At 40.0% G+C, this 466585-nt stretch overlaps 5 protein-coding genes, 1 long non-coding RNA gene and 1 pseudogene across 42 annotated transcripts; 2 read left to right on the forward strand and 5 right to left on the reverse strand.

The window, feature by feature from the left end:
* Window positions 1–18932: 18932 nt before the first annotated feature.
* Window positions 18933–93717, reverse strand: AGFG1 (ArfGAP with FG repeats 1). Of its 10 annotated transcripts, none has more exons than XM_059167825.1 (15): window positions 93290–93717; window positions 76316–76409; window positions 49327–49442; window positions 45737–45899; window positions 44406–44559; window positions 36513–36632; window positions 35778–35849; window positions 34175–34384; window positions 32929–33109; window positions 30409–30488; window positions 29861–29953; window positions 25043–25090; window positions 22822–22980; window positions 21309–21394; window positions 18933–20717 (listed from the first exon to the last, which is right to left on the reverse strand). In XM_059167825.1, exons 1-15 carry the CDS (start codon window positions 93454–93456, stop codon window positions 20658–20660), a joined length of 1803 nt encoding a protein of 600 aa, XP_059023808.1. In that variant the 5' UTR covers window positions 93457–93717; the 3' UTR covers window positions 18933–20657. The 10 variants fall into 10 exon arrangements, with proteins under 10 accessions (XP_059023808.1, XP_059023807.1, XP_059023811.1 ...); XM_059167824.1 differs by having other exon boundaries at window positions 21309–21400; XM_059167828.1 differs by lacking the exon at window positions 35778–35849 and having other exon boundaries at window positions 21309–21400.
* A 54926-nt stretch (window positions 93718–148643) lies between these two features.
* On the reverse strand, window positions 148644–152059 carry LOC131828175 (uncharacterized). Of its 2 annotated transcripts, XR_009352267.1 has the most exons (3): window positions 151799–152059; window positions 150675–150716; window positions 148644–149748 (listed from the first exon to the last, which is right to left on the reverse strand). It is a non-coding gene; the product is annotated as an uncharacterized LOC131828175 (long non-coding RNA). The 2 variants fall into 2 exon arrangements; XR_009352266.1 differs by lacking the exon at window positions 150675–150716.
* A 7282-nt stretch (window positions 152060–159341) lies between these two features.
* Window positions 159342–170510, forward strand: TM4SF20 (transmembrane 4 L six family member 20). The gene is made up of 4 exons (XM_059167866.1): window positions 159342–159564; window positions 164739–164804; window positions 168131–168282; window positions 170192–170510. Exons 1-4 carry the CDS (start codon window positions 159382–159384, stop codon window positions 170478–170480), a joined length of 690 nt encoding a protein of 229 aa, XP_059023849.1. The 5' UTR covers window positions 159342–159381; the 3' UTR covers window positions 170481–170510.
* A 6723-nt stretch (window positions 170511–177233) lies between these two features.
* Window positions 177234–208837, reverse strand: MFF (mitochondrial fission factor). 16 transcript variants are annotated; one of them, XM_059167850.1, is made up of 13 exons: window positions 208656–208837; window positions 205582–205625; window positions 204563–204740; window positions 203455–203675; window positions 202360–202529; window positions 196243–196331; window positions 193603–193677; window positions 192494–192571; window positions 189056–189214; window positions 185663–185695; window positions 184035–184094; window positions 181096–181180; window positions 177234–178085 (listed from the first exon to the last, which is right to left on the reverse strand). In XM_059167850.1, exons 3-13 carry the CDS (start codon window positions 204598–204600, stop codon window positions 177954–177956), a joined length of 1140 nt encoding a protein of 379 aa, XP_059023833.1. In that variant the 5' UTR covers window positions 204601–204740; window positions 205582–205625; window positions 208656–208837; the 3' UTR covers window positions 177234–177953. The 16 variants fall into 16 exon arrangements, with proteins under 16 accessions (XP_059023833.1, XP_059023832.1, XP_059023837.1 ...); XM_059167849.1 differs by having other exon boundaries at window positions 205514–205625; XM_059167854.1 differs by lacking the exon at window positions 204563–204740.
* A 4154-nt stretch (window positions 208838–212991) lies between these two features.
* On the reverse strand, window positions 212992–340251 carry COL4A3 (collagen type IV alpha 3 chain). Of its 2 annotated transcripts, none has more exons than XM_059167848.1 (52): window positions 340124–340251; window positions 278885–278941; window positions 276762–276851; window positions 273685–273729; window positions 272983–273027; window positions 272187–272249; window positions 271475–271528; window positions 270231–270257; window positions 269615–269689; window positions 267405–267467; window positions 267244–267279; window positions 265323–265364; window positions 265030–265107; window positions 262765–262827; window positions 262131–262190; window positions 260857–260901; window positions 259433–259486; window positions 259016–259057; window positions 256815–256899; window positions 255495–255530; window positions 253338–253502; window positions 250675–250767; window positions 249894–249989; window positions 246646–246716; window positions 245674–245856; window positions 243377–243545; window positions 241352–241444; window positions 240555–240656; window positions 238785–238882; window positions 237880–238030; window positions 237426–237539; window positions 236119–236286; window positions 234603–234692; window positions 234142–234276; window positions 232047–232145; window positions 231193–231282; window positions 230721–230860; window positions 230164–230290; window positions 228841–228921; window positions 228200–228298; window positions 227930–227977; window positions 226912–227097; window positions 226169–226299; window positions 223643–223715; window positions 223494–223565; window positions 223281–223406; window positions 222363–222461; window positions 219359–219571; window positions 218557–218734; window positions 218109–218223; window positions 216732–216904; window positions 212992–216132 (listed from the first exon to the last, which is right to left on the reverse strand). In XM_059167848.1, exons 1-52 carry the CDS (start codon window positions 340148–340150, stop codon window positions 216048–216050), a joined length of 4950 nt encoding a protein of 1649 aa, XP_059023831.1. In that variant the 5' UTR covers window positions 340151–340251; the 3' UTR covers window positions 212992–216047. The 2 variants fall into 2 exon arrangements, with proteins under 2 accessions (XP_059023831.1, XP_059023830.1); XM_059167847.1 differs by lacking the exon at window positions 340124–340251 and adding an exon at window positions 339791–340057.
* On the reverse strand, window positions 219578–222338 carry LOC131827377 (large ribosomal subunit protein eL33-like; annotated as a pseudogene).
* On the forward strand, window positions 340127–463697 carry COL4A4 (collagen type IV alpha 4 chain). Of its 11 annotated transcripts, none has more exons than XM_059167839.1 (48): window positions 340470–340590; window positions 357292–357444; window positions 358585–358627; window positions 363119–363196; window positions 380310–380444; window positions 381407–381451; window positions 382115–382231; window positions 385486–385554; window positions 387598–387633; window positions 388849–388911; window positions 389268–389303; window positions 389534–389575; window positions 394045–394125; window positions 394912–394965; window positions 395236–395295; window positions 396208–396252; window positions 396584–396637; window positions 397631–397700; window positions 398376–398480; window positions 402133–402297; window positions 405093–405182; window positions 406131–406294; window positions 410722–410794; window positions 411816–411922; window positions 413575–413758; window positions 415161–415229; window positions 416197–416304; window positions 416972–417190; window positions 419010–419171; window positions 420240–420410; window positions 421048–421191; window positions 423310–423417; window positions 424285–424466; window positions 425342–425405; window positions 429435–429509; window positions 434058–434165; window positions 434771–434878; window positions 440664–440735; window positions 442132–442260; window positions 442351–442464; window positions 443644–443799; window positions 445922–446044; window positions 449817–449936; window positions 455048–455164; window positions 456048–456202; window positions 456357–456463; window positions 458118–458404; window positions 458769–459040. In XM_059167839.1, exons 2-48 carry the CDS (start codon window positions 357383–357385, stop codon window positions 458903–458905), a joined length of 5013 nt encoding a protein of 1670 aa, XP_059023822.1. In that variant the 5' UTR covers window positions 340470–340590; window positions 357292–357382; the 3' UTR covers window positions 458906–459040. The 11 variants fall into 11 exon arrangements, with proteins under 11 accessions (XP_059023820.1, XP_059023822.1, XP_059023818.1 ...); XM_059167836.1 differs by lacking the exon at window positions 456048–456202 and adding an exon at window positions 352694–352759 and having other exon boundaries at window positions 340492–340590; window positions 456275–456463; window positions 458769–463697; XM_059167837.1 differs by lacking the exons at window positions 340470–340590; window positions 456048–456202 and adding an exon at window positions 340127–340206 and having other exon boundaries at window positions 456275–456463; window positions 458769–463697.
* Window positions 463698–466585: the final 2888 nt, after the last annotated feature.

Consider the following 466585-nt stretch of genomic DNA (forward strand, 5'->3'; position numbering starts at 1 on the left):
GCGGGGCTTGATCCCACAACACTGGGATCATGACCTGAGCCAAAGGTAGAGGCTTTAACCCACTGAGCCACCCAGGCACCCCAAGAGGAAGAGTTCTTAGACTGTGACACAAACCATAAAAGGAAAAGTTGATTAGTCAGACCTCATCAATATTACAATGTTTTCTCTGTGAAAGGCCTGCTTGATGGTGGAACAAGGAGACAAGCCAAGCCACAGGCTGAGACAAAACACATGCAAGCCACATATTTAGCAAAGGACTCATTTCAGAACATGTAAAGAGGAGCATCTGAGTCAGTTAAGCATCTGCTTTTGGCTCAGGTCATGATCTCAGGGTTCTGGGATTGAGCCCCATATTGTGCTCCTTGCTCAGCAGGGACCCTGCTTCTCCTTCTCCCTCTACCTCCCCAACTGCTTGTGCTCTTTTTTTTTTTTTTTTTTTAATATTTCATTTATTTATTTGACAGAGAGAGAGAGAGAGAGAGAGATCACAAGTAGGCAGAAAGGCAGGCAGAGAGTTGGGGGGGGGGGGAAGCAGGCTCTCCGCTGAGCAGAGAGCCCGATTTGGGGCTCAATCTCAGGACCCTGGGATCATGACCTGGGCTGAAGGCAGAGGCTTAATCCATGAAGACATGCAGGTGCCCCTTGTGCTCTCTTTGTGTCAAATAAATAAAATCTTACAAAAAAAAAATTCATAAAGAACTCTCAACACTTGATGGTAAAAGAAAACAACCAATTAGAAAACAAGCAAGAGACATGAGCTTACTTTTCCCTGAAGAGGATATACCGATAGCAAGTCAGCACATAGAAAGGTGTTCAACACCCTCAGCCATGGGGGAAATGAAAACTAAAACTGCAAGTAGCTACAGCTACACACCTACCAAAATGGCTAAAATACAAAATAGTGATAACACCCAAAGCCGTTTGAGGATGCAGAGAAACTGGATCACTCATTCTTTGTTAGTACCAGCGCAAAATAGTGTAGCCGTTCTGGAGATGTTCCAGCAGTTTCTTACAAAGCTAAGCTGTCAAAGAAGTCAGCACTTGTACCCTGGGACATTTATCCCAGAGAAATGAAAACTTGTGTTCAGGCAAAAACCTAGATACAAATGGTCGTAGCATCTTTATTCATAATAGCCCCCCACTGGAAAATTTCAGCCACCACTCTGAAAAGGAACCTGCAAAACGTGGAGGATCTCAACAGAATTATGCTGAGGGGAAAAGCCTATCGCAAAAAGGCATTTACCGGATAATTCCATTTACATAACATAAGAAGAAGAGTAGGGAAACAGAGAACAGATGACTGGTTACTAGAGGTTGAACTGAAGAAAGTGGCTGGGTGTGATGCCAGGGGTCCTTGTGACTGAACTGTTCTGCATCTTCCCTGTGGGGTCAGTCGCTCGCATCTACACACATGATAAAATCGCAGGAAAGCCAGACACAGCCTCCAGTACTGTTTTTCAGCTGCGATATCGTACTGCAGTTTGGCAAGATGTTACTCCTGGTTCTAAAAACCTGCAAGAAACATGTCAAGATTAATATGGCATCAGGGCACCAAGCCTTCGGTCCCTGTGTCTCTATGGCCACTCCCTCTGCTCACCTTCAGCCCTGAGGACAGTTGATATTGACTCTCCCAGACCCCCTCCTGTGTCTCCTGGGTCCTCCCTTCACCTAGGACGCTTGCATCCCTTTCCATCCACACATCTCCTGTTCCAGTACCATCAACCCCTGGTAGCCGCCGCCAGCCCTTTCCTGGAGTCTTCGTGCAAGCTCGCCACCGTTGCTTATGCTTCACTCTCGCCCCGACTAAATGCCATCTTCTGCCCAGCACAGGACATGCATGGGGACAATCCCCCAAATCGGGTTCCCTTTCCGCTCTGGGTTGGTCCGTCACCCCTTAGCTCCGCCCAGCCGGTGCCCTGTGGTCTGCCACTGTCCCCTTCCTCAGCCTCGCCGCCCCCCACCCCAGCCGCTCCTGCTTTCTCTCCATTTCTCAAACACAGAAAGCTTGTTTCTACTAGAGTACCTCTGCCTGAGCTGTCTCCTCTGCCTGGAATTTTTTCTTCAAATCTTTGCACAATGGACTCCTGCCTAACCTCCAGTTCTGAACTCAAATCCCATGCCCTCACAGTGATCTTCCTTGGTCACTGGATCTGAAGCAGCTCCTGGGTTATCTGTTGGTAAACACCCAATTTTTGCTTGTTTGTTGGCCCTTCATTATTTTTCTCTCTGCCTCCGCATGACAGTTGAACTCTGTCAGCTCATCTGCGCTCTCGCTGTGTTCCTGCTGCTCACGGCGGTGCCAGGCACGTAACTCAGTAATGCCCACTGAGTAAATAGAAGGGAGCTCTGACCGTCTCTCTCCTCCCCAGTTCAGAGTCAGTTACTGCCTCCCCTGTGTGGGCACCTATCTTTTCCACGATCTTACTGGTCCTGCAGTCACACACGTGCCTGTTTACAAGACCTTGGGGGCAGGAACTGTACGTTCGGTGCTGCCAAGGCCCCTGTTCCCAGGCCCCTTCACTGTAGAAGGCCTGGGTTAATATTTGATGAATGATGACTTCACCCTCTTTGCAGGGGTTGACACCAGGTGGTCCCATCACCAACAATCCATTTACAGCCATTCACAAGGCCAGTGGTGATGGATATTGAACATGTCTTATGTGGGGCATATGGGTCAGGCACAGGAGACCTGACACTTCCTTCTCGTTAAAGTACACAATTCGGCAGGGTCAGGAAGCTTCTGGCCAAAGACCTGTTTCACAAAAAACACACCAAAAAAAAAAAAAAAAAAAAGGAGCAAAGCTGCACACCCAAAGCACAGTTGTATCATCTAGAAATCGTTTGAATTGAAACGCTCTTCCAAAAGGCATTATCATCTAAAGCAGCAGAGAAAGGAAAAACCCCATAAAAACAATACAACAAATTTCACTCAAATTAAAATCAATGGTTTCCATAAGGGATGTTCCTGTGGACTCTGGGGTCTACCAAGTCTCTAGGAGGGAACCAAAGTGGATGAGGGAAACTCCCAGAATAAAGTCATCTTAAAAGCGGACGTGGCTTTTAAAAATCTGTGCTGTTATAGGATCATGTTAATACTCTTTTAAAGATGCTTTAAAACGATCCCCTAATTCCTCTCGTTTATTGTTATTGTGGCTTTTCTTGTGTTACAAAAATGTGTAATTAGATACAAGCAAAAATGAGCTACCAAAAAAAAAAAAAAAAAAAAAAAGATAAGCCAAATAGGCAATAAAAAGAAAACCTCTGGAATGAGGCACCTAAAATGTCTAATCTTTGTGGCTATTGCATAACATCCTCTAACCACGTGTCTTAACTAGTTTTCAATGGGCGGGAAACTTAACCTCCAGAAAGAAGACTCTCTCTTTGCTGCTTCCCACCCAGTCCGCACCTGCTGGCCACGCTGCACCCAGCCACACCAGCCCCAGGGGCCAGTGCCATTGTCCGATTCATTCACCAACCTCTTGATCCTGGGATACAAAGTTTTGCCAGCAGGACCACGACAAGAACAAAGTGATACACCTAATTCCCTGGGACCCAATGTCTTCAAAATGGCTTTTAACTATTTTTCAAGGAGGATGTTAGTGGATTTACTTTTCTCTTTGAGTTAATCTGACAAAGAATAGAATAAAGAATTAGAAACTAAAATCCATTGAAGGGAACATAAAACAGGTGTCTGGGCAACAACGCTAACCCACCGGGAGCCAGCAGGTAAGACCAAAATCCCATCAAACGCTTCTCCACGACAGCCATAGGATTCGGGGCTGAGGATTTTTACCCAGAAATAAGCAGCTCTGTAACTGTTCATAAGACTGTAGGAATACAGTGTGGGAGGCAATGCTTACCACTGGCAGCTCTCTGAAACCTTGTGAACTGGAGGTCAGGAGAGAGCCTGGGTGTTGCAAGGCTAATGAACTGGAATGGGTTGGGCAGGGGGCGTGAAAGATGGAAGATGTACACCAGGGATCTCAAACGGGGAACCGCAGAGACAACAGAAAGAGAAAACCCTAAGGCCAAGTGACCACGATCACTCCTTGTCTTTTCCTGAACATGGGGACTGGTGCCTGGAAACAAGCATTGAGTGGGAATCTGGTTTTGTTCGTATCACGATCAGCTGTCTGCCTATCAGTGAGTCACCAGTCCTCTCTCAACAGCCATTTCTTCCCCTTAGAAACACTGGCTCAGACTCTCCCGTTGATCCTGTAAGCTCTTAAATTCTTCAGTGAGCTGAGTTCAGATCATTCAGAATTGTCCGTTTTAACCAGATAATTTCCCACATACAGACTTGTTTAGTGAATTACTCATTTTTCTAGAGGATATAAAAGGAGTTATTTTTATTTGATCTGAATTGAAGATCTTGATCCTATTAATTTGATGTATACAATTAATGTGTGAATTTATTTCAATTATTCTTTTCCTGATGAGCGGTTAAGCAGGTGATGATAGAATTTTAATTGAAGTTAATAGAAGCATATAGACCCAAATTTTATTCTTAAAAATTAGGCCAGACCTAAAAAAATATAGACTCTGAACAAGAAAAAAACTTGAGCCATGATGCTGATAATGAAGATATAGTAATAGTTAAGACCTATAGAGCACACACATAATAAAATTTAATTCTGATGACAATCCTAAAAGATCAACACGATCATTTTTCAAATGAAGAAACTTTCAAGGAAATGAAATAAGCTACCAAAAGGGCAGGGCTACCAAAGGGGCAGGGCTTTCTGAGGAGTGGCGCTGGCAATACAATCCAGATTTGAGGGATTCTACGGCCCACACTTAGTGGGCTTGCTGCAAACACCAGCAGTCATGGGAACACTGGGTTGCTGGACAAACAAGGGTAAATGGCAGTTGAGATGAGCAGATGTCTTTGTATATTGTAGCAGTAACATTGTCCATTCTTTCTGGATAAGGAGAACCAATTTATCAAGATCTATCTGAAGGAGACCTAAACCTTTTCTGGACTTGAGCAATGTCCGTGCTCTACCCCTTTAAAAGTAGCAGAGAGAAGTAAATACCAGGCTCTTTCTAAACTGCGGACAGGACCATGTCTCATCTGCACCTGGGCTGGTTCCATCCCTTTTCTCACTTGTACCTTCTCTTCCTCCTCCCACAGCCTCTCAACCCACACGCAACACTGTGACGGTCGGATGCTTTCACTGAGGAAACCTCCCATCTCGTTTCTTCATTCATGCGATCTTGGTGTCCTGTATGAGATCTTGGAATGATCATCAACAGAGTGGTGGAATACAACCCCGCAGGACTAGGTTGCTCATACCACACCACTTGAGCGACTGGATAATATTTGGTGAGTGGCTGATGGCTAAAGCGGCTCTGGGAGGGAAGCAGCCACATCATCAACGGGAAATGAGTCATAGGGACACAATTTTATCACCCCTGGGAGATGAGTCAAAGGATTTCAGTTTAGGATAACGTATGTATTTAGTTCACTTGTTTAATTGCTCAAAGGAGCGGGGGAACAGTGCCTCTAGGCACTGATTTGCTGCTATGGATTCAGAGGAAGTCCTTATTTGCGCAACTTACCCACATATAGGGGTTCTGTTTTTTCAATTTTTTATTGGGTTATAAGTTACCTACCATAAAATATACCTTTTGAAAAGTCAATGGTTTTTAGCATATTCATAAAGTTCATTATTTTATGACAGAACATTTTTATCACACCAAAGAGAAACTCTACCCATTAGCAGTCATTTCCCATTCCCATTCCTCCCTTCTCCCAGCCCTGCTGAGCCTAGTCTACTCTCTGTCTCTATGGATTTGCCGGTTCCGAACACTTCATCTAAATGAATCATAGGGGCGCCTAGGTGGCTCGGTAGTTTAAAGCCTCTGCCTTCAGCTCAGGTCATGATCCCAGGGTCCTGGGATCAAGCCCCGCAACGGGCTCTCTGCTCAGCAGGGAGCTTGCCTCCCTTTCTCTCTGTCAGTCAAATAAATAAATAAAATATTTAAAAATAAGTAAATAATAAATGGGTGGCCTTTTGTGTCTGCCTTATTTCATGTAGCATGATGTTTCCAAAGATCCATCCATGTTACAGCACAGTACTTCATTCCTTCTTGTGGCTGAAAAATATTCCACTGTCTGGTTATTCCACGTTTTATTTATCTGTTTCTCAGTTGATGGATATTTGGGCAGGGCCTACTTTTTGGCTTCTATGAATAATGCTGCTACGAACATTCATGTACAAGTTTTTGTGTAGACATGTTTTCGGTTCTCTTGGGTATATACCGAGCACTGGAATTGCTGGGTCATACGGTAACCATGCCGAACTTTTCTGAGGAACTGTTAAACTCTTTTCCAAAGCTACCGCATCATTTTAAGCTCCCGCCAGCAGTGTGTGAGGGCTCTGCTTTCTCCACCTCCTCGGTAACACTTGCGGCTGGTTCATCTTCTATTATCAGAGCCAGCCCAGTAAATGTGAAGTGGCGTCTCACTGTGAGTTTGATTTGTATATCCCTGATGACTGATGATGTTGAACATTTTTTCCAAGAGCTTATTGGCTATTTGTATATATTCACTGGAGAAACGTCGGCTCAGATCTTTTGCCCATTTTTTAGCTGGGTTGTCTTTTTTTTTTTTTTTTTTTTAAGATTTATTTATTTGACAGAGAAAGAGATCACAAGTAGGCAGAGAGGCAGGCAGAGGAGGAGGGAGAAGCAGACTCCCCGCTGAGCAGAGAGCCCGATGTGGGGCTGGATCCCAGGACCCTGAGATTATGACCTGAGCCAAAGGCAGCGGCTTAACCCACTGAGCCACCCAGGTGCCCCTGGGTTGTCTTTCTTACTGTTGAGTTTTAAGAGTTGCTCCAAACAGTTTAAAGTACAAAAAGGAATGTGGCACACATTACGTTATACCAAGCTGGAAATACAAGTTTAGAATTCATATAAAGGTTATTTTTGTTCTTTCAAGCTCAATAATTTTTTTAAAATAAATTGATACTTAGGGAATTCATTTCTGGCCATAGTTATCATAAAAAGAAAGGCTCTACGAACTCTTCAATAGAAGTGCCAAATATACTTAAATTTTATTACAGGAAACTAAGTAATTTCTCAATGGAAATATCCAGTCACCTGTTCAGCTCTTCACATGTAAAATGGCCACATATCTTTTTCCAATGATAAGTAATTGAAAAACTTCAGTTATATCAGTCTGAACAAAGCAGGTTATATACATATATTGAACCACATCATTAAATATTGGGAAAACAAGATTTTAAAGACCTAAATTGTATTCCATGAGATATGCAATAATTTATTAAACATTCCAGTTTGCATTAGTAAAAATATTTTAATAAATATCCTTATACATAAATCTGTGTGTTCATAGAGTGTTACCTTTAGAAAAAGAGTTCCAGGAATAGGCTTCCTGGGATTTTCTATACACAAGTCTTGCTTCTTATTACCAAACGGCCTCCCAAGACATTTTACTAAGTTTACACTCTGACATCAGGTTGTGAATGTTCATTTTGCTTCATCTTTACTGATGGGGAATTTTTAAGTAGTCTTTAGTATTACTATAAGCAGAAGTTGGTATCTTATTGTCTAAATTGTATTTAAACTGCTAGAGAAGCTATTTTCTCAAGTCTCTTTGCTGGTTCTAGTTCCTTTTGTTGGGGGGGGGGGGAGATTTGCCTATTCGCATCCTTAGTATGTTTCTTAATTGTTTAGTAAAGGAGCATTTTTCCTATTTGGAATATATTCATCCTCCAATATCCATTCTAGAGATTAACTTATGGAACTGCAGTCAAGCAAAGATTCTGAAAGTTGGTTCCTAGAGAACACGAACAGCCTCCAGGTTCACTGGGGCAGTGGGCAATGTAGCCTGCTGGCCCTGCTTTGTAAGTCACGTGTCACTTGCACATAGTGCAGCTGGCCCATTTCCATAGAGCTGCTTTTGTTCCACTGAGGCAGTGCCCAGTGGTTGGGACAGAGACCACACAGTCTGCAAAGTCTAAATATGTATTATCTGGTCATTTTAAGGGTGCAGACCCCTAGCCTACAGAACTAGTAAAGAAACTTATGGCCTGACTAAAAATTATCTCTGTCATTAAAAATCACTTTATATTCTAATAATGGAAGAGTACATTTCAATTATTAAAATGTAAAAGTAGATAGAATATTTCCATAATTGTATGCCTGAAAACCCCCAATTATAATTGGGGAACTCAACATCAACATGTGGATACTGGTGATCTCGGGGTGATGAGGTTATTCTTTAGAGGTGGAGGGGCTCTTTTAAAGTTATCTTCAATGAACAGATTTTACTTTTGTAAAAATGCAAATAACAGATCTATGAAGTAACTGCTTTTACTTGTTTAAAGGTAAATGGTTGGGGTACAAGAAAATAAATGTGAAATCATTTCTTCGAAATCATCATGGGAACCACTGCCCCTCCTCAGCCAGTGTCCAGCGCCCGGGCAGCCCCTAGGCCAGCAGGGGAGGGCCCCTCCTCCTTTCCGTCACTGCTCTTCTGTGCCAACTGCTCCAGCGTGCACTGCTACAGTTCAGCGGTCACTACCAAGAAACACTTCCGGCATCCTTAGCTGCTTCTGTTCTGTCATCTGCAGAGCCTCCTTTGCTTGCCTTCAGTGAGCTGTGACCTTGAAGCCCATTTCCTTTGAACTCCCCTCTTCCTCATCACCCTCTGAAGAGAAAAGCTTACTTACCTCTTTCAGGCATACCCTCCTTTTACAGCCTCACCTATCGGCATATGTCTTTACTAATTATTTTCTCAACAAATAAAATACCCTCTGCACTCACTCCTGATTCCTAGAAACATTTAAAACTGAGTCAAAGGGAACTGAATCCAAATGTGCTTTTACATAATTTCTTTTGGTTTTTCTTATCTACCTTAAGATTCTCTAAGGCAATTTTAGCAAAAAAAAATTGTAAGATTTAAAAAGCTAGATGCAAAATTTATTTCTCTAACATAGGACCAAAAGCGGTGCATCTCGAGCTCTTCAATGTGTACAAATCACCCGAGATTTACTAAAATGCACTGACTTATTACCGGGGGATGAGATTCTCCATGGTTAACACATTCCCAGGCAACATCCAGGCTACAGAGCCGCAGACCGCACTCTCGAGTAGCAAATAACCTTGATCATCTTTAATGCAACAGCCTCAATACAGATGTAGAGAAATCCAAATTATTACTACTTTGCAAAGATAAGTATTTGCAACAAGTATTTCTACACACACACATATATATTATCCTTTCGCCTAATGCTTCAACACCCTGGGGAAAAATTGGCCCAAGTGTTTCTAACAGCTGCTTTTCTGTCATTATGCAGTACCCACAACACAAACTCTTCATCCTGCTTCCCTCCACTTCTGCTCATCCTTACCACTGTCTTAAATCCTACTCTTTCAAGGCTACCACTGCTTTGTCAAGGCTACATCAGGCAGGGTTGAGATTTCCCCACTCTCCAGAGCTCCCTTTCCCTGCCCTTGATTTGCACCAATGCATCCATCAGTCTTCCCTCACCCCCACCCCCCAGGTCCAGGGTGTCCATTCCTTCAGGTGACAGTAAAGTGGTTCTGAGCACCTGCTTCGAGTGAGAGCTGCATTCAGAAGTCAGTGCTAACACCCACTTTACCTGAGCAATTAAATCACCATCTCTAAGCCTGTCTTGCCTGGTAAAATACAAGTCATTCCTACATATAAGGTTGTGAGGATTATTGGAAATAATATTTAAAAATTATTTAGCAAAGTAGCACCAAAATGACACTAAATGGGAGCTAATGACAAGGACATAAAGCACTTAATTTCTTTTACATGGTTAGTTCTCAAACATCACTTAAGTCAAAATTGTTATGCATTTTAAAATGTTAGGCATTTTAAAGGTACTATTCTTAATACCATTAATTAATAACATTTTAATTAAATATTTTAATTAACACTTAAGATATTATTTCTAAATAGGAGAAACTCAAAATATTGAAGTTTCTGAATGGCCCGGGACTTGCAAGTTTCTCTATTCTGAACTTCCCAGTTTATTTAGGATGTTGGATATCTTTATCTGGAAGATATGGCAATTCCTCACTTCTCTCTCTGAGAGAACCACCCAAATATGTATAGTAACTGAAAATAAGGCTTGAGGGGAACTGCACTGTTCCAAAATCATAACTAATGTAGTCTATAAATATACACTATCCTTCTGTGATAATTTCATGGAAATGTTATTTATAACCATAAAAATTTTAATATTTAAAGTTCTTCTAGGATTACAGAGAATTTTTCTTTCAAAATCTTGAACATTACTGTAGAAGCGCATACGGCAGAGATGACACTTGAAGACAGAATGATGAAGAAACTTGTAGAACTGGTAAAAACTCAAGGACCATCAAATTCCATGCAAATAATAATAATAAAAAAATAAACATCTACAACCAAACCCCATAGTGAAACTGATATATCCTACAAGAGCCACTTTACTAGTTCTTTACTAGTTCTGTAGATCTGCACTCTTTTCTTAAAATGACCAGATAGTACATCCTGCAAAATAGCCATTTCTGCATGTTGCAAATTCAGGGAAGGGAGAAAAGATGAGTTCATGGGCCTGCATAATGGCCAGTTCAACTAGGGGATCTGAAAAAGCAATCTTTTTTTTTTTCTTTTTTAAGAGATTTTATTTATTTGAGAGAGAGCGCATGAGCAGGCAGGAGGGGGAGAGAGCAGGGAGCCGGATACAGGCTGGATCCCAGAGTCCTGGGATCCTGACCTGAGCCAAAGGCAGGCACTTAACCACATGAGCCATGCAGGCACTCTAGAAATAATCCATTTCAGATTAAAAAAGAAAAAAATTATGAAACTAGAAGGAATCTCAGCAGTTTTCTAGATTTGAAATCCCATTACAAATGAGGTTATTTATCCTAAATGACATCATTAGCATTAGAAACGTTCTCCTTTGTATATGTAATCCCCAAATACAGAATGTGAAAAAAGATATAAATTTAGGTGACCTAATTAATATTTTTACATTAACTTTAAAAACAATCCACAACTAGGAAATCGTGGGAAAAATCAGGTTCAGTAATCAAAGAAAGGAAAATAAGATGAGGCATTATTTCATATCCCTTAAATTAGCAATCATTAAAAAGAATTCCTTCTGGCAACTGGATATAAGGTAAAAATAGGCTACATGCCTTTTTAGGTATTTGTAAAAATTTAAATCAATCCCTTTAAATAGCAATTTAGTTGAGAGGATAAAATGTTAATCCTTATACACCATTGTGTGATTTTGTAAGAATTTATTCCAAGACCTAACACAAATGAAAGGTTATACACAGCAAAATACTCAATTAACATTAAATTATGAATAATAAGTAACAAAGAGATACACTGCTCACTCAACAATTCTAAGAAAAGGGGTAGGTAAAAATTCTGATGCTGAAAAATTAGAAGCAATCTCAATGTTCACCATAAGGAGGCAAACACCACATAACAAAACATCCTTGGCAGAGAATGTAGATCTACGTTTGACACTGAAAGAAACCCATGGTATATTGAGGAAAAGGTTACAAAATAGTGAGCACGGCATGATTCCACTCTGGAAGAGGTCTTTATATTTACTTATACATGGGACAGAATCCAGAAGTACTTACAATATATTTACACAAGAGTATAGTTTTTTTTAAAGAAACTAATTTTCTCAATTTTCAGAATCTTTACAATAACCATATTATTCTTACAAGCAGAAAAATCATAAATGCATTTCCAGTTTGGAAGAACATAGCCATGTGGGGAAAGTACCTTAAAAATTAACTGGTTATGATCACAATGCAAGACCTGCTATGGGAAAGGAGCAAATAGGAAGGGGAAAAACAGCCAGAACTAGATCACTTAGGATAAGAAAGCTGTTTTTTTACTTCCATAAATAGGTTGTTTAAAGAAAAAAAAAAAAAACCCACTCTTACTAGAACTACTGGAACTCGAAGTTTCAAAGTATGAATATAGAAGAGAATGAATTTTAAAGTCAGACAGAATTCTACTCCTGCCACTTACTAAATAACTATAATCTTGGCCAAATATAAATACCTAAATGTCAACTTTTCTGTCACAAATACTGCCTGGAAACAGTTGTTGTGACTATTAAATAATAGCAATTCCATGAGATACAGGTCACGGGTAATTAACAAATACTAAACTCTAAACTGCTAATCACTATATTTAAACACGTATTCTAATGGCTGAGGGAAATCCTACTTCACCATTTGGAAGAGGTGTCATTTTGAAGTTGAGGAACTGAAAGGATCTAAATTACAGGCCTGAAGGCCAGTTAATAGCAGAACTTAAGATTTGAACGCAGGTGGGCGCCTGGGTGGCTCAGTGGGTTAAGCCGCTGCCTTCGGCTCAGGTCATGATCTCAGGGTCCTGGGATCGAGTCCCGCATCGGGCTCTCTGCTCAGCGGGGAGCCTGCTTCCTCCTCTCTCTCTCTCTCTCTGCCTGCCTCTCTGCCTACTTGTGATCTCTGTCTGTCAAATAAAATAAATAAAATCTTAAAAAAAAAGAAGAGAATCTCATAGGTTGAGATCCAAAATTCTAAAAAAAAAAAAAAAAAAAAAAAAAAAAAAAAAAAAAAAGATTTGAACGCAGGTAATTTGACTCTGGTTTCTTTTTCCAGAGTCCCAATCAAGTTCAGTAAAAATTGTTAGCATACACTTTAACGTGGGGAAAGAAAAGGAAAAAAAGAATTTTAATCTTTTCTCATTAAATGAGACTAAAATAATTTTCCCACAAAATGAAACTAAAATAGCTTTCCCCCAGGAGAAGGGAGGTGATACTGGTGGGTCATGGTGGAAATAAGGATTCTAAAGAAAGCACGTTTTCTTCTGGGTTCTGGTGATGGTTATTAATGGAAATAAACAGAAATGTACAGAATAATCAGGATGGATACAAATAATAGTGACAGCTACCACAAAAACTGGGGAGTAAAGAACCAGGCAGGTAGTTCACGATTTACCTATTAAATTTTATAGGTAATAGTGTGTAAAACCCAATTACAATAAATCTATCTTAAAAACAAGCCAGATCAACATGTATCTCAAGGAAAAAAAGTCACCTTTTAGGGGCCAAAAAAAAAAAAAAATCAGTACTGGAAACAGTAAAAAATAGGTGCTTTTTAAAAAACGTTTTGTAATGTAAAAAGACAAAAAGTGAGAAACTTTACTAAGGTATAATTAATGGAATAGAAAAGATTAAGTTGGAAGTAGATGCTGCTTTACAAAAAATACTTATGTGACAATTAAAGAGGCTATTCTCAAATGGTATACAAATTGAAGAGTCTTTATTTTGAAAAAAAGTCTTCCAACAATATTTTACAATGAACAAAAACTCAACCAAATTTATCTACTATACTAAAAGGCTTTAAGAGATAAATACTGAAATAAGCCAGCAGGTTTTCGTCCCAATACCTAAAACCACCTCCTGCATTAAGACTGGTCTTCATAAATGTTGGCACGTTAAACATATCTTCCAATACCTGTCTTGCTAGCTAAAAAGCTCTCCTCCTTTCTTTCAGACTTCTCAGTAAGTACTCTCTCTCCCTACACTTAGCCTGAAGGTGCTACAGTACTTTCGCTATCAGCTAATAGGGCTGACATTAGTCCTCCTAAAGAAACTTCAGGAAGCACATCCTGTCTTGACTAACACAGGTAATAGTAAATGCACATTAAGAAATTCTCTAGTCTTTTGAGAAGTAAGAATCAGAACTTATTAAGTTATTATCCAAGTCTTTTCTAAGGCAAAGGGAACTAATTTTGAAGACTAAAGTACATGGTTGTGCCAGTATAGTTTACTGTAGTAAATCTATACCTTTTCCTTTGAAATATAAGGCATATTCTAAATGTTGATAAGGTGCAACACCAACAAGCAATAATAGAAAATCACCCCAGGGCGCCTGGGTGGCTCAGTGGGTTAAGCCGCTGCCTTCAGCTCAGGTCATGATCTCAGGATCCTGGGATCGAGTCCCGCATCGGGATCTCTGCTCAGCGGGGAGCCTGTTTCCCTCTCTCTCTCTCTGCCTGCCTCTCTGTCTACTGTGAACTCTCTCTGTCAAATAAATAAATAAAATCTTTAAAAAAAAAAAAAAAAAGAAAGAAAATCACCCCAAAGAGCACTTTTAGAAACTTCCAGAGTCATGGGTAGGGGCAATGGAAAAATTAAAGTGCAAAATTGGTATGAACTTGCACAACCTTTCAATGACTGACTGAAAACCTTCAAAGTTTAATTAAAAAGCATAGAGTTTTTCAAATATCTTCAGATAGTCAATTTGAAGGATTCCCCTGCCTCCTTAACTGGAAGAATTTCCTAAATGGAAGCATAAGAAAATGAACAGCTGGTGAGCCTCAAAATTGAATGAGGTCTGTCTTGACTGAGTTTCCAGTCAGGCAGGGTCAAGATTTATCTTCATATATGCGTAAGGATGTTCTCAATTTTAATAATGGTTTTAGTAGAAAAATCTATACAAATACTCTTCAAAAGGGACATCCATATAATGAAATCCTGTAGCCGTTAAAATAATGAGTTAGGGCTGGATGTGCTAATATGTAAAGATAACCAATTAAATAAAAAGAACCAAGTTACAAAACTGTACATTTAAAATAAGGGATGACAGGAAGAGGAGTATATATGTATACAGAGACATACGAAATAAACGATAACATTTCTGAAAGACTATAGAAGAATACAAGAAACTATATTCCCCTGGGGTGTGGGAATGAAGTCACAGGAAGGACACAAGATCTAATTTTTCACTTTATACCCTTTATGTATCACATAATTTTAAAAAATCGTAAGCATGTATTATTTTGTAACAAAAAAGTTAAGAGTCTTTAAAAAAAATCTTTAAAAAAAAAAAAAAAATACATTTAAATACATGTTGAATTCTTATGCAGGACCACAACTAAGCAGAATACATAGATGTCACAAGTTTGAAAAGAAACACACTCTTAGCAAAAGTCTTCACTGGAAAATAATATCATAAATTCAAATCCTTCAGGACTCCAAAATCAGAACAAGAAGGCTGCATAGGAACTCCCTTACCTAGACATGGGATTTGCCAACTTGAAGGTCTTAAAATACATTTCAATGTTTGAGGCTAAGAAAATTAGGAGTAGGAGGCCAGTGGCCGTCTTAAGCATGCTTGCTTTTAAAACTATGCAAAATTCAAGTTTGTGAAACACTGTGCTGGTCAAACAAAAAAACCGCAGACAGAATTCAGAGTACATGTCATGACTGTACAAGCCTTACCATAACTGGACTTTTTAACTGGACTTTTAACACCTGGGTTCACAATACTTGAATCTTTCCAGATTAAGTATCTCCATATTCCATCCACTTATAAAAGGGAATTAGTGTCCAAATGCTTGCTGAATTAACAATATAAAACAAAAGGCTCTTCAAATATCGGATACCATCACCAATAAATTTAATGAACGAGCCGTGGAACTGGGAATGTTGCACTGCAGTTGGCCTGCACAGGCTTGGGAGCCTGGTGCACATCTCTTTCTAATTCCAAGTTTAATGACATCAGATTGATAGGTGACATCAGCCATTGTGAGAGTATATACACCAAAAATATCAGTAAACAGTACAAAACAGGGTACTTTTTCATGAGAGAAAAAGTCTCATCAGCATAACACTAAGAACTACATCTTGGTCATTATACTCACTTGTTCAAATATACAATGCAAGCTTTTCATTAATGACATTACAATATTCTAAAATATACAAGGAAAAATTTAGCTAATGAGGATGAATTTCATATAACAGGATAACAACACAAATTTTAATAACAGCATCCTTTAGAAAGTAAAATTTAAAATCACCTAGAACACAAACATATCCATAAAAGTTGGAATGTTTCTCAAAAATAGGAATCCTTGTAATACTTCAGATATTTCTTTAGTAAAATAAGCTCTACTAATTACCCCATTAATTAACTTGAAAAGTTTAAATAAAAACCTAGTGAATAAACTGTACTGATTTCACCAATTATGAATGGAACTCAAATAACTGAGTTTTATTAGGTACAAAGGATACAGAAATTAGAATTTTCAAAGACTTCTTAAAGGGCTACTTACACATAAATGTGACAGCCCTTTAATCCAACAATGAAATACCTGCTCCCTAGAGCAAAAGCTCTGTCACTAGCTTAACCTCTCTGTGTCTTGCCTTCTCTCATCCTTAAAGTATGCATCCACTTTAAGGATTGTATAATACAAGAAAAGCACTTAGCAAGTTTCTCATACATTTAAAGGGCTTATTAATAAACCACACCCCATAATACCACCACATTACTTTGAAGTCATTACTTTTTAAAAAAAAACGTATTTTCACAATGGTCTCCTAGAGATTTTCTGAGGGAAGTCTGACACTGTCGGTGGAGACCAAAGATGAGGTGAGTCACTCTGAACACAAACTCAGTGAAGGAGAATAAACACATGGGCGAAGAAGGCCCAAGAAGCAAAGCACGAGGATGGCCTGGGGATGGAAATGGAGTATTAGCTGAGAAAAGCCTATTTTACAATATGCCAACAACGGCAGCAACAAAGCCAGAGTCTGTGGTGACTAATTATTGTGAACTATCTTTCAAACACTTCAAAAGAATTTTGAAACATTTTGTTTAAATGAGAAGCAACAGCAACTGCTCTCTTCATAGATGAACAAGGTATAAAAAGCCACTGGTAGAAAAACCACAGCAAACCTCTTTCTAAAAAAGCAGCAAACACATTCCTTTAATTGTAATAGCAGACTTCCTGGAGGATAATGATTTCTGTTACAGGAATCCACTTTTTATCTAAAAAATTCTTTAATTATAGCTAAAATTATTAGCTGTAAACATGAGAGATAAACTATTCATTCACTTTGAACTTTTCAAAAAATACAAAGCATTTTTTCATTTTTAAAATAGCTATTTGATAGCTATTAAACAATGACACAATTTCAAAGTGGTCAGAATAGTAATGATTCCAAAATAAACATCAATAATCATGAGTCAGAAACTGTAATATCCTTGAAGGACATATTCACCAATATCATCATCATTGAAACAATTTTAAATAAAAGTAGAAGAAAGTCTAGAAAACAATATTAAAAATATTTGCAGTTTCAACTCAACTTTCCACTTTTCCCACCAAGCAAAGAAAACCACTGGCAAGTTCAAGGAGCAGTATGTTTACCCTACAACCACACACTGTTATTCTGGAAAATTGAAATTTAAAGTGTAGCACAGTGGTTTTAAAAGTGTGGTCTGAGGAACCTCTGAAAGTCCTCAAAAGCCAAGTGTCACAACTATTTTCATACTACTACTAAGATGTTACAGATCTGTCTCTTGAGTTCACAAGTACACAGTGAAGTTTCCCAGGGCCCACATGCCACGTGACGGAAAAAATCATTGTGACACCAAGGGAGCATGAGAAACTCGCTGCTTCTCAAACCAGGTGCTACAAAGATGTGCAAAACATAAAATAATGTTCTTCTTATTAATTAACTGCTTTTGGAAGACAACTATAGTTTTTATTTAAAAATGGCATCTATGGGGCCACTTGGGTGGCTCAGTGGGTTAAAAGCCTCTGCCTTTAGCTCAGGTCATGGTCCCAGGGTCCTGGGATGGAGTCCTGCGTCAGGCTCTCTGGTTCCTCTCTCTCTGCCTGCCTCTCTGCCTACTTGTGATCTCTGTCCGTCAAGTAAATAAATAAAATTTTTAAAAAATGTTTAAAAATGGCATTTATGTTAACATGCAGTGGGTTTATTATTGTTATGTTTAAATGAATGAACACGGCTAAGTATCTCAGTTATTAATTTCTAATACAGTAATTTCTGATAGATACAAACTACATAAACAAAAGCTCTCTGGGCATCTTCAGTAATCTAAGAGACTGAGTGCTGCCACACAAAAGCAACCAGTTAGTCTTCTCTTCATTGTTCCAACTTTCAGGAACTGTTCCAAACACAGTGTGTGCTGGGGGCTAGGGCAATGCATAGGTAAAACACGGACAGGTGTCTTCAAATTTACAAAAGGAATTACTTTAAGGAAGAAAGTGATTGCCTAATCTCTATTGTCACAAAAAATATGCCTTTCAATATATCAACAATGTTTGCCACCCTAAAAGAAAATTTTCCTTCCAGAGCAAAGACAGGAGAGAAGATCTGATTCTACTATTAAGCCAGGAAAATGTGAAGGTTTTCAGCCTCGTCCTCCTCTTTCTTCAATACTCAACACAACTCTGATGGGTTTATGTAAAACCAAAACCAAATCTGAATATGAAAGTCTAAAAGAATTGATTTAAATCCACATTAAAGCTGGATCACTTTTTAAACTAAGGATTTCTATTTTATAAGCACTCATTTAAAGTCAGTAAAAGTTCTCATTTACTTAAAAACTTCAAGATGGTACCAGAAAAAATAGTCTTTAAAATCATTTTAATAACAACTGTTTAATTAACTTATTTCTTAGATGGAAAGCCTGGAAGGTTATTTAGGTAATGGCCTACAATCATATAGCATAACTTTGTACATATGAATTGACTGGGACCCAATACAATCTAAAACATAGAAATTCAAAGACATTTCTTAAGTAGTCCCTCCAAGAAAAAATGGCTGGAGAGAGACCCCCAAACTGTAGGTATTTCAAGTTATACCCACACACAGCTAAGACCTCTGCAGCATTTTCAATATTAAGAGAAGAGGCATAACATTCAAAAAGGGGCGGAGATTTCCATCTTCTTGCTCATCAAAATAGTTCAGACAAACTACACACTGAGCTAGAGATGCAATGGACAGCAATGCTTTACCAAGTCTGAAACACTACACAGACTTCAAGATTGTGTAACAACTCATGTAGTCACCACTGGAAAAGGTATTCAACACAAATAAAATGTTTGAAGAAACTGATGTTCATTTCTTTTAATACCAAAGCTTTAAAAAAAATGTTTAAACATGGTAAGATAAAACTTTCCAAACACGTATTACATATTTGTATACGTAACTTTACCTTTTCTTGATGACACAGAGTCAAAGTACCAGACTATTATCAGAATATGATGTCATACAGTGATGTCCTCGAGGCTGTCCTGGCTGTCCTTAAACTAAATGGTCGACAGATTTTCATGGTTTGTCTATCTCCTTCCAAGCTGTCATTCTGAACTGCTAATAATACTCTAGGACTGGGAAATGAAATAATCAAAATTTCACATAAAAACAAACATATAGACACTTTGTGACTAATGTGTGTTGCTCAAAAGCATTTAAAAAGAATTATTCCAAGTTTCTCAGCTGTGTTGTGTATTGATGAAGACTGCTAGAGTACATCTTAATGAATGAGGCATTACTGTACATAAATATTTAAACAAGTTCATCTATTAACAAAAAGATATAACTAAACATTAGTATTGTTGCCTTTTTAAACAAAGTATTCTATAACTTTAAGGTAACACTGGGTTCCAGTTTGTTTTCCTCCCAGAAATGGAACATAAATAAATGTCCTATTTTAATAATATCAGTTTGTCCAAACAAAGGAAAAAAAAAACTGAGGTGCAATCATGTCACAGTTAATGCATGTCTGCTTCCAATACATTCAAAGACAGTATTTTTGTTTAAAAATCAATAGTTAAAATAGGACTTCTGCAGTCTGAGAATTCAAGATACTTAAAAAAATTTGTAAATACACATACATGCAAATTCTTCATATATACAAATTTTCACAAAATTAAGAAGTTGCAAAGAAATTAGAAGGATTACGGTGAATCTGACAAGCTACATTTAAATGCTTTACCACTGACATATTCCTGAATATAGCAGTCATAGTAGTTTTATTAAATTTTCTACATGGCCTTTTTTTATAAAATTTTCTCTTTTAGACATAAAAGTTAATCACTAGAAGTCTTCTGAAATTCTAATTTAAGAATTCAAGATGTTCTCAATTCACTACTCATATTTTAAGGCCACTTTGGTAAAGGCATTGCAGCAAGAACACAAAAACAATAGCATATTTTCTAATATTTATTTTTTTCACCTGCAAACTGTAGCAAAACATGATCAGCTTTATTATGCAGACAGGTATCCCTCTACATTTTTAAAGAATTTAGGTATGTATAAATAGAAGAGCTCTTTAGAAAGGAAAAATTCAAGAATGAATAAAACCTTCCAATTTTGACTTTGTAACTTTCCAGTAGCAATGGTTAAAATGATTTTAGGTCATTCATTCCAAGATATATGACAGCACCTTAAAAAGTGGCTGATCTATTTCCCCAGTAACATTTCTCACATAACAATGTGTTAAAGTTACAAATACTGATATGCACAAATAGCTAATTTCTAAGAAAAATATGTACAGTACTGCAGCATAATGAATGTGGTATCTGCAATAACTTAATATTAGCCAATTTTTAATATACATGATACCGCTACCTTTTTCTGCCAATTCACAGGTTAAAAGTTGTTACTGGAGCCCTCTGTTTTGCACATATTACCTGGTGTTTAATACACAATGCAGGCTTTTTAAAGACTTTTCCTGTGTTTAAAGCTAAGATCAGTGAAACAAGACAACAGTGCAAGAGGCGGAGAGATGTAATGTGACCACGTAAAAGTTCGTTCCAGTAAAGTGTCTATATAAGGCTATAAGAAAGGATTGGTTGATGAGCTTCCTGTTGGAAATTGTCCTGTTGGTGCACCAGTCTAAAGGAAAACACAAGACAAAATAAAAACACAAGTAAGGGTGGTATACATGTGAAACTATGAAAAGATTTAACTTTGATTAATTAAATACAACAACATTTAGATTAGAAATTATTTTATAGTTATTGGCAATCATACTGATTCATTATTGTTATTAGCAACATGATATAATAAAACTATTAGGTGTCAGAAGCTCTGTTATGGGCTTTAATACCCATTATTCCACATAAATCTTATAACAGAATCTAAGAAAGGACTTGGCCCTTAAGAAAACACATTTATGATTCAAACCAAATCTGAGTCCAAGCCCTTTTCACACAGTTCACTAAATCTACAGCTTTTCATAAAGCATTACTTAGACAAGAAAACAGTTTCATGCTATAAAATAGCTTATTTACTGTCAGTGCTTTGATCTGCAACTGAGTAATGTGTGTGTGTGTCTTTTTTAAGTCAAAAAAAGGATCATGCATGATAGCTACCTCAATTTGCAAAATCTTTCACTGTCACATCAGTAGAATAGTCACATCTTGCTTCTCCTAATTTGAAGATAACACACAAATTATAAAGTGCTTAAAATTGCATCTCACTTACCATAAAAGGATTACTAGATACTCCAGCAGCTGCAACTTGACCAAAAGGGGTTACCACTGGCTTTGTTTGTCCAAATGCTGCAAAACCTGCACCTTGTTAAAACAGAATCACCAATTAAAACCTATACCTTTCAGAGACAATCTGATGCTTGCTTATAAAGACTCATAAGAAGTTTCAGAGAAATTCCTACTAGAGCAACAATAATAAAATATCAATGTTCAACTGTTGAGTCTCATGCTTTCAAATACCAGAGACAAACTTCCTGTGGCACATGTAACAGTTCATACAGCTTCTCAGAAATGGTTTCTTCTCATGTGTCTCAGCTATGTAAGCTGCTGACATCTGAAGAATGGAATTAATAGATGACCTACGACTATCTGAGACTAGATGTGAGCAAAACACAATGGATTCATGTGAACAGCACAATATTTGTTAGGAAATATTTTATCATTATGGCTCTGCCATGGACCTTATTTCCAAATTTTTATCTAACCAGAGACACTAAATATAGATACACAATTATAATTTAAGAATAATCTTCAAATTTATGGACTTTCAAACTTCAGCAAATAAGCTTAATAGATTAAAAAAAAATCCCTGGCTTCTAGAACAAGTAAACTCTAACCACAATACAGTTGCCTACTTGGAAAATTAAGTCTATGTCTCCCACATACATAGATTATACAAAAGAGCAGATCCACAAGTTTTCTGATGCAAAACAAAAACACTCAAGGTATACAAAGTTTTCTTTCTTTTTTTTTTTTAAAGATTTTATTTATTTCTTTGACAGACAAGAGATTACAAGCAGGCGGAGAGGCAGGCAGAGAGAGAGGAGGAAGCAGGCTCCCTGCTGAGCAGAGAGCCAAATGCTGGGCTTGATCCCAGGACTGTGGACCTGAGCCGAAGAAGGCAAAGGCTTTAACCCACAGAGCCACCTAGGTGCCCTACAAAGTTTTCTTTTAAAATCAACAGACATATTAGAACAAACAAGAGAAATTAATAAGAAAGAGACTGGGGCAGTGGGGAGGGAGCACCTCGGTTGCTCAGCCAGTTAAGTATCCGGCTCTTGGTTTCGGCTCTGGTTGTGATCTCACGGGTCTGAAATCAAGCACCTTCTTCAGCTCCACTCTTAGAGGAGAGTCCACTTGATGATTCTCTCCCTCTGTCCCTCCCCCAATTCACACACAGGCTCTGTCTCTCTCTCTCTCTTTTTCTCTAAAATAAATCTTTTTAAAAAAAGAAAAAAGATAAAAGACACTGGAGATTCTAAGAAGGGGTACTCTTTACAGAGTCTCTGATTTCTCCTAAATCTATAACCTGGTCACAAAAACTTACCAAATCATTCAGTTCTCTAAGGCCCAAAGCAACGAAGGCATCTATATTTGTGTAGTAAATGTTTAGCAGACAGTGCCACAGCATTCTTTGGACAAGTTTTTCTGTCCAAACATAAAAGATTATGATACATAAAGGATATCTAAAGTGGACTTACAGCTAGCCAAGTGATAGATCTTACCATTGGCCTGTTGAGAAAAAGCTGTCTGTTGAGGAAAAGCTGCTTGGGCTGGGAAGGCAGGCTGCTGGAAGCTGCCGCTGAAGCTGGTGGGAAGACTATAGGGAGCAGGAGTTCCGAAGCCCGCAGGCATGCTCATGGAGGCGGTGCCAAAGGTTGCAGCTGACAGGAGAAAGCAAGGGCTGATAACTAATTCACAAAAGAGCAGGTTTTGCTCCTCATACCACGCACTACAGAATGATTTCACTTGAAAAACATTAACTTGTACACTAAAGGCACCTTAAATTCCAAAACGCTGACAATATTAGTAATAAGTTTTAGTACTATACAGTTTAACACAATCTATAAATGTTGTTCTCCTGAAACCCATGACCAGAATGACACTAATAAAGCTATCATTTGAAATCGTAAGAAAATTTTTCAAAGTAACTAAAAGTCTAAACAGCAGTCAACTTTTTTAAAGCCCATCATGCATGTCACATGTGTACTAATATACATTTGTTTTTAATTTTATTTTGCTGCATACAGTAAAATCGCCAAAAATTGAATTTTATCCACTGAATTGTCTGCTATAACATAGTTAGGTATGTTCCTGATAAAAACAACTTTTAAACTTCTAAAAAATAGTTTATTGAAAATAACAAGACTTAGAGGAGAAACAGAGTTAGAAGCAGGCCTCTCAAAAACTATACAGCTTTGTAAACAGAGCCCAAAAGGGGCTGAAGAGGAATGGCTTTCCCTAATAAAACCACTAAGACAATTAAAAGAACATGTGAGGTTCTTAATACATCAATTCCAAAAGAAATATATAGACCACCATATCTTATTTGAAAGATAAGTAGACTGCTTTGGAATAAGGGGTTTAAAGTTAGGACTGCTAAGTTGTAGAGGTGCATAAAGACTGCATAAAATGCATAAAGATTGAAAAGGGAGTGAAATAGCATTCTTACTGATTCTATAAGATTGATATAGGGTGAATGAGCGTAGTAATCTAGACTGCACTGAAATCAGTGTATTAACAATCACTACACATGTGGTACACTGCCATCACTCACCCATTTATGAATTACTTATAACCTAATTTGTATTATAGAAATGCATGTAGTAGGGGCACATTGTTGGCTCAGTAGGTTAGGCGTCTGATTCCTGATTTTGGCTCAGGTCATGATCTCAGGGTTAAGAGACTGAGCTCTGTATCAGGCTTTCGGCTCTACGCAGGGCCTAAGATTGTCTCTCTACCACTCCCCTGCCTGCCTCTCTCTTTCTCTCTCTCAAAAAAAAATTTGAAAAGGAATGCATGTAGTAGCAAAACAGTATATTACTAACTGCTAGTGAAGATTAAAAACAGCACCTTCTGAATGTATGTTCCAGAAAAATTCTTGGTAAAGTAAGAGCCAATAGTGGTACTTTTAACACAGAATACTAGCAATTTAAAATAATGAAATATTGTTGGCATGATGCTATCAAAAACATGATAATTCACTGTATTTGATTTAAACATTTTTTTTAAATTTACCAACTTGATCTCTATTTAAGGTACAGGAATTAATACTGAACATGTTACACAGATTATATTTTATTTTTAAAAAACCTTGAAAGTCATGTTATAGATACTCCCCAAAGAAATCCTCCTATCCTATTGTTTATAACTATGCAATTTGTCTCAATGAACCTAATCATAATGTCAAATTTTTTTGAAATTACAATTGATGAGAAAACAGGAGAAACAAGCCACTAGAAAGCAAGTGAATTAAAGAATAATAAGCACACTGCAAAGGAAACAGAAGGGTTTCATAACAGACAACAATGCACTGACAAAACTTTGACAAATCACTTTTTAAGAAAGCACTAAAAAGCGAAACTTGTATAAGTTAAGCAAAACCAAACCCCATGGAATAATGTGGTAAAATGGTTTTTGGTGTATCAAAAATGTGTCAAAAGTGCTATGAATTCAAACTCAAGGAAAATAATCAAAAAAGCTATTAACATTCTAATGTGACCATGGAGGTAAGCGATAATGCTTTTCAGCATTAAAACACAAATCACAATTTTTATGCAACTTTAAATATAATGTAACCCCAATGCCACACATCCATGCCCACTCCATTGTAAAACATGGAAAAACCTTAATTCCACATGCAAGGATCCAAAACACTAGCAGAAGCTTCCACAAGCAGGTAGACAGATTGCCACACAAATCCAGGTATCAGTTGTGGCCACCTACCAAAATGAGCGTGAGGGAACACTTGAGAATGCATTGCTCCAGAAAGGCCTTATGGAAAGCCATAAAGAGACCAATGTCAATTAACTTAAGGATAACTATTGTCAAAAAAAAGTAAATTTGTTTCATTAGAAAGTACTAAAATTAGAATATACTGTTACAAAGTGGGTAGCATAAGAATATATAATAAAAACATATCCATAAAGTCCTTTAATTTCAACATTCATGACACTAATATTTAACCTGTTTGAAAAAAAGGGAAAATTAGCATAATAAATACCAGAGAAAGAAATACCAAATGAAAAAAACATTTATGAAACCCATTTTTAATTAAACACTAACATTTTTTTCATGTCAAGATAAACTACGGCCATAGAAAGACTTTGTAGGCCTCATGAGTTACACCCTATGCTATTCAAAGGATTATCTAAAATGACCTAGAATCTAACTTTCACATCTAAAAAGTCAAATCTTGTGGACAGCACCTGAAGGATGTTTGATTATTTTATTTACAGTTCTGTACACTACCTAGAAATTCATAAAGATAACTCAAGTCAACTAAGTATGATGAGTGGGAAATTATTTAGTGTAAATCATCAGAAACGTGAGCACAACTTTCAGCTTATAATGTAATGGCTGAAAAGAGAAGAGAAGAGAAAAATCCATCTTGTGTAAATCTTATCAGGCATAAATGAGGTCAGAGAGGTTACACATAAATACATGTAAAGAAACAGAAAGCAAATTAGGTTTTTAAGTACTAGAAATTTTCTGTTGGTTTTAACCATCTGGAGTGGAAATGTTTCTAAAATATACGTCCATGCATTTTAAATTAGTGTACTTAGCCAATTAAATGTGGGAAAACAGAACCAGTGAGAGATCAGAGTAGTTAGGGTCTTCATTCTGTCATTTTCTAACTACAGAATGTCATTTAACTTCCACAAGCTTCTGTTTCCTCATTTGCAAACAGGAGGCAGAGGGAAGGATAATAGTACCTACCTGAAAAAGCTGCCACGAAGATAAATTTAACAACAAATTTTTAAAAAGTACTGTAAATACTCAATGGATATATTTTCCTTCCTAATAACTTTAAAAGATGGATACTTAAGAGATACATCAGTACTGTGTTCTGAATTCAACAAGAGGGTAACTGAGGAAGAAGGATATCATAATAAATAAGTTAGGTCACTCTATGTTTATCTCCTTTCTTAAAATCCGTAGGTCTCTTGAGAAGTCCTGCACTAATAGTAGTAATGGATTAAACTGTTTGCACCAGTGTTTCCCATATATGTTTGGGCATAGAACCCTTTTCCACGGAGTATTTGATAACATCTCAAGAGACATGCTCTCCAAAATACACTTCGGTACAAGCTGACCTTTAGTCAACAGTGACTGTGACCCAATATTAACTGCCGTAACCTCAGTCTGCAACAATGATGCCTCATAAGTTTTAGTCCTGCTGCTATAAAACTTTCAGACTTAAGAGCTTTTTAAGATATAATCTACATTATCACACTATTTGTCCACTTAAAGTGTAGAATTCAATGCTTTTTAATATCTTCCCAGGGTTGTAAAACCACCCTCACAATGGAACTGTAGCACATTTTCATCACCCCTGCCCCAAGAAATTCTGTATCTACCAGCTGTCACCCTCCCTCTCCCCTCCCCTCCATTCCAGGTCTACAGATGTGTCCATTCTGGACATACCACTTACAAATGGAATCACAGGCTATACGTTACTCTATGACTAGCTTCCTTTAGGCCAATGTTTTCAAGGTTCATCCATGTTGTAGCATGTGTCAGGACTTCATTACTGCTTATTACCAACCAAATTTCCATTGTGATTTTAACATATTTGGTTTATCCATTCATCAGCTGATGCCATTCCGGGCTGTTTCCACTTTTTGGCTATTATGAATAATGCTGCTATGAACATCTATGTACCAGTTTCTACATAGATGTACATTTTCATTTCTCTTAGGTATTTTTCTTAATGAGTGGAATCAGTGGAACCAGCAGAAACAGTGCTGGTTTAAAAGGGTTCTAAACTATTACAACTATTAGATTAGTCATTAATCAATTCTGAAAGTTTAAGGCAAACCCATCAATCAATCTCCACCTAGGTAATAAAATAAGGATGCTGGCCTAGATGCTACTATGCTTCTTTCACCTCTACATTTCTGTTAAGTTTATCTCATTGGGGGGGGGAGAGGGTAAAAAAAATCCTTTAAATCATTCATTCATTCATTAAAATGAAGTTAGGAAAATAAAGACTATTCATTCCTCAGGAAAGGAGAAATTTAAGAATTATAAGAGAATTTCATAATAATTGAGAATTATATTAGCTGTTAGATTTAAGGTCTCAAAAGCTCTATAAAAAATGCTATTATAGAATCCTAAAATGAAAAAGGTCTTAGGCCATCTTGGTTAATATCCTAATGAAGGTTTCTATGTAATACAGTAAAAGAAAATTAAAGCCCCAAAGCTTTATAAATGCAGAAGAAAAATGATTATTAAAATATGTATTTCAAGAAAGAAACATTTAAAAAAAAGAAATATTTGTAAAATATTTAAAATTTTCAAAGAACTACTATGCAATACCCTCTTTCAAAGGCTACCTCATATTTAACAAAATATTTGAAAGCAACAAAAAATATGTCCTAAGAACTAATATTAATTTTGACATGGGAAATTTCTAAGCATAGTGTATTTTATCAAAATACTTTTTATATTACAACTTCAATAGAAAAATTAGTAGTTAACATTTAATTACTTTTAATAGTTTATAAAAGCTTAACAAAGGTGATCAATGTCATAAATCAAAGCGGTTTATAATGAAAAACATTTTTTACCTTGAAATAAAAATTTGGGGACATAATTTCCTTTCAATAACCTGTGCTTAGCCTAATACTAAAGATCACCTTAGAACATCTGAACATATATCATACCTACATAACTTCCTTTCAATAACCTGTGCTTAGCCTAATACTAAAGATCACCTTAGAACATCTGAACATACATCATACCTTTTATATTCATGTACATCCTACACAGATCCTTAACGTTAAAGGACTTTCATACTCTACATAAAACAGAAGTTAAAAGAAATTAAGAAAGCCCTTAACTCTAATGACAAACCAATTTGGAGGTACAATCATGAAAGCAAAATAATCGAAAGATTTACCAACTATATAGGATAATGCAAAGACCAAACACAGTGATTTGTAATTTTCACAAAAACTCTGCCAGTAGGAGAATATTGTTCACATTCTATAGAAAAGGGTAACATTAAGACTCAGAAAAGTTAGATCAATATAAGCTTAGTCAAGGTACAATCTGGGTTTCCAACCTTCAGTTGTCAAATGGTATTACAATAGCTATAAAAATAGTGACACTACCTTGCAAACAATTTTAAACACTCAACAAATGTTAGTACATCTTCCTAACATCTTTACTCTACTCATTATGAAATTAATATATAAAAAGATATCTTAAGATCATCAAACATGTAAATATGAAGTCAGGATTTGAACACAAGTCTGGCTGCACCCAAAACATATTCACTTAACTTTTCTAAGCCTCACTTTCCTCAGCTGTCAACATGTATTTGATGAGAGTTAAGAGGACTAAATAAGACAATGTACAGAACCCTTTGTGCCCAGAGACATCATACATATTCATTCCACCAAGTCAAAATAATATGCTAATAATTAGAAATGTTCCATATATTTTAACTGATGAATATTTGTCTGAAACAGAAATTAAATCACTAAGTATAACTGAATTAAAACAAAAACAATTTAAAGAATTATTTGAAATTAAAATACTTATTAAACATCTATTATGTGAGATACCAACAAATCATGACTGAAGAAACTCCTACTACCACAATTCCTGATCTTGCCAATGACCAAATTTGCTAATAATTACCAATTCTTAAGGCACAAATTATGTTACAAACACCTTATTCTTTCAAGATTTCACATCAATATATGCTATATGCTTAAAGATTTAGTTCTAAAATTATTGGGACATGTGCACAAGAACAAAGCTGGCCAACTTTAAACTAATGGGTTTCATGCTATACCATGTACACTTGGTGACACCCCAAGATACTGGCAAATAGTTCTGGTGTTCAGGGTGACAGGACAAAAATCAAAGAAATGCAATATAAAAGCTATGTGGCTGGTGTGCAACATGAACCAAAATGATAAAAGGGAAAAAATAAAGAAGATTAAAAAATTATCAAGAGAGAATATTCAAATATTACACCCCAAATCAAATCAGGTTTGCACAACTTAAAAAATGTGAAATGTTCTCAAAGAGAGAAGCACTAGAAGACCTAATTGCTAAGGCCTCATGTAATAAAGCTAATGTGTTCCTCACCAACTCATGAAGAGCAAAACACGAAACAAAAAAAAACTCTCACAAATTTTTCCTATTATGCATGAGTGAGTAATAACCAGTAATTCCAAAACCAGACCACCAAATGAGTCAGAATTGCTGTATTCAAAAGTCCCATCTCAGTCACAAAATGGCATGGCTGGAAGAAGTCACATCTCCATGCTTGGGGCTGCCTCACCTGAAGAATGAAAGCTGTGATTGATCCATGGGGGCTGCTAGAGAACTGCTAGGGTCCCTCTCAAATATTAAAGTCCAGGATTTTATAAATTTTTAGCTAGTGTACTCTTTATGGACAAACTCTTCCATCCACTTCAGGAAGAAAGAAGAACTTTATTTTCTGATGTTCTTCTCATGGCGTCTTTGCAATAAATAAACACCTTTTCCAAGTTTTCTGTTCTATAATCTATACTTATTTCTTACCTGTTGCTCCTCTGGCATTGGTCTGAAATGGATTTGTAGAAGATGCCACAGAAGGACCAGCAGCAGCAACAAATGGATTTGTAGAAGGCGTAGCTTTAAGAAATTATAAAAATACACTATAAAATCTAATATATTTGTATTCAATTATCAAAAATATTTGTTCATACATTAATGAGGACAGAAAACTAGAGCTTTTGGGGGCGCCTGGGTGGCTCAGTGGGTTAAAGCCTCTGCCTTCAACTCAGGTCATGATCCCAAGGTCCTGGGATCAAGCCCCGAGTCCTGCTCTCTGCTCCGCAGGGCGACTGCTTCCTCCTCTCTCTCTGCCTGCTTCTCTGCCTACTTGTGATCTTTGTCTGTCAAATAAATAAATAAAATCTTAAAAAGAAAGAAAACTAGAGCTTTTTGATAAATTGTTGCTTTCACAGTCTTCCAGTACACCTAAGAAAATGCAATACTCTGTATATATAAGCTTTATATGTTTTATAAAAATCTATCTATCTATCTATCTATCTATCTATCTATCTATATATCCCAGAAACACATACCTCCAAATGGAGCAGGCACACTTGAAGAAGCAGGCTGTGTCTGTGCAGAAGCACCCACTGGCACTGTTCCAAAAACATTGCTGAAAACAAACACAGAAGGAGTTCTTTTTATTTTCTTAAAGCAAAGGTAATCAGTCTAAAGAGTGGCCATAAAATGTGGAAACAGTTAATACTGAGAATACTATGTATCATAGCAGTTCTTAAACTTTATGTCTCAGGACTCATTTACATTCTGAAAAGTTACTGAGAATTCCAAAGAGTCTTTGTGTAAATGTGCTGTATATTAACAATATGTAAAGAAATTAAAACAGAAATTTTTTTAAATGTCATTGTTTTAAAATTAACCATAAAGCTATTACATGCTCACGTAACTAGCATTTTTATGATAGAGAATTATATTTTCTGAAACCGAAGGACCTTAGCAAAAATCAAAAATTTACATTAATATCACCACTCATTTTATTAGAAAAGTAATGTGAAGCTGTCAAGCTCATGGCGGATTGAAAAATTTTCTAAAATTCTAGTATTTGCTTGGACGTGTGAATTTTACCAATTATTTTCCTTAAAGTGACAGATTTAAATATTCATTTTTAAGAAACTTTCTGCCAAATATCCAAATCTGAATAACCATGGTATATCATTCTTACTTTTAAGGAAAACCAGTGTTCCATAAAACAATGGATGTAGTCATTATTATGTGTGGCTGGTTCATTCCACAACTTAAACAACCACACACGCTGACTTTCCTCAAGTTACCCACAATACTTCAACATGCAGTAGAAATTACTTGATAAATACCTTGCTTGAACACATAGAAAGTTAAGAGGACATTATTTAAAGGTCAGGATTTAATCAAATTAGATTTTCTTAGAAGATTTATGTTAGGCAGGGCACGAAAGAGGGGGAGAGAATCTCAAGCCAGCTCCCTGCCAAGGTTGGAGCCCAATGTGGGGCTTGATCCCACAACCCATGAGATCATGACCCAATCTGAAACCAGGAGTCAGACGTTTAACCAACTGAGCCACCCAGGCACCCTAGTAAAATTAACTGTTTTGTCAAGAATATTTGTAGGAATATATAAATAAGCCACAGGGTAGTAATGTACAGCACAGTGACCAGTCAATAATATTAAGGTGCATACTTTAAAGTTATAAAGAGAGTAAATCCTAAAAGTTAGCTATGTATGGGGACGGATAGTAACTACATTTACATGATCGTTTCACAATGCACACAAACATCAAATTATTATGCTGTACACCCGAAACCAATATTATATACCAATTACATCTCATGAAAATAATTAAAAAAAATATTCAGAAGAAAAACTAAATCAAGACTATCCACAAGTAAAACTGAGTATGTGCTGGTAAGAAATATAATGACAATTAGATGACTACTAGTACAGTTTGGTATCACGGTCTTAATTTGTGCTAAAGTGTTGGCAAGTTTTTACTTGTCACTGCTTCTGTACCATCATATCAATGTCAATACCGAAAACACAAATAACCTGTGAGAACTATTATGACTGTAGTTTTAATTTCAAAGACCCCTTTGAAAGGGTCTCATGTACCCTAAATGTTCCATGGACCACACAGTGGGAACCACTAATATACTGTAATATAGTATGAATAAACCATTTGTTATGTATACCTATGTTTCCAGAGGTATAATTACTTTATAATTAATTAATTAAATTAATTTATAATTACTTTGCTATAGGTCACTATTTCTTATGTCTAACACAGACATCCTAATGAAACAGGATATATACAAATACTCTAAACTTTACTTCTTGGATTCAGTTTTCCTGCTTGGCATATAGAAAATTAATTACTGGAGAATCCAAGTAGTTAGTGTTACAATCTTCCCATTTCTCTCTAGAAAAGATGCTGAAGGGAAACAAATAGATACTCAGGTAACAGTACTGTGGTGGTAAGTCACCTGTACTTCTGCATCTGTTTTCTTTCAGAAATGTAAAAGTTACAACTACAAGAGTTTTTAAAGCTTTATTGCTGTTAAAATGTGTTAAGACTTCCTGCTGCCAAAAATACCCTCACATCAGATATATTTAGACACCGATGAGATACAAAATTGGATCTTGGGTTCTCTTGCAAACATTTCTAAAAATATTTATTTACAACTTAAGCTACAACATGTTACTTTCAGTGTTTAGTCTTCATGACTAAAAACTGTACCTTAAAAGTATGTAATTTTCTAAATGGATTCTCTGCTCAGTATAATTAAATCTGTATATAACTCCTCACTCTGAGATGCATACATACCCTCAACTATAACTTTAGTGTTCAAGAAAGAAAGTTAACAAAACCTTTGATTAAATAAAAAGATAAAATGACAATTACTCAAGGATATTTGAATTAGCAAATTAAACTCAGTTTCTGCAAACTATAAAAATATTCAAGAATTTTAAAAATACATCACCAGTCATTATTTAACATTATTATTCAGAGTCGGAAAAAAAGATAACACCACGAAGCAGGAACACTGACTGAGACAAGGTACCTGCTAGCATTACTTGTGGAAGTATATGCGTTACTGGAAGTAGCTGCAGAGCTGAAAACGCTGTCTAGTTCTGCCAGGGCTGCGTATTTGTCTGAGGATGCACTTGACTGAGTGGGAACTGAAACCACAGAACCAACAGGAGCTTTACCTGTGGTCCCAAAGCCACTCCCCTGATCACCACCTATAAATGAACAAAAAAAAATTACACTGAAATTTTAAGTTATGCTTACAATTTATCAACCACATTTGCCATGAAACACGTGTAAATTTAAAGCTGATTTAAAGCTAAGCAAATAAATGGACAGAACTCCACAGTTTTATCTAATAAACTACCTAGAAACCACTGGATAAGATAATTGCTACACATACCACTGTGGTAGAAAACAAATACTGTTTCTGTAACAAAAATGAACACTGTAACAATAACATGTCTAGCTTATGTATAAAGAACAAATTCTCAAAGTGCTACATTAACATCTCCAGAACAGGTGATTCTCATTCAAGTGAACATTCAGATTTATAAAATGCTAGACTCAATGTGAACAACTCATTAATAATATCATTTTCCCAGGGTTGTCCATGAAAAAATTAGAGACAGTAATAAAAGGGAACATTCTCAATAGCACTTACGATGCGCCAGGCACTGTTCTAAGCGACTGAGATACAACAACACATAAAAAATTCAATGCTATTACTACCCTCATTCTGGAGATGAGAAAGCATGGTCAGAGATAGATCAGGATGCAGACTCCAGTCCAAAAGCAGACCTCTGCTGTGCTCTACCACACTATGCATTTTGAAAGGCAAAATACTGGCCATAAGATCAAAACCAGCTATAAATATATACTGTAAAAATAATGGGTTTAGTTTTTTTAAATACCAAAATATTAATAGCAAAAATAGTCCAAAATAAATATATTACAAAAACCACCACATAACCCTCCAGTCAGCATTACTAATAGGATTTATTGGTCCTCCACCACCTTCCAACAGTGAAGCATGCTTTCTAAGACAAAATTAAATTTTGTTGTTTAATTTCTTTTAAAATTAGAAGCATACAAATAGTTTCTAGGACTTCCAAAAGGCCTCTTACTGGATTATGGTAAATACTCATGAACTTCTAGTACAGATAAAATTTCTTCACCACTATGAAAAGCATAGTGACCTTAAATTGTAATAAATACAACCACATGTAGAGAACTGTTTAATATACAAATTTGTATTTATTTTGTTTAAAGCTTAATACCTTGCCCAGCACTGAAGATATTGTCTAAATTAGCAAGTGCTGCATATTTGTCTGTAGTCTGTAGACCAGCTTTGTTTGTTGAAACTTTACTAACAGCTGATGCTGTTTGATGACTCTGGGAAGTATTGAAGGTTCCAAAATCAGCACTGGAGGATTTGGGGAAGTTATCAAAATGAGCAAAATTAGCATTTACTGATCCAGCACTTCCACCTGTAACAGAATAAACAAAACACTTAAAATTTCTAGACTTCTCCCAAAATCCTTTGATAGATTATGTGTTTTCTTCCTTAATTAAGTGTTCTACAAACAATCTTATTGGCAAATGGCATTTAACTTTAATCATCTATGTATGACTTTTTATAATTTGGGAAACTACGTTTTCAAAGGCCATGGAAACATGTAGGGTAGCAAGTTACTGTGTATTATCTACACTGAAGTGAAGACTAATTCATAGAAGAGTAATTATTCCAAGCTACTCCATGGTAGCATGGAATAATAACCAGAAGAGTAACTCCATGCTAACTGGGTTTTAAACTCAGTTACTTTATAGACTATTCAGTTATCTATGTACTATCACTTTTTACTGGTTCTTCCTGAACAGTCTCCATAAGCAAGACACAAAGTATCTTATACTCTAAGTTCTTAAAGCTCCAATAGAGACACGGTTGAAACAAATCCCAGGGTACAGATTTAAAATGTTTAAGATGTACTATTTTGATCCATAATTTCTTAAAATGTGGTGTTTGAGCTTTAGGCTTATTTTACTTGAAGAGCTAATATTTAATTCCACATAATAATTTAATGTACATATAATATCATGGTTGTCCTCAGTAAAATCATGCCCTATTATATAGTTCAAAGAATAAAATTTATAGTATACAATGCATAATCTAAATATCATACCATTTTTAAAAAATTTATAGATCACAATTCACCTAATGGTCATTACTGTATATAGCCTGCTAAGAATTTAAAGACTATTCTGTCCTCTAGAGACTTCTCTAAAGTACTATCAAAAGATTAAAGCCAGACTATTTTCATTCTATGCTTTTGATGCTACACTGTTGGTATTAGTTCTTTACACCTACGTATTAGTTTCAGCAATCAAAATAGTATATACAATTAAATATTAAATGATAGCAAAGCACAATTACAGATATTCTAAAAAACAGAAAGATACAGTTCTATTGAAAAAAGAGAACACACTTTTCCAACAAGTAGTATTATAGACATTGTAAAATTTACACTGATAAAATATCTTTCAGGAATTAAACTCCAGTTGTTTTCAATCAAAACTAAGTAATGTGTGTTGATACCGAACACTGATCTGTTACAAGTAGCTGGTGAACAAAGTACATAATACTAAGCTTTTAAAATTTGATGAAATTTACTTCAAATTATTAAAAACTCAGTAAGTCAACTCTTTTTTTGTATACTGTTGTGTTCTCTAAGTCTGAGTTTAGTAATAGTGAAAAGAGAATAAAAGTGAGAATTTCAGAATGATTATCATTAAAAGATGAGTAACATTCTATAATTGGAAAAAATCCATGAAACATAAAACATACAAATTAGTAAAAGATGCCTACTTGACAACAGAACTTACTGTTGGAAGCCTGGAGAGGAAAAGCTGAAGTAAATTCACCAAAACTGCAGCTAGATGAAAGCATTCTAAATGCTGGACAGCCAGAAATTATGTAAATGATGGAATTTAAAGAAGGGGAAAAAAAAAGAAAAATGAAAGAAAAAGCTTTAAGACAATACACAGAGTTAAAAGTTGAAAGAAAAATAATCAGCCAAAAATCTAAAGGAGGGTTCAATGAGATTCTGAAAACAATACATTTTATGAGAGAGTACTCAATGTTTAAAGACCAATTCCTGCACAGAAAACTATTTCCAGTCTGATTAGAGTGATTGTTCAAAGGTCTCCTTTTGACTACTAGTATTTATCTTCTCAAGCTTGCTGCCCTGAAAATTGCTTATATTTTTCTATCTATGGAAGCAAACCATTAGCTTCCTTTATTCAGAGCCTAAATCAATGTGGCCTGAGATTCTAACAAATTTTTATCTCTGTACTGCTCCTGTTCATAAAGAAATTTAAGGGAGATTCATATGCAGGAAAAGGAAAAGAGTAGACACTGAATTAGATAACACACCAGATAATTTAAAACAAAACCAACCAAACAAACAAAATGAACATGGAAAAAAATAAATATTTCAGGTTTCCCCAGAGCTTTGTAAGGCTTATAGAATTTAAGTTCAGAATAATTCTTCAAACTATATCTAGAGAGTTTTGTGTTTTAAAAGTAAACATTGAAGCATAATGCCAGAGAAGCTCTACCTGTAGTTTGGGGCTGAAAAGGAGAGTGACTCGCTGTGGGGAAACCTCCAAAATTACTCGAACCACTAGACTGTCCAAATGCATCAAAGTTTGCAAAATCTGCATTTGCAGAATTCTGAGCTGTAAATGGTAAGGAACAATATATGTTAATGAATATGAAAATTATAAATGGAAAATATGACAAATGAAATTTGTGAAAAGTTTCTGTCTCACAACTCACTTTAAAGAGAATACATTTAGAAATCAAATCTTAAATCCTACCAGTGTTTACTGAACCCACTTTCCAGCAATTCATTAAAAAGTATCCCAAAATTTCCCCACTTTGTATTAATAATAAATGTGTACATACACAATACACTTTGAATAACCTCAAGAATAGTACAATAAAAGTGATTCTATTAAAGGAAACTCTAAGAGCATTAAATACATGAATTACAGTGATGTAAACACAGATGTAAGTTTATAGATTACACTCTGAAAAATTCAGATTTAAAATGGTAGTGACTCATCAGCTATGTGAATCTACAATAATGATACAAAGAAGTTTAAATTCCTTTAATATTCTTTGGGTTTTTCCCTAAGCTTACAACTATTTTACACCATGGCATATAAAAATTAAAAAACTGAATGTATAACAGGGACATGATTTCCAAACAAATCAAAGATATCCACATTCTGTTAAAAGCCTGCCATTCTTCATATATATTAAAATTTGAGAAATGATGAAAACAGTAAAATTTATAACATTAGTGTACCTCAGACTCAGTGAAAAAGACCCAACTGGTATCTTCCCACAGGTCATCAACAAAAAAAGAGCAAATTTTTAGGCTTCTCTAAACTTAAACCATGTAGCTAAGTAAAATAACACAAAAGTTTTTTTTTAAAGGCTAAAATGGATGTTGAATAAGATTTTTATAGAGAATATAATGAGAAGTGGCTGATGCGCGGGAAAGGGAATGTTAAGTGGGAAGAATGAAAAGCATGCTCAAAAGATAAAGGTTAAACGCCATCAACATAGTAAAAGTCAGCCACTTTAAATCCTTTGCAGGCAGTATCACTTCAAGGAAGTTCCTGTAGAAAAAATCTTGTAAATGAGTATGGCTATATCTAACAGTTAAACAACATGAGTTTTATAATAATGAAAAAAATTAATCACTTAAATATACTACAGAACACTGCAGAAATATAAGGCAGCCATTAAAAAAAAAAAACACACACACACATAGAATATGTAGTTCTATTAAAAAATGCTTATCACAAAGTAAGTAAGATAATTAGGTTAAATAAATTCCAAATACATTTCATTTGCCAATTTTGTTAGCATGGTATCACACGCACGGAAAATCTGTATTTTCATTACCCAAAGTAGTGAATTTCCAGATTTGGTTATCATTTTCTTCTTTGTTTGCTTGAGTTTACTAACCGTTTGCAATAAATATGTATTCTAACTTACACAAACCCAAAAAAAGTTACTAAATAAGAAATTTTCTACTAACAAAGTAAAACATTATCCTAGGAAGATAATCAGGAAAACTTACAGCATTTTATGTAATTATTCTTTTGTGTCTATCTGAAAGGGTATGACTGCAGCAGGGGGAAATGCACCTAAAGTAGACCTTTTTTTTACTAGACACCCGAGCCACTTCCCTTCCTATGTCCTCACATCTAGCACGTCTGACAGGTGGAAGTGCTATGCTATATATACATATCACTACTCACACTCTGTTCTTGAAAAACCTTTTTTAAACACATTTGTCCTAGCTCTCAAACATTATACAGTGGTATCTAAATTAAAAGGCTGCTTATTACATAACAAAATAAATTTTGCATTTTCTGGATACTCTGAAATCTTTTTGTTGTTATTTCTACTTCATATAATAAAATTCAATTTCTTTACAGGCTGATATTTTACTTTCCCAAAAATAAATACAATGAAAGATAAACTAATAAGTTATAAATAAAAGATAAAAGTATTGAAAAATATTTTGGAAGAAATATGTACACAAGTTTAAATCATAAATATAAATACAAGTTTAAACCTAGCTACCACTTATTAGTATAACCAAATAAGCTTGTGAAAAGGGAATCTAAACTAATCAGAGAATTCCATCTTAACATAAAAACTGTACAGCCTTGGGGCACCTAAGTGGCTCAGTGGGTTAAGCCTCCCCCTTCAGCTCAGGTTATGATCTCAGGGTCCTGGGATCAAGCCCCAAGTCGGGCTCTCTGCTCAGCAGGGAGCCTTGCTTGCTTCTCCCTCTCTCTCTTTGCCTGCTTCTCTAACTACTTGTGATCTCTGTCAAATAAATAAATAAAATGTTAAAAAAAATTGTACAGTCTTGGACAAGTCCCTCAACTGCTCAAGCTCTACCAGTTTATTCACTAGCAAAACAACAGGATTCAGTAAATGGCCTGTACTTGCAAATCCAGCAGTATGACTACAAATTCAGCAGTATGATTCTATAATTTATAGGACAACGGAAATTAATTTTTAATAACTTTGGAACACTAGGCCCAGAAGAGGAAATTCTACTAAAAGACAAAGGATGTCGAATATTTAACTTATAAATAATACAGCTATCAACCAAAAGAATGAAAGAATATGGTACAGGAAGTTCTCAAATTTAGAGTAGGTTGTATTTCAAAAAACAAGTTCTAAGTTTTTTGAACAACCTAGTTGTACATTTGAGAGTAAATGAAATGCATCTATACCTTGGAGAAAAAGGAATTAGGTCCCTATGCTGGTTCATCACTTATAACCGCCAATATATGTGAGTATGTAGTCTACAATAATATATATTCTACAGTTAACTTATATTTAGACCATTATAGGGAAAATATACATTTAACACTTTTGAAACATCATCAGGAAACAAATCAGTTCAACATAATCCAATTTGTTAGTCAAGTCTACTTTATCACATTTATAAACATTGGTGTTTTCCAACCAGAGCACCAAACACATTAATCAAATACCTATTCATGAGAGCAAAGCAGCACTTTAATGCTTCTTTCAGTTTTTATATGGAGACACTGAATCTACTCACTGTCTTCAACAACTGGTTATAGTAACTTTTAAAACTGTTAAGTACCATAGGATGAAATTTTAAAAACCACAATTTTGGAAAATAAACACTAATAAATTCAATAATACAAAAATTACTATCTGGAACCTCAAGCAATCTCTATACAAAGAAATAAAAACTGAACAGAATGTAACAAAACAGGAAATATGCTTTTTAAATATAATCTTATCTCAAAGACCACAAAGAAGTAATCTCAGTTTAAGAATTTAATGCACGAAAGTTAATGAGCCTAAACCTTGTTGAAAACTGTCTTTCATCTCCAGTGAAATAGGGGTAGTACTCAGGAGAAAGGAAGATAAACAGAGACCAAAGTAGAAATGGACTACCTTCATCAAATTCAGCTGAATTTGTTTCATCTACACATATTTAAATTTTTCAACCTCAACACTTAGAAAGAGAACATTTCACATTAAATAAATCTTTCCTGCTTCTCTTAAAAGAAAATCATTGTATCTAGTAATCCTGAGCCTGGGTATCCATGTGGCAACAGGGGATTAGAACATCCCCCTTTGCATGTGGTTCCTTCATAGTATTACTCACTAGTGTTAACTGGGTGGCAAGACAATGAAGTTTAACACCCCTAGTACAAGGTGTGACAAAAATCAATGACAGTTTATAGTTCATAAGTTTGTGGTATGTTTATTACCAAGCAAAATAACTCTTAAATTCTGTAAGTTAATAACGTTTCTAACTGCACCAGTACTTCTGTAGAAGTTGAGTTTTCCTGAACACAGCAATAACCACACCACTGATACACATCCTCACATACCATGTCAACCAGAATATTCTGATGAAGATGTTTGGCTTTTAAGCCATTAAACTATCTGCAAACATAACAGGTTTCCCTATAAAATAATGCTAACTAGACTGGCATATCTGAATAATTATCATTTGCTATTAAAAGTTCCATTTGTCATATCAATCTGTATGGGAAAAAAATTTTCACCTTAAAAAGTTTTTAAAGACGTGCCTGGGTAACAGTTGGTTGATGTCCAACTCAGCTTTTGGCTCAGGTCATGATCCCTTGGGAGAGTCTACTGAGGATGCTCACCTTCCTCTCCCTCCACCCACTGCACACCTGCTCACTTGCACATCTCTCTCTCAAATAAACAAATCTTAAAATTAAAAAAAAAAAAAAAAAAAAAACCACAAAAATTTCAGGGCACCTGGGTGGCTCAGTGGGTTAAAGCCTCTGCTTTCGGCTCAGGTCATGATCCCAGGGTCCTGGGATTGAGCCCTGCATCAGGCTCTCTGCTCAGAAGCGAGCCTGCTTCCTTCTCACTCTCTGCCTACTTGTGATAAAAAAAAAAAAAAAAAAAAAAAAAAAAAAAAATCAAAAAACAAAAAACGAAAATTCCAGGGTGACAATTCAGTTATCAATGATTTGACATTTGTGGACCATATATGGAAAAGTAAAGATTCAGGATTCTTGTAAAGGCTAGGGGAAAAGACAGAATGGAAAAAGAAGAAATAAATTATTAATTTTCTTAGCTTCCTCTTGTAGCATGTGTATATATTTTATTCTCCTGGGATCAAATGGAGTTTAAAAAAAAAAAGGGTGATTTGAGGGTATATTGTAAATAAGAACTCCAGGCTAAAAAACTACTCCTCTTAGGCAACCTGACCTAATTGACGTGGTTATTAAACTATATCCTCACAGACTCATCGTTCCTACCTTTTCTACCACATGTGGAAAAGAGACAAAATAGTTAAGATCTATCTTAAATCAGTCTGATAAAATTACACGTTTCATTTCTTTTTTTTTTTTAACATGTTCTACAATTAAATAATAGCTATTATTTTCAAAGAGCATTTTAAAGGAGTTATTGATGCTATGACTGCAATCATGGTACAAAGCAGCTTGTGGAGCTGCACTGACCTGCATAACTATTTCTGGCTACCTATTTTTGGCTAATAAGGCTACCTGGAAGAATACAGCATTAATTCCCTGAATAGTGAATATTCACAAATTGCATTTAAAGACAAAAACACAAGGGAAACATGAAATAAACTGAAAATTTACAAAAGAAATTGGTAGTTACTTATCAGTCACATCAAATTGTATTTCAGTAAGTGTAAAACTGAAATAAATGCAAATTATTCATGAATTACAGAAGGTTTCACTCTATATTCTTAGATTCTTTAACTCCTTTTGCCAGCATTCAAAAGCAACAGGTGGCAACAGAGAGCTGGGAGCTCACCTACCACAGCCCCAACATCTTAAGCTTCCTGATTTCTTACCCTTCTCAGTATAAACTTTGCTGAGAAAGATATCCTCTTCAACCTAGGATCCCTTTTTAAAGCAAACATACATAAATTACACCATAATTTCCTTCTGTAGCAGGCCCTTAGAAAATACTTTTATTAATACTTATTTTTTCTCAGTAATATTTAAAACAAAAACTCTTAATGCTGGCTAAAAAGAAATGTGGCTGAAGAGCAGCTTTTCCATAATTTTTTGAACTACCTTAAACAGTGCATTTTGTGTGTGTGTGTGTGTATATATATAAAACACACACACACACACACACACACACGTGTTATACTGCATGCCATTATTATCCAACTATATAAGCCAGGTCGTCAAATTAAAAAGAAGGGACGGCATCACAATCTCACAGGTGAGTAAAAGAAGGGAAAATAAGTTCTAAAATACAAGTAGGAAATCAATTCTGTTAAGTGCTAGTTTCAGCTATGCTCACAAAATAGTGAAAATCCAAGTTTTGGAAAGACAGTCTTGAATTTTTCTTGTTTAATTAAAATATGGAAATCAGTGACAAACAGTAAAAAACATGAGTTAATACACTAAACATATATGCAAAAATATAAAGCAAAGTTTCAAATAAAATGGCTACAAAATGACTAAATCAATTCTTAATTTTAGTGTTCCACATTCGCTTTGTTGCTTATTCAACCACTCACAAATGCAAACAGGTAAACTTTCTATGACACACACAAAGCTTACTGGCATTCAAAGATTATTTCACACATATCTCTGATATAAATACAATGTAGGCTTTCAGACCATTTACATCAGAACTTATTTTTTGAAAAAATGTAGAAGGAAGCATTAAGAAACAACTCTAAAGACTCATTCTGAATCCAAAGCCTATTTCTTTTCACTACAATATGCCATTCATTGTTCATTACAGTTATTTAATATTACAATTAGAAAGGCACAAATAACTACATCTATACTTTAATAATCAACTTTTAAATATTACCTAGATAACTGCAATGTTTATATATTCATTTACAAAACAAAACTCCATAATTTCTAATTTCCAGTGAAGTTCATTTAACTCTTTGTAACAAACATGTTAAGTCTGGGAATAAAAAAGAAGTTGTATCTTCTAGAGCCAACCTGAAGATACTGCTACTCTAAAAACAGGATAATATGAACATCAATAAAGACAATAATGACAACAGATTTGAGATGTAGCAAATGTTAAATTTATGAATCCATAATGATATGAAACAAAAAACAGATCATCATTAAAATATGGTGGGGCTTCAACCATTCTAATATATGACTGGTCAGAATTAGTTATATATTAACTTTCCTATACAAATTATACCACTGGGTAACCAAAGATTTTTAAAGAAATACTTCAGCTTATAAATGAAGTAATGATAAATTTAGAATATCAACATTTTGCATAATGGACCCAGGGACAGAGCATCAACAGCTCACCTTACAAGAACAGAAATAATCGATAATATGTGCCTCTTAAACCACAAATACCAAGTTTGCACCCCTCCAAAAATATAACCTGTAACGCATCATATATCTAGAACCAATTATCAATTTAGAGAGAATACAGAGAGAAGAACCTGTCAAGGGATCCCACAGTGGTGCAATCAACAAATTCAGAGTAAAATCAACTAAACAGTCTGCAGGACAAATAACCTGATTTCTTCAACAAATAACAGAGGAGAAAAATGAGATAGAGGAAGAAACCACAGGCTGTGTGATACATGTCACAACTAGTGTGTAAACCTTATCTGAATAACCTCTGTGTGTTCAAGTGTGTGTGTGTGTTTGTGTGTGTGTGTCAATGAACTGGAATGGAAAATATGAATAGTGACTAATGAATAATAGTAAGTATTATTATTACTAGTTAGGGAGTGGTAACACTACTGCAGTTATGTTTAACAAAGTTCTTCTGATTTACAGATATATATAAAATATTTAGGGATAAACCAATATGTCTAAAATTGCTTCAAAATAATGTTAAGAAAAGGAAATGAATAGAATGACAAATGAAACCAGATTAGGCATAAGCAATGAATACACAAAGGTTATAAATATCTGCTTTTGAATATTCGCAATTTTCCTTATTAAAAGGGTAAAAAAATACATTAAAAAGTCTTTTCCCATTTTTCTCTGGAAAGAGGTCATGTCACTATCTGTCTGACATTAGGTATAATCTCTTCTGTGATTAAAAAAGCACCACGGCTGGGCACCTGGGTGGCTTAGTTGGTTAAGCCACTGCCTTCAGCTCAGATCATGATTCCGGAGTCCTGGGATGAAGTCCCATGTCCAGCTTCCCCTGCTCTGCAGGGAGCCTACTTCTCCCTCTCCCTCTGCCTGTCACTCCCCCTGCTTGTGCATGCTTTCTGTCAAATAAATAAATAAAATCTTTGGCGGAGGGAGCACAATGGCTACATAATACACCTCAACAGCTATGAGGCCCATTCCCTCAATGTAACACATTTACTGATACTTAAGTTTTAAAAAGAATGGATGTTTCGAGGTGCTATATACATGTGTCTGGCAAAAAACTGTTGGAAAAAAAACACATACCTGCATGACTGTTGAAATGTGCAAAGTTAGCAAAATTGGCTGTAGCTGTTGACTGAGGTGCTGGAGCAGCAAAGATGTCCGAGCCAAGATCACTTAAAAGGTCAAACTGCTTCTTTTCCTGCTGCTGCACTTGAGAGCGACCTACAACTGGGGACTAAAACCACATATTAACTATAAAGAGCTTCTGGTCAGTTCAGGTACATTTTTGTAACACTATTTCCAATTCACCACGTTTAAAACACAGTTTTAAAGATTACATAATCTTTTACTTGTAGTCTTGAATACTTTTGATATTTTCAACATCTTCCCAAATTCTCTCTCAATTCTAAGTGCAAAGTCAAAGGCAAAGACATACTGTATTACAACAGTTGTTACACCTTCTAACACAAGACAGACTTACTGCTAAGAGCACAGTGATGAGACTTTCACAAAACACATCCTTTATATGATGGGAAGAGTGCAATTATTTTTTACTCCAACCTCTTGTGAAAACTGTTATTTTATCCAGATGCCCAAGGGGTGCATTATAAAAAAACAGTAGACTTTAATTGAAATAATACTACACCTCAGAACCACTCTTGCGTAGGACAGACATAAGCCAGAGAGGAACGAATCTGTCAGAGCTGAGTCAATTCTAATAAAGCGCAGAAACACAAACTTTACCAAATTATGAAAAAACTTCAGTCTGTTTAGTTTTTTAAAATAAAGTATATAGGGACACCTGGGTGGATCAGTGGGTTAAAGCCTCTGCCTTCGGCTCAGGTCATGATCCCAGGATCCTGGGATCGAGCCCTGCATCAGGCTCTCTGCTCCGCAGGAAGCCTGTCTCCCTTCCTCTCTCTCTGCCTGCTTCTCTGCCTACTTGTGATCTCTGTCAAATAAATAAATAAAATCTTAAATAAAATAAGGCATATAAAGCAAAGCCACCTGTGTTTCAATGATAAACATACTTCACCATCAGTCAGGGAGAAAATTCTACTGCTTAAGAAATTCCTTCTTGTGAAAGTCCACTGCAGAGACTATTCTGCTCTAACACTGATGGTCCCCATACACACATGTTTTACTAAATGTATATGACAGATAGCTATTAACAACATTCCTGTAAATCTTTACAAACCTGTGGAGCATTTAAAGAAACTCTAATTTGCAGCAGCAAAAGGGAACAAAAATATGCACTTTTCAACCACTTACCCAAGGTTCTTTTAACTTATTATAAACCTTTAGGACAGAATGCTATTGGCATATAAGTTTATGCCACTGTCTTAAAGAATTCTCAGATTCATGATACTCACTAACCTCCTTAAGTAGAAGCCTCTACAAAGACTACTCACCTGACTAGGTGTGCCCTTATTTAAGTGCAGTGCTGGTGCTGAATCTCCTAAAAGAGACTTCAGTGGTTTGACCTCAGGTGTGCTGCTTGTGCTACTGGCAGAGGACCCTGAAATAGATGCATGAACTGATGCCACCACTTTGGCTTGTTCTGGAGGGACATACCTAAAACATATGAAAAATTAAGCAGGTAGTTAACTTAAAAAATGTAGGGAATACTATGCTTTAAAATGATAGACTTAATTATCATTTTTTATGAGACTACTTCAACATTAATCTTATTTCAAAACCCTCTTAGAATTGATAGCTTCAGACTGTATTTAACTGAAATACTCAGAAAGGGTAAGAAAGACTAACTACAAATCTTGTTTCAATTATTTACTTATAATTTTTCTAAGAAAATAAATAAAATACTGTTTTTTTTTTAAAAGAGAACCTACAGTTAATCTTCATGATGAACAGTTAAAACTCTTAATTTTTAAAAACTAAACTATCAAAAGATCATAAATAACATTTGGGAAGAGAGCAGAAGAATGGGAAAATATTTATTATATTACAGTTAACAGTCTAAAATATAAAAGTCTATTACATATCTAGGAGAATAACAACGTAATTTTTAAATAAGCAGAAACAATTCACAAATGGAGACAAAGAAATGGAAAACACTTGTAAAACTCATAAAAATGCAAATTAAAATATCACTCACATTTGCTCCAAGCATAAATTTTATAAATTTTGTTATTTCCTATTAAAATATATAGACAAGTATGCTCTGTGTCCCAGAAATACAACTTCCAGAAACGTTTCCTTCGGGATTAATGGGATAAGTAACACAGATACATGTGCATGCATGTTATCAGCTCTTTTTATAATTTCAAAAAACTGGCCACATATCAAACATTCATCAGGAGAAAAATACTTAAAGGGGTTATGTTAACATCTGTATAATAAAATGCTACACAGCTACTCTTGTTCTAACATGGAAAGATATCCCTAAGACTTCACAGGTCTTTCAGGTTTGTTCTCAGTCATGTAATACAAGATTTACAGGAGGAAGAGCATAAAGACAGGAAAAAGAAGCAGTAAGAACATAATGCCTAAACATTGCCAATGCTAACCTCCAGGGCTGGGATCATGTGAGAACTTTAGTTCTACTTCTAGGTTCTGTCCCACCCTACCCTTCTCCCAACCCACACCCCCAATATTACTTGGGGGACACAGGAAAATACAGTGGTTAAGAGCATCTTTATGTTCTAGAGACAGAGTTCTAATCCCAGCTCTACCACTCAACAGCCATGAAACCTAGGGCAAACTACTTCACCCTTTGTGCCTCCAATTTTTCATCTATAAAATGGAGATAGTTGCTAAGAGGTTTAACTGAGTTAACATTAAATACTTAGAACAGTTCCTGGTCCAGGTTTATTAGCTATATAATTGTTAGCTCTTACCAAATCATATAATAATGACAAACAATACAACTGCTTTCCCAATAAATGAGACAGATGTGATATGAAAATGGAAACAGGAAGTTGTGCTTTTCCGTAATTTGGTGTATTCACTGATATCAATTTTTGAGTACAGTCAAATCTCATCAAAGGATACAACCAGATAATACCTATTTGGTTCAAAACACTCGCCTGACTAAAAGTAAAGCAACCAGGCTTATGCAGCATAGGAAGTGAGTTTGAAAACTGGTCAATTTCAAAACCTCTTCAGATGTAAGACAATAGCCTCATGGTGTTAAGTACAGTGAGGATATTTAGAGAGACTGCATTTGGCTAGTAGTTATGTCATGTTAAAAACCCACTGCACTGCTCTCTCATTACATTGTCCCAGGGATGCAGAAGTGTGAGTTTAAAATGCACAGGGCCTGGCCCATCTAGGGTCTAGGTGCCCATCTTTCAACTGTGTATTTGTTTTATTCTTGTCATTACCACCCTGTTTCTCAGGACAGAAAAAGTAACATGAATTATAATTATTTGAGGTTAACAGTTATTTGGGTTACAGTCTGAATTAATAATTTTATTATCATCATCATAAAACGCAAGAAGGGAATCAATGGTTTTAAATCTATTAACTCTTACTAATGCATACTTTACTTTTGCTGCTTAAAGATAAACCATCTGAAATCCCATCTAAGTTCTATTCAAACTAACTTTCTGAGTTGGTAAAACTATTGTGAAAAAATCAAAATCAGGCTATAGCTATGCAAGTAGAAAGGTCTAACTACAGGATACAAGGTCTTGGAAATTAAGAGCTAAAATGATGGATAAATATACACTTCATTTTAAGAATCATTCATGCCACCATGTTTTTACTATTACTCCACCCCACAAAGATTTTCTTCTTTCTTGATCTAAAATTTTACTAGTATGGGGGTGCCTGGGTGGCTCACTTGGTTAATTATCTGCCTTTGGCTCAGGTCATGATCCCGGAGTCCCAAGATCAAGTTCGAGATCGGATTCCCTGCTTAGTGTGCAATCTGCTTCTCTCTCTGCTCCTCGCCCCATCTCTCACTCCCTCTCTCAAGTAAATAAATAGAATCTTTAAAATTGTGCTGGTATGCTTTTATCTCCATTCATACTGAACATATCTAGTGCTACTGAATATAGCCCTGGCTATGGCTAATCTTGCCTTGCAAAAAGTAGTCTCCTCTAGAGAACAATAAGAATTCAAAGTTTACAGAGCACACAAATGAAAGCCACTTCTTTCTACTGTGCTCACTGAATAAAAGTAGAGATATGAACCACCCATGAATCATAGCACGTACCCTCTTAGGATCCCTGAGTTAAAATACAGCTCCTCAGGGAAACAAGAAACCATTTACTTCCTCCTTATCTACTCCCCCTAGTTGTGACTCTCGTTAATCCTCTTAACCCCCCAAGAAGGAAATATATACCAATGAATAGTCTTAGTAAACTGAATTGTGTTAATATAGCTAAAAATGATGATTCCAGAGTAGGTGAATACTAGTTTTATAGACATATTTCCTGCTCTGCTTTTTAAAGGGCTTTACCAGCCACACGTTCAACCTGTTCTAGTTTCTTTTTAAAAATTAACATCTGATGGATTTAGTCAGGGGAGCATAAAGGCTCCCTTTTTAACCAGGTAGTAAGATGATTTCTTGGGTGAGAAGTGAGGATATTTTGAGCAAAGACTTAACTGCAAAATGCAATTAAGTGGACGGATTACTACACAAGAGCTTTAGCATAGTGCTTAGTATATAAAAGATGCTGAATACTTGCTAAATGAATGACGAATGATGATTTTAAGAAAGAGGCTGTATAAAACTAGAATGTCTTGAGAAGCTAATAGGACTAAAGAATGATTAGAAGGAAGGATCCCTAACTTTCCAAAAAGTTAAGGAATGAGGAACAAGCTGCTGTTTGGCAGAGGTGACTTAAGTAGAAGTCAAGGCTTTTAGAAACCAAATCCAATAAAATGCCAAAATATAATAAGGATCAATCTACCTGCACACCTATTTCCTCATTTCCTATCTACCTGAATTTCCTTCCTTTGTTTTCAGATTAATCTTACCCATAATTAATGTGAATTTGGGAGCCTTTACTCTAAATACAAACTATTCACTCACCATCTTTTCTTTTCATACTTTTCTTGTAGGAACTCTTTCACTTTTTGTGGATCCCTGAAGTCTGGAATTGCTGAAGATCTATCATCAAATAATCCTAGCCAAATCTGTTTACAGACCTTTGGAAAGAATTAAAAAAAACAAAAGTGTTAAATTCAACATCTTAACTTAATGAAATTTTAAGGGAAAATTAGGATTCTTTCAAAAAGCTAACCTACTTAATACCACTGCTTTCAATGAAAATATTTATCACAAAGAAAAATGAAGCAATGAATGAAGTAAATTTATTTTAATATATTCCAATATGCAATAAAATCTTAGCAACGGTATAAAAAATTAACACCTCACAGGGAAACAACTAATGAAATGGGATTTGAGGGGATCTGGGACTTTTTGGTCTTGAAACGACCATAAACTGTAAGCCCTGAGCAAAGTCGTTACTTTTATAAACCTCTGTTCCTTCACCCCATAAAACAGAAGAATTAGATCAGCAGCAATTTCATGGATCTTTGACAGATTTAAAATATCAACCAAAAAAGGGGTGCTCAGCTGGTTTCAGTAAGTAGAGCATGTGACTCTTATTTTAAAAAAAGATTTATCTATTTATTTGAGAGAGAAAGAGAGCGCATGCATATGCTTGAACGCGGCAGGGAGTGGGGGCGCAGAGGGAGAGGAAGAGTCTTAAGCAGATTCAGCATTGAGCATGGAGCCCGACATGAGGCTCAATCCCACGACCTGAGATCACAACCACAGCCAAAACCAAGAGTCAGACACTTAACCAACTATGCCACCCAGATGCCTTTAGATCATGTGACTCATGATCTCAGGATCGTAAGTTCAAGCCCCATGTTGGATGCAGAGATTAATTTAAAAAAAAAAAAAAATTTAACCAAAAAAAAAAAAAAAAAAAAAGACTCAAATATAAAGTACTGGAATCATAAATAATTAAATTATAATAACAATAACAAAAATACAAGGCAGTTTCAACTCTAGCTTTATAATTACCTCCTATGCTTTCTTACCCCTAATGGCTAAAAAGTAAGAATCTTAAGATATTTAACTTTTTAGAAAAACTACAGAAATGAAATGATGCAGAACTCATATACAACACAAAAAGAGAAGTATAAAGAATAAACTGTTAAGGAGGACTTCAAAATTTACAACTATTGCTATTTCATAAAACTTAAAAAGAAAAAATGAAAAGCCACCAACTGATGAAGTGTTGGCAAAATGTGTTAAGAACCTAAAAGAACATGAATCCAAAATACATTTAAAAATTCTTAAAACTCAATTATAAAAAACTGGTAAGAGTAGGCAGAGAAGTTGAACAGACAACTTCATAGAAGACACACATATCACTAATAAGCAGCCCAAAATCACTAGTCATGCAGAAAATTAGAACACCAAGACTCCACAGACACCCATAGATACCACTAGATGGCTAAAAATAAAAAGATTAAGCGTATCATGTGTTGTGGGTAACAAAGTGCAACAACTGGAACTCTCAAAAATGTTAAAATGGTACAACCACTTTGGAAGACTGTTGACAGTTTCTTAAAAGTTAAATATATACCTACCTACCAGATGACCCAGCCATTCCACTTCTAAGTATTTACCCAACAAACATAAAAAACACATGTCCACACTCAGATATGCATACAATGTTCACAGCTGTTTTAGAGTTCTACTCCAAAGCGGAAACAACCCAAAATGTTCATCAACAAGTAAAATAGATCAATTTTGGAATACCCAAGTAGGATATTATTCAGTAATTAAAAGGAGTAAATTATTGATACAGGCCAACTACATTAATCAACATCAAGAAAATTATGCTGACTGAGAAGCCAGACCTCCCCCTCTAAGGTACAAACTGTATGATTCCATTCATTTCTATTTCAGAAAATATAAACTTATCAATAGAAACAGTAAGCAGATCAGCAGATACATTACAAATGGGCACCAAAAAACTCTTCAGGATAATGAAAATGTATGTTGTCTTCACTATACTGATAGTTTCACATATATCAAAATTCATCAAAACTGTATAGTTTAAACACGCAGAAATTATTGTAATTATTCTTCAGTAAAACTATAAGGAACTAGTCCACAAGTTCCCAAAATCACATTATTTTAAAAAATAACCAATTATGACACTGTGAAGGGAACACAGTATCTACCTTCAAAGAGCCCGACAAAGATTTGAGGAATCGGAATGAAAAGCAGTAGCACACCTCTCAATCTTACCCTGTTCACTGAAGTGAGTAAGGGAGAACGAAAAGAAAAAGGACATACCCTTTTCCTCTATCTGTACCCCAAGCATGTTTCAAGACAAACTTTCTTGTGGTTCCCTCCTACTCCAGGCTCAATACAGATACTATACATCATTAAGGCAGTCTAGCTGACACATGTTAAGTTCTAGGCTAACACACAGTATCATTATAAAAATTTTTCAGTGGCAAAGCCCAAGAAGTGCAGACTTCCAGAAATGGTGATGCAACTTACTGCCAGAAATAGTATCAACCCTGTAGAGGGTCAGTTTCTCCAAAAACTATTTAACAACTTAAAAGGAACCACATGGGACTCTCCTTAGTCAGAAACCTGACTAATGATTCTCCAAAAATGTAATTTTGAAAGATGCTGTGGCTTTAAAATTACATTTATAAAGGGGTACTGGAAGTTTCTAATTCTTCTACCTTAAAAATTCCCAGATGAGAAAACAAGAGATATGGTAATCATTTGCCCAAAGCCAAAGAATTATTAACTGTAACTGACACAATTAGTTCAGGACACTTTACAACATTTAGTCTTTACATTCCAAAAATCCCCATTAACTACTATATGCAATTTTTTAAACTACAAACAAATAGTGAATAAATAACAAATACACAAATGAATAAAAAGAAGATGGGCTGAAGAGAGATCATTAAGTTACTGTCTTGACACTCGTCATGGTAATATAAAGATGAAGTACTTGATGGTAAACTTTATAGATATCTGGCATCAGCAGCCTGATCAGCCCTGCCACTCACAATTCTGTACTAACTGCTATGGTCCTGCTCCTGCTCTCTGACTGGAAAAATCATTAAAACTAGCTGCTTTGGTTCACTACAAATTCACGATATCTCACTATCAAAGCCCCTTAACGTTAGTCAGTCCTTATTTCTGACTGTTAGCCCACAATAACTATTTTCTATATTGCTCAAAATCCTAACCGTAATTGCCACTCTTGTCAGTTAACATTGGACCTTCATACCTAAGTGAAGTTTCTCTCAAAATGCATTCCCTAGGGGAACCTGGGTGGCTCAGTAGGTTAAGCATCCCCATCTCTTGGTTTTGGGCTGTCTCCTCAAGGACCTGGGATTAGAGCTCCAAGTCCGGCTCTGCACTCAGCAGGGAGTCTGCTTCTGGGTTCTCTCTCTCCCTCTCTCACTGGCCCTCCCCCAGCTCATGCCCTCTGTCTCTAAAAAGAAATAGATGAATCTTTAAAAAAAAAGAAAAAAAAAAAAAAAACCTGTAACACAACACAACACTCTCGAACTCCCTGGACCAGCAGCATCAACATCACCTAAGAACTTGTGAATGCAAACTTCCAGGACCCAATCAAGAACTAAGAAATCAGGACCTCAAGAGGTGATGCCCAGCCATGTATCTCAGTAAGCCCTTTGAGTAACTAGGGAATACACCAAGGTTTGAAAACCAATGTTTTATTAAAATCTAGACCAGCAAATGGAAACTTCCTTTCCATATATATATATATATACACTACATATAGTTTTCAGTATTTCTTAAAATTATGTAGTCTCAGCCTATTATTGGGCAAGATTCATTTGAAAGCAAGTGTTCCAGGGACACATCTGGGAAACTGTCAGTCTCTAAATCTTTAAGACCCATTCACATTTTAGTTCCTGAAAAGCTGGCTTCTGTTACAACTATTCTACTAAAACTGCTCTTTCAGGTTTATAGATTTTCTTGATAGAAACATATAAAGTTCTCTTTTTTTGTTTGTTTTTTTAGTAAAATAATAAATACTATCAACTGAAAAGGGACAGTTTTTTAAAGTTAAAGGAGAATGGGAGAATGAATTACTAACACAGCAAGCAGTACTGAGGTATGTGGTCATGAGTACTAAAATGAAACCAGTCATCAAAGTTTTGTGTTTCCCTCCAGCCTCATCTGGCTATCTAGGTAGAAAGTAAGAAAGTAGTCAAGTGTTGGCTTTAACCAAGGTAAAATACAACAAAAATTAAAACAGAATAGTTATAACAGACTAAGGAATCTAAAGTGAGAAAAACAAAGATATGGTGAGGATGATGGACACCAAAGAAGTTTAGCCTCAGGTTGTACCAAAGTTACTGGGAGTTAGAAATTAGAGGGAATGAGCTGGGAAGAAAAAAGTGGAGGTGCTCACAGAACAGGATGTTTGAAACTGAACTCTGAGCAGTGATTCAATTACTGATAAATAAAAAATCTAAAATAAGATGCAGGATTATTAGAGGTTAAGAAGTCAAGGAATTAGGAGGCCAGATTATCCATGCAGATACTAAGACTGGCAGAAATGATTAACAGTAGTAGAAAAGACACTAAGTAAAAAGCTAAAATCTATAATGAATGAGGGGCCTCAAAGGTATAACTGCAACAAGAAGCCACAGCGGTTGATAAAACCTATTTGCATGAGAAACAAGCAGCTAGGGGACCAGAAATGCCACTGGAGAGCAAGAATGATCTGAAAAGTCACCATCATCAAAAGCTGCACTCATGACGTAATTAGTTTTGATAATCTCTTTGAGGGAGCTGGATAATCAGCTCTAATTATAGAATAATGGGATGGCTGGGTAGCTCAGAGCCTAGACTAGGGAACCAGACAGCCTGAATTTGAATTCCAACTCTGTTTAGTAATAGCAGCTGCTTCACAGGGATGGTGGAGGGGTTAAATAAGTTAATAGGTGTTTTCCACTCCACAACAGGTATATATAGTGAACTTTAATTATTATTAGTTATTACCACTTTCAGAGGTGGGTTATGGTACAATAAAGTGAGCAAGGCTAGAAAGCAGAGGTCTCCTCAAGAACACGGGAACTATGAGTCTCCTTTCTTTCCTGCTACAGACACAACCAAAGTCTTCTTGATAAAATAATCTCCCTCCTCCAAACTTCTATAGCACTTTGTACCTCTCACATGAGATTCATTACTGCTTCATATTTAAATTACTGCACATGTCTCACGTACTCTGAATTCCCAGTGCTTAAAAAAATGGGTTGTGCCATACTGTGTTCAACATACTGATAATGCTTAAAACCACACATCATTTATTTTATAATAAAATTACATATCAGTCAACACCATAAACCCACGAAATTGCCAGAATATTTTTTCCTTATTCTAGTGCTGATCCACTTTAGAATTGCAATCATAATAGCCACTGACAGAACCTAAAATATTTTAAAGCATATTTATTAGTAAAGGTTGCCATAGAAAACAGGTGGCATACTCAATTTGGGAAATTTGAAAAAGTTTAATAGACTATTTACAAAGCACAGAGGCTATAAGGAAATCATGAGTACAGTGCCCCACATTAGTAACAGCTGGGCCCAACCCTACCCACTGGCAGTGAAGGGAGGAGGAGAATAAGAGGTCAGTAACCTTAAAAGAAAGAGAGCTACTTGATGGGAGATTGACCTTCAATGGAAGGATGCAGAAAGGATACAAGAAATCCCACAGGGAAGAAGAATGTAAATATTTTAACCTCTCCCTCTTTCCTTTCTTTCTCTAAGCCGCTGACAATGCTCCCCAACAGCTACCCATATGGAAGCCAGGAATCAAGAAAGCCCATTAGTGTATCCAGATAAACCAGCTGCCTGAAGCAGCAGGGTAAAGACCAGAGCTGGAAGGGCAGATGGAAGCTTTCCAGCACAGCACCCAAACCGTGGTAATAAATATATGCAGTGCAAGCAATTTAACAAAGTCAATTACGGACACCAGAGAAAGGAAACATCCATACCAATTCTCAATTACTCCTATAAAAAAGAAAGGGTAAGAAAACACTGCTGCATCAGGCTTGAGAAGGGTAGAGGGTACAGCTTTATTACCATCTCATGGGACAGCAAAATAGAGCAGAAAATTTGTGTGAGAGGGAATTTACCTTTATAACCCTTATCTTCACAAAAAGGATGCAAAGAATAAAGACTGTGACAAGACTCTGTTTGCAACTTCTACATAAAAAGATAAAAAATAAGGAAAGGAGAGAAAGATGCTCTGGAACTAGAGAATCTTTTTTCATTAATCCAATATATATATATATCCAACTACTTTTTTTGTCTTTTCACTCCACAGTGAAGAGATGGGAGAATTATTGACTCTATGTAAGATATAATTACAGCATCTGATAAGATTGCCCATAAAATACAGAAACAAATAATGAGATTTAAGAACTGAAAAGTTTATGAACAAGTAACTAATACCTACTCTTTCTAAGCATGCAGAAAAACTGAGAAAAAATAAATATTAACAACAGAAAATCCCATTAAAAGCTCTCGAGAGAGAGGGACGCCTGGGTGGCTCAGTTGGTTGGACGACTGCCTTCGGCTCAGGTCATGATCCTGGAATCCCAGGATCGAGTCCCGCATCGGGCTCCCAGCTCCACGGGGAGTCTGCTTCTCTCTCTGACCTTCTCCTCGCTCATGCTCTCTCTGTCTCTCTCTCAAATAAATAAATAAAAATAAAAAATCTTAAAAAAAAAAAAAAGCTCTCTCTCGAGAGAGAGAGAGAGAGATACCATGTATCACCAATATATTATTTTGCCCCAAAAAGGAGAAAAATCAGTTTTTTGCCTTATTTTCCCCTAAAAATCCAAAATGAGAAAAATAGCTCAAAAACATGTCATGACTCAAGTAAAATACTGGAGAAATAAGTACATTATTAACATTTACTATACCCATCCAACCTACATTAGCATGATTATGCTAATACTTCTAGACTGGTAGGTATTTCTCTGTGATAGCCTATCTAAAGGATATATATTAGTTAATAATACTTTGAGAAACAAAGACACTATTCCTAGGAGTTATGCAAGAGAAACAAATAGTTCTCTGTGTATATATCTTTTTAGGACTATAATGGCATATTCCAACTTAAAATTTGGTTTTAAAAAAACATGCCAGAATTAGAACATATGCAACTGATTCATTAAGAGGAACTCACAAACTTTATGTGCAGATAACTAAGAGACAGCCTCTGTGAACCAGACACATCAATGGATATGTGAGGAAGTTAGACCTATATCAAATCCAATTTATTTAATCTTAGTTTTTTTTTTTAATTTAAGCACAAACTACTTTATAGTGGCTTCCTTTATATAAAAATCAAATTCTTCAACAATTTAGGCTCCAAAGGAGCCAACCCCTGATTACCTCTACAGTCTCCTCGTCTTATCATCACTCTTTCTAGTCATGTTGGCCTCTCCTCAGAAAGTCCTCCCTGAACATCCAATCCAAAGGGGGCAAAAACCCCCATACCAAACCTCATATATACATTACTACAACATATTATTTACCTTCACCCCTTTATCTCACAGCTAATAAATGTAAACTTCATGAGGCAGGAAGCTTCTCTCTACCGCTATTTGTATTCTCAGTGTCTGACACATAGCAGACATGAAATAAATAACCTAGTGCATGAGTGAAAGCAACTTCCTATCAGCCACTGAAATATATGTGATGCAGAAATGTGTTTGCCCTTCATTCCACTTAAAATATACATGCTGACCTAGAACATTAGCTTAACAACTTACTCATGCAGAAGTAATAAATTCACTGATCCAAATTCTCACATTCTATATAGACCAGAGGTTAGCAAATTATACCTCACAGGCTAAATCTGGCCTACGGGGTTAGCAGCTACAGTTTCATTGGAACACAGCCACGTGCACTTGTTTATCTACTGTCTTTGTTGGGTAGCTACAACAGAGACTGTATGGTCCACAAGAACCTCATATGTACTGTCTGACCCTTTACAGAAAAAGTCCGCCAACCCCTTACTTACCTGCAAGTATGAATTTTACTAGGATACCATCCCAGCATCCAAAAATAAAAATGATTTAAATAGGATAATAACTAAAAGCCTATTTTAGAGGCAGGTATCATACTGTGTATGTGGAGTAACAGAGATGAAACTAAAATGACCCCTTTCCAAGAATGAGGACTATATAAGGGCAAATTTATTCCCTAGAGAATAAAGGAGAAAAAGTATCAGAGTAAGTTTCATGTAAGGATTAATAGGTATTTAACAATTGTTTTCTAAGTAACTGATGAGTACAAAGAGAAAAGATAAAAGCAGCAAATATTTAGAACACTAGAGAGAAATTAAATGCAGTGGAAACCACAGTAAAATTTACTTGCAAATATCCATGGTCTGTGAAGGAGATCAGGAGCTTTAACTCAGAAACCTACCGTGGCCACTTAGTAAAATGCAGTATACAATACACAGCGCATTCCCAGGATTTTAATTTTCATTTAAAGTCTCTAATGTCAGACAGTATTCCAGACAGGTTTCAAAAAACAAAAACCCAGCCAGAATAGTTCAGATAAAACAAGTTCACAGGACGCATACAGCAACACTTCAAGAAAACAAAGACCTTTGGGAACCTAGCCTGTAAAGAGAAAGCCATCTAGGACCTAGGCAGTCTGAGTATCTGCTTCCAAAACCCCTCTCCAAAACTGTCCCATCAAACAGTTTATTACCTCTGATTCTCACAGTATGTCTATAAAGTTACTCTCTTAGTACTTGATTTTTTTTTTTCCTGTTTACTTGTTAAGATTGCACATGGCCCAAGTACCTACTGTCTTCGGTTTAAGTGATTCATCAGTTGAATCCAGCCTCCGGTGAACCTCAATTCAATTTCTTAAAAGAGGGAGGATCTGATTAGTCACTGGCCCCCGGGGTTAGCTGTCCATTCCTGGTCCAACAAACTGTGTGTTTTGTGTCCTTATTTTGTGGTTTTCCCAAGACAGCAAAGGAGCCTTCCCTCTTTCTTCCGTCAGCAAGGAACATGAGCATGGTAAGGACTCCTCAACTCAAAATACATGTTGATTCATAAATGTGCTTTGCAAATTATACAAAGCTTTATAAATGTAAAATTTACTACTTCAGTGAGTCACATTAGTGTGGAGAAAGATTATCATCTGCCCTAACTTCTCAAACTAAGATGACATATGTACATTATCCTGTATGGGTAACAAAACAATTGGGTCTAATAATTTTTGTATGATAAATCTTTAAAAAGCTTCCTGGTTTTAGCTAGTTAAATTTATCAATATTTACTCTGTGATTTTTCCACTGCTTTTAGTATATAAAGTCCTTACAAATTTAAATGTTAAACTGTCAGCTATATTTTCTATTAAGTTTTATGGTAATCACTTGTGGATTTTTTAATTGTCTACCACCAACCATATACAACCTTAAATACTACAATTTAGTCTGTTTTTTAGCCATAAAATAATTTATTTTACAGAAAAGCTGCAAGTGCAATAGAACAGAACTCCTACATATCCCTGACCCAAAGTCTCTAATGTTAACATTTACTTTACCATTCTCTCTTGAGATAGACAAAATTTTTTCTGAGCCATTTAGATATGGACCTTCTTTTCCTAAATGTATCTTCTAAAAATAGGGGGACATTCTTTTATATGACAAATATAGCAAAATTATCAAAATAAGGAAATAAATATTTTGGGTTTTTATTATCTAATCCACAGACTAGTCAATTTATTATCTAATCCACAGACTAGTCAATTATCTTAATAAAGTCCTTTATTGCAAAAGGAAAAGGATCAATCACCCGGTACAGAATCCATACCGTCTTGTTGTCTTTAATCTGGAACAGTTTCTTGGTGAACAGTTCCTTCATGTGTCTTTGCCTTCATTGACCCTGACATCTTTGAAGAGCACAGGCCAGTTATTTTTTAGTATGTTCCTTTATATTGGTTTTCTCAAAACAAAATTTCTGTCATGCATGTAAGTCATGATGTAAACTCCTCAGTGCATGTCCATCAGTGCTCCTGATATGTACTGAGGAGTTTACAACATGACTTAATCCCATTCCTGGGTGATGTTAAGTGAAATAAACCAGGTTTCTCCAAAATAAAGTCACATTTTTCTCTTTGGGATTAAAAAAACTTGTAGGGAGATACTCTGAGACATTTTCTATATTTTTATTGTTTGGGGGCTTTTAAATTGTAACTTTAAGTACTTCTGGGGACACCTGGGTGGGTAAGTCAGTTAAGCACCTGTCTTCAGCTCACATCATGATCCCAAGGTCCTGGGATCAAATTCCACATCAGGCTCCTTGCTCAGGCCTCCTTCTCCCTCTGCCTGCTTCTGCCTGCTGCTCCCCCTCCTTGTGCTTTTTCTCTCTCTGACAAATAAATAAATAAAATATAAAAAATTTTTCAAATTAAAAATACTTCTGAAATATATTTTGATATACTCTGTCGATTAACATTCTGACTTTCCCTTTACTGAATAAACAATTTTTTCCATACCGAACTGCTGAAATTCACTTATTTTATGATAACTTCATACACCTAATACAGAGAGAAATTATAGCATATCTCAGAATCTACTCTACCGATCTGTGCCTAGTCTAGTTACAGACTACTGTAGTTGCCACACGTTTATATTACAAATTATTGCCTATAAACACAGATACATTTAGTATCTAAGTAAAGCCAATCTTATTTCTTCTTCGGTTTACAATTTCTTCCTAGTTAATTTTTACCTCTTAAAGCACAGCATTCTCATTCCCAAAGCCAGTTATGAATCTTACATGCCAGACTGCCAAGAAGGAAGATTAACCAAGGTTTTGGTTTCTCTCTCTCCACAGAGAAAGTTTTCAATTTTTACATTTTCCAGAATATAACTAGAATAGACAAGGTACTGAGCAAGGGAGGAGAATGGGCAAGTTAACATAATCACATTTCTTTTTGAACTGAATATTAAGAACCAGTTTTATTTACTTGCCATGATATGAAATAAGAACTGTTTGTGGATTACCAGTGGTTTAAGGATAGCATTAAATAACAGCGAACCTACTCTAACAAGAACACTACTCATTCAGTGTTTAACTCAAAGGCTCAACGATAATAATTGATTTGTACTGACACTGCTATTGTCTGGTTGTCCTGGTGACTAAAGGCATGCATTTGCCAGACAGCTGACTAAGGCTGGGAATGTAGCCTTTGGCTGAGGAATAGAGAGACTAAACTGCCCCAAATGCAAAACAAGCCTCTGAAGTAAACCTGTTCTCTACCATATTCTATGTAAATGAATGATCAGAAGAAGAAACATTTAGTTTTCTTTAAACATATGCAAATACAAGAGTGACTCATCGGTTGATAAAAAAGGAAAAAAAAAGGAGGAATATTCAGGCAAAGCTCTTCAAAGCAGACTTGAGGTTTGCAGAAGAGCTGAGTTTTAAGTAGGTTTCCAAAAGAGATTATTTCCATGTCCAAAGGGGACAATTTGAGCATTACTAGGAATACTACAACAGACTAAATACATCAAGTAATGTCATAATGATATTTAAAAAAACACACCTAGTTGGTCACTGTTGAAGATGCGATGGAACTAACTCATTTTGAAAACAGTTAAATATTGAGAACCACAAATAGCTCTATGTGCACTATACCTGATATGTATGAGAAGTAGTTTGATGTACTTAAAAAAATAATAAAAACATTCCATGCTAATTGTAAATGACTTTTATTTATGAAAAACAGCTGTATTTTCTAAAACTAAAAACCATTAGTGAAAAAAAGTGGCACTGTTCTACATCTTTGCAAATTTCATTAATACCTGACTGAACATTAGACAGCTTATTTCTCATCTGCTTCTGCATCTTTATGTTATATAGCATCTGGAAAACTCTCCTATATACTCATGAGAATGAAAATAAAAATAAAAAATAAAGTATTTATTATCAAAAATTTTTGACTTTATAGAATCCCTGAAAAGATCTGAAGAATGATCAACAGGTCCCCAGACTGCACTTGGAAAATCACTAAATTAGAAATCACCACCTTAAGCCCAAATTAATGGATCTAGGAATAGAGAACTGCAATAACAGCTACTAACATACCACCCACCACCACACTAACATACCACCTGAGGGCCTATGAAACATCGCATCTTCCCCTTCTCCAAATTAAACATGAACCTTAAGAAGCTACTAGATCCAACTACCAATTTACAGGTAACCATGATGACAGAGGAACACTGACACTACGACATGGACAGAATCAGGAAATCCAGACATTGGAAACTACTGAACAAATAACTGGGCTGGGAGAAGAGAGAAGCAAGAGGGAGAGGAGAAAGGGAGGGGAGAAGGAAGAAGAGAGAGGGGGAGAGAATAGGAGTAAATATTGCTGGAGGAGAACCTTATAGAAAAAAGAGAAGATTTAAAAGGCAAGCAAAACAGTTTCCACTTCCAGTAATGTCAGAATAGCTTATATTAACCCCCCAACCCTCCAGCAGAGGACAACTATAAACTCTGTGCAAACAGTAACTATCAGAAGATACTAAAGACCAACCACAGCAAACAGAAACTGGAGAGGAAACTAGGTATTTTCTTTTTGTTTTGTTTTTTTAAAGATCATCACTAGAAAGTAGGACCCAGTCAGTGTCAACCAGAGCTGTGTAAAATTTGAACAGAAATTCACAATTCTTAAAAAGGAGATTCCTGCAACCACAGTAACTGGGGAAAAAAAGGGGGGGGGGCAAATCCAGGGAGGGAGGGAATCAGAGACTAGGAGTCACAAAACCTGCAGAACTCTACCCAGATCTCTGGCTCACCCTTAACCTAAGCATGTATGGGGCCACTCCAAGCAATTAGAGACTAAAAGAACTAAAGCAGAGATTTTAACTGGTATCCTCATGAAAAGCAGTGTGTGCTAAAGTAAAAAGTGAACAAAAGAGGGGCGCCTGGATGGTTCAGTGGGTTAAAACCTCTGCCTTTGGCTCAGGTCATGATCCCAGGGTCTTGGGATTGAACCCTACATCAGGCTCTCTGCTCCGCGGAGACCCTGCTTCCTCCTCTCTCTTTCTGCCTGCCTCTCTGCCTATTTGTGATCTGTCAAATAAATAAATAAAATCTTAAAAAAAAAAAAAGTGAACAAAAGAAACAAAACCAATACCTTTAAGGGACAAAACAGAATCCACAGAATCTACAACCTACCATTTCCAATATGCTGGATATAATCCAAAATCACTAGACACACAAAGAAATAGCAAGGTGTGACCTACAACCAAAAGAAAAGCAATCAGTAGGGACAGATCTGATATGACGAGGACTTTTGAATTAGCAGACAATGATTTGAAGCTGATGGTATCACCATACACAAGAGCTTAAAATGAATAAAACTATGAAATCTCAGCAGAGAAATAAAAACTATAAAAAAGAACCAAATGTGAGAATGCAAGCTGGTGCAGCCACTCTGGAAAACAGTATGAATGATCCTTAAAAAGTTGAAAATAGAGCTACCCTATGACCCAGGAATTGCACTACTGGGTATTTACCCTAAAGATACAAATGTAGTGATCCAAAGGGGCACTTGCACCCCAATGTTTATAGCAGCAATGTCCACAATAGCCAAACTAGGGAAAGAACCTAGATGTCCATCAACAGATGAATGGATAAAGATGTGGTGTGTGTATACACACACACACACACACCACATCTCATATATATATATATATATATATATAATACACACACACACACGCACACATACAAACAATGGAATACTATGCAGCCATCAAAAGAACGAAATCTTGCCATTTGCAACAACATGGATGGAACTGGAGGGTACTATGCTGAGCGAAATAAGTCAATCAGAGAAGGACAATTATCATATGATCTCTCTGATATGAGGAATTTGAGAGGCAGGATGGGGAGTTGTGGGGGGTAGGGAAGGAAAAAAATGAAACAAGATGGGATCAGGAAGGGAGACAAACCATAAAGAGACTCTTAATCTCATGAAACACACTGAGGGTTGCTGGGGGGTGGGGGGATAGGGAGAGGGTGCCTGGGTTATGGACATTGGGGAGGGTATGTGCTATGGTGAGTGCTGTAAAATGTATAGGCCTGATGATTCACAGACCTGTACAACTGGGGCAAATAATACACTATATGTCAATTTAAAAAAAAAAAAAAAAAGAAGAAGAACCAACTGTAAATTCTAGAAATGAAAAGTATCAAATTAATTCTAAATTAAAAAAGCTACAGTATGGAGATAACAGAAGAGTCAGGTGGGGAAAAACAAATTATTCATTCTGATGACTGGAGACTGGAGCTGAAAAAAGCAGCTAAGTAAACTTGAATACATAAATTGATAGAAATGTGAAGAATCAAAGATTGAGAAAAAAAATTAACAGAGCTTCAGGGACTTGTAGGACAATATCAGAATGTTAACATATATGCCGGTGAAGTCTCAATTTCAACATAATTTGGGGGGCACCTGGGTGGCTTAGATGGTTAAGCGTCTGCCCTCGGCTTAGGTCATGATCTCCAGGTCGGGATCCCTGCTCAGCGGAGAGTCTGCTTCTCTCTCCCCCACTGCCTCTCCCCTCCGCTTGTGCTCTCTCTCTCTCTCTAATGAATAATTAAAATCTTTAAAATAAATAAAATAATCTCGAAGACAAAGCTCAGCAAACACTATGAGTATAAACACAAACATATATACACTTGCAAGGCATGCATAGGTACATCATAGTCATACTTTAGAAAACAAAGATAAAGAGCTTTAAAATGGCCTATCACTACAGAGCAACAACAATATAAATATCATATAATATACTCTTTTCAAAGAAGAATATTACCAAGGATAAAAAGAGGTATTGTGTAATGACACAATGACACCTTTATCAAGACAACATAGTAATAAATGTCAGTCCCTAACAACAGTTTCAAAATAAATGAAGCAAACAATAAAATAGGGGGAAATATGCAGATCCACAATCATTTGTTAACTGCTCTATCAGTAACTGATAAATCACCTAGACAAAATCAGTAAAGCAGACCTACAAGAACTGAACAACATTATTAACCACAAACCTATAAATGACATTTACAAAATACTATACCCAACAACTTCAGAAACAGATTCTTTTCAAATGCACATCATATGTTCACCAATACAGACTATGTGCTGGACCATAAAACAGGTCTCAAAAAGTAAGAAAGTGTTGAGAGAACATACAGAGACTGTTCACTGACAAAAACAGATGTAAATTAGAAGCTGATTAGAATAAAAGACCTACAAAAATGCCAAACATGTGGAAATTAAGCAATCACTTTTATATAATCCATGGATCAAAGAAGAAATCACAGGAAAACTGAAAACATTTTAAACTGAATGACAAAACACAACATATCGAAAATTGTTCAAAGCAGATAAAGCAGAGGAGAGAAATTTATTGTTTTAAAATACTAGAAAAGTGAGCTTTCAAATCAATGATTTTAGGCTCTACTTTAAGCAAAGAAAGAGCAAATAACACAGCAAAGAGAAGGAAAAAATAATAAAGAGCAAAACTGTTATAGAATCTGTACACTTTTAAAAGGGGCTCTCATTAATGTTAATAAATATGACAACTTACATGAAACAGGCAAATTCCCTGAAAAATAGAAATCATCAAAACTGATACAAGAAACAGATAATCTGAATAACCACAGTGGTCACTTTCATTCTCTGCCCCAGTGACACTCAGATCCCAGCATTTTTCCTGTCCTAGAGACCCCAGTCATCTCAACTTGAGCAGCTGGCCAAAGATGATGGGAGTCACCCACTCCCACGTTAAGATCCCAACACTTGGTACAGAAGGTGCCAACAGGGGGAAGGGGAATGGGGACGGCCAGGGGGGCAGCCTGGGCTTGGTCCCTATGTCAAACAACAGTAGATCGCTAAGTGGGACATATAAAAACAGGTAACTGGCCAAATTTGGGTGGAGGTGCGGGGGACACAGTATGCCAACTCCTGATCTAGACATGTAGAGTATTCTTCAAAGAAAGGGAAACTAGACTTGCACTAGCTGACCTCAAGATTGATTGATGTGGCACTGGTGTAAGGACCAATGATGAATAAATGAATGAAACCGAACACAGAACCCTAAAACATAATCATTCTTACATGGTCATTTCATGTTTGACAAAAATTTCAAGGCAATCCATTGAGAAAAGTGTTTTTAACAAATGGAGCTAGAACAGCTGTATATATTCATAGAAAAATATGAACCTCTAGCAGCAATGTCCACAACAATCAAACTGTGAAGAGAGCCAAGGTGCCCCTCAACAGACGAATGAATAATGAATATGTGGTCCATATATACAATAGAATATTACTCAGCCATGGGAAAGGATGAATACCCAACTTTTATGTCAGCATGGATGGAACTGAAGGAGATTATGCTAAGTGAAATAAGTCAAACAAAGCAAGTCAATTATCATATGGTTTCACTTATTTGTGGAACATAAGAAATAGCATGGAGGACATTAGGAAAAGGAAGGGAAAAATGAAGGGAGGGGGATCAGAAGGGGAGACAAACTGAGAGAGGCTATAGGCTCTGGGAAACAAACTAAGGATTTCAGAGGGGAGGAGATGGGGAGATGGGTTGGCCCATGATGGGTATTAAGGAGGGCATGTATTGCATGGAGCACTGGGTATTATAAGCAAACAATGAATCATGGAACACTACATCAAAAACTAATGATATAATGTATGGTGACTAACAACAACAAAAAAATGAACCTCAACCTCTAGTACACCATATACTAAAATTAATTTGAGATTGATCATAGATGTAAATGTAAGAGCCAAAGTTTTCAAAGCCTCTAAAATAAAATGAGATTATGATGATTTAGAAGGCAAAGATTTCTTAAAATAGAGCTGAGAATGCTCTAACTATAAAACTAGAAACATATAAAATTCATCAAGACAAATTTTTGCTTGTCAGAAGATCCCAATAAGAAAATAAATGAGAAAGCCATAGACAAAGAAAATACTCACTAATCACAGATCTTACAAAGAATGAACAAATTTTTATCTAATCATATAATAGAAAAGTACTAGGTAATAAAAAAAATAAGGAACTATATGTATCCACATCCATAACTTTCAAAATAACAAAAAAAAGCACACATTTTATTTATATAAATACAAATAAAAATCAAAACATTGGTTGCCTCTGGAGGGGATTAAATATGAAAGAATGACAGGGAATTTCGTGGGAAGATGGTCATGTTCTTTATTTTTGCAGGGGTCTGGGTTGTCAAACTGGATATACTTATTAAAACTCTTTCCCAAGGTAAGATTTTTATAATGTAAATTATACCTCAAACAATTTTTAACAAATACTGAATTTCAATTAATGATATCCTAAAGATTTAAGTGGTGATGTGAACCAATGTTTGCAGCATACTTTGGAATATAAGAAAAATATAAGATGGATTGACTAATGCACAGATACATACATATATGCTAAAGCAAACATAGCACAGTATCTACTGTACCTGCGTAATTTTTCTGCTTTTAGGTATATTTGAATTCTTCATAATAAAATGTTAGGAGACGGAGGGGCAGAAAACAGGCAAATCTGGTCACTGTGCTGCGGCTTCGAGCAGCCTCTGCTAAGACGAGATCGTGCCACGACCATCCATGAGAAGGGGCTCTGAGAGGCACCGCAGCCCATAGCTCAACGTGGGAAGCAGAGCCGCTGCTCCATCACAGCGCCTCGCACTAGTGGGAGACCCCACTCACCTTCAGTAAGATCTAGAGGATGAAGCTGCAACAAGTTCTCCAACAGAAGATGACTGCTCACAATCATCCCATCCTTGCAAAGATCCTAGAGTTACAGGCCAATATGAGACTGTCCTTGGGGAATCGGTGGAGCCCACAGTCGAACAGAGGACTAACAAGACACAATCTAAAACTCTATGAAGTTCTTGCTGGGCATGGCCTTTGCTTATTCCTTCCCAAAGCTGACCTTGCCTGTGCAGGATGGCTTGACTTTCATGAAACAGATGAAGAAGTCTTCAATGTCATCACCAATTCCTCAAAAATCTATGAGCCCAGAGCCTGTTTCAACTTTCTTCTTAACAGTTCATAAAGTACCCCACAACCAGATGGCACCCTGTGCTGCCAAGATGAATGCCAGCTGCTATCACAGAAGCCAAACAGACTTCCTGCTCTGTAGTTAAGAATTAAACATCAATCATGAGGAATCTGTACAACAGCTGACACTGGAGCAGTGGAGGAAACACGGATGAGGGACTATGCCTTAGAGGTGTGCCACAGGGTACCTGTGCCGTAGGTTTGACTGCAAGGCCTAAAGTAATCTGAGCTGTTATGTTTCCCAGGGACATAAGATGGCAGGGCCTCCAGGTTACAGGGTATCCAGCTCCACTGGTCTGAGGCCCTCACTCTCAGAAGCAAAACTGGCTTGTTCCCTGAGTCCAAGGGATACAGGGCCCAAGAAGTTGCCTGGTCAGACTGTGATCATCTAGTCTCTGATCCTTTATCAGCAGTACAGTTTCAAAACTCATATTAACCACTCACAGCATGTGGACCTTACTTGTATTTTGATTTATACAAACTCTTACAAGAAGGAAAAAATGAGATTTATGAAATGAAAGAAATTTGAATATGTGCTAGATAACTAGATTATTATTAATTTTTATGGATGTGAAAATGGTATATATTGTGATTATATATTTTTTTAAAGTCCTTGTGTTTTAGAGATAACATCACTGGAGAGTTTATAGATGAAATTATAGGTCTCAGATTTGCTTCAAAATAATAAAGGAGAAGCAAGACCATGAGTTGGTAGAAGTTTGTTATATCATTCTGTCTCCTTGCATAGATATATGAACATCTCCACAATAAAAAGTTTTAAAAGGAACAAAATAGACTAATAATTTCTATTTTTAATTAAATCCAAGTAAGTTTTTAAAAAGATAACACACGAATAACAAGAAACAAACAAAAAGCTGAGATAAAAAGCAGCTAAAATGGGTGAGGCCAATAAACTAGAAGGAAATAAATCATGTGAACTTGGATACCAGTGCAAAAAAAAAGTTTAATAAATGCTCAGAACAGTAGTTACAACCTAACATCTAGGTCTTTCTTCAGTACTCCGGGTTTTCAGCCACCACTGGAAAAGAGCATGCAAAACAAAGGTACAAAACAGGTACTTCTGGGCGCCTGGGTGGCTCAGTGGGTTAAGCCGCTGCCTTCGGCTCAGGTCATGATCTCGGGGTCCTGGGATCGAGTCCCGCATCGGGCTCTCTGCTCAGCAGGAGCCTGCTTCTTCCTCTCTCTCTCTCTGCCTGCCTCTCTGCCTACTCGTGATCTCTCTCTGTCAAATAAATAAATAAAATCTTTAAAAAAAAGAAAAAAAAAAAAAAAAACAGGTACTTCTCACAGATTACAAAGGAAAACGAAGCTCAGGGAAAGAGTTTGCCCAAAGTGACAAGATTCATTTTATTAGTGGTGCTGAAACCAGACCACAAATTATTTTGAGTAGTCAGGTGTCTTTAGTTGCTAAACTGGTTGTCTCAAATGGTGGTCCCCAGCCCTCAGCTTCAGAATCACAGTGGGGTTCTGGCCAAAAATGCAAATAGACAGTCCTTTCCCTCAGCCAGGATGAGAATCTCTGGAGAGTAACACCCAGGACTTTTCACACAGAAAAGTAAATATTAAAAAAAATTTACTAAGAGTAATTCCAATGAAACTCACATGGATCTTAAGTTTCAAACTCCCTTGGGTATATATAGTCTTGTACCTTTTCACTGCTATATGTGTAATGAAAAGGTATATAAGATTATGCCACAGAAATGTCTCTTATGTTTCAAAGGTAATAAAACCAACACAGAAGAACTACAAGAGCAATAAAAATTTTGTGTCGGGGTTCCTGGGGGGCTTAATCAGTTAAGTGACCAGTTCTTGATTACCACTCAGGTCATAACCTCAGGGTCCTGGGATCAAGCCACATGTGGGACTCTGCTGAGTGGGGTGTCTGCCTGAGATTCTCTCCTTCGCCCTCTCTCTGTCCCTCCCTCCCACTCACTCAGGCACTCTTTCTCTAGCTCTCTCTCAAATACATAAATCTTAAAAAAAAATTTTGTGCAGCATCTTAGAGTGAATACTATATATATACATACACATACAAATAAATATATATATATATATATACACATATATATATATATATAAATTTTTAAAGTATGAGTGGGGGTTTTATAGTCCCTTTCAGCCACAATATTCTTGGAAGACCTGACAGGAGAGTAAAAATTTGATAGGACTTAAAAAAAGATTCACAATAAATAAAACAGCATAGGCAAAAGGGCAAGAAAACGAATACAGACAGCAAATATGGAAAACAAAACAGAGATCACTACAGTTAAAACATTTCTGCTGGGAATGAAGCAAGATTAAATAGGAAGGTTATAAAAGGATTTACACTGAGAAAAGAAAACTTTGGAATGTCACAGACCAGGAGTCTTAAGCCCACCACCTACCTGTAGATCAAATTGGGACATCAGCATGCTCTTGCACTGCCCCTGATCTAACAATGGTTTTTACATGTTTAAAGGATTATTTTTTTAAATGCTTTTTTCAAACAAGTATATGAAACAGTGACTATGTAGATGGCCCACAAAGCCTACAATATTTACTGGTCCCTTACAGAAATAGTTTGCAAACTTCTGCTAAAAGCAACACAGTAAGTGTAAATACTGGAATAACGAGTCTGTAACTTAGCTCTGCACTCAATAATGACATCAAATATGTTGTTACTAAAATAAGAGCCAACTTTTGCTATTACTATTTAAGCTCACCATAAAGGTTAAAATATCCCCAGAGTTTAAATACATAAGACAAATATTAATGTATACACTTTTGAATTCTATGAAAACTAAAAAAATCTTTCAAATAATAAAACCACTCAGCGCAGGGAGTAAAAATATTGATAATCCTTCCCCTATAATTTCTATTATCTCAGATTTTGAATCAATAAACATCTGATACATAAATAAATATCTACATTACTTGGCAAAAACTACACTAAAAGCTTTCATAGGTTGCCTGACTTCAAAATATTTTAGGGATGGCTGTGTGACTTGGTTGGTTAAGCATCTGCCTTTGGTTCAGGTCATGATCCTGGGGTCTTGGGCTCCTTGGGACTGAGCTCCTTGGGCTCCTTGCTCAGTGGGGAGCCTGTTTGTCCTTTGCCATTCTCCCTGCTTATGTGCTCACGCACTCTCCCTCTCTCTCTCAAATAAAATCTTTAAAAAAAACAAAAAAAGAGATGAATACAATACTTTGAACCTACATGATATTTCCATAAGCTGATTCACAAGTCATTCAAAAACTCACTGTCTTTGCTCTGATAATGTCCTAAACAATCTTCCTAATATTGGTTATCTACTTTTCAGAGTCCATGATTCTGTACAAAGAACCACCATTACGTACTATAGATTACAGGATTGGATGATTTAGGAAATAACCACTAGTGTGCTGTTTAGCCTCATAACAGACTAGGTATATATAAAATATCATAAAATGATACCTGGATATTCCAGCAAAACTATCAGAGCATGTGAATTTAGAATCTTACATTTTTTTTTAGAAACTAGTATTTTTTTGTGGTAGTGCTTGCCTGTGGTTATAAATGGCTCCAATCTTTCCCAAAGATACAATTTAATTGCCCTTTAAAAGCTCTGAATAGTTTGTTTCATAAAATAAGGCCTATTTAATCATAAGTATAACTTCCTGAAAAATATTATGTCTCTGTACTCTCAAAGCACCTGCAACTCACAAATGAACCCCCCCCCCTTTTAAAGATTTTATTTATTTGTTTGACAGAGAGACAGAGAGAGAGGGAACACAAGCAGGGGGAGTAGAAGAGGGAGAAGCAGGCTTACCACCAAGCAGGGAGCCTGACACAGGACTCGATCCCAGGACTCTGAGATCATGACCTGAGCTGAAGGCAGATGCTTAACGACTAAGCCACCCAGGCACCCTGAAGCCCCTTCTTACTCTTCAACCAAAATGGAATTGACAGAAATAATTGTTCTTGTCTCTCTCCCCCCACTAAACTCTTTAGTGTTACATAATGGCAAAATCATACCTGCTTTTGCTTATCCCTGTATCTCTGGTACCCAAGGGGATAGTCCCTGGTATACAGTAGGTGATTAATGAATCTCTACTTCAAAAATGAAAAATGAATCCATCATAATGGTTAATAGAGAAGAACACCTTACTTTATGGGTTTATTGTTTTAGAAGGATTTTTTTTTTAAAGCAGCAGTTTGTTTTGTGGGTTATTTTAATAATCTAGCATAAAAATTACCAAATACTGTCAAAACACATGATTTTCTCTGTGTAGACTGTATGCCTATGGAGCATCAGTAGTAACTCTTTTATTCTCAGGCCTAAAACATAATTATGAAGAGTTCATTTGCACCAGAAAAGAAAAACTGATGCTTCAAATAAAATTACAAATACATTTTCTTTTTATTGAATTATCTATAGCTCTGATCCCCAGCCCTCCTTCCATTAACTTTAATAATCAGAAGTTAACCCAATAGGGCGCCTGGGTGGCTCAGTGGCTTGTGATCTCAGTGTCCTGGGACCAAGTCCCGCATCGGGCTCTCTGCTCCACAGGGAGCCTGCTTCCTCCTCTCTCTCTCTCTCTCTCTGCTTGCCGCTCTGCCTACTTGTGATCTCTCTGTCAAATAAATAAATAAAAATCTATTAAAAAAAAAAAAAAGTTAACCCAATAGTGAAATTCCTTCAACTAGAGACCATAAATTACCCAAAGATTACCTAAAGATTTTTTTCAAAGTTAACATCATGATATAAAAGAAAGTATTGCAAGATAAATATGTGGATTTTTTTAAAATATTTTACTTTTGAAAAAAAAAGTTAAAACAATTTCCTCAAATAATAAGTAAAAAGTGCTTCACCGTAAAATATTTTACTAACATCTGGCATACTATGGTCTATAATGTAATAATGTACATATCTGCTCAACTGAACTCACTGTAGTATCCTCGTCTGAGGATACTAAAGTAATATTCAAGTATTTTGTAAACTACATATATAGAAACTAATGATGCATTTTTATAAATACTAAGCATGTCCTTGGTACATGCTTATAAATAGTAATAATTTTATTTGCTTACCACGGCTTACAGACCAATACAGATGTACTTTATTAATGACTCAAATACCATAAGTGGCACTGCCATCAGTTTTGAGATTTTCCAATAACAATGAATAATCCGTAATACAGTAATGAAGGAAAACTGAAATCTTCCCTAGATATACACATGTGCTAGGTCACTGCGCTGATGGTGAATTAAATGGCTTTCCTGTATCCATGTCCTTTGCCCTGTAACTTGGCAGTGCCCTCCTACTCTTTTTCCCAAATTTGGCAGCATGATTTTCTTTGGTAGGTTTTTCACAACTGTAATGCAAGCATTAAAACAGATTAAAGTTAAACACACAAATGACTGCACAGGTTTTCCTACTTATAAATGACTGGAGGAACATTCAAAGCATGTGGAACATAGGTTAATTCATCACTCTCTGAGTCATCCAACACCCACTGTGCTTACCTACTTAAGCCTGTAATACTGGAATCATGAACCAAATATGCCCCTCAGAACACTAAGCCCCCTGGACAGAGTAGAAGAACCCAGACTGCTGTCAGTCAGTTTACTGCTAACTGGTGAAGCACTTCTCTTCAGGCATGACCCATTCATGCACAAGATATATAACAGTAGTTTCTTTCTTTCTTTTTTTTTTTTTAAAGATTTATTTATTTATTTGACAGACAGAGATCAGAGAGGCAGGCAAGAGAGAGGAGGAAGCAGGCTCTCTGCTCCACAGGGCTCGATCCCAGGACCCTGACCTGAGCCGAAGGCAGAGGCTTATTAACCCATTGAGCCACTACTGCCACAACAGTAGTATTTTTTTAAACCAAAATTTAAGTGATTAAGTATGGCCCTTTCCAAACTACTGACAGATGACACGAAGAATACGGCAACATGTTTTGGAATGAAAAATTAAGATTTGTATACTTTTCTCTATGCATGTTATATTTATGATTTAAATGTTTAAATAAGGTAAACTGATAATGAAGCATCTGCGTTTGAAGTCTATGAAGTTTTAAAGTTGTTAACCACTCTGCATTTCCTATCAATCCTCACCTTCTATGCATCTCTTAAGTTCTTAAAAACACAGATACTGTTACTATTGTTAAGAATTAAATATACCCAGCACAATACTTTGGTTCTAAGATGTTCTTAGGGACACAATGTGTGTGTGTCTTCCTTAACAAACATTTAAAAAGTTGGTATATTTTCTAATAGTATAAATTTCCCTTCTTTGTGCACTGTGTTTGATGTGCCTTCAGTATCTTTTCCTGCCACAGGGTACCTTGCTAGTCAGAAGAGCATGTGACTTTTGATCTCAGGGTCTTGAGTTCAAGTCCCACGCTGGATGTAGAGATTACTTATAAACAAACTTAAAAACAAATGAACCAAACCAGTATCTTCCTGCCAGCTTAGGTCCTAACTGTTTTATCTCTATGAGATCTTCCAATCCTGTCCTTTTCACCAACAAATTGAGCCTCTTTCCATATTCATACCTCTGAAACTTTTTATTGTTACCATTAATTATCTAATACATACTATCACTGTTACATTATCTGTCTCCCCAACTAGATTTTAAGCTGTCAGCTAAGCCTATGAAAAATGCCTATAAATGCATCTGCAGTACCTAGCACAGCAAGTGCCTTGGTGAGTGTTTAAGTGGTCTACCGATTTGTACAACTCTTTTTAGGATTAATATTCATGAACCCACTCCAGTCATCTCTAAGTTTACATTCTTTTTCTATTTTTATATGAGTTGCCCCAAATCAAGGATGTCTTTGTATATATTCTAAATTTATTTTGCTATCAATCTTAATGACTGCCATATTTGACAACATGATTGAACCCTGAGGACACAAGGCTAACTGAAATAAGCCACTCACAGCAGGACAAAAACTGTCTGATTCCACTTACATGAGGTATCTGAAACAGTCAAACTCACAGAAGCAGAAAGTAGAATGGCAAATGGCAAGGGCTCAGAAGGGGGAATGGGGAGTTGCTTGTCAGTGGGTACAAACTTCACTTATGCAAGACGAGGAAGTTCTAAAAAGACTTAAGGTACAACACTATCCCTCTTTCTAAGAACACTGTATTGATACTTGTAACTTTTTAAAAAGAGGAGATCTTATGTTAAGCATTCTTACCAAAATTAAAGTTTCTTTCAATCTTAGTATGTGGAGACCAGTCTTCACCCAAACTTAGCTACTTCCTGACAGGTAGATGTTTTTACTTTCTTCTCCAATGGACCGTTACTATTTTAGTTCTACAACTCTGAATTTATCTGAATAAATACTCTGAATTTAGATTTTTAATCTAAGAACAGAATAATATTTTTCTTTGCTTTTTTAAGATTTTATTTATTTGACAGAGAGAGATCACATGTAGGCAGAGAGGCAGGCAGAGAGAGTGGGGAGGCAGGCTCCCTGCTGAGCAGAGAGCCCGCTATCGGGCTTGATCCCAGGACCCTGAGACCATGACCTGGGCCAAAGGCAGAGGCTTAACCCACTGAGCCACCCAGGTGCCCCCAGAATAATATTTATTTCTAACTCCACATTCTGATGTCCAAAATATTGTACTCTAGGCCAACATTCTAAGAGTGCAGCTAAAAGTTTACACTACAGGTCTAACCTCAAACTTCATATATAAATAGTTCAAACTGTATTTCAATTGGTAAATATATTATTCTATACTTACAGCCATTACAAATCGTCTGCCCTTCCCTCTAGCTTTAGATTTTCCCCATCAGTCTGGAAGTTGATTATGCAAAATAATTTTTTATCAGCAAAATAGTGTGTTCACTTCTCTATATCATGTATTAAAAATATTTCATAGTTTTTAATTTATACTTCTTCACTGTTTTAGAACCAAAATGACATGTGCATAACAAGAAGGCAGCAAGTTTAAGATACTACTATCAAAATGTTAAGGAAGAAAGAGAGGCAAATTATAAAATGTTTACATATAACATCTCAGGATGAAAAAGATTAAAACTAATAAAATCTTAAAACAACTTTCTATCAAAAATATGCAAGCAGAATAGTATAACTAAAGTAGTATTTCCTTCCTATTAAATAAGGAATAATGGTTATTATTAATCAATTAGGATGACTGGCTCAATCTTATCCCAAAATGTCCACTTTTCTTGTCAATTTTATAGTTTTTTCAATTATTAGATCACCACTTTTACCAACAGCATGGTAAAACCATAAAACCAAAAACAAGAAAGCAAACAATCAGAATGCAATTACTGGAAACCCATTAAAGCAGAGTTAGAAGGAAAAAGCTCCCCTCCAAATTCTTACTGGGTTCCCCCTTAATGATGGGCTGCCCCCAGCACTGCCAGCCCCCTTTCCTCCCAGCATCTGCTCAACAGAAAGTTCGGCATATAATAAGAAGGCATGAGGGGACCTCAAGTAAAAGCTGATCACACAATGACCTAAGAGAAGTTTACTACAGTACCACAAAGTTATTTCTCTTTCTTGTTCTCTCTCTTTTGGCCTTTTAAAGCAAAAACTAATGGTTACTCCAATACTAGATGTCCTCCAAAAATGCCTTTTACATTCAACACTGATGAATTTTGGATGCATGTTTCACCTCAGGATAAAGGCATTTATTAGATATTTAGTAGATATTAATTCTAAGTACATAATTAAATGAGTAATTCTAAAATAGCTAAATATAGAATACAAAGATAACTTTTTAGACAGTGAAATTCACCATTCTAAGCAACTTATTAAATCTTATTAAAATGACTGCCAACAAAAAAGTTAAAAATTATAAAAACACTTACTTCATTTCCGTGTTTTTGCAGAAATTCAATTTCTTGTTGTGTGAATGTTGTCATGGAGATAGATTTTACCCTGTGTGGTGGATTTAACCCTCTCCTAAAAGATAAAATATTTACAAATTTATTACTATGTATCTTAAAAATTACACATCAATGTAAAACATTTTTAATAGCACATTTAAACATTTAAAGTGAAGAGTGTTCGCTTATAAACTAAAAGTATTAAACTATTAATCCCCATAACAGATATGTCAAGGGAAGTTAGGTTCACACTAAATAATGCATTTAAATATAAATTCAAGTACCATCTAGTTAGGAATACATGGCACCTGTAACACATGAGCTTCTAGGAAATAAAATATTGCTTTACTGTGTTTCTAATGGAAGAAGACTATGTAAGAACTCTATGGTAAAGAATTCAAAAAGTAATTAACCATTTAAATATTTTCACATTTCCTAAGAAAATGACAATATTTTGTTAAGCTTGGAGTTATACACATATTCTAATCAAATAGCCATTACATTTAAGCTTGAGGCTGATTTGAAAACTGAAAACTAACCCAAGAAAACTGGAAATTATTAACCCATAAGAATGAAATCTCACCTCTCCTTCAATTCAAATAGAAATTTATAGTAAAGGACATTTTCAATCACCTCAGAAAGTAGTAAGTGCTCAAGAAGAAACTTAAAAGACCTGAGGGAACTCGAGAAATACCTGGATACATGATTAAATGCCTCTGAAGTTCTTTTACAGTCTTAAAGCCTTTCTGTATAGATGGCCTTAAGAAAACTTTATCTCTATGTTTCTTGATAATGTTTACAGTGCATATAAAAAACTCATAGAAAAGCACTCAGAGAAGAGTAAAAACTATTTACATTTTATCCAACTACAAGTTATATATTATGTCCAACTATATATATATTTTGTCTAACTATAATATAGAGTATATATAATACTCTACCACCTACAAATATAAGGGCTAAATAATCTATGCAAAGTAACAAGTAACCTATGCAAAGTTTCATAAAATTATGTTTAAGTCATGTCCTCTGCCAAAGGCCTCATTTGGAATCCAAGTTCTAGAACAGATTATTAGTACTTTTACATATTTTGTCATAGTCATCATGCTAATTGAGAGATTTAACAACAATGTAAAATAATAAATGAGCAAAAGGTCTTCCAAAAATAACCTGAAAACATTTTTGAATAAATACGGTGTATAATAATCCTGGAAATTCACAATGTTGTAATTCAACAAGAGAAATTCAGAACTAAGTCCTCAATTATCATATCCCACTCCTCTCTCTCTGACAGAACTGTCAGAGATAGATGGTACATCTTTTGAATCATGCTTTGAATGAGGGCAAAGTACTTTATTTGTCTCATATTTTGAAGGAGGAAATCATTAAGTTGGGTTTTGTTGCTGTTTTGTTTTGTTTAAATTTTAAACTAACTCATTTATTTCTAACTCTTAAGTTACAAATACAGAAACAAAGACTGCACAGTAGAAAAAACTGAGTACAGCAATTTCATCCTTGTAAAACTTATAAACTTTGCTATGAAAAAAACTACAGAATGAATTATTTCCAAGTAAATCTGCAATCATAAATTAAGGCTTCAGAAATATCTCCAAGGGGGCACCTGGTGGCTCAGCTGGTTAAGCATCTGACTTAGGGTTTCAGCTCTAGCCATGATCTCAGGGTTGTGAGATCAAGCCCCACCCCACACCACACCCCTACCCTGGGCTCCACACTCAGTGGGGAATCAGCTTGAGATTCTTTCCCCACTCCCACTCCCCCCACTCACACGTTTCTCTCTCTGTAAAATAAAGTAGATAAATCTTTAAAAGATAATAAAAATAAGAAATAAAAGTATCTTCCAAATTTCCAAAAGTGAAAATGTAGGAAAGCCATTATTCAATTAAAGCAGTAGGCTTCTTTTTCCAATTCACCTGTATTATGAGAACAAGACTAGATTCGCCATTTTCAGGGAAGCTTATTAAATTATGATGTGTAATTACATCCTACCTTGTTCCAACATAACTTAAGAAGGAATTAACTTACTGTTCTCTTAAATTTTACTACTTCTCCCTCTAACTTAGCAACTTTGTCTCTCCTTATTTCCTAATACATCCTTCTTTGTTCCAGCCAACCGTTTACTTTTCCACCTCTCTTACAGTATCCTTTTAAAAAAAAAGGAAAAGGCAAAGGAATAATGTCAAGCACTATTACAATGGTTTATGTTTTGGGTAAGAAATTTTAGAGCACAGAATTATGCCCCTGTATTTCTCAGAACATTAAATGAGGAAACCTCTGATTCTTTTTTAGTTATATTATACAGATGTCCTCTCATAAGAACAGTACAGTGTATAGCTTATTCACTTACAAAGATCATGGCCCTACGGTATCACAGGGTCTACTTATGCATAAAGAAGGCATTCATATTACTTAAATATGTGACAAAATTTTGAACTTACAAAACAAATACAACCAGAATGAACTCATAACCAAATTATGAAAAGACATTTTTTTTTCCCCACTAAACAAGAACATTTACTACAGGACTTCTTTAAGTGAGCTGACTCGGTGCATTTAAAATAGGACTCAATTTACAAAACTGCAAGACACGATTTTGCCAGGCCACAATAATTATACAAATTACGTTAACTCTGAGGAAATTTTACATTTGTTCATGTTGCCCTCTCTAATCACCCTTTTATATCCCATTTACCCAAGCAGATTAACCATACGCTCAATGCAAGGATATACCCGGATTTTTCCCCTTTTAGTCTCCAAAAGTTTTATAAAGATATTACATGCTTATAAAATAATTCTGTTAAAATGTTGTTAAGTCCAAAGTGAAAGCTGATAATCTCATACACTACGGTAGGATAAATTCACCAATCTGTATCAAGAACCTCATTCACACCTTTTGATCTAGTAGTACCCTTTAACAAACTACTCTAAAACAGGAATCTGAAACACAGCTATCTCCAAGATGTTCATCAAACAGGATTTATAACAGGAAAACATCAGGAACACCTCAGTATCAAAGAGGAAGTGATTAAATGACAATAACATTGTAAACATTATGCATACTTATGGTTATATTTTAATTTTTAGGATGCAAATTATATAGTATTCTCAGAACTATATAAAAAATATCTGCAAAGAAAACAAACTAAATATCCCCAAATGTTAGCAGTTCTTGCATATAAATGATAGGGATAAGATGATTTTTTTTTCTATTTATAATTTTCTATTCTCTCCAAGTTTTCTACAATGAATATGCATTATTCTATAAGAGGAAAAAGAAACAGCAAGAAATAACAGAGAGTCCAACTGACTAGTAGCAGTAGTCAAAGATTTTGGACTTTCAAGTCCTGGAAATATGGATGTGAATGTACGTGCTGAAGAATTAGAGAAAGAAAATATGGGAAGGGGAGAACAATTTTCCTTTCCAAGGCTTTCCTTCATTTTTTCTAAAAAAAAACTGGAAAGCCTTTCTTCCCAAATATATCTATCAGCATCAACACCTTATCTTCACTTTGTTTCTCTAAATCAGAGGTTTCTCAATTTGGGCACTACTGACATTTGAGCCAGGTAACTTTATTGCGAAGGAGCTGCTCTGTGCATTGTAGGATGTAAAGCAGCACCCCAACCTCTACTCACTAAATACCAGTAGCATCCTCAACCAGTAGAGACAACAAAAAAAATGTTTCCAGATGCTGCCAAATCTCCCCCAGGCAGCAAAATTCCTCTAGTTGAGAATCACTGCTCTAAATAAGCCAAATGTTAATTGCCAAGCTAAAGAAATTACTGGAATTCCTTTGGATCTTTATTGAATATAAACCCTACCTAGGTTTAATCGTCTACAAAAAACACTCTACACATTCACCCCATATACAATAAAAAAGTTGGAATTTTCCCGTAATTCATTATTTTCAGAAGAACAGAAAATAGAAATGTACATTTTTTCTATAAAATAATAACAAAATAAATAATACAAGATTAAAATTTGTATTGTACATATTAAATTTAAATTAGAAAATACTAAGTGTCCACAAAACAAACAAACAAACATGGAACTGTATTAATGTCAAGCATGCTTAATACAAATGCATAGGCAAAATGTAAGTTAATAAGGCAGAACAAAATAATTATTTATAAAGTACCTATAAGGCTTATTTAATCTCATCCAATTTCTACTTTCAATTGTATGGCAGACCAGATATTCTGAAAAGTTTCCTCTGCTAAAATATGAGAGATACTCTGTAGGGTTACAAACCAAAATGAACAAAAAAATCCTATTAACATATTGTTGAGCTACCTACAAAGTAAAGGAAATCTCTAAGGATACCCACCCAAAAGGGAAAAAAGAATTAAAAATTAAAAACTGAGCTAAAACCAGAAGAGTGACACATTTTATATCCAAAATTTAGTACTGCTCAGACGGCAAATACCAGTCAACAACAGCTAAGACAAGACAACAGAGACAAGACAACAAACCTGTTAAACCTAAGACCCTGGATAAGAAATAAAGCTGCTTCAGGCTGCAGTATCCCTGGTCCCAGCAGAAGAATATGCAAATCCTCTCAGAAGGAATGTAATTTCCATTTATGCTATCAGGATTTGGAAAAAATAAAATCATCACACAGCAACAAAACATGACACTAAGCTTGTCAGTAGAAACATCTTTAGAATGACCTCTCCCAAAGACTTTAGATATTGGAATGATCAAATACAAAACAGAAAACATAGTATATAGGAAACATAGTAATAAATAAAAGACAGCATAAAAATAAACAAGATATATGTAGTTATTAGAATAACCATGCACTTTAAAAGTCAGAACTTTTAGAAATGAAAAATTATAAATGTGGAAATTAAAAACTCAACAAAGAAGGTAAAGAGCAGATTAGAAAATCAGTGAATTAAAAGACAGAAAAAAAATTCAGAAAGTAGCACAGACTAAGACAAAAGGAAGAAAAAAGGATATTAGAAAGTCTAACATATCTAATCAACACTCTTTAAAGATTATTTTGAGAGAAAGAGAGTGGGCATAGGAAGCAAGGAAGGGGAGGAGAAAGAAAATCTCCAGCAGACTCCCCACTGAGCACAGAGCCCAGTGAGGGCTCAGGTTTTAGGATCCTGAGATCATGAACTGAACCGGAAACCAAGAGTCTGACACTCAACCTGTCTGAGCCACCCAGGTGCCCTCTAATCAACACTCTTACTTTTGAGAGTGTAAAGGAAAAACATGAAGAGAGGTGATATTTGAAGAGATCACGGCTGAGATTTTTCAGGTCCAGTGAAAGGCATGCATCTACAAATACAGGAATTATAGCTTATCAAAAACAAGATAAATAAATCCCACTCTCAGAAATATTTTGTTGAAACTTCAAACACATAACAATCTTAAAAGCAGTCAGACAGAAAAGACCAAGAAAACAAAATTTGACTAAAAGTAGACTTCTCAATAGAAACCAAAAGATAACAAAACATTATCTTTAAGTAGTAAGAAAAAAATAACCGTTGCGAACCCAGCAAAACTATCTCTGAAAGTATAAGATCAAAATACTATCTTCAGATAAACAAAAACCAAGAGTTTACCCCAGAAGATCCTCACTGAAAAAATACAGATAATAGAAGAAGGATCCCAGGAAGGTCCTGAAATGCAAAGAGGTAAGGAAAGAAACTGGTAAACACCTTTAGGTGAAACCAAACATCATCTGATTTTAAAATGTCCAATTTATAAGAACAGGGACAAATTTAATGTCTCACCAACAACAGCCCTTAAGCGAGGGTACTTTGTATTTTTAAAGACCTTGTGTTATTAGGGAAAGGTTAAAATACAGATTAACTCTAGAATGTCAATATGGAGAATTAAATTTCAATGATGACCATGGAAGTACATGGAATTTTACAGCTTTCAAGCCAGTAGAAAGGGAAAATCATATCAAATCAAAACAAAAAACTGTCATTTTTTTAAAATAACATTAAATATACAATTTCCACATGACCTAGCAATTCCACTCTTATTTACCCAGGTGAAAGTAAAATTTATGTTCACCCAAGAATCTGTATATAAATATTTGTAGCAGCTCTATTCATATGAATCAAAAACTAGAAACCCAACCATCCTTCAAATGGGAAATGGATAAATTCACAAGCAACGGAATACTAACTACTCAGTACAAAAGAGAAATGAACTATTGGAATATGCAACTAACTTGGATTAATCTTAAAGATCCTCTGCTGAGTGAAGGCGCCAATCTGAAAAAGTTACATACCTAGGACAGAATTTCCGTGACATTCTCAGAAAGAAAAACTAAAATGTTGAGAGAACTAACAGTAGTTGGCAGGGGTTAGGAACAGATAAGGGTTAAGAAGAGTCTTCAGGGGTGGTGGCAGCTGACTGTGGCAGAAGTTACATGATTTGATACACGTTAAAGACTCCTATAACTGTATACCAAAAGTTAATACTGATGTAGGTTAAAGAAACAAAACACTATCATCTTGATTCTATGTTACTATTCACAGTAACCACAATTTTTACACTAATTAAATATTTTCTCATTAGTGGACCTACCTTCTTCTCTACCTACCAAATCTGATCATTTAATTGAATGAAATCTAATCAAAACTGAATTACTTATCTAGTTATTTCAAAGGAGTATTTGTGGACGTTGGTGCCACTTTCCTTTTTTTTGCTAAGTCTAGTCTAGCTGTCATGTGAATTCAATGTTTATAAAACAGCCGACTGTAATGACACTAGTCATAACTACAGGATGGGAGCGCTGGACAAGTAAGCCCCATCATCTGTAGTGCCAATATAGTGACCATTTCAGATCCTAAAATACTCATTTTAAGTCTCAAGTGCAAAAAAAAAAAAAAAAAAAAAAAAATTAAATAATGACACACCTAGTAACAACAGTATTGATATTTTGAAAGCATGTTTGCCAGTTATTTGGTTTCAAGAAGTTCCAAAGTCACCTACTAGTAAGCCCAATATGTTTCAGCAGTATAATTAAGTCATATGCAGATCCCCAGGAGCTTTAGTTTTAACGACCACCACCCAGGTATGACTGTAACCAGATGGTGTGACTCATTCCATATGTCCACCAGTATGCCGCTCTTAACTATGCCTCAAACCATCTTGCAAATAGCCATTTGTTCAACTCAAATAACAATGTATGTGACATGAATAAGAAAGCTTAGTTTTATTCATTACTTTTCTCCTGCTGGGAGAGAAGCTGGCTAAAATATTTTAATAAGACTGTGGAAATTTATGTGGTTGCTAATCCTGACATAAAGTAATAAAGTTAATTTGACATTTAGATCTATCCCAATCCTATAAAAGTTTAATTCAGAAAAATTATATACTTAAAGTCTACAACAGATGGACGATGCCTTTAACAGGACATCTAGATTTTACAAACTACTGATGCCAAGGCACTATATGTACTGGACAGTCCAAACTATTAGTCTATCCAGAACCCAATTTAAAATACAGAACACACACACAAAACGTAAACCACATTTGTTATTTTCGTTTTCTGTTTTGTTTTTTCCCTGAAAGTCACAAAACTACACTGTAAAGTGCTTGTAACACTTAGGAGAGACATCTAAAAAATAATGCTCAAGCAACAATTTAAACCTAATTAAGGTATCCCAGTTAAATGTTGCCACCACCACCCCCAAAAGAGGGGGCACCAACTCTTTGATTCTGGCCTAGGTTATGATCTCAGGGTTGTGAGACTGAGCCTGCCATCAAGCTCCAGGATCCACGCTGGTTGGGAAGCCTGCTTAAGATTCTCTCCCTCTGCCCCTATCTCTCCACCTACCCTGCTAATGCGCTTCTATGCATGCACTCTCTCCACCTCTCTCTCAAAAAAAAAAAAAAAAAGCAGACAAAGCCCAAGATAATCTTCACAAACCTCTCCAAACCTCACTGAAATGAAAGCAAAAGAATAAAAAGGCATTAACCTGCAGAGACAGAGGGGCAGAGAATAAGGGAGGAGGCCAAAGGCATATTATAGGTCTCCAGTAACAAGTTTTCGAAGATAAAAAGTGAATATACCAACAATAACTGACTTTGCAGAGTAAAGTAAAGCAAAACAGAAGCTCCTTCAGAGAGAGGCCAACTAGAAGCTGATTCCCACTAGAGAACCCCTGAAAAATTCACTAAAGGAAGGAGAGGCAGGTTAGGGGGATTCACATAGGGTCAAAAGTAAACTTCCAGTTCCCCTTCAGCCACAAGACTACCTCTACCAGGTCCTACGCAGAAGTCTGAACGACAATTTAATCTGCAGAGGTTATCCAAAAAGACTCCGGACTCAGTCATAACTAAGGACTGTTATAAGGCACCCTGCTAAAAACTAAGGAATTAAGTGAGACTTTACCTACTGAATGACTGATTACATGCCCCTCATTTCCTCCCTCAACTGGATCCTAGAAAAATGGCAGCCAGGCTCTTTCAGTCACCAACAAGAAAGAATATTGGAGAAAATATCTCTGAACTTAAAACAACAACAAAAAACACATGACTTCCAAACCAATGAGTCCAAAAGAATGGCTACAATATTGAACAAAAGACCTAACCAAAATGTTTCCATGTACAGTTCAGAAAAGCAGGAATTAAAAAAAAAAAAAAAAAAAAGATCATATATAATCCCAAAGAGGGAGGGGGGAAATGGGGCACAAAGAATCAGTAATAAGAGCATCAGGGGGTGCTAGGTGGCTCAGTCGGTTAACAGTCTGACTCAGTTTCAGCCTAAGTCATGATCCCAGGGTCCTGGGATGGAGCCTCAACTTGGGCTCTGTACTCAGCATGGGGTCCACTTGAGATTCTTTCCCTCTAATAAATAAATTCTTAAAAAAAACAAAATAGCATCAGATTTCTCAACAGTGATACTAAGGATATGAAGATAATTAAGCACTGCCTTAAAACCTCAAGGATAAAGTATTTCCACCTTATGAATAGGTACAGACTATCAATTTAAAAATGAAGTGGAGTGAGAGACATTTATAGCCATACACCTCCCAAAATAACCTCCCAGTGACCTTCAATCAGGAGGCCAAGGGAGATGTGGGGGTCCTGAAAACAGAGGGTCCAACACTGGTTAGGCATGAAAAGAATTTCCAGAATGATGGCAGAAGAAAAGTCCCAGGATGATCACTGCATAGCAGGTCTAGAGAGCAGCATTTCCAGACTAGATGATGACAAAAGTACCCAGAAAAGATTTACCGATTTAAAACAAAAATAAACAGGTACCTTATGTATCTGATGATACTGAAAGAAGTTTTATGCCTCAGCTGGAGACTTTTTATCTGGGATATATTAATGATACATATATGAAAAAGGAAAAGATGAGAACTACACAAGTATAAACTTCCTGGGGAAAAAGGCTGTACAAGTAAGAAAATAATAGCAATATACTGTATGACTCAGCTGAGAACAATACGTATACTTGCAACAAGGCAAATACCAAATAAGTGATTTAGCCAACAACTGTGATAACGTTATACGGAAGAGGTAGAGACAGTAGGTAGAAAAGGAAAAAGAAGTATGAAGAGGACCAAATCCTTATCTTCCTCCTCGTACAGCAGAAGTCAATATATAAAGCCAAACTGAAAAAAAAATTTAAACAGTTGTGTGTTAGCTAGAAATACTAAGGTAAACATAGAAGGAGGGCAGAGATAAAAGTTGACAGTCACTGTCTAGGGCAATCAGAAATGGAGGAAGGGAACAGGTGACTACTGTTGTTCATTTAAAGCCTTTGCCTATTTAAATTACAGGCACGTGTTCTTTCGATAAAAATTAAAACTGAATTAAAAACTGAGCACAAACAAGAATGGAGATGAACAGTTCTTGCTCTTCAAAACCAAATTTAACTGACATACACTTATAGATTATTATCTTTGATGAAAAAGTTTGAGGAACTTCTAAAATTTCTGAAGTATCAAGTCTCTTTACTAGACACCAGAGATCTTTTTGTAGAGGTACCTACTGAACACAACTGTTCGAAGTTAAAGCCACCAAGATTAACTGAGTAAGGGATAAAGCTTTGAAGACAAAAAAGAGTTTTCACATGTTCCCATATTATTAGTTCCACTGATTTTAACTCTCCCCATCAAAGAGCTTGCACAGTCTAACAAAAACTGGGGGAAGAACAAGAATCTTTAGAATTTGACAACAAGAAAAACTCCTCTCTTCCTTTTGTAAACATGCATGTTTCTCTGTAACTTCCATACATTTGTCTCCTATCTCCCCCTAGGGAATATATCTATTACCTCTTTCACATATAGGCCTTAAAATTACCCAAAGATAGTGACCATATGTACAGCTCCCCGCACCCACTAGTCTTTTCTTCTTTAAGCTAACATTTCTGGCTCCTGCAAATGTTCTCCTCATACATAGCTTTAAGATTCCTTATCATCCTGATGAAATTCCTTAGAGCATGCTATAGTTAATATACCTCTTAAAAGAAGCAACCAGAATAAAAGCAAGGTGTAATTGTGACTTCCCTCCCTCTAAAACAGCATAGTACCAATCAAAGAGAGACCACGTCTTACTCAGGAAGTCTTTGAAAGAAATATGTTCTAACTTAAAAAGAACAAAAAACAAAAAAAAACCCTATCATTCCTCATATTCTGAACAATTTAAACAAGTTTCCCATCCTTACTGCAATAGAAGTAATTGAATTTCATTCTTAACACACCCAATCAGGGGTCTGTAGGGCAAGAGCTCTCAGGTGTGGCCTATAAAAAATGTCACAAGCAATCTGCTACTAATTAAAGTACCCAAAGTTATGAATGATTCCCCTTTTATATATATGGGTATTCCTAACCAATTATCACTCTGACTATATGAAGCGGGAAATCCATTAATGAGTTGGGGGAAAATGCAAAGGTAACAGCTCCAGTCCTGAATATCTCCACAGGAGTTTCTCAAGAATATGAACATTATGCATGTTGGATAGAAAAGAGTGAAAATATGATGTCACCATACCACATATGCTTAAGAGTTTTCCCAGGACAAGATGATGTTCACAGTACCACAGAAGAGTCCCTCTTAATCAATTTGCGAGGTGAATCCATGTTTCTCCTCCCTGCTGAAAAACCTTCAGCAAAGGCCTACTGCACAACAAACATTCATAGCTAGGAGGGCATGCTCTCCTGCTCCTTCCAACTGAGTTTTATGTTTATCAAGAGTTGTTTAATATAATAACTTGGTAATACAGTTGGCACAGAATTTGGTAAATATATAGTTGAAGTGAGTATTCTGTGAAATACTGACACAAGTGAGAACTGTTCCCATAAAAACGAAGTATTTTAGAGACAACTAAATTCAATTGCCATGAAAAGCTGTTACTTAACTGTAAACAAGAACTGAAAAAAGACTGAAAAAAAGATCTAGAACAATCCAGCCCTCGACTTATTTTAAAAAGTAACTTAGGAGTGTGTGGGTGGCTCAGTGGGTTAAGGCCTCTGCCTTCGGCTAGGGTCATGATCCCAGAGTCCTGGGATCACGCTCTCTGCTCAGTGGGGAGCCTGCTTCCCCCTCTCTCTCTGCCTGCCTCTCTGCCTGCTTGTGATCTCTCTCTCTCTGTCAAATAAATAAATAAAATCTTTTAAAAAAAAAGTTAACTTAAAATTCTAAACACTGTAAAACACAATGTGAGTCTGGGTTATATCAATGGGACAAAGAATCTAATCAGTGGAATCACATTCAAAGAGAAGTACTAGGTGTTACGTTAAAAAAAGACTGGCAAATTAACAATTATGTTAAAATAAAAAAAACCTAAGTATATAAAAACATACACATATATGCATACATACATAATTTACTTTCAAATAAATCTAATCACTATCTATCCTACATGCATAGGGCGAGATGTTTTAATTACAATTCAGATAAAGAAAATAGCAAGAGAATTCATTTATGGCAGGATAGATGGCCCAAATTCAAAACAGGCACCACCAAATTCCCATTATACTCACAATACACAACAGCAGTTTCAGAATAAAATCCAAAGAAAACACAAAGTTAAGAAAAGCTAACATCCTTTAAATTTTTTTTAAAAAAGCATAGCTATAAGGCAAAAATGCACGTACATCCATAAATTATCTGTTCTGCTTTTAAAATAAACATGAAGTTAAAATCTATTATTTAAATCCCCAAAATACAGAATTCACAAATAATTTACAATAATTCATGAGTAACATATATACCTTTGTTAGTGGTGGATCTCACTAGTTCTGGATACCTAGATCAGGGTATCACAACAAAGCATTAAGAATGTAAGCAAATTTTACAATTTGAAGTTGGGAGCAGGGGAGGAATCTTCATAAGATTTTTATTAGAATCACACCTGACACACAGCTAGCACTCAATAAATGTGATTAATAGTTATTATTATATTTTCCATTTCAACAAATACTATCTTATATCCCCAACATATGTACTAGTGCCAATCTGCTAAAAATTGTCCTTCATAATGGGATCAAATAATTTTCCCACTTACACTAAATTGAAATTGTACTATATTTTCAAAATACCTCATCAAATATAGCCACATTAGAGTACTAAAAAAAAAAAAATGAAAAAGGAATTAAAGATATAAATCACTGCCCACTATTACCTCACAACGTCTCGAATATTATAAAAAGAGCTCCAAAAAGTATTTGATTTCAATCCACTCTAATGGTAATAAAGGTATAAAAACGAATTAAATGCCTTTTCATTTAACTTTAAAAATTCATGCAATATTCACCATAAAAGTCAAAATACACATAAAATTAACATGTAAGTTAATATCAAGCTCTATCTATACACCTATGAAATTCCCACTTTAAATACTCTGTCCACATAAAATAGCTGGAACTGAGACAATGTTTCTTAAAATTTACTTTCCCTAAACCCTCTCTGAAAAACTTGTCAATCGCTTTTTAAAGATGAACAATTCTTATTTACTGATTAAACTAATGTTAAATAATTTGGTCTAAACCTCGTCTTTAAATCAACTAAATCTCTTTGGCATGAAGGCCAATGTTTTTGTTGTAGGCTAGCCATTCATAATTTGAAGTATTTTGGTAGCTAGAACATGAAAGAAAGTGACAAATCTATCTGTTACAATACCCCCATTCTACCTCATTAATAAACAGTAAAACTGCCTCTAAATTTAAAGTTCCACAAACTGAATTCAGTTATATACTCTAAATGAGCACCAAACAAGTATATGACAGTCACCCAGAAGAAGATTCGGAGTCTAGTAAAATAAACAGTAAGATGCTTGTTCAATTTGTTTAAGCAAAATACTGTTAATGATAAAAGGTATGTGACTAACCTCCAAAATTTAGAATTCATGACCGCAGATACTCTTTATTGTATACAAGCATTTTCTAGGCAATCAAGTTTTCCCAATGGTAGCTAGAAGCTTTATTCTTTGTAAATCCACTGCTTAGCCTCAGTATATGTTCAATAACTACTCAAATTGTACAATCTAATCCTTATATCAACCTTAAGCTATGCATTATCTTCTTAATGCAAAAGAAACTAAGGCTGAAGAGATGGATCCAGGTCAACTGACACATGGTGGCCAGGCTTACTTAATACCCTGCCCTAAGTCTCAATGCTAGTGGCAATGTCAGAATCTGATTTCAAAATTATTGTCTTCCAAGTATCCATATCATCAAAATAGAAAACATATAATAATTACTCAATAGTTACTCAATTCTTCTCAAATGATTTTCCTTTATTCCTGGTTTTCAAGAACAGAAATCCTTAGGAGCTTCAATAGATTCCTTCAATATTTCTACAGTAGACATCTGATCCAGCATCTATTCCTTCCTTCCCAAGAACCCCAGATTTCTGACTTGAGAATTCTATTTGGAGATCTTTGTTGTTTCAATGAAGTCATTGTAGAATATGAGTCCAATCAGGGCACTGCTTTTAAGGTAGCTATATAACCTGAGGGAAGTGCAAAACTTCTGTAAAAGTTGGGAGGGACACCAATATAAAATAAGGCCATATGCAGCCCTCGGAGCTGGAAGCAGCCATCCACAGATGAGAGAAGTCTAGGCAACATCATCAAGCCACTAGATAAAGTCTTACTTAAAACAAAGAAAAATCCAAACTCATAGATTTTTAAAGGGGTTACATCTTGTTTCAATGTTTTTCCAATACTGTTCCCTACTCATGGGAACAGTATATATAGTTAATACCTCCCATCTACTGGGCAGCTATTACGTACCAGGCATCAAATGAGATTAGAGATAAACACATGTTATCTCTAATACTGAAAACTATAATCTACAGCCAAAATTTACAAGGTAAACTTTATTCTCAGTGTTCATGGATGAGAAAACTCAAACTCAAGGAGACTAAGTGACACTGCCAATGCCACACAGCTAATACGCAAAGCCAGGATTTAAGAAAACATGTGTTTTCAACTCATGAGTCTTATTCTTTCAACAACATGAAGCAGTCAGCCACATGGATCTTGTCTTTTTTTTTTTTTAATATTTTATTTGAGAGAGAGACAGTGAGAGAGAGCATGAGCGAGGAGAAGGTTAGAGAGAGAAGCAGACTCCCCATGGAGCTGGGAGCCCGATGCGGGACTCGATCCCGGGAATCCAGGATCATGACCTGAGCAGAAGGCAGTCGTCCAACCAATTGAGCCACCCAGGTGTCCCATGGATCTTGTCTTTAAAGGTCTTTGCTCAGGCATCACATCTTTTGTGAAGCCTCTTCTATCCATTTACATATTTCAGGGATAGCTCATTTAAAGAAAGGAAATATTACAATGTACCATCACTGTTTATTTAAAATGCAGGCTCCTTAAATTTAAGAGGATCCAAGGAACACCAGTGCCTCCCACAATATATGACATAGGCCAGTCAAGCAATAAACATTTGTAAAATTATCCCTGAATGGAGATAGAAGTCCTATCTCTCACAGATTAAAGTCTTTAAAATAAACAACTGTCATTACACTGAGATATTGTCTTATATACAATGCTTCAGAAATGTGGGTTTTAGGAAATGAGTAAATATTTCTTGATCTCATACTTTTGCTGCAGAAAATGTTGCCCTGCTAGACTTGTGAAGAACCACGAGAAATGCCAGAAATTCAAAACAGTAACTACATACATTTTTCTCAAACCAAGTATTTCATGTGTACCAAAGGATCTTGTGTCTAGTAAGCACAGGGCATATTTACTATGCACATAATAAAAATCAAATATACTTAAAACACGGTACTGTTGAATTCATTCTAGAACCACATTGCCTAACCCACGTCAGTTTATCTGTAAATGAAAAGTATGAACCAGACTATCTCCTAGATTCCACCCAGCTCTATGATTCTGTTGGAATTCAATAATATCACTGTCTACTTCTCAGAGTGCTTCCCTAACTATAATCTAAAAGTAACCTCTCAAACAAGGGCTCTGTTATCATACTATTTTGATGCATACTTATCCCAGACATTTTTCTCATTTAATGACTTACATATTATCATCTCCCCTAGCAGAATGTAGCTCCAAAAGAACAGGGATTTTACTGTATTCATCAGCACATCTCAAGGCTTTACACAGAACACAGCAGACACCGAGTACATGTTTGCTGAAGAAAAAACATTCATGGAAGACTAATAATGCCTTGATCCCCAACATGAAGGGAAAAAACCAAATGGAGCACTGCTGGGCATGTCCTGCATTTTCCAAATAACGAGTTTTCTAATATATTATGCACTCCGTCTCAGTATTAATCTTACAAAATAATTTCTATGAAGAAATGCTACAAATGAAAGAACTTAAGTAGATGTTTTGATGTAATAAAGGTTTTAAGAATATTTAGTGACTACTTTAAATACAAAATCATTATTACATAAAAGCAACTTATCAGTTCCAAAAATCATCCACAAACTTTCCAACGAAAATTTCACAGTAACAAAGTAACAAAAATATTATAAAAATAAAGCTTAATGAAGCAAAGAACGCAAACCATCCCAATAATTCAAGACGATAGTCTCCATTTTTCTGAAGCAATGCTGTCTTCCCATCTCTCCCAATTTCTGTATACAGCCTTGTATCGGTACTGATAGAAGTCTTACAAACACTACCACATGTACAATGACACAGCTTCTAGTCAATATCTTATTTCCATTAAAACTTTCCCCAAACTCAAGACTCTCTTTGGACCATAAAACTAAAACCCCACAATCTCACATCTGCTTCTCTGCCTCCTTCTCTCGCAATTAAGCCTCTCGAACTTTTCCCTTGGGATTCAAATCTCTGCCATCAAGACATTTTAATCCCGCTACTACTCCGAAAAGCTTCCTTTCTCCCAGTGACTTAGGTGCTTTCGACCCGAGTAAAAAAAAAAAAAAAAAAAAAAAAAAAAACCACCACCAAAACCCAGGCTACGCATCCTTGCCCTTTCCCACCCTAGCTTCTCCCCCACCCTTTCTACGGGCGCCCTGCAGGTGCCTCACTGGAAACCTCAGCACCACCCTGGGCCGCCCAGAGGGGCACACAAAAGACCCGCACGGCCCTCCCAGCCTACTCCTGTGTCTCCTCTACAGTCCCATCGGGTCAGTGCCCTGGAGAACAAGCGGAGACCCGAGGGAAACAGCGCCGGCTCCGCCGGGAACAGCGATGCTCGCCGCGGGCTAACCCACCTTCGCCCACGCCCCACCCACGAAGGCTGCCCTGGGCCGGGACCCTCGCCCAGAGAAACCGAAAGCGCATCCCCAGCTCGGGAGCAGGGGCAGAGCGCATCCCACCCGCCGGCCTCCGCAGCCCCTCCCCGCGAGCCCGCGCCCCAACCGCCGCGCCGGCCCGAGCGGGCGCCCCCGTGGGCCTCCCGCGCCGCCTGCACCCCCCCACACCTCCCCCGGCCTTGCTGCCCGCTCCCCCGCCCCCCAACACGGGGGAAGGGCCCACGCCCGCCCGGCCGCCCGGCACTCACAGGCTGCCGGAGCAGGAGGTACAGACGAAGGAGCCGACCGTCATGTTCACGTAGGTGGGGCCGCGCTGGTCGCAGTCGAAGCACTTTCGGTTGTGCGGGAGACCGGTCATGTCCCGCAGCATCTTCAGGTGCTTCTCCTCCTGCTTCCGCTTCGCGCTGGCCGCCATGGCCGCGGCGCTGAGGGAAGAGGCCGGCAGGGCCAGGAGCGGGAGCCGGGCGGCGCTGCGCCGGGGGCCCGCGGTCCCACGGGCCGCCCTGGCCGCGGCCGCCGCCCTCCGTCAGCGCGCGCCGCCCGCGCTGGACCTGGCCGCCTCGGCTCGACTCGACTTCGCTGGGCGCGGCGCGGACGCTGCGGAGCGCGGGCTGACGGGCCACACCAACCGGCCGGGCCGGGACAACCGCCGCCGCCTCCTCCTCCGCTGCCACCACCACCGACCGCCACCTTCCCGACTTCTCCTGAGGGGAAAAGAGGAGGAAGGGGGACGGCAAGAGAAGGCCCGCCCTGGGCGGCCGGAAGCCAAGTGTTGGCCGGCGCCCTCTGCTGGCCAGGAGGAGTTAGTTACTGCGGCCGCGCTGAGGCCCGGGTTTGGGCGGGGGCAAAGCAGCAAAGATACAAAGGTGGTGGTGAAGATAGATAGTGTTTATTAGGGAGCTTATATGTGCTAAGCGCATCACCGAACTTAACTTCGTCCCCTGCTCGTAACTCTCCAAGGGCTGCCCACTTCTTTGGAGATAATTCCAGGGTTCCTCACCGTACTCTAAAAGGTGCTCCCTCATCTAACCCAACCTACCTCTGTCCCCATCCCGGTTTCTCGCCACACTGGCTTTCCGTTTGTCCCCCAAACATGATAAGCTCCCTTCTGACCCAGGACCCTTGCCATGCTGTTCTCTCTCTGTTAAGGTTTCTCAACCCGGACCCTATTCATATTTTGGACTGATAATTGTTTGGTGTGGGAGATATTGCATTGAGAGATATTTCATGGCATCCCTACCGTTATCCGCTAGATGACAGAATGACCCCTTCCCACACCCTACATGTGGCAACCCAAAATCCCCACACATTGCCAAGGGTAGACTGAGATGTAGTCAATTCATTTATGCACGTCTGGCGGGCAACCTTCCTTAACCCAATCAACGTATTTAAAATTGCCACCCATCTTCCTGAAAGTAGCCCTCCCTGAAATAGCTGTGTTGGATTTCCTTCCTAGTGCTAGCTATTTGAAATCCTGCTGCTTATTTGGTGTTTACTTAGTGCTGTCTGGGATCCCCCATTAGGCTCCAGAATTTCCTCACTACTCCTCCACCCTTTGCCCCTCCCAGAGCTGGAAGCTCGTGCTCCGTGTTCCCAGAATGAATGCATTCAGTATCTCATTTAATCCTCACAAGATCCCTTTGGGGTAGGCACTACTGTTCTTTCCATCTCACAAATCTGGAAGCTAAAGCTCTGGGGGATTAAGTAAATTTACTGGAGGATACATATGGGAAAACCGGGATTCCAACCCAGACAGTCAGACGGTAAGACCCAAATCTCTTCATGGCTCTAAGCAAACACAGCCGGCAGGAGGAGAGAAATCGCCCCTGCCCCTCCTTTCCCAGAGGAGTGCAGGGAGACCCAGAGAGCTGAAGTTCTGAAATCACTCAGCTGGTGAATGGGAAAGTAAGCTTAGAATGCACATTTCCTAATTGCCTAACTGGACGAAACACCCAAGTGAGACTTCATGTTAATAAAATGCTATTTATAATAGCTAAATATTACAAGAAAGTGATCAACAGATTTTGGATTGGTCAATGGATTTTTAACTTTCTATTAGGGAAAATATCAAACTCCCATGAGACTGTGTCCCATCGTCAGTAATTATCAGTTCATGGCTAATGTGCTTTCTACCCATCCCAAACTCCCATCACCCCTCTTATTATTTTGAAGCAAATTGCAGATAGCGTACCATTCATCCACACATACATTAGTTTGCATTGCTAAAATACATACATTCATAAATAAATACTTTTTAAAACTGAAACAGGATACTGTTAGCACACCTAAAAACCTAACAATAATTCCTTAAGAATCATGAAATATCTCAGCAAAAAATGAAGTTTCCCATTGATGTTTAAAAAAAAATGCTTATAGTTTATTTTAATTCATACATGTAGTGGGTAATATATGGGTACTAAAGTCTTTGTGTTTCCACTCTATCTCTTATCTCTTTTCCCTTGTAATTCCTTTTTTTTTTTTTAGGAACTGGCCATTTGCCCTACAGTTTTCCACAGCCTATGTTATTTAACATGTGGGTGGGTCCAGTTCCCTTGTTTCCGGTTCAGTTCTTTTGTGGTTCTTGGCAAAATTTTATTTCTTCTTTTTTTAAAGATTTTATTTATTTATTTGACAGAGAGAGATCACAAGTAGCAGAGAGAAAGAGAGAGAGAGGGAGAGGAGTAAGCAGGCTCCCTGCTGAGCAGAGAGCCCGATGCGGGACTCAATCCCAGGACCCTGGGATCATGACCTGAGCCGAAGGCAGAGGCTTAACCCACTGAGTCACCCAGGCACCCGACAAAATTTTATTTCTTTGTCTCCTTCCATCAGGCAGCACCTAATGGGGGGGCCGGGAGGGTTCTTTCTATCTTTTTCTATTAGCAGCCATTGATGATTAATATCTAGATCGCTTAATTTATGAAGGGTCACAGAGTGAATGACTCTGTCATTCCTTCTCTGTTTCTCAGCTGAAATATTCCCCCTCTGCTACTCTCTGGCACAGATTTTTGTCAGAAAGACAGGATAAATGTTTGATTCCTTTATTCACAAATTTTCAAAATAATATATTGGTTTCCTGTCTCCTTGCAATGGTGATCAGCATGTTTGTCAATGTCATGACTAACTCAAGAAATTAAACCTACTAGATATGTTTCATATCCTTGGTGCTTCCACTGTCTCATCACTGGCTGTTGGGAGGCTCCTGAGCCTTTTTGATAAGACCTTTTACTTAAGGTCACCTGGAGTACCCTTATGGCAGGGCCCTGGGCTGCTTAGAAGACGACAGCACTGGAATGTCCAACCTGATCAAAACAGAGGCTCACTTACCAGTCCCACTCTGGCTAAATATAATACACTCAGCAGACTTATTCATCACCAACAAATGCATTTAACCCACAGCCAATGCCTTGCTTCCCTGTGTGTGATGATCCTTTGGCATTTGTATGTTTTCTGGTTGTTCACCTTTCCATGGTTTGTCATCTGATAAATGCCAAAATCAGAAGGCGTGGCCGCAGCACCTTGTACAAACAGTTTACCGTGGGGTTGTTTTATTATCGTGTTGTTGAATGAAGCCGCAGACAGTATTTCCAGACCACCCATCTGGATAGCTGAAGTTCAGGTGAAGTCCAAAACATTTTCTACACTTAAAACTGAAAGTCCATATGACGGGATGAATTTTGGCTTTTTTGTATTCTGTATAATATCAAAGCAGGTTGCTACTTTTAAAAATCCCAAGGGAAGTTCACAGTGTGTCAGGCCAGACTATTTATTACTGAAATTTGCTTATCCTTCACACCAACGCGCGAGGAGGTATTATTATCCCCACTTTATATAGGAGGAAATTGAGAGTCTGAAATGCTGACTTGCCCAAGGCCACGCTGGAAAGGAAGCAAGAAGCTGGGATTCAAACCCACATTAGGCTGGGCTGCCCCAGCTTCTGCTTCCAGTAACTGAATCTTGGCCCTGCTTATGAAGCACAAATCACCTTCAGAGATGTTAGCACTGCAGCAAGACTGATCTTTCAAAATGTTAATGTGATTCAGGCATCCCTAGTCTCCTCCCCCTGCTTAAAGCCTTTCAGGGGGTGACTTCTCATTCTCTTTGGCTGAAAGAAAATCTGGGAGGCCCAGAAACCTTTTGAAAGTGGCCTTCTTCCTGCAGACCATGCTAGGCCTCCCCACCCTGCCCCAGCTCCCATCTCTACCACCCTGCTCCAGTCCTACTTCCTTCTTTCGTTTTTATATTCTCTTTTGCCCCACCTCAGGGCCTTTGCACATGCATTGTTGGTTCCAAAAAGAGACTTCCCTCCCTTTCCCTTCTTATTCCTTAAATCCAGCTCAATATCTGGTTTCAGAGATCCTTCTCTGTCCCTCCTAATTAAGCCAGACCCCATAATAGGTGCTCAAGGTAGCATGTACCTCTCGTTTAGAGCACTTGCTGCTGTGGCTATTTACAATGCTTTGTGATTTTTCATTTAGGGTCCCTAATCCACCCCTCTCCACACACACTAAACAGTGGACTTGACTCAGGAGGGGCCTCAGTCCACATTTGTTCACCATTACTCCTCCAGCACTTAGCATGGAACCTGGCTCTTAGAAGGGACTTAGTAAATATTGGTTGAATGAATAAATGAACACAGCAGTGAGAATAAAACTTCCTTCAATCATATGCAGTGGATTCTGGGTTCTGTTTATTGTTGTTCTGCTCTTTTGGCTCCTGGAATAACTACAGCTCTGTCCAAGCTACTAGAGTTTTGTTAAAGAACTTGTAAATTCTGAAATCAAACCTCTGATGGTAGGAATCTAAAACCTGACTTGCTTCTAGAAGCTCCTGCCTGTCTTATCACCAAGAGTGAGTCAGAGAAAATGTCCTGAACAAACCCTGGTGTTTGGAGAGGCCCCAAGGAGCCAGCGATGGAGCTGCCAACTCATCCTAGGCTACCCCACCCTCTGCGCCTAGAGGCCAGGCCCAGAAAGGAGGGCCCTCTGCTCAGACAGCAGAGCCGAACAAGCGTTCACAAGAATCAGAGGATAGCTAGAAGTGACTTTGTTACCCAGAGCATCGGAGTGAGGAGGGGAGGGCTCCCCATTCAAGCAGGACTCAAATTTAGACTTAACAATAATCTCTAATTGAGTTACCCACAGGGTCAAGAAGATCCACCAAAGAACAGAAAGAAGATATTGCCAGACACACACGCATGTCCATCCTTGCCACCTGCCACATACCCTGAATTCATACTTCTAATAAGTCCTGGATTTACTTTGTGAATAGTAGCATTGTCTTGTTTTCTTGGTTTGATTAGGTATTAAAATGTCTCATTTGTTAAGCATAATTATTTTTAAATATGCCACAATTTTTGTGGTTCTATTTTGACATCTTTTCATGTTTTAATAAACTGGAAGCCTTGAAAATGTTGAAGGGGCATAAACATTCTCTGAGGTCAGTGCCAAGTTCCCTCTTCCTCCCCTCTCTGCCCAGCTCTAGCTTGGAGCGTTAAACTTTCAGAAGTTCTGGGTCCTCCCTCAGACACCCAGTTTCGGACTGGTGAGCCCAGGCTGTTGGGGAGGCTTAATTCTACCTTCTTAGGGTCTTCATATCTTCTTTTCCTTCAGGACTCCCTGATACCCCAAGCTGATTTTGATGAAGAGAGGTGTTACCAGACAAGAGTGAGAATTTACAATCTTGAAAAACTGGACTGCGGGTTTTCCCTCTTTCTTGACAGCTCCCCTCCCCATAGTGTGACGTTTTCCTGCTTGTGGTCCTTAAACCAATGCTCATTTTTGTAGCTCGTTTAAGCAATGCAGAAGGCAAGTAATGGTGGCCCCATAGTTCCCCGAGGCCTTCAGGGTTTCACAGAATGAATAATCACAGGGTCTGTGTATAAAGCACCACGGAATAATATTCAACTCAATTTTTCCTCCTTTCTTCTGTTGATAGTGCCTTCCTTTAGCTGTGGTTTGATTATTTTTAACATTGCTTTCTGAGTTGCTTTTTAATTTGCAAGAAGCAGTGAGATAGGAAAGGAAGAGGGGAAAAAACCTACAGAAGATATGCAGTTCGTGCCCACTTCCTGGAAACATCGGTGTGGTTTCTGGGTAGTCTCGGCCGAGAGCGCCAAGAAACTAGACACCTGAACAACCCGAGACCCTCAGAACCAGGCTGTCACCTGTCTTCCTTCTCCCCAAAGACACTAGGTTAAGCAGAGAGGCTACAGACCTGTTCCTCCCACCCACACACACAGCTGTCCAAGCAGTTGAAGACCTTCTTGTCTGCTGGTGTTCATTGTACCTTGTCTTTTGTGAGCTTTTGTCATATTAGCCAAAATCTGTTTTCTCAAAGAACAGGGATCATCAGGTCATAACCTGTGTTTCTAGTTTACTAAGCCCTAGTACCCTAGTAGGGCCATGCCATTGGTTGACGGATCCAACCCCAGAACATTCTGGAAGAACGACTGCAACTAGACTTCAGTTATCCATGTATCAGAAAGGCATTTTCCAGATTTTAGAGAAAAACCAGAAATGACTTTCATCCATCATTCATTCATTCATTTACAAAACCTCCATTGAGCATCTGCTGGCTGCCAGGCCCTGTCCCAGCCACTAGGGACTGGGCAACGAACAAGGCAGAGTCCCTACTTTCCTGGAGCTCTCCCACAAGAGTAAGAACAAGCAATGAACATGTTAATAGAAATAGACGAAGTGGGGCTAAGCGCTCTAATGGAAAGCCGAGTAAGGGAAGGTAGTGTGAAAGGAGGGGTGTTCCTGGGTGGTCAGGGCAGGCCCAGAGGCGGTGACACAGGGAAAATTCTGGCACTTGCAAATGTCTGAAATCTTAGGGAAAATGGCCTGTTACAGAGACCCTGCTACCGATCAGCTTCCCCCGCCTCAGATCATGCTGGAAGCAGAAATCCTGAACCGCCCTGCCTTGGCCGCCTCTGGAGAACTGGAATCATCATCTTTGGGAGCCAAGGGAGAGAGAAAAGGTCCCTGCCTCCACAGCAGGAAGACTCTCAGGGTAAGAAACGCTCCATTCACGTTGTCAATGGAACGTTGTTCTTGCCCATTACTGAAGAGAGAAAGGGGACCTTCCCTTCTGGTTCAGGGGAAAGAAAGGGGCCCCTGTGGGGAGAGAAACCTGCTCTAGTTAACAGAAAAGAAACACCAGCAGGGCGTATGAGACTTACAGAAAGGGAAAATGGAGACCCTCCCCATCAGCCCTCCATTCGGAAGGGGTAAGATGAAGACATTTTAAAATGAATCTCTGAAAAGATTCCTCTTCCTTGTCTAGTTCTCACCTAATGCTGGCAGATGGGTGATGACGCCTTATACAACTGGGGGTGAACTGAGCACAAAGTAACTCTCTTGAGCCTGACTGAATGATGTTGCCATCACACCTCAACTCCGGAAGGGAAGAAATTGCACGGAATTGCACTGTTACTATCCCAGTAATGGTGACTAGCTTTTCCTGGCCCGAAGCGTTAAGCCCTACGCAGAGCACATGCAGCAGAGTAACCCCATTCATCCTCACACCAGCTTTGCGTGATACCTTTCATTGTTATACCCATTCGACAGATAAAGAAACTAAGCCTCCAGAGTTAAAGACCTTGCTAACGTCAGACAGCCAGGAAGTGATGGAGCTGGCATCTGCAAGTTGGTGCAAGTTGGCCCTTTGACTCCGGAGCCCGTGCCTCAGCTTCCATGGTCAGCACTGCAGTCAGTCCCTACGGGATGCTCTTGCTAATCAAGCCCGATCCGACAGGAGAGCAGGAAAAATCAGGAGGTATGTGCGCTTTCCTGCTCTCCATCTGGCTGCTGAGGGTCTGAACAGCCCAGGCTGCATTAGCCCGAAGTTTCTGCTGATGAGGATGCAGCCTTCCCCCCAGAGCTTTAGGTTGTGCACTTGAAGGACCTGTCTTCTCTCAAGAAGCTATTTAGTTGAGCAAAATTACCTGAAAAGCCACACACACCAAGTTCCCATAGGGAAAATCATCCCGAATGTTTGTTTAGGTAATTGTTGCCATACAGATCTAGTCCTCCCTGGGTGTATGTGGGGCTCTGGAGAGCCAAGTGTGCTCTGGAGGTTGGGGAGCCCCTGGAGCAAGTTACAGGAACAAGCCCACAGTCAATGTTATGATAAGGATAATGTACCTCTATTTTATTAGTCACCATCCCAGCCCTGGGGCTACTGATGGTTCAGAAGGTTGCAGTAAGGACTGAATGTGTGATGTACCCAGCACAGTGCCCGGCATTTAAGCTCTAATCATTCTTATTTTAAATATGCCTATGAATTCCCTTTCCTTCCTCCGTGTGTGTTGCTTGTAAGGCACCAAGTTAACCACAATTGCTGCTGAGCACCAATTTGCTAGAAGCTGCTCTAAGTGAACCCCCACCCCCCCATCTGTGGCTACTCTTTGACCAGGGCAACGTCCCACTCTGATTGGTGGAAATCACGTGTGGTCTGAGGAATCTGCAAGGCAGTCTGTGCTATGCACGAACTCAGCCCATACTGGCTTTTATTGCTCGGAGTAAATGTCTGACTTTATCTTGTTCAATAGATTCTGCAGATGAAATGCTCCGAACATGTCTAACCATAGAAGCCACCACTCATTGATGATTGTTCTATTTGGAGAGGAGGGAGAGCATGTGGCTCTGTGTGTGTTTAGGAGGTGGTAAGACGTTTCTTGAAACAGATCTACATCTCCTACTTGAGCCTTGCACAGGACAGGAGGGCAGCTATGAACACAGGTTCTGGGTCAGACTGTCTGCACACCGATCCTGGATTTCGCGTGGGAGCTTGAGCAAGTAATGTCACTTGTCTATGCCTCGGTTTTCTCACCTGTAAAATGGGAATGATACTAACACCTGCTTTATAAGATTGCTATGAGAATTAAGTGATTTGAAAGGTAAAAGCAAGCACTTAAAACAGTGTCTGGCAAGTAGAAAGCACCCTACAGTGTTAGGGGTTTCTAGTATATTCCTTCCCTTCCCCTCATCTGCCTCACCTGCAACTCAGCCAAGGTAAACAAGCAAATATATGTGTGTGTGTGTACACATGTACTAGCTTCCTAGAACACTCTTTTCTGTGATTATTTCATTTGTTGTTTTTTTTTTAATATCCTAAGTACTACAGGAGTACAATCTCATTAAAACAAAACAAAACAAAACAAAACAAAAAAACAAAAAGGGGCACCTGGGTGGTTCAGTGGGTTAAGCCTCTGCCTTCTGCTCAGGTCATGATCTCAGGGTCTTGGGATCGAGCCCCGCTTTGGGCTCTCTGCTCAGCGGGGAGCCTGCTTCCCCCTCTCTATGCCTTCCTTTCTGCCTACTTGTAGTCTCTCTCTCTCTGTAAAATAAATAATTAAAATCTTTAAAACAAACAAACAAACAAAACTTCAAACAATGCTGGTGTGTGGTGAGTTACATCTCATCCTCTACTCACTGGACCCTCAGGAGGTGATCTTATTTAGTAATGGAGTCTAGGGGTGCCTGAGTGCCTCAGTGGGTTAAAGCCTCTGCCCTCGGCTCAGGTCATGATCTCACAGTCCTGGGATGGAGCCCCACATCGGGCTCTCTGCTCAGCGGGGAGCTTGCTTCCCCCCCACTGCTTGCCTCTCTGTCTATTTATGATCTCTGTCAAATAAATAAATAAAATCTTAAAAAAAAAAAAAAGAAAGAAAGAAAGAAAGAAATGGGGTCTAAAGGGCTGTCTGGGTGGCTCAGTCAGTTAACTGTCTGCCTTTGGCTGAGGTCATGATCCCAGCGTCCTGGGATCCAGGCCCTCATCAGGCTCCCTGCTGAGCAGGGAATCTGCTTCTCCCTTTGCCTTCTGCTCCCCTGCCTGTGCTTGCTTACTCTCTCTCTGACAAGTAAATAAATAAAATATAAACCTTTATTAAAAAAAAAGAAGAAGAAGAAATAGAGCCTATGAAGATGTAATTAGGGATCTCAAGATGAAATTATCCTAATTTAGAGTGGGCCCTAAATCCAATGATTGGTGCCCTTAGAAGATGAGAGGAGGGGTTCCTCGGTGGCTCAGGCAGTTGAGCCTCTGACTCTGGATTTCAGCTCAGGTCATGATCTCAAGGTCATGAGATTGAGCCCCACATTGGGCTCCACACTCAGCGTAGAGTCTCCTCCTGTCTCTCTCCCTCTGTCTGCCTCTCCCCCTGCTCACTCATACTCTCTCTCTAATACAAACAAATAAATCTTGAAGAAGAAAAAGAAAAGAGGACACACACACAGGCACAGGGAAAGAGACTATGTGACAATGGAGGCAGAGATTGGGTGAGATTGGGCTGTCATTTACTGAGCCACACCTGGGACCACCCAGAAGTGGGAGATACAAGTATGGATTCTTCCCTGGAGCCTTTGCGAGGAACATGGCCCTGCTGACACCTTGATTTTGAGCTCCTTGCCTCCAGAACTCTGAGAGAATAAAGCCCAGTTGTTTTCAGCCACCTAGTTTGTGAAACTAGCAGCCCTAACATTAAATACAAGTCAGTAAAACCTGTTTCCCCCAGACCACGGCCAGGATGAGGTCTGCCGCTACCACAGCCTTGTCTGGGAAACTTTACGGACCATATCCTGTCCCCTGTGGATATTGCCTCTGATTCCCAACCTTAAAAGACAAGGGAATCTTCTAGAACAATGTCTCCTTCTTTCATAACTCATGGACTTTCAGGGTAATTTCACGTTACTTCCTCTTTCTCCTACAGGTTACATTTTTGGTCCCCCTTAGTCATTTTCTACAAAGTTGATTAATATAGATCCTTTAATAACAAGGTGGGTCCACTCTCTGTAGGAACTGGAAGTTGCTCTTTGAAGAGTGCTTGGTCCCATCTTGCAGCTGTGAGCAGGAGACACAGTGACCCTTACAGGACAAGGGATCTCTACATGCAACGTTTCAAATTAAATGAGTATTAGGAATCACCTCTGCCTCTGACCCTTAATGGGGTGGGGGTTACAGCTCTTTTTTGAGAATCCAATAAAAGATGCCAACTCTCATCCCTGAACTATGCACCAAACATATAAGATACCATTTGAGTTCCATCCTTGTGCAGAGGTTAAAATCCCCCTCGTTTTACAGATGAGGAACATCAGCCTCTGGAATCTAAAGCAAGAAAGACCTCAAAGGGATCTGTGACAGACTCAGGAAAAGAGCCCAGGTTCTCCACTACCACCTGCCCCCATCAGGCTCTTTCCGTTCCTCAGTCTGATAACCCTGGTTTGCCAGCAGAGGCGAACAAAGAGGGGGAAGCTGGTGCCGAGGGAGGGGAAGCCCCAGACTAAAAGAGACAATGTTTAGAGCAAGGAGAGAGTCCAAGGGCTATGTCTTCGACAGTGGTGGCGGCCAGGACACCACAGTGGGTTCCGAGGACCTGGCTCTCTTCCACTCTCCACCAAGGCCAAGACAAAAGAGAACTTTACATTAAAGCAACAAAGCCTCGGATAATGCAAGGAGAACTTATTTTAAGTAACAATCTTTGCATTTCTGAAAGCAGTTTATAGAATGTCCTCTACCGCAAATCCCTTAAAAATAGAATAGCACCTCATCTTTCTAAGACAATTTAAATGTAGATGAATATGAAGGCACAAGGACCGGTTAGTCAGGAAGGGCAAATATGTTGTCTGCGTACACCGCTCCCACTCCCTTGCCCTGAGAAAGGCATCACTTGTCCACATGGTACCACATCTATACCAATACCAGATGTGGCCTCAGAATCGCTCCCCTTAGCACTCTAGACGTTACTCCCAGTAGACAATGAGGTCTGCAACCTATTTGTCATCCTAGTGCTAAATGAGCTTCTGACACTGTTTCTTATCTCTTGTGAGTAGATATCTCCCTGTGGTCCCATTTAAAGTTTCTGATGGCTCTACTTGGTTCAGCAGAGGCCTAGAGACCTCCCTTTCTAGGGCAGTGATGTCCCACAGAATTTCTTCTAATAGCTGTGCTCCTACATTCTCTGTCCTAAGAATTCTCACTGACTTCCTGATGGTGACATGGACCATGAAGACGGTTTTTTCCAAGCGTCAGGTTCAACCTTACTATCGCCCACAGCTCTTGTGTCTTGGTGTTTGATAGTCTCTTTTGTAACAGTGATCTCTCTCTCAACTACATCTGTAATGCCCTAGTGTTAGATATTGAAAAAGGAAAAAAATAGATGACACCAGTCCAAACTACCTCACGAAATTCAAAGACAATGACTGAGTAAGGAATGGTGTGGTATATCACATCTTGTCACTCTAAATGCAAAGAAGAGCAACTCTGGGGCACCTGGGTGGTTCAGGCAGTTAAGTGTCCAATCCTTGATTTCAGCTCAGGTCATATCTCAGGGTCATGAGATCAAGTGCCATGCAAGGGGTTCCACGTGGAGCCTGCTTAAAATTCTCTCTTCCCTGCTACTTCCCTGCTTTTGTTCCTAGAACAAAACAAAACAAAAATAAACCAAGAGCAGCTCTATGTATCCACTATATAATTTAGATACATTGACTCCAGAGCCCTGTGCTGGCCTCCTTTTGTGTTGTTTGCTTGCATCACCAAGCATTCCAGAACTACTCTGGAACTTCCAACCCTATGTTTGCCTCAGTGCCCCTTGACTTGGTGCTTTGTCTTCTGTGATATAACTGTATGCCCCTCATCCCCCTAGGGAACTACCAAGTTAGTTCAAAGGAAATGCCCCACCTGAGTGGAAGAAGCCAGATGTTAGGGACGTTGCAGCCTGTGTTGAAGAATGTGGCCGAGTTTTCTGTGCAAGACATGGAGCACAAGAGAGGGGCTGAACCGAAGACGGTATTGTGTTTTTGGTCTTCTAGTTCAAAGTCTGGTTTTTAAAACAGGGTAAACCAGAGGATGCCCGGGTGGTTCAGTTGGTTAAATGTCTGCCTTTGGTTCAGGTTATGATCCCGGGGTCCTGGGATCGAACTCTACATTGGGCTCCCTATTCACCGGGGAGCCTACTTCTCCCTCTCCTTCTACCCCTCCCCACTGCTCTTTCTCTCAAATAAATAAATAAAATACTTAAAAAAAAATAAAACAATGTACACCAAAGAGGTTTTCATACTTTCTGATGTGGTTTCTGTTTAAGAAATCATTTGTCTTCCTGCTTCCATGCTCACCTTCCTCCACTGTCCATTTCAACCCAATGCTAGAGGGATCTTTTTAAACTTACAGATCATGTCCTGTGGCCGCTCAAAAATCCTATATTGCCCAGCCCCCATCCCCATCTCTGTCCCCATGGCTGCAAGGCTCCTCCTCTTCCTGTCTTCTCTGCTCCAACCACTCTGACTTTCTTGCCCAAATCAGAAAGACACCAGCCTCCCACCTGGGGCCCTTACTCTAATCATAGCTTTTGCATTAACCTGGATGTTCCTTGGCCAACTGCCTCGCTTCTCTTCATCCTGGTCTCTCCACAGGGCCTGTCCTGGTGGCCCTGTTTAACCTGTCTCCACATATGCACACTCTAGCCCGCCATCCCCATTAGCCTACCTTCCTTTTTGTCTTTATTTTTATTTTCCCAGAACACTTGAACTTCCTAGGTACTATATTATTCCTACTTACTATGTTTACTGTTTATTACCTATCTCCCTTGAGAATATAAGCTCCAGGAGGGCAGGAATCTTTTCCACTAATTTTCTTTTGCGCTAATGTATTTCCAAGGGCCTTGACTAGCGCTAGGCACTTAAGAGGTTCTCAGATAATATTTGATGCATAAATGGTTGAATGAATAAATAAATGACTGAATAAAACCTTTGTTCTGGGATACATAATGATTAGTGGCAAAAAAAAAAAAAATCCCCTTTGAAGCATTTCTGAAGTAAGGAAATGGAGGGGAAAATCAACATTGTAGGAAGACGAAAAACAAATAACTTTTACCCTTCTCCTTGATATATTACTCACCAGTGGTATTTATCTATCTTTATAGGAACAAAACTGACAAAATTTCCAGCAGGTAGTTTTTACAGTAATTTTATTTTTACACTAAAGAAGTTCCCAGTAGGGGTGCCTGGGTGGCTCAGTGGGTTAAAGCCTCTGCCTTCGGCTCAGGTCATGATCCTGGGGTCCTGGGATCGAGCCCCACATCGGGCTCTCTGCTCAGCAGGGAGCCTGCTTCCTCCTCTCTCTCTGCCTGTCAAATAAATAAATAAAATCTTATAATTTAAAAAAAAAAAGAAGAAGAAGAAGAAGACATTCCCAGTAGATCTTTGGGTCTTTTGAGCAAAAAACAAGCCATTGTTTAGATTACTCTAACAAAACATTAGGTTTCCCTTCATTGGACAGGCAGCAGAAATGCACATACAAGAAAGTGACTTGAAAGTCATAAATGTTTTGCCCAAAGAAAGATGCTTTTGTGGTTGGATGATGGAATAATTTATGCAAACTACCTTTCAGTGGCTCTAATTTTGCATACAGAGGTGAGCTCGTGATGGGGAGCCAAGAAGCCTTAGTGAGACACGCTCTCTGGACTGTTAATGAAATGCCAGGCCCAAGAGTAACGCGAAGGCAATGTAATGTATGATCCTGGAATAACCATCATCCCATCCAATTAACTTTTGCAGAGGAAGCAACCTTGAATCTAAATGCCAACAATATTGGGCTGTATAAAGACATCATGATTCTCTTTAAAAGAAAGCCCAACACTTGAGGCCTCGTGAAATTGTGTCCATACGACTCTGAGCCTGAAAGAGGAGAGGAGATCTTCTGCAAAATAACAATACAAACTAGATGTACTCAGAGGCTTTATGTTTCAGGGAAACGTGCATTTTTATAACAATTCACGTTTGAAAGACTGACAGGTGTTTCTTGTCTCCTTCCCTGTACTTTGCTGAAGTACATTTCAAAGTCTAGATGCTGGCGTGATTGATGAAACACGAGCACAAAACACACTATTATGCGCTCATAACAAAATTTGCGAGTCTAACCTTTTAAAAAAGCATACACTATCATCAAGACTTGATGAATGGTGACACTGGAGGAAAGCCCTTCAGATGAGTCCCTGGTGTAAGTCAAGGGTCAGCAGCATTTCATGGACAGAGAAGAAAAAGACTTAACCTTGCTTTCTTAGACAAGGTGGCCTTCTAAGAAAACCCAGGCCCTGTGTTTAAATCTGGCCTGCCTTTGCAAAATCTGGAACCCTCCTTCTTGTTGCCTTCGAAGTCAAGGTATTAACAGGGCTCAATGCCAGGCCATTCTCTGTGACCTCTCGGTGACCACAGTGCCAAGCCTTGTCCCTCCAGCCCTTGTATCCCAAAGCTTCTTCAACACACACCATCTCCTTCTGACCATGCGTCTTTCTTCTCTTCATGCGCTGCTCCTCAGGAGAGGAAGACCCTGAGCTTTTCATTCACCTTCTCTGCTCCCATACTACTTCCCGTGCCAGGCCTCCCCCAACCCTCTTACCTCCCACCTGCAACCCCCGGCCTCCGCCCCGTCCTGTTCCATGCCAAGGTTATGAGTTCAAGCCCAGGAACCCCACAACTTGGGTCTAGTTACCGCTCTGCCCCCAACCCTGTGTGGGACTTTGGATCAGCCACCTGCCCTCCCCGTGCCCTGATTTTCTCATTTGCAAAGTGGATGACAGCGCTAGCGGCCGGCAGCTAGAGCCTGTTTTGGTGAGTATTCAGTGAGTAAATTGCTCTGAACAATGTGAGGCACAAATTAACTCCACGGCTACAGTCTTCAAATGCAGAAATGTCTTTATCCTTCAGGCCTCAGGCCAGATGCCAATCTTACCGGAAGCCTGGCCAGATTTGTTTGACCAGACGTAATGGTTCTTGGTTCTTGTTTATTAATTTGAAGACTTGAGTACTAGCATCTTTCTTATCCCCTTGGAAAGGTAGCATTGACCAAGCAACTAGAAGTTTCTGGCGCAGGAGTTTGATACTTCATGAGTATCCTCCTATTTGTTTTTGAAAAGTAGGTATTACTACTTTCATTTTCAGTTGAGGAAACCAACACTCACAAAAGTGAAATTCACAAAGCAAACAGGACTAAACTCACATGCCTCCTCCACTTCATTTCTAGATTAATTGCCGTCCAAAGGTAAGGTCAGCAGCTCGCACTCACTTTCTCTGTCCCTCATATGGAGAAGGTGTTTGGAAACACCAAATGTTGTTGATTTGACATGAATGCACAGTTCGGATATGAGAATCTGGCGATATAAGAGTTGGCATGTATACAACATTGAACAACTTCCCAAAGCACATTCACCTGCATTATCTCGTTAAAATCTTGCAAAAATTCTGGAAGATATGTGTTGTTATTGTCTTAACTTTTCAAATAAGGGACTGGGAGAAGGAGAGGTTAGTTGGCTTTCCCCAAACCAAATCACCAATAGTAGCAGAGCAAGAACACCCATGCGGGCCTCCTTCCATATGCTACCCACTAGAACACTATTATTTTTTCCCCAATACCATCTGAGATCCAACCAATGGCACAGTATCTTGGAGACAGAATACATGTTATATGAATCTCATTTAGTGCAAAAGAGGCAATGGCCACCAATTGCCAGAAAAACGTGAAAACTGTGTTGCCAGAGTTCAGTTCTTGAAAAGGAGGAAGACAGACAATCCCCGAGACAGGCCAAGTTAAAGAAATCTAATTCTCATTCTGTGGGAAGAAATATGCAGCTTGAATAGTTCCTTTAATCCAAATATCAATTTATATAAAGTAACAAGCCAATGGGGGTAGGAACTCTTAAACGTTGTTCTTCCCCATCCAAAGAATTCACTTCTAGAACATTCTTTCTTGTCTTTCTGAAGGATCAGGCATGGTGTCATTTCAACCTCTCTACTGCAAAGGGTTTGGACCAAGTGATGTAATTGTTTTTATATTTCTGAATATGAATGAGCAGGTTGGGGTATTGTACAACAGAGAAAGAAAATGAATGGCTGTGTCTTTAGAAACAGGCCCCATTTCAAGAAGAAGCCCGTGTTTCCTGGGAGTTTGTTCATCACAGGTCTGTAGAAAGAATGGTAGCAAAAATGCTGACACATGTTCACAAAGGGAAGGATTGCAACATTAGTCCAGGGAGTTGAACTAGAACTCTTATTTGTCTTTCTTCACCTGATGGGATTGGAGAGGAGCTTAACTCCATTCTCTTGACCCCCAGGCAGACTATTCTACCCTAAATAGGGTAGAATAAATATCAGACGTGGATGGGGTACCTACAGGGCCGTGTATTTACCATGTTGTATACTGAACGCAGTGCTCTCAGCCACATGGTATGAGAAATAGAACAAGGAACCAGAGACAGATCCTTTGCTGGAAGGGTTTTCTGTATAATAAGAAGGAAATGTAAATGACCTCAAAATGAGACAGAAAGTAAAGTATCACAGAAGCGGTGAGATAATGTGCTAAGGCAGCTCAAAAGAAGGCGTGATTTCATCGGTCTCAAAGCCTAAGGGACAGGAGCGCTCATAGAGGAGGTAAGTGGCAGTTGAGATGGGAAGGTTTTGGAGACACTCTGCCCTGGGAAGAAAGACCATCCCAGACAAAGGAAACAACCAGGACTAAGGTTAGAAGTGGGAAAAGCCAGGAGTCAGACAGAGAATAGAGAATTTTGTCAGTTCACGGTGTCGGTGACAGTCCCAAGGTCAGACTTTTATGGTAGGTTCTATTAATGAGATTAGGAAACATGAGTAGGGGTGTCTTCCGTGAAGTGAAATTGGTATCAACGAGCCAGTTACTTGTCTGACCCCCTCATATCTCCAGAAGGTATTTTAAGGAGCATCAAGCCACATGGTGGGTTCAGCCAGTTGGCCAGCCAGCCACTAGAAAGCAGTTCATGGAATAATTTTAGCTTTTACAACTAAAGACCTGTCTGGGGTTCATACAATAGGAAAAGTTCTGCAGGCTCTGGAGAAGATGGCAAAATCCACTCAGCCACAGGGCTGGCTAAGGCAGCCGCCTGATTTTCAATGTTCAATCGCATATTAGCAGTACTCGACGCTTGTGCTAACATATCCGTGCCCCATGCTTGACTTTACAATCCAGGTGTGCTGAATCAACTTTTCTTCTCTCTATGAACATCATCATGGAAAAAAAAGAAAAGAACACAAGGAAAACTGTTTTTTGTTGGTTTTTTTTTTTTTGGTCCTGGCGTCTCAATTTCTGCATTTCATAATTCAGCAGAATCTAGGAGGCAGAGTGTGATATCTCTCCCAAAAAGGAAAGAAGGTGTCTTACTGCCAAACCGAATATCTAGATTTGGCTGTGAGTTTTAAGCCACCTGGTTACATATTTCAAGATTTCTCCTTTTGCGACTCTACGTTAGTGCCTTCTGTATACAAATAGATACTGGGCCTCACTGCAATAAAAAGGCCAGCTTTTTACTTCGCCTTGAATCTCTAACATTTTCTGCCTTATGAAAAATGTACGCTGCAATGTTGTGTTTGGCCCAGGCTACTAAAAAACAAAACAAAACAAAAAACTTTCTTCAGAAGAATCTGACCCCGTTCCCATTGTTTTCTCAGCATGTTTTCGGCATCAGGACATTGATTATGCTGTCATTAGCCAGAATCCTGAGACAGGAAAAGATCTATTAGGTCATCCAAGTGCATTCCTGGAGCAGGCCAATGTCCCCCGGGAGAGGCGGGGACACGCCATCTTAGGCAAATGACCAAAGAAAATGGGGAGGCATGTACAATTTTACCCTGCTACAGATTGTAATTTTTTCAAGTTTCTGAAATAACTCCCGGAGATTCTATGAAACAGTTACACTGCTCTCTTTAGGTTAGTGGTTCTCAGCAGAGAGTGATTGTGCCCCCGACGCCCCACCCAGGAGACATTTGGCAATATTTGGAGACATTTTTGATTGACACAGCTTGGCGAAGGAGAGGGTTCCTAAAGGTACTGCTGGGTAGAGGCCAGGAAAGCCGCCCTACGTCCCACATTGCATGAGGCAAGCCCCCTCCTCCACCTCAAAGAATTACCCGACCCCAAATGTCATTACTGCCAAGGTTGAGAAACTGGTTTAGGTCTTTTCCTTGCTTTTTTATTTTTCCTGTTGTCTAACTATTCACTCAGGCCCAAGGAAAACAGATTCCTTGGCTTCCTGGCTTCAAGGAGTACACATTATTCTGAAATAAACCATTTTAAACAGTTTCCTACTAATTCTGACTTCTAGTCCCAGCTGAAGCAAGTATTAAAAATCATACAGAAAAACAAAAGCACCTTTTCTAGTTATTTCAAGAGTCAGACTGTTGAATTTCATAAGACTCTAGATCAGGTAAATCACACTTAAGTGCCTTAAGGAAGAAGAAACCGTCATACTTGCCTAAATTATTAGAGCCCTGTCGTTCTTCAGAAGCTTATATTTTTGTTTCTGCGTATTCTCCAGTGTACGTTTTTATAGGCAGAGTAGATCTATAAAGTCAAACCTTAAGTGAAAACCTGTTGGTAGGAAGCAAATATCTCAAGAGTACTCAATTGATAGCTTATCCCCTGTCCTTATCCAAACCATACCCAGCATTCATTCTCCCTTAGAAGGAAAGAAAGGAAGATAGGGCATGAGCTAAGATGGAGCAGTAGCACAAGGGCAAAGTAAGGAAAGGAAAGATGAAATAGAAGGAAAAGAGAGACATAACTAAAATTTTGTGTCTGTAACTTTGGAAGGAACTTGGCTGCCCAGAGGTTCCTGGTTAGATCTTCAACTTCCAGTAAGAAAGATTTCAAAGCTACAGGTTAGGCGATGTTATAAAGGGGAAAAAAAAAAGAAAAAAAAAAAAGGATCAAACAATTCACTCTAGGAACAGTTACCAAAACACTAGCATCAAAAAAGTAAGCAAGCCCTACAAATACATTGGCTTAAGGTTATCACTTGTCATAATATTTTTGCTTGCTTGGAGTTTCTGCTTTGGGGAATCTAAGTTGAGTTTATATTTTCAAAGACCAAAGAGTTGTTACAAATTCCAGGTTAGCTCAGATGTTTTGGAAGTGTGAGGAGCAAGCCAGATCCCCTGCAAATCCTTGTGAAATAACATGGGATTTTATTGAACTCTTTGAGATCAGTAGCAGAGTAATGCATGCCCATGCAAAATGTTAAAGACGTTTACTCTGTAACCCATCAAAGAGTCATTCTTTCCTTGAAATTGTGCCTTGATTATGACATTCTTCCCCATCCCCCATCCGAAACAGAATGAAGGGTGGACTTTTCTGCACTATTGGGCTAACTTGAATTAAAATCTGTCACTTGCATTCAGTTACAATTCTTGTTACATTTCCTAATGAACTGTGTCTGATCTTTGGGCATTTCCTGGGCTATTTATGACAATAGTGCAGCTAAAGCTTTGCAGAGACTTCATGGTGATATTTATTAATTTAGTTATTTTTAATTTTATTTAAATTCAATTAATTAACATACAGTGAATTATTAGTTTTAGAGGTAGAGTTCAGGGACTCATCAGTTGCATCAATCAGTGCTCATTCCATCACGTGTCCCCCTTAATGCCCATCCCCCAGTTACCCCATTCTCCCACCCACCTCCTTTCCAGCAGCCCTCAGTTTGTTTCCTACAGTAAGGCATCTCTCATGGTGATATTAATACTGGAAGCATCTTTATGAAGGGTACCGTCTAGACTCTTAGTTCTGTATTGTTATTAAAATCAGTTGCCTACAATCCTCCTCTCTTGAATGATGCTGCCCAGGATAATTCAAACACAAATTCTCACAGAGAAGACAATAACAAGATCATAATAGAACTAAGAGTCGAAAAATCCAGTCCTAACTTTCTCTGTAAACTCAGAACACACTTACTAAACTCTTTTCCTTTCTTTCTGTTTTACTTAATTTCTACGAATTGCAGTAGTCATTTAAGCTCATAGTGAATGAAAAAATGCCTACCTCCCAGAAAGGTGGTGAAAAAATCTCCTTTCCCTACCTCCCCAACCTCCAGCCCCATTGCTCAGAAACAGACACTATTAATAGTTTTTCATGTGTTCTCCTAGAAATTTTCAGAGAAGAGAAGAGAGGGGAAAAAAAATGATGTTTTTCTGTGCCCCAATTCCTTCTCTCTCTCTTTTTTAAAAAATTTCCAGAGCTCACAGTACTTTACATCATCACTAAATCTTTACCAGACCAGTCCCATAAATATCTCAAGCTATTCCAAATACATGAGAGAGATAACTAGAAAAAATAATCTCTTAATATAAGAGACAGATTTTAATAACAAGGTCTCTAGCCTTTGGTGGGTTTGCTCTCTGTTGTCTGCTTTTAATCCAAGTTTCCAAGTTCATTTTGAATCATGTAGCTGTTTTTTCCTTAATTACAGAAAGGGCCTCATTTAGTGAAAGGCACTGGAGCTTTAAACTAACATCGATCCTGCAAACCTAAGGAGGCTGCGTGGAACTAGGATGTTCATTAGCAGACACACAGACCTTGAACATCTGGTTGCTTCAAAACGGCAGGACCCTAACCATTCCCTTGAAATCCTAAAACAGGAATGCATCATGGTCCCAGCTATCTCTTCTCTTAAATGCAAATTAGTCCGGAATTTTAAACTCCTGATACTGCCCCATTAATAGAAATAAAACCGAGTAAATTTGCAGAAAGAGAAAGGCATAAATCAATGGCAGCTGAATGAGGGCTGGTAAGGAGAGAGCTTTCATCTTCAGAATGCCAACCCTATTGGCAGCAGCTGGTTTGGCAATGCCCAGGAAGCCGCCCAGATGAGGAGAGCACTGTCCTGAAGTCTCCTCCCTCTGAGGAGAAAACAAGATCTTTCCCTTCTCTCTGCAGACATTGCCGCCGAGGATATGAGGCCGAGAACTTCTCAGTGTTATTAGCCCACAAGTGTGGCAGAGCCTGGGGACTGGGACTACAGCTGTAGATTTGGCCACCCTAATCACCCCATACCAACTCTTTTGGGCCTGGGAGCCAAGACAGCATCTCACTGTTTAAGCTGGTTAAGTTGAGCGTCTGCTACTTGACGCTGAAGGCTTTTGGAATGATACAGACACAGAGAAGCCAGCCTCACAGGAACAAAAACAGAATTTCCACTCCACAAACCGTATTTTGTCCTCTTGGGTAAAGTAACTGCTTCAAAAAGAAAAGCACACCTACATTTTTTTCCAATACCTTATGGTTTCCTTGAATTTCTTTACTTCCATTGTGTTTGTTTTGGCCTGTTTCATTTTGTTTTCCTTATGGAATGAAGACTCAGACTGGGTGGTTTTGTTTTGTTTTTTTTTTTTCCTTTCCTTTTAATTGAGAACCCTAGAACCCTGCTAAATGTATCATATTAACAGTACTAAGAAGAATAACAATTGTATTCAAGGCCCTGGACTCAATCCAGGGGAACGAGAGGAGGTATGAAGACAGACGGATAGACTGTGCTAGACGTAGGATGCTCCCTTTCTGATTCTATCCCCACAGAGTCATGGAGAAATAGTAATTGCTATAATTCTAACTGACAATAGCCTTGAGTGCAGGTGACACGTTACCTAAGTCTCAACACATTTATATATATATATATAAAGGACATTCCAACATAAAAAATCCAGAAAATTATGTAATAAGTACTCATGTACTATTTTTATAATTACTAACATGTTTCCATTTTTGCTTCAGATCCACTTTTCCTTTTTTTAGAAGATTTTATTTATTTATTTGACATAGGGAGACAGGGAGAGAGGGAACACAAGCAGGGGGAAGGGGCAAAGGGAGAGCGAGAAGCAGGCTTCCCACTCGAGCAGGGAGCCTGATGCGGGGCTCGATCCCAGGATCCTGGGATCATGACCTGAGCCAAAGCAGACGCTTAACAAGTGAGCCACCCAGGCCCCCCTCAAATCCACTTTTCTAATGAAATTTTTAATCTTGACATATTATAGATTCCCAGTTATAAGAAGTAAGGCAAGACTTCCCTGTAAGCTTTATCCTGTTTTACCCCATAACATCTTGCAAAGCTATCCTACAATATCACATCTAAGATACTGACATTGATACAGTCAAGACATAGAACATATCCATCACCCCAAGGATCCCTGATGGTGCTCATTATAACCACACTACACATCTTTCCCGCTCTGACCTCTCCATAACACCTGGGAACCACCCATCCGTTCTTCATCTCCATACTTTTTTTTTTTTTTAAGATTTTATTTATTTATTTGACAGAGAGAGAGAGAGATCACAAGTAGACAGAGAGGAAGGCAGAGAGAGAGGGGGAAGCAGGCCCCCGCTGAGCAAAGAGCCCAATGTGGAGCTTGATACCACTACCCTAAGATCATGACCTGAGCCGAAGACAAAGGCTTAACCCACTGAGCCACCCAGGTGCCCCATCTCCATACTTTCTTTACATCACCAATGTCATAGAAATTGAAGCAGACAATATGAAACTTTTAGGAATTTTCTTTTTCACTCAGCTTAAATTCCTGGAGATTCATCCAAGCTGTTCTGCATGCTAGTGTGTTCTTTTCTGTTGTTGCTGAGTAGTCTTTCAGGGTACAAAGCTTGTGTGGCCCTTTATCCACTCCGGGACATCTGGATTGTTTCTAGTTTGGGGCTGTTATTAATCAACGTTATTATTATTGTTACAATAGTCACATACAGATTTTTGTGTGAACGTAAGTCTTTATTTCTTTGGGATAAAGGTCCAGAAGTGTGATCACTGGGTTGTAGACATTGCATGTTTAATTTTTTTAAAAGTATTTATTTATTTATTTATTCATTAATTTATTTAGAGAGAGAGAGAGAGGGAGACAAAGAGAGATGGAGCGAGAGCACAAGCCAGGGGAGGGGCAGAGGGAGAGAGAGTGTGAGAATCTTAAGCAGATTCTGCGCTGAATGGGGAGCCCAACATGGGTCTCAATCCCAGGACCCTGAGATCATGACCTGAGCTAAAGACAAGAGTCGGACGTTTAACCGACTGAGCCACCCAGGTGCCCCTGCATGTTTAATTTTTTAAGATACGGCCAAACTCTTTCCCAGAAAAGCTGTCCCATATGAGATTTCCATCAGTAGTTTGATGAGCGCTCAAGTTACTCCGCATGCTTGCCAGCATTTTGTGTTCTCAGTAATTTTTAGTTTAACTCTTCTGGTAGGTGCTTCCTGGTACCTCCTTTTTTTTTTATTTGCCTTGCCCCAGTGACTGACAATGTGGAGTATCTTTTTATATGCTTATTTGCCATCTGTATATCCTCATCTGTGAAATGTCCCTTCCTGTCATTTGCTCACTCTCTCATTGGATTGTTGATTGTTTTACTGCTGAGTTTTGAGAGCTCTTTGTATATTCTACTACTAGTTCTTAGGTACGTGGTTTGCACAGATTTTCTCTCACTTTGTGGCTTTTCTTTTTTCTCAACAGGGTCTTTGGCAGAGAAGGAATTTTTAATTTTACGAAGTCCGACTTCTTAATTTTTTTCTTTGAGGGATTGCACTTCACCTAGTTCTAGATCCTGGAGAGTTTCTCCTCTGTTTTCTTCAAAAAGTTTTATAGCTTTACATTTTACACCAGTTCTGTGATCCACTTTGGATTAATTTTTTAGAAGGTCTGGGACAGAGGTTGGGATTCAGAGTTTTACTTGTGGATGTCCCTGTGCTCCTGCACCATTAAGGCTACATTTCCTCCTCCAGTAAAATGTTTTGCACTCTTGTCAAACATTAATTGGGCATATTTCTGTGGGCCTACTTTTGGGTTCTTTATTTTGTTCTACTGATCTATCAGTGTTCTCGTCCACACATACCACACAATCTTGAGTCCTGTAGCTGTATGATATGTCTTAAAATCATGTGGGCCTCTTCCTCCCTCTTTATTCTTCTTTTTCAAAATTGTTTTTATCTGTTCTGCTTCCTTTCCCTTTCTTTATACCTCTTAGGATAATCTCACCTAAATTTACAAAAATTTTTGCTGGGGTTTTGATAGGAATTATGTTAAAACTGTATATATTTGGAAGTAATCGATATCATCATGATTTGAGTATTCAATCCATGCACACAGTGTGTCTCTCAAAGAAGTAGATATTCTTTGAATTCTTTCATCAGCATTGTGAAATTGTCTATGTATAAGTCCAACACATGTTTTGTTAGATTTACCCCTAAGTAATTCATTTTTTATGGTAATTGTAAATACTTTTTGTATTGTATTTTTAATCTCAGTGTCCACATGGTTATTGTTAGCATACAGAAATACAATTGATTGTTGTAAGTTTATCTTGTATCCTGTGCCCTTGATAAACACACGTGTTAGTGTTGAGAGATTGATTGGTTGTTTTTTTCCCTTGGGATTTTCTACATAGAAAATCATATAATCTTCATAAGGACAAGTTTTTATATGTGGGTTTTTTCTACTTTTATTAAGGCCAATGTATCTTTTTATTTCTTTTGAGACAGTCTCTTTGGATCATCTTTCAGTGTTGTTTAGTTTCCAAGTGTTCAGAGATTTTCATGCTATATTTCCATGTTTGAGTTCTAGTTCAATTCCACTGTGGTTGGAAAACACACTGTGATTTCAATTCTTTGAAATGTTTTGAGCTCTCTTTTGTGGCCCAGTATATGATATATTTTGGTACAGGTTCCACTGGTACTTGGAAAGAATGTGTATTCTGATGTCATTAGGTGGAGGGTTCTATAAATATCCGTGAGGTCCTGTCAGTTATTGGTGTTGAATTCTATACCATTACTGATTTTCTATTTGGTTGTTCTATCAATTGTTAAGCAGAGCATTGAGGTCTTCACATATAATTGTGGATTTCTCTGGAATATATATGAGACAGAAGGAGGCAGAAAGAAAGCCCAGAGAACTTAGCACCATTTCATTCTTGGCGACCTGAGGTCCCTAGACAGTCTGCCTTCCTCTCTTCACCTTTCAGTCTTACATTTGTTTTCTATATAATGTCCAGCTGTTATAGTTGTACTCAGGCTAGGGAAGTAGGGAAAATTACATAAACCCCTAACAGTAAGATTCATTGTTTTTAAGGAAATAAAATGTTATGGTTCATGTTGAACACTTCTTCGTAAATTGTACCCAATTCTATGGTCTTCTCTCCTACCCCATGTACATACCACATTTGTGCTTATCAAGCAGTACTTCTGTGGTTTAAAAATTCACTTCATATGAAAACAAATCCAAAATGGATCATAGATCTAAATGTAACATATAAATCTATAAAACTTTTTGAGGACAACATAGGTTAGTCAAAGTGTTGTTTTTTTTTTTTAAGATTTTATTTATTTATTTGACAGAGAGAGATCACAAGTAGGCAGAGAGGCAGGCAGAGAGAGAAAGGAGGAAGCAGGCTCCCTGCTGAGCAGAGAGCCCAGTACGGGGCTCAATCCCAGGACCCTGAGATCATGACCTAAGCTGAAGGCAGAGGCTTTAACCCACTGAGCCACCCAGGGGCCCCTAGTCAAAGTGTTCTTAAGCTTGATGCAAATAGTAGTCACCCACTGAAGAAAAAAATGGTTAATTAGACTTCACCAACATTAAAAGTTTTTGCTCTGCAGATGATATCTTTAAAAGAATGGAAAAAGAAAGGAAAAAGGAGAAAGTATTTGCACATTGCATCTCTGACAAAGGATTTTTATATAGACTATATGAAGAACTCTCAAAATTCAACAATAACAAAACAAACAATCCAGGTTATTTTTAGTGGGCAAAAGATTTGAGCTAATACTTCACCAAAGATGATATCCTAATGGCAAATAATCACTTGACAAGATGTTCAAAGTATTAGTAATTAAAAATCTAATTAAGCCACTCTGAAATATAACTATAGTTATTAAAATGACTAAAAAAATAAAATGCCTGACAATGTCATGTGCTGGCAAGGATGTAGCACAAACAGAACTCTCCTACAGAAAAACTGCCTGGCAGTTTCTCATAAAGTTAAGTATGTACTTACTATATGACCCCATAGTCCTAGTTCTGTATTATTGTCTAAGTGAAATGAAAATCCATGTTCACACGAAAACTTGTGTGCAATGTTTAACATCAACTTCACTTCTAAGTGTCAAACCTAATGGCTCTCAACTTGGAAATAGATAAACAAAACAAGGTCTGTCCATGCGTTGGGAGACTACCTAATAATGAAAAAATAGCTAGATATGAGCAATGACTTGGTTCATCTCAACGGCATTATGTTGAGTGAAGAAAGCCAGTCTCAAAAGATTGTATTCTCTATGATTTCATTGATAGGACATTCTGGAAAAGGCTATAATGACAACTTGTAGATCAGTGCTTGTCAGAGCTTGGAGGGGCATGGGGGAGTAGAGTGAGGGTTGACTACCAAGAGGTAGCAGAAGCAAATTTAGGGTTGTGTGTGATGAAACTGTGATGGTAGTAACAGAACTGTCTGAATTTGTCAAAACTCATGGAACTGTACACCAAAAAGAGTACATTTCATTGTAACTAAAAGGAGAGAAAAAAAGTTACGTGTGTATATACTATGCTCATTCTTTTGCAACTTTCTTATTTACTCAAAATTTAAAAATGTACAGATCTAGCCATGTCTTGGAAAATTCAATAGGTAGAATTCATTCCAAGTGGAGGGACTTCTGAGAACAAAGATTCAGAAGTAATATGACTGGAGGGTCATCTATGCACTTGATTCTAAAATGGAAAATGTCATTTAAATGGAGCAGGTTCCATTAGGGCTGACCCTCTGGGGATCATTACTTGGACCTGAAGGTTGATAGAGGTTATCTGTCACAGCCATTGAGTCTGATCCTCAAGGCTGTTACTCTCAAAAGATGAATTTTCCTACAGATCTCAGCTATATCAACATTAAGTAAAGAACATGGGGAGAGAAATCTCTACATTCTCTCTGAACGGTTTTCATTCAGTCCTATCAGAATCAAATTTATGGGGACGCCTGGGTGGCTCAGTTGGTTAAGCAGCTGCCTTCGGCTCAGGTCATGATCCCAGCGTCCTGGGATCGAGTCCCACATCGGGCTCCTTGCTCCGCGGGGAGCCTGCTTCTCCCTCTGCCTCTGCCTTCCACTCTGTCTGCCTGTGCTCGCTCTCGCTCTCTCTCATAAATAAATAAAATCTTTTAAAAAAAAGAAAAAAAAAGAATCAAATTTATGTATGCATACTGCATTGGAAAAAGTACCAGATGAGTTCCAGTCCTATTTTATCTTCCGAATAATTGGTGATGTTGGCAAGTCACTTAAATACATGGAGTTGCTTTCCTCTTCCATAAAAAGTTGCACTGTGTTAAATTATTTTAAGTCTCTTTCTGCCTATAAAAATATTATGTGATATTAATCAAACCTCTGAAGCATTCAGTTGTCCATTCAACTGCCTGATATGTCTCAGGAACTTTCTAGGTGTCCTAGACACAAATAAGAATTAGAGTCCTTGGTTTGGTGGGGGCTGAGCACACCACGGGACAACAGGTAGGTTCGTCAAGGCCTGGGGAAGTGCCAGGGAGACAGCAGCTCATAGCCAATATGGGAGTCAGGGAAGGGCATGAAGGAGGGGAATGCCAAAGAAGCATCGAGACACATCCTTCCCCTCCCCATATATTCACTGCTGCTTCTGTGTTCTCCACATCTCATGTTGTTTGAGAGGGTTTCTCTCTCCTTCTACTAGTGTCAGTGGATTTAGTGAGCAGGAAGCTCCCTTCTCTCAGTCAGACTGAGCGCTCAGATGTATATCCTCTCAAGTCCTCATTTCTTATTTAACAAAACACAAAATGAAGACCCTCTGAAAGTGGAGGGCCCACCACTCCTATGAATGTAACGCTGTGAAAGATTTCCCAGCAATGAGTAAGCATTTCAAATCCAGGCGTTTTGTTGTTTTTAAGGTGGTAACAGCCTCGCTTTGAGCAATATGTGTAGCACATTATCTCACACTTCTTCTAAAGAAACAGCAAAATAAGTAAATATACTAGAACATGATTTTAGAGAATGAACATAATTCCTGCCCATTAATTACCACATGATTTGATGCCAGAAATGTTCACTAAAAAACAGTTAACCCAGAAAGTTAAATGACAAGAGAAATTATGGTGGTAAAAATCAAATGGACCATTAATACAGCCTCACATATATGTGGAAAAGCATAAAAATTGAACATAGAATAAGTACTATGTATTAGGAATGTATTTCTCAAGGATGGAACAGAATCTCCCGTTCAGATTAATCCGAATGTTTTTATTCAAATTGAAGTAGGAAATAGGACTTACTTTCAGCGCTCTTTCTTCTTTTCTTTCTTTCCCTCTTCCTTTCTTTTTGAAGTGCTTGTTAAATCATATAAGCTTTCCTGATTTTCTAAGCACAAAGTTTCATCATGGTTGAGTTAACCCCTGAAGACTGAGGTATCAAAACTTCAGTGCTAATGGCCAGGTTCATCATCCTGTGGTAGATGCCAGGGTTCAAGATCAGTCCTCAGAACCTCAGGCAGATGCTAGAATATCCTTTGGAGAGATAAATTCCTGATGCCATCTTTAAAACATTGTTTATTTTTTTTTTTTTTTTTTTTTTAAATGCATTTTTTTTTATTTTTTTAAAGATTTTATTTATTTATTTGACAGAGAGAGATCACAAGCAGGCAGAGAGAGAGGAGGAAGCAGGCTCCCCGCCGAGCAGAGAGCCCGATGCGGGGCTCGATCCCAGGACCCTGGGACCATGACCTGAGCCGAAGGCAGAGGCTTTAACCCACTGAGCCACCCAGGCGCCCCTAAAACATTGTTTAAATCCTCTTCCCCGCACCCTCCCCCACCCCAGCTTGTAGGGAGCAACCAATAGTCTGGCAAGGAACAACTTCCATTTTATTGACTCTGGTTAGTCGAGCTTGTAGAAGAATGCTCATGAGTATGGTTGTTTTCGGAGAAGAATGCTCTTGAGTATAGTTGCTGAATCATATGGTGGACCTCAAGGAACATTCCCCCCAATTCCCCCCAAAACTGTGAAGGGCAAACCTGTTACTTTACAGTGGAAAACTGGGGCATACACCATCTGAACCAAATGACCAAAGATAACCTTGCAGCCATGGGACTAATCAACAACATGTGTCTCCTGCCAGGCTACTGTGAGAACCCGCCATTGCTCCTGTGGTATTCCTGCCCAACGTGCATAATCTGAATCTAGTCATGAGGAAACATGAGTGGAGGGACAGTTGGCAAAATAACTGGCCTGTACTCTCCCAAAATACCAAAAATACCAATCTCATGAGGAAGAAAGCCTCGGGGAAATGTCCCAGATCACAGGAGACTGAAGAGACAAGATGTCTGAATTCAAATTTTGGATTGTTTTGCCATAAAATAAGACAACGTGGGGACAACTGACAAACTCGTAATAAGGTCTACAGGTAAGATAACATCATTTCAGTGTTAATTTCCTGATTTTGATCCTTGTCCCATGGTCATGCAGGAGAATTCGTGTTTTTAGGAAACAAATATTTAGGAAATAAAAGATCATCATGTCTGTGACTTATTCTTAGGTGAACATGAGATAACCTATTGGTTGATGAAAATGTTTCATGTCCTGACTGTCATGGTGGATACAGTGGTTACCCAAACATATGTATTTGTCAAAGGTCATCACACTTTATTAAATACATGAATTTTATTTCTTATAACCATACCTCAGTAGATAAAGCTGATTTTTTTTAAGTGCTGTTCATTTTGATATTGTATGATATTGTTCTGTGACTTATAGTTACTCAGAAAGTAAGTCATATGAGCTACCTTTCTGGATTTAACATGTAGAGTTTTATATTGATTGATTGATTGCCTAACCTGATACATGAAATTCAATAGTTTCTGAACTGTTACAAGCTCACTCTTTCCATTATGTCTTTTTATCTCCCCTATCTTAAGTAGTTTGCAAAGTGACACAAGGCTCTCATTCAAATTTGCTTGTGTTGTAAACAGCTCCAAATATTTTCTATCTAAAAAGCTTCTTTTTTTTCCCATAAAGGATCTCTCCAACATAAAACAATCCCTATAGTTTGTTACTATATAAAAAAGAAAAGAAGAGGAAAAGCATGTTGGCTCCTTCAAAGGAAAGGAGAAACTAGGACTAGGGCCATTTCTGATCACTAAATAATAGGATTTCAGTCGTTCCGAATTCCACAGGAGTTTAGCCATTAACTCAGCTTAGGAAAGGAATTGCAAACCGGACTGTCTCCTGTTGTGAAGTGATTCTGATGCCTTACATCGCACCACCAAAGGCTTAAAGAAAGGTGAGCCGCCAGGGTCAGCAGGTACCATAGAAATTGGCTCTCAAAGCTCAGGAGTGAAAGGCTGTTAGTACACGTGGAAGCATCGCTGACCAGCACATGGATTTGGACCTGACCCACATTAGCAAGGCCGGATGAGGCTGCCAGTTTATCCAGATCTGAGCTTAACAAAGAATGGGCTGGAGATGTGGCAGCTCTCCTTCCTTCTGCCTCTACCAAATCAACCGGGTGTCCATATGCACAAGCCTTCCCTATGGCTCAGCTTCCTTGTCTGCAAGATGAAAGATGGCACTGAGTAATCTTTCTAACTGTCTAACCCCCCATGATTCTGAATCTCAGCATCTCTGGTATGAAGCACAGTATCTCTTCTACTCCCCAACTTCGGTCATCCCTCTCCCTCTTGCTTCCGAAACCGACAAGATTGTCCTATTTATTTTCTACAGTATTACATGGGATGTTCTTGGGATAAGAGGACACATTTAAATTGTTTCTATTGTGGTTTTCACTTACTGAGGGATAGAAAATATTTCCTCCCATTCACCCCTACTAATTCCTGGGAGTATCCTTAAAACTCTCCACAGTGGGTGCAGTAACAGTGTATAGATACAGCTAATAGATACCTTATGTTTGCTTAAATACCTAGGGATTCTCTAAGTAATTGTGTAACTTTATTTCATAGGGAGTAATAACATCTGTGTGAATGGACCTGTAGGTTCTGCTATCATCATTTTCAAGTGAACAGATTCCGGATTTCAGATTTACATCCCTGAACATGGATGAGGACAATTTAAGCTTCAGCTTACAGCCTCATCCAGGTTTCATTATGGTGAAAATGGCTGGTTTAAAGTTGGCCTATGTTTGGAACCTGGAAAGTGCTGGAAGTCACCAGGATCTACCACCCCAAAACATGGCGTCTTTGGCATATGGATCATTTTGAGAACCAGCAGAAGAAGGAAAGGATTTGAAAAAAAGGGCACAAGTTTCCTTTTCATAAAGGAAATTTATGTTGGGAGAGACATCTTCCCCTCGTTTGCTGGGAAGAGGAGAACTCTTAACTACCATCAGTGTAGAGGCACCTTAATAAATTTTACCAAACTTTAGTCCTTGTTTAGCATACTTTTCCCCATTACTTTACCATAACTCCTCTCCCCTCCCAGAAGCCAAGACCCCTCTGCCTTTGTCTAGCCTACCACAGTTTATAAGCCCGAGTTCCAGCCCCACTTTTGGTTACTCAGGGCTGAATGTGCCCACATTTACACATGATGCACAAAATTAACTTCTGTTTGCTTTCTTTTGTTAGTCTGTCTTCTGCCAGCCTAATTTATAGAATCCCAGCTGGAGAACCTAAGAAAGATAGAGGAAGAGATTTTTTTTTTCTTCCCTACAGTGCTGTACCTGGACTAAGTTATCAGAATAAACATTCTTAACCTTAAAGAAGAGAAATGTGTCCAGACTTATGAAAGAAGCTATTTTTCATCCCCTTTGGGGTCACCCTGGGGATCTCTTTGTCACATGTCTTCCTGAGAACAATAGACATGAAAGAGATGTGCATGAAAAAAAAAGGTTCTGAGGTCAAGTACACAGAGAAATGCTAACTGTTCTGTCCCTCCTGGGAGAGTCACAGTCTACACTAGCCCATTTAAGGTTCTGCATTCATTAAAATACATTTTGCTTTATGATTAACTTTGTTTAACCTGTAGAGTTCCAAATTTAAGTGACTCAGAACCTTTTTTTCCACACGAACTCTCCTCGTTCTGCAGAACACCCTTCAGGAAACCCGGCACCAGGGTTCATTTTCCTGGTAAAATGTCCAGAGTAATTTCGGGGCCAGTCGTTGCAACATCCCCAAGCTTCCTTGGCAGGACGGAATCTGCTTCAGGGTGTGGGACATGGTAGCAGTCTCCCCGCAGCACCATGCAGGAGTTGCAGAGGGAAAGGTTTGGGGAAAGCAACCTGTTTGGGGCCTAAATAGGAAATGGTTGTGGGGCCGAATGGGGTAGTGACAAAGGAAAAGAAGGGACTGCCACTCTTTCTGAGGACCAGCAATCCTCAGGTGGCCAAACCTCAAAGTGAAAGTCAAAGCTGGTGCTTCTACCTGGAAATCTGATCTGGGAGTACAGAAAAGACAATCTGTACTTTCATGATGAAGGGCTCAGATTCCAGATTCTGTCCAAATTTGGCTCAGCCCCTTGCTGGCTGTCATTTAGCATACTTTTGGCAGGAGTCTTTTTATGCCTTTATTTCTTTGTCATAAAGTAGCAATTAAGATAGTACCGATTTCTTTAGCTTGTTGTAAGGATTAAATGAACTATTACAGTGAAGAGACTTAGCCCAGTAACTGGCATAAATTAAGTGCTTAAAATAAAGTTAGGTACGGTCTTTGTCAAGGGTAAAAATACAGTTACAAAATAAATTAATAAATACCAGCCACCAGTTCCATTAAAAAGTCGGCTAACGGAGAATTGCAGACCCTGAGTAGCAAAAGGAACTTCTGTACTGGTGAGAATCTTTGACTAGGACCCAAGCTTTTTTGGCCTCAGAGTGAAGTTAGTTAGGCAAGAAAGCTACAACTTAAACAGTGCTTGAGCAAGTAGATGTAGATGATAAGAGAAAACAAACAAGCAACAACAACAACAAAACCCACAATATATACTTTGCTGTTTGTATTTATATCTCTGAGTCTGTATCTAGGAATTATAATACATTTTTAATTTTATTTTTAAAAGTTCAGTCTGCTGTTTAATGGGTATAGAGTTTCAGTCTTGCAAGAGGAAAAGTTCAGGAGGCATGGCAATGTCAATATACCTAACGTTAATGAACTATGCTTAAAATGGTTAAAAAGATAGGGTGCCAGAGTGGCTCAGTAGGTTAAGCTACTGCTCATCATCTCAGGGTCCTAGGATTAAGGCCCTTGTCAGGCTCTGTGCTCAGTGGGGAGTCTGCTTGAGGATTCTCTCTCTCCCCTGACCCCTCCCCCTGCTCACACTCTCTCCCTCTCTCTTTCTCTCGCAAATCAATCAATCTTTGGAAAAATGGTTAAGAAGGCAAATTTTATGTTATGATTTTTTTTTAACCACCAATCAAAACAAAAAAGATAAACAGAGAGAGAAAAGAGTTTGATCTGTATCTTGCCTTCTCATGGTCAGTAGTTCAGGGCCTGCCTTCAGCGTTGAAAGTAAACAGCATGTTCAGTGTTCCCATTTCCATCAGTAGGGGCAGGGGATGTGAGCAGACACTGAATGGCTTTAGAAAATCTCTTGACTCCACTCAAGATTTGGTGAGAAATTAGGGCGACTCTTGGAACGTGGGGTTGGGCCCGAAGTGGGCTCTGCTTTTACCCTTTTGAAAGTAGCCTATCACAATTGGGGAGTAGGTCCAAAACTGGACCCCATTTTTTTTTTTTTTTTTTTTTTTTTGCGAAACTATCCTTCTGCCTACACCACAAACCCAAGTCATGGTGTGCTGGTAAATGCATCCCAATGAGCTCTCCAGAAAACAAGAAAGTGTGCCTTTATTCACATATATGTCTGGAAACTTTTACTAAAATAAAGAACATATGGCACAAAATTTACAAATATAATAAAATATATAATAATCTTTACTGTAAACCCTTACCGAATGCTCCTGTTGATTTTTGCTGACCTCTTATAACAACAGCCACCGTATTGTCGAACAGATGGAAGAGTGTGGCTCCACCATGAATGTTGCTTAATATTTATATTTTTGTTTGCAATAGTGAATATGAGGCAAGGAAGATATATATCAGCTCTTCACTCATTCATCTATGATGTGAGTGACTTCTTTGCTGAATCAGATAATAGATTCGAGTACCAGAAGTTTCAAGGTTTTATGCTACTCACAATATAATGGCTACAGACCTGAAACACTTTAATGTTTAATTTACATTATGAACAATTTCTCCATCACTTTTTAAAATACACTATTTATTTATGAGAGAGAGAATGTATGAGCAGGGGAAGGGGCAGAGGGAGAAACAGAACCCACTGGGCAGGGAGCCTGACCAGTGGGGCTTGATCCCAAGACCCCGAGATCATGACCTGAGAGGAAATCAAGAGTTGGACACTCACCTGACTGAGCTACCCTGGCAACCCTCTCTGTCACTTTCTTGTCTAGAACAGGCATTAGCAAACTATGATTGCTGGGCAGAAAGCAAAAGGAACACCAAAATATTGAGCAGCTGCCTGCTTCTGTCAATAAAATTCTACTGGAAACCAAGTCCACTCATTTATGATTCGTCCACAGCTTCTTTCACGCTTCAGTGACAGTTGAATGTTTTAACAGGGACTGTATGGCCCAGAAAGCTGCAAATATTTATTGTCTGGCCCTTTGTAGTAAAACTTTGCTGACCCTTGATCTAGAAAATCAACTAGGTAAGTCCTGGTTTGTAGCTTTTCCCCATTCCCATTGCGTTAAGTGTCGCCACCGTGGCAGATTTCAAGCAGCTGGTGTGAAGTTAGGATGATGATCAGGAGCACAACCTTATGCAGTATCTCCACACAGATACAGGCGATGCACATAACCCAAGACCTTAATATAAGGTAGTAAAATAATTAGCGATGACTTTTGAGAATTTATGACTTTTGTATTTAATATAATTTATTTTATTGTTCATGCATATAATTTAAATTTCAGTAATAGCTATGTATACATACAATGGGATTGCCTCCTGGCTCTGGCATGCCAAGCTTTGAAGGTCAAGGGAGCTTCCCTCTTCCCTAGTGCCAGCGATATCAGTTTTCGAGTCCTATAATTCCATCCTCAAACTTCGGAAACATTTGCTCTGTTTCCTTAACATTTGTGCCTTAGGTCTGGACATCTTCATCTTGTGGCCAGTCTATTATAATCTCTCAAATTATCTCTTGACTTCTGAACACATTCCCTGCAATCCATCCTCTAGACAAAGCTTCCTAAACAGCAAGGTGCATCTGCATCATCTGGGATTCTCATTAAAATGAAGATTTCCTTTCAGTAGGTCTGGGAGGCCTTGGGATTCTGCATTTCTAACAGGTTCTGGGGCGGTGCTTGCTGCTGCTGGTCCTCCAATCACACTTGAAGTTGCAAAGCTGGGCTGCCGCTAAGTGTTCTTGCTAACACGTGACTCTGACCTTGTTACTCCCTGCTTCCCAGATTTTCACACCTTTGTGCTTTATTAATATTGCCCCCCACTGCTTGAAATCACTCTGCTCCCTTTTGCCTCTTGCCTGGGAAATGCCTTCTCTTGCAGAGCACTGCTGTGTGGCCGCCTTCCTGGGACACCTCTCCCAATGCCCCGAGTAAGAAAGGGGCATCCTCCCATCGTTGGGTCCCCGCTGCTCTGGACCAGCACATCCATCTCAGGACACTGCTTCGTTTATTTGTTTGTGTCTCTTTCTCCATCATTAAATTCTTTTTTGTTTGTTTGTTTGTTTGTTTGGTTGGTTGTTTTTTTTTAACCTTTTTTTAGATTTTTATTTATTTATTTGACAGACAGAGAGAGATCGAAAGGTAGGCAGAGCAGCAGGCAGAGAGAGAAGGGGAAGCAGGCTCCCCACTGAGCAGAGAGCCATATGTGGGGCTCGATCCCAGGACCCTGAGATCAAGATCTGAGCTGAAGGCAGAGACTTTAACCACTGAGCCACCCAGGCGCCCCTCCGTCATTAAATTCTGAATGTGAATTCCCTAAGCCATATTCTGACCTTAACTCAAATATCATTTTCTCAGAGGGTTCCTCTGATGCCCCTGAGAAGCTCTGCCATCCTTGCCTGGTCACTCTCCATTCTACTAGGCCTGGTTTGTTTTTTTGTTTGTTTGTTTTGTTTGTCTGTTTGCTTTTCTGAGAGCACCAGTCACACCCTACAATTGCCTTATTTTCGTTTTTAACAGAAGCAGTTTTGTTTAATGCAATTGAGACCAGTAGTTGTTAAGCTGCTTGCACAAAAATTGGGGAATCATAAAAAAGTGATCTTTGTGTATGTTAAATATTTTCATAAACATTTAAATAAATGCACATTCATTTGCCTTGGTTTTAACCTAGAGACAAGGTCACCATCCTTAATAGGAGTTCGTTGATTCAAGTTCAGCATCATATTTCTTGCATAAACCATAGGCATAGAACATCACCTCTAATTTCCGGTTTTTGTTGCTTTAATGTGGAGCATGGACATAAAGGAACTTGGAAAGCAAGATTGAAATTTTTTTCCCTTATCTTTTACAATTAGGCCTTGCCCACATCTAATTTAAAGGCATTGTTTGAAAGCAACCCACAATTATCAAATCTTCCAAAGCATGTAATTTAGGGTTTTTTTGTTTGTTTGTTTTGTTTTTAACAACAAACATTTTATTTTGGAGTAATTTTAGATTTACAGAGAACTTGTAAAAAATAGTACAGGGAGTTACTAATCATCTCTCACCCCACTTTTCTCAGTCATTAACATCTGCATTTGTCAAAACTAAGAAACTGACAATGATATATTAACCACTAATAACTCCAGGCTTTCTTTGGATATTTCCCCCTTGTCCTGTGCCTCTTCCTGTCCTAAGAGCAAATCCCGAGTGCCACATTGCATTTGGTTGACCCATCTTCCCCTGATTCCTGTGGTCTTTGAGAGTTTCTCCATCTTTTCTTGCTTTTCATAACCTTGACCATCCTGAGTCCGGGCCAAGTATCTGCAGAGTATCTCCCAATACCTAATGTTTTTTTCATGAGACTAGAGTTGCGGATTTGGGGAAATAACAGGCAGAGACAAGATGCCCTTCAAGCATATACTATCTATCCAGGGGTACCACTGTTGATGATAACCTTCGCATTGTTTACTATTTTTTTCTTTAAAGATTTAATTTATTTATTTGACAGCCAGAGGGAGATCACAAGCAGGCAGAGAGGGGTAACCAGACTTCCTGCCGAGCAGAGAGCCCTATGCAGGGCTCCATTTCAGGACCCTGAGATCATGACCTGAGCCGGAGGGAGAGGCTTAACCCAATGAGCCACCCAGGCACCCTCGCATGGTTCACTTTTTATTAAAAGAATGTTCATCCTTTGAGCGCTTACATTTTGCTGAGTTATGTACTATTTCGTTGAATAAGGTAATCAGAACCATAAATGTAAGAGGCACCCACAGGATCCGGAGCAAACACAATGGATCTGGATCAGTGTGGGTGTCGCCTGGTGGGAGCAGGGGGGTTAGGAACACAGTCATCCGCCTGACATGGTCTGTTTCGCTCCTCCCCTTGTGTGCAGGGAGCTGGTCTGACTTACTCATCACTGAATCCCCAGCACTTTACGCAGGGCCTGGCCCACAGCAGGAACTCATTACGTGCTTGTTGAATGAGTACAAGCACTGAGCAAACTTCAGGTGTCTTGTCAGTTAGGGTCCAGTCAGGAGATAGCTGAACAGAGAGAACTTAATGGTCAACGAAGGGCAAAGTTGTTAAGTAGGTAACAGAAATGGCAGAAGATAGCAATAAATGATCATGGAAGCAGCAAGAGTAGGAAGCAGCCATCACCCCGAGGGCTTGGAAACAAAGACGCTGAAGCTATTGAATCTTGGGTGTTCTGAGGAAAAGCCCCCCAGCACTGAAAACCAGACCCGGAGCAAAGATGGCTTCCTAGGGGGCATAAGGAGAGCAGCTCTGGGAGCACCGGAAATACTGCAGACTGGATGCAGCAGCTGACCCGGGCAGACCCCCTGCAGCTGCCAGGGTGAAGATGCCTTGTCGGGGTGCCACTCGCAGCAGCGGGAAGTGGTGGGGAAGGAGCCTGCCCTTCTTCCTCCAGACTTGCAGTCTTCCTCCAGCATCTTCTAGGCAGAGCCCGACAGGGAGCCTTCTCCACAGCAAAAATGTGGTCAGCAACGGCAGAATCACAGAGCGGCGTGTGGAAGGCTGGGTTTCGAGCAGAGAGAAGACAGCTTCATGCCTGCATAGGTATAAATTAGGTCACAGTACTTATCAGTGCAATTTCCCCTTTCCACCCACACCTCTGCTGGGGCTCAGCTGCCATCTCTTGGCTCCTTTCCCTTCTGGTATCTTGCTGGGTGTGTGTGGAGCGGAGGAGGTCCCTAGAAGTGTCTCAGCTATAGTAAGAATGCCTTTAGTGTGCAGATTTCAACGCTATCCTTATCTCCAGGTCAGTGACAGGGGTAGTGATGATCTAGGCGGGTGGTCTCATCTTGCCCTTTTCACTAACAGTTCTTCCTCTTCTGGGCTCTTTTAAATGGGTTCATACCTAGAGTTACTTGGACCCAAGATGTAACACATTTAAGTCAACAACTCTTCTAATTTTACACAAAATCCTTTTCCCACAAAATCCTTTTCCCCACAGGCCATTGACATACCTCCATTTTTCTGGCTGGGTCAGGTGTGGGGTCAAGGGCAGGTGACCAGATTTAACACCTGCTTTGTTTCTGAATAATAGTCAGACACAGAGGAGTCTGAAGTCAAAACTTTACTATCTACCCCAATTCTAGAAGTCTATTCAAACCACGAGTCTTTAGACATTTATTTTGATGATAAAATAAAAGCTGATACAGTTATAAACAGTTAAAGATGTGAATCCAAACATAATATAAAAACTGTTTTGCACAAGTTTCATGGAGGAGATTTTTCTGCATTGAGGTTTCCAAAAATATAAGTCCAGTAGAGTTTGGACTGAAGATGCCTTCCTTTTCTGGTAAATCTGCTCAGCAAATATAGCTATTCCTCAAATCAAATTAAGAATTAGAATTATCTTTCTTGAACAAAGAAGTGGTATTGTCAGTGTATTAAGCACTGAGATTTGCCAGTGCTTGGAAGGGTAAAGGTGAGAGAAGGGACAGGCTAGGGTTTTCGAGATGGCTTCATTCATGGGCTGCTGCTATTTCCTCAGAGCTGCTTGCTTAATGCTAGTCAATCTTTTTAACTAATTTTGGAGGAAATCTTCCATATTCCTGTAGGACAACCTGCAGCTTCCTCTTGAATTTTGATATGCAACTGACTCATTTCCCTAATTTGATTGAATCATTCTCCACTTGGGCTACAGACATTCTACGGAGCCTCTTATTGAACATTTCAAAATTTCAGAAATAACGTCCATAGGGAGAGAATTTTTTAGGGCAGTGAAGCTCTTCTGTATAACACCATAAAGATGGATGTGTGTCATCATATATTTATCCTAAGACGTAGGATGTACAACATCAAGAGCCAACCCTAATGTAAACTATGGGATCTGGTGGCAATGATGTGTCCGTGTAGGTTCATTGACTGTGACAGATGAACTACTTTGGTATGGGGGGCCGGTTGATAGCTGTGAGTATGTAGGGACAGGAGTATATGGGAAATCTCTTTACCTTCTGCTCAATGTTGCTGTGAAAATAAAGCTGCTCTGAAAAATAATGTCCATTAAGAAGAAATATAAAATAAAGTATAATAATGTCTTTGCTGAAATTATCATTTGGTTTAAAGGCAAGCCACCACGATGACTTTTTATGATGACTAAGGAACCCCAGGTTTCTATTGTCCGTTTCTATCCTCCCAAGCCAATTCACCATACCTGGGAGGGAGTGGCTAGGGAGAAGTGTTGCAGTCACCAGACCTACTGAGCCTCAGTTTTGGACCATTCAAGAACCCATGTCACCCTAAGCCTTTCTCTGTCTTTTTGAAGATGTATTGCTTTGAGAGTGCCCTTGGGGTAGTGTAGGAAGAGGGAGACTCAGATTCCTGCTCAGCAAGGAGCCACCCCAGGACCCTAGGATCCTGAGATCATGACCTGAGCCAAAGGCAAGCACTTAATGGACTGAGCCACCCAGGACCACCCCCACGTCACCATAAGCCTTTCAATGGCAGGGACTGAGTCTGATTCATCTGGGCTTTCCTAGCCCCTTAGTGCCTGCCACATATCATTTGCTTAATAAATGTTCACGGAGTGACTGAATAAAGAACAAACAAGAAAAACAAATGGAGATTCAGGAGTTGGGTAGAGGCATTTGGTGGAGAAAAGATTTAAAGAAAAAAGAAAATGATGACAAAGCTTGTATTTTTAGTATCCCTTCTTCTGTTTCTTGGCAACTCCCATGTGAAGAGCGGCAGAGACTGAGTCAGGAAGCCTCACTCCAGGTTTAGAAAACATTGTCAGAGCGGCAGAAGAACCTAGTCCCAGCCTTCCTGCTGGCCTCGCCCAGCCTGACTCCGTGCTCGGGAACACGCAGTTCAAAAGCTGACATTTCCAACACCAGCAGCTTAGAGAGCCCCACAAATTTCAGTATCTCGAAATACAGGGAAGAGAGAAACTGGTCACGGGACTGGGTAGGTCTGTTACGGCCACAGAAATACGCATGCGCAGACCCTCATTGAGGCGAGGAATTCGTAGAGCACAAGTGAGTTTGGGCCCATTTCGACCTGCAGTTTTGCCATATGATGCCCCGGGCAGGATTCATAACCTGGGGCCCTAGCGGGGAAAAATGTCTGACATAGGTGTTCTTTTGGTTTTTGTTTGTTTTTTTGGTTGTGTTTTTTGTTTTTTGTTTTTTTGGGGGGGTGCTTTTCTTTTTTCTTTCTTTCTTTCTCTCTCTCTCTTTTTTTTTTTTTTTAAATTCTGATTCATTGCCAAGAATTAGAAATTGAGAAATTTCAGATCAGATCTGGATTTCCGGCTTCTAGTGAAAAAGCAGATCTGGGAACAGCTGGCCTATGTTTCCTCATGACCACAATGTGCTGGCCTGGGGGAGGGGGAGCAGCTTTCTTCACCTGCCCAGCCTCTCTCTTTAACTCACCAGCCTGGCCATGTGGGCGCTGGCAGGTACACCCCCTGCTTCTCTGGACACGGCCTAGCAAGGGCCTTCATGGGACTGAAGCTGATGGTGAGGGCAGACTTGTGTGATACAGTCCGGAAAGGACAATATTCCACTCAGCCATTCTGTGTAGCAGGAACCGAAGCTTCCTGGAGCCTCTCACAAGCCTCAGTAGAGAATGTCACAGTGCTGTGATTGTATTGGGTGATTTAAAGATCCAAGGATCAGGTTTTGTCAATAGGACCGATTGTTCCTCTCTTTGCTCTGGTCCATTTGGCCCATTTCAGATGGCTGGAGAATGCCTTCATTTTTATATCCTGTGTCTATCTGGGCCAAACGTCCAAACAGAGCTACGTTGCTTCCACATTTAACATTTCACCATAACTCAAATTAAGTAAAGATTGCTGCGAGAAATAGTCTTTAAAAATGGGCTGAATTACGAAATTTGCACTTATTTGAAATACCATTTCCTACTGACATTTCCCTTCCGGCTGCCTTGGCATTAATGTAAGAATTATTTATGACTCAGCATTTCCCCACAACAGCTGCCCACAGGACAGAGCATGAACTGAGGAAAAGAACAGAACCAGGCTGACTTCACTGGAGCAGCGAGCAGCGTCGGCGGCACTCCCCGCTGAGAAGAGGCAGCAATTGCAGGAGACAGGGTACAGGCTTCCTCGGGGGCTGAGCTGGATTCAAATCCCGACTCTGGAATGTACCAGCTCCATGACCTTGAAACTATTATCTGCAGCAGGGTTGGCAAACAATTTTTATAAAGGTCAAGCTCGCAAATACCTTCTGCTTTGCTCTCCAGGGTAGTCCCGGTCATAATTAGCCAGCTGTTAGCAACTGCTGTAGCCCAAACCCAGCTGAACACAACATACCAATCTCCCAGGGAGGGCATAATGAAATACTACAGACTGGTTGGCTTAAACACCACAAATTAATTTCCTCTGGGTTCTGGAAGCTAGAAGTCCAAGATTGAGAGTGGGCAGGGCTGGTTTCTTCTGAGGCCTCCCTCCTTGGCTTGTAGATGGCCGTCTTCTTGCTGCGTCTTTCCGTGGTGGTTCATCTCTCACCATGTCCTCTGTGTCCTGATCTCTTTCTGTTGGGACATCATTCTTGTTGGATCAGGATCCTAATCCATTCATTCTAACTTAATCACCTCTTTAAAGGCCCTATCTACAAATGCAGTCATAGACTAGGGGGTTAGGGGGTTAGGACTTCGATATACAGATTTTGGGAGTGACACAATTCAGCCCACAATAGCACGTAAATGAATAGTCTCTCTGTGTTCGAATGAAACTTTGCAAAACAAGGCCTGTGGCCACATTTGGCCTGTGGATCCAGGTGTGCAGATGGCTGGTCTCCACTGTCCCCTCTCTGGAGTCCCTCCGTCTCCTTAGCTTCCCTCACATCCTTCCCCTTAAAGGCTTCTCCTTAAGGTCACCAGTGGCCTTGTGTCTCTTGTCCCAAGCAGTGTCAGCTCCACACAGGTGACGTCCTGGTGAGCCTCCTTTCCCTGGACTCTGGTGAGACCACACTCCTTGGATTGCCCATTCTCTCGGCCACCCCCCTCCCCTGATTCTTTGCTGACACCGCTTCTTCTTCCCAACCACTAACGTTCTACGGCCTCAAATCTCAGTGCGGGGCTCTCCTCCCTTCTTGCTGTATGAGTTCTTCCAAGGTGATCTCATCAACACTTCTAATACCAATAACCCTCTAGAAGCTGAGGACTTCCAAATATATAGCTCTGGCCCGTACATCTGATTCCTTCCCCCAGATTTCCTCTTGTCAGTGTTTCTGTAATTTTGTGTGCTGCATCCTGGCTGTTCACTATTTGCTTTTCTTTCACTACTGTAATTTCCAGGGTCAGTTTAGTTCCACCCTAAAACCATTTCCATGGCTCATCTTCCTTGACCCGCCTCCCTGCCCCACAGTGGAAGCCAGAACCTTCTTCTACCTGTTCCCCAGACCATATATTTCTTCTTCCTTCTTCACAGTTTCTAATCACAAATGTGCATGATTGATTGATGTCTGTCTACTTTGGAGGATAGGAAACCCAAGAGAAGGGAGGAGCTTGTCTTTTGTTCTCTTCGTTTAGAGCCTGACACAGACTGGGGCCTCAGTCAATACACATGAGACGATTAAAGAACCTTAAGTAAAATAATGAAATTCTCTGAGAATTATAATCAAATAATTGAGAATTATTTGATTTCAGTTCAGAATATTTTGTGTTAGGCTCTGCTTGTTTAGTTTATGACCCTCAAGAAGGTGTTCCCTATATATTTCCATTTTTTCTATTTTTCTACCTGTGTGGAAAATGGAGGTCAATGGAAGAATGAACATGCTGGGCTCTCTGGATTTCTTTAGTTTCTTGCATAAAAGGAAGGATGGAACCCTGGAGGCAGACAATCTTGGTTCAAATTCCAAGTTGACCCCTTGCTAACTGTGTGACCTTGAGTCACTTGCTTAACTTCATTATTCCTCAATTTCTTCACCTGTAAAGTGAGGATATGAATACTCGTGTTAAATGTGTAGTATATATGGACACAGTGCTGGTGTTAGTCAAGTTTCCGTATTTGATTCACAAATATTTTTTATGTGCCCACAAATGGGATCAGGCGCTGGGGGTACAGCAGTAAGGGAGTCAGCCTAATCCTGTGTTTGGGGGCTCACACCTGCTTGGGGAGACAGGTGATAAAGACAAGGCCGGGAGAGGGTATAGAGATTAATGGTGAGGGGGAAAATGCAGAGCATTTTGGCTGTGGGGATCAGAGATAGCCTTCCTGGAGAGTTGAATGGAAGTAGTTAAGAAGGAGATACCCGAGAAGGAGAGGAGAAGTGAGTTGGAGGAAATTGGAGGGGGAGATGAACCATGAGAAACTGTGGACTCTGAGAAACAAGCTGAGGGTTTTGGAGGGGAGGGGGGTGGGGGTTTGGGTGAGCCTGGTGGTGGGTATTAAGGAGGACACGTATTGCATGGAGCACTGGGTGTGGTGCATAAACAATGAATCTTGGAACACTGAAAAAATTAAATTAAAAAAAAAAAAAAGAAGAAGTAGGAGATATCCGAATAAAACAAGGATCCACAGATGTTGGTTTTTCTCCTGTTTTGTTCCAACACAGAGGGAGAATTTCCCCTCCACCTGGTCTCTAGGGAGAATGTGTCACCCCTACTCATTTCTGTCTAGACAGGAGCAGTGCCAACAGAAATAGGAGGTGGGAATCAGGGGGTTCTGGGCTTTTATAGGCACAGATTGTTTCACTCAGCTGGGGGTCAAATGTCAAGGTCTTGGGCTTGTTTTCCAAACTTCATAATAGTTGATATGCAACCTAGATTAGGCACAGAGAAATGTTGCTGTGTAATAAAACTTCTGCTCTGAGAACAGTAAGTAAAAATAAAACCACAAGAAATCCCTTATCTTTCAGTTGGGTCTGAGGTAGGAGTTGGCAGATTTCTTTTGCCTTTGCAAACAATAAAATTGGAAAGACTTAAAATCTTCACACTCAATAATTTCTCCCCAGGAGACCCCACACACTTTCTCCTGTCTGGTCAAAGAGAGGGCATGAGGAGCAAAGAACTTTGTCACTCACAAAGAACCCGGATATATTTTGTAACACTTATAAACCCAAGTAAAAGGACTTACCCCCTTCTCAAGAATCCCTCTCCAGACATATAGCTTGTAACAAGGAGGAGGTGGATCCTTGTTATGTGAGGTAAATTTGACTGCCTGGGGATACCAAGAATTGTCAACCTATAAATAAAATATTTCAGTCAGATAAATAGCTGAACCTCAGAAGCAGTTGAGAGGTTAGAGAGGGTACTGATACATTAAAATTTAAGAAGCTAAGAATTTTCAGAAACATTTGATTGGTCACCTCATGACAAGTTCTTAGAGTTTCTAAGCTCCAACAGAGCCACAGCTGGGGAGCATACACCCAAGAACCATCCCTCTCAAAGTGCTGAAGAGGGGAATTTGAAAGTCGATATGCATCTAATTCCTGAGGCAAATTCCTTAGCAAGGAAGTCAGATTCTTCTCTCAGACATCTAAAAGTATCAAACAAAACCAGCTAAGTGTCCAGGTATCTTTGAGTCCAGATCAAAGTGAAGAATTTTAATCCAAAAATGACATATCAATAAAATAAAGGTATAGATGACAGAAGTTTGGTCGTTCCCATTTCCTCTTTTTTAGCCAGTATTTATGGGGGTCTCCTTTGTACAGGACACTCTTCCAGATGCTATCGAAGAAGAAAAAGATGAATAGGACCCGCTCTTGGGCCAGGAGAGCTTTCCCTTAAGGGTTGCACGATGTGGAGCAGAGCATAGAAAGACATAGTGACTGATTTCTTGTGTGTGAGTGATGGCCCTTGGCGAAAAGCGGGACAGAGTCACTGTGTTGGTCTGGCTGAGCCCACCTATTAATGTGGGATCATGCCACTTGAGCAGCTGCTGAGGTTCCCTTCAACTCCATGCTTTGGGAACGTCACAGATGGCTCCTCCAAGACTCAGCCAATTGCCTGGATCTCCCAACATGCTCCCATGACCAAGCGTCCCCTCTTGGAGTGTGGTCATTTGGATCCCAACTATCTTTTTCCTAGGTTTTAATAACAAAAAAACTCATCTTAAGAACTCTATCCCTTCATTTTGAACGTTTGAGTCTCTTCTCTTCATTTCAAGGGGAAACGACTAGTAACCCTAAGTAGAGAATGATGAACTGGATCTTAAGGCACAAGAAACATGCTGCAGCCGATTCCAGAGTCCCTAAGATGTTTCCCGACTGATTTACATCAGTCACATCTGTGTTAGAGCAATGGAACAAAAACCAAACAAATTACATAGTCTAGCATCAAAGCTTTAATTGGACAGCCATTTTAATGCATTTAGTACACTTCAATGTATGCTTAACGCATGGCTATCGGAATTCATCTGAATTGAGAAGTTAGAAAAAGAAGCCCTCAGAAGACAAATGAAGAATATCTGTGCTAATTTACACAGAGACCCTTTTCAGGAAAATATAAGACCTAGTAGGACTATGGCTACCTCTCTTGGGAGGAGCCAGGGGCCCGGAAAGTGGGGTGGGCATCTGGAGGCTTCTCCCGTCCTCACCTTTGAACTGTCTGGATTTTGTACCCTGTGGATGCATTACCTACTCAACATGAAGTAATTTTTTAAATTACATATTAAGTAATTTTTAAATTACATATGCTTATTTATTTTTGTCATGGAGTCACTCCCTCTGACACTTTTCCTCTCGAGTCAGAAATTCTCTCAAGGCCTGAGGAAAATGATGAATTGAACTTTTTCTGACAGGAAAGACAAGGTCTGAAAATTCTGCCTGACGGATAGAAGGAAGAGTCCTGGCAAAAGCCGAGGCGCTGACAGATGAAGACATGTCTGTCTGACAGAATCTGGACTTTTCACCAAAACTGAGTTAGAACAAGAAGCGAAATGTGTTTGGAATTGTATCTGCCTTCTTATTGTCAGTCTAGTCAACCTATCAATGTCCTTGTTCATTATGGCATCTACTTTCCAGCCTCATTCAACTCACTGTGGAGCCTTTTTCATTTCTTCTGAACCGACACAAAAGTCAAGAGTCAGCATGGGCTTTGGCACTTGTTGCTGGCTGGGTACAGTTTTCACCACAGGGTGATGGTTCCCTGTGCCGCGGCATGACCTGTGAAGGCCTCTGTGTCAGGAAATTGCGAGATCGAGCTATGCAACTGCAATTATTGGAAGGGATTAGCGACCAAACAGCCCACTGGGCACATGGAGGCAGGGAGGGGTGCTCCCATCAGGCTGTTTGACAGAAGGGTGCCAAGGTTTATGGATTAGGTCACAGCCAAGAAGCTCTTTCTGTGGTGCCCTTTGAGCTTTTTGGAAGGCAAGCCACACACACGACCAATGATAGGCTTCAAACTGGAACATGCTGCTCTGACCCAAAAGGGATAGCAAGGGGTTGGATCCAGAGTTTGCCATTATGTCATTCACTGTAGGATTAAAAAAAAAAGAAGAAGAAGAAAAGAAAGGAAAAAAAAAAAAAAAGCCTTTTCTGGGAAGGGTTCATGAGTGTTGCTGCCTAACGGGTGAGACGTGTGTTGTGTGGGGAGCCGGGCAGTAGTTTACGTAACAGATACCAGTCCTTCTGTTCCGCCTTTCCTCAAATCCCGATTTTTAAAATAGCTAATGGCACAGCGGCCTCTTGGAGACAGGAAAAGCTGGCAAGGAGCTAAAATGGGGTACTATGGGCAGGGATCTGAAGGAGCCACAGTGCCCCACAGAAGTGTCATATCGTGTTCGGTTTAGAGGCCTTGGAGCTGACTTCTGGCTAAAGAGGTTAGGGAAGGTTCGACAAAGAGGGGCGTGCATTGTTTCCTTTGTGGAATAAAGCCCCAAATCAGTGAAGCGCAAGCAGGCCAAGCCAGAAATCATCTCTAGGGCCAAGACCACACGCATTTCCCACATCCCCTTTCACTTGGTAAAAGGTTGTTGCAATCACCACTTTCCACGAGGCAGTCGGAGCCACTGGGACCAGATGGTATCTCTAAAAATGTGGCCTGCAGCCACGATTGGAGAGTCAAAATGTGTGACTTGCCTTCTCTTTCAGAATAAGAATAGATAATGTACGATAGTGCTGGTGAGGCCTGGCTCGCAGAGGAAAGAAGCTGGTTGGTGGAATTATGTGTCTGAGCTTATTCCTTTGTGTCCTCATTTATTCCTCCCGCCCTCCTGTGAGAAAGGAAGCCTCAGGAGGGCCAGCGCATGGGCTGTGGGACTCAGGGCTGCCCTTGAGCCCCTTGACTTGCGTCTGGCACAGGGCAAATCTACAGTGCATTTTCCTCAAATGAATGAGGGGCTTTCTCATAATGCAGTGTTTGTGATCCGTGGTCAACACAGCTGCTCTGCAGTCTTCAAGTCTGCTTTTTCTGAATATCCCCACAGAGGACATTTTTTAAAAGACTTTATTTATTTATTTGACAGACAGAGATCACAAGGCAGAGAGACTGGCAGAGAGAGACTGGGGAGGGAAGCAGGCTCCCCGCTGAGCAGAGAGCCCAATGTGGGGCTCAATCTCGGGACCCTGGGATCATGACCAGAACGGAAGGCAGAGGCTTAATCCACTGAGCCACCCAGGTGCCCCAACAGAGGACAAGTCTCAATTACAGTCCTCCTCAGCCTGGATTGCACTCCAGACTGCTTAGAGCTCAAGGAAGAATTCCTCCCAGCTCCTGATAGGCTACCTTCACAGTCTGACTTAACATTCAGCCTCTTTGACTAGGCTTTGGGGCCAATGTTGCCCTCCCAAACATATTTTATTAATCCCTTTTTAGCTCCGGGAGTTAAGCCAAAAATTCCAGGAGGGGGCTGAGTCCTCTTCGCCGGTCCAGGTTGACGTTTGAGCGCACACCGCCCCCTAGTGCCCACCGCGCACTTGACAACGTCATTCTCAACATCTGCTAAAATCCTGCAGAATGAAGTCTTCTAACCGCTCAACATGAGCATCTCCGCGTTCCTAGCAACGGAGAGCAAACATGCCAGTTTGCGCAGAATAGGCCAGAATGTTGTGAAGATGGTACTAACTACCCAACCCAGAGCTTTGAAAATTAAAAATAAATAAATAAATAAAATCAGCCTTGCCGGAATCCAAAGTCAAGAGCCCATAAATAGATTTCTTCTTTGTAATGGGGTTGGACATTTTCCATAAACTAAACCTTGAACTATGAAGCAGGAGCATGAGGATGTATCCCCAGCTTTTTCATGTTCAAGGCTTTGTCTTTTGAATTTCCTTTCATGTCCTTTTTTGTTTTGTTCATTCACATGCACGCGTGCACACGTGCGCGCGCGCATACACACACACAGATGAAAAAATAGACCCATGGGATGGGTTGCACTCTCAGTCCCAATGTAAGTCTGCTTGTCTTGCTCATGTGCCTTCTCATGGACAGAGAGGGACCTTGGGCCTCTAACCCTGATGCATCCCCTACTCTCCATCCCCTTAAGCAGGTGCAAGCAAGCACCTGAATTTAAAATTTCTCACAGTCTCTTGCCCAAGTATGGCCCTGGTTGAGACTTGTGGACCAAAACCTCTGTTTTGTTTTTGTTTTTGTGTTTTGAGAGACTAGAACAAGACACTTTCACCATCGACATTATAAAAATCATCATCTGAACACTCAAGTATGTGTTGTCCTAGGTCACAGCAAATATAAATAAAGAAGAAAGCCACGCTTTGCATTAAAGGAGCATGCTTTTTATGGGTGCCCCTCATACAGGTGCAAAAGCTGCAAAAATTAGGCTCTCTGCAGGAGGTCCCAGATGCTACATGAACAATGCCTCCAAAGGTGTGCAGTGCACAACACGAACATCTCTGTGAAGCAGCCCCGATAAAATATCTTATTGACAAAAGAGCATCACTGCTCAGACTGTGCCTTAAAACCCCGTGTTGGTCACTATTCTGCAAATTCGAGAAGTCAGGCTTGGCTTTCCTTTGTCCCCTTCTGAATTCCCATTCTGGCAGTACTCTGCCTCCTCCCTGGCCCCTTGACGCCTTCCCCACTTTTGTGCTTTGAGGTACGCCCTGCTCTTATGGGGTGTAATCCCTTAGCTCGGAGGAAGAAAGCTTTTCAGGCAAGCTCAGGGGCCACATTACCCACCAGCAGGTATGGGAGATGTGGAGATGGCACATCTCTGATATTCCTTTAAGCGCACTGCCTATGTCTGTCTTTGTTATCTCTGTGACAAGAGGCCTCTCTCATCCCAAACTCACTGACCAGAGGACACTGGCCCCTTAGCTTTGTAAATCTGACCTTTGTCTCGAGAGCCTGCAGTGGGCAGCACTAAGCCAATCTGTGAAACTGGCCTAGGGGGATCAGGACTTGCTCTGAGCTAAATCCTTCTGGTACATTTTCCCCCATCTCTCTTTAAAGTAAATTGAAGCTACAGGTAAAGGGCCGGGCTCTCGGGCAATCGGGGTCACAGTTTTATCCTGTAAAAGCGACGAGATTACAAACCTAACAGCATCTCAGTCATCTCCAGGCCAGTTTCTAAGGTGTAGGATGCTTAGCTGGGTTGATTAGGTAGGTAGGTTGATTAGCATTTCAAAGTGATTCTCAGAGACATTTTCCTTTTCCTGAGGCTGGAAATGGGTCTCCAGGTGGAGAACACAAGAGAGGTCTAAATGTAATTGCCATCACTCGAGCCACTCCTTCAGCCTGATCTAATTGAACCCCTCACACCACCCAGAAGGTTTGCTCCAATCCCCATGCTGTTAAATCCAGGGCACCGTGTCTGGCTCTCCGCATCCTGGAGAGCTCTTTGCAGGATCTGCCTTCTTGGAAGTGGCTCGTTCTCTCCAGAAACAATCTCTTTCCTTGGCACTTTTCCTGGGTTTCTTATCACAGCTCTGCGTCTCCCTCCGTAGATCCTATAAGGGCTCCCCTGACCTGGTCCTTTTCTGGGTCTCAGCCACATTCATCCCACAACCTACTTGGGCATCTCTGTGACACTATCACAGGTATTTCCAATCCTTTGTGAGTGACCCCTAATCTTGCGTTCACCCCAAACAACCCGGTAGCAAAACTGCTTCTCCCACACTGGGTTACTCAGAACCTGGAGCCTTTCTTGCTCGTGCCCCTCCCTCATCAACCTTTAAGTCCCTTCTAAGAAAATGGCAACCCACTGACTTCGTCCCACAGCGGGTCACCACGGTGGTCCTTCCAGCTCTCTGTCTGTCACAACAGCTCTCTCACTGTCTCCCCATCTCCATCTGCACCCCTTTCCACACCATTCACACTGCAACCAGGGGGCTGGCCCTGCCCTACTTAGAGTGTACCCCCTGCTCTCAGGATAGAATCCAGAATTCCACAGGTTCTGAAATTCTCTCCTCAATGCAAACCATTCCCCCTTCCTTCGGTCGAAACCCATGCACTCTAGCTTCCTGTCAGTCCACTGAAGTCTAGAAATTTCCCGCCTCAGACACTACAAACCTGTTCTTGCCTGGCATGCTTTCATGCCCACTGCCACATTTGTGGCCAGCTCCAGGTCAAGACATCAGTCCTCAGTTATTTTCTCCAGGGACCCCTTCCCTGGCCCACAAGCTAGGGTAAGATCCCTCTGCTCTATGCTTCTCATTCATAGTGCCCCTCACCACTGTAACCAAAATAAATCTTTAGTTCTCCAAAACTACCACTGCCTTCCAAGGAAGGTGGAACTCAGGAAGTCAAAGACCTCATGACTCTTGAACATCTTAAGGAATCTGCCTGTGAATGTTTACGGGAGAAGTAAAACGCTCTACCAAGTACAGTGGTAAGAAGTAATAACAACAACTGGATTTTTCTGAGCAAGCCCAGAAGTTTGAGCAAAGGTGGGAGGTGAGTGGGTGCTGTGGGCCCAAATGAAGTCACTGGAAGTCTTTTGGAAGAACGGAGCTACATCGACGATAAAACATTATGTTTCCCCGAGACTCTGCGAACAGATGCACCTATCTTCATGAAACACTTGTCCTTGCATAACTCAACCCCTACTGAAGGTGAGCTCATGACGAATTTCTCTTTCAAGTAACAAGGACACACATGGCAAGGGAGCGGCGGACACGGTTGAGATAGAATCGCGTGAGGGAGAGTCACCACACCCCAACCCCCACCTGCATGTGTCTGCGCTCAGATTCCAGGAGGCAGCAGAGCACAAGAAAGAAGTGAGAGGACAGACGGGGATCATACAGAGGCCATGCGGTGGCGGGGGTGGGGGCGATAGGTGGGCTCCTTATGATCCTCCTCTTTTCTCACAATAAGGTGGCCCAAGGCTAATAAGAAAAGTCTGAAGCATCACTTTAAAAATTCCCCAAGATCAATTGTTAGCTGGTAATGCATTCAGTGTTTCCGAAGATGTGCCATTAAGGCACACTTATAGCTAATCTGTGTATTCCCGGTATATGTGAGTGGGAATAAATCCTCGGCCAGGACAGAGACCAATACAGCCAACATTCTCTGTGGTGAGGTCCAGTCAGGTGTCCGTTCCTCAAGGCCTGCAGCTACCCCACTGGCCTATGCACCGTAGTTTTTAATCAGTTTTTTTTTTTTTGGAAAATTCTTCAGAACAGTAGTAACGATTTTCTTAACTAAGAAAAAAAAATTCATTCTAGTCAATTAAGTAAAGGAAGTCAAAAGGAAGTTATGCCTTTGAATGGAGTCATGAACTTTTTTTGTCAAGGCCAGGCAGTAGATCAGTCAGTCAGGCTTTGTGGCCACCAACTATTCCTGCCACATATTCTTATTTTTTCTTTCTTATTTTTACAACCCTTTCACAATGTAAAATCCATTCTGAGCTTGGGCACCATACAAAACCAGGCCAACAACAGACTTGACCATGAACTGTCATTTGCTGACCCTTACTTTAGATAAAGAGAAAGAGTAACAAGAGTACCAGATGACACTCTCTGTGCCCTCATTGTATTCTTTAGGAGGAGGCATCAGACATTGGGGCTGAGGTCAGGCCAAGCTTCATAACCAAGAACATGCAGTGCTCAGCGTCCAAATTGGCCACCTGACTCCAGAGCTACGATCTTCATCTCTGTGCCACCCAGAACTTACAACCTTCCTCTCTCTACGGGATGTGGGCCTACAGACGTGAAAGGGCATTCCGATGGGACACTCACCACTGCCAAAGCACATGTAACAGTTTCACATGTGAGCAACCACCCAAATGACTCCTGAGAACCGAGAGGAAAGGACTCAAAATCCATGCTCCTCTTTCAGCGGGTCCATGGGGCTTTCCCCATATCTGTAAAGCTGCTCATGATTATTATAGAATCCAGAGAAAACTCTCCTTCTAGATTTGGCTGGGAATAGCTTGTGGGATGTGGAGAGACAATGTTTATTCTGTTTCTATTGTGTGCCAGGCACAGTTGCAAGTGAAGGGTCTCTCCCCTGAGAGGTCAGGGTCTTCAGCTCTGAGCATAGAGTCCACAGGAGTGTAGGGTCTACACTGAGTGTAGAGTCTATATGTGAGTGCAGGGTCCACCATGTTGATGAGAGAGTAGAAGGCCAGCTGAGGACAAAGCACAAGCTGACACATTCCTCAGCCTCTCCTGGCTGCCCTGAAATTAAGGGAAGGAAAAACAAACAGTTAACTCACAGAGATCACAGTCCTGCAGGCGGGGAGTCTCCATTGGTTTAGAAATGTCTTAGTGGTTCACAAGAAAAAAGCATTCTTATGGATCTCTGGAAGTTAGGTTATTGATAGACTCATAGCCTCAATTTTCCGGAGCCCAAACATCACCCACCCATCCATAGCGATGTGGGAAACAAAAATAGAAGGAAATGTAGATAAAATTAAATGTCCTTATAACCTGCAGCCCATTGACCAATGCTTGAGGCAGGCAGAGTGTAACGTTTCTCCAGGAAACTCCCAAATGTCTTAATGTTAATTCCTTACAAGAAGGATTAAAACAACCTGAGCTTGACAGCAGCCAGGCCTCTAGGATCCAGAGAGTTTTTGTTATCACATCAAAGTCCTTTTGGACAACTCCCTTTTCCCTTACCTCCCCCAACTCCCAAGTATATCATCAGTCACCCCTCACAGCCCTGGTGTAGCAGCTCTTTCGGCCCATGTTTTAATGAAATCACCTTTTGCCCCAGAGACGTCTCAAGAATTCTTTCTTGGCTTATGGCTGCGGACCTCACCAACTTTCCAAAACCTACATCACTGGGAGTTCAGGGTCTCCAGCTGAGAGATGTTTGGATCACCACAATTGTTATCACTGTAGTCAAATGCAGACAATAAACAAGTGAACCAATAATGTATTTCAGGTGCTAAGAAGTGCCAGGAGAAGAAAGGCCACGTGAGCGAGAGGATCCCGTAAAGTAGTTGTTAGGATCCTGAGAGAGAGCGGATCTTGATGAGAACAGAGAGCCTCTGGAAGACGAGGGGCTAGAGCAGCAGGGGTAGCTCTGTCTGTTGGTCCCTCGAACTCCTACTCTGCCGTGCAACCCCCCTCCCTGCCCGACACGACTCACACACATAGGGACATAGCCCCTGAGAACCATGTTCTGCAGGCAGATGAGGCTGCTCTTCTTCCTTTCACGCAGCGGAATGTGTGGGCCTCAGCAGATGGGAGCTTTGGCATCACAGGTGCCCTTGCACATCTGAGAGGTGTGCCCATCCGTGGTTTTCTCTGACACCCGTCCATCCCCATTCTCCCGTGCTCAGCTATGGCTGCGAGGCTAAAAGCACCTGCCCCCTTCCAGGCCTTTCCTTGTGATGCATCAGAGGCTTCTCTTTTCTTGATTCAGTCCCAACTGCTACACACCTTGAACACACAGTCCTGAGGAGGGAACGCGTTTATTGGAGAGAGTGTGGCAGCGCTGAGGCAGGGCGAGCATGGTGAGGGAGGGGAGGATGGGAGCCAGAGGTAATTCACAGGCAAACCAGGAAGGGCCTCATTAGGTACCCTAAGTCTGCATTCTGTTCTGGAAGCTCTGGGAAGGCACTGGGATTTTAAGGTGGGGAAGGGAATTAAACAGGAAAGAGGAGAAATGGGCAGGGCCAGACTGAAGAAACAAACAGAAAGAAGTAAGGAAGGGTAAATAATAATAATATTATTATAATAATAATAAAACTTAGAATAACATGTTTTGGTGAAGAGAAAGAATGGCTAAGAGGTAATTTGGTAACTGAAAGGTCCCCCAATGATAGGTCCGTGATCAAAGGAGCGAGACTGATACAAAGCGAAGGTCGAGCAAAGCTTTATTTCTCGCCAAGCATCGAGAATCAAACCGACCGTTCGGGGCTGCCTCTTACAGAGAGGGCAACCCCTCCCTGCCTTACAAACTAACTTTTATAGAACAAAGGCCATGTGGTTGAGCCTGGCCACACACAGGTGGCCAATGAGATTGCAACACACAGAGAAAGCTGCACAGTCATGCTAGGTCACACACGGGTGGCCAATTGAATTACAATTCACCCCATAGTAGCTATTTGAACTAGCCTATCACCTTGGTCAGAATTGGGGCCCAAAAGGCGGGGCCCACACTCCTTAGTAGCTAGGGAGACAGTATGTGCGCTTTACTGATTGGCTGTCTCCACCTGACCGGACTCATCCCTGCATTAGGGCTGTTATCTCCACCTGACCTGAACCGCCCTTGTATTTACTCTGTTATCAGGGACTGGTCGACCATATTTTACTGGTTTCCCAGACTTGCTTTTAAGTAAGTTCCCCTGGGGGAGGGGGGCAGGGTCAGTTTAAGTTTTACTGCATAAACAACAAAATCACTGTTTAACTGAATGGAATTGCTCTGGCTAAACTATTAGTTAACACGTGTAGGGCTCTTTGATTTCTTATTTTTGCCAGATGTTTTCCACCTGTTCTGTGGACGGAGGAGGACCGGCTTTAAGTTATAGAAGATCTCAGTTACATAAGGGAAAAAAAATCCTTACAGACTAACTTTTATAGAACAAAGGCCATGTGGTTGAGCCTGGCCACACACAGGTGGCCAATGAGATTGCAACACACAGAGAAAGCTGCACAGTCATGCTAGGTCACACACGGGTGGCCAATTGAATTACAATTCACCCCATAAGAGAGGTTAAATAACATGTTTTCTTGAGAATCTATAAGGATAAGACAGACAAGTAATGATTCTTGGATGGATGAAATGTAGTATAAGATGCCTGGGTGGATCAGTCAGTTAAGCATCTGGCTCTTGATTTCAGCTTAGACCAGGATCTCAGGGTCATGGTCTCAGGGTTGTGGGATGGAAACCCTGTTGAGGCTCTGTGCTCAGGCGGAGTCTGCTTCTCTCCCTCCGCCTCCTCCTCCTGCTCATGCTCTGTCCCTAAAACAAATAAATAAATAAATCATAAAAACAGCAAGCAAAAGAACTGGAAGACAGTGTTTGAGTGTCCCTAGCACTTGGATCCCCATGGTTCTTGGTTATTTGGCCTCATGTGTATACCTGGTCCATGAAAAGTGGGACTTGATCCTAATGCTGTATGTTGCTTAATCTTCATGTGTTCAGAAAGTCCAGATATCTGGAAGGGCAGAATACACAATTGGCACATTAAGGAAACAGATAATCTGGAAATAACGTACCTCATATAACGTTGTCATGAGTACGTTATAAGCTATGTCAACAAGGATAAGAAGTTACCAGTCATTATGTATTATAAATTACTTACTGAACATGCACTAGGTCTGTGACAAGAGCCTACATAATGGCCACATAGGCAGGGAATGATGAAGGGAACAAGGCTGCCACAGAGGCATCTGTGACTCAGCCTTCCCACTGACAGGCACCTGGCCAGCAGGGTCAACTTTTCAACCCCAGGCTAATCACAATGATATCTTGGGAACAGGGTAAGAAACATGACCTCCTGCACCCCTCATCTATCAGCTCTGGGTTCAGAAGGAGACGGGCCCACGTGAATCAGGCCACCACCAGCCCATGCATCTGTCATCTGGAGCTGCGAGGTGTGGGGCTTGAGGAAGAGACGGTTTCTGCCCTCAAGCTGCAAGCCAGGAGAGCAAACCTAAAATGGGTCCCCTTTTCCTGGGGCCAAACATTTCAGGAGATCCCGATAGGGGAGGGTGGACTGAGAAGCATGCAGAGAGCAGGCCAAAGCAGAGGTGGGCAGGAGTGAGACCTCGGGGACAGGCTCCACCCTTGCTGGCTGCCCCACAGAACAGTCAGAGCTTGTTTTACATCACCCTTTGGAAGACCTTGGGCAAAGTACTTGACCTCTACGAGTCTCAGTATCTCACCTTTGAAACTGGAATCCTGGAGTCTTCATTATCCAGGAGTAACTAGCACAGGGGGCAGATAACTTGAAGTGAGTCTATAAATAGGAACTAAGGTGTCACAGTAAATAATTTAGTAATGAGTGTGGTTCTGACCTTATCTTTAAAAAGGAAACTGAAAAAGAAGAAAAAACAAAACAAGCAAAGGAAAAAAGAGACAAACTAAGAAACAGACTCTTAACTCTAGAGCACACACTGGTGGTTACCAGAGGGAAGGAGAGTAGGGGAATGGGGGAAATATTGTGGTGAGCCCTGAGGACTGTAGAGAATAGAATAGTCCAATCATTATACTGAACACCTCAAACAAATGTAACACTGCATGTTAATTATACTAGCTGAATACATTAACAAATGACTGTTAGAATTGCTACTCGGAATTTTTCCTGGAAGCTTTTATTATTGCTATGCCCTAGAGAAGATGCAAAACTCCAAAAGAATCACATGTGTCTTCGTACTTTCCCTTCACCCTAATCCATGTCCTTCCCTCAGATGAACAGTCCTCTTTCCTCTGGAGTAGGAAGGAGGAGAGAGCAAGGGCTTGACCACTTCCTATTGTATGGCTCTGAGTTGAGTCTATGGGGGCAGAGTTGAGCATTTTAGGGAGATGAATGCCAAGGTTCATGTTGATGGTGGACTAAAATCGGGATCCCATTAAATTAATCATGTTTATTTTCAGTGAGTACTGTTCTCAGTGAAATGTGGAATGGGATATTAGATCAGGAAAATGACCACATAATGGTAACATTAGACAGGAAGAATTATTTGTGAGGAAGTCACTTGAAGCTAGAGGGATCTGCATAAGCCAAACATCTGCAGGGGACTGACTCTCACCTCCCGTGCTTTTCCCTAATACCTCAGGATCCTCTCCCAATTTCACATCCAACAACATCCCCTCCAAAGGTAAACATCCCATGAACAACAGAATGAGTGACCAGATTTTCCATTTTAAAGAAGGTGCTCTCTTTTCTATTATTGTTATTATTTTATCTCAGGTGATTTTCGGAAGAACAATAACCAGCCCTGACTTTTCTAAAAGAGGGTAACTCTCTATGAAAGCAAGACTTGACATGGACCTGTTCAAGGCCTACCTCCCATCCTTTGACTGACGTGGAATAGTGTCTTGGGGCTTCCCTCCCAGAAGACATGGTTCTAAGCATCATAACTGATGGCCCAGTGCGAAGAGCAACTCACTGGTCCCTGGACTGCTGGAACTTCTTCCTCCTGTGCCTGAACTTTCAAGGTTGCCAGTCACCCACAGGATGGATGCAAAGGGCCAAGAGTAGTTTCCAAGCCTCTCTGGAGTGTGGCCCCTTCCTTGCTAACTGATCTCCACCCAGCTCCTCCCTGCTCCCCAGGTTCCAATCACACTCCGCCAACACTGCAAGCTGGTGGAAGCCGTCCACTTGTGTTTGCATGCAGGCCCAGCCCTAACATTTGCAGGGCCAAGATGTGAATAAAAATGAAAGCCTGAAGACTGCATGTATCAATATTAAAAAGTGATAAATCACACTAGCAGATTGTTAAAATATGCTCTATCTTTCTGCCTTGTCAAATATACCTTTATAACAGCCAAAGGAAAAAATACATGTAAATCTGCAATTTTTGGCAAAATATCAAAGTCAAATGAATTTAATCACTGTTGCATTATGGTTGGGTATTTTGTTGATGGGTCAGGCTGTTTGGATGAGTCATAAAATAGAGATACACATAATCTTAAGTTATTGTATCTTTTTTTTTTTTTAAAGATTTTATTTATTTATCAGAGAGAAGAGGAGGGGAGAGAGCGAGCACAAGCGGACAGAATGGCAGGCAGAGTCAGAGGGAAAAGCAGGCTCCCTGCGAAGCAAGGAGCCAGATGTGGGACTACGATCCCAGGACGCTGGGATCATGACCTGAGCCGAAGGCAGCTGCTTAACCCACTGAGCCACCCAGGCGTCCCTAAGTTATTGTATCTTTATCCCAGAATGTTTTCCCTTACTTTCATTCACTAACTAAGTATTTATAATAACAACGATTTAACAAATGCTTTGTGGTCTATTGGTAAGAATGGTCTAGAGGATTGCAAATGAAATGTCACAGTATTTAAACTATACAAAATTTGAATATATTTTATCAAAAGAACAAAATACAGGAATTGCAAAAGTAAAACAATTTTGAAGTACTTTTCACATGTTCAAAAGGTAAGTTTCTTGGAAAAAAAAAAACAACTCCGCAAAATTATCTACAAAATTAAAAGAAAAATCAAATTATAATTAACAAACATCCACATTTTAAATAAAAATTATTTTAAATATAGCTGAAAGTGTTTTCATGTAATGAAATTTTTTTGACAAATATGTTAAGAGGGTAAAAGCACTCACAAGTCTACTGTTTGATGTCCATTCCTTGCCAAAGGAAAGCATCAACAGGCTATTCCAGGCCCATTATGTCTAGAAGGACACGTAAACAAATCTAAGAGGAATATGAATTGTGCAATCTTGAACACATTGCTCAGCTACTTCCTGCAATGGTTGCCAATGCCTCACTGACACATGAGCCCCCGGAATGACTCATTAGAACCCAAGGAGAGGCAAGACAGTGGACGCTTGCCACTCCTGACTGGAAGTGAGACCGTATTATACAAGAATATTCTGTATTTGTGTTGAGAAAGATGGAACAAGTCAATCTGTCTTTTCTCTTGCCCAAGTGTTTCCACTACACAAACCCTCCTTCCACAGGCTCTGAAGCAATCAGCCCCCACACCTCTGTGACAGAAGCAGCAATCTCCTGTGTCAGGGCTGACGACACACCACTTCTCTGGGGCCTGAGTGGCTTAGTGAGCTCACGTGGCAGAAACGTGGGCTCCCGGGCTCAGCTCTGGCTCGCTGTGTGCTTTAGCTGACTTATTTTTGTGTGTTTGTGGCATGTGGGACCCTAACATGCAGGGCCCAGAGATCCCTCCTGCTCAGGAGGATGCCCCTGGTACACGGGAGACTGGTGTGTTGACTGAGGATTCACCGCCCTGCCTCAGACCTCCTCTGCCAAGGAGGGCGTGTGCCTGGGACCTGCCCTTACAACAGGGCTCATCGCGCGGCCCTGAAATGCTGTTTGTACGTGTGCTCGCACTCAGCTGCTGGAGGGCCTGTAGCTTACAAACAAGATTGACTTGTACTTCGCTCAGCTGTAATTTGAAGGTAATACGTGGTTGATTTGACAAATACAAACATGTATTGAGTACGTTTTTCCAATTATTCCTGCCTTCCTCTTTCTATGCCCTGGTAGAAAGCCGCCATGCTCTCGGGGACGCCGCCATGCTTGCACTCCCGGCCTGCAGACCCCCACTGTGGGCTTGTCTGCATCTCCTCGGTCACAGTTACGAGGCTGCACCCAGCTCGAGGTGCTCCGGCAGCTCTAAGGCTTGATTGACTCCAGGACCCAAAGTCATGGTGATTCAGAGTTTTCTTCTTGCTAACTTCTTGTTACTAATGTTAAAGTGACTCTCCTCATATCTTTTAGTTTATTTGAAGGAGCTGAGCACTAACCCAGGACAGCAGGAAACATGAAAAACGATGGGAGAGGCCTCCCCTGCCTCCAGACTTTTCTCCTTGAAGCTGGGACCCAGAGCGGGGTGGGGGGAAGGGTAGAAATGCCTATGTTTTGATACTTCTGATCAGCAGAGACATCAGCCTCAGAATGTTTCTCTTTGTACCGTCATGTGAGGGATCAGGGAGAACATTGAGAAGATGAGATGTCACATTTCGAATCAATACTTACAGTTCAGATCAAGATTTCGGAGTCAGACCGGCATTGGTTGGGCAGAAAATAAAGATGACAGCAAAATACTTCAGACCCTCATAGTCCTTTTGTAAATACGTCATTGGAACATAGAAATTCAGAACTCAAGTAAGCTATTTTATGAGGACAAATTTTGTTAAGGAAATAAACCGAAGGTACTTCAAAGTGTGTCCAGGAACATGGAAATAAACAACACCAGGGGACTTGTCAGGTGCTTGGATCAAGCCCAAGCCAAAAGATGGTACATGAGGGGCTCCCCCAGCAGAAGGCAGCATCAGGCCTCCCTTGTCCCCTGAGTCTTCCTCCTCACCTCTCCTGAGTCTTCTCTCCTGGCACCATGGGGTGCTGTGGCTGCGGAAGTGGTTATGGCAGCTGTGGTGGCTGTATTGGTGGCTGTGGTGGCTGCAGCAGTACCCCCGTGGTCTGCTGCTGCCGCCACTTCTGTGGCTGCTGCCTTGTGGTGGCAGCTTCCGTGGCTCTGGCTCCCATGGTTGTGGCGGTGGGAAAGGCTGTTGCCAGCAGAAGAGCTACTGCAAGAAGCAGTGCTGCTGCTCGGTGGCTGGCCGACCTCCGGGAAAATGCTGCAGGGGACAAGCTCACTCTTGTGCTTAGATCTTCAGACATTTTGAACTTTCTCTTCTTCTGGTTCACCTAAATATCAAGCTTGTAATTTAATAGAAAGAACCTGATTAGAAGTCAGAAGTACCAAAGCCATGGCTTTCTGGACCATAGTTCTAGAGGTATATGCCTGAACTCAATTATTCCAGAAGGTGCTTCTTGATATCTTTCCCTTCTGACTACAGCAGGTGCAACAGCTCCCCCATGGGCCCATTCATTAGTCATGCCCTGAGAGGCATTTCTGGAAACCAGCCTAGAATCTGTCCCTCCAAACCTCCCAATAATTTATACACATAATTTCCAAGTTATAGCTCTAAGACTTTTGGTTTTCTGCAATTGACACTGGTACATGAATGTCCCCTAACCATCGTTTTGTGTCAAATTCTAGCCACCCTCCAAAGCCGGGAGGAAATCCTGGCTCCCTGCTCATCTTGATAGAATCCTTCCTTTTTCTGAACTCTTTTTGCTCCAGCAGGGCATGTGAGAAGTTATTTCTGTTCTTTTCTATCCTTGAGTTTTGTAACAGTTGGTTTTAGCTTTTTTGGGGAATTGTTAAAAAAAGAAAAAAAGAAATCCATTTAAAATAGTGTAAAGGGAGCAATTGATTATAATAGAGAGGCGCCTGACAAAAAACAAAGACAGAACCTACAGTCAATCTTCATAGGGTAGGAACGAAGAAGAAAGCCTTTGAGAAGCCAGGCAGCTACTCTTTCTCTATCTCCCTCTAAAACCCCATGGTCTCTCACTCTTTCTACACATCTGCATCTTCTCTTCCTCTTTCTTCTTTTCTGCAGTCTGGTTTCTCTTTTTCCCCTGGCACTGCTCATGAATTTATAGGACCTGGAGAGAACACTAATTGCCTCCTGGTACCCTCTGTCTTCTATCCCCCCACAACATTTTAACTGGACACAAATCACTTGAAGTAAATATTACTTAATCCCCAGACTCCCTTGCAGCCAATGTTGTCCCATGGCTGCATTCTAGCCAACCAGGAGCTCTTTAAAAGGGAGAAGGTGGGCCTTTCTCTTCCTTTATCCTTCTGAGTGGAGAATAGATATGACGTTTAGAGAACTGGCCACCATAGTTTGAGCTTGAGAATGAAGGGATCAAAGAGATGGTGGCTCCATAAGCTGGAAAGGTCTCTGAGGAAGTGGAGCTATCTTTAAGGCTCTGGAGTGCCTACCTTCAGACTTCTTGAGAAGAACGAATTTGTATCTCACTGAAGCCATTGTTATTCTGAGTTTCTTTTTACATGCAACTAAAGGCTAATCCTAACTGATAAGCATGTCCTCCCTTTTCATGCATAGCAGAGAATAACTAGTATCTTTTTAAATTCTAAACTCCTGGGAGAGATTGGAAGAGCTAAGCTTCTATATCTACTGGTATTGCTATCAGCAATGACCAGGGGAGCAATTCCACAGCACAAATGAGATACAGAGGGTCTACTCATGTAAGTTGTGGGGATTGTTTTTACAGAAGGAAGCATGTGGGTCAGAAAGGTTGACCCAGACCTTAAATTTGTCTGTTCTGCTCCTTCTCTTCATTTGTAAACAGGTTCCCTTTTCTGCTTTATCCCTGTCTTTCCCTTCATAATACAGACTATAGTTCTACATTTTAACAGTTTTTCAGTTACTTACTTTTAGCCACAAGTGTAAAGAGTACCAAACCCAAGCAGAAGTAAATTTTGTTATGGCTGCTAGCAAAGCATGCTATTTAGTTTTGGTCTTAGTCAGGTGGAGTCTAACAAATTCAAGTCCCTATGAGTAAACTTGTACCTAAACAGTTCTTTAATTCAGCTCCTTGTGAAGATGGGAAAGGATTTAAAATCGCAAAGTCCACATCTGAAAATAAGTAACTGCCTTTCCCATGCAGTCATCTCAGTAATAAATATATAATTTACTTATATATTATTATAATTCTATAGTCATATAATTTGTATAATTCAAGGGGGTGGTAGTTTTGTTGTTGTTGTTGCTTTGTTTTGTTTTGTTCTAAGAAGGCTCCAAGCCTGGCACAGAGCCCAGTGTGGGGCTTGAGCTTATGACTCTGAGATCAAGACTTGAACTGATATCAGGAGTCAAACGTTAACCAACTGAGCCACCCAGGTGCCCCAAGTAATCATTAATTTTTATAAAATAAATATGAAATTATTCTAGATAGCTCAAGCTTGCAGAAGTATACAAATCATATGATGGAAGTACCCCCCTTTCACTCAGCGCCACTGTAGTGTGATCTTCCATCCGGCGTTCCTTCCATCATTATCCGTGATGTGCTATGGTGATGGGTGCAGTATTCTTTTCTTAACTTAATTTTATAATTTTTAATTTTTATTTCTGATGGTTGGAGTAGTCTTAATTTGTTTGGAACTGGAAACCAGAACTGATGTTTCAGGGTTGGCCAGTGGAACCCACACAGTGTGCCCTCCTGCTTCTACAGGTTGGTGTGCTCTTCTCCAAGACCATGACACCTGAGCTTATGGGTTGTATTGACCCCACTTCTGCATTCACGCATCCTTCCATTCGTCATTCCCAACAGCATCTGTTGAAACCATGCCCTGGGCTGCACAGCCGATTACTCAGCAGCAGGAGGAAGGCAAGGTAGGTATTAGAGCTGCATAATGTTTGACTCTCTTCCAGACACATATCAGTTTGTATTTCATCATGCACTTGAACCCAAGCATAACCGAGTGACCATCTGGCTAAGAAAGTGTGAAAAGACGTAATGTGGCTCTTCTGGACAAAAAAAAATGTTAAGACTCACCACATCTTTTTACTCTGACTCCACAACTGTGAAAGCTGGGATAGATTTGCGCCCCTGAATCTCTCAGTAACAACGGTGAGCAGAGCCCTCTTGGTGATCTATGATGGCCAATTAGTATGAGTGAGAACTTTGGTATTTAAAAGGCTATCCCAAAGGGGTGGAACTTTTCTTGAGGCATTCACAAAGTAGTAGGAAGACAACATGAAGCCCCAGACCAGAAATGTACTGTGCATAACCAAGTAAGTGCTCAAGGTTCGAAGAAAATAGGACACGATGATCTGTGCCTCCATCTTTCACATATTCCTGTTTCATTCTGGTTTCCATACTTGAACACTGCTGGTCTTCAGTGTTAACAGAAACTCCCACCAGCCTTAGACGGGCCACTTCTAACTGGATTTGTCTATAAGACTGGAATAATATGACTTCAGATTTTTTAAAAATTTTGTGTATGTGAGCATACAGGAAAACATACTTTATATAAAATGGATATTCTTGTTTTTAGTTTTTATAAGGCATACTAGTAAAAGGTATTAAGGAAACATATCTTAAGACCATCCTTTTTCTTCTTTGCTTTTTTTTTTTTTTTTTTTGGTTTTCATCTCTTTATTTTCTTGCATAAATGTATCTAACAGATATTAGAGATTTTTTTTCCCACCTTCCATCCCCTATGGAGCTGTGAAGAGTGACCTTTATCTGCATTATTAAGTGGGTGACAAGGGCAAGTTTGACCATGTGTTCCTGCATCAGTTCCCATCTGATGAGAAATTGAGATGTACCAACAACAACAATTACACAAATGATGTTATGATCAGGCTTACATACATGAAAGTGTGACGGAGATGCTGAGGACAATAATTGACGGCAGTGTCATAACCAGAGGTGGTGGTCTGTGGTCTCCTCTTGATAGGCTGCACTGGCAGCCAGAGATGGTGCTCTGTGGCCTCCTCTTGATAGGCTGCACTGGCAGGAACCTGAAATTGTTATTGGACATGAACACACTTCTTCGACAACATCAAAAATTGGCTCTCTTACTGATGTCAGTCAACCCAAGGGTCCAGAAGGCTTACACATATTTTATTATCTTGCCCAGGACCTGAAGTGTTTTGTCTTCAGTCTTACTGGATTACACTTCTGGATTAAGCCACTGTAGATTGAATATTGGGGTGGACATGTTGGGAGGGTGGGAGTAGCTGTTTTTAGTAACCATTATCAGGAAATTTTTGTGTATTATCAAGGAAACATTTTTTGTGTAAACTATAAATGGTTGTCGTTAATAAATATTTAACAAACTACAAAAAAAAAAAAAAAAGAAAGAAAGAAAGAAGGAAAGAAAGAAACCCAACTTACTTCCTCTACCAGTTCTCATAATAATGCCCTGCCCTCCTGGATGGACTCTGAACTTTATACAGTTATTTTTCATAAGTTCTAAACTTTAACTAGAAGGCTCAGGGTAAAAGGCAAGACAGTGCCACACCAGCAGCCACACTGACAGGATTTCTCATTGAACCAGGGGGTGACCATGACCTGTTGTGAGGGATGGACATCCTGCAATGGATTCAGCTTATTGTTTCTACTTATATTGGGAATAGTTCTCAATGCAATTCCTCTCATTTTAAACTTTGTGGATGAAGGCAAAGTTTTTCACAACCCCATCTCTTGCTTTGAGTGGTGGTTCCCAGGGATTATAGGAGCAGGTGTGATGGTGAGTAACATTTATTTGGCTTGATTTGGAGAAAAGGCTGCCTATTTTACCAAACTCCCAAACACCATCTTTCAGCTTGATGGTGGGCTATGCCTTGGCTGAGGATATCATCAGGAGCAGTGGAATGGTATTAATGGTATTAATTCACTGGCATCAGTGAAGAATGAAAATTTAAGTAAATTTAAATAAATGGTGGTATGGACTAGAAAGTTTGGGCAACAAAATTAATAATTTGATAAAAGTTTGTTGGATTGCTATCTATCATATTTCTTCACATGTGTTATGCCATTCTTCTAAGCTTTATAGTTAGTGTTCAAGATGTTTTGAATCCTTCCCCTCAGCTTTCCTTTGCCAATACTAGTCTCAAAGTATTCACAGGAATACGGGAGTGGGAAGTGCTACCCAAGGGAGTCTGATTAATGTCAGAGAAATGAACTTTTGTGTGGATGTGTGTGTGTGTGTGTTTCAGTGATGATGAGTCACTGCTGCTGGTCTTATCCCCGACTTCTGTGGAAGTGCTCTTGGGTCATTACGTGTTAAACTTTAGATAAAAATTTATCTTTGGCTGGCACACTGGAGTGGAGACCACTCTGGCACCAAAAGGCCATTTTAGGAAGCATTCCCCCAAAGTCGATGGTTTCTTAACCTTTAACGTTGTGAGCAATCTATTCACCTTGCTTTAGGTAGAAGGGCTATTTCTTCAAACAACCCTGAGAGTTTCCTTCCAGGCTAAGAGGAAGTGAGCAACAGTGCTCAACCATGATGCAACTGCCAACATTTGTGTCTGCTTTCTGCCTTTCTAGAAGCTTCCCCTACTTAAGTAGCATGAGCTTCCATGCATCTTGCTTAGACCAGAAGCCAGGAGCAGCTGGCTAAGTCTAACCAATAATGGCAATTTTCATGAAGCTACTAGAAGTTCATCTAGCTAGAAGTTCATCATGGATTGTGTGAAAACAATCCATGTAGAATGACTCATGTCGCTTTAAGTATAAATTGGTTCTAGTATGAACCCCATCTCAGTTAAAAACAATGTCTTGCTAGCAATAACAGAGCATAATGATGGTACATACCTACATTCTATGTGTGTTTTTGTCAGTGGGAGGAGGGAAGGAAGATGAAGAGGTGAAGACACAGAGAAGGGCCCACAGAGAGTTCTGTTGAGTGCCAGCTACGGTTCACATTTTACACTATCTCATTTCATTTAATAATCTGGCTAAGCAGATACTATCATTTGTATTTTAACAGATCAGCAAGCAGAAGGTTAGGAATGTTAACAAGGCACATAGTAGGTGTGAAACTCAATTCCAGATTTATCTGATTCTAAGGCTCTGTTTTACCACCATAATCCTCAACGTCTGTCTCCTGTTGACAAAGGGGAAAGACAAAATCCATAACCTTCTCCATAAATTTAAGTGGCCACGAAACTGAAGCATAGGAAGGTGATATAAATCTGTGAAACAGTTCCAGAAAATCTGGACTTCCTTGTTCTATGACTACATTTACTTTATGATCCTCAATAAATATTAATGAAGATCTGGAATCACATGAGGGATCTCTATTACACAGTATTGTAGAATGTCATCGAGGCAGTAAACAACTTGAAAACTTCAATAGTTGTTTTATAGACTGAGCCTCAAACTCTAGACTAGGCTCACAAGCAAACTGGTAGGTGATAGAAGGTCTCAGAGTACAGGTACATTTTCATAATCCTTGACTATAAACAGAATATAGAAGAGTATCTTTTTCAAAGGGAATCATCCAAAATACTGAACTCTTCATATACTTGTAAACACAAAAAAAAGTTAATAAGGAAGCATTCACTGCTTGTGATAGCACTCTTGTCAGAGTTCTTGAAATTTTCTAAAATTGCTATGGCATTTTAAATGTTCTTCATAAACTGGCGATTTTGCAGTTGGTAGCTGATAATAACTATGGAATTCATTATTGATTACTTCATAAAATGCACAATCATTTTATGGTTTTATGAGTCAGTGAAAAGAGAAGAGAACCTTTTCATCTTTTGAAACCATGACTAAGAGATGTTCCGTAATTATCTTCAATTACCAACTGTTACGTGGAAAAATCAATACATATTATTTTTTTTCCCAGGCACTAAAAAGAAAGACTTGAAATGTTTCCTCTAAAAAATATAAAGGTCATTTTATTATTATATGAGATTGGTTGAAAGTCTGAACTTATTCATTGAGTGTACTTCTTACATAATGATAATTTATCAATTATTAAAGTCTAAACATAGAACAAATTGTTGAATGTTAACCAAAATTAGAAGATATTATGTATGACAAGAATTTTCAAATTGTAGTTTTTATATTCATGATGAGCTATGGCTTTGTGTTTTACTGTCATGTTCAAGTACTTAGGAAAATCCCGAAAGTTTGCCTTCTATCAGTATTTTAATGATCTAAAAGCTTTCTTGTACTTCATTTGTAAAATCATATACTACCTTACTTTTAAAACTGGATAAAAGTATTGGTATGTATAAGAAAAAATAAAAAATATTTTTATAAAAATAAAAGTCTATCAAGATTTTTGATTTCACAAAAACTCATGCATTTAAATGTACTTAGGAATTGAAAAGAAAGAGTAGTTCATTACTCATTTTCACAGGATATTATCTGGAAAACTTATTATAACTTAGTTACATATGTACACACATACATATTGTACAATTCAGGGGTGCCTGTTCAGTTGGTGGAAGGTGCAACTCTTTATCTCCAGGTTGTGGTTTCGAGTCCTGCATTGGTTATAGAGATGACTTAAAAAAAAATCACATTTTATTGTCCATCTTAGTTCCGAAACTTTGAATGGGCAAAATGGTTGAAATACAGTGAATTATCAAGTTACACATAAGAATGGAACAAAGATGTGTTAAGATGTCATGAAGTCAACTGGGTGAGGATACATATACCACAGGCCATTGTTACTTTATAAAACACGTTTGCAAAGGAAAAGAACTATGAAAGTAAATGTTCAGCATCTCTGAAATAAATTAATCTTTCAGAAAGTTAGAGTTTAATTTACATTGATAAGGAAAATGGAATGATTTATACATTTAAGCTGTAACTTAATGTTGTGTCAACTTTAATGGACTCATTACATTTCTAAATCAGGGGTTGGGAAACTTTTTCTATAAAGAGCCAGATAGTATTTGAAGCTTCGCGATCCAGTCTCTCTCATAACTATTCAGTTGTGCCATTGATGTGTGAAAGCAGCCACGTACAATATGTAAGTGAATGGGCATGGCTGTATTCTAATAAAACTTTGAAAAAAGATGGTGGCCCACAGCTTGCCAGTTTCTGTTCTGAATTATTTCTCCTTAAGTCCAGAAGACAGGATAGCTTGTGAGTACAACAAAAGAAGTTTAGTCCATGAATGCTGACACCTATTTGAGAGCTAAACGAATTTATTTTCCTTTTCTTCTGGGCTCTCAGGTATGCCTCAGAGTAGCTGGGCTGTCAGACATCCATGTGCCCCCTGAATTATAACAGTGTTGGTGTTCAGGGCAATATATAAGCAAAGCTTGAGAACAATACCGTGTTCTCCACAAGTGACATGGAGTCAGCCCATGGTTAGAGCGGGGTAAAGTCTGTCAGGGAGGCTGCCTTGTAAGGTGTAAATCTTAGACCTGGTCTAAAAGAACAAAGGAGTATGTGGGCTTGAAAAGAAGTATCAGGGAAAGAGCAGTAAGAGTTAGATGATGAGATGAGCCAGGTGGAGCTGCAGAAGGGGAAGGATAAGAATGAATAGACCGTATGAAGGAGGGGAGATCTATCAGAATTGCCCAGTGTAGAATCATGGTTGAGCCTCTGGGCTCTGGCCCCCAAGTGCCTAGATTTGGGTCCCCAACTCATCCACTTTCATAGGCCAGTCACTCAAACTTGTGTCTCAGTTTTCTCATTGGTGAACTGGGCGTAATACTGGCGCCCACCTCATGGGATTGTTCTGAAGCTGGAATGAACTGAACCATGTTCAACACCTACAACAGTAGCTGGCCTGTTGTTAGAACTCAATAAAACATTAGAAAACAAGAGTGGGAGGGAAAAGAGAGAGCTGCTTTAGGGCAGTTGTGCTGAGAGAGCAGGAAAAGCTCATGGCTAAAATTTCTACAGTGGAAGGAAATGATTTACATTTCACTCTTCAATGTTACAAACTTTTTTCCAGTAAGAATTTCTAGTCATAACTGCTGAGTGGATATTACTCAAAATTGAAACCTAATCCTGAGAATGTGGCATCATTTCTCACAGTTTTCCTCACTGATGTACATCTCCCTTGACATAGAAGGCACTATATGCAGTTTTCCCAAACAGCAGTGTAAAGTGAGGTCATGAACTGTCATGGATACATGAGCAGAAAGGAGAATGTGGAACCAAAAATAATTCTCTGGGGGTGCCGGGGTAGCTCAGTGGGTTAAGCCTTTGCCTTCGGCTCAGGTGATGTTCTCAGGGTCCTGGGATCCAGCCCCACATTGTGCTCTCTGCTCAGCAGGGAGCCTGCTTCCCTTCCTCTCTCTCTGCCTGCCTCTCTGCCTACTTGAGATCTCTCTGTGTCAAATAAATAAATAAAATCTTTAAAAAAAAATAATGCTCCGGACATAAATTTGGCGACTGGCAAGATGGTGGTGACCCTGAGGGTAGGAGGGAAGTTCAGAAGTGGGAGAGGGTGGTGACAGAATTCTTAGTTCCCAACTGTCAGGCAGTTTCCTTTCTGGGTTCTTGCCAGATTAATTTATACAATTTTTGGGAAATTGAATAAATGGTCATAGATTATAGTAACAAAAAAAAAAAAAGAAGAAGAGGAAGAAAGAAAAAAGGGAAAATTTGGATGATGCAAACAATTCTTTCAGAAATATTCCTTCCAAAATAATGAGTAACTAACTCACTCTAATCCATTTAAAATCCAATTCTCTCTAAAGATGAAAGTCAAGTAAGAATGTAGATGGAAGAATTTGAAGCTGTTGTCCTGAAATGCCCCAGCCCTTCCCCACTTTAATCTTTGTGTTTGAAATGGGGATCCCAAAGTGCACAAGATCAAGGGATATTGCCAAATTTCCCTTGAGCCTTGATTTCCCACAACTGCTGGGAGGTGGAGATGACTGCTTTTCTCATCTGATGAGAAGAAATCATATTCATCTTTCCTGTTGATGTGATTTCCAGGTCATTCCAGCAACAACAATGTCCTTGGCAGCAAGAAAAAGAGCGTGCTGCAACAACAGAACTGGAGTGAGTATGGACCATCGGCCTCGAGCCAAAGCGCAGGAACATTCAGTTACTGACACAGCAGCAAAGCTTCCCGAGTCATCACTATCTGCCCAACAGTGGCAGGACCACAGTCATAGAAACATGCAATTTACAGTAATTATATGATAATATGGAAAGTGCAAAGTTTATCTTTTTTCTTTTTTTCCCCATAAGAATTAAGCTTTCGAGTCAGTCTTCAGACCTTTCCTCAATCTTCAGTTTCAATAACCTAAAGGCTTTCAAAGAAAGGAGATTTGGAAGTTATACCCAGAGCTGTAATCAATTTCATAATTCTCAAATACTTGTCATTTTCGTGGTGTATGTAGAAGACTTTGGGAAAGTGTATCCTCAATTCTATGAAAGATTGGTTTGCTACGATCAAAATAATTGTCCTTATCCAGTTAAAGGAGACAATGGTTATTTATTTTCAAACATTTACTGTGTACTCATTAAGTATAAAATTGTAACTAAGTTAAAAGTAAAGGAAGTGAATATTCATTAGCCTAACGTTATTATGGTCGGAACCCTTCCAACGCTACAATCTTGCTTAATTCTCTCAAAACCACTAAGTGGGAAATATTATGGTGTCTGTTTCATTGACTGAGAAATTGATGCTCAGAGAAAGCAAATAATTTGCCAGGGTAGCACAGCTAATAAGTAGGTGAATTTTTGTCCAAATCCACCAGGCTCCAAAATTCACAATATTTACACTATATATGCCACGGTTGTTATTATAAGCAACACTGAGGTCTCTTGTTATTCTCTAAGGAGTGGTGGGCTGGATCAATAAACAAGCCGTCATAGTAAATATTCCTGGATTATCTTGAGGTTTTATGGTGCTCAGCCTTATGAGAACATCAGAGTCACCCAGAACAATCTTAAAAATATCAATGCCTGGTGGCCCCCAGAGATTCAGTATTTTTCAAAACCAATATAGGTGATTCTAATATGATCCCAGGGGTGAGAGCTAGGGTTTAAAAGTGTGCATATTTATATCTGTATTAATATTTATATTTTTAAAAAGTACTCTTTTCTGACACTTGATATTTATCTAGGATTATAATTACTTTGCTAATTGTTGATACTACATCTTTGTTCCTTATATACCATAGAAATTTAATAAATACTAGTTTTCAGTTTCTCCTCTCTGGTACTTTTCTTTTTAACTTATAATTTGCAGTTGACTTTTTATTACCTCTATATTGTACTTACATTCTTGAGAAAGATATCTTGAGCTATATCTAAATCCCTGAACTCTAAAATATCAAAACACTTCTATAGATTTTTGTGTCAAATCATATTTCCCTTAAGAATCTTTCCCCCCTACATACCTTTAATGACAAGTCATCTTTTCAATGATCACTTAAGTTTCTTCTGTCCTTGGAGGACAGTAAGTTGTGAAGCAAGACACCTTTTCATGCAGGTGTTGGGCTTAACTCTGCAGGTTTTGCTCCCCCATACCAACCTTGAAAGTTATTGGAATTTTCATGCTTCTGCAACATTACAGATTATTACGTGCCAAGAAGTTATAGGAACTCTAGAGTGCCAAGGGGTAGGGAATGCTATGTAATACTGCTCATGCTCTGTTAATAATAGTGGTGCTGGTTATTTAATTAAAATTTCCAGCTTATATTGAGTAGATGCAATAAAGTGTTCCTAAGCACTTTTCTCACTTTGTGGCAGCCCTGGGAAGACTGGTGCTTAAGTCATATCACTTATCTTCCAAGTTGAGAAAAGACCAAAGCATCATAAAGGCGACAAAGGCTAGCTTGGGTGGGTAATGGGGTCACCAAGGCTTATCTCCTGTATTAACTATTCCAACTATTTCCCCTACTTTAACTGTGTCTTGCTCCTTCCCTTTGTCCACTTCTTGGTTTTGTTTCCAAATGCTTTGGTTTTGCTGAGTCATTTACATAAACCCCCCACTTGGGGGAATTCAGATCCCCAAGAGCCCGTTCTAAAGCCAGGCCCCTTTGTAGTGATAAGAAGTTAGAAAGAATAAATGACCAAAATATAAATAGTGCACTTCTTGGTGTGCAAATTAAGTAACTTGCACAGGCCACAGTAGTGTGGAAGAATCTGGATTTGAATTAGACTCCAAATCCATCATTCTCTGCTTTTAGCTCGAAGAATTCTGATGTAGTGATTAAAATCTGAGCACAAGCATTTACCAGTTGTGAGATTCTGACAGTTTGCCAACCTCCCTGAATTATATTTTTCTCATCCTTAAAGTGGGAATAATAGTATCTATCTCTTGGGGTTATTGAAAGGGTTAAATGAGATAATATATGCAACAACATGCATGAGGTACATAAAGAAGCCCCTTATTCTGCCTACTCATTAAAGCCACGTCTCCTGAACCCTCTGGAAGTGGCAGTATTATCGGACCCAAGGAAAAGGACAAGTATTCCTTCATCTCTGCATATTTTAACTCATAATTATCATTGACTAACAACTTCACTGAAACAACACAGAGCTTTTTTTTTCTGAAAAGCATACACATATACCAACTTTCATTTGGGCCATAACATTTCCTATTGGCAAATTTCATGCCTTTTTTCTGCTTTCTCTGACTCTCACTCATGAAATGAAAGGCGCTTAAAGGCTTACAGCTTTTCTCCCTGACACAACATGGTTCTTCACTGGAGCAGTTCTGCCCCCCAGAGGGACATTCAGCAGTGTCCAGGACACTTTTGGCTGTCAACACTTTGGAGGGACAGCTACTGGTATCTAGTGGAGTAGAGACCAGCGATGCTGCCAAACAATCCAGAATGTACAGGAAAGGCCCCAAAACAAAATGCCCAATGTTGGCAGTATTGAGGTTGAGAAGCTCTGTGCTTAACATGACGCTATTGACTGATCTCAGCAGAATGGGGACCACTGACCTTTCATAGCATTAGGGCCAAATCTGGATGAAAGATTTGGGAGTCAGGAGACCAGATGCCAAAATGTGGTGGTTAAGATCTAGACCAGGTTCTGTGAAGTAGGAAGTACACAGAATGGGGAGGAGGTACTAGATGTCAGTGGTCCCTTGAAGTGGACAAGGCTCAGGGTGTAAAAAGGTACAGATTTTCCAAAAACAGTAGCAAGTCCAACAATCTTTTAGTAAGTCTAATCAAATGGCAGAGACTTTGCCCTCTTTGTTCTTTGATAAATCAGACCTAATCAAATGGAGATCTTAAGACCTAGGACCACAGGGGCACCAGAGACCAGCAGCGGTTGGTCAGAAGTCTGCATGTGCTGCTGAGTCTCGAAATAGTCCAGGAACACGTGAGAACATACACCAGTGCTTCTTCTTTGTTTTCCAGATGTTTCTGTCATCACTTCTGAATGTCATCACGGTCATTGGTGCTGTGTATTGCATGTTGGTATCTATCCTGGCTCTCTCGGAAGGTCCTCTCATTTGTAACTCTCAAGAGAACAGCACTTTCAATTGTGAATTTTCATTCAAAAATTTGAGGTGAGTATCCTGATTTTCACAGATTGTCTCACATGCTTCAGCTAGCTCCATGAGAATAGTGTGGTGCTGACACGTTCTTCTTTGATGGAATGACTGAAACACAGGTTCTTAGGGATTTAGCACATTAATCTCAATTGGCACAACCTCATAGAAATGGAAGAACCACTCAGAATGGTTTGTGGGGTGGTGGGGGGCAGGAATCTTGTCTAGAAGGAGTAGTTGACTCAGATGGTTTATCCTTTTCTTTTAAAAATCTGTGGCTGCCGGGGCGCCTGGGTGGCTCAGCAGGTTAAAGCCTCTGCCTTTGGCTCAGGTCATGATCTCAGGGTCCTGGGACTGAGCCCCACATTGGGCTCTCTGCTTACCGGGGAGCCTGCTTCTTCCTTTCTCTCTGCCTGCCTCTCTGCCTACTTGTGATCTCTGTCAAATAAATAAGTAAAATCTTTAAAAAAAAAAAAATCTATGGCTGCAAGTATATATGTGTCTAAAGAATTTCTAGAAATATATGCCAGAAACTTTTTTTTTGAGAATGGTTATAGAGGATGCCCTGGAGGAGTGAAGGGAGCACTGCATTTCTACACTTCCAAACTCAGTTTCTAAGCCCTAAGCATATGTTACTTTTATAATTAAAAAAATGAATAAAAACACAATACATAAAATCTAGAGCCTTACTTATAAGCCCTAAAAGAAACAAAAGCAGTTGATGGATTCATGCAGACGTACTATAAATATACTGCAGGCATGGGAATGAATCAAGTTTAACTCATATAGTGACAATATAGAGGAGTTACTTGTAAGTGGCTCATTTCAGACTTGAAAGATGGTTCTGTGCCTGAATCTAGGCACAGTCTGTAAAACTGGAAGAAAAGAACAATCTAATTCTTGCTTATCTATATGTTGCTCAGTTTTTGAAAATAACCAGAATTCACTTTTGTAAATACATGAAAAAAAAAATTTCCCCCTCCTTTTCTCCTGCTACCCTAAAAAAGAATAATCCCTCAAAATTTGCATACTGCAGTTGTTGTGAATTAAAATCAAAACAAAAAATTCCCTTTCCTAGATCTGAAGTTCAAAATAAAAGATGTCAAGCACAGATGCTCTACACATTCAGCCCTTAGGAGAGAATAACTCACCGGGCACCTGGCTAAGCTCTGGAGATGAGAGCCACTCCAGCTGGGGAGAAAGAGTTCCAAGACTGATGCTAGGCTTGCTGCAAACTGCAGAAAGCATACTCCCTTTCCATGTGCCAAAAATACTGTTGTCTTCCCAGGATAAATGTGAGTTGTTGGTATCCAGAAATGCAAACTCTCTAAGACCACTTAGCCTTACTTGGTAGTAAACTGAGGGAACAACCATCTTAGGGTAGATCACGTTTGGGTTAGAAGTCTCTCATTTTCCAAACCTTGTTACAATGGGCACAAATCCCTTTAATCAGACTTTTTTTTTTTTTTTTTAACATGCCTTTTGTCAGTAAAATTTGCACAGCCCTTTTGAGAGCAGATGCAACGCTGCCATTTTGTAGGAAGAACTGAGCTCCCTGCAGGGGCAGGGAGCACCTTACTTTACATGTCTTTAGCAAGTAATGGAACACCTGTATAATTAGGTTGAATCATGGGAGATTAAGAATATTCAGTTATTTCCAACACAGAAAATTTCATATGGTTCAACCCAAGAGTAGGTACTCTAGAAATGCTGGTTGAGGGAGGGGACAGATACTCAGTAAGAGTTTTGTAGAGATCAGAGTACATGGACACATGATCAGAAACTTGGGTCTTAGCTATAGTTTCTGGACATAGTATTTCAAAGGACTTGCTGTTTTAGTATACTTGCCCTTTTCTGGGCACGATGATGCAGTCTTTTCATGGTAAGTGATATTCCTGAAAACCTCCTGTCATTTCTTTCATTTCAGTGACATTGATCCAGACTCCTTCAATCTGCAGTGGTTCTTCAGTGAGTCTTGTGTCGCTCCTCCTGATTTTGATAATCTCACCATCAATGGCGTCACAGCCAGTGACTGGAGAAAGCATACCTTGAACTTCGACTCTGAAGAAAACAAACACAGGGTGATCCACTTCTCGGTGTTTTTAGGCCTACTGCTCGTGGGGATTCTGGAGCTCCTGTTTGGGCTCAGTCAGATGGCCATCGGTTTCCTTGGCTGTCTGTGTGGGGTCACTAAACGGAGAAGTAGAATTGTTTAGTTTCATGGTAATAAAATAGAAATATTAGCAGTTTTGAATCATTTGAGAATTGCATTTAAAAGACACTCCTTGGGGTATCTGGGTGGCTCAGTTGGTTAAGCGGCTGCCTTTGGCTCAGGTCATGATCCCAGGGTCCTGGTATCAAGTCCTGCATCAGGGTCCCTGCTCAGCAGGCTGTCTGCCCCTCCCTCCAACTTGTGTTCTCTCAAATAAATAAATAAAATCTTTAAAAAAATAAAAAGACATTCTTTTAGAAGTTCAAAAATGGAACACTGTCTAGAAAGCTGTTATCAGTCACTTTAGGCCAAAAGTCATCTTTGAGGTGTTAAAAAAAAAAAATCAGCCTTTCATATACAAAGCAAAAACAATCATCAGTGGTTGACTTTGGGGAAAGGTAGAGAGAAGTTTTCAATTTGTTTTGTACCTTTTGATACTTCTGTACTATTCGAATTTTTAAATTGTATATTCTCAAGTGTGGAGGGAGAAGGGAGGGAAGGGGAAAGAGAACGAAGATGGGGAGGGACAGAGGACAGGAAGGAACCGAAGTCATCCTGGAAGCGAAAATATGGAACTTTATTTATTTACACTAAAAAACAAAACAAAACAAAACAAAACAGATAGCCTGAATGGTTTTAGACCTAATTTCCAGCTTATAGACAATCTGGAGAAGAGGGCATAGTCAGACAAATCCAAAAGGTGGGGCAATAAACACACAGTAGCCCCGTTTTCCACAAGAAAATATATATAGGAAAGATAAAAGGTGGGCTGGGCTGAGGGAACTATTCCAGATTAAGAGAACAAAGAGGCAGGATTCAATGAAATGTCTTCTGTAGACTCATTTCATTGGGGGATAACTGGGGAGGCCTGTACAAGTATTGGTTTAGGGGGACGCCTGGCTGGCTTAGTCAGAGGTATGTATGACTCTTAATCTCTGGGTCATTTGTTCAAGTCCCATGTTGGGCGTAGAGCCTACTTAGATAGACAGATAAGGGATAGGAAGGAAAGGAAGAAAGGCAGAAAGGCAGGCAGGCAGGCAGGCAGGGAGGGAGGGGAGATTGGTTTAGGTGATGTCAAAGAATTATTGCTAACATTTTTAGTCCTGACAATGGTTTTATGGTTACACACGAAAATCTTCTTATTTTTAAAGAAATGTATATTTCTGTTTTGGGGGAAATATCATGTTCTTAAAATACTTCAGCCAAAAGCTATGGAAAAATGTTATATTTAGGTGACAGGTATATGGTAATCCATTATACTCTTCTATTTTCCTGTTTGCATTCTTCCACAATTAAAAAAAAATGCTTACAAAAAAAAAAAAGTGCCAGTCTGAATTCAAAAGCTGCTTTCTATACATGTCAATTTTTAAAAGATAGAATTAAAAAACCTGCATTTACTATATTAAGATGTTATGAAAGACAAAACTGAAAATCCAATTTTCTGAATGTGATCATTCCTGCATTTTACTTCAATTATTTAAGTTTACTGGGCTTAAGTTTCTAGAAATAATTTTCAATATCTACATTATAGCTGCCCCCCAAAATTAGTAACATCAGAAGCACACACAGGCTTTTTTTTTTTTTTTTTTTTCCCGAATCTATTTCCTATATAGAGACCTTTTACCTATACTCCTATTTTATAGGCCTATTTATCCTTAAGGTCTAGCTTCAGGGTGTCTTACTTGAAAAAGCTTTCCCAGGGTGCAGGATTCCAACAAACTAAGCTAGCACTTACCCAGACCACTGTTACCTTACCTGTCACGAAGTAACATAAATGTTTGTGTGTCCACTACTACCAGAAAATTTGAGAGAGCAGGAACCATGTCCTTCTCATCATTTATTTATTCATCAGCTTTTTAAAAAACAAAACAAAACATTTTTTAAAATTCAAGTTAACGTATAAGTGTATTATTAGTTTCAGAGGTAGAATTTAGAGATTCATCAATTGCATATCACATGCAGTGCTCATTACATCACATGCCCTCCTTAATGCTCATCACCCAGTTACCCCATCTCCCTGTCCCCTCCCTTCCAGCAACTGTCCATTTGTTCCCTATAGTTAAGTCTCTTATCGTTTGTCATCTTTTATTTTCCTCCCTTCTATGTTCCTCTGTTGTTTCTTAAATTCCACATGATTGAAATCATATGGTATTTGTCTTTCTCTGACTTATTTCACTTAGCATAATACCTTCTAGTTCCATTCATGTCATTGCAAATGGCGAGATTTCATCCTTCTTGATGGCTGAGTAATATTCCATTGTATGTCTATACCACATCTTCTTTATCCATTGATCTGTTGATGAACATTTGAGCTCATTCCATATTTTCACTATTGCAGATAATATTGTTATAAACATTGGGGTACATGTGCCCCTCTGAATCAGCATTTTTATATCCTTTGGGCAAATACCTAATAGTGCAATTGCTGGGTCATAGGGTAGCTCTATTTTTAACTTTCTGAGGAATCTCCAAACTCTATTTTTCCAGAGTGGCTGTACCAGTTTGCATTCCCACCAATAGCGTAAGAGGGTTCACCTTTCTCTTCATTCTTGCCAACATCTGCTTTTTCCTGAGTTGCTAATTTTAGCCATTCTGACAGGTGTGAGGTGGTATTGCACCATGGTTTTGATTTTTATCTCCCTGACGATGAGTGATGTTGAGCATTTTTTCATGTATCTGTTAGCCAACTGTATGTCTTCTTTGGAGAAATGTCTGTCCCTGTCTTCTAGTTTTTAACTGGAGTTTTTATTTTTTGGGTGTTAGGCTGGTAAGTTCTTTGTAGACTCTGGATACTAGATATTTATCCATCATCATTTGCAAATATCTTCTCTCATTCTGTTGGTTGCCATCTGTTGGTTGCCATTTAGTTTTGATTGTTTCCTTTGCTGTTAAGCTTTTATCCTGATGAAGTTCCAATAGTCCATTTCCCCCTTTGTTTCCCTTGCCTCTGGAGATGTGTGAAGTTACCATGGCTGAGGTCAAAGAGGTTGCTGCCTGTGTCCTCCTCTAGGATTTTGATGGATTCCTATCTCACATTTAGGTCTTTCATTCATTTTGAGTTTTTGTGTGTGGTGTAAGAAAGTGACCCAGTTTCATTCTTCTGCATGCTGCTGTCCAATTTCCCAACACTGTTTGTTGAAGAGACGGTCTTTTTTCCATTGGATATTCTTTTCCTGCTTTGTCGAAGATTAGCTGGCCATAGAGTTGTGGGTCTATTTCTCATTTCTTTATTCATTTGCATTGACTTATGTGTCTGTTTTTGTGCCAGTACCATACTGTCTTGATGATTACAGCTTTGTCATACAGCTTGAAGTTTGGAATTGTGATGCCACCAGCTTTGGTTTTCTTTTTCAACGTAATGGCTATTCGCGGTCTTTTCTGGTTCCATACAAATTTTAGAATTGTTTATTCTATCTCTGAAAAATGCTGGTATTATTTTGATAGGGATTACTTCAAATGTGTAGATTGCTTTAGCATAGACATTTGAACAATATTTGCTCTTCCAATCCAGGAACATGAAGTGTTTTTCCATTTCTTTGTGCCTTCCTCAATTTCTTTCATAAGTGTTCTATAGTTGTCATTGTACAGGGTAGTATTCCATTGTATCTTTCTCTCTATCCATCTATCCATCCATCCATCCATCCATCCATCCATCCATCCCACATCTTCTTTATCCATTCATCAGTGACAGACACCTGGGCTCTTTCCATATTTTGGCTATTGTGGACTTTGCTGCTATAAACATTGGGATGCAGCTGCCTCTTCAAATCACTATTTTGTATCCTTTGGATAAATACCTAGTAGTGCAATTGCTGGGTTGTAGGGTCTATCTTTAACTTTTTGAGGAACCTCCTTGTTGCTTCCAGTCCTTAGCAAGGTCTTTCTTCTGCCTAGTCCCCAGGCTTCATTCATCTCCTCTCTGGCTAAGTCCTCTTCATCCTTCAGACTTCAACACAACCATCACGTTTTTCTGAGAGGTCTTCCCTAACCACCTAATGAAGATTTCCCTTAACTTTCTCTTTTAGCATTCTGCCATTGATAGTACTCATCACAATGGCCACAGCACTTGTATTTGTGCTTGTTTCCTAAATTTTACTCTCCCCCCATAAGACCATAAGCTCAATGAGTCCAGAGATATGTTTCTTTTATTCACTCCTGGTATACTCGGTGCCAAATCCAGTGCCTGATACAAAGTAGGGCAATTATAAATATTCTGTTAAATGAATTAATGAAACTTATCTTTTTTACTTAGCTTTTAGTGAGTCAATGCTTACTGAATGAATGCCTAACTGCTAATAGCCATAAAATTAAAATACAAATGAAATGAACATGACTGCTCATGGACTTGACTGAACAGTGATGGTGCATCCAATCTTCTCATTGCCTTGGAAATGGGTGTGATGACTCTAGTTCTCCACAGGATCATGAAGAGACAGAAACTTAAGCCTCTCATGTCAGAGGGCAAAAGAGGACTGTTGGCAAACGAGATTCAGCACAATTCAGCTGAAATGGCTGTTATTTCTTTGCTCTTTTAGTCTTGTGGAAATGATTGCCATAAATTAAATGCCTAAAGCCTAGGGGCCACCGGCGGTTCAGTATCTTTTGGGATGATACCATCTCTGCTCTGGTACCTAAACTTACAAATGCATGTATGTACACACACACACACACACACACACACAGTGTACATCTAGTAATTTACAAAGCTCACTGATCTTTTTTTCACTGCCAACCCCATGTTCAATCTTGTTTTGGAATCTTTACACTTTCTTTTTTTTTTTGCTATGTCCATCATCTGAAACACTCCTCTTCCTACCCTTTAGCTTATATCTCAAGTTCTTCCTCCATAACAAAATCATTTTAATAATCCTCAAATTCTTTAATAAGCCTTTCCCTCTCCCTTCCGCCCTCCTCCATCAATATGTCAGTTTCTTAAGGTCAGGGCTTGTGGCCTGCTATAATGGCTCACTACAGAGGTCAGTGTGGTGCACACATGAATTTCTACTTATTGACACAACAACACTGTAAGTAAACAGCGGTTACAGTAAATTAAGCCTTTTTGAACTTGGAGCCCAGACAAAGAGTTCAATTTCAATGTCAAACATAATTAAGAAGCTAGAAAACAGATATTCATAGAAGAAAGGAAGGAAAGCTCTCATGCAAATATATTTTTCTAAAATTATCCCTCAAACTGTAAATAACCTGCTACTGTTTCAGTAAGTATTCCTAGATATAGAAAAAAAAAAAAGAAAAAGAAAAAGAAACACCTGTAGGTAGAGTTCTGTACTTAAGTTGTAGGACACTAGCCTGTTAGGTTGAGCACTGTATTACTGACCCTCCCTGTAAACTCTTCTCCCACTGTTCCCTGCCCCAGGAACCTTTTCTTCATCCTCTGCTTTTTGAAATCGTGTGTGTGTGTGTGTGTGTGTGTGTGTGTGTGTGTGTGTGTGTACTTAAAGGCTCAGCTCAAATATCTGCAAGTGTTTCTTAATCATCTGGACCAGGAATGAATTGGTTCCTCTCAACTCCAAAACCACTTTCTTACAATGATGGAACAACTTCCAGGTGAGGGAGGCTGGTGTAACAGTATACCAGCTGGTATAGCTTGGCTTTCAAGTGACCGAGTCAAGTTCTTCTATTTTTATATCTGTGACAAGGCGAAGGCACGTTTCTTTATTATCCCCTTTTGGGTGGTAAGTTGATTTCCTAGTTACCCTTTCACCAGAGGTATAGCCTTTTGGGGTCCCAGCTTCATGCAGGAATCTCCTGTCACAGCTAGTGCCTTGCATAAAACATGGGACTGTATTCTCCTGCCCTCTGCACAGCCACTTAGGGAGAAAGTTCTAGGTCTCCAGAGTTTGGTAAAAATTAACAGGAGAAAACAGCTTTTGTATTTGCTTATCTCCTGGAATGCTTGCTTTTATTTCATTTTTGGCCCTAGAAGAATCCTTTTCATGCCTGCCCAGCAAAAGAAGTGCTAATTTTATCCATCATTTTCATGTTTTAATTGGGAGGATCATTCAGAAATTACCTTGTAAAAAAAAAATATATATGTGTGTGTGTGTGTGTGTGTGTGTATATAAAGCTAGAATTAATATAATCATATCATTAGGCTGTTATAAAAGGCAGAAGATTTTCATGAATAAAAAGAAAATCTCCTCAAACTCACGTAAACTTTAGGAAGCAAACATAGGAATCCTTCCCCCAAGTATTTTATTTTGGAAGGATGGAAGAGAAGCAAGAACAGAAACACTAAATCTACCTCTATCTAAGGAATTTCCCTCAACTGCTTTTCCTAACACTGACCACCTAGGTATTCAGATACTGAAGATATGTGGCAAATACTACACCTAACTAAAATTCTGTTTCTGAACACAAAATCGGGCCGGGGTGTGGGGGGTGGATAATTCTGAGAGCTAGAGCCTCCCAGGATTTGATTTCATTGGTACACTTAAAGTTCATGAGATATAGTATCTTAGCTAAATGCTACAATGCAAAAAGCATACACAACTCCAGCTGTTTTCCTCCAAAGCACCTGACAGATACCACAACTTAGAAAACCACCTGTAATGCTACCAGCGCCTGCTGCTGGGATGGAAATCGGAAAGGGAACACAGTAGGTTCTTGCTACCAGCCAAGTCATTAACTGCATTATTTCCTTCTGAGACAAGAAGACTAGGGTTCATTAATGGTAATATGCTATGAAATACAGCTCACACAACAATATGATGAAATAAAATTTTTCGACAAACATTGCTTTAGTTGACAGTTTATTAAACACACTACATTTGTACCTTATTCTGTAGTTTTTTAAATCATTCACACAGGGACTTAGTAAAAACATACTTTATAGAAAACCATCTGCAAAACTAAAATAAAAATAAGAACGCACATTTTACACGCATATTAGATAAACTGCTGGAAATGTTAGGAATTACTTTAGTGAAGGTGACTGGTAAACATGAAGTGCCTTGGCTTTATCAAATCTGCCACCAGACCATGACTTCAGAAGTGTTAATGTTGAAATGTGGATGCAAAAGGGTCTATTAACAAAACTGTCCAATCTAACAGTGTTTGAGAAACAGGACAAAATAAAGTAATATTTTTCTTCTACAGATACTTTTCTAAATCCATTCCCTATGCACTCTCGCTCCCATTCGGAGAATAAATTGTGTGGGCTGATGAGGCAAAAATTCCTTTTAAAAAACAAACTAGAGCCTATTTACAAAACATGCAAAGGGAGAATTTTAAGTAGGTGTTTGTTACTGCAGATCTGCTTTAAGTGACTACAGCTGAGTGAGAGAACATACCTTGACTTCTGCAAGTATCAGTCCCTCCCCCCGCCTTTCTGGAAGAAATACATGTTCAGGGCATGGACTATAAAACGGCATACAATGCAAAGACAGAAACAAAGAAGTTTGTAAATGCTTTATATTTCCAGCTGTTGAGACACGAGTTTCGAGAGCTGAGGTTACCTCTAGCGGCGGAACCAGAGCCAGCTGTTAAGAAGCCAGAACGCTACAGTAATTGAATACATGACCATTTCTCTTTTAGCACGCTCTTTGTTCTCCTCTTCTAGAAGTTGCAGACGTCTATTTAGTTTGATTATCTAAGTGAAAAACCGCGACAAAAAACAAAAGAGAAACTTTAATGCACAGAGCAATTAGGTTCTTATAAAGCAGGATGACTTTCAAAAGAATTCTTATAAACAATGAATAGTTTCTTTGGGAGCAAAATAAACTATATGCAGAAAAAATGTTACCCATGACAGCTTAAATTCACAGATATAATCTTCTCCTTTTCCCTTCTCCAAATTTCTGAGTCAGAAAAAATGTATTTTCCTTCCTTCCCTGATTCAGTGTGGGCCAAGAACACTGTTGCATACTGCATGCTATCCCAATCAAAAAGACCAAGTAAGTACACATTTAGGCAGGCCTAGCACAGCAGAAAGGATGGGGGCTTCTGCTCCTTTCTAGAAGCTTCTGTCACCCAGCTTCAGTTGTTCATCTTTAACCTGCTTTAATTGCCTTCTCCATCCACTCTCTGAGTGACTGGGAGCATCTCATAAAATAACCTATTAGAGCGGGCCCTGTGCTCTGTCACTCAGACCCTTTAGCACTGAAAGGCTAATAATTCTCCAGCTGCTAGGAGTGTCCCCTTGGCTGCTGGCCCTCACTGTTACAGCCCTGGGCTGAACGACTGCCTTGCCTACACTTATGCTCCTTTACCGGGGCAGCAGCATGTATCCAACCAGATAGTGAAGAGATGAAAGGCCCAGCCCTTGTTCCAACTCTAAAGGGTCACCCCAGCTTCAGAGCTCCGCAGGAGGCTGGCCACATGCAGCCCTTGTTCTGACTACACTGCAGCCCAACATTTCCCTCTTGCCCAATCCCACTTCCTTTCCTTCCCTTTGGACTCAGGAGCACTCCCCAGAAAATGCTCTATGTGCAAACCTTCATCCTAGAATCTGCTTTCTGGGGAGTCTAACCTGCAACACCTATGGAAAAACACATTATAAAAGCCAAAGGGATTATTAACATTATATTAGAGAGGTTGAAGGAAGAGTATTTTCATAATGCAGAATCCTTAGCATTTCAAGGACTGAGAACTCCAAACTGGGGGTGTGGGGTGGGTGGGGCCAGGAATGGGAGTCTATGGGCAAACCAGACATAGAGGTGCAGAGATAACCATTTTAACAACCTGAAAAAGTACTTCACTTTTGATCAGTGCTGAGCAATGACTTTTCTCCCAGAGCTAATTCAGTTAAAAAAAGAAAAGAAAAGAGAAAAAGGAGTGTGTAAAGACTACCTTCTCCCAACCATTTGTAATGAGAAATGCTTATTTGGTCCCATGGGATATAAAGTTCTTACACTAAGCAATCCACTTTATTGCCAATGAAAATAATTGGCACTGATCTTGAGTCATTTAAATATTTTCATCTGGGCTCATCTGAGAAGTATCAATACCAAGGCAGCTTTTGAATATTCCACTCTGATCACGGATAACATTTTGCGTCTCGGAGCCAGATGGCCCACGAGTCCCTCTTCCCTAGACTAGACTCAGTGAAGCACAACTTCACTGTTGCCACAACTTGGCAACAGGGCAAGGACAGCTCCAGAAGCATAGCTTCCAATGTTGCCAGGGTCCCAAATGTGAATTCTGCAGAATCTCCTTGGGACTCCATTTTGTTACTTATCTCAGAAACTCATAGTTTCCCAGCTGGCTTTCTACTACTTTTAAATTCTCAAAATATGTGTGTGCTTGTTCATAATGACTGTATCTTTGTCCTCTACCCGTTCACCTCTAAGCTAAGGACTGAGAAGATGTTAAAACTTTGAGGCCTCTTATTACACTTTCAGGAAGGCAAGGTTGTTGGTGTAATGGTGAATTCAATGACAAATGCCCAAGAAATGCCCTTCCTTCAATAGGCAAGGTATAAATCAGTGTAAGAAAATATGTACAAACTTATAATACAGCATTCTTTTATTTTTGAGAAAGATTTTATTTATTTATTTGACAGAGGGAGAGAGAGAGAGATCACAAGTAGGCAGGCAGAGAGAAAGGTGGGGAAGCAGGCTCCCTGCTGAGCAGGGAGCCCGATGCAGGGCTCGATCCCAGGACTCTGATATCATGACCTGAGCTGAAGGCAGGCGCTTAACCCACTGAGCCACCAGGCACCCCAGCATTCTTTGTTTTAATAAGTGAGACTCAAAATAAAGTATTATTTGCTTCATATTAGCCTTTTATTATATTAAATCTTTAAAATGATATTTATTCTTATGCTGAAATATTTAGTTTCTTCATCTTAGAAATACTTTATTCATTCACTCCTCCTCTACATCTATTTGGCACAGACAAAATTACAACACTGAGCCCGCCTTCCTCACATGTGTGTGTCTGTGTGATCCTAGAGGCTGAGGCATTCATAGTAATAATGTGTGTATGCAACTATAGTTCCAATATAGGACTTTTCATAGAACACAAGAACTGTGTTTATAAGGACACTGTGCAAAAATGAAAGCAGTGATTTACAAAATGGAATTCTCAGAGTAACACAGGTTCCCAAAGTGACTGTTATAAATTTTAAAAGTCAAACAAGCAATTTATGACTGTACCAATTTGCTAAAATGCCAAGATTCTTTGTTATTGGCCAGAATTATACCAATCCATCTGGTAATACTGTTTTATGCTGACCAAAACATGTAAATGGTGGTTTACCATATCTTTAATCAAAATGGAAAAGGCAGGGCCTCTAGGTGGCTCAGATGGTTAAGCGTCTCCCTCAGTCAATTCACCTCAGGTTATGATCTCAGGGTCATGAGATCGGGCTCTGCATCGATCTCTGGCCTCAGCAAGGAGTCTGCTAAAGTTTCTCTCTCCCATGCCCCCCACCCCATGCTTGCTGTCACTTGCTCGCTCGCTCTCTAAAACAAATAAATAAATAAATCTTTTTTTTTAAAATGGAAAAATCAATTATGGCTTATTAAACAGTATGACAAATAAAATATTTCAGTTCATAGGTTCCACAGGAGAGAAAATGATAACATCTTAAAAACTTATCATTTAAAGTACTGCATGACTATAATTTAGGATTATATCTTATCTGGTACATTAAATACCTGTCGTCTTAATGAAGCTGCATCTACAACAGTCATGTCGTCTGAAGTTCCTTCAATTGTTGTATCTATATGTGACATGCCATGCCTAGCAGATGAGAAATAAAAATACATTTTAGTATTAGAATAGAATAAAGAGTATCTGGTAAGTCATATCATGTGTTCGGTAATATTCAAAGAACTGTTCAAAAGACTGATATTTCACAATACGAATTACTAAAATACCTTACCATCTGAATTGGTACCAACATAAGAAACCAGAGGAAAAAGCAAAAGTATTTTGAGCAATGACTTAAGAGCTGCCACTCTAGGATATAACAATGTGTAATTCTTCCACAAACTCATGTCTTTATGTACTTCCACAGGAGTCCCTGCTGAGACTCCCTGGCAGGGAACACAAAGTAAATGAACTCTAGCTAAAAAAAAACAAACAAACAAACAAAAAAAAACCAGATATCTTTTTTTCTCATTTCTCCTCCTCTTCTTGCCTTTTCTCTTGCCATTTCTACCCTTTATTTACTTGTTATTACCTATCTCGACTGGTCTCCCACAGAAGGAATTATAAAATCACCTGAGTACATCCTGTTACTATGTTCAGATCCAGAATTAGTTCAATGATAAATCATTAAGAGGCTGTGTATAAAATAATACTGGAAGCCACTAAGAACAACTCCAGAGAAAGCACATTAAGAAATACTTCTTTTGCAAATACAGTTACTTCTAAAAGAGCACTACTTTTTAAATGCATGACAATAAACCTCTAAGAAACAAATACACACAAATGCTGTTCTTCCCCTTTGCCTGGATTTCCACTTCTTAAGCTTATTTTAATTAATGGCTTAACAGAGATATAATTTACATACCATAGAGTTCACCTCACATGTTTATATTCTCACTATTTTAATCCTGTATGGTTATTTCAGTGCAATGGCATAGTAACTTTCCTGAATGAGCAGAATATAAACAAACTGAATTAAAAAGTAATGTTTTTGTAATCCACAGAGAGTTGACACATGGATCATACATTCTAATGTTTCTAGCAAGTCTCCATTACAAAAAGCACATTACCACAAAAAGGGGTATGAGGAGAATTACAGTTTCATCCAGACATGTTAAAGACAAATATATTCAGAAAATCCTTTGGTTTCATATGCTGTTGAAACTTTAATAAAGTAGGTGAAACAGAATTTTTATTTTATAATTTTCCAGTGTGCTCCCAGCCAGTGTTGTCATCCTGAACACAGAACGTTCACTGTAGGTGTAGGTGATAACTACAGGTGCTCAGTTTCAAGGACTGATGGTGTGCACTGACTCTAGATAATATAGAACAATTTCTGAACGTTCCTTTTATTGCGAAAGGAACTTGCTTTCCCATTTAACCGCTCCTTTCTTCACTATAAGAGTAAATATTCTGAAGACAGAGCAACTGTATCAGTGAGGTGAGCTGAGCGAGCAGATGTTGGGACTATGGGTTTATATAAGTATCGGAGTTCATTATTCTTTTAAACATTAAGACAGAATCATTAAAAGATTAGAGGAGAAAACAGGAGTTGAAGATTCCTTTTCTTTACACCTGGTCTTCAAAATAAAACTTTTCTATTTCCCTGAGATTACCTATGAGAAATAAGCTGGGGAGGGGAGAAAAAAAAAAAAAAAGCAATGGCTTCAAAGGTAAAGGGGACCTAGGCTGAACGTAGAGAAGGAAGTGTAAGTGACAGCGATTACTCAATTTAAATCTTGAACTAAGGTGTTAAACATCTGTAAAGGAAATCTTTATTTGCAAAGAAATCTAAGGACATGGCCAAAGGCTTTATACCTATGTAACTCAAGGTACGACTGGAAAAAAAAATTACTTTAAGGTAATTTTAAACTAAAAGCTGTATTTATCAGAACTAAAAACTAAGAAATGTTAAGTCAGATCATAGACTTAAAAGTTCTTTCACAGAAAGAGAAAAGGATCACAAACTTAAGTTCTAACTTCGGGGAAATATTCAAGGGTAAACTTACAATGGATTGAATTAATACTGTGAAAGAAACCAGTGAGCAGAGTAGTAGTAAGGGACCACTAAGGAACTTGGTTTCAATTCCTCTAAGCTAAATTCAGTATTATTAAGAAGCTGATGTTTCCCTGTTCTCTTGCCAGATTCCTCTCATCGTAGAAATGATGCTGACAGTTTTAAATCTACTGCAACAGATCATACATTTGTGCTTAAAATAAGCAAAATTATCTCTGAAAAAAATGACAGTAATGGTATTTGTGAATACCAACCAAATTTCTTTTCCCCAGAAGACGGGAAATAGGGACCTTAGAACCCTAAGGATTCCTATGTGTCATTCTATCTGTCCTCGTGCATGACAGGAAGACATAATTACTAAGGCTAAGAAGTATGTCTGAAAGAACTAAAAGAGCAAAAATAAGAGGGAAAAGCTTAAATTAACAATGACAAAAACTCTTCAAACTGAATTTCTTTTTTAAACACTGAACTTCCTAAACTGTGAATGCTGATTTCCCCCAATTTAAGATGACCCCTTATACAAAGGTTTCTCCATACGCTGCAAGTGACACTACAAACAATTAACAACTAAAAAGGAAATGGTAGACAGAACCCCAGGCAACACTTAAAATGAAGCACATAAAACAAGATTTGAGATGACTTTTTCTGTGTTTCAGCATGATCGTCTATAAGCTCCTAAAACTACATTTAAATATCTCAGATGTCCCCAAGACACCATAACTGTCAAGGATTTTTCTTCATCTTGTAGTAGACAAAGGTCATGAATGACTAGGCTTGCTGTTCTCAAAGAAAAGCAGGTTGTACTAAGAGAGGAAATCTGTAGAAGTTCAAGCTACAATATAAAGGCCTACTAACATGCATTATGTCCTGCAAAATACAATTTCAGTCAACTATTTACCCTGATAATTACAAAGTCTCAAAATTTACCTGACGTTGTCATGATGAGGATTAGAAGTGGCGGCAGCAGACCCACCACGCAACACAGGTCTAAGGCAGGTTTTTGCGGGAGAAGGCACAAGACAGAATCAGGAAACAGAGAAGTAATAAAATAAAAGCAAAAACAAGACAAAAAAGTGTCAAATAGGATTATATTGTATGTTGTGATACAATATAATATCTTTCAATACTTTTAAAAATCTTTGTATTACATGGCCTCCATTTTGATTTTCATAAATTTAACGTTTCACCTTGGGTTAAAAAACAAAAGGAATAGATCTTGTGTGACAAGATAGCACGCATATTAAAAAAATTTTCTTTGGTGCCTATTATTTTAATTTATGAAATTCAAGACAGAGGACAACCCTGTTTAAAAGGTCTAATTTCTCTTTTCTAGTTGGAAAAAGAAAATCATCAGCCACTTTGGAAGCATGTCAACAACCGGTTAGTAGCACCTGCATGATCATGGTTGCTCGTTTGGTAACAACAGCCCTGTCTCAAAAACTGAACATTTCAAGTAACTCCCATTTCCCACAATTCCTACCCTCCCACCTCAATCATTTGATTTATACCCGATATCTCAATTTTGCTGTGTCTCATTCAAACCTCAGCCCTCGAGAGCAGAGCTGCTAGCCTTGGTTCTGGAGCTGAGACAGTCCCAAGCACAGGCTCTGAGGGCTACGCTAGGGCTAATTACAGAAATACAACCGAATGTGGGAGTCTCATCTTGAGACAACCAGGAGTGACATACAGGGCAGCTGGGAATGAAGACTTAAGGTGCACTGGAAAACTTTGTGGGGATTTTCATGTTTTAGTATGTACTTTGGTTCTAGAGGACAGTTAGTTCTCTACCTAGGTAAGCAGAGTAATCTTTTCACTAAATTTCATCTTTAAAAATCAGAAAACAAAAGCTCTCTGTGGTTGCTGGTCAAGTCCCCAAAAAGTAATCAGCAACATTTACCAGCCAGAGAAAGGAGGCTGAACTATAGGGTCCCTATAAGGATTTTAAGAATTATAACCTTCTATTTTAAATGTCTCATTCTCTAAGTATTGATGAGGTCTTTGCCTATATTGAAGTATCAAGGCAATACTTAATTATGGTAAACATTTAATACCAAATGAACTAGATTTTTCTGTAAGTTGGTACAGCTGCAGAATTTTGGCGACAATACAATACAAATCATTGTTTTCTGTCAAGTTAATTCATACAAGGAAATGTTAATGTTTAGCTTGTACTTTCCTAAAGGCATTATTGGTGCTTAAAGAAATTTCTGGGACTCAGAGGATAAGAGATTCAGAGACTGTTGGGGGAGACATGTTAGACTTCTACCGTGCTGGGTAAATAAAGAAGTGAGAAATCACATATGCTTGGAACAGGCTTTTGAATTGTCCTATCCTACTCATATACTCACTCTGTGGCAGAGGAAAACTTACTTCACTACAGTCCTGTGGTACACTGATAGGAGAATCGTCAACTAAATGAAGCCCCTGCTGGGTGTTACCTAAAGCTCTTCTTAAAATATTCACACTGGTATGTTCAAATGGATCTGCCATATTCAACATATTCCACCACAGAGATTTCCCTTTTATAATGCAGAGCCAGAAAATAATACAGTTACCTTTCACAACGTATTTCATTTTGTCTTCTCACACTGGCAATTGACACATATAATATAAAAGTAAATTAGACAGGTATTTGGCAAAGTTAGAAACTGCATTCAAGTACCACTTTCTACCATAAGTATGATTTAATACATTAAAAAAATCTTTTTAAGTTTGATGCTTGACAATAATTTTTTGTAATTTAAGCAGCAAAAGGGAGAAATCCAAGGCTCTCCAAGTTCTCGCATTAACTTGTATATTAACATTTTTAGTAAATAAATGCTCTGACTTAATAAAGTATGTGTTTCTTCACTAAAAAAAACAGACACCACTATGGTGAATAAACAGTAATATATTTATATGCATACTTGCAAAAATATCAATTATTAACACAATGGTTTCGTATTCTATTCGAAGCTAATATAATCTGCTTGAGAAAAACTATATAAAAATAATCAAGTTCCTTCTAAAAATAACACTTAAACATGCTAAGGATGACTAATCTGTTGATATTTAAATAATGGTCTTACATGAGAATTAAGTTTCTTTTTTTAAATGTTAATATTTTGCTTTAGAGAATGAGATATGGAGTTCTAGCAGATGTCAGGACATGGACATCTCCTGGTCAGCCAAGGACTAAATCATATCAGCATAACAGCATTTAAATTTTTAATACATCAATTTTCCAAATGCACAGCACTGACCTGTGTAAATAAACTTTTCTAATATGTATAAAGGATTTAGCTTTGTCTCCAAGTGGAGCTTGGTTTTAGATCAAGGAAGTTCCCATAAGAAGGGAGAACAAAAATATAGTACATAAACCTTTCCACAGTGTTCCCTGAAGTGTCAATTAAAAATTGTTCTTCCATCAAGCAACTGTGAATCCACATTTTTTAATGATAATAAAGCAGGCAGGACGGTTTTTTTCTTTCTTCCTGCCAAATAATTCTAGCTTAATTTAACTGTACCTAATGTGAGGACAGAAGACCAAAGATAGGCTATTGCATTAGCATAACCGCCAAGAATAATAAAATAGGAAAGAAAAAATGATAAACAGAGCAAGGAACATAAAAGCACTTAAAACTTTATAAGCAATATTGTTTTAATAATCATGCAAATAGAACATTATCCAAATTTCACATTCCTACTTCTTTTATCTGCAAAGTCATGCCAGACAGTTCCCTTATAGAAATAAAAATTGATTTGGGACTCACAATTCTGATTAAATCTTGCTCAACATTTAGATCATAAGAAATTTAAATACAATATAAAAAAAAAAAAAGAAAAAAAAGGAACCCTTTCAATAATGAAAGCATTCAGTAAGACTAATAGAATCTAACCATTTAGGCTCCAAGGTAACAACTAATGGTATGTATCCAGGAGCAAAGAATTATTAATACAATTACTTCACGAATTAAAAAAATCTCTTTTAAGTGAACAAGAAGAGATTTTTCCTTCCCAGAGAATGGATTTTAAAGCCATCAATTCATTACAATTAAAAAATGAAGAAAACTTCATTTAGGGCTCAAAACACGTTTTCATAATAAAAGAATACAAAGTAAATTCTACATTAGTAAGATTTCTGATTTTGTATTTCTTAACTTGAAGCAAAATTCTTTTCCATGATGGAGAAGGACTGTTTTGTGAAGTCGTAATTGTTTAATCTGTATCAAATTCATAAATATCTTCCCCATTCAGATATTTTCAGTGTAAAAGCATTTGATATGACATAATTTGACCTCATAATCTGGTCTAAGGACCTACTGTAATTAAACAGTGAAAGAGGATACCTGGTGAAGAATAAAGCTATTTTAAGGTGGGAGAAGAAAACAGGCCTTTGAGAAGATCAGTTCCTAAGTGCCAGGTACTTTATATTCAGTATCGTTTGAAAGCATTGGCCATGACCCTAAATTGAGGCCATCATTACCTATATCTTAAATAAAGATGGTGGGGGGTGGGGAGGAAGAGTCCTCACAAGAATCTAGAAAACTAGGTAATATTATTATTATCCCTCTATCTCTTTTTTGAATAGATGAAGAAAACGAGGCCCAAAGAAGCTAAGTAATTTGTCCAAGGCCCTCATGTAGCTAGCTGTTCAGTGGGGCAGATCACGATGAATCTGACTGGCCCCCTGAATCCAGGCTCTTTCTTCTGAACCGTGCTGCTTCTTATAGGATGCAAATACTCTAAGACAGTCCTCCAAACCCGTGGGGAGAGGAATGAAGATGTATACACACATGCATACATATACATGGATGCACATATACATACATGCATATATAATTTTTCCTTGCTATGAACTTTCTGTTTTAAGCTCTTTCTGGTGCAGCTTTAAGTTCTGGGGCCCAAATGGATAGCACTGCATTAACCCTGGGAAGGCTTAGAAATACCAGTCGATGGTACTGACAAGTGTTCATGAAGTACAGTAAAACCTCTGAGGCTTGTATGAGGTTCAAAAGCACTCACCAAGAAAGTTTGTTCAGAACGAGCCATAAGACATATCAACTCCTAAGGTACGAAACAAGGTTTCCTAGAAGGGCCAGCTGAACTTACTGGGCATTCTTCAAAAGTTAAGTCTTCTAAAATGACCATAAAAATTCAAACAGTGACGTACAGAGTCATGATATAAAATGTTTGGAGTTGAAAAGAAACTGCCTATACCTTTCCCACACTATGCCAAAAAGCTCCCCAAATTTTATCTTTTAAAAATACTACGTAGTAAAGAATCAAGGGCAAAAAGAAAAAAAAATCTATATCTATATCTATATCTGAAATATAGGCAAAAAAGAATTTGCATGAGCAGGTCCAAGTATACTACTCATGATTTCACTTGGGGATGTTCAAAAGTGAGAGAAGTTATTAATACTGAAAAATATCAGTATTATCAAAAAGATAATAGCACTTGAGGTTTTCAGTACAGGCCTAGAAATCCATAGCTAAGAGGAAAGTAAAAGAGTGTCCTGGCAGCTACACTGATACTGTCTTCTCAGATTTGCTGCATTAATCCAACCATATTAGTATCATAATTGATTCGATCAAAAGACTTACTAAAGAAAATCAGTGTGCTTCAGTCCAACATCCTACACAGTCCAACAGTAGGCCTCTGCATATTCCAATGGAGTCAAGTACTTAGGAGAGGTCAACGAAACCTTCGAAAAAAATCATCATACTTTGTGTATATAGTTATTAACTGAATACTCTCCCTGTCTAAAGAGAAGCTAACAGAATCTTGTGAAATGTGAATTTTGGACAATAATTCCAAATTAAAAGAAAGCAAAGCAAGTTGTTTTAAACCACTGCATCTTGGAAAGAGACAGGTGCAAACACAAAAGGAAGACACCACAGTCCACTAACAAGGAGCCAAAAAAAATATGCATTACAGCTAGCAAGAGTCACTGATGGCCAATCACCTGCGATTTTCATCCAGCACATCCAAGATCTGCTGGTAAGCCCTACGGGTGGAAGACTGGATAAGCGACAAAATGCCTCGAGCAGAGGAAAGATTAGCTCCGTCTTCAGGTAACATTGGGGGAGGACAGACCCGAACCTGTTGTGGCGATGGTGTCACACTGTTTACACAGCACAGCAAATGAAGAGAAAAACACTCAAGTCAGATATTTGTAAAACTTCAGCTGATCAGTTTCCCCAAACACTTAATATTTTAAGGATTATCTTAGTTTTCTTGTCCCTTTTCCCACCCTTCACTTTCCCCTATGAAAACAGTCAAACCAAACAGGTTAAAAACATATTAAATTGTTTTAAAAAAACAGCTACAATGCAACATCTGTGACTGTGTAGCTTTACGCATCAAATTAAACAAACTGAATATGAAAAAACAACTTTGGAGCAGGAAGAGAACTACAGCAAGCAGCAGTGGGTTCAACCCCGAGCTTTGGAGAAGCAGCATTCATTACTCGATGTATGTAATCCGATCCAGTCAATCAAACCTCTAACAACCAACACTGCACTGTGACTTATGGATGGTGAGAAGATTAAGACAGAGAGTTCTAGTATACAGGTGTCAGAGTTCAAACACGTGAATCGAAATGATTCCATGAAAATGCCATTGCAAATACTTCACAAAGACAAGGAAGCAAGCTGAGTTTATGATGTATGAATTAAAAATGATTTAAAGTTTCACAAAGCTGTAACAAAAAAGCATTTTGATAGCTTAATTATATTAAAGCATATGGTCTCTAGCTAAATGACTAAAAACATAAAACTACTCCCAATTCTGTGCGGAGAGTGAACAGAGAGGCAAGAGAGTTCTTAAATTATCCAGATGGATGTTAAACAACCATTTCTGGGCTTCTTGGTGACATAATCTTAATCATTCTTTCCTGTGTAAGCTGAGAGTCACAATTTCTTTGGCTCCATTGCCAGTGCTTCATAAAAGCTGAACATATTTGAATGAAGCAATTTTACAGTTCTAACATAAACTCTGGAGCTTGGTGTATTTTCAGAGAGTAGTTTAATGTTAGGGCATGATCAGTTGTGTGAGGTATTTAAGTGATACCAGGACTTGGCCATCTGGTTTGTTACATTAAGAGGCTTTGTTGCAATAAAAGGACCATGACCCTGGGATGTGGGCTCAACGCTTTTTCTCGGTGTCAGTGCAAAAGCGCCTTAGGCTAAAACTCATCCCTGTGTACTTCATCCAAAAGAATGAAAGTGGAACAGATAGTGAACAAATGAAAAGAGAGAAATCTTTCATTTTGACTTGTGTAATATTTTCTAACTCAACATGCATTTTGTTTGGAAACCACAACATAAGTGGGATCATTTTTGAAAGGACAGCTGACATCTAATATTGTTCCCGGAGTCCCCAGAACATTAAAAACAAAATCCACAATTTTTTAACTTTGAAAGTCTTGATGATTCAAAGCAAGAAGTATTATAAATAAGAAAGCCATGTTTTCCAAAGACGATTTAGAAGAAAAAAATCTAAGCTATAACTTCACATATTGAGACATTAATTTATCAGGGCTAATTCACCACAGGAATTTGGCCTGTTGTTGTCAAGATAAATGCAAAATTTTGGGTGCTCATGGATGATTACCCTAAATGTCTGTCCAGAGATTCTGTAATATATATAAGCCAATTTATCAACTGACCCATGATACATGGCCAAACCCATATTAAGCATCCAAGAAGAGTAAATCTGGGATACAAAGTCTAGGTACTAGCCTTGTACTCAGCCCTCTCTTTAGGGAGCACAGGGAAAACCCAAGCTTCTTGCTCTTTGTGAGAGAGCAGACTGAATTCATGTTAGAAACGTGTCACCAGAAGCTGGAATAAGAAGGCCAGTTCTATAACTATAAACAAACAATCCAACTTAACACTCTCTTGATAGAGCTGGCAACAAACTTGGTTTTACTTAAATTGTAAAAGACTGACCAATACAATATTCTGATATAATTGAAGTTTTTTGTCTTTGCATTTTGGGGCTTAAATCAAACATCTGACACATCATTCTGCATCAGTAAATACATTAGCTAAACACTAATATATTAAAGACTATAATAATCAATATTTAGAATTATCATCTTGGAGCAACAATGTCAATAAACCAAATCCAAATTCATGACAGAAGTTTGACGGATTTTTGTCCACTAAAAATTACAGAAGGGTTACTTCCTTTGAGAGAAATAACTTTGTCAGAAACAAGTAAAAGGAACTATTTATTTAACGTTCTAAAAGTACAAGTATCTCCTATCTGTACACAGGAAATCAGGTGGCCATTTATAAATTAGTCAAGGAAAAACAGAATAACTGCAAAGAATTCTTAGGAAGGAATGCACAGAAGGTTGAGTTTGAAAACAGTCTATAAGATCTCTGCTGATTCTAAGATTCTATGCATGATGATATGAAAATTGGAATATGATAACAACTGAAAAAAACCTACATGATCTTCAACTATAACTTAATAAGAAAAAACATTTATATAGAAGGATAAAAGATGAAATTAAGTCCTTATCAATACTAGTAAAGACATTTATTTCATCAAAGACCAAAATCAAAAACATATTTGGATTTCTGGTTGTTTCTCAAAAGAAGTTAAAGTTCCAAAGATTAGTAAGAACTTTAACTTACTTTTCAGTATTTATTTGATAATCCTTCATAAACACCAAAAATAGAACAGGAACTATTTTTAAAACTGCTAACCACTTTGGGCAGTATATGTATAGATAAAATGTCCTTGACTAACATTTCCATCTATAGTTGAACCAAATGATTAAATTACAAATGACTAAAATTACCATAATTAGAAGTAATAAATACTTTAGCAATTTTTTTTCTTTTTAAAGCTTTAAGTGGTCTTGCAGGTGTTTTTTTACGAATAAATTTAAGAACAACAACAAAAAAAGCAAGCCCATTTTAGTAATCAGCCTGACTGGCATCAATTGTGGAAGGAAACAGTGTTTAGGTTTTTTATCTCTGTCTATTCTGTCCACACACAGGTGTACGGATTTTAGTTTTGACAAGCGAATTATTGTGAAAAGCAAAAAAGTAAACCTATTGCCAAGGCACTGGGATTATTAGAGCAAATGTTATAATATTAGTAATTAAACAGAAATGTACTTTGATAATAAATTGATCCAAGTAACGTTATAAAACAGCAAAATGTCTTTGTCTTTTTCTTTTACAAAAGATTAGGAAATTTTGAAGAAAGTGCTCATGTTTACTGTTATCATTTCATCAGTAATAGATCTACCTCATGCTTATATGAAATCTTACTACATGAATGTTAAGTAAACAACACTAGCCAATGTGAGAACTAAAATTTATATGAAAATTTATTTGGCACAACTATGTCATTATTAAAAGATCAGTCCAAAGTCAAGTACCTCTTTCCCCAAGGGTTTTCACAGGACCAATGTTTCTCAAACTGTGAGGGTATAACCTCTTTGCTGAGGCTCCAACCTCTTCCAAAAACAGTAAAAGTAAAATCATGAAAAGGGGGAGAAAAAATTTTCATGGAAACACAAATTTTGTACCATTTTTCTTGAAAACATTTAAATTTTAATTATTTATTTGACAGAGATAGAGACACAGAGAGAGAGAGAGAGAGAGAGAGGGACAGACAGAGAGCTTAAGCAGGGGGAGCTGCAGGCAGAGGGAGGGGGTGAAGCAGGCTCTCCACAGAGCAGGGAGCCTGATGTGAGGCTCAATCCCAGGGCCTTGGGATCATGACCTGAGCTGATTGCAGATGCTGAACCAACCACCCAGGTGCCCCATTTCTCTTGAAATTTTAAATAGGAAACCTTAATTTTTTGCCACTATCTGAGGCAATTCCCTGGTTCCTAGAAGCATATTAAGAGAAAAATCAACTTCTGTGACTCAAGAACTGCCACAGCTATTAAATTCCTATACAGTGGGCTAAAATATCCCCACAAGAGGTCAGTCACTCCCACACCTTGTTCTATCACACTTACAGAAAGAATTGGTTTAAATGATCTCAAAACATTCTTCTAAGCATTTTAATCTATGGAATTAAAAAAAAACCCATCTTAATGACAAATCACTCTTAAATCCCATTCTCCTTCTGTATGAAAATAAGGAAAGAAAAAATAGTGTGCTAAAATTGAAAAAAAGACTGGAATTACCCGAACCTGGTTAAGTTGAATCTATAGAGAACTAATATACCAACCAAGGCAAAATAAAGAAAAATAAAAAAGGATGCATGGTCCTTATGTGCAAATTATTCCATTTTACTTTACTGCTACACTCCAAATCATACATAACTTCCTTAATTGATCTAGCTCTTTTTTTTTTTCCTTAATGAAGTGTATGTTGACAATTTGAGAAATTCTAAAACCCAGGTACTGAAAAGCCAAACAGTAAGAGCATTAGGGTATTATACGATGATAATTACTTGGTGAAATATTAGTATAACATACGCCTGCAAAATTAAAACAACTCCTAGTTGTGAAAAGCAGAGCAGATAAAATCTTACGTGTACTCCGGTGCAGAAATCGACGCCTGGAACCTTGAAATTTTATTTCTTGGGGCAGAATCTGATCTGTGCCACCTTAAATAATAATTATGCTTCTTTTACATTCAGCTTTTATAACAGAAAGAAAAGCTAGATACAAGTCTACTGTTCAGAATTCATTTTTGTGTCAGTAGTGGACAACAATCAATCCTACTAACTCTTGAAAGCAATTAAGAGAACAAAGGCCAGTGCTCTTGCTCTTCGTCTGTATGTACTTCTACTCTTCAAGCCAAGGAAAAAAATAAAATGGAGGCAGGCAAAGGTTCATGCATAATGACACACAGTTAATTTTACATTACAAAGAAGAGAGTAAAGTAGGTAAAGACAAAAAAGGTTTAGTAATTACATTAGTGCAAGTAAAATGTAGCTGTTTTACATCAATAATCTCTTCAATACCACATTACCAACACTGAATATATAACAGGGCTCATTATATAAAATTCCTCATGTTAATTACATGTAGATTCTAACAGATGAATTATAAATTTTAAAATTAATAATGGTAGGGGAAGAAAAAGCAAGGTTACATTATTAACAAAAAGATGGTTAAGTATCTTACCATGACATGGTAACATACGAAAAATGAAAGTATGGTTAATGTAAATATGGTAATATAAGAATTTCATCGTGAAATGTATAGTTAAATATGCATGTTATTTTTGCCACCAAAAATTAAAACATGAGCTTTTCAGTTTTATTAAACAGCTAGAAAGTGCCATTAAGAAAACTTAAACACAAAAATTAAGAAAACTTAGTTAACTCTCTAATCTTCTCTGTTTTGAGGAACTTAAGTTATTGGTAACTACAAAAACACCTATGAACTAATCATCTACTCTAAATTATACCTCTCTAGGCTGGTTTTCAAACATAGTAAAGCTGTTTCCTTTCTCTTCAACTCAACTATCAATAGTTACTTAAAAACCAAAAGTAATGCTATCCTATAACAGTCCTGTCTTTCTCACTGGTGTGAAATTTCAAATTTATTAGAGACCTAAATAATAAGCCACATCTTCATATAACAGAAAAGTTTACTAGAAACCTTCGCTACGTTGTAAAATATTTCAAATAGAGAATAACAAAAGCCCTTCCGTATACACTTAATCATTCTGATAGGTACTAAGTATCAAGAAGCTATCCTAGCCAGCAACTATGTAGTCTTTTTTTACCATTTGTGTAATATATCTGAAAATATTCTAGAAAAATGGATTTCATGGACCAGCTGATATCCCTGCCAACCAGGTTATCTTCAGAGAAACATAATTACCATAAAAAATTTCATATTAATGGTTGAACTTTTCAGGTACTTCCTGAAGGAGAAGATTTCACTATCTTTCTATATAACCCTTCAGAATAACTAGAACACTTTGGGAAACGTTTCAAGATTTTCCAAGAAATCAGAGCAGTTACAGTCCTCCTTTGCGCCTACTACAAAGAAGAGAGAGCCTAATCCCATCAAAGCCCCTCTGCATCCCTATATTCTTCAGTCAGGTCCAAACTAGAACTTGGTGTAGTTTCAACACAAATGGTATATTGTACTGTCCTGTACTTTAGTTCTATATACATTTAAGTGTTTTGCTTTTATCTAGATTTGCAAACTCTGAGAGAGATGCTCCATCCCCTGATTCTGTTGTAGCTCCCAGAGAAGCTAACAGGATGGTTCATGATGAATGAATTCATGAAAACTGACCCAAAATGGAATGAGGCAGATATATTAATTTACATAAACATTCTAAATCATCTATTTAGAAAAGCCACAATCACCAAAAGATTTGAGACTTAAATTCTAAAGAGATTTTAAAGGGATAGTTTATCTGTAAAAAACCATTAACTTTAAAGAAACAACAACAACAAAAAACATCTGCCTGATCTAAAACATCTTATAGTGGGGTAGTTTTAAGATCAGAGTATGATAATACAACCAAATGAAAACATCTAAACAAATAGCCCTTTAAACAACATACTTGTATTTTTGGAAAATGAAATGGATCTAACAATTCAATGACTCACTCAGTAGGCAGAGAGCTAAACAATAATCCATGAAAAGTAAAACAATTCCACTTGCCTAAGCTACATGGTTTACCACGGCTCATTGGAAGCAGAGCTGGAAGGGCTAGTTCACAATCTGAAGACAAACTGAGTAACTTGAAAATAAAGACACTTGCTTAAAGTGTTTTTTTGTTTTGTTTTGTTTTTTCAATCTACATGCTAGATAAACATTTTTGAAGGCTGCACAGAACTGAGCACTTACATTTATCAATTTCTCTTAAGTACACTTAATAAACAATTCCCAAAATAAGTAAATCATACTTCTAGAATTCTGCCATCCACATTGAAGAGGATAATGCTACTGGAAAGTTCTCACAACATATTTTAAGGCTATAAAAATAACCGCAAAAATGTAAAATTGATGTAAATGTAAAACAGATTTCCAACACTTAAAAGCAAATCATTTACTTTTTTCTCAGGTTCTTAGGCACAAAACACATACTTTTTTCTTTTTTTAATATTTGGGAGTTAAAAAAAAGAATTATTTAGAAATAGATAGGAGAATACATGAAGAAAACTAATAAAGGAGATACACTGCTCAGTGGTTCTACTCACATGGAGTCAGCTCTGACCAGCTGTCCGTTTTGGCGAACGGCATTTTCACTCATAGAGCGCTCTCTTTTTAGCCTGCCAACTGCACGGATCTGTGAAGCACAAAGAAAAAGAGAGGAATAGAAAATATTCTTAGTAGCCTAGTAGCTCCTTAGTATCAAAAGAAGCTTAATCCAAGGCTACTCACAAAATTTACAAAGAGCAGGAGTACAAAAGACAGGTTAAAAACAACAACAACAACAACAAAAACCCTACCTATTATAATGCAGATAAACCTAGGAATGCTTTTTAACCTCCTGAAAAAACCACCTCTGGTTTCTATTTAAGTATCAACTTACTTGGTACAATTATATTTTTATTTATTATAATTAAAGGCATATATATTATAGGAAATGGGACGTATTTGTATTACAAATAAATGTTCCAGGCTTCTGGGACTAAAGCAAATTCAAATTTGGTTGCATATTTGAAAACTAGACCAAAAAAATAAATAAATAAATAAAAGCCTTGGTACTACCTTAAAAGTTTTGGCATTCCAGAAATAGCCACACACTCCCAACCCACATGCTGTTCTTACAGAATGTATCACTGACCTTCTCCATTAAAGGGATAGGATTTATGTTCCCTTCCTTTGAAATTGGGAGGGCTGGTGACTGCTGTAGAGGTGATGCGATGTGGTTTCTGAGACCAGGTCATACACAGCAATAAGGCTTCTTTCTGCCTTTCTTCACTAAACTGTTCATGTTTGGAACAATGGCACCAGGATGTGAAGATTACGAGTCACATGGAAAGGCCATGTGTAGGTGCACCACCAGCAACTGTAGCTGAGGTCCCAGACAACAGCCAGTATCAACAGACACCTGAGTAAACCATCAGCTGATTGTAACTTGGGCTGTAGAGTCATCCAAAGTCATCCCTAGCTTTGAGACTTCCTAGCTTAGTCCCAGGTATTGTAAAACAGAAACAAGCTTTCCTCTTTATGCCAGCTGCAATTCTTCACACACGGAATCCAGGTCCATGAGCAAGATGGAATTTTGGTTTTTCCTTTTTCTTTTAAGTTACTTAAGGTGGTTTAAATACAGAGCAATAGAACAATGATAAATCACTAACTTTCCTGTTTGTTTAGGGTTTTTTGTTTTTGTTTTTAACTAGAAACAGCCTTGGCAACTTCATGGTTTAAGAAAAAAAAAAGGTAAACTTTAATATAAAGGACAACTGGTATGTGAACCAAGGGACTTGAAAGTTAAGATTTTTAAAAATGCAAATCAGTGCCTACTGATGATTTTTTTAAAAACTTGAGAGTAGACAATCAGGTTACAAGCACCTTCAATGGAGAATAAATCCAGATTCTACGACAACAAAATTTAAAACCATACTATGAAGCACATAATTTCAGAGCATGGTTTAGATTTGGTTATGGGTTATGAACCATTTATCCACTTGAGCAAAAGAAAAAAAAAACACTTCTAGAAACAAAAAAGGAGTCAGTCTGAAGCCTACCGTAAGAGCTCTTTACAGTTAAACCAAAAATAAAAATTCCTTTAAAGCAGTATATATGTGTATGTATGTGTATATATATACACACACACATATATATAGGTGTTAAGTTATATACAACTTAAATATATATATAACAATATATTGTTATACATGCATATAAATGCAATATATATAGGTGGTGTATTTATTTCTGTATCTCTATCTCTATCTCTTAATACCACTTCAATCAAGTACACTTGATTCAGAGAGCAGTACTGGTCTGTGAGAATCCCTGCGATCTCTCCGTTCCATCTCCCCAGAGAACAGTTCTTCCATGCTGCAGGGATCAAGATGAATCCTCTACTAGATCAGAACCATTCTGGCTGTTGTGGTGTGAGAACTAAGATTAAGCAGGGCAGGCAGTGACAATAGAAAACAAATTAGATCAATGACTTCAACACAGCCTGGAAACTAGAGGATCCTAAGTTTGCTATTTTCACCATTTGAAATCTGATTTAAAGATAACTTCCCCGGAACACTAAGCCTGATACTACTGCCATACTGGAGGGAAAAAGCAACTTCAGACAAAAGCATACATTTGTCAGGGGCGCCTGGGTGGCTCAGTTGGTTGAGTGACTGCTTCACGGGGAGTCTGCTTCTCTTTCTGACCTTCTCCCCTCTCACTCTCTCTGTCTCTCTCTCTCAAATAAATAAATAAAATCTTTAAAAAATATATACATTTGTCATGCCTTCTAATACGACCAACTGGTATCCTGTAATACCAAAGTGCATGGACACAGCACTTTGTGTGATAAGGAACACCATCTTTTAAATATTTCCACCCTTTAGTTCGGTCATGGGGGTCGTTTTTTCAATTCAAGGTTTTTATTTATTTTTTAAAATTATTTTTTTCCAGCTGTATTGAAATCTAGTTGACAATTCAAGGTTTTTAAATGTCATTCAGAACCAACAAGCACTGGTTACCCATTTAAAAACTTGTGTTCTGGGGCGCGTGGGTGACTCAGCCCGTTAAGCAGCAGCTTTCGGCTCAGATCATGATCCCAAGGTCCTGGGATCGAGCCCCACATCGGGCTCCCTGCTCAGTGGGGAGAATGCTTCTCCCTCTCCCACTCCCCCTGCTTGTGCTCATTCTCTCTGTCAAACAAATAAATAAATAAATAAAAATCAATAAATAAAAATAAAACTTGTACTCAGTTCTGAAGCTGAGAAAGTTTCCCAGCTTCAGGTAACTTCCTGCAGGCCTTAGGGTCTTCTGTGTCTGATAATAGGCTTAAAATTCCTCCCTCCTCATTTATACGGCCTAAGGGATGCTAAGAACACTAAGAACTGTCATGATTTGGTTATTTTGCAGTTTCTTGCCCAGATCAGTTTATTACTTGGTTGCTTTTATTAGTTCCCTGCAGGGAGAATCATCAAGCGATGGTCATGTCCTAGAGTGGCTTCCAAGTACAGATTAGGTATATTGAAAGGGTTCATCAACTTCCTCTCTACCAGCCAAGCCTCCAGATTTTATAAACCCTGTCTATGTGAGGCGATTATCTGCATCATGCTTTAAGCCTTCTTCATGGGTTCCCTTGGGTTCTTCAAGCCAGTTTAGGAATTTAAGTGCAGTTACTTTCTGCAAACTTATTGTGTCAGACAACATTTTAGACAATTTCTACAGCCTTCTTCATAAGCCACCTTCTTATAGTCTCCTTTCTTGCCATAGGCCAGTGGTTCTCAAGGGTGATTTTGCCCTCAAGGGGACATTTGGCAATGAATGGAAAGAATTTTTCCTTTATTTTTATTATGATGAACTACACATAACATAGAATTCACCATTTTAAACTACTATACAATACAGTGTATTTGATTGTGTAACCATTGCCTCTACCTAGCTCCAGAACATTTTTATCACCCCAAAAGAAAATCCTATAATGATTAAGAAGTCATTCCCAATTCCCCTTTCCCTCAATCTGCTGGCAACCACTAATCTGCTTTCTGTCTCTATGGATTTGCCTATTGGATATTTCATGTAAGTGAAATCATAAAATATATGGCCTTTTCTGTCTGGCTTCTTTAATGTAGCATAATGTTTTCAAGGTTCATCCATGTTGTATAATGTGTAAGTACTTCATTCCTTATTATGGCTGAGTAATATTCCACCAATAATATTCCACCAATAACAGATACACATTTGGTGTAACTATTCTTCAGTTGATGGACACTGGGATTATTTCCACCTTTTTTTAGCTATTAGAGACATTTTTGATTTTCATGATTTGGAGGATTCCTCTGGCATTTAGTGCACAAGGATCAAGAATGCTGTTAAACACTCTACAATGCAAAAGGAGAGCTTTCACCACAACAAAGAATTAGCAGGTCCAAAATGTCAACAGTGCCAAGGCTGAGAAACCTTGACATATGCTGCAAAAGGACTACTAAAGAGTCAATGATTCAGGGGATCTCACTTGATAGGTTCTGGCTAGGATCTGAATGAATCATCAGAGCAGCACTCAGGGTCTTATTGGCCTCCTCTTTCAATCCATCTTCTAGAAGCTACTAGAACTCTGGTTCTTTTTCCTTTCTCCTCTAGTCAAGAGGCTGATTGTCTTCAAGGCTGCAGGACCCTTCCATGGACTTGAAGTACAGGTCATCATTTTTGCTTTCCTTTCAATAGGCGGTGGGTACTAATCTCTGAAACTGCTTTCTTGCATCTCAGGATTTGGCTCTTGCCACAGGAACTTAACTTTTATAACAATAGTATTTAAACATACAAGCTTTTAACATAAATTAGAACATGTGCTAAACACATTACATGCATTATTATAGTTATTCTCACAATAATCCTAAGTACTCTGCATTATTCTTATCTTTCTTTTAGAGATGAGCCTCAGAATTAATAAATAAGTGACCCAAGGTTATGTCATTAATAAGTAGCAAAACAGCTGTTCAGAATTAGGTCTCATTTTCAACCCAAGTTTTTCACTACGGTGCTAAATACTTTGGGCATCTACCACATTTGACTAAATGTACTCCAACTACTGCAGAAGTAAACCCCATAGGTCTACTGAGGGCAATCCCGGTAAACTTTTTTTCTTAAAAGTAATCACTCAAGAAAATGCCTGACTTGTTTTCAATCAATTATTCTCACCGAGTAGGCAGTTATCTAAAATAGTGGGAGCAGAAAGATCAAAAGGAAAACAAACTCGAAGAATATTAATAGGGAGGGTTTCTCCCCTGGTAGAATCCTCACTCCAAAACATTATTATCCACAGCAGTAATTTCCACTGGGAACTTTTATGTAGGGGCTAGGAAGCAGGGCCTCTCACTGAAAGCACGTGGTGATACCTTTCATCTTGCAGACAATTCTATTACCCTGCATTATTCTTGGCTATTGAGAACTTTGTATCTTCTGTGTGTGGGTGTCTCTCCCTCACTCATGCCAGGATGCACGAACTCTATCTCACTACACAGGGTCTTACACAAAAGCTCAAAGAAAGTTTGTTAAATAAATACAATTCTACAAGTACTTCAGTGCCTTTTCACCATGTGAACACTCAGATTTAGTGCTTTTCACCAAGCATATATCTAGAATGTATAAACTGGCAGCTCTATTATCTCATTACCTCAGCAAAAACTCCCAAGCTAAGAAAAGGCCTCCTCGGTACTAGGACACTGGACTCCTCTGGGTTGTATGGATACTTTACCCTCTTGGAAAGGACTAACATGAACAAATGACACACAGGCAGTTCTGCCATCAGTAAAAACATATGTTTGCATATTGTCTTATGCTAGCTTCATGACAACACAGAAGTTCAGTGTAAAAGCTGCAACTCTAAGTATCATCACAGAAAAGAAATTTTACAAAATTGGCTCTGAATCCATGGGAGAGGCAACATCTGAACTTTGCTACTAACATCTCATTAGTCCAATCTGCCATATCTCAGTCAATAGGGCTATTCATGTTACAAGGTACATTAACTTAGTCAGGCTTTTTAGCAAGCTAGATTAGGTAGTATTAAGGGAAAAAAGAGCTTTCCTTGTCCTCTTTGCCAGACTTCTTTTGTAATAAAGGGATGTATTAATTTTCTATGCTAAACTTCCCAACTCTTTCAGTATTGCTTAAGGTATAACTCCTAGCCATGAAAGTTCTTCCATCTAGACCATGTGAATGTTAATGATTCCACAAAACTTCCATTTTCCTGAGACAGAACATTTAAACTTTAAAAAATAGCATAATATCTATTTTTTTTTTTTTTAAGATTTTATTTATTCATCAGAGAGAGAGAGAGGGAGAGAGAGCGAGCACAGGCAGACAGAATGGCAGTCAGAGGCAGAGGGAGAAGCAGGCTCCCTGCGGAGCAAGGAGCCCGATGTGGGACTCGATCCAAGGACGCTGGGATCATGACCTGAGCCGAAGGCAGCTGCTTAACCAACTGAGCCACCCAGGCGTCCCATAAAAAATAGCATAATATCTTATTTGGGTTATCTATGTAGCAGAATTTATGGCAAGCAATGGTCCATGTGGAAGGCTTTCATTACATATTGCTAATGTAGGAGTTACAGCTTTCAATCTTCTTTACCTTTTGCTTTTACCTATATTATTTCAAATTCACTTGACATTAAAATTGTACTTACTTCTTCATTTTGAGGGGTTGGAGGAGGTCTTTCTAAATCCAGAAAATCTAGTGGTCTTTCACTTAGCGTAAGTACACGAGGTGGTGTTTTTAGTGCCAGAGGTTTAAAGGGAGTTGACTGAATAAGGTCAAGATCTGCTGGTCTTGAAAACGGAATGTCTTCATTATTTCCTAGGAGTGTAAAAAAAAAAAAAAAGGAAAGGTTTTGAAAAGACAGTGGTTTCATTAAAATGTATCTGCCACTACACACCCCCAGAATAACTAAAATTGAAGACTGACATTTCAAAGTGTTGGCAACGATGTGGTGCAATGGAAATTCTCATACACCACTGATGGGGACATAACAGGTACAATCAATTTCAAAAGCAGCCTGACAGTTTTTCATACAGTTAAATATAACTTATGGTATAATCTAGCAATTCCACTCCTAGATATATGAAAACACACATCCCTACAAGAACATGTATTAATGAGGCTTTATTCCTAACAGCCCCAAACAGAAAACAACCCAAATGTTCATCAATAGCTGAATTCACAAACAAATTATGGTATATTCACATAGTGGAATACAACTCAGCAATAAAAGGGAATGAAAAATTGATACAAGCAAGAACATGAAAGAACTTCCAAAAGCATTACACTAAGCAAAAGCCAGACCCAAGAGTATAAACTGTATCAGTCCATTTATATGAAAATCTATAAAAGATGAATCTAGTCTCTGGTTATAGAAAGGAGATTATGGTTGCATGGAATTTAGGGGGAGGAACTAAAGGAGATGGGGCACAAGGGAATATTTTAGGATAATGAAAATGTTCTATATCTAGACTGTGGTGGAAGGTCACAAGAGTATATGTATTTGTTAAAACTCATCAAACTTCACACTTAAAAATTACATGTATTTTATGTATGTAAATTATGTATCAATTAGTTGAATTATTAGAAAACACTCTGAAATTTTATTAAACTTTTTGAAAGTAATGTAAAGTTTTATTTCCCATCCCCTTTTCTAAATAATATTTTGAAAAACCCAGAAATTTTCATAAAAATACAAAAAACAAAGATTTATCAGACAACTTTATAAACAAATGTAAAATACCTGCTACAACAATCCTTTCTGGAACCTGCATAATGACACTAGCATTTGGAACTCCTTCTTGGAATCCTTGTTCCAGGTCAGCATTTGGTGGTGCTACCTTTAATTTCTCCGGGACCCTCATCTGCTGACTAATACCTTCGGTGTATTCCATTTCATACTGAATTCGACTAATCTCCGCCATCTCAGCAGCAGTGGGAGAAGGAAAGGCTGCCCCACTCACTCTATGGGCAAAAATTTAAAGACAGGGGTGACTGTTAAAATGTCAGTCTTCTTTACATAGCGAAGTTAGAAGACAATACCTTGTAGGAAGCGCAAAAGGAGACTTCTTATTTGTATTGAACAAGTACAAAGGGAAAGTAAAAGATTGAAGATAATGTTTTCCTCAACATAATGCCTTCTCATTTATCAGCTGAAATGGCACCCTGAAGATATTGGTTAAGAGCAAATTTTAAAATTATTGTATAACTACAAGACAAATGGGCACACACATATACACTCTCCTTCTCTCTGCATAGCTATGCATGCTGCTTATAAAAAATGAATGAAATAAAACTTAAATTAAATTCTGAGGGAAAGCTGCTAGGATTTTATAAAAATGAAATTAGGAATTGCTGTCATGCATTTAGAAAATAAAAACTTTTAATGATGAAAATCAAATTCATAAAGTAAATAAGGCTAATTCTAAATTTATTTTAAAAATGTAGTCACCTGAAAAATCACAAGATACAAATTCAAACTTCTCTTACTGAATGTATACGTGGTTACTGAGATGCAATGAACACCAAATATAGAATATGTAGCAATAAACCCTTCCTATATGCATTTGTTTCATGGGATTATAAGCTTCACATTAATCTGTATTTAGTATCATATTTACATGTATATTTTTAAAAAGCACGGCATGCCTTTAAGGGGAAGTACAAATGCATGAATAATCTTCTAAATTAGAGAAGGATCCATGCTTCAGGAAAATGCAGAGGAAAGTTACCCCCAAATATAAAATGTTGAAAGAAGTGTAGAAGAGCATGGTTAGCCTATGGCAATCAGCTTTAAAGCCACTATCTCTCAAGCCTATAATACCAGCTCAACTGAATAAAATGTCACTGACCTTCCTAGTGGTGTGTCACTGTTTGTTCTTTTACTCATTTTTAATACAGTAAATACACGTCTAGAATAGCTATTAAGATACTGCTACCCTGTAGTTCAGTTTACTTTATACAACAATTCCCCTACAGATCTGAACTTTTTTGGAGGTGTACATAACAACACGGACACTGCTTTTCCAGCTGTAAAAAAGAAAGAATAAAGATCAGTATTTCAACAATTCATTTATTTAAAAAACCATGAATACAAGTAAATAGATATCTATTTCAAATTATCTTCTAAGACTTGATCTACAAAACCAGTTTTCAGATTTCTCCTAAACAGAGTTATTCTATACCTCAAAAACCATAAAGATGATTTTACACACAGTCACTATTTTATGATTTTCCAAACAGGATAATCAAATGTATATAAGGTCAGAGTAAAAAAAAATTTTTTTGCCATAAGACTCCTTTTAATCATTATATTCTGAACAGGGGATAAAGTCCTTTTCTTTTTTTAAGGCTTAAGTACAATACAAATGAAAAAATCATGAAGAGAATATAAAGGGCAGAAGTAAATGTATGTTTTTGAGATACCTAAAAAACTGATGTTTGAGTAATGGTTTCTTTAAAAGGAAATGACTTCAAAAGCCAAATTACACTGAATTTTCAGCAAAAGATATTATATATAAATCAAGGGCAATAAAAAGTAAAGATGATATAAAGGTGAGTCACACCTGGGATATTTCCTAAACTCCATGTCAGAGATGTGTTATGACCCTTGAACCACCTCAATAAGATGCTTAGGAGAGTTCTGAGAGGTTGCTCAGAGTGCTAAGCCGTGACAACTGGTTAGTTATGACTGCTAAATTGCCTCCTTTATTCTTTACCAAAATGTGTGAATTTTAAGGATCTGGCATGCAGATGGTTTAAAGACTAAGAAAATAGAGCCAAAAGACAAAATTTTTACTCACAAATGTGTACCAACTACGGCTTGCTATTTGGCACTATCTGCTTCTGTGCTTCATATTAAATCCTTTACCTTGCTTCAATGTGCCTGTGCTGGATTTTGAGCCACTTTTGTCCCTAGGGAAGAAAAACAGGAGCTAATTGAAAACCTACATGAAAACCAACATCAGGAATTCATTGCTGGAAATCCTCTAAATGATAAGTCACCAATGACATACAAACTTACATTAAGAAACTAATACAATAAAGAAAAAATTAACAAGCTTATTACCAATTTTAATCCCACAGACAGGGTCCTATAAGCATTCATTAGTTAATGCAAAATAAAATATAGAACTGCCATCATCTCTGATCTGTATTTAGAAAGATGTGACAGATGAAAAATACTTAGTTTGAAGGACCCATAATATTCATATGTATATACATATATATAAAGGAGGAACAAATGCATTTTGGCTAAATTTTTATTCAGCTATTTTCATGCAATACTTAATTTAATTTCGTATTTATTTCATTCACAACTTTCATTCAATATTTGAGTTTGAACCAGTAATATATGCACATGTTACAAAGCACACAAGAACATTCAGAGAAACAGGGTCCCACCAGACCCTATCCTATAGCGACCAAGGTCCCCACAGGCAATCTCTAATCTTTGTGCATCTTTCTAGAGGAGAAACTCTTCCAATACTTGTGTATAGATGAAGCACAATAAGAGCTTATATTCAGATATGATACTGAAAAGAGACATCTCAAAAGAATTATAGCCTTGGGACACTGTAAGTTGAAGTTTTATAATAAACAAGGAACACATATAACCAGAACATTATCTCTCTAAAATGTGCTATTCTCCCCACTCCATTTACCACATTTCAGTCTTCACTGACTTTGCACCAATACATCCTATTAGTGTCAAAATTTCATTCTATAGCAACATCTTGTCTTATGAGAATCTGTCTGTAAAATAGCACAGACTTAGATCATAAAGACAGATGCTGAAAAGACAACTTCTAGAAAAAGCCAAATTCTCCTTTACCCTATTTGAGCTACTTAAATTTAAAAAGCAAATGGAACTTTTCTAAGGTATAACACTGTAGTGTCCTAATTAGATCAGAATCTATCCCCCCCACGTTAGACTATAGCATTTTTGGTATTATCTTTTGGCAATACATAAAACAAACTTCTCATTTGGAGTTAAGATATTAATTCCAGAGGTTCTGTCATTGCAAACTACTAGTCAACCAGTACATGATTGTCCGTCATATAATTAAGGAGACAAAATCTCTCTCAAAATCACAGATGATCTTAACCTCTAATTTCTAAGCCTTTGAGTTCCCAAACACCAGTAATCTACCAATTTTATATAGTTTTTCCACATTCCCACAGTGCATTTATTCTTACCTACATTTTTTAGCTCAACTTTTAAACATCTTAAATAAATGAATTTTAAAAGGAAACTTTACATCACTACCTTAAACCATACATATAACAAAAACATAACTAAAAGAAAAAACCCTCATCCATATACTATCTAGAATCAAGTCAAATTCCACTCCTGGAGAATGTCCGAAATGTGGGACACAATGACTCAAGCTTGACTTTCTTATTTTCTACATTAGATCACTGGAACCCAGAGAAATAGTCCAGGAAGTCGCAGAAACAACTTGGGTCAAATTGATTGTGGTTGCAAAGATTTATATAATTCTCCAATTATGAAAAAAAAATCCGGTTCTTTATCACTTATTGTTGTGGACCTAGTTCAAGGTTTTTATATAGGTCACCCTGTTTCCATTCTCTTTTCAAGCAACTATACTTAAAAAAATAAGTGCATTAACAAATCAGGGTATAACAATCCAGGATTAATTGCAATTTTGAAAGAAAAGTAACCAAAAACTTGAAAAAACACAAATCCACAAATTTTAAAATAAGGGTATGAATCTACAGAAAACAAGTTTCAAAAGCAGAAGGGAGGAAAGTAACTGCTAAACTTTGTAATCCTTAAAACGAGGCAGCCCTATCGGACAGGAAGGGATAGCACACACAATTTCCTTTTGGAAAGAACAGCAAGACCAATTCCCACGGGTTTGAAACCAAAAAGGTAGCAGCTCCTACACATAATTTAATTACACAGGGAGAAGACTACTTAGTAGTCTTACTAAGTCATTCTAATTCTTTCCAAATCCATTTTCCTGAGGGTTTTTCCTTTGGGATCTCATTAGCTGACGAAATTGACACAGAAAGAAACGTTTTTCATTTAGGGAGAGAAAACACGTAAGGTCCTTCAGGTCGAGTCTCTCCGTGAGTGGACGGGAGGCTTGAATACAACTGGCTCTACTTTAGGGAACAAGGGCTCTGGGGCTTTTCTTATTTGCAGCAATGAAAAGCTGTCACCACTTGGAAAGGGTCGCCATCCCTACAGAGCGCCCCTTGCTCTAACGCCGTAGGACGCGGCCCGGGGTGTTCCTGCACCATCCAAGGGGCCCTGTCCTGCAGGCGAAGGTCAGAGGCTCAGCAGAACCGGGACCCGAGCTTTCCTTCTCCGGCTTCCCAGCTCCTGGAAGGAAACCCGAGGAGCAACTAACTCCCAGCATCCACACCTGGGAGCAAGCGTGCTCACGGACCCACCCGACCCCGGGCCTCCGGCGGCCGCCCAGCTTCCAGCAAAGCCTTCCTTTGCTAACCCGTCTTTCCCGCGAAGTAAAAACAAAAACAAAAAAACTACTTGTCAAGCCGGCTGGCGTCTGGCCCAAGGTCATTCTGAAAGGGGCCAGGGCCTCGGCCGCGAAGGATGAGGGAAAACCCCAGCCAAGCTCCGCGGTCAAGCTCTCAGGAGGTTTCCAGTGTTTCCCAACACGATCCCACCGGGCTGTCAAAATGAGACCCCGAACTAGGGGAGGGGGGGGTCGTCAGGTTAGCCCCAAAACGTTCGCGGGAGCTTGTGCTGCTCTCTTCAGGGACCGAGGAGGCGGCAAGGTCCTGAGGGAGTGGCAAAGCCAGAGCCGGGGGGTTGGGACTCGCGGCGACACCATTGGGGCGGCCCGGGCCACCGCGGGTAACCTCCTTCGGCCGGAGGGTCATGGCCGCGGCGGTAGGCCCGGAGGCCGGCACGGGCCGCGGGTCCCGCGTTGGGAAGGTATCAGCACTCACCCCTGGGCCCGCTAAAGGGTCCCCGGCGAGGGCTCCCGCCCGCCGGCTCCCGGGGCGTTGCAGCGGGCGCTCCCAGAGGCCGTTGGCCGAGCGCACCGAGGCGCCGGGGCAAAGCACCGGCCTGAGCGGCCCGCAGCGGGCGGGGAGAGATGCGAGAACGGCCGGAACTGGTCCTTGCCGGGAGCCGTAGCTGAAGCAGGTTCGTGGTCATGTGATGCAGGCGAGGGCGGACGTGAGGCTCACGCACAGGAGCAGGGGCAGGGCGACGGCGATACGGGGACATCTTTGTTGAGGGCAAAGAGCGCCAACTGCAAGCAAGAACGCGTCTGGTAGGAGTTTGGTTCACGACTGAAATTTTATTTTATTTTATTTATTTTTTGGGTTCACGGATGAAATTTTATTCTATTTTATTTTTTAAAAGATTTTGTTTATTTATTTGATAGCCAGAGGTCGCAAGTAGGCAGAGAGGTAGGCAGAGATAGAGGAAGAGAAGCAGGCTTTCTACTGAGCCAAGAGCCCGATGTGAGGGCTCAATCTTAGGACCCTGGAATCATGACCTGAGCTGAAGGCTGAGGCTTTAACCCACTGAGCCACCCAGGCGCCCCACGGTTGAGAAATTTTAATTGGAGTTCGTGATCTGTAAGACTTACATGTTTACAGGGTGGACAAACCTTCCTAGCCAGTTAAAATGACTATTTTTCAGGACTGTTAGTATCAAAATATCTGGCGTGAGGCCTAATACTCCGAATATTTCACCGACTCTGCTGGTGATACTCCGATTTTGATCACTGGTTGAGCTAATTAATTATTAGATGTCTTCCTCAACAGCACCCCTGCCCTGACTGGCTTCACTAATCGCTCAACAAGAGAATGATGGAAAAAGAGAAGTTAGGTTTTGCAGTAGGTACCAGCCTTATTTAGCCTCGGTAGAGCCCTCTCTGGATCTAACCACCCAACTAACTTTCCGTGGGAGATTCAGTACTTTGATCCCCAACATCAGGGCGGGCTGAAGCCAGATGGCGGGATATTTTGTGTAACTAGACTTTAACAGCCGAACAAGGACATGTGCACCAGCGGGTACTTCTCTAGAATCTAAAGATGCTCCAGAGAGGTTGCCGCTTTTCAAAATAATTGAGGAAGCACTTTGAGAATTATGTTCTTGGGTCTCTTATTAATAGTGGCAAATCATCCTTTCATAAGAATATATAGATTTTAGGAATGATGAGTCATTCCAAACCAATTCTTTTGGGGGAAGATAGAAAGACCAAGCTGGGTAGGCTGTCCATAACCAAGACTTGTAGCAGTGAGGGCCATGTTGCTTCCACCAGCACCCTTCCACTTCTTCATTTCTTGCTATTTGCTTTTTATGCCTGCCCCCTCCCCACAATAAAAACGTTTGAAATAACTTTCAAATGAAAGTTGTGAACCAGTTGCCAGATCCGAAGTCTTCTCCCTTAATTCTGATCACCCTTGATTTTCCTGAATCATTTGATTCTGTTAAAGGAGTCAGTGTGGTACATGAAATCACCAAACATTGGTAGTAGATTCTCAAAGAGGAAAAAACAAAACAAAACAAAAGGACTTTTTCTCTTCCTTACCTAGAAACTCTGCCCCCTTGTTTTTTGTGATAAAGCTTCATGCTGGGTCTTCCATCATTAATGTGGACATTCCTGTTTATGATTTAATCCATTATTGAATATCTTTGCACCCATGATTGCCTCAAATCTTTTGTGGGGAAAAAGTGCCATATAAGTCTACATTAATTAACACATCCATTTAGTATCATCCTGTTGCCCTAGTTCTAGCCATTTCTTTGTAAGTGTCCCTTTGGAGTTTTGATCCCGACAGATTTCAAACTCAGATTTTCTCCTTCTTTCCAATCCAGATAACTTCACCTGATTTTTTTTTTTTTTCAGTTAATGGCAAGATTATTTTTTGAGTCCTCAAGTTTCAGAATTCTGAAGTCATCTTTCACTGTCTCTCAAGACCCCATCCTATTAGATTCCCCCACGTCAATGCCAACTCTCCACTTTGTTCTGTTCCCACTGCTAAATCATTACCTATCAGCTGGGTTGATAACCTTTTAACTGGCCTTCCCAGCTCCATTTTTCTCCTCTAATTCTTACCAGAGGTTAGATCCACAAAGAGCATAGCTTTACAAATTGTGACACCCCAAATTTGAAGCCCCAGGTTTAAAAGAAATTGATGATTTACAGTTCTCTACAATTCAAAAGTCCATAACAGCAATCCAGTGATTTTTAAAAACATTTGAAATTACGAAATAGCCTCGCAAGCACAGTAGATAAAATACTGGATCTTCTAGGTTACCGTTTATATGATCATTCTACTCTTTTTAGAATCTTCATTGCTCTTATACCAGCCAATGAAATATAGGTTTAACCTGATATTTGAAACTCTGTGTGATATGGCCCTAACTCCTACAATGCCACTTTATTCATGGTTGTGTGTGTATGCACATGTGATGTTTACATGTGTATGCACATGTGATGTTTACATGTTTACATATATCCCATATATTCCTATGTAGTCCATGTATGTTCTTATACTCTATATATTCTTGACCATTAATTATTCTCTGAGATTGCTTCATGCTTTCCTAACTACTTACCCTTATCTGTAATATTACTGCCACCTGAAATGCCATCCTCCTTCTGGCTACCTTCTGCTTCTTGAAATCCTAACTGTCCTTAAAGGACCACCTAAAATATTTTTTCTTTCATAATTATTTCCTGAGGGCTCCAACGTTTGCATCACTATTTGTCATCTCTTATGGCACTTATTCTGTCTAGTATTATAATTATTCTATGTATTTGCCTTATTTTCTGCCACCATTTTAAGTTCTGTGTTTGAGACCAAGGTCTGTGTCTCACTCATCTGGATGACTTCTGTGGAGACAGATATCTTGAGCATGATGTAGGTCTTGGGTATAAAGTGATGAGACCTCTATTTCCTGGTTTGGTTGATAAACCCAATCTCAAGGCAATCGTTTTTTAAAAAGGTTTTGAGCAATGTCAGCATTTTTAGAAAAAACGTCAGTCTACAGACGCCCAGAGAGGGTCACATTTATCTGGATGTTTAGATTTAGCCTGGCTATTCAAAATCAGTTTCTTTTCTCTCTGTGTTTGGTTGTTTCTCAGTTTCCAGTGGGCAGAGCTGGGAATAGGGTGAGGTTGAACTAGCCACTGTTCATGCTCTCCAAGTCCCCTGTCAGTAGGTTGCTAAGAATAGATTAGAGACTGATCACAATTTTTCCTTCCAAACAGACTCACAAGTAGAGAGAATGATCACAAATAAAACACTCATTTATCTACTTGCTATCAGTCAAAATAAGTTCATTAAATGTATTAACACATTCTGGAGGGACTCAAAATGTTTTCAGTGTACTTTTTGGCCCAGTTACGAAAATATTTCTAAAATATTTATTTGAACAACCATTTTCTTTGTCTTCTTAGAACTATTACTCAAGATCACTGTTTAGTTTCTTCCTTTTATAATCTTGTTGCCATTTAACACAGCCTGAAAGTTCCTTACTTACAAGATTTCTTATTTTGTATATTAAAAGCATTTCTCTTTACCAATTCTGTACATTTAAAATTTTATGAATGTTTTTCTTTGAATGAGTAATATTTGTATTAGAAATGGGAAACATTTATCAAAATGTATGACGCATACTTTCTGTAATCTACATGTGTTCTTACTGATTTGTAAAAATTTCTTAAACACCCTAATAGAAAATGAGCAAAGATGTGATTAGGCCCTTCAAAGGAAAACAAAAATAAGCACTAATACAAAATATGAAAATACAAATAAAACTAAATGAAAAAACAAATACTAATTAATAAAAAAAATCAAATACTAATTAAAGGTGACAAATACACAGCATCACTGGTAGTGAGCAGACTGTAAATTAAAATGTGATAGGGAAAAATTGTAAAAGAACAGCTATATCCGGAACTGGTAAAAGCATGGGAAGATGGGTGTTTACATTGTTGCTATAGCTGGAAATTCTAACAACCTTCTTGGAGAACATTTTTGTATGTATATCAAAGACCTAAGATCCTGTGAGTTCTTTGATTCTGTAATTTTCCTTCTAGCAATTGATCCTGAGGAAGTAGCTGGAAAATGTGAAATGAAATGTGTACAATATTTCCATATTATTAATTAAATGTCCATCATAAAACTAAATTAAGTGTCCCTTGATTGGGGGATTCACTGACTTATGTAGTAAATCCATGCAATGAACTATGGTGTAAATAATGATTAGTTCTTGTCTATTGATGTGAAAAAATATCCATAGGGCATTAAGTTAAAAAAATCTTGTTAGGAACAACATGTTTTTATTCTATGTTTGTTTAGGAACATATTTACAGGGAAGAACTCTGGAAGGACATACACCTTAATTATCTTGGGTGAGGGTGACTGGTTAGATTATGGCAATTTTTATATTCTTCCTAACTTTTGTATTATCTCTTGTTTTTACAGCAAACATGTATTATTTTTACAATTCAAAAAATTATTTCCATTTTGAAAGAAAAATAAAACCAGATATAATTTTTTCAATTTTATTTTTAGACAATACAATAAAATAATTTTTAGCTATAATTACAGAAATATTAGTACATTACAATATTGTAATGTTGTCAGGATATAATAATATAAAATATCCAATATATTTTAAATATATTTCATTTGGTTATAGAGTAAACATTAAATTAAGTTTAGTTGCAGTAAGTTACATTTCCTGCATAGAAGAATCTTTGTAAGTTAAATTAGCAATAAAATTCAAATTCAGCATTATTGTAATACTTTTATAAATAAGTTACTTAATAATGTTTACCTTGCAAAAAGACCTCTGAGAAATCCATTATTTTAGCACACTGTGAAATTTCGAAGTTGAAGCCCCAATTTGAAAAGAAACGAGTTATTTACATTTTATCTACAAAGTTAAATCTTCATAACATTGTAAGCTACTCATAGGCATTTGGAAAGTAATGCATGGAAGCTATGTTTTAAGGCTCAGTCTCATAGGTATGACTGAGCTACTGTTAGTATGGCTTCTTTGGAATGTAAGGCTTTAGCATCACCTGTCTTCCTCAGAAGTTAAACACTGCTAAGAGGGCAAGAGAACATAGATGCTTGGATAAGCAGAGGCCAGTAATTTGGCATTAGCACCAATCTAGGGCTTTTACATATTAGTAAAATTAAACAACCTTAGGGTTGTTTGTGATTTTGGACTTTAAAAGGGAGGCACAGATGGAACAATTACAGCCAGCTGTACCTGGTAACTGCCCATACAATCATTCCTTGGCTGTTTGCCCACAGCAGTTCCTAATTTGTGTAGGAAATCACCTGGAGGGCTTGTGAAAATGCAGATTTCCAGGCCTTACCCCTAGAGTTTCTCATTCTACAGGTCTGAGGTGGGCCCTAAAATTTCCATTTATAGCAAGTTCCCAGAGGCTGCTGATGCAGCTGGTTCAGGGACCACAGTTGGACAACTGTTGTCCTAGAGAGGGTTTGTGGCCATCAATTAGACCCTGTATGCCATTATGGTACAAATGGGACAGTAGGATATTTTTAGAGCAAAAAAGTCTTCATATTAGGTGAATCTACGTAAGTAATCTAAGTAAAATGCACTTTATAATGTTTAAATGTAAAAATGGCTTGACAGCAGTCACCTGAGCAGGGAAGGGTGGGAACTGAGGTCCCAACCTGTGCTATCCTCTGGGGTCACACCTTTACTTACAGAGCAACTGAGACCAGAGCAATAACCTGAATTTAAATATCAGCACCATCAATGCCACCTGGGTGGATCAAGAAGCATCTTCAGAGCTTTGCCTCAGGATACCTGGCCTCTCAGATCCATCAAATAGTGTTATCATTGAGTTCAAGTGGTACTTAGTACCTTGCAGATCTTTGTTTTTTTAATGTTGTTCCTACCTTGGCTTCTGTGATGCCCAAGAGAAGCTAGATGTCCTGGGCTTTCTCTGGCCAGATACCTACTTGTAAACCTTTATTGAGGCCTATTGAATGATGACGATGGAATATAAAAACAGTGACAAAGGAAGAAAAAGGGAAAAGAAGCCAGCTCAGATATGTGGGAGTCCTAACAGTAACAGTAAGTTAGTCACCTTTTCTGGGATATCAGATCAGAAACATTAGTCTCTTTTTCTCCCCCTTAGTATCTGTAATTTAGCACCTTCCCTGGGGCCTGGGTTGAGGCTAAATGAAATGCTTGTTCAGCTGAATTAAGTAGCTTTGGGAATGTATCAACACACTGAAAAGCAAGTCTTAAGACCTATATCTGCAAAGCTATACAATTTTTACATTAAGATTTTTACAGGACTCTTTCAACACGGTGAGACTATGTAACATAAAACACAAAATTTTTTACAAAAGAAGTAGGGAAATAATCGGAATAAATCTGGAAATACCCAAGTAACATGGAATATGAATGGATCACAGCAAAGGAAAAATATTTTGAGCCTAATCTGATTAGCCAGCAAATGTCGTAAGTTTTCTCAACATTTATAGGGATGGGGATAAAGTGCACATCCAATAAGTAGTATCCTTGTTATCTGGGTGGGTGAATTGGTTTAAAAAAAAAAAAAAAAGGAAGTTAGATACATTTCAGAGCATGTGTGTAACATTATCCTATCAAAATTAATTCAATAAGGGTAAAAATTTGAATGCTAGCAGGTTACATTGCTGCTGTGAAATGAATTCAATGGACAAACAAATCTTTTAAAAAATATGAACAAAACCATTCTGGGAAACCCCGTTTTGGCCTTAGTCTTGGGTATACTTGAAAGAGCCCTAGAATATCCGTGAACCTTAGTTTAGTTCTGGTTTCCTCAGGCCTTAGGTTACTGAACAGGTCTCAAAGTCCAGTCCAATGCACGAGGTGCCATTACTCCACCTGCCCCCCCCCCCCCGGTCTCAGGGGCTAAAGGGGGTGGTGGCACAATTTAAAACCAATTTAGCCTCCCTGAGTCTCAACAACTGGAATAGAAAGGGGCAAATCTTGGGAATCCAGTGGACCAAATAGCTTTGAACTTGTAGCACCAAACTTTATACCATTGCAGTTGAGGCTGTGTATTGGATACAAGAGGAATAGGATTTCAGGGGTATTTTTTGAAAAGTCTGCTGCCTTGCCATAGGAAACTTTGCAAGAGCACAGATTAGATACTAGGATTGCAGAACTGACTTACAAGAAATGCTTTGTTATGTGGGGGAACAAATAGAAACTTTGTACTAAGTCATCAAGGAACCATATTGTTTGGTTAGAGAAAAATACCAAAATAAATGCATATTCTGCATCATTACTTGGTTATTTAGGATTAAAAAGAACAGTTCTGTTTTCTTTTGATTTCTTCATTGTCTTCTCTTCATGCACACCCGACAGCGACTTATTATCTTTTCTAACTCCCCAGCTTTCACAGTTGACGGAATAGGTTTTCTGAAACAAAAGCAAAAAGTGCAAAGAATCTCATCAATGTATAGGTAAAGAAGGAATATTTGCTGGGTTTGAGATTTATTAATAAATATTATAGTTCATCTAAATTCTATTATAGGAGGCATATTTCTGTAAAGGTATGTATGTAAATGTTTTATAATTTAGTTGTATTTCAGCAGCAGTGAGGAAAACATAGACTGTGATGCAAATTTAGATTCTCTGTTTTGTAATAAAAACAGCCCTTGTCCTTTAAACAGTCTGGATCACACACAAGTCTTCCAGTACAGTAAATTAAGAGCAGCAGATCATTTCATAGTTTTATTCTGTAATTTGCTATAAGTTCATATGCAAATGTTAAAATATATTTGGTGGTGACAAAAATCACATTTTTGGGCCTTTATTGACGCAGTAGTACAAACCCATGGCTACTAGTTGACTGTGGAACACTTGTAAACTGGGAGTTCCAAACTAAGCAGGATTTTCTTGTCACGGATATCTCTTTTAAACGTGAGTTCAACACATAGGTCATGGAAATCTAACATGGCAACCTCTGCATACTTCAGCACTGAGTCATGAGATTAAACTTGACTTTGAATAGTTACCTGAACATTCTTTGGGGGTTTAATGAAGCCAACCAGAAACTGTAGGAATTTGAATAGTAGTTGCACGTTCCTCTTCCATGGCACTCTATGAATGGACTGGCTCGGAATTCTTCCAGGCAGGAGCCAGGGGAGGCCAGAGCTTGCCCAGCACCCTCAGAACCTGCACTTGTGAACTATCACAATAAAAATACGTGGGTAAGAATTGTGTGCATGGTGTTCAAACTTTCAGTGCTTTACCTTTTTTTTTTTTTTTTTGTAATAGTAAGAAAAAAAGTAGTATGAAATAAACTTATGCTTTTTTATCCAAATTTGCTAATACTTCAGGTACCTTCCAAGTTGAGTATTAGTCATCAAAAAAAAAGTAAAAGCTATTTCTTTGGCCTGAAATCCTCCTTTTCCTTAGTCAGCTAGCTCGTTTTTATAGTTCAGGGATATGCCTCAATATAACCTCCAGGCGGCTTTCCTGACTTCATCCCTTTCACAATCTCCTCTTTCCTTCAGAGTACTGATCACCATCTAAATTCATTACTATTATGGTTATTTTGTCTTCTTGTTTATTGTCTACCTTTACCACTAAGATATATGTTCCATGGCCAGCAGGAACTTTGGTTCATTGTTGGTATTCTTCTTAGTGCTAAGAACAGTCATGGCACAAGGTAGTTGTTCAATAAATACTTTTTAAATTAATGGTTGAATGAATGGAGGAATGGATGTCTGTGAGTAAAGAAAGGGGAATGATGTATCCTAAGTGGTGCTATACAAAATATGAATAACCACCAACCATGTATGTTTGGCTCTCAGAATCACTAATGGTCAGTGCATAGATTTCTTCATTTAGCACTTCACATCTGGAGAATCTTTCTTTAAAAGACTTTTTCTCTTAGTCCCCATCTTGCTATGAATGTCAAAGGGGCATAAGTGTAAGGTAAAAAGATTGTAGAACAGACAGACTCAGGTTCAAACCTTGGTTTTACCACCTAGTAGTTATGAGACCTTGGGGATCTTCATTTTTATTTATAAAACTGTAGAAGATAGAAACCTCCAGGGTTTCCATAAGGATTATGGAGGATCTATATAAAATGGCTGCCATGTTAAAAAAAAAAAAAGGCATTCTATTACTAATTTGGCATTACTCATCACCTGAATGTCTTATTTAGAATTTATGGGTAAAGTCATTTTTAAAAAATTCTCCATTATTTACAAAAAAACAACTTACTTTAAAATAAAAAGTATATTTCCAGATTTTCAAGCCAATGTCCCTAGAATACATTGCATATTAGTATCAGGCTTCATTCTAGAGGGCCAAATTTCACCCCGTCCAATGTAAGGTTCTAAGGGTAATCTTTTCTATGAATTTGCTGTTCCTTTCCTCCTTACCATGATAAACGAAAATCCTTTCCAGAGAGAAATCCAGCCATTGGGACAGGAGGGAATGGCGGTGGTTTGGCTGTGAATGGCTATGGCATTTGTAGGACCTTCACAGACAGTGCATCTGTAATATGAAATAAAGAATATGGCAGCTGGGATGCTTTGATGGCTCAGTTGGTTACCTGTCTGACTCTTGGTTTTGGTTCAGATCATGATCTCAAGTGTTGTGAGATCGAGCTCAGATGGAGTCAGCTTATGATTCTCTCTCTCCCTCTTCCTATGCCCTTCCCCCCCCACTCTCTCTCTCTCTCTAAAATAAATAAAATCTTTAAAAAAAAAAAAAGAAAAAGAATACAGCAGCATCACCACTTTCTGGACCATGATGTGCTGCCTTACATTACATTACACATGAAATGATTGACCTTGTCCCATCACAAAACTCGCGTTAGATTTTTACCTGCTAATATAAGGCTCCAGGGCCCTGCCAGTAATTGGAGCCATGTCCATTGGCATCGGAGCTGGTGTTGACAGCCAGTATGAATAATCATTTCGAGATGCAAAATTACATACATCATTGATGTTACAGAACAAGAATGGCATTGTGGTAAATCGCTGCAGACAGCTGCCGAGAGTTCCTAATGAAACATCGGACTGAGTATCAATTTTAGTTAAGTTAAAATTATTTTGAGTATCATTACTAGGCAGAGGCTAATTAAAACAATGTGTGACAAAAGTAAGACAACCCAAAACAGTTGTTTGCAGAATGTGTTATTGAAAAGTTTTAATGATGATAGATATCAAAGAGCCAATAGAAAACAAATTCTTCTGCTCCAACCCTCTTAATACTTTGGGTGACCCTTCCTAATCAGTCTAGCACTTGAGAACTGGTCAAGTTCGGGTGGGAAAATGTCTTTGTTTCGAAGTATTCCCAGTTCTTCATATGTATGTAATAGCTAATAACTAGATTAAGCTTCAGAAAACATGCTGCTTTTAAGATTAAAAGGAAAATAGGTGATTTAAGTGAAAATTGTTTGTATTGAATAGGACAAGCTAGACTGACATTCATGAGCTAGGCTCCTTCCAGAGCTGTACATTCCAGAATGAAAATTAGACATTAGGCCAATGTTGTTTCATTTACTGTCTTTAAAAAGTGCTGTAAGGCACTCAGGCTTGTTCACACTACAAAGAAAAGTAACCCATACTATAGAAGTTGACAATATGTCTATGGAACAAAATGAAAACTAGGCTTGGGACATTACCCAGGTCTTGTCCATGGGCTTGTTCATTTCCTTGTACAAAAAGAAGAGAAAATCCACTATAGAGCGGCTCTGTCCCTTCTGGACAGGAGGGAATCACTGTCGTCTGACTGTGCCTGGTGAAGATGAAGCCTCTCCTCATTGGCCCAGTTGCAGGAGGTCCAATGTGTCCAGGTTTCCCCTTCAAGCCTGGCAGTCCATCAGATCCAGGTGGTCCTTTAAAAAACACGTCATTTAGGTTTCAATACAAACAAAACCTCAAACTCCATTTCCCATAGTACTAATTTCAGTGTTGATGTATATCTGGTAAGCTCCTCTTGAAGGAGTCCTAAAGAAGACTGACTTACAAAATGGCCAAACAATATTAAATGTTGATTAGTTTATCACACAATGCCTCTTCTTACAAATATTTGTGTATATTGTATGATGAATTGTTGAGATCAGGTCTTTCTGTTTTCATTCTGTGGTACCTAGCACAGTGGTCTGCGCCTAGTAGGTCTTACGTACATTTTTTTATGTATGAGTGAGTGCATCCTACAACAAGAGTGAATAAGTCAAATACAATTTGAAAGTCTCTTCAGGTGGATAATAAAAAATGCTTTTGATAAAGTTAGTAAATACTCATGGAAAACACTGAAAGTTCTTTTTAAAGGTGTAAACTTCGAGAAGGTTTTAAATCAATGAGTAAGGCGAGTAAGAACAGAAAAGACTTTTTATTTTAGTGTGATAAGAGTTTCTTTTATTTATGAGTTTAAGGCAAAGTAAGTATTTTTGATACTTTTTTCTCTGCACTAGAGTAGGCAAATACACGTTTGTCACTTTCTAAGTAAGGACCAGAGAGCTCTCCTTTCTCTCTATCCTCCTTTCTTTCCTCCTTTTTTTCATCAAATAGCTATTATTTAATGGTATTGGCATTGGCTTCCATCCCGTCTTGGTCCCTGATCCATTTCCACTGCCAGTGTACCCCAAGCTCCATCCAGCCCACCTTGGGTCCTAAAGAATGCAGGAGGGTAGAGATTGTTGGATTTGGGGCCCACGAGTCAAGGGAGATACTATTGTTTCCCACAAACAGCCATGCCCTGGAGTCAGGCAGTGCCCCAGTTTAGTCTTGGCTCAGAAGGCAATGCCTTTCCCCAAGATCCATGAAAGCCCTAAGATTGTATATTTTTCAGTCAACCCACATTCTTATGTTTTCTAGGGGTCTTGGCTTATTCTTTGAAATTAAAAATAAGTCATATCTAAATTTATCAAAGTTTCATGTCTTACTTGAGTCATCCAGAATTGTATGTTTTTAATATATCAGATGGAGAGGATACACCTTCTTCACTTTTCCCCACATCTACCCTCATTACCAGAGAGCTGTTAACTGGCCAAAGGAAAAGATTCCTCTACTTGTCTCTGCACAGGGATTGTGATTAGCTGAGCATGAGAGGAACTGGAGGTAGGCTACCATGCAAAAACACATGATCCAGGATATTCTATATTTCTGAGAGAGAGGCCAGGGCTCTAAGTTTATACCTGTGCTATTTAACTCTCAGATCCTTTTATCTTTCTTGTGAGGTGGGTATGGCATCAGGACTAATTCTACTTGCTAATGATTCTCAATACACTTTGTATTGTAGGACCCTCACTCTTACTGTGGTCCTCTTCTTAAACTTGGTCAGTAAATTTTAATTAATAGAATTAATTAGTAGAATTATTAATAAGAGTTTTGCATCTTCCCACTTTGGAAAACACATTTTAAGGACAGCTGAATGATTAAGCATGCTCTAAAGTGCATTCTTGACAATACTAAATCATGAGTGATTATGCAATTAACATCATAATATTATTAGCATTATATTTGAATTTTTTAAAGATTTAAGTTTCTAGTATTTACAGTTTTATTATAGTGGATCTGGTCATATGTCAATAAATTGAAAAACTGCATTTAGAATTTTTTTCTTTAACAAAATCAGCAATTCTTTTGGATATGTAGGTATTTTCTAGAAAGTGCTTTTGAAACTTCTGCAGAATGTAGATTTTGATCTAGGTATATCAAATTGACATATATACTTATATTCAGACTTTTTTTTTTAAACAGGAAAACAAGTCTACACCTTTATTTATTTACTTTTCAGTAAGTTAAATCCTTGGGCGGGGGCATGGCATTACACGGATTCTGTGTTCAGTGGCTTTAGCAGGAAGGCTGCTTTGGAATTTGGCACAAAGAGGAGCATGAGTTACTTTTCTCCAGATTACTCTGGTTTTGTTCAGTTTGCCACCAGGAGTCACTGTGTTGTTCTTTGCTTTGTACACATAGGCACATCTCTTGCCTAGACAGAATGCAGTTTCATCTGCAGCACAAACACCTTCAATTTTAAGAAGAGCTGTGTGCTTCCTAGACCCTGCTTAGAGCTAGCAAAAATGACCTTGGACCACAGCCTTCCAGACATAGTTGTCATTTTAGCAGTCCTGTTCCCAGGAGGCCCCACTTATTTGCCCCCTAAGTTCAGCACCCTTACCTCCACCCAGACTAAAATATTTAAGAGGGCCTTTTTCAGGATAACACATGAGTTGTTCAGTCATTCAGTATTCATGAACGGCATGGCATAGTTGAAAGATGACTTTCCTAGATAAAGATACGAAGCTGCTCTTCAGTTCACATCAAGATAATATTTGTTCAAACTATGTACTTGTATGCCACTCCTATAAGTACATATTATTAAATAAGTACTCCTGTAAATAATTAAAAACAGTTCTGGCCTTTCCAAAAATAGAATTCATGCTTTATTAGGTCTCCTTGCCCCCAGGCTAAAAATTTGGAGTACATGTGCCCAGATAAGAGATAGGAAGAATAAGTTACTCCAGTAACTCTACATTTTTCATCTTCTTCCACTTGAAAATTTTTGTGAACAAAACAAACTGAAAGACCTAGATGACTCTTAAAGTCATATTTGAATGAGACCTCTCTGTATATTGAAAGAGCATTCCTTCAGTGACGAGAACAAGCCAGCTGTGTATTTACCTTTCTCTCCTTTACAACCTTTGTTGCCTTTTTCTCCAATTGGCCCAGGAGTTCCTGGTCTTCCATCCTTGCCTGGCTTACCTCTCGGCCCACAGGGTCCTAGGCAAAAAACCAACACTGTGTTGAATGGTTCATACAGGATAAAATGTAGGGTGGCCAACTACCTCAGTTTACCTAGGATTTTCCCAATTTCAGCAATGAAAGTCCTACAAACTGAGCTGCAGACACACTGGGACAGTTGGTCATCAGCTTTTTATACCATCAAAACCAAACTAGGAACATATGAAATAACATGGCAATTTGAAATTGTGCTGCCATTTTGATTGACTTTGTCCCAGAATTTGCTATGCTCTTGTACTCATCAAAGTAATATCTCTTTTATATCCCAGATAATTCAGGCAAATTTAGAATGTAACAATTCTGCTCAGAAGACTATTACAGGGTGCTAGCCCCACACAGAGGGGTTAGTTCAGTTTCCATACAGCAATACTCTGAAAAGATTTCATAAGATCAAGCATACATTTACAGTTACTGCTCTTCCAAATGCTGTACAGAGTGTGAGAACAGTGTCCACACACAGAACTCCGGTTTATTCAGGCAATCATTTAGAAATAGAGTTCTAAGACTGAGTGGTCAGAGAATATAGAAATAATACTTGAGCTTAATAAAAAACACATTTAAGTGCCCTAAAGAATATTTGCTCAAGCTTATGATATACACAACAGTTTTCAGTAGATTCAAAAGGTCTTTTATTTACTGATCAAGAGTAAAATAAGCTTGATCCTGAAACAGATTGTAAAAAACACCATAACGTGTAACATATTCTGTGAAGTTGTATCACTTGCTTCCAAAGTGCTTTGTAGGTATTTTAGTTTGACCCCTTCCTAGTAATCCATGTCAGTGCTGCCAGTGCCACACCTAGGATTCCCGGTGGCCCCGGTGGCCCGGGTTCTCCTTGCATCCCTGGTCCTCCAGCACGGCCAGGTGGTCCTGGGCTTCCTGGAAGGGAGATGATCTTAACTGTGCCAGGGTCTCCACGTACACCTATTGATATGAACATAAGACAGTGATGGCTTCACTGATGAGTTACCCTTTCTTCAGGAAGAGCAACACTAAAGAAATAATACTTACCGGGTGGTCCTTTGGGCCCAATTTGCCCTGGAGGTCCAGCTGGTCCCAGAAATCCCGGATTGCCCTTCTCCCCTTAAAAAAAATGCACACCCTAAAATATAAATCAAAATCATCGTCTTTGTATCCACAGTAGTACACAAAAACAGTACCTTTCACACCTGGAAATCCATGGAATCCAGGATCACCTCTGAGCCCTGGAAGACCTGGGCTTCCTGGTGCTCCCTGTATTTCAAACAGAAGGGAGCAGAACCAAAGACAAATTTAAAAAATCACAATAGTCACTGCAGTTTTTTTTTTTTTTAAGAAAATAGTATTACACTGGATCAGAATGAGCTGAAGTTGACAGATATCATTTTTACCTTCTCATCCACCCAATCTCCCTATAGTTCCTCCACCACCTAGACCTTTCCTTAGTGCTATCATTGTCAATAAAACAGAAGCAAAATCTGCCTTTAAGCTCAAGAGCAAACATAACTTCTGGATATTAATGTCTGTTATATGAGTATTGAATATAATTGAATATATCCTCAATGAAACTGCCCAGTATTTGGAGATCTTTCAGGAAGAGTAGGCACTGGATTGCCAGAATGAATATTATCATTTTTCTTTGTAATTTTGGCAAAGACAACAGGGCCAATATTGAATTGTGGCCCCCACCATTGTTCTAACTGAGCTGGAGAGTTATAAATTACTCCTGATCAGAGTGGTATGAAGGGATTGTCATGGGAGCTCTGACTGCCCTTTTGGCGAGGATGCGGTGATCTGACCAGGAGGAGATGCTCCCTCCTTATGAGGCCCACACTAAATGTCCTTGTAGCCATGGAATGCTCAAGGAAGGCCACAGGAGAAGGGGGAAGGAAGCAGAGCTTCAGAAAGGAGCTACATGTCAGAATGTAAGTTATATCTAGTATTACACTATCCATGTGAATTGAGACAGAATACTGTTACTTGAAAACAATGAACTGAAGGTAATTCAGAATGCCAAGAATAGCAAAACTGGCCTCCAAGCCAACTGTCTATGGAGCAAGAAGATGAAAGGAGGAATAGTCCTAATGCTTGAATAAGGTGTTATGAGATGAAAAAAGAAGAGGGAGAAAACATAACACCCTGGTCAAGGATTCTCAGGCTCCTGAGGTCTGGCCTGTTCTCCAGACGCCAAGGTAACCAGGGAGAAGGGTCTGGTGCTCTGCCCAGCCCTTGGATGAGGAGGGAGCCGCTCCATGCAAGGAGAGGGTTGGTCAGGGCCAGAGCCAGTTCATTCATCCTTCAAAAAGAATGACCTTTCAAGTGCAAATGTAGAAGTCCAGTGGACTTAAGCAGGATCCCATTTCCAAACAATACTTTCCACAGCCCAGTGTCCTCGGATGGACTTTCCCTGTGATTATAGGATCAGCGTTTGCCACTTTCAAAGAATCATGGAGAACATGAGCAATACCAAAGCCTGGGCAAATGATTTCATTTAAAAAAAGGTTTTAAAAAGGTAGATTCTGGAAACCAAATACCAAGAGGACTTCAGAGAATGTAACATGATCCCTGACACACCACCATGCTTAAGTTCCTCACTGCCCAACACTGATGAAAACACGAAGACTCTATGACCTAACTCTGACTTTCTCATCAATCTCCCAGAGTTTGAGGTAAACAGGGAAAACAGGTTTTTCAAATATGCTGCTAAAGAGAAAGTGAGGGAAGACGGTCCAGGTGTCCAGAGAGAAATTCAGAGAATTTCATAGGCTGGGAGCATAAGCCTAACTGAACACAATGACAACTATAAAAAATAAATGTGAAACTTCTGCAACCCAGTGACAGACAGACAAGAACTAAAAGTAATGGAGAGAACCTAGAAGCCATTCATGAGGAAAAGGCAGGTGCGTGAGCATGTGTGTGTGCACCCACATGCACACGTGCACGTACACACACACACATACACACACACACACACACACACACAAGGCTCTGGTCGACCAGAAGCTCACTGTGCAGTGACAGTGTGGGGACATGGGAGCTGAACAGCTCAAGCAGAATTTTAGGCTGAATTATAAAATGGTGATGTTCAAGATGGTGAGACTCCTCCCTCCTTTATCCACTCCATGGCAGAACTGAGTTCTCAATCCCCAGTGGTGTTTGTCTCAGGGGCTGTGTTTTTAAGGGAGATATTGACCAAGCAGGATATATTCAGAATAGAGGCACGGTTGATGAAGGATGATACTGAATTTGAAAAGCACAGGTATTTGTTAGGGAAGAAAATACTTGAAGGAAGTGACAGCTACTTACAAACACTGGAAGGTACCTCAGTGGGAAAAAGTAAATAGACACTCAGGGGATAGCACAGATAACTTTGAAAACATTATTCATAGAGGAAAAATTATGTTGTCCTCTAGAGTGATCCCAAACTTTAAGGTGTTTTGTTTTTGTTTTTGTATGTTAAGATTCCGTTACTGGAATTTTTCAGTGTCTAAAGAAGAAAAAGTCAGGAATGACATAGGAAAGGGTCCCCTACAAATCAAACTTCTAGAGCCCAAATCTTTCCAACTCTTAAGATTCTTTGAACCTTCCAGACTCTTTTGTTGAGGGCACAAAAGCATCACAAATGGTAATCTTTTTTTCCCTGTGGGTACATCGGACCCTGACAATCAGTTTAGAAGAATATAAGAAGAATAATTTTCCACACTTACCGGTGGACCCAGTGGCCCTTCAGCTCCTATAGTTCCAGGCAGACCCCTGGGGCCAGGCTCGCCCATGAGTCCCTTGTCTCCTTTGATGCCTCTTACGTGGCTCCCTGGAGGTCCCGGAGGACCGGGCTCACCTGAATTCACAGAGGGCCTGTCAGTATTACCAGTCCAGGAGTGTGGCTCGTTCTGTGTGATGTTTTTGGATGACAGCAAACTATGCACCTGTTGTTACCCCACACAGTCTTTGTGCTGAGGAGTGTGGTAAAGTCAGAATAAAATAATGCCAGGAAAGCACCTGGCTCAAGATAGGAGCTGTTTCTCCCTCCTGAAGGTCTGTTAGAGCACCTAGCACAGTACTCCATTCCTAGTAGCAACTCAATTAGATCTTGGTGATGGGATGTATCCTTCTCTTTTAGGCTTTTTAATTTGGTATTTACTAATTTTCCAACAGCCTCAACACCACCACCAGTGGCTTTGATGAGCATGAGTGTTGTATGGAAGGCTTAAATCAAGGCTGTATACCGGAAACTAAAGTTACATTGTATGTTAACAACCTGGAATTTGAATAAAAACAAGACCACATCACCAGCAGCCCCTTTGCTGCCCTCTATAGGAGAGTGAATGAATGGGAGAAGAAGACCAGGGGGGAAAAGAAGCAACATTGGTCACACCAGCGGAAGGTTGAAAACTTTTGTTGTCAAACGTTCTTTACATTCTTTTATCTTATTTAAAATTAGACCCTCTACCTGGGTTTCCTCTGAAGCCAGGTGGGCCTCGATTTCCTTTCTGGCCAGGGATGATTGCGCCAGGAAAACCTGGTGGCCCTGGGAGTCCCATTATGCCAGTGGGTCCCCGCGGGCCGGTGTCTCCCACTACCCCTTTCCTGCCCGGGAGGCCGGGTAAGCCCGGGGCGCCCCTGTCTCCTTTGGCTCCTGCAAAGAAAATGGTTTGGTAAGTTTCTGTAGCGTCCTTACTAGGGGTATCTCTGGGAATGCAGAGACCTGCTTCTGCCTTAGTTCAGTTTGATTTTAGCAAAGTCACTTCGCTGTTGTATATGTCCGTTTCTTATTTTAAAAATGATGGTTAACACCTGGCGCAGCTCAGTCTCTGCCTTCGGCTCAGGTCATGATCCCAGGGTCCTGGGATCAAGTTCCGCATCGGGCTCTCTGCTCAGCAGGGAGCCTGCTTCCTCCTCTCTCTCTGCCTGCCTCTCTGCCTACTTGTGATCTCTCTCTGTCAAATAAATAAATAAATAAAATCTTTAAAAAAAATAAATAAAAATAAATAAATAAATAAATAAAAAGCAGTGTGAACCACGAGCTGGCTCTGGGGGTGGGAATCAGAGCTATGAAGATTAACAAGGTGGGAAAGAATTTGTGATATGACCACATGCTATTGCTACCCTCCCTACTCAGAATAGCAGGGAGCAATGCTCCTGGAGAAGGTCGAAATTCCTCCTCCGCCTTCCAGGAGGTGGTACATTTAAACCATGCTAACATCCACACCAAAGGAACACACAGCAAGTCTTTTGATTTCTAAAGACTTTCAACAGAAGGAAATTCCAAAACTGGATCCCAGCCCTCACTTTGTTATGATGGTAATAATTTTTAAGCACTTTTACTTGAACAACCAATAATATAAACATCCTATATCACCACTGGAACTTCTTTCCTTTGCTATGTGAAGTTTGTTTGATATATCAGGCATTTCAATTAGTTTCTGTGCTTGAAGTTATCACCAGAGTCAGGAGGAAGCCCTTCTCACCTGGAAAACCGGGGCTCCCTCTTGGGCCTGGAGGTGCCCCCAGCAAACCTGAAAGAGATAATTTTGGTACGTTAATATTTTATATGCAGTTAATTTCATTTATGCCTGGTCAGTTTCACTTTGGTAACAGAAGGCCATTTAATTACCATACATCCAGAACACATGAAACACATTACCAGTTCTGTGGGAGAAGAAAGTCCGGAACTGTGAAGGACTAACCATTCAATGCGAAATAAAGCTGGGGAATCCGAGCCAATGAGCAAACTGTACCTGTTTCTCCCTTTTCTCCAGCTGGACCAGGAATTCCATCACGTCCCTGGCTGCCTCTCATACCCATTGGTCCAGGAGGTCCTGGGTATCCTGGAGGTCCTGAGAAAAGAAATGTCATGTGTAGAATTCTGTTAAAGGGGTTCCTTCCCCAGAATGTAGTTATATGATGCCCAAGTCACAGTGACACTTAGAACAGAATAACACTATCGCAAGGATTATCACGTGAGAATGTGTGGGTTGGCAGATCTCTGAGTTAGTTAGGTATAAATATCTAAGCTCATAGTTTTTGTTTTTGTTTTTTTTTTAAAGATTTTATTTATTTGACAGTTAGAGATTGCAAGTAGGCAGAGAGGCAGGCAGAGAGAGAGGAGGAAGCAGGCTCCCTGCTGAGCAGAGAGCCCGATGTGAGGCTCGATCCCAGAACCCTGGGATCATGACCTGAGCCGAAAACAGAGGCTTTAGCCCACTGAGCCACCCAGGCGCCCATAAGCTCATAGTTTTTGCATTTCTGATCCAGATCTGGGTCACTGGGAGCAACCTTCGGAGGGGCAGCCGATAGGTGGGTATACAGAGATTCCAACCTCAGGAGAAAATGTGCCTCCCTCGAGAAGGGGAAATAGACGAAAGTACAAAAATGGAACCTGGAGGGCCTTTGACTCCTGGAAAACCAGGGAAGCCTTTGATGCCTTTTAACCCCAAATCACCATCAGGGCCTGGCTTTCCTGTAAATGAAGAGAGAAGAGAAGGAAGTAGAACAGCACAAGATGAACGGTTACAAGGATGGCTAAGGTGGGCGGTTCTTATAGTCACTTGTGCTCACACTGGCCCTCAGGCCTTTGTCCTGCCTGCTGTTTGTCCGTGGAAGCCCAGCAGAGATATATTGAATCCCTTTCAAAGGTCTGTCCACGCCCCCCACAAGGGCCACTTGGCATCTGATGTATTCCTTTAACCGGGACTTAACAACAAATCCACTGAACCTTTCAGTATTTGAAAAGATCACTTAAATAGTATCTTCAAGTAAGCTGCAACCCGGTAGCTTGGGGGTTGTTTTGAGTAAAACAAAACAAAAACTTAAAACTCAAATGATAAGCCACTAAGAAAACCAATGCTCAACCTGGAAACAGTCCAGAAAAAACAAACAAAAAAATCTCTGCAGTGTTACAGATTGAATTGTGTTGACCCCCAATTCACAAGTTGAGTTCTAACCCCAGGACCTCAGAATATCACTGTATTTGGAGATAGGGTCTTTAAAAAAGCAGTTAAGTTAAAATGAGGTCATTGGGGTGGGCCCTGATCACAGGGACAAACACACAGAGAAGACGACCATGTGAAGACTGAGCAGGGAGATGCCCCAAAAAAAGCCCAGGTGAGAGGCCTTGGAGGAGACCAAAGGTGCTGACACCTTGATGCCTCCAGAGCTGTGAAAACATAAATTTCTGCTATTTAAGCCAACCAGTCTGTGTTGTTATGGAAGCCCTAGAAAACTAATACAAATATCACAAGGTTGGACAATGAACTAATATTTTATGTCTTTAGGCTGAGTTCTTGGAGATAGAAATTAAGTTTGGTTCATAGGATCAGGTTTTTGGTGTGTGTGTGTGTGTGTGTGTGTGTGTGTGTGTGTGTGTGTGTGTTTGAAGTAGGCTCCACACCCAACATGAGGCTTGAACTCACCCCCCTGGGATTGAGAGTTAGATGTTCTACTAACTGAACCAGCCAGGCACCCTCTACAGCATCAGGATTTTAGTTGTCAGCCCCCATACTGGCTGATTCGTAAAATCTGGGCTCCCCCTGATTAATTTACGGTTCCTTTGTGTCTAAGAATTTGAGAATTAAAGTTGAATAAAAGCAACCGTAGTACAAAAACCTAAATAGCTTCCTGTTTACGGAGCTGATTCCAGGAGGTCAGGGCTATGCTCAGTGTCATGCTTCTGGCTTTTCAGAGTTACAAAGCCCACACTCACCTGGGTGGCCAGGACTCCCGGGATTTCCAGGGGCTCCCTCAGTTCCAGCAGGCCCCGAATGTCCAGGGGTGCCAGGTAGCCCTCTTTCTCCTTTCCTTCCCATGTCACCTGGCAATCCTGGATCTCCCTTAAAGTCAGTCAAACACCTTTAAAATCCTCATATAAGCAGGATATGTGATCAGAACCAAGTATGAACGATGTTTGTTGCATTTATCACTGTTATTTAGTTAGCAATGCATATGCCACATCTGCTATGATCGGTGCCAGGAACAGGATGGCAATGGTATTTATGGGAACCAGTGCAAAATACAAGGGCAGCACAGGTAAATTGCAGGGACAGTGATGAGCCATTCCTAGGGGACAGAAACTGGAGGGATAAGCTCATAAGCTGAGAGCTGTAGGCATTCTTAGTGGGGGACAGAGGATAAAAATCCCAAGTTGCCTGAAAATTGCAGTGGTATCATCAATGTCCTTTGCCTACACTGAACGCAGCTGCTTTGCTTATACTCAGATACTCACTCCACACCAAAATGTAACTACTTCAGTGGCCAGTGTACCTTTGGTCCCGGTGGTCCTGGCCTTGTACTTGCCGAATAACCTGGCTCTCCCTTATCTCCTTGGAGACCGGGAACACCCGGGAGACCCGGTCTTCCGATTAAACCTGGTAGTCCCAAAGCTCCCCTGTGTCCTTTAGGACCTGAAATTAGGAAAGAAGTCCAGTAAGATAGGGCAACACAGGGATCTTGAAGCGTTCGACTTCTAACTTTGGCACAAACCACCCTTCTCCCAAGAAGCTGGTTTTTCAGAATCACGAGTGCATCAGGGAGTTATAATGGATGATTTTCACATGATAATGAATGTTCTGTTCCTGTGCATGTACTAAGAGCACATAGTACATTTGTCTAAATGTACAACTAGTTTTACATCAATTTTCTACCAGATGGAAAACCAAAACAACAAATCATACAGAAAATTTAGAACTGGGAAACAGCATGAACTTTAAGCCCATAATAGGATCTTATACCTTACCTGGCACCCCCATGTTCCCCATGCTTCCTGGCCCACCACGCGGTCCTGGTTGTCCAGGATTCCCAACGCTGCCTGAATCCCCTCTGGGGCCTTGAGAACAAATAAATGGTCACATGCCCTGCACGGTTCTGGACATAGTAGGTGCTCAACAAATATTTGTTGTTTGCATGCATAAATGAATTCTGAGCAGCCAGACCAGCTAGTTTAAGTGCTTGTATAGCTGCCTCTTTGCCTCTAGATGAGCAAGGGACAGAGGACCCAGACAAAGTAAAATTAGAGAAAGTTAAATTCTTGGATTTCAAACATCACAGTCATGCTAGGACCAAGGCCAACAGAAAAGAGGAGACTCTTGCCACCACAGAGCAAAAGATTTCCAAATGCAATACTGAAATGTGATCGCCCATGTAGTGTATTTTGTCACTGATGTGGTCATAGAGAAGAGGAGGGTGTGTTAATTCAGTTAGAAAATTTTCTTTGCAAAAATCAGTAGCTTGTTTCAAAAAGAAAGTGGCAGATCTGAAAACCTCTAAATTGCTATCTGATTTTCTTCTCTGATATGGGATATTGTGATAAACTATAGAATGTATATTTCATAATACATATCAGCATGTATAATACATGTCAAAATAACATTTGTAGTACAAAAATGGAATTTTGTGCAAGTTAGTATTTTTCTAGTTGGTACAGGCTGACTATAAACAGCTTCATTTGGGTTTAATTTTGAAGCAAATGTCTGTTGGAACACTATGCAAGCAAAATTCATATTCAATCCAATACGTCAAGAGATACATTTTGGCTACATTTAGATCTGGGAACACTCAGAGACTGAGATTTCTACAGAGAGTCAGCTATACCTGGTGGACCTGGTGGTCCAGGTGGTCCTTCCGGTCCTTTTAAACCTGGTAACCCTGGAATGCCTCTGTTTCCTTTTTCACCAGGCTTTCCGGCAAACCCTAAAGTTAAAAACCATGTACGAGGAACACAAGTTAGAATTGTATCAGACTTCTCTACATCCTGATTAAACTTGGTGAGATGTTAGTGTAAGATGGTATAACGTATTTGTTTAGAACACGGGCATATGTGAGCCCTTTTCCAAAAGAGGATTAAATAAGATAATACGTATAAAACATTAGCATGATGCCTGGCCCGAGTTAGCTCTTAAATAACACTAGCAATGATAATATGTACACTTTAAACAAACATATTGAAGAATTAGTGGCCTAAATATAGCTTCTTAAAATTTTTTTTCTTTTTTAGTAATGACAGAGGACCATTTACTACACTATTCTTGTCCAGACTATCCCCTTCTCAGATCCACTTATTACAATTATCATTTACTAAGTAATTAGTACATGGCAAACATTATTTTCTTTTATTTATATTATTTAATCTGCAGCCAATGTCAGTCTTTCCTTGAGCCTTTCAGGGCTGGGTGTAAAGATGACAAAGCTGAGACTTTATGAATTCAGCGGACTAGTCTAGAGTCACCACCCATTGGTGGTGATGCTGGGATGTGTATCCAGCTCTGCAGGCTGGAAAGCTTGTGAATTTCCTACTTTCTACATAACATGATCTGGATTACATTATTCTCTGGCTTAAAAATGTTCCTTGAATCTGTAATATGTACAGGGCAAATTACACACTCCTTCCACTGGCATTCGAAGAACTTACTAATCTGTCTATGGCCTGGCTTTGGGCCTTTTCTCAAGCAGATTTCCTTCCTTGCACTGTTCTCCTGCTTACATCCTTATTCATTCACATAGGGACTGAGTATCGAATTAATAGGTCTTACGCTGAGTACTGGAAATGTAAATCCCGTTCCCTTTCCCCAAGTTTTTAGTGTTTAATTGGGGGGTCAGCCAAGTAAGTAAACAATTACCACCCAGTGTGATATGTTCTGTAATAGAGTTGGGCACATTATGCTACAGGGATGGATTTCTGCAAAAGGGGATAGTGTGTGTGTGTGTGTGTGTGTGTGTGTGTGTGTGTATGTGTATGTGTGTTAAAGACTGAACAGAAGATATTTGGATGGAAAAAACATGAAACAGGACAAGATGCCCAGGCAAGAAACTAGCATATACTAAGGAATGGTGAGGGGCAGGTGATTGGCTATTTTCCTTTGTAATATTTGGTTTTTTTTTTTCTATTTATGTCACTTATCACAATCTTAAAAAAAAAAAAAAAAAAACTTCTTATTCAGCACATTCATTTGCTTTGGGTTTGTGGGACTTGGCAGGTTATATCTTAAGGGCCAAATCTGGTTTCGTGTTGTATGGTTGGAGGGCTAAAAATGGTTTTTCTGTTTTTAAAAGATTGGGAACAAGCATACAAACACTAACAGATAAAAAAGAATATGCAATAACGGGGACCATAGAGCCCCGGATATTTACTATCTGGCCCTATAGATAAGATGTCTACAGACCCATTAATGTCTCTTTCCTCCTTCCCCCCACCAAACCGCACATTTCCCCATGACCAGGTTACTGGTACTACCTCTACTGTGCTCAATTCCATGTCTTCAGCACATAATAACATACTGAGTATATAGGCACTAAAAAGTATACTTGTTGAATAAATATGTCATGCTGGTGGCAAAGCAGGCAAAAGGCAAGTGATAAAGAAACTTTGGAAACCAATCTGAGTTTATTTTTGCCATACATGGCAAAAAGGAGGGTTTGAGACTTATAATTAAAATGAACTAGTAGCAATTTAAATACAACAGACCCAAATTGCAGAATTAATATGAAAGTAAAGAGTCATGCATTGTGGAGGCAACATATAGAAGAGCCAGTTGTCATCCAGGCTTGGGCCACCAGCTAGCTTTGTGACTGTGGGCAGGACATGAAACACCAGCTCTCACTGTCCTCATTTGTCAACTACAGGGATTTTCTTGGACAGTTCTTAGCCTCAGAATCAGCCCCAAGTTCTTCCCAAAGAAGAAGACTGTACCTTTGAGGCCTGGTTCTCCTTTGTCCCCCAGCAAAGTGGATATCTGAGAAGGTCCCCGAGGTCCTTTATCTCCTTCTTCCCCCTTGGTTCCTGGGGGTCCTTTCTCACCCTTTGCTCCTGGAATTCCAAAGCTACCTAAAAAACAGAAGTAGCAACATCAGTTCCCTAATTCTTGAAATATTTCTTAAGGATTCAAAAGTTGACAGTGCTTACCATACAACAAAACGAAAGAGGACAGATAAACCAAAACAAGCAGCCCCATTAAGGCAGTGGCATAAAATGGCAGGGAGAAAATTCAACTCCATTCAAATAAAAAGAATGCAGAAAATAGCAAAATCAAAGACATAGTTCTCTCGTGGAAACTACTTCTTCCTCAAAGGATAAAACAGAACTTATTTTGGTGTTAAATAAGTGAACATTGTTCATGCCTCCTGATCCAGGAAAGATACTCCCTCACTTACCCCTCTGTCCTGGGGCGCCTGGGTTCCCAGGGGGCCCAGGAGGGCCAGCATCTCCTGGATAGCCCATCATCCCCATCATTCCTTTTTCACCTGTAGAAACAAGTTCATACAAAGCAGGTCAGATTGTGCACAATGAGAGAAGCAAAATATTCCATAAAATAAAATAACATACTTCTAAAGAGGGTTGAATGGTTTCTGTAAATAGAAAAGTAACTATTTGTCTGGGAGACAGGTTAGTACACAGTCTTTATTACATCATGTATATGGAAGTCATTGGTAGCAAATCACATTTGTAGATGAAAGGAGAACATGTTGAAGTTTTGGATTACTCCCTCCCAATCCTTGACCATCAGCTCTCTGTTATAGTCCCTTATTTTGTTTTCCTCAGAGCAGTTGTCAATTACTGAACTTAGTTGTTGTTGTTGTTTTTTAAAGGATTTTATTTATTTGACAGAGAGAGAGATCACAAGTAGGCAGAGACGCAGGCAGTGGGGGGAGGGAGGAAGCAGGCTCCCTGCTGAGCAGAGAGCCAGATGTGGGGCTCAATCCCAGGACCCTGAGATCATGACCTGAGCTGAAGGCAGAGGTTTAACCCACTGAACCACCCAGGCACCTGAACTTAGTTTTTAAATGCATTTGCTATGGTCTCCCCCACTGTCAGAGGCAGAGTCTTGTCCACCAAGGGCTTGGAACAGTGCTGACACATGGTAGGAGCTATAAACGAAAGAATGATTTGCAGATTAAGTTGTTCTTCTGGGTTCTTCCCGGGAGAAGAGAGATAGGTGAGGTTCTTATGCCATGAGGAGACTATTGGCATATTCTTCCCAAATATATAAACTTCCCATTCAAATAAAAAGAATGATAAGGGAATACTATGACAACTATATGCCAGCAAATTGGATGATTTGGACAAAATGCACAGATTCCTAAAGAGGCACAGATTACCAAAACTGACAGAAGAGGAAATAGAAAATCTGAGTAGACCTGTAACAAGAAATTGAATTAGTAATGCAAAGACTTCTTACAAAGAAAAGCCCAGACTCAAATGACTTCACTGGGGAATTCAACCCAATGTCTAAGGAACATCAATTTTTCACTAACTCTTCTAGAAAATACAAAAGAAGGAAATACTTTCCATCTTGTTCTATAAGGTCAACATTACCCTGATACCAAAACCAGACAGAGATATCACAAGCAAAGAAAAAGACAGACTAGTATCCCTTACAAAGGTAGAGGTAAAAATTCTGAAGAAAATACTAGCAAATGTCCTTTAGTGTATAACATATAAAAAGGATTGCATGGTCAATGTTGTCATACCCTGGGTAATTGTGAAATGTGATCATCCCACCACCACCACTGCCCTGTTCTCTGACCTCTTTGCAAATAATTCAGTAGGAAACACTTACACTAACTGAAAGAGGAGTGTAGAGTCAAGAGCCTAGGCCTATGTCCAATTTATACAGCTACCTTAAAAGAAAATATGGAAGAAGAAACATAAAAGCACAAAAAAGGATACCTGGTGGTCCTAAAAATCCTGGATTTCCTGGATATCCTTTTTGACCAGGTGGTCCCATTGCACCTCGATGACCTGGCATTCCTGGTGGTCCAGGTTCTCCAGGAAAGCCTGACCTATCCAAGCCTGGAATACCTGGGTCTCCCTTTGGCCCTGTTTCACCTCTTCTGCCTGTATATGAATGAATGAATGAATAAATGAACACATAACTGCTTTCCTCACCAACTCCAGAAATACATTTTTAAAAAAGATTTTATTTATTTATTTAACAGAGAAAGAAATCACAAGTGGGCAGAGAGGCAGGCAGACAGAGAAGGGGAAGCAGACTCCCTGCTGAGCAGAGATCCCAATGTAGGTCTCCCATCCCAGGACCCTGAGATCATGACCTGAGCCAAAGGCAGAGGCTTAATGCATTGAGCCACCCAGGCGTCCCCAGAAATACATTTTTTATGGCTGTAAATATGTAGCTGTGTGATCATGGACAAACCACACCTTTATCTGATTGATGGACGTCCCCTTCTGTACAATTTCTAAGATCCCTTCTAACTTTAACATAGTTTCAGTGATTTGTGCAGTAATAAAAATGTAGAATTTAGATCTATTTTCTAGTCCTTCAGACACATCCTGGGACTGCCCTTTATGACTGTAGTTGGGTCTTTAACCTGCAGAATACATACACAACAATAGGGGGAGGTGAGCCACTGGATGCTTCTGGAAGTAATAATAGCACTATAACAACCATTAATGTCTTGGCCAAAAATTGGTTTGTGAGCATAAAAGCAATGTGACAGCCCATAGGCATTAGCTGAGTTCTAAAGGGTTTTTCTTAGTTCACAGATCTGGATGAGAAGAACAAATAAAACAGAGTAAATGTCATATAATCTGGGCCATGTAGCCTGGGGCATTTAGATTTATTTCATACCTTTATTTTATGTTCCTTGGGAAGCAATTAACTACATATCTATTTATCACTTGATATACCTATGGAGTTAAAGATAAAACATTTTCTGAGAGTTTATATGTATATAAATATATGTGTAAATATAAGTTTCTATGTATCTTCAGTGTTCATATAGTCTTGCATACAAGACACAAACCAATTTTACTGTATTAATTTCAGGTCTCTTACTCTGTAGGTGGTACTCACTGAAACAAATCCGTGAGAGTTTAAATGGCAAAAATAACATTTCCCACTGAACAGTGGATCAGAACTTGTTGCTGGACAGTTCCCATGTTAAGCAGCAAAGCACAGAGCAGGAATCTTCTGTCACCTGTCTGCCTAATGACTGGTTTTAAGGCCCTCTTCTTACCCGGTTGCCCTTCCAATCCATTTAATCCTGGAAGTCCTTGGGCTCCCCTGGGACCTTCTGTGCACCTTCCTGGGGGTCCTTTTTCTCCAGGTGGTCCGGGCTTCCCTGGATCCCCTGCAAAATAGAGTCCAGGAATATATTCGACAAAACCCGAGGTCCTAGTACTGCTATCACAATCCTTCTCCTGTAACTTTCCCCCCTAAATTGAACCTATGTTTAATACCACTGGTATGTCTTTTATAAAGGACAATTGTTATAAGGGACAGAAGGAAGGAAGGAGAAAAGAAAGAAAAAACAAAGGGAGAACAGCAATGTTGAATGGAAAAATAGACGCTGCAGATTCTATTTGTTAAACTGGAAGTTTGAGAAGAAATCTTCATCCTAGAGCACCTTCAACTTACTGCATTTTAGCAGAGCTCACCATGGAGAAAAGTAATCACACTTGCTATTGTACCTTGGGGTCCACCAACCCCTCCAGTTCCTGGAATTCCAGGGAGACCTGGAGGTCCAGGGAATCCAATTTCTCCATTTTCCCCAGAAATGCCTCTTTCTCCTGGAAAACCTGGTGTTCCTGGTTGTCCAGGCATGGCTAGTCCTGGTTCTCCCTGTGCACAGAACACATGTTAGTTTCACTATGTAACACTTCCAACTCTTTCTGCACTGTTGACTGGTCTTTAGGCCAATGACTTGAGAATAATCCCTTTTGCACAGTTACCACCATTCCACAATTCTTTCCTTTCTCTGTTATAGCTACTGAGTTCTATAAAATTATGCTTGACCATTCTTAAGGCTCTGTAACTGCCACTTTTACAGAAGACTGAAATTGTAAACAGTCCTGATGTTTTTACTTTTGAAAGTTTTGATCATAGTGATCCACACATTTTTAGAGTTCTTCCATTTTAAATACTCTGAACATTCCTGAAGATTAGGGAAGAAACAGGGAGGCAAAACTGTCTTCTAACACTACTTTTCCTTTCTAAAAGTGAGGGATGCTTCAAAGAAGTGTTAAAAACTATTTAATATCGGGGCACCTGGGTGGCTCAGTGGGTTAAAGCCTCTGCCTTTGGCTCAGGTCATGATCCCAGGGTCCTGGAATTGAGCCCCACATCGGGCTCTCTGCTCAGTGGGGAGCCTGCTTCCCTTCCTCTCTCTCTGTGTGTGCCTCTTTGCCTACTTGTGATCTCTGTCCATCAAATAGATGAATAAAAAAAAATCTTAAAAAAATATTTTAAAAACTATTGATATCTTCATCATCTACCAATATATAGATAATTCCTACACCCAGAGCATCCTAACTGGCTGACTGTCATTGTCCCCATTCATCCCCACACATCCTTCTGAGTTTTAAATCTTGAAGACCTTGGCTCCTGGGAGACCTGGTTCTCCGGGTGGCCCGGGCTTCCCCATTTCTCCTGGACAACCCGGTGCTCCTTTTGCTCCAGGAAAACCTTGCTCTCCTACAGAGAAAACATAATAAATGTTGCAGGAGTAGGCTTAGTAAAAGATTTAGAGCAGTATCCTTGTTATTTTATCCAATGTTTTTATGAGGCAAGTTGCTAGAGATGTTTTTATGGAAGTATGAATGATGAAAAAGCCAACTGCTACACTGGTAATTAAAAAAAAAATCCATTCCAAATCACATCCTCAATTGAAAAATGACTTTCCCCATTTTATTGTTCAGCATGACAACAATTTTGGTGCAGCAATTTCACTGATTCTGGTTGACCATTTGGGTGACTTTTTCTTTTGGAGTATAATTTACATAAAATGTACAGCCAAATGAATTTTTGCATGTCTATAAATCTATTCAAGCATGACCTAGTCAAAGATATAGAGCATATCAGCTGCCCGAGGTAGCCTTTCTCAAGATGGGTTGCTCAAGAGAATTACTTCCTACTTCCTACTGCCATTGAATATAATGAATTCATTTCTTTCTTATATATTTGTAGTAGGAGAATTGAGAAAGGAGTCACAAATATCATTTATTCTATTCCCTAGTTCACAAGAGGAAACCCTAGAGAAGCAATGCTGCATTCAGAGATTGCTTTTGTGCCTCTAGTTTGACCAAAATTTTTTTTTTTTTTTTTTTTTTTTTTTTTTTAGTTTGACCAATTTTTAATTCACCATTAGTTTCTGGGATTATTAGGTTCAACTGGGAAACTTTGAGTCTGAACTTTCAGGGATTTCTCAGGCTACTTCTGGTCCCCATAATTTATAGTCTCCTTACAGAGGGTGAATCCATAGTGTTACAAACAAGGATGCAAACTTTAATGCAGGGTCCAAGAAGGAGGAGGCAAAAATATGGGCCAGGCTGCTTTACTTCACACATCATTGGGAAGATATCCAAGAAACCGGAGTCAAAGACATTCTTGAAACTATTACATTTTCCATTTCAAATATTCATAAACTGAGATCAATATATCTATATTTGTAAGCACTAATGACATTAATCTAGGAGATCAAGTATCAAAAATGGATTCTATTTTCACAGACACTCTAAATAATATTGAAACAAACATAAAAGGATTAAAAAATCTGAAAATCTATGCAACAACCCAGGGATGAAATGGCTAGTATGTCATCCTGGACAAGACTCTGATGTATTTGTTGGCTTATGGTTTGAGTTCTCAGCATCTGGATATCTTTGGGGTGATTTCCCTTCGATGAGAAGCAGCATTCATTCCCAAAAGAAAATAACTTCTGTAATTTGTAGGGGAGTGTATAGGAAAGCCAGTTAATTGTAAATTAATAGTCCTTTTCTAATTATAAAAGAAATGTATAAAGTTAAAAAATTATATAAATGTAAAAAGTGCACACATTTATTAAGAAGTCAAGAAAAAATTCCTCATAATTCCACACTCAAAAAGAATCACTACTACTATGTTGTGTTAATTTCCTTCCAACTTTTTCTACATATTTTAAAAAATTTAATTGAGATGAGATGCATAAATCTGTGTGAATTCTGCCTTTTGATCTAACATCATTGTAAAATTTTTTTCCCTTGTAAGATGGGTGGAAAACATTATTTTAAATGTCACATTATGGATCTTTTCAATGTTACTCATGACACATATCTATATTTTCTAAATACCCACAATAGACCCTATGTTTTAAAATTTGTACATTTACCCTTAGGTCCAGGGGGCCCAAGGAAGCCGATTCCTGGAATTCCTGGTTCACCATCAGGCCCAGGAAGACCCGGGTCACATTTTCCTCTGGATCCAGGGATACCTTGAAACACACACACATCCACGTAAGAAACTTCCCCTCATCTTGCCCTTAAACAAAAAGTCCAAGTTTCTGTGTCATTCAAGGTCTTTTGGGAAATTAAGAAATAAGTTTAACATAACCCCAACTGTATACTCTTCTTTCCTCTCCGTTCTTATCCAAGGAGTAATCATTAGCAGCTACAAATAGTGTTTAAGATAGAATTTAATTCCTATAAAGAAATAGTCTGGATAGCTTGAGCTACAGAAGTCTCCCTCCATACATGCAAAGTTAAGTTTTAGATCATATTGGCAAAGAAGTTACATTTTCAAATGAAGAAGCTGTGGGAACTAGCTTGATTAACCACTGGCAAACATCACTTACTCCCCCAACCAAAAATCCATGGAGATTGTTCCCTTGAATTCCTTTTAAGTAATTTTACTGTTTTCCCTCCTCCTCCTCCTCCTTTATCTATCTATCTATCTTTCTTTCTATTTATTTATTTGGAACCAGAGGCACCAATGGGAGTAATTTGGATGATCTCAAAGTACAATGACAAGTCCCCTACCTGTGGGCTTTTTAATCTCACACAACTCTGGCCTCTGCTCTCTTTTGGTGCCAACAAATAGAGTTTTTCTTACATAGGGGACAGTGTTTTCCAAGGACAGTCAGGATGCCATTTGATGGGAGTCACCAGACTTGGCAGAGGGGATACTCACCGGGTGGACCTTGGGGGCCAGCACGGCCAGGGGGCCCTGGAGGTCCTGGTGGCCCTGGGACTGGTGTCGAAATACCAAAGTCTCCCTTAGGACCTTAAGAAAGTTCGTGATTGTAAGATTGGTGTGCGTAGTGAAACTTTTTTTTGGTTCAGAAGAAACAAATGTGATACAGGGTGTTTATGAACATAGTCTAAGGAATTAAAAAAGACTTGCTTCCATAGGTTTCAAACCTGGCCCAAAGATGACCAACCCACTGAAACTTTTTTATTCAGTTGAAGAATATTTATAAGCACTTACTATTGGCTAAGCTTTGTTTTCATTAATAGCCCACCTCAATGCTAGTCTACTGAAAGAGAAGCTATTCCAAAAAACATTAATAATATGGGGTTTATCTTAAACATTGGTGAATATTTATTTGGTAGGATGTTTATTTTTTTGGCTACTAGTTTGCAAGGGAAGGAAATATAGTATGCCGAAGAAAACATTAAGTGTGGCTTGGGCACACACCTTAACCTCTGATAAGTTCTTCACGTGTCATTGGGGAGATACAGCCTAACCAGCCCATAAAGATTTGAGATAATGTGGGTATGGTGGTCAACATGGAAAACATGTTAGTGATTTGATTTATGCATATATTTACAGAAAAAAAACTTTACAGTAGTGTGATGGGGAAAATTTGATAATATATTTTACAACAATGGAGTTCTTTACTAGAAATTCGTATATAGAAAGAACAGAAGAAGATTTGAAGCTAGATTAGAAGAACTTTTTCTTTAAAGGGCCGGATAGTAAATAATCTGGGCTTTGTGGTCCAGATGGTCCCTATGCCACTACTCAACACTTCCTTCGTAGCATGGGAAGAGCCAAAAACAGTATGTAAATGAATGAATGTAACCGTATGCCAGCAAAACATATTTATGGACACCGAAACTTGAATTTCATATAATTTTCATGTGACATAAAGGGTTATTCAAATGTTTTCTTTTCCCCCCAATCATTTAAAAATAGAAAAACTATTTTTAGCTCATAAATTATACATAAATAGGTGGTAGACTGGATTTAGGCTATGAGCCGCCATGGTTTGCCAATCCTTGGATTAGAACAGCAGCCTCAAAAGTAAAAAAAATATTTATATATGTGATCATAAAAGAAGCTTTATGTACATGTGTGGGCAGAAATGCATGCATATAATTTAAAATATATATAAATACTTGGGAAGCACTTACAAATATTTTACTATAGAAAGAATTGGAGGCTATTAGTTTAGTGGGTCTAACCCTTTATAATGTGATGTTAGAAGTAAAAAATAATAGAGTGGCATTATTTGTTGAAAACTGTCCTCCACATGACGATTCTCATCTTCGGCCATGCTCTCTGCTACAGGTAAACACTGAGGATTGGATTCCTCCTGAATCCACCAACCATGTTCAGAACATGTGGATCTCAAAAGTTCCTGGGACTTTAGAACTATTATCAGAAAACTTTTCTTCATTTATCTTCGATATTTTGAAGTTTTATTTATAAACCATGCATTGGATTATGGGTCAAAAAGAGCAAATTTGCAATAACATTAGTGGATCCTTGAGACTTACAAGAGGCTTCTCAAGATCAATTTCATAGATTTTGGCTTCCCCTTTGTCTACCATAACTGACTTCCACTCATTCCATATATTTTTCTTTTCTTTTTTGTTAGATTTGAGCCTCAAGATGGGGCTCAAACTCATGACCCTGAGATCCAGAGTTTCAAGATCCATGGGCTGAGCCAGCCAAGACCTCTCCATCCCAAATATTTCTATTAGTAAATAGAGACAGACCGTCAGGAAATTTCAGCTGAACTTGGTAAAGGGAAAATGAATTTTTTTTAAATATATCCTACATATTCTTTCCCAGTGTCTGTGAAGTGATATATTCTACTGATCAGAAGCAAGTTTCTATGCATTCATTAGTCTTGGGGAAGCTTCACTCGCTCTAGGAACTATGAGCCCACTCCATAGGAAAACAGGACTGGAAAGAAAACTAACCAACCGGCTTCTCCAGGTGGTCCAGGGGCTCCAGGAACTCCTTGGGTGCCCTTTGGACCAGGTTCTCCCCGTGGTCCATAGTTTGCTGGTCCAGGTGGTCCTGCAGGTCCTGGGGACCCAGGGATGCCAGGATCCCCCAGAGGACCCCGGTCCCCCTTCTCACCACTCAGGGCCTGTGACAATGGGAATATGTTTATAGTGCTTCAGTCCAGTATCTCCTTATGTGGGTTAACCTTACCGTGACTAGGAGGACCCGATAAGCAGCCAATGAGAAAATCTTGAATTACACAGCAGTTGGCATTTGAAGGGAATTATTACTAAACTCAGAGCATGGTCTGGTTTCTGCTGTTTTGTGCCCCTTGGATTTCAGCAACATTTTATGAACTTGGACATCTCCTGAGTCCCACTGAAGGCGTCCTCTAGCAGGATGTTATACGTATAATGACCCCTAAAACTTTGTTCACATCAGCCATTGGTTCAAATAGCTTGAGAGCTGGAATTCATGGAAATAACATTTTTTTTTTTTAAAGATTTTATTTATTTATTTGTCAGAGAGAAAGCGAGCGAGATCGAGCACAGGCAGACAGAGTGGAAGGCAGAGTCAGAGGGAGAAGTAGGCTCCCTGCGGAGCAAGGAGCCCGATATGGGACTCGATCCCAGGACGCTGGGATCATGACCTGAGCCGAAGGCAGCTGCTTAACCAACTGAGCCACCCAGGCGTCCCATGGAAATAACATATTTCTGAACTAAAACCAGCACAGTAAACCTTTGTTTGCTCTTCACCAGCTATTTTCATCATAAAGGAGGTGAAGATACAGATAGACAGTATTTGTTTTTTTTCTTATAAAATATTTTTTTTCAAAGATTTTATTTATGTATTTGTCAGAGAGACAGAGAGAGCAGAAGCTGGGGAAACTGCAGGCAGAGGGAGAAGCAGACTTCCCACTGAGTGAGGACCCTGATGTGGAACTTGATCCCAGGATTCTGGGATCATGGCCTGAGCTGAAGGCAGACACTTAACCAACTGAACTATCCAGGCATCACATAAAATATCTTTTTGTAATTGCATAGGCTATAACTTTGGAAATGACTTGTACACTTCAAACAAGTCAAATATGACACAATAATCAAGTTCCTCTTTCATCCTAATATGGCCCCAAATAATAAATTTGACTTGATTTTTCATTGTTCAGTATCACTGGGAGACTAACTGATGTTTTGTTTTGTTTCCTTCTTCTGTAATGACAGGACATAAGACTCAACACATCACCTTCTTAATTTTTTTCTTTACTTTTACTGGAACCAACAAGGTAATTAGTGAGATGCAAAGGGAAGCATCACGTGAACTGTCTTAATATTAGACCAAAGAATTCTAGATTCTGTCCCTCAGTCAGTGTAACTGCACTCACGCACTCCCAAACACACACATTGGGACATCCAGGCCCTTTGTTGGAGAGTCTGAGAAACATTGAACCTGGAGCTGGGTCTCAGCTAGAAAATGTTTTGTCCTCAAACAATGTTGGGAAGACTGTATACCACATCTATATCTTGGGGAGCCACACTTCATATTCTGATACTAAAGGGTCTCTAAACGAATCTTCAGATTTATTTGCCATTTGCCAAGTTTTCCTGTTCAGGGTGGGACTCTCTTAACTCTCTCTTAACTGGATAACTCTGATCAACCCTGGAAGAAAGTGGTGTTTCCTGGAGCAGGCTGGGCAGCGTGCCTGGTAAACTTCCCACAGATACATTGGGAGGAAGTGCTCATCCTCTGACCCCAGGACATTTTAAAATCGATCCTGGTAGGAATCTCTCATGTGAACCTGTGAGAGATTCTATCCCTATTCCACGAAAAGAGACAGAACCTACAGAAGCTTAAGTATTTTAAATGACAAAACATTTGATCTGTTTGTTTGACAACTCTACTCCTAAATATTCTAGTCTTTAAGCATTTATTTTGACTTAAAGGAAAAAACACTGCCCCCAAAGTATTGACTAGAACTTTCCATTATTAATCATTTTCTGAACTCGTCTATAAACTCACTGGATACAGAGGTGGGAATTGTAACTTGTGTAGGAGACAAGGGCATTATCAACGTGGAATTTTATTTGGGCTACAAGCACCACCGAGTCCCACCTATGTGTCAAATACTAAGCGTGTGTGCTGCTGTTATTACCAGTTGGAAGGACCCACTGTGCTGGGTGGCCAACCATTTTCTGAATGGAAATTGCCCAAAGTCGTCACTTCAGAGCATTTCAATTGCAGGGAAGGGAATTTGAAAAAAGTTACTCAATACTAACCGGTTCACCTTTGGGTCCTGGTGATCCTTTGATCCCAGGAGTTCCAGGAATTCCGTCCAAGCCCCTTCTTCCAGGATGCCCTCTGAGCCCAGGGTCCCCTGGGGCACCCACTTCTCCCTCAGGCTTCGATGCTTCACCTTTTTCTCCTTTAAGTCCTGGATCCCCCGGAGCACCCGGGAATCCCTAGGGCGGTACAGAAACAAGGCTGCATTGCATTTGGGTAAAGCTGTTCTTGTGCCAATCTTACCAAAAAAAAAAAAACTAGAATTTTTCAGTTTTAATGAACATGGATTTTTTTTTTCAGACACTTTCTTTAGCCTACAAGTGTAATGTCAAGCTTTTTGGTTTCCTTTTCTATTTGCTTCCAACACTGGAAAAGAATACAGTCAGTGAATTTCAATGTAACACACAGTAATATTATTCAATATAATACAAGCATCATCATAATTTAGATGACGTTAGAATGTTGGTCATTTTAACATGCATTATGGATAATTTGATTTATCTTTATATAACTTTCTGATTCACTGTAATAATCAGAAATTTAATTTGTGAATGTTTATTTGATGTCATTTACATATCATAAGACGTATCTGTATACGAATACAATACAATGGTTTTTAGTAAATTTGTACACTTACGCCGCAGTCACCACAATTCAGAGTTAAAACATTCCCATCACTCCCGCAGGTTCCCTCAGATACACCTGCAGTCAGTGCCTGTTCTCAGCCTCAGCCCCAGGCAACGACAGATCTGCCGTCTATCTCTGACACCGCTTAAATGTTTATAAATTCATTACTGATTCACTTATTCCTTCACATATCATACAATCATTTAATCAAGAATCTATCAAATGCTCTGATATTAAGTACTCTTTACCAAGCACCAAAACTATGTGTGGCTCAACTGTATTTCCTGAATGTGCTGTTCACCCAAATTTAACACTAAAGCTTCCAACCCATGAAATCTTACTGGAGATCCTGGAAGACCCGCACTTCCCGGGGACCCTGGGCTTCCTTTAATACCAGCTGCCCCTTGGCCTCCTGCAAAGCAGTAAATTATTAAATATTCATTGAATGCCAGCTCCGAGTAGCCAGGGTAATGCAGTAAATGAAGAGAATAAGGTGTTTTCTTCTGAGGAAAGAAAGACAATTTGTATCTTAAAACACAGAGTGCAGGGAGAGAATGCGAGTATATAAGTGAATTAAGAGACGATGTAAAAAAAAAACATTAAAAAAATCTTAACTTCCTAATTCTTGTCGTTATAATTTTAAGGAGAAACATTTATTTGTTTTGATCATAAGAGCAACATATGCACATTATAAAAAAGAAGAGAGTAAAAAAACCATACACTTACCACCAGAGGACAATATTTGCTAAAATTTTCATGTATGTTATTCATAAAATTTTATATCCATAATGCACTGGACATATATATGGTATTTTGGAATCCTCCATCAATAAATATCCATGTCAATAAATACATACTTATAGCTTCACTTAAATGGTTGCATAGTAGCGTTTTGCATGGGTCAGCCAACATTTATTCAGCTAACAGCTATTTGTAGAATTTAGATCGTTTTTCAACTTTAGCTGTAGTAAACAATGCTATGATAAATATCTCTAGGCATTTAGTGCTTCACACTTCTCCAATAAATTAAATTCCTAGAAGTGTAAGGGCAAGACAAAATTGACAAAAATGTTTCCAAGGCTTTGGATATTCATTGCCAGATTGCATTTTACTGTACAATTTTATACTTCCTCTATGTATTTAAATGTCTCTGTAAAGTTGATCCCTTCAGAGGGTCTTTTGGAAGGCTCTCAAGCTGATGTGTGAACAACTGTATATTCAGATTTTATTTTTTGCAAGATTTGAGTCAGGATATATTTTTTGATAGTCATCCAAACGATTTTCCTGTTTATGTATCTTCTGTGAGCTACACTTGTAGTATGCCGAATGTAGAGAAACCAGGGAAAATATGACACCGCTAGGAGGTCACCGCTAGTGAGCTGACCACCCTGGGCTAGAGGTCCCTCAAGGGGAACGTAGGGAAATGATGATTGCTTTCCTTCTATTCTTTCCCTCCCTCCATCTCTCCACAGCTCCTTCCCTTCCTTTTAGGTTTTTGGTTTTGGTTGGTTTATTTTATTTTATTTATTTGTTTGTCAGAGAGAGAGAGAGCACAAGCAGGAGGAGCAACAGGCAGAGCAGGCAGAGGGAGAGGCAGGATTCCCATTGAGCAGGGAGCCCGATGCAGGACTCGATCTGAGGACCCTGGGATCACGACCCAAGCCGAAGGCAGACGCTTAACCGAATGAGCCGACCAGGCGTCCCCTAGTTTTTGTTTTAATAGAACATTTCACTCAGAGCCTTAGGCCCCACAGGAGCCACATGAGGAGTAATACCAGCCCCCCCCGGCCCCAGCCCTTTGCCCCTTCTCTCCCTCCCCATCCTTCCCTCTCAGGCCCATCTCAGGGAGTCAGGAGCAGAGATTACAGAGTAGCTAAGGCATTTATGAAGGAGCAGGAAGGATTTGTGGACGACAAAGGACTCTGGCTGAATGCGTGTCCTCTATCGGTGAGCACGGGGCCACACTTAGCATTTCTGCTTTGGACTGACACCCAACTTCCTCGAAGACCCTGTGCCAATGCCAGTATCTCCTGGACAGCATTAACATACAAATACCTCTTATCTATGTTGCCAGGTAGACCTTTGGATTAACCCGCTTCCAAAGGAAACCCCTGGCACAGCAGTGGAAGGTTGCCAGCCTAGAGAGCAAGGGTGTGGCTCTGAGTACGGGCTTTAACACTGCTGAGCTGCCATCTTGTGTATCAGCTTCCACATCTGTCAAATGGGGTTAATGACAGCACTGACCTCTAGGGTGGATGGGAGGAATAAGGCACGAAGGGAGGTACATACGATCCCTAGAACAGCGCCGAGCACACATGCGCTCTGTGACTTGAGCTCTTGTTGGTTAATGACAGATCATTTGGTGACAGTGTCTACAGACCAAGGTGATCAAAACAGAATGGAGACTGCAGGTGACATCACCTGAGAGGCCCTGAGTAGCCAGGAGAGTGGCACGAGGGGCAGAGGAACCCAACTAATGAGACTTTCTGTACCTCAGAGTTTTGTCTACGGCCAATTCTGTGACTGAGGAAGGGGGAGGATGGAGGGCAGCTGGGATATGAATCCTGGAGCCAACAGGTGGGGAGGAGGGTCCGGGTCTGTCATAGAGGCCGACGAGGGAAGTGACACGGGCTCTACTTAGCTCTCAGAATATTGGCCTCCGAGATGGGTTCTTCCTTCAAAAATGGAGTTAGTAGTGAATATTGAAAAAAATAAGATTTCAGATAAAAATCCTCATTTCTTTCTTCTCATGAAAAATTGGATAATTTATCAGGGCGCCTGGGTGGCTCAGTGGGTTAAAGCCTCTGCCTTCGGCTCAGGTCATGATCTCAGGGTCCTGGGATTGAGCCCCACATCAGGCTCTCTGCTCAGCAGGGAGCCTCCTTCCTTCTCTCTCTCTCTCTCTCTCTGCCTGCCTCTCTGTCTACTTGTGACCTCCGTCTGTCAAATAAATAAATAAAAATCTTAAAAAAAAAAAAAAAGAAAAATTGGACGATTTATCAACACAGGGCTTAAAATGCTGCAAAGTAGCAACAGGCTGGAGCTGGTGCGGGGTGGCCCCCTCAGATGTGCCTTCCAGTTTACCAGAGTCCTCACCCCACTATTGCCTCTCATCGGTGTGCTGACTTATTGCACTGGTATCCTGCTAAAGAATGAAATAGTGCATCTGCCCTTAGCTCTATCAAAAGTGAGGACCTTAAAAAACAGACTGAGGAGAGCTGTGTCTTTTAAGAAAAAAAAAAAAATGAGAGTGAGTTTATTTTTTTATGGAAGAAAAATATGGTGTGTGTGTGTGTGGGGGGGGATGTCTGCCTCACTCCTCCTAGTTCCTACCCTTGGAGGAACTCCAGTCTACAACTCATGGGGAACACCATGGTTTGCTAGAATCAGCAGCAAGTAAAATAGAACACAAGGATATGCCAGTTTTTGTGTTCTTTTGGCTTACTTTAAGTTGACAGAGTATGTGTTTGAAAATCTCTAAGTTCATGCTAACCACACATCATGACATCCAGACATCTGGTACCTTTTCACCACTCCGTGAACTGACCCTTTTGTACTTGAAAAAACCCTTGTGTGCAAAATGTCTTACCTGGGATTCCTTTTATGCCGTCCAACCCTGGCAGTCCTGGGAGGCCCGGAGGCCCTGGGATATAAGGACATTTTATGCACAAGAGGCCAGGTTCCCCTGCAATGAGAGCATGGGTACATTACTTGTAAACCCACACAGAGTCTGCAGAAAGGACAGATGCTGTCCAACCATACAGTCATTTATTACATTAAAATTGGGGAAGTTAGTGGAAAATCATCAATGATATTGTGTTATTAATTTAAAAAAAACATTCATCTTGGGACGCCTGGGTGGCTCAGTCAGTTAAGCATCTGCCTCTGTCTCAGGTCAGGATCCTGGGATCCTAGGATCAAGCCCCATATTGCATTGGGTTCCCTGCTTGACGGGGAGTCTGCTTTTCCATCTTCTTCTGCCCCTTCCCCCTGCTCATGCTCTTGCTCTCTCTCTCAAATAAATAAAATCTTTAAAAAAGTATTCATGTATTATATCAGCTTACTTTATCCATCCGACCTTCTTAATATTCTTAGAGGAAATCCTGAATCAAGAATAAAATATCTACTCTCTCAGTACCTCTCTCTTTCAGTGCAGGATAAAACTTATATTCTAGACATATCCCAAAATTCATTGAATGGGTGCTAAATTGATTTGTAGATAAATGAACACTTTGAGGTAATTCTCTTGGAAAAGAAGCCATCCCCGGCTATAGTTTAGGATGATTATTGTTTTGAGGGGCAGAAGCAGTGAAAGGAATGATGGTGAGAGTGACTTCCTTTCATAGAGCAACACCACTGATGAAACCAACCTTTGGGACCATCAGCTCCTGGGATTCCTGGAAACCCTATAAGGCCTGGGAATCCACCACTTCCAGGTGGACCTTTGCGAAAAACGATGTCACCTGCAAAAAAGACACCAAAGCTAGGGTTTTGTTTCTTTATGTGTTTTTTTTTTTTATTCAATTAGCAAGTGTTTCCATAAGATACATTATTTTATATGCATTTCCCCCATTGTTTTGGTGGTTGCATCTTTTGAAGGTTATCTATAATTAAAGATGAAGTGTTTTGACCAGCTTTTCTTTTCTCATTACACACACTTTTTTTTCTGGTGCAGTGATTCTTTGAAAGCTTGTTATCTGCTTAGTTCTCATCACAAATCAACCCATATTATTTTACTCAATTATTTCCAATTATTCCAAGATTATCCTTTTAGAATGTTTAGGCAAAGGATCACATCTCATTCTTCTGTTATTTCAAGTACACTTAATCTCCCTGATATATTGGAGATGCTTAATATATACTCAGGGGAAACATTCTAACAGAGTATCATCTGTTTTCTTTGCATTACTTGTTCACGTCAGTTGAGTTTGTCCTTTTTCAAGAAAGCTCTTCCCAGTTTTCCACATGTGTCAGCTACCATAATGTTAAAACAAACAGCTAATGTTCTTAAACTCTTGTGTTCTATGACCAGATTTTTTAGTCTTGTCATTTCAAATCCAGGTTGAAGGCAATGCTTCAACCTGCTTCATTGTTTCAATGAAAGCAACTGAATATTTCAAAGCAATGCCTATAGAGGCTCCAAATTTTGGAGCAACAAAGTATGAATGGAGACATTTAATTGAGAAGGAACAGGGTATGGGTAATATTGGCTTGACTCTGAAAGGAATGTGCATTTTGTGATCCAGTTTTCTGTGTCTTTAAGATGACTGGATCGTTCTCTTTAAACAGTAAAATATAATGGCAGTTCTATACTTAAGGTAGACATATATGTATACTTCTATATTTATACATTCGTATTTATTGGCACATTTTCATAGTCATTTCATACTTAATTCAACAAATATTTTGTGTACCTACAATGTTCCAGCCCTCAGTGTCACATGATGGCTTAAAACAGCAAAGAAGACACAATCCCTGACCTCAAAGAATTTTGAGTCTTAGAGGGGAAACTGACAAAGACAGGCAACCCCAAAACTCTACTATCGGGATAAGCTTGAGTGTTATAGGATGTGGGCTCAGCGAAAACGTTCTGTAGGACTTGAACTTGAAGCCGACACTGGATAGACAGACAGGTGTTGCTTAGGCAAGAGAAGATAGGAAACCAGGCCATCTCTAAGGGGAGAGATGCATGGTGTCTTGCAGAGGGAACTGCAAGACACCCCCTGGTGCATTTCCCCTGGTGCATTGCGACAGGCACGCAAGGTCGAGAGCCCGACTACAGTACTCATTAGCTCCAAGAGCTATGCACCTCAGACCCCTTGCTGATAAAATGACCCAACTAAGCCTACATCTTGAAAAACACTTGCAGGACTAGAAATTGTTAAAATCCCCAACACAGTGAAAAGTTTTAGTTAAGTTTTATTTTGCTTTGTTTTTCACATAGGTTCACATCATAGCTTGACAGTTTTTGTTCTTGGACATTTTATCATTTTGTTAATGGAATAATTTCTTAAACAGACATTGGCCTGAAGGGAAGCTTTTATTTTTTTAATTTTTTTTTTCAAATATTGCACAAAAAGCCAGACATTTAGCTGAATTATCTTACTAACACTAAGAGTTTTCCAGATTATTTTTTTGGATCTTTCAGGTTTATAATCACACTGTCTATGAATAATAAATCTCTGACACAACAGAAGATTCTTAAGGCTCTTGGTGGGGAGTGGTGGTGAGTATAAAACACAAGCCCTCCCAGGTACCTTCTAGAGATGTTTAAGAGACAAAGAGTGGCTCATATGTTCTGAGGTTCTGTGTACCTATCAGGCAGCAGAGAATGGTAAGTGACTCTGTGGGGGTCTGGAAAGGAGAGGACAGCTCCAGGAATTTCCCATCCTCTAGGCTGCAGCTCAGTGGTCTTTGACCCACTTTACCTGGCAGCATTGCACCCATGCCCCTGGTGCATTTCCAGCCCACATCTCCTTGCCTTGGGTTTGCCCGCTGATGCCAGGGCACAGGACACCCTGGGAGCCATGCTAACAGAGGCTGGAAGTGTGTATGTGTGTGTGAGTTTGTGTGTGTGTGCGCACGCTTAGTCTGATCCTGTGAGATAGATCTTAGACCCATGACTAATAGGAATTGGTGGATACATTCTTGCTTCTTGGTCCTCTGGGACAGATTGTCCCGAAACAAAGTTGTAGCTTCTAGGAAGATACTCTCCAGGGACCAGACAAGCAGTTGCAAAATTGACCAAGGTCAACCTGAAAACCATCCCTCCCTGTCTGCTTCACTGTCCCTTGTCCCCCTCCCACTCTGCCCTCCGTGGGTGCTCAGGCTGAAGCTTTGCTGCACGAGCCAAGTCTTCATTCTGCCCAAGCTGCTTTCATAGATAGTTCATCAAATGAAACAGCAGCAGAAAGATGGCCCTTAAGATCCACACACACTGCCGGCCAAGCTACAAGTAAGGTTCATTGCCACTGATCTGCACCCATCTGTTATTGGGCACTATACCCAAATAGGGGCCCCATTAGATATCTACCTGGTGGTCCTGGATATCCCGGCAACCCTATAGGGCCTGGCGAGCCAGGACAACCCGGGGACCCGGGAGGCCCCACTGCATTCTTTCCTGGGGGCCCTCGTTCCCCTTTAATTCCTTTCACGCCTGGAGGTCCAGGGGCTCCTCGGAGGCCAGGCCTTGATGACCCTTGTAGAACAGAATCATGTTAGTGCATTTTAAATGTTTTCCTGATTCATATATATTACTTTTTTAATTGCAAAAAGTAACAAATTCTTATTAACAAAAGTTACACAATCGAGAGGTATAGAAAGTGTATAAAACAAAAAGAGAGCATCTTCTTCCTTCCTTCCTTCATCTGAGGTCTTGTTCAACTACCACAGCACAGCAGAATCCAGAAAGTTCCAGTCCCATGAGGTACGATAGGGACTTACTTAGTACAAGGGACTGAAACAGAGTTTGAGTTGCACTGTTGTCTTTTTTGTTTAAAAGGACCTCATAGGAATTCTCCGATATGTGCTGCTTTGTAGAATTTTTCATTAGCGACTAGAAGATCCCTCCTTTTCAGTGTTCAAAATGAGAAAGAGAGACTGTCCTACTGGACTTCATTCCTGCCAATCATCTTAGTTATAAAATAGCGTGGTGGGGAGGCCAGCATCTCCTGGGAGAGAAGCCTTACCAGGTGGTACAAAGCCATTTCATCTGTCTCTCATGGTGACAAGGATGTGAGGAGAGGGCCATTCTGGAATCCCTGAGTTGCAAACAGTGTAACTAGAAAGAGGAGAGACCTCACCACCAAAGGGCTGAGAACTGGCAGGGGTAATATCTGATTATTTCTAATTATTGAACAAGGATTTTCCCTGTAAAAGCAAATCCCTCTGGTCTCTCTTTGAGAACTTTGTAATTTTTACTCACTGTCTGCCTAAAGAAGCCTATTCATTACCTGGGGTGTCTGGTGGAGAGTAGCTCTTCCCTAATCTTTGACCAGACCTCTAAAATATCCTTTTGTATTCCAACTTCAAGAGATACCCATTGTTAACAATTTGCTGTATATTTTTGCATGCATGTGCAAGTACACATAATACCCATTTATTTTTTTTTACAATGCGATTATAAAATACATACAGTTCTGCAATTGCTTAATTTCAATTCATTTTCAGAATTATGAAATAGTTTAAACATACCACAAGGCTTAGAGAAAAATGTAATCAACAGCAGGGCTTACTTATCAAATCTTTGCTATTTTTTTAACTTGTTTCCTTTTAAAAATGACACATGACAGCACTGTAGTTATAATTAAAGCCACTGAGGTTAATTCTTAGTCTTCCTCTCTCAAAAGGCAACCACTCCAGTGAGTCATGGATGTTTTTATAAAACATAAACATGTAAAAGTTTAAGCTATGGGGTGCCTGGGTGGCTGAGTTGGTTAAGCCACCTACTCTTGGTGTTAGCTCAGGTCATGATACTGGGGTTGTGGGATCGAGCCCCATGTAGGGATCCACACTCATCAGGGAGTCTGCTTGAGCTTCTTTCCTCTGCCCCTCTCTTGGTTTGTACGTGCTCTCTCTCTCTCACTCTCTCAAATAAATAAATAAATCTAAAAAAAAGTGCAATTTACGTACTTACACAACATTTGATACACTATGAAAACTACTATTTTTAACCAAACTGATTACTATAAATTATTGTTTTCTACCTTTGTGCCCTTTCTGAGCTTCAAGGCTTCTGCAACTACGCCAGTAATTGCCTTACACTTAGTTAAAACCACTGGGAAGTCAAAGAGCATCTCTAAGTAACTTTGTGTCAGCTTCCACTCCCTTTTCTGCTATGAGTTACAAACTTAACAATGAGGAAGCTAGGAACACTTTTAGATCAATTAATGAAGCATTTGTCTCCCGTAAGCAATGCAAACATGAGTTTCCTTTTTTTTTTTTTTTTTAAGATTTATTATATATTTACTGGAGAGAGAGAGAGAGCATGAGTGGGGGGAGGAGAGGGAGAGGAAGAGGCAGGCTCCCTGCTGAGCAGAGAGCCCGATGTGGGGGTCCATCTCAGGACCTTGAGAACACTATCTGAGCCAAAGGTAGATGCTTAACCGACTGAGCCACCCAGGTGTTCCTTGCCCCATGATTTTCCTTTTAAGACCATTTCTATTGGTGCCCCCAAGAAACATGTACATACCAGCAATTCCAGGAACCCCAGGAGAGCCACGGGGACCTGCAAATCCATAACAGTAATTACTTAAGCATAAGGACGTACATACATTCCTCTCCCCCATATTTGAAATCTTGGGTGGCCATATTATTGTCATAATATACAATAACATTATAATTATATAATATATATTTATATAATAAATATTATAATATATAATAAATATTTCATACTTTTTCTTCCACTTTCATATAGATAAATATTAGAAAGCTTCACTTGTTTAGTCAAACCACAGAGAAGAAATTAGTTTGAGATGCTTAGCACTCAGAAGTGAATCACCCCACCTTCCCACCTTCAAACAACTCAGTGGACATCTACGAGGAGCCTGCTCTGCGTTTGACCCTTGGTGGGATGGGGCAGATCGGAGAATGGTGAACAGCTAGAACTGTCAGGGTCCTCTGGTTTGGCCTGGTGTTGCATCTCAGGTCACTTCCAGCTGTGACAGTGCAACAGGGTTCCAATTCTCTGATACTTGTGAGTGACTTAGAGTGAACATACCAGATTAAAAAAAAAAAAAAATCTATGTTCGTGTCTGTACTTCTCTGTCGATTTATTTAAGAACACTGGGAACTTCTCCTCTTTTAAGTGAAATTCTCCTTTGAAATCTTATTTGCATCATTAATTGGCCTTAGATCAGTGGTTCTTGGTCCTGCCTGCATACTAGAATCATCTAGAGAGTTTTTATAATCTACCAGTGCTCAGGGCCCCCCTCTGGACAGTTATGTCAGAATCCCAGAGATGGGACTTTGGCATGTCATTATTTAGAAGTTCCCAAGGATGCTGATGTGTGGCCATGGAGGAGAACTCTTGGCCTATACCTTTCTAATCTATCCAATGGGATGGCATCTGAGTAAATGTGACTCTGCTTCATGGTGCCAGGAGTCAGAAAACCCAAGTTCAGGCCCCTTTTGTCCCTATTGTGTGGGTTTGCTCAAATTACAGTTTTTCAGGGTCCCCGTTTTTTCTTTTGTACCCCACTGAGATCGCTGATTCTTCCCATTCCCTCCTCCGGCCCTCTGGCCACATTTGTGTTTTCTTGTCAGACTTGAACTTGATTCTTTTGCACACAAAGGGAATTTAATTACCTTCTATGGTAGAGCACCTATGGAATTTTCATATAAAGGTATGAAAATTAGGACACACCAATACTGCCACCCACGAAAACAGGGAGACCTCTCTGTTGCCCCCATGCAAATTCTAGGTCTATAAGCACATTTGCTATATGTTGCCTGGAAAGAAACACATGGAAATGGTCAGCAAATGCTTTAGGAAGAAATTTATTCTCACCTTGTGGGCCACGAGCTCCTTTAGGGCCTGGTGGGCCTGGAAGTCCTTCATCTCCCTTTTCCTGGTATACATCATAATATTCTGTCTTAAAGGAAAAAGAAACAAATAGAGATACAGGATAGCTATTTATGGTGGGCTCACCAAATGCAATACCTCAATGTCCCCCCTCACACAAGAAATGGTGTTTTCCTGAATTTGTAAGTTTATGTGTTAGCAGGAATAAAGTAATGTATACATGATGGATAAATTTGAAGATCAAAGTTGATGATTCTGGTATCATGATATCATATATTTCATAGGCTTTCAGTGAGAAATGTATTTTATGATGGGAATGAGCCAGTTCACACCCTCACAGTTCCATATGTATATATACATACATCCATATCGAGATATGTGGGATATATATATACAGAAATTAAAGTTTCACAGGCAGTGACTCACCATTTTGACATAACAACACTTGATTTTTTTTTTATTATCCTATTTCACTTTTTAAAAATGCTTGTCCTCATGGACTAACTTTATTTCAGAGTATGTTGGGACCCACCCATTAAAAAAATACTCCATTTTGATTATTTCTTTAAATTTAAGGATACTGCTGACTTGCAATAATTAGGAGGGTTATCATGTCTAACATGTTGGGTGGACCTACTGCTGGTCTCCTATACTCTCTGGTTCCTAAGTAGAACTTCCAAGGAAGTTACTAGAAGCTGCTGAGTTATATAGAATGGAAACACACACAGCAAGCTAGGAATGCCAAGAATTTCTCTCACGTGCAACTGGCAAGTCAATTTCACTTAGAATTCAGTACATTTATCTTGAAGGAAAGAAAATGAACATAAATGTTTTGGTGTTGTTTTCTCAAATGCTGCGTGGGACCAGTTTGTTTGGCATGTTTAAAAAAAGAGGTAACAAAAGTATTGTGGTTAATCAGCTATGCATAAAATCATAAAAATAATTCATAATAGTAACAGTAACGATCATTTAATAATCATCACAAAACCTATAATGACATACGTGCTCCTGCCAACTGCTGGCTAAGTGTTTTCACAAAATGGCCCATTTCTTCTTCCCCGAAACTCCATGAAAGTGTTCTGGGACTACTTGCATCTGAATCATTGGCTTGTGTGAAGATGTGAATTTCCAGGACGCTCCTCCAGTTACTGAGTTAAATTGCTTAGTTGAAGGGGTCTGAGAACTGTGTTAGTAATGGAACCCCTCACCCCGGCTCCGTGACTCTTTTATCATCATGGACCTTTCTGTACAACTGGCTTAATCACAAATGCCAGCTCTGTTCAGCACACTGAATATGAGAACTACTGTCTTTTCTGTTTTTTGTTGTTGTTGTTGTTGTTGTTGTTTTTAAGGTTTATTTATTTTTTTAAGTGAGGGGACAGGGGAGGGGCTGAAAGAGAGGGAGACAGTATCTTAAGCAGACTCTGAGCTCAGCACAGAGACTGCCTAGGGGTCGATCTCACGACCCTGAGGTCTTGATCTGAGCAGAAACCAAGAGTCTGACCAACTGCACCACCCAGGTGCCCTGAGAACTACTGTCTTCTAAAGGCAGAAGAGAAGGGGATACCAGAATTCAGAGCTTGGGTCCCTTCTACTCATCTCCTTAAGCTACAGAGTCACAAAACAGAGAATATGACTGCTCTGCAGTAGAGCTGATGGACATCACACCCATGTCCATGCCAGAGAGAGGAGACTGCCTGCGGAATTGGAGTTTGGGCAGGGGTGGTCACTGATCTTTGCTGGCCCTGGTTGAGTTTCTGCTGCCTGGAAATGCAGGTTGTCATACCTGGGCCCAGCTGGAGTGGGTGGAGTGGGATCCCTCTCCCCTCGGTTCCCCAGCTGGCCTCCAGTGCATCCCTCCTATTCTCTCAAGGACACAAGTCAGCTTGGCCATGTCTGATTGGACGTAAGAGTTCTTCTTGACCACTGACCAGGGTGGGCATTTCTAGGGTCTTCCAGAGACCAGATAGGACCAAATAGAAATTTGGTCCTATCTGCATATAATCTTGCATATTAACAAATTTGGCAATGGACAAATAATGACAATAGCTATTTTCTTCCTTGGTTTGATAAAAAAGTGAATACCATAATCTCTATCTTAAGTTAAGGCACTGACTCAAAATTTCCTTGATACTTTGAAGGACTTGATCAAATAGGAAATGGATACTGTCTTTAGTTACACTTACTGGACCACGAAATCCTGGAGGGCCAATGTCCCCTTTCCACCCCTGTATTGAAAGACAGTTACAAATTATGAGTACATTAACCCAAAGTATTTATTTATTTGGTATGCTTAAAAAGCAAAATGCAGTTAAACAATAAATCAATGCTAAAAGTTATGTTATTTCCATGTCATGTACAAATCTCACTGATCACAATGTCAGTCAGCTTCTACCACACAGAGCAGGTTTTATATCTTTCCCACAAAACTGCCCTTTAGGTGTCTATGTAAATTTGTCACACCTCTCTTTTCCTCTTAATAAACATAACTAAGGTATTTTAATTGCAATCCTTGTACGTATTTTCAGGGCATGGTCAGGAAAGGGTGGACAAAAACCAAGCAGTTAAAAAGCCTAAGGACGGGAGGTTAGAGAGGGGATCACCTTAATGCCGTCTTCACCCTGTAACCCAGGGAGGCCCCTGTTGCCTTTGGCTCCCTGTGGAAAAGGACAAAGAGAATGGGTCAGAAGACATACAAGTCATTTTCTTCTGTGGGAAGCAGGAACAGTTGGAGCTCTTTTTTTTTTTTTTTTTTTTTTTTTAAATTCTAATACTTCATTAGAAGAGTTTTTTATTAATACTAGTTAAAGTCATCTTCAGGATTTGGAGAAATATATCAACCTTAAACAATAAATAAAACTAAAAATACCATAAGACATAGACCATTTATAATCTTGCATATTAACAAACGTACTGGTTTGGAGAGCTGACATTGGTCCTCCAACCATCCGATGAAGTCATTTTTCTGAGTGGACTTGTTTGAATATTTTTCTAACAGTGCATATACTTTTCTTTCATCCCTGATCTTTTTAGATAACTCCATAAAAACCAAACAGTAGTTGTGAGTTCAAGACATCTTTGTGGATTAAGGAGAATACCTCTTTTTTTTTTTTTTTTAAACATTTCATTTGTTTATACATTTTCAAGACAAAAAGTTAGGGATGATAGATCTAAAGGCCTACAAGAAGGAAGAGGAGGCAGCACATTTATAATGATGTCTGAAGGAGTACAGACTCAGAGCAGTATAGATTTTATTATGTCTGCTATGTAAGAGGCACAAAGCCTTTGGTCTGATCAATTGTCTTTAAGCATTCCCCATTGGAATAATGACCAAAGGCCAGAGCTTGCACCAAAAAGTACAGAAACTGTGTTTAATGCTCTGTGGGACAGAGGTATACAACTAATACTTTCTTATATGCATACAAAAGGAGTATTTGTTTAGTTCTGTGATTTTTATATGCTTCTGCTTGTAATGCTGTGGAGCTCTTTTAAAAAAAATTATTAATTTTAGAGAGGGAAAGAGAGAGAGTGAGCACGTACACACCCATGAGTGGGGGGAGAGGCAGAGTGAGAGGGAGAGAGAGAATCTTTAAGCAGACTCCCCACTGAGCATGAAGCCCAACTTGGGGCTCAATCCTCACTCTCTCTCTTTCCCTCTCTAAAATTAATAATTTTTTTTTAAAAGAGCTCCACAGCATTACAAGCAGAAGCATATAAAAATCACAGAACTAAACAAATACTCCTTTTGTATGACTGAGATCAAGGCCTGAGTCAAAATCAAGAGTCAGATGCTTAACCGACTGAACCACCCAGGCACCCTGGAACTCCTTTTTGAAAAGAAAAAATAAGGTGTGCTCTGATGCTCTCTCTTCACGGTGAGGATGTAACACTTCAATTCTCAAATACAGATTTAAAAATCTATATGCTTTTGCTAACTTAATAACTATTAGTAATTCTCCAAATCCTTCTTTATTTAATGGGACTGACATTTCAACAACAAACATCAATGGGCCAAACATGTCTTTACCTCAGTGCCAGGGAAACCAGGGGCACCATCTTTGCCAGGTTTTCCCTAAAACAAAAAACAAAGCAAAAACACAAAATTTAATAAATATGGATAACTTTAATAAATAAGGAAAATGTAAATAATAAATGATCATCTCCTCTTGACCTCGGGCAAGAGAGCATGACGGAAACTTCCCACCCATCTGTTAGAAGGAAAAACTATTAATCACAGAACACACATGAACTTCTCTTGCTGGGGAAGGCAGAAGCTAGTCAGAATAGGAAATTAGGGAAGACCAATGGAAGAAAGATTGGAAATTAAGAGTAGCTGAGTTTAAATGAGTTTGATACTGCCCATCCCAGCTTGGAAGAAAAATTGAAAAAGCAGAGAAATGGACAAAAAGACCTAAAAAGAGTTCACCGTCAAATTATTTATTTCAAATGTTGGCAATTTCCTGATCCACCCATGTGCCGATATTTGAACACCTTTGTAAAGCTGTATGGCATTGTCCCAAACAGACAGGCTTTTGGGTGAACTATTAACAATGTCTACTCTCTGTGACAGGATTCAATATCATATTGACTGAGCACTTTTTCTTAGGAAAAAGTATTTTTCTCAATATATAATCTTTAGAGTCTTTAGACAATATATGTGTTTAAATCTTTCTAAAATAGACCTGGGTGAGTGAGTGAACCCTGGTTGCTTCTGTCTCCCCAGCTCCCATGTCACAATGTGCCCCATCTTCTTTGGGGATCTGCCCTTCCCTCGCTGTGTGGGTCTGATGGGACTGTGGATCACATTACGCCCCGCCATTCTGGCCTGGCCAATCCTGGAAACTTTCTCTCCTGGCCACGGTCACCTTTCCAGGGTGAGACCTAGGAGCACTCTGGGTCAATTAGAGCGATTCTCTGGGGTGTTATTAGTGGATACAGGGAGACACCTTTTCTTCTTGGAGGCCATTAACCTGAAGCTGTGTGCTGCTACTTCCTGCTATTTCTTCCCATTGCTGCCAACGTGGAGGATCAATGTCAAAGGAGACCACGAGGTCAATACACAGAGGAGGAGAAACGATAGGGAGAGCACTGCCCATCCTGTTTCAGGCTCTGAAGTCCTCGAAGGCTGTCTGAGCCTTGAACTCCTCAGATACTTGAAAAAATAAGTTTCATTTCCTAAATCTTTGAAAAAACGTACAAAAATCTAAGCTAGTTTGAATTGGGCATCTTACACTTGTCTCCTAAAGAGATCTGAGCATTTACTGATACAGGTTGCATATGACACTGAACTTCCAAATTTACCTGCGGGCCAGGTTCTCCAGGAGCACCCTTTTGAGATCCATAAGATTCTCCAGGCGGTCCCTGTAATTAATAAGAGTTATGTCAAATTTTATGAATTGATTTTTTGACTCACCCTCAATTGTCATTAAGTTGTTTCTTCTGATTATTCTGTTATATTTTTAAATGTTCCAATGGTGGGTCATCTCATGTATAAGCATTCATTTAAAAACAGATGCAAAACGAGGGTTTTGGAGGGAAGGGGATTGGGGAGGGGGGCTGGGCTAGCCTGGTGGTGGGTATTAAGGAGGGCATGTATTGCATGGAGCACTGGGTATGGTGCATAAACAATGAATCTTGGAACACTGAAAAATAAAATGAAATAAAATGAAATGACAATAAAAAAATAAAAACAGATGGTAAAATAGCAGATGCTGAAGATAAATTATAAGATGGGAGACAGTGGGTGGGTATACAACCATGCAGGGCTTTCGGCTAGAAGAGGCTATGAAATGATTGTAGTATATTCTGTGATGTCTGTGCTGAAATATTATCATGCTTTAACTAGTATTAAGATTTAAAAGGAATCATACATCAAAATCCACACTAAGGCTCTACTTCATGTTTCAAGGAAACAGTATGACTCTGAATAACCTACTGAGGGTCCAGGAGGTCCAGATTTCCCCATGGCTCCCTTGTCTCCCTTCTCCCCTTTGAGGTCCTGCCACAAAAAGAATTTAAAGTCATTACACACAGATCAAACAAAATAATACCGCTTTTACTTGAAAAATTTCTCTGTTCAACGAATTGTATCTACAAACTACTTACAAACCTCCTGTTAACATGACAGATTATCATTTTTCATATTCCAAATTTTATACTTGTGAACCCATTAAAACCACACTTAAACTTTTGTTGTTTTAAAGAAAGCATCTTTTCGGGACGCCTGGGTGGCTCAGTTGGTTAAGCAGCTGCCTTCGGCTCAGGTCATGGTCCCAGCGTCCTGGGATCGAGTCCCACATCGGGCTCCTTGCTCTGCAGGGAGCCTGCTTCTCCCTCTGACTCTGCCTTCCACTCTGTCTGCCTATGCTCACTCTCGCTCGTTCTCTCTCTGACAAATAAATAAATAAAATTAAAAAAAAAAAAAAAAAAAAAAGAAAGCATCTTTTGGATCAAACTATGTTAAACCAACTTAATTCCTGAATCCGTTTTCAATTTTCAAGCACATTCAAATCATTCCCAACGTATCTTATTTTCATTTTTAATATACAGAAATTATTTTCACTGGGATCAATTAGTTTCTGAGCATGTGTTAAAAGGAGGATTTGATTGCTTTAGTCAGGTTTGTTTGTGTTCTTATCACATTTCATTGACTGTATTTTCCCCAGTGTGAGTCTCCTCTTGGAGCATCATTTTTTTCAAACTCAAAAATTGTCCCCTGGGTCCAACCTTCCAGATCTAGATTTTCATCAAGATAAGATATTTTTTTCTTTCCATTTCTGGCCAATAAAATTTTAGACTTCTTTAATTTTGTTGTTGTTGGTGTTGTTGTTGTTGTTGTTGATTACCTCTGAGAAGTTTAGCTTTTCTCCTTAGATCAATTTTTTCCAATCTTCAATGAGAGTTACTATTTTGGTCATATCAAATTTCACCATGTTTTGTTTTAACTCTTCTCAGTTTTGTTTTGATAACTTTTACCATTAAAAATTAATTATATTGGAGAGTAAGGGTTAGAGGGTTTATATTTTAGGAGATGAAAATGTTCTAAAGTTGCATGTGGTAATAGTTGTACAACCCATGAATACACTGAAAGCCACTAAAATATGCAACAAATAAGTGAGCTTTGCAGTATATAAATTATATCTGAATTATGTTGTAAAAATTAATATAACTAAAACCCATGAATTTTATTTTTTTAAAGCAGTGAATTACATGGTATGGGAATTATATTTTAATCTAGCTATTATTAAAAAAATCAGAACTTTAAAGAAGACGGTTTATGTTTATTTCGTAGTTAATCCAGAGGAAAATTGTTAGTTAACCCCTTACTTCCCATGCTCTCTTCCCCCAGACATTCAGGATCAGGTTTGTGTCTAGGTTTGGGGTATTATATTATGATTCACTTTTTCTGACAATTCATTCAGTTCTATATCCTGGTCCTTCTAGCTACCCTAGAGTAGGAGCAAAAAAGCAAATGTTCATTTTGAAAAACAGGATCACAGTGTCCTTAGAGAGGAATGCAGGCCACATTGCCCTTGGGGACATAAAGGCAGGTAAAAATGTCCCATTTGATTTTCACACTATTCCACTAATATCTTTAGGTCCTTACTGTCTGGCTGGATCAGAGCCATATACCCATTTTGTTATCATTTATTCAAAAATACTCACCAAACCCCCATCTGAGTTAGGAACAATGTGGGGGTGGTGAGGATAAAAGGTGAGCAAAATCAGATCCAGGCTCTACCTTCTAGAATCGTGGAAGTTGCTAGCATCTGATCTTGCCTCCGATCTCTGTCTTATGTTTTCTGGTTCTCAAGTAAAAGATGGATAAAAAATAAAATCCAGAGGCTGAGGCTGGCTCAGAGGGCTCAGAGGGCAAAGCTTATAAAAGAGGTAAGGGAGGGGCGCCTGGGTGGCTCAGTGGGTTAAATTAAGCCTCTGCCTTCCGCTCAGGTCATGATCTCAGGGTCCTGGAATGGGTCCCTGGGATGGGCTCTCTGCTCAGCGGGGAGCCTGCTTCCTCCTCTCTCTCTGCCTGCCTCTCTGCCTACTCGTGATCTCTCTCTCTCTCTCTGTGTCAAATAAATAAATAAATAAATAAACAAAATCTTAAAAAAAAAAAAAAGGGGGAGAGATAAGGGATCACGAGAACTCCCCCCGGAAGTGAGAACACACAACCCGTGTAATAAGATGGAAGAGTTACCGTTCTGTTATCCGGGCCAGTTAGTGTCACAATAACCGTTCCTGGTGGTCCCGGGGGTCCTGTTAATCCTTTTACACCCTAAAAACAAACACACTCAGGAACGCGAAACCAAACAACATCACCTCGGTTTTTGGAGAGCTAGATTTTCCCCTTTGGTTCTTAGGTAAGAAGATATCTCAAATGACAAAGCAAACACGTTTGTTCCAGTGTCACTTACAGACTAAGAAGTGCAGGATGATTGCTATGAAATTCAAAATGTCTTGCCCATAAATAAACCACAATATTTGAATTACCTGCTCTCCTTTTTGTCCTATCACATTATCGCCCATGTGACCCTGTAAGAAAAGAAAACATTAAATTATTTTTAAAAAATGGATATGAGGAGTCTAAACCCACTGATGTTCCTTCCAATGTTTGTAAGGGAACGTTTGTATTTTAATGGTGATGTCAGTGTTACAAAAATTACTTCAGCTATTTCTTGCAGGAGAGAGGCAATGTGTTTCCTTCAAAAGTGGAGATCACAAAGTGCAGAGGGCTTAAGGGATTGACTTCACAAGGCGAAGGAGGACATGACGTGGGGTGGGATGGGGAAGAGAAACCAGCTTGGAGAAGGTTTTCCTGGCTCAGACACTGGTTATCTCACTTTCTGATGCCCTCGTTTTCTCATCTTAAAGAGGGAAGGATGATTGAACTTCTAGATTCTGAAATTCAAAAGTTGAAGGAGGCTAAGAAAACATTTGAGGCTATCTCCCTTCACTAGTCAGTTACTGAATTGAGCTAAGTCTAATGTGAATAGTCCGTCTCCTATAACAATGGCTAATCTATCATATCAACCAATGCCTCCTTGCTATTTTTTTTAACTATTTATTTAAATCTTGTTAGTTACCATACAGTGCAACACTGGTTGCTGGAGTAGAGGTCAATGATTCATCACTTCCATACTACATCCCGTGCTCATCTCAAGTGCCTCCTGGCTTTTCTGCTCTTGAGTATATAGATCTTTCCCCCATTAGCCCACAGAAGCTACAGAAAAAAAGCTCAAGATAAGGAATGAAAACACTTTAAATCTCAGCTCTGTCATTTACGGTCTAGTTGACCACTCAGATAATGATATAATAATTGTGGAAACACCTTGGCAAGTTCCCTGCACACCAAGTCTAGCTATAGTGAGCAAGTACTACTACTGTGTGAGGACTAATTTCCTGGGGGGCTCAGCCTCACTCAATACTTTCCTACCTAGTTAATGGAGGGGCTCAGAATAAGCCCCTCCAAAATATATCACTTTGGCATAAGAATTATTTTGAGCTCAAGACAACTGAGTAACAGCAAATGGAGAAAAGTTTCTCCACCCTCCTCCATTTGCCCAAGGGCAGGGTTTGGGGCCATCTTCCCCAAGGGAAGATGTCACCTGGCTCTTCTTCTATACTAGGAAGAGGAGACAATTACCACTGGAGTCAGCACTGACTGAAATCTTCAACAAATCTTACTGAAATAACCCTCATCTCCCATTAGTTTCCTCCATATATTTACCTGCCTGCAATTTACTGCACCCTACAAGTTCAAAGCCCTTTTCCTTTGTCTTGTCACTCCTCCACAGATTTTTATCATCCTTTGTTAATATGGTACACAAGCCTCTGGACCTGAAGGCCTCTTTGGGGTTTTTATTTCACTTCTGTGAGGCCCCCACATGCAAATGAAAGAAACCTTCTTCTTCTGTTAATAAGTCTTTTTTCAATTCCATTTGCATGTCCCCACTCAGGACCTAAGAGGATAGAGAAAAAGGTTTTCCTCCCCAACACTAGCAAGTGGTCTTTTTATGAGAAGGATATGCAGGACCCTGCTCAATGAGTACATGAATATTCACCCTTCATTTACTAGCATTAAGATCAGGTTGGCGTTGGGAAACAGCCTACTACAAAAGTTTATAGGATAAAGTGTTGGGTGATGGGTAGGATTATCGGAAATGGGAAGTCTATGGACTTGCCCTAATCTGATAGGGAGCTCCTTATAACTGAATTATCTAGGATCAAGTTACTAAGTCCAGGGAGGAGAAAGTGAAGGGTACAAAGCTGCTTGTTCTGTTCCCTTCCCTGCCAGGGATCCTGTGGCTTCTAGAGAAGGACCAGGATGTAACCACATGTCCAGTCAGACCAGGTTTGTCTTTTAGCTCATTTTCTGTGTTCCAGCTGTTGTGTTATATGAACCATAATATACCTTAGGTCCTGGAGGTCCCATGGGTCCTGGAAAGCCCTAGAAAAATGCACAAGTTAAAATTATAGCAAACAATGTGCGAAGATGAAAACTCTGTGTAAAGTTTTCACTATACTGAGTTTATTAGGTTACAGGGTCTATAGTAGTGATGATTTCATACTCACTAAGAATCCTGGAGGGCCAGGTGGACCAACAGGTCCCGGAAAGCCTGGAAGGCCTGGCAAACCCTGTAAATTAAAAGAAGAATAGAGTTAAGCTTGAATTTACTTCTCATCTAAGAACAATGTCCATTAATTAAATCCATTAAAATATTTTAGTGAAATCTGAGGAACATGATGCCTCTCATTTACGGCTGCAGTTAATTACAAAAAAAAAAAAAAAAAAAAGAAAAGAAAAGAAAAAAAAATGCCTAAAAGCATGTTGCCATGTATAAACAGGATGCCAGGAACATGCTGATGGCAACATTTCCAGAATTATTTTAGAGCTTTTTTTTTTAATTTTTAAAATTTTGCTTTTCTGTCTATCTCTCTTTCTGCCTCACTGTCTCCCTCAGCCAAGCATGCTCCTCGGGTAGGGCCCTCTGCCTGCTCTCCTTCTGCCTACCGTCCACTTTCCCCAGACATTTTTAGGACTCATATCCTCTCCCTTTTCTTATTTTCACTCAAATGTCATCCTTTCCTGGTCCATCCAATCTAAAGCCACAGCCCTTCTTCCAACCTCGACACTTCCTCTCTCCTGCCCCTGCATTATTTACCACCTTGGCATTTCCTGCGATTTAACACACCATGCACTTTACTCATTTACATCTTTTCTGGTTTCCCGTACTAGAATGTCAGCTTCATGAGGGCAAGAATTTTTTTTTTTGAACTCTTTTTTGGCTAATTTGTGCACCATGCTATCTCTAGAGCCTAGAGCAGCTGCTGACCCATACTGGGGATGTACTAAAAATTTCTTGTATAGATGACGGTTACCCTGCTCCGTCTCCATCAGCACTATGTGCCATACCTAGCCCACACTCCATGCACATCTAAGGGACACATCAGTGTTCCAGATCGCTGCTATCTCTTCTTACTGGATCCCTTTCGTTCAGCATCCCAACCCGTCAATGTTTCCTAAGCAAGAAAAACCAAATCCTATCTTGTTCTGCATCTTTCCTCAGTAAAGGCTCCTAACTGCATCATTGTTCCATTTTGTGGGTCACTGTCAGTTGGCATGGCTCACCATCAGGGGGTTCAACACCCTGAACTCAAACTCTGTGACTCACTTAGACACATTTCCAGAAATTTCCACATACGCTTCTGAACTATGTTAAAATATTTCTGGTTAATTAACCTGGAAGTTACTCCCTGTGCCTTAGGTCTATCAAGAGACCCTTCGAATCCCAAAGTAAAGCATACACAGTCCCCAAATAACCGTGTCTCTTCCTATCCATTAGGGATCATGCTCACATCTACATACATATAGATCAGAAAGTAAACCTTTCAACAGAAGAAGATGCATTTAAATAAATCCCAGTTACTTAGTGTCATGCAAACTTGGAAACAGGGCTGTTATTTAATATTATAGTTTTAAATGATATTCCATGTATGGTACAAACCTATCCTTGATTTCAACAAATACAGAATAAGTGGAGCATAACTATTCCTTGAAGGTTCCTCCTTAGGTTTAGGAAAGCCTGGGTAATTGAGATTTAAGCAGAGATTAAAAGACTTAGGCACAATATCATCCTTTTATATTAGTTTCATGGCGTATGAGGTGAATGCTTTAGAATGAAATGAAGTCAATATGTCAACAGAAGAAATATGAATGTCTATTTCACATGTTCTTGTGGTTGTCAGGGGTGGGGATGGGGGACGGTGAAATGGGTGAAGGGGGTCAAAGACAGAAACCTCCTGCTAGAAATAAATAAGTCTCGGGGATATAAGGTACAGCATAGTGACTGTAGGTAACAACACTGTACTCCAGATTTGAAAGTTGCTAAGAATGTAAAGTTCTCCTCACAAGAAAAAAAGAGTATTCATCACTGTGGTGATGGAGATTAACTAGACTTATTGTGAGGATCGTTCCACAATATGTGCTAATATCTAATCATTACCCTGCACCTCTGAAACTAATATAATGTCATATGTCGATTATACCTCAATAAAAAAAGAAAACAAAACAAAAAAGAAAACAGAAAACAAACCACAAAAATGTTCCTGAGACGGTGAGAAGGAGATTTAGGGGAAAACAGAGAAGGAGAGACAGACAAATACAGAGTCACTGAGATACAGAGAGAAGAGAAAAAGGAGAAGGACAGACAGACAGACAGACAGGGACCGAGAGGCAGAGCTAGAGGACTGGGAATAACGAGACCCTCTCTGACAGGTGATACCTGGAATCCCGGAACTCCTGGCAACCCAGGGTCACCTCTTCCATCAAGTTCTATATCTTCTGCAGCAGGGGCACCCTTGAAAATGAAGAACTTCATTAAACGTAATCATAAACATAAACATATTTTCAAAACTCCTTTAAATGCTTCTTCAAACTCCTACTCCCTCAAGGACACAAGAGCTTTTCAGGATATATCCTTAGAGAAATGATTTAGGATTATGTAGTTACTCCATTTTGAAGAAATAAAAGATTTTCCTGTATCCTAAAACTGACAATTTACTACAGAAGGAAGAAAGACACAAGGATGAGAAACATTTCTCAAGATACCAAAATTAGTGGCAACTCCTGATCTAGAAGGTGAGGCCCCCAGGCTGAGGTCAAGTCTCTTCTCCTAGACTCTATTTCCTTAAAGAATTTTATAAACATTGTATCCCTTAAGAGATATGTATGACAAGAGCTAAAAGAAGTTGTTGAATAGGAATAAATATCGTGTCCAATTTTTAGTTGGTTTCTGAATTAATTGTGAAACTCGATTTGTAATTATTTACATCTCATTATTTAATAGCAGTCCTTTCATATGTCCACTTAGAGATAATAATACGCCACGCTTGACTTACCTTTTCTCCTTTCAAACCAATAGCACCCTAAAAAAAGGAAACCAAATACATAACATCACTGCTTTGTCCTTGCTGCTATTCTGCTCCCTCTCCCACTGTCTACTTTCCACTCTTTTTTAGATTTTTTAAATTTAAATCCAGTTAATTAACACATAGTGTGTCATTACTTTCAGAGGTAGACTTCCACAAAGTCATTCATCAGCTTTATATAACCCCCAGTGCTCATTATATCATGGTCCCTCCTTAATATTCATCACCCAGTGACCCCATCCCCTCACCCCCTCCCTTCCAGCAACCCTGTTTGTTACCTACGATTCAGCCGTCTCTTGCAGTTTATCTCCCTCTCTGATTTCATCTTGTTTTATTTTTTCCTGCCTTCTCCTATGCTCCTCTGTGTTGCTTCTTAAACTCCGCATACTAGTGAGATCATATGATAAATCTTTCTCTAATTGACTTATTTCGCTTAGCATAATACCCTCTAGTTCCAACCATATGACTGCAAATGGCAAGATTTCATTTTTTGATGGCTGAGTAGTATTCCACTGCATATATATTCCCACTGGTTTTTAAACACGCTTGAGTTTCTCTCATTTAAACAGACAAAATCTCCCCCACCCCCGCCAGTCTCTCCTTCATGCCATCTGCAATCTTGCCATTCTGTTCATTCCTTACTCCCCCTCCTGCCTCCATCCACACTGGAAATACCCCTTGCTAAGGTCTGCAATGACAGTGACAATGCTAGAATCAATGACAAGACCTCAGATCTTACTGGACATCTCAGCAGCATTAGGCAGCTGTCAGCCACTCCCCTCTAGTGAAACGCATCTTCCCTGGGCTTCCACAATATTCTTGGTCTTCTTTCTACCAGTAGGGTCCTCCTCTTTACAGACTTATTTCCCTCGACCCAGGTGTCCCATGCTGGGCTTTCTAAGTCTGTTCTGAGGTTATTTCCCCTCTTTCTCTTGCTCATTGTGTCGCCACCATCCAGGGCCTCTCCTCTCACCAAATCCAGCTGCCTATCCCTCATCCCTGCTTGGATGTCTCAAAAGCAAAATAAAGCCTCAAAGCACAAACCTGAACTCATAAGGCATTTAATCATTCATTCATTCCCCCACCGATGAGTTTAATATCTACTACTGGTTGCCCCTGACTTCCACAAAGTCATGATGGATTTTGGCACATGGCCATTCTGGAGTAAATGACTTGTATTTATACTTTATACAGAGTTAGAAATGGACACCTACCGGGATCCCCGGGTACCCTGGTGTCCCTGGAAGGCCTGGAAACCCTCGCTCACCCTGGAAGGCAGACAAAGCTTGTTATTCTTTTCAGTTGTTCTAGAACAGCTTATTGAGATATTTTCCCTGTTTCTCTCTTCCAGCCCTGTAGTGGTAAATCTAGACTAAGTAACCCAAATTCCTTATGGCTACTGGGTCATGAGGCTGAAAGCCAGAAAACCATTATCTTATTTGAAAACAGGATTAGAATATACGGTTTCTCAAATTGTGCATAAACGGCAAAAGTCCAGTTGTGCCAAAAACCTTTTAATTGCTGTTTCCTTGAAACTTGGGTAATTCGTTCTTTTGTGGGTACCATCTGGGTGAAAGGAAGGTGCTGTCATGGAACAAAGAGCATGAGTGAATGCTGGAAAGCCCAGTCACTCTTGCATTCCCAGCTTTCATTTCTGATTTAGATAGAATCACAACCTCAGGTGAAAATCACTGGGTGAGCCCCTAGTTGTCTTTTTGTGCGAGAACATAAGAGAACATTTTCAAAACCAAGAAACCAAGCCACAAGAAGAAAGAAAACCATCATGTTTCCGTCCTGAAGACACATACCAGTGGTTCTGGCTAAAAGAATCTCAAGGAAAATCTGTGCCTTCTCTTTCCTTCTTCCTCTTGATCGATTCAATCTGCGGAACATTTCCTAGCCATCTCCTGGGTGAGAAGTACATACCTTAGAACCATTGCATCCTGGGACACCGGCAGGTCCATAGGGCCCAGGATGGCCCGGGGTGCCCTAAAAACAGAGCAAGTCAGAAAGGTGACATCAGCACTGGGCCCCGGGAACAAGTGGCCATCGTGAGGGACCCACGGTGAGGGAAGAGGTGGTCCAACTTAGACAGTTATTTAAGTACAAATGGCTATTAAATAGCTAAGTTGTATCTTTAGTTATTTTAGGTGATTTAAGTAAAAAGTATAGCCAATAAAATGACCAATCAAAACCAAACATTATCAAGTGAGATACATATATTTTAGATAAAACAAAAAACCTTTCTTTGTAAAATGGAGTCCTTAATATGCTATTTTAAGCTGGAAGAAAGGAAAGGAAAAAGAAGAGGGGTGTATACATAAGGTAGCATTTTATTGTTCTATACTATTAAGCAGAGTTAATATTCTATCTCTTCTCTTTTCTTCTCTTCTTTTCTCTTCCTTCATTTCATTCCTCTCCACTCCACTCCATCTAACCTATCCTGTCCTGTCCTGTCCTGTCCCATCTCCTACGGTCAAGTCCCATCCTGTCCCATTCCATTCTGTCCCATTCTGCTCTGCTTGGATTGTTCAGGAAATCCAGTTGGACTTGCGTGTCCTACAAATCTGAACTCTAATATGTTACGTGACTCCACTGTGACATTTTCATCCTGTAGCTCCTATCATAGCAATCATTTCCTTGTGCTATTGCTTTAACCTCTTTATTAAAGTGAACTTTCTTTTTATTTCTTTTAAATGCACACATTTTCCCCATTACTTACTGGAAGTCCAGGAGGACCTGAAAATCCCGGCAATCCTGTTATTCCCTAAAGAGGTAGAAAAGGGGAAGGTGGCAAGGAAAACACTTAAAAACTGTTTGACCCTATAAAAATAGAAGCATTTACCATTATGATAACAGCATCCTGCAATGACAATTAGGAATGGCTAAACACTATTTGAAAACAAAACAAAACAAAACAAAAAAAAGGTTGGACAAACTTCTCAAAATCTTACATTCATCAAACTACTTTTTAAAAATTTTTATTTAAATCTTAGTTAACATACAGTACAGTATTTAAAAAGATGATTAAAATGGTTTTTGCCTTCTTTGGGGGCATTTTTGAGGCATAATTTGCATACAGTAGATGGCCCCCAGCTTCTGCAAAGAGCTTGAGGCATGTTTACATATGAGTGCAAGTACATACTGGTATCACCATCATCCCGTCCAGACAGGGAACATCTCCACACACAACCCCCCACTGTGGTCCTCTCACACCCTTTCCTAGACCATTAATACCCGCCCCCTTTCTGGTTTCTGCCATGACAAATTACTTTTACCTGTTCTTGAACTTCACCTATACAGTGTATCAAACAGAATGTATTCCTTTGTGACATGTGTAGAACTTTTACAGTGCAGAGTTCTTATTTTTTAAAGAAGAAGAATTTTCATCAAACCATCCAGATGGACCAGTTGGACTACTAACCCTCACACCTTTGGGACCAGTGAATCCTGGGAGTCCTGGTGAGCCCTAGATCCAAGAAAAAAAAAAAAAAAGGAACTGGAAATTATTTGGTACTAAGACACTATAAATTAAAAGTTCCCATTCTATTCACACACCAAACTGTTTTGCTCTTGTGATTATTTCAGGGTTAACACAGTGAAATTGCTTGTTTGCTTAACTGAAGCTAAAATACTTTTTAAAAGATTTTTATTTACTTATTTATTTAACAGAGAGATTGAAAGAGGGAGAGAGAGACCAAAAGTAGGCAGACAGGCTGGCAGAGATTTGGGGGCGGGGGGAAGCAGGCTCTCTGCTAAGCAGAGGGCCCAACTCGGGGCTTCATCCCAGGATCCTCAGAACATGACCTGAGCCAAAGGCAGAGGCTTCACCCACTGAGCCACCCAGGTGCCCCTAAAGCTAAAATATGTATCAGAAAGGACGAACAGAAATTCATTCAAAGCCCTGCTACCCAATGTGGGATCCAGGGTCCTGCAGGATTAACATCACCTGGGAGGCTCCCAGGCCTCCCCCACCCCCACACACATTGATTCCCAATCTACGTTTTCACCAGATTAGAAAAGGACTCTTGTCCCCTTTAATGTCAGAGAAGCGCTGCTGTACAAACCCCGCATTAACCAGACAGCTGCTGAGGTCTGATAAGGATGACGCAGTTATAATGGGGATGAGAATGGCAGCCAATATTTCTGTGCATGAGAAAGACTTTATTAGCAAAATGGGCCTGGCAGGCATGCATAAAGGAACAGCCGAGTAAGGACGGCCTGAACCAGAGATAAACTTGCTCTGGGCATAGGATGAATATGGCATAGAGGCCCTGTTCCTTGGAGAATAACCTTAAATGGAGACTTTTTGAACCAGGCCACTTGGTGGGGAAGTTCCATTGTCCAAAAGCCATTTTTTATCATTCCTGGGAGTTTTAATATGTTTTAGTATATTTGACTTTTTAAATTTTTTAAATTATTTTTGAGACAAGGGTTGTTACAGACAAAAAGGTGTTACAGACTCTTCTGAGAGGGGAGGGTCAAGGCTACAGCTGGTCTTTGCTGACTGAGGTGGAATGAATGCCTGGGTGCGTGTCCATGTTCTCCGTCTCTGCGGGATGCTGTTTGCATCACGTGCAAGACCCCAGAATTGTGACTCTTTTCATGCATACAATATTTAAAATTAAGAGAGGAAAATTTCAAGGCTGAAAAATCTTTTTGGTCAGGTTTTAACATGCAATAATTGTCTGCCTTTGATCAAATTATCTTCTGTGTGTCCATCTATAAAGTACACTGTCATATCCAAATTCCATGGCAACGTGCCCTCAGATTTTCTGGGTTAACTTTATGGAATACCTCCACATCATCGAACCAAACTGTTGTAAGTGCCGTATGTTTACAAAGATTATTTTAATCGATTGTTGGCTTCTCTAAAGAAATGCCAGTGTAACGAGCAGAGTGGGGGTAGAGAACGAAACAAAAAGGAAAGAGTTGGCATGAGTTGATCCAAGTCCAGCATTGAAGCAGCAAATCCTTTCATTAGTGAAATGGAAGAACAGCCTAGGCCATGCCCTGGAGGAAGGTAGTGGGATGGTCAGACACTGAATGGATCCGATTTCAAACACTGTATGTTTTATATATGTCCAGAGTGTAAATGATTTTTTCCCCCCAAAATTAGGGTCAGAAGAAAGGGAAATGGAGAAACAACAGATACATGAATCAGAGAGACATGAATGGCAGAATTCCTGGAAAATGACAACATTTTGCTTGTTAGAAACTGTAGGTGTGGGTTTAGTTTCTTTGGTCATGGGAGTTTGATTCTGGCATCATCTTAAACCGGATCTGAACTCTGATTTTGCCACTAAAACAGAGACTGAGTCACGTGATTTCTGGGATCAATGGAAAGAGTAGCTCAGAGACAGTCAAGAGCAAACACCCCAATGCCTAATACAGAATAGATTCACAGTAACTGTTGCCTTTGATGACCAAACAGGCAGTCCACACATGGATGAAATTTAAAAAGACTCTATGGGGATCCATTTCAATGATCTTTCATAGCTTACTCATTAGTTCGTAGCTTGCTGGAGGCCTGCAGTCAGGGGAAGGACCACGTGAGTGCGTGAGAGCCCAGGCTTAAGTCTAGCTGGTGTCCGCAGCAGGAAAGAGCCATCAGCACATCTAGTGGGTATGTAGTTCTTTAGCAAATCCTCTAGGGTATTTATTTGAACAAAGCCCTTTGTTGTATCAAAGACTTTAGGATAAAAATGTGTGATGAGTTGAGAAAGAGGAACCCATGAAAGAAAAGAAAAGTGTGACAAAAGGAGAGAATCAGAGGAAGGATGATTCCAGAAACAAAAAAAGACAAGTGTTTCAAGGAGAGTGAGCCACGTGGTTTGGAACAAAGCAGAAGGGCCTGGGACAGATAAGGACACAGAAGTCATGGGTGATTTCTGCAGGAGCATTTTCAGGGCAGGGGGACCAAAGGCAAATCATGGCGGCTGAGGAGCGAACAGGAGATGAACTACAGTTAGCCTGGTTAGTTACTTTGTTTGTTTTTTTAAATCTTGACAGAGAAAGGAAGGACATGGAGAGGATGGCAATCCTTTGCTTACAGGACCTGAAAGATCTAGATGAAATTTTATATTTCATTAGTATGGGGGCCATTTACATACTTGAGGATTGAAAGAGAAAAGCTAACATCAAAAAGAAAGGAGGGGCCAAGAGGCGTGGTTCTGGTGGGAGTCCCAGGATCAGGGGACAGGGGGAAGGAAGAACAGGTTCTGAATGGGAAGCCAAAAGAACTCACCCTTTTATGCAAGATGAAAATAGGCAGGTATAGAAGCTGTGTGGATCAGAGAGGAGGAGGAAGGTAATGAGCATTTGAATCTCTTGGGGTAGGTGCTGTTCTGAGGACCAGGCTAAGCCTGGAGAGCAGGAGTTCACCTCGGCACTCGCCAGCTGGCTGAGATATGGAATTCTCTCCCGTTCCCAGCAGCCCAGGGGTAGGCATAAAGAAGGTTAGGTGAATTGGGGATATTCTAAGCTTATGAACTGACATACCTTGGGTCCCTGTGGTCCAGGCAAGCCTTCGGGACCTGGGAATCCCTTCTGGCCAGGAGAACCAGCAGGTCCAGGAAAGCCTTTCTCCCCCTATTAAAAACCAACACAGGATAAGAAACACAGAAGAGCATTGTCTAGCAATAAACATACCCACAACCATTGCTTTCTTTTCGTTACAACTTAATGAATACATCTGACATATTTTTTTCCCCCTTGGATCAACAAAATTGGTACTCAGCAGTAAGTATAACAGTAAATGGAAAGCTACCTGCTTTTATTATTTGTTGGTAAGCTTGAAAATTTACGCCTTTGGTGTTGTAGGAACTACTTTCCCCCAAACGGTGGCGCTACACAGAACAGAGTTTCAGAGAGTTCATCAAGAAGTAGGAAGGGAAAGCCCAGTGAGAAAGTTGAGATTGGTTCAGTGTGCTTGCTTGGGGATGGAGAGAGAATGAGGCTAACACACAAGAATGTGTTTGGGGAGTGTGCATAATTGCCCTGTAGCTTGAAAAGAACAACAAGCAGGCTATCAGCTTTAGCCCTTTCTTGATTACACAGGAATTAGTAATCCAATCTGCTCTTTGTGTAGGAGATGCAGGAGATATCAAGAGTGGTATTACCAAAAGGGTGAGCGAAATAATTTTTTTAAAAGAGATGATATTATGAGAATGTCCCTAGAAACGAGTGAGTGAAAGTAATCTAGGCTCCATGAGTGACATGGTTCTGCCAACAAATAATTTTCTGGTGAACACAGGTCCTGGGATCACTCTTTAATTATAAATGTCGCTGGTTGATTCAGTCAATTTAATTACACAATTGGTAAATTAAATTTAAAAAAAAGAGAAAGAGACCAAGTCAGCCATTTCACATTGTTATACACACACACATCCCACAAAAGGAGAAACAAAAGAATTTGCTTGTCCTCTATCAATACTCAGTCACTTGCAAACACTCTAGAATAGCATCTTGCACACAGCAGGGACTTGATAAATTCTTGAGAGCAAAAAGGAATCCCAGCTTTCCAACATGCATCTGAGTGAGTAAATTACATTCATAGCTTTAGGGAAAAACTTAAATAAAAGTTTGTGTTAATTATAGAATAATTGAAAATAAATAGAATAGTTACTATAGTTAGTACATAAATTATGTGTAAATTATTTTATCTAAAGAGCTAAAAATACATTCTAAAAATATTTTTAGTCCCCTTCACTATTGTTAAGCAATTCATTAGTGTCCCAGAGGAAAGGGTTTGGTAAACAAAGAAAAAACTTTAGTTCGGCCTCTGTCTTAATTATCACAAATTGCAAGTTAATGGAGCGGACTAATGAGATTTCATGGCATTCTATTTTTTCCTTGAATTCTGCAATGGAGCTACAGGTTTGCCCCGCTATCTGAAGACACAGAGTTCCTATGAAACTTTTCCTAATTTGAAATGGTGTAAACCAAAGAGTATCCCCGATTTCCGAAAGTTCGAATTACACAACTTTGCTTTTATGAAAAACCTACGTTAGTGTGGTAATGTGTTTTTTGGTTTTTGTTGTTGTTGTTGTTTCAAAGAAGCAACATCCTCTTCGGATTTCTTTTGATTACCAAAACGAATGGCTGTGTGGGTCTTTCCTAAAAGCGGAGAGGCGCAAGGCGAGCTTTCAGAAAGCGGGGGACACCTGTAGTTCTTCCTTGTGCGGCATTTTGGCCTTAGCCAGAGTGCTGATGCGGAATTCTATCGCCAGGGGGCGCGCCTGCACCGGTGCTGCGAGCCTTGAAGTCTGCGGATTCCAATGCCTGTGTCCAACTGAGTGAATCGAGTGTTTTCTGTTGGTCTCTCATGTTTATCAACATTTCTACATATAGAGGCATTCTTAGGAGCTTTCTTTTTTTGCCAACTTGCTCCTTTTTCTTTACAGACCTAAAGAGTTACATTTTAACTGATGGCATTACACAAGTTGCATGAAACTTTCCAGAAGGCTTTTTCCCCCCACCTTTTCTTTGGTTAATGTTTATATACAATTTCTTTAAAATTGGACTTAGGGAATGAAATAACACACTGCGGGTCTTTCTGATAAGAGCGAATTCCTGGATGGGCCCCACAGAAGAAAAGAATATTATTAGGATTTCGTTTTTACCTTCTCCCCTTTGATCCCATCACAGAAGCACTGGTCTTTGTCTTTGCAGACACAGCCCTAGGAAAAGGGAAAAAGAAAGAGTTTTGTTTAAAAACAGCTTAATACATCCTGGCTGACCAGGCAAAAGCAAACATATTTTTCTGTTCTTTGAGCATGAAACACCATTTGTTAGAGGAGCCACACTGGGACAATAATATATCGAGAGAAACAGAGCCGAGAAGTGAGAAGAGGTTGCATATAGGAAAGCTGTCGGGTGAGTGTACATCATTTTTATTATATTGGGGAATTTAAGTTATTTATGGAAAAAAGGAAGTCATCTTTTCTTGTTTCAGGATAATGTATAGTTGTACCGTATGAAATTGCCGTAACCATCAGTAGAAAGTCTCTTAGATTTAACTATATATATATGCATATGTGTATATTAACTGGTCATATCTTCTATAAGTGATTCAAAGATTTTCTTTTCCTGGAATGATGTTCAAGAAGAACAAACTAATTCAGTAGTGCATCAACGGGTTCTTAGTATAAATCAAAAATAAAGATTTAGCTGTGAGCTTGGGCGCTCTTATCCTATCACAGTTACTTTGATACATTTTAGAACCTATGCACAGGCCAACTGTAATGAAGGTCGATTTTTGAAAATCTCTCTGCCAGCAGAGGAACAAAGAGGTAGTTGAAAATACTAAATTTAAAATGTGCTTTGACACATGTTCTATGTTTATGTATTTATCTTTTAAATTTTTTTCTTCAGGTTAATATTAACTGAGAATGAGTTTGCTTTCCACAGGAAATGAGTATTAATTGACAGCAAAAGCGGGGCAAGTCTAGGACCTGTGCTGGCTGGTTGGTAGGAAGAAATAAAATAGAAATTACCTCAGATGTTTCCAAAGTGGAGGGCCCTATTTGTTCAATTAAAATAAAATGCTCAAGCAAAAACATCTTTGTTTCCTGAACGTAGAACAGTAGGCTATGCTGCCTTTCAAGAAAGAGAAGTGCATAGTAATTTTCAGACACCAAATTTATAACTACCTCACAATTTATATAAATAGAAAGTGACTGACAAGGAAAATCTATATTCCCCTCAAGGGTTGGAGAGTTGGTATTTTTTAGAAAACGATTTTTCTGATTTTCCTCCCAGATGTTTGGGGTCATTCAGTCACACCTTGACATAATATATCAAACTTGTCTTTCTAGATTTTTAAACTTTATGTTCATTTCAATCCCATATTTAAGAATACTCAACTGAAGTAATAGTTCTCAAAGTGGGGTCCCCCCACCAGCAGCAGCCACACCACCTGTAAGCTTGTCAGAAATGTGAACCCTCGGCTCTACCCCAGTCCCCCTGGATCAGAAACCCTGATCTCAGGGGTGGGTCTCAGTATTCTGTTTTAATAGGCCCTCTGAGTGATTCTGATCCCACTGGTCTAAGCTATCATGTAAAATCTGAGTCTGCAAGCTAGAGCTAATTCTCAAAATGTGTCTGAACATTAGATCATCTGACACACTAATTTGTACATCGGTTTTCGCTTGGGATGTCTTTTTTTCCTGTCATCCCAAGCAAGTAGCCAAGTTTTTATGCCCCTCACTTTTGGGATGCTTTGTCACTGGGCTGAAAGCGAAAGCCGGCTGAAGACAAGAGCTCCAGCTTTTGTTTCTGGTTTCAGTACCTGCTGCCAGTTGGTCCCAAGAGTTGGAGGAACAAGCATACTGCTCCCACACAGCATGTGTATGTGTGGGGGTACAGCAGGGCCTCAGAGAGGAGTCTGAGTCCTACACCCAAGAGCACTAGATATTGGATAAGGAAGCAACACCTGCGTGAGGACCCAATGCCCAGGTTCACGCGGTGGTGATGGGCCACAGTTTTCAAGTAGACAGTGAGCATCTCTGACTCTTCTGCCTCCAGACACAACACAGCACTTTCTGGGAATCTCTGGACCACGGGTAAGAGGAGGCAAATGACCAATTCTCTAAACTCTGAGAAGGTAGATGGAGGTCATGAGTCAGGCCTTATTTTATTTCTCGGAGCGAACGCCGTGTTGGCCATACGTTACTGGAAATCTTTCACATGAGCTTGAACAAGTGTGTGTTTGCCCCCAAATGAGATCAGGTCTTCCTTCTTATTTGCTCCCATGAACACGTGTAGTTTCATGTTTAATGTATATTTTCCCTGGGGCCTGTAAGCCCTAGGAGGGAAGGAATTATAGTCTTATTCACATAAGTAGCCCTGATGAATAATATACACTCAGCAAATGCTTGTGGATTCGGTGAATGGATGGATGGGTAGATAGAAAACTGGTAATTTGTTTACATCCAATTTGGACCTGGAATTTCAGACACAGGAGCCTAAGGCTATTGTTGCACTACCGTGACTGAGATCTTTTCTCTACACATGAATCATGCACAACTATCATTGAAGTGGCAAAAAATGAAACTAGAAGCCTCGGCTATTTTAATACCTGTTAAAATTAACACCAGGCTAATTAGTTAATAGTTGCTTGGACTGAAAAGTCTTTTTTGGAAACTTTGAAACCCTTCAAGAAGTTGAAAAACAGGGGCGCCTGGGTGGCTCAGTGGGTTAAAGCCTCTGCTTTCGGCTCAGGTCATGATCCTAGGGTCCTGGGATCGAGCCCCGCATCGGGCTCTCTGCTCGGTGGGGAGCCTGCTTCCTCCTCTCTCTCTGCCTGCCTCTCTGCCTACTTGTGATCTCTCTCTGTCGAATAAATAAAATCTTTAAAAAAAAAAAAAAAAAGAAGTTGAAAAACAGTGCAATGAACCCTTCTAGAGCTTCCTATCTAGGTATGCCAACTGTTACCATCTCTTTCTCTTTCTCTCGCTCTCTCTCTCTCTCTCTCACACACACACGTGTTTTTGCTAAACTGCTGAAAAGTAGACTATAGACACCAGGACATTTCACTGCTAATGCTTCTGTGTGCATCTCCCCAAAACAACAGTATATTCTTATCCAGTTGAAACATCATTTCTGAAACTAAAAAATCAACACTGATTTTTTAATTTCAGGTAATTGGTAACTTCAAGTTACTGGTTCTAAAGTGAGCTCTGCAGGCTTATATAAGACTTATATAATGTTTTTACTTATAACCAATAAATGAAGTCTGTTCTCAACCCGTGGTTCTCACGGTTTCAAAGAAGAAGCCTTAGGACTCAGACGGGTGGTATTCACAGATTGGGTATAGGGCTCACTGTGTGTGACTGTATTGTTCCCTTGAGTTCCCTCTTGCCTGGGGTCTGGCTTTCCATCTTCACCCATAGTGACTTGCTCCCCTTTTCTGATCATCAAAACCATGGTTCCTGATTTTTTACATTATTGCCCTTCAGTTGGAACATTAGGGGGCAACATATTTAGGTTTTGTTTGTATTTGGCTTCATTGTCTTTACATTAAGATAGAAACTCTATTTGATAGTTCAAAACCAGCTGGTTGGTTAAATGAAAAAGTTAGTTAAATTGAGCAATTTTAAAAAATGAACAAACAGATCCACGAACATTTTAGACATTTTATAACTTAAAATATACACATGTATGCCAAATCTTCAATCTTATGAAATAGGGTCTGGGTCTTTTCTTTGGGAATGGGTCTGCTGTTGGAATTCTGTGACACCATTCTTCCTAAGCCACACCCATGATGCACCACTGACCATTTCAGCTTCTGGTTTCTTTGAAACAGGTTTATTCCTGAAAGATGCTTATGGAGTAATTTGAGTATGGAGTCCTTCTCGACATTAAACCGTGTTTTTCTCTAACTTCTTAAATGTTTTCTCAGCCATATTTAATTGAATAGCAGTTTCTAGTTGTCACAGAAACACAAATCTTAGGCATTTGTATTTAACCAATCTGTTATTTAATACTTAACAAAATCACTTTGTTACTACAATAAGTACAACTGATAGAAACAACTAACTCTTGGCAACCATAAAACTCTACGAGTGGAGCAGGCATATGCCAATGTACTAGGGAGAAGCCTATGGGTCTCAGGTGGGCAGTGTCAGTGGGCATCGACCGATATATTATAGAGCAGGTATGGAGAGTTCTGGTCAGTCCAACAGTCACTCAAAAGGAGAGTCATTGTGAGAGCATCTATCTGTCCACCATGTCACCCACATGCAGTGGTTAGCACAGCTGGCAAGATTCCAGAGCTAGGTCCAGGGTTGTTTCTAGGCTTAGCAGAAATGCTCCAAAACTCTTCCAGTTTTAATTTGCAGTTAAAATGACAAGGCATGGCCAGCTTATATATTTGCAAAATTGGACTGACCTAGGACTTCAGAGTATGTGACAATTTTGCTGACACACGGATGCTCCACCTGAGTGAATAAATTCAAAATTATAGTTAGGGGCCCTCTCTGGCTTTTGTTCAACTGCTACCTTGGAAGCAAGTGCTGCACCTTTGATACATCTGAGAGCACTTCCCAGGCCACGGAAATTAGGCTCTTCACTTTTTAGATGGTAATGACAGTAGCCTCAGACTCAAGATATTCATTTCTCTTAATTAAGCTGTTTTTCCTGAACTAATTTCTAAATTTGCAAATGTGTATGAATAATTCAAATAGATTATTTGGCAAAAAGGTACAGTGACTCTATTTTCATTATCACTGAGTTTGATCCACTTTTTTTGCAGCCACTTTTGAAACACCACGGAATGTTTTTCCATGGTAGAATAGACTATAACACATTACCCTCTATTCAAATGCTAAATCACTTAAAAATCAGCTTGGCCAAGTGCTACTGGCCATTAAGAAAGCAGAACTAATGAATATTTCTTAAGCAAAAATTTTATGACTTTTCCTCTTCCAATAATAAAGTACCTCTTAGTTTCCACATACCTTAATGAAATAAGAAATCATTTGTCATGAGTAGAAAGCTCTTAATAATGATTTTATGGGTTTTTGCACCCCGCTAGCCATTAATACATCAGGAAGTGATCCAAGATTACATGATGTTTTAGCACTTTTGAATATTAAATAGTTAAAACTCGTGAGAATGATTCATTTAAAGGTCACATGCATTTTTTACAATCTCACTTAAAATGTAAAATAAACTGTGATAGTAGAGAATCTTAATAGGTTTAGAAGTCAAGAAATAACAGTTCTTAGGCCATACCTACATAGGATCTGTTCCCAGATTTGTTAGCTGTGAACTGGAGCTTAGGACAATTACTTAATCCTTCCAAGTTACCTTTTCTTTAATGGAAGATATTAAGATCTATCCTCCAGGGGGGTTTTTTGTGAGTAGGATTTGGGATGCTATCCCTAAGGAGCTTGCAGAGTGCCCTGCTTCCAGTCAAAGGGGGTCACTTCTCTCCCCTTTCATGCTGTACTAGGCCAAAGGACACACACACTATTATCTGATACTTCCTACCATCTGTCCCATCTGCACATGTCCTGATTCTAACAGCAACAGTAAGAGACTGAAATGTATTTTTGTTTGACTACAAATGAATTAAGTAGTATTTGTTAATAGTACTCTTAGAGTATATTGAATATACTAGTTGATATTATTTATACATGAGCACAGATATAATTTGTTTTACTTGTTTAATAAAATATTGGTTGGAAACCCCAACGGTCCCTGATGCTCATACATGAAAGATGCCAAGTCAAGTGTATTATATAAAGGCAGCATGCGCTTCCCAGGAGGTCTGATCGGCTGGCTCTCCCACTGGTCTCTTTGTCTCAGCTCCCAGCCTGCCCTTGGACTGCCCACGAATTGCCCCCATGTTGCCCTCTCTTCCCAGCAATGTTGTAGAAGGGTTAAAGGTACTGTTTCCAGGTCAGACTTCCTGAGTCTGCATCCCAGCTCTGCCAAGTCATTTGTATAACTTTAGGTGCTCTTTAGTGCCTTAGTTTCCACAGCTGTAAAACGGGGTCAAATGGGTTAATATTGGTAAAGCACTTAAATGAATATATAGCACTTGGGGTTGTGAAGGGAACCAGAATATGTCACCCCAATATTCCCCTCTGACATAAAAATTATTTTGAATTGAAAGCAATAACGTGGCAGTAAATGCAGAGAAGGTTCCCCTTTTCTATGTAAAGGAAAGAAACTGGAGACAGACTCTCATTAGTCTAGAGATAGCACCAGAGGAATTTCATTTTTTTTTAAATTTTATTTATTTATTTGACAGACAGAGATCACAAGCAGGCAGAGAGGCAGGCAGGGGGTTGGGGGGAAGAAAGCTCCCTGCTAAGCAGACAGCCTAATGCCGGGCTCGGGATCATTACCTAAGCCGAAGGCAGAGGCTTTAACCACTGAGCCACCCAGGGGCTCCACCAGAGGAATTTCAAATAAACCTACTCCTAGTTACCTCTCCACCACATACAACCACAAGCCCAAACCCCTTGTCTTGTTAATTCTTCACAAATTTATTGCTTCTTTGTCTAAAAGGTATAAAGTTTCCTGCTCTGGTCACTTCTTTGGATCTTCATTCTCTTGTGAAGACTCCCATGAGCATGTAAAATATTAATTAAATTAGTGTGCTTTTCTCCTGTTAATCTGTCTTTGTCAGTTTAAATTTTAGTCCCAGTCAGGGACCCTAAGAGGGTCAAGGAAAATTTTTTCCTCCCCTACAGCTGTTACTGCGGCTATCAACAGTTTGGGCAATTACTAATGTATTAAATTAATATTGTTACTTAAATGTCCATGAGTTGAGGGCTTACTATGTTTTCTAGACTACAAGGAGAAACAATGTCTCACAATTCTATCTCCTCAGCACTGGCAGGCAGCAAACATTTCTCTTTTTACTCCTAAAACAAATAAAGAATCTAGTTATGAACATACATTTTTACTGGTCATTAATAGGCCAGGAAATCATTTCCAAATAATCTTGGAATGTTTCTGCTTTCTGCCTTCAAAACCTTGTATGCCCATCGTACCAACATTCTGGTGAAACAGAAGTGGACTTCCCTGCCTGCTCCCCAGCCTCTCCTCCCCCACGTTCAGCCCAGACTGGTTTAGTGTAAGGGGAAGTTGGCAGCGTTCAAAGCTGGTTAACACTCTACTGAGCAGGTCTGTTGATTCTGCATTATGATTATTGATCCTTTGCCCAGCCAATAGCCTGAGGCGAAAGTTTTTGTGTGTGAAAAGAGCTGACCGAGTGTGGCTGACTGAGCCAGACAGACTCCATGAGCCGCTCTTCGCAGGGCCCCTCCATCCCGCATCTGCCTTAAGCAACTGACCATGAGCCTTGGCAGCATGCCCTCCAGTAAAGGAGAAGGACACCCGTGCACCGCTCTCGTGGTGGCCCCTTCTTCCCCGCCCAGGAGCCCTTGTCACCACACTTGGATATCACAGAAATCTCACTGGAGCTGCCACTTCCTATCTTTCAACCCCTGTCCAGAGAGACATCACTAGTCTAGACATCTAAATCAGCCACCCGTTTTTGTTTTTCTGGACGACAGCAAGCATGCACATTACTGGCTCTGACAAAGAAGGTGGCAATTAGAGGTCTCTGGTACATTTGGGAATACATCAGTAAGAAAGTTCTGTCCATCTTGTATAAGGCAGCGAGTGGAATTTATACCTATAATCATTAACTCCAGGTTTTCGGGGTTTTTTTTTTCCCCCTTGCCCTAAAAGGTTTTAAGTCTAACAGGACTAAGAGTCCTTCACCATTCATGTAAGATTAACAGACTCTGAAGGATCCCATGATAAGGATGCTGTAGAGGAAATGAACTTGGATCCTTCCTAATATGATTTCAGTAGTTAACATTTTTTTGAACAGTGACTACATAGGACACTGCTCAGGCTCTCTGCTTTGTGTATGGCCTCATTTACACACAGTAACAATTCTGTGAGGTAGGTACTAAAATTAGCTCTACCTTCGAGCTATGAAAACTGGATGTCAGAGGCTAGAGGTCTTTATGAATGGAGCTGGGGGAGATGGATCCAGCTGGTTTGATCCAGGACCACATTCTCATCCACTATACTATATTTAATTATTGGCTGGCTTTGTAGGCTACTGAGGCATTGGGGAAGGGACTCAGATGTATCTCTTCCCCTCACACTGTCACTGTGACCCCAACGATGGCATGTAAAATCCCAGGGATAAATGTAACATCGTAGTTCATGGAGTTTACAGTATAAATCAGGAGTTGGTGCACTGCAGCCCACAGGCCAAATCCAGTGTGTGTCTGTTTTTGCACTACTTTTGACCTAAGAATTTATATTTTCCAAACAGTTGGGAAAAAATAAAAAGAAACATAGTATTTTGTAACAGGTGAAAATTGCCAGAGTGGCACCCAGGACTCTCTCTCTTCCCCCTGTCCCCTCCTCATATTCCTCCACTTCCTCCCACCATACTTCAGTCCAAGGGTTATTGGCACGGAGGGCACAGTTAATGCAAATTGTGGGTTGGAAGAATCCAGAAGATCATCTAGTCTAATAGTTCTTTATGTTTTGTACTTCCCAAGGCAGCAAAATTAAAAAACAATTAATGGAAACGAACAGTGGATTGTTTTATTTATATTTTGATATGTAAGGGCAATGGCTCTCTTCAAATATGCATAAGCAAATCTATCTTCCCAACCATGAGCCAATAGCAAATCTATCATCTACTATCGTCATCCCTTAAGAGAAAACAGGGATTTTTGGAGCACCTGGGTGGCTCAGTGGGTTAAGCCTATGCCTTAGGTACAGGTCATGATCTCAGGGTCCTGGGATTGGGCCCCACATCAGGGTCTCTGCTCAGCAGGGAGCCTGCTTCATCACACCCCCTCCCCCCACCTGCTGCTCTGCCTACTTGCGATCTCTCTTGCTCTCTGTCAAATAAATAAATAAAATATTTTTTAAAAAACAGGTTTTGTTTTGTTTTGTTTTAAAGACTCACCTATTTATTTGAGAGAGAGGGAGCAAGAGCTTATGTGTGCTCTTGCCCCCGAGGGGAAGGGGTAGAGTGTCTTAAGCCCACTCCATACTGAGCGTGCGGGGCTCACATTGAGCCTGACAGGGCTCTATTTCATAACCCCAATCACAACCCTGATCATGATGCCAGCTGCAAACAAGGCACTTAACCAACTACACCACCCAGGCGCCCCAAGAGAAAACAAATTAGAGCACTGTTAACGAAGCAAGTAAATGCTCATAGACTACAAGATGCTCCCTTAAAGTAAAAATAAGTAAGTTTTACTTCATAGGCTGTTCTTTTCTCATTTCCCTTGGTCTGGTGAAAGTCTACACCATCCAACACAGGCATGACTTTGGGAAGCACTGAACTAGTCATAACTATCTTCTCTCTGCCACCCACATCCCTTCTGGTCAGCCACTATCTGCTTCGTAACCTACGACCGCATGGTTTTCTCTCTGAGAGATCTCAGCAAGCTAATCTCATACAGTGTAATGCATGTTGCATTTAAAAATATGCCCTATAAACTGACACATTTTTTACTGATAAATGTCTCTTACACACACACACACACACACACCCCTCCATTAATGCCCCACATGGTAGAAAATTCAAACTCCCGACTGACAGGCAAGACACATTTTGGGGCACATGGGACCCTTTAGCTTGCCTGTTTGGTTTGCCTATATGTAGGACCAGGTCTTTTAAAAAATATTTTTGATACTATTACTTGTTTAAAAAAGTCAGAGGGAGAGATAAAACAGAAGAGACTGTGGACTCTGAGAGAGAAACTGAGGGTTTTGGGGGGGTGGGAAGGTGAGCCTGGTGGTGGGTATTATGGATTGCATGGAGCACTGGGTGTGGTGCATAAACAATGAATTTTGGAACACACAAAAAAATGAATTTAATTTAAAAAAAAAGAAAAAGAAGTATCTTGTGGGGGCACCTGGGTGGCTCAGTTGTTGGGCGTCTGCTTTCAGCTCAGGTCATGATCCCAGGGTACTTGGATCGAGCCCCATGTTGGGCTCCCTGCTCAGTGGGAAGCCTGCTTCTCTCTCTCCCACTCCCCTTGCTGGTGTTCCCTCTCTTGCTGTGTCTCTCTCTGTCAAATAATAAATAAAATTTTTAAAAAGTATCCTGTATATAAAACTAATCTAGGGTCACCTGGGTGGCTCAGTGTGTTAATGCCTCTGCTTTCGGCTCAGGTCATGATCCCAGGGTCCTGGGATCAAGCCCCGCATCGGGCTCTCTGCTTAGCAGGGAGCCTGCTTCCCTTCCTCTCTCTCTGCCTGCTTCTCTGTCTACTTGTGATCTCTGTCAAATAAATAAATAAAATCTTTAAAAAAATGTAAAAAATTAAAAAAAAAAAAACCTCATCTATTTCTTTTTCATTTGTCAACCCGTGAAGAAGCACAGTAGAACCAGGCATGTCAAGGTTCTCGTTCATCTCTCCAGGGATGTTTCTTCATGTGGGAGAGAATCTGGAAAAGCGGCCCTTAGCTCTTGTCCATGTGGAGAATGGTCACATGGCTTTCACTACTTCCAAAAGCTGTCACTTGGCTAATTATACCAACTGTCAATAGCAAATCTAAAGTGATTTTCAGAGTTTTACAGTTTTCAGCTTTGGGTTCTGGGAGAGCTGCTAGAAGTGTTTAGAAACCTTGCACTCAGGGCGCCTGGGTGGCTCAGTGGGTTAAAGCCTCTTGCCTTTGGCTTGGGTCTGCTCTGTGGAGGGCCTGCTTCCTCCTCTCTCTCTGTCTCTGCCTGCCTCCCTGCCTACTTGTGATCTCTCTCTCTGTCAAATGAATAAATAAAATCTTAAAAAAAAAAAAAAGAAACCTTGCACTCGATCAAATAAATATAAGATGATGATTCAAGAGAAAATCCATTTTCTATCTGTGAGCCTAAAGGTAACTCAAAAGGAAGACAAGAAGCTGAAGGTCCCTCTTTAGACGAGGTCAGTTTTCCAAATGGAAGCCTTGTTTGGATTTTTGGGGGAGATTCCGATGTGCTACTGTTTGAAAATATGGACACGATTTGGGTAGCAGTATTATTCTGAATAATAAGGAGAAAAAACAGGCTCACTTATGTATGTAAAAGTTAATCCAGAAAGATAGTTGTTTATTATTTTAATTAAAAAAAATTTTTTTAAAGATTTTATTTATTTATTTGACAGTGTTCACAAGTAGGCAGAGAGAGGGAGAAGCAGGCTCCCTGCTGAGCAGAGTCTGATGTGGGGCTCCATCCCAGGATTCTCCACCATGACCTGAGCTGAAGGCAGAGGCTTAACTCACTGAGCTACACAGCTGCCCCGAAATATAGTTGTTTAAATACTTTTATATTTATCCTCTTTTTTTGCATGTGTGTGAAAACCAGAATAAGACGGATAAAGAACCAAAAACAGTACCAACTCACAAGATGAGAAAAACAAGTGAGCAGACAAAAACAGATCAAAAGTGTCAATTGTTGGAAGCTGGGTGACCAGTGAAAGCTTCATGTCAACTGGACCATTACATTTGTAAATACTTTGACACATATCCTCTGTTCCAATAAAAGATAAGACAAAAAACCAGAAAATAAAGACAAACTCAAAAACAAGATAAATATTTCTGGTGAGTAACATTCATTGACAACACAAAGCATTGGGGGGGTGGATACTGAATCATCACATGGTTGGACTGAGTCTAGAAGCCAACTATGGTGGTTTGGAATTTGGTACCTGTGCATAGTAAGGAACATGAACCAAGAAACACCATTTTAACATTATTTAGAGTCATGAGGCATTTCCAATAGGGTCCATTCCAAAAGGGTGGGTACACACAGAGGAGAAAGAAAAAAGAAACAACAAAAATTGGAATACAGAGCTGTGGTAGCTAGTCTCTAAGATGGTCCCTAGTGATTCCTCCTCCTGGCATTCATGCCTTTTTGTAGTCCCATCACATATTGAACCAGGGTCGGTCTGTAGGACCAACAGAATAGGACAAGCATGGTGCTATGTCACTTGAGACTAAGTCATAAAATAAAATTGTGATATCTGCTCTGTCTTGGGTTACTTGCTATGAGGAATCCAGCTGCCATGTCAAGTCAAGGAGCCTTATGAAGAGGTCCATGCATTAAAGAACTGAGGCCTCTGGGAACAACCCTATGAATGAGTTATTTGACTCTGTCAAGACTTAGATGACTACTGCTTCAGCCTACAGCTTCTGAAAGGCATGAGGGACCTGGAGATAGCACCCCCAGACTTCTGCTCCCAGGATTCCTGGCCCTCAAAAAATGTATAGAATGATAGATGTTCACTGCTTTGAACTGAACAATTGGGGGCTAATCAATTAGGTAGTAGTGAATAATACAGGGTATCCAACTAAAATTAAAAGTTTGATGGAAATGATAAAAGAGAAATTTAGGAACTTTCTCAGAAAATAGGGCAAAAGAAAAAGAGGTGAACAATAACGAAAAAAAGCACAAAAGTTTTGAGGATCAATTCAGGATGTCCAGTATCTGACCAAATGGGATTTCAGAAAGGCCAAGGAGAGAAAATTAGAAGAAATTATCGAAGAAATAATATAAGAAATGATTCTCTCAGTGAAGAATATAAATGTTTTCATTGATAGGGCCCACTGAATATCCCCTTACAAATACACACATCTGAGGTATATTATCAAAGCATTCCAGAACACTGGGGACCATGAGAAGATTCTAGAAGGAAACAACAAGAAGAAACCGTCACATACAAAGATCTTAGAATCCAATGACACATTGGATGTGTCAACAATAATACTACAAGGGAGATATGGCATGATGCTTTCAGAATTCTAGGGCAAATTGATTTTCAGTGTAGCCTTTGATACTCACCAAATGATACATTAAGTTTGAGGACACACAGATTATATTCAGGTCCATAAGGAAGCAAAAATATTACCATCCTGGCATTCTTCCATGGTTAACTACTAGAGGATGTGTTCCACCAAAAAAAGGAATCAGGTCAAGAAAGGGGAAGACCTGGGATCGAGGAGAGAGGCTCTAACTCGGAATGAGTGTCTCAGGATGACCAAGGTATAAATAACTCAGACTAGAGCCAGAGGGTGGCAGCCCCTGGGGGACACCAAGGAAACTGACAAGTGTGACTAGAAAATTTAAAGACTTCAGGAAAAACAAAAGTTTGTCCAAGAAAGTTCACATACATGAAAAGCAGTGGCTTAATAATGAACACAATTTCCAAAACTATATACTACTGATATAACCAAGTTTTGATCTAAGCATGTTGGGAAGATTTGAAGAAAAGGGGGGTGTAGGTCACAGAAGTGTCCTCACCTACTGAGCTGCATGTCAGTAGTGTTAGGGGCGCCTGGGTGGCTCCGTTGTTAAGCATCTGCCTTCAGCTCAGGTCATGATCCCAGGACCCTGGCATCCAGCCCCACATTGGGCTACCTACTGGGCAGGAAGCCTGCTTCTCCCTCCCCCACTCCCACTGCTTATGTTCCCTCTCTTCCTGTGTCTCTCTCTGTCAAACAAATAAATAAAATAAAATAAATAAACAAATAAATAAAATGTCTGCCTCTTTGGGGGGATGCGTGGGAGGGTAGGTTAGAGGGGATCTTTGTTTTACTCTAAGTCTTTTAATACTACAAATATTTTATTATTATTATTATTTACTCTCTGTATTTTTTACTCTGCTCAAAATTCACAATAAAAAAGAAAGTTCATCTCAAAACCAGAAAATTTCCTATTAAGTTCACATTTAAAGTCTAAGAAGTTATTGTTTTCTCAACCTAAAAGCATTCTAAGTTCATCTTCAGTGATGTTTTTCTCCAATTTGGAAAATCACCAATCTAGCTTTGACTTCCCAGTAGAAAAAAAAAATACAGTAAGAATAAACATAGGAAAATTTTAAAGGAAAATGATTCAACCACTTGATGAAGTCACATTCAGCAGATTCGCTGCCAATGAAGGTCAGTCCTGGAGGTTGCCTGGCCTACCACTTGCTGGGGAGGCAGGGCACCGACACTCTCTGTTGTTCTAAATCATACACTATTAAGACTGCAAGTGGCATTAGGGTTTATCTGTCTCATACTGGGTTGGTCCAGATTTTATGTGGAGCCCAGAACCTCTCCTTTTCTCTTGAGCAGAGGAGCTGACTACATTTTAGGAAGACTGCGGAACTTCCAAGCATAGAGGCCATTACACATGCTAGTTCTCTTGCCCATTGCCCTGTCTGAATTGGAGAGGTAGCACCTACAAACCTGCAGGCTTGGTCTCAGCTGTGCCCACACTATAGAAAAAAAATTCTTTAAGGCTGATTTGGGTTGGGGCTCCATGAAAATATTTTCTCCCTGGGAGTGGAGGACAGTAAATGCTGTCTAACACTTTGATAGGAGCAGGACAGAAGCTGACAAATCACAAATATAGAAGCTCTCTAAAGGATAAGGAGAGAATCTGATATCCTGACTTGCCTTTTAAAATAAACTATAGAGATGTTTGGAGTTTTTGTTGCATTTGTTATGATTAATGTGCTTCGTTGATAGCACCAGTTCAAATCAAACCGTCATTAAGAAAAAAATATCTGTTATTTTCATGGTGTTCTGACTGAAAGTTAGGATAGTGATTCTCAACCACTAGTATACATAAATTTTCTGGAGCCCTTGGCAGTCTTAATTTTTCCAGGACCGCAAGTCTAGAGAATAGCTCTGAGTGCCTGGAATCTGTATTTGTATTTAAAGTCTAATAAATTATGCATTTAAAGTCTAGTAAGTTATCTCCTGTATGCCCAGGAGACTGGGTTGCAGGGGTTCCCCCGACACACATTGAGAGTCAACTTTACCTCTTGAGCATTAAGCAGAAACTGAACCTCATCTGGAAAACGATTGCACTTAAGTCTGTGGTATTTATGAAATAAGAAAACAGTATTTATTTTTTAAAATAGAAGTTAGGATTAATTATCAACCATAAATAAATTTCCCAAATTGTATTATGTCTCTCCTCTGATTAAAATTGTTTGTTCATTCCTTACGGCTGGCGGTGCCAAGTCTAAACTCATCAGAATGACGTACGAGGCTCTTTGTATTCTGGTCCCCCCTCTTTCCCCAGCCTCTGAGGCCACTGGTCACCCCGAGCTCTCTTTTGCATTCCTGGGATTTTCCACATGGTCCCTCTTTGGCCTGAATGCCCACTTCTCAATACCCCTTACTCTGCTTGGCTAAGTTGTGCTCATTCTGGTGCAGTTCAAAGGTTACCTCTTTCCGGAAGACTAGCTCCTTAAATCTTCTGGTAGTTACTTGCTCTCTCCTCTGTTTCGTGCATAACTGCTCTCATAACACATATTTAATTGCACTGTAATTATTTGTTTCTCCATCACCTAACAAAGCTTCTCATAGGAAGTCACATTTTACTCATCTCTATGTTCCTAGGAGAGGGGACAATCTACAGGGCAGGGGAGGAAGAGAGCAGTTGTCCCAGGGAAAAACTGCTTATCCGTGTCATATGACATGTGGACCTGCCTGATTATAAAACGAGGCCCTCAGGATAAACCTGAGTGGTGGGGGTGGGGGGCCCCTGTATATGGACTATATATGGAAAGGTATAAAGAGAAATGTAACAAATACCTCTTCACCTACCCCCAGCATAAGAAATAGCACATTACAAATACGGTTGAGGTCCCCTGTGTTGTCTCTGAATCTTCGATAAAGTTTGTTCTGTAAAACTGCCTCATCCTGGGAAAGCTGAACAAGCAGTGCACTGTCCTGCTCCGGTCCACGAGTGGAAGAATAAATGTGGAAATTGAGATGTTGGTGTGATTCAGTCTTCAGCAAGTACAGGAAATCAGAAGGAGAAGCTACCAAGAGAATGCAGGCCCCAGGGAATTTGCAGAAATCTTGGGCAGAATTTGGATTTCCCATGGATTTGAGATGGTATTCAAAGAATTTCAAGTCGTTTTAAATCTCAAAGGACAGGATACTCCTACATGGCCCTGGGGCTACAGTCACCAATAGTAGGTGTTCAATAAATATCGACCCTCTGAAAAAAAAAGCTTCCAGGGTACTAAATCCATCAAGTGGGTAGGCATAATTTGTATGACTATATATGCCAGATAACTATTATTAAAGCAACAAAAGAAAGTTAAAAATGAAATGGAGCACATGTCAAGAATAGTACAATGCTTCATGGCACTGAAAACAGACTATGGAGAGATAAGCATATAAATATGGTGATGACAGCTGGAGTGAGACACCATACAAAAATAAATAAGAAAGTGTAAGCTATGTCTCCAGAAAAACAAACATTTGGATATTTTAGACATTAATGATTGACTGAAATTTTTCTTCCAGATGACTAATGTCAGGTAAATAAAAATCATAGGAGCAGGTAGACGAGAAAACCAGAGTCCTTAGGACTGGCTCTGGGAAAAAAGAAATGCACAGTGTAGTATTACAAGTAGGAGGGTCTAAGAGGAGGTAAAAGGCATGAGCCCCAGAGCACAGTGAGCAGAAAAGGCAAAGATAAAACAGAAATAATGGGTCAGAGGGCAGAGACTTCACTCCATGCTTTTATTTTAGATAGGAAGAAGGGAAATTCTGCACAATGGTGATATCTCTTTTGGAGGGAAAGAAAAGAATATGAAAAACAGAGTTTTTCTTTTCTTTCTTTCTTTTTTTTTTTTTTTTTTTTTAGTTCCCTATTTTAGAATAAAAAGGAAAAGCAAGCAAAAATAAAATTTCAGAATTCAAAGCAACTGAGAACCCAATCACAAAATCTCTAAATGTTAAACATCAGGTGTCTTTTGGAGCTCTCTGAAGATGACTGTATTTTCACACCTCCCTTAGTATTTGCTTTGCTCTTCATATTAAAAATATTGTTTGTTGTTGCTAAAATAGAGTTTGATTGTTCGACTTGGATCAACAGAGCAGGCATCTAGATAGCTTGCTTCACTGTTAGTTTTGGAAAGAAGACTACAGAAAGAACAACAAAGGCATATTTAAATGAGTTTTCTTAAGACAGAGATGTAATCAGTATCATATCCTGATTAAAAAAATGCAGAGCTTTGACTTTTATATGACATCTTTTCAAATGTGCAACTGGGTTTAGAAAATGCTAAGAAAAGGTTTGGCCATTCTGGCAAATCCAGGAGAACTAGTATATATATTAGTGTATATATAGTTGGATATATATATATATATATATATATATATATATATATATGTATACATATGTGTATATATATATGCACTCGCATGCGCGTATTTACACACTCCTGTACACCGGTGGGTGCAGCTGTCCTTTGATAAGACTTTGGTAGCTAAGGCTTATGGAGGCAGCAGGGATGTGTGCTGTGTGTAGTCTTTACACAATGTTGGTATTCAGTCACATTCAGGTATTTCAAAAACCATTAACTCTGGGAGTTTGAACATGACTATCCCAGCAGTGCCGACAGGATCTTCAGCCCTCTGGCAAGCAAGCACAGTGTTGTTTGAGGAAACATTCTGCACCATGGAATGAGCAAAGCCAGTAATGTCCCAAATAATGCTTAACTTTCGGGTCTCTCAATTTTTTTTTCTCTTTTTTTTTTCTCAATTTTTTAAAGAAAGATTTTGATTTATTTATTTGAGTGACAGCGAGAAAGTGAGAGAAAGGGTGCACAGCCCTGAGAGAGGCAGAGGCAGAGGGAGAGGGAGAGGCAGACTCCCCACTGGGTGGGGAGCCAGATGAGGAACTGAATCCCAGGGCCCTGAGACCATGACGGGAGCTGAAGGCAGAGACTTAATGGACTCAGCCACCCAGGTGCCCCCAGGGCCTCTAAATTTTAATACATTATCTCTAAGGAAAAATACTTGGGTCCTATTAGAGACTATGGCTTTCAAGGATTCTCTGTGAGCACATTTCTTCCGAGTCATTATCTCTACTACTGAATTCAGTTGCTAAAACCACACATGTTATTTCTGAATCTTCATGTGGTAAATAAACCCCTAAGTGACATACAGATGATTCTCACAATTTGCAGTGTCCCTAGAAAAAGAGAGGAAGAACCCTAAATTAACCATCATGTAGCGATGGTATTCCCAGCATTACTTTTTCTGTCCCGTGTGAGCTTTTTCTATAGCCCAAGCCTATGAACTGTGGTTATTGACAAAAATACCCAAATAAAACACAGCTATAGCCAAGAACACAGGGTAATTAAAATCAAGTTATTTTAAATGTTGAAAACCAGCAAATACGACTTCATAATGTGCACACTTGTTGTGTGGTGAATGACATGCTTACAAATGGCTTGTTCACAAGTCAGTTGAAGTCAGCGTAAATAGATAAAGTCACTAATCTATATATGATTGTTGAACAAGAGTCTCATTTGGGCCCAGGGTTGTTGGGAAAACATTCTAAAAAGTACAATTTCTAGATAACTGAGGTTTACCCTTAAAAGTACCCAATCTTTGATCAACATTATTGTATTCTATGGTCTTTTTGTAAATAGACTATAAGTGACATAATCCTCCCTTTCTAAACACTGTTGCTGTCAGTGTCAACAATTTTGTGCCCCAGTGGATTCTTGGCCCCCAACTGATGGTGAAGAAATATTTGTTGAGTGATGCTACTGTATGTATATTTACATCTATATAATTTGATTACAGGATGGTATGTGGTTTCGGTTGTCAAATATGCTTTTTTTTTTTCTTTTGAGGGAGGCTCTTTTCCTTAGGCATTCTGCCTTTCCTTCTTTCTACTCTTGACTTCCTGTCTGTAGCTGTTTGTACCTCTCCCCATATTTCTGTTTCATACGTGTTCTTAATTAAGAAATCAGGTAACTGAAGTTTGGTAGAATTGCTTATAAATTCAGAATAAAGAGACTCTGGGTAGGGTTTTAGGACCTCAATGATAAATGAAGTTCAGAAATTTTGTAGCATTGTTCTGGTTTTTGTTTATCTTCTAGAGAATTAAAATTGCTAGGTAATGATGTGCTTACATAGTGAATAAGTAAACAGTTACAATAAAATACATACAGTCATATTTAAACATCCTCTTATTTAAAGAACTTTTTTTGTGGTACATATACGTAACATATAATTTATCATCATAACCATTTTTAAGTGTGCAATTCAGTAGTGTTAAGTATAATCACTATTGTTGTGTGACCCATCTCCAGAATTCTTTTCATTGCGCAAAACTGAAATTCTGTTCCCATTTAGCAGCTCCCCATTTCCCCCTCCTTCCAGCTTGTAACAACCACCATTCTTTCTTTCTCTATGAATCTCACTACCCTAGGCAACCCATATAAATGGAATCATGCATTTTTTGTCTTTTGGCAAACAGGTTCATCCTTGATGTAAACAGCTTAGGTAAACAGCATGTAAACACCTCTCATTTGTTTTGTCATCATTAAATTTTTAAAAAGATTTTATCTATTTATTTGAGAGGGAAAGAGAGAGAGTGAGCATGAGTGGGTAAGGAGCAGAGGGAGAGGGAGAAACTACCTGCTGAGTGCGGAGCCCAACGCAGAACTCATTGAGATTGGGATCTGAGCTGAAGTCAGATGCTTAACCAACTGAACCACCCAGACATCCCATAATTAGATTTTTAATATCAAAACATCTGTCATTGAAAGCCAAGGTCATGAGATGCATACCCATACCTAGGACGCTAGGAAAAGCTGTGGTAGTATAGATGTGCCCATAAGACAGACAAGACTTCCTAAGGACTCAGTTGTGTATAGTATGGCATATCAATACACTGGAATATTATGGAGACATCTAGAAAGATGAGGCAGATCCAGATGTTTTACCTTGGAGAGAAGATAAGACACTAAGTGAAGAAAATATACGGATAAACAGTATGATCACAGTTTTATATAAAGCATAGAAGTATGTCTAGAAGTATATCCATAGAATAGTTAAAAACAATTATCTCTGGGGCGCCTGGATGGCTCAGGCTGTTAAACATCTCACTTTGTCTGGGGTTGTGATCTCAGGGTCCTGGGATCGAGCCCTACGTTGGGCTCTGCGCTCAGTGGGGAGTCTGCTTGAAGATTCTCTCCCATTACTCCTCTCCCCTCTCTCTCTCTCAAATAAATAAAATATTTTTAAAAAATCATTCTTTTTGGTAGTGGGATTAAGGTGTCTTTCAAATTTGACTTTTTACTTCCTTGAATTGTCTTAGAACTTTGGCATCTACATTACTTCACAATCGGGAAGAAAAAAACAGTAATAAAATTTTCATTGTTTTAAAAAAGGAAATGACAATAATGATGAAGTAATGGTGGACTGGTGACCTGTCCACAAAAATGAAAAACAAAAATGCTTTGCTGAGAAAAGTCTATTTCAGGTTTAGTTTATGTTACTTTCTCATTTCAATCCTACATTCTAAGCCAATTAAACAAACAAACAAAACCAATAAAAGTTTCAGACATACAAGAATGAGTCAGTCCGAAAAGTATTTTCAGGTACACTTTTCATTCTTGTGGAGCTGAAAAACAGCGCCTTTGTAGGTAATGATGTGATAAGAAAGTTCTTAAGGCAGACATTCAGGCTATAGAGCCCTATGAGTTTACAAAAAGCCTCTTCAGAACGTGAATAAAGGGGAAGGAAGTGAACATACCTAGCCACCGTATTTCAAAGGACTCAGCAGTGAGTCTCAAGTTTTCCACCCAAATCTCCAAAATGTTTTTCACCTGACACAGTCAGTGCCTGTAAGAACGGACAGGTATTTGAAGAATGGAAAGCTAGTTCTATGCCTAGAGAGAGGATTGTGAAGTGTTTTTATAGACTCTGGCTTAAGGAATAAAAAATGAAAAAAGACAACACTGGACACAATCTATAGGGATCTGGATTTAGAGCAAGAAACAGAGAAGTTTTTCTCTGCTAAGCTGTCATGAAAATGCTTCTTCCTTTAAAATGTGCGAGAGACAAACAACTTTTGCCTAAACCACAGAAAATACAAACAACAAAATCCCCATCAAAGAAGACATCTCTAATAGAACAATGGAAGTACTATTTGGCATATCTATATGCCCATAGTTATAATATACTTGGGTTTGAAGAAACTCTAAGAATTACTTAACACCACCTTTTAATCTTTAAGTGGCAGAAAAGCATGATATATATTAATAACCTTGTTTTCCCAGTGTGCTTATTTAAGGTATTATAATACACATGTAGGTATTTTACTGGATAATCAAGAAATCTCAGCATCGGTTTCCATTCCTAATTTTGTGGTTTGGTACTAAAAAGTCCCTGAGACATACAGACTTCTCAATGTTTGGAAGCTAAAATGAACCAGACTCCAAATGACTTAAGCCATCTTCAGAATGCAAATACAAAACTAAATTTCTGTCTGCAATAGTTTCACCTGTGCTTGCTTCTAACACACAATCAGAATTTTTGTTACTTTGGGGCTTTGACTTGGTTTTCATGTGCTCCTTATCACCAAAAGGGCATAAACGAGAGTTTTCATCTCTTAGGTATGGATTAGAGTGGGGGGGGGGGATAAAATTTGCGGGGCACATCTGGTCCAATGTTTATTTTTGTCTGGCCCTCAGGCTAAGAATGGTTTTACATCTTTAGATGTAAAAAGACTATTAAGCTTTCCAGGAGAACAGTTGCTCAGAATGCTGGGGACATTGCCTCTTGGCCCATAAGCCTAAATATTTACCTGAAACTCCAGAAAAAGTTTGCTGATCCTGATGTAGAGTAGAAAGATTTGGAACTAGACAGAAGGCAAAAAGACTTGAGTGACTTTTTAGACTGTATGACCTTGGGCTGGTTGAAGATCCTCACTGGGTCTCCATACTCTTACACACATGGTCTCTTTGTCATTTTATTCATGGTTTTGTTTCATGCACACTGTAGCTATTTAAGAAATCCTAATAAACCTAATTTAATTTGCACAGCATGCTGAGAATAACACTGTGACCTTGATTTGCTTTGGAAGAAACCAATCTGGATCACGATGAAGGGAAGTCATTACGATGTTTACAATTTTCTAAATGTTAAACCCAAAGTTTAACCAAAACAGGTTTGTTTATGAATGGCTGTGGCTCTTCTGATGGAATGAAGAACCATCTCTACAGCAAGGGTCTTGGATATGACTTTAAACTGGTTTATAGTCTCAAAGCAGACAATAAAGACAATGTTGTGTCTCGACTCTGCTACCTCTCAACTACCTTCCCCAGGACCTTACGAGTCATGGATGTTCACCCAGGCTGTTGCCTGATATCTGAAGACCCACAGTAAGAACTGAAAATGTTCCTTTAGCATAAAGACGCAGCAATATGCACTGGGGCTGACCGAGAGCCACAAAAAGTTGGAAACACCATTGTAACACATATATGGAAGTGTAGTGGGCCAATAATGGGCAAAATATATCTGAATAAAAGAAACAGGGAGGGAGATGCTATTCAAGATTTCAAGACTTATTATCCAAAGCTTTAGGAGTGAAGACACTATGGTGTTGGTGTAGAGATGGAACAACATAAAGAACCAAGAAATAAACCTGCCATATATATATGTATGTTCTATATATCCCATATTATATATATGACATATACAATATACATGCCATATTACATATATTATATATAATATTTATACCATATTATATATATGTTACATATAATATATAATCTTTTAAAAAGATTTATTGCTTTATCTTAGAGAGTGTGTGTTTGCACAAGAGGAGGTGGGCAGAGGACAAGGGAGAAACAGAAGCTTAAGCGGACTCTACACTAAGCTTGATCACACAACCCGAGATCATGACCCTGAGATCAGGACCCGAACTAAAACCAAGAGTCAGATGCTCAACCGATTTAGCCACAGAGGCACCCTTGGAGCTGCCATATATTGAAAGCTCACATATGACTGAGCCAGCAAAGCAGATCCCTGGGGAAAGGACAGACGCGCAGTTAATGGTGCTGAGCCAACTGGTTATACGTCTAGAAAACAACGCAAAGTTTCTCCAACTTACACTTTTCAAAGGGCCAATGCCAAATGGACTAGGACTGAAATGAAAAAGACAAAATTTTTAAACTTTCTGAAGAAAATTTAAGAGTATTTCTCTATGACCTCGGGGTAGGGAAGGGTACCTTAAATATGATGCAAAAGTACATACTCTCAATGAAAAGATTGATATATCTTTGGAATAAATAAGAAAAAGACAAAACAATGGACAAGAGTTATGATCAGTCACTTCACAGAAGAGGGAACACAAACAGCCCATAAATATATACAAACTTGCTCAACACCTTTAGTGATCAGAAAAACTGCAAGTTTAATCCAAACTCAGGTGTGACTTCATGCACACCATTTTCACAAAAATTGAAGGGGGGTTGCAGAATGGCAAAAATTAAGTCCTGCAGAACCAGCTGTTGGTGACGATCAAGAGAAACCAAAGCTTATATGTTGCAGGAGACACTGCACACTGTTTTCTTACATGAACATGGTATTTCCTAATCGAGATAAACATAAGTACACTATATCCCATAGCCTTCTAGAATATTCTCTAGAGGAACCCTGACATGAGTGCACCAGAACAGATGTACAAACACGTTCAGCGTACTGTTGCTTATAACAGTGAAAATAGAAAATCTCCATATATGCTTCAAGGTAGGATGGAAAAATAAATATATATGTATATTTATATATTTGTTTAGAAATATATATATAGTGAAACTATAAAGAAAAAAATTAAAATGAAATTCCAGGTCACATTTGGTAACCAGAGATTGTGGGAAGGGAGCTGATAATATCCTATATCTTAAAGCATGCACACATTAGGGATTTTGTTTTGTATTCTTTACACTGAAATAGAAGTCTGGTGTTTGAATCCCTGCTCCACTATTTTCTAGGTGAACAAAGTACCAAAACTTCCTTAGTTTTCAGTTTCTTCATTTGGAAAATGGGGCAGTGACTAAAAAAAATAAAACAAAACAAAACAAAAAACACAAAAAAAAACCTTCCTTCTGGGTTCACAGGAAGCTTAGCAGAGATGAGAACCCCTTAACATCAAACACCAGCCTGTCAGGGGTATTCTCAACAATAATACCCTGTGCTCTAGCTTGATCTCACTGTGCCTACAAATCACCTGGAGCCTTGTTAAAAGGCAAACTCTGATTCAGTGAGTGTGGGGTGCGCTCCGAGAGCCTGCAGTTCTAGCAAATTCCCAGGTGGAACTCATGGTGTGAACAGAAGGATCCAGAATATTCCATTACTCCTATTGTTGCCACACTGACTCCCTTTGGCTGCCTTCCTGGTCCTCTTTCTTCTGCTCACTCATCTTATTATTCCTGTCCTCTGCCTGGTCCTCTTCCCAATCTATTAAAATCCTGCTCATTCTTTAGACTCCAAATCAAGTTGTTTGCACATTAGAATTGCCTGGAAAGCTCTTAAAACCCGTGAAGTCCCAGGCTACACTCCAGACCAACTAAATCACGACTTATGGAGGCTGAACTCTGTTGTCCTATTTTTTAAAGCTGCCCTGATGATTTCCATTGGAAGCCCAGGGGGAGAACTTCTGCTCTAGGGTCTCAACTGAGTAGCTCCTCATCTTCCCAGAAATGATGGGGTGACTCACAAGGACAGTTCTCTTATGGCATTCGGCATCTTACTGCTTTATTTAATTACCTAGGTCCTTGTCCTATTCTGCTTCATCAAATGAAATTTCCTGGAAGGTGGAGACATGTCTTGGTAATCTTTAAAGCTCATGTAACTCGCAAGAGAGCATTTTGAATGAGATTAAAAAAAAATATTTCTTGTATTGAGTTGTGTACGAGTATGAGTTTTAATCGTGAGATGGAACATAGTACTATCAGTGATAAATATTTAAAAAGTAATTTACTTGCTTTCATGCTATTTTAATTTCAGTTGATAATAATCTCAGGTATACAATTAATATTCTTAAAAAATGTACACATCTCTGTGATTATCTACAACCATAAAAATAATTTCCAACATAAACTATCAATTCTGGGGCTCTTGGGTGGCTCAGTCCGTTAAAGGTCTGCCTTCAGTTCAGGTCATGATCCCAGGGTCCTTGGGGGTCCTTGGGGGACCGAGTTTTGGGGGGGGTGTTCCCTGCTCAGCGGTGAGTCTGCTTCTACCCTTGCCTCTCCCCCTGCTCATACTTGCACACACTTTCTCTCTCTCTTTCTCTTCTGAAGTAAATAAATAAAATCTTTTAAAAAAATTCTGTAATTATGGAGTATAATAAAAACATTGTAGGTCCTGAGGCATTGGAAATAAATTCTCTGTTATAAAGAATATCATAATGTTTGTGCTATTGCAGATATTGCCGATCTAGAACAACAGGATTTTATTCTTGGATGTTAGCTTAATATATGGATTAGATTGTGAAATAAAAAACACATATATATCAGGTCTTTACACTTCAAGATAACACATGAAGTTTTATACAATTTTCATTAAGTAACCAAATCTATGTTTCTGCCTAAAGAAACTTCTGTTTCTTATTTAGAATATAATTGAATCTTTCCATAATTTTCATTTACCAAATGAACTAAAAGGACATATGAATCCTGTTTCTCATCACTGCTGTTGCACGTGTATCCAGGTCATTAGTCAAACATACTGGAAATACTAAAAACGGTTTGGATTTTTAAGATTTGTGTTCTTGAGTGCACACACATCCACAAACACACTTGACATAACGCGTTTTTGTTCTGAGGACCCAGACACAGCAAGGGAATGTCATAGGTTCCTTCATTAAACATTTCCCTGATTAAACAGGGAAGCTACATATAAACAATTTAAGAGACAAAGGGTGGCTGAGGCAAGTTGGGGGATAAAATTGGAAAATCCCTGGGTTCTTGGTCCTGTGTCCAGCTGGGCAATTGTTGGGTAACAGGATTAAGCTAAGAAAGAGGCATTCATAAGGAAAGCACAAATGAGGAATTCCGTTAGCCTGTCCCTAGAAACTACAAAATTCTGTATTTTTGAGCCATCCTTTTCAAGGGCCCCTTCATGTATAGTGGATTAAGTAATGTTTGTGAGAGTCTCTAGCAGGACTGTGGGGAAGGAGAGGAGAGAAGAGAAGGGGAGAAGGAAAAAAAAGTGAGGCAGGAGGAAAGATGGAGAGAAACAGAAGAAAAGAGAGCAAGAAGCATAACACCGTGACATCTAAGAATAATATCTCAGATTTATCGAATATCTGCATGCCCAGATATTGCTCTTAGTATGCTATTTCTATAAACCCATTTAATCCTTACAACATATTATAGATAAGAGAAAATCAAGGTACCGAAAGACTAAGTGATTTTCCCAAGGTCCCTCAGCTCATAAAAAATGGAAACTGGATTTGAATCCAGGTAGTTTAGATCTACTGTGTGTTATCAAAATGACACCCAATGAAATGTATTCTGTAAACTGCTGCTCTCATGGAGAAGGCAAGCTCCATAGTGCCAAAGATCTCATTTCCTCATGATGGCATGCCCAGCTTCCATTTAAAAGTGAATGTGAGTTAGTGAATATTTACTGTCTTTTACTATGTGCCTGGCACTGGTCTAAGTGCTGGAGATCCAGCAGTGAACATTCCACATCCACTCAAGCTTATGTTCTAGGGAGATGTGCTTGATATGTAGAAAATATGTATGGAGAATGATTGCTGAAAATAAAATGAACTAGGGCTTAAGAATAGACTTTGCTTCTGTTGTATAGAGCTCTTTTTTTTTTTTTTTCTTTTAATGTTAGTAAACCAATACCATAGGTCCAACATAGACAGCAAACTTCAGGTGCCAAAGAAAGACAGCCATAGTTAAAGAAGCTAGGGCTTCAAGAAATACACAGAGAAAAAATTGTAACATTTGACAGGAAGGACAATGAAATAGGAAAAAACATAAGAATAGCCACAAAGAAAGTACAGATGCATGTAAATTACACAGTTGTCCGAACACAGGTGAACTACATAGCTCAGGTAAGCTAGAACTTGTGAATGCCTGTAGACACCCTACAGTGTTACCCTACATTCGAAACATCGAGTTCCAGTGAACCTTTATTTAATAGTACATGATAGTACAATAATTCTGGAAAGGAATTCTGCACCTGGGTTTTCATGCTGCTAACCAACCTTGAAATCAAACTGCTAAACAGGGTTTAGTGCACTGGCAAATCTTGAAGTCCTTTTTCACCAGTGTTCAGGTTAATGGTTGAGAGTTGGTACTCAGAGTACACCAAAGTTTCTTTTAGTTAATAATACATCATCTCATGAGGTCTGAAGACTCTGTCAAAACAAGTAATGGCAAACTAGACCAATGCCTCATTTGGAATTGGAGGAGGCTTTGGAAAAAATGAGCCTCCTTATCTGTTTCCAGTAGACAGGAGTCGTTCATTTCAGTTGGAGAATTATAGCCAACGGGAATGCCTGAGTCTCACTGATGAGTTTAAATCCTGTGCTCCATTTAGGATCCTTCCTATTTTACAGTTATTTCTCTTTGATGCCTGTAGTAACATCAGGTATTTCTCAGTTTTGAGAATGAACTATTTGTTTCTTTAAACACAGGACCCCACACCTTGGATTACACAGTCTATTGAAATCAAGGTCAACTGGAAACGAATACTCTGCTTCCATTCTTCTTTTTGTGCCTTCAGATTTCAGCTGAAACCATTGAGTGAATGTGAGTTGGGTTGTGACAATTTGCTTCCAACCCCAAATATGTCAGACTTTCTTTCTTCCTTCCTTTCTCTTTCGTTTTCTTTTCCTTCCTTCCTTTCTTTTCTCTTATTTTCAGTTTTGCCTTTTGATTCCACTTGGCTATGTTGACTCTATTATATTACTGTTAAAATTTTACTAACAAGGAAATTTTTTATTCCTTCTTAGTGGAAATGTTTCATGTCTTAAAACTATTCGTGAGCTTGTAGATAGGAAGAGATCATGACCTGATCTGAAAGAAATAGGAAGAGATCATGACCTGAGCTGAAATCAAGAGTCAGCTGCCCAGTCAACTGAGTCACCCAGGTGCCCCTCCCTTGGTTCTTTTTTTTGGTGGCGGTTTGGTTTTAGAATAGAGATTCATCAAGATAACATCTCAAGGGGCACCTGGGTGGCCCAGTGTGTTAAAGCCTCTGCCTTCAGCTCAGATCACGATCCTGGAGTCCTAGGATTAAGCCCCGCATCAGGCTCTCTGCTCAGTGGGGAGCCTGCTTCCCTCTTTCTCTGCCTGTCTCTCTGCCTATTTGTGATCCCTTTCTCTGTCAAATAAATAAATAAAATATTTAAAAACAAAATATAACATCTCAGTCCTACTTTATAAAATGCTTTTGTTCAAGCAAAACTATTTTAAAAACCAAGCAAGACACTTTGTGATTTTCACATTAAAATTAAATGTGAAAAATGCAGTTTCTAACCTAAATCTAAGTAAAGGTAAGGGAAAAATTCTTTCAAATTTCCTGCAAGGTTGAAAATTTCTATAATAGAATTGTAGAAAAAAAGTGCAAAACAAAACCAAGTAAAAAATAAGCAGAGATGTTACCTTTACAGTTGAAAACTGAAGTCATAACCAGTATTGTGAATTAATGTCATCTACCTGATTATAGAGATGAATTTACAAGTGCAAAGCACAGAGAACGAAGATGTTCTTTTAGTTCTCAGAGAATTCTGCTTTTGGGGTGTGCATAGGTTTCTAGAATTAATAGTCTAGACCAGAAATGTTTTAGCTCCATGTGTGTAAACTGAAGGGGATGAGAATATACTACCTCAAAACATGCCACTTTGGTATAAGGATTATTTTGAGGGGAAGGCAACTGAGAAAACAGATGTGCTCTCTGCCCTCTCTTGATCTGCCTCAAAGCAAAGCATTTATGCCCCTTGAGAAGGTGTTCTCCCTTTCCACATACCCGGAAGAGGAGAAAAACCCTTACTACCAGGGACAGAGACAGTACCGAGAGGAGTCTGTATACATATACCTTAATAAATAACTCTTATCTACCATTAGTTTCCCCTCACATGTTTACCACCCACAAGCCCCAACCCCCTTTTCCCTGTCAGTCACTTCACCATAATTTATTGCCCCTTTTAAAAATAGTATGTAATCCCCAAGTCTAACCACCTCCTTGGGTTTTCCCCTTCTTTTCTGTGAGTTCCCTATGCACATAAAAATATTACCATCACATAAAAGCTATATGCTATTCTTCTGTTAACTTATCTTTGGTCAGTTTAATTCACAAGCCTCTGGCATAAAACCTAAGAGGGTAGAAGATTTTCCTCCCCTACCCTGCCAAAGCACCTGCTATCAATGACTTTGTGAGTCTGAGCAGTTTCATAAGTTCTAGCACCTGTGTATGTTAGAAACATCCACCATTACCTTTCTTATTTTCTAAAATTGGACAACTATTAAATTCACATGCATTCTTTAAGCACTTATGGTGTGCCATAGCTATGTTTGGAACCATGAAAAAAATTCCACTGTGGGCCAGCCTCCAAGGAGCCAACAATGTGGAACAGAAGAGACATGAGAATCAATGAGAGAACAAGCAATGATTGAAATGCTATGTCCAAGGAGTGCTCTCTGAGACCATATTCTAATGCAAAGTAGCTTTACATTAAAGATGGGAGGGGGGGAACCAGCCCCTGCATAGAACTATATATACATATATACACACATAAACATACAAAATTGTTTCTGCTCTTTCTCTTCCCATGAATACCCAGCTCACAAAAAGAAATGTCTTAAGATGGTAGGATAGGACAGCTCAGCCCACAGTCGGCTCTGCCAGTACTTAGCCTTGTGTACCTGGAAAAGGCTTCACTCCTGCTCCTTGGCTTGGTCAAAGCCACTTCTAATAGCACCTTTTACCTCCAGCATTCTATGCTGAGGTCAAACTCTGCTATACATACACACAGTGGGCTGCCTTGAAGGCTGGGTATAAACATGCCATGTGATTTACTAATTTACATATAATACGTAAAGATAAACACTTACCTCAATTTACCTATCCTAAAAATCACTGAAGGCATGACTCATCTTTCTAGTTTTTTTCCTTTTAATTAATTAATTAATTAGGTATTTTTATCTGCACAAGAACTACCCAGGAAAAGTACAAGCCCTTCTGAACTGCTCCCTACACCCGTCCTCATTCTGATTCAGTGAATCTGGGCTGGGCTCGGAAAGTTGCATATTTATGTCCCCGCAGGTGATTCTGATGCCCGGGGTTGTTGTCCTGAGTTGTGGGCAACAATTCAGGAACACTGAAGAAGGGGATTAAGCCTGACCCTGAGCCATTTCTCCAGCTGAGTACTTTCAGAGATTTTAGGGAAGTTTCAAATCAATCTCTTTGGAATGCTTCAGATTAGAGATAAATCCCTTAGATCTGTTTTGATCCAGTCATAGTTGCAGGCGGAACCAAAACGAACTACAACAGGGCATTGATTATCTGGTTATATTTAAATCTCTAAAATAATTTTTCCCCCTGCCAGAATGATGGCGTACCAAGGGCAGGAATTTCCACAGGCAAAAATTTCCAAGTTGTATCAGTGATAGAAACAACATAAAGGTGGTTGGGGGGAGGGGTGGCTAGACAGGGAAATTAGTAACTAATTCTGCTATAAAACTACTGAGTCTGCAATTACCAAGGTAAATCCTCCACAGGAACATGGAATTTTTCTTGTGATAAGCATCTCAAAATAAACATCTCACAACATTGTGAGATGCCCCGTTGCTGACTGGTCTTCCCTTCCAGGTAACGTGCTTCTCTGTGCCCAGCCCGAATTTTTATTCCTGAACTCATTTTTCTCTATTCTTCGCTAAGAGTAAAAACAACTGACATTCTTCACTGTAAACCAAACCAACAAAGAGAGAAAAACTTTTATATACAAGGAAGGTGTTAAAATAGGCCCTCAGTTTAGTCATCTTATTTTCAAGGGTGCTAAACGAGCACTGTTTTGGATCTTGTGTGAGCATGCCCAAATTTTCAGAGAGGAAAGTCATTGTCCAAAGTCCTAGCCCGGCTGGTGGAGCGGCCTGCGTTCAATGATGGGATGTTGGGACAGGGTGGGGTGTAACGTCCCAGGCTCTTGCCTTCCTTGGATTCAGTACGACCACCCCAGTTCCTATGATCTTCAGTCAGTTTTCTTTCCAGCCACCCTTTATACCCGCTCTAGAACGTAAATTCTATGTTGGTTCCTTGCTGAAAACCCTACATTGCCTTCCATATAAAATTGAAATGATTCTAAAATGGAAAAAAAAAGAGAAGGGGCTTTCATAAATACGGAGTATCTGTCCCCGTCCTTCTCCCCAGCTTCCCTTTCTCCCTGTCCTGCTACCTCCCCCAAGAACTGGGCCACTGGTACTCTTCTCTCTTAACTTCGAAGGCTTACCTCATTATAGCAGTTGTGTAAGTAGTTTACACATTTTCTGATCTACCACTCTGATAGGAATTTCTGGGCTCATTCCTCTTCATAGCCCCAGCACTAGCATATGGCCTGGAGTTTTTGTTAAATGAATATATTTTTGAAAGAAAGAAAAAAAAATATTTGTCTCAAAAGTGATGTATATATTCCATGCGCTTCATTTAAAGTAATAATAAAAATATGTTTGTAACCATGTTCAATTCTCCTTAGCTCATGTGAAAGTTTAATACTTAATTGACATAACAGCTCATGTTCTTCATAAATGATACATTGTATATATACATATATATATTTTAAGATTTTTATTTATTTACTCGACAGACAGAAATCACAAGTAGGTAGAGAGGCAGGCGGGGCGGGGGGAGCAGGCTCCCCGCTGAGCAAAGAGCCCCTGCTTCGGGGCTCCATCCCAGGACCCTGAGATCATGACCCGAGCCGAAGGAAGAAGCTTTAACCCACTGAGCCACCCAGGTGCCCCATATTTTTCTTTTTATAGACTTCTTTGTTTCTTTAAAAAATGTTTAATTGAAGTCTAGTTGACATATAATAGTATAGTCATTTCAGGTGTACGGTATAGTGATTCGACATTTATATATATTATGAAATGCTCACCATGGTAAGTCTACCATCTTCGCTTAACAAAGTTATTATGATGTTATTGACTGCATTCCTGATGCTGTACTTTTCATTCCCATGAGTTACTTATTTTATAAATGGAAACTTTTACCTCTTAATCCCTGTCACCTGTTTCACCCATCCTGTCACTTCTCCTCTTCACTGACAGCCATCAGTTTTCTGTATTTATTTGTTTGTTTGTTTGTTTGTTTTGTTTTGCGATTCCCCACATAAGTGAAATCACATGGTACTTGTCTTTCTCTGACTTACTTCACTTAGCATAATACCCTCTAGGTCCAATGATATGCTATAGTTAAATTTTTAAATAAGCACCGTGACAATTTTATAAAAAAAAAAAAATCAACATTTACAGTTAAGTACCTACTTCTAATCAGACTCTGATGGCCATTCACCCATCCAAGTTTGCTTGATTAAACCTTGATTTAGGAAACAAATATCTCAGTTCCAGACTTTGGTTTCAATGCCATGAGGGGTTACAAAATGAAGATAGCTGCCCCCACTATCACTTACAGAAGATGGCCCACATAGATAGCTAAGAGCTGAATCAAATCTATTCTGACCAAGAGAAAAAATGCAACAATCCATAGAAAGACAAGCCAATGAGCCGGGCCTCACTAATACACAGGTAAGAGGGAAACCGGACTTGCTTGCTTGCTTTCTTTCTCTTTTTCTCTCTTTCTTTCTTCCAAAACAGGAGCTATTTCCAAGACCTTTGGCATTTTGATCATTCTTCACCTGGGCATACAAATGGTTCCCATATATACAAAGGCCACGGAGAAGGCGGTATATTGGTGTGCTCACACCGAAAGTTCTGGAGCCAGAATGCCAGAACTGCCATGACTAGACTACTTTACCATTCACCACTCTCATGACTTCACCTGTCTCTGCCATTTCCTCATTAGTAAAATAGAATAATTGTAACTTCCCTCATGGGAGTATAGGGACATTCTAATTCACACGTACGCAATGCTTACCACCACTCTTGGCACACAGTAGGTAGGTTCTGTGTTAGCTATTATAATTAACCACTTACATCTACTCTTCCAAGGGGTGTGTGTGTGTGTGTGTGTGTGTGTGGTGAGAAATGGAAAAATGACTGGAAGTTTTTCAAATGCATTCTAGTATCTATAGAGAAAAGGTTATGCTTTTCCTTTTTGGCCTACAAACATGGTCAATTTATTCATTTATTTTTAAAGATTTTATTTGTTTGAGAGAAAGCATAAGTAGGAGAGAGGAGCAGAGGGAGAGGAAGAAGCAGGCTTCCCACTGAGCAGAGAACCCAATGTGGGACTCAGTCTGAGGAACTTGGGATCATGACCCCAGCCAAAGGCAGATGCTTAACTGATTAAGTCACCCAGGTACTCCTAAATATCGTCAATTTATAAAGAAAAGTATTGAGTAACTTTTAATTTTTGTAATGATATGACTAGTTCTTGCTGTTTTACTATTTGTTAATATATACTGTACTATTTATTATTTTTTTACTTTATTTTATTTTGCCAATTTTTTTTTCAGGACTTTTTCATTGGGACACTTAAAGGATTAACACTGCTGTTATTTTTTCTGCAATATCTTGCTCAAGTTTGGAATTGATTTAATGTTGTTTGTAAGATAACAAAAATGGAAACAAAAAAATTAGGACACCTATTGTTTTGCTTTATGTACCAGGACCATTTAATAGCCTGAAGTTTAGCTACTTCCTGAAATGGAGAAAAATTCAACTGTGACAACTTTTGGGCTAAGAGTTTCCTTAGAGGGTAATTATTAGAGAACTTTATTGTTTCTTCCAGGATTATTGGCTTATTCTATTAATTCTCTTAAATATTCTCTTAATAATTCTAATAATTCTCTTATAAAATTCCCTTAATTTTGATAATATATATTCTAATTGAAAATCACTTCTGTTCATCTATGTGTCAAGTTTGTTAGGATGGAATGTTCAAACATTTTTTACTTTCACTTGTATTTGTCATTATTTCCACATTCTCATTTTGTCTATCCATCATTTTTCTATTTTTTTTTTTAAATTAGATGAGCTTGTATTTTCTACTTTTGTTTGCCAACGGCTAAGCTATTGTATTTATGAATTTACAGCTTTTCGATTTTCCCTGACACGCAGTTTTATGTTTTTAGTTGATTTCCTCCCTTCTGATTTAGTTTTGTATATTTGAATTTTTTAAGAAGCCTTTTGAGTTGATGGCTTACTACACTTGTCTTCTTTATTTTGTGAAGAGTATGATTTACAGCACTGGCAGGTAACTCTGGGCCTTCTTCCAGGCCGGCTCCCTGTCCTGGGAGGCTGACTGTGAAGTCCACAGCCCGGGGTTCCACCACAAGGGGTTCCTGAGACGGAAGGAAGGAGGGATCAGATGAGGTCCGGGTCTTCATCATCCTGGCTCCCTCCCTGCCTGGTTGCCTTGAGCTCCCGAGTCCCTGTCTCTGTGTTCCCTGTATCCTCCATTTCATGACCAGCTCAGTACCACTGTTATTCCTGCGTCCCAGGAAAGGAAGCAAAGGCGGGAACATTGGCTGCTATAGCATCTCTGATGATTTCCCTGGACCTCAATTTGTAAACACTGTATCCATAAATAAACTCTGCTCAAATTATCTGATTTTGAATGTGCCACATGTGTCTTGTTGAGACACTGACTGACACAATAACTATGCTTTTCCTCAGAGGTTATTTGAATGCATCCCATAGGGTTTTATTCCTCATCTTCCCATTATCGACACTTCTTTAAATATTGTGCCGTTGTGATCTTGACTTCTTCCTTAAGCTAAGAGTTTTTCTTGATGTTTGTTTCTAATTGTGTTTGTTTATAATTTTGTTGCATGGTGGGTAGATTTTGATTCTTACTCTATTGGTGGACTTTGTGGGATTGCATCAGCTTTTCTTTGTGATAAATTATGGTCAATTATTATAAACATTTTATGAGCCCTGGCAAAGACGTATTTTTGTATTTAGGAGATAGTTTGCTTATTAGATTCATTACTAATTGTATTACTCAGGCCCTCTAAGCCAGTGCAATTCAAAGCATTGGTTTTAGTTTCTTAACCTGCTCGTAATTAAATAAATACAGAACTGGACAGTAAGGATTTAGAAAGTTTAGAGCAATTTGATAGAGCTAACGATGATGGTTGGAAAACAAAACGTTTAGTCTTATATTTTATAAATTTCCTATTCCACTTTCTTATAATACATTTTCATCATATAATAGAAACAGTCCAAGATAAAATGGAAAGTAAGCCACACTGTTCCTTCACTATAGGAAGTTTAAGAAACATTGCTCCCCTTGATTTATCAAAGTCAACTTGATTTATCAAAGATCTTTTATTCACTCTTCACTCTCACCCGCACAGAGGACAGACCTATCTTTTTCTTCCAGGACACTTCGACTCCCCCAACCCCCAACTCCACACACACACACACACACACACACACACACACACACACACACACAGCAAAGTCCCAGGAAAAGGGACAGTTTCAGAGATTGAGGATTTGAGTCACAGAAGAGGACTACCACGTAGTTTCTTGCCAGTGATATGTACTGCTACTTTTGAAGACTTTTTACAGTTTCATCATCAACCCCAAGATAGGAGGGACACATTCACATCTGCTACATCATTTCATCCCCACAATAAGTGGAGATGTATGTAGCAAGAGGAAATGGAGACAGAGATGACATAGGTTGTCAGCACCTGGAATAATGGGACTGATGAAACATGTCTTCCAAATACATTTTGCATCCAAATGCTATAATGTAACTTAGTATTTATACTCGGTGTCTTGCTTTTCATCCTATAACAGAGAAATTAAAAGAAGTACTTGAATTTAGAGCAAACTAATTCTTTCTTCTAAATGGTGTGCTTCTGTGAATGAAGAAATGATACACTCACAGAGAAGCTTGAAGAAGGGATCAACCTGATGCCAGTGTCTTTGTGCTTTGTAATAGCATTAGCACCATTGTAGATTCTCACTCTTCTTAGTGTTTCAGAAATGAATTATGAAAAAAATCTTTATTTTTAGCCTTTGTAATTAACAAAATAAGAAAGTGGTTTCCATGAAAAGTTATGTGATTTCACAGTCGATTTCTAGTAGAATTACATGGGAATTTCTTGACGTTGAAGCCAAGGGTATAAAATTTTAGCCACATCTGTCTCCAAGATGAGTTATTAGGCTGACTTTGAAATCTGATAACTCTGTTTTGCTGAGTCACTGTAATCTATTGTGGCCCCTCGGCACGTCTTGTTCTGAATCCTTGATATGGGCCTGGCCATATCAAGCACCATGGGGTGCTCCATTAATGATTCTCAGATGGAGCTGATCAAGATTGTTTTACTGCTGATGCAGAGTGATTTTGTGCACCGTTTTTCAAAACACTTTCATAAAGCTGATTGCATCTCCTGCCTTCTCACTTTTTTCCCCATAATATTAGATCTTTAATAAATGGGTCTTTTGTGTATATGGAGAATCTTAAACATTCACATCTTTTGACATAGCAATTCCACTTCTGGGAATTCTGTTCAGAATCCAGAATAGGAAGCAGAGTGCCATATACAAATGTGATTATAGCAGCATTATTCATAGTAATAAAAATTTGAAGTGTCCTGAGTGTCCACTAAGAGAGAAGCAACTGAGAATGTCTAAATGTTAAAAAATGTTTGTAAGACCATATAAATATTATTTTTTAAATTTTTTTTAAAGATTTATTTATTTATTTGACAGACAGAGATAACAAGTAGGCAGAGAGGCAGACAGAGAGAGAGGAGGAAGCAGACTCCCTGCTGAGTAGAGAGCCTGAAGCGGGGCTCGATCCCAGGACCCTGGGATCATGACCCGAACGGAAAGCAGAGGCCTTAACCCACTGAGCCACCCAGGCACCCCGACCATATAAATATTATTTACAGAGTCTATTTTCACAGGAAAAGAAAGACCGTAGAATTGTATACACAATATCTTTACATCTATATTTTTAAATATCCTACATGTAATAAAAATGCTAGTGGAAAATACTAAAAATATTAATGATATTGTCTTTAAGTAGTGAAAATATGATTGAATTTTTCCTTTCAAATTTTCAGAATTTTGCATTTTCTCTTAAGCACACATTACTTTTATCATTGAAGATCATTACACATTTTATTTTATTTTTTTTTAAGATTTTATTTATTTATTTGACAGACAGAGATCACAAGTAGGCAGAGAGGCAGGCAGAGAGAGAGGAGGAAGCAGGCTCCCCGCCGAGCAGAGAGCCCGATGCTGGGCTCGATCCCAGGACCCTGGGATCATGACCTGAGCCGAAGGCAGAGACTTAACCCACTGAGCCACCCAGGTGCTCCCACACATTTTATTTTTAATCATTATATGTCTTAGTCTTATACAGAGAATACAGGAAGTCCCTCGTCTGTTACATATCTAATTCCAAAGTAATAAAATGATATATGTTCCTAGATAATACACAAAATACATGTATTGATTTATGTGTTTGCTTTAGACCGCAGCAGTATTTCTATTTTAGTTATTCAGGAATGGATACAGACTGCTATGAGGAGCATCACTTTATGTCCAAGTTCAAAGAGTATCAGTATCTGCAAAAGAGGAGATTCAAGGTGTGTCTGCAGAACCAGCAGAGAAAGTAAACGGTCACGGTGTGAGTGGGCCAGGTCCCAGGGAGGGAGAAGGTCCCCTCTCTTGAGCATGCTCCTAGCTTTATGGGGACCTGCACGCACCTGGCACTAAAAGATTAAAATTTATTTCAAAGTATCCTTGTTTGGTGAATATCTCAACTCATTTACAACAGTGAACTTCAGTGAAGATGCGAAGAGAAATTTACTGAGTGTAGGGGTACTTGGTTTCTTTCCCCTCTTCTCCACATTCTTCTCCTTCCTATCAGTTGGAGCACCTCTTTCTCTCTGGCCACCGTGAAGGCTCCAGAGCACGGGACTCCAAAAAAGTTCCTTGAGTATTTCTGGGAAATGAAACTTGCTGTCTGGGGAGGGAATAACTGGTGGAGATGGTTTCTCTTCACGGTAGACATGACACAAACATGGAAGCATATTGTGGAGGTCATGGCAGAAGGCAACCTTAGGATGAACCAGAGATCACACAACAAGCAGGAACAAAAGAAACCAGGTCTTTGGTGATAGACCAAAAGGTTTCAATGAACCAATGGATCCAGCCTCACCTAAAACCCTCCTGGACAGTGGATTTTTAAGTTACAGAAACAAAAAATATACTTTTTATTGTTTAGGCCATTTTTTATTGTTTTGCTTTTTTTTTTTTAACTTATAATGTATTATTTGCTTCAGGGATACAGTATGCCAATTTTTTAAAAAACATAGACTGTTTTTCTTTGTGTGTGCTGTTTTTATTTTAGTAATCTCTACATCCAATTTTAGGCTCAAGCTCATGACCCTGAAATCAAGGGTCACATGGTTCACTGACAGATCCAGGTAGGTGTCCCTGTTTTTGTCATTATTTTTAAAAGATTTTATTTATTTATTTGATAGAGAAAGAGACAGCAAGAGAGAGAATACAAGCAGGGGGAGTGAGAGAGGGAGAAGCAGGCTTCCCGCTGAGGAGGGAGCCCAATGTAGGGCTCAATCCCAGGACCCTGGGATCATGACCTGAGCCCAAGGCAGACACTTAACAACTGAGCCACCCAGGCACCCCATGTTTTTGCCATTTTGTATAGGGTTTTAGGTTGCTTACAATTACAGGGCTGCTAATTGAAAATCTGGGTTATTTCATTCTTACTCGATAAAAGGAATGCATACGAATATAGTAAAACAGACAAGCACTTTGCAGAGACTAATTTATAAGATGGATGTAGCACAAGTCCTCAGTTGAGGCCAAGGCTTTGATGCTGACTTTGGGTAGACGGAGAGCCATCCATCTACTATCACATCAATTCGACCTAAACAACCTCACAGATCTGCTTGCTTCCTTCTGCCTTCTTGACTCTTATCCTCTTTCAGACCACCTCCATCTCGCACCTGAATCACACCATGCCTCAGTTTCTCCTTGCCTCCAGTCTATTCCCCACACCGCAACCACAGTGATGTTTCCAAAGTATAAATCTGATCATACCTCTGTCCTGTTCAAAAACCTCCCGGTGCTTTCCATTACTCTTGAGATCAAGTTCAAACTCCTTAACCATGATCCAGTATGATGGAGTCCTACACCTCTCCAATCTTCTTTCTCCTTCCTCCCCTATCTCTCCACATCCAGGCATGTTGGCCCTCTCTCTAGCCCTCACGTAGGAAGTCCCAGTCCAGCATGGACTGTTCTCTCTACTGGAAGATTCTTCTCTCTCATCCTTGGGAGAGCCATCTTTGTTGGCTTTTCCTCATCTTTCAGGTCTCAGCACGGATATCACTTTCTTGGGGAAACCTTCTTGGTGCTTCTCTGTGTGCCCTGTGGCAACGGTTGTCTATCATCACCCCACAGGCCTACTGCCCAGCTCTTACTAACCTAGAAGCTCTGTGCGGTCAGGATCGCCTTCCTCACTCTCAGGCTCCCAGCATAACACAGTGTCTGGCACAAAATAAGAGTTCTATAAATACTTGTTGAATGAATTAATTAGAAGATTATTTATATGGTAAACCCAATACATAATACATACATAATACATAACATGGCAATGTAAAACACTATATTGTGCATACACATACGTGTGTCTAATCCTGAAAATTATTTTTTTGGCATTGCAGCACACTAAGTGAAAGTGGTTCCAGTTCTAAAGAAGTTAAAAACATTTCATTTGGGTTTTCATTTCATGAATTGCAGAACCTGTGCCAATTTTCTAAGCAAACTGCTGTAACTCTGTTACGTGAGATGGTGTGGGGGAGAGGGCTTTAAAAATAGCCGACCGGATATCCCTCTTGGTGGCTTGGGTTATGTAAAAGTATTTGTGTTAAGCCAATGTCTCACAATGGATCACTGAGCTTTGAAAAGGCTATTTGGGATCCCTTTTTCAGTGTTAAATATCTGCTTATGAACAGAATCAGACTGAAAATCTCCTAGAGAAAGGGTACAATATCCAAAGAGTTATCACTTTATAACTCCAGGTACTGAAAAGATTCCCATGTTAATACTGAAAGTGATTTAAGAAAAATAAAGTCCCTTCTCAATTCAGTGAGAAAGAAGCCAGGATTCCTATAAAGAAAAGTTGTTAGACTTGGGCTTAAAATATTTTTCTATTAGAGCAGAACAATCAGAGAGTATCTGGCTTTATTAAATATTTACTTTAGTTTTCAAAAAGAAGTAATTTGGGGACACTGTTCTCATGAAGACTACATAAAAGCAAGATGATAGGGATTGTTTTCTGAGAGTCTGTCATGGACTGAATCCTTGGGCACAGCTGAGTGAGTCAAATAGATGAGTCTGTTGTCCTGTGCCATGTTCTGACCCAAAAGCTATATACAGGCGAAGATGGTATGATTAGCTGGACCAGGAAAATTCTCTCTCAAGTGGGGAATTAGGTGCTTGGTAGTTGGAGTGGATGCCCAGACCAATAGAGAGAAGGCAGAAGGGAGTCAATCTAGTAAAAGAAGTGAATGAGCAGAAGACATGAGATAGGACACACACGAGTTAGGGCATGAGCTCGTTGGTTAGCTGGGGCAGAAGTGACAGAAACAGAAACTTCTACTGAGTTATTACAATTCCTGCTGTTGAAGGAACAATGAGATAACTTGGTCAATAAACATGCATATTCCTACAGTAACTTCCATTATCCATGAGACCTGCCTCAAGACTTAGATTCCAATTTCTCTTCTTTGGTGGGTGTGTATACCTACCAAAAACTTGTTTCTTGAGATATCAGAAGAATCTCTGTTCCGCATCAAAAAGACTCCTCCAGATAGAGATATCCAAAACAGCATGTGGATTCAAGTGGTTCGTACACAACAATTCCTTGCTGTCATACTTTCTCTTGGGCATGGCCACACCATTCAAAGCCCCTTTGTGCAAAAGCCCTGCCAGATTCACCAATCTCATCCCAGTTGTCATCATAGTCATCACTGATGGACAATCATCACCACCAGCATCCCCCCAGCCTTCCTCCCATCCTTCCTCCCATTTTCTCAGTTTGCAGAAGAACCCATGTGGCATCTTGGAAACTCAGTATCTGAATGGTTGCTGGGATCCTTGATTCATGAAAAAGATGGGTAATTATTCTGTTATGCTGAGGAAGGTGTTCTGAACTTTTAAAGACATTATGGCACCTGGATTACAGGACAGAAGAAATGCAATGCATTGCCAGTCACCTGCAGTTTGGCTATGTGTCCTGAAAATGTCTGGGACATGTGAAATAAGTGAGAAGACCTTCGATGAGAAGAGTTGTTCCAAGTAGTTTCTAACTAGTTGTTCCAGGTGGAGTTTTCTGTCCTGTTGACAAGCATCTAAATGTATGATATAATCAAGAACTAAATTTTCATTTTCTCTACATTTTGACTCTGCATTGCTTGTATTAATGTATTATTTAAGTTTTCTGCCAAGTGTGTTAAAGATACAGTGAATACTAAATATGGGGCTGATTCTTAGTTATTTCTTGATGGGTTCAAAACTTCTTTGAAGATATAAGTTAATTTAACAATACAGTTGGATTTTTGAATATACGTTTGCCTGGAGCCTTTTCTAAAATGCATCTGTTTTATATAGTGAATTACACTGACAACGAAACACTAGGTTTTGTTTGTTTGTTTGTTCTTGTATTTTTTAATGTTTTATTTAATATAGGGCTCAGAGAATTCAATAGATGGTAGTGCCTAGCATCAAGCTCAGTACCTGTCATGTTGTAAGCACTCAGCTTCTACCTGAAACACTAGTTTTTATTTCCAACTAAAGTAATTGTATTTTTCTTCAACCTTCACAAGTATAATTGTTACACAATGTGTTACATAGATGCATATATATTTTACATTGTCCAAAACACAACGAAATAATTAACATAAATATGTGGCAAAGTGAATCTATAAGATAAATATTAAAAAGATTCTCAAAGCTGACATATGAAAATTAGGAGGAGAACCTCTCATATTCTCCCTTGTGTCCTGAAACAAGGACATTTATCTTATAGAATATCTCTCAAAAATGCATGGTCTACACTCCTCCCATGGCATACCAATCATATTAAAATCTACAAACAGGGGTGCCTGCTTGCTCCGTTAATAAAACCCAACTCAAGATCATCCTACATTGGTAGAGAGGAAGAATCTCCTTGCAAGAAGAAGTAGCTTGACTTTGTAGCTTTGTTTTGGGGTCAATCAAAGTCAAATTCCCCTTGAAATGTCTCTCACTATGAGACTAGAAGCACTGATACCAACATAAAAAACTAGCTTGGGGCAGAGGGGTTGATACCACATCCTCCCCTTAATTCCTAGTTGGGCAGTAGAGACCATGGTTGTCATCATAGTCATCACTGATGGACAATCATCATCAACCAACATCACTATCAAAACAGCCAACATTGTTTGACTTATTTCTATGTAATATGCCTGATGTCAGTCAGTTCTAACAATAACAGAATGATGGAGATTTAATAGAGGCCTGAACATATAGTAGAAGTCATATCAAATATTCCCTTCTCCCTCCTCCAAAAATCTTTACCAAAGGAATAACTAACACAAAACCAGTCACAGTGATTTTCCTTGTATGGACCACTCTCCAATTTTGCTAGAGTCCTCCCTGGCCAATGTGGAGCAGACCCTCTGTAGGAGAAGCTGACTTGTTCAACTGTGGGAACTCTTTCAGTGACTGGTCTGGGATTCCAGGATCCAGAGGATGAGGCCCAGAGAGAGGCAGGCATTCCCTCTCTCCCATCAGTCTGAGACAGTATTTCTACAAGAGAGTTTGAAGGGCCTCTTGTCCCAGAATCATCTGAGATATGATGAGTGAAGATTCCCAGGCCACACCACGAGTATTTTGTCAGGAAATCTACATTCTAAAATAAGTTCCACAAAGGACTTTTTTTCAAGTCTAAAGTTTAAGAATTAGTCTAAGGCTTTCCTTCTGAATTTAACTTCTCTTTTTACTTCTTGTCAAATGATGGAATAGTCTTCCTTTTCTGTGGGGACCATAATGATGCATGGAGTAGGCCCTTACCCTCTGGTCTCAAAAGGGTCATTTATGTATAAAAGAGGGAAACTGGTGTACTGTATGATACATAAAATGAAATCTATTCCTTCCACATTTGAAGATGAACACAGTATCTTAAACTTATATTTATATAGCTCCTCCAGTAGGAATGACTGATTTGCCGTATATACAAGAGCAAAGATGACTTGTAGGACTGGCCTTCTCTCAGACAGCTAGATGTCAACCAGTCCTTATGAGATTTTATGTGATCTTTGTATACTGACTAACAGCACCATGTACTAACTACCTGGGGTGATCCCTGAGAGCCCTGTGGCAAATCACCTTAAGCTACCTGTTCTTCATTTAATCAATGATCAACCAAACCTTGCACTTGGCCAGAGCTCTTAATTTTTAATAATTTGACTAAATCCACTTCTAAAAAACAATTTCAACCTACTGTCAAAAGTTCAGTGAGGCAGCTATGCAGAGTAAGGGTCAAGAATGTGTACACCAGTTTACAGAGAATTTTTCCAAAATGTGCAGAATGAAAAGAACAGGATTAGACTTTTTTACATACTTAAAATGCTTTATCTGGTTAGTATGTTTCTGTGTATGAACTTGAAACATGCTCAAGTTAAATTATTTAAAGCAGCTAAAAAACAAACACAAATATTTCTGGAAAAGAAAAGACAGACCTCACAAAGTGAAAGACGAATTTCATGACAGGAGACTTAGAAATGAATCCCTAAAGGTGGAGGGTAGCAAAAAGTTTGACTGGATCCTTCTTGGTAGAAAAGGCAAGGACCATAACTTCTTGAGGGGCCTGGATGAGCAAGGCAGAGAGAGGGCTGAAACCAAGCTGATGAGTGAGGTTACCTTAATGAAGGTCTAAGTCAAGCAGTAATTCCAAGTTACATCTTCTGGGAAGACATAATAGTTCAACAGTTACCATTTCTTCTACACATTGATTGAGTCAATCTTGATTTTTACCTGGTCTGGCACTCTTACTAGAGACATTCAAAACAGAAAGTGCCTCATAATTTGGTGATGAGCAATGATTAACCAGTAACTCAGTTCTCACATTCCCCTAGTCCATCTTGGGTAACTGCCAGATCAGTTTCCTAGCAAGAGTTCACCCGTGTGCACTTGCTGGCCTCAATCTGTTGCTCCTGAAGGGAACTTTCTCCTCACATGTTAATATAAGAGGCTTCTTGGCCAGGAGAGAAGGTTGCTGACCCACCAGTTCTGCCGGCCAGACTGGTGTCTGGATTCCTGAATCCTTGCCAGGGTTCTTTGGTGGCAAGCAACAGAAATTATTTAGGCTAACTCAATGATAAAAGAGGAATTTGTTGGAATGACATGGGGCAGCACACAGAAGTTGAAGAAAAGTTCAATAAACAGGCATCAGAAAAGACCAGCCTCAGGGCTGTTATGAGGATCAAGGTACAAAAACTAACGGAAAGTTTTTCAGGGCACTGCTGTCAGGATAAATAAGCTCCTTGCATTTTCAGTTGAGGATCCAAATTCCTGGGGGAGGGCACTTACTGGCTCAGCTTAAATCATGTGCCCACGCCCTTGGCAATGAAGGGACAATAGTTCCCTAAAGTAAAATCAACATGCTACCATCAGAGAGGGACAGGGGACAGATCAGGGGGAGGATAAAGCAGATGTCTTACTGCATTCTGTTTTCTGGGGTCACCTGGTTTCCGTGTGCCTGCCTACTGACCTTGGACTCACTGTCTCCTCTCTGTTTAGGTCCTTCTAGCCAGTTCTGATAACCACCAAGTTTGAGTCAATCTTCTACCTGGCCTGACCTAAAGTCTGAAGTCAAATGAATTCCAGTGAGCCTTCTGATTTGTATTTCCCTTACTCCCACACACTCCTTTTCTCTGGTCTCTGCTTGGAACATTCAGATGTTCCTGGGTTGTCAGTTTCTCAGAAATTCCCCAGATTCACCCTCTTCTTATGCTGGTCACTGTTATCCAGGGCTCTCTGGCCCCAAATGCTTATTTTAGGCAGAACAATTCAAGCTGTTTATATATATGTACTTCCAAATCTTTTAGAAGTGGCAAAGCAAGCAAGCAAGCAGAGAAATAGAACCACTCTACTTCCTTTGGAAATGCAGAACCCTTGAGAATCTATTTATGCAAAAATGACTTCAAGTATGTTCAAAAGTCAGATCTTTCAAAAATCCAATGTCAGTGAGTACAATGCCACAAGGAACAATTCTAATTTAATTTATGTTTATTCCTGTTGGCAAGCTGATATAAACAATTAAGACAACTACTTTGTGATACCATTGGAATCCCATTTTAAAAAATGAATAGCCCAACTGATCTCCCAAGTGTGCCATAAAAGACTGAAAATGAAAGACTTTCGACTGCAGGGTTCTAATAGGTAAAAACCCAGATGTTGCTTTGATTGACTATTGCCAAATATCACCTCTCACCGCCAGCAATACATAACTGAGCTCCTAACATGTCAGGCACGGTGCTAAGCATTTATATACATTATCATATTTAATCATTACCATATATACGAACTTATAGGCTATATTATTATTCCCTTCTTATAAATAAAAACAAAGCTCAGCAAAATTAGCCACGGATATGCAGCTAGTTAGTTCTTGGTGGAGTGAGTTATATAAGGACTGACTTTCTAACTATCTTCTTAAATAAGTTTGTGAAAAAAAAAAATTGTGCACAAGGGAAAGGGTTCTCCTAGTAAAAATGGTGAAAAATGAAGGATTTAAGAGTTCAGGGAGAAAATATAATTGGAAATAAGAATCCCTTGATTTTATTTAATGTGTGACTTTGTTCAATTCTTTTTCTCCAGAAGGCCCCAGATACAGACCACTGGAAACCACCGCTGGGCCGTGGCTCACTGTGGTGGTTTTGATGAACACCATCATCTTCAACGTGCCTGTAGAATTAGGAACTACCCCTCCAATGTCAGAAACACAAAGCACTGCTCTTCCTCATAATGAAGAAACAGGAAAACTCTAGGCCAAGAAAAACTTATCACAACAACAACAAAGAGCCCACTCTAGCCCAAGTCAGTGATTTATCCAAACGAGAAAGGACAGCAGTCTCATATGTGAAAACAAGTCTGGTTCTTGTGAAGTTTTTCTGACAGCTCCTTTCTGAAGGTGAACTGTACGAAAATAGATTCCCAAGTAAATCATTTACAGTATGCTAGTGGTGGATGTTGAGAGTACTTGGTATTAGTCTTCTGTTTTTATATCAGAGAATGTTAAATGCATTGCATTCATGCTAACCTGATTAAATAAAGGGCTCATGAGTAGTATGTGTGATGAGGTTCAAGAGGGGTCCACGTAGTGTTTTGTTGCGATAGGTATGGTCAAAATTTCCAACATTTTCCTCCTTTACCCCCTCTGTGGGTCTTAAGGTCTTTTCTTCATTTCAATTTATTTTTCTGCAACCATATTTGCTTCTGAGATTATAACGTAGCCACTACACAATCTACTGAGATTGTACGATAATGCTTATTAAGTTACTGCTCAGCTTGACATAGGAAATCAATTTGACTTTGATGCCTGGTTTAAGCCAAATGGAAAAAGTAGAGATAATGCGGGGGAACATTTAATAGTCATAATTTGGTCCTTTCTTATCTTTTTCAAATACAGGCTTTTTGGCATGGATTTAGAAGAGATGTAACCAGTTTTGGCACACAGTGCCCCTCAGCTCCCATTAATGTTGGGATTGAAAACTAGAAATTGAAAACTAAACTAAAACCAAAATTGAAAACTAGAAAAGGAGTAAGAGATTCTAGGTCCGAATGTCATCTGCTTGTAAGTCATAAAAATGGATGAGAGAAGCAAGAGGAGATGAGGTAGATGGAATGATGCTGGGAGAGAAAAAAAAATGCTCTTAGGCTTATTGATTGGAAATGGTTTATTTTCTCCAAATGACTGGAATGATCTAATGGGGTCATATAGTAATGGGGTGTCATATAGTAATGACTAGTGGGGGTCTTTGAGCCACGCCTTTCCAGATGCAGAGCTAAGAGTAAGGGATGAGGGAGCACTGAGAAATGGTAAACTGATTGAGGTGAAAGTCTTTAATCTGTCTAATGCTACACTGACTCTAGGTCTGTAATGATTTAAATAACTGGTAAACCATATATATATATATATATGGTGTGTGTGTGTGTGTGTGTGGCCATTAGTCATGCATCTCATCATCAGCTCTGTGTTCCAAAAAAATCGTGGCTCTATTCAAGATGTTGTTTGGATTCATTCTTGAGTGGAGCTGAGATCAGTAGAAGTAATAGGAGAACAGGTAAATTATTGTAAAAGTAATGTTGGGGAAATTGATTAGTTTGGGAAATTTTAAAAATTTAGATCCTTGGCTCAGGTCATACACCAAACAATATTTTGGATTAAGTAAAAAAAAAAAAAAAAAGACAATAGAGTATATATCAAAATATTATCTCTAGTTATATTTACATGATAGCATTTGGCCTGATTTTGTTTTTTATTTTCCTACTTACCAGTATTAAAACTATGCTTATCATCTGACAAGTAGAATTTGTGGTATAAAAAAAGAAAAAAACTATACCAGTTGATCTAGTTAATTATTTTACTATAAAAATCTTTTATAAAGGTACATGGGCAAGAATTCATCATAGCTTTGTTTATAATATCAAAAATTTAGGTTAAATAAACCTAATCAGTATATAAACATGATGGAATAATATGGAATTATTTGTAGATGTTTAATGATATGAAAATATAATAATATAATGTAAAAAAACAGGATACAAATATACCTTATACTATATGATCTAATTTTTATTACAAATATAACAAAAGATTAACACTGGCTACCCTCGGGTTCTTTGATTAGGAGTGCTTTTTAAAAACATACTCGTCCATATATAGTGAATGTTCACAAATAGGCACAGATTACTTTTATTGTTAGGAAAAAAAGATCAACATAGAAAAAATATTTTGTTTAGTCTGATAATTAGTTCCAGCGTCTTCATCATCAAACTTCCCAAGGAGCCATCCTGTTTAGAGGATATTTCAAGAGTTTAGCATAGTGCACTGTACTTAAGGTGTTCAGGGAATGTGCAGCTGGTAAATTTACACTTTCAACCCTTGGCTGCCCATGACACATTAATGGGAGCTGAGGGACAAACTGTGTGCCAAAACTGGTTGCATCTCTTCTAAATCTGTGCCAAAAAGCCTGTATTTGAAAAAGACAAGAAGGGACCAAATTATGATTATTAAATGTTCCCCAGCATTATCTCTGTAATTAACAGGTATTTTAGGCGAGGTGTTTGGAAAGTCACCACGAAAGTGATGAAATCACTGGATGAGTTTTAGCAACAGTATTTACATGGGGTGGTGCAAGGTAAACACACTGTTCATTTTTTAATGGGGACAGTGCTCAGGGAGGATGCCATTTCTGCTGATGCTTCCACATAATGTTATTAGAAAATACCAGCAGCAAAGAATGCACTGAATAGTATTTTTGAAAATAAGAAACTCCTTAATACATTCCAGGAAGTTGATACTGAGTCACAAAATAACGGGAGAATTAAATGTGTATAAGAAACATTTGGACTATTGCTTTTCTGATATTGAAACTCATTCCTGTCTCAATACTGCTTGGTATTTGTAGAATGCCAAATGTGTTTGGTTAAATGATTTATGGAGATGGGGGGGACTGGATTTATCTGCCACATTTTATGGTTGAGGGGAATTCAAGAGACTGGCCTCAACTGTCTCAACAGTGACTCTCGGATGGTGAGGTGTCTCAGATGTCCTTGTCTCCATGACTGCTTTCCTGGGGTCTGGGGATACTGCTCGTTTGGGTCACGTGGGCTCTGAATGTTCTATCTCTGAAAGGCCTGAGCAGTCACAGTGCGTAGGAGCTCAGAATATTCCATGACGCCACGGGCACATGCAGCGCTCAATCAGTCCACCTCTTGGTGGACCTCTCCAGAGGATGCGGGCATTCAAGAGTGTTGGCCCTTTCTTGGGCATGCCGTCGGGCTTCTAATCCATAGGATCTTGATCTCATGAGATTTCAGATATACTACTGTTCTTAGTTTTGCTTTTGTTTTTTGTTTTTTCCCCTTTTTGGAACGGATTGTGGATTGCTTTTTTCTAACATGGCAAAATAAGGAGAATCCCACCCATGTGTGTAAACTCTGGGGCTCGACTAACTGAATGCTGATGAGGGCTCCGCCAGGGGTGGAGGCTGGAAGCAGTGGAGGTAGAAGGACCGACTGCCAGTAACTCTACATGCTACGTCTGTACTCATTCCAACATTTTAAAGTTCCTTATTTTGAAGATAAGCTGCATTTTTCAAGCCACTGAAATCTTACTACTTTCTGGCTCTACTTGTGACATGATTTATTGTCATTACACAATAAAGCCCACAGGTTCATTGTTCTGGACATTTAACCGATCTTTATTCCTTCTCAACTCCACCCAAATTTTGCTTTTCAATATCTGGCCTATTATAGCATATCTGATTTTATTGTTAGTGTCTGTGTATTTATCTAAAGCCTTCATTTGGGGCCATTCTCCATGAGGGCGGGAGGAACCATGTTGGTTTTTCCCACCTTTTCCCTAGCATCTAGCTGAACTAGTGGGTGAAACATTCAACATTTCACCTGAAGAATAATGTTTTGCTTTTATTCTTGTGCCAAAGGATTCGAGAATCTACTAATTCTTTATTGCCTTTTTAGATTTAGTGTTTAAAATAAAATGTTGGTCCAAATCCATAAACCTTCATTGAGGACTACTAGTGGTCATGCCAAGAGCTGTTATGCCAACAGCTGAAATAATAAAGAGGCATAAGATAGAACACCTGTCTTCCAGGGGATCAGTGGGGGAAGCAAGATGGAACTGGGTTAAACTTTTTCTAGACTGCAGACTTCTTCTAGACTTTTTCAATACTTTGGTAAAGTATTGCATTGATGTGTTGATTGTAATGGGGTAACAGTTTCAGAAATCATTCTTTCTGAAAAAGCAAAACATTTTTAAAACCAATATTATTTCAAATAGTGCTTAATTATTTAAATAGTGAATAAAGTGATATCCGATACTCCTTTTTGATCATCTGGGAAGTTTGGGTAAGAAAGAGTCCTACTAAAAGCCCAAATAACCAGAACTCCCAATTCTAAACCTACTTTCTCTACAAATCTGATGAGTTCTCTTGGTTCAGACTCTTACCAGTTAATCAGGAATGATACTACTTTGCCATCTTATTCAGAAATGCACAAAACCAGACATTTGGTAAGAAAGCATCTACACACACAATTACTTCAAATATGATTTTGCTACATGTTAGTCTTCAAGGAGTTCCATTATAACCTTACTTCTAAACAATGGGAAATACCCCCAAAATTCAACAGAAGGGTATTACCTAAATAAGTTATAGTACCAACCTACAATGAAGTGTTCTGTAGACTTTTAGAGATATACTTGTAATAATTAACAACTCAGAAATTTTTTTCCAGTCCATTGTTAGGTTAAAAGAGTAGAGTAAAAAAGAAATAATCACATAGAGAATAGAGAATAGTGATCATCTATGGGTAATATGATTATGGATCATTTCGATTTTTAAATTTCTTTTGGTAGTTTTAAATATTTTCCAGATTTTGCACAACACAGGAAACTTTTTTTAAAGCTAGCATGTGAATGAACATTTCAGCATTCCTGATATCATACATAAATAAACAGAATAAAATTATCCTATCATCTAGTTAAACAAGGAAGATGAATATTAACCTTGTTGTTTTGGGCCTCTGCAGACATACTTTGACATTTGATTCAAGGGAAAATATTGCAGATTTCTTGATGTCCCCCTTGTAGAACTTTTTCCTTGAGAAGTTCATGTAACAACAAAATATCCTGGTGGGAAAAAAATCCAGTGACCTGACTGTTTTGTCTACATAATGACAAATCTCCCAAGGTTTCTAAATACACTTGAATTCCTTTTTAAACATTGGGATCACTTCTCTAAGAAAGGAAGTTGGAGATACTATCTAATTAACAAACATCAATCTTAAGGATTAAAAATGGAAAATTCCTAACTTTCCCCAAAACTGTCAGAAAAATAAAAGATCTTTATACAGTTAGGATTACACTTTTTAAAAAAACAATGAACTCATTGCAATAATACCAAAATATGAGACTATGAAATACTCCTTAAATGCTTTATTTATATGTGCCTATGCAATGCACATATATACTACCTACAATGATGTGTGGAAATATTTTTTGACAACTTGATACTATATGTACAACGCATCAGACTGGATTTTTAACCCTCCTCTCATTGTATATATCATTATCAAGTTAATTGCACTGAATCAATTAACAGGGACAGATTGAACAACTTCTCTGTTGTTCTCCATTTCTCTCTGACTGCCAAGCCAATGAAATAAAAAAAAAAAAAAAAAAGCACCACCAAGACTTGCTTCCCGCTCTGTAACCTCTCCTTTACCTAGGCTGGGTTCCCAAAGAGAACAGTTAGCCTTCTCCATGTGTCAGTCATACAAGTCTTTAAAATAGAGATTATGTCGCCATTCTTTTGAAATGCAGTGCCGTCCCTCTACACCTTAGAAGAACTTTACAGTCCCTACCAAGGCTGGCACAGTTCTCAGACAATAACATCCAGGAATGGAATCTCTTGGGGACCTAGTCAGTATGCAGATTTCAGTCGGAGTGGGTTTGGAGAAGGGATCAACAGGACCTTCTGCCTTGCTAACCAGCACCCACCAGGAGGGGAAGCTGGTGCTGTAGGTCCTCTGAGTGAGGAGCTCTTCACCTTCTTCTGGCATGGCCTTCGCTTCATTTTTCGGTTTCATTCTTCCCCTGCTTGGAGCCCTCTCGAGCCCAGGACCTTCTCAGCTGGGACAAGGCCCTAGGCCTCACAGCCACATCTAACAAATTCAAACCTGTCCCAGTGAGGTTGAGGAGAGGATGACAGACACGCCCACAAGGATGAAGGAAGAACATTTTCATCACATTACTTTACACGTGGGCCCATTACCAAGTTACAGTGTGAATTCATTACTCATCCATTGCTAATGAATAGCATAAGTACACTGCCTTGTCTCTTTGTCGTTAAAATATTAATCTGTTAAATGCAAACATTAAAATGATAGGGTGGTCACCCACATACGATCCTGTGGACTTATTTCAGGTTACCCAGGGAGCAGTTTCCCCTCCTTAATCAGGGCAACCACCATGAGCCTGTCTCCCTCTGGGGCATCCCATCTCCAACCCACCTTTAGCAAAATACCCAGAATATGTATTCCCTCATGGTGAGTAAACAAATGCAACATTTTCCTTTCTTTCTTTCTTTCTTTTTTTTTTTCCTAAAACTTCTGTTGGTCTTGGTTTTATTCTTTGACAACCCAGGAGCCGTAACATCAGAAGCGTCTCCTCTCTCTCCCCTCTGGAGAGGCCTGGGCCTGAGTCACATTCCTTAGTGCTTTCAACATTCCTCAGCCTCCATGTAAGGCTGCGAGCCAGTTCCTCAGACAGGTTTTCCCCAACGACCTCTAGCTAAGGTAAATGTTGTCCTTATCCATCACCACATTATTCTCTCCCAGCAGGTACCCCAATCTATATATTCGTTTCCTGAGCTGCTCTCTCCCCTCTGCCACGCCCCGCTCCCCTGGCAACCCAGCTCCGAATGGCTAGGGGTGCAGACTGTTTATCAGTGAATCTCCAATACCCAGTCCACAGGCCTATATTTCTGTCCTATTATCTCCTTCCTGATTTTAATAATAACAACAAAATAATTGTAACTAGACCGTAAAAACTGTGGGTCCTGGTGAGTACTTTTTCTGCAATAGATAAGGTACCATCATTTAGAGATAAGAAAAGCAGAGATTCTTTTGCAAATAACTTGTTTAAAGGAACACTAAACTCCTTGCCTGGCTAGACTGTAGTGATAACTTAGTTTATAGTTTCAGATGAAAGGCAAGTTAGTTTCCAGTATATTTCTCCTTTTCTCCTTTCCTTTTGCAAATGTTTACTGGTTTATGATTTTCTTTCCACTCTTCAGGTGTACAACTTACTTATATTTTGATAATGGGGCAATCTAATTAAAAGTGTACAAAGTAGTTTGTGCAGCTTTAAGCACTGTAGTCAAGGTCAATATCTAAGCTTTCTGGAGAAAGAGTTGCACAGACATTTAGGCACAGTCCATGCTGACTTATTGTCTTTAATTTAAGTTTGTCATTTTGACAGTATGTTTATTTCCTACGGCAAATCAGCAAACAAAATGTGTTCTGTTCAGAGATATGACCTTATGGGCTGTATGTGGGTCTGCGCTATCGAAGATGCTAGTCACCTGTGGCTATAGACACTTGAAACATAGATACTCTGAATTAAGATGTTCTGGAAAGGCAAAATAGATACCAGATTTTAAAAACTTAATATGAAAAAAAATATTGCACAGTATTTATTAGTGTTTTTACTAAGGATTACATGTTGACATTATAAAATTATGGATGCACTGGGATAAGTGAAATATATTCAAGTTAATTTACCCGTTTCTTTTCATTTTTTTAATGTGACTACTGAGAAACTTAAATATGTGGCTCATTGGTATGGCTCACAATTTTCAATTGCATGATGTGGACACTGATGTTCATTTATCTCAACTTTTGAGGGCATGTACTGTGTAAAATAGTAGAACCGATGTACTTTCATTCAGCCTTGGCTAGAAAATATATCTGAAGCCAACAGCCTCAGCTGGCAGTTGCACTAGGAATCCCAAGAAGGCTGAAAAGACTGACATGGGTGCTTCCAGAAGACAAGAGCCAGTGAGATACCTTGTGAGATAAACATAGAACAAGTAGTGAGAGGCTTTCTTATCTGATTTTTAGAGATGAAGACATTTCCGATGGATTAAATAACTGGTCAAGGCCCTAGTGGGAGGGCTGAGAGGGAAAATGTCTATTCTGTTAAGAAGTTGATATGATCTCAGTTTCCTTACTTTCTGAAACTGAAAACAGAGGTGAAATAAATAAGTTACAGTGAAAGTCTGTTATGCTTAAAAAGTCTAGGCGGGGGCCAGATGTAAACTTTGTAAAACAAAAATGCTCTGGGCACCACGTGTTTTCACTGATCTTGGAAAATCTTTTGCTCTGTGGAGGGTGGAAGCTTTTTGGCTGAAGGCCACAGCATGAGCATGGTCAGACGCACACGGATGAAGGACCACAGGGCATTTGCAAACCAGACAGCCCTGTTGTCAGAATCAGACACTGACAGGTTTGAGGGTTTCCATCAGTTGCAGTATTTCACAGAATTATCCTTACTCACAGTTAACACTAGCCAGTTGCGGCTGTGCTCTCCCTAATAGGGCAAATATTCTAAGGGAAATGCAAAGACAGACTTTATTTAATTCAGTTTTTCCAAGGATCATGTCTGAAAGCAAACTAACTACTGTAAGCCCAGAGAAATGTTCAAGGAGGAAAGCCGGCCTCGGAGAGGGAGAGGAGGCTGAGAGAGAAGGTTGGTGGTTTTGCTGTTGTTGACCTTGACCCCCACCTCATCTAATGGAAGTCAGAATGTTTGGAGGAAATTGGCAGTGGGAGGGCCTGGAGGAGGGTGGCCCTGAGAAGACAAAAGGAAACATGTTTGGTGCCCTCCATCCTCCCAAACCGTTAGGACGTAAGTCTATTCTAATGGGAAAAAATTCTCTGGGAGTCACAGAACTACTTTGTTCTTTTTTTCCCCTCCCAGGGCAGAACAGCTCCAATCCGTGAGCAATGAGGTGAAATGGAGGGGGTGGGGCAGGCTGAGTGATGACAGAGGAGGCTTTTATTTTCCCCAAACTTCTCATTCACATGGTCTCCCCATGGGTGATAAAAGACAGAAGACACAGGACAGACCCGACCTTGAAATCATAGAAAAAACAATCAGAAAGGGGTTGGGAATAGAGTATAAGTAAAGTGATTAAAGGCATTAGATAAAGGGGAAATCTACAAAAGAAAAAAAAAAAAAAAGACAAAACCAAACCAAACCCAAACTTGGACTCCAAAGAGGACTTCTGGAATAGTCACTGAAATTAAAATTTAATGAATAAAAATAATTATAATTAACATTATTGAATGATTACTATGTGACAGGCATGGTAAAAGAATATGTGTTATATGTATTAAATCACTGAATCCTCATTAAAACCTGAGGTCAAAAAAAAAAGCAAAACAAAAAACAAACCTGAGGTCAGTTTCTTACTTCCATTTTAAGGTCAAGAAATTGAGACAAAAATGTAAAAGCTGGTAATAAATAAATCTGAGGCTATAAACCACGTCGAGTGGTTCCATCCAGAGTTCTTTTTCATTACTGGAAATTACAATAGACTGAAAAATCTACTGAAACTTACAAACAGCATAAGAGAGAATTAAAAATTGGAAGAAAGACATGAGATGGCTTCACAGGGTGTGACATGGGAGAAGTAGTGCCTGGGACAGAAGTTAGATGTGCTACCCTGTGGTCTCAAGTCCAGCTAATGATTGGTCTCAGTGAAGCTCTGCACTTCTAACCATAGTTCTTTTGTGAGGAGAAGAGAATTTGTGCAATAGCTCCCATTGCCCACACATCCAAGATTTGTCCCACAGGGGTTAATACCCTACATCTAAAGGACAACAGGGAGCCATGAGTAGAGTCTAGAGGAACCATAGACTGTTCCATGTGCAAAGTCTGTGGCCAGGTTGGCAGCTGGGTTAAGTCAGTGCCCAAAGCCCAGGAGGACGATGGGGCCCAGAGGATCCAAATAGCATATGAAGGGTCTCTATTATAAGAAGTTAGGAGAACTGGAGAAGAAGACAAGAAGGTCCAGGATGCATCCTAAGAATTTCAGGAATAGAGACAGTGGAGAAGGAGAAGTATAAAAAGGAAATGTCTGAGAATTTTGAAGATCTGATGAAAACTATAGACTATCAAATTAAATAACCATGTAACCAGTAGGATACATAAGAAATACACGGGCACAGATAATAACATGATTAAAAAATCTTGACCATATATATACATATACATATATCTTTGAAGACAAAATATCATCTCTATCATAATTTCATTTAAAAAGATTAACTAGAAAATCTACATTTGGAAATTAAGAAATAAGTATGTAAATAACCTATAAGATGAAGAAATCAATTAGAAAGGAGCCTGAATGTAATTATGCTAAAAGAGTACTTATTAAAATATGTGTGATAGGGGTGCCTGGGTGGCTCAGTGGGTTAAACCCTCTGCCTTCGGCTCAGGTCATGATCTCAGGGTCCTGGGATGGAGCCCTGCATCAGGCTCTCTGCTCAGCAGGGAGCCTGCTTCTCCCTCTCTCTCTCTGCCCGCCTCTCTGTGTACTTGTGACCTCTCTCTCTCTCTCTCTGTCAAATAAATAAATAAATTCTTTTTAAAAAATGTGTGTGATATAGTTAAAGCAGTATTTGGGGGAAAGTTTTTAGTCTTAAATACATTTGAACTATTTAAAGTTGCTTAATTAAGGTCAAAATACAGAATTCACCCAGTTTGCTATATCTTTGAGAGTAAGGCTATTAAGTCTTGGACAAAAAATACCATCTACAATAGTACTGAAAATATCAAATATTGAGAAATTAAAGAAACAGAAAGCTCTAAAAAATAATGAGAAGTGAAAGCCCTAAATAAAAGGGCCCATAAATGAATACAAATAGATCCATTTATGAATGAGTGATTGGTACACAAGCTTGCAGATACCATGCTGCAAAACAGTAAGGGAAAGAATGCACTGTTTAATAAATAATGTTGAGACAATTTGTTATCTATATGGAAAAAGATAAAATCATATCACTTAAGTAGAAAAATAATTCCAGGATTAAGAGTCTCAAATGCAAAAGAGTTAAATTGTGAAACATTCTTTTTTTTTTTTAAGGTAAGAGAACATTTTCATAATCTCAGGGAGGAAAAGGATTACTTCAACAAGACACAAAACACAAAATGTCCAGAAAAAAATGAATAAGTTTGAGAGTATAGTGAAAAAAATTTATATGTTAAGACACCAGTAACCAGATGAAAAGATAAACCAGAGAATGGAATGGAATCTTTGCTATATGTTTAAATGGCAAAAGTTTGGCATCCAAATACATAAGAAAACTCCTAATTATTAGCAACGGAAAGGGCAAGACCACAAGAGATCAATAGGAAAAGAGCTGCCATGCAATTCACCCGGAGGTAATCTAAACTGCCAATTAAAACAAGAACAGATCCACAAACTCAGTAGTCAAAACGGGAACCTATTTTATGCCCATGAACATCTAAACACACCAAATTTTGCTGAGGATGTAGGGAAACAGGTGCATTTTGGGTAGGCTTTCAAAATCTAGTTGTCACAATGGTACCTATACAAAGATGTTACATTCCAACTTCCTGAAACAAGACCATGGAAACAAACTTCCTGTGTTTAGGGGGGATGAAAAAATAAACTGTGCTTTATTTATGTAACTGGATACTTGTAGCAGCTATCACATCCTATGTATATGCATGAATCACATCTATATGTATCAACATGGATGAAATCCAAAACCATAATATGGATTGACACAAACAAGAGCCAAAAGGTACCTATTAATGTGAAACCATTTATTGCATTTGAAGGACAACAAAACAATAATATTTATTCTTCGTGATGACTAACACACACATACGCATACACACACACTGTGGAAATACAAAACCATACACAGAAGAGGGGGCAAAGAATGTGTGTATGACTTTTTTATTCATCTGCTGTTTTCCCTAAAGGGAAAGACGTTACTTTTATGTTACTTGATGTTACTGTTACATTACTTTTTGTCTCTTTGGAATGTTTCCCAATTCAACTTACTTTTTAAAATTTAAGAATGAAATCAGTCGAGAAAGCATCCTCCCTAAAACGTAGCTGTTATTCAGCCCCTGGGAGTTGCTTGCTGCGTTTCTGCTCTGTCTGGAATTTTAAGGGAAAAAAAGGCAGTACAAGCATACCTCAGACCATGAACCTCACCTTTGGCAGCTATCAGAGGAGGAGCACTCTCTAGCCCATCTCCCAAATCTATGTCCTGCAGCAACAGCAATGTGCCTCCCAGTTTTCCGGTTGACGGGCTGGGCCCAGGAACAGCGACGAACCTGAGGAAACCCTGAGCTGCTAGGTCTGAAGCCACAGTGGATTTCACAGAGGGCACTTGAGAACAAATTATGTGGGTGGACAGTTCCACCCTGTCTGAACTCAGAAGGTGGAGTCAACGCCACTACTACCTCCCTGATTTGAGAAACTGCTGAGGTACAACTGCAGAAATTGAGAGCAAAATGTATTCTTAACTAGTGCAGTCCCAAGAAGACAGATATGCTCGCCCAGAGGCTAACTGTAGCCTGCACACGCACATTACTTGGCCCGTTGTTTGTTCAGCCCTTTACAAAAACACAAGAACCAAAAAACAACCCAGACACTGTGTGTTTTGCCAAAATTCAACTTATTTGATAACATCTGGAGTTTGAGAGATTTCTTATGGAAATTGGACCCCCTCACTCCTCACCCACCCCCCTTCTCTCCTGAAGAAGGCAGGGATTCTGGCATTACTGAGCCTGAATTCTAGAATGTCAACAGTCTGGCCCATACCCCATGGGCTGAGTAAGTATCTCACCGGCTGGTCCCTCTGGAACTTTCAATTCCCCCACATTTTACAGAGAGACCGTCTTGAGGCTCAGAGACATCAAGTCCCCTGCCTAATGCCACAGTTATCCTATGGAGAGAGCCATCCTGGCATCCCCTAGACCAGTGACTGGTTGACTTATTATTCTTTTTCTCTACACACACTTCAAGGTTTCTAATGACACTTTCTTATATAATTCAGCAGGTGCAAAGAAACGGATCATTCTTATCAATTTTTCTCTTATTTATTTATTTATTTTCAGCATAACAGTATCATTATTTTTTCGCCACACTCATTCTTATCAATTTTAACAAAACTTGCTTCAAGCAATGATAAAAAGAATACAAATGGATTAACTGTATTATCAGCAAGAAGTCATTAAGATTTGACCAAACTCAAGACAAATAATGTTACATGTAAAAACTAATAAGGGACTATGACAATATAATTAAAAATCGGCATAATTAGAGGTTGTATGATCACAGAGCATCATGTTCCCAGGCTGATCTTTATATACCCCTCGTTTCCCCACCTCCCCTCTCCCTACCTCTCCTCTTCTTTAGAGTCTAGAAGGATGTGCAAACCCTGCTCGGGACCTCTGCCCCATGCCTTCCCACAACATACACTTTCTTTAGGTTTTTGCTTGTTGTATTTATTTGCTCCTGGATTAAAGATAGTAGACAATCTATAGTAACTTGGATGAGTTTAATATGCCATGCCTGGGGCGCCTGGGTGGCTGAGTGGGTTAAGCCTCTGCCTTCAGCTCAGGTTATGATCTCAGCGTCCTGGGATCGAGCCCCGCATTGGGCTCTCTGCTCGGCAGGGAGCCTGCTTCCTCCTCTCTCTCTCTCTGCTTGCCTCTCTGTCTACTTGTGATCTCTGCCTGTCAAATAAATAAATAAAATCTTTAAAAAAAAAAAATGCCATGCCCGGAAGTATTGGGTTGGGCATTCCTAGTCTATGCAAAGTGCATTTCTGTTAGAACCAGCTACACGAAGAGATTACATGGATTATAAAATTCCTTAAAATGGAAAATACTCAATAACCTAAGTGTAAATTGACATGGGGATGGTTCAATGGACTTTAGCATATTCGCATACTGTGGAAAATCATGCAAAGGGAAAAAAAGAAAAAGAGATGAATGTATATCACATATAACATGGACAGAACTGTAGGTTGCAAAAGGATATGTATATTATGGTACCGATTATGTTAAAAAATAGCAACAAAATCACATGTTGTTTGTAGGCCTATTTATGTCTACCCAAATGCATAGAAAATGCCCAGAAAGAAACATGAAATGGTGAGTGGATGACTTTTGTTTCGATGGGGAGGGGAAGAGGTATAAAGATGCTCAAAGAAGATTTTAGCTTCATCTTTCATGTCTTAATTTAAAAGAAACAGTATGTAAATTACCTATGGTAGTAACACATATTTATGTGACTATTAACTTCCAATCACAATCTCAATCATGAAATTGTAAAACTGCTCATCTTTGGAAATGAAACTTTCACTGCACTATCACCCAAACTAACTTTTTAAGTGTATAAATCACAGATGCATCTGACAAGTTAAATTTGACTCTCACGAATTCAAATCAAGCCAACTAGAAGTTATAATAGTTTGGAGGACACCTAATTTATCTTTGCAAAGAATAGAAAATATGGAGTGCATTTAAATTAATCTGGGATCTCTCAGATTATAGATCAAAAGCAAAGTGACAGATTGCTTAATTTATCCTAACATGAGTTTTATTTCTAAGGTGCTAATAAGTTTTCAGTGGTAAGATTTCTCAACAATAGCGACAGAACACTGGAGTGTGAATTTTGACAAGGGGGAACCAAGCCCCAGAGAGGTCAGAGTTCAGTGTGAGGTGACATCTAGGAAATGTCAGGGCTGGGACTCCCCTAGCACTCTATGCTTTCTGCCAGGCCATGCTGCCTGCTCTGACTCACTAGTATGACATATTGTTTCTCTGGAGTCGGTGTTCTCATCCCTAGCCATTATCTCAGACCTCGGTCCCTATCTATCTATCTATCTAATCTATCATCATCACCATCATCTATCATCTTCTACCTCTGGAGGCCTTTCCCCAGGATCCTCAACTCCGACGGAACCAGACAAGCTTGTTCCTCTCCTCTTCCACCAGCCTTTCCCCCAGCGCATTCCACCTGTTACCCTGGCATGCCCGCTTGCTCGCATCCCCCACGCCGCCAGCCCAGCACCGGCGTGGAGCCCAAAGTCACGCACGCACCGGGACTCAAGGACTGCGCCCCGCGGGTGGGGCCTGCGCGTTCCCAGGACGAGGGGCTGGGTATCGCGCCGCCCATCACTCACCTTGCCTGTCGTTGGCGCCGCTGCCAGGAGTACCAGCAGGAGCAGGCGCAGCAACACGGGCGGCCTGGGCGCCGTCCCGGGGCGCATGGTGGGCGCCCGCTCAGAGCCCCGGCGTGTCCAGTGACCCGCAGGCTCTGCGGCCACCGCGTCCCTTGCGCGACGCGGGTTGGGGAGCCTGGTTGTGAAGCTCGCCTCGCCAGCCCGCCCGGGGCGGGTTATGTAGGGCTCAGCCACGCCGTCCGTCCCTCCCCACTGAGGTTTTTGACTGCGGCTCCAAGGGAGGGAAGAAGTGGCTTAGGTCCCGCCCTCGTCCCCCCCTCCCCTTCAACTCACCAGGCAATGTCCCTCCGACCTGGGCATCGTGCCCAGCAGGGGAGAAAAAACTGCGCTGCGGGGCTGGTGGGCGCAGATCCAGGGTAAGGGGTTAGGAGATGATGCTCCCAAGGTCCTGGGGCCGAGGCCGGGCCGGGGGGCGCGGGTCGGAGGTGGAGAATTTGGGGGTGTGCGCTGGGGAGGCGGCTCAGCGGGGCTGGGGGAGTGGCCAGCGGCCGTGCCCAGATTAAGCCGGAGGCGCGCTGGGGCGTCCGCACTCCAGTGGCCCAGCCTGCTTCCCGCTCCCGCCGCGCTGCCTTCACGCCGCCTCCGCTTCTCAACCCGCCGCGGACTGGCAGCGGCCGCACTTGGAGGGGAGAGCGCGGAGACCCGGCCGCCGAGTCGCGCGTGGATCTGGACGCGGCGGGGCGGGAAGGCGCGGCGCGCGCTGCGACCAGGCGGCTTCCGGCGCGGCGGGTGTCCCTGAGGTAAGGCGCCCACCGCCCAGACTGCGCAATCGCTGCCCCGGGCCTTGGGCACCTGTCTGGAGTGGGGGGGGGGGGGTGATGAGGGCAGGCAGCGGCGGAAGCCTGACAACTGAGGGCGGGGCGGGGCGGGGAGTTGGGGTCCCGGGGTCACCAGAGGAGAGCTTGTCTGGCTCCCGGGCTTGTCTGCCCGGGCTTGAACCGGGCGCTGTGTTTTGATTAATTTGGGGACTCGAGTTACCAGCCTGGCAGTCTGGGCACTCCGGAATGCCAAGAGCAAGAGGCAGCTGAGGGGAAAGAGAAAGCCCATCCTATTCTCTGCTGCGCTGAACTGGCTTTTCAGGGTAAATCTTATCTGCGGAAATGGCAGAGGAAACCAAAAGCCAACTCTGTCCAGGGTGTCTCCCTCCTGAGAGTCCTCTTCGTGGAGGTCCAGTATCTGGTTTGTTAGGGCACTATCTTCAGAGCAGGGCTCCTGCCCTTTCTTGTGCCCCTGGCCATATGGGCTCTGGGGAGATATTTAGACCCCTTTTCGGAATCATGTCATTAAATACGCAAGATCACAAAATTTAATTTTGTGATCTTGCGTATTTAACCCCAGTTTTACTGGGATGCAGTTATCAGATTATTATTATTTTTTAAGATTTTATTTATTTATTTGACAGAGAGAAATCACAAGTAGATGGAGAGGCAGGCAGAGAGAGAGAGGGAAGCAGGCTTCCTGCCGAGCAGAGAGCCCGATGCGGGACTCGATCCCAGGACCCTGAGATCATGACCTGAGCCGAAGGCAGCAGCTTAACCCACTGAGCCACCCAGGCGCCCCAGTTATCAGATTATTAAAGTCATGATATAGCGACAGTATTATTGCACTAACTACCTGCCTCTAACAACAGATCTATCAAACACCTGTGATCCCAAACTAGTGGTGACAGCAAAACTAGCAAGTGACATGGAAACACCATCAAGTGCCCTCTCAGGGGCTACCAGTAGGATTGTAATTTTTTGCCTATATTCACAACTGCAGGAAGTGCCGAACTTCCAGGAAAAGTTAGTGAAAAGAGACGTTTACTTTTGTTTGCATACAAGATCACAGACCACCTGGATTCCATCTCTACCTTAAGGCCCCCTGCTCTGAAGCAGTGTTTGCTGACATCTGCAGTCCTTGGTCATCAAGCACCACGTGGGAAATAGGAGCTTTAGTTACTGATTGTGGAGAACCACTTGCTCTCCATCAGAATAGGATCTCTTACTGTACTGGATCTACTGTAGATATGTAGTTGGGCAAAATCCTGACAGTGAATCTCACCCTGGCTTTGGATGGGGGGGGTGGTTGGTGAGTGAATTTACTGTCTTCCCTCTGTTTTTTATGCCAACAATTGTTGACTGTGTCTGTGCATTAGAACCTCCTAAGGAACCTCTGAAAACCCTGATACCCAATTGATTCCAAGCCAATCACACCAGACCTTCCAGTGGTGGGACTCAGGTGTGTTTTGAAGCTCCCTGGAGATTCCCACGTGCAGCCAAGTTTGAGAACTGCTGTTTTACATGCAGATTTCAGTTGGCTGAATTGAATTAGGGCCTCTCCTTTGTAGAAAAATCAAAAGGACATATGTTAAACTCTCTATTAAGACAGGTGTGTCCAAGCCACAGATGTTGCAGTGTGAGACATAGTAGCTTCTTTCTGTAGACAGGGAAGTCTCTAGGGAACCGTCTCCTGTCACTCTTGTGAGATAGGACATCAGGAGCTTGGTTGATGAATAAAAGTGTCTAAGAATTCCAAGTATGATAATATTGCATGAACTGACATTTCCTCCTAGGGGAAGAAAAAAACACAAACAAACAAACAAACAAAACTACCCTCAATGCCAGTGCTAAGTACTCTTTCTTTTGGCCAAATTTTGGAAGAGCTCTCAATTTTGGCTTTTAATTGCTTTTTTCTGAAGCCAAGTCATTTTGACAGCAGATCAGACTTGGCTTTATTAACTTTGAACTGGGAGGCAGCAGTCAAGTGCACGTTACTTCTGATGCTGCAACACAGCAGGAAGGAAGCCGGGGATGTAAAGCCGGAAAGATAGAAGCAGTGGTGAAGAGCTTGGCCTCTGGGGTAGCCTCTAGATTTTGAATCCTTTTCACACTTACCGTATGAGGTAACCTTTCTGATGTGGGGTCTTCTTTTCTGTAAAATAGGCATAATCATAGCACCCACCGTCAGGAGTTGTAGGAATCCAGTGTGGTAATGCATTAGAAGCCCTCTGTCCAGGGTCTTCACAAAACAATTTTATCTTGGGATCCGATTCTCCAGTTGCATAAAGGAAAAGAGGGTGAACCCAGTAAGAAATGGTGGCATAAGCTCTTCTCAGCTCAGTAGGAAAGGGGTGATGGCCAAGCACATCCCACCAGCTCCCTTGAGGTCAGCCAAGTACTAAGACATCTAGAACCTTGCTAGATATTCTAGCAAGGTTAGTTGACTATGTCTGTGCAGTAGTTTTAGGAACAGTAGTTTTGGCCTCCTGGAGAGCTGGTTAGAAATGCAGAGTCTCAGGTACCACCCCAGACCCACTGAATCAGAGCCTGCATTCAGCAAGGTCTCCTCTGAGCCTCCTCACACTAAACTTTGAGAAGTGGCTTTTCTAACAGCCACATTTCACCTCCCATTCGTTACCTCCACACCACATACATACATTCCCTCTGGTACAGTGTTATATACCTGAAACTAATATCATATTCTAGGTCAGCTATACATACATTTAAATAAAAAAGAATAGTCTCACACACACAAAATATTTGGTATACTCACTTGGTGGTGTCAATAAATCAGAATTCTTGATTTTTAAAAAAATAGGCTTGGGGTCGAGAGAGTTGTTTTTTCACTGTTGTTTCTTTATTTTTCTATTTTTGTTTTGTTTTGTTTTCAATTTGTCTTTATTTTTCTAAGTACATCACTAGTTTTGATATAATGTTCAATGACTCATTAGTTGGGTATAGCACCCAGGGCTCATCACCTCATGTGCCCTCCTTAATGCCCATCACCCAGTTATCCCATCCAATGTACTAAGTAAAGTAAAGTGGGGATGTAGAGCAGAGACCTCTACTTTTTACACTGAAAGCAGATGAGGGTTTTAAACCAAGTGGTCATTGCCTCTGACAAGCTTGATATTATTACTTTGCCCTTTTTCATCATCACAATATGTTTGTTTTCTACACAGTGCTTAAATGCATAGCGTTTGCTTCACTCATGTGAGTGGAAGCCCCATGAGGGCAGGGGTCTTTTTGGAGTTCTTTACTGTTGTTAAATGAATGAAGTTGAATGATGTCATCAGTTCCCTCAGGATTTACATGGCCTAGTACTGCACTCATCAATAGCTTTCTAGCTCATCCCCTGCAAGTTCTCTCTGAAACCCTTCTTCTAAAACATTGTCAGAGTTCCACCTAAAACTGCACGTGGTGTGGGAAAGGACAGATTGCTTCTGGAACACTTATAAGCAGTCTCCCAATTTCAGAGGCTTAAGGTAACAAGATTTTTTTCTCCCCATTTTCCTTACATGTTCATCACAGAGTGTGAGGAGGTGAGAAAGGGGAAGATCCTCTGCTTATCATAGCCACTCAGGAACCTCCTAGAAATTCCCATGCAACACATTTTCTGATCTCTTTGGAAGGGAGAGAGAATGTGCCAAATCTGAAGCTGCTCTAGAAGCTTCCACCTGGAGGGGACACGTACTACTTACACACTCACATTTCACTAGCCACACTTCATTTTGTAAGTGACAGGGAAATGAAGTCTACCATGTGCCCGGAAAGAGAGCTGGAAGTATTTGGTGAATGTTAGTAATGTTCATCACATACATGATCCTGTTTGCTTACTTTAAAGCAGCCAGAAACCCTTCTCTGTCTACTTTACAGCTAATTTCACACTGTTTAGAATAGAATAGAGTGGTTCCAAATCAACTTTTTGTACTGCATGTTACTTTTCTGGATTACAAGGGCAGGGACAGAGGGTGACTTTTTTAATGTAATAAATGCAGCACAAAAATTAATTTACTGCACCATAATTTTTGCACAAAGAACAGTACCTAAAGTACACAATTCAAGTTGCATTCATTCTGTGAAACCATGATACAGGTCATGATACAGAACTTTTCTCTCATTTTTTGCCCCTTTGTGGTCCATATTTCTCTACTCCCATTCCCAGGCAAACCTTGATCTGCTTTCCGTCACTGCAGATTCTTCGGCATTTTCTAGAATTTTACATAAATGGAATCAAACAGTATGTGCCCTTTTGTGTCTGGCTTCTCTGACTCAGCAGAATGATGCTGAGACCCATCTGTGTTGAGTATAACAGCAGTTTGTTTCTGCTGCCGAGTTGGGTTCCATTGTATGGATAGCAGCTTTTTAAGTGCCACTTACCAGTGGTTGGACATTTGATTTGTTTCCAAGTTAGGGACTATTACAAATAAAGCTCCTGTGAAATTAAAAAAAAAAATTTTATTTATTTGACAGACAGAGATCAGAAGTAGGCAGAGAGGCAGGCAGAGAGAGAGGAAGGGAAGCAGGCTCCCTGCCAAGCAGAGAGCCCGACGTGGGGCTTGATCCTAGGACCTTGGGATCATGACCTGAGCCGAAGGCAGAGGCCTTAACCCACTGAGCCACCCAGGTGCCCCAACTGTGAAAATTTTTATACAAGGCTTTGTGTGGACATGTGTTTCCAATTTTCTAGAATATATACCTAGAAGTGAAATGGCTAGATGTATGTTTAATTATGAAAGAAACCATTTTCCAAAGGAGTTGTATCATTCTGCATTCTCGCCGGCAATGTATGGGAGTTCCAGTGCCTCCACATATTTGTGGCGCATTCTTGTGGTGTCCTCAATGTTCCTCATTTTATTGTAGTAGTTATACGGTGGTATGTCAGTACGCTTTTCATTTGCCTGATAACTAACGATGCTACATATCTTTCATGTACTTAACCATTGTAGAACTTTTTTTTTGAGGTGTCTGCTCAAATCTTCTCCCCCATTTAAAAAACATTAATTGTTTCCCTTCTTACTGTTGAGTCATAATAGTTACTTACATATTCTGGACACAATATCCTTGCCAGATATATTTAATATAAATATTTCCTCCCATTCTCTAGCTTGTCTTTTCATTTCTTTATTGGTGTCTTTCGAAATACAAATATTTTTCTTTTGCTGAAGCCCAGTTCATTAACATTTTCTTATTTTGTTTGTCCTTTTTTGTTGTTATTGTTATCTGAGTAATCTTCACTTACAATAAGGTTACAAAGAGTTCACCTATGTTTTCTTTTTTGTTATATTTTTATGGTTTAAGTCAATGATCTATCTTAACTTAATTTAGGAATATGGTGTGAAGCAAGGATCTATTTTAAATTTTCCTTTACGTATGGCTATCCAATTGTTCCAGCACCATTCATTGAAAAGACCTCTTTCTCCACTCAATTGTCTTAGCACCTAGATAGAAAACTAATTAATCATCTACATTTAGGTCTTTTTTTTGTTCCCCTGATGCACATGTCTCTTCTTTCACCAATACCACATTTCATTATTACTACAGCTTTAGAGCAAGCTTTGAAATCAGGGTATGTAACTTCTCCAACTTTGTTGTTGTTATTTTAAAAAATAGCTTATACTATCCTAGATAATTTGAATATATATATATATATATATATATATATATATGGATTTTATTAGCTAATGTTGTGCTATGGAGAGTTGAGTCTATGTTCATGAATTCATGAGTCTATGTTCATGTAGTTTTCTTGTAATATCTTGTAATATCCTTGGAATCTGAGTAATACTAGCCTCATAAAATGAGTTGCCCAGTGTTCCCTCTTCTATTTTCTGTAAGTCTATGTGAAGAATTTATATTATTTCTTCCTTAAATATTTGATAGAATTCACTAGTGAAGGCAGCTAACCCTGGAGTTTTCCTTGTTGGAAAGTTATGAATGACTCAGTTAATTAATCCTGAATTTAATTGATATAGGGCTATTCAGATTTTCTATTGCTTCCTGTGTCAGTTCTGATAATATTCATCTTTCATGAAATCTGTTCATTTCTTATACATTGTCAAATTTATTGGCATATAATTGTTCAGAAGATTCTGTAACAATCTTTTTAATACCTGTAGATCTATAATGTTTTCCCTTTTGTCATTTCTTACCATTGGTAATTTCTCAAGAAGATTGATTTTATTTACCTTTTCAAAAAAACCAAAGAACCAGCTTAGAGTTTCTTTTGTTTTTCTCTATTGCTTGAGTGTTTTCTCTTTTATTGAGTTCTTTTTCTACCTTTATTTCCTAGCCTTTACTTCAGGATTAATTTATCCTCCTCTCCTAGTTTTCTAAGTAGGGGTTCAGATCATTGATATTAGATGTTTCTTCTTTCCTGATATGAACAATTGTAGATTTATTTTCTTTATCTAGGCTAGTTAAGTTGTATCCCATACATTTTTCTATGTTGTTTTTATTATCATTCAGTTCAAAATATTGTCCTTGATGAATATGTTATTTGGACAGTGTTGATTTCCAAATACTAGGAAATACATTTCCTAGATGGTTTATGGTTCAGTTCTAATTCAATTCTCTGCAAGATTTCAGTCTTTTGAAACCTACTGAGACTTGTTTTATAGTCTGGTGTAGGGTCTATCTTGAACACACTACATCCATTTGGAAAGAATATATGTTTTGCAGTTGTTGGGTGTAGTGTCTTATATATGTATATAAATTAGGGTAAAGTGGTTCATGGTGTTATTCAGATCTTCTGTGTCTTGATTGATATTTTCTACCTTGTTCTATCAGTTACCAAGAGAAGCATTAGTTTTCAACTATGTTTGAGAATTTATCTATTTCTTCTTTTAGTTTTTCAGTTTTTGCTTCAGGTATTTTGAAGTTCTGCTATGAAGTCCATATATTTATAATATTTGTAGCTTTCTGTCATGTTAATTTTTTGATCATAATTATATATTCAGATCTATTTTATGTGCTGTTGACATAGCCAGTCTTTCTTATGTATACTGTTTGTGTGGTTATCTTTTCCTAGCCTTTCCTTTCAATCTATTTGTATCTTTTAATCTAAAATGTGTATCTTATAGCATATAGTTGACCTTTTTTCTTTTTTAAACCCAGTGTGACACTCTTTGGCTTTTAATAGGAATTTCTAGCCTATTTTCATATAAAGTAGTTGATATGGCCATATTTAGTTCTGCCATTTCTCTATTTCTCTTCTATCTTTCTCACCTATTTTTTGTCCCTTTCCTTCTTTTTGGCATTCTTTTGTGCTATTCAATTTTTTTTTTAGCATTCTATTTGAATTTTATATCAACTTCTAGTTACATCTTTCTGCATTATTTTTAGTGGTTACTTTAGTGATTGTAATATATGCCTTTAACTTTTCCCAATCTGTTTATTACTTCAGGCAAATCAAATTCATTTTCATATCTGCAGTTCCCAGATGGTATTTGATATTAAATGAGAGATTGATAGATATTTCTTGAGTGAACAAAATCATAGGTATTTATTTATATTGTACCAAAAATAAATGGAATTAATTCCAGAAAAAAAAATTTTGGTTAATGCAAGTTAACTGAAAATCACTTCAAGTTTTAAACATTATTACATTTTAGTGGATTTGAATTTACAAATCTTGTGATTTTCATATAAAATCAAGATTCTATGAATTATTTTATTTTCTATATATTTGATATTTTTGTTGTAAAAATGTGGACCTCTTTCTATCCTTAATTTCTGAAGTTTCAAAAAAATTCACTTTCAAATTTTAGAACAGGGACGCTCCCTGGTGGTCTAGTGGTTAGGATTCAGCGCTCTCTCAAAATTTTAGAACAGGGAGACAGTCTTACTTTAATAATCCTGTATGATTTTGTGAAACTTCTAGCTGTTAATTGTCTTGGCTACTCTGCCCACATATCATCCTCATCCAATATCAAGCACACTGCCTTGGCTTTGTGCTCTTATTTACTGATTCATAATGTCCACAGTGAAACTCTGAATGTGTTCTTATAGTCTGTAGTAGACTGTGGGATGGCCTAGCTCTGAAGCCCAGCTTTGAGGGATGAGATAATTATTAGGTTTCAGAGTGGCAGAAGCATTCTTAGAGAAGTCTGATTCCAGGACATCCCAAGGGAAGACACCCAGTAGGAGATTCTGAGTTTCTAGGAGCCAGCTCCTGTTGGAAGCAAGACAGATGGACACTGGGCAGAAGATAAGAATGAAGCCAGAGGAAAAGGAGGAAGTTAAGCTCTCCTCAGAAAAGACATAAGAGTTTTATGAGTACTGTGCTCCTTCTCACCAAAACACAGCTTTCCTTCTTTTTTGGAACAAGTTGCATGCTCACTCTAGTATTTCTGTTTAACATTCAAGTTCGTTTGGACACTTTTGGGAAATCTCCTTCATTTTTTGGCCACATAGCTACCTTATATGCTTGAATAATTGACTTCTCTACGTTCTAGATAGAAATGGTACATTTTAAGACCCCCAACTATTCGATAAGATTTCCCAGATTTGAGATTCCAGACATAAAGACCTTCCCGCAAGAATTCAGGTTTTCTGGGATTCACCAAAAATGAATGTCTTTGTATCATAGTGCACCACTGCATTCAGAATTGACTGTCCTGGCTGCTGCTGTATTGGAGAATAGAGTTGTTCTTCCCAGACACAAATCCCTGAAGCTTATCCAGGAATTTGCATGTATTTTTGAAGCTGTGTAGTATAATGGTCAATAGGGAAAGCCTTGGAGTTTGAATCCTGGATGTGCCACTCACTGCCTGTGTAACTTCCTTGCAAAGGGAAGTAATCATATTACTTACCTCATGGGATGATTGTGAAGGTTGTAGATCTGTGTTAAGCCCTTAGCAGTGCTTAGCACCTAGGTGGCCTTCTGGAGATGCTGCTCATTATACTTTCTTATGGTGGGATAGTGGTGATGATGGTGATGATGGAGAAGAGGAGGAAGGAAAAGAAGGCAGAAGAAGAGAAGGAGGTCTAAGAGGAGTGTGTGTATAGTGGGGTGAGGGTGGGGAGAACATTAGTAGCAGTGACAACAGAAGGAGCTGGCTTTCTGGTTGATAACACCCAATGTCAACTTTTTTCCTGTTGTCCTCTCAGAGTCAACTTATGTTAACTCTGTGATTGTCTGAAGATTCATCCCCCTCCATAAGTTCTCTCTCCTCATGTTTAAAAGGACTTTAGGAGGGACTGTCATAGCTTATCCCTCTTTTCATTTCCCCAGATCTTCCTCCCTCCTCAGATCAACCTTCCCGTTTCTTAGCTCTGCCCGGGCTTGATCCAGTTCCCAATTTTCTAACCCTTTTCTAATATATTTTATACAGGAGACCTTTTCATCCTAGAAGAAATTAGGAAGGAAGGAAATGAACATTTTTTGAACCACTGTGCCAGACACTATGCTAGGTGCTAATTTGGACTCATGTAATTCTCTTCAAGATTAACTTCACATGCTGAGAAGTCAGGAGTTCAGAAGAGTTACGTACTTGCTCAGGGTTATGCTGCTAAGTGATCAAGATCTGAACACAAGTCTTTCTAACTCTAGAGCCTGATTTTATCCCTAACATGAGAGAGCACATGGTGCCAGGAGAAGGAGGCAGACTGTATCTGTGGAGGAAGGGAGAAGTCACTGAAAATGACAGCCCCACAGTATGGGTGGTCCCTGCCTTCTGTATCATAGGGTGTAACTACCAGAGCTCAACACAAAGACAGTTCCCAGAGGTCTAAAAGTTCCAGAGAATTCGTATAGAGCCACCCCAGTCCTGTCCTGAAGGGAAAATTATAGACCAAGAGCAACCTGGGAGATTAGTGCTTTTGGCAAGAGACATACCACATTCTGAGTCAAGAATGTCATTCTTAACTTGGAGGTACAGGGCCCATTTGGTTATGAAAATCAATTTATATTTTTGGAACATATGTCACTTCCATGTGGGTTCCAAGTGGTGACATTATTATGGTCATTGTCAACTTTTCTGTTGATATTGGGAGGAGTTCTCAAGGAGAAAATGATAATAAAAGCCTATGTTGGCAGAATAGTAGGTTAACTGAGATATGGTCTGGTTGGCTCCGGACTAGCAAACTGAACTCCAAGGTCAACTGAGGACTCTGCAGCACTCTTAAACAATTCAACTGAACCTGGAGGGAGGGCAAGGTGGGGGCGGGCTTGGTCCTAATCCAACAGCATTCTGGTCAAGTTGGAACTGAGTTATTCTCAAGAATTTACTTGAGTAGTTCTCAGAGTTTTTCCATGTTGCTTCTCAGAGAACATGGAGCTCCAACCACATTCCGGTGATCCATGGACCACCCAGATTCATGACCTGCTTTAAAAACCTTGTGATATTTGTTGAGATTGACTCTTTTTGCAAAAAAGCTCAAACCAACCTGAACTGTTTGAAAGTCTGAAGAATATGGGATTGTCAAAAGACCGAAACCAAATAATCAGCTTGAATGTTGGGGAAAGGTCAGGTCATCTCTTAACAGGGAAAGTGTAAACCTCAAAGGCAGATATCCAGCCACCAAGGTGGACAGAGCATGTCATTTTTTTCCTGGGAGCACTATCCTTCTATCCTTTGAGGACTTTTGCTTATTTCTTTGCAAAGATGAGCCATTAGGAATTCTATTTTGGAAAGATAAAGGTATATACAAATAGGTGTTCAGACCACACACACAAAAAATTGCCTTGGAAGGAGAGTCTTCAGATAGCTCTGTGTCAGAAGGTCAAAGGAAAGAACATATAGACCTTAAGTTAATAGGAATTTATTTCACTGAAAGAACAAAAATATTGTTATAAAAAAGAGCTCAAAGACTTAATGTTACTTGGGAAAAGAAAGTACATTGTACTCATACTACCTTTTTGTGACTTGGAAGATTCTCATACTCAGTCTTTTGTAATCTGGCCCTCTAATCTTGGCCATTGTGCACCCCCATCCCCCAGTCGATGAGAACCCAAGCAGGGTATATTTCTTTTCAAGATTGGGCTGCAGAGAAAACAAATTCCTTGTAGTAGAAATAATGATTTGGAAGATCTCAGATCTTGTTCCCAGACAAAGTATTTGAAAAACATCGAGCAGAGACTCATAAGAAGTCCCAAAGGAATTGGAGTCCAGGAACTTTCATAAAGTTGTGAAGAAAAAAAATCAGCCCAGGGAGCTGGAGGAAGAGAAGCTAATGACATTTATTGAATCTACATTCTAGAAACGACTGAAATAAATAGAGGCTGGGAGAGAGTGTGGGCATGTTCCTTGGGTTGTGGAGTGAGGCCTATGTCGAAGGCTCAGGGTGCTAATGTTCAGCCTCTGGTGGAACCTCCAAGAGAGCTTCTGTTGGGGTGTCACAGGTTGGAACCAGCTGTGGGGATGGGGAAATGCTTTTGTCAGACTTGGCTGGACAGGTCGGTTTGCGCAGGTAAAGGAAACAAACCATAAGCCTGCATCAAAAATGTGGCAGCTCTTGGGAATGAGCTCGTCTTTCATTCTCTCACTGTAGACCCTCTGTCTTTCTCTTCTTGCATTTTCCTCTCTTAAAAATAGCTTTTTATGATTACTGAGGATATCTGTGTCCTCTAAATTCAGGCTTGTCCTTCACCTTGATGTGTCCCAGCCTTCGAATGGCTGACTGGACCTCAGGGCATCTCCTGTCCCTCCTTCCTCCTTCATCCCCTTTCCCTCTTTCCTAATTTCAGCTCTTCAAGAGGACTGATCCAGGCCATACTCTTGTGCCATCCTTCCCAGCTCCAAGTAGAAGTTCTAAGTCAAGCTCTGGGTTGGACTACCTTGGGGTGAGGTGGTTCCCTTCCTCCATGATGTGGTGGGTAATGAAGATTTGGCCACACCCTTGCTTAGCTGGGTTGAAGCTGGTGCCTGAGTGGATCGTGATGCAGCAGCTTGTGGAGAATGCTCCTTTCCTGAGAAAAACAGTAGGCTAAACAAAGTGTGTCCTTTGAAAGGTGTAGAACTTTGGTAGAAGTTTCCTGGGTAGGCAGTCTCTCAGAGCTGCTATTTGCATACATTTTAGTGGCACAGCACTTTGGGTTGTTAAAGCTTTTTTTTTTTTTTTTTTTCTGTACTAATAATAGACTCCATTGAAAACTCACTGCTTTGGCCAGTCCCACGGGATGACAGAGCCATGTATTTGTGAGAAGGTAGGTCAGAAGGACAGTGTTCTGAGTGAGAGTATTTTTGTTTGTTGTTTGGTACAGTCAAAAGCTTGGTTGAGACAGAAGCAGTTGCTTAACATAAGCAGTTGCAACAAAGAAAATCCTCTCAGATTACTGTGGATTTCCTGTGTGAACCATAGGGCACTGTGCACACCAGTGTTCATGGTGTCCAGCTGATAATGAGATGGGCCCTCTGCTCAGCTATGATGCAACTTAGACAGGAGAACAGTTATAAATTTATATATATGTACACACACACACGCACACACACACCCCTTTGGAAGTTCATCTAGAGCAGAGACCTTCAAGCTGAGGTACATATACCCCCAAGACACAAAAAGATTCCTAAGAGTTGTGCAAGCAGCTTGGAAAATCAAGTAAAGGAATCAATTTCAGATTCTCAACTGGCTATAGGTATTTGTTCTTACAATTGTTCTATCTAAAGATGGGCCTTTGGTTCAGGTTCTCACCAACCCCTTCATAATTTTCATTCTACTACTTTTCACCAGATAGGTATAACCGCGCCCCCAGTCATCCCAAGGGTTACCATCTTGCTTTGCCCCAAGGCAAGAACTGTTTGCAGGCCAGATGGTGAGCAGTGTAAAGGCAGGTGCTGAGAACAGAGGCATTCTACCTCTCGGGTTCCACATCCCAGGGCCAGGTGGTTCCCAACTTTTTGCTTTCATCACAATTGAGGGAAGACTTATCAGATAGTTGATCACTCAAAATGATTCTTGATGATGAATTCTATATTGCTTTTGATATACAACTCAGGAGAAGTTCAAAGCATTGAGTGATATATAGAACAAATTTCTTCCATTCACAGCTTATTTTTTTCTGTGAATAGATTTATTAGAATTTACAGTTTTAAGAAGCTAAAATGGAAGCAGAACTGTTGCTTGACCTGACTCTTTTCTTGACCATATCTCCTTATTGATCTGGGCTAAATAAACTATTTGAGAAACCAAAAAGCCCAATTCATTCGTTGCCAACTACATTTCCAGTAAAATTTCATTTGTAATGTGTTTAATAATTATCGAAATATGAATTTAGGGGCACCTGGATGGCTCAGTTGGTTAATTGTCTGCCTTCTCCTCAGGTCATGGCCTGATGGTCCTGGGATCGAGCCCAGGTCAGGCTCCCTGCTGAAGGAGTGGTGTTTTTTGCTTCTTCCACTCCCTCTGCATTCTCAGTCTCTCAAGTAAATAAAATCTTTAAAAAAATTAAATTTATCTGGTTTTGGTGGATTACATACTACTTATCATTATGGCAAGCAAATTCAGTCAAAATAATTTTTTAAAAATATTTTATTTATTTATTTGACAGACAGAGATCACACGTAGGCAGAGAGGCAGGCAGAGAGGGAGAGGAGGAAGCAGGCTCCCCGCCAGGCAGAGAGCCTGATATGGGGCTCGATCCCATATCACGACCTGAGCCGAAGGCAGAGGCTTTAACCCACTGAGCCACCCAGGTGCCCCAAAATAATTTTAAGACTTAGAGATTTGTGATCATAGGACATAAAAAGCACTTAATTTATATACATATTTTTGTTGCAGAGAAGTATGATAGGATGATCAACATAAGATTTCCAAATATAAAAATATATTGCACTACAATATACATGAGAATGGAATGGAGATATGAATTCAAGAAGAAAAATGGTGTAAAATTTCTAGCTGTTAAAGAAGTTGTGTGCATGAATTTTAAACCGATGCTGGTGAGATCTATTCTTATGATGGTCGGTTGGCGACATCTAGAGTAGTGTTGCAGGGCACCTGGGTGGCTCAGTCGGTTAAGCGTCCAACTCTTGATTCTTGAGTGTCTAGCTCAGGTCGTAACCTCAGGGTCGTAAGATTGAGCCCTGCTTTGGACTCCACACTCAGTGGGGATTCTGCTTGAGATTCTCTCTCCTTCTCTCTCTGCCCCTCCTCCACTCATTCTCTGTCTCTGTCTCTATCAAATAAATAAATAAATCTTTAAAAAAATACAAAAAATAGTGTTGCAACTGTTTTTATTTTATAGGTCACCATGTACAATGTTCCAAATTATACTTTGTAACCGTTTAAAGAGAAAATGAAAAATTTTAGATGTTAATTTGGTTTAGAAAAAAAAAAAGGAGATGAGGTACGCATAATTTAAAAACCATTCCTGGGGGGGTAGGAGACCAGACATAGGCAGGCTGCCATGCTTAGTTGTCTATTAGGAGAAGGGTTACATATTAGAGTCAAAAATCCGTGGTTCTACCATTTATTAGCTCTGTGACTTTGCACCAATTACTTAAATGGACCTAATTTGATTTTCTTTTACAACAGAACCAATACTTTTCTTACTAAACTGTGGTGAAGTAAGTGACTCGATGTGCACAGCCCTCTTAGCAGAGGGTCCCTGATGTAATCAGCATCATTATCTTCCTCCCCATCCACTTCCCCCAAGGCTGTATGATCCCTCTTTCCATCACCCTCTTTCTCCTTTTTCTCCCTCACCCCATGTGTATACAAAGTTGGCCTTATCTTATATCCTCTATTAAATATATTTGATTCACATTCAAAAGGTCCTTAAGTATCTTCTGTAAATTCTCATCCAATGAATGAAAAAATATATATGTCTAACTATGTTCCAAGCACTATTATGGCACTAGAGATAACTGTGAATAGAAAAAAGACAAAATCCCTGTCGTCACAGGGCTTACTAAGTGCACAGTGATGAGGCTGCAATGGCACTCCCAATCAGCAAGGTCCTTTCACTCTCATGAGACTAGTTAGATTTCTGTGGATTGGTCCATCTGTCCATCCACCTGTGTACCCAACTGGCCAGCCATCCAATTACAAATTGTATTGAGAAACTCCTAAATGTTAGGGCCCTGATTTGGCGTTCTTGTTCTGAAAGTGACCATAACAACACTAGGTTTTAATAAAATCCCTTTTTACACCCTTTATCACAATATGTTTGGAGATTAATTGCATCATGTGTCTGTCTGGAGGTTAAAAGCAAATGCCCCTGTTTTCTTTAATTTTTGACTCCTATTTGTTTAAAATATTGAGTACCTTTTGAATGATTCAAGCCAATTTGTGTATTCCTTCCAAATCAATAATTTGTTTTATTGAGACTTGCTCCCAGAATGCAGCTTCAAAAAGTATTTAAAATGATGGATTTGGGGATGGGAAATGATTTGGGCACTCAGCGGATTCTTCTACTTGATTTTCATACTGTATCATGGAATGTTGTTCTCCCACCTACGTGGAGAACTAGTCTCCCATTAAATACTGGTATATACTCCCAGTTTTCCTCTCTCTACCCAATTCTCATTGGTACAGGTCTTCAGAGAAGCCAGAGTTTTTAAGATGAGGTATTTCAATTTCAAGACACTTCCAATTTCAAGACATTCCTTTAAGCCAGAGATCTTTTATCAAAGATAAAGAGACTTGGAGTAAAAATATTTTTTTCTTCTTCTTTTTTTAATTGAGATAAAGTTCACAAAATAAAATTCACTGTTTGAACTCTTTTAAAGTTTATAACTCAGTGGTTTTTAGAGTATTCATAATGTTGCACAACGAACACCACTAATTCCAGAACATTCCATCACTTTCCTAATTTCAAAGGTGAAACTGGACCTTCCAGTTCTCTTCTCCTCCAACCCCTGACAATTACTGCTCTATTTTCTGTCTCCATGGATTTGCCTATTCTGGGTTTTTTGATATTATATAATATGTGACTTCCTTCACTTAATAGAGCGTTTTCAATGTTCATCTATGTATCAGTACTTCATTCCTTTTTATTGCCAAATCCAATGTAGCACATTCTGCTTGCCCATTCATGCAGGTTGTTTGCACTTTCTGGCTACTCTGAATGTTTATGTACACATTTATGCATGAACATAGTGTCCGTTCTCATGGTATATACATAGGAGTGGAATTGTTAGATCATATGGTAATTCTGTGTTTAACTGTTTGAGGAACTGCCAAAATGTTTTCCATAGAAGTTGTACCATTTTACATAAAAATAATTTTATACATATTTGCTGTTGTGTGCGAAGTATTTCTTTCTATACTAAACGGTCACTTTCCTAATTTCAAAGGTGAAAAAACAAAATGAAACCAAACGAAACAAAAACTCACTCAAGGGAATTTTAACTTGGATTTTCAAGGACAAATGTTATGTAGTAGAAAATGCTGCTTAACAAAATGAAGCAATAATTTTTTATACAAGCATTACATACACCTTTTTTCACTTCTCAAAAATATATTTATGACATAAATAACTGGAAATTACTTTTATTTCTAAGAATGAAATTGATATTTATTTGTTTAATCATCACTAAGATTCTCATCAAAAAAATTGCATTCCCCTTTTAGAAAATATTTCCATTACTATGAATGATGAAAGTCATTGTTTTCAACATTATAATGCATGTTGTATTTTAAAAAGTATCTTTATATTTAAAATGTTGTGTCTTACACCCTTTTTTATATGTAATTACACCTTGTTTTATATATAACATATCCAAACTTTAAACCCAGGACATAGAACCTCACTTATAAGTCAGAGTCTTCTGGAAGAGAAGAGAAACCTGACAGAGTTTTTTTTAAGTACCAAGACTTGAAGTAACCCATGCACATGGCGTCAGTAAGGTGCTCATTCAGGTGGATCAAACCCTTGGCCACAGATCCCTGGTGAGTGTCCTTAGTGCGGTGACTTGCTTTTATTCAATAATTTCTCCTAACCGTTGGTTTTATAGTTATGAATCGTCTGAATGTTTCATGTGTCAAAAAGCCAAATTTTTCCAGAAATCTATGCATTACGCCTGCTTTTTTGTGTGTGATTCATTTTTATTAAACACCAATTCTCTCTGCTCTCCCTGAATCACACCACATCATCTCCAATGGGAAAGACACTCATCTAAAGGCTGTAGATTGGTGCTCTCTTACTAGGTTCAAATAGTAAAAACTTTCCTGATGTCCAGTGCAGGAGGGGCCCTCTAATTAGCAGAGATACTAGAGGGCACTTCACTAGTATGGTAGGCAAGATAACAGCCCCTGAGGAGGTCCGCATCCTAGTCCCTGGATCCTGACAATGTGTTCTGTCACAGGGCGACAGGGAATATGCTTGTGGATGACATTAAGCTTGCTCATCATCGGACCTTGGGGAGATTATTCTGGAGATGGGCCCAGTGTAATCTGGATGGACCCAGTGTAATCACAAGGGTCCTTAGATGTGAAAGAGGGGGAAGGGGAGTGAGAGGCAAAAGAGATGGGACAATGGAAGAGAGGCCAGAGGGATAGACAGCCATTGCTGGTTCTGAAGATGGAGGAGACCATCTGAACTACTTAGCTCTTCCCTAACTGGTTCATATTATTTTCCTTCCCTTCCAAACCATCTCCCCAGTCCAGATAGGTTTTCTTCCCTCCTCCCTCCTTCCAGTTGGTTCCCCTTCATGTCATCCAGGGTACACTGGTCTTTGCACTGTCTCTGAACAAAGCTGCCTCCTTCCTTCACTCCTCTGCATTTCATTCAGAGAGTCGCCCCTCTTCCCCCAGCTATTTATCTGGGTCTCACCTTCAGGGTATCCCCAGGGCCCCAGACCCAGTGGGGACCCCACTAAACAGCTGTGAGTACTTCTTGACTGATTAGCAAGAGGGGAGGTAATGATGACAGCCAGAGAGAGGATAACATTTATCTTGTCACAGATGACAGCTGCCTATTAGAAATAAAAAGAAGCTTTCTGGGATTTATTCCTTTGTTCTTTCTCTGTTTGGTTTGTTTTGCATGAAAATGAACAGTTTAAATTAATCTCCTTTTTTGCTGTTTCATAGGTCACTTATGTTCATCCTCTTTTCTGTACAACATGTATATGGGGTAAGTACATTAATTAACTCTAATTGCATGCATTACTCTCATTATAAGTCTTTTTGTTTCAAACAAGTCACTCGGTGGGACTCTGCTTTCTCATCTGCAAAGTGAAGGGTTGGGCTAGGGGAACTCTGAGGTTTCTTTTCTATTTTATAGTCAAGACTACTTAGCAAATAATTGCCCACATATTGGAGATTTCTTTATTTTATGACATAATCTTTTGTTAAAATCTGTTTTGTTTTGTTTATTTTTTGTTTTGTTTTGTTGTTGTTGTTGGAGAGGGGCAGGAAGCTGCTGGGTCACTTCAAGATTAAATCAAGAAATATAAGATTAAATGTGAACATTTTGACTCTGGAGAAAGAGAAGCCTAGAATATTCTGTAACAAGATCTCTTTCTTCTGCTTCCTCACTGAGGAATTAGAATTACTAAACCCCACCCCAGGCGTTTCTGGGAAATCACACCATGGACCGCCTGTAAGGTAGACCTTGAGACAGCTGCATGGGTTTAGTCACTATAGAGCACATCTCCATTTGTGCATCCTCTCTAGCTTGGATTTATCCAATCTAATTTCTGTGATTATTTAAGTTAATAACATAGGTCTTTTCAAAGCCAGTTAAAATAGGAAGTTGCCTTCTGTTGTTCTTTTCCTACCAGTCAGGAACAGAAAGCACAGGCGTCAGGGAATCAGAAGCTCTCCCCAAGCAGTCATAGTTCACACGCATTTGAGAGCCTCATCTGAAATAATGAATGGAAACCCACTGAAAATTATATATCTGGATTTTTTTTTACCTGATTTCTCCATGTTTATTTCTGTATTACATTATTTTTTCCCTATTGTAAGAGTCTACAGTCTTAAATTTCACTTCCTTTGTTTCTTTTTCTTTTTTTAAAATTATTTTTATTTTTAGTTTTTTAAAGATTTTTATTTATTTGACAGACAGACCACAAGTAGGGAGAGAGGCAGGCAGAAAGAGAGAGGAGGAGGAAGGCTCCCTGCTGAGCAGAGAGCCCGATGTGAGGCTGGATCCCAGGACCCTGGGATCATGACCTGAGCCGAAGGCAGAGGCTTTAACCCACTGAGCCACCCAGGCGCCCCTCACTTCCTTTGTTTCTTATGCTCTGTATGAGTGAATAAAATTCTTGAACCAGACTGTTCTAGCCTGGACCCTCCTAGTGGGTTGTGCTGTACAGAGGTTTTAGAGATATTGCCCCAAAAGTAGCTTATACTGTAGTTGGGTTTGAAAGGTGGTGATGTAAATCAATGCAGTAGCTATGGAAGGCAACTTGGCATTATCCATCCGAATTGCAAATGTATAATCCTGTTGAACACAGGTATTTTCCTTTTTGGAATTTGTCATATATATTTATACTGACTTGGGCATAAAGAAAATGCCCAAGAACACTGGCTTCACGGGAGCGTTGAGTAACAAGAGACGTGAGATAGCTAAACACCCATCAAGAAGGTCTGGTTAAACAAGCTATGGTACTTCATGCGATGGAGAGGGGTTCTGTTAAATTGGAATGATTTTGAAGATGTCTGATTAAGAAAACAGAAAGGTACAGAGAAATACACCCTTTGGGTTAAAATAAAACAAGACCAAAGTGGCCAAAGAATGCATCTGTGTGTACGTACATATGCCTGGGTGTACACGTGGGTTTGTGTGTGCATGTGTATGTCTGCATGTGTGTACATGTGTGTGTGTATGTTTACTTGTGTGCACATATGTTTGTGTGTGTGTGTGTGTATGTGATCATGGCATGAACATGCTTTTAACTATCCAGACCCTGAGTGAGAACAGTGACTGCCTCTCCTGAGTTGGAAAAGAAGATTTCTTCTTCCATTATCCTTTTGCCCTATTTGAACTTTTAGTTTTTGTGCAAATGTTGTTTTTTAAAAAAAGAAAAAAATAGAGGCAGAAATGTAGGACTGGTTATTAATCTAGAAATTAATAACTTCTTAAACCTTTTATTCAAGATAAATTTGTTTAAAAATATCTGAGATAAAACAGATAGGAACTTTTCCATTTTCCTTTTTGAAGAGGAACATTAGTTTTTGAGAATGCCAGTGTGTTCCTGGTGAATATGATTTATACATTAAATGTTGCCTTGTCTGGGGTATGGTCTTTATCTTTTTCAAATGGGTTGACACGATCTGTTTTTGAGATGCAGCTTCTTCTTTTACAAATGCATCCCCCTTTTAAGGTGGCATTTATTGGGAAACATGTAACGTAGAAGAACTTCAGAGACTGAAATTATCTCTTGCCTTTTCTCTTATCAGTATCAAAGCTTTATATGCAACTATTTCTTTTTCTTTACTAGAATCTGCTAACTTATCTAATTTATTTTAAAATGATTATTTCCTGAAATGTAATTTTGCTACAAACATCTCTATGATGCTTGGCACACAGTTAAGTTAAAAAAAAAAAGCCAAAACAAACAAACAATAAGAGAACAAACTTGCCTTTATTATCAAGCCAGCTAATCAGCCAACCTTCTTTTTCTGGTTGTTTTGATATCCCACTGAACACATAGTAATGAATCCCAACCTTAAGTGAACCCAAGTGTTCAGACTAGTTATTTTAAGTGTTTTCATGCTGTCCTGGACCTGGCCTATTTCATTTTTTTTCACCTTATCAGAGTTTTGAAATTGATGTTTCTGCATTCATAGATAACAGTGTGACTCAACCCTCAAGAGGTATATATTTCTGAAACTTCAAATACATTCTTTAACTTAACTCTTGTCAAAGTTTACATTCTTATATACTTTCAATGACCCTAAGGAGTTTTGTTTATAATAATGTCTTTTTTATTAATGCTCAATTTAAAGTTTTTTTAATTTTTTTTTGGATTGCCTCTGAGCGTATTTTCCCATAAAAAAGAGGTCTAAATTGTGTGATTGAAAAAAATGCATTTTGGATAGACTCCTTTCCCTCCCATACACATATTCATATACACATGTGTATGTATACACATGTGTATATTCCTATGTACACTACTCAGATGTATTTACATATATGCTTATGCACATAGGTGTGTATGTATGTATAGAGGTCTCTCCATCAGAACTATTGGTTCAAATGTTTTAATGTTCCCCGCCGTACTTTGACATAAAAGCTTAAATTTATAGCCTTGGGTGTAAAAGACCTATCAATCATAGAAATGTATGGTTAATACATAAGAGTTGCAGTGAGGGCTGGACCAGCAAGATGATGAACTAGGGGAAGTTTATCCCTGGTGCCCTTCTGATTTTCCTATCCACACTCTCAGCTCCTAGCATCTGGAGCTGCTTTTGTCACTATTCCCTCCCAATTCACGGCCCCAGGCTCTGAAGGAATGCTCAGCGTCCATTGTCAACTGCAAGTGCCTCATGGTGGCTGTTCTGTTGTTAAGGGGTCAATTTATGGAAACAGTTACTCTAGGATTATGCTTTTGTACCGAAGTGACAGATGACTCTGGATATAGACAATGAGGATTTGTGGGAACAAGGCGCTGATTCTTCCCAAAGGATGTGTGTGTGTGTGTGTGTGTGTTTGGAGGAAGCATGAACATTAAGAAAATATGTGAGTGTGGAGTAACTCTTTTTTTTTTTTTAATATAATTTTTTATTTTTTATAAACATATATTTTTATCCCCAGGGGTACAGGTCTGTGAATCACCAGGTTTACACACTTCACAGCACTCACCAAAACACATACCCTCCCCAATGTCCATAATACCACCCCCTTCTCCCAAACCCCCTCCCCCCAGCAACCCTCAGTTTGTTTTGTGAGATTAAGAGTCACTTATGGTTTGTCTCCCTCCCAATCCCATCTTCTTTCATTTATTCTTCTCGTACGAGTGTGGAGTAACTCTTAATGAAAATTTTGGAGGGAAGTTAGGGAGAAGTGGAGAAAGTGCCCAAATGATTCAAATTCAAGAGCTTTCTGGTTGAGAGACACATTAGAAGACCCTTCTTGGAGTTTCAGCAACTTGCAGGAAACAGTTGTCACATGAAGTCCACAGCTGTGACTATAGCAGTGACTAGGAAGGACTCAGCGTTCTTGGAGGGGAAGCAAGAGGATCCTAAAAAGCAGGCCAATTTATAATCTAAGTGAGACACCATTGTGTGCTTAGTTTTCCTAACCATATAACTTATACTCTAAGATTATGCACAACTTAGTAAGTGATATCTTGCTAGGAGAGAGACATTACAGAAGATTTTGGCCAGTGAAAAGTGGGTTCAGAAGCAGGCTTTTTTTTTCTTTCTTTTTAATGCTAGCTCACATGAACTTTTATTTTGCTCGCATAATCATCTTCCCTCTTATCAAGCCACAGTGTAATTTCTTTGCCTTTTTATATATCAACATTAGCCTTTTCTTTTCACAGATCCAAAGTTCAAAGTATACTGTGGAATTCTCATGGGTTAGAGAAAGCAAGGTGTTTGTTATAATGTACACAACAGGTACCTAGCTAAGTGAAGAATATTGCTTTACTAAACCAGATGCTTCACTTTCCAGAGTGGAAAGAAGTTTGTGGGTCCTTGCGGAGGAAGAGATTGCACAGTGTGCCAGTGCTTTCCTGAAAAAGGGTCTCGGGTAAGTGATGTAAAAATCTGCATGGTTGGTGGGAGGGAGAGATGGGGAGTTGCTAATCAAAGGGCATAAAGTTTTAGTTGTGCAAGGTGAGTACACTCTAGAGATCTGCTGTACAACATCTTCCTACAACCGACAGTAATATAATATTCACTTAAAAATTTGTGGCAAAGGTAGATCTCTTATTAGGTGTCCCTACCATACTAACATTTTGAAAAAGACCCACATGGACAGCATACTGGAATTTGAGGTTTTGTGAATGCTTCATACTAAGGAGTCGCAGATTCTTAGCATGTTCTGGTAATTGTCAGTGTTGATAGGTTTCACAATTAAAGTTCTGTATATCCTGATAAGAGATCCCAATTATATTACACTATGTGTCATGCTTGGAAATGCAAGCTGTGATTCACCCAGTGTTTTCTAGTCTTGTGAACTGCCTTATGCAAAAAGGGTCCTCGTGTCAAATGGTCTATACTTGGACACCACCATCTTGAAACTCAGGTTGCATATCAACATTTTAAAGGCTCTGAGAAGTACTGCAGTGAGGGGGGAAAGAAGGCTTTTTTAATCTTACTTAAAGTGGTATATCCGGACATTTGACTACAAGACTGTTTTTTGGATAACATCTATTGAGATCACATGGAATAGAATTCTATAGTTGAAGTGATAGCTGCTTCTCCTGTGCCAGGCACTGTTCTGTATTCTGAAAGTTCTTCAGCTCTCTGGCTCCTCATGACAACTCTCTTACCATCTTATCATGCAGAAGATAAAAGCTCAGAGAGGTTTAATGTCTTGATCAAGTCCACCCGGGATGGCCCCCTGGGTGACTATGCAAGATTCTCTATCCTGCCATGCACAATAGGCCTCGTAGCTACTGTGTTTCAGGTCATTTGAACATTTATGGACTTCCTCCCTTATATTCTGACAGCAGCAGTTGGCCGCCCACTAACTCATTTGTGCTGGAGCATTAGATCAAACAATTCTTCTGATTTAAAATACTCCCACAATCTTACAAGAAAAGTGCATGCTTCAGAAACTTCAGGTTTTTTTGAGTCAGAGCAATGGTTCTGTTGGAACGTGTCCATATCAATCCTATAGAGCATGACACTCAAAAAGCACAATTCAGTAAAGATCAGTCTACAAGGATGCAAAACATCTCCTAAGAGAAGGGACCTTATATTTTCCCACAGCTTCATTCTATCTGCACACAATACATGGGCAGTATGTCAGAGGCTTCTCTGTTCAGCTCTATCCCTGAAAGCTGCCACCCTATTGAGCTTCTGCTCTGGCAAGTCCCTTTCTGTTCAAGACGCATTGTTTTTTTTTTAGTACTTCCCAAGCTTTGGCGCTCAGAGTTTATCTTGAGCTTTTCCAAGTTGCCTTCATGATATCATTTAAAAACAAAAGGGGCAAACTTCTAGTTTTAAAATAAATAAGTCCTGGGAAAATACTGTAGAGCATGGAGACTATAGTTCAAAATACCGTTTTGTATATTTGAAAGTTGCTGAGAGTAGATCTTAAAAGTTTTCATCCCAAGGGGAAAAGAAAAAAAACAGTAGCTGTGTGATGAGAGATGCTAAGGAAATGCGTCATGGTGATCATTTTGCAATATACACATGTATCAGATTTTGATGCTCTATACCTGAAACTAACATAATGCTATATGTCAATCATAGCTCAATAAAAAATTCTTTTAAGAACTAAGGATGTCTAAAGCTAGCAAACTAGGAAGTACTTAAGCCTCTTTTACATAAACGTACACGTTATTTGGGGATGGAGGAAGCCTGGATTTCATGTGAAAATTTTTTAATGAAAGCATATGAAGACCATGTAAATGAGAAGAAAACGAAACCAGTGCACCTAAATGTTAAGACCCTTTGAGTTTGAGACCCAAGAAAAATGGATCGATCAGCTTTAGGAGAGGAAGGGGACAGGGGCACCAGAAAACAAAGAGGAACAGTTGCTTGGATAAAGCTCTGATTTAAATGAGGCTGAGAGTTATTTTTAGTGGGGACATTTAGTGATGTCTAGAGAGACTTGTTTGGTTATCACAGCTGGGTCCGGGGGCGCTACTGGTGTCTAGTGGGTACAGGCCCCAGGGTGGTGCTCAGCACCTGCCAGGCATGGGCTAGCCCCTACCCCAAAACTTACCCATCTCCAAACGCCCACTGTGCTGAGGTTGGGAAACCCTGCTCGATCGATCGCTGCCACAGCTCTGTGAGGCTGCTTTGACACATAGTTTCATGTTTCCCTGCAAAGCACCTGAATTTCCAATTGCTAGTGTGTGGAAGAGGCAGGAGAACCGCCCTGGTAGCTGACTTCAGTTGCAGCGTTGGACAATCACGAGGGGATGATGACGCTCAGATTCAAACACCAGACCTTCGTCATAACTTTGTGAGCCCAGGGCACCTGAGCCTCGGTTTCCTTGTATTCCCACCATTAGTCCTTTCTCTTGTGTTTCCTGGGATGTTCGGCAGTCACCAGCACTGCACCTGACGTCCCATAACGCAGTGTCTGGGGCCAGGGGTTGCGAGGGCTGACGGGACGGGCTGCACTCTGCGGTCTGTGTCCCCGTTCCTGGGTGGTCAGGGAGAGCAGAATGCACACCGCTCCACCTCTGCCCTTTCCAGCTAGATGGCCCCCACGCGCAGGCTGCGAGTTGCTGGCGGCGGTTTCCAGCTGGGAGTCTGGGAGCTCGGCTGGCGCATAACTGGGAGGTGTTATGGGTGTGAGGGCTCCCGAGGGCTCAGCAGTCAGCCAACTCACATACCATCTCCAGGCTGCGGTGACAGCTCAAGGGGGGCTAGAGAAACAATAATAGACCCCCTTTCAGAGGGTTGAGGAGCCGCCTAAGGGAGCAGAGCCTGCCAGCCAGGCGTTCCTCAGAAGCAAATTATTCCCCTTTTCGGGGTGAATGCCCGAGTGAGTAGTTTAAGCCCCGATCAGAACTGCTGTGTCTGGAGCAACTGCTGGGAAGCCAGGCCGGCCCCGTGCCCTGGAAAGACCGGGGGTTAGGGCTGGAACCGGGGACCCACGTGGGAGTTTGAGGTGGAGCTGGGGCGTATCTGGGTCAGGGAACCAAGGACTGACAGTTCTGACAAAGTGAAGTTCAGCTGCAACCATGGACCGTGAAGGCCCCTAGTCTAGCTTCACCGTGTTTTTCCACCAGCCATTCCTGCTGCTTCCTTCCCCACCCCCGCCCCGCCCCAGCTGCATCTGTTGAGCCACTCACTCCCTTGAGCATAATCTGAACCTTCTCACCTGCCTACCCCTTTCTGGAATGTCTTCCCATTTGCACTCAGCCTCTGTCTTTCCTGCCCTCCCCAGAGGAGCTCTGTGGAGACCCCAGCCCTCCCAAGGCATCCCCTCCAACTCCCCCCAGCCAGTACCGATGCCCCTGGTGGGGACCCCGTTCTCTTCCCTCACTGTTCGGACCTACAGCTCTGTTTGGGTGTGAGCATGGATGCCCTTGACCCTCTTGCTGAGATCATAAGCACCCCCTCCTCGCCCTCCTTCAAGGTGCTCATTTGGACACACATACAGTGTTGATGTTGACTCCTGGACCACAGTGGACACCCTAGAATTGAAGCTGCTTACTTGTGTTTCACCCCTTAAGAACTGGGGTCGGTTTCTTGTACGGCTTCGAGATGATAACGTTACATGGCACATTAAGGCAGTTAGTCATAAATCAAATACGTTAAAACCAGACTCCAGCCTGGGCAGGATCCGGAGCCTGCGTGGGTAGCCATGCTGTGCCAGAGCATGCCTGCAGGGACACCTACCATATCTGAAGGGGGGGATCAGAATTAGCAGGGAGCCCCTCACCCCAATCCTCCCCACACCTACACACGTGCATCTTTAAGCCTGTTACTAAATGCATAATCTCATGTAAATTCAAATTCTCTTGTGGTTTCAGGAAGGGCCAGAAATAAGTGCCTGAAGCAGTGGCAGCCAACAGCCCTTTAAGGGCTCAGGACCATTCTGGAAAGAGCTCCAGGTGGAGGGTGGGAGATTGGAATGCCTATGGCTTCTTCTTTGGGGTTCAGAGTCTCAGCTGGGAAATAAGTGTTTGTCCTGTGGGGCTGATCCTGTCCCTCCCAGCCCTAACAGGCTCAGGTTCTGTGATGTGGGCGTGGCCTTTTACGTGTATCAGCTATATCATCGGCTTCCAAAATATTCTGCAACTATGCCCTAACATCTTCCCTAACTTCATGGTAGACCCTCTTTAAGGACATGAATGAGGTGGCATTGGGCAAGATTTTAAGGTTTTCTTTACTAATTTCAGCAGAGGAATCTTCACGTTTTTGATGGCTGCCTTCTTGCAGGGGAAATTATGTGTCTTTACAGAATAGGATGGGACCTTTTACAAGTTCCACTTTAGTAACTAGAAGGATACTAAAGACTCTTTCTACAACTTTTTCCAAAATAAAATATATGTCCATACTGTCTTTTGTTCAAGGGAGTCTAGCAGCTATTGAACTGTTAACTGTTATAAGAAGAACTTTATAGTTTGGTGGTTTTTATACAAGGGGTCAAAGAGCTTAAAACTCAAGACCTGTCTTAGTTTTTGCGGTTTGAAAGCTAAAATCACACATTAGCAAATCAGTGTTTCCTGTGGGGATTTTAAATCACAAATAATGGACAAGTATTTTCCCCCACAATCTCATTCATTTGTCCCACACACTCCTAAGAGCCTGCATTCCATGATAAAAATGGAATTTGCTTGGGGGATTTTAATTATTAACATTTTTTATTGTTAAATTATTTGCACACAAAGTTCTAGAACTCTATCTCTTTATCCCTCACACAGCTGTATTCTAGTACACTGTAGCCTGATAAATGGTACAGAGCAATTAGTATTAGATCCCAAAGTTCCCATAACTCACTTATGCTATATTTTGGTGTAGGCCAATTCCAATGACAACTGACAAATTTGATCTTTCTTTCAAGAATGCACTCCCTAGCTCATGTTGTCTCTGTTGGAGAATTCTCTGAGACATGAAGCCAGGCCTGATGGAAGTCTCGGGGGCTTTTAGGGGACAGCAGGTAACTCGAAGGAGGGGCCCCAGGAAGGGATATTGGCTTCGGGGAACTTAGGGAGCTACATATAGTGCATTTGTCACGGAAAGGCATCAGGACCCAGAACTGGAGAAAATATAGTGTCTACAGAACAAATTCCCCAGTACAATTTAGCTCACCAGCTGTTTATGACTTTGGCTTTGCTTGTTAAATGTTCCCCTGTCAGGAATAGTAACCTTGATTTCTGAAGAATGAAAAATTTGCAGAAGTGAACAGAATAGATCTTCAGTTGCAGAGGCTGGAGGGAGTATTTCTGAGCAGGGCATGGGAAACCAAGTGGGGAGAGTGAGGACACATGTCAATCATTTTATACTATTTGGTCTATTAATAATCATGGTAGAAGTTACAGTAGTGGCTTGTGTCCATATACAAGAATGACTTCAACTAACACGACTTTCAGTATGCTGACAGAGCTCTCTCTCTCTCTAAATCTAGCATTTGTGCTAGAAGGCAGGAGAGAAAACTAGCTTGTATTTGGCTATTATGTGGTAGAACATGTTGTTTTTCCAAACAGGCCAGGTGTGCCGAAGCTCACTAGGGAGTCCTAGTGGCAGTGTGGTTGTGAAGGGAGGTTTTGGCGTATCTGCCCTGATCAGTCACTTTATTAAATGGCCAGTGATTTGCAGCAGAGCCTTTGGCCTCTGCATGTGGAGTTCAATTCCATAGCAACGAAGACTGCTGAGCTCTGCGACCCAGCATGAGCTGAGGCCAGGCGGCCACAGAGCTCAGCAAATGTGGGGACTACGCTGAACTTGAGAGGATCAAGGTCATTGCCGAAGGGGAGACGGTCTTGTTGGTGGTGAGAAACAAGGGCCAGCAATACAGGTGCTTCCCAAAGCAGTCCATAGTCCCCGCAGGAGAACGAATTTGTAGCTCTAGAAAACCTCTCTAGGGCAAGGGTAACATCTGACTAAATTAATTAAAATGCTGAATTACAAAGAAAGTTAAAGTAGATTTCTCCTTTCAAATACTATTTTCAGTAAATTGCCAAGAAATCCCTGGGGGAAACAGCTCTGTCTCAAAGATGCTAATTTTTTTCATTCCTGCGTCCTGGGAGCTCATCTGCAATTCATTCAGCAGATAGCCATTCATTCATCCCATTCATTCATAGTCCTTGAGCATTTGCCCTGTACCTGCCTTCACGAGGCTTTAATGAGTAAGAAAAAGTCCTTGTGGTCTGGAACTCAGAGACCAGCAGAAGGGACCAAGATGCACGTTTGGCCATTATTTCTGGGTGGCCGAGGAGTGCCAGGCACTGTTAGGATCTTGGGGGGCATCAGGGTAAGAACAGACAGAAAGCAAGGATCTCTCCCTGGGAGAGTGGGTGGGGAGGGGGGGGGTTGAGGCGGAGATAGTGGAATCAGAGGTCATCTAGTGATGGCCTGGCACCATGTCCTGTCAGTCCCTAGGGCAGACACAACAAATTACCACATGCTTGGTGGCTTAAAACCAGAGAAATGTATCTTCTCGAAAGTTCTTGAGCCAGAAGGGCACAGGCAAGGTGTTGCCATTGCCGTACTCCCTCCATAGGCAAGAAGGGAGGCTCCATCCACTGCCTCTTCCAGCTTCCATGGCGACTATCAGCATTCCTCAGCCTGTGCCCCTGTCCCTCCAACCTCTGTCTGCACACTGCACCGCCTTCTCCTCTGTGTATCTGTGACGAATCTTCTTCTGTGTCCCAGGACCCGTCAGATAATCCAGGACCAGCTCCTTCTCTCAAGGTCCTTAATGTCAGCACCTTGTTTGCCATCTTGCGGGCTTTCCACAAACATAGGGATTAAGATCAGACATATCTTCTTGTGGACACCATTCAGCCCACTGCAAGTGTCTGGGCTGAGAGAACAGCCTCTGTTCGGTCCTGAAGGGAGAAGGAGACAGGCTGGCGTGTTTGAGGAATCATAAGGAGCTGGAAAGCTTTGGCTGTAGTAGGTGAGGGAGGAAGGGACATGAGGTGCGGGGCGGGGGGTGGGGGGGGAAGCAGGCACAGGCTCTTTCCAGGTAACAAGGAAGGCTCTGAAGGATTTTGAGGAGTGTGGAAGCGTGTTGGATATGTGTTGTAAAGAGATCATTCCTGCTGCTGTTTGGAGGATACAGGGAGTGTATGTGGGGGCAAGGGGCAGTGTTAGGGAAAACCTGTCAGGTTTTCGTCCCAGATGGGAGGTGCGGTTGCTTAGCAAGGGGGTGCATGAAGAGGTGGGGGAAGCAGATGGGTGGCAGGGATATTTGGGAGGCAGGACGGATAAGAACGAGGAGGACAGTGGAGGTAGGCCGGCGAGGGGCGGACGGCTGTACCGGGAGTGCTGTATGACCAAGGAGCATGTTGCAGGGCATGATCTACAAGTCCCATTTTGGATTTGTAGAGCTGGAGGTCAGTTGAATATGGTCAGGGCTCCACAGAGAAGTCGGGGCTAGGGAGGGAAGTTGAGGGGTTGGTTGTTCAGCATTAGGCGCCATTAACTCCATGGAAAAGGTCAAGTTTGCCCTAAAGAAAGTGAGAAGAGACCAGGGCAGCCCTGTGGAGCTCCTAGGGGCTTCTCTGCAGCAGGAGGAAGGGCGTGGGCACAGAGGACACAGGAGAAAACACGGAGAAGACAAGGTGCAGGGATACTGAGAAAACAGAGCAGGGGTCAGCTGGTTCCAGCCCCTCAGGGAGGCCACTGGGAGCTCCTCACACTGTTTCATTCAGTTCCCACAGCAGAGTTATGTCGGGCTGCTCTTCTGCTGTTTTTAAAGATGGGGAAGGCACTCTTCAATAACCAGGTTCAAGAGGTGATTTATTTATTGCTCAGCAGTGAAGCCCTACCTTCTGGTTCTCAGAGCAAGGTTCCTTCCTCTGCACCATGCAGCCTCTCAAGAACATGACTGGGAATCCCAGGTCAGTGCTACTCCAGGCCAAATGGACCAGTTTATCCTCTCATTAGCAAGTGAGGTGATCCGAAGGTACAAGAAGACACTCTGCCACCACAGTCCAGTCTCCTTGGACTGTAATCCTTGAATAATACCTTTTCGTTATTTATTTTTATAACCCTTCTTGATATCTAGCACTTTAGACCTGGTGGCGCTTAATTAAAGAGCTCTGTTCCTCATGGAGGCCTGTTTGAGGCTTTAGGTGATGCTCTAGTGTCACCTAGTGGATCACTCTTTGAATTACAGCCAAGCTTGGAAAAGGCAGGACGGGTGGCACTGAATGGTGTGTTTGAATCAGAATGTCTTAATCCATTCACTATTTCCTGAGTTCGTGTTTAGAATGTACACCGTGCCAGGCAGTGGCCATGGTTCTGGAGTGGTAATAAAATGTGCACACATCCCTGGCCCCAAAAAGCTCTCTGGAAGACATCATCCCAAGCACATATTCCTTAAACTAACATGCATGAAACCATAATGAAAAATAGGTGATGAGTCTTTTTAGGTGCTATTTTAGGGTGGACAGAAGGGTTTGTGCAACAGTGAGATTGATCAGAACTGGGGTGAAAAGAGCAGAGAGAGACAATTGAAGTTTGAGGACCTTAGTTTGAATCTTCGTTTTCCTAGGCGATAATCAAGTGGTCTCTGTCTCTCTGAGCCTCAGTAACGTCATTTGGGAAACAGAAAAGTAGCTATAGGGTGGCTTTCTGCTTTATGGATGTAAGGATTCCATGAGATGAATGCACAGTGCTGTGTTGGTGCCTAGAACAAGTGTCTTCCCTGCCGCCACCACCATGATGGTTTGGGTGGGAGGAAGGTTGAGTCTGAGCTACAGATGGAGAAAGGCTGCCATTGCTTCAGGCAAACAGGAGGCATGCGTGTGATTGGAGCCGAAGGTGTAGGTGTGGAAGTGACAGGCAGTAGGTTAGGCTGGGGGGGTGAAGGGCAGACTGTCTGCATTGTAGTGGGTGATGAAAACAGTGACAGGGGCAAGAGAAGACTGCAGAGGAGTTGACAGTTGTCTGTAGAAGCGTGTGGAAGCCCAGGGTGAAGGAAGGGAGGGGGGCTGGTGCTTGGGTAGCCCTTGCGAGATGACAAGACCAGGACAGGGAGTCTCTGCAGGGGGATGACAGTAAGACACATGAGATTTAAGTCAAAGAGAGTAGCAAGGGAAAGCTGACAGCCATGTGGTGAGCTTATAGACGGAAGGAAAAAATTGCCATCTGTTGGGTCTGGGAAGAAGGGGGCAGGGAAGCTAGTTTGGGAGTGATGTGCTTGGCTTCTCACGTGAGGAATGTGATGGAGGAAGGTTCAAGAAGGGTCTAGAAAACAGTTTTGAGATTGACAGGATCTGAGAATGACAAAAATAGAGGCCTTTAGTTAATTTGATGAATATTGCTGTTTCCTAAAGAAACTTTACAAAAGAATATATAGAGTACATTGGGATAATTTTTTTTTTTAAGTTTAAAAATAAGACGAGGCTGGAGGCAATGGACGTGTCACTGCAGGTGTGGTGTGAGTGAGGGTTGGTGGAGGGACCCTCCACTGTGCCAGGCTGAGGTGTGGGAAGAGGAGGGGTTTGGGGAGCAAATGACTGATGCACGTACGAAGCAAGCCTACTAGGCATGGGTGTCTGAGTAAGTTATACCCCTAAATAGACTTTTCTAATCTACCTGGGGATACTAATTCACATTTCTCGGTGTTGGTGGATGGATTAAATGAAGCAAGGTCTGGAGAGTAACAGACTCAGGACCAGACTCCATAAACAAATTCCTTCCCTTCCTGGACACTTTGATGATCACTGTCATGGTCATAGAGACTGAGAGTGATTTGGAAATGTATATGTAATTAGTGTAATAAAAACATCTTTCATAGTCATTTGTTCATTCACTAATGAATGAACAAACAAACATACGTTTGTACTTCTTTGCACTGATTCAGCTTCTGGTTGGGAAGGAACAGAAAGCTGTTGCAGACGAAGTGTGAGTGTATATGGGCTTGTAGTTGTCTCTCTGTCGTTATTTCTCCCAAACCTCCTACTGCTAACATGACAAGTTTCTTAGATTTTTGTCATTCCCCAAAGGGTTTGCCCATCAGTGGCAGCCCAAAAGGCTGAGTTGGAAGATTTTGGTTTTTAAAAATGTACATATTCTCTCATCTATTGATCTGTTCTACCAAGTTGTGAAATCATAATGATTTGGTCTTCATCTTGCTCAAGAGCCGTGCCTGGCAGAGATGATTCACAGGTGACAGAATCCTAAAGGAATGCCCTGGCCGCAGAGGGCTGGGTGACTGTGTCTACTCCGATCACCTTTGTCCGTTCTTTGAACAGCTGGCCCGGGAGCCTGCTGCTCCTGGCAGCCTCAGGAGAGAGGCACGTAGGGCAGGTCTGGTGACACACCATCAACGAGGACGAAGAAGATGACCTGTGGCATCACAGGGCATTCCGCAGGTTCCTCAGTGGGCAAGACAACGGTCATTTCTGGATTCAGGGAATCTTTATTGATTTTGCTGTCTCTCACTGAAAGTCATAAGCTACAAAGGCATTTCTGTGCACACAGTAGCAAAAAAAAAAAAAAAAAAGAAAGAAAGAAAAAAGAAAAAAAAAGAAAGAAAAATAAAAAAGAATTTTAATAAAGGAAAGGGAAGGAAAGGAAGGAAGGAAAATTAAGAAAAAAATTAAGAAATTAAGAAAGAAAGATCAGTAGATACATCAGGGAAACTACATCTGAAAGTCAGTCAGTCATTCCATGGGGCATTTCTTTTTTCCTTTTTGCTAGCCTGAATCCAGTGTAGCAATCCCACTGCATATCATATTGTTGTTCTTGGGTGAAGGGCACGTGGTTAGGAGGAAAATATTTCTTTAAAATTCTTTTTTTAAGATGCAAAATTCTTTTGATTATTTAATGATCCTCTAGTTATAGAAACATCGCTTACAGGCTTGTTATTTATGTCTGTTCATCCTGAAGTTAATTCCATTATAACCTTATATATGAGTGAGCTCAAATATTTACTTGTACTTTATGGTTTTTTTAAACTGACCCCTTTTTAAAATATGAAATAGTTTAAGGAGATTAGAATTATCCTCTACATTGCTGTGGATAAATTATTTACTCAAATTAGATGAACTAGCTATGACTATTTCAAAGACTGGTGTTTGGAAAAATTTCATGAGCAGCTTTCTGACAGATTTAATATTGTGATACGAGGTTTAGTGTATTTCTTTAAAAAATTTATCCTGTAATGAATTACCTATTAATGTGAAAAATAAAAACAAGGCTAAAAGTAAAACAAACCACAGTCTTCCCCAATGGTTGTAAATAAGTAAGCATTTAATACTTTATGCTAGTTTTTCCACCTATAAAGTAGGGGTTATATTTGCGATTTAATATGGTTGAAATGATGGTATAACATCACTGTGTTTTATCTGAAGAAGAAGTTACAAATATCGTTGCAATTAGGGCCATTGCTCATGGTGTCAGGTTGTGCTCTGCTCACCTCAGTGTGGAATCATTGACTATTTCACTGTTCGTGTTTTATTAAGTATTTATTATCCTTCCTATCATCGAAATCTTGGGCACATAGCCTGTGCCCTCCAGAAGTTCGTGGTTAGCAGTTGTGGGGTTGAGGGATAAAGAGACGGTCACTCTAATAGACGAGGGGTGTTATTATAGAAGCATCTTCGAGAACCATCTAGTTCTAAAGGATGTGTGAGGGGAGGACAGGAGGTTGGAAAGTCTTTCCATGGGAGCACTAAGAGGTAACCTTAGGAGTGAGAGGGACATTTCTGAGACAGGATATCAAGTCTGTGAAAGAACAGAGCTTATTCAGAAAGGGCAAGGCAATCAGTGTAACAGATTAGGGCGAGGGTTGGGGGGCGGGCAGTGAGGAAGGACACGGGGTTCAGAGATGAATAATGTAAATAACCATTCCTTGTTTTATTTTATTTTAAAAGCTTTTTAGATGGCAACTTCTCAAATCAGGACTCATTTGTGTACTGAGCAGTGTTTTATTATTCTTACCACCATGGGAAATATTTCCACTCCTTTATTTTTTTCTCTCCCTCAAGTTCCATTAGTTCACCAGATCCAGTCTTGCGCATCCAGAATGAAACACATTAAGGAGATTTATAGGCAGTTAATTGACTGTCTCTTTCTCAGTGACCCTTTTATGTTTAAACATATATTTTGTTGTTTCTAAATGTTACATTATTATAAAGTATAACATTCACAAAAGGTAATTTGGAGTTTTCTTTGGTAAATTACCTGTAAGATGAAAAGATAATTCCCAAACTTAATGAAAAAGCAGTTAATTTCCTGACTCTTATATTCAGGAAATCTTACCAAGTAAGAGCAATTAACATAGGTTTTTTTAAAAAGGGAGCTGAAGTCATTATTTATTCTTTTAGATTGTTGTTTACAGTTTGTGCAATATTTAAATTGATATGCCCTCAAAATGCCCCCAAAAGATTTGTTCCTGTATAATTACATTTCATATTTTATTGTTGTGTGTTTTATAATACATATTTATAGATTTAAGCTTCCTTGAAAATTCTAAGCTTTTAGTATTTTTATGAACACTCAATAAATAGTAGCTGTTACGATGATGATGAAAAAGCATGAAGAGAAGGGCAAGTTCAAATGAAGTATGATTTTTGATTTGCGAAGTTTAGTCAGGTGATAAAGGTTGTTGATAATGTTTGTTGAGTCGGTAACTTCATGGTGAAAGAGAAATGTTAGTCTTTATTAGAAAGGTCATATTTGCTGTTGGTAAATGGTAACATTGCTCTGGCTTGCATTTTCCCTCCTGAGGCATGACAAAATGTTATTTCTTGTATATCCCTCAAGAAATGTACCTTTATAAACATGCATTTAGAGAAGATGTCTGTCCATTTGTTTTCCTACAGGTGGGATAAAATATGGAACTTGTTTGTTTCCCTTTGAACAATGAACTAAATAGATATTATAATAATATTATAAATATAATAATACAATAGTTAGCATAGATGTGCGGGGCACTATGCCATAAACATTTGCCATGCATTATTTTTTTTATGTCCACCAGCCATTGACAGAGAAAGAAGCTGAGGAATAGGGAGGGTATGAAATGTGTCCGTGGTCACCCAGCTGGTGGGCCTGGGCCTCAACTCCAGGGGCCTGTCTGCAGAGCCTGGGTGTTCGGTCACTGTGTCTACGTCATGAGAATCACCAGGGTGAGCTGTGTCAGCTCAGAAAGCCTTGCCCGCTCTCTTTGATGTTCAGGCCCTCCACATTTCCGTCAGGCCTGTTTCTTCCGTGCTCCCCCCTGGGGTCTCCAGCTGCCGGTCTCTGCATCTCTCTGCAGGCTCTGTCAGAGCCCCCATTTGCCTGCTCGGCAGCTGGCACTCCCCACCCACCACTGTGGTCCCCCAGCGAGGAGGTAACCCCCGCAGTTCCCTCGCCCTTGGGTGGGATCACTCTGAGGTGTGTATTCTACCCTGAGTCCCGAGGGCCTGCTCTGGGGTGAGCTCCAGTGACCCACTGGTCTTGTTACCGGAGTCGGATTCTTGGGTCTGACAGTACAAACGAGGCTGGACTCCAAAATCAAAGGCACAGGCAAGGCTTTCTTGGGGTTGCAGCTTGAGCTGAAGGGAGACTCAGCACCAACCAAGAGTGTGGTTAGGCTGGCCTCTCCAAGAGACAGGGAGACCCTGCTTATCTGGAGAAAATTCCCCCTCACTAGGCTAATGAGGGAAAGGGGGACAATATCTCTTCCTGATTGGTTAGCAAGGGCCTTGTCCTGATTGGCTGGCATGGCCTCATCCTGATTGGTTGGCAGAGCCTCATCCTGATTGGTTGATACTGGCAGTCAACTCAGGCAGCTCATTGGTGCTTTTGGAGCAGGGTCTTCAGGGTAGTGGAGCTTCTGTTTCCAGTCAAGGTTGTGTATGGGGCTTGGTCCTGGTTCTGCTCTGTAAGAGAAGTGGTTTAGCAATAATAGTCAACAGAAAGCGCCCCAGGTACATAATGTTTTTCACTTGGGGCTTGTTCCCATGGCTCCTAACTATTCCAGTGACTGGCTTGATTTTGCACCCTGATTGCCAGCCTTCCCTTTTCTCTGTCACATCCCTGCTTCCTTACCCTATGTCCTTTGAATCTCAAATGGTTTGCATTGACTCCTTATCCTATGCTTTGTGTCCGGGGCACCCAGGCTAAAATAGGCTGTATGGTTTGCGATTGTGTGAAGTTACCATAATCTATTCTATTAATCTCATTTGGGAAGGTTTTTATAGGGTTTCCAGTTTTGCTTGTTATCACAAAAAATGTTGTGAATATTCTGTCATTATTGTCTTTAGACCAGGGCACACAGAGCTTGTGTCCGGGGCCCCCCACGCCCCAGGCAGGGCCCCAGCCATCTTCCTGTGTCTGGGCTTGGCCAAGCTAGCAGCATTGTCCAAGGTGACTCATCACGTGTAGACTGGGACTGGCTGGGTCCCAGAGTCTTTTTTTTTTTTTCCCCCTTCAAAGTTGTTAAAAAATGATTAAAGAAGACAATTTAGGTGATACAAACTTTAACACTTTGTGAATTCCTGAGAATCCAGGGAACTGCAAAATGGCCAGAAGTCAGAAAGCTTTTATGGGATAAAGAGTAAGGAACAAGGAAGAGAACAACTGAAAATGAGTAAGGCACAGGGTAATATGTATAGACCGCAGAGTTGGCTTGGTGTGCAGGGATTAGCAGACTGGAAATACTAAGTGTCTGGTCAACCCAAGCATTTATAGGGACCCAGAAGTTATCTAAGTTTCAGTTTGCTCACATGGAACCTTGGGCCTAGAGAGTTGTTTTAAGGGGTGCTCTTAGATCCTTCTTCCTGTACAGGATTCCCCTCATGAGGAGATCAGGGGTTCATGTTTATGGCTGATGTGGGACTCCATGGCTGGGCGTGTTTCAGGAGCCCCGCCACCTAACAGAATCCTCCCACTTGCCAGCTTGTGGAATTTTGTTCATGGGATCACAGGAGATTAGATCACTAGAATAGTGCTGACACACTGATTTTCATATAAAATAAAAAAATATTCTCTTCTCCAAAAAATATTTCTCCTGGTCCCTGAACACCAGAGGGGCAGCCCTGTATTCTTGTATGTGGTCCCAGTTGGAGTTGAACACCAGTAATTCAGAATGGCCCAGAGGTTTGAGATCTGAACTGAGCAGATATCTCCTGAAATCCATCCAGCTTTTCTCTCCACATATCAAGATGTGCTTGTTCACTGAATCATGAGACTGTTCTTTGGTGGAGCAAAGGGATACAACATGATTTTTCTTACATCTTTGGAAAATTTTAAGAAGCACAAAAATTTACTGGTGAACATCCTGACTTTAATTGAATACCAAGAGTAGTTTCAAATTGGTAAACTATAGCATGGGCTCTGGAGCACATTAGACAACACAGTTGAATACCTTAGACACCACAGTGCATGTGCTGTGCAGATAAATCACTTTGCATCGGTGGAAACCTTATTGTAAACTTCTCATTATAAAGCTTTTTTTAAAAAAAAAATCTAATGTAAGGGTGTTGTCTTTGGATTGCAAAGTAAGCTATTAAAAAACAACAACAACAACAACATATGAATCTAAGATACCTTCTGCCCAAATTAACTTACAGAGATTGAATGCCAAAGCTAGAAGTGTCATTTAGAAACTCTGATTTTTTATTCTTTTTTTTTTTTAAAAAAGATTTTATTCATTTATATGATAGACAGAGATCACAAGTAGGCAGAAAGGCAGGCAGAGAGAGAGGAGGAAGCAGGCTCGCTGCCGAGCAGAGAGCTCAATGTGGGGCTTGATCCCAGGACTCTGGGATCATGACCCAAGCTGAAGGCAGAGGCTTTAACCCACTGAGCCATCGAGGCGCCCCTGATTTTAGATTCTTAAGTTCATTCAGGTAGCCTCACTATTCTCATACTTTGATTATTTTATGAAAAATAAGTAAGTTTGAATGTTTAATATCATTTTATATGTCACAAAGATGATAGTTGATAGAATTGCCTTTTTCAAAGTTCAAAAATCGCTTTCCTAACCACACTGGATCCAGGTAGAGTGTGTCCAAAGTGGCTGGTGGTCAGGCTGGACCACAAGCCTGGGACCATAGTCACTGACAGTCCATCTATCCCATATTAATTTAGAAGGGATTTCCTGAGCCAAAATCTGGGATAGATGGTAGAGGGAAGACTTAACTAGTGAGCAAATACCCTTGTCCTCATAGTGCTAATATCTAACTGGAAAGCCAACCAACTGATGAGCAGGTAACTGAAAAATAGGAAATGCTAAAGATGCAGAGAATAAAATGGAGAGGCCAATGAGGGTGGCACTGGATTGGTGATCCTACCTCATGGAGTTGGGGGAGAAGCCAGGGATCAAGGAAGCCTGCTAAGCAGGTGGCAATATAGGGGAGATCTAAGTCAAGTGGAAACCTGGAGAAGGAGCAATCCAGAGGGAAAGCCGAGCCAAGGAAGAGCTCCCAGGGCTGGCTGGCAAGTAGTGAATGTGGAGTACAGGCAAATCCAAGACCACACCTTGGAAGCTTGAGAGGGAGGTCAGATTGCACCAGTACAAATTGACATGTGGAGTCTACTTCCCAATTAAGAAATAAATACAAGATAAAAGTAATTAAAAAAGGAAACATTTTCCACTAAAAGAGCAGAAAAATCATTAGCCATATGAACTTTTCAAAAAGATCTGGCAGATTTCTCCACTCTTGATTTGTGTCACTAACATAATGGTATTTGATTATGATGCTTTGATTTTTTCCCCTTGCCTTTGCAAGTTCCTTGTTTTGCTAAACAGCTCAAGATTTATAAATGTCATTGACAGAATGAAAATAGTAGGAGAACTACAACCAGTTCATGTATGTGTGTGTGTGTGTGTGTGTGTGTGTACACATGGACTAATTCGACTTATTGTGTGCCTTAAATTCAGATTGAAAAGGACAATGTTGATGTTCCTTATTTTTGTAATTAATAGATTATTTATGTTTTTATGACTAGAATTCTACTCAAACCCTAATTTTCTTGTCTTCTATCAGCCAAGTGAACATGTTTGTGTTAGAAGGCATAAGAAACAGCCAACCCTCTGCCTTTTTAATCTTCCTTCTTAGGGTCAGCCAGGACCTCCAGGGCCACAGGGTCCTATTGGACACCTGGGAATGCCAGGACCCATTGGAATTCCAGGAGAGAAAGGGATGAGAGGTGACAGTGGTCTTCCTGGAGCGCCAGGTGACAAAGGTGATAAGGTAAGACTCTTCTTAAGTGAGAGATTCTTCCCAACCAGGGTTACTATGCCAGAATTTTTTTATAATCACAAATAGTCCCTACTAGCACCTTATAATAAATTAAGTCTAAACTCCTCTTCCATAGTCAGCCCTAATTCCCTAACTCTGTTCCAGAGGAGCATGCCTTTCTAGACTTTTCTATGCACTTAAATACATGAGTGTCCCCAGTGAAGGGTTATATTCTTTCATGGCTTTCCTAAAAACCTAAATGATGTATTTCTCATGCTGAGCCTTTCTTTTTTTACTCAACCATATGGCTTAGAGATCATTCCATATCAATTTATGTAGATTAAAGTTATTCTTTCAAAAATACTGCACAATATGCCATAATATAGATAAAAACCATAACTTGTTCCCTGTTGATGTAAATTTGAGATCCTGTCCCAACTTTGTGTCATGCCAGGTGCAAAAGCAATCCTGTAAATGACCTGTGTTTACAGTAAAGAGTTTATTTCCCTTGAAGAGACAGATTCTGAGAACTTAAAATTCTGGCATATAGGGTATTGAATGTTTTCTTTCAACTGATGCTGCCAAGTTGGCTTCCTAAGTATTAAAAAAAAATGTACAAAAGGTTTTTTAAAATGTTGGCTTTTAAGTTAATTCATGTAAAGAGACTCCTGGATAGCTCAGTTGGTTAAGCGACCAACTCTTGGTTTCAGCTCAAGTCATGGTCCTCGGGTTGTGCAATCAAGCCCCATGTTGGGCTCTGCACTTAGTGGGGAATCAACTTGGGATTCTCTCCCTCTGCCCGCCTCAACTCTCTCAAATAAATAAATAAGTCTTTAAAAAAAATCAAGTAACAATGACTGCTGAGAGGTTTTTTTTTAAGTAAGTCATTAATTATTTATGTTTTCAAGTAATCAATCTGTTAATCTAATACTTTAATAACTTTTATATTTTTGTTTTGTTTTTGGTGACATTAGGGTCCAACTGGTGTTCCTGGATTTCCAGGTTTGGATGGTATACCTGTAAGTACCCCTAAATTTTCTCCATTTTTTTTTTTTAAGGGAAAAACACTCACCAAAGCCCTTAAAATCACATTTTATCTCTCTACATATACATTTATTTGGCAAACTCTTCTTTATTTTCTTTTGGTAGTACATGGAAGGTTGCTTGCATTTCAATTTTGTATAATGACTTTGAGACCAAAACACTACTTGAAAAGCAAGGTTTTCAAACAGATTAGAGAAAAACATTCTAAAACATAAACTACATGTACTTGCCATGTTCTAGAAATAAATGTATACTCATAGGGAAAGTTTTTCCTTGTTGGTTAGTTTTAACAGAGGAAGAAGGTTTAAATCTCTCATTTCTACCATGAAAACCAAATAAAAGAAGGAAAGATGTGTTTCAAGGGCTTTATAATCCATTAGAGTCTTTCTAAGGATTTTTAAAAAGGTGCTTTCCCAAATCTCTTGGACTATCCAAACTAAATTAATTTCAGCTGGGGTATCTTAAAATTTATCTCTATATTCTTACTGTGTCACATAGTACTTGTGGGTGGGAAAGAAGTTTCACAAATTCAATAACATGTGAGTCACAACTGTCATAATTTGGGGACCCATGTTGCAGAAACTTTGTGTTATAGTATTCTTGCAAAAACACCTCACTTATCGGCTTATTTCTTATAGGGGCACCCAGGACTTCCTGGATCCAGAGGCAAGCCTGGAATACATGGCTATAATGGTTCACGAGGTGATCCAGGGTTTCCAGGAGAAAGAGGAGTTCCTGGCTCAAGGGGCCCCCCAGTAAGACCCCCACAACTCACCCTAAACAGAAACTTAAGTGAAGGGCTCTACGGTGGGCATGATCTTGATGTGTTCAAGAAACAAAGTTTGTACAAGTGTGCCAGGAGTGGGGTGAATGAATGGGGCTGGCTGGAGGGTGAGGACAGAGAAGTGTGTAGGACCCAGAGCTCTTGGGCCTTGCAGACTGTGGGAGGAGGCTGCAGTTTCTCTATGTGCCATGGGAAGGCACTGGGGGGGGGGCGGGTACCAAGGAAGGAAGCAGTATGACCTGGTGGATGTTCCATTCAGATGTTCTAGGCTGCTGTATGGAGAACTGGATAGTAAGGGAGGGAGCAGGGAGGTCAGGAAGCACAATTTAGATTGTTCATCATTCAGGGTTCACTGCAGACTTGTTAACCCTCTAGGTATTCCAAACAGGAAGGTATTTCATATAGGGAATTTGACACATATTGGAAAGGTTGAAGGAGGGGGAACTCAGGGGCCACTGCGGGACTATGATTTCAAGGTTTCACACTTAGCTAAGAGCCACCAGCCAGAAGGCTGCTCCTGCACATGAGAACTGCCTCTCACCCCCATGTCAATACACCGGCAAACACACACTCAAGTTTCTAACCTTCCCTGCTTGGCAGTCATGACAATACTGGGAAGAGGATGTCTTCCTCACTTCTGCCTTCCAAATCTCATAAGCCCATCTCCTAGGTGGACCCTAAGTCCCATTCCAGCTCCAAAGGGGTCTGAGAAATGCAGTTTTGGCTTTCTCATCCCCATCATGCAATAAGAAAAATAGGAGGCATTTTGAATGGATGTTCAGAAACAGTTGCTAATATCCAGCACTTCAGAAAACGTTATGGATTTTAGGTATTTTTTTTATTAAAAAATATGGCCTTTTATTTAAGTATGACTTTAATAAGAACTATTCTTTCCTGTACCTCTAGTATTTCCTTTCACTTTCTCTTCCTTTTTCTCCCATAAAGTTTGGAGATGATTTGGCCTTTTAAAACTGGTTTTCTGGAACTCGGGCAGCCTTTCCACCTCGCTGTAAATACCATTTCCGAAGATTCCTTCTAAAGGATTTCTTATCCTCACCACCGTAATCATCCTGCTTTCTCTTCATTTTCCATTTGCTCCCGATTCTAGTGGGACTGATCTGAATGCAGAACTCAAAAATGATTTCCAAATTTATATCTTTCTTTAGTACCAAGGAAGAACAACAACCATCTTCCGTAGTTAAGCTTCTCAACAACCCTTTGTTTTCAGACTCAGCCATTTGGAGGCTCAACTGCAGTCTGATGAATGCACGTTTCTTAAGATCTTCAGATTGGTTCGAACCGCATTCTGCTGTGTGTCCATGAACATTCAGAAGAGGGGGAGTTTTCTATTCTAACTTTCCCATGGCGTTCTGTAGTGACCACTGTACTGAAGTTTGTTGTAATGGCATCTTTGCAAAGCAGCGTTCTTTCCCTTGACCCACCTCATTTGTAGTAAGTCCTCACTTTGCCCAGTAGTGTGAGGCATTAACAATGACCATCCAAGCTGGCACCACACAAAGCAACCTTAACATCCAATGGGAAAAATTACTATTGTTCCATGATCTTTAATATGTTATGTTAAAATAATAAAAACTCTCTTCATGTTATAAATACATAGGGAAAATTTTTTAAAAAAACTAATATCGATTTAGTACATTGTCATTTAAGACATATACAGTGAGAATCGAAGTATTTCAAGTCTTGTAAACACTGACCAAGAGTGTTTTGAACAGTGCCTTCTTCGGGCCAAGTAACTGACAGTAATGAAATGAAGGCGTCTTTCTGTGCTCCGGTGAATTGTCCTACTCTTTTCTGAGTTTGGATCAGCTTCTGTGCCATGAACTATAATCTAAGAGCCCTGTTGCGATGAGGGTCTTATGCCTATGCCATGTCCTCTGGCAATTCAATCTTTATGTCCCAGCCACTTCCCTTTTTTTGTGTTGAGAACTTCGTCTTCATGGAGTCCCTCTGGCTATTTCTTCTATAACTTCCCTGACATTCTGTCTGAATTTCACTACCAGCTTTATCATTTTTCATTCCCTCACTTACTTTCATCTTTGATAGCCAATTGCCTTTTGCAGTGGAGTCTATTTTCATGAAATGTCATTTAGGCTTATTACTGAGAGACAAGGAGGGAGCACAACTACACACTTTGCTGGTGTGCGCATGCGCACCCGCTGACTCAACAGATGGGCAGTGACCAATCGCTGACAGACTGAAAGGAGTGATGGGACCCGTGATCATGTTTCCCATCTGTTACTTATATATACCTTCGAGCTAGCGGTGCAGTTACTCTGTTAATATAAGGTGGTAACTGAAATTTGAACCATTTTTTGGAGGACTGGTGCTATTTAACTTAATTATGGAACTAAAATTCATGCATATTGGAACTGTGTGAAGCAAGAACGGCTTGTATAGGCACATCTGATTTCTCAAGGAACAGTTGCTGTAACTTACCATTAAAGCTCTACGTATCTCCCATTGGAAGCACAGTCAGGACTTTTGCAGGAGGGACTTACTTTGAAATGTGCATGTCCTTCACGGGAGCTTGATACACAAAGATGGCAGAATTCTTATGTGGTAACCAAGTTAAGATATGTTAAGATATCTAGTAGGAAAAACTTCAGAAAAAAAGAAAACATTGAGTTATTTCAATCACTTTAAAAAAATACTCTAAGGAAGGTTGCAGAGACTTACAAAAACCTTCCAAAAAGGAGATATGTTTTTAAAAGTTAATCTTACGAGGATACAGAGGCTCTATTTTGAACACAACTACTGAAATGAATAAAATCAATCTTTAAAAAATGATTTCTAGGGCATAAATTATTAACTGAGAATTGCAAAATTGTTTACTTATAAGAATAATACATGTGAATTATTTTGTCTGAGGGAAAATGCAGTTTTCTTGCTGAATAATTAGTAAATGGCTATGTATATTATTATATAAAGTATTACCTATATACATATTTATAACATATATGTATAAGTATATTAATAGATTTTTTGGAGATTCATTAATAAATCTTAACTGAATATTGAATAAATATGTATGAGAATCTTAGGATGATAGCAATAATGAAAAAAATAAAGAAATCTCTAGTGAAACTAGAGTGAAACATGACTATAATGGTATTTTACTGATGAGTAGTATTTCACACAAAAAAGAAAATCCTGAAATAGTAGTATGCTTTTTTCCCCTCTCTTAAGTGAATATTTTATTTTCAGGGTCTTCCTGGGGAAAGTGGAGAAAAAGGAAACTCAGTGTTCATTTTAGGTGCCATTAAAGGTATTCAGGTAAGGTTTATGATCATGGTGAGTTGAAAAAACATTATTTTTTCCTCTAGGTAAACCCATCCAGGAAACACTTGGACACACCTCTTTGAAATGTCTTAGAGCACCCTGTTTTTTTTTTTTTTTATCATTACACTGACTCTCTGGATGGCACGGTACTTCTTGTGAGAAGGCACTTGGCTTTAATTGTGCTGGCTGTAAATTCCAGTGTCTCCTAACTATTCTTGCAAAAATGTGACAGATATATTTATTTCAGAGTTTCTCATTCTTAGTACTATTGACATCTGGGACCAGATAATCATTTGTTCTGGGTGCTGACCTTGTGCATTGTAGGATGTTGAACACTATCCCTGCCTTTACCCACTAGATGCCAATAGCATCCCCACACCTAAATAATATCTCTAGATTTTATAACATGCTCTGGGAAGAAAAATCACCCTAGTTAAGAAGCACTGATTTATTTGTAGATAGAATGTTGTCATAATAATACTTGCCATCCAGAATGAGAGGAGTCACTACCACATTGAACTTGAAAATTATGGAAATCGTATAGCACTATCCTGGGTAAATTAAATGTTTTTGTGATTTTATATACAATGATATACAAACACTCAGAAATAAACTCTTGAATGCCCACCTAATCTCTAATATGAGTACCATGAATAAGCAGAAGATCAGTAGCTGTAAATCAAGAGGAAAAATGCGGTACATTTGCAAAACATGGTCATTTTTTTAAGGAAGAATATTCTACAACAGATAAAACTTAAATTTCTTCTATTAGACCTTAAGATTCACCTAAGTGGTGGTTCCTTTAGTGAGCTCACAGTATTAGTTCCTAAGCTCTGAGACTTTACAGGCTTGTTATATAGCAGGAAACTTGTTATATAACTTGTTATATAGCAGGAGCTATGCTCTGTTTGTGGCCTAAAGGATATGTTAACGAACAGCATCAAAAGCAGGGTTATTCTAGGAACCAGTATGGTGTATTGGGAAAAGTAAACTGACCCTTACCAACGACTTTGACTTTGAGCAACCCCCTCAACCTCTCTGAGCCTCATTTTCCTCATTCGTGAAGGAAAATGAAAATACTATCTACCCAGCCTTCCTTCAGTGCTGATGATCCCTTGTAATAGTTTATATGGAAACATATTGTCAACGACAACCCACTGTATGATAAGAGTCATGATGAGTTTTTTAAATTTAAATTCAGTATAGTTAACATAAAGTATTTTATTAGTTTCAGGGGTAGAATTTCGTGATTCATCATTTTCATATAACATCAGTGCTCATTACATCAAGTGCCCTCCTACTAAATGCCCATCCCCCATTTATCCCTTCCCCCAACCCACCTCCCCGCCAGCGACCCTCAGTTTGTTCCCATAGTGTCACTTATGCTTTGCCTCCCTCTTTGTTTTTATCTTGTTTTAGCTTTTTTCCCTTCCCCTATGTTCATCTGTTTTGTCCCTTAAATTCCACATATGATGGAATCATACGGTATTTGTCTTTCTCTGATTGACTTATTTCACTTAGTATAATACCCTCTAGTTCCAAACACGTTGTTGCAAATGGCAAGATTTCATTCTTTTTGATGGCTGAGTAATAAATAAAGGTTGATGTGATATCTATACATATATACATGCATATACATAAACATATATACATATTTATATCTCCTCTAGGGAGATAAAAAGCAGCAAAGTGTCTACTAGGGGAGACAAGTTCTGGCAATTAGACCAGAGACAGTTAAGCTGTAATGGAATTGGACCACTGGATTGGGAATTTAGATTGTAAATGGAAAGATGAAAAATCTCACCTTGACTCCATGGCATCAAGACCTGAGCAACCTTTGATTTCAGCTGGATTCTGAGGTGAAGGATGGACCCAGAAAGTCTTCTCCACAGAACCTTCCACAGTGTCAACACCAAACACTCAAATAGCCTGTATGGATGGTCCTAATAATTCCTGTGTAAAGTCCTCCTTTTACAACATGTGTGTTTTAGGGAAGTGGTGTTGCTCGTCTAAAGCAATGCATCATTCCTGTTGCAGGGTGACAGAGGGGACCCAGGACCTCCTGGCTTGCCGGTAAGTCTCCCGAGCAGGCCCTGGTCTTCTCTTTGCCCCACCCCCCCTCCGACCAGCCTGTGGTCCATACCATTTGCATCCTGGCAGGGCCGGCTGCATCATTTGCAGAGCGCTCCCAGTGCAAAATCAAAGTATAAATCTCGAACTCAAAAATTATGAAGAATTTCAGGGCGGTGCCAATAGAGACTTAAATCACCAGGGTGACCACACAGGCCCCAGGCCCATGGAACTAACTGTCCTGGAGTCCCAGCGGGCTTCTGCTGACCTTCCTTTTCTGTCTTTTGATGATCATTTGGCATTACTCGGGGACATACGGGTCCCTTAATATTTGGGAAGATAAGTCTCCCTCGATTCTACCTAAATAATACATGCCAAGTGGAAATGATTTTGCTCTATACCATTCTGCCTGCTGGATCAGTAATGGTGTATTACATTTAATTTTTCTACCTCATCTTTATCTTCCTGAAATTTGTAATTCCATGATTATATTAGTGTTGACAATTAATCAATCAGTGTTCACAAGATTAAAATTGAAAGCAGTTCTGCCTCCAGATTGATTAACCTATAATTTTGCTTGGTAACTTCCGGCTGTAGAAAGGATTACTCTCCCACATTACTTTGCTCACTACCCCTGAAGCTCAGTTCAGTGTCATCAATGAGATAACTTTCATGTCGCTATTAAAATAAAGACCAGTTCATCCTCCTAGAGAGACTAATATCTGCACACGTGCAAGTCATTTGATGTGGGCAAGGTTGGTGAGAGAACAGAGAGGCTCTTCCCACACTTCTTGGAATGCACACCTGTAACCCTCCTTGTGAATTTGTGTGGAATTATGCTATAGCCTACGTGTTACAGGAAGTTGTGGCTGCGTCTCCTTCATCTTGAATTGGCGCCATTTCTATTTATATTAATCTGAGAGGGCGTGTTTTAAAAATATAATGAATAGTATAAATACATTACTATTTTAATATAAATTATTATTAAGTAATATCAATATTTTTAAAAGCACCTGGTCACACCTGCCAGAGTGCAGTTGTCATGGACCTTTTAGTGGCTGTGTCGGCCGCGGTGAAGGTCCTACTGCTACAGGGAAGATGTGTCTGTCACCGTGATTTCTTTGGTGGTTTTTATCCACTTAGAATTACACAGAGGTTTTGCTGTGAATGATGATTTTGAGTTTTGGTAACTAATGCATGGATTGTTCTCATGTTTAGGGATTGAGGGGGGCAAGAGGACCGGCGGGCCCAATGGGGCATCCAGGAGAGCCCGGGTTAGCTGTAAGTAGAGCACTGCTCATTCCGTCCCTCTGAAAACCTGGCCTCGATGTTTAAATTAAGCAAAAAAAAAAAAAAAAAAAAAAAAAAAAAAAGCAATTTGCAGCCTTGGGTGGTACGCACAGTTGGGGTGTTTGAGAGGTTATCACTGATGAATCTGTGTATACTCCCATAACCAGGGTAGGTTTATCATGAAACATAGGTCCCCAGGGCAACAAGGGGTCCGGCCATGAGAGAAAGTCCAGCAGGCACGTCTTAAAACTCGGGGTTTCCTAAAGAGGAACATGGGAGAGCCAACGCAGACACATTGTGATTTCTGTGACTGTTACCTGATATGTGTGTTTTTGCTCTTGATTTAGGGTGCTCCAGGCCTTCCAGGGAGACCGGGCTTGAAGGTGGGTGACCATGAATATGTTACTATGAGTAACATACAACAAACAGAGACTATCCGTGTCCAATGAGCTAAGGGACCGCTGAGCTCGGTCTGAATTATGTCTTTCCCTCAGTAGACTTCCCCAAATAGTTAATAAACTTCAATTAATTGCCTAACCAGAAGTCTTACTTGCCTGTAATTACCTTTTTAATATTCAAAAGCAGTTACATTTTTTCCTCTTTTCTTTCCCAGGGTAATCATGGCGTGGGAGTCAAGGGGCAAATGGGAGACCCGGTAAGATTCCCCTTTTGCCCAGAGGAGTAGGTATTAAAACGTATGTGCTGGTCAGGCAGCAGAGGCTATTCTGATTACCACTTAAATTGTGTTCATTATCCAGTCCCTGCTCAATTTTATGGCTGAGAATTTTTTTGCTGAATTATTATGGTGCCAGTACCCTTAACTGTAAAATGACAGTTCTGACAAAATTTAACACTAAACTCAAATTAATATATATGATGCATTTTACCCTAGCCAAAAGCAATTGAACATTTCTGATAATTTAGTATATCCAGAGAAACAGTTTAATTACTGATATTCATGGCTTAATTTCACAAATTATCTCAGAATCCTTAACTCCGCCCATAAATAAAAGTGTATACCTGGAACCAAAACCATTTAACAGCAGCTCCCAGTCCCTCCCACCTCTTGCCCATCTCCACTGTCCCCTCCCTCCTTCCCTCACACCCTCCATCCTTTCCACTGAGGCAGGAAACTTAGCAAAGAAAAGCTTTAGATCAAAAGATTCTGTACAACAAAGGAAACAGTCAACAAAACAAAGAGGCAACCCATGGAATGGGAGAAGATATTTGCAAATGACAATATAGACAAAAGGCTGATATCCAGAACTCCTCAAACTCAACACACACGAAACAGATGATCGTGTCAAAAAATGGGCAGAAGACATGAACAGACACTTCTCCAATGAAGACATACAATTGGCTAACAGACACATGAAGAAATGTTCATCCTCACTAACCATCAGGGAGATTCAAATCAAAACCACATTACCGCCTTACACCAGTTGGAATGGCCAAAATTAACAACATAGTAAACAACAAGTGTTGGAGAGGATGTGGAGAAAGGGGAACCCTCTTATACTGTTGGTGGGAATGCAAGTTGGTGCAGCCACTTTGGAAAACAGTGTGGAGATTCCTTAAGAAATTAAAAATAGAGCTACTCTATGACCCCACAATCACACTACTGGGTATTTACCCCAGAGATATACTTGCAGTGAAAAGAAGGGCCATCTGTACCCAAGGTTCATAGCAGCAATGGCCATAGTCGCCAAACTGTGGAAAGAACCAAGATGCCCTTCAGCGGATGAATGGATAAGAATACTCTATGATACTATAGAGTATTATGCCTCTATCAGAAAGGATGAATACCCAACTTTTGTATCAACATGGATGGGGACTGGAAGAGATTATGCTGAGTGAAATAAGTCAAGCAGAGAGAGTCAATTATCATACGGTTTCACTTATTTGTGGAGCATAAGAAGGGAGTTGGGGGAAATTGGAGGGGGAGACAAACCATGTGAGACTGTAGACTCTGAAACACAATCTGAGGGTTTTGGAGGGGAAGGGAGTGGGAGGTTGGGTGAGCCTGGTGGTGGGTATTATGGAGGGCACGTATTGCATGGAGCACTGGGTATGGTGCATAAACAATGAATTCTGGAACACTGAAAAGAAAATTTAAAAATAAAAGTTTTTTTAAAAAATAAATTAATTAATTAAAAAAAAAAGAAAAAAAAAGCTTTAGAAAGGTATTTCAAGAGGACAACTCATCTGAAAACAATCTAAATGGCTCCTGTTGGTAAGCGGCTCGTGCCACAACTGTGCGCAAGTAGATACTGAGCTTCTTCTACTCTGTGCCAGGCCAGGACTGGTGCTGAATGTGGGGAGTTAGTAAGACCGACCCAATCCCCACTCACGTGGAGTCCCAGTGCGGTTGAATAAGTTATGGTACAGCCATTGAACAAAATGGCTTGATTGCCTGAGATATATTGCAAGACTTCACAATGTGCAGGCGTGCTTATGCTATAGTGTTGATCAGAAAACACAGGTTACAAAAGTATAAGCTCAATTTTGTCAATACAACACAAGACATTAAAATAGACACTTAAAACAGGAATTTGCAACCTCAACACTGCTCTTTCCTTGCTGTGGGGGCTGTCCTGTGCATTGTGGGGTAAGATGGCTTCCACCCACTAGATGCTAGGAACAGCCCTTCCTCCCCAGTGGTGACAACCTAGAATGTGTCACAACCTTGCCAGTTATCCCTGGGTGGGGGGAGTAGTGTGCCTACTTGATTACCCCTCTCTCCTTAGAAACCACTAATTTAGAGAAATGATTGGAAGGAAGTACAGTAAAGCAAGGTTTTTCCAACTTGGGAAGTCATGGAGCCCTAAGAATGTGCTTGTCAGAGCCCCAGAAGCTCATGCTAACCCCCTGGCTTGAGAAACTCTGCCCTGTAGAGTAAGGCAGGCCCCATGGGCTTCCAGACCTCAGCCCCAGTGCAATCAGATACACTTGCAAACTCAGGTCATAGAATCAGGTGGAAATGTCTGGCTACGAGGTGGTTGTTCAGATGATCCAAAATAGGCTTATTTCAATTCTTTTGGATTGTCTGCTAAAGGAAAACATCATTGTGGAATTTTCATACAGAACTCTCAGATGGAACATGTTTGTTCATGAAACGCTACCCCAAGTAGTAGGTGATGCGATTATGGGTGGTCTCATTTTGTTCTTCATGATTCATGTTCCTTGTACTTTTACAACGTGAAAAAAATAGTGGCACGACCCACATTTTGAAGAGGCTTCCTTGCTTGCCAGCCTTCATCGGTTTTGCTCAGGCTGATTACAGCAAGGCTAAGAATGGTTGTGGTTACCAGTGTGTGTTGCTCACTTGCCTATGTACCGTTTATGTATTTGTTCAATCATTCGTTTGCCAATAGACATCTTCAGAGCAGCCGCTACAACAACACGGTCCGGGGCTACACCAAGAAAAAGGAGCCCAGGTCCCTACCCTGCTTGTTCTGTAGTTTCCAGGTGTAGGTAGGCGGTGAAGTGCCGGCTGTATTCACATACACTGGGAATCTTCTTCTTCCCCAAAACACTGATGACTAAATAGTCATATATTTGAGAATCTTCTTTGTTTCACTCAGTGCAGTAAGTACTAAGCATTTTATGTGTGTTATCTATTTAACAAAGTAATAATACTTTGAAGTAGGTAGCCTTATAACCCTTATTTCACAAAGAAGGAAAGTGAAATTCAGAAGAATCAAGGAAACAAAGGCTAGGAGAGATTTTTAAGGAACTTGTCCAAAATAGCAGTCAGTCTAGACCTGGTTTGCAACCACCTGTGACCCACTCTATCACTTGCTTTTAACTATGTCTAAGTGCAGAATAGTAGAAATAGAAAAGCGAAAAGGTGTTATCTGTTAGTTAAGGATGAGCGTTAATGCTTGTATTATACCAAACCCAATTCGAGGGACATTTTATTCCCAAGAGAATAACATTTCTAATGACATAAATGACAACTTGGGCTAATTATTTTCTACAGAGAGTTTAAACATATTATTGAAAACAAATTAGAAATAACCTAAATTTCTTTCTTAAGTATCAGACTCTTGATTTTGGCTCAAGTCATGATCTCAGAGTGGTGAGATCAAGACCCCATGTTGACCTCTGCGCTCAGCAGGAAGTCTTCTGGAGTTTCTCTCTCTCTCTCTCTCTCTCTCTGCTCCTCCCCTCCCCCTCACTTGTGGGAGCGCCTGAGTGCTCTTTCTCTCTCTCAAATAAATAAATAAAGCCTAAAAAAATAACCTAAATCTAACCAGAATGGAATGGCTTAATAAATGACAGCATATTCCTATGATAGATTATTGTATAAGCACTAAAAATCAGGTTTTTGAAAAATTTCTAGTATAATTGGAAAATATGCAAAAAATGGCATTATAAAAGACAAACTTAAAATTACTTTAAAATTTAAAACTTTAGCAAAACGTAAAAATATAAACCATACTGTGTATTTTATATTATGTTTATGCATTTTGTATAGTATCCTAATTATATCTTAAATTATATTTAGCACTTCACTTGATCACATCTATATTTATGTACTTATATACATTATTCACATACGTGTGTGTGTATGGATACATATACACCACAAAGAACTATACCAAAGTTTTATTTTTTATTTATTTTTATTTTATTTTTGTTTATTATTTGAGAGAAAGAAAGAGAGGGCGCTCCAGAGGGAGAGAGAGAGAGCACAAACGGGGAGAGGCAGGTAGAGGGAGAAGCAGACTTCCTGCTGAGCAGGGAGCCCGATGCAGGACTTGATCCCAGAATCCAGGGATCATGACCTGAGCCGAAGGCAGATGCCTTCTTAACCAACTTCTTAACCAACTGAGCCAGACAGGCACCCTTACCAAATTTTTTATAGAGATTTCTGACCATAGAATTATGACTCATTTTTGGTTTTGAAATTTATTATTAATGATACATATCATTACTTATGAAAAACAACAAATACTTTCAATTACCTGATGTGTTTGCCATGATTTACATTTTAAATCCATGACACACAGGATTATATGTGTTATACCACAATATATGGGTAAAAATCTTCATTTCAAATCTTATTTCAAAATAAAGTTAATAGGAAATTGCTACTATCTTGATTTTTTTTTTTGAAAGGGTGAAGTTGGCCAGCAAGGTTCTCCTGGACCCACCTTATTGGTACAGCCACCTGATTTTTGTCTGTATAAAGGAGAAAAGGTAATTGCCAATCCACGTGTGGCCTTGATAAAGTAGTAAGAGCCAGCATTTCCTGAACATGTCTCGGTGCCAACAAAGGGCTGGGCACCTGCAGGCGTCAATGCATTCACCCCAGAGCAGCCTCAGCAGATTGCTACTGCTACTAGCCCCATTGAACAGACGTGAAAGATGAGGCTTAGAAAAGTTCCCTGCATTCTCAAGTTTATTCAGTTGCTGAGTCACAGACCTAGCGTGGGCTGCTACTTTGTGACATGTCCTCCAGCATACAGTGCCCCACTGACACTGTCTTTATTATATGGGCTGAAAGGACCCCAGGAAGCCCAGTTGTCCTTTAAGTATTACAGATGGGCTTGAGGTTTTGATGATTGAAAAGGTGGCAGGGACATAGTAGTGGGCACGTCCTCTGTCAGCCTGTGGTACGGATGTTACTGATGCCACGTGCAGATTCTCTTGTCAGTTTTCAGTTACTGGATTAAATTTCACCGATTTGCTCAAAATGAGCCACGCCTCTCAAGGACTGCATTCCCAGCTTGGATCTGCTTCCCTGGTCTATGGTTGTGTGCTTTGTACCCCACCAAGATACAGCTCTCACACGGAGCTGGCCTGAATCATGTCAGGTTTATAAATACTCCTGGACCTTAGTTGCTAACTAGCAACAATTGAGGAGTAATCCTTTATTTTAAAATTTAGTAAAATGTTTCTTGAAAAAGATAATTTCTGAAAGACATAGCATTCACTAGGTTAAATACTAAGAGGGAGCCTGATTATATTCATTGCGATTTTTAGGGCATAAAAGGAATGCCTGGTGTGACTGGACCTCCAGGACCACCGGGACCCAAGGTAGCTTATTGAAATACCTTTTTTCTTTTTATTTGTATAATACTATATCTTAATTAAAATTTTTTTGCATGTTCTTTATCATTGCTTTAATGATGATATATGTTATTAGAAGTTTTCACTATTTTATCATAATTCCATAGGGCATCTCTTCAAAGGTAGTTCTTTTCTTTATGCTGCTGGCAATAATTTTTACATCTCATTTTGTGTTTGCATTTCATATTGCGGAAATATTGTTGCTTGAATGCCTCTAAATGTTGTCATCTCTTTAAGGGAGAACCTGGAATTGGGGCAAAAGGAGAGAAGGGTATCCCTGGGTTCTCAGGACCTCGGGTAAGGATCATTCGTGCCACTCATGCTGTCGCTCACATCAGTGAGTTGGAGGCCATCCTCTCTCACATTTTTACAAAACTAGATCCATATTTATAGCAATTCAAAAGTAAAGATTTTCTCAAACAGGAGCAATACATTTTGGACAAGAATTACGTCATAGCTAAATGCCCTAATAAGACATTCTTCCAGTGACATCATTTAGATAAAATGGACAAGCAGAAGATAGAATTAGTGAGAAGTAACAGGATTATGGCATTTCCTGTGACAACTGGGGCTGGATGTCAGTGTGATAGCAGCTTGGAGTTGTTCATTTAAGCCTATCTGATAAGAAAGAGTACTGTTCTTGGGGCAGCAGCTACCAAAAACTAAAGCATCAGGACTCAAACATCACCACACATGCCACTAATGGGGTCACCATTGATAGAGTCACTCTAGAGACCAGAGCCCTCATGGGTAAGGACACTCAGTTTATTTGGCTCCAGATTCTGCAGTTAATGGGATGACATTGGCTTCCATGGTAATTTTTTTTTTTTTTTTTTTGCTGATAATGCACAGACTACCTGTTAATCTCTAGACAAATTATATTGCAATGATTCCAAAAATATTTAGCCCAGTTGCAGCACTAGGCTAAATAACTTACAACATAAGAATAACAACAAAAAGAAATAATGTTCTTAAGTTGAAACACTGGCAAGGACATTAATTTTTAAAGTAAAATTGAAGATCAGTTAAAATAGCAAATGTTATAAAGAAACAGACCCTATTTTTTATGTACTTCCTTTTATTCGGCTACCTTTGTTGACATGATGAAATATCCATAAAGCAGTTTCGTAAGATGAAAAATAATGCATTGAACTGATTTCAGGCACTTTGATTTGATTCTGCTTGTGTTGATTTTTGTGAATTTATTAGGGTGATCCTGGTTCCCATGGATCTCCAGGTTTTCCAGGATTAAAGGTAAATGTACACAATTGTAGAGATGATAAGTACATTTATTCATATTCATAAATTCAGAATTCAATTCTGAATGTTTAAATTCAATTCAGAATTCATAACTGCAATCCAGTGTATTCAAAAGTTGTACTAGGGCATGCAAGTATGCACACACTAATTGGAAAAGGAGACACATTTATTTTACAAATTGCGGGATCTAGCTCTAGATGCAAAAATTAATTCCCACAGCTGTCTGAATCTCAGTGGGCATGTGTCATTCAAATTAAACAAGAATGTGATAATTTGTCACCCACTCAGATTTTATTTTTAAAGGCATGTTCGTGGTTATTTGTAGGGGGAACCAGGAATGTTTGGGGAGCCTGGATCATTTGGATTTCTTGGCCCAAAGGTAAAAAAAGCAGGTGTATTTGAGTACAGCCTGATCAAATTCTATATCCCTTATGTTAAATAATTTCTTTTATTAAAAAAAATCATTGAAAGAATCATTCACAAATGTAACTTTTGAAAGAGACAAAGTTAATTTTGTTTATATTGTTTCAATGCATGTTGTAATGATTATGTTTTCCCTTTGAGAAAGTGTTCAATCTTTTGAAGGTAAATAATAACAAATGTTTCAGAAATTCCATGGGGATTACCTGGTATCACAATTAAAATCAGGGAGAGGAGTAGAGAGCTTCTGGCTTTCACTAGTTCATTTTTTTTTTTTTTCCTTTGTACCTCTGTGACTCCATATCCAGCATTTGCTTGGGACAAGCCATGGTGGCAGTAAGGGGAAACAATTGAGGGGAACAAACATTTGCTGTTAAGATAGGATATAGATTCAGATTGTAGGTGAATAGACTATTTGTCCTAGATTGTCAAGTTCAACACTAATGCTCATAGGACATCTAAGAAACTTCATGGTTTCAGAGGTATCTAATTTATGGGCACGAAATCTTTTTTTTTTTTTAAGTTAATTTTTTTTCTTTTGTGAGAGTTTTGCCAGTTGGTCGTTTACTTCTGCATGTAAGTGGGAGGTCAGATGCCTTAGTTATTCCCAGAACTCCATGAACCATTCAATTTTCTGGTCAGCCTGTAATCTTCATTTCTCACATGAATGCACTCTTGGTCCTTCTAATAGTTATGGGCAACATGAGAAAAATATTAGTATTTTTTAAAGATTTTATTTATTTGACAGAGAGAGAGATCACAAGTAGGCAGAGAGGTAAGCAGAGAGAGAGGGGGAAGTAGGTTCCCTTCCTAGCAGAGAACATGATGTGGGGCTCGAACCCAGGACCCTGAGATCACGACCTGAGCTGAAGGCAGAGGCTTAACCCATTGAGTTACCCAGGTGCCCCAATATTATTATTTCTAAGATAAGTGTATGAATGGTTGATTTCAGGGGGATCCTGGAGACCGCGGGTACCCAGGACCACCGGGGGTTTTGGTAACCCCACCTCTTCCACTCAAAGGTTTGTGTTCAGTTTGGTTCTTCTCTAAATTATTAGGAAATAGGATTTAGGTGGTCCTGACAGAAGAGTCTGGCTCAGTATTTCTGTAGTTTGTGTATTTGATATGCTAAATATATTCATTTTAGCAAGAATATATAATTTACAGGTGAGGTAGATATGTGCATCTGAATCATTTCTATGGGCATATGACTCCCAATGTTATTTTAGGGTGCAGAAATTTTTATTATCTCAACTTTCCAAAAGTAGGTCTTTTTTTTTTAAATTGCTAAATCATTTGGTTAAGACCTACTGAGATGCTGCCTCCAAGAAAAAAGTGACTCACATCAGCGAGCAAGACAGTGCGTCTCCAGTTCATGTGATTGCAGAGCAGGGGCAGTTGGAGAAGGGTTTCTAGTCTGAGATCCTGCATTGTTGTTGTTGTTGTTGTTGTTGTTGTTTAACGTCATAAGAAATCACAAGAACAGTGTCTTAGCTGCACTCAACCAAGCCTCACAAGAAGTAATTGTGTGTGAATTTTAAAAATGTATGTATACAGAGTGCTGTGAAGTGTGTAAACCTGGCGATTCACAGACCTGTACCCCTGGGGATAAAAATACATGTTTATAAAAAAATTAAAATTAAAAAAAAATGTATGTATACACTTATTACATTGACATGTGTTGTTGTTTTGGGCAGGCCCTCCAGGGGATCCGGGGCGCCCCGGCCGCTATGGAGAAATGGGGTCTATTGGACCACCTGGTCCCCCCGGCCCCTCCGGTCCACCAGGGGAAGCCTGTGCAGGTAGAACTCTACTGACTCTTCCACGCCAGGTTTCCCACATCCTTACCCTCAACTCTAGCTGATACTGAGATCAACTAGGAGCATCTCGGAAAAAAACAGATGGCTGTCCTAGACCCCCAGACCAAGCATGTTGGGCTCTCTGGGACCTGGACCTAGGTGTCTGCTATTACAAAAGATCGCCTTATCTCTAATGGACAGCTGGGCTTAAGAACCCCTGAACTCAAACCAATGAACGGGTTCCTTGGAAGAAAGTCGGACTCCTTGGCTGCACCCCAGCAATATCAATCAGCATCTCGGGTTGGCGGGGAGCGGGTAGTGAGGAATCCCGGAAGATTGTCACAGGCAGATAAGATCTGGAAATGGGTGCCAAGGGTCATAAAACCCTCCTGGAAGGCTCTCCTAGTCAATCTCTGTTTGTTAAAATTGAGTTCCTCTCCTACACGAAAAAAGGAAATACAGATTGTGAATTTAAAAATGTTATTAATTAAAAAATAAAATGTGATTCAGTTTTAGTTAAGAAACCAAAACCAAGACAACAGTCCTTATCTCTCCCCAAAATTTGCACCCCCTCCAAAAACAAACAAAACCCAAACACCTTAGCGCTCCTGGTAATAGGCAAGGAAGAGCCTGGAAAAGAATCCTATCGATACAGGACTTTGAACTCCTTCAGGTGCTGTGCTGGTTAATAATCCCCAGTAAGATTAAGAATAGAAGCGTGGAGGATATTTGCATTCTGTAAACTCAGGAGAACGGATTTAACATGTGAGAAGAGAGTCTTGAATAGATGTGATTTTATCCAGTCTGTGTCTGGATTTATATTTACTGAGAAGGAGTAAGAAGTTTCCTGAGATTCATCTGTTAACTACCAAGATCTTTAACCTTCCCGGACTCTAGCTTCCACTCGGTGGGATCAGATAACGCACTGCAAAGGGGGGGGGGGCAAAGCTTTGTGTAGTTGATCTAGAGAGCACACAGCTGGTCAGGAATCATTTGTGCCTGGCCTCAGTTGTCTCCTTTAAGGCTTGTTCGTTAAAAAACAGGGCTCCAGCAGATTGAAATCAAAACCCAGTGGGAGTAAACAACACATATCTCTAGCAGATTGAAAACCAAATATAACACAAAGACTCTTAATTCCACAAGATTTTTAAAAAGAACTAACCCAGTGGCTTTCAAATCTTGACTACAACCCATTATAAAAAGTACATTTTATATTATATTGCATTTACATCACATTGCATATATATGTGCGTGTGTATATATATATATATATATATATGCGTGTGTATGTATATATATATTTTCATATACATATGATTGAAGCACAAATTTCAAAAGAAAAAAGAAACACAAATTCCACAAAATAATATTTTTTTGTATATGGGGTACTTTATTTTCTGCCACTTTTTACTTTCCAAAAAAATATTTTTAATGGTGGCTACAACTTCATTGATTTCATGGGTGGTCAGGGCTGCTATATGCCAGACACTGTAACCCATTTTCCCTGTTGGAAGGTGGTTGAGGATTTTCCACGGCACCAAGACAAGATACCAGGTAGCATCCAGGTCCATCCAATGATTGTAGGGGTTTGGACACGAGTCTTAGGAATGACATGAAGACAAGATAGCAGCCAAGTCCACAGGAACACATCTCATTTAAGTCCACATATATGTCTATAGCCTTTATCATACATATCTTGTTTTAGAATCATCTGAAGTATTTATCATGAAGTAAGCAGGGGTGGAGTTAGATACCCGTGACTGAATTCCAGCCTTGCCACTTAGTGTAGTATACTAAAATAGTTATACATTTACACTATGGACTGAAAACGTTCCAGGTTCTACTACATACAAGCCGTGTGACCTTAGGCATTTACTAAACCTCTCTGTGCCTCAGTCTTCTCATCTTCAGGGTGCAGTTCTCATTAGGGTTGAAAGAAGTAATATGTATACAGTAATATGTATACAGAAAGCAGTAATATGTACACAGTTCTTGGAATATCATTAGCTATGTTAGTTATTATCATTACTCCTGTTTGGCCCAAATGTTTGTGCCTTATCTATAAAGTATAAACATTGCAAGATTGAGGAGTAAGGATAATGTAATCCTTATATGTTATCCATAAATATCCTATATATGTAAATGTTATCCATATATATCCTATATATGTAAAGCCCTAGGACCTATGCACATAATGAATGTTATTAATTTAGGTAGTATGCTACTTACTGATTACTTACAGGGTTTCAGTTGTCTATTGCTGAAAAACAAATTTCCCAAAACCTAGTGGCTTAAAACAATAATCAACATATCACCCCTCACTCTGTGGTTTAAGAGCTAAGCTGAGCATAGGGATGTTCCTATGGTGGCAGCCGCGTAATGGCTGGAACTGAAAAGTGGGGACTGACTGGGCATCTCTGTCCTCTATCTTTCATGGCCTCTCTGTCTTGCTCTGTACTTATTCATGCTTCTTTATAGCATGGTGGCTTCAGAGCAGTGATATTGCTTCCATGGTGGCTCAGGACTCCAATCCCACACATTTTGGCTCAAAAGGCAGAAGCTGAATCATCTTTAATGACCTAGCCTTGATCTTATATTATATATAGTGTCATATATATATATGTATGTATATACATACATATATATACATACACATACATACATATATATAGTGTTATATATATATAATATATATATATATATATATATATATATAAATATATATATATATTTTTTTCACTCCTGCTTTACTTCATTAGTCCAAACAGTCATAAAAGCCTATCACATTCAAGAGGAAGGGGACATGTCACCTCTTGCTAGGAGAGTGTCAAGCTTCTACAACATTGTGAGGGAGAAGAGCTACCATGGTGGCCATTTTGGGAAACTATGGTCTTCCACTGAGAGATTCATGCTCAGGAGTGAAGAAGCTGTGAGAAGTGGTCACTCTCATAGGAAGGCTTTGAGCTGTCATTAGCCAAGGCCCCAGCAAGCAGGTCAGATGTTGCAGGAAAGCAGGATTCATCTTTGACTCACTTTGGCCTCTGAACACACTGGACATCTCAGCATTCCTTGTGCATGTGTAATTACCAGATATTACACTAAGCTCCTTATGTGAATTATTGTATTTAATCCTCATAACAAGACTCTGGGGTAGATATAGATGATTAAAGAAGTTCAGTAACTTACTTAAGTACCTGTGGCTGGAGAGAGAAAGTTTGGGTTCAAATCCAGAACCTCTATGCCTCCCTACCAACCTCGGTTGCTATGAAAGTTATGGTATTCCGTGTCTCACATAGATGATATAGGAGTCCATATTTTTACTCACTAAATGTGCTAATATATTCATTCAGATAATTTTTAACCAAATTATCAAAGTCACAAGATACAAAAATAATATTTTTAATTAAATAATATGTCCTTTCCCCCAATAACCCTAAATAATAGGGAAAAAATAAGAAAATCTGATTCCACAAACCTGTTTCCATTTGCTTATTTCAAAGAAGTTGAGGCTGGGATATTAAGTCCATTTTGAAGTACATTTTTTTTCTTTGAAAATATTTACAGCCTAAGGAAGAATGTACTGATTTTCATTTCTTCTAAACACAAGTTTACTCTGGGAGATGTATGTGTTTTTCATTCTCGATTTCTCCTGCAGGCATGATGGGACCCCCTGGGCCAAGAGGGTTTCCTGGTCATCCGGGATTTCCAGGGGCAGCAGGTACCCCTGGGAGAGCTGATTTCAGTCCAGGAAAGCCAGGGAAGCCAGGACCACCGGGGTTGCCTGGAGCCCCAGGGCTGCAGGGCCCTCCGGGATCAGACGGTAAAGTGCTCCCCCTTTGCATACATTGGCATTTATGTTGCATGTGATATTTGCAGCTTCATGCAGAAGATGTGACTTTCTAAGTTTTTTCTAAATTTTTCTATTGTTTCTGAGTCAAGTTAGTATTATTATTATTAATAATACAAAAAAAGTAGACTGATGTTGGATATCACATCAGCTACAGGATATGAAGATATTTTTTTGAGAATTTAAGTCTGAATTATGGAATTACATAAGTGAATACGGTTTTTATTTCTTAAGTGTAGTTTTAATTTTTATCAGAGTTACAGATGGACTTGGCTTGAGAGTCAAACCGTTCTATGAAGCCTGTTATGAAGACCTGCCATCCCGGGCAACCTTCTCCTATTCCTTCCTTCCCAGGGGAAATTCTTTTCATACAATTAGTGGGATTTTCTGTTATTTGCCTTTCTAGTGATCCTCAATGTACTGTATTGCTATTCCTTAATTTTGCTTTAAAGAGAGAGAGATGTGAGTAGGCAGGGGCGGTAGGGGAGGAGGGTGGGTGCAGAAGTAGAGAGAGAATCCTAAGCAGGTCCCACAGCAGCACGGAGCCTGGTGTGGGGCTCAGTCTCATGACCCTGAGATCATGTCCTGAGTCCAAATCAAGAGTCAGTCACTTAACTGACAGAGGCACCCCGATGCCCCACTATTTTTTCATTCATGAGTTTGAGCCTTATCTTTAGACTTCCCTCCATAGAAGGTGAAATTAGCTCCTTTTCAGTCTCTCCCCACTGCACATATGAACATTTTCCACTCCTAAAACCCATTCAATTTAGTTATTATCTTAATTTTGATTAAATATTCATTACTTACACTGAGTGGCTACATAAAATCTATTCACTAGTTCAGCCATATAAAAATACACATTATTACTTTTTGCAAAACATTTTGCTAATGTCTTGTTTTCTTTGTGTGTTTGCTTGGTTTTCAATATAACTTACTGCTAATTCAACCCCAAACTGTCTAGAATTGTATAAATTGTATAACTTTCCTTCTAACTCATTAAATATTTTATCAGTATTATCTCTGAATAAACCTCTCCTGGAGCTTTTTCAGATTAGGTCAGGTTGCAGTTTTTTTAAAAATATTGACTTATTTATTTGAGAGAGAGAGAGAGCACAACTGAGCTGGGGCGGAGAGAGAGGGAGACGCACAGACCACCTGCTGAGGAGGGACCCCCCCCCCCCAATTCTTAAAAGCTCTGAAGCTCTGCTCTAAAAGCTTATAGAAATTTTTCTTTCTTCTTTTTTTCTTAATGACCTTACATTTCACAATGACTTGCTTCTGTGTGGGCACATGTGCATTCATTGGTAGGCACTCAGTGGGTAGGCTCAAGCCAACACAAGTCCTCCATTTTTAGGTAAATTTCTTGAAGTGTTTCTCTGAGGATACTGTCTCCCTACCAAACACCCTCTGCCATTTTCTCTTTCTTGACTCTATATATTTGCCTGTTAGAGAATCTACCCTACAGGACTCTTTCCTCTCGTCTTTATTCTTCTTCACCTTTGTTTTTTTTCTGTAGCAATTTATGGTAGACTTCCCCAACTCCATCTTACAACTCTGCTCCCGGATTTTTTGATTTCTGCTTTCATAATACTTTTTTTTTTACTTCTAAGTGTTTTATTGTTGCTATTGTTTTAATGTTTTTCTCTTGTAGCTGTCTGTTCATGTTCTCGGGATGAAATGCTTTCTTTCATCTGCTTTTTAAATAATCGAGTTTACTTGAAAGCTTTCTTCTTGCTACATTGTCTGTTATCTCCAGTTCTGAAGGGTCATAGTTACTGCTATAATTTTTGAGAAGAAGATCTTAGGATTGAACTGTTTCTTTAACCAGTCATTCTGATCGAGGCATCACTGTTGTTCCATTTCAAGGTACTAATTCATGGGGCACCTGGGTGGTTCAGTCAGTTAAACATCCAACTCATGATTTCAGCTCAGGTCATGATCTCAGGGTTGTGAGATCAAGCCCCACACCAGGCTCTGTGCTGAGTGTGAGTCCTGCTGAAGATTCTCTCTCTCCCGTTTTCTCCGCCCCTCCCTCTTCTGCTCCCATGCACAAGCTCTCTTTCTCTCTCTTTCAAAAAACAAACAAACAAAAAAACCCAACCAACCAAACAAACAAACAAAAAACCAATTCCTGAAGTCTGGGAGAGATTTCTCACATAGACTGTGCTTTTTGTTGCCTTTCCGCACAGCCTGCTTAGAACTCAACTTTTCAGGGTCTGTTAGGTTCTCTCACACTTTTTTGCTGTTGTTTTATTTCCTTTTTTTTTTCCCCCCCTGCAGGCTTACACATTTTTATCATATCCCTGTACTGTTTGCTATTTTACTGGGATTTGGGAAGAATAAGGAATTTATTGTTTGTGTTTCATGTCACCTTTAATCATATGTCTCTGGATTTATGCTTTTATGGGCTATGTGTCATGCTTTCTTTAATTTGGTAATTATTCATCATTGGAGGGGGAAAAGATCCTTGCCATACAGTTGTTTTGTTTGTTTGTTTTGTTTTCCATTGCCTTGCTCTTCAACCCACTAAGTTGGGGTTGAGAATAGGAAGGCTTTATCGGTGACTATGGTAGCAGCAACACGCTGGGACATTTATATGGTTGATTGGTATATATATGTTCTTCTGTCAGAGAGAAAGAATCATGGGAAAGGAATGGAAGAAATATGGGTTTGAGGGGAAGATAGAGAGCAAGAGACACTCCCACTTGTTCTGTAGAAGACATTCACAGAAACTGTGTGATTCTCTTGCCCCCCCTACCCCTATAAAGTTATATATTGTAGTGTTGGGCACCCTGGACCACAAGGAATAAAAGGCAAAATGGGTCCTCCAGGAAGAAGAGGCTCAAAAGGAGAAAAAGGCAAGTATGCATCAAAGGTAGGATTTCCAGAAGACAGCAGTGTGAGGGGGAATGGGGGCATTTATGAAGAGGGCAATGGGACATTTCACTTCAATGTGTTATATGCCTTATTTACCCCTGTGAGCACTCCTCTTCATTAGGAGCTTATGAGCTGATTAAAACTTACCAGAAGTCAAGTCTTTCTGTCTGAGAGTCTAAGGGACACACTTCCCTAGCTGTGAAATTTGCTCCAGAGTGATCTTTTTTTCATGAAATCCGTTTTATTCCTTAAAAAAGGAGAGATAGGATAGTCTGGATCTTTTATTTCCTTTTCTTCCTGTGGGTCCATATTTCCCAGACTCACAAAATGCCTCTGGCTTCGTGTTTCTTCTCCCCAAAAGTTGTTTCATGTTTTTTGGGGTTTTTTTGTTTTTTGTTTTTTGTTTTTTATCATCTGGGATAGGTGAGTATGAGACCATAAACACAGCTGGGTTCAACTATCCTAAAGGCATTTCTTTTAGACCAAAAGTGCCAATGATTAGGAAATGCATTGTAAATTATCAGTTGTAATACACAATACAGTCAGTAATCCTTCTCACATATTATTTTGTTTATTTGTTTAGAGTTTATGCTCCAACCCATTTTTCTTTTCTGTTTCTTCAGTAGGAACTGAATAAAAGACTTTCACACTTGTTTTTAAAGTTTCTTTAGTAGAATTGGGTATCAACTTTTCCCTTAGAATCTGTCAGGATGGGTTTCTTAAGACTCCAAACACCCTCTCTGTCTAGAAATGACATATCTACCCCCACACAGACCATGCCTAGCCACCCCAGCACAGTGCCCCATGCCCCCATGTCACACATTATCAGACTTTCTTGTTCTTATTTTCATTATTGGTTTTATTAAGTAAAAGCTTTTGGGGATTTTATGCAGGAAATATGACAAAGCTGCCTTTTATCCTCTGTCTAGGAGACGCGGGGCTCTGTGCCTGTGAGCCTGGTCCCATGGGCCCACCTGGCCCTCCGGGGCTTCCTGGGAGGCAGGGTAGTAAGGGAGACTTGGGGCTCCCTGGGTGGCTTGGAGAGAAAGGTCACCCAGGCCCTCCTGGTGCAGAAGGACCTCCGGGACCACCAGTGAGTAGCTTTTACCAGTAACAATTTTTCTAGTTGAAAGAGACTAGATAGAGATAAAATTCAACTGTACCTCTTTCTGATGTATAGTGTGATATATATTTTATGTATTGAACCTATACCTATATTAATGACCCCAAAGTGAACTGTATTCATTCGTTCATGCATCAAACTAATATTTATCGAGCACCTACTATGTTCCAGGTGCTGTTCTAGGTGCTGGGGATGCAGTAAGGAGCAGAACACAGTTTCTGCCCTCCTGGGGACTCCAGGAGTTGGGTTGAACACGGAGCATGTAACAGATGAGTGCATATGGCCGATGATGATAAAGGCCGTCACCATCTAGTGTGACTTGAGAGCCAGAGCTAGAGGAGATGGAGTCAAGGAAGTGGCTAGAGGTTAGTAGGGGCTGCAGAACATAGGATTTGGTAGGTAAGTTGGATTTGAGCTTTTAGCTTTTAGCCAGTGGAGAGTTTTAAGAGAGACATAATCTACCATTAGCTTCATATGGTTCACTCTGATAGCTCTGGTAAGAACAGATCACAGGGGACAGGGGATGAAGTAGGCAGATGAGCTGTGTGGTGATTACAGTAATTTGGTAAAATGTGGTGGATTAATATGTTGGTGCTGAGTATGATGGGAAATCGTCAGATTCTCAAGATGTTTTGAGGACAGTGCTAATAGGTGGACTTGGAGGCTGGACATGGGATATTAGGAGAAAAGTAAAGGCTGAGGCCCAATGCGGAGGACAGTGTGAGGCATAGGTGTGGAACGGGGAAGGGAAGAAGCATTATTGGCAACATCTTAAATTTGAGATGCCTGCTAGACGAGGAAAGGTGTTAAGGAGGTATTAAGATGGTATTCAAGTAAGGGATTCACATGAGAGGTCCAAGCTTGAGATACAAACATTGGCTTTGTCAGGGTTTACATGATAGTTCGAGTCACAGAGTAGATGGATCTATTTTGAAATGGTTCACATCTGCTGACCAATACAAGTGACTTGACTGGAGGAACAAACTTTCAGCTACTTGGCTCTTCAGAACAAAGTCACTGCCCCATAAGGCACTCCTCTAGAGGCTAGACACAGCCCACCTGTCCTGTCTTTACTGAAGAGCCTTCATGCTGGGATGACCTGGGGGCCTAACCACCAGGCCCAACGTGCTCTTTTCCATTTTCCCCAGGAAACGCCATGAGAGTCTGAGAGCCTTAAGTGAGGGTGACAATTGTCCCTGTCCCACCCCTGACACCCTTGCAAAGCCCGCTGGTTTAAAGTCGACTCAGCCAGAAGCGAATTCCGTAATGCATGTGTGTTGAATGGACATGGCTGCAGCTGTTAAGTACTCTGCCTTTCATGGCCGGCTTTTAAAATTCAACATTTTCACAGAGTTATTATTTTTACGTTGGTACTTAAGCTTCTTAATGAAGGTTATACTGGCTCTAAAATATTTTTGTGGCTTCCTCTGGAGTTACTCTTCAGGGCTAACATCCTTGAGTGTGAATGGCTAGTTCATCCAGCATTGCCCTGACTGAGCTCTGTAATTCAGTTGGTCTAGGGTTCGCCTCTTTGGACAGCTTCTGTTTCTGACGTCATTTTTCTGTGACTGACTCTATCCATAAGAGTTCTCTGTTTTTAAATTCATCACAGGGTGGTCATTGTGAGGTGGTAGGTCCGTAGCGTGGGGCATTATGAAAGGAAAAGTGGTGGCGGGAGAAGAAGGGACAGAAGGAAAGAACCCAGGGAAGCCACAGGTAACCATGGGTACTCTCACCTCCCCAGACCTGTTCTCTCTCAGCCGCTGTCCCTGGCCTCAGCAGCCACGGATGGGTAGTAGAGTAGAAAAAAGAAAAGTAGGTTTAGGTTCTTTGCAATTTTTTCTGTGGTTAGACCAAAGCTTGTGTTTATCACTGTAGTCTGAGTATGGGGGTTTCCCACTAAGATGCTGTAGTGCAAAGCATGGGGGCTTAAGGGTACATGGACCCACCTCCACATCCCAATTATGACATTGGTGAGCTCTATAGTCTTACTGAGCTTTAGGGCCTCATTTATAAAATGGATATAATGACACCTGTCTTACAGGTTTATTGTTAAGGATTCAAGTGTATTTTGAGGACTCTAAGGTATATGCACCAGGGAACAAAGAGGGTCACTGCCCCAATGAGCTGCAGAGCAAACCAAAGGTCACAACTGACATGTGCCAAATCTGACCTCCTGGCATGTTGGGTTTGTCTTCATGGTGTTTGTTTTTATATTATTAATAAGACTTATTGCTGCCCTTGAGAAACTGGGAGTTCATTAACACAGAGTCAGTGCATTCCTACAGTTGCCAGGAGCTGAGAGATGGCCATGCCTGTGGGAGCAGGGTAGGGTGCTCATGTCCCCACTTGGTCCATCCATCTGCTTCCCGTGGTAGGCCCTCCAGGCCTCTGTGGCTGAAGTCCCTAATCTAGACCATGTTTTAAGCAACCAGTACATGCTTGGCAGAGAGCGATTCTTTTGTTGTTGCTGAGATTTTGTGGTTGTATTAACACATGGATTTAGTGATCTCAGATCTTAGAACAGTGACAAGTAGCTCTTGATCCCAAAGCTTCTGGGAAACTTTGGCCCGAAAATCTCTTAAATTCAACATTTGTTTCACTAAGATCTAAGCACATGAAGGCAAGACGGTCTGCTGTTAACTGTTGTGTCCTTGATACTCCAAGTAATACCTGGCATTTTAGATTCTTGGTAAATAGCTCTTTAGTGAAATCCAGAATGAGTGCGGGCTATCTTTTTTTTTTTTTTTTTTTTTCTAGCTCAACTAAGTCTGTGATCTGGATCTAGTGCTTAAAATTCTATATCTGCAGAGCATTAGAGTAATTGATAGTACATTCTAAGTCTCCAATGTGTTGACTGAGAAACTGCTCATGCTCCAAGGGGACCAATGTCTTATTTATTAAGCATTCCATTGGCATTGTCCTTCTGGAGAGGAACTGGTTCACATGCTCAATGAATGGTTTTACGCGTTGATAGTTTATCCATCAGGAGGACGTTATTGTTATAATGTGGACTGAGTACTGTGCCTTATATACTTTGGCCCTGTCCATTTGTTACTTAAAACTTAGCTTATACAGGAAAAGTAAGAAGTAAGCAACATTCAACTCATATTAGCACTTTATAATTTCTAAAGTTCCTTTTCTGTCTAATCTAACCATTTCTATTCAGAAATTTGTTCCACCCACTTTTCTCATGTCTGATAAACATTGTTACACAGGAAGTAGTATTATAGTGAAGATCCTAGGGGTTTCGAATGGGTTTGGACATGTTTTTTCTCTACATTAAATGGCTCCCACACATTTTTGCCATTTGTGTTTTTAAGCCTGTTGCATATAGTTTTGGCTTCTTCTTTATTCTTACTGCTTAATACTGCTGTTATGCTCATCTCTATTGGCACCTTCTTCTCTTAGTAGCCAACTGCTTATAAAGTGCCAGTTGAGAAGGTAATTAAGCCTGTATGAACATGTTGTTAGATTGTATGAGAGTAAGAAAAGGCATCTGTATGAGAGAAGATGGGTTTGCTCAGTCATTTTCACCTCCTTCTAAATTCTTGTCTATGTTTCTTGATTTTCAAGATCACAGGATAAGTGACCTTAAGCTCTGTATAGTGTTCCTGCAACTGTATTTACTATGGTGCTTGGCCAATTTTATACTGGTGGTAGGTCTCCAGATTTTTGACATAGATTAATGTTCAATGATAACATAACACTTACAAAACCATGACCCAATAGTCGAGTTTCAGAGCAATGTTGAGGTAAAAAGGTGATTGAGCGCATTGGCCAAAATTAGTTGTTTACTTGCTATATGGAGGAAATCTATCAGCTATAATGAAGGTTCTTGTTTTACCCCCTCTTCCTTATCAATTTCTCTCAATATCACACACTTGTCCCTAAGCCTCTGCCTTCAACTTTAGTGGCAGCTCTTGTGGTTAACCTACCCACCCCCTTCCTCTTCAATCTACATTAAAATGCCCAAGATAGCTAAAAATTTTTGTTATGAATTTTTATTTTGAAATAAGTTTTGTTTTATGACTCAAGAAGTTTGCAACATCATGCAGAGAAAGAAAGTTCCTGTAGACCCTTCATCCAGCTTCCCCATGATAGCATATATAACCTTAGTATATTGCCCAAACCAGGACATTGATATTGATACACATTTCTGTTGAATCTGGTACAGAACTTATCCAGATTCCACAAGTTTTTAAATGCGGGTCAAGAGCCTCAGCTTTGTAAGGTAGGACCCACCTTGGAAGGCAAGAAAGAGAATGACACTGAGAGTACCAAACCAGAATCTAGAACAGTTTATTTAGAAAGAAACAAGAGAGAGATTAGATATACGTGACTATCTTTAGATCCATCAAAATTAAAATGATTTGTTCCTCTTATTTTTCACCAAGGGAAAACATGGTGTTTCAGGACCACCTGGCAGCAAAGGAGAAAAGGGTGATGCGGTTGTATCAAGAGTGAAAGGTGAGCCTAGTCAATCACATAGCTCCCTTCCATTTTATGAATGGAATGGGAACCATCCTTTTGCATTCATTTCTCTTCTGACCACAGATCAATTCTATGACAAGATACAGGGCTGTTGAGATTGTTTAAAAAAATATTCCTTGCCCCTCACATTTCTTGTGATAATGTTGAGCCTCAATTCCCCTATCCCTTATTTGAAAACATTAAAAAAAAAAAAAACATATTTGAGTTCTCATTATTGTGGCTCTGGGTTTGACAAAAGACCACCTTTGACTTGCCTACTGTTTATCCAGTGCATTATAGCATCCTGTACTAATCAAGGCTGCTTTGGTCATGACAGATACCCAGCTTGAAGTTGTTTTAGAGAAAAAAGTAATTTATTGACTCACCTAAACAAAATTTGAAGTATTGGAGGTAGGGCTTGTACTGGGATGGCTGGATCCAGGAGATTCTTCCTACATCTTGCATCCTTCATTGCACCAACTGCATTTCTTCCCAAGACTAGTTTCCTAGGCTGTGGGTCTGCTGCCTTTCCAGCCAGAATCTCCAAATTCTCACAAAAAGAAGTAGGGCCCTACCTTCTCAGCTCCAGTTTGTTAAAAAAAAAAACAAAAAACAAAAAACAAAAAACATTTAGGAAAAACTGGGCTAGCCTCAGGGTAGTATACCACCATGGACTGCTCCCCCATTCACCCTTGCCAGGGGATGGGGCACCACGTTCAGTGCTGTGCAAGCAGGGGCAGATGCTCTTGTGGTTGGTGCCTCCACACACAGCCTCCCTGGCAGAATGAAGAAAGGAGTGCTTTCCAAGTAAGAAGGTCGGCGGGTTTGGCAACTGTCACTCTCCTCTCTCCCTTTTGCATGGTTGTCCTTATGTGACTTTAGTCAGTCAACTGAGATACTCCAAGTCTCTACCAGCCCACACAGAGGCAAGGTCATTATTTTTATGCTTGTCCTGTGTTTCCTTCTACTTCACCCACTGCTGAGAAGGGTCTGAATGCCTTTTCGCCTTTGTTCCCAGGGCAGAAAGGAGAAAGAGGTCCTGATGGGCTCCCAGGATTTCCAGGACAGCAGGGACAACATGGTGGGGATGGACTTCCTGGACAAAGGGGGGATCCAGGCCCTCCGGTATGTATAATTCTTCTTTGGCTATTGAATTTCATTTTCTTATATGGCCACAAAACGTCTGTTTCCCCCTTCTCAATTTAAAACTATAATGTAGTCAAGTGTCAATGTGCCGTAAATCAGAGTTGCCTTCTGTGACTGTCACAAAAAGTTGATTTTTGTCAAAGGTGTGGTCTGAATCAGATGGTCTAAAGAGCAGATGGTCTGAAATCCCGAGTGGCGGTTTAGTCATGGGAAGACTTCCTGTCCTGTCTTTGGTTTTTGCATCATTCTAATGATGTGCATCTGTTTCCGGGGCCCTCACATCTACAAAGCCCCCAGCCACCGCAGGCCTGTTCAGTAAACTCTGGAGGGTAGAGAATAGAACATAGGTCTTGATAATGACCTTTGGTTCTGTCCCCAAGTGAAGAGGCACATGAGGGGAAGTGGCAAACAAGAGAGGGTCAACTAGTGCAAATCCCCTGAATTTTGACATATTGGCTGAAGGGAAATCCCACTGACAAATATTTCTGCATTTTTCAAGCACGTTTTGGGTGGAAACCATGTGGAGGTAACAGAGGCCATAAGAAAAGTCTCTGAGACATGATCCAGTGCTTAGGAACTTAAAACATCTTGGGGTAATGTCACAGGAGCCGAGCTAGGTGTTTCATGCGTATCATCAATCTTCTGAAGAGCAATTTGTTTTCAGATTTTACCATCGGAAATGGAGGCTAAGGGTATGTTATTCCAGGTCATCTACCTATCAAGTGAGCTAAACAGGAGTGAAAACCTGAGTCTGTCTTTTGTCAACGCATATGCTATTTCCACCAGACATGCTGCCTGGCATTGAGAACATCAGGCCTTCCTTGTAGGTGAAAGTTCTGGAAACTGTTCATTCCATTGGCGTGAATGAGATGAGCTCTGAGGCAGACGTGGTGGCAGCCATGGCTGGAGAGGCTCCTTCTCCATAGGAGCACATTATGCAGGGACCCCATGGGGAACTTGCCGGTTCCAGGAACCATCATTCAAGGAAGCCCAAACAAGGGTTCCACAAAGATCTTTCAAGTTTTCCAGACCATATGCAAATTTGGCAGCTGGGGATTGATTTTACCATAAGCAATGCTGCCTTGTGATATACTGGACATCCTGTTTTTATGGAGTTGCCAGAGGAACAAAACTAGACAGTTAACCAAAGGCCAAATTCTTAAGCAGAAACAGAAAGTGTTTGTAAGTCCTTCGCGTGCAGATGTGAAGGACGGTGGAGTCTATCGCTGTGCCTTCTCCTAAGAATACAGGACCACAATTTCAAACACATAAGAACTTACTTGTTCATTTTATAAGCCTTTGACCTCCCTCTAACTACATGTTTCTCTATCTTCTTGTTTTGATATCAGAGAGTTGTTCCCACATAAAATTTCTCAAACATATTTAACACATAACACACACATGGCTTTCTGTAATTGAGGCTTAATTCCCCCCCATAGCCTATAAGTGTTTGTAAATATTTATGTTATCTCTGAACAAGAGTCTGAGTTACTCATTTAAAATTACAATTGCTATTGAGTCTCCTGGAATTGTGAGGTTTTTCTATGTGTTTCTGTAGCTTATGACAATGACTGCTTTGAACGCATGGACTAGCAAAGTTGTTAACTGACTCATGATGCAAACATTCCCAGGGGGATCATGAAGACGCACTCCCAGGTGATAAAGGGTTTCCTGGACCCCCAGGTCCCCCGGGCAGAGCAGGACCTAGAGGACAACCAGGTCTGGGATTTCCCGGCCCACCAGGAGAGAGAGGGCCACCAGGAGCTCCAGGCCGCCCCGGTGAGAGGGGCCTCGAAGGCTTGAAGGGTCAGAAAGGTAATTTTGAATGTTATGTGTTACAGAATGGCAAGGGAAATAGTGGAAGTTAAAGTGATCCTCTCTTCTAGGAAAAGTCATTATAGCTATGGCTAGAACCACTACATAATATCCCTTCTAGCTGCTGTTCAAACTTTGAATGTTGTCTAACAAAGGCATTACAGCACAATCAATAATTAAAACAAATTCTTAAAATACTAAAATGTCTTTGTTGCTGTATTTGTCTGACATACCAAAATTGCCTTTCATTCATTTCTCAATACCAACTCATGCAATTGGTATTACATTTACATACATATTCAAAATATCTATTTGTTTACTCTCTCTTGAGACAGCGCAGGGTATATTAATAAAAAACCACTAGTGTTTCATTTTAAAAATGCATCATTGTCCTGGAAAACCCATGTGTAAGCATTCTAGGAAGGAAAAAAAAAGAATGGATTTCAAATATATTTGACAGTTATCTGAATTTAAAACAGTAAAGTGACTTGCGGTATTAGAACTGAAAACTTTTGAAAAGTCTGGAGAAAGGTTTATTTAAGATATTTTTTTTCCTCTGTAATATGCACATATGCCTCAGGCTACATTATTAATTGTGAAGTGTTAGAATGAGATGGTATCATTGGTTCTCGCTTTGACGACATAGGCAATAATTTGGTCCTCAATAAGGCTTAAGATTATGGTTCTGGATCCTTCAAAATCTAACATTAATTTTATTCAGTTGATACATTTCTGATTTGAGGGCATATGGAGCAGTACATTGTCATGCATTCATTCCATTATAAAAGAGAAACATTCCATTTCAAAGGGAGAGGGAACCGAGAGGCACACGCTTAGGCATCTTCCTGTCTTCACCAGCGAAAGTGGGGAGATGGGAGTGACCACCGTGCAGAGTCATTAACAAAACCAAGAGACGATACATGTGAAGGCCCAGATCCATGGCAGGCCCTCAGGAAATGTCAGCTGGCGTTAGTATCTCACCGAGGGTGCTCATATACACAGGCCTCCCTCACCCGAACCACACGCCAGTCCTCCGAGCTCACTGTTCAGTGTCGCTCCTACATCATCATTTCTCAGGTCTTCCGATTCCATCATCTTGGGTGTCATTGGGCCCGTCAAGACATATCGTTTTTGGGTTATTAAAACTGATACTTCTTGGGATTTTCCTTATTCCCTTTACATTCATACTGTCTGACAGCTGAAGCTCAGATTTCAGGACCCGCCTTTCAGAAATTCAAAATAACAGTAGTTCAGATGCTCTACGGATACTTGGAAGTCTTCTTTTCCCTTGCAATCCACATATACTCTATGAAGAATTATCCTGATTGAGTTATCATTGAGATTCACTTTACATGGGGCTGTCAGTTGCATGAATGCCATTTTGTTTGTTTTTTCATTCCAGGAGATACAATTTCTTGTAACATCACCTACCCTGGGAGGCCGGGACCCCCAGGAATTGATGGACCTCCAGGTAGGATCAATGAGAAATGGCGGTTTTACACATTCCCCAGGGTAAAGGAACTGGTGAGATAGATGAGCCCATAGTTAACCATCTGGTGACTAGTGAGAAGAGTTCTAAAATAATCATCAAGTTTTGAGGAACTATGGGAAAACAGCATCTGTGGTAAGACACACTAGGGCTCAAGTCTACTGGTTTGGGCATACTCTAGGTGGGGTATTTTGTTTTATTTTTTTAATCTCTAGGCAACAAAATTTACCTCGATTTGATCACATTTCAGTAGAAATATCTGCCCTTTGAGTATTTTAAAACTGTACCTTCTTTCTTTTCCTATGCTCCAGGAGGAAAACTGATAATGTACTTAGTGATTGTAAGTTTTATCCTGTTCTGCTTTGCCAACCTCAAGGGATGTGAACACACAGATTTTAAGTTGCCAGTTGTACCTCCTTTAAAGTTATTTTAGCTGAGAGAACTTCCAGTTAAAAATCAAAGAATGTTTGAAAAAAAAAAATCTCGATCCCTTTTGCAGGTGCTTTTTGCCTATGCTTCCTTGGAGGGCAATATAGTAAGGTGTAGGGAAGTAAATTTTGGCCTGTACCCTGATGGTTTCTTGGTAGACTACATGCTGCCATCTCTTTCCTCCTACAAGGAGGGGCTGTGCTCGAATATTTCTGTTGAGACAGCATGGGAAGACACCAAAAGATTCATCGGAGTGGTGGTACATGTCTCAAAGGCTTTTAGGGAGAATCCTTTACAGTATGGCTTTGGAGAAAACACATTAACAAAAGTACTCTCTTTGAAACACTTGTTTGAAGCATATGATTCCTAAGATGATTATGTAAACCAGGCGAGGTGACATCTACTTATATGAAGTAGAAATACTCTGAACAAGACAACACAGATTCTTTTTAGATCACCTGATTTTCATTCTCATTTGATTTGCATTTTATTGAGCCTGTGCTTTGTTGTTATTATTTAGGACCAAAGGGATTTCCAGGTCTCCGGGGCACTCCGGGGTTGAGGTGTTTCGATGGGCAAAAAGGTCGGCGTGGCAAGCCAGGACTATCAGAAATACCGGGTCCACCTGGTGAATAAGCATTTTTCATTTAAGAATGTGTCTGTACTTCTGAAACTCATTGACTATAGTAAGCAGACAGCTCAGGAATCCCTACATAATGGGGGAAATTTTTTTTTTGAAACATTAAGCTCTTAGCTATGTTTTAATAACTTTCAGATTCTGCTAACTTTGTAAATTTTCAGGGCTCCTTCCACCTGAAGTGTGAGTTCCAGGCTCTCAGTGGTCTACTATTTGGTAGAAACTGCTCAGTCCAGACAGATTGCCAGTGAGTGAAAACAATGAGAGAAACATCATTGGCTTCTAAGAAATACAAAATCACAATGTATTTTCCTGCAAAAGATGGCAAAGCAATCTTTTTTTTTAAAGATTTATTTATTTATTTATTTGAGAGAATGACAGTGAGAGAGAGCATGAGCGAGGAGATGGTCAGAGGGAGAACCAGACTCCCCACAGAGCTGGGACCCCGATGCGGGACTCGATCCCGGAACTCCAGGATCATGACCCGAGCCGAAGGCAGTCGTCCAACCAACTGAGCCACCCAGGCGTCCCAATTACTCTTAATTTAGTTAATGCTCCCGTATTTTTAAAAAATACATTTTTGTCAAAGTAGTAGTCTTCCATTTGTATTAGTTCTATATTTGTACATCCAACAATTTAAACAATTTTTTTTCGATAGGTTTTCGTGGTGACATGGGCGATCCGGGTTTTGGAGGTGAAAAGGGGTCCTCCCTTCTTGGGCCCCCAGGCTTCCCTGGTTCTCGTGGAGCAAGTGGTCAGAAAGGAGTCATGGGAGAAACTGCCTATGGCCAACCAGGTGCTCCAGGAAAGAGAGGTCTTTCAGGAGTGCCAGGGTCCAAAGGTCACAGAGGTGATCCAGGACATCCAGGCTTTGAAGGTATGAGGGCTGTGCTGTCCCTGTGGTCCATAAAGCTGGCTCAGCTCTGGAACAGGTCACCGAAGACTATTTAGTCTATGTACCCTTAGAAATCTAGAATGCAGAATTTCCCCCTAAGCATCTTCATCATAAATGAGCACTGGCCACATTTCAAGGAACCTGTATCCGTAGCATCGCCTTTGCATTTTATGGGTGGTTTTCAAATTCGGGGCAGCTCACTGTGGCTCATCCATTCAGTTTGATTCAGCCGCTGCTGGACGTCTGCCTGCTTCAGACTCAGGAGAACACGTGAGCCCTGTAAATGCCCAAGGAACAGGCACTGGGTCACCTGCCTGCTGCCAAGGCCAGGTTGAAGGAGGACAGGCTAAAAGAAGGGGAGCCCAGAGGGCAGAGCCACGTGCAGTGGTGTTTAAGGAAGCTGGGTGTGGTGTGGGCTGGGCCTGGCAGGCACACTGTGTTATTTGGACAGGTGACAGGGTGGAGGGGCTTTCATTCCAGCAGGGGTAGTGGGTAAGCAAGGTGGGAAAATGGTCCTGGCACTGACCATAACATCTATTTCCAAAATCACTAAGGATTTCTTCGGACCCTCAGTAGAAGTCTTTAATGTATTTAATAGTAACAGTAACCCTGGGTCACGGTCCTTAAAATCATCATCTTTTGGGCCCCAGTCTCAGGAATTTTGATTCATTACATTAGAATTGCGTGGGTCCCAGCAGTCCAGACCCTTAGGTTGTGGTGACCAAGAGTGGACCCCAGACCAGACTTTGTTACAGACACTCTTCTGGTTCTTTTCTACCAATGGGCGAGCCAGTATTTACTAGGTATCCACAATAGTATCATACAACAGGGAAAATGGAGGGCAGGGGACTAAGTCCCCTTCTCTGGCACCAAGGGACTTACTCTGTAGTTGGTAAGTCAAAATGTTCATATACAAAACCCTAATTAGTCAGAAAGTAGCAGGAGAATACATTCTGAGTCAGTGAAAATAATTTTGACTTAATAATCCTACTCTCTCACTTGTGACAATGTATCTAAGGGAAGTGCTCAGCAGAAGATAAAGATTACTATGAAAATACCCTTGTATCATCCACAAAAGATGAACAAATGGGAACAATAGAGTTAAGTAATACACACATACACACACTCAGTGAAATACCATTCAGCTATTTTCAACTAAAATTATATTTATAAATATTATAACAAAATGAAAACATTTGCAGATTAATATGCAATGTGAAATAATCCAACAATGATACACTGTGATTATACTTTAAAAATATAAATGCATGAATAGAAGTATAATGAAAACAAGGAAAATAATAGATTTTTAGGGTAGGGCATGGGATGGATGATAGGGGAATTGTGTTGTTGTTGTTGTTGTTGTTGCTTTTCTGGAAATGACACTGCCTTTCCAATAAATAGAAATTTAAGAGTTCAAGTGATGAAATGGCTTACAAAAAACACATCCATAAACTGTGAACTGGGTGTGTAAGTACTGTGGAGATTTGGTATAAAGCCTGCCACAATGTGAGAGGTTAATTAAAATCAAGAAGAACCTCGCGGTGTTTAATTTGCCCAAGCAACTTCTTCGTTGTCTGTGTAACCGTATCAAGTAACTCTCCTAGTAATGCATGGTTTTCCCATTCATTTGGAACTCACGACCATCCGGGATAAGAAAATCCTTCGAGATGCTCTACTCATTTGAGCCCTGAGCTGGATGGAAAGGCTTGTTTCTGGTATTGCAAGCGTGCACCTGCTATGGCCGGCTGACTCCCTAGTTTGATGCCATGAGTGTCAAGAATACCTTGTATCATTTCAGGGGCAGCTGGCAGGCCGGGATTCCCAGGTCTTAAAGGCCCCAGAGGCAGAGAGGGAAGTGCTGGGTTTCCAGGAATCCCAGGTCTACCTGCTCGTTCCTGCAAAGGAGGTGCCCCAGGGTTACCAGGGCAGCCGGGACTCCGAGGGGCTCCAGGCCATCCAGGTGAGTGAGAGCCTGTGCCATGCCTACCCGTGAAGAGCCTGGGACTTGACTCTGCTTACAGAGGAATAAACTCACCTGCTACTCCTTTACGTACCAGTGGAACCAAGAGTCCTGGGGCAGAGACAAGGACTTTACTGTTCATAGGACAGCAAGGGGCATGCACTTCCCGGTGGTTTGGGTCATTTCCCCTTGTCGCCCTAGTCTGATGGGGACACAGAAGTGGGGTTCGACGGATGTTGCATTGCACACGCAGCAGGTTGCAGGATCTGAGAGGAGCCCCGAGCCTGGGGAGCTGCTGCTTTATAGCCGCAGGCAGCACAGCCTGCTCTTTATGCTGGGATAGGTGCTGTATCACCTGCCAAGGCTGTGGGTGGCAAACACAACCTTGAGAACTAGCCCAGGTAAAGAGTGGCCAGGACCTTGTATTTTGGGGGCACCCAGCAAGACGTGTAGGAGCCTGAGAAACCCAAGAAGAAGTACATCTCAACCCAAGGCACTAGAGGGCTGTTTCCAATGTGATCTTCATTTCGCCATTTGGTTTGTCTCCTGTTATTTATATCCTGTTGCATTTATTCAAAAATGGCAGGAAAATGGATCAAAATGGGGTTGAGGCAAACCCTGCCTCTACAGCCTTATTTCCAGCACCAGTAAAAACCAGATGATGTTGCTGTGATTTCTGCAGTCCTCTCCAGTGAACAGCCTGACCAAGTTCACTTGGCCAGAGCTGCAGGGAACACCTGGAAAGTTTTCTTCTACTGGTTTCAAGAGTAAATACAAATACTATTTTTGTTCTTCACCCTTCCCGTTTTCCATTTTTTAAAATGCTCTTTATAGTATTTGTGTATCTCTACTGGGAAATATTTATTCAAGTAATCTGCCTTTCTTCTTACAGCAGCCAGGAAAATAGGTTCGGAGACTGACGGAGCGTTGCCACTGTGGTTTTAGCTGATAAACATTGTTTCATAGGCACGGATACACAATTTAAGCTATCAGTGAATTTTTTTTTCCTGCCCATGTGTGAAGCCGGTGTTCAGTCTCACACATTTTTGTCCTTGTGGTTTGTCCCAGGTGCCCCAGGTTGGAAAGGACAGCGAGGGGACATGGGGCCTCCTGGTCCAGCTGGAATGAAGGGCCTCCCTGGAGTCCCGGGATGGCCAGGGGCAGACGGTCCCCTGGGACCCCCAGGCATCCCAGGCCCCTCAGGGGATGACGGACTGCCTGGTCTTCCAGGCCCAAAGGGTAGGTAGCACTTTTCCATTACTTACCCCTGTTTTATAAACTTGAAATCCACTGCCAGGTGAAGACTATTACATATGATCATACTATTAAATTTACTGTTCTAACAGCCTGATTGTGTCCTACCCTTAGTGACCGCTCCCTTCATCTTATCCCCTATATTGTTATTTCCCGTGGCACAATGTTTTGGTATAGGTAAAATGGGAAAATGTTGGGGGGTTTTAAACCCACAGAACCCACAAATACTTCTGCTCAACACACTGGGTAGAGCTGATCAGGTGTTGGGTCAGGGCTAATGTACTTCCACGTTGGATGAGTCCCCGTCCTCCAGCCCCATATCCCTGGCTCCTGACCTCTTCAAGCATGATGAGATCAGGACTCAGAAACACAAAGGCTCCCACTTCAGGCCTACGGGGTGGAAAGCTGAGTCTGCAAGCACAGCGGTTACACGAGGTGGGCCTGGTAGACGTTGTTTACCTTTAGTACAAACAGGGCTATGGGAGGGGGCAAGGACCACAGATCTAGGAAGCGTACAAGCTTTAAAAATGTCTTTCCTGGGGATAAAAATATATTATATGTTTATAAAAAATTAAAAATTAAAAAAATGTCTTTCTATAAATTCATGCTGTCATTTCATCAGGATCCCAGGGGCTGCCTGGCTTCCCTGGTTTTCCGGGGGAAAGAGGAAAGCCTGGCCCCGATGGACGTGCTGGCAGTAAGGGGGACCCAGGAGAGGACGGTCAGCCCGGCTTCCCTGGAGACCAGGGGGTGAAAGGTGCCAAAGGTAAATGCACTTGACAGCACAGTGATGCTACATCTTGGTTTTGGTATTTGATCAGAACCTATATAAATGGTCTTTGAAAAGTACATGGAACTGTCCTGCAGCTTGGATTCCTCTTCCTTTGGGATTTCTGGTGTTTTAGAATTTTAAACCAAATTCATTTTCCTTACCTCTCAGTCCTGCTGCATATAACTGATAAATGAATTGCTCTATTAGTAGAAAAAAATATCAAGTGCTTTGATATATGGCTATTGGCTTTAAAAGAACCTACTCACTGGTTAGGAAGGAAGCAGGAAAAGGCCCCAAACTCTGTTTCAATCTTTTTTTTTTTCTTTCTTTTTTTAAATATTGCTTTTTGTAAAAAGCCTAGATGATAAATATTACAGGGCCTGTGGTCCCTGTTGAAATCACTCAGCTCAGCTTTTATAGTATGAAATCAGCCAGAGACAGCACGGAAACATGCTAACATAACTTGTGTTCCGATCGAATTTTCCTTACGGATACTGACATTTGAATTTCAATTAATCTTCTCATGTCACAAAATATTGTTCCCATTTTGAGTTTTATTCCCTAAATGTAAAAGTGTAAAAACCATAGCTCACGGATTATAGGTAAACTGGCCACAGGGGGATTTGGCTCTCAGGTGGTAATTTGCCGACCTCTGAACTAGAGTAAATCCACTCTCATCTGAGCCATGAGCTATACTTCCCCACCTGTACTTAAAGAAAGAGTTTTGGGGGCACCTGGGTGGCTCAGTTGGTTGAGCATCCGACTCTTGATTTTGGCTCAGGTCATGATCTCAGGGTGAGACTGAGCCCCATGTTGGGCTCTACACTCAGTGGGAGGCGGGAGGGGTCCTGTTTGAGATTCTCTCCCTCTCCCTCTGCCTGCCCACCTGCTCATGCTCTCTCTCTCTCTCTAAAATAACTAATAAATACATCTTTTTAAAAAAATAAAGTTTTCAAATAAATAAAATCCTCAAAAACAGTTTTCATTACTATTAAAAAATAAAAATTTCAAGACCACTGGTGTAAATGTTCTGTGTCCATCCCTGTTACATATTTACTTGTAGCACTTAGCCGGGAGGCCGCAGTGAGTGAAGGTAACATCTCATTTCCAGTGTAGAGAATGCACGCTTGACAACTTGAGAGAGAAGTGTTTTGTCCTTAAAGCACTCTGGGTAAATAACCCCTCCTGGGTTATACCCTCCTGGGTAAATAACCTTCTATTAAATTACTTTTACTTCTTGGTGAATTGATTCTACTCTTATTTTTGTTTTACTAGCCTATTTGGGTTTGTTTGTTTGTTTGTTTTAATAAAGAATCAAGGAATCAGAATCGCTCTTAGCTAGCTTAGATTAAGTGATGTTTGCTATGCTATTATGGTTTCCAAAATAAAACAGATATAAAAAAACTGATAGTACATAATATGTTAACTAACTGAAATTTAAATGAAAACTTAAAAAAAAAAAAATGCTCTGATTGGTGTTTGCTCCTGTGGTATAAATACCCACCGTGGTTGCTTTAAAGCTGTGAGCTGTTTAACAACTGGCTAACAAAATTCTCCACTTGTTAGTGATTGGCTCTCACCACACTGGTATGAGCCCATTTGAGGACACTTCTACAACTGGACAGTATTTACCAAAATTGGGTAGAAATACCGTGTAATCTTCCTACCTTTCAGAATTCTCTAGGTGGAGAAGTGATCTTTTAATTAATAAGGAAAATAATAGAGGGTGGCTAGGAAGGGAAGGACAGGGAACTGGAAAATATGAGATGGGTGGCTCACGTTTTATAGGATGAAGAGACATATTTTAGATCTGGAACCTTTCAAGCCCATCTGCTTTCACCTAAGACTCCGAGATCCATTTGGCTGAATTTAGCAAGCATTCACTGATCATTCTCTATAGCCCAGACCCCGTTGCTGGACACATTGGAAGGGGAATGCAAAAAGATATGGCCCTTCCTTTAGGAACTCCATTGGCAATGTGCAAGCTATAAACATAAATATGGTTTAGGAAATGAAATGTAGATTTGCAAACTGGACCTGAAGGGTCTTAACAGAAGAATCACATGTATGGTGCTTCTGTTTGTTCTTCTCTTGCATACTTAATATCTGAAGGAGCGAGAGGACCCCCAGGAGATGAAGGAGAAATGGCTATCATTTCCCAAAAGGGGAAAACAGGGGAACCTGGACCTCCAGGAGATGGTGGATTCCCAGGAGAAGAAGGTAAGTAAATGCTCATTCTTTTTAACTGTATCCAATGTGTTGATCTCTCTAGATCATTCGAACAAGCATGCATTTGTTTGGGAAAAGGAAGGCCACTTTCTTTAGATACAGATATCCACAGATTAACCTCATGCTGCATTTTTCTTTTGCTTTTCCATGCCAGAACTTAATTAAAGTTCATACATGGGTCTAGATTTGGATATTCCAAATTAGGGTGTCAGTCCAAAGATTATACTTCTAATACCAGTTCCAGCTTTCCAGTACCCCCATTTGTGGTGACTGGTATTAAAATAAGTAACACAGTGTTGACTGCCCAGGTCATTTTGACCCATGCTTCTCCAACTTCAGTGTGCCCATGAACTGCTGGGGCTCTTGTGAAAATGCAGATTCTGGATCAGCAGGGCTGGGGAAGGCCCCAACTCTGCCTTTCTAACAAGCACCCTGATGCCCGTGCTCCTGCTCCCCAGAAACAGCATATGGCAAGGACTTTACCACCACATTTGTATTCTCTGCCTTCAGTCTGCAGGAGGCCAGGGTTCTTGTCTTGGCTCTCTCCTTAACTAATTGTTGGGGGTAGATGTTCTTTAACTGTGCTGGGTCGGCTCTTCTTCATTTGTAAGATGAGTGTGTGACCAAGCAGATGACCGTGCAGGCTTATTCCTCCCTTGGAGTCGCTTCATTCCTCCCTGAGTCAATTCATGGGTGCTTCTTTCCCAGTGAGGTCAGTGAAGCCCAAAACCATCTCTTAGGGCAGGAACTAGGTCCCCCTAAAACCTTCTCCTAATCATAGGACCCAAACCCTCAGCCTAACTACTGTCCCACCGGGGATTTCCTAGAAGAGGTTTGTCCCACTTGCAACCCCCCCAGGTGATAAAGGCGATCCTGGGACACAGGGGAGGAGAGGAGAGCCCGGAAGACACGGACCACCTGGATTTCACAGAGGGGAGCCTGGTAGAATCGGGCAGCCAGGGCTTCCAGGGCCCCCAGGCCCCCCAGGCTCACCTGGTCCAAGAGGGATTATTGGTTTTCCGGGATTTCCAGGTGACCAGGTAAGTGGCTGTGGTTGGGGAGGAAAGAAATAATATAAACCTTTTGCTCCTGGGTGCCCATAAGGAGTCCTAATTTGCCAGTGTACATCATTGCCCTTTGACTGGCTTTTAGAATATAAGTGAAGAATGAAGGCTTCTGGGAAGCCATTATGTGACTATAATTTCTGAACAGTGCTCGTGCCTGTTTTCCCGTGACAGATGACAAAAGTCCTTCACTCCACCTACTACCCCCTCCACCAGCCTAGTTTAAACAGCTCTATAGGAACTTCCCTCATGATTGCTGGTTTATCCGAGTAGAGTTCTCTGAAAAATAACCCAAATTCCGGTGTCAAAGCCTTCCTATCTGATTGCAGACATCTCAGATTTTGCTGTAAATACGTTTGGTCTTCGTAAGCATGAGTAAAACACCCCCCTGGGAAAAAAAAAAAACAAAACACCCCCCTGAGAAACCAAGAGATACAATATGTGTCATGGCCTACATCACAGCTTATAGAAGATGGATATAATTTGCTACCTATCTTTTGGAATCAAATAGATTTTTCAAGTTTTGGGTAAAAAAAAGAAAAGTCTTCTAACAAGATTTTATTTGGGATTAATTTGCTCATTCAAACCTTAATATTCAAATTATGTGATATATTTACTCTTTTGTAATCAAATTAGAGAATCGGATGCTGTCGACACCTCTAATTCTGGAGTTTTAGCCACTTTTAAAGCTGGACGCAAGTATTAGTACACCTGCAATCCGCTTCTGATTTCCTTTACCACTGCAAATATATGGAAACTGGTTATGGAATATTATAACTGGGTCATGTTATCAACATATCATTTGTATTTGAAACCAAATTAAACTCTTTTTTGTTTTGTTAAACTGTCAGGGTGAGCCGGGTTCTCCAGGGTCCCCAGGACGTTCGGGAATTGATGGAATGAGAGGACCTAAAGGTATGCTTTGGAAACATAGTAGCCATCTGCCAAGTTCATAGTCCTGGGTGTTTGTAACATTATGAGCACACACATTTGGCATAAAAAGTAGAATATATCCAACAAACTGCAACATCCAAGGGCTTCTTTTTATTTTTTCTAAGTTTTCATTTAAATTCCAGTTAGTTAACATGGAGTGTAATATTAGCTTCAAGAGTACTGTATAGGGATTTAACATTTCCAGACATCACCATGATGACATGACAGCTGCTCTCCTTCATCCCCATCACCTGTTTCACCCATCCCTCCACGCACCTTCCTTGGGGTAACCAGCAGTTTGTTCTCTATAGGTAAGTGTCTGCTCTCATATATATATTACACACACACACACACACACACACACACACATATATGTGTGTGTATATATATATATGTATACACACACACACATATATATTTAAAGCAGTCTGTGTGTGTGTGTGTGTGTGTGTGTGTATAACATCTTCTATATCCATTCAGCAAATGATCTTGGACTATTTCCATAATTTGGTTATTGTAGATAATGCTTCTGTAAACATTGGGGTGCCCGTATCCCTTGTATTCTTTGGGCAAAGACCTAGTCGTGTGATTGCTGGATCACAGAGTAGTTCTACTTTTAACTTTATGAGGAACCTCCATTCTGTTCTCCAGAGTGACTTCACCACTTTGCATTCCCACCAACAGGGCAAGAGGGTTCCACTTTCTCCACATTCTTACTGACACCTGTTGTTTCTTGTGTTGCTGATTTTAGTCATTCTGACAGGTGTGAGGTGATATCTCACTGTAGTTTTGATTTGCATTTCCCTGATGATAAGTAATGTTGAGCATCTTTTCATGTGTCCATTGACTGTCTGGGTGTCATCTTTGAAAAAATGTTTGTTCATGTCTTCTGGCCATTTTTAAATTAGATTATTCATTTTGAGGGGCATTGAGTTTTATAAGTTCTTGATATATTTTGGATATTAATGAAGGGTTTGATTTTAGACTCTGCTAAATACTCAAACACTCAAGACCCAAGTCATCCACATTTGTCATTCAGAATCAAGGGTACCAGCTAGAAAACAGCATGCTTGCAGAGCACACAGGCCTTTCTCCTCATTGGGGGCAGGGGGGTCTCTCAGCAGTCTTTGTAGTGACTGCAGTTCCCACCAGATCCACATTGGTGGGCGGTATCTACCTTGGCTTGGAAGCCTTCTGCCCTAGGAGCCAATATCTCTTCTAAGGATTTTATGGATTTGGCTTTTAGGGTCCCATGACAAGTTACAGGACATGGAGAAGGCCAGAGCCATGACTTCTGGGCCAGAATTTCTGGGCCACATGTAATGTACAATTGGGTTATTTTTTAACATAAGCCAAGAGTCAGCAAGTTATGCATGAAAGTAGCGAGACAATATGAAAACAAGAGGTATGGCTGTGTTTCATTAAAAATTTATTTGCAAAAAGCTATAGGTTAGATTTGGCTTCATAGGTCTTGGTTTACCTTGTGCCAAAAACAGTGTTGCCTCATAACACAGCTGATATTCTACCTTAATCGGATTTGGGGGAAACAGAAACACAAAGTTACCTGTGGGTAAAAATATTCTTAAAGAAAGAGAGGTTTCATTAACTCTTTATTCCGACAAACAAGCAAACAAAAATCAGGACATCTTAAATTGTGATATTTATATAAAATCTTCAATATAGTTACTGTTATATACCATTGGGTTAGTATTTTTCTTTAAATCTACTTAAATATGATTCACTATTTTAACCTGAGCTTTAACCTCACTGTGAATTTACAGGTTTGATGAGCAGTTATATTTTACTTTAATACAGATGAAAATGAATAACTTTAAAATATAAAAGAGTAAAAGAACCTGGTTGGCTCAGTCAGAAGAGCATGTGACTCTTGATCTCACGGTTATAAGTTTAAGCCCCACATTGGGTGTAGAGATTACTTAAAAATAAAATCTTTAAAGAAATATCATGAAATGTTAAAGAGTAATTAATGAACCACCTAAAAATCTACTTCCTTACCACCCATGAAACATGTTTTGCATTTTGAGAGACACTCCATAAGTAATATGATAGTTGCTATAAGAAAAAAATGAACTGTGCACACTTAGTTATTCAGAAGTAACAATCTAGATTTCTTCCTCGGAAATAGTTACAAGTAGGGGAGTTCTCATATTTGAGTAGACACTGTGTAGCATCATGGTTTAAAACTCAGTCCTCAGGGCACCTGGGTGGCTTAGTGGGTTAAAGCCTCTGCCTTCAGGTCATGATTCCAGGGATCTGGGATCGAGCCCCACATCGGGCTCCCTGCTCAGCGGGAAGCCTGCTTCTCCCTCTCCCACTCCCCTTGCTTGTCCTCCCTCTCTCACTGTCTCTCTCTTTGTCAGATAAATAAATAAAATCTTAAAAAAAAAAAAAAAACTCAGTCCTCTTCTACTTCCCTATGCATTTATTATAGTCCCTTTGCCTCTCTCAGAGGATAAACCTACCTCTTCTTAGGCTCTTCATACTTGTATCTGGCCATGTTTGCAAGGAACTGAAATGCACTTGTGGTTCATGGGGTAAAAGCTGCCTCCTGAAGCCCATCATAAGGCGAAGGAAACCCAACCCCAACAATCCCTGGTTTCTCTCTTGAGACTATTCCGTTTTTCTTTATGGCCTGGCTTTTACTTGCCTGCCAGCTGGCTTCATCACTCTCTATTCAGTATCCTTTCTGGATCTTTCTGGATATGTTTGGATCGCAAGCATGTTCTGCATCAGAGCATCATGATAACGACATCATGATGGTCTTTTTGATTGCTGTCTCAATAACCAACAACCTCACATTCTTGCTTTTTTATTCCAACGTCTCAAGGAAAGACTTGCTGACCCAAGAAAGACAAGATTTCTACCCCTCAAAGAATCAGTCACAATTATGAGTAGCATCAGCTGGAAGAGAAACTTCCACAAATGTGGGTGGGACTCCTTTGACAAGGGTATGGGTAGGAGGGTATTATAAATCACACTTAATTGACTCTTATTCTCTCTTATAACCCCACCTGTTGTCTTGCCCATTCCTACCACACAATTTTAAGACCTCCATTTGTAACTGACTTCTAGCCATAAGTCCTGTGTCCAGAAGAATGCAGCAGCTGTGTGGGACAGCTCTGTGGTACTGTGGGAGCTGTTGCCTACAGTAGCCTTGTGATGTGTGCTCTCTTGTGAAGTCATCAATAAAGTATACCTTTGTAATTTTGTTTTTACAAGGACACTGAGTTGAGCTTCCCTTCACAGAGCTTGAAATGCGATTATAGTAACTAAAACAGGACAGTTTCTGCTTTTTGTTTCTAAAATACCATCTAAGATTATCATCGGTCAGTGCTAAGTAATTTCTTACATAGATACCTAAATTTGAAACTATTTTTGGGAATTTAAGAATTCAAACTTATTGTCAATCGGAGAAAGACAACTATCATATGATCTCCCTGATATGAGGAAGTGGAGATGCAGCATGGGGGGTTTGGGGGTAGAAAAGAATAAATTAAATAAGATGGGATCAGGAGGGAGACAAACCATTAGAGACTCAATCTCACAAAACAAACTGAAGGTTGGTTGGGAGAAGGGGGATGGGGTTATGGACATTGGGGAGGGTATGTGCTATGGTAAGTGCTGGGAAGTGTGTAAACCTGGTGATTCACAGACCTGTACCCCTGCAGCTAATAATACATTATATGTTTATAAAAAAATTGAAAAAATTATTTTAAAAAAGAATTCAAACTTATTAAGATCTATAGTTTCTTATGATTGTTACGAACAAAAAAATGAGTGTGTGCATGTGCATGTGTGTACGTGTGTGCTTAAATCACATCTTGCATCTATGTTTCCATTGTTTTTATATAGAAAAAAACATTTTTTCAAAAACTCTTCTGGAATATTTGAAGATAAACTCTAAAGACAAATATGACAGTTATTAAGTCACGTGTATGAACTAAAATTAAATTCTCTTAAATAATGTTATGTGCATTTTATCACTTACAGGAGACAAAGGAGACCCTGCAAGTCAGTTCGGCTTCCCTGGTCCAAAGGGTGAACCAGGTGGCCTTGGATGTCCAGGTAGAGCTATAGCTACGTGTTTTTCTTATTGAAACAAAAGAGAATAGGGGCAACTTGGTGGCTAATCAGTTGAGTGTCTGGGTCTTGGTCTTGGCTCAGGTCTCGATCTCAGGGTCATGAATTCCGGCCCCATGTTGGGCTCCACACTGGGTATGGCGCTTTCTGCTCAGCAGGGAGCCTGCTTCCTCCTCTCTCGTTGCCTGCTTCTCTGCCTACTTGTGATCTCTGTCTGTCAAATAAATAAATAAAAATATCTTTTAAAAAAATCAATAAATTTGGTTTGAGAAATAGAGCAATTACTTTATACTCTTAGTGGGCAATAATTATATCAATATTTTCTTCCCCCTTTACACACTAAGATACATGTCAGAAGGATTATAAACACTTCCACCACATCCTTGGCCTAGAAGGACATCAGGATTATAAAACCAGGGATTCTCAGTCTTTTTCCACCACAACTCCCATGACCTATGATGTTGACATAACAATCCACTCTCCTTGACATGCCCAGATTTTGACATGGTCAAAAATGATTATTGCAAGCAAATGAAGCTGGACTATTTCACAATCACTAGAATTATAAATGATACATTAGCAGTAACCACTCACACTGACCATCACTTCAGGTTGTTACTCTAGCCCTTTCTTTCCTACTCAGAAAATCACATGTAAATGCCTGTGAGGAATGCCATTGTTGAGCTATCACACAGTATCTCAGTTATTAAATATCTAATTTACTAAAACCCAAACCAAAAGAAAAGAAAAGTAAAACTTCATCACCAACAATGAATATAAACTGTTCAAAATGGTACTTTGTGTATCAGTGATAGCTGACACGCAATCCCTCTGAATGGATAGCCATGTACCTGTGATCTCTTACCTTCCCCTCAAAACAGTGGCTGGCTACAGTGCATGACCCACCATTGATGAAATATACATGCCTTTTAACTTAGTAATTTTACTTGTAAGAATTTATCTTAAGTCAGTTACCAGACGAATGGATAAAGATACATGCACAGGGACATTCATTGCATGAAAAGAACAAATGCCATCCACAAATGATAGGCTAAAGAAGTATGCACAATCTTTTTTTTTTTTTAATTTTAATTTTTTATTTTTTATAAACATATATTTTTATCCCCAGTATGCACAATCTTATTCAGTTGGTAGTGGGTAGGTTTAGATCTGTCCCTTGTAAGTTAAAATATCTCACAGTAATAGGTTTGTGCATTTTATTTATTTATTTGAGAGAGATAGAGAGGGTGAGTGGGAGGATGTGCAGAGGGAGAGGGAGAGAGAGAGAATCTCAAGCAGAATACCCAATGGGCACAGAGCCCGACTCAGGGCTGGATCCCAGGACCCTGAGATCATGACCTGAGCTGAAATCAAAAGTCAGCCGCCCAACTGACTGAGCCACCCACATGCCCCTTGTTTTGTGCATTATCTTAAAATTCTCTTTGGCAGAAGTCATGTTTCATTATATACAACAGAAAAAGTATCAGAGCAGAAGTATCATCAGGAATTTAAGGAGTAAATTCCTTGAGTGGCTGGCTCAGTGGTTAACCATCTGCCTTCAGCTCACGTCATGATCCCAGGGTCCTGGGATGGAGCCCCACATTGGGCTCCCTGCTCGGTGGGGAGCCTGCTTCTCCCTCTTCCACTCCCCCTGCTTGTGTTCTCTCTCTCACTGTATCTCTCTCTCTGTCAAGTAAGTAAATAAAATCTTAAAAAAAAATACTTTTTTGTTTTTATACCATAAGATTGCTAAAATAGAAGTTTAACAGAAAAACAAGCTTGCTACAATGGCAAGAACTTTTCCACTCTTTTTCCATGTTGGTCTTTTACCCCTGACATAGTCAAATAGGCTTAAATAATATAGTATTTTAATCAAAATGTACAGCTTAAGTGTACATTTGGAGGGGGAAATAGTTTTGAGGTTAACATTATGAAGGGCTCATATTAAATATCAGAGTAGGAAAGAAGCCTTGAGAAGGGAAACCAGGGTTCAAAGTCAGTCTTCCTTATTACTACTGCCCATGTGGTCCTGGGCAAGTTACTTGTCACCTTTGAGCTCAGTTTCCTCACTTGTAAACTGGCCCCATGCATAATTATAGGATTGTTCTGAGGATCAAATAAGATTCCTTAAAAGCTGATGGTAAACTGAAAGTTCCATTTTTACTGGTATTTTTATGTAAACCATTGAGATAGTAAGATTTTATAAGCTGAAACTAGTCCAAAATGGAAGCCTTTAATATTATCTAATATTTTAAGTGAAAAATTATAAATCTGAGTTATTTTACACTTGGGCTAACTTTTTCAAGGAAATTTATGTTAGCATAATTTCCCTGGTGTCCTGCAGTTATCACCATTTAAACTGTTCCTTTTCTCATATGCTATATGAGAAATATAGCATATGAGAAATATAGCATAAAATATATGCTATATTTTAGTTTAAAATTTATAAATTAGGGGTGCCTGGGTGGCTCAGTGGGTTAAAGCCTCTGCCTTTGGCTCAGGTCATGATCCCAGGGTCCTGGGATCGAGCCCCGCATCAGGCTCTCTGTTCAGCAGGGAGCCTGATTCCTCCTCAGCTTGCCTCTCTGCCTACCTGTGATTTCTGTCTGTCAAATAAATAAATAAATAAAATCTTCAAAAAAATAAAATAAAATTTCTAAATTATGTCATATGTTATTCACCAGCACAGAGTCTACCTAAATATGCAAATTCCATTGACTGGGAAAAGCTGCATTGATTGAATTTGAACAAGCCCAAGAGAAAGCATAGAACTGCTACCTATCTCAGGGGATTTTAAATGAGTGTCCTGGGTTTAGTTTTCTACCTGTCTCCCCAACCCCCCTGCTCTGAACCCCTTTTAATTCAATGAGAAAATACAGCACAGATGAACTCAGAAGTTTGGTTCTTAACACAAGTATGACAGGGGAGGCAAGCCACAGTGTTTCCATTTGGAGATTAGAGTAACCCTGCCTTACCTTAACTGCAGTAATGTTTACAGGATAAATAACATAACGCACAGTGAGGCTCATAGATCTTAAATTCCATCAGGGAGCAGGCAGAGACTAACAGAGATTTGTTTGGTGTGTGTTCTAATAAATAATGACTGTGCCCAATGCTAACCCCCCACCTTGGGTCTGTAAATCCAGAACCATGTATTCCATTTGTAGACTCAGCTGGCTAATTTCATCACAGACTATTGGGTTATCCTGTAAGTCTGAATTGTATTAAAGCAATACATTGTAAATAAACCTGGGGAAATAGTCATCTTCTTTAGTAATCAAAGAAGTGTAACTAAAGGGAGCCTCAGGTAGTATTTTCTTCTTACAGAATTAGCAGGAAAACAAACTGACAAACTCACAAGTCCCGAGTGAGCACAGGGCATGCACTTAGAGTTGTTGTAACCATGTACACAACAGTGTTGGGAATTAGGGCACCATTTACCCGGACCACCTGACCGCCTCTGTCAAGAACAGAATGGTCTATTCTCAAAGACTAAACAGCAGCTGAAGTGTTCTCTTCAGTAGGTCTCCGTCCTGAGAAAGAGACTGTTGTGGATTTTTTTTTTCTTTAACTTGAAGGCATGTAACCACCAGATGCAGTGTGTTTCTGGAATGAGAGCCGGTGTGGACAAACCAGTGCGAAGGACATTAAGGGCACAAGTGGGGGAACCCAAGTCCGGAATGAGCACTAGAGGAGATTAATGATTGGTATTAATGTTCTTGGCTGTGATGCTGTTATTTGGGCCATGAAGGAAAATGGTGTTTTCAGGCATAACTCGTGAAGTATTTAGCAGTGGAATTCCATGATGCCTGTGATTTAATTTAAAAGACTTCAGCAGGTTGAAATGCAGAAAACTGAACCAAAATGTACTATGTTACCTAGAAATTCTAATCCGAGGAATTTTTCTCAAGGAAATAATTTGAGAAAAATGGATTCAAAATGTATCAAGGTCATTATGCATAACAGCAAAGAGAAATAACTTGAATGGCTAACAGTAAGAGAAAATTAGGTTAATTAATTAAGATTAATTCAATAAGCTACAGCTGGTCTTTTTGAAACAATTAGAGGGGCACCTGGGTGGCTCAGTCGGTCAAGCATTTGACTCTTGATCTCAGCTCAGGTCTTGATTTCAGGGTTGTGAGTTCAAGCCCTGTGTTGGGCTCCACGCTGGACATGGAGCCTACTTTAATAATAATAGTAACAATAAGAAGAAGAAGGAGGAGGAGGAGGAGAAAATAATAGCAAATTTGGAAAATTTCTTATAATACAATGCTAATTTAAAAAAATCAGAATATAAAACTGGGGGGGTTATTTGCACATTGTTATACACGTGAGAAATTTTATGAAGGTGATAGGATTAAAGATGTTTTGTTTTCAATTTTTCCTTAGTGTTATCTTTTCAACAGAAAAATTGTGAATGTAAACAAGTACTACTAGAAAAGAATGTCAAGTCCTGAAATTAGAGGTTTTATAGATGCACGGCCTCAAAGACCAATCCACAATTACTCAAATGCTTGATTCTTCTTTCTTTAGGACATCCCGGAGTACCCGGAGATCAGGGCTTGCCCGGCGTTCAAGGCCCCACAGGACCACCCGGAAGGCCAGGATTACCTGGTGCCTTTGGACCACCCGGGTGTCCAGGTATTTTGAAAGGAGCCTGGAAACTTCCAGAGTATTCTTCTATCTTCTCGTGTATCAGAAAGAGCCAACCTTCCCTTAGACTCTGCCACTTTCCAGGCCTGTGACTCTGGAGAAGTCACTCACACTTACCTGTTCCTCACCCATAGGGTGGAGTTAGTCCAGTCCCACGGGGCTGGTCTGGGAGTAAACCAAGACAACACCTGTCAAGAACCTAGCAATGTGCCAGGCACAAAGTGAGGGTCTGACAGATAGAAGCTCCTTCCTATACCTCCTTAACCCCCTGCCATCCAGATGCTGGTTTTCTTCTCTGCTTTAGATTTAAGGCACATATCACATGGATAGCACAACCTCTTATGGCTCTTCCTCTCGCCGATACGGGATATAGTGAAAGTTTAAAAAATTGTAAAAGGCAGCAGTGATCACTCCTAAGTGATTTGCTCCCTCTGAGGTTAAGTGTAGTTTTCTCTCTAGAGTTAGAGGTCAAGGGGGAAAAAGTGATAAGACAGTGTTGCAGGGAGCCACCTGTTAAGAGCACAGATGACCTTCCCTGTGAAGGTAACTCATGTCTCATCTGGGTGTCTGCAGAACCTCCTTCTCATCCTCAGGTAATCAAGGGGCACCTGGGCTGCAGGGACCTCCAGGAGAAATGGGGGATCCTGGGCCAAGAGGCATGGTGGGAGATCCAGGGGCACCGGGACTCCCAGGAATAAAAGGTGAGTGGAAAGGAAGCCTGACCCTTGAGGGCAAATTGACAGCGCCTTTCCTGTGCCAAGTGACACTGCTCTTGTCATGGCTCCTTCCTGTTTCCCACAGATGTCCTTAATTAGCTCCTTCTTCTCACTCAGAGCTTCAGGCAGGGCATCTCCTCTCGGCTCTCTGCCCACCTTTGACCAAAATGACGGTGCTGCCATCTTTGAAAACATTTCTCCCAGCATTTTCTGTAATGCTCAGGCCTCTTTACTTACTCTCTCCTTAAGATAGTTAAGCTTCTGTTATGTTCTAGATTGCGTGTTAGACACTGGGTGCACAATTCTGAAGAGAATTGACATTGTTACTGCCTTCTTGGATCTCACAATGTAGTCCGGGAGTTGTATTAGAAACATACTTGTAACTACATTTACCAATTGTGGTATGTGCAGGAAAGAGAATATCAATGCTATGGAGAAAGAGTTACCAATATTCTTTAGCTTTGTTAGATAAACATTTTTTTCCTCGTTGAATTTTTGGTCTTTATGCATCATAGAAAACATAAGTTTCATTACAATAATACCATATACCCTATTGTACATGCTGGGTTTTTTTTGTTGTTGTTGTTATTAGCAAAGATCCATGCCCCTCCATTCCTCTATGATACCTACTCCTCTTCAGTCCATTTCTTCCATTTTAGAAAAAAATGTTTTTCCTGGGTACTTCGTGTACACCTATAGTGTAGCATGTATGTCCTAATCATTTGTATGTTTAAAGGTCTTTCTGACCAAGTAAAATATGATTTTTATATCCTTGGTACCCAGTGGATACCCACTAAATCTACTGGATGGTTATGGTAAGTATTTTAAAATTTGTGAATAAATTAAAAATAGAGGACTGGACAAGTAGAAGAATGGACAGTTGAGCTAGTAGCTACGAAGTTGAAGGTCTTTGCTTGAATAGCAGATGAAGAGTCAAGCCTTACTTGGTAGATTTCTATGACTAAGATCCTCTCTTCCCACCTTCCTCCCCTTACCTTCTGCCAGTTGATCATCTATGTACTAAATTTTGGTTCAATAGAAATCACTTCCACTCGGAAGAGTTCGAAACCCCTCCTTTGGGCTTGTTTCATTGTTTTGAAAATCCAAATTAAAATTTCTCACTCTTTCATTTCTTCCCTCACCAAAGAACTTTCAAATAATGTTTGTTCCCCAATACGCAGTAGTGTGGTTTGTAGGACCTGGTGCACTTCTGTAGGGAAGGAGGCTCTTTATTCTGGAGCACTGGTACCTTATGTATTTCCATGCGGCCAAATATTATTTGGTTTCTGGTTCCCATAACTAAACAAGACATCTTTGTACTGTTCTTCTCCCTCTTCATTGACATTTAATGTGAAGTCCAGTGATTTGTGATAAATTTAGGATCTCAAGCAATGGCATATTTTTTTATTATGTTGTATTAGTCACCCTACTGTACTTCATTAATTTTTGATGTAGTATTCCACAATTCATTGTTTGCATGGAACACCCAATGCTCATTGCAATACATGCCCTCCTTAATACCCATCACTGGGTATAATTTTTTTTTATGTTAAAAACTTATCTAGTAATTGTGGCTGTTTGCTGTCCCTGAAAATCCCTGAAGCCCTGGTGGGGTGTTCAACACATTTTGGAACGTCTGGAAGATGAAATTGGTAAAAACCCAAAAGGAAACATTTCCATTATGAACCACTCCTACTGTGTTTCCCCGTCATCTTACCCTCCTAGTTTAATAAAAATAGCAAGGGTCTTCAAACATCCCAGTGCCATAACAATAGACACTCAGTTTGACTAAAATGACTAGGCTCAGGTTACTATTGTTGATTTATCCTGCTCTTGAATTAGTTCACATTTATCACATCATTTCACTATGGTATGTTATTAAAAAACCAATAGCCAGAGATGTTGACTGAGTAACAGAATCGCTCGAAAAATGATCTCCAACCACATCAGAGTTCTGTGCTATAAAATAAAGGGTTTGGCAAGAGACGATGGGGAAATGACTCTGTCAGCCCAGATATTCACCCCAACACACAGACAGACGCTGCAGTGGTGCCTCCTGGCCATGCAGCGACACTGTTTCTCTGCAAACAGCCCAACGAATGACCTGTCTTTAAAAAACCAAACCAAACTGAACCGTGAATACATTCCTAAAAGTGAAAACGTCCACAATATAAATCCATTGTTGCAGTTTATCATGCTGTTACGAAAATGAACCGCACTCCAGCAGAAACACTTTGATCTGAGAAACTAAATATTTGAAGTATGTTCTAAATAAGTCAAGGGGACTGATTATCTTGTTTGAACAAACCAGCTGTTGAACTCCAAAGTTGTTTGCTCTGCTGGAACGGGCCATATGGATTCTGAGTCCTGCTTGTGTTCAGTCAGATTTAAACCCTAACTTAAACATATGCTAAAAATGGCTTGATTTGTAGATTTAAATGTTCAAGCACATATGCCCTCTAAAGGGAAGACACTTGGTTCCTCGTTGGGCATTCATGAGATTGGAATAATGAAAATCTAAAGACAACTGCCTGCTCCATGACAACAACCATAAAGATGTGGATTGGGTTGTTTTGGCTGGTGGCAAAATGTTTCCTCAGAAAAAAGGCACCTCGAAATGTCTTTTATCTGGGAAGAAATGCTATCATGTTAGAGCTGTGGAAATCATGGGAATGTTCTCCCCCTTTCTCTATGGGGGGGGGCGGGGTGTCCCTTCTGGCCCTGCCCCCACAGCACTTACCACTCCTGAAGTAATTGCCCATTTGTTCTGTCATGTCAGGGACTGCTTCTCTCATGCTCTCCATTGTCTTGTCAGCCAGCTGTCACCGAGTATATTTGGGGATGGGAGCTCCGGGGTTAGGAGACCATGTCTTTATGCTCTTGTGCCTATCCTCAGTAGGCAGTTGTGTAGTTTCTGAACTAAAAAAAAAATATATAGATCTTATTTCAGATTCTGTTTTGATACATTTTCAACTGTGTTCAACCACTACCTGTAGTTACATGGGTCCCTTTCCCATGGCCTTTCACGTTCCGGTGACCAGCTGTCTGAGTTTTGCCTGGGAGGGAGGGTGCCTCAAAATGCCAGAGCTGGGCAAGTCCCCCTCGCACAGGGGCAAGGTGGTCATCCCATTAAATGTAAAAACCTGTACAAAGGCCACTGGGGATAGAGTGGCATTTTCAGGCTTTAGAACAAAAGAAAACCTCAGTGGGAACCTAGTCTCTGAGTGGGCTTGCTAACCAGGATGGAGGCTGTGATTCCCATTAGGGCTGGAGCAGGAGATTCGATTCTCTGACCAGGCTGGGTGGAAAGGAGAGCACCCGGCCCGTGAGCATAGGGAGGTGCAGCCTTACGTGAAGGGTGTTAAGCAGGAGGACGGCCAGAGAGGTGAATAAAAAATCCTCATTACCAAGGAATGTGCTTTGTTAGCTTAATTGCCTCTCATCTGCTCTGTATATATTTTATGCATGAACAACTTTCTGATTTAGAGATGGGATTGATAAAAAGCTTTCAGTAGAAAGGAAAAATTGCCCTTAAAATCCTACCCAGATGTAGCTGCATTCAATTTAGAAAGATAACATTGGGTCAGATAAGGGTCGGCCAGTTCAACAATGGTGAGGGGTTGGGCCTGTGACAGCCCAGGATCTGGATGCATTGATGGGACAATGGAGAGTTGGCAGAAGCTGAGACATTCCACCCCAGCTAAGTCCCCAAGCCATCAATCTTGGTGGCTTCAGCTGGAGATCAAAACACATTGAAATAGCAAAGTGTTCTCAAAAAATTTATTATCATTTCAGATAGATTGCCATAAATATCCAGATTTGGCAGATGAAGAAGGTCTGTGTGTTCTTTTGGTGCACACTTGAAACATTGGCTCATTAAGAGGAAAGAGGATTGAAAAATAAACTCAGCCAGAACTGTGAAAAGTGGTTAGGAAATAAGAGCTTTCGGAAAAATAAGGGTGCATTCCCATTTGGGGGGGGGGGAATGTGAGAATGCGGCTCCTTTGCACCAATCTAAAGTTTAAGTTTAAAAATAGAATAACCATCCATTTCAAGTACTGATAATAAATAGAGTGAAACTAGCTAAGTGTTCCCTCTTTTAATAAGAAGCCCACAGAGGACTTGCATTAATGAGTAGTAATAATTAGCCCTTAAATTATTTATACACAAATGGATGCCTCTAACTTCACCAAACCTTATTCCTCCCATAAATTTATTAAAGAATGTGTGACATGCAAATCGACATTGCGCCCCCTCCTTCCGACAGCTTTCTCTGCACCCGCGCACGTCCCGGCACTCCCTGTGGCACATTTCCTCATCCACTCATTCATGCATCCACTCAGCCATTCAACCAACACCTGCTGAACACCAACTGCGTGTCACATGCTAGACAGGAGCATGGGATGACTAAGACGACCCGATCTTGCCCTCAATTAATTTATCCAAAGTCATCCAGTCATCCAGACTCGCTTGTTGCGTGGTATGGGACAGGCGTCGGCAGAAGAGCATCAAGGGAGCTCTGTGTAGGTTTCATGGGGTAGCTGAGGGCCGGCCACTGGATGTGTGCTAGAACACTGCGATTGCAAATGACAGGGATGTGGCCCCAAACTGAGTGACGGGCTGGACGGCTCTCAGCCTTCGATGAAGATCCACCGATGAATTTGGAAGGTCACCAGGTTTGGCCAGGGGCTGAGCAGAAGATGGTTTCCCCCAAATCCATGAGATAAGACATATATGAATCACCCGGCAGAGGGCCCTGCTCCCGGAATTGTATCAATCGTCTGCCTTCTTCCCTTCCTCCCTCTCTCCTTCCCTCTGCCTGTCCCTTGTTTGTCTCCTCTACCCCCTCCCTATAAATCTCTACACTTATATAAGTATCTATATGTTATAATATAAGTGTGTTTTAGATACTTCATGCATTTATCTATTTATGAGTCTATAGATTGATGGGTGTTCAGTGTTCCCTGACAGCTTACTTCGGGAAGTCAGGCTGGTAGATATCTGTCTCCTTGGAGGACCACACTGATGCCTGGCAGAAAGAAATCATACCTCGTTACAGAGACTGGAGTATTCAGTGATTGTTATGAAATAAAATGAGTTTCAGTAAAGAGGCATCAGAGTGGTTCATTTCGAAAGAAGTCAGGGCAAAGATATCGTGCCAACCAAACCTGCTCTGCAAGCTGCTTCTTTCTGAGTAGTCCGGAACTTGAAGAAAAGTTAGGTAGGTCATGTGTTCCCCAGTTTGCCACAGGCCTCACCTGTCCTTATTGTCTTACTACCTTTACCTGACTAGATCCCAAAGAAATTAGTATCTACCGACCACGGTGGAGTGGACAGGTCCTGTGCCTGGGTAGAAGGAGGCCTAGGTTTGCTCCGATCCAATCTCTTTTCTCTCATCTAGGATAAGTTCGTTGTCATCGAACCTAACGTTCCTTCCTACAAGAAGATTCAATAATTCTAGACAGTATCTGGATAGAGAGAGAGATGTCCACAATATGGTCATAAACCAAGAGCAATATGTTAAAACCAAATAAATGTGCTAACCTGTCTTGCAGAAAATGTCCATCAAATGAAAATGTTAAATAATAACCACTGGCATGGTTTTAGCCTTGATAATGACATCTAGACAGTGTGACCTCAGGGCTCCCACCTGGAGAATCTGTTGGTGGCCATCAGCGAATCATCCCCTGGGTGGTGCCCGGGCCCAGTGGCCAGTGAACTTCAACACTGGGTCTTCCCTGGTGGGTCACAGGCCTGTGATGTATTTCAGGTCCCTCCGGGGCGCCCGGTCTGAACGGCTTGCATGGTTTAAAGGGTCAGAAAGGAGCCAAAGGCGCTTCAGGTAAGAGAAAATCCTTTGCTAAGACCGAGCTGCCGTGAGCAGGCTGTGAAAAACTGCCAGTATTCCTTCACGATGCACGGTTTGGGGTGCCAAACTAAGAAACTGGCTTAGCTGGAAGACACAATACTGGACTGTTCTTAGTACCGAAGATGACTTCTCTAAAAAGGACCCCTGAGAAAACCTAATTTAAGATAGAATTGTTGGTTATCAGTGTCTTCTGTTGATGTTGCTTGGAGCTGTCTCTCTGCTAAAAATATTCTGAATAATTGCTTAGGTGGAACTCAGTTTTTGTTTTTGTTTTTTTTTTTAAGATTTTATTTATTTATTTGAGAGAGAGGTAGTGAGAGCAAGGAGAAGGTCAGAGGGAGAAGCAGACTCCCCGTGGAGCTGGGAGCCCGATGCGGGACTCGATCCTGGGACTCCGGGATCATGACAGAGAGTTGGGGAGGGTTTTTTTTGTTTTGTTTTGTTTTCTTTTCTTTTCAATATTAAGTGTAGTGATGGCAAGTACGGCCACGTGGGTCTAATGAGTACTTTTCACAACCTCAACTGGCTGCTGTTCAAACAAGTTACTCGAGCAAGTCGCTGTTACCTTTGCTACCCCAGATAGGTTCATCGTCAGCAACTGCATTCAAGCTTGTTCTGGGATTTTAGTATAGGGCTTGTTTGTTGCTTTAATGTCTCAGAAAAACAGCCCACAGTCAGACAAAGTGGCTGGAATCTGACACGGAGGTGGAAGGGTGTTTGGCCCAGGGCTGGGTTGTCGTGCTGCTGGGTTTGGCGCAGTTGCTGAAGAGACGCAGAATCTTGATACGTGTGCAAGGCCAAGAATTAATTCAGGTCACAGAGGATTCATTTTAGAGGCTCCTCCAAATAGTCTGATAACGTATGTACCTCCCCCAAGAAACCAGTGACGGGCTCCCGCTGCAGTGTGGACCTCCTCCGTGGTTGTTACTTACATGCCAGGTTCCCCCTGAAATGTCAAACCAGTGTATTCAGCTTATTATGATTATTATTATCCTTGTTGTTATTATTATTCCTTATGGCTGGATCTCATTTGGTTTCACTCCTTCTGGGGTAGAGGTTGGAATGTTGATATGTTGTTGGTTTTTTGGTTTTGTTTTGTTTTTGTGTTTGTTTTGTTTTAACCGGGGAAATAATCATAAAATAAGCCTATGGCTGACCTGCAGCCGGCTGTGTGATGGGGCATGAGAGGAAAGGTGATGGCTGACCCAGGGAGAGCTTACAGCATAGGGGCCACCACTGCAGCAGGCAGTCGGGCTCAGCACGACCTGCTGGGTCACTGTTACCCCGTCTGGAAGCTGTTCTTTTCCAGGAGCAGCAATAGGGACAAACAGAGAGAAAATGCAGAATTAATGCTGTTTCCCTCATCCAGGTTTGCACGAAGTGGGCCCGCCTGGTCCAGTGGGCACACCTGGGCTAAAAGGGGAGATGGGAGACCCTGGGAGTCCGGGAATTTCTCCCCCAGGCCCTTCTGGAGGAAGAGGTCCCCCTGGCCCCCCAGGTAAGAAGCAGCATGCTTTGCCCCTCTTAGTAATTAAATCCAAACCTTCCAAATGTAACGAGGCTGACATCAGAACACGTCCCTTCTCAGGGAGACCTGGATTGCCTGGACCAGCAGGTGCCACAGGAAGAGCTCCTGAAGGGGACATTCCTGACCCAGGTCCACCAGGAGATCAGGGACCTCCTGGCCCCGACGGTCCAAGAGGTATGAGAACATCCCAGCAGAGGATGGTGACCCTCCCTTCCTTACATGCTGCCAGCTCTGGAGGGATGTAGACTTAAGAATGGCAGAGCTGAAGCCCGTGAGCAGCCCCATCGATCTGGCAGATGGAAGAGGCAGAGTGTGGGCAGTGCCCGGCTGTCAGAGCCAGCCCTGGGTCGGAGCGCTCCTGCACCTGCTCTCTGCGTGCGCACTGACTCTCAGCGGGCCTCTCCTGGTGCCAGCACCAGCGTCATGCTGAGCACAAGGATGCAGAACACAGGGCAGGACGGACTCTCACCTTGCCTGGTGGTCTCTGGCACCTCCAATGTGAACCACTGCCCCCAGCCAGCCAGCTGACAGTGTCGGGGGTCTGGCACACACAGGAACAGAGCCTCTTCAAGAGCTGCTCAGGGCACTTATTCCCCTCGGCACTTGGCAGGGACAATGGCCAGCAAGGCAATATTTCACAGAGTGGGGTCTGACCAGAGCTGTCAGGGGCCTGGGGCCCAGAGCTGTGGCACCGTGGGCTTTTGCAAAGTACACAGTCATGTCCTAATAGCTCACAGAGCTCCTTTGGACAGTCCCAACCCACTGCCTTCATATCTTTAGGGTTTTAGTCAGGGTAAGCTAAAGATTATGGGATCCTATTTGATGCTGGGAAAAATTAAATGCTCAAAAACATGCTAGGCAGTGTAGAAGCTAAGTAGGAGTAGAAGTTGGGCTCACTTCCTGGGTGAAGACACCTGTTTTCAAATAGGATTAAACATTTAATTTCCATCAGCCAGATTTTTGTCAAAAACCTGTCATCTATGTATCTGTCTGCCCATCTGTCCTTCTGTCTGTTCTTCTGTCCTTCTACCTATCATATTAAAGCAGTGGGATGACAATGCAAAGAAAAGCCATAAACCCTTGCTTCCAGATGGGCTGGCTTGGAAGGGAAGGAAGGCTTTCTGTATGCTCATTTGTCTAACTGTTCGCAACAGACCATTTACACCGTCTCCCGGCTTGGGGGCTCCATGAGACAATCCCTGTTTTACTTCGGATATTGTTGACTTTTTTGTTCTTCTGATTTTCTCTGTCTTTTGCTTGCATTTGGTTACTTTCCTTAAGAAGCTCTCAGGTAACCTGCAGTCATATTTGTCTTTGACTGAAAGAAGATTTTTGCCTCCTCCTTGTGGTCAGGAGCTCCCGGGCCCCCAGGCCGCCCTGGAAGTGTCGACCTTCTGAAAGGGGAACCAGGAGACTGTGGTCTTCCAGGACCTCCAGGTCCCCCAGGCCCACCCGGCCCTCCAGGACGCAAAGGCTTCCCAGGATGTGATGGAAAAGATGGCCAGAAAGGTAGGCATGCAAGTTGTTTCTTAAGAAGTACATGAAGACTTTTGTTATCTTGACCTTTAGGGTCTGGTGTTTTGCACCCCTGGGAGGTAACATCATTTCCTATGGACATAGTCACGACATTTCGGTAGTGCCCTGACTTTTCCAGAAAGTCCTCAAGTTTGGGTAACATTTGGATGAGTAAGAAGAAACACAAGTTCATCTTTAGCCCCTAATAAAATGCTTGGTAATCTTCTAGACCAGAACTGGACAACAGAAATATAACACAAGCTACACCTGTAATGAAAAGGTGTGGTAGTCCCATTTTAAAAAGTAAAAAGAAATAATTGAAATGAATTTTCATATTTCCTTTAACAAATATATTCAAATATTACTGCTTTAGCATATCATCATTGATACAAATTATCAGTGCAATGATCAGGGCTGTTCCTAACGAACGAGCTCCTCTCCCAGATAAGACACTCCTCCTCCCCAGCTCTGAAGCCTGGTGCATGTTTTATGAGCACAAGACAACCCAGTCTGGATGCGCCATTTCAGCTGTTCAGTAGCCACATGCAGTTAGTGGCTTCTGTGTTGGACAGTTTGGGTTTCGACTGCTGACCTTTCTGTTTCATATTTGTGAAAGAGTCTCTGTTATTGAATTCTCCCATTATTTAAAGCTAAAATATTTTTTAATTCACTTTTACTTAACTGCTAATATTTGGGGATGTTCATTTTTGGTCACCAGGTTTCAGAAAATTATTCAGTTCATTAGAACTTTTTTGTTGAAAAGGAACCAATATTGGTTATCCATTTTAACTCCTTTCTGTTACAGATAAGGAAGATGGATAGAGAAGCAACTATCACAGTCTGCCCAATAACTGGCTGAGTGTGAAATAAAGCAAAGGATTAGGGCAAAATGAAGACCAAAATTACCATAAAGCTGCCATGTTTACAGTGCAAAGGGCATCCCTGTAATGGTGCAGTACACAACTTGCACAACAGTACAAAACAACCCTCCCTCAACTTTATTAGCAATAAAATCAATTTTAGAGACTGTGGCTTATATCTGCAGATATGTGGGCTCCTGGTTATCGAACCCCAGAATCGGACAAACATGCAAGCATGCTAGTCACCAAAAGGAAGGAAGAGGCTAAATATAACCTTGTTCCTTTCCCAAATAAGATACTACTTCATCCCAGTTACTGCTCTAGAGAATGAAACTCTACCTGGAAATATTCTTCACGTTTGGGAAAACAGTATGCAGCACAAGTAATAGTGACAAAAAAAAAAAAAAATATATATATATATATATATATATGGACTTAGAAATATTGATGAAACCACTAAGCATGCTTCTTAACTCCCATTTCAGGGGGGGCATGTGGTCCAAAGAGTGTTTAGCTGTGGAAAGGAGGAGGGAGTTTCTTCAGTTTACCTTTCAGACTCAAACAGTGGGAAAGATTTGATCTATTCCACAAACATTTATTAAGTGCCTACAAGAATATAACAGTGAGCAGGTTTAAACAGCCCCACTCTTCGTCGGTGTAGTTTCATGGGGGAAGACAGACACTCACACTAAAGGATTCATCAATATAAACTGCGGCAGGTGCTCCAAGTAAGGGCCCCTCTTCTATGACAGCACATCAAGAACAAGTGGAGTTGGGCTGGGGCCTCAGAGAGGGCTTCCCTGAGGAGGTGAGGCTTGCTGGACACAGAAGAAGGGAAGGAACCACACACACGAGGCGCTGAGTGGCTGGCAGGGCTGACGGAGGAGACTGTGAGGAAGAGAGGCAGGAGCCCAGGGCCAGGAGGCACATCGTCCCACGTGGCTGGACACTGACCCATTTTCCCTCCCTTCCAGCCCTCCATCTTTAGAGAAAGTTCAGGACGACAGAGCTTTTCATTCAACTTTAGTCTTGCCTTGATCATGAAACCATTTTCCTTATTCCTTTTGACCGACTCTTGTGTTTCCTTCAGACAGAGGCAGCTCTTCTCAGCTTTCCAGAAAAAAGTGAGAGGCTCACCCGGTTTCCAAGGCTGACTTTGCCCTGATTTGTGTTGGGTTCCCTGAGTTCAGTCCACCTGACTGCCATTGTCTCAATACTCCTCCATTCCAGCGTCCCCATCTTTATGTTCCTTTTAGGACCAATGGGATTCCCGGGGCTGCAGGGGCCACCAGGACTTCCCGGCTCCCCCGGGGAGAAGGGTTTACCTGGCATTCCAGGCAGACAAGGGCACCCCGGTCTTCCAGGTAAGCTCCTAATGCCTGATGATCTCACGCAGCAGCCTAAGCCAGCCTTTTGTTTCAATAGTTACTGTGAGGGTCGCCTTGAAGCAAGCAATTATTCTGAAATTGCCTGCAATTTCTAATGAGTTAAGCTGTATTTATTTCAGGCCTCACTACACAATCTTATGTTTGGTAAACTAATATTTATCATTAGAATGAGTACGTTTGCAAATTAGGAGTTGATTTTACAGAAACATTTCTCAGTTAAATAAATCTGTGTTCCCTCACACAAGAGGCAAAGGCTGAGTTGATTACTGTATGCGATGACCATATTCATTTCTCTCCCTGACTTCCCACTGATTTTCCAAGATTTGTCATTTAACTTTTCCTGTAAAATACATTAGTTCCCACAAAGACAAAAGGGCTATTCAATGTAAGCTCAGTTTTCAGCAGAGGGTCAAAAGTAAGCCAAGGGAGAGTTGGAAGGGCAAACAGACATGCGTATTTGAGATTGGCAGAACTGATATCTTTGGGGATCCTCAACCAGTATTACAGTAATGGGGTGTCAGCTCGGAATATTTTGCAATCTCCTAAATTATGTTGGTAGCGCAAAGAATAAATGGACTGTGGTGCTTCATGACGGATCACAGAACAACACGACAAACAGCTTGTACTTGCACTCATCTCCTATTTCCTTTCTGTGCAGAACCCATAAAACTTGGCTAAATAGTATGAAGTTTTCAGAAGCCTGCCAATGAACAGAATTTCTCTATATGTTAAATTAGGGCACATTTGCTGTAAGAAATCAACTCATGTTATATTGTGCAAGAGAGCTTCATTTCACGTTTTTCGAGATGGGAAAGCTCCGTGACTGTATCCTAGCCGTTCTTGTCAGTAACATGGACGTGGGCTTCGTTATGTAAATAAGATGCCATCATTCTGCTCATCACGGATGCCATCCTCAAGTTATTCTGTATCTTCTCAAATAACCGATGTCACTTTGGTCCTAATTTACATATTTAAAATCTCTTTCCACCACATGAAAATCGTTGCGTGGCTTCATTTTTTGACTTTGGATCCCTCCAGGCTCCAGAGGTAAGCCCTGCTATAAAATTAGTAATTTACTCTAAATCGGGCTTCTACTTGTTTCTGTACTGGCCTTTTTCACAGTACTTGTGGGTTTGTTACTTTGTCACCTTGTTACATTTTCATAGATGGGGTGCTGTAATTTTATATGAGGCATCAGTGCTTTGGCTTCCTCATTACAGATACGGTAACCCCATATAAGAGCATCCCACAGTCAACTCTCATTATAGGTTGTCAAGGCGGAGTAGACACTCATCTTACAGAATTTCCATTCAGGCACAAAGAGTGAGTGGTTTCTTTGTCAAATGCTACAGTACATACGCATGTAAGTTTCTTTTATTAATTATACAATATAAACACATAGAACATCCCTAAAATAGGAAGTATCCACAACATAAAAAGATGGGTCCTTCACACCCAGTAAGGGGCCGTGACAAGGTTTTCCCATAACATCAAAGTCCATTTCCAAGGACAAATTTCTTTGTGTGATACAATGAAAATGCTGTTATTCTTTTCAACGAAGTGTTTACCACAATGCAGAAGCAACGTATTATTTTGTGTCTGGGGTTTTCAAAGAGACTAAAAAGAGTCTCTTAAAAGAAGAAAAGAAACATAGTGAGGGCACACATTTGTCCTTTCTAGGCATCTCTTATTAACCGTAATGAAAATTTGCCCCAAATGCAGGATGCTTACAGAAGAGGCACTTTGGCCCCTTTTAGCTCCTGGTTTATTAAAAAGTAAAGAATAGTAAAATCAGAATTTAAAAAGAGTCCTACTATTTTAAATGTTTATATTTAAAGATTACAGTTCTGGGACACCTGGGTAGCTCAGTCGCTAAGCGTCTGCCCTTGGCTCAGGTTATGATTCCAGGGACCTGGGATCAAGCCCCGCATAGGGATCCCTGCTCGGTGGGGAGTCTGCTTCTCCCTCTGCCTGCCGCTCCCCCTGCTTATGCCTCCCCAACAAATAAGTAAAATCTTTGGAAAATAAAAATAAAAGTTACAGTGTTATATTTAATGTTTCCACTTCCATCCTCTTAGTGTCTCTCTGTGTCTGTATGTATAAACTCACTTGAAGATAACATTAGAACCCTAAATATGAAACACCAGCCAGATGCCCACCCCCACCCCTCATTCCCTTACCTGCTTCCTTCGCCCCACCAGAATTCACAAGGTGCTTCAGGGAAAATATGAAATATTCATATGCATCTCCCCCAAGTCATCCAAAGTAGAAAAGCCACATTTTATATTAAACTACGTATTGTAAAAGTATACCCAACTCTGTTGGTTGTGGTTTCCCACAATATTTTATAAGAGATTAAATCCCAAACCGCTGACAAGGGTTCAAGGCTGTTTGGGGGTGTTTGTTTGTTTGTTTGTTTAAGATTTATTTACTTATTTGAGAGAAAAGAGAGAGGGAGCATGAGCTGGGGGAGGGGCAGAACCTGATGCAGAACTTATTAGAGAACCTGATGCAGAACTTGATTCCAGGACCCTGAGATCATAACCTGAGCTGAAATCAAGAGCCAGATGCTCAACCAACTGAGCCACATGGGTGCCCTGGGTTCGAGTCTGTTTTGCACAGACGTGCTGTGTAACTTACATTGTCGCTATGACCATAGTTTCTACAGTTTTCTTGCTGCCTAATCACTCTATTCTTAAACTTACTTTACATATTTGCATGAATTTTAAGAACACCACAACTGGTAAGCAGCATGTTTTTAAAATATGTTGTATTTCTTGGAATTCATCACACAGATGTGAAGAGTCCTGTAGGCAGTAATGGTGTCCTGGTTAAGGGCACAGCTTTGGAGGAAGGCCATCTTGCATTTTAATCTAGACTCTGTCATGGGTTAGCTGTGTGACCTTAGATAGTCACTTATTTACCTGAGCCTGGGTTTTCTTACATGTAATATTCTAATAATAGCAGCACATACACGCACGGGCTTGTTGGGAGCCTTTCATCGTGAGGCACTCAGCAGGAGGCCCAGTATGTGAGAAGGCATTTGAGAAGGGTTAGCTGTTATCCTTACTGGTTAGCGTTATTATGATTTTGTTTCCCTGTGGAGTATTTGCAGGGTGACTGAACGAAGCTTTAAGAAAAATACTTTAAAGATGTGAACATAACCAAGAAGGAAGAACATGCAAAGCTTTCGAGCAGTGATTCTCCAGTGAGATCTGCAGATCAGCACTGTCAGCCTCAACCGGGAACATGTTAGACACACAGATGTCAGGGTTTACCCCAGATCTACATGCTCAGAAACTGTGGGCTCTGACGCACCGGCCAGATGATCCTGATGGACTAAAGTCAGAGCTACAGCTTCTTAGCGCTGAACAATGAAGCCCCAGCTGACACTGGAGTCACCCCAGGAGCCCTCCCACTGCTTCCTGTGACCGACACCCAGTAAAAAGTAGCCCAAAGACAGGAAATCTAGTGAAGGTCACCAGACTGTTCCTGCCCCAACAAACCTTCACTATTCTGTACTTGTTTCGCTTCCTCTGAGATCCCACTCAGTCAGTCAGTCATGTATTTAGCACAGTGCTTTCCAGAAGTTTCTCTGCCCCACAGTGGACAGAGTCCCCACCTTCACAGAGCTGATGTTGGGTGATTGACCTCTGATTCTTGGGTGTTGTGTCGGCAGTCCATCTAGCTGGAGAGGGCAGAAGGAGCTTGTGTGTAAGGTGGGAGTCCCTCACACAAGCAGTAATTGTAATTTCAGGAGAACCAGGACCGCCTGCCGATGTGGAGTCCTGCCCTCGAATCCCGGGGCTTCCCGGGGTACCAGGCCCGAGAGGACCAGAAGGAGCCATGGGGGTCCCTGGAGTGAGAGGGCCCCCGGGACCAGGTACGAGGCTGGAGTCTTTTGTTCATTATGTACATCAAATGCTGCTGGAATGAACATCTAGGCATCTTGCTGTGCAGTTCTTAGCATGGAGTCTAAATTCCTCGTGAGTAGGAAGCAATGTAATCTCCTCTTTGACAGTTTTCTACATTTCTCCTGAGGTTCGATCACGTCCTCACTGGATCAGCACAAGCCCGCTCTTTTTATGTTGAACTCGTACTTGAATCTCTCCCACTTGGGCAACTTTTGGGCATGAGGCTTTGAGGCCTATTATACAGCAGAGTAGATGCTCTATTAATAGTCATTAATAGCTGTTGACTTGATTTTGAATTACAAATACTCGCATTGGGGCTCAGTGGAGCAGAAACACCCTAAGAGAAGGGGGAAGGAGATGTCTCACTCGGAGAAGGATCACAGGAAAGGGGAAGGGTCAATCTAAATTTTGGCCATGACCTTGAGTATTCGTTTAATTAATTTGACCATTGCACATGTAAGGGTCACAGAAGCCTTAGCTAAGCACTTCAACCAAACCATTCCTTTAAAAACGATCTTCCAAATGCTTTATGTGCTCTTCACAGATCCCCACCACACTGGTCATTGACCAGATATTAAAGGAGTCCGGGCTGGTCAGCTCAAGGTCACTGATGCAAATTACCCCAGGAGCCATGAGGCCGTTCTCTTTCCTGGTTTCCCACTGCCCAGGTGTGGCTCTGGCTTTTTCTGGTTTGGGGCCAAAGGATTTGGAAATAGAACTTGAGTTTTGTATCACCTGTGCGTGTGTGTGTGTGTGTGTGTGTGTGTGTGTTTCCCCAAAGCCAAACAGCTATGGGCCCAAAAGATGTCCCCTCTGCCGGTGTCTGAGTAGTTGTTTGGGTAATATCCAGAACCTGGAGCCCCCCTGAGACTGGTTTTGTCTGTGTTTGCTGTGTTTTGCTGCACTGCATCTGTGTTTCTGCATTAAGCTAATTGGGTGTCGGTCGGAGCAACTTCCATTTTCTGGCGTGGGGAACACTGGGAAGTGAGCGTAGTTCCTTGTCACTCATGGCATGGATCAAGCTCTCTGTCCATCAGAATCACTCTTCACACAACCTACTTTTAAAACCAACCCCCTTGTTGTGTATATAATTGCAACTGAGGGCTGGGACAACCGCCCCCTACACATACACACACCCCTTCAGAAAAGTCCACTTTCAAGTAGAAGATATGGCTGGTAATGCGGTTCTGCAAATGTATTTCAGTAAATACTTCCAGATCCTCTGCACTCTTTAGAAAGTATGGTATTAGGCATTGTGGGAAATACAGAGGTGACTAAGATGTGCCCCGCCCCCCCCCCACCCCAGTGCCTCTAACCTCACGGCAGAAAGAGCTGGTAGAACAGAAGTAATTCTAAATAACGAGAGATTATAATTTGTGTTTTCAAGGAGTTTCTGGCAAAGTCCCGAGGACAATGAGACAGGGAGAGGTGAACTTCAGTATGGAGGGCTGTAAGATAGCTGAGACCCAGGCAAGAACTGGCCTTTGAACATAGCCTTTAAGGACAGTTGGGGCTTTGAGGGACCAGAATTCTCCAAAAGGGAGATAACAGGGGCACAGTTGGGCAGGTCAGCTGCATCCTTGCTACACAAATTGTGGACCAGCGCAACTCAGGCACAGACTTTCCAAGTCAGAATCTGCATTTTAGCAAGATCCCAGAATATGTGTATGTATATTCAACTTTGAGAAACCCTAACCATATTATGTGAATGGGGTCCTTAAAACAGTCAGCTAAGAGCAACACCATCCCAAGGGACTCAGTCCTCACTGTGGGCTCAAGTCATCTGGAGGGGCTGGAAACAATAGCGATGCCTCCTCCCAGACCAACTAAATGCAGAAGGCAGAGCCCAAGGATCAATGTGTTGGAAGCACTCCCCAGGTGACCCTAGCGGATAACCAGGGTTGAGAACCACGACTGCCCCCAGTACCAGTTGAGAACAGCTGGGCGGCTGGGCTCACCCATGATGGAGACTTTGGAAAAGAAAGAAAGAAAGTAACTGAGAAGAAAAGCCAAATGGCCAAATAGTTATCTTGGGGGACATACAAGATTCTCTCTCCATAGGTTGTGAGCTTCTGAAAGGGGGCTGACAGGCTACACGGGCCAGCTGTGATCGATCTCCTGTCATCTCTCATTCTGCCCGACCTGGGGCTGGATGGGCTCATCTAGTTGCAAGTAGCCTCAGAAGGGTGTTCTCTGGCTCCCTGTGTCTTCTCCTTATTGACGTCACTGACCCTGCCTGCTGGCACTGGGAATACCTGAGGCCACTGTTGTGCCACAAAATATGACTTATGTGGAAAAAAAGAACAATAACAACAACAAAAAACAACCAGGTGCACAGCCCTTCCCAGAAGGTGCCACCCTTCCTTCCCATGCTGCGCTGCTCCATGGCTCACCTTCCCTCGAGCTCCTTTCTATCTTTCTCCCAAGTACCCACTCCCACGCCAGTGTTCCCTTTTGGCTCCCCCTTCTCTGATGTGGCCTCCACCTCTTGGCCTGCAGTGTATTCCTGGGCACCTGGAATTCCAGGGCACCCCTGCCCTGCCTGTTTTTGTTGGCCAACCCTGGATACATCGACCACACTGTCCAGTAGCTAAAAAATGACAAGTCTATCCTGAGGGTCTAGAGTGGCCAAACCCCGACTGACTGGGGTCATCGGCAGGGCATAGGGCTCGTCATCTGTCCTCTCCTGAAGGTGATTCTTCCGGCTCAGTGTTGGGGGCCACCTGTGCCATCCCCGAGGTCAGCTGTGAAGCATCAGCCGCCACTAGAGAGGACCATCCCCACCTCAAACGACGTTTTTGGCTTCTTCTTGTCTTCCTTTCTGAACCTCTTCCATTGCCAAGCTGGTTTTGTAACCTGGTGCTGTAGCCGAGATCTATACAGAAAAAAGTAATCAAGTTCTGGCTCCTTCCTGCCCAGTGTGAGCAGGTAGCAGCCACACTAAATATATCTTATGTCTGGTAAGAGTCCTCCACCGTGGAAGGCCTCCTGTCTTTCTGCTCACACGTCTCTTTGATCCACAACTTTTCCTTCCCCGGGGGGCCCTCAAAGGCTGGGGCTTCCTGGGATGCACACAAAGGTGGTTTCCATATTGGTTTGAACTGTTACTGCCTAATGGACATTCCCACATCCTGTTAGAGTGTTTAATCTTCAAGTCAACATGTGACGCTCTCCAAGGAGGTAATCCATCAAACACTGGAGGGCTTTTAGATGTAGCTGTAGTCCTTAAAACAAGTTCCAATGGAGAACAAGTTCACATAGGGAAAGCCATAGGCACACAACTCAGATAACAAAAGCCTTCCTTCCTGTCTCTGGAAATTGCCTGACAATTTCTCCAAAGGGAACAAAGCCTGTATCACAACATCTGGTGGGGGAAGTCTTTCCCCAGATCGACAGCGATCTTGCTGCATGTTGATATTTCAGGAAGATGCCTGCTGCCTTTTCCATGATCAGTCCGTTTGCTGGCTTGTCGGCAGAATAGTGCAGTGGCCTCATGTTGTAATCATCTCATGGGTGGGAGAGATAAGAGAATGCTCTGAGCTCACCATCAGGGCCCTGTGTTCCTTCCAAAGGAACTGATGTCCTTGAAGCTGGTGGCAAGGGGTACGCCAGCCAGCACACAGCAGCCCCACCTGGAAAGAGGTTTCTGCCCAGTTACTGGAAACTAGAGGATGTTTCTCACCCAGAGGGGGGGAGAGAGGTTTCCCTTCTCACTTACTGAACGATAACGACAGTCCAGGAACTCATGACAATCCAAGAGAATTTGTTTAAACACAAGGAAGCAGAAAGTGAAATGACTGGGTATGCCCACACCAGCTCTACCAGCACGGATGTAAGGGAACAGACTGGCTGGTTGTGGGGACAGAAGAAGCAGGTTGGTATGGGACACTCTCGGGCAGGCAGTGGTAAAGCAGGATTTTCAAAGTGATGAAATTTGGAGGGGCATGCATTTCAAATGGTTGTAAGATGGGGTCCCGTGTGAGGCAGCAAACTGAGTGGGACATCCAGATGGTCACCCGAGCATGGCAGTCCCCTGCTCTCAACGCTCAGGTGGCTTCCCACGCACTTGAAGAACAAGTTCAAGAGTGAAGTGTGAGCCCTGTCTGACTTCATGTTTGGTTTTAGTCTAATTCGTGGCAGAGAGAGAGAGAGAGAGAGAGAGAGAGGGAGAGAGATTAACAGGTAGAAACCAGAATCCTTGGGAAGGTTAGTAATTCAGGGAATTCCGTAATTCAGGCTAATGGGAATACACTCCTCTACAGGCAAGGACCTTGTCTGCTATCCAAGAGAGGAGATTATGGTTGATGAATTAATGCCTGGACAAAAGTAACCAAACACTTCAAGAACCCCTCAAGTAACAGTGGGACTGTTGCCAGGCCCCCAGTTTACGTCTGCCTAGGGGCGCACCTGAGCTCTGCAGCGTGTCAGGAAGCAGGCTGGCTGCTGATGGAACCCCCCTGGGCAAGGTTCCTCCACTAGCTTTCAGCTCTGCCCCCTTTCTGAGCCTCAGTCTCCCCCACCGCACCCCCCCCCCCCAGGCTGGCACAGGAGAGCGCCTGGTCATGGGGCTGTTGAGAAGACCGAATAGGCTAATCCACATAAAGGGTCGTACCTCCCACCTTGTAAACTCTCAATCAACATTTTAAAAAATTGCTGCTCTTATCTTCCTCCAAATGGAACTTAACTCCCAATCGAATCTTATTAAATTTTACTTATTCCTCTGCTCAGCTTTCTAAGAAAATCATTATTAAGGATAACATCTAATTATAGAAATAAAATATGTTCAATATAAAAAAAATAAACATGAGAATATGAAGAAAGGTGAAGACCTCTCCAGCATCTCCCTGGTCTAGCCCCAAATCCCGGCTCTGCCCACGACTGGCTTATCACTTATGCAAATGACTTGACCTCTCAGAACCTAATGACCCCAGGACCAAGTGGAGGTAGTACAATCCCAGCTCCATGTATCTGGGAAGACGACATGAGCGAATGCAGTGTAGTCCAATGGGGGAGCCCCGGGCCCGGAGTGCTAGCAGGGGTCCTAGTGTTCTCACCGCTGGCATCGTGAATTCTCGTGCAGGGTGCAAAGGAGAGTCTGGGCCGGAGGGCAGGCGGGGCAAGGATGGCCTCCCAGGACCCCCTGGGCCTCCTGGAAGCAAAGGGGACGCGGGAGAAGCCGGCTGCCCTGGAGCACCAGGTAAAAATTTTCAGCTCTTCTTCTTTCCGTGGACACCGTAGATCTGAGACTGTGTACGAGATCCCTGGTCTCTCGGGCGGCTTTCCAAACCGCTCCTATTAGAAGCATTTGCCTTAGATGTGGACTCACCAAGTATTAGGGAGGCAGAAGCAGCAGGCGTGGAACAGGATGACTTCCCCCACGTTCTGAGCCACCCTCGACCATCCCAAAGATGAGCCAAGGTCCTCTCCCCCATTTAGTATTTCCCCAAACCACTACTCGGAGCTCTTTTAGCTGTTGCCTTTCCCAAGGCAAGCCTGGCGTTGTGTGTGATCGCCACCGAGAGGCCGTGAGGAAGGTGGGGTGGCGAGGTGTTCTCACCCTCCACGACGGGCCAAGTCACTTGGCCTCTGTTTTCTGAGTTTGCTTCATCATACTGCTGCATTTATATAGAATACAAGGCTCCTGCTTAAGAAAAAATATCAGGGAGTAGCCATTGGGTGTGGACAGAGATAAGACAGGACAGAATAGTCACTTGAAATATAACGTGCCAGGTCATATGGTGGCCAGAGGGGCCGCAGAGGCTCTCCAGGTGGGTGAGGAGAAGGAGTGACGGGGGCTGAGGACGTCTGTAACAAAATGCAGCCTGAAAGTCAGCTTCAGCCAACGGCGGCGTGTAGAGGGGAGGGCTCCGTGCTGCCTACGCTCGGCTTTCCAAGTCCAAGATCCCCTCCAGTGCAGTCTGGACAGGTCAAACGAGACAAGAGAGTGACCCCAGTCCAGTGCACAAGCTCCTGCATTGTAACTTCTGGTTTACAGCATAGATGGGGAGACTCTACTAGTCTTCCAGAAATGAGTTTTTAAAAAAATAAACAGCTTTTTGTTTCACCTTTGCTCTTGGCAGTTAGAGGCAGCCTTGGGCCTCCTTCAATGGGTCAGCCCCTTGAAGATGCACGGGAGACAGACCCCGCTCGCATTGTGGAGAGCTCTTCATTTCCACCTGCCAGCAACAATGCCAGAACTAGGCCTTCCTTCCCCCTCCCGGCCTCCAAAAATAAGGTTCAAGTGGTGCATGTGTTTGTTAAAACAAACCCCCTGACCTGCCTTCATTTTTTTTCTTTATTCCTCCAGGCCCTCCTGGGCCCACTGGGGACCCTGGGCCCAAAGGGTTTGGGCCTGGATACCTCAGCGGCTTCCTCCTGGTTCTCCACAGTCAGACGGACAGAGAACCCGCCTGCCCTGCGGGCATGCCCCAGCTCTGGACGGGCTACAGCCTCTTATACCTGGAAGGACAGGAGAAGGCGCACAGTCAAGACCTTGGTAGGTGTGGAGCGCGGGGTCACTCCCCAAAAAGCGGAGTACAGCTTTTGGGTTAATCTTACAAACGCATCAGTGTCTGCAGCGATCCCTCCTCTCCTGCAGAGTTTTTTCATTTGAAACAACCACACTTATTCCCAGGGCATTCCCACGAGTGACCCCGTGGGAGATGTGCATTCTGGCTACAATAGTTACCATCTGGTGACTTACTCATTTCTAAAAAATGATCCTTCCTCAGCAGGTTAAATTTAACTCTTATAGATATATAAAGTGTAGTTGTTACCTCCAAATGTACATTATTTAATCAGGACATGGTCAGTCCCTGTGTTTACATGCCAAAGGGTGTGTCCCCGGCAGCCGGGGGGGTTAGACCAGACGGCAGGGGCCGGCGGCCGCTCCCCGCCCTGCTCCAGCTGGTTTTCTAAATCACACAACGTGATTTGGGGAGTTATTGCTTAGTGCTGCTTATTTTCTTTCTTTCTTTTTTTTTTTTTTTTTAATTTTTATTTATTTATTTGTGCTTGCGTGTGCAGGAGCACACAGGACTAAGGTGAGGGGCCAAGGGAGAGAAGCTCAAGCAGGCTCCCTGCCGAGCCAGGAGCCTGACATGGGGTCCATCCCAGGACCCCAAGACCCTGACCTGAGCTGAAAGCAAGAGTCAGACGCTTAACCACCTGAGCCACTCAGGCGTCCCACTTGTCTGTTTTCAGTAGTAGATCTGTAAGCTGCAGGGACTGGTTTCCAGTGAGGAGTTTAAGTTCCCAGGTGCTGGCGAACACGGTATTTCCCAGATCACGGTGGCTGGGTGGTGGGTGCAGGACACAACAGCAGGGGGCACTGATGGGGGGGGACCTTGTCACTGCCCTCCGTGGGCTAGGATCCCTGCTGTCATCAAGGGTGGTCCAGGAGTACAGGCCTAGGGTAGTGGCTACTTATGGTCATTCTCGGTGGGCTTAGCCATGGCCCTTCCCATTTGAGGGCCCGGGGTGCGTTGGGCTGGGGGAGGAAGTTCATGTTCAGTATCTTGGCTCCATTCTCTTCTCCTCACCCTTCTGTTGCCGGTCTCCTCCGTGCCTGGCCTCTGTTCCATCCGTCTTCCACCACCCTAGCCAGAGCCTCCCCACAAAGCTCTGCAGAGCTGCGGGATAAAATCTAAGCTCCTTACAAGACAGACAAAACCTGCACCCTTGGTCTGACTTCTCCCTCGAAGCCCAGATGGAGAGACACAGAGGTCCTAGCATAGATCATTCTACCGGTCATCCCCTCTGGAGTCCCGGTGCTCTTTCCTTCTCACTCCTAGGGCTGGCCATGCTGTGTGTTCACTGTCCAAATGCTCAGCCTTCTCCCCAAGCAAACCAGGGCGTGAGCTTTGTGGAGACCCAGCGGGACTAACCGCACCCCTCCAGCAGCGGGTGCATTGCTCGGTTCGGGCGGGAATGAGGAGAGAATGAGTGAATGGGGGCTGGCCCCGGGACCAGGGAGGTGGCAGAATTGGCCAGGGCCGCAGCCTGCCGTCCCCGCCACAGAAATGGGCTTCGGCAGGTGCATCTGTGTGAGCGGCGGACTGCGCGTCCGCGAATGGCACCTGCGCGGACGGTCCCGGCGTACAGCAGGCCCCGCACCTCGCCCACCACATGGCCTCGCCTTCCTTCCCAAGGGCTGGCAGGGTCTTGCCTTCCCGTGTTCAGCACGCTGCCCTTCGCCTACTGCAATATCCACCAAGTGTGCCACTACGGCCGGAGGAACGACCGGTCCTACTGGCTGGCGAGCGCCGCCCCGCTGCCCATGACCCCGCTGTCGGAGGAGGAGATCCGCCCGTACATCAGCCGCTGTGCGGTGTGCGAGGCCCCGGCGCCGGTGGTGGCGCTGCACAGCCAGGACCAGTCCATCCCCCTGTGCCCGCGGACCTGGAGGAGCCTGTGGATCGGGTACTCGTTCCTGATGGTGAGCCCCTGCACGCCCACTGCTTCTGCCCCGGGATGCCCTGAGCTCCGCGGGACGGACAGACAGCGCTAGGACAGGGGTCGTGAACATATTCCCAAACCCCAGCCTGGTGAGATGTAGGGCCACCTTCCTTACTGACGTTTTTCGTTTGTTTTATGATTTTGCGAGGTTGTAGACGTTGGCTTTGCTTCAACCCTCAGAGAAAGTGGTTTCATGTTGTGTGCACAGTCGCAGGCCCCCGCCTCCCTTCCCCTGCGGAGCCTACCTAGTTCGCCCCTCCTGGGAGTCTTTCGCGTGGCGCGGGCTGGGTCTGGGGTCGTTCGCCCGTTGTCTGAGCCCTAACTCTGGCTTGTTGTCCTGGCAGCACACGGGGGCTGGGGACCAGGGAGGAGGGCAGGCCCTCATGTCCCCTGGCAGCTGCCTGGAAGATTTCCGAGCCGCGCCGTTCCTCGAATGCCAAGGCCGCCAGGGAACTTGCCACTTTTTTGCCAACAAGTATAGCTTCTGGCTGACGACCGTAAGAGCCGACTTGCAGTTTTCCTCTGCACCGACGCCGGACACCTTAAAGGAGAGCCAGGCCCAGCGCCAGAGGATCAGCAGGTGCCAGGTGTGCATGAAGTACAGCTAGAGAAGCCGCGGCTCGCCAGCATGTCACCTGGGGAAACTGCCTGGGGGCCCTAGGGGTGCCCAGGCTGTGCTGAGACATTCATGGTGCTCATTTCAGACCCCAGTTTCAGCGGCCCCTTCCTTTCCCTGAGGTTATCCCCACCTTCCTCTCATCCCTTCCTTTGTTCAGGACGAGATTAAGCAAATGTTCCTCTTACGGATTTATTTGCACCTACCAATTTAGATGAAACCCAGATATTCTTATGTTTTTGAGGATGATGGAAGAGCTGGCTTTATTTAAAACGATGCTAATTCACAGGAAGGCAAAGAGATGATAAAGGCCAGATTACAAATTACATTACTGAAAACTTCGCTCATTGGTTATAGCATCTCAAACAATTGACGTCAATTACTCTATAATAGGGTGGGTTTCTGGACGGATTTTATAGGAGAAAAAAATAAATAGGCCAACAAATGAAACTAGAAAGTGGAGATTTCCAACCTCTCAAAATGATTTCCTCTGTAATCTGTTTTCCCATGCACTTTAAATAATTGTAAAACCGTGACCCAAGGAGATGCTAAAAAAAAAAAAAAAAAAAAGAAAGAAAGAAAAGAAAAGAAAAAAGAAAAAGAAAGAGAGAAAAGGAAAAAAAAATCCACACAGAGAGCGGTAACAGTTCATTTCAAAGCAGAATGAATCATTATGCCAGGAAGGACCACAGTCTCTGCATTCCAGAGATGCTGCATTAGCATAAACACATCACAGATGAACATAAAACGTGTTCTCTTCTGCATTTTTCAGAGAATGGAAATGCCTACTTTGGCAATTCTTTTGAAAAGTAGCATTTATGGAAAAAAATATATTCAATAAGGGATTAAGAGCCTAAGAGCTATTAATGAATATTAAGGCAGTGATTCACAAAAATGGGCTCCCCATTGCCGTGAACTTCCAAACAGACGGCATTTGCCCAGTCGGGGTCCAGTGAGTCTTTGGTGTGTGCGTGCTAATGGGACTGAAGCCACATGGGGCTTCGCTCAGACACACCAGCTCACACAAAGCATCCTGCTCCCCTCCCCAGGAGCCCTGCAGAGCTGCCTTGCAGCCCGCCAAGGACGCTTTTCCTCCAGAACATAATGGCATTTCATACCGGGAAGTGACAGAGCTATCATTATGCACTTGGGAGAAAATTAAGGGCCAGCTTAATTAAACTTAGGTAAGAAGATTCATGTAAGTCATGGTGACCCGGCCAGGAAGATATGGTGCTATTTTAGAAAAAAAGCAAAACAAAAAACCCAAAAAAACCTGCAATTTGAATTTTATGTGCCTATTATTGGTTTTTACAGAAACATCCCGTTTTTCCAATTTTAAAAACATTCTTCTATTTTTTGTCAGTATTCTACCTAGGCAGCCGTTTGACATTTGGAATTAGTATTTTCTATAAAAGTTCAGAAGATATATCAATTTAGTATGAGTAGTTTTCTGAATAGGAAAGGATACATTTCCTATTCTAGTAGGGATTCAGCAATCTAATCCAAAAAATCAGAAAGCTTGTTGGAAATAAATTAGAGGAAACCTGCCTTCCTCATTTAAAAACATGTCATTTTAGAAGAAAAATAAAGAGATTTCTCATGAGCAAGTGATACTCATTTCTGTGCTTAGTTTCAATGCACTTAAAAATAATTGAGAGGAGAAAAACTCAATTAAAATTTTGTTTATAAGAGATGTTTTCCTTGCCAAACATTGATTAGCAATGAGCTCTTATATGTAGAACATATTTCAAATGAGTCTAGCTATGGGCTACTCCCAGGATGGCAATTTATTTTAAAACTTTCCAGTAAAAAGGAAAAAAAATGTACATTTTAAGATGAAAGCAGAGTATTTCATGGTTCATTTGACCCATTTATTGATTGTTTTTAATCGTGCTATGGCATGTTAAGTATTTCTGAGCACCTGAAATTTAAGCTGATTTCAACCTCGTTTATAATTACAATTTTCCGTTTCCCAAGTTTTATTACATTTTACCAAACGTCAAGCCTTCTAAAATCTCATCTTGTTCATTCATGAATTTGGTCTGGGAAGAGATAAGGGTGAGAAATAGGACATTGGAGACGTGCTTTGTGTGGTGAAGTATTTTACCCGTATTAGAATATTATCTTAGTAAGCTTCCCAAATACATCTTAAAACACAGGCTGAATTACGTGTGCAATTTACTCCACGGTGAGCCTGGGATTGTGTTTGAGACTGTTCAAAATACTGGCATTGCAAGATCCCCTCTCTAAATGTTGCATAATTGTTGCCCTAAAGGGAAAACAGTGGGACAGATAACTCCTCAGATTAGAAGACTGTTTTCTTCACCACCTTAAATATCAGTACTTTGAAATGTCCTTTTTCTGGATGAACAAACCTTTATGCTGGCTAATCCATGACTGGTGAGGATCCTTGTCAATATTCCTTCCTAGGAAGCCTCTCCCCCACCTTGCTGGTTGGAAAGCATCTAGACTGTCCAGTGGGGACTGCTCTGGGTCCCCCGGGGAGGACAGGATGTTTCCTCCTGGGTTCTCATGCTCAGTCAGTGGAGCCCATCCATGTCCATGCAGGTGTCCTGGTACCCAGGCCTCCATGCTGCCAGTGGTGGGTCGCTCATTCCTTGTCCTCCTGTATCTCCCAGACCAAAACTTAAGAGGCCACTTCCGGTGGATGGCTGCCTTCCCCTCTGGCCTTACAGTGTCTCCTTGCAGCATTTTTCTTTCCCCCGTATTCTTGATGGTAAACAGCTCCCAGCTGATGCCTCTACTTGTCAAATCCCATTCATCTCTCCAAGATGCAAACCTGATTTTTTTTTTTTTCCTTTGCCTTAAAAATTGCTCGATGACTCCTGTGGCTGTACAGTCCAAGTGACTTCCCATGGGGTGACAGGCTGCACGCAGCTCACCTGTGCATGCATCCCAGAGACATGTTCCCAGCTCTGTGACCCGGCTCCTGCTCTTTCTCCCAGTGACGTCCCAGTTCCAGGACCTTTACCGGGGACACAACTGCTTCTTTACAGACTGAAGGAGCTGGAGCAGAGAGTGGGTGTGAATTTCCCCCCGGGAGACTCGGACTCCCTTCCTCCACTCCCAGGACAACAGATGGGCCTGGCCGCTCTCCCGTGCTCCCACCTCGCTCCTGTAAGGTGTCCTCGTACTTCCTCCAGGCACTTGCTCCAATGCAAGCCTCTTGAGGGCAGGGCGAAGCTTCACTCAACTGTATGCCCAGGGCCTACACAGAGCTGAGCCCATTATTGATAATTCTGCTTTCAGTGAATTATCATTATGTATCATTAGGAGTTAGATACTTAATTTCAGTAAGTATCATTAGGAGTTAGATCTGTGCATGTAGGGTTCTCGTGGACAAAATGGTAACAAGTATAAGTCATTTCTTGTTTCAAAGTACATGAATGCGCCCACAGATCTACACACCCACTGTCTCCTCTTTGCAGTGACGGTCAGAAAGCCCACTAATAAGCTGCATTCATTACCCCCTGAAATTCAGCTTGCTTTTCCACTGAAATTTCAGAAATGATAAGATCCCTGAGGTTTGGTTGAGAGAAGGCTCTTCATTGAAATGGGACAAGACTTAACTCAGGCCATAACCTGTACTCCCCCATCATGTGAGATCTTCCCAGTCAAGATCCCATCGACAAGGTTTGTATACAAGTTTTCGGTGCTTAGAAAAATAGTCAACAAAAGGTCCAAAACTGGATTTTACCAGATTTGGTTCTGAGCCTCTTGTAGATTATAATAAAGGAAACCAGCTCTATGCGATCCAGGAAATCACCTTAGATTTGTTTCTATCAGCTCATCCAACAAATCTGATAAGTTTTACTTTTATTTGTTACGACTTCAGGAACAGTGAGAAAACGTGGATTCTGGAGCTGGTTTGAAGCCGGCTCTATCACTGCCCCACTGTACCACCCGGGGTGAGTTACACCTCCTCTCTAAACCCCAATTTCCTCATTTATAAAATGGGACCTAATACCTACTCTTCCATCGAAAACTCAGTTAGATTATATGTCTAACACATAGCAGTCGTTGTGCATATACTCTGGTCACATCTTCTATTTAAAACAATCTAACATGAGAAAACATTTCTTTTTTTTTTTTTCCATAGTGGAATTATATTAGGGTTCTTACAGGGCATATAAATAACTGATTAGAATTATTTATATCTGGTCAATTTTTATGTCTTTAGGAATGTTATTTTATTTCAGTTCTCAAAGTTACTGTAACCACCCCCCCTCTCCACACACACACAGAATCACAATTTCCTACAGGGACATTATCAGGAAGTTCTGCAGGGAACAAAACAATTGACATTAAAAATCAGTACTCTGCAATTGTCACAGTTATTATCTGCCAGAGACTCTGCATAATGCATTTTAAACCACCGAGGCTGGCTGCCACATCCATGTGAAATGCTTGAATTTTATGGTGCTTAAATATTTAATGATTCATAGGAAAAAATGTGAGACGTGTCCAATAAATTGCATCTCTTTCTCTATCCCATGGTTGTAAAATATAAAGATTTTCAGCCATGTAACATTTGCAAGATACCTGGTCTGTGATTGTCATTTCAATCTTTGTTGTATTCCAAGTTATAATATTGTTCATTACATATATAAAATTCTGTGATGACCTCCAAAAACAACTGTGTTTTATCTGGTGCATTTATTTTCTTTCAAGCCGAAGTAAGCTTACTTTCTGATGTACCTCACTCTTACTGCGGCCCATTTAGGAGCTGGCTTAGAGGGGAGAATGGGTTAGATGGTCAAGGTGTAGACTATAGGGGAAAAGAAGATGGGCAGAGTGTAGAAAGTGCCCCTTTTGAGGAGAAGATAGAATTCTGAGGCTCTGGGAAGTGCTGGCCAGCACACAGTAATAGGATAATCAGGTCTCAGGCCAAAGGGTCAACATCAGCCCCTGTTGAGTTCCATGGGCAACTGGAACTAGGTGGGGGACCCTGTGGACCCGTGCGGACCTCAGTTGTCCCATTAGTTGAAGGAGAATTAGACCACTGCTTCATAGGTTTGTCCTGAGGATTAAAAGTTAGGGATACAACTACAAAGAGAAAAAAATGCCGGGTGCTATCACTGATAACTATATTAACTAGAAGTTAGGTGTTAGGCATTGGTAGTCAATAACTTTTCATAGAGTTCCTCTTTCTAAGTAGGAGTATTTGGTCCAACCTCTCACCTGATAGAGAAAGAAAAGTATTTAGCATTTCTTGGGCACCTACTAAATGACAAGAACTATATTAACCCTGTTGTATGTGCTCCTCCTCAACCTCCCAACTCTATTTTATAGACAAGAAGACTCATTTAGGGAGAATAAGTAGGTTCCACAATCAGCACCCAGTGGAACGTGAACCCTGGTCTGTCACTAAAGATTGTGCTCTTTTCCATTAAACCATCACCTCCCAGAAGCTTTCGCATTTGTAGGTTTGCTAGTAAAGGGTCTCATGCAGATGTCACTGTGAACTGTTGCTCTCACTGCAAAGTCCCAGGTCACACATCCTCCCACAGCCTGCCCAGCTCAGTGTGGAGATGGTCTTCAACTGCCCTTGGCGGGGAGGAAGGTGGGGAACCTCTGAGGACAAAGTGATCTGGGGGGTATCCAAAAGGCCTGCTGTATCTCGGGTCCTCTGAAAACCAGCCAGGCCTCCAGAGCCCCTTGATGTCTATTCCAGGTCAGCCATTCAGGAGAACCTTTCTGAGTTGGATAAAGGAGTATCTGGAGGTCTTTCCCTGGAGGCTGGGTCACTGTGGCACCAGCCAGCTTAGCTATTTTCATTCTCCTGTTTGCCAGCAAGGCACTTCCTGTCATGCACTATCTGGGCTTGCATCCTCAATGATAAATACCTAGGGTTCTTTATCAGCTAACACTGCAATTCTCAACCAGTCATCATTTTCATCTCTTTGGAAAAAGGAAGAACATTGAAAATGAATAAAAAGCTTTGGTTGCCAAGTAGCCCATCTGCTTTACAGTACACACAATACACGGGGATCCTCCGTGACCACGTGGGCAGGTCGGACTCACTGTCGATGCTGCTGTCACCATAAGGAGTCACCAGCACCTTGCACATCTAAGGTGTCTCAAGCCTTTCTAGTTCTGACCCCCACAGCTGCCGCTCACAAGAACTTGTGATTGCCACCTTGTGTGAAAGAGGGGAGCGGTGTGTGGCTGCAAGTAAGTTCTTCCCTTCAAACTTTCTTCTGCTGAGATCAAGCCCGCTCTTTCCTGCTCCTTGAGACCGGAATGGCAGATGGTGCTGCCAGACATTGCCTGCTGATCCCGGATCCCTCACCTCAACCCTCCCAGCTTCGGGATCCCAAATGAAAACAGGGGTGGCCTGGTTCTCTGACAGGATGCTTCTCACAATCCTACCAGATAACGGATGATCTTTTTTTTTTTTTTTTTTTTTTTTAGCAGTTTTATTTATTTGAGAGAGGGGGAGTCGGGGAGGAGGGCAAAGGGAGAGGGACAAGTGACTCCACACTGAGCACGGAGCCTGACAGAGGCTGGATCCCAGGACCCCGAGATCACCACCTGAGCCGAAACCAGAGTCTGATGGTTAACCCACTGAGCCCCCCTGACGCCCCCGATGGTCATCCCCAAATGCATTTGTGCGCACTGAAATTTGAGAAGGATTTTGGTGACTAGAAACTACCTCAGTGTGGAGATGGCTCAGCCACAGGTGGCTCAGTTGGTTAAACATCTACCTTTGGTTCACATCATGATCCCAGGGTCCTGGGATTGAATCCCACATTGGGCTCCCTAGGAAGCCTGCTTCTCCCTCTGCCTTCTGCTCCCCCTGCTTGTGCTCTCTTTCTCTCTGACAAATAAATAGTATTTTTTAAAAAATATTCCACACATAGAGGAGATCATACAGTATTTGTCTTCGTCCGTCTTACTTCACTTAGCATAATGTCCTCAAGGTCCATCCATGTTGTCACAAATGGCAGGATTTCCTTCTTTCTCATGACTGGATAATATCCCATTGTAAACAGATACCACATCTTCTTTATCCATTCATGCACACGTGGGACCTGTTAAAATGCAGATTATGATTCCTATGGTGTAGAGGCAGGAGTCCAAATTTCCAGCAAGTTCTAGGTGATGCTGGACATGCTGGCCCAGAGCTCACACTCCCAAGCCGCTGGAAATTTGGCCCTCGTGCTATTCTTTAATGAGATCCTCAAGAACTTGTTCAGTTGTTTTAAGGACCATCTGCTACTACTAAGGATGTGCAGGATATTTTTAAATTATTGATGGAGGGATCTTACAAAGAGAACACATCTCAAGGTTAAAATCAGACAGTAACTTTTAAGGGCCTCAAATAAATACCAAGAATCTATGAAGTCACAGACTTTCCTTTGATTTGTTCTTGCTTGTAGCACCTCCCTCCAGACACGACACTGGGTATTCAGGAAGGAATAAAAGGAGAGCAGCAACTTCACCACTTCCTGGCAGGAAGCCCGGCCAGCGGGTGAGCGGCTTATTCCAATGCTTAGAAAAGGGACCCGCATCCGCTGGGTT

The sequence above is a fragment of the Mustela lutreola genome, chromosome 3 (genome assembly GCF_030435805.1).
Source record: "Mustela lutreola isolate mMusLut2 chromosome 3, mMusLut2.pri, whole genome shotgun sequence".
NCBI lineage: Eukaryota > Metazoa > Chordata > Mammalia > Carnivora > Mustelidae > Mustela > Mustela lutreola.

Bases quoted from the DNA above. Each gene is read 5' to 3' on its own strand.
- AGFG1 (XM_059167824.1), bottom strand. From the start codon at position 93,456: ATGGCGGCCAGCGCGAAGCGGAAGCAGGAGGAGAAGCACCTGAAGATG. The intron at 44,560-45,736 runs GTGAGTAGTCTT...ATGTGGTTTTAG, and splicing joins ATAAGGGCACACCTAGTCAG to TCCCCAGTTGTAGGTCGCTC. The intron at 30,489-32,928 runs GTACCTTGTCTC...GTTTGTTTTCAG, and splicing joins TCCACAAGTAATGCTAGCAG to CAATGTTTTTGGAACAGTGC.
- TM4SF20 (XM_059167866.1), top strand. From the start codon at position 159,382: ATGACCTGTTGTGAGGGATGGACATCCTGCAATGGATTCAGCTTATTG. The intron at 164,805-168,130 runs GTGAGTATGGAC...TTTGTTTTCCAG, and splicing joins GCTGCAACAACAGAACTGGA to ATGTTTCTGTCATCACTTCT. The intron at 168,283-170,191 runs GTGAGTATCCTG...CTTTCATTTCAG, and splicing joins TTTTCATTCAAAAATTTGAG to TGACATTGATCCAGACTCCT.
- MFF (XM_059167850.1), bottom strand. From the start codon at position 204,600: ATGAGTAAAAGAACAAACAGTGACACACCACTAGGAAG. The intron at 203,676-204,562 runs GTCAGTGACATT...TTTTGCCCATAG, and splicing joins AGTGACACACCACTAGGAAG to AGTGAGTGGGGCAGCCTTTC. The intron at 189,215-192,493 runs GTACTTGACTTT...CTGTGTAAACAG, and splicing joins GAAAACCCTTGGGGAAAGAG to TGTGACACCATCGCCACAAC.
- COL4A3 (XM_059167847.1), bottom strand. From the start codon at position 339,877: ATGCGCCCCGGGACGGCGCCCAGGCCGCCCGTGTTGCTGCGCCTGCTC. The intron at 246,717-249,893 runs GTAAGACATTTT...ACTGCTTTGCAG, and splicing joins CGGCATAAAAGGAATCCCAG to GAGGCCAAGGGGCAGCTGGT. The intron at 227,098-227,929 runs GTGAGAAGGGCT...TTTTCTTTGCAG, and splicing joins AGGGAGCCCCGGTTTTCCAG to GAGCCAAAGGAGACAGGGGC.
- COL4A4 (XM_059167837.1), top strand. From the start codon at position 357,383: ATGCACATGGCGTCAGTAAGGTGCTCATTCAGGTGGATCAAACCCTTG. The intron at 388,912-389,267 runs GTAAGTAGAGCA...CTCTTGATTTAG, and splicing joins CAGGAGAGCCCGGGTTAGCT to GGTGCTCCAGGCCTTCCAGG. The intron at 411,923-413,574 runs GTATGTATAATT...AAACATTCCCAG, and splicing joins GGGGGGATCCAGGCCCTCCG to GGGGATCATGAAGACGCACT.